The sequence below is a fragment of the Macaca nemestrina genome, chromosome 4 (assembly GCF_043159975.1).
Source record: "Macaca nemestrina isolate mMacNem1 chromosome 4, mMacNem.hap1, whole genome shotgun sequence".
Lineage (NCBI taxonomy): Eukaryota > Metazoa > Chordata > Mammalia > Primates > Cercopithecidae > Macaca > Macaca nemestrina.
In genome coordinates, this window is record NC_092128.1 from 82,976,883 (window position 1) to 83,553,598 (window position 576,716).

Here is a 576,716-nt window from a genome sequence, read left to right on the forward strand (position 1 = left end):
ACGTTGCCCAGGCTAGAATGCAGTAGCGATTCACAGTATTCACAGACTCAAGTGATCCTCTTGCCTCAGCCTCCCAAGTAGCTGGGATTATAGATACAGAAAACTGCCACCACCTGACTTATGCAATCTTTAGGAATTTTGCCAGACTTTTTTTTCTACAAACAGGAATTGAGTTGATATTTTCAGTATCTTTTGCAAACGGTGATTGAGGAAGCATCAACGGCAGTGCTACCCAATATCCACTATATAAACATTGATTAACAAGCTCCACTTAGATTCCCTACTTTGCTTTCTGTGAACAAATAGCCATTCTCCTCTTTTTTAAAAAAACAGAATCTTATAATGTTGTTTATTATTTACTTCTTATTTATAGTTAATAACATTTTAGATATGCAGTACAGTATATCTTCTTTCAGGTTTTCTGTATTGTATTTCTCCCCCTATTTAACATGTTATTTAATATTTAGGCAACTGCAGCTCATTTTAGAAGTAACTGGTATGCATATTATAAGTCACAAAAAATTATTAAGTGGCATAAAGGCAAAATACTATATTAATTTGATGAATATTAATATGCTTGGTTTAAACCCCAGCATGTAAGTCCATCAAAAATTACATAATTGTGGTGGATTTTTAATAAAATTGAAAAAATACATACAATATGTCTATATTGTCATTATGGGTTCCAAATATCCCCAAATAGTTTTAACCTGAAATTTTAAATTTTATCATGTATTTCATTTCAGTGTTAGCAAGAATAAGCACAAAACAGTCAAACATATTAACTAAGCAAAGTCTATAGTCTGAATTCTTTATAAGAATTCAGCAAGAATAAACACTACACTCTAGCCTGGGCAACATAGCAAGACCTTATTCCTAATAAATAAATAAATAAATAAATAAATAAAATTATAAGATAAATATTGAAAGTTACGTATTTTCAATTACTTTTGCTTAATTTTTAAACACTCACTATTTTCAAAGTATTTTCCAAATAGACTGTGAATAAAATACGTTGAAATTAGTCGCTGCAAAATATCATCAAGATATAAGCCAAAAATTAAATCTTTTGCCATAAATTTATCAAATTACTTGCTTTTCTAAACTCGCATTATATTCTAAACATTACTTTCATTTCCATGAGTCATTAGCTTTCATAAGGATGATTTTACATAAAATTTGTAAACCACAGCATTTCTTCATTATTAACATATGCAGGTCCATTAAATCTATTATAAATGGATAGTGTATTGATGAATAATATTTTAATTTTATTGAGATTCTTGATGTAGATCTAAACAATGTTTATGAAAAATTTAATGTACATTCATGCGTCACTTAATGAAGGGTATATGTTCTGAGAAATGCATGATAAGGCAATTCTGTATTTGTACTAACACTGTAGAATGTACTTACACAAACTTAGGTAGTATAGCCTACTACACATATGCTGTATGGTATAGCCTACTGCTCCTAGGCTACAAATCTTTACAACATATTACTGTATTTGAATACTGTAGGTAATTGTAGCACAATGGTAAGTATTTGTAGATCTAAACATAGAAAAGGTACAGAAAAATATTGTAATATAGTCTCAGGGGACCACCATCATATACATATATATATGTGTGTGTGTGTGTGTGTGTGTATATATATACACATATATATATATATTCTGTGATTAGCTGAAACGTCATTCATTATGTGGTGCATGACTGCATTAGTTTAGGTATCTCAGAATAAGTCTTTAAGCGATTATAACTTTTAAACCATAAAAAGTTTACCTTGAAAATCAATTTAATAAGACTATTGATAAAATTGCTATTGATAAAATTGCTATGTGGTTGTGACATTGTGAAATATATATTTGGTCTTCATCCCATTCCTGATATATAGCTCCTAAAATCCTTATAATCTCCAAAGTGATAAGTGTCTTTTTGTATGCTAATGAGTTGACCGATGGCTGGGGACTCCTGGATAGCCCCGAGGACGGTCATAGGAAAGACCGAGACACCTTTAGGCATTTCAGCCCAGCCGTCCAGGGAGGGGAGAGAGGCTGAAGGTTAAGTCAATCACCAATGGACAATGATTCAATCACTCATGCCTATGTAATGAAGTCACCATAAAAGCCCAAGGACAAAGTTCAAATGAGCTTTCAGATAGCTGAATACACAGAGGTTCCTGGAGGAGCCCAGAGAGGGCGTGGAAGCTCTGCACCCCTTCCCACATGCTTTGCCCAACACATCTCTTCACCTGTGTCCTTTGTAACATCCTTTATAATAAAGCAGTAAATGTGTTTCACTGTGTTCTGTGAGCCATTCTAGCAAACTAATCAAACCTGAGAGGAGGAGATTGTGGGAACTCTAATTTATAGCTGGCAGTCAGAAGCACAGGTAAAACAACCTCGGGCATGTGACTGGCATCTGAAGGTGGGAAGTCTGAGGAATTGGGGACAGAGCCCTCAACCTGTGGCATCTGATGCTACTACAGGTAGATAGTGTCAGAATTGCATTGAATTAAGATGACATCCAGCTAGTGTCTGCTGCAGAATTGGTTAATTATTGGGGAGAACTCCCCCACAAACTTCTTGCTGACCAGAGGTCACAGAAGCCTTCTGTGTTGATTGTTGTGTTGTGAGAGTATACTAGGAAGAAACTGAATTTGTTTTCTACTCATACAATTGTATCCTGAGCAAAGTTGTCAAAGTATTACAAAAATGTATCTATTTCATAGTATTTTAATTCTAATTACTAATTAAAAAGCATTCACTTTTATCTACAATACTCCTATTTTCACAAAAGCTGAAGAATATTAGTACAATACTCTTATTTTCACAAAAGCTGAAGAATTTAAGTATTTCTGGTAATATAAAACATAGTGAAGTATGTTATTGTTGATGAAAAGAATCAAACTGTGTAAAATATTTGAAGAGATTTATTCAGAGCAAAATATGAGTCATCATGGCCTGTGACATGGCCCCAGGAGATGCTGAGAACATGTGCCCAAGGAGGTCAGGCTACAGCTGGGTTTTATATATTTTAGGGAGACATACTAGGTGGATTCAAGAATTTTCTCATTGGCAATTGGTTGAAAGAGTTTATCTAAACACCCAGAATCAACAGAAGGGGGTGTGTGGGTTAAAATAAGGGGTTGTGGAGACCAAGGGGTTCTTATTACGCAGATCAGGCTTCCAGGTAGGAGGCTTCAGAGAGATGAGATTGCAAATGTTTCTTATCAGGCTTAAAAAGGTGTCAAACTCTTAGTTTATTCTCTCCTGGATCAGGGAAAAAACCCGGAAAGGGGTGGGATTCTCTATAGAATGTAGATTTTCCCCAAAAGAGATAGCTTTGCAGGGACATTTCCAAATATGTCAAAAAATACATTTTAGGGTAAAATACTTTATTTCAGGGCCTGTTATCTGTCATGTTGGTATCTTATTGCTACAAAAAGTCTGCTTTGTTATTTTTAAGGTCTCTCTTTTGATGTTAACGCTGGCGGGTTGTGCCTGAATTCCAAAGGGATGAGGGTATAATGAGGCACGTCTGATCATCCATTCCCATGACGTCCTGAACCAACGTTTCAGGTTTACTTTGGAATTCCATTACTTGAGAAGAGTTCTTTCCATTGGTTGGGAGGCTTTGAGTTTTATTTTTGGTTTATATTATGGTCTCCTAAGCAATCTATTAAAACTGCCTTTTAGTAAATACAAAATGATAAATTAAAAACTCTTTAATTCTGACATTGGATGTTAATACTTAAAGGGTCCTTAGCAAATGTAGCAATACTTTTATTCTGATCGTGTCTTACTTTATCTTACAGGTTAGATATGGCTTAGGAATGCTCAAACTTTCTACTTAAAAGAAAAGAAAAATGAGCCTTTGTAAATGTATATGATTTAAGATGGTCATGTTCAAATTAAAATTTGACATGTTTTCTCAAAGTCAAATGAAATGTTTGAGGCAAAATATGAGATAGCAGGAAAAAGGAAACTTTATAACCCCAGGTAACTTGCAATTATTTGCATCTCTGAGGCAAATCCTTTAATTATATGTGTATTCCCTGTTGTTGTTACCCACTTCCCCAACTATTCATGTATTGTAATTTAACTTTGCTTTTATTAAGCATCCACATACACTTTTCTTGTGATATCTGTAGAAGGATTCGGTTTTGTGATCATCTCTCTCGATTCATATACCAAAATGGATCATGGTACAGAAAAAAATGGAAAGATGAAAGAGCAATCAGATGCAGACCTTTTAGCATGTCTGGTGTCTGTTTTCTCACTTTTGGGCCCAGGACACCACTGCCACTTTTTTGTAAGGCTGGGAATTACATTTTTCAGAATCCACTTGTCTGTGTGGTTCTGGGTCACAGTTTGCCAATGAGAAAAATTTGCTGGAGAGTAGGAAGATGGAAATGAAGAGGAAGTCGTTGGTCTTTTCAGAGGTGTTTGCAGCTTGATGCTTGGAAAGATGAAATTCACAGTGGCTTTCTAGCAAAAATTTGAGAATAATCCACTTTGCCTGAGACAGTTGGTGGTAGTTTTTAAAGATTCTCAAGTATTGTAGCAGTTCCAGGAAAGCCTCTGAAAAGAACCTGCTTGGAGCTTTGGCCTAACATCTTCATTATTACCCACTCTGATCAGCGGTGGCTTTCCTAATCTTTAGCTCCCAACCCTCATTCCCCATCCCTCAAATAGTCCTGTGAGCCCCTTGTTCTGAATTAAACATCATCTATCAGCATGATATCAAGTGGTTTCCATTAGGTTGACTGACTACTAATGATGCAGACGTAGTCACAGGGCTGAGAAAATACTCAGTTTATTAAATATTGTGAATGGATGGAATATCAGATACATCATCTTAATATGTAAATATCCTATTCCATCTCAACATCAAATTTAGATTACCTGGATTTCTTCTTTGCTTTTCTCTAATGATTACAACTGAGATCATTATGTATTTTATTAGTTTCTTCAGTCTTTAAGATATTTTTTGAATGATGTTCAAATAAATTTCAAGTTATCTCCAACTTTTTCTGAACAAAACATTTCCATTCTTAAGATACAGGCTTGTAATTCATATACTTGATGCTACTCAATGGTGTCTTATCTGTAGTAGGAAGAAGGAAATTGTGTTTCAATGAATAGTATAAAATCATTTAACGCATACTCATTATTTGTTGCCTCCTTCCCTCTGACATGATACATAAAGCTCTTTTGGTTCTGTTTGCCACTAGGTTCGATACTGTTTTCATAAAATTGAAATCTAATCAAGATTATATTTAAGGTCCAAGCAGTCATAATCAAATGGAGCTTGCATACTAGGTGACTCCATCTTGGCAAAATGTTACACTTTAGAAACATCCATGCCCAATAAAACGAATTAATGTTTTAATATCCCTCAAGAAAAAACCAATGATACTCATAATGCATTGCCCATCCTTTTCTTTCTCCACCTCTTTCTATTCCTCTATTCGACGTAATTAGTTACAAACTCTTACATAGTGCTTGCTATGTCCCAGGCACCATTCTAGGTATTTCACATATATTAACATATTTAATCCTTACAATAAGCCTATGATTAGGTGCTACTATTAATGCCATAATGCAGATGAGAAAACTGAGACTCAGGGGATTAAACTTGACTGAAATCACAGAGCAAATTAAGTGGCAGGCTCAGAGTGAGTGCACTGAGCCACAAGCAGGAGGTTATGATGCTTCCCAAAGCCTTTTATCAACCCACCCTCTTTAGCACCTTTTTCTTCCTTTGCTTATTTTCCCTTTCTCTGTGTTTCTTGTCTCTAGCCAGTAATTCTTTTTCATTGAAATTCTAGCAATCCAATCCGTAAGCTCCTTTTCTTTTTTTTTATCCACTATCTCAGGTTGCCCGAGGAAGAGCCAGGAGGTAGTTAGCCAGCCGGAACCCTCCTTTGGGGAAGGTGGGGAAGACGGGAGCAAAGGATGGAGTTGGAGGTTCTGTGGATACCCGTGGATGGTGGTTGCTTTTTTCCCCACTAAAGAGAAATTTACCTTTTAACCTATGTGTGGGAGCCAAAGAAATATCGAGAGCAAGTGAAAAAAAAAAAAAAAAAATGACACCAGTGATCAACAGAAGAAAGCCAGAATGAGATTGAAGTTAGAAGCTTGGGAGAGCAGGTTACAGTAGAACAGGACGTATTGTGCTCATGCTTAGCCTTTTCTCCCCTTTTCCTTCCCCATGGCCTTCTGGCATTTTTTCCCCTCAGTGTGATTTCAAATGCATTCTCGGAAGCAACATTAATGGGGATAAAGATGATTTGCTATTGATCATATAAGGAAGGATTCAGATGGCAAATACATACATAAAATAGAATATAGAGCAGCCACTAGTTTAGTACTGTCAAAGTGGAGTTAAAAAGCTTTAGAGGTCCTAGGGTTTTCTGTGCCATAAAAATCTCACATCAAATCAAATCAAATAATATGTATTTAGGCTGCCTTCAAACCCAAGGAAGCTGAAGCTTTTATTTTTATTTTTCTCAAACAATATTTAATCAAATAAGTACTCAATAACTTTTGCTTTCCAGTTTTCAGACCACAGCCCTGTTATGGTCTGGTTATTTTCATAATGGGAGCCAATCCTACAGGATGACACCAGTGCTCGGAGAAAACTATACATATATCCATATTGTCTCCAAGCCAGATTGATCCATATCGAGCTTCAAGAAGAAAATTTCTAATCATTTGTCAAATTCTAGTACTCCAGCATACTTTTATATTCATGACCCTGGGGCATTTTGAAGTACTAAATAGCATATAATGACTTTTTAAATTACAACTCCTACAGATTAACTTTAAGACATTTTTGAGAGGTTTGCTGCATTTGTGTGTCTGTGTGTTTATATGAGAGGGAGAGAGATTATTAGAGCTACCCTTGTGTGTATAGGAATTAGGACTGAAAATAATATTTCGGCTATTGATATTTGGAAATCTAAGATTAGAGACCAAACAAAATGCAGTTTAATCCTCTGTGAAGAAATAGGGTTGCAGAAACTTTTTAAATATGTGTTTTATAGCAATGGCTCTACAGATAAGTGTCTTGAATCTATTTTGTGGAATATTTGCTGTCTCAACTACAGTGTCATGAAATACTGCATTACATTGGACAGTTATATCTATACATTGAAATTCCTTAAAAACACATCAAAGTTTTAGATAATAACTCTACCATAACACAAAAATGATACAATTTTTAATTTTAGAGGCAAATAAATGCTTTTATTTTTTATTTTGGAAATAAGAGAAAATAAAACATTGATTAGTAGCAATTACTAAGTAGAAGAGATATGCAAATGTCAATGTCTAAAATTTATTTTCTCTTTAAACTTTGAAATACCTGTATTTTCTTCTCACATGTGACTCCAGAGTATTCAGTGCGGCAGGAACACACATTGGGAAATATGCATCTGCCCCCATAAAGACATTTTGGGTTGCAAATTGCTGCAATACACAAATTTTTAGAATGACCATCTTTTGACATGAAATGCTTGTGACATATTCTATCCTAGTGGTCTGAGGCTATATGGTGATTGCACACTAATGCAGTCATAAGAATCTATTAATGAACCATCAATGAATGGATCTGTTCTATGCACTCCCATCTTTCAGAGCACACGTACACATCAAAAACCAAGCACCCAAAACTCAAACAACACTTTAGGAATTCTATAAAGATATTATTAAAAGAAACAAAAATTTCATTGACTACATTTTAAAATATTTGAAATATATCTTTTTTTTTCTAGAGGAGCTCAAGTCATTAACAGAAGATAGCATCTATCATCTGTTTTTTAACATTAAGCAAAAATTTAAAAGAGACAATCCAGTACCGGGTAGTGTATGGAGAATTTGACAATTTTTATACTATCATTGGAAGTTTAATGTGAAATAACTCGACTGAAAATTCCTGAAAGATACTCATACTGTCTATATCATACATTTCTTCCTTGAAGTCTTTCCCAAGGCAATTAAAAATACCTACATCTATCTTAATTATCTCAATATCTCAATCTAGTTATCATCTACCTGTAGAAAGAAAATACTTATAATACTTAATGATAACTTGTAAATAACTAAAATGTTAAACATAAGCAGGGAGGTAAAAGGAATTTTTGTAGTATTTAAATTATGGAGCTTAATATATTGCTTTAAATTTTGTTTTTAAACGACATAAATTCTTTCAAGTAATATTGAGTGAAAATGAGCATACCATAAAATTATAATACTAGTTATTTTTATAGGAGAAATACTGCTTCAATATCACATACTTGAAGCTTACACATTCAAGAATAATATGTCCTTTAAGATAAATGCAACATTGACGGGGTATCTTTTCATCAGGGCTGCTGTATACAATTGGGCAGGTTGTATAATCCATGAGGGCTCCACAGCTAAGAAAACAGCATTCACATGATAGATATCATAGATTTGAATTTTTATTACAACAATTTTCCAACAGATGGTAGTAACATATTTTGTTTAAGAAATATCAATATATTAAGACAGTTTCTCAATAGTTCGAAATAAAGAATTTGAAGTAGGATGACTTTTAAATTCACATAAAAATGCTGCAGGGTGCAGAAACAGGGTGCACAGCTTCAGGCTGTGCTCAGACAATCTCAGTCTGCAACCACTGAAGCATATTTCCTCATTAATGTGCTTTTAACATCTTCTCATCCTTCTCTCTTATGGTCCATATAGAGCTTACTCCAGAACAAGCAGCCCAAGTCAAGGTTGCTAACTCTTTTTTTCTAGCATTTTATCACATCTAAATTTCAATTTGGATTATCAATATTTGAGCACACATTTTTTTTGTAAATACCAGCACTTGATAGTACTTTGGTATATTTTTCTAGGATAAGAAATGTATAAATTACAATAGCAATTACTAATAAAATAGGGTCTAAGAGTCACAAAAATTACATGCAAAATTTTTGGTGCATGGAAACAAGGGTGTGGTTCATAAGACATTGAAATGGAGGGTACGTTATTTCTAGTAAAAAGGCATATCATAATAAAACTGTGTAATTTCAGTTTACAATACACTTGGCCATCAATTTTTCAATTATATAATTATTAACCATTTGGAAATATTTTGAGGAATTTCAAGTTTTTCCCATTAAGTTAATAATAGGTGATATTTTAACATGTTATTGCAAGTTTCCACTAAATATTTCAAAATTGCATAAAATTTGATCTTCCTCTATGTCTTAAGATTTCACCTATGTAGAAATTCATGACTAATATTGGATGGAAATATACTAAAACTCTAAAAAAGAAACCAAAAGTTATTCTGGATGGTGAAATTTAGAGTGATTTTTTTAAAAATTATTATTTATTTATTTATTTTTGAGACAGAATCTCTCTCTGTCGCCCAGGCTGGAGTGCAGTGGCGCAATCTCAGCTCACTGCCAGCTCTGCCTCCTGGGTTCAGGCCATTCTCCTGCCTCAGCCTCCCGAGTAGCTGGGACTACAGGTGCCCGCCACCATGCCTGGCTAATTTTTTGTATTTTTAGTAGAGACGGGGTTTCATCATGTTAGCCAGGATGGTCTCAATCTCCTGACCTCGTGATCTGCCTGCCTCGGCCTCCCAAAGTGTTGGGATTACAGGCGTGAACCACCGCGCCTGGCCTAGAGTGATTAATTTTTAATACATTTCCATATTTTCTAAGGTATCCATGATAAATATGTATTTATCTTATAATATGAAATAATATTTAAACTTCTATATATCAACACCTTCTTTGACCTACCTGGGGAAACTTTATTGGTAACGCACAGACCACAATTTGAAATTATCTCTGTCACACAAACTATTAATATGTTATACTACACTTTCTTCTTTTAAACGGATATAAAATTTAGTAAGTTTTTGTTTTATTTCTAAAATCATTTTTTAAAAAGGATCAGCATGTTGGAGTTTTTGTCCCCCTATGGATTTGTCCTATAGCTATACTTTAATTATTATAACAGATTCCAATTCAGAACATATAGTAGGAAAAGCATCCTGTGGGCTTACGTATTTGACACTGCACTCCTTCCCAGGAGGAAGGACAATGGCATATGCTGGGAGCAATGCATTCACCACCGTTTCTACATTTCTGCAAGCAGATAGCTGCCAATCAAAATATAAACAAGTTAAAATTTTAAATTACTAGTCAAATCCTATCCATAACCCACGAAACTTTTCATTAGAGGAAAAAAAAAGAAATAGTTACAGGTAAGTGATTGAAGAATTTTTTTCCCTAATATTTTATCAAGAACACTTTTGAATGTCACTACATATTCTTGGAAAATGTGACCTTAACAATTGCAAAATGTTCCACTGTTCGAATGTGTCGTGATTTAACTTTTCTCCAATTGCTGGACATCTATGTTGCTTCTCATTTTTTCACTTTGATCAAAACATTCTAGTAGTGGCTAATTTAAAATAATTTATAGAAAGGAAAAAATGAAACATTTGAATAAAGACGGCCACCCTCAGAAGCTAACCAGTCTGAGTGGCACTGTTACTTCCTCTTGGAAAACTCAGAACTGGATGGTTTGAGGTGGGGCCAAGAAGTCAGTAATTTTTTAAAACCTTTCCCTGACCCCGACTTCAGGACTTATTTATCTTGTTATTTATCTTGGCAAGTGCAGTAGAAAAACTGAAAAATACAATATATCCTCTTCTGCTAACCTGAAAGAATGAGTTCAGAAGAGTAAAAACTCTTTCTGTTTCAAAAAGGTATCTCCTAAAGCAGGAATAAATATGCAAAAATTTTAAAAAGACCAAGCAAGCAAAAGTGAAAAAAAAATGCTCTTTGTTTTAAATTCTGTTTTACATTCCCATGAAAGACGAAAGTTTCAGCGTTTTAAGAATATTCCTCTTACGTGTGTTGCATCGTTTCCCACTCCAACCAGAAGGACAAGAGCAAGTGTTCGGTCCCACACATTTTCCTCCATTCATGCACATAGGATCACAGATGCCTTAAGGTAAAAGCATGAAAAGTCAGCCCTTAAATTCAATAGTTTTGTCTTTGCTTTACCTGTAGTTGACAAATATATTTAATGATGTCTTACTTTTTTGGCATCTCCTACCAGTGTATCCTTCACGACAGATGCACACATTATTTCTCATGCAGTGGCCACCATTCTTACAGGGAGGGTGACAGAAAGCTAAAAGAACACATGGCAGCAATCTGTGAATATTACATATTCAATTATTACATATGATACATTGCATCATGTGCTTTTCATCAATGTGGCCATAAGGCAGAGAAATGTGCTATTAAAATAAAAGATCACTCATTAAACCTGTCCTTTCTAAATCATGAAATGCAATGCTTATATCTATAAGCTGCTAGTGGGTTAGCACAATTTGAAATATATTGGTTAAGTGTTCATAACAAATTGAGTCTTTCATATTACAATGAATATATTATAAACTTTAACTTATGTTTCACTATACAATAAAGCATGGAATGGTCTAGACAAAACCCAGAAAATAAGTCAAAACTTAGCTCAAAATAAGAATGTGCCTGTTCTTGTGGAAAATAGACAAATCTCAACACTTTTCCACACACTTAGAAAGCATTTTTAAACTAACTTTTGAGTACTTACTGAGATTATGAAGGCAGAGCTTTATATGTGACTTATTCCTGTGAATGCTTGCTAAAAATCTTTTTAACAATAAATCCTTCGCTTTATTCAGAATATTTGTTAGATAATTTTGAATATATCTTACTGGTAGCTCCTATGTGTTTAATTCTGTTTTATGAAATGCAGAGGTTAATATGTATTAATTTTATGAGAGGGTTATGATTACTTCATGTTTCTTCCAGGCATGAAAATTAAATGCAGGCATTTCTTTTAAGTAATACACAGGAAAACCTGTCTAGAAAATTTAAAATTTAATTTCTTCCTAAATAATAAGTAAACAAATGTTAGTTTGTATTTTAAAAATAAATTTCAAATTAACTGGTATTAATAAGACTAGTGTGGACTGACTCCCAGTTTGAATTAATAGTTGCTTTCTTTATTTCCAAAAACTGTAAGAAAAATTCTACTGTTTTCAAATAGATTTTTGAATAGAAATAATATAGATCTTCATAGTAACAATATAACTGCAAGTTTTTAGCAAACAGTTTCCAGTATTTTAGGTTGAACTTTTTTTGGCTCATGTTTGAGTCTACTGTTATTTCTCTGACATTTTATTGATACTTTTTATTGGTAGAGAAATGTTCTTACATTTTCCACTCCCTATCCTTCATACAATTTAAGATTATTATTTATTAGAAAACGTATATTCTTTCTACTATGAAAACTCCATAGGAAATGCCTGTGGTTAGGAATTTAAAAGTTAAAAAAGCTCCTCAAATTGTTTATGATGGGTAATCTTGCTGTAATTAATTATCCACAAAAACTTGAGTGTAGAAATAAATTATTTATGCAAAAAAGTATATATAATTAAAATAATACATACAAAGGGCATACAATTTAAGCCTGGCCATGTCTACCCATTATCCCACATTAGGAAAAGGAGGTTTATGAGAAAATCCACCCTCCACATTTATTTATGAGATCTATAGGCCTCATTCTGTCACCAAACCCTAAAGTGGGCTAAGTAATTGGATTCACTCTCCATGTGAAATCCAAGAGGTGAAGCAAATTGGAAGGTGTATTTAAACATCTCTCCAGCCATACATCCTAAGCCTTGCTTACTAGTTTAGTAGTTTAACTGTTTTGTGATGTTTCTAGCTCAATTTCTATCTTCCTTTTTTAAAATTCTATAGTGCACACAGTATATGTTTTTCATATGACTTTATATTCCACCTAATTTTATTCAATCACTTTCAATGTGTGTGCCATCTTCCCTTCCCACCATTTAGGCTCACAAGAAGATGAGATCTAATAAGAATTACATGTCATAGCAACTGTCTAGATCATACTTGAAAGCCAGGAAGTCTGAGCCATGGAGCCTTTAAGTAAATTTCCATACCAGCAAGAAAGTCGTGGAGGCAAGCAAATTGTAAAACCTACTCTCTTCACACAATGATAATCTGTTTTCTGGCCCTTAAATCATGGAATATGTTCAACAGATAATTTTTAATTCAGTTTAATAATTGAGAGATTTCTTCTTTTATCCACTTATACAACTGGCATATACATTTTAGACAAATTTTCTTACTATATCTTATATCTACTTCAAGTAGCATGAAAGATGTAAAGTTTTCATTTCCTTCCTTACATTCTCCATTCAAAACTACATATATAACTCTTCAGCATGGATTTAGCCATCGTCTTCTAGTTTTCAAGATTTCCCTTAACTTAGTCTTCACTTATTTCTGTTTCTCCAACTGCTTCTTCAAAAGAATATGAATTACAGGAACTCATTTGCTACGCCCGTATATCCTGTGTTAGCGTGATGGCTTCTTTTCTGCTTTATTTCCATCCTAAGAATCCTAGCCAACATCCAAAATAAAATAAATAGAATTGCAAATCAAAGTGCATTGTGGCAAGGAACATCTGAATTTTAGGAATTAAATTATGGAAATACTCTGACATGTTCTATAGTAAAAATCTACTCTACATTTTTTATAAACTCGAAAATATGAAGATGCAGAAAATACACATTACATATTATTGGTTGACATTAATTCATACCCTCAAAACATCCCCATTATTCTGAAAATAACCTGTAACATTAACTATATGAGGGAAAGTGTTAAAATAATAAGTCGTGAAAGAGAAAAACAATGCATTTTTATGTCTCTGTATCTTCTTGCATAGTGCTGTGCGTAGGTGATTCTTCATAAATGTTTAATGAAACTAAGGTGAAAAGAGATTATGGGATAATAGTGGACAGTAGATTGACTATAAATCAAACATTTTTGCTGTATCACAGAAATGACACAATTTCATTATAATAGACTACAAGAGGACTTTGCTTATTTGTTTCACACCTTGGTACTACAAAACTGCACAGAGCTATAAATCAAACATTTTTGCTGTATCACAGAAATGACACAATTTCATTATAATAGACTACAAGAGGACTTTGCTTATTTGTTTCACACCTTGGTACTACAAAACTGCACAGAGCTATAAATCAAACATTTTTGCTGTATCACAGAAATGACACAATTTCATTATAATAGACTACAAGAGGACTTTGCTTATTTGTTTCACACCTTGGTACTACAAAACTGCACAGAGAGGTGCCAAGGTATGAGCTTCAATATTTTGAGTAAATATAACCATTTTACATAATAACTTTGATATAGTTTTGTAAGCTAGTAATTTGGTGGGCATACTTGAAACATTACAAGCATTCTGGGGGAAAATTGCATCTTTCCCTTTGAAACTTGTCTCATGTTTACTCAGAGCTCTGTTGATGTCTAACTTTCCATTTGCCCTTTTTACAAACAAAGAAAGATTAATTACCATTCTGACACTGTTCACCAAAGAATCCATTTGGACAGAGGCAAGTGTTTGGCTTATTACACGAACCACCATTGAGACAAACAGGGTCACACAAAGCTAATAAACAGCAGGAGGAAAAGAGACCATAAAAGTTTTATTATTTAAAAAATGAAAGCTGCACAGAAGTACAAAATGGTGCATAATGAAATATTTTATTTTTACTGCAAGTAAAACCCATAATGTATAATTAATTAGACTTTGCCAAACATAAGAGGAATGAAATTACTGGATAATCGCTTTGAAAGTATGTTCATTAAGTTTACAAATAACACTAAGCTTAGAAAAGCTAGAAAGGGAGCTGGAATTTAAAGTGGCAGTGTTTGTCCAAGATGACAGTGCTCCTGCTCTATCAAGAATGTAGAGGCTATCATTGAATTCAGAATGCCGTCAGTAAGCTAGAAGAAATGATTGCAAGTTAAGAGAAGACAATTCAACAGTGTCAACAGGATGGTTTGTAATCTGCTCAAATACATGTAGCCATGCACACCTCTTTATCGTCTTCCCAATTAAAATGGGGACATGGCACTCAAGTCCTAGCACACTCAAAAACATTCTTTGCTTTTGTTTCTTTATTTTTGTTTGGCTTTGAAAGACATCCCCAGTTTTATTTTTTCACCCTAGATCCTACCCATTCACCAACATCTACTATAAATACTATTTTCTTCCTCACTCCACTTGCCAAAATTAATTTCTTCCTTCTCTGCTTCTAAGGAACTGTGTTTCAATAACATTACTTATCATAACTCAACTTGTATCATAGTTTCTTTCATAATTGTATCCCATGTCTCTGTCACTAACAGTATGTGACTTGAAATCAGGGCAAAAACCAAATGGATCCTTGTTTCCATTTGCATCATGCTTCACAGATAATTGGCCAGCTATAAACATTGAATTACACTTTCATTGAGAAAAAGTCATTAGATTATAATGAATTAGATCAAACATAGGTAATTGCAAACATTGCTGCCAAAGAAACAAGCTTAGGCTGGGCACAGTGGCTCACGCCTGTAATCCCAGTACTTTGGGAGGCTAAGGTGGGCGGATCACAAGGTCAGGAGTTCGAGACCAGCCTGACCAACATAGTGAAACCCCATCTCTACTAAAATTATGAAAATTAGCTGGGGATGGTGGCACACTCCTGTAATACCAGCCACTCGGGAGGTTGAGGCAGGAGAATCGCTTGAATCTGGGAGGCAGAGGTTACAGTGAGCCAAGATCACGTCACTGCACTCCAGCCTGGGTGACAGAGCAAGACTCTGTCTCAAAAAAAAAAAAAAAAAACAAACAAACAACAACAACAAAAAAAAAAACAAGTCTGATACTGTGATAAATAAATAGAATAACATGAAGGGTATGCACTTAATTCAGAATTGCTTAGATATTTAATGAAATAGGGTGTTTGTATTGTGATGAAAAACTTAAAAGAGACCTAGAAGGTTCAATACATTTCTCTTCACCACAAGGTAGGTGAATGAGGGAAATATAAAAGCAAAAACAGTATTGGTTGGATAAGATAACAGTAAAGCTGTAAGACACCATATGGTTCAACACAAAAACAAAGGGAATGAAGATGAAAGAGCTTTAAAAATCTGTCTGAAATAACAACTTCATTCCTGTCTTGTCAGGTCAGTTTTACGTTTCTTAGGTGCACGTCTTCAGGACACTGGCATATTGTAACTTTTAATTGACATGTTCATTGAAAATATTTCCCATTTTACCTGTACTACAGGTGGGTCCATACCAGCCAGGTTTGCACTGGCAAATATCTGGTGTAAGACACTGGCCTCCATTTTCACAGTGCCTGTTACAAACCACTGAGATCATAGAATAAAAAAAAAAAAGAAAGATTAGGTTTGGAGTAGTCATATTGTTGGTTTTTATCTAGCTAGCTCATAACTGCCAATCACATCTGCTAATTAATAAGATCACAGAGAAAAGTAAAATATAATTTATATTTGGGTTTAAAATGCTTTCTGATTCTCACTTTCAGTTATTTTATTTTATTTCATTTTTGGTTAATAGAGATGGAAAAAATAGAAAACCATTGAGCCAAGTGGTAAACAAGACTTGACTATTTGGGAAAAGTATTAGTTATTGATGAAAGCAGTCATAGACATAAATTTAAAAAGAAATTTACATGCAATTTAACAAATTTGAATTCCTGTTTTCTCAAAGAAAGGTCATGAAGAGCATCAGAGTGACGTTACTTCCCAAAACAAACTTCTTTATCTTAGTAATGGCCACTGTGGTTGATGCCAGTGCTATGCAGGACGGTAACTGTTGTCATCAATCATCAATGTGTGTTCTTTACTTAGAGTTTGGGTTCATTTCATGTAGCATTAAGGCCACCAACTATTCAAAGAAGCAGTTTCACTATATCAGACAGCAGGAGAGTTTTGCTTACTTGTTTCACACCTTGGTCCTACAAAACCATAAGGACAAGTGCAGAGATTCCCAGCCAAGCATGTGCCACCATGTTGACAAGGTGGGTTACAATGTTCTGCAGAAACAGATTATGTTATTAAGTCAGTTCTTAATTTTTAAAAAGTCAGTTTATATTCATAAAGCACTGTCACAATAAAATCTTGTTGTAATAGCAATTTATAATACATTAAGTTCTCTTTTACTACAAAATTTAGGTCTGTGGGACCGGCCATATTAATTCACACTGGAAACACTTACAAATCAGCAGCATGCTTTGATTAATAAAACTTTTTGTTAACTGGAAGGAAATACAGGACCTTAGCCCTCTTCTGAAAAGTGAGATCTGAACTTACGTATTCCTGCCTTACAAATAGAGCTTTCCTATAGTTCTATAGTTATTTTCGTATGCTATTTATATTGACTGTTTCTGTTATTTCACCCTAAATTTACTTTGTTAATTTGTAGTTTGCCTTGCCATAAAAACATTTAACATGGCTCTCAGCTTCTTCATAATTATATGCACAATCTACCAAACTATCTTTTCACATATTATTTTAAAATAAACAACTTATTTCTTTAAAGTATCATCCACTTTAGGAACGCTATTTCATACATTTTCCACTTGAGATTTAAACCAAAGCAATGCAATTATGTGACTATAGATGCATTTTTAAAAATTCACATTTTAGATTTCTTCTTACTACTTTACATTTTCTAGTTATTTGGCATTTAACACTTTCTTTGAACCATATTTGGTAGGTCATTCAATAGCTGTCTTTTGCTTGAAGCTAAAATATTTGTAGATATATAGTACCTTATAACTAAACCTCAAATCATTTCAGAGGATAATTTTACTAATCACAAATAATCTATTGCTCCTTCAGTCTCTGATTTAAGAAATTTAATTCTTTAGAATCTTTGAATAAATTATGTTTCATAAGTATTTTAAAATATAGAGTCCTATACCAGCTTTGATAAGAATATTTTAGTATATACACAGTAAAACTGAATTGTCTTGTAAAACGATTTTTAAAGAAAATTATGCTATATTTTAGGCTTATATTTGATTTTTAATTTGAATTATCACCTTCATCACAGGTTGCTCCACGATGTCCTGGAAGACACTGACAAATGTTAGGCTTAATACATTTTCCATGATTTTTGCAATCAGGGTCACAAAGAGCTGTATAAAATAAAGCCCAGGTTTTAGACATATCAATTACCAAATAAAATGTATCATGCAAACTAATGAATGATGTTACCTACCAGTTTGGCAGTTAGAACCAATGTAACCAGGTTTACATTTGCAGATGTTTGGGGCAACACACTCCCTACTTTTTCCACATGGATATCTACAAATGGCTAAAAAAAAAAAATCAAAGAAAAAAAGGTTGATTACTAAAACAGAACATACATATTGCCACAGACTTAGTTATAATAGAAGCAAAAGTCTCTGAAATTTGAATAGTTAACTAATAGCCCCTCTAGATAATACTGAGAACACAAGAACACAAGAACACAAGAACTCTCTTGCTTAAGTTTAGTCTCAAACAAGCCAAAACACAAAGCAAAACAATAACACAAGACAGCTTTTATGTTGTCAAAGCCAAAAAGTTGATTTTCATCAGAGAAAGCAATGTTAATAATTGTGAGAAGATAGAAATAATGCCTTTAAAATTAAAGTGATATATGACTTGCTGTAATCTCAAAAGAGCTGGAAAGATTACAGAGAAACCTACTTCATGCAAATAAGCAAATATACCAGAATTAGAATTTGAAGTGCTAAATGCCCACTGTGAGCTGAAAAGAACACAGACCACAGTGTTAATCAGATCTATATTGACATCTTTTATCTGCTTAGCTGGTTAATGCTAGAAAATTCAGTGGGCACTCCAAAGCTCTGTTTCCTCATCTGCGTAATGGGAAAAATAATGCCCAATATGTGGGTTCATGTGGATTACATGACACAGTTGATACAAAATGTTTCCACAGACCCTGGAACACAGAAAGTACTCCAATATATTTGTAATATATATTATATAGTTGTAATACTCTATAATATTAACATGATTTTAATAAATAACTCAGAAAACCCACCTTTGTTCTTTCAAAATGTGGTAAGAATACAGTATAAATGATTAATAAATAAAATAAATGGAAACAAATGAACAAAGCGGAATAAATAGAAATTAGTAAATAGAAAAGCATATCTTTGTAATAACTTAAACTTGAATTAGATACTTTTCTTTGTATCTTCTGAAGAGTTTCATACTACCTCTGCAATTGACACCGTCTCCATAATACCCAAAGGGGCAGCGTCCACATTTGAAGTGACCATCTGAGCTTGGCACACAGGAAACACCAACAAAACAAGGCGAGTCAGCACAAGGTGATATTTTGTTTGATCCAAACTTTTCTGGCAAAATAGTGATTGCTTTTGTAATAGACGACACAAACTCATCTTCATACTGTGTGTAATCTTGGGAAGACCTGCTAATTTGAGAATTATACCCTCCCATCTCTGTTTGGATGTTGTTCTGGATATCATCCTTTGCTTTGCCATGGGTGCTGTTTGGGTTCATGCTTGAAGAGCTGCTTTTCTTCATAGAAACTTCCAGCTCACCCAGACTGAGATTTGTACTGAGACTACGATCCACATGCTCAAAATCTGATATCTGATGGGAAATGGCCTTTACTGAATTATCCATTTGGGCTGTAATTAATTTTAGTGATGAGCGGGAGATGTTATTAGTCATGCTCAATAACTTTTTGACAGTAGCGGGAGTGGGAGTAAATCTTGTACCAATTAGTGAATATTCTGTTGATGGTGGCTGAAAATTTATACCTACACAACCAAAAAATAAAAAATGTGAGTCAAAAGCATTTATAAATAGTCTTCACTACATGAAATATTTTACATTAATTCATTCATTCCTTCATTTAGTATCTACACTGTTGAACACTGTAGTAGGAGCTGTGTACTAATAAGAAATCATGACACTGTTTCTGCCTTCAAGGAGCTTATAATCTTTTGGGATACACAAAATAACCCAGAATGTTAAATAGTATAAAAGTCAAAGTACGATAATTTATTTTATTAAGATTTTGAAATGGCTAACAAACACCTGTTGATCACCTCATACACATGAGCCTCACAACAAAGGAAAGCACAGCCCCTATCCCTGAGCAATTTAGAATATTGTAAAGGATACAGACATGTGAGCCATTCACTATGAAACAATCATTGAGAACTACTACAAGAGTGACAAAAATAAAATGAAACCTACAGAAACACAGAGGAGTAAGTAATTTTGCCTGTAAATAAGACGGAGCTAAATGTATAAGTAAAAATTGGAAAATTATATAAATGCTATTATATATGAGAGGCAAGGAACCACGGTTCTAATAATGTTCCCAATGTGATAAAATGAGATTTTATGCCCCTATCTTTCTTGATTGCTCAACTAGAAATTAAAATATTTTTACATGTCTTTTTTTGGGGGGGAGGCTGTGTCATTGTTTATTTCTCCCTGCCAAAATACTTCATTTCCTTATAACACATTTTTACTTATTTGGTATCGAAAAATCTAATGAGTTTTAGAGTAAGGACACATTTTAAGCAGTGATTAGGTATGTTTTTCTAGTTATACTTTCTACTGAAAATTTAGGGTTTAATTTTGCACTGTTTTCATGCAAAGCAATTCTCAAAGGTGTTAAAATATAAAAACAGAGAAAGCCAAGCCAAATCAAATCAAAACCAGAAAAAGATAGAAGAAAATGAACCAAGAAACAACAAAAATAATCCTTAACATAGTTGGCAACAAGTGCAATAAAAGATTTTTTTAAAATGTGAGGACTTCCTGAAACATAAAAAGTATGTGGGTTCAGACTAACAGAAACAAGAGTGCACCAAATATAGCCCCAAAAATAAATAAGGGCAATAAGGTAAGCACAATTAAGTGTCAAAAAAAAAAAAAAAAATACAGAAAAGGTCCTGGACTAGCACTCCCCAGAAGACCTGCTTTAGATGATCTGGGCCAAGTCAGTGTCCCCTTCCCTCAGCCTCTGTACACAGAAGGGACTCCTTCCAGAACCAAATTGCTTTACGTGAACCTTCTCCTTAGGTGAGTTTTTATTATCTGTTTATTGTGAGAATTGGACAAAGAAGCAGAGAAGAATTGAAACTGCAGATTGCAAAAATTACCATTGAAGAAAGTAAGAAAAGAGCATATGTTAGCCAATGCCTGTTAGTAAAGTACATTTTTTTTTTGAAATGTAATGATTTGATGTTCCTATGAAGGTATATATCAGAGATAGAAAAAAAATTACAGACTACAAGAATCATGAGAAGATATTGGCCTTACAGATATTAAAACATAGTATAAAGCCACACTAATCAAAACAATGTATTATTGGTATAGAAAAAGACTATTAGAAAATAACATAATAGAAAACTCAGAAATATAGCTCAACATATAAGGGATTTTAAATAAAAATATGATATTTAAATTCAATGTGGCTTATTTTATATATGGTACTACATAATTGTTATTCACCTGGAAGAAAAAAAAGTATTGGACCTCTACTTCATATCATAAAGTAACAAGTTTCAAAGGAATTAAAAACTAAATGTAAAATAAAAAATAATAAATGCTCTAAAAGATAATTTAAGAGTTCATATTTATAACTTAAACTTTGAGAGATCCTTAATATATTTGTGACATTATATAAAAAATTTAAATGAAATACCAGCAAATCAAAAGTAGCAGTACATTTATGGAAAAACATATCAGGATTAGACTTGTATCTATTTAAAAAGCTATAAATAAAATATTTAAAAATATATTTACTTGATTACATAAAATTTAATGCTTTCATAAAAAACAGAACACAGATAAAGGCAAACCACAGAGATAAACACAATAATTTCAAGTACAGATTATGTATGGGATCTGAATATACAAGGTGGCCAGAATATATAAAGTAACCCTACAAATCAATAAAAAAGGAGAGCAAAAGGATAGCAATTAGCAGAAAGACAAATCTAAATGATTATTTGAAAAAATTAATCCCAATTAAATAGATAACGTTTGGCAACTTCTGTCTAGGAAAAATCAAAAACCGTAACAGTGGAAAAATATAACTAAACAACTTTGGAGATGAGGAAAGTGAAAAAGCTACATATAAGAAGACAATTTTAATTATACAAGAATATTACATGTAATTGTATACAAGAATTTGAAATCTAAATGTGACAAATGATTTTCTGGCAAAATACAAATGATTAAATTGACTAAAGAGGAGGTACAAACATTGATGGAAATAGGAAAACAATCTAAACTTACTACCCAAAATGATGCGAGGACAGATAATCTAATGAAAAAATTTTACCAAACAGTTAAGGGAACAGTGTTTTCAAAACTGCTGCAATGTACAAAAAAAGATGAAAAGTTTTATAAACACTTTATTAAAGTGGAATAATCATATAGTCAATATATTTGTGACATTATATAAAAAATTCAAATGAAATATTAGCAAATCAAAAGTAGCAGTACATTTACAGGAAAATATATCAGGATTAGACTTGTATCTATTAACATAATTATATGATATAATTGCATAAAGACAATATGGAAAATATATAATGATGTTGAAATATAATACGTATTAATTATTGGTTTTAAATATTGTGAGAAAATTAGTCTAAGGAAAGTTTGTTAACTGCAATTATAGCAAGTAATAAATGATGCTGAAAAAGCATTTGATAACATTTAAAACCCACTCCTGATTTAAAACTAGGAATTCTGGAAAAGCAACTAATAAAAGGAAAATTCATTAACTGGATAAAGGGTATCAAGCAGAAACTACAGTGATATCATAGTCAATAGTGAAACCAGAGAAGAATTCCCATACCATTAACAAAGCCCTCCCTTCCCTACAGGCTTTGTACTAGAGGTACACTACACTGCAATAAGAGTGTAAGTTTGAGACCCTGGTCTCTTCAGTTAGATTGCTCAGGCTCAACTCTCTTCTGTAGTTTAAAACTCCATAATCTGAACACATTACTTAACCCTTCTATGTTTCTGTTTAGTCATCTGTAAAATAGAAGTAATAACAGTTACTGTAAATAGCTATTATGAGGATTTAATGAGGTAAGATACAAAAAATGTCTGCCTAGTGCTGGCACATTATAAGTATAAATTAAATCTCACTATTGAGACTAGAAAGTAAATAAGAATAGCAGACAAAACTCCCTATTTGCAAAAAACAATTATTGTCTGTCAATAAAATCAAGAAAGAGAATCCACTATAAACCATCAGAGTATTCAGTAACATGACAACACAGGAATAATATGAAAATCAAGACACATTTCCTAGGTTCCAGGAATCAAAAATATCTTGAGAGATAATCCATTCACAATAACATTTGATAATACAGAATGCAAAGGTGTAAAGAAAGTCAATGTGAAATGTACAAGAACTTTATGAAGACAATCACAGAATGATTGAACCAAATGAGGGCTATTAAGAAAGCACTATGACACAGGTAAGGCCTTGTGAAACAGTGAACTTCTTCTCACTTTTAGGGTTTGAGCAGATACTGGATGACCAATTTCCAGGGATTTATAAAATATAAGTTTGAAATAGTCACTTCCAACCATTAGCTTCTCCGAAATCACTTTAAACGATGCTTTGTCCATTAGAGGACATAAATGCATTTTTTTTCTAAAATATAACCCAGATGATTGAATAGATTAGCAAGAGAAGGAATAAATTTTAAACCGCATTATATAACCTTTAGGTGATCTTTCTAAAAATAAAAATACCTGAACGAATAAATATGTTGGTCTTTTAGAAAACAAACAAGAGGAATTACTTGTCATTAGATTTTAACTATGACCATTACTTACTAAGGGCATTTCTGTTTGTTGGCTTAACATGCCTCTTTCTCCCTTGGGCATCTTTATCATCCTCTTCCTTATTTATACTTTTATCAGATCTTGTGAGAACCACAGTGTGTGTAGTAAATTTATTTAAAAACTGTGTTTCAACTGTAAATGAGAACAAGAAAAACAGATGAGACTAAAACTATTATACAACCAAAGCACCACAAATAAGAACATACAATACGAATGCCACTTGGATGGAAATCTGCAAATTAGATTAAATAAGTAGCTTAAATGTCATCTCTTCTGCCCACTTTTCTGTTATGTACTGAATTGTGTCCCCCCAAAATTCATATGTTAAATCCCTACCCCTAAATGTGAATGTGTTTGGAGACAAGAGTCTTTAAGGGGGTAAAAGATTAAATGAGATCATAAGAGGGGCACCCTAATCCTGGTGTCCTTACAAAAAGAGGAAGAGATACCACACATGCAGGAAAGACCTGGTAAGAACGTGGCCAGTCTGCAAACCGGAGACATCTCACCACAAATCAACCCTACTCGCACCTTAATCTTGAACTTTCAACATTCAGAAATGTGAGAAAATAAATTTCTGTTGTTTAAGCCCCCCAGTCTGTTATGGCAGCCCAAGCTAATGTACTTTCCTTCAGTTGCATTCACCCACCCAATCAATTTTGCCCGTTTGGGTTCGCCGACAGAACTTTGTCCTTCACGCTATTGATTCTTATGTGCCCCACTAGTTAGCAATAACCTCAAGAATCACTGTACTTTATTCATGTTGATATTCATTGACTCTGGTGCCTATCATAAAACTAAGAAAACACAACCAACAACCAAAAATCCTTTTGTATTAATAAGCCCCTTCCTACAATACACAAATGACGCTGACAATGTTAAGAAACATATTTAGTCACTCATGTGTAAAGGGATTTGGTTCAACTTGTTTTTCTCTTAAATGCCACTGAATGAAGTTTTTATTGAAGAAATGGGCCTGTCTGGGAAAGAATACTGCTAGATCACTTATTAGAGTGGAAGGTGTGAATATTAGGGATGGGATATTCAGGAGTAAATGTGAGAAGCAGAAGTAGAGAATTCCCCTTACCATCCTATACTGTGTTGCTCATATCTGTGGGGCTAGGCAGGCTCAGCCCAATTTGAAGCACAAGATGCTGCTGCTTCCTTAGTACATAATGTCATCAAAGAGGGTCCCATTCACTTAATTAAACCCAAGGTATGGATCTTCAACACTGTCTTCTGTAACTTAGTTTTTTCTCTTTTAATCTTTTAAAATGTCGATGCTCACCAATTTTTTTTTTGTCCACTTTCCTCTAAATCTAAGGGTTTTCCCTGAACAATTCTATGACATAGCTGATGATTCTAAGAATTATATTTTCAAGTTAATCCTCCTTTCTGAGCTCACATGGATATTCCATAGTAAAAGTTTCTGTGCATCCAAACTGAATTCATTATAATTCCCCTCCAAAACAACTTGTTCTTCCAATACATTGCTTGCATGTCTTAGTCAGCTTGAGCTGCCATAAGAAAATACCACAGACTGGGAGGCTTAAACAACAGAAATTATCTTGCCATTCTGGAGGTTCAATGATCCAAGATCAAAGTGATCAGACTGGCTGGTTGAGTTTTTGGTGAAGGCTCTCTTCCTGGCTTGAAGACGGCTGCTTTCTTGATCTGTCCATATATCACAAGCTCTCTGGTGTCTCTTCACATAAGGATACTAATTCTATGGGATCAGGGCTCCACCCTTATAACTGCATTTAACCTTAATTACTTCCTTTCTCCAAATATAGCCACACCTGGAGTTAGGGCTTCAACACATAAATTTTGGGGGGACGCAGTTTCATCCATAGCAATGTAAATGCAAATTGTACACACCCATTCACTAAAATCAAACACTTAAAACTTAATGAATCTCTTTCTCTCATCATACTAATCCCAGTCACTGACCAAGTACAATCAACTTGCTTCTTTAGTATCCCTTTCATCATTACCTCATCTTAGGTTAGTATATCTTCATCTTTTTCCTATATATTTGAAATATTTTCTTAACTCTTCCCACCTTCAGATTTACACAGTTCCTTACCCACAAGTGGTCCATCCTACACACTACTTCTTAAACTATCTCACATGGTAAACTGTATCGTGTTTCTCTCCTACTTCAAAATTTTAAGGGAGTCTCCATGGTTTTTATGTGGTCTTGCTACTGCTTACCTCTCTAGCTCTAACTCTTGTAGCAGCCCCCCTTTCTTCCTATATTCCAGGCACACTGACTATTCACAATGGTTGCCCAGAGTGCTGTGATGTTACCTGCTTCTGTCCCTTTGCTCCTGCTGTTGCTTTTGCCTGGAATGCCTTTCTCTCTCTTGATCTATCAGATTCAGTTCTCATGTGTCTAGTATAGTCTAGTCACTTCCTTTTTTAAAAGTTTTTCACTATTTCTCCAGGTAGATAAGATTCCCTTTGTAGTATTCCTACTAGCCCTTTTGTGATTTCTATCAAAAGACACAGAACACTTTATTGTACTGTGTAATTACTAGTCATATTCCCTGGTGTTACCCTTTACTTATTAAGTCAGAGGACATGTCTTACATATTTTTGCATCCTTTGTATCTAGTTCAATGCATGACACTTAATTCATTTACACTGAATAAATACATGAGTCAAAAACAGAAACTATGCTATTAAAAAATAATTAAATGCAGCAAAAAAAAAATCTCATAGCAGAAAATAAGAACTTTTACCATGGCATATTTTTCCATCCCCATAAAATCCTTTTGGACATGAACCACAATGATAGGAGCCAAAGGTATTCAGGCATTCTACTCCCTGAAAGCAAGGCTTGGAGTCACACTCATCAACATCCTCCTGGCAATTTTTGCCTGTACAAAATATAGGTCAAGAGCTCAAATTATTTAATTTGAAAAACATTGTATGTCCAATTGGCTTATTATATAACTTCTACTTTTCATATCTGTCCTTCTAACCCCAAAAGGGCTGCTATGCATTATGAGGATAGAAGTATGCTATTTTTAAAACTTACTGTATACTCAAATATAGAGTCACTAATTATGTTCAATTTAATATTAAACCAGACCTTTCAAGTACATACAATTTTGTTTTGTAAATAAGATGAGTTAAGATTTCCATTAATATTTGAGGCAAAAAGTTTCATATTACAGCAATAATTTGAATTTTGTTTAAAAAGTCAGTAATTTTTAAAAGTTATTTAGGATGGTTGTTCAACTTAAGGCCAAATTGTTTAGTCTAGTTACGAAAATTGTTTATGTTAGGAAAGTCAGTCTGTCCTTAGTCAAAGTTTTTGAGTTGATGTGGTACTCTGAAATGCTTAACAGCTCATCTGAATGAATAAATTCAGTCATATATGGATGGTAGCACTTATTATACTAAAATTTATGAGGCAATCAACATTTGAATTCTTTCAAATATAGTCTACAGTGGAGTAGAAAAGAGACCAATATTCATAGTTCCAAATGATAAAATTTTTGTTTTAAAATGCTGAAGAGGTGGGGCGTGGCAGCTCACACCTGTAATCCCAGCACTTTGGGAGGCTGAGATGGGCAGATCACGAGGTCAGGAGATCGAGACCATCCAGGCCTACATGGTGAAATCCCATCTCTACTAAAAATACAAAAAAAATTAGTCAGGCATGGTGGCAGGTGCCTGTAATCCCAGCTGCTCGGGAGGCTGAGGCAGGAGAATGGCGTGAACCCAGGAGGCAGAACTTGCAGTGAGTTGAGACCATGCCATTGCACTCCAGTCTGGGTGACAGAGCGAGACTCCGCCTCAAAAAAAAAAAAAAAGTGCTGAAGAAAATTAGAAGACACATAAATATTCTGCTCAGTTCTACTGTATTGTTAAAATAGGTGTCTTCAAGAAAAATATCAGCTCATTAACTATATATTTACTTACTTAATATTTACATCTATTAAACATAAAGAAAGTATTCATATGAGTTTTTAAGAAGCCATGGGAAATTAAAGGTTGGCAGTCATATATTTCCGTAATCACACATTTTAGGACAATTAATGAGTTAGTAAATATGCTAACATTTCATTTGATTTCAACTTTTTACCATGATATTTCTAAGTCAATGAATTATCAGTAAAATCTCTCTTAAGTGGTAACTTTTGTATTTTCTCTGGCATAACTCCTTTATTTTTCCGTATTATATCTTAATAGTAATACATTTTAATATACTTCTCACTACCAAATATAGGTAGGAATGTTTAGAAACCTGCAAAACAGGTTCCTACATTGCTATAACAGTTATAAAAATTAGCAAAATTGTAATAGTGTATGGAATTTACAATTGACAAGAACAAGGGATATGGATAGTAATCATATTTGTAATAACTTTTATTAAAATTGTAAAGATGTGTACTAAAATCTTTAGGACCACACATTTGCTTGAGTGATCTGTAGATGTGTGTTTCAATGAGTTTTTCTTTCTAATTTGTTATGAGGAGCAAAATCTTACCTTTGAGCTCAGGTGGACAATCACAGGAATAATTGTGAAAACCACTAATACAGCTGCCAAGACCACAAGGGTTGGATTGGCACCCACTAGTGTTGACTTCGCAAAGGCTACCATGGAAGCCAGGCAAGCAGACACACCGGTACACACCACTCCCTGGAGGAAAGTTCCTATCAGACACACACGATCCACCATTCAAGCAATCACAAGACTTCACAGTCACCTACAAAAGAAAAAAAAAGGAAATGTCTTATTTTTCAATAAAATTATCTTCCGTTTATGCCGCAGAAATCATGACAGGCATGTGTGTTTATGTACAAGTATGACCAAATCACTTATGTTTGATACACACACACACACACACACACACACACACACAAATGTAATATAAAATTATATTAAAAATAGTTTAATAAGGCAATTACACCCACTCCCAGGTGCAAAACCACAATATAATACTAAGGATAACTTGTCTTAAAAAAAAAGTTACAAGATGATCAATTTCTGTCATGCAAGTAGAACAACGTAAAAAAAAATCATTAAAGTGGACGGCAGTTAATCACCTGGGTTATTCACAAACGTAGAGAGCAAATGATCTCCTGAATTACTGGGTTAATATGGCATAGAACGCAGCTGCGCTTCACAATATTACTTCCGTGTAAAAGTGTGTTCCAAGTTTCAAACAAACAATGGACACATAAAGGGTTTGTAAGTATTAAGTGCTCATGACTGACATAATAAAAAGAAAACCCAATAAAGACAGGAATTATAGTTGCCAATTAGTTATCTCAAGTCGTATTTATAATCTTGACTTCTAATTCAACATCTCAGGCCCTTTCACGTGATGGAAGAGGGTATAATTATCAATCTTAGATTAATCACACATCTTTCATGAAGGTGGAGTTTCTCCTTGTTACAGGGAAGTGCAAAATAAAACAGTAAAGAAATTATTAATTTATATCTGTGCTTCTGGGCTTGAGACTCTCTAAGGTTTTAAATTCTTACAAAGAATAGTCAAAAGTTTTGGCAGTTTAATTTTCCATACGATGTTTAATAACTTTGTTGCTCTTTACAACTAGGAATATGGCTTATATTTTAAATTCAAATAAAGTTGTTAAAATTGCAAAAGAATCCAGTGACACTTATGTAATTATAAAGATTACCTCAATTGTGACTCTAGTTTCAGCATCGCAGTCATCATTAAGGCGTAGAGTAAATTGCTGGGGAGTTAGTAACTCTGTTTTCCACATAAAAAGCCCTGCAGAGGAAACACTTGCTCCTTCAGGACCAGAGTCCAACGTAAAGTGGATGTCAGAACCTTCCGGATCGAAGGCCACGAACTGATACTCAAAGTTTTCACCATAAAATGTCTGTAATTTGTCTTGCAATACTTGAATTACCGGGGGCTGGTTGTCTGTAATAGAGGAAACACTTAACTTTATACCCATGAGAAAAAGGAATGAAGTGTACTTCTGAGAGCTCCCACAGAGATATGAATTTTGATAAAGACTGAACTCTGTTAAAAGGTCTATTAGCTGTTTTCATTTTTTTTTTTTAACATTCTGAGTAAGTTCAATTCCATTCTTAGACATCTGAAAGTAATTGACAGGTGCAAGACCTCAGGCATTATTATGAAAGTATGAAAGCACTTTGGATATACCACAGAATATATAAATACACATGCACTGTCCACACTGGATGCTGCGCCTCTTCTGTCTTAACTTACTTCTTGGTGTTGACTGCCTCACTACTCTCTCTCTCTCTCTGGCTGCGGATCCTTTGCACTCTGTTTCTTTCAGCCTCACTTTCTCCCTCTACTCCCTTTCTCTATTCCTCCCTCACTGTCCATGACTGCTCCGTTTCTTTGGCTCCTCTGAACGTTTCTCGCTGTACTTGCCTCCCCAACTATAATACGTGGAAGCCATTAGTCATACTCATCTTCTGCTCCTCAGATATTCTTCCAGTGGCTGAGTGCACACACTAAAACAGAAGCTATTTCAGGATGGGCATGGTGGCTCACACCTGTAATCCCAGCACTTTGGGAGGCCAAGGCGGGTGGATCACCTGAAATCAGGAGTTCCAGACCAGCCTGACCAACATGGTGAAACCTTACGTCTACTAAAAATAAAAATTAGCAGGCATGGTGGTGGGTACCTGTAATCCCAGCCACTCCAGAGGCTGAGGCAGAATAATTGCTTGAACCTGGGACGTGGAGGTTGCAGTGAGCTGAGATTGTGCTGCTGTGCTCCAGCCTGGGAGACAGAATGAGATTCTGTCTCAAAAAAAAAAAAAAAAAAAAAAAAAAAGGCTATTTTAGAGGACAGGCAGAATTCCCTTTACACTCATGAAACAACTGAAAACTTCTTTTTATATTGTGTTATATTAAAAAAAAAGTCTACCTTTTCAGCCCACTGGCTTAACAGTTGGAACAAATAGCCCCATTACATTCTATTGTGCACAAACACCCTGCTTGCATCCACAAAGCACTAATGCCCCGAGGTTGTAGCTCTGGCTCCTGTTCTGCCCCTGCATATCCTTACACAAGCAGCCTAATTTATTGATTTTAATTTCCTCATCCTCAGTACAAGAGATTTAAAGGACATGATATTTTTATGGCCCTTTATGACTTTGAACACCATGAGACTATAATGAATCAGTCAGTCAAACAATAGCCATTGAAAAAACAGAGGCACCAGTTCAGAAGTTGTATTGTATTTTTCATCTCTTGTAATATATTTTTCTTCAAATTTCCATTGTCTTTCCACAGCATTCCATGAGTCTTAAACCTAAACAGTGAATCATCTAGTAAATGTAATGAAACACAGTAATGAAATATGCACATACAATTATAATGATATTACAAAGCATAGTATAAATATAAAGTTGTATGACTCCCTTAAATAAAATTACATGGGGCCAGGAAATAATTGTGTCCTATTGTCTCTAATAATGTCTGATCTCCCCATGAGGAAAGAGAACTTGGACACCTACATGGAACCAACATAACTCTATTTATGAAAGTGAGGAAGTTATATGGTACGTGACTGCAGTTTGGGGTATTATTTGAAACAAAGTATCTCAACATTATCTGTACCCAATATTATACTCATCACATCACACAACAGTAGTGCTGGAAGGCACTTTATAGATTACTGAGTCCAGATACCTTGTTTAACAGGCGCTGAATCCATGGCCTTTGAGCTTAAATGGTTAATAACATCACAAAACTGAACAGAGGTAAAGCTAAGCATAGGAAATTGTGTGTAAATGAGTTAATAATTCCCATTTCTTGCATTAATACATCACATATGCTTTCCTAATCAAATATTAAAATAAATATCCTATATCCTCAAAGTAAATTTTGCAGTTAGGAGAGATGCTAAATTAAACACAGAGGTCATTCATTTTAAACACATTTATGTAACTTCTGGCTGAAAACCACTTTTAAAATGTCTCATATAGGAAATATTTGGATTAATAAAGAATAACTTACTTTCTAAAAATGACCAAGTAAATCTTGAAATTTTGGGTCTACAAATCAAACAAGCGCTGGTTGGATTTTTGTCTCCTTCAACATAGCAGAGTCCATTAATAATGCAAACATTTTCCTAACGGAAAATTTTTAAAAAGAAAACATCAATAAAGTACACCTTTAGTTAGCATATAGAAAAAAACTGTGCAAGGAAGGATGGCAATACATGTACTGATGATTCCAAAGAAAGCACATACATCTATGTTGTTACTTCATAATCATAAGTGAATATAAGAAAACAAATTACCTGAATGTCTATAAAACTGATCAATTTGGAGGTAATAAAAGTATATATAACTTTTACCTTTACAAAGTTATAGCTTATAATTTATAAATAACATGAGAGAAAATCTCTCTTTTGGTATTTTTCACCACTGAACTCATTCTGGGAGTACTTTATTCATAAAGAAATAAAAGCAACTTCTTTTTTTTTCCTCCACAATTTATAAAATCACATTCGATTATAGTTATCTTCCATTTCCCTAGCAGCCCACTATGGTCTGTGAACACAGTCAACTAGACCGGATCCTTGGCATAATTATCCACACTTGATAATGGATATCATTACACCAAACATGTGAAAGAGATGCTGATAAGCACAGAAAGAACATTAAATGTAGCAAGTATTCTTGAGGAGAAGACTAAATTTTATTCAGGAGATATAAACTTAGCTCATTTTACGAAATCTCCTTTAACATCACTTGGAAAATTGCACAAAAGTTAGAGCAAAATAGCTCCAGGAGGAGAAAACAATCTTGAATAATAATATTTTCAAAGTACTTATGGATATACAGAAATGAAATATTTGGGAAAAAATAAAAATCAAACCATTTCTCAAAACCAGAGATTTGATCTGATGACTAATCTCAAGAAAATAAATTTTAAACTTAGAAAAAATAATACTTTAAAATTTTCATGTACATAAATATTATTTGGATGCACCTCAGCTTTGAAGAGTCAAGTGAAATTTTACCCATGGAATCTGTTGAGTCAGCAGTTCACACATGAGACAGCCCTTCTGATAAATACGGTAGGCTGGATATAGATTGAAAAGAAGTTGTGATTGCAACTCAGCTCAGGCTGCGCTGCTGTTCTGTAATCCATCAAGTGGCAGGTATTTACATGCTCCAATAAACTTAGTTGCCAGGAAATACTCCCCATAAAAATATTAACTTTATACATTCTACAAATTTTAACCAAATGTACGTCATTTGATGCAAAGAAGACTAGGTAACAACATGAGATCTCTTATTGGAAAGTCATTATTACTACTGAAAAAACAGTGTAGGTACGAATGAAGTAGTAAATAATTTAGTCTGGACTTCCTCTTACAATTGTTTAGAAGTAATCTGACATTTCAAAATGTTAAAGGCAGGAACCTCTTCCTAGCAGGCAGAGTAACAATTTCAGTTACCCTTATATAAACTTGAGGAAGGCTTTTCTCTATTAGTTTTTCTGGTGTGAAAGTGAAAAAACTACAATTAATGTGCCAAGAGCGTAGGAAAAGAAAATACCTACGATGTAAATGTGAAAATAAATGAAAAAAAATACATACCTTTACAGTACATGAGTCATTTTTATAGAGACCACAAAATTGACAAGCACCATCATATATGACCATTATTTTGTGATTACTGAATTTATAACCATCATTAGATACCTGTAACATAATAGTTCCATGTTGAGATGATTTGTTCTAAGTGTTCTAAATTCATTATGAAATGTTATATATAAGTATTTACTTTGTTTATAAATACGAAGATGTCTTTTTTATTTTTTACCTTCAACTGCCACTTCCTAATTGGTTTCCCACCCACCATATCCATGGTATCAAACTGCTGAACATCATTGGGCAGCTGACAATCAACAGCTCTGCTATTTTGGAAAACAGTCTGTGTATAGATGGGTTCTCCAGGCCTCCATTCACTGCTATTATACTGAAGACATAGTGAGAAAGCAATTAACTTCTGTTAAATTATGGAAATATTTTGTTAGTAAATTACATATAATCAAAACATAAATTTAAGATATATGCCTAGTATAATGTAATATATAACAGGGAAACTAAAGTCATATTATGTAATATATAACAGGGAAACTAAAGTCATATTGGGAGTGAGTTTTATTCAGAAAAAATGGAAAACATATATATGATAACGTGATGCAAATTGCTCCCAAAGAATCATGCATTTCGTGGCAGTTCAAGTCAAAGAAGTTACCAATATTGGTCATCTACAATGGATCACCATGTCATGACTTTTGTAACAAGAGGAAACACTTGATATATAGATGGCACACAGTGGATTGATTTTCTGCCCAGAAATTCCTTCATTTCTCCTGCAAAAGCTTCCAACACCTCATCTACTTGAAACTGTCCTTTCTGCCCCCTACACAGCTCCCAGGGTCTCTCATATTCCTATATGACCAATCTCCCTGACTATGCCTGACTGGTGCAGGGGCGGACCTAAGCTAGGCCAATATTTCAACTACTCAGGATATTTTAACTTTGTGCCAATGGAGATGTCATGTCAGTTGGCCTCTGATGGCTTGAGTTGCAGGACACAAAACTATGGAGTGGCCATTTTTTCACTATGGAGAGAAAGCCAGTATATAGTGAAATGGGAAAATGAAGCCCACAAACAAAAGCCGAATTGAGACACACACACACACACACACACACACACACACAAATGCAAACATACTGAGTCTTCATGGTGTTCAAGTCCCAAGTTCAAGATTTTTCTTGAGAATTCAGCTACTTTCTTGTTCTTGATTCGCTAAGAAATATACCATCCTTATAATAAATATTTTTGCTCGTTAGTTTATTAGTAATTTGAAACTAAATAAACTCTATCTAGTTCACCCTACTTAATAACTCAGTGACATATTATGCTTAAGCTACACTTTTAGCATTATTTTTCAGTATTGAAAATGCATTGGTGCCAAAAGAGGAGAAGCCAGAATAATGTTCCAGGTACTGGTAACTGTGTAGGAAACCAAAAGCTGTATTTTGCTGTCAAAATTTAGATTTAGATTTTTCTTTGAAATTTATTATTGTAAAATGTTTTCAACCACTCAGAATTTGTCATAGAGCATGCTGATGCTTCAATATTGTGGGCCAGCAGGAAAAGGAAAGGAAAACATGATCACTCTAATCTGCCGCTAATAGAAATTACACTTTTGAAGATTTGATGATTGAAAGAGTGAGTTGCAAATCTTCATATTTAAGGGTGTGTGCAGAGTCTAGCCTAGCAGATCTATCAGTGGTTTCCCTCGTGTAGAGAAAGAATGGCAATGATTTCTCAGAGTAGTCATGATTATCTACACTTAGGTGAATGAAGGGTCTTGGTTTCTTGTGTGGAAAGAAGACTGCAGCCAATGACTGGCAATATAGAGATTATTTCCAACTTTCTGTTTCGAGGGGCCTACCCAAAATGAGGAATATACAGTGTTCTCTTTCCTTTTCATTCATCAACATTTTGTGAGTATATATCATGTGCTGAAAATATCTCAGTGCAAAAAGATCACAAAGAAAATGACAGACAACATATAATTTTATGACTGCATTAAAAGAGACTCAAATAGGATATAATACAAATGGAGTTACTAAGTCTAACAAGCAGAGTCAAAGAACGCTTCAAAAAAGCAAATACTTCTCTTCCTGAAAATAAAAAAGGAGACTGCTATTTGGACACTGGGAGCAGAGGTGGAGAGAGTGCAATTCACACGAATGGAGAGAATAGTGTATGAAAAAGACGGGGATGTATGTAGTAGCATAAACAAGAAGTTCAAGCCTACAAATGTCGACAAGAGCTAAATCATAATGTGCCATCCATTTCTTGGATAACATCTTGTATTTAATCCTATAAATTAGCAACTTTAAAATAGGATTTTGTAGAGTCTTGACTGCTTTAAGAGAGGAAGTGAAAGAAATGCTTAAGTGGTTGAATCTCTAGCTAAAAACTTGCCTAAAACTACTAATACAAAAGTAGAAAAAAGTATGTAAAACATGTTACACTTTATATATAAAAAAGAGTTATCTATCCATTTTTTGTACCAAAGAAATATAGTAAGGATTAACCAGAAAATAATGACAGTAGAAACATACTTTAATGAAAAGAAGGAGGGATGGAAAGCAGATGACAGGGACGACAAGAAAGTAATAATTCTATGTGTATGCCTTTGTATAGCTTCAACTCTTGGAACTATGATAATATTTCATATTCCCTCCAAATAATTAATTAACTAAAATCAACCAGAGTGTGGAAGAAACTCAAAATGGAAGACAAATATTTCTAAAACCTAATTGTATTATAAATAAAACAGATAACCACTCTAAACAGAGTGGAAAATAGTTAATCTAACTCACTTTGGAAACTAGTATTTGCCTTTATATTGTGGCCTTGTTTCATGAATTTGTTTTTCACGGAGGAAGGGGTTAGAATTTCTGAAAATGACTTACATATACACTTAGATTAAGAAACCGGGTAAATATATTGTGGATGATGAGAGCCAGTTTTCACTTGTAAAGAAAAGAGTTACAAATAAAGAAAGGAGAACGCTAGAATGAACCTTATGGCACTGCATTGAAATCAGGAGTATCAGTATCAACTCATAGAGATGATAGACAAATAGATAAACAGATAGATAGGTAGTTACGTGTGTGTATAAGTGTCCATACATAGATTTTCTAACTATATCCTTTAAAAGGGCCAAGAAGCAATAACTACCCTGTAACAAGAAGCACACCTTGCACCCAAGTCTTGGATTTTAAATGACCCTCTTTGATAAATGGAACTACAGTCTTTAGAGAAATGGTTGATTATAGAGTTGGGGTAGGAAAAATATGAGTCTGGAATATCATATGATGCCAGAACGTGATAAATTGTTCAAAAAATTATGGGAGCAAGTTAAAAGGACATGAGAATCAATCTGTAATAGCTCCCAATGGTCAAAGCTGGAATAATTTAAACAGTCAAATAAAGAATGATAGCATTGAGTTATAATTCATGAAATAAGTTTCCATTAGTCTATACTGGCATGAGTAAATAAATGAATAAATAAGTTGGAAACAAGGAACAGCTCTTCTTTTCAGTAGAATTCCAAATAATATGTGTAGAAGAAATGATGGAAATAGAAAATCACCACTGGTAAATACCACAGTAATAATTGCTACAAGCAAAAATTACAGTTGGATGCTAAAATTAGGAAAAAGGAAGTTTGAGGAGCTATCATATATTTCCATAATCTAAAAGTGTCTCCCCACAACACGTTTATTAGTTACAATGGGAAAAACAGGAAGCTTACAGTTAAGACACATAGCAAAAAGCCCCTTAAGTAAGTGATCAAAATCTACATTGCCCGTGATTAGATACATCACAACATGAAAGGATGCACTAAGAATTGTACAACATGGCATGACTTCAGTCTAACCATAAAAAAGGAACATTCCACAAAATAAATGGCCAGTGCTCTTCGAAAGAACCAAGTGTGCAAAAGATGAAGAAAGATGGAGCACGGTCACAATATTCAAAAGAACCAAGTGTGCAAAAGATAAAGAAAGATGCAGCACTGTCACAATATGAAAGAGACTGAAGAAACATGACAAAAAGCAATATAAAATCTTAGATTGGATCCTGAATCAGAAAAAGGACCATTATTAGTGGGACAACTGGCAGAATCTGAACAAGGTCTGTAAATTCATTAATAGTATTGTGTCGAGGTGAACTTTCTGGTTTGAACAATCGTTTTACGGATATGGTTTATATATAAGATATTAACTTTAGGAGAAACTGGGTGAAGAATTATTGGAAACTGCATTATTTTTACAATTTTTCTGTGAGTCTTAAGTTATTCCAAAATAAAAGTTTTTAAAAATTACTTCATAAAATGGGAAGTCATTAAGGATTTTGCATGATCTAATTTCCAAAATGCTAGATTTTCAAGAGGAACCCAATCTTCAAAGAGAACTGAAATTTGAACTTAAAAAGTGAGCAGGAATCGATTCATGTTGACTGAACATGTAACAGGTGAGCTGGGAGAAGACATTAGCTTAGTGGCAGCGCAAGCACATTCCATACAAAGTGAATGCAAGGCTTTGAGCAGGGCCCATGTTGGTAGGGTTGGGGATCCTAAAATAGTGGCACATTAAACAGGCTTGACTGGAGGTATGAATGAAAGGTTAGAAAAGCCTTTAAAACCCAGCACTGGGCAAGACTGGGGCTAGGAGAGACAGACTTAACTTCAGCATAATGTGAAATAGGCAGATATGCATTCTAATTTTAGTTTGGGCAAGTGAACATGTTTCTTTCCGTAGTTCTTGATTCGGTTTGGCTCTGTGTCTCCATCTAAATCTCATCTCGAATTGTAATCCCCAAGGATCGAGGGAGGGACATAGTGGGAGTTGACTGGATCATGAGGGCAGTTTCTCCCATGCTGCTCTCGTGAGAGTAAGGAAATTCTCATGAGATCTTGATGGTTTAAAAGTGGCAGCTTCCCTCTTAACTCCCTCTCACCTGCCGCCTTGTGAAGAAGGTGCATGCCTCTGCCTTCTGCCATGATTTTATGTTTCCTGGGGTCTTTCCAGCCATGTGGAACTGTGAGCCAATTAAACCTGTTTTCTTTATAAATTACCCAGTCTCAGGTAGTATCTTTATAGCACTGTGAAAATAGACTAATACAGTTGTGTATAGTGTGTTAGAGGATTCCAGATTTTACTCTGTATTATAGAAGTTCGGAGGAAGTGGGAGGTAGTATGAGAGTAAATCACAACAAACAATGCATCTGAAGGTAAGTACGAAATGTGCTTTCCAAGAGAATATAAATCTACAAAATTCTTTCCTGGCAAATCACTTAATCTTCATGTGATGTCATATGATTTATTTTGCCAAGACTAATATAATGTCTAGTCACTTAAGTGATATTAAAATTACTGACATGTACCTTTCTATGTTGTCTTATTACTTCATTGGGATTAAAATATTTCATGGCTTATTTAGAAAGGCTCTACCCATAAAATCCTGAAGTTAGCATACTTGTGTTTAATTACTTGATAAAGACACATACAAACCTATTACCTCCTGTAAATTCTCAATCTCAGAGTCACATTTGGCTTCATCAATTTAGAGAAAAAGTAAGAAGAATGCTATAATATGTTTTGCTGTCTTAAGTTTTCAGCTTATCCACATATACTTTTGAAATTCATAGAATTATCCTTAAAATAAAATTTCCATTTGAACAAAGACAAGGAAGACCATTTAAATAATCGAAAATAAGGTATAATTTGATATACTAATGTTCATACTGATCATGTCTGCTTCTGTGGCCTTCAGAAAGATAAATACTAATTTTTTAGAGGTGGGTATTTTCTGTCTAAAATCCGTAGTAAGGAAAATATAAAGAATAAATGCAATTAGTCCTCATTTTTTGGTTTGTAAAAGGGAAACGTTCATATCCAGTTTATGCAAGACGTCTTGGCTAAAAACAATGTCTCTTCTTTATGTTTTTACATGTCAAGAAATACAGAGGCTTACATAAATCAAGCCTGATATTCTTTTAGCTTTTTAATATCAGTGAAAATAGTGAGCTGATACTTCAATAAAATGTTTATAAGATATTTTAATAAAGTTAACAAAGAAGCGTCAACATTATGTAACTTAATCATTTTCCTGTTAAGCTCTCTAGATGTAACATCATTTGGATTTTTGTTGCTAATTGATAGACCAAATTAATCCAAGATAATATTAATCTGAGTATCTCATACACTCTATTGTTTCTCAACTCTATAATTAACATACCTGTAGCTTAGTAACTTCACATTTAATTGAAGGTAATTCTTTGAAGCCTTTGCCAAAAACTCTCACCATCGTACAATTAGATTTTCGAACATCACAGAATCCAGCATTCCCAAGCTCTGTAATTTCAGGAGCTTTGTCTTTGGAAAAAAATATAACAAATACTACATAATTTCTTTAATTTCAGAAAAAAAAAATATTTCCAAGCCCCAAATTAAAAGCATATGGAAAATAATGTTTTAAAGTATACCTAAAATGCTACTTACAACACTAATTAAGCCATTAAATATTAAGAGTAATCTGGTATTAGAAGAGGTATCTACCATTAAACCAATAATAATATTACAGACACTACCAGTCCTAAAAACACAGGTTTCACTAATGTTTAATATTATTTTATATCAATTAAGGACAAATATTAAGAAATTACCACTATAATAAAGTACATTTTGGTTTTGCCATTTTGGCTTGTGCCACATAGCTGGGTTATAGAAAAAAATACTTCCGTAATAAAATATAGTAGTTAGTAATGCAATGTATTAAAATTTCAAAATGTCATCTGTATCAGCAACATCTGGTTGTCAAAACGGATAAATGCAGTGCGTAAAAGTTATTAAACCCTTTGCCTATGTACTGGGAAAACCTAAGTGAATGCAACTCTACTAGCGGTAGGGTAGAAGATCATGTGTATTCAGAACCCTAAAAATCTTGATGAAATTTTTTTTTAAAGCTTGGGTTACTTCAGTCCATACTTTCACAAATTCAACAAATGTTTAGTAATTTTTATCTATCTGTTATTATTCTAGGTACTGGGGATGTAGTAATGAACAAAACAAAAGTTTCTGCCTTCATGTAATTTACATTCTAGATGGAGATGGGAGGATAAAAAAAAACTAATAAAAAGATAAATATAAATTATATTACATAATTGTTTTCAGGAATATAGAAAAATAATTATATTAACTATATTAAGGGAGATTAAGACCATGAAATTATGTAAGAAAAACAAGTCTGTTTTGAATGACCACAGAGGATTTTTTGATAATATGACATTTGAACAGAGAAGTAAAGAACATAAATCATAAAGATCTGTGGTGGGAGAATCCTCCGGTGAGAGGGAGCAGTGAGTGCAAAGACCCTGAGGTGGGAGCAGGCCTGGCTCCTTTGAGGAGCAGCAAAGCTGCCAGTGTGGCTGAAGAGCGGTGAGCTGGGGGAGGAATGCTAGATGAATTCAGTGAGAGAGGAACCTCAGACTACCTAGGGTCTTCTACGCCATGGGAGCGATTGTGGACTTTACTCTGAAGGAGATGGAGAGCCATTCGGGCTATATAAACACAGGAGCAATATGATCTCACTCACATTTCAGTGGGGTCACTTTAGTTGCTGCTGTACAGAAAATTAGTTTTGAGAGAATCCATGATAATCCGAGGAGGAAATAATGGTGGCTTGGACTATGGTTGTAGCAGGGAAAGGAATGAAATGCTTTGAAGCTGGAGCTGGATTTGCTGCTAATGAATTAAACCTGAGGCATGAAGGAAAAGGACAGGCAAAAATGCCTGCAAGTTTTTAATGTGAGCAAATAGGAATGACGTTTGCATTTATTAAGAAGGAAAAGGCCGTAGGTGGAAAAGAGCAAGATGGTAATAATGGGAGGGAAATCAGGAGTTACTGGTTTACTTATTAAAGGAAACAAAGCTTTGTGTAAAATATTAGTTTTTTTAGTTTCTTTGTCTAAAATATTAAGACAAAATAGTTTGTACTGTATAGATAGATGCGTTAGAGAAAAAAGTAGTTTTAAGCAAATTAGTATAATTAGCAAAACAATATAAACACAGTGCTTTAAAAATACTAAATCTGAGTTCTGGGAAAATAATGATTCTCTATAAGGTAGAGGACCCACTTGTGTGTAAAGGCCCTGAGGTTAAATGAACTTGGCATTTTCAAGGGACAGCTTAGAGACCAAAGGGGCTGGAGTGGAACGACAGGGTGACAGTAGTAGGGAATGAGTTTAGAGAGACACTGAGTGCCAGATCACACTGTGCCTTCTAGGCTGTTATAAGTTACTTTGGCTTTTACTCCAAATGAGATGAGATGCTGTTAGAAAATTAGTAGTGTATTAATTAATATGATTTGGAGGTTTTCTCTATAAAATCTGAATAAACACTGTTAGGATACTGAGGGTGAAATAAAGATCAAATACATTTTTATAATGAAATATCATATGCAGTATCAAACTTTGAGAGTATTTACTTACCATAGGAATCACTGCAATCATAGGAAGTAAAGCTTGGGGAACATGCACACCCCCATTCCATACACTGCCCATTGCCGCTGCATAAATTGGGACATTTTAATACTAAGAGAATGTCTTCAATTGACGTTCCATACTCTTCTGTGTTATATTTCCCCTCCTCCACAATCCTCCTTTCACATTCATTTTCTAAAAGGGCCACACCTGCTTCTGCCCAGCTAAGATCATCTTTTAACAGAACATCCTTCACACACATATCTATAACACTGTCTATTCTCTTGCCGAGAAAAGCAAGACAGAGCCTTCCTATGCTGGAGTTGGCTAGAGTCTGCTGACAGACCGTCAAGGTGCTGTACTCGGTGAGGCCAGAGGGTGTGGGCCAAGAGGGGACAAACTCTTGCTGTACATCCTCAGTGTGATCCTCTGGGAAAAAATAAGTAAGTTCCTCCAGATCCATTTGGCTGAGACTCGGGAAAGCAAACAAAGGAAGGAACTCATAAAAGTTTTGCCGTTTCCGTCTGTTTTGTCGATTGTACCTCATTTCTTGGCTGGGGCTTTCCTGGCCTTGTGTATATTTCTTAGTGTCCAAATATTTTAGTGCATCTTCTTTCTCATTTCCAGGATGTTTTTGTACATTTAAGCCTAGTTTAGTCAGGTTTATGTGGTTGTTTTCTTGTGGAAAGAAATTTAGATTATATTCTTCTTGAGATGTATGCTTGTTTATCTCTCTGACAAGAGTGCCTGAATTAATATATTCAGAAGTGACATCCAGTTCTGGTATCAAAGAAGGTAAGCTGACATGACTGAGGTCTTTGCAACCCGAGACAATTTCTGATTGAGAAACACTGCCCAGATCATTGGAAGACGGATACGCTGCCGTGTCCACTGAACAGCTACAATAGGATGGCTTTCCAGGTGACGTCAAAGAAATTGGCAGTGTGTCAAACATGCTTTTTCCCGGTAAAATCCTTCCAGATGGAAAATAGGAAAGAATAGTAATTTCTACATAGACATTTTTTCCTAATATGTGTTGCAAAAAAGCAGAATGTTGAGCCACCACCCGTTTTAAGTCTAATATTAATACAATCGCAAGTGGAAAAATAGTGTCTTACCTCCATTCATTAATAAAAGCAACATAATTGTTAAAATTTTGATCAATTTGGATCCCATTTTTGTCATGGAAATCATTCTCTGGATTTTCATCAAAGGTTCCACAAAGTCCCAGAGTGTTTCTGTAATCTACACCAGGGGCTCTGATCGTTAGACTCATGCCCCATTCACCAACATCAGCACGGATGAAAGCCCCAGAAGCAAACCAGATCTGAAAAACAGAAATAAACAATACAGAAATAAAAGATATTTAGCAATATTCAATCCGGATTAAGAAAAATCTATTATTTAAAAAGTAAGAAATAGTTATTCCCTCAATATAAAAAGAGAATAAAATACTGATTTTCTTGACTACAACTTTCCTCTTAACATTCTAAGCCAAAATAGGAGTTTTTGCATATTGCTGACCTGAAATTTGAGGACCATACTGATCTTTTTATTGAAATATATTGCTTGCAACTTCTTTCTTTAAATAATTTAAACTAAAATGAGATAATTTATATAATTAATACATTACAGATATTGAGGAAGATGTTTACCAAGTAATGTTTCTGATAATAATTATTTAATACAGAATTAGATTGACAAGTAATTAATTTACACAGATGAATATAATTTTAGAGGACTACATGTTCCTACAGCTAATTAGCATTCTCTAGCTGCCAGTAGACAAACAGAATCAGAAGCTAAATTATAACTAGAAGGTAGCTTGAAGTTGGCAATCTGAGCAAGGAGAGTTTGCTGAATGACCCTAGTAGCCTGTGAAATCTAACTGTGAACCACCTCTCCCATCACAGGAATATCACCTCTTCCAGACTGGCCACTTTGATGTACTGTATACGTGGAGAAGCTCTCTCTTCTAAAATCACTGAAGATACACCACTGTGTTTGCTCTTCTGGTTGTTTTTCCCCTTTTAATTTTCTTAAAATTTAAAAATAGCTCTTTTTAGGCCGGGCGCGGTGGCTCAAGCCTGTAATCCCAGCACTTTGGGAGGCCGAGACGGGCGGATCACGAGGTCAGGAGATCAAGACCATCCTGGCTGACACAGTGAAACCCCATCTCTACTAAAAAACACAGAAAACTAGCCGGGCGAGGTGGTGGGCGCCTGTAGTCCCAGCTACTCGGGAGGCTGAGGCAGGAGAATGGCATGAACCCGGGAGGTGGAGCTTGCAGTGAGCTGAGATCCGGCCACTGCACTCCAGCCTGGGCGGCAGAGCGAGACTCCGTCTCAAAAAAAAAAAAAAAAAAATAGCTCTTTTTTCTCTTTTTACAAAAATGGTCTGTGCTAGTTACATTAAATTATTTAAAAAACAAACAAATTTTACATTCCAAACCAACTTAAGGTAGCTAAAATTAAGATTTTGATGCAAATTCTTCAAAAGCCTCTTTTATATTTTGGGCATATCTTTGCCTGTCAATAAACCCACTCACCTACTCCATCATTTTCATGACTACAAAGTGTTCTACTATATGACATCACTATATTTAGAGTTTTAGTTAAACCTGTTTATTGATCACTACTTAACCATAACTTTTTCCTCTTATAAGGAAAGATACAATAAACATCACTGGGGGTATGCACATCCTTAACTATTATTTTACAATAAATTTCCAGGAGTAAAATTTCTTGGCAAAATAGCACACATAGGTGCAGGTTATATATGATATATCTGTTCCCTGGAAAGACTGTTACTAAATGTACTATCTCTACTCTTCTTGATATTGTATGAGAGATGTTCAATCTTTATTTATTTATTCATCTATTTGACTACTAATAAGGTTAAATTTTTCGTATTTTTATTAGTTTTTGTACTTTTGAACATATCAGTTTTATTTCTTTTGTGAAAAGGTTTTTTATATTATTTGCTCATTTTAATCAGAATGCTGATTATACATTAGTGATGCATGAGTTTTTTCTATCTGACCTATGTTTTATATGTAGCAAATATTTTCCCAATTTTTGATTTGCATTTTGGTTTTCAGTGATGGAATTCAAATACATAATGTATTTTCAAAAATGATTTTTCACTTCAGTAAATATTATACAAACATAAACTTAAATTTTTAATGCTTTTATTTAAATTTAAATTTCACTGACTTGGAATTACTTGTTTGAAAGATGAGTGGAAGGTGGCTATGACCTGAAAATACAAATAGTTTACTCACAGATATGAAGTATAATCTTTAAAAAAGTATTAGCTTGCCAGGAGTAAAGGAAAAAGAATTAAAAATATTAGTGAATATATAAGCTTAGGTTTGTTTCCTGACTTCATGTTCTATTACACTTATCTACCAGCTCATTCCTTAGGTAGTACCACACAATATTCATTTCAAAAACTGGTTAATTATTCCTAAATATTCATTCTTAATTATGTCTGTCATCTCTGTCTAATATACTACTTATTACACATTGTCAAAAATAATTTTATTAAATAATCCACCAAGTTGTCATATTAAAATCTTAAATATGGCAGTTTAAATTTTACATGGTTTTAACTATGTTGTGTGTATTTGTGTGTGGTAAGTGAAAAAAAAAGTATTCCCTCTAAGATGATGGTTAATATAAATGCTATTTTGTTAAACAAACTAATGTTGAAAAATGATAGCTCCTAATTTAATAGAGATGTTTATCTGAAAGGAGAGAAAGGAAAAATACTTTTAATGTTAAAGAATCATACATACTGTGACTTTTCTTCCTAAGTAAGATTCACTTATCTTGATATTCCTGGTTACATCTTGGCTTTTTACAAATAAATATGGTTGTGATTCACGTAGCTGACCACTGCACATATCAAAAGTGACTATATCACCTCCTTCATGGGCAACAAACCCACAATTACATGACACTGGATAGTGAAGACTTCCACAGTCCCACTGACGTACATGGACTTCAAAATCACGTGACATACTCTTATAAAGCACAAATGTTCCAGTCTTGAAATTATCATATACCCTATCATTAACAAAAGGCAATTGCATTAAAAAATCGTGTAAAATATCACAGTAGTATGTTATTGATTTGCAATAGCTTTATGTATCATGAGCATTTTGTTGTGTGCACTGAAGGAAACAAAGTAGCTGTAAACGCCTCAATCTCTCCCACTACTCCTTTCTTCCCTTTCACCACTCCAGTCAAGCTGCTGTCCTTGAGCAGGGCAGGCTGGCTCAATGGTCTTCTCGCCATATATGTACCCACGTGACTATCTCCCTTATCTTTGAGTACTTGTTAAATGTCACCCTCACCAAATGGCTTTTCTTAACTACTCTATTGTAATATAAATTGCAACCCCTCTTTTCAGCCTTCCCTTTCCACCCAATTTAGTTTTCTTCACAGCAAGTATCTTCCTCAGACACACTTTGTATTTTACTTATTAAATGTGTTTCTATCTCTCTTCACCTTTGCAAAGGCCAGCTCCATGAGGATAGAGAATGTTCGTTTTGTTCAATACTCCCAGTCCTTAGAACTTGGCTTTTCACCTACTTGTTGCATAATTAATCTTGTTGAATTGTCAGAATAAATTCATCACTACTACGCTTTCTTGAAGTTTTTCCACTAAAATGTCTAAGCCTTTACTTATAGCCATAAAGGATTCTTGCCTATGAGATCAGTTCCTTCAGGTTCTTAACACCTGTTTACACCATTGGAGTACAATTTTTTTATAAAACAGTTTCTACATATTGAACAATTTTACTGACAATGATCATATTACACTTTTTTAGGCAAACCACATCTTGAAAAAAATGTTGATGCAACACTAAGACATTCTTATCATTTTCCTTACAGACATCTCAGAATTATGAATCTCCCAGAAGAATATAACTGAGTTTAAATCTTTCTATGCAGATATTAATAACAAAATAGTTTAGATTACTTTTTATTCTTTTTCCCATTTTACTTTAAATTCCAGAGGCAAATATCCAGGTATCTATAATAGTTATAGTAGTTTTTTTTCGTGAATATTCTTGTCAAGGCTTAGGAGTAATTAGTTTTAAAAATAATTCTAATATGTTTAATCATTTTGCCTAAACTTAAACATTGTTTTAATATCATATGGAAATGTTCTAAACATCTTTAGAGCAAATAATTTAATCATTATTAAAAATTTAAAAAGCGTCTAGCAAAAAAGATTCTCTGCGTTTGTAATAATATTTACAAGTTCAGCCTTGCAAATAATGGATATTTTTTACTAAGAATTAGATTTTAAGGCAAAAAAATCTACATAAACTAGTATTTTGAAACAAGTCAGTAATGCCTTTCTGTCTAATTTCAGTGACTAGAACTAAAAAATTATAAAACAATATGCTGTTTAAAATAAAACAACAAAATCAAAGCAAACAAAACTACTAAAAGAAGAAACTTTCAGGAAATTACCTGCCATCAAATGTAATTATATGTGGGTCAGTAAATGAATAGCAGTAAGCAGTTGGGACATCCTTTACTTTGATCTTAAAAGCAAAGATATTTTTGGTAAATATTATCATTAATTATACTTAGTGATACATAAAATTGCTTAGCAATCTCAACAAATTTTTAAGTATTGTTTTTATCAAAATTATTAAAATTGAATAATTTAAAAACTAATTTACCAAAAAATGTTTTACATAAAAAGTTTATGAGACATAATGATAAAATGCACATTTCTTCTTAAAGCTTCAATTACAATAATAGTTTTGTAATTTGTAAACCTGAATGCTGTCTGGAATGTAGTTGTTCCACAGGAAATCCTCATTAACTATTGGTTGCACTACAATGTTTGTAACTCTATCTCCATCTCGAGAAAAATCTGTGACAGCAGTGTAGTACACAAAAGTGTGGCTACAGGTTCCATTAGCACAGGAAGATGTCTGGTGAAGGTCCACATGACAGGAAGACAGTGCCAAATTTAAGCCTAGGTGCTCTCTACCTATATAATGAAAAAATAGGTTTAAAAATTTCCAAGAGAATATACTAACCAAAGCATGTAATAAATTAATTAACATGAAGCACTGAATTGAAAGAGTATTCTCAAATTATTTTCTCTTTCTTAAAGCATATTCCAAATTTTGTCTAAATTAAGTCAAAGCTATTGAACCTACCTGATTTTTACAAAGAATTAATCAACTATAATGTATACATATGTACACATAAATACATATTACGATTTTCAATTAGGTTATAAACCTGTATGCAACTGAAGGAAATTCGAAAAGAATAAATAACATTTATTATTTTACATATTACATATATTACAATATTATATATACTAATATGATTTTTTCTGTCTAAGATTTGCACCTTGGGCCCAGATACTTCTGCAATATTTCTTAGCATATGTGTTCATGTTCCATCCATTGTTGAATAGTAGCAATGGCTTTTAATTATTGATAAAGGACTTATCATCTCAAAAAATAGAAAAATCAAAACAAATGAAGATGATCTCATAATGATAACAAGCTGTCTTCTTTCACCTCCCAAATGTCCCAATATATTCACAAGCTTGAGATGCTCCCTCACTTCAATAATAAAGAATAAAAGATAATTTGGAAAGGAAATTGTAGCAAAAAAAGAGAAAAGAACTGCAGGAATTTGTATAACTAAACAAAAAGAACAGATTTGCCCCCAAAATTGGCCAAAGAGGAATTATACTATCATATCCAATTAATGATTCCAAAGTCCTCCTAAGAATCAAAAAGGAAAAAAGTTGTTAAAAAATGTTCTATCTTCTTTTCTTCCATACAGATTTTTAAGGTATGAAATATGTTAATCAGATATAAGCACACTGAACTATTTTTTAGAAATATATACTTTCCCCATGCACATACAAAATAACAGAAACATTCAAACTCTTAACCAACTCTCTAAGGTGAATACAGAGTATTTCTAGCTTAGATATAGCCCATAACATCAATTCCCCAAGTCAACACATGAGGGGTTGTTCTCTTTAAGCCTGTGAATAGCAGCATAGTCTGTTTAGAAATACACTCAGACACCAGCTGGTTCCCTGTTAAAGTAAAGATTTAATGCTACTGTACTTAAAGAGGACAAAATGAGGAGTATCCAGAATGAAATCCAGAATTTTTTCTTCAGAAAACAAAAGCCATCTTTAATTCTCAGAGAAAAAGAACAGGCACGCAAACTTCTAAAATGTAGAAATATTTTTAGGCTATTATTATATTATTTTAGCAATGCATGCCTTGTTGAAAGAATTGAAAGCATGAAAATATATTTTAAAGTACACCTGTAACTGAAGGAAATCTTTGACATGATTTTGGAAAACATCAATTAACATCATCCTCTTTCTGTTCTCTCCATAAACTGTAGTAATATTTGCATAATATGCTTTGCAGAGCTAACTTGAAGTAGAATTGTGTCAAATAGTCCAAGAGAGAGGGTATAATTTAATATGTCTGGGCTGTAATTAAAAATATAGTGTTGCTCGTGGTGCTTCTGAAACCTGAGTGAGTAGGTGGGTATTATCTGAGCCTGTTTACTGTCAACAATCCTAAGATGACTTCTCTTAATTCCTCTATCTCTTTAGCCACCTCTTTTCTTGAGTGCATCATTCCAAATGATTCTCTCTCTCTCTCCTGGCTTTTTTTAATCCTCTTGTTTCTCTGATTTAATTATTTATAATATAGACATGAAGGTCTATAGATACCTTGTGTTTGGTATATTTACTAAAGACAATGTATGTTCTATGGTGAAAATGTATGTGGTATACCGATGAAATTGTAATGTCTCTTAAAGGTTACATTTTAATTTATGTATCTGCAACTTGCTTTGATCTCTACATCAGAGGCTCAGTGGGAAAAAGAACATAGTCAAGCCAATCACGGCTATGCATGGTTTGTCCTCACATATTCTATCTTGTTATGTGGGAGGATTTCCTCACTCTACCCGTCGACACATATGTGGCCATGTATCACAGCATCCATACAATTAGTAATTGAAATAGAAGAATTTTAAGACATGATATCCCAAACATAAATGTACATTAGGGAGAGAAGCTTGAAGGATGCATTATGAGATCTATATTTCATAAGCTTGAACTTTTAATGTAACTTATCAAATGTCCCTCATTGGGGATTATTTGAAAAATCTTAAAGAGCAGTTTTCCCTCGATTTCTGTAAACTAAGCAAAGAGAAGAATAAACAGGAGACTGAGAAAAAAATAGGAGAAAAAAGAGGAGTGAGAGGAGAAAGATGATAATGAAGAGGAAATTATTCGCAATTCTTTTTTTTTTTTTTTTAATGTATGCTTTCAGCCAAGAAGAAGAAATGCGAATTGCTTTGGCAATCATCAATTTGGCCCAGTATTAGTAATATGATTGGGCTACAATTTGAGGTCAACATGCAACATGATTTATTATATGAGTACACTCCAGTGACTTTTCCTACAGGAAAAAAAGCATTATTGTTTGCAATCTAATAATAAGATTAAATAAAGTTAGTATATTACCTTGATCAATAGTTTGCAGTTTTAATGAGATTTTGCATTCTTGATCAAGCTCACTAAATTCAGAACAAATAATAGGAATTGTGCTTTCTATCCTCAGGTAGTATTCTTTCCCATCCTCTGATATAGTGCTCAATTCAGGCTGTAGCTGGTATGAGAAAATATGTAGAAAAATTATGTTAAAATATAATTTATTTCTAAGGCACAATTTTGAAAGGGCATTTTTCTCAACAGCACATATTTTGCTAAATGAGCTGGTAATAACTTAAGCCCTACAATGTTTTAACTAAGCAAGACCATTAAAATCTAACCTACGAAAATACAAGCAGCACACACAGGAGTACATGGAGCTGCTGCACTACTCTGAGTTTGACTCACTTTGGTTCCCCAACACATTTGGCAAATCGTATCCAAGCCTGCTTCAATGATTCTGGTTCTGTGGTGAACACTGGAAAGTGAAGATGAAAGAAATATTTCTGTTTTCTTCCATTTTATTGCTAATGTTTACTGACACACCAACAGAAGACTCTGTTTTTCCTTAAGGATTAATACTCACTATCTCAATTAGAAACTTAAGTACTTTTAATACATAAATCAAATTATTGTTGTCACTTGAAATATCTCAACACTTAGCCTATTTCTCAGCATCTGATTTCCAGAGTTGGACTTCCTGAGAACTGCTGCAACCCAGGATTGGCCCTATTCTCATTCACAGGCCAATCCTTTTTTGAGGCAGGAATATTTTCGTGCCGTCTCGAGTCTTGGCTAGCTCTCAAAACAGATGTTTCTTAGTACTGAATATTCTCCCTGTTAGCCTAATCAGAAACGGTACAAGGGTGGGGGTGCTGACCTTTGGCCCCTGTCACTGTCTGCTGAATGCTAACCAATGTAAACTAAAATGTTCCTGTATTCCCAAGGCTTGACCTCTGCTTCCCCTCACACTGTAGTTATGCAATTCTGACAATGTCCACTCTTCTCACTTCTTTTCCTGGTTCCTACTGTGTGTATATGGACTTTATTCATAAACAGGGTTTATCCTCGTCCTAAGTCCAATTGTCACAATTTTATCATTTATCTCATCTTGTCGTTGAACTAGAAATGAATCTAGGTCAAACTCGAGTCCTGTGTGTGAGACCTTCCAGGTTCACAGTGCTTGCCTGCCTTTTGATATTGCCCCCACATCTTCCACTGCTTATTAATTCCCTGTCACCTCTACTCATCTGTTAGAATAGCTCTTCAGTTCTTGGGTCTGGTGCTACCAGCAACAACCAAATCTCCTTCTCTGTTTAGTTAGCTCAATCTTTGCAGTCCATAAAACTCATAGCTCTGGGTCAGTTCTACTCCAGTCAGAGACTCTGCTACTTGGCCTGGGATCTGTCTTCCAAAATGCATGATAACTAAATATCACTAGGCTAACTTTAGTTACGTGATGGAATGAATTAGAAGACCAGACCTTTTGCTTTACTCTAATTTGAGATATTTCTTTAAAAATTGAAAGTACATCTCAACTTTAGTTAACAGGACCCCTCAAACTTTGTTGTCCATTAGAATTATTCGGGCTTTTCTTCAAATACAGGGACTCATGGGTCTCAATATTCTGATTCAGTCTGTGATGAGGTACAGAAACCAGCACAGACAGATTACAGTTTGGGAAACATAGTTCCAGAGGAATAATCTTTCTGATGCATCCCCACTGCTACGTACCTTAATGCCTGCAAAAAATTCTTGGCTTTCTATGGCTATACTTTGTACATGTGGATTCTCCAAGAAAAAGACAGAAGCGCTACAGAATATCTAGGGATATAATGAAAAAATAATCACTTAGCAATTCAATTTTGGAGAAAACATGTGTAAATTATCATTTTTAAAATCCTAATTTTAATTCTTCGTAGATAGTATATAGAGGTAATAAAAGAATTAAATAATTTAAAAGCTTACTTGATATTTGAGAAAAATCCCATCGTTACAAAATATTACTTATTCAAACCTCAACAAAAAGTATAGCAGGCTTTTTATTTAGGATGTTTTAAAAAGTACTTAAGGGCGGGCACAGTGGCTCATGCCTGTAATCCCAGCACTTTGGGAGACCGAGGAGTGCAGATCATGAGGTCAAGAGATCAAGACCATCTGACCAACATAATGAAACCTCATCTCTACTAAAAATACAAAAATTAGCCGGGCATCGTGGCACACGCCTGTAGTCCCAGCTACTCAGGAGGCTGAGGCAGGAGAATCGCTTGAACCTGGGAGGCAGAGGTTGCAGTGAATCAAGATCATGCCACTGCACTCCAGTCTGGTGACAGAGCGAGACTCCATCTCAATAAAAAAGAAAAGTACTTAAAAAGTGATATTATCATTTAAAAAATTAAAACTTTTTTTCTAGAATAAATGTCTATAATTTTAAAACCTGAGAGAGACATATATGTATAAGGATTAATCAATAATAATCAGCAAATTACTAAAATGATATATTCATATACAGTCACTAAGATCACTGACTCATCCAGTTGACACTAGAATTAGCACAACTGCAAGGAAAAAAAACAAACAAAAAAAATGTTAGTGCTTTATACTCTGGGGACAAAATCTATTTTTAGGATATGATGTTTAAAAATTGTGTTTGAAAATCAGTATATTTATGAAAATAAAATCCAACCGCTTTTTAACATACCCTGTCTCCAAGTCTGAGATTTATGCCATCAAGTTCTAAAAGAGAGCATGCCTGAACTGTGGTCTCTTGTTTCAGCTCCTCTTTGACTTCTTGAGAAGAAAGCCTAGACCAAGCTATGTGAAATCCCACGGAGTTGTTTGTAGGGGGAACATCAAAAGAACACCTACAGAAAAGCCTGGACTCAATCAACTCCACCAGAACCTCTGGCCTTCCTGCAGGTGGAGGTGGCAATGAGACAGTCAGCTGACCTGGGGAGAAAATGCATAACTTGTAACTGGGAATCTTAGACAATGGAGACTGGCTTATGGAAAAAGCACTCAAAGACTGTAACTCTGGGCTTTATCTTAAGAAAAAGCAAACTAAATTTAGAAAAATGATTATTTCTAACAATCAACAAAGTAATACATTCATATTCTGACCCATAATCACACAAATATTGATAGGCAAGCAACTTAGGAGCTCAAGCTTATATTAATGCAGGCTGAATATCTGCCTTTGAAAAGTCGAGCTCTTGAAAAGAAATTTGTGTTATTTGAAGCAATTATCTTTTCTAAAAGATAGAACAAACAAAATTAAGGTTCAGTACATTATAATTCCTTGTTATAATGAGAAATAGTCACAAGAATGTACAATAAAATGACTTTCTCTTTTATAGTTTTCTTTATAACTCAACTCATCATTACTCTGGGCTGAAAGAGTTGTTCATTGCAGAGGTGATTATACTATCTTAGTGAAACATCTTAATCCTTTCATTTTTCTGAGGTTAAAGAAATTTGAAGTTTCCTCTAGGAACTCACAGGAAGATTTTATATAGTTTTCAACTCTGGGCATTTGCAAAATCAAATCTGCGGATCTGAAAGTTTTCTGGATACGTTTTTTGTTTAGTTTTGTTCTGTTTTAGAAAGGAGAAAAATATCTGAGTGGTAAATTTGTAAAAGAAGATTTTAAAATGTTCTAAAATGTATAATTTTTCTATTTTATAAATATGCTAATTTTAAGACAATCACAAAATAATCTTTCAGCCTTGCCATGTAGATTTTGGAAAATTCTGGAAAGACCTTAAAATCTTTTCTGTGGAGAAAATGTACTTTTAGATATTTTACAGTGTTATTTTGTTATAGTCCCATTGACAAATGAATTATTTTCAAATTTATCTAGTAAATGAATATTTTACTAAACATTTTAAACATTAGACCAAAGCAGTATATTCAAACTTGAAGGAAATAATAAATTATTTTTGAAAATATATTTGATCTTTAAATATCTTATAGCTAAGTAAAAAGTTATCCTTAAATATACTAGGAAAAGGACATTTATTTTAAAACAGGGAAAAGCTATGTATGGAAATGATTATTAAGAATAAGAGAAGACAAATGACTGAAAAAAATAATTCATGACAATTAAAATGTTTGAATCAACACTTTAAATAGAGAACTATCTGGGCAGATTGATCATTGCTTTCAACAGCATATATCAAAGAAAACTTGTTATATTTAAAGGAAAAGGTTTAGAAACAACAAATAAATTATTTCTGCTTAGAAAATAAAAAATAGTATTCCTTTGTCAATTCTAATATTAGTATGTATTAAATATATTAATACATTTTCCATTTTATCATGAAGCTTTATCTATTGACTTTCGACTCAGTACTTTTATTTAGTGTTACTTCCTCAAACTGTGTACAATTTATATAGCAGAGTTTTTTTAATTAATTGCATAAATGTTCTAAAGAGCATAAGTAGGTGAAATTTATTATTTATTCAAGAGGAAAATGTGATTTTGCTATAATACATATATTTTGTAAAGAGAATTTACATCTATTATGCAGAGTAGTCAAATAATTACATTTTATATTTAATGCTGCTATTATGAATATTGTTTTATTACTTTATGAACTCAAATCACAGGGCTTAATTAAACTGACCTCCACATACGATGATAGGTTGTCAAAATATACAGAAAAAAGGGGCTAGAAAAACCATTTGGAATAGGGCATGAAATAGAGCATAAAAAATCAATTCAGAGTGATAAATTTTGAGGATTATTATAAAACTCTTTTTAAAATACCAAGCATAATAATTTCTAGGCCTGATATTTGAACATCATATGATCTATCCTGATTTATTTTATGTATTTATGGCTTGTTCCACCATATAAAACACCTCTGTTAATTAAATTAATTATATATCAACAGTCTCTCATGCATTTCAAATATCATATTTAGCTAACAGAAAATATGATAAGGCTAATAATCCCATAAAAGGTTAATATTTCAATAAATAATTTCAATTTCTGCCCATAATATAGGTAGATGACATACATTTTATCACTTAGATAATGTACTTAATTTATTTTAAGGCATATTATAGTAAGAGGATTTCTTAATACTTGAAAAACCTTTAAAACATTTAAAAATAGAAAATAAAAGATATATATTGAAAGGAAGAGAAAAATTTTGATCACTATTAACATCATTGATGTTTATCTTTCAAGATTTATTTGACACAAATACAATCGTTCCCTTAAAAAAAAAAAAAAGGTACTGTTGTATTGTATAATGTACTTCTATATTTTAATGGTGTTTGCAAAATATTTTGTCAGTGTTTATGTATCAGAAATATTGAATCAATCAGCCAATCAGCAGTTACTGGATGTTTGCAGGTTTTTTAAAACATTATTAGACAAATTCTGTTACAAATATTGTGCTCGCACACTTCCCTAAATAGTTCTCTAAGACATATTTTTGAAAGTAGAATTATTAGGTACAAACACATATGGAGTTTTAAGAATGTTGATATGAACTGCCAAATTTTCTTATGAAAGATTCTACTAATACACACACATTTGTCTAACTCTCTGTACCTCTGCCAACTCGAGGACTACTTCTTAAAGGCACAATAAAGTTATTTTTATTTTTGATAACTACCAGACTTTGGTTATGTCAAATATCAGTATAATTCAACATCCAAAGCTGCAGAATATAATTATCTGTTGAAATAGTCTAGTTTCTAAAAACATTATTAAAAAGCAAAATATAATACTTACGAACACAATCACCTCCTATTTTAGTTTCATCAGAGCCACATGGGTGTAATTGTGCATCAGAAATAGCTGCCAAAGGTTAAGGTTTGTATAATTATTCAGCTGGGCATGAAGATATAAATCTACATATATCCAAGATGACAATTTATTGGAGGATGTTTCAATACAGACTAAGATTTTCGTAATTTTCTCTTATTTCATAACATATGTTTTCCTTTTAAGGGTGAGATCAAATGGAAAGATAAGGAATCATATCTCAAAACAATCAAAGCTTTAATATCTTATTTTCTAAGTATGAATCTGCATTTTTAAATAATGAAACACTGACAATATCAAATGCTGGCGAAGATGTGGAGCAGCATGTGCTGGTGAGAATGCAAAATGGTACAGCTATTTTGGAGAACAGTTTAGTAGTTTCTTACAAAACTAAACATATTTTTACCACACGCCACAGAAATCATGCTCCTCTATGTTTACCCAAAGGAGCTGAAAACTTATTTCCATACAAAAACCTGCATATGGAAGTTTATAGCAACTTTATTCATAATTGCCCAAACTTGGAAGCAACCATGATGTTCTTCAGTAGGTAGATGGATATGCTGTTGTACATATAGACAGCATGGACTATTATTCAGCCTTACAAAGAATTGAGCTATCAAGCCACAAAAAGACATGTAGGAAACTTAAATGAATATTAAGTGAAAGAAGCTAATCTGAAAAGGCTACCTACTAAGTGATTCCAACTATTTAAAATCCAGGAAAAGACCACACTATGGAGACAGTAAAAAGAGATGTGGTTGTCTGGGGTTGAGCAAAGGGAGGGATGAACAGGCAGAGCATAGGGAATTTTTAGGGTAGTGAAACTAGTCTGTAGGTCACTATAATAGTGGATACATGTTATGAGAAATTTGTCCAAACCCATAGAATTTTGTTTGTTTGTTTGTTTTTTGTTTTTGAGACGGAGTCTCGCTCTGTCACCCAGGCTGCAGTGCAGTGGCGCCATCTCGGCTCACTGCAAGCTCTGCCTCCCGGGTTCACACCATTCTCCTGCCTCAGCCTCCCGAGTAGCTGGGACTACAGGCGCCCGCCACCACGCCCGGCTAATTTTTTTTTTTTTTTTTTTTTTTTTTGTATTTTTAGTAGAGACGAGGTTTCACCTTGTTAGCTAGGATGGTCTCGATCTCCTGACCTCGTGATCCACCCGCCTCGGCCTCCCAAAGTGCTGGGATTACAGGCATGAGCCACCGTGCCCAGCCCAGACCCGTAGAATTTACAACACCAAAAGTGAATCTTAATGTAAACTATAGACTAGGTGATAATGGTGTGTCAATGTAGGTCATCAATTATAACAAATGTAGCACTCTGGTGGGGGACTTGGACAATGGGATGGAGGACTATGCATGTGGGGGATTTACAGGGTATATGTGAAATCTAAAATAATAGTGAAACACACTATAATCTCCAGAAACGTATACTACAGTTGGTTTTATGCCAGTTCCTTGGTAATTGATTCCCCTATACTCGTTTACAGGATTACACCACCAATGAGCCAAGGACAGAGGTGGTAATACTTACAACCCAATGTGCTGAATACAGTTAATTGATACAAGAGCAACTATCTAAACAAAGGTAGACTCATCAGATTGCTTCTTGAAAGAATTTAGTATTTAAACTAAAAAACAAGAAGTTGGAAGCAGAGTCAAGTTAATGACGGAGCTCTATATGAATGTCTAGACTACTATTGTTGCTAATATCTGGAAGCTGACCTATTTCTCACACTTTCTGAGACTTTCCTACATAACTCTTCTTCAGATCCAATGATATATCCTAAAACCCTTAGATGTGATTATCTTTTATGTTATTTTCAGTTGTTTTCTTGTTATGTGCAAGCCAAACAGATTTGAAATAACCTTAACTACTAGACATGTACATTTATATATAAAAGAATGCAATATTCCTATAAAACATGGGGCCAAAATACTATTCTTGCTCAAGGACTCCCAAGAACTGTGCCCCATCTGTGTTTGGGGGGTTTATCATTTTTTCTTCTTTCTTCTATTTGCTTTTCCCAGATTTCTTTCATAGAATACAGCCAGCACCCTGGCTCAAATATTTAGTATTAGGATTAGACAATTAAGAATCTCTAGAAACATTAGCAAGGAAGAAAATAAACCATTTTGCTTAAAACCTTCTGTTTCTTCCTGATTCAACCATACACCAATAATTAAACTATAATAAAGTAGTAGTTGTCAAGAAAGGAAGCAAACAAGTGGAAATCTAGTTTCAAAGCATGTAAAATGTGCAATATTTGATATCCTGTGCACAGTAGTGGAACACTGTTGGGCTGCACAACTAACTTGGGTTAGCACAATGAACATTGTAAAGAAAAGAGATGCCTGACCTGTGTCATGAAGCAGTAAAGATTTGTAAGAGATCCAAGCAGAGGGAGGAACAAGTATAAGATATGGAGAAGAGGACAGAGCAGAAAACTGCAATGATGAGACATCAATAACGGGTTGTAGAATATCCTCGTTGAGCATGCAAGCGTCCTGAGATCAACCTAGCTTTACTAGTCACTACCTGTGATGTTGGTCAAGTGCCTGTTTTCTCTGAGCAATTCTTTTTGTCCATAGAATAGGGATATTTATTGCATGCATCCTATTCTGACACAATGGTCTCATCTACATCCTTCCAACATGCTAGAAAAACTCTTTCCTAGGGGTCTTTGCTCTTGCTTTACTCTGACATGATGGCTACGTGGCTTGCTTAACTTTGGGACTTTCCTTCTCTCTTTTTTAATAGCGTTATTGAGGTATAATTGATTGAACGTATTTAAAGTGTAATTAATGACATGTTTTGACATATGAATACACCCACTAAAATCTAACAGTAATCAAGATAACATCACCTCCAGAAGCTTCTCTGTCCTTTTCTAATCCTTCTGCCTGCCACTCCTCCACATTCGTAGACAGCAACTTATCTGCTCTGTTATACAGTTTAGATTATATTTTCAAGAACTTTATATAAATATAATTGTACACTATGGACTTTATGTCTAGAAAATTTCATTCCTCATATATGTTTGAGATTCATCTATGTTTTTGGCTTATCAATAGTTTCTTCTTTTTTTCTTACGGTGAAGCCATCCTACAAATATAGTTCTTTCCCTTTTATTGAAAAAGTAGTATTTCATTGTACAGGCTTATCATAATTTGATTATCCAGTAACCCATTGATAGATATTTGTGTTTTTTCCCCAGGTTTTTCACTATTTTGAATACAGCTGCTTTGAACATTCATGTAAAAAACCTTTTAAAAACATTTGCATTCATTACTCTTGGCAAATATATAAGAATGGAATGGCTGTGTCATATGGAAGTATATGTTTACTCTTTAAGAAACTGCCAAATTATTTCCTAATGTTTGAATGTACCATTTTACACTCCCAGTAGCACAATACAGCAATTCTGGTTGTTCCGTGGCCTTGCCATCTGTAATATGGTCAATCTTTTTAAATTTTATATATAATATAATGGTATCTCATTGTGGATATAAATCCATTTAACTAATGACTAATGATGTTAAGCATATTTTTATGTGCCCATTTTCCATTATTATGTCTTCTTTGGAGAAGTGTCTGCTCAAATCTTATTACAAAATTGTTTTCTTATTATTGGGTTTTGAGAGTTACTCATATATTTTGGATCCAATTCTTCATCAGATATATGAATTGCAAATATTTTTTCCCAAACTATGGCTTCTCTCTTCATTTTCCTTCAGTGTCTTTCAATGAGCAGAAGAGTAGAAATTCACAATTTTGATCGAGTCCAATTTATATTTTCTAATGGATCACAATTTTAGTATTATATTTTTAAAATATTTGTCTAATCTAAGATCACAAATATTTTCACCTGAAAGTGAAAGTATTCTCTCAAGCTTTGTATTTTTAGCTTTTATAATTGAGATTTGAGTCTTTGATGATTGTGAGGTGGGTTTTTCTTTTTACTGTATTTTGATGATATGAATCAAAGTTATTTTTGCATATGAATATTCAATTTACTAAAAACACAACTCTTTTTTGTATAGAATTGGATCTATTCTTGTGTTTAAGATCAGTTTACTGTGTGTGTCAGTGTTTTCCTGGGCTCTCTATTCTTTTCCATTGACTTATTTATCTATCCTCATGCAATTACCACATTGTCTACATTATTGTAACTTTAGGGTAAGTTTGAAGTCAGATAATATAAGTTGTCCAACTGTTTTCTTTATCAAAATAGTTTTAGGTATTATAGGTTCTTCGTATTTCTATATGAGTTTTAGAATGAGTTTGTAAATTTCTACATGAAAGTTTGTTGTGATATTCATTAGGACAATTTTGGAACTGTAGTCAATTGGAGGAGAAGTGACATCTTAATATCATGTCTTTTGATCCACAAACAAGGTTTATCTGTCCATTTTCTTAGGTTTATATAATTTTTCTCAACAAAGTTTTGTAGTTTTCACTGTAAAGGTCTTACACATCCTTTGCCATACTTATTACTGAGTGTCTTATATTTTTGGTACTATAATTGGTATTTTTAGATAAAATTTCTGATTGTTAATTGCTAGTATGAAAAAATACAAATGATTTTTAAACATTGATCTTTTTTTCATTCAACATTGCTAAACCCACTTAATAGCTCCAGTAGCTATTTTATAGATTCCATCAGGTTTGCAAAATAGGTGATCAGGTCATCTGCATTTATTCTTCATGAGGGATATTGTTATATAGTTTTCTTTTAATGTCTATGTCTAGTTATAGTGTTAGAGTAATGCTGGCCCGACAGAAGTTTAGAAAAGAGTTTGTGTAAAATTGGTATTAATTCTACATTAAATGTTTGGAAAAATTCCCAACTGAAGTCATCTGGGCATGCTGTTTTCATTGTGAGATAGATTTTTAACTAGAAATATAATTTCTTTAATAGATATAGGGCCACTGAAGTTACCTGTTTACTTTTGAGTGAACATTGGTTGACTGTGTATTTTATTTTATTTTTATATAATTAGAAGTTATAAGTGCAAGTTTTGTTATATGAATATGTGTAGTCTGTATATTTTAAGAAATTTGTCTATGTCATTGGTTTTCAACTGTATTGGCATAGAGTTGTTTATAATAACTATTTTTTATTACATACAGAATCTGTGGTTGTATCACTGCTCTTATTCCTGATATTGGTAATGTCTGTCTTTTTTTTTTTTTCTTTTTTACTGATCGGACTGGCTAGATAATTATTCATTTTATTGAATCTCTGAAATAACCAGTTTTTTATATTATTGAATTTTCTCTGTTGTTTTTATACATTCTATTGCATTTATTTTTACTCTGTTTCCTTTCATCTGCTTACTCTCAGTCTCATTTGTGCTTCTTTTTCTAATCAGTTAATGTACAAACTAGGGTCTTTAATTTGTGACTTTTCTTGTTGTTCAATATAGACACTTAGTGGGTTTTAATTTTAATGAACTTCAATTTTTTGTGATATTCTAATTTTCTTAATTTAGGGCCCAGAATATGGTTTTTCATGGTAATATTTTCCTATGTACTTGAACATCTATGCTGCTATTTTGTGAAGTCTTTTCTGTATGTCATTTAGATCAAACTGGTTGAAAGAGTGTTATGGTCTCCTCCATTTTTGCTGTTTTAGTGTCTACATGCTTGATCAATTATTGACAGATGACGTGTTGATCTCCAGTAATAATCACAAATTTGTTTATTTCTCCTTGCAGGTCTCTCAGTTTTGTTTATGTATTTTGAATTTGTTATTAGGTGTTTCATCATTTGGAACTGTCATATTCTTTTACTGAACTGAACATTTTATTATTAGGAAATGACCTTTGTTTTTCCTAGGAATATGTTTTGCTTTTGAGTCTACTATGCTTAATATTAATATACCCACTCTACATTTCTTGTGATTAATGTTACCTACGTATATCTTCTTCTATCCTTATACTTTTGAACTCATTTTCCTTACTTTTTAAATGAGTTTTCTAGGCAGCCTATAGTTGGGTCTTGCTTTTTTGCTCAATTTGGCAATTTATGCTTTTCAGTTGGGGTGTTTATATCATATATATTATATATATTTATATATATTACTTTTGTACCAACCTAATATATATATATAAATCATATATAAATATATATAGCAACATGGTGGACTTAAACCTTATAATATCCACAATTATTTAACAATATTGTGAGGTTTAAGTCTACCATGTTACTATCCGTGTTCTATTTATTCTATTAGTGCTTTGTTCCATTTTTTATTTTTATCTGCATTGAAAAATATGGAATATATTTTATGATTCCATTTTATACCCCTTGTTGGCTAATTAGTTACAATGTTTTGTTTTATTTTAGTAGAAGCTTTAGGGGATATTGTATACATCTTTAACTTCTCATAGTCTACATAGGCTAACTTTAATTGATATGATGCCACTTCACATGTAGTATAAGGACCTAACTACCTTGCTAAGTGGAAATACAAAAAATATAACAAAGATGTATATTTTCATAGAGTCTTCTAAATAAATAATATTTCAAATATATAACCTTTTTAGAATGGCTTCGATTACAATTCATTGTAATTAGTATTTTTTCTTATTTGACCTCTAGAAGGCTCTAGGGATAGATATATTGTGTGTATACACATACATATGAATTCTGTGAGGATCAAAACGTCTTCATGAGACTATGATATTAAAGTGAAATTTTACTCTCTACTATTTGCTGTTTTGGTGATTTTAAAATTAAATATATTGACTCCTAGCTAGATAGGGGCTATTGGTTGTAGACAGCAATACATCCAAGTAAAAAAAGACATTTAATAGACTGCCTTCGAAGATAGAGATGATCCTGGGAATTCTTCTAAAGTAGTTACGATAAGAAGGCTTTTTCCAAATAAGCTCCTTAAAGGGGAGTAAATTTCAGTTAGCAGAAGCTCTCTTTCACCTTTTGAACTTTCTCTTTTATCCTGTCTAAATGCAGATAAAGAAGCTAAAACTTGAGCTTCATTCTGTCACCATGAAGGAAAAGATTAGTGACTTTCAGAGACCTCAGCCTGACATTGTAAAGTGGCCAAATCGCCATCAGCAGAGAACACCTGCTCCAGATATTTGTTCAGCAAGAAAAAGAAACTCTTAAGTAGATTAAGTGACTGTCATTTTTGTTTGCTATCTATGCAGTCTAATTTAAGTTCTAAATGATATTCCAAGGCAAGCTTCTATCAGCAAATCAGGAAGAATAATTCATGCATATGTCTGGTTAACAGACATTAAGAATAAAAAATAACAATTGTCTCCCAGAATTCCTTCTCCCTAAATGCTTAGAGGACTTGAATGTGGAGATTATAAGATACTTTTGAGTGTTCTGGGTTAGGAAATTGAGTGGATGGTAGTGACATTAACAAAACAGAAAATATTTTAAATTTGGAAGGGATATCATAAAATACAAATTTTTAATATTATGTTTTTAAATTCAGTGTAAAAAATATTTCTGATGAAGTGATTATTTGTATTTTATGGTATTGCCTGGTGTGAAAGTTTTGTTTTCTTTTTTAGTAGTTGTCAATGTTTCTTAAACTAATATAGATAAATCAATGGTTTTTCCATGAAACACAGAATTTTCCACAAATATTTGGTAATACTATAGGAAGATTTATAAAAATTAAATATTTTTTATGACAAGAGTGCCAAAAAAAATTCTTAAGATTTTTCAAAAACTCTTATCTTGGCCACCCAATGAGATTGATGCATCTCTCTGGATTTTGTCCTTCCTAATGAATGGCACTAGCTGTACTAAACTGAGCAGATGCTGCCCTTTCTTAGTAAACAGACTGCCAGTTTTAGCTGGACAGCAGCTGTGTACGGAATGTGAAGGTTTACCAGCTCACTCCCTCAGGATAATTCTCCATAGGCTTCTCAATCACACAGAACAAAATGCAGAGCTCCCTAAACGATCAGGCCTTGCTGCCCTTTCAAACCCTCGTCTTGTTATGTTCTCCCTCACTCGTTGAGATCTAATACTTCTGTCCGGCTTTCACTCTTCTGAGTACAGCATACTCTTATTGCCTTAGGGCCTGTCGCTTGTTGCAGCCGCTGTTTGAGCTGTTCTTCCCCTTGCTTTCTGTCTGACCAAGGACCATTTAACCTCCAGCTCTCAGCATCAATGCCCTTTTGTTAGACGTTTCACTGGTCGACTCTTCATTATGTATTTCATCCTCTCTCACCTTCAGTATTCTCTTCTACAGCAATTTTTAATCTTTTCATTCATCAGTTGCAATTTATAATTGCAGAAATACTCTATGCCAGGAGGGCAGGGACCACATTTGTTTTGGTCACCCCTCTATACTAAGGAGATGCTGTGTTGGTTAGAAAATAAGCATGACTCCAGCAGTACATATGTGTGAAATAATTAGTGTGTTATTATTATACTTGTGGAATACCGCCAATAAATACCTATTTGAATTAATACATTTTATAAGTTTATTATTTCGATCTTATTATAATAATAAACAATAATTTTGCCTTTTTTTTAAAGATAGAACTACTGCCTTGCAATTAATGATAAAGTAAATCTAAACAATTCAATTTTCTATAAATGTAGTATGTATTTCAGAACAGTGAAATAAAATTATATGTTGAGAACATTATCTTTCTTAGTTTCTATTATCATGTAAAGTAGACAATAATGCATTATTTGCTTAGGGATTATGGCCAATAACGATATATTTACATCAACTTTAGAGGTCATTTGGAAATAAAACAGTAGTTAAAAACAGAACGTGAAATTGGAGTATGTGTCATTGTTTTTAAGAAAAAAGACTGCATTACAAACTCATCAAAATATTAAATTTTTTATTTTAATATTTTCAACTCAAAGAAATAATTAACCATAGGAGAAAACTTATTGTATTATTATTTTTGCTGACATTAAGGGACAGATTTCTGAGAATAAGAATGCTAGAAACTTAACGGAATCAATTTTTCTAATAATACTGGTTTCAATTCCAAAACTATGATGAGCAAAATAATTTTTTAGATTGGATATTTTATACATATGTATATATATATATGTGTTTATATAAATATTTATGTGTGTATATATATGTGTATATATACACACCCACATTTATAAATATATTGGGTTATTTAAACCTAAAACTATGTTTCCTTTTAACTACTATAATAACCAACTAAGTGATTTTACTTGTTATGCTATAATTGTGTTATTTGGGGTTGGCTAGCTTGGGGAGTCTAACAACCTCAGTAGTAAAATGTTCATGCGTGTTACCCATAGAATCATCATTGTTGCTGAATCAAGTGTTCATCTGCTTTAAGAACACTGTCTACAAGAGTGTCTCCCAGAACTTTCAGTGTTCTTTCTATATATGACTGAACCCAGGTAACTAAATTGGGGTTCGTTTTACTTCTATAACTGGTTATATATGAGCACACTCACCTATCTATAGAATAAATCCCTCATTTATCAGCTTCACCATTGTCTAAATAGTCCAAGTAAAAATTGCCACTCTGTAGTTTCTTTCTGTTTAGAGCTTTTTGTATCTTAGGAATTGGGCCACTAGTTCCATTAAACATTGCTAGTGAATATGCATTTGTTGAATCTCTATTATGTTCAGGACACTAGGACATGAGACGCTGATGTAAAGGGCACTTTATTTTCAAAGAGTTCATAGTCATAGTGGAGCACAGAGAAAAAGAAAAAAAATTATTAGGTCCAACTATCTATGGTGAGCTCTAGAATGGTGGGTTATGGGAGCTCTCAGCCAGGACTCTCATGCCACAACATCCTTAGTCAACACCACTAGTGTCAAGCTTACGAGTCTGAGACGTAGTGTATATCTACATGTCATGTCCCTTCTTAGATAACAGCCCAAAACAGAATTCTTGATTTCTCTTCCCAACCTGATGTGTTTGTACCCTAGTCTCTCCCTCTTTAGTTGCTCAAGCAAAAACCGTAGATTTTGTCCTTGATTTCTCTCTTTGCATCTTTCTCATATCCATTGCATGAGCTCTGTTTCCAAAGACATCTTAGCTTAATATCCTCTTTTCTTTGCCACTAGTCCTAGTCATTTCCACTCCTCTCTCCTTTAAGCCACTACCATCTCTCTATTGAATTAATGCAACAGTCTCTGGAGTCTTGCTGCAGGGATAATGACCTTTCAAATACACTCCTTAGATCATATTATTCATCTCTTTAAAAATCTTATAGGATTTTTAAAGACTGAAGCTAAGTTCTTACCAGGAACTTCAGACCCTACAGACGCTGACCTTTTCTTACTTCTCTAACCTCATCCCCCAAGATTTATTCATTTTCTCTGTTCCCACCACATTGTTTCTCCTTCAGCTCCTTGAACTGCCTTCTTCATGTGTATTTAAGGACATCTGCATTGTCTATTCTTCTGCTGGAGCTCTTTTTCCCCACATATTTTCATGACTGCCTCATTCTCCACATTCAGTGCTCAACTCAAATTTGTCACTTATTCAAAGAGAACTCCTCAGGTGCCCTTTGTAAGACAGCATCTTTGTGCCAGTTCATTCCTATTGTATTGACCAATTTTCTTTAATTTGTGGAATATTAATTTCTCAAATATTAGCATCTTAGTTTAGAATGATTTTAGATTCACATAAAGGTTGCAAAAATAATAGAGAATTTGCACTTATCCATCTTCCACAAATGTTAACATATTACAAAGCCATGATATATTTGTCAAAACTAGGAAATTTACCTTAGGACTGCACCCTCAAATAAACTGAAGGCTGTAGTCAGATTTTACCAATCTGAATTTTTCAGTTTTCCCAATCAGGATATCCGATTGCGTTATTCATCATTTTCTAATCTGTGACTGTTTTCTATTCTTTCCTGGTTCTTCATAATTTTGACGTTTTTGAAAAATACTATTCAGGTATTTTGTTAGTGTGTTATTTAATTTGGGTTTATATAAACTTTGTCATGATTGGACTAGGATTATGCTTTTGGGGGAAGAGTACTACAAAACAGAAGTGCTCTTATTAGTACACGTTATCAGGAGACATGTGACATCAACATGTGTTATCACTAGTAAAATTAACTGCAATCACTTGATTAATGTAATGTCTGCCAGGTTTCTCCACTGTAAAACTGGTAGATTTTTTTTTCCTTGTCATACCCAATTATTTGGAAACAACTCAAATGCAGCCAACAAGCAAAATGAGGGAAGTTATTCAAAATCTTTTAGGTGAAGTAGTAGTAACAAATATTTGTAATTCTTTAAAGAAGCTTTGTTTCCTTGCTTCTATTTAATTATCTACTCGTATATTTATATAGTAAGGACTTAGGGATATCTACTTTAATCTTTAAATAATATTCTGTTTCTTCTTAGATATTGTCTGAAGCATTCCACTAGAATGCAAGTTTCATGAAGGCAGAGATCTCATTTATCTTGCTCATCACTGTAACTCTTGAGGCCTTAAATAATTTCTGGCACAGGATAAACATTCAATAAATATTGGTGAATGAAAGATGAAATAATATAAAATGTATATTTTTATGATAACTTTTACTCACCCTTCTTCATCCTTTAATTAAAAGAGGAATGGACTTGAGGAAACCAAAGAATTTTTAACACACTCGATCATTATGTCCAGGGGAAAAAATGTGAGATGTCTGCTTTGATGCTTTCACATCAAATGTTTGGGGGTACTTTGCAATCTTGGCAAAGAATCCTAAAGAAATCTGACCAACATAAACAGAAATTTAGCTTCAATCTAACAATAATGATAGAACGAGTCTTACTGAGATTTGCACTGACTCCGTGCAACCTATCCAGAGAATGGTACAAATGGCAGGGTTCATGAGTAACAGTCATGTGAATTACTGATGTTTTCTTACCTTCCGCACAATAGCCCATACATCCCTGAGTTGGCTGTAGTAAGTATACAAAAAAGTTCCCACAGTTTCTTACAGACACTGGGATTTGAAAGAGACAGCAGTCTTTTGTAGTGCTAAACAAAAACTGCCATGTTGCACAAGCTGTCAATTGCTTGATCTCCCCAGGAGATGGCAGTGTTTCTGAATCGCTCAGAGACAGCCAGATGGGGGCCTGAGTTCCACAGTGGTTCATCTTTTGCAGCACAGAAAACAAAAGTTGAAAATTCAATTTATTTTCATCCATTGTAGATATATCAACTTTGCATTTCCTTCTAAACAACCCTTAAAATATTATTAATCATTAAAAAAATTATAACTTGCACCTGTTCTATACAATAAAAAGTAGTTTTAAGGAATACTAAATTTAAGGGTAGAAATCTCATAGTTAATATACTCATTCACAAATTCATTGTAAATATTAATAAATTTATTCCATGCATTACACTTGTATTGTAAACAAGGGAAATTAAATCTCAGATACCTTACTAAAATAGCTGATAAATTCTAAAATAAGACAAGTCAATCTAAAGTTATCTTAACACATAACACAAAGATAAACTGATCTTGGAAAGCTCTTGGAAAACTGCTTGAAATAGTATGTACAAGAAGTTAATACATAGTTCAGGAGGCAATAAAATCAGCGAGAAGGAAGGTATTACTCAAAATCTGGTGATGGAAAATTGTTTAGTAATTTAGAAATAATAAATTTGGCAGGGAGCAGTAGCTCACGCCTGTAATCCCAGCACTTTGGGACGCCGAGGTGGGCAGACTGCCTGAGGTCAGGAGATCGTGACCATCCTGGCTAACATGGTGAAACCCCGTCTCTACCAAAAATACAAAAAAAATTAGCCGAGTGTGGTGAAGTGCACCTGTAACCCCAGCTACTCGGGAGGCTGAGGCAGGGGAATTGCTTAAACCAGGGAGATGGGGTCTACCGTGAGCCAAGATCGCATCACTGCACTCCATCCTGGGTGACAGAGCGAGACTGCATCTCAAAACAAATAAATAAATAAATAATAACGTTTCAACCTCACTTGAAGTCATCAAAATCATTTTTCAGATGAAAAATAGAATTAAATAGCAAAATAACCCAGGAAAAATAAGAAGAAACTATGCACGACTCAGGAAGAACCAGGACCCTTACTAAATGCATGATCTTGGACAAGGCACTCAACATCCTTCTCTTTCATATTAGGTGGAAGTAGTACCCACCTCAAAGTATCATAATGAGGTATGGATAAAGTAATATATATAATACAGCTTCTACATAGCAATGGCTCAAAAATCGTTAGCCAGGTTATAATTCTTATTATTATTTCTATGCTTAAAAGCAAAGGAAAAACATAAAGGAAATATTGATATATATGAATGAATTATAATTTTAAAAATATAAGATTAAAATTAAATAATAAAATTATATGTAAGTAGTCCTATATTTTGTTATGTTTATTTATAATCATACTATATTTGCTATTTTATTTTAACCTTGTAATATTATCCATTTAAAACTCTAAGACTACAAATGGACAAAATGTACAAACAGGTAATTCACAAAAGAAACACAAATGCCTAATACATACATGAGAATATTCAGTATTGCAAAAGGTATTTTCATGTACTGCTATTGGAACTAAAAATTATCACTATGTTTTAAATGAACAATTATATGTATCAAAAGCCTCAAAAAGACTTTAACCATTACTTATCTAACTTACAAAAATCAATCTTACTAAAGACACTAAAATTAAAATGATTACATGTGCATTTGCTAATTGCAGAATTACTTATTATAGCAAAATCCTGAACGTCCACACATATGGTGATGGTTTAAATAAATATGATACATGTATGGCATAATATTATTTTCAAAAATTATAAAAATGAATTTATAATAACAGGAAAATGATAATACTATAACTGTAACTGAAAAAGAATAGCATGTTTTTCAATTGAACATATAACATGAATATTACAAAACAATATAAATAAGATAAAACAATAGCAAAATGTTAATAACGGTAGTTATGACTGTGTGGATAGATTATGAAGAAATGTTGTTCCACTCCTGTTCTTTATTTCCTAAGCTTTATGTAATGCACATTTCTTATTTAAAACATTACAAATAGTAATTTATGTAAGTCGACATGTATTAAGCAGTAGAGAAAAAAAAATCATTGAGTTTCCGGTTGAATGCTTTAAAGTCTTAGCACAAAAAGGGAATGAGAGGGTGGGGATAGAGAGCACTTCCTCGTGGAGCACAGCCTGCTCAGTTTAGCTGATCTCCAGGAAAACAGCCAGGGAAACTGGTTCACCTTTACATTTGTGTGAGGTTCTAGAAACACTTGTAGCTAAATCAACCTTAAGAAAAAAACACAAATATTTTTAAATGTGGTGAAGTTCCTCCAATTTTCTCAAACTTTACTTTTAAATTCTAATTGTTTTTTAGTCCCTTACAAATGAAGTGTCACAAAAGCGACTAATGAGCAAATAAACAAAAAAGGGATAATGAGACTTAACCACAATGCCACGCTTTAAAATTAAACATTGTTAAAATTTCAGTGTCTTTCCAGAGATCTTTTTACATTAGTGCTTAAAAAGGAAAATGATTCCTGCTTCTGCAGTATTTATAAAATGTGAATAACAATAAGGAAAACAAGCCTTTTGCTAAGACAAAATCTTATGTGATGCGATCTCTCTCCAGGGGCCAATAGTAGCTGCATGACCTCTAAGTTAAAAGAAAGTCACCTTTAAGAATGAAATCACACCCAATAAGTGTATAATTATATAGGGTAAAATTGTGAGTGATGATGAACCCTTTAGTAATTTGAGAAGCATTACACAGACATATGTCTTCAATAATATCATGCCTTTATTAGCTACCTATCACAGCTGAACACCTATTTATGCAGAATTCACTTGGGAAACCAGTTAGCTGAGAAAGACTGTGATAAGGGAGAAGATCAGGTACATGGCTTTGGTCATGTGACTCATGCTTAGTGTCTGTGTCCACATCTTTATAATGAGGTAACACTAGCTACCTCAAAGCATCACTGAGAGAACTAGTGAGTTTACATATGCAATAAGGTCCACAAGTGCAGGGAATTTATAAGTTGCAAAATAAATGTCAGATTAAAATCCTTCTTCCACTTTGATCATATAAGTTAGGATGCTGAGTTAATGGGCTTAGTGTTTTGACAGATTTAGAATTAGTCTCATTCTTTAGATGATGTGGATAAAAATGTGGTCGCAATAATAAGAGTTGAACTGAAAGGATAACTGGTCAGAGTATGATAAGTAGAAATAATGTCTCTTTCATGACAGTATCATCAGATGAATGGGGACTACAAATGAATTAGGGGAACTTGCATTTGAAAATCATGCTAAGGATAAGTAGAATTGTCAATAGAAATTCAGAATGGCTTGGATAAGTAATACAAGTTAGCTGAGGGATTACCCAAGAAATCACACTTTATGTTTATTCTTCTGCTTATTTTTTGAAGCATTTTGGAAGAAAATGTAATTGTCAAATGAAATAAGGATGAAAGAAGTCACCTGGGCTAGACAAGTCAATGCTACACAATGCTATAAAGGACAATGCTATGATCAGAATCATATCATGTTGTAAAAAAAGTAAAGTTTATGAAAAGTTAAGTTGCAAATTAAACACATCCGATGTGAGTTCATGTATAAAACCTTTTTAATTTTGTCCATTTAAACCTGATGTGTTTGAAAGACATATGCTTACATGTTCACAACTATAAAGAAAAAAAGGGTATGTTGGCTGCCCAAATTTTGGGTTTGAGGAGGGAGCTTAAGTGAGATAAGGCCATATGCCTCCAGAGTATGGAATATGCTACAGGTATACTGTCTTCCAACTGTGATCAGGAAATACCTGGAGATTTCACTGCCAGACTGAGTTCTTCTTAGTCTTAGAATAGGAGGTGCCGAGCCTGTAAGTTTTACTCCATCAGTTAAGAAAGGCAGTGAGAGGCAACAACTGACAAAACTGAAGCACTTTAGATAAACAGTATTTTACTGTTTGCAGGTAATACACCTGAGCCCTAGAGAACAACTGCCTGTATTCAAAACTCAGCCTTTTGACCTGCTAGCTGTGACTGTAGGAGCACTATGCCTAAGAACATATGTTTTCTGCACTGTCTGATGGAAATAATGATGATACATTGTATCCTAGAGTTGTAAACTCATACAAGATAATGTCGGTAAAAGTGTTTCTGGACTGCATGGAACATAACGTTAACTATTACCATTATTATTAGACTAGGTAATGTGGGAATAGTCTTTCAGATCAACTCAATCTTATACAAAATTAAAACAATATTTTAGCATGAGAAATAAGCTGGCTGTAAGAAGATACAAATCTCATATGAAAAACACATAAGGAAAATCATATGTTGTACTTAGGGAGTTGACATACCTCAACACATTTGGTTGGCATCTCAGCAGGTCTGTCAAAGATGAGAAATCTATACCATCCGGGGGAGAGGGAATGGTCACATATTAGGTCTTGAACAGCTGACTGCTGGAGGTGCCACGAGTCAAAATGGACACTTCTATAAGGACTCTGAAGAAACTGATGTCCCCCAGGAGAGCACTCCTGAGCTAGTATGGAAAGACAGGTGTTTTTATGTAATGCATTTTGTTTGTTGACACAGTTCAGTCCTCAATTAAAATTGATTCTCATAACAAAAAATAAAGCAAATTAACTTACTTTGCACATAAAGACGCTCTGAAATGTCAGAGTCTGTTAGTAAGTCATAAGTGACTTAACTAATTTGCATGTTTCATAAATGCAATAAACAAATCAACAAAACTCTTTAGAATGTACTTTTGAAAGATGTAAGCTTTAAAACCTTTATTTTCATTTAATTCAAACAAACAATAGAGTTGCTTGCTCTTGAGTTAGGATGTCAAGTCACAGGACCTACAAGGATTTCTCTTGGGCCTGGTACTCTGGATTTGAATATCGCTATTGTTTCTCTACAACCAGTTTCTCCCAAAGTAGCCACATGCCTCAAAAATTCTATTTCTGCCAAATGCTGGAATGCAACAAACTGAACTAATATTTCAATGCTAACTCAATATGTGTAAAGTGCTTTCAAACTAAAGTTTCCTGCATTCTTGAATGCAGAAAAACATTAAAAATTTTTAAAGTTGTTTTTCAAAATTTTGGAAGTATCTTTTTGCCTACTAAGCACAGAAAAACGAATGGGATGGAGGGGAGCAGGTTTGAAGGGGAAACAAGAAAAGCCCATGGCGAAAGGGAGAATTCTTTAGTCTTTTTTAGGAAACCTTTTATCTGAGTAGTCTTTGGCCTGGAATATACTTATTTCATGAAATCCACAGAGGCCAAACAAAAAGCTCCACTTTCCAGCACTGAAAGTGGAGAGAAGAGCAGGCAGTGAAACAGTTATCCTAAAATGCAGCTCTTGTTTGAGGCTCCTGTGTTCCCAAATTGCTGAAATAATAAGCACCACAAGGAACTGTCTGTATTTGAATACTAGAGTATCTTGTTGGCACAGGTGATAGAAAATCTTCAAATACTATATATTATATTTATTGATGGAAAACACTGTAATAAAGATGGCATCTATGAAATTAGAAAGGTGAAAGAAACAATTCAGTCACTACTAAAAATACCTGATTGGGGAAAAAGCTTATCTAACTAAAAAAGTTATCAAATACTTATTATATAATTTTAAATTACAGAAGTATTTATAAATCAAAATCAATTTCTCAACTTTAATAAGGAGAACAAAAAATCAGAGATACTAATTTACAAGTGGATCTCACAAGTGTAGCCTATGAAAAATAAGTCATTATAATTAGAATTATGTTTCTGCTTTTTATTTTGTTTATAGTTATGGCAATTAAACGATATAAAGATATTATTTTCCAAAAGATATCTCTACATAGTTTTTTTTTTAGTACAAGATATTGGAAGTCAACACAAAGGGCTCCTCTTTCTTTTGTCTATAAATCCTCCATAGTTGTTAATTTCCCAAAAGGCTCCAATGTCAGCACGAAATAAGTATTTTATAAAATACTTATTTTATAAAATAAAAGATAGAAGTCAAGGGATGTGCTATTATTTCATCTAATCTTGAAATATCTCTAATACCCTTCAAAACAAGGACATTGCACCTGGTTACAATCTTTTAAAAAAGAGATTTTGAAAGAGATCCCTAGTAAGGTGTGCATAAACTATTAAAATGTTTTCTCTGATCTCTTTTCTACAATAGAATTTTGTCTTGGGAAAAAATCAATAACTCCATCTTTTTTTTGTGTAGTATTCCTCCTTACTCAGCACCTTTGTAGTTCTTGCATTTCTTCTGGTTTAGCTGCTTTGTTTCCTAATACAAAGCCGAAAATATAAGATGTATAAAAGAAATCACTGCTTGCCATCAACAACACTAGAGAATTGTGTAATATTTAACTCAAAATTTTATTTATTTACTTTTACTCAACATTTATGTTCTAGGATAATTTTAAATTCATATATTTTGTATCTATTATTTCATAACTTTTTTCTAAAAATCTACTTATTTACACTGTTCAAAGACTATATAGAAAGTTTAGAAATCTTATTAGCAGTAATCAAGCCACATTTTCAAAGCTTTATTCCAATCTTAGCTCTAGAATGCATGATATAGTTGAGTGAGGATTATATTGATGGCTTGGGCTCTCATTTGAGGATCTGAGGACTCTGCGCAACAAATACTAAAAGAATAGCTCTACAAGCCCATCTCATTCATCAGTCAAGTTCATGGCATGATATACAGAGCTTTCTGGCAAACTGACAATATAACTTTTCCCCTAAAAGAAAAGTAGATATAAAATATACATTAAATTTATACTTCTATTCATCCTGACTACTTCCTGATATGATTTAAGAAAGTTGGGTAATATATAATAGAATTTACAGTACTTGAATTTCAAGTATTTTGGAAGAATGTGTCAAGTTATAAATAATAGAGCCATAGTGATAGCATATGCAAATGATTTCCCTTGTTTCTACATACGAGGCAACCTGTATTAGATTATTTTCCAGTTTAATGTAATGACCAAGACTAGAATTCTACAAAATTCAGAACTGGTTGATACACAATATATTAAGAAGCCAAATAAATCATTTTATTTTTAAGAGATAAACATGCGTAACTCTTGGTGACAGGTACTTCATAATAACTGAATTTGTAGTTATAAAATCTTCTGTATATTATCCTACAGGAATTCCTACAGGAATTTCAAGTATTTTGAAAATTTCAAGTCTTCAAAATCTTATAACTTCTTCAAAGATTTGAGAAAGGGAAAAGCCATTTTTTATGCCCAAACATAATGAGAAATAAAAAATAATTTAGTTTCTGTCATTCAAAATAGAATTTTCTTGGAAAATCATTCCCATGTTTTAGAAGAATCCAATGTCTGCTGGATGCAGTAGCTCACATCTGTAATTCCAGCACTTTGGGAGGTCAAGAGGCCAAGGCAGGTGGATCACCAAAACCTCAGGAATTGGAAACCAGCCTGACCAACATGGAGAAAGCCATCTCTACTAAAAATATATATATATATATTGTGTATATATATAATATGTGTATATATATACACAAAAAATATATAGTATATATATACACAATATATAGTATATATACACACTAATAGTGTATATATATATAGTGTGTGTATATATACACACAAAAAATATATATAAATACAAAAATACAAAATTAGCCAGGCATAGTGGTGCACGCCTGTAATTCCAGCTACTCGGGAGGCTGAGGCAGGAGAATCACTTGAATCCAGGAGGTGGAGGTTGCAGTTAGCCAAGATCACGCCACTGCACTCCAGCCTGGGCAACAAGAGTGAAACTCCGTCTCAAAAAAAAAAAAAAATCAATGTCATAAAAATGGCCGTACTACCCTAAACAATCTAAAGAGTCAAGACTATTTCTATGAAACTACCAATGTTATTTTTTACAAAATTAGAAAAAAGCTATTCTAAAATTCATATGGAGCCAAAAAAAAGTGTCCCAATAGCAAAAGCAATCTTCAGCAAAAAGAATGAAGTCTGAGGCATTACATTACCCGACTTCATACAATATTATAAGGCTACAGTAACCAAACATCATAGCAGTCATCAAAAACGGACACATAGACCAATGAAACAGAATAGAGAACCCACAAATAAAACCACACACCTACAGCCATCTGATCTTTGACAAAGTCAACAAAAATAAGCAATGGAAAAAGCACTCCGTATTCAATAAATGGTCCTTGGATAACTGGCTAGCCATAGGAAGAATAATGAAACTTTTCACCATATGCAAAAATTAACTTAAGATGTATTAAAGATTTAAATATAAGACCTCAAACTGTAAAAAGTCCTAGGAAAAAACCCTAGGAAATACTTTTCTGCACATGGGCCTTGGCAAAGAACTTATGACAAAGTCCTCAAAAGCAACTGCAAAAAAAAAAAAAAAAAAAAAAAAACCCTAAAATTAACAAGTTGGACCTCATTAAAGAGTTTCTCCACTATCAATAGAGTAAACAGACAACCTACAGAATGGGAAAAAATATTCACAAACTATGCATCTGAAAAAGGTCTAATATCCAGAATCTATAAGGATTTTAAATAATTCAACAAGCAAAAAACAACCCCATGGAAAAGTGGGCAAAAGACATGAAAAGATGCTTCTCCAAAGATGCCATACAAATGGCCAACAAACATATGAAAAAATGCTCAACATCACTAATTATCAAGGAAATGCAAATCAAAACCACAATGAGATATTATCTTACATCAGTCAGAATTACTACTATTAAAAAATCAATAAACAACAGATGTCAGTGAGGCTGTAGGGAAAGGGAACATTTATACACTGTTGGTGGGAATATAAATCAAATCAGTCACTATGAAAATCCGTCAAAGAAATGAAAAAAGAACTAATCTTGAAGAACTGAAAAAAGAACTATCATTCAACCCAGCAATCCCATTTTGGGTATACACCCATGGAAAATACATTATTCTACCAAAAAGAAGACACATGTACTGGTATGTTCATCCCAGCACATTCACAGTAGCAAAGACATGGAATCAGCCATGGTGCCCATCAGCAGTGAATTGGATAAAGAAAATGTAGTATACCTGAAACTGGTCCAATTGTCCCACAGAACTGATGTTTATGGTTTCTTTTGAATAAACATAGAAATTGACCCTGCCAGTCTTAAAACTTCAGAAAGTTACAACTGTCTTATCTGAGTTCCTTTCTCAGGAAACCAACCATCAGGCCTCCCAGATGGTATCAAGGAACTGAAACTTACCAGATTACCACATCTGGAAAATGAGATTCCAGACCCCTACCAATCGTGATTGCTTAACTGACCATCAGCTTCCTGTTGACCAACTCATCTCCCTTATTCCTCCCTAATTCCTGTATTCCTACATGTAGCTATAGCTCTTCTCTGCTATATAAACCCAATTTTAATCAGTCAGAGAGATGGATTTGAGACTGATCTTCCATCTCCTCAGTTGGAGCACCCTATTAAAGCCCTCTTCCCTAGCAATACTCATTGTCTCAGTGATTGGCTTTTTGTGCAGGAATATGCCTATAGTATAGGAGAAAAAGATATGATTGGCTTTTTTCTGAACTCCTGGTATTTCAGTAATACACATACAACATGCAACACTATGCAGCCATATAAAAGACTAAAATCATGTCCTTGGCAGGAACATGGATGCAAATGGAGGCCATTATCCTAAACAAACTAATGCAGAAACAGAAAACCAAATACTGCATGTTCTTACTTATAAGGACAAGCTAAACACTGGGTACCCACAGACATAAAGATGGGAAAAATAGACACTAGGGACTACTGAAGGGGGAAGGAAAGAAGAGGGTAAGGATTGAAAAACTACCTTTTGGGTACCATGCTCACTATCTGGGTGACAATATCATTTGTACCTCAAACCTCAGCATCGTGCGATGTACCTTTGTAACAAACCTGCACATGTACTCCTTGAATCTAAAATAAAAGTTGAGATTTTTTTTAAAAAATAGAATTTTAGGTTCTTCAGCAACGCAGATGGTTAAAAAGCAAGAGAAAATAGAGAGTGGCTAGTTTGCTAAATCACTTTACATTGGCCTTCTTTACATATCAAAAGACAAACTGAGGGCCTCTTTTGAATACAATTAGATTGAAAGCAAAAGGACAGAAAATAATATATCCTGCAACTAGCAACCAAAAGAAAGGTGATGTGGTTGTACTACTATCAAACAAAGAAGAACTTAAAACATAAAAGTCTTACCAGAGATGAGGGACACTTTATAATGATAAAAGAGTCAATCCATGAGGAAGATAAAGCAATTGTAACATAATTGAACCTAATAACAGAGCACTGAAATATATGAAGCAAAATCCAGCAGAAACTGAGGGAAAAAAATACATATTTTAACAATAACAATTGGAGTCTTTAATATCCCACCTCAATATCAATTTTAAAAACAGGTAGCATAATAAATAAATAAAAATCAGAACAACAATATAAACCAACTTGACCTAGCAGACATCTATAAACACTATTCCTAAAAATATTAGAATATAATTTTTTCCCAAGTACACATGGAATATTCACCAAAATAGACAATCTGCCAGACCATAAAACAAACTTTGATAAATTTAAACAGAAAGCTGGGCATGGTGGTACGTTCCTATAAACCCAGCTACTTGGGAGGTTGAGGTGGGAGAATTGCTTCAGTCCAGGAGTTCAAATCCAGCCTAGGCAACATAGTAAGAGCCTACTTTTAAAAATAAAATAACATAAAATTAAAACATAATTCAAAAAGATGAAATTCATACAAAGTATGTTCTCTAATCACAATGGAATGAAATTAGAACTCAATAACAATGAAATTTAAGAAACTTTACAAATACGTGGAAATTAAACAACCAAAATAATCACTGAGTTAAAGAATAAAAGAAAAAGAAAACTAAAAAATACTTGGAGAAATGTTAAAATGAGGATACAACATACCAAAATGTATGGAATGCTGCTACAGTAATGCATAGAAGGACATGTATAGACAGGAATACGCCTATAGTATAGGAGAAAAAGATATGAACATAACAAGTTAACCTTGCACCTTAAGACACTGGAAAAATAGGAGTATACTAAACCTAAAGGAAGGAGAAGGAAGGAAATTTTTAAGACTGGAAGGAAAATTGATGAAACTGAGTATAGAAAAATAATAGAGAAAAATCAGTGAAACCAAAAGCTGGTTCTTTGAAAGAATCAACAAAACTGACAGACCTGTAATTAGATTTATTGAGAAAAAAAGAGAGAAAGATTCAAATTACTACAAGCAGGAATGAAATAGGGGACACCACTGCAAACCTTATTAAGGAATACTATGACTGTTATACACCAATAATTAGATAACTTAGACGAGATTGGCAAATTCCTAAAAAGACACAAACTACAAAAAGAACTCAAGAAGAAAAATAAAATCCAAATAGATTTATAACAAGTAAAAAGATCAAATCAGTCAAAACACTACCCACAAAGAAAAGACTTGGTCCAGATGGCATAATGCTAAATTCTACCAAACATTTCAAAAAGAATTACTCCCGATTCATCTGAAACACTTTCAAAAAAAAATAGAAGAAGATGGAACACTTTCCACCTCATTGTATGAGCCCAGTATCATAGCCCGTTATTATGGTTACCCTGACACCAAAGCCAGAAAAATATATAACAAGAAAAGATGACTACAAACCAACATATCTCTGGAAAATGGATGAAAAAATCTTCAGCAAACTGAATCCAGAAACATAAAATATACATACATAAAAATTATGACCAAGTGAGATTTATTCCAGGAACACAAGGTTGGTTTAATATCTAAAATTGAATCACTATAATATACCAGATAGCATAGAAGTTAAAATCCACATGTTCATCTCAATAGATACAGAAAAAGCATTTTTAAAAAATTCAACACCTCTTCACAATAAAAACACTCAACAAACTAGGAATAGAAGGAAGTTTCCTCAACTTGATAAAGGATATATACAAAACACCCACAACTTACGTTTCATGTGATGAAGAAAGACTGGGTGCTTTCCTGTAAAATCAGGAACAAGACAAGGATATCTACTCTCATCATATCAATTCCACATTGTACTTTAGAATAGCTAATTCTACCCAGGGGGGTTAGCCAAGATAAATAAATAAAAGATATCCAGATTGGAAAGGAATAAGTAATACTATCTCCATATAGAAAACTCTAAGGAATCAACTTAAAAAACTACAGTATAGTATTCCCTCAATATCCACAGGGGATTATTTCTAGGACCCATAGAATGGGAGAAAACAATTGTAAATCACATATCCAATAAGAGAATTATATCTGGAATATGCAAATAACTTACACAACTCAATAAGAAAAAGGTCAACTACCCATTTTTTTAAATGGCAAAGGATCTGAGTAAGTATTTCTCTGAAGAGGATAAGCTAAATGTCTGATAAGGACACTAAAATGCTTGATACCATTAGCCATTAGGAAAATGACGATCAAACTACAATGAAATACCACTTTACAACCATGAGGATGGGTAGAATCCAAATATCAGTTAATAAAAAGTATTGATGGAAACATGAAGAAATTAGAAACTTCATACACTGTTGCAGAAACACAAAACAGCACAGCCACTTTGGAAAACATCTTGGCTGTTCCTTAAGCAGTTAATCATAGAATTACCCTATGACCCGGTATTTCCACTCCTAGGCATATATCTCAGAGAAATGAAAACATACATCCAAACGAAACTTGTACCTCGGTGTTTATAGCAGCATTATTTATAATAGCCAAAATGTGGAAACAACCCAAATGTTCATCTTCTAATTCACCAACTAATGAATGTACATACCAAATGTAGTATATCCACACAATGGAACAATATTGTATCTTAAAAAGAAATGAAGTACTGGTACATGCTACAAGATGAATGAACGTTGAAAACGTTGTGCTAGGTGAAGTAGGCAAGTCACAAAAGACAACCTATTATATGATTCAGTTTGTATAAAATATCCAGAATAGGCAAATGCAATGAGACAGAAAGTAGATTAGTAATTCCTTATAGCTGGGGAGGAAGGGAGGGTGATAGAAGGTATGGGGCATGATAACCAAGCATACAGTATTTCTTCTTGAATTGATAAAAATGTTCTAAAATTGACTGTGGTCATGGTTGCATATACCTGTAAATATACTCTGAATATACACATATCTGTGAAAATGAAAAACCATAGAGTCACACACTTTAAGTGAGTGATTTGTATGGTATATGAACATCTTAATAAAGCTATTTGAAAAAAGAAGTCTCAGTAAATGTATTTTCCATTCACCTCGTCTTCTAGTTTTACTCTATTAAACATAAAGAACTTATAAATGTTACCAATGTTATGAACTTAAAACCTGGTAATGGGTAATATTTGTCTTCAGTAGAGAGATTACAAAGCTATTATATAGGGGCAGAAAGGGGTTATGTGCTGTATAGTAAACATGAAATCATTTTCCTTTATAAACATCGGTCATTTTTTTCCTGGAAATATTTATCTAACTGTAATGAATAGAAATATGTTTTTACAAGTATTTTTTAAAGTTATTCATAAAGATTTAGTAAATCTGTAAGCAAACTGAAGAAGGACCAGAAAAAATATCATTGCAGAAAATAATACATTTGATTTTAGCATTTTATTTTTAAGTTTTGCATGGGATAGTGTTTGTATTACCCTTTTCCAAAGCAAACTTACATCGGCAAAACGGGTTAAGATTTTAAAAAGATAAGACAAAACTATACCCCTAACTGTTACAAACGTACGTAATGTTTTTTTCAAACTGCAGGTAGCTGAACACAGATCAGACTTATTTCTGAAAAACGTAAGGAAACTTGCAATATAAGAACAAGTCACCTTCGTTAATATTCCTATCTGTACGAACACAAAAACAAGCAGGAAGGGCTAATGAAAGTTTTGGGTTAACTTCACTTATTTTAAACTAAGTGTGCTTGGTCACGGATTAAAGAAGTGGGAGGGGAGTATTCGCTCTACAGAGGTGTCTTCTGCAGAGGCAAAACTGATTCTAACATATATACGAAAACCATAATACAGTGTAATACGGATATACCAAACTTAACTTGGTGATTTATTGTAGGGATAAAATGTTCACCAATGAATTATTTCCGAGGGTCGGGTTGGAGGTGGAATTCGTGCAGTTTGGAATTCAACTCTGTTTTGAGAATTCAGGTCCACTTGCGGCTAGGATACCTGGCAGATCCGGCCAAAGTTTCTTACAGTAAATTAAAAATCAAAGAGCAGGATATCAGCAGGAAGCAACCAAAAACAGAACCGAGGGTCGTAGAGTAAGAGGAGGCAACAACTGCATGTGCGCAAAAGAAAACTGAAGAGTAATAGGCTAGAAATTGACCACTTCAAGGACAGCGGAGGGACAGAGCGGAGGCGGGTGAGGAACAAACATCGCATGCGGTCTTAAAACGCACAGGGACGCTCCCCATGTCAGCGGAGAAGTCTGGTCCAGTCCTTCCACCGCCCAGGCGGCGCCCGTGCGCGCCCACCGCCGCGAGCCCTACCTCGCCGACCTTTCCCCGGGGCCAGGAGCATCAGCGCGGTCGCCAGCACCCAGGCTCCGCCAGGCATCGCTGCTTCCGCGGGTGGGGCGACGGGCGTCGCAGAGCCTGGGCCGCGGGTGACGGGAGGATGGGGCCACCGCAGCCCCTCGGGCTTCCTTTCTTGGATTTTCTCAGTCTGTTCCTGCTTGGAACAGGGAAGCTCCGCGTCCTGGTTCTGCGGCGCAGCCAGTCCTTTCGTGGGTAGAGCCTTCGCGCAGTCCCTCTGCGACTCCTCCTTTCCCATTTTGGCGGCCGGCGGACCTGAAAGCCACGCCCAACCTGTCCCCATAGCCCAGCGTGTACTGGCAGTGGCTCCGCCGCCTTGGATGTCACCGTGCAGTAGCACAGCCAGGAGCCAAGCTACCGGGATGTAGCTCTCGGCGTGCTGCGTCTTGCTGTTCTAACAGAGACTGTATGAAAACTTGGTAATCCTAGAAACTGCTCCGATGGACCTCCCATAAAAGAAACTTCACAAGGTTCCGTTGGAAGAGGCAGTTTCCCATGATTGTATCTTCAGACAGATTCCTAACTGCGTAATTGGCGCTGCTGGTTTGCATCCGAAGGCGAAGGCGCTGAAGATGCTCCTGTCACCTTAGATCTCAGTGATGAACGACACTAGGAGGGAGTAGACACTAACGTTGCAAAAGTAGATGCCCTTTCTTCTGCCTCTGTGACAGGTTTTCAGAAGTAGAAAGGACTGCGTTTAGACACTAGCCAAACCGTGAGGTTTGTCACCCGTATTTGCCAGTGATTCCCAGAGTTCTTACAGTTGTCCAGTGATGACCCAGGACCCTTTAGCACGTGGCCACACGGCTCCCAAGGTTGACCTGGGAGTTATTAGTTCAGAGGACTCTAATGTCTTCCCCCAACCCTCGTTTTTATCTTTTGTTTTGTTTTGTTTTGTTGGAGACAGGGTCTCACTCTGTCACCCAGGCTGGAGTGCAGTCGCACAGTCACAGCTCGCTGGAGCTTTGAACTCCTGGCGTCAAGCAATCTTCCCCCTCAGGCTCCCAAAATGCTGGGATTACAGGCGTGAGCCACCCTGCCAGGTCTAAGGTTTTCAGAAGTGTTGTTGCCTCTGCAGAGGAACAGGGTCCTTTTTTCAACAGATTCTACATCTTTTTATGTCTGGAAATGAAACCTCACTCTCCTAGTTTTTCCCTGACTGTCTCATTCCTTGAGTCTCCCATCCATCACCTTGCACTTGGTTCTCACAGAGCCTTTACCTGAGAGGAAAGGGGACACTGGTCAGAAGAGGGTAGTTTGGGAGTCCAAGTGGGCACCAAGTTTCCATCCACAAATTTGGAGGCTCAAGGTTGGCCTAGGCATGGTGGTGGAAACAGGAGGTGTCCGAATGCATAAAGAAGTTATTTTTTTAATTATATATAATTCTTTATTTTTAATTTGAAAGGTAAATTAACATTTAAAATTTTAAAACTTATCATCTCCAGAGTAAAAATATTAACCATATTGGAAAATAATTTCTTTTTGGTACACAACACTTGTGTATAGCCCTGTTTCAAATGCAGAAAGGGCACCCAATTTTCTGGATTAAAAATAAAATATTACTTTTTGGTGGAGGGTAGGCAGGTGATTTTTATCTTAAGGCCTAAATATGGAAGGGCAATATAATGTAGGCACAATGAAAACCCAGAGATTTGTTAGTGTACAGTATGTCTTTTGTTTCCGCTTATAAAATTCTAATAAAACAGAGATAAGAAATTAAATGTCAGTTTTCTCAATCTGTATGTGAAATCACCAGGAACAAAGTAATTTGACAGGAATCAAATCATAGCAGGTCTTCTGTGAATTTATTTTCTAGCAGTAGCTATATAAATGTAGTAAACTTTTATACTTTCTTGGAGGACAACATTACTTATCTGACTTCCATCAAAATGCAATTTCAGGTATTGTGTTTCTTATTTTTTTTCTTCATTTTTGATTGTTTATGAGTTTATGAGTTTACAATAGACTTGGACCAAAACACAACTTCCCTCCATGAGAGTTAAGATGGAAAAAAATAAAAGCAACTTAAGAATTTTTTTCAAGTCTCAGTAGAAAATGTATCTAACCTGGCCTGGATCTGCAGGAATGTATTGACTAAATGTTAGTTATATCATGCCCGTAATCCCAGCACTTTGGGAGGCCGAGGTGGGTGGATCACCTGAGGTCAGGAGTTCAAGACCAGCCTGGCCAACATGGTGAAACCCTATCTGTACTAAAAATACAAAAAATTAGACAGGCATGGTGGCATTTGCCTGTAGTCCCATCTACTTGGGAGACTGAGGCAGGAAAATCGTTTGAGCCCAGGAGGTGGAGGTTGCAGTGAGCCAAAATAGCTTCTCTACTCTAGCCTGGGCGACAGAGCAAGACTCCATCTCAAAAAGAAAAAAAAAAAATTAGTTATAGAACTGTATGAAAAACAAAAAGTAATAAAAATGATGTTTTAATCTATGTCTCATGAAGTTAATCAAAAATTGGTATAAGATTCTTTTTTATATTTTTATATTTTTTAAAATTAAAAACAATGGATACATGGTACCCCAATTATAGAGACTGACAGCACTTGTAAAATGCAGTAAATATCACTGAGACAAATAATAAGAATGTCAGAGGGAAGATGAAATGAAGCCAAGTGCTAATAAGTACAATATAGCTTAAATTAAAAGAAAAGATTAACAGGAGAAAAATTTCAAATGATAATTTTCTAGGAAAAGGAAATAACTCAGTTCTTGTCAGGTTAATTTACAAAATGATGGGCTTCAGTGAAAAAAAAAAAAAAATTCAGGGGGCAGAAAAGCCCAGTGATTAAGTTCACAAATCCTAAGTCAAAAATACCTGGGCTGTAATTCTAGATCCGCTACCTATTTAACAGAAGTGTAGGCTTGAACAGCACACGCAACTCCTCTTAACCTCATTTTTTCCTGTCCTATATAAATGACAATAATAGTACCCGATAGAGTTGAAGAATCAAAAGTGTGTGTGCATGCCTTTGTCTGGGTGTGAGGGTGGAAGAGGGTCTGGAGAAAGAGCACTCAGAATAGCGTTTGATCCACAGTAGCTATTATGATTGAATGTAACAGTTTACTGTTATTAGAACAGGGGTAAAATTCTACATAATTATACTTTTTCATATCTTATAATGTAAAGGTGCATCATTTCTCGGCACTACTCTATTACAGTGTCTGCATAGTTTGGAGTAAACTTCCTGGAAAATACATATTTATGTAACATATGAATTCCTCATCCCATGTTTTACTAAATGAGTGAGCCCGTTTCCAGAAATGTAAAATTGGTAGGATTGCTTCTGGGGTTTGCTTGAGCTGAACACAAGTACACTCAGAAGCAGAGACTAAAACATACAGCAGGTCCTTGGTCATTATGTTTAACGTCACTTTGTTACAACATTGATGGAAAAAATCAATTTCTAGCAGGGGCCAGTGTCGAGGTGGAATTGGCACGTTCTTTCCATGTCTGTGTGGGTCTTTTCTGGGTACTCCCATTTGCCTCCACTTCTCAATGCTGTCTGTATTGGGTGAACTGGCATGTCGTGTCTACATAGGTCGTGTCTGAGTGATTGCGGTTGGGTGTGTGAGTGCGCCCTGTAGTGGGATGGCTTCCTGTAGAGAGCTGATTTACACCTCATGCCCTGAGCTGCTGGGATAGGATCTGGCCACTTGTGACGCTGAACTGGAGTAAGGAGGTAAATAATTATCTTGTTTTCATTAATCTTGATTCAATATATGTACAGTTTATTTCAAGGTTTAATATTAGAAGTATTTTGGTCTTTTTTTAGAAGTTGGCGATGTTTATGTAACCAGAAATATGGTATGGTAATTTAACTCATGTTGATATCAATTCGTCTGTAGTAAAACTGGTTTCATTGTATGTTGTTTCACTTTACATCGCAGTTTTCAATAACCTGTGGACAACGTTGAGGACTCAACTGTATGTGGCTGTAAATGTGGACAATAATGAAAACTAATCAGCTGAGGGAGGAAAAAGATGAAAGTGGATGACCAAAATGAAAGTGAGGTGAGAAACAACATGCGAAAATAATAGAGAAACAGAGAAAAGCACCCATACACACGCACACACACACACACAGAGACAGAGACAGAGACAGAGACAGACAGAGAGACAGAAAGAGAGATACGCTAATTCCTGATGACTTTCCATTCAACAGCTCCAGAATCTTTTGAGGACTGCCTATGTTTCCTGTCTTGGAGTTCCCTGAAATACTCCCAATAGACTGCCTATAAATTAAGGTTAAGTGACTTTGAATTTGTTTTGCTGTTGTTGTTTACAACCAAAAAATATTGTCTAAAACTGTTTGAAAATATAAACTGTATAAATTATTAAATATTTGGTTGTGCTTATGCATTTGCCAGAAGAAATAGAAAAATGCACTTGAGATTTGTATTGAAACATTACAGTGGTTTGTTTAGGAGGAAATGGACTCGTCATTTGACCATGATAGAAGCTATCCAATCAAAAAGTTTCAGGGAAGAGTATGGTGTGTTCATTGCAGAATGGAAGAAAATCAGCAGTTAAGCTGATTTTGTTATGATAAGCTCAATACGTTTCACAAGAAGATGATTCAGTGCTAGAAAGTCTGGAATACCATTGGCTTTTCTTTCCAAGTAGCCATGACTACCTATAAATGATTAATAATTTCATTGTAGACAGTTATAGAGATTGTAACTGGAAATAGCTACAAAAATACAAAGATTCAGTGGTACTGAAGCCCAGTAATATTTGCCAAATGTGCCCCATCTCTAATTCTCATTCATAGGCTGAACTTCCTCTCTTATAGCTTCTTTCCTTTTTCTGCATTTAAAATTTCCTTCTTTTTAAAAGTGTTGAAAATGAATAAGAAAAAGCTGAATAGGAATGAAGAGCGAACCAATTTTGTTTCATTAAACATAGTAATAAAGAAAAACAGTTGATAGTTGAAAAGAGGATGCCCTAAAATCTGCATTATAGAAATGTTTTACCTGAAAAATGATCTGCTTCATACAGATCAAGAATTAGGGGAAAACATGTAAATTTTAAAGGAAAGGAATTAAAGCAAATCACTTATTTAGTTGTCCCTAGAAAGCCCCTTTAAACCTGGTTCCTCTTTTAGTCTTCCCTGTTTGGGAAGATGACACTATTGAGTATCCCTCATCACCAGCTAGGAAAAAGGCATGAGGCTCCTCCTTTCTCTCTCATTCATGACTCCTCCTTTGTATTCAATCCATGAATAAGGAGTCCAAAGAAATCTCACACTCACCTGTTGCTCTGTGTTTTCTCTGCTACTCTGCTGGTCAAGCCTCCCCCATAACTCACGTGGATCACTGCAGAAAATACCGTATTTTTTCTCTGAACTTCACTCAGGCCCCATCCAATCTACATCTCTGCCATATAATACCGGGATAAGCTTTCAAGTTGTAAATCACACCATGTCCCTTCCCTAAAACCTTTCACTGGCCTCCCAAAGATAATGGGTAAAAATACCAGAAGACTGTGCAACAGCTAGCCCCTGCCTACCTGTTCAAACTCAAATGCACTGCTTTTCTCCCACTCCCACTCTCCCTCCTCAGCTCTCACATGTGCTATACTTCAACTCACTAGCCTTGTGAACGTTCCTAAAAGTTCCTAAAAGAAGGCAACCATTGCCCCTGGCAGGACTGATTGTTTATCCTACAGGTCTCAGCTGAATTTCACCTCCCAAACACCCTGTTTAAATTGGCTGCTTACGCCAGGTCATTCTCTAGCATTACACTATTTGTTTCCATTTTAGAACTTAAACTAAATATTTAATCTGTATCTTTGCTTATTATCTGCTTCTTCTTGTTGTTGTTGTTTTTACTAGAATATAAGGTCCATACAGATAGTGGTCATGGTTCTTTTACTCACCTTGCAGCATCCCTGACATGAACGAATCTAAGATTAGTATTTTTAAGGATAGCGTTCTAACAACATCTACATTAAAAGAAGAAATGAAACTCTGACTCTAATTTTACTGTACTTTAAATTAAATATCAATTCAACAGAAGCACCCCAATTGACTTGGTTAAAAAATAAGTATTCAGACTACATTTACTATCTTAGATGGTGGTTCTCAGTCCTTCAAACACTATGTTAGATTCTGATTGCCATTTTAACTAATTACCACAAATTTTGTAGCTTCAAACTACACAATTTTTTACTTGTTTATTTTATCATATTACCTTATATGTCTGGAAGTCAGAAGTATGAAATAGGTTTCTTCTTTCTTTATTTTCTTGATTATTTGTCATTTATTTTCTGTTTTATTATTTCCTACTTTTATTTTTTCTCAGCATTGAGGTGTAATTGATGAATAAAAATTGTTTATATTTATGTTGTTTGTTTGACTATCTCCCCATTTGTACAACATGACATTTCTATAAACATGTACATTGTGAAATGACTACAGAATCAAATTAATTAACATATCCATCACCTCACATAGTGAACCTTTGTGTGGGGTGGGAACACTTAAGATCCACTTTCTTAGCAAATTGTAAGTATACAATATGGTATGTTAGTATATTATAGTATATTAACTATAGTCACCATGCTCCCCAGAATTTATTCATCCTGTGTAACTGAAGCTTTGTACCCTTTGACTAACAGTTCCGCATTTCCTCCACCCCAACAACCCCTAGCAACGATTATTCTACTCTCTGCTTCTGAGTTTAACTGATGTTTTTAGATTCTACATATAAGTGAGATCATGCAATGTATTTTTTTCTCTGCCTGGCTTATTTCACTTAGCATAATGTCTTCTGGGTTCATTCATGTTGTCACGAATAATAGGATTTCCTTCTTTGTTAAGGCTGAATAACATTTCACTGTATATATATATATGTATATGTAAATATATATGTATATACACATCATATTTTTTAAATTTATTCTTCTGTTGATGGACACAGGTTAATTCTGTATCTTCACTCTTCTGAATAATGCTGCAATTAACAGGGGAGTACAAATATCTCTTTAAGATACTGATTTCATTTCTTTTGGTTATATACTCAGTAGTGAGATTGCTGGATCATGTGGTATTTCTATTTTTAATTTTTTGAGGAACCTCCATGCTGTTTTTTATAATGACTGCACCAATTTAAATTCCAATCAATAGTATACAAGGGCTTTCTTTTCTCTGCATTCTTGCCAACACGTTTTATGTTTTGTCTTTTTGATGACAGTCTTTCTAACTGATGTGAGGGCAAATCTTATTGTGAATTGGATTTGCCTTTCCCTCATGATTACTGATGTTGGGCATTTTTTCATATATATATTGGCCATTTGGATGTCATCGTTTGAGAAATGTCTATCCAGATTCTTTGCCCATTTTTTTAATTGGTTTATTCCTTGTATTGCTATTGAATTCCTTATGTTTAATGTATTTTAGATATTAACCCCTTATCAGATGAGTGCTTGCAAATATTTTCTCTTATTTTTTAGGTTGATTCTTTGCCGATTGTTTCCTTTGCTGTACAGAAGCTTTTTAGTTCAATGCAATCTCATTTGTCTGTTTTTGCTTTTTATGCCTTTGCAAAAATGAGAAATTACTTCTTGAAGTCCTAGGCAAAAAATTGTTGCTCAGACCAAGTCAAATAAGTCAGACACAAAAAGAAAAATACTGCATGATCTCACTTATATGTCATATCTTAAAAAAATAAAGAGATAGAGAATAAAACAGTTGTTATTAGAGGCAGAGGAGAGGGGAGCATACGGAGATGTGCAGATCAAAGAATACAAAGTTGCAGATGTGTAGGATGAACAAGTGTATGGATCTAATGTACAACATAAGTACTGTTGTTAATAATACTGATGGCTTCAGGATTTTTGTTAAAAGACCAGATTTTAAGTGCCGTTGCCAAAAAAAATAAAATAAAATAAAATAAAATAAAATAAAAATAAAAAGCTAACCTTGGGCCGGGCATGGTGGCTCATGTCTGTAATCCCAGCACTTTGGGAGGCTGAGGTGGGTGGATCATGAGGTCAGGAGATCAAAACCATCCTAGCTAACATGGTGAAACCCCGTCTTTACTAAAAATACAAAAATTAGCTGGGCATGGTGGCAGGCACCTGTAATCCCAGCTACTAGGGAGGCTGAGGCAGGAGAATCACTTGAACCTGGGAGGCAGAGGTTGCAGGAAGCGGAGGCTGTACCACTGCACTCCAGCCTGGGAGACAGAGTGAGACTCCGTCTCAAAGAAAAGTAACCTTCTGAGATGATGAATGTGTTAAATTGCTTAATTATAGTAACCATTTCATTATGTATATGCATACATAAACATAGTGTTGTACACCTTAAATATATACAATAAGAAACTTTTCCTCTATGTTTTCTTCTATTAGTTTAAGGTCTTAAATCTTTAATTCATTTTGAGTTGTATTTGTGTGTAGTGTGAGATAAGGGTCCAATTTCATTCTTCTTCATGTGGATATTCAGTTTTCCCAACATCATTTATTAAGGCACTACACCTTCCCGTTGTGTTTTCTTGAGACCTTTGTCAAAGATGCAGTGACTGTAAATGGTGGATTTATTTCTGGGCAGTCTATTCTGTTCCAACAGTCTATATGTCTGTTTCTATGCTAATAGCATACTGTTTTGAATACCAAAGCTTTATAATGTATTTTGAAAGTAAGTAGTGTGATGCTTCCAGTTTTGTTCTTCTTGCTCAAGATTCCTTTGGCTATTGGGAGTTTTTTGTGGTTCCATATAAATTTTAGAATTGCTTTTTTTCTATTTCTGTGAAAAATACCAATTGGAATTTTGATAGGGATTGCATTGAATCTGTAGATTGCTTTGGATATTATGAATATTTTTTAAATATTAATTTTTCTAATTCATGAACATGGTATATCTTCACATTTATTTCTGTCTTCTTTAATTTCTTTCATCAATATTTTATAGTTCTAAGCATACATTTATTTCTAAGTATTCCTTGATTACATCCTTGATTACATCCTTGATTACATTTATTTCTAAGTATTTTTTATGCTATTGTAAATGGGATTTTTAAAATTTTTTTTCATACTTTGTTGGTGAATAGAAACACAACTGATTTTTGTATGTTAATTTTATATCTTGCAATTTTATGGAATTCATTTATTAGTTCTAACAGTTTAGTAGAAGCTTTGGGTTTTTTATATAAAATGTGTCATCTGCAAACAGATAATTTTACTTCCTTTTTTATTTGGATGCATTTTATTTCTTTTTCTTAATTGTTTTGGCTATCAATACAATATTGAATATAAATAATTGAAGTCAGTTTCACTGGGCTAAAATCAAGGTGTTAACATGCTTGCATTTCTTCTGAAGGCTCCAGGGAACAAATTCCTTTCTTTGTCTTTTCCAGCTTCTAGAGGCCTCCTGCTTTCCTTGTTTCATAGCCCCTTTCTTCATCTTTAAAATCAGCTACATAGTGTTTTCTCTCCTCCCTGACCTCTGTTTTATTCCTTAAATCACTCTTGGACTCTGATCCTCCTTTCTCTCTCTTACAAGGAAACTTGGGTTTATACTGTGCTTATTTGGATAACCCAGGATAATCTTCCCATCTCATGTCGTCGGCAAAGTTCCTTTACCATGTAAAATAATGTATTCACAAACTCCTGGGATTTACACCTTGACATATTGGGGGCTAGGAGGTTGTTATTTGGTCTACCACAGCTGGGATTTCAAAACCTCAGCTATCTACCACAAACACATTAAGGTACTAGTATTTAGGTAGCCCAAAAATAGAAACATAAGTTTTATTTATCAGGAAAAAAATTAATAGAAACCTTTAATGCATTGTTTTCACATCAGCAAAATAAGAGAATTGTACTATATTATTGCAATAGGCTCTTATTACTATAAAATTGGAGTATTTGAATGTGGAAAAATAAACCCGATGATACCAAATGTTTTGCAGAAGACTAAAAAATTACTTTTCAGATGTTTTGTTTTTGACATTTTTATTTAATAAAAGCAATTTTTAAATGGCTATCTTAAAGAAATTAACTTATTTCAACTTAATATTTTCCACATTGTGATTTTAAAATGAGATTGAAATACTAAAGTTCCTTTGAATGTTGATGGAAAAGATGTATATTTCGCTTTCAACAGCCATGTCTATATATACTAGAAAGTAACACAGTTTGCATCTGAAGTATATATTAGAAAATGCCTTTGAAATCAAAGTTTCTGGCTAGTAAGTGTCATGGATTTATTTGAATGTTATTTACTCTTCTACAAGCCTTAAATAAAACATTGCAGCAGGTGGTAAAGCTATGTGACATTTCTGTTTTGTTTATATGATTTATGTAATCATCACTTTCTAAATCACAAAGCGTTTTGAATCTCATAATTATAACTTGTAATATAATGGATAGTTTGCAACTAGAAATGGATAGTTATAGTTCCAAAACAATCTCATAAATATGAGCATATTTAATTTTGTCCTGCTGACCCAAAAACCCACCCTAATTCAATTTAAAAAGAGTCAGACATTTTAGAATATACAATCTCATTTTTTTAAAGTTCTGTTGAGATGTAGTTTACATAAAATAAAATTTACCTGTTTTTGGTGTATTACTCAATCAATTTTAGTATACTTACAGAGCTGACCACACATGACCACAATTTAATTTTAGAACATTTTTGGCTGGGCCTGGTGGCTGACGCCTGTAATTCTAGCACTTTGGGAGACAGAGGTGGGCAGATTGCTTGAGCCCAAGAGTTCGAGATCAGCCTGGGCAACATGACAAAACTCTGCTTCTACAAAAAATACAAAAATTAGCCAGGCATGGTGCCATGTGCCTGTAGTCCCAGCTACTTGGGAGGCTGAGGTTGCAGCAAGCCCAAATTGTGCCACTGCACTCCAGCCCAGGCAACAAAGCAAGAGCCTGTCTCGAAAGAAAAAAAAAAAAAAAAAAAAAAGGAACATTTTCAGCACTAAAAATAAACCTCATGCCAACTTGTAATTACTCTCCATTCCAACCTCCAATCCTAGGCAACAAATAATCTTTCTCTGTATATTGGCCCTTTTTTTGGACATTCCTTTTAGATGGAATCATACATGTTCTTTTGTGTCTGACTTCGTTCACTTTTTGAGTTTGTCTATGATTTATTAGTGCTTTATTCCTTTTTATTGGTAAGTAATATTTTGCTGTATGGTTAGATCACATTTTGTTTATTCATTCAATAAAAATGAAAATGTTGGGTTCTTTCTACTTTTTGGTCATTATGAATAATGCTGCCATGGATGTAAGTCTTTGTGTGAACCTATATGTTTATTATTTTGGGTAGATTTCTAGAAGTGAAGTGGCAGTGTCATATGAAAAATCTTTGCTTAATTGTTTAAGAAACTTCCAGCCAGGTGTGGTGGCTCATGCCTGTTATCCCATCACTTTGGGAGGCCTAGGCAGGCGGATCACTTGAGGTCAGGAGCTTGAGACCAGTCTGGCCAACATGGTGAAACCCTGTCTCTACTAAAAGCACAAAAATTATCCAGGCATGATGGCACATGCCTGTAGTTCCAGCTACTTGGGAGGCTGAGGCAGGAGAATCACTTGAACCCGAGTGATGGAGGTTGCAGTGAGCCCAGATCACGCCACTGCACTCCAGCCTGGGTGACAGAGCAAGACTCCATCTCAAAAAAACAAAAACAAAAACAAAAACAAACTTCCATACTGTACTCCAAACAAACTTGTTTTAATATAGAAAAAAATTTTTGCATATCATACATTTGTTCTCAGCTTGTAAGTATTCTTTTCCAAAATAAAATTCTTCAGAAATGGTTTTATTAAAACATTAGGTAGTTTTTTTTTCCCATGATTTGATTTCAAAACTGTGTTAGCCACATGTTATATTAAGTTTTTTTGTTTTTTGTTTTTTTTAAGACGGAGTCTCTTTCTGTCTCCCAGGCTGGAGTACAGTCGCATGATATCTAGGCTCACTGCAAGCTCTGCCTCCCGAGTTCACGCCATTCTCCTGCCTCAGCCTCCCAAGTCGCTGGGACTACAGGCGCCCACCACTACGCCCAGCTAATTTTTTTGTATTTTTAGTAGAGTCGGAGTTTCACCATGTTAGCCAGGAGGGTCTTGATCTCCTGACCTCGTGATCCACCTGCCTCAGCCTCCCAAAGTGCTGGGATTACAGGCGTGAGCCACTGCGCCTGGCCTATATTAAGTATTTTTTAAAAAACTGGTTACCTCAAAAATATCAACACACTCCATTTGATGTTTTTTGTTTTCTTTGGTTTTTTTAATTGTTTGATTGATACATAATAGATGTATATATTTGGAGTACATATGATATTTTGACATGTCATATAATGTATAATAAATCAGGGTAATTAGGGTATCCATTACCTTAAATATATGTCTGTCTTTTTGCTGGGAATATACTGGTATTATTCTCTACTAGCTATTTTGAGTAGGTTATTGTTAACTATAATCACTCTAATTTGTCAAACACTAGATACACTCTTCTATCTGCCTGCGTGGTTCGTGTTTTTGTTTTTTTTTTTTCAGACAGAATCTCCCTCTGTCACCCAGGTTGGAGTGAAGTGGCACAAACTCAGCTCACTGCAGCCTCTGCCTTCCAGGTTCAAGCCATTATCCTGTCTCAGTCTCCTAAGTAGCTGGGATTACACTGTCTGCCTGCATTTTTGCATCCATTAATCAATCCCTCTTTATTCACTCCCCCCCTAACCTTTCTCAGCCTCTGGTAACCACCAAACTATCCTCTATCTTCATGAGATCCACTTTCTTAGCTCTCAGGTATTAGTGAGAAAATACGATAGTTGTCTTTATGTTATTTCATTTACATAATGACCTCCAGTTCTATCCATATTGCTACAATTGACAAGATTTTATTATTTTTCTGGCTGAATAGTACTCCACCATGTATATATACCACATTTTCTTTATTCATCCAGTGATGGGTACTTTAGGTCGATTCCAAATATTGGCTATTGTGAATTTTTGGCTACAATAAACATGAGAGTAAAAATATCTCTTCAATATATAAATTTCCTTTCTTTGGTATGTATATCCACTAGTGGGCTTGCTGAATCATATGGAAGTTCTGCTTTTAGCTTTCTGAGGAATTTGTATCCTGTTTCCCATAGTGATTGTACTAATTTACATTTCCACTAACAGTATATGAGTTCTCCTTTTATCTCCATTCTTGCCAGTATTTCATATTTTTTGTCTCTTTGATAATAACCATTCTTACTGGGGTGAGATGATATCTCATTTTTTTAAATTTACATTTCTCTGATGATTAGCATTGTTGAGCATTTTTTCATATTCCTGTGGGCCATCTGTATGTCTTGAGAATGTCTACTCAGGGTTTTTTTCCCATTTTTTAATCAGACTTTGGTATTTTTTTGATGTTGAGTTCCTTATATTTTCTAGTTATTAGCCTTTTGTCAGATGGATAGTTTGCAAATATTTTCTCTCATTCTGTAGGTTTTCTCTTCACTTTGTTGTTTCCTTTGCTATGCAGAAGATTTTTAGCTTGAAGCAATCAAGCATTTTTTCTATTTTTCTGTTTTTCCTTAGCTTGCCTGGGCTTTTGAGGTCTTACTTCTATTTTTCTCTTTCCTTAGCTTGCCTGGACTTTTGAGGTCTTACTTTAAAAATATTTACCCAGAGCATTGTCCTTGAGTATTTTATCAATGTTTTCTGCTAGTAGTTTTATAGTTTCAAATCTTAGATTTAAGTATTTAATCCATTTTTATTTCATTTTTGTATATGGTAGGAGATAAGGGTCTAGTTTCATTCTTCTGCATATGGCTATTCAGTTTTCCCAACACCATTTATCGAAAAGATTATCCTCTCCCCAATGTATGTTCTTGGTGCCTTTGTCAAAAATGAGTGGAATGTAATGTAAATGTATGGATTTTTTTTCTGGATTCTCCATTCTGTTTCATTGGTTTATGTATCTGTTTTAATGCCAGTATCATACTGTTTTGGTTACTATAGCTTTGTAGTATCTTTTGAAGTCAGGTAGTGTGATGCCTCCCACTTTGTTCTTTACATTCAGGATTGCTTTGGCTATCTGGGGTCTACTGTGGTTCCATTTGATATTACATGAAATAAAGTTAAGTAAAATATCTTAAATATTTCTGTTTGTGTAAAATTTGAATGACGTATTTTGAAGTTAATCTCTAAAATATTCTAAAACTCTTATCATAAATATTCCACCTGAGTATCTTGCCAAAATTGCTGAAATTTCTGTTTTTCTACACGAATGATTTGCCTATTAGCAACTCTTTTCAGACTTCTCATACTGCTTATAACACTAAATGGAAAACCAAAGGCTTTAGTGTATTTAATTGAATTCCTGGATTTCCTAATATTTAATGCATATATGTGAATTCTCATGAGATAAAAAAAAATTACTGGACTGGCAAACCTGAATTCAAGATTGGGATCTAGTACTTTAAAAACTAGGTAACTTTAGGTAAGTTATTTAACAACTCATAAATTTACTTCTTGATTAGTAAAGTAAGGCTCATAACCAGTTAATACCAAAATAGAGAAGTGTTCAAGATTATCTAATTGATGGCCATACTCACCTCTGTAACAATATTTTGAATCTAATATTGTGAATCTGTTGACCCTGCGTGATGCACAGGAAGGGATCTGGCATCAAAATTCTACCCAATGAAAGGCTTTAAGACAGATACTTATTCTCTGAACCCAATATGTCCTCACATTTGGAGGATTTGAAATCTCAACATGAAAAGTCACCTTCCAGGACCCCATTGACCCCAGGACACAATGTGAGGAAGTTCAGTGCAGTAGTTACAGTCATGAGTCCTGAAATCATATTGTTTTGTTTTGACAGCTGGCTCTGTCACTTTTCACCTAGGTAACTCTGGACAAGATACTTGATTTACGTTTGACTTCTTTATTTATGTGTAAAGTAGTTAATAACAGTACTTGTCTAATAAATGTATGTTGTGGATTAAACCAAACAACACACATGAAGCTGTAGCGTGTACAGCACGAGGAACTTTGGAATACACGGCTGAAGCTTTTGTTATTATCTATCATGTACCTATCAATGAAAACCCATTAACTCAGTATATATTTTCATTGTAGCCTGAATAAAATGAAATTATAAGAAATTTTCAGGAAACTTAGAGATGGCATATGGCCTTTACAAATTCTCTCTCTCACTCTCTCTTCTCTCTCTCACTCTCGCTGTCATTCTCTGTTTTTTTTCTCTCTCTCTATCTCTGTCTCTCTCTCTCCTGTTTTCTCCTACTCACCTCTTATAATTTAGCCAATACATCACCTTTAGCAAACTATCCTGAACACAAAGCCTAGGTAAGAGCCCCCATTCTATCATATGCTCTCATGCCTCCCTACCTTGTTACATTGATGCCCAGGTACAAATGTGACATTAAGCATGATATGAAAGCTATTAATATCTGAAAAACGAAAATATACTGGTACCTATGATTGGTGTGGTGTAAAAATTAAATACAATTATAAATATATACAACATATATTTATGTATAATATTTAGCATAATGCCTATCAAATACTGAATGGTTGACAGAGATACTTTCTGTGTGTCTCTGTATTATTTACAAGCACAGTGACTGAAACATCCTGTTCAGTTGTTTGTGACAGAGCAAATATACCAACTAGAATATGAGATCTCAATGGTCATAATCACCATGCTAGTCGTCATTTAGCCCTAGCAAGTCTAAATACTTAGTGCCCAACAGAGCCAGAACCATTGATCTATGAGTATTGCCCAACTTTTTCTCTGTGTTTGGCAAACTTTTCCTCCAAAGGACCAGATAGTAAATATTTTAAACTCTGTAGACACTATAGTCTCTGTTGGGACTATTTTACTCTGTCATTGTACAGGAAACACAGTCATAGCCAATACATAAATGACTGGGTATGGCTGTTACAACAAAACTATTCTCAAAAACAGACAGCAGTCAATTTGACCATAGTTTGCAGATCCTGCATGGATCTCTAAAAGATTAGATGTATTGTTATCTACTTGCCTTCAATAGCAAATTTTCTTCCTTAATTTCCAAATATATTATTTTTTAAATTGAAACTCATTTCAAACCTACCTTAACATTGCATTTTCTAATCTGCCTAATAAAAATAGAAAAAAAATCTGTATCTGAATCCAAGTTACCTATTTTAGAGCTGGAAAAGTCATCTAGATTAATTTTAAGATTAGGAATAATCTATGTAAAGAAAAGTGTATGTATCAAAGACTTTGCCAGCTCTGCAAAAACAAGTTTGAAAAATGGCTGGAGGATAGGATGGATATTTAGATGTCCTCAGAGGCAAGTTGGGAGACAAATGTGTGGCAATGGTTTGGTGCAAGGCAGCTGGGAGAGGTGGGGACTATGGCATGAAGAATGCATTGGCCATGTAAAGGGAACAGCTGCTACCACCTGCTGATTGTTGTACTGACAGAATTTGGGTTTATTTTGCCAGATAATCTTTTTTTAATAAAAGTCAAAACATTTTTTTCTTTTTGAATTTTAATGTTTCACATTTGTGAAAAACTCCAATTGTGAATTAGTTCAAAACAAAAGAAAAAGAAATGTTCAGACCTAAGAAGCAACTCTAGGGAGCAGCTGCCAATTAGCAACCTCTGCTCAAGATCAAAGTCCTTATGTTATTGATAAGAGATGAAAGAACACAAATTGTCATTTATTTCTGCTGTTGTTATTGTTGTTTTCTATTTCAATAGGTATTTGAGTAACAGGTGGTGTTCGGTTACATGAATAAATTATCTAGTGGTGATTTCTGAGATGCTGGTGCACCCATCACCTGAGGAGTGTACACTGTACCCAACGTGTAGTGTTTTTTCTCTCATTCCCTCCCACCCTTTCCCGCAAGTCCCCAAAATCCACTGTATCATTCTTATACCATTGTGTCCTCATAGCTTAGCTCCCACTTATGAGTGAGAACATGCAATGTTTGGTTTTCCATTCCTGAGTTACTTCACTTAGAATAATGGTCTCCAAATAAATTGTCATTTCTTGAGTGAGGCTGCGATTTGATCTCTGACCCCACTGTCGAAATGCACTGTCACTAGCACATTGTCTTTGATTTTGGAAGAAAACTGGGCTAATTGTGTAGCAATTATGGGTGCTGACTTTCCGTTGGGCAGACCTCATCTGGAAATGTCAGCTCTGGACCCTGTTATGTCTCAGCTTCCTCACTTGTAACATAAGGGAAATGAATGCAAACCTCATAGGGCAGTGCTAAGGATTAAATGGAATAGTGAAGGAAAAGCATTTAGCCCAGTTCCTGGCATAAGGTAATCACCTGATAAATAGAACTACTATTAAATTTTAGTTTGGAATTAAGTGTTGATATGAGGTAGGGAGAAAAATGCAGGTCTAATTAGCTTCAATGGGTAAGTGTGACTATGCACATATATGTATTTTGTCTTTCTAAGTCTATAGAATAAATATCTCCAAAAATTTTTACATAAATCAGAACTGTTTCTAAAATTTTTTAGCTTGCAATCAAGAAAAAATAACAATATGAGTTTCTGTAGAAGTGTCCAAGGACAAGATTGTAGCTCTCCATGTGAAATCAAATCATGTAGGAGCGCCTCTCTGCCAGGTAAGCATGAAACATTCTGTATCTCAGTTTCACCTTTAATACTCTGACAGAACCTGGATGAGGAAGAAACTATAACTCAAAATAAGCAAAGAGACAAACATAATTTACTATAAAGTGAAACCAAACAAAATTGTCATGTTGAGGAAACATGCAGGTTCTTGTAAATTGTCATGTTGAACAACAGCTTTAATGATAGACTTCAAATAGAATGAAGCCTTTGAAAAGACCTCTTGCTTCTCCTTTAACTACCAAAGAAAATTCCTAGTCTTGCACTAGGGAACTGAGTTTCCTGTTCATTATATTTTCAGAACCAGAAATTGTTTCTATTGAATAATAGTTTCAACTCCAGGCTGTCATGAAAAAGCATATGTCACTAACACACTGTAATAAAAAGATTTTGTAGATGATAGAGGATATTATCTTAATTAAATGAAGAAAGGTTTCAAAAGAATATAAATTATTATGTTCAGGTTTCATATCTTAAAATCAAATGTATAGCACACTATATAGAGGCAGGATATGAACAAGAAGATTCCTGGCAGTACTAGCAGAAAAAAAAATCTTTTTACTAGTTCTCTTTAAACCCCAATTCCAAACAGTGATCAGCTCTTATAAATCAGTATGACCTATTTCTAATGATAATCTCTAAAAGCAATAGAGTAGGTGCCACATTGGACACACAAATTTTTACCCCTCTTAATTGCATTAAAATTTCAAATAAATTGAAATTTTTTATATTTTATTTAAATACTTATGCAGGCCATGATTTGTTCAGTACTGTAACTGAGACAGAGATGATAATGCATGAGTCACTTAAAAATAGTGTTAGTCAAAGTTCTTGCAGGAAACAAACACTGTGATATTATAAGTAGAAAGGGATTTAATAGAATGATTGGATGATCATGAAGTTATTGCAAAGGCTAAGAAACATAATGTAGTCTGGGTCCCAGGCATTTCAGAGCACAAAGATCTGACCTGATATGAGAGCTACTACCTCTGCCCTTGTCAGGAATCTGACTCACACAGTTCTCAGTGGCTGCAACGTTGGTGAATGGAAAATGGAACAGAATCTGGCCACCACCCTTACTAAAATGCCCCTAGACATACATGAGACTGACGAAGGGGCACTGGAATGGAGCACTGCTACACAAAACCTACTTTTCTATAGTCTTTTCTGTGTAGAGACATAAAAGCAGCAACAAGATGAACATGGCTTCACATGTGCCTCTCAAATTCCACATGAGTAAGTCAAATGGTAGGAATCAAATTTGCACCTGGAATACTACCTAGACCAGGTAGTAGACGCAAAGTATTTCATTGTTTCAGCTGCTGTGGTACAAGAAAAGAGAATAACAGGAAGTGGGAATGAAAGTTGAATACCATCTGACAATATCCAAGACAAGGTTAAGGAGCCAGCTAATCCCAAGAACAAAATATTAGCCATACCCAATAATCCTTCAGTTGCCCCCACCTTATTTCATTTTTCATTTGTCTCTTTGTTCCTTCTGATAATTAATCCTTTTTTTCCTCAGCAATGTTCTCTGTGTCCTCAGTAACCCCATATTATAATGGAGGTCATTTACCCTCAAACTCTTCATTGAATCCTTACTCTACCCTCTTGTCTTGTCTCTGTATGGCCACACTGCTTATGAGGAAAGCGCTCCGTGTTGCAGTTCGAAGGAAAACATTTTATTAGTCCAAGTTTGAAAAGTTACAGTGTCAGCATTCTCTTGAATTTTCAATGTCTCTCTTATTCCATTTTTCCTTTAAAATATCCTGATTCCCAATTCTGATGATAATGAGATCTAAACACACTTTTTACCCCCTCTCATTACTGACCTTCTGCCTATTTACATTTGTTGAGAACTTCAGCATCTGGACCATAGGTTTCTATTCTTGAATCTGAAATATCTCTGAGTTATTTACATAGATTGTGAATGACATTTCTTATATTGCTGAATTCATCATCTTTTCATTCTCCAACTTTAGTGATTCACCACCACTCTATTTCAACACATTCCAATATCAAATTTCTTCTTGATGAGTTGACATTTTAATCAATACATAATATCTTTCTTTGTAGCTTGTAACATATTTTTGTTTTATAAGCGTTTTGTCTGATAGCGATATGGCTTCATTGTCTGGGGAAACACTCAAGGTCCTTGGTTTCACACCAAGAAAATTAGCAATATGAACACACGTGGAGTGGATTAAGAAGCAGAAATTTTAATAGGCAAGAAAGAAGAGAACAGCTCCCCTGTACAGAGGGAGGAGGGCTCCGAATGGAATAACCCTGCCTGCCAGCAGAAAGCTGGTGGTTATATTGGGAGGCTCGAGAAGGTGGTGTCTGATTTGCATAGGGCCCAGGGGATTGATTTGACCAGGTGTGTCATTCACTTAGCCAGCAAAAAAACCGACCCTCCCACTCTAACCTTTTAATATGTAAATGTGGCTACCTGGCTGGTCGCCATGATACCCATACACGTGGCCTCTACTTGGCTGGCCACCATGATGTTCGCACCCTTGACAACAAAGAAAAAGTAGCGGAACCACAACATTGGATGGACCTGGCTCTTAGCCACTTGCATTTACCTGTTTTTCCAGGCTGCTTTCTGTTAGAAAAGAAATGTTTTGGGGACAGACCTTTTTATTAAAAGAAAAAACCTTACCGAGGACTCTTTTTACCCCTTCTAGCTGCCTAAAATAATTTCTTAGTATTCCTGTAATAATAGTATACCCACTCCAGATCTCTTTTGGTTACTAATTGCATGAAACATCTTTTTAACATACTTTCACTTTCAACCTATTTGTTTCTTTGAATGTAAAAATGAGTCACGTGTAGATAACATATAATTACTTCAATTTTAAAATTAACTCCATCAATCTCTGCTTTTAATAACAGAGTTTAATCTTTTTACATTTTAAAGTAATTACTGATAAGGAGAAACTTAATTCTGATATTTTGCTATTTGTTTTCCATTTATTTAATATGCTAAATTCCTCCATTACCACCTACTTGTATTTAACCGTTTGTTTGTTTTTTTTTAGCATACTGTTGTGACTTTCTTGTTAATTTTTTATTTATTTTGAAATTATTTTCTTAGTGACTACCCTGGAAATTACAATTAAATTCCTAAACTTATAAAAATCTATTCTTAATTAATACCAACTAAGTTTCAATAGTACACAAAATTCTGCCTCTATACAGTCCATTTCTCCTCTTTTGTGTAGTTGTTACAATTACACTTTTATAGATTGTCTGCCAATTTGCAAATGTATAATTATTATTTTATGCATTTTAAAACATACAAAAAGAAGGGAGTTACAAACCAAAATTACAAAACATTATCTTTGGTATTTACCTATATAGTTACCTTTACTAGTGTTTTTTATTTCTTTGTGTTGGTTTTTTACTGTCTAGTATTCTTCCATTTCCACTGAAAGGACTCCCTTTAGTGGTTTTTATAGGGTAAGTCTACTACTGACATACTCCAACTTTTGTTTATTTGGCAATGACTGAATTTTCCATCATTTTTGAAAGGTATTTTGCCGGATGTAGGATTATTGGTTAATTTTTTTTTCTTTCAGCACTTTGAATAAGTATTCCATTGCCACTGCCTATGGCCTCCATAATTTCTGCTGACAAATTGGCTATTAACATTATTGAGGATCCCTTGTACATGATGAATTGCTTCTGTCTTGCTGCTTTCAAGATTGTTTACCTGTGTCTTTGGGCAATTTAATTACAATATGTTGTAGTTTAGATCTCTGTGTTCATCCTTCTTGGAGTTGATTGAGCCTCTTGGATGTATAGATTTGTATCTTTCATCAAATTTGGAAAGTTTGGCTAATATTTTTTCAAATATTATTTTTGCCTCTTTCTCTCTCCTCTCTTTCTGATACTCCCATCATTTTTATGTTGGTGCATTCAATGGTATCCCAAAGTATCTTAGGCTCAACAGTTTTTCTTCATTTTTTAACTATTTCTAATACTATATAATTTTAATTTGCCTATCTTCTAGTCTACTGATTATTTGTTCTGCCTACTGACATCTGTAATTCAAGCTCTGTAGTGAATTTTTTAATTTCAGTTATTTTATTTTCATCCCAGAATGTCTCTTTGGTCCTTCTTCAGAAATTTTGGTCTCCTTATTAATATTCTCATTTTCTTCATAAATTATTTTTCCAATTTTTTTTATTATAATTTAAGTTCTAGGGTACATGTGTACAACATGCAGATTTGTTACATATGCTGTGTTGGATTGTTGCACCCATCAACTAGTCATTTACATTAGGTATTTCTCCTAATGCTATCCCTTTCCCAGCCCCCCAGCCCCCAACAGGTCCTGGTGTGTGATGTTCCCCGCCCTGTGTCCAAGCGTCCTCATTGTTCAATTCCCACCTATGAGTGAGAACATGTGTGTTTGGTCTTCTGTCCTTGTGATAGTTTGCTCAGCATGATGGTTTCCAGCTTCATCCATGTCCCTGCAAAGGACATGAACTCATTCTTTTTTATGACTGCATAGTATTTCATGGCATATATGTGCCACATTTTCTTAATCCGGTGTATCATTGATGGACACGTGGGTTGGTTCCAAGTCTTTGCTATTGTGAATAGTGCCGCAATAAACATATGTGTGCATGTGTCTTTATAGTAGCATGATTTATAATCCTTTGGGTATACACCCAGTAATGGGATCGCTGAGTCAAATGGTATTTCTAGTTCTAGATCCTTGAGGAATCACCACACTGTCTTCCACAATGGTTGAACTAATTTACACTCCCACCCACAATGTAAAAGTGTTCCTATTTTTCCACACCAGCATCTGTTGTTTCCTAACTTTTTAATTACTGCCATTCTAATTGGTGTGAAATGGTATCTCATTGTGGTTTTGATTTGCATTTCTCTGATGACTAGTGATGATGAACATTTTTTCATGTGTCTGTTGCCTGCATAAATGTCTTCTTTTGAGAAGTGTCTGTTCATATCCTTTACCCACTTTTTAATGGAGTTGTTTGTTTCTTGTAAATTTGTTTGAGTTCTTTGTAGATTCTGGATAGTAGCCCTTTGTGAGATGGATAGATCGCAAAGATTTTCTCCCATTCTGTAGGTCACCTGTTCCCTCTGATGGTAGTTTCTTTTGCCATGCAGAAGCTCTTTGGTTTAATTAGATCCTGTGTGCCTATTCTGGCTTTTATTACCATTGCTTTTGGTATTTTAGTCATGAAGTCCTTGCCCATGCCTATGTCCTGAATGGTATTGCCTAGGTTTTCTTCTAGGGTTTTTGTGGTTTTAGGTCTAACATTTAAGTCTTTCATCTATCTTGAATTAATTTTTGTATAAGGTGTAAGGAAGGAATTCAGTTTCAGCTTTATACATATGGCTGGTCAGTTTACCCAGTACCATTTATTAAACAGGGAATCCTTTCCCCACTTCTTGTTTTTGTCAGGTTTGTCAAAGATCAGATGGTTGTACATGTGTGGTGTTATTTCTGAGGCCTCTGTTCTGTTCCATTGGTCTATATATCTGTTTTGGTACCAGTACCATGCTGTTTTGGTTATTGTAGCCTTGTAGTATAGTTTTTTTATTTGGTTTTTGTTTTTTGTTTTTGAGATGGAGTCTTGCTCTGTCACCCAGGCTGGAGTGCAGTGGTGTGATCGTGGCTCACTGCAAGCTCCGCCTCCCAGGTTGACGCCGTTCTCCTGCCTCAGCCTCCCGAGTAGCTGGGACCACAGGCACTTGCCACCATGCCCAGCTAATTTTTTGTATTTTTAGTAGAGATGGGGTTTCACCATGTTAGCCAGGGTGGGCTCAATCTCCTGATCTTGTGATCTGCCCACCTCGGCCTCCCAAAGTGGCCCCTCCCCCAGCCAGGCTGCAGCCTTGCAGTTTGATCTCAGACTGCTGCACTAACAATAAGCAAGGCTCTGTGGGTGTGGGACTTGGTAAGACAGGCACGGGAGAGAAAATCCTGGTCTGCTGCTTGCTGAGAACATGGTAAAAGTGTAGCATTTGGGCAGAAGTGTCCCGTTTTTCCAGGTACAGTCTGTCATGGCTTCCCTTGGCTAGGAAAAGGACATCCATTTGTGATTCCCAGGTGAGGTGACACCCTGCCCTGCTTTGGCTCACCCTCTGTGGGCTGCACCCACTGTCCAACCAGTCCCAGTGAGATGAACCAGGTAATGCAGTTGGAAATGCAGAAATCACCTGTCTTCTATGTTGAATATGCTGGGAGTTGCAGACCAGAGCAGTTCCTATTTGGCCACCTTGGAACAGAACCCTGATTTCTTTATATATGGTTTTCTTTAGCAAATTTAGCATATTTAAGACAGTTTATTTAAAGTTTTTGTCAAGTAAGTCCAATGTCTGTGCTTCATCAGGGATAGAAATCAGGTTCTTTCTAATTTCTCCAATTAGTGGGCCATATATTCTTATTTCTTTGTCTTCTTTATAAATTTTTGTGGAAAACTAGATATTTTGAATATTACAATGTGTTAATTATAGAAATCAGTTTCTTTCTATTCCTCATGTTGGATGTGTAGTTTTCTGAGAGTTGTGATTATTCATCTAGTGACTTTTCTGTACTGTTTTTGTACAGTTTATATTCTTTGTTATGTATGGTTTCAGGAATCTCTGTTCCTTTTGCCTGTGGTTAGCTAGTGTTTTTAAGACATTTTCCTGAAATCCTGGAATTAAAAAAAAAAAAGAAGAAGAAGAAGAAGAAGGACAAAACAAGATAAAAGAAAGAAAAAAAATGAAGCGAAAAAATTCTTCCAGGCTTTATAGGTTGGCTCTGTGTTGGGGCAATGCTTCAATGATTGGCCAGGCCTTCACAATGCTTCCTTATCTTTTACTTCTTGCTTGCTCTGAGACTAAATTTCAGCCAGAGGTGAAGGTCTTCTCGGGTCTCTTCTGAGTATCCTTTTTCCCTGGGAACGTATGTGGCTTTATAAACTCCACAGTATACTGCCACTTTCCAATGCCCTAATTTTCTCCAAATAACTCTTTCCACATTTTTCCCCCAGGCTTTTAGAGTCTCTATTATTTGTGTCAACTGAACTCTCTCACCCCAGATGGCATGAAGTTTTTTCATTTGATTTATAATGTTTTTGAGGAATGTACTCTGTTCAGCCATTTTTCTGCCCTAATAAGAGAGTTCTGAGTTGCACAAAACAAAGGTGAGTACCTTGAGTCTGTTCTCCAGGAAGCTACATGACAGGTCAAAACTACCAAACAAAGCAATAATATTTATGTTTAAGAATAAGTTGTATTATTCTGCCCTTTCCAGAACCAGGAGCCAGGGTCTTTTATTGAGAATGCAGGCTGCTGGCTTCAAAACTGCCATTGAGTCGGGGTAGGTGGGAGGCAAGGGTAAGTAAAAATAATGCAAAGCTTTTGTGCTATTTTTAAGTTGGCTTTTTCTAGAATCAGCATTTGCTAAGTTGCTGTAAAACAAGAAACCATATGTTTTAATACACTTTTTTAAAGAGTTCTGCGACACAGTTAAAATACTTAAGAAGTGCAACTCAGTTTCCTTAGTTTCTCCTAATTTTCCTTTACCTAAACTTTGTCTTTATATTATCGTATGTTCCATTCACTCTCAAATGTATCTATTATTCATACCCACCAGCTCATACGTATGTGTCTCCTCCAGTCCTGACCTTTTTCTTGAGCTTCATATTCATACCATCAACAAATGAACCCAAAATGACCAAGATTCAACTCATGGCATACCACCTGTAATCTACACACCTGGCCATGATCTGGGCTGTGTCTAAGCTTCAGCCTCCACTCCTAATACTTCCTGCTTTACACATCTGCATCATGAAATCTAAACTTTACTCTTGTCTCAATACATTTGTTTTTATTTCATCATGCTGAAATTTTATCTGTTTATCTCATCCAATATACTATAAGCCATTCATATGTGATTACCCAGTACCTAACTCAATATTCAATATTGATAATAAATATTGATGAACTGTATTAACTACTGAAAATTGTAATACTCCAGTCATATCCATAGGTGGCAGTAAGTTCCTAAAATTATGAGGAAAGTGGTCTGTGTCTAGACATAATTAATCACAGAAGTTAAAATCTTAAAATGACCTGTTCTAATTTATATTTTGGTCTTTTCATGCATAGTAACTGCATAAGCTTTCACTTTTCAGAAATATTAAGCAAGGAGAAGAGAATACAATCCATTAAACTAGGAGATCTTTGAAATGTTTTTCTACCTTAATTTCTCAGTTTTCAGACTCACCTACAACACTTCCTCACTCTTTTCAGCCTTCTCATTTTAGTATAAACTCAGTGCCAATTTTATCTAGAAGAAACTGATATGAAGAGTTTTCAACCAACATTTAAAGCAAAATACAAGTTCAGTTTAAATAATTTGAATTTCTATTTTTCCCAATTCTTTGTATATTCTATAAGAAGTGTACAAAGCAATATGGGATTTTTAAAGATGACCTTGTTTTGATAATGAACAAGTTATTTTAATGTAAACACAGCAGTTTCCTCAGGAATCCATTTTGCTACAATATTACAAGTATGCCTATATAGATATACCCTGTAAGTAACAACTCGTTTATAAAATGAAATGTCATATCATCAAATCTGAGACTGTATTTTTCCACTTAAGTTATCAAATAACAATATGGCATCCATATCCCATCTGGGTTTACTAATTTATCAAGGCCTACTGAAAATTTCTATTTCTGAAAAAATCTTCCTATAGACTTTAGAACTAAAATTTTTGGACCTCAAAATTATTCTCCATAGAGTGGGCTTTGTTATCCACTCACAGATACACTGTGAGATTAGTGTATCTGTTGAAGATGATTTTCCTCATAAAAGATTTTATGTATAGGTTCTAGATGTGGTTTCTATATATTTGGTAGTTCCTGAGCAAATCTGTGAAGTTGGTTTAATATATTTTTGGTATCTTAGCTCTTTATGTTGACAAGGGAAACTCTGTCTACCCCATATGTGTTATAGTGCTTTTCCTTAAGTATGCCTTAATTAATTTCTAAGAAGTTATTTATTATACTGCTAATGTATCATATCATAATCAAGAATAATTTAAAATTAATAACAAAAATGAACACAAGATTTCTACCTCTCTTATTTCCCATGTGTATTAGTCTGTTTTCACACTGCTATAAAAAACTACCTGAAACTGGGTAATTTATAAAGAAAAAAAGGGCCTGGTACAGTGGCTCACGCCTGTAATCCCAACACTTTGAGAGGCCGAGGCGGGTGGATCACCTGGGTTTAGGAGTTCAAGATCAGCCTGGCCAACATAAACCCCATCTCTACCAAAAATACAAAAAATTTGTGGGGCATGGTGGCAGGCACCTGTAATCTAAGCTACTTGGGAGGCTGAGGCAGGAGAATTGCTTGGACCAGGGAGGTGGAAGTTGCAGTAAGCTGAGATCGCACCATTGCACTGCAGCCTGGGCAACGGGAGCGAAACTCCATCTCAAAAAAAAAAAAAAAGAAAAAAGTTTAATTGACTCACAGATCCACATGGCTGGGGAGGCCTCAGGAAACTAACAATCGTGGTGGAAGGTGAAAGGAAAGCAAGGCATGTCTTACCTGATGGCAGGAGAGAGAGAGAGTGAAGGGGGAACTGCCAAACACTTTTGGCACTCACTATCACAAGAACAGCAAGGGGAAAACTGCCTCCACGATCCAATAACCTCCCACCAGGTCCCTCCCACCAGGTCCCTCCCTTGACATGTGGAGATTACAATTCAAGATGAGATTGGGGGGGGACACAGAGCCAAACCATATCACCAGGGAACCAATTATTGCCGCATGATGTAATTTGCCTTCTATTCTCAGATGCTGATGTGCCAAGGAAGGCGATCATACTTCCCCAAAACACTCTCCTGTCACCTTAGACCTCAGGGAGGAAAGATAGTAGAAGGAAGTAAATATTAATGTTGCAACCATAGGATCTCTTTTCCTCTGCCTCTATGACAGGTTTCAGAAATGGAAGACAGAGAAGGACACTTTATAAAAACACATGTGGTTAATAATCGTCTGTATATAGGTGATTGCAAAAGCTTGTTCAGTGCTAACCAGTATCCTGAGTCAAGACCTGTAAAGCCAAATGCTCACTGGGCAGCTGCCTCATAAACCTCAGGAAACCAATGTGTTCCATCAGGACTTCTACACCATTCACACACCCACTTCAACATTTCTCTTCATGATTTCCTATTTGAGAGATCATTCCTTTATTTCCACTGAAACAGGAGCCTGGAAGACATCTTTGGCCCTCTCTACTTCACCCCTGTAGCCATTCAGCTTTTAAAACGTGTCTTTTCCCTAATATCACTCCATTCTATTCACTTATTTGCCTTCTCTGACAATACATTATCGTATATCACTATTGCATCTCACCAGGTTGATGAGGATACTAGCTCGCCTTCTTCTCTTCATTTGTGCTCTCACACCTCTTGAAGCTCTTTCAGTGGCTCCACAGATAACCTACAGGAGTCTACAGCATTGGCTACTCTTTAACCTTATTTCTCTTTAAGTCTCCTACTGCAGTACAGCCCTCCAGTCACAATAAACAGCTTGAGATTATGGACACTGACCAATCCCTCCTGCATTTCCTCGCAGTATTGGATCTCTGGTCTCAAGTATTTCTCTTCTTCATCTTTACCTGGCTTTCTCCTACCTAAGCTTAAGTCTCAGCTATAACATCTTGTTCTCCTCAGAATTTTCTTGACCCACTAAGAAGGATTCTTACAGCATCTGTCCTTAACATTCTCACAGCTCTTTTACCCACTGCATTAAAAATCTCCCTTTCCCTGTCTAATCCCCAAGCTGCGAGGTCTGTGAAGATGACTGTTTCTGAGTCAACGTTATCCCCAGGGTTGGCTGAGTGCCTGAGACACCACTGTTACTCGACACAAACTTGACTGATTTAATTGAATCTAGCAAAACTATGAATTTTACTGATGTGGCATGATAGGTCCGTGTCCTCAGTGGACAAAATTATTCAGCAGATTCAAAAGGGAGCTAGGAATAAAGTCCAGGCCAGAGCTCCAGCAGTCAGAGCTGCCTGTGGGGCACCAGCTGCGAGACCTGGCTTCAGATGCATGAGGGCGCCAAACTGCCTGCTAAAAAGCGGAAATGCTTTGTCCTCTCAGTTAAATTGTTCCCTTCAAATACTTACTAAACAAAGAGAAAATCTAGTTAATACATATGATCTTTCCAAATTGGCTCTAATTGCCTCTAGGCACTGTTAGGCATAGAAAATTTTCTATAGTTAAATGCATTTTCAAGAGTCTGGTTGTTTCAAGTCACGGTGTAGTCTATTCCAGACTACATTTTCTCAGCATTGCACTATTTCAGTATACCACCTGGTCATGTAAAACTTCAATTATGGTTTCAGTAGCAGTGGAAAAATTAATTATATTAAAATACCTAGATGATCTAATTCTGAAGGGTTCAGTTAGAGCTTAAGTATACATGAATATATGAAGAAGGGTTGAAGTAAATATGAAGGTATGATATTTTGTGGGAATAAAGCAACATTTTAAAGTCACTTTCCTATAATAATCTATACAATTTGTGCTAATTAAATCTTAATAAGTTTGCTATGGTGTGGGTGGGGAGTACTGAACATGCTAGATGGTTAAATATATCAAAAGTATGAAAGAAATATTTCAAAATAATGGAGGGCAGCTATTCCCATGAGCTTACAAATTATATTATAAAGCAATAATTACTTTAAAATTAGGTGTAAATAACCTTAAATACATAGGGGAATTTGGAAAGCAAGAAATAAAACTTCTCAAATAATTGGAAACATGAATTATCTCATAAACTATATCGGGATAAATGGCTAAACATTTGAGAAGAAAATAATGCTGAATTTCTAATTTATTTCTTACACAAAACAGAGCAAGATCAAAACCTCAAATATAAAAAAGTAAAATAACAAAAATAACACAAGGAAATTTTTTTTAATTCTTAAATTTGGAAGATGTTTCCAAGTCAAAAATTAAGCCCGAGCCAGGCACGGTTGGTCACACATATAATCCCAAAACTTTAGAAGGCTGAGATGGGAAGCTTGCTTGAGGCCAGGAGTTCCAAGACCAACCTAGGCAGCACAGTGAAACCTCATCTCTTCAAAAAGCAAAACAAAACAAAAAATTAGCCAGGTGTGACGGTGCACACCTGTAGTTCCAGCTATTTAGGAGGGTGAGGCAGGAGGATGGCTTGAGCCTGGGAAGTTGGGGCTGCAGTGAGCTGAGATTGTGCCACTGCACTTCAACCTGCACATCAAAGTGAGATCCTGTATAAAAAATAAAGAAATAAAATACACCAACATGGCACAAGTATACATATGTAACAAACCTGCACGTTATGTACATGTACCCTAGAACTTAAAGTATAATAAAAAATAAATAATAAAACTAAATTTAAAAAAAGAAATAAAATAAAGTCCAAAGTTCAAAAGAGAATATTGTCACTGCAAAATTTGGAAACATTCATATATCAAACAATATCATAAATAATATTACAAAGGTCACAAAGAAAAAACAAAGAAACAAATGCTTTCAAAATGTCTATTCCCCAAAATTTACCTATGAATTTAGAGCTAATCTAATAAAAATACTAGTAAGTTCAACTGAGGATGTATTTATAGTTTTTTTTTGTTTGTTATTTTTGTGTGTGTTGTGTATTGTTTTGAAGCCAATCAATATTGAGGTAAATATGAAGTTACTTTAATAGATTGCTTATTGCAATTCATGGCATATAGAAACTGTTTCTAATGTTTTAGTTGTCTCCACCTGGTCATGTAAAACTTCAATTATGGTTTAAACAGTAGTGGGTTTATTAAATTAAATAAATTTAATAATTAAATTTGTTAATTAAATTAAAATACAATACTTACATCATTCTAATAAGTTCCAGGAATTAATATTATATATAGTTAAAAATTAGATTAAAACTATCTATATTTTGGAAAGTATTTTAGGAATTAAAATAATATAAAATTTCAAATGCACCATCAAGTAACACATTTAATTAAAAGACATGAATCAGAATTATTTTAAAGAGAAACACATCAGATGTCCTGTTCTACCTGTGCATGTTCAGGGGTTTGCTGCTTTATACATAAATCAAACCTGCACATCTCCCTGTATCCCTGAGCCCTCACAACTCACCCCTCCTACTGCCTTGGGGTTTTGAGGATGCAGGGGATGCCCTGGCCCTCTAGGGCCACTGCCCTGGGCTGCATACAGAATAGTAGGCTCTAAGAGATCACCTGCAAAAAGCTGGATTTCAGACTCTAACTCAGCCATTTTTACTTACTGTGATCATTTGATTTTCTTAGATCATTGAGCTTTCTCTCATTTGACAGTTTCCAAGCAACTCTCTTGAGCTATTTTTTCAATTTTGATGAAGGAAATGGTGTTTTCCAATAGTTTCTCCAAGTCTTTGGCCGTCATTCTGTAGAAGTCAATGTTTAGATATTTGCATATAACTCGGGGCGTTTCTATTTCTAAGCAGTTAATTCCCGTCTCTATTGATTTTCTGCAAAGTTGCATTTCGTGTTCTTGATGTGGTTCAAGCAGTGTCTGGTGTTTTAGCTAAAGCTTTTGAATCTAGCTTTCAAACTGTGCATTATCACACTGTGTTTACTCTGCTTAGAGAATTTTGACTTGAACTACAAGTGCTTCCTACATTTGATTTTATTCACATAACCTTTTAAATATTCTTTTTTTCTCTCAAGTTTCTTTTAAAGGAAACATTTAACAGTATTGATGAGTTTCTTCATATTAACTTGAGACTGATACTCTTGCTCTTCATTTTATGACTTACTGTTTTAGTCTGGTTCCTTTTGTCTCATTCATATAATCTTCTCTTCACACTTTGGCAGTTTAGACAGAGGTTTTAAGTAGGTCTATTTATCATTTACAACCTGTTCTCTTATGTGCTAAAGTTTGCAAGCATTTCTTTCTGCTCCTTCAGTTCTTACACTCTTTCTTGTTATTCACATGCAGGGAACAAGCACATTTATAGGCCTTCCTAAAACTGTTCATTTTCATCAAAGTTATTAGTTATACCCCTCTGACGTTGTTCTACATACAAGCTTCGGAGATGCCTATATTGTTGGCTTCAATCATGGGACTGGTGGAATTTTGACATCTCCTTGAGTGACTATATCTGTCCTTGAAAATGAGCCATCATCACTCTATTAAATGACATTTTAGAGACCTTTCCTGCCTATTCTTTGTCAAAGTCTACTGTATCTTCCAGTGAAAATGTGGACCTGTTCACGTCTTTATTAAGTGCTGACAAACACAAAATTTCAAAAGTTCAGAGGACTGGTCTCCATTGCAGGTGACTTGAGGGCTTCAAAGGCATGTATATTCAGTCTAATCTTTAAGCTAACATGACTGTATTCTGCAACATGGGCAGAAAATCTTTTAGCTAGCTTGTATTCCCTCAATGTACATCAGCAATATACTATTAAAACAACCAAAGTTGCACATACCAAGATTTCCAAGGGAAGATTAATCCAGACAACATCATCAGAACACTGCAGATGCTCCGGGACTAGCCAGAAGGACATTGTTATGGTGACGGTAGGTCCTCCATGGCTCTGTGTGGGCACTGCAGTTCTGCCTCTGACCAACAACTGGTGAACTATAACTGCCTGTCTGGAATATTGTGAGCGTTCTACCTCAACCCAAGCCAAGTACCTGGCACCAGTGCCGACCATCAGTGGAGTTGAAATTAAAAAGAAGCTTGTGGTACAAACTAGTGCTCATGAATTTTGGTCCAGTTACTGCCAAAATAGAAAGGGTTATTATTTGTATAGTACATTGTGTGGATGGAAAGAGCTGAATACAGCTAGAACAGATTGAACAGATTAGCCCATGAGCTGTGACCAGAGGCTACACCTGATCCAACAGAATCCAAGGGATCCAATCAACAATGTCACAGCCTATGCTCCATACATGAGCTTTTCAAGGTATAATTGTAGGGCAGCCTGCAGTAGTAGATTCATGTGCCCATGTCCCTAGGTAAGGCTCTTTTTTCTCTGGATTTGAAAGTTCCTTCTACAGATGTAGATGGCTTATCCATCCCGTTTACTAAGATCATAGCAATTTCCCTCCTCTGGGAGGAATCACCTTCCTTCCTTTGTGTTTTGTCAGACACTGAGGAATTAAAGGCTTCAGCAAAAGTATTACCTTGCTTGGGTTTCAACTGTAAGAATTTGGGAGAAATCAGCCAGCTCTGAAATGTCTTCACATTTCATGGATTTCCAGTGTTGCAGCGTGTCTCAGTACAATCCAGCAGTTCAGAGTGCGGGAGACTCTTATGTGTGACCCAGTGACTCAAGCTCCTTCCATCATTTGAATCTATCATCTTCAGCAATGGCTGTGTAAATCTCAGAGTGACCTGGGGATAGTTTCCAAATCACCTAGCCATCTTCAGATTTGGGGCTGCCTTTGGGGAGGGAGCAATCTTATTTTCTTTCTTTCAGTCGCAGTCCTCAATTCCCTTTGGCCATCACTTGAGACTTTGCTATAAACAACTCCATTCATTTCTTTTTTTTTTTTTTTTTGCCATGAACAACTCCATTCTGCTTTTTTCTTGAAAAACAAAAACAAACAAACAAACAAAAAACAGGCTCTTCTTTTGTTTTTCTTCTTTTGTTTTTCCTCTTTTGTTTTTCCTTTTTTTGTAATAGGTTTTATATTTTAAAGCCATAACTATTTTTAAAAATTAAAAAACAAAAACATTGTTCAGGCCAAGGAAACAGGACTATAAGACAACTGCCAGTCAGCAACTTCTGCTGAAGAGGTTCTAGATGAGGGAATGGTGGATCAGAAATCTTCATGACTTCAGTAAGTCTGGCATAGGTTCTGTGACCTCAGTGTCCACATGATAGTTCAATAATACAATGATTTCTGATTTGAGATGTCTGATCTGATTGTGTGGAAATTCAGAGCTTAGAGTTTATGGCTGGGAGGACCTTTCCAGAGTCCTAGTTGTGGGTCCCATTGTGCCTCTGCTCCCTTATTTCTAACATAAGGGTATAAATATGTATGTCCTAGGGTTATGGTGAGGGTGAAATGGGATTGCGAATGAAAATCACTATCCCCATTCTTGCATGTAGTAATCACTTGATAAACTGAGCTATTACTAAATTTTAGATAGGAATGAAAATTTAAATGTGAGCTAGTGGGAAAGAAAGTACAGGCCTAATCAGCTTCATTGGATAAGCATGACTAGGCACTACATGCTTTTCTCCATGGGCCTAAAGAAGAAACTTCTCCAGCTTTATGGCATGAATCAGAAATATGTGCTTCGGCATTATTTTGCAATAAATACAAATAAACAAACAAGCCCATGGATTTATACAGATCTTTCAAAAGAGCGGTGGGATAAGACTGTAGCTCACCACATTGTTAACACTGAGTATCCAAGTGCACAAAGTCATACAGGAGAGTGTCTTTGTCAGTTGACAAGTGAAACATTACACATCTCAGTTTACCCAAAAAGTTTGATGTTTGCCTCATGTAGAAGAGGAAGAAACTGCAGTTCAAAATGAGAAAACAAATGAATGTAATATACTACAAGAGTAAACAAAACAATGTACACATTAAGGAAACAAGAACTTTTTACAAATGATCTCATGTTAAGCAAGATTTTAATGGCTTTCAATAGAATTAAGCTTTTCAGTGGCTAAATTATCAAAGACCAAAGTTGTTTTTCACTAAAGGTATCACACGGTGACACGATATCCAAATTTTATCTGGGTTTCCTAATTTTGAAGGTTTAATGAAAGTACCTATTTTTTGCCAAAATCTTCTTACATGGTTTAAAAGTAATTTTCTCAAAATTATTATTTACCAAACAAAATTTGTTGTCACCCTGATAACAGATAAGCTTTATGAATTACTGTGTCACAGGCAGAGCACTTCTCCTTATAAAAAGCTGTATGTACAGATTCTTGTACTGGACTCTACATTTGGTGACCCCTGAGCAAAAATGTAAAGTTTGGTTAAATATTATTTTTGGTAACTTATCTCCTTCCCTTGACAACAAAACCTCCCTCTCTGGCTAGCCCTGAAGGATTTATCATCCATTCCAAATGGCTTTTCCTAAAGTATTCATCAATTAGTTTCTGATAAGATATAAATTATCTCCTCTAAAGTATTTGTCATAACACAGAAAGTCTTGAAAAATAATAACTGCTGTGAATGCAGGCCTCATTTCAATGCACTTTTCTTCTCTCTGGGATCTTTGTCCTTCAAATCCAGTTTGCCTAGTTGTACTATTATGCCTCAAACAGCTATTGATTTTGTTTTTTATTGTTGTTCTGAGAAGAAATTGTAGTTTAATATAAGCTATTGCATATAGCCAAAGAGAAAAGTCAAGAGCATTCTTAATAACAGACTTTCAAAATACATAAAAAGATAGAGATTTATATATCTAGCTAAATAAATAGCTATCAATATAGGTATAGATAGATACATACATTTATTTTTGCAGGAATGAAGAAAGAAGTGACCTAGTATCAGCAGCCCATTATCTAATCTCCTATTCCTTTTAATGAAGGCACAACATGATTATGATCCAGGTGCTCTTTTTGATGTTGATTGTTGAAAATGCAGTATTACTATGCCCTGCTGAGCCATGCTTTTGTTTGTACTGGGAACCCGTACCAATTCATTTGTTCAAAGAGAAATGCAATGTTTTGCCAGGTGTTGCGATTCATGTCCATAATCCCAGCTACTCAGGAGGCTGAGGTGGGAGGATAGTTTGAGCCTAGGAGTTCATGATCACCTGTGAGATATAGCAAGACTCCATCTCAAAAAATAATAAAAAAGCAATGTTTTGAATCAGGTATTTATATACAATCTAAATAAATGTGATATTCAGTAGAATTGCCCCAGTTCATGCCTGAGGACCAGTCATCTCTCATGTACCCAAGGTCTGTTCTCACCATCAGAAGGTGAGAGGGAAGGTACCCTACAGGGGCATATCTACCCCAGAGTAGTTATCCCAAAACTTATTCTCTGTTTCCCATTGATTCAAAACCACCTCAGTCATTGGTAGTAGGGACCTAATTTCTATTGGCAAATATACTTAATCATCTTTGTAGTTCTAGAAATAGACCTTTGTATAACCAGTGACAAGCAGTCACATTGTTGCTTTTCTTTTCTTTCCATTGCAGCTGTATTCCATAAAGAATGTAAATGCTTTTTGTTCTAAGCCCCCAAAGCAAAGTGATTAAAAGTATAAAAGTATAAGAAATCCACAAAATTTACAGAATAGGCAGTCAAGTATAAAACAAAGAGTTTACTTAAAGTAAACTCTTTAAGATAATAATGAAGTTTGATGATAATAACTAAGTGGTGATCATCATTCTTTTCTCCTTTATGAAGACAGAGGGCAAAAATCAATTTGTCTGCTAAAATTTCATATATGTTATTTGTGTGCTCAAGTCAAGTTTTTTGTACTTGCCATAATATCTAAATTATAACTATATACTGGATACTTATTATGTTTCACAAATTATCAAGTTAAGTGTTTACTCAGTCAATAAATAATTGAGTTTACTGGAGTTGTAAGATTCTAGCCACACCAACATCAACACAATACACTACATGAATTTGAGAAATTGTGTTTGCTTACAATTACTTCATAAATTCCCCCAACTCTTCTCACACTTGAATGAGTAACTAGGCTCTGCAATAACATTACACCAATATTAAAAATAACAGCAACAGCAGGAGCAGAAGCAACAACAAATGAACTGCTACCCTATCCTTTTCCCTCTCTGAACACTAACAAGACTAGAGGTAAATGTTACCATCCTTGCCTTGATCCTGATCTTAGGGGGACGCTTTCAATATTTCACCATCATGTTATCTGTAGGGTTTTCGTAGAGGTTCATAATCAAGTTGAGGACATTTTCTTCTATTCATAGTTTGCTATGAGTTTTAGCAGAAATAGATTTTGAATTTTGCAAATGCTTTTACTCAGTCTATTGAGATGATCATTTACTTTTGTTTCTTTTTTAATTAGTAAATATTTGAGTCATATTGATTTATTTTGTAATTTAAAAATTTTTGCTATCATGCCATAAGCCCCACTTGGTCAAAATATTCTATCCTTTTGTTATATTCCTGGTTTTAATTTGATAAAATTATTTTTAGAATTTTTGCATCTGTACTCATGAGGGATATTTATGGTGAAGAAGAAGCAGGGCCAGCACTGGGCTTCAGATGCTGGGGGCTGAACAGAAAACTGAGGTGCTAGAGATTTACGACTTGCTATTCATGGCTCATAGTTCAGGACGTTTTCAATGTTGCTACAGGATGTACAAACAAAGACAGTGTAGAATTGGCCCAAAGACCTTACTTTGCCAAACCCTGTTCTGCAATAACAATCAAATACATTTAAAATTTATCTAAATTGAATAGATTAAACAATGCACATTAATAATCTTCAAACTACTTATTAACATAAGCAATTTTTAAAGTCATATATGTTCTTTTACCTTTGTCCTTCATGAAGATGGGCCCTTTCTTGAAAACAAATACTAAACACTTGGAGAACTTAAATTTCTTTTTCTTTTTCAAATTCATTTTATATATATTATACATCCTTCTGGAAATATACACCTAGCACACAACACGTTTAGTAAATATTGTTGAATGAAGAAATGGATTTTTATGCATTATTTGAGATGGCAGAAAAACAAAAGACATAAATCTAAATACCTAAGTGGGTATGCAAAACATGAAGAGCACCATCAAGCACTACAAACCAGCAAAAAGGACACAAAATCTTGTTATTTACAAAAACTAACCAGTTCAAAACTCAAAACAGATTAAGGACAACAAGATGATAGACAAAATTTTATCCAAATGGTTTTTAAATAGTGGTTTTCTTTTCATGCTGTAGATAGTTGTACATAGGAGAGACCCAGATCTCAAAAGTAATGATGCTCGGAAGATAAGAACAAGCCACATTTATTTAATATCCCTATCTGTAAGAACACAAGAGCTGGAAGGATGGGCTAATGAATGTTGTTTGGTTTTCATTTAAAAAAAAAATTACACTGTATTTCGGACTTTGTTATTGATTAATGACAAATTCATTGCTATAGATTTTATAAGCTGGAAAGCTAGTTTCTAGAGAGGGATCTCTTTTACAGTAGCAAAAAGATGCATGAATAGTATCCCACCTACAACACTATTGACTTACAAGGATTAAAATGTCCAATTAACAATTCCAACAGAACAAGTACAGTTTGAAACCGAACTCATTTCGAGTAATGAGAAAACACGTGCGATATTCTAGGAAGTAACTATCGCAGTCATTGACTCCATTATTAGCTGCATTCACTATAAGATGTTTGCCAATATCACATCTCAAAGATAAAATTTCTTTTTTTTTTTTTTTTCTTTGAGACAGAGTCTCCCTCTGTCACCAGCCTGGAGTGCAGTGGGCTCACTGCAACCTCTGCCTCCCAGGTCCAAGCAATTCTCCTGCCTCAGAATCATGAGTAGCTGGGACTACAGGCGCGCCCCACCATGCCCAGCTAATTTTTGTATTTTTAGTAGAGATGGGGTTTCACCATGTTGGTCAGGATGGTCTGGATCTCTTGACCTCATGAACCGCCTGCCTTGGCCTCCCAAAGTGCTGGGATTACAAGCGTGAGCCACCACGCCCAGCCAAATTAAACTTCTTATATTACTGGAGTTAATGACTTGTAAATAATGTGTCTCAACTGAAGCTATCTTTCAGTTTAATTAAATGAGGATTCAAGCTAAAGATTTTAATGCCCTTGTGATGCTTCCTAAACATAGTATTCAGTAACCAAAAATTTCTTCTCACTTCCCATCGTATATCTATTCAATTAAACATATAGAAGTTATTCTGTTACCTTTGTAGGAGCTTAGAACCTGGCGACACTCTTTGCCTTAATTAGAAATATACCAGGGCTATTTATGTTAAGGCTAAAAGGAAGGGGACAAGTGGTCTATAGTAAAAAATGAAGTGTTTTTCTTTTTAAATTTTGGTTAAGTTTTTTTAAAAATTTTGTCTAACTGTAATAAAAGCATCTCTACTATATTGTATGGATATATTTTTAAAATATATTTAAGAAAACATGGTAGGTCTTCATGTAGAAAAAACTGAAGTATCTTTTTGGCTCAAATTGTGCTCATATTTTTGCAAAATATTTTAGCTAATTGTAATAGATACATATTTTGTATATAATATGCATCAATTTTTAGAAGTTGTTTTGTGAAGACATGGCATTTCTATCAGAAAAAAAGAAAGCCACTCAATACTCTTGAGTGATTTTCCGTGATACGACTTCATAACTTGGGTCTAATATTCTTTTTAAAATGGTATGATGGGTGGGAGGGTAGCACTCCATTTTTACAAATTAAATGAACCATAATAAAATAGATTAAGATTAACTGGATAATTAAAAAGGTAATATCACATCCTAAACAGTTAAGCATTGCACTTAATTTTTTTTAAGTTGCAGATATACAGACAGATTAAGTTTTTGCAAAACATAATATGTAGAAAATGAGAGCAAACCACTTTTCATTTAATATTCCAGTCAGTGTAAAATACTGAACAGTAAATACAAATGCCTAAGGAACACGTGTGTGTGTGTGTGCATGCGTGTGTGTGTGTGTGAACTGAATTGTATATTAAACTATGTTTTCTTTGACTAGATTGAAGGAGTTGAGAAGGGGTTTTTCTATGAAGATAAAAGTAGCAATCCCCTTTAAGTAGCAAAAGGGATTGTAAAAGAGTCAGTGTCTGATTATCCTTTCTACTAGTTAGAATTCCCTTGCTGCTTGGAAGCCTAACAGGGTCCATTAGAAGTTTCTGATAGCAGACTGAAGGAACCGTAAGACACCGATAATCAGCAGAAAAGAAAAAAAAAAACAAGGACCAAGGAGAGGACTAAGGACCAAGGAGAGGACTACACAGCTGTCTGCATGCAAAGGAAAACTAAAGACCAGTGGAGAAAAGTGACCATTGCAAAAGCAGGAATAGGGCAGGGCAGCCATCGGCCAGGGTCAATCATCAGATCTAGACATAAAGATGGACAGGGACATTCTACACAACATCTGAGAGTCACAGCCTCCCACTTCCACCCCAGGCAGCGCCCCTCTCCCCACAGCTCCTACCCTCCAATCCCACCAGCCTTTGCCTCAAAGCCAGAGGCATCTGCACCAGCGCCCAGGCTCCTCCAGTCACCACTGCTGCCCTGGTGAGAGTCCAAGAGGTCATAGTGCCAGGGCTGCCAGGACAAGGAGGATGGGCCACTAAAGCCCTCTCAATCTGTTTCCCTGACATTTCATCTTGTTCCTGCTACCCTGTGGCTAATAACTCTTTAGCTCAGCCGGCCCTTCCCATGGACAGCGACATAGCCTTTGGGCTGCCCCTTCCTGACTTCTCCCTCTCGCCTCCCTCCCTCCCCAAGCCTCAGCAGCCCACGCACCCTGTCCCTCCTGCAGTTGATTCCAGCATTAGGTACGACTGGCCGTGCACAACCAGAGAGAACACTCACAGGATGTACCTTGGCACCTCTGAGCTCAGAAAATAACAAGTGTTTGGAGAAGAGTTGGTGAGTTGATTGTTACAGAAACTGCAGAGGTGGGCTCCCCATAGATGAAGGCTGACAGGGATCAGTTGGAAGGGACAGTGCCCCCATTATCCCTGCCCACACATCCTTAACTGTCTTATCTGCAGTGTTTGATTGTCCATGAAAATGATCGTGATTCTCAGAAGGTGCTCCTGCTACCTTTAGTCTCAGTGAGAAAGGTGGGAGGGAGAAGACATTAATGTTGCAATAGCTGCATCCTTCTTTGTCTGCAGCATTCACAGGATTTTAGAAATGAAAGGAGCAACTTGACTCTATCCAACTTGTGTAATCAGTCACCACTTATATGATGATGTTTCCAGAGCTCTCAGCTCAAACTTCTCTCCTAACTTCATACTCATAGATTGGAATGCTTATTGAACAACTGCCTCCTACTTTCTCAGACCACAATATGTCCAACCCTCGGCATATGTTCAACCCTGCACCATTCGCACACCTGCTTGAAAAACTTCCCTTCATAATGTTCTACTGCAGGAATAAATCCCTCATTCCTCTTAAACTGGAAGCCTTCAGGTCATCCTTGCCTCTTTTCATTGCAGCTCTCACTGCCTGGCAAACCCCAAAACCTCTGTGCTCCCTTAATATCATTCAATTCCATTCATTTTCTTCCGTTCTGATACTGCATGGTTAGGCCACCATAGCATCTTTATGTAGTTTACAAACAGTCTAAATTCTCTTCTTGCTTTTGTCCGCATTCCTGTTGACAAGCTACCAATTCATCCTCATTGCCCTTTGCATAAGCCCCATGTCCAAAAACTACAAGACTCTTCAGAGTGGACCCATCTCCATTTTTGTCATTTTTTCCCACAAGAATATACCACTTTTCCCACACTCAACATTTCAGTTCTCTAATCTGGCCAAGCTCTTCTTCATATTTTTATATAGTGCTTCCCAGGCCAGAAGGCTTTCTGTTCCTTACCTTTTACTTCACTATCACCTACTCAGGCTTAACTCTCAGTTGAGATATTAGTTTCTCCACTCTGTTCTTGACCCACCAACAAGGACTCCCATAGCACCAAATACCTAACATTTTCAGCTCTTACCTCTAACGACTGCATGAAAATTCCCCATTTCCCAAGGTCTTTATTCCACTGAATAATGAGAGGTTCTTGAAGATAAAGATTATGTTTAGTCAAGATGTTATTCTCAGGGAATGGCTCAGTAACTGAGACACTGATGACCCTAAAAAAAAAAAAAAAAAAAAAAAAAAAAAAAAATTGGTCTGATAAAATTTAATCTGGTAAAACTCTGAATTGTGTTGATAAGGAATATAAGGGTGTGAGTGGATACAGTTAGTCAGTAGGTTGTGGTGGAGTTAGAAATAAGGCCCATGATTGGTCTTAGGACACAGAGTTGCTTCTGCAACCCCCTATGCTGAGAGAACAAGCTTAAAAACTCAGCCACTTTGTTCTCCAATTTTTCTCTCAAATGTTTAAAACAAACAAGAGTTGGTGGTGATGAATATGTTTATGAAATAGATTTTGGTCATGGTTTCACAGATGTATACATACCTCCAAATTAATCAAGTCATATACATTTTTTAAAAATCCAGCTTTTTGCATGCTAATCGAAAATTAAACATCAACAAAATGGCGTTGAAAAAGGAGAAAACCTAAGTTGATATACAGTTATTGCCAAATGGGTCTATCAACTAAAAAATAATAATTAAACAAGTTCTCAAGAATTTGTCTATTGTTTTTCAACTCACACTACAATCTATTGCAGATTAATCTTGCTTAGCAGCACACAACTCAGTGGTATTATGTCTACACTATAGAATATCAGATGCTAAAAAGGTGCTATAGACCATTCACCTTAATCCATTCACTTGACAGATTAGCGAACTGTGATTCATTCATACTCCTTTCTGTAACTGCCATGTATTGCACTGTGAGATCAGATGTCCTCATACTGCTGTTTTTTTGTTTACCCTTTTTCCTCTTCCTAAGATACCTTTCCCAGGATTCTTTACTGACAAGACCCTTTAACGAATCAACAGAAATAAATCCAGTGTTGAAGAAGTTATAAATTCCATGCCAAAAGAAGTGGTCTCCACAGAGTCATATTCATTGCTCTCTATGCCCCCTCATTGTTGGACCCGTTAATCTTCATTCATGCTTGCACGGTGATTGCCAAGCTGTATTTTAATAAACTTTAGCGTGACTCTCTCCAACATAAAAAATGATTTACTTCTTGCAAATATATAAAAGTAATACTGACAGCTTGTGTTCAAAAAGAAATGCTGTTGAACAGACAGCCCTAGAGCTATAAAGCAAATATGGCACGTTTGTAAGGATTAATCTCAGTTGTACTCTGCTAAGTGAAACTAGACAAACTCAAATGGCTACATGCTGTTTGATTCTATTCCTGTGTCACTGTTGCAATGGCAATACTATCTGGTCAGAGAACAGAGGATTAGTTGCCAGGAGCTGGGAGTAGGGGATATGTTGAGTCCAAATGGGCAAAGAGGGACATTTTGGGGTAATATATGTATATCTTATTTGCAGAGTTAAGTACACACTGTTTATGTTTATGAACACTCTCGGAACTGTATACCAAGAGGATATATTTACTATATGGAAATTATTGTATGTTAAAAAGAAAAAATAAAAATAAATGGACAGCAGCCACATTGATGATTCATACCCATAAACCAGAATCTTATTTCTGTTTAAACTATCCAGCCCTGCAAGGGTGAGGGCAATGGAGAAATTTGCTGCCAATACTCTTTCTTTTGACTATGTTGCTGTAACAGAGAGATCTCTGTGCACTCAAATAGGCATTGTATAATTCTGCTGTATTTCTTTTTATGTATGTAGGTAATAATCCATGATATGGAAAGGTTTAAGTAAAAAAACTAACTCACGAATAACCTTATTCTTAAATCTCAGACTATAAAAAATATATCCCAAATCTCTAGAGACATAGATCAAATAAATGGTAAATTCTGAGATAACACATAACTCTAAAATTTGAGACACTCACAGAATTAAGTAAAATTAGAGAGCAGCAACTGAAATGTCAATATGTTATTTACCATCTGAAATAGCAAAGTGAGAAATGTAGTACCATGCTTTTATTTCTAATGAGTCCACAAAAGATCAGAAATAGGGGGAGGGCACTAAAATTAAAAGAAATATATTGTTACTATAATAAAATAATATAAAAACATGAATATTGTGTCAATATATTTGTGCGTTTGTATGCATGTGTGTGTTTGACATAGGAGTTTGTGGAACACAGAAGAGTGCTTGGTTTTTGTGGACATAGTGCTTTAGTATTTTCTAAGTACTGGGGACTCTATTTAGTGACCAGGCTTTGTCAGGGCGTGGAGCTCTGCTCTTCTTGTCTTGGTCATCATGGATGTGTATACCCCCTAAGTCTAGGTAGAAATGCAATATCACCTTTGAGTAAGGTATCCAGTGCCCCACTTGCTGCTACTTTATAGTCATACGGGGCACTGGATACATTACTAAAAGGTGATATTATTGTGTTTCTGTCTAGACTTACCCTACATTCACTCTTTAAAACACTCTGACCCTATATCTATCTTTTTCTTCCTCTGTAATTCTAAAGGAATCTGCTTCAGGTATGTCCATGTGTCTTTGTGTTTGTGTCAGGTGACAGGCAAAGGGGGATTTACTGTTCTCGTTATCTTTCTCCCAAAAGTATTTTTATTTGCCCTCCAATTTTTCTGTCTCATCCAGGATTTAAAATTTCCAAAGTAAAGAGCTAGCATATACTAAAAAAAGTCTGTTCTCATTCTTTTAATAGTCATTTTATCAGGGATTATACAAAGAGCCTAAAGAAAGGCAAGATAGGGAGAAAAGAAAACAAGAATAGATTAGATTATCAAAATATTGTGTTTTTAGAATTATGATAAAATGTCTAAAAGTAAGCCTAAAAATAAATGTATGATACATGAAGAAAATTCTAATGAATATAGAAAAGCCTTAATCAATATAATTTATTTATAATATAAATTACAGTACATGTATTTGAATATTATAATATTCAATATTATATTATAATATATTACAATACGTATTTGAATATTTCAACAAATATATAAACATATATACATTTGAACAATATATAAATATATTATATATTATGTGTCATAATATATAATGTGTCATAATACATATTATGACACATAATATATAAGTATATGTATTATATTATATAAAATACATATGTAAATGTCTATTATAAATATAAATGCATGTACAAAAAGTAAATAAGAAAAAGAAGAATGAAGACAGACTATATGACATATAGGACATAATAGCATGACCAAATATTCAAATTTTGGGAGATTTAGAAAGAGAAGAGATGGTTAAAGGCATAGAAAATCTCTTTATCAAAATAGAAAAACATGCTCCTGAATAAACATTGAGTCAATGGAGAAATTAAAATGGAAATCAAAAGTATTTTGAACAAATGAAAATGAAAACATGACATACTAAATTCTGTGGAATACAACAAAAGTAGTATTAAAAGAAAAGTTTATAGCAATAAATGCCTACATCAAAAGAGTGGAAAGATTTTAAATAAACGACCTAACAATGCAAGAACAAATCACACCTAAAATTAGTTTAAGAAGATAAATAATAAAGATAAGAGGAGAACTAAATGGAATAGAGACTGAACAAATTTACCAAGAAGTATATTTTTTAAAAATTGACTTTTGGAAAAGATAAGCAAAAACAATAAACCATTAGCTATAAAAAAAAAAAAAAACTTGAAAACAAGAGAGATGATCCAAACAAATGAATTCAGAAACTATAAAAGGAGACTTTACAACTGATACCACAGAAATACAAAGTATTATTGGAGACTATTATGAACAGTTATATACTAACAAATAGAAAAACCTAGAGGAAATTAATAAATTCCTAGAATATGCAACTTACAAAGATTGAACCATTAAGAAATAGAAACCCTGAATGGACCAATAACAAGTAACAAGGATTCAATCAGTAATAAAAATCTCCCAACAAAGAAAAGCCCTGGATAGCTTTCCTGTTGAATTTTACCAACATATGAGGAAGAATTAACACCAATTCTCAAACTTTTTTAAAAAGCGGAATAGGTGGAAGTTTTTTCTAACTCATTCTATAAGGCCAGCACTACCCTGATACCAAAACCAGGCAAAAACATCACAACAATAGTAACAAAACCACAGGCCAATATCCCTAATAAACATAGATGCAAAAGTCCTCAAAAAAGAATACTAGCAAGGCAAATCTAACAACACATCAAAAAGATAACATATAATTATCAAGTGGGGATTTATGCCGAGGATGCCAGGATGGTTCAAGATATGCAAATCAATAAATGTGATACATCACATCAACAGAGTGAAGGACAAAAACTATATGAGCATCTCAATAGATACATAAAAAGTATGTTAAAATTTAATATTCTTCATGATGAAAACTCTCAACAAATTAGGCATAGGAGACATTTACCTCAACATAAGGAAAGCCATGTATGACAAACCAACAGTTAACCTTGTACTGAATGAGGAAGAGCTGAAAGGCTTTTTTCTAAGAATTAGAACAAGAGAAGGATGCCAACTTTTACCAATCTTAATCAACAAAGTACTACGAGTCCTAGCCAGAGCAATTAGGCCAGAGAAATACAGGGCATGCAAATAGGAAAAGAGGAAGTCAAATTGCCCCACTTTGCAGATGACATGATCTTGTATTCTGAAAAACCTAAAGACTCCACCACAAAATTCTTAGAACTTTTAATGAAATAAGAAAAGTTTCAGGATAGAAAATCAACATACAAAATTCCATAGGATTTCTATACATGAACAACAAACTAGCTGAAAAAAAAAAAAAAAACAAAAACAAGAAAGTGATTCCATCTAAAATAACTACAAAAGTATAAAATACCTAGAATAAATTTAACCAAGGTGGTGAAAGAGTTCTACAATGAAATCTATAAAACATCGATGAAGGAAATTAAATGCTGAGCAAACAAATGATAAGGCAACTCATGCTCACGGGTTATAATAACTGATAAAGTTAAAATGACCATACTACCTTATACAATCTGCGGATTCAATGTAATCCCTGTGAAAATAACAGTGACACTCTCCACAGAAATAGAAAACAAAAATTCTAATATATGTATGGAATCACAAAAAGACTCCAAATTGCCAAACTAATACTGCTCAAGAAGAACAAATCTGGAGGCATCACACTACTTGACTTTAAAATATATTGTAAAGCTGTAGTAACCAAAACATCATGGTATTGGTATAAAAGCAGATACATCAACCAATAGAACAGAACAGAGAACCCAGAAGTCAAACCACATGTTAATAGCCAACTGATTTTCAACAAAGGCACTGAGAACATACATTATAGAAAGAAATCCTCTTCAATAAATGATGCTGGAGAACTGGACAACCTTATGCGAAGGATGAAATGAACTCTATCTCTCACAATATACAAAAATCTACTCAAAATGAATTGAGAACCTAAATACAAGACCCAAAACTATAAAACTACTAAAATAAAACTTAGAGAAAATGCTTCAGGACATTGGTCTGGGCAGAAATTTTATGGATAAGACCTCAAAATTACAGGCAAGAAAAGCAAAAATAGACAAATGTAATATATCAAAAAAAAAAGCTCTGCAAAGCAAAGGAAACAATCAACAGAGTGAAGAGACAATCTGTAGAATGAAAGAAAATATTTGCAAATTATTTATGTAACAAGGGACTGATATCCAGAATATACAAGGAACTCAAATAACTCAACAGAAATAAACAAACAAATAAAACCAAAACACAGATAATGTCGCTAAAAAATGGGCAAATGATTAGTGACATGGTTTGGATGTTTGCCCCCTCCAAATCTCATGTTGAAATGTGATTCCCAATGTAAGAATGGGGCCTGGCGGGAGGTGATTGGCTCATGAGGGTGGATTCCTCATGAATGGCTTAGCATCATCCTCCTGATGATACGTGAGTTCTTGTCCAGTTAGTTCACATGAGATCTGGTTGTTTAAAAGAGTGTGCCACTTTCCCTTCACTCTCTTTTGCTCCCACTTTCACCATGTGACACACTGGCTCTCCTTCACCTTCTGCCATGATTATAAGCTTCCTAAAGCACTCACTGGAAGCAGATGCAGGCACTATTCTTTGTGTACAGCCTGAAGAACCATGAGCCAATTAAACTTCTTTCCTTTATAAATTACCAAGTCTCGGGTATTTTTTTAGAGCAATGCAAGAATGGACTAATACAGAAAATCGGTACTGAGGAGTGGGGCATTGCTATAAAGACAGGTCAAGATATGGAGGTGGCTTGGGAACTGGGTAATGAGCAGAGGTTATGAGAGTTTCAGGGTCTCAGAAGACAGGAAGATGGGGGAAAGTTTGAGACTTCTTAGAGACTGGTTAAATAATTGTAACCAAAATGCTGACAGAGATATATGGACAGTGAAGTCCAGGCTGACAAGGTCTCAGGTGGAAATGAAGAAGTTTTTGGGAACTGGAGGAAAGGTCACTTGTGTTACATGCTAGCAAATAACTTAGCTGCATTGTGTTCACGTCCTAGGTGAGAGACAGGACTAGCTGGATTTCCTAGGCCAACTAAGAATCCCTAAGCCTAGCTGGGGATGTGACCACATCCACCTTTAAACACGGGGCTTGCAACTTAGTCCACAATTGACCAATCAGAGACCTCACTAAAATGCTAATTAGGCAAAAACAGGAAGTAAAGAAATAGCCAATCATCTATTGCCTGAGAGCACAGCGGGAGGGATAAGGATCAGGATATAAACTCAGGCATTGGAGCAGGCAACCGCAACCCCCTTTGGGTCCCCTCCCCTTATATGGCAACTCTGTTTTCACTCTATTTCACTCTATTAAATCTTGCAACTGCACTCTTCTGGTCCGTGTTTTGTTACGGCTTGAGATGAACTTTTGCTCCCCATCCACCACTGCTGTTTGCCACCATCACAGACCCGCCACTGACTTCCATCCCTCCAGATCCAGCAGGGTGTCCGCTGTGCTCCTGATCCAGCAAGGCGCCCATTGCCACTCCCGATCAGGCTAAAGCCTTGCCATTGTTCCTGAACTGCTAAGTTCCTGGGTTCATCCTAATCGAGCAGAACACTAGTCACTGGGTTCCACGGTTCTCTTCCGTGACCTATGGCTTCTAATAGAGCTATAACACTCCACATGGCCCAAGATTCCATTCCTTGGAATCTGTGAGGCCAAGAACCCCAGGTCAGAGAACACGAGGCTTGCCACCATCTTGGGAGTGGCCTGCCGCCATTTTGGAAGCAGCCCACCACCATCTTAGGAGCTCTGGGAGCAAGGACTCCAGGTAACATAGGGATCTGTGGAACTTTGAAGTTGAGACTGATTACTTAGGGTATCTGGTGGAAGAAATTTCTAAGCAGCACAGCATTGAAGAGGTACCCTGGCTGCTTCTAATGGCCTAGGATCAGATATAGGAGCAAATAAATGACTTAAGGTTGGAACTTACATTTAATAGGGAAACAGAGTGTAAAATTTGGAAAATTTGCAGCACAACCCTGTGGTAGAGAAAGAATCCAAGTGGGCTGTGGAGAACCTCTTGCTAGAGAGATTAGCATAACTAAAAAGGAGCCAGCTGTGAATATCCAAGATAATGGAGGAAAGCCCCAAAGGCATTTTAGAAATCACTGAGGCAGCCCCTCTCATGATAGTCCCAGAGGCCTAGAGGCAAATAATTGTTTGGGGGGCCACGTTTAAGACTCTGCTTCCCTGCACAGCCTTGAGACACTGCTCCCTACATCCCAGCTGCTCTGGCTGCAGCATCAGCTCATAGGGGCCCAGGTACAGCTTGAGCCACAGCTCTGGACAATGCAAACCATAAGTCTTGGTGGTTTCCATGTAGTGTTAAGTCTGCAGATGCTCAGAATGCAAGCATGAAAGAGGCCTGGCAACCTAGTAGATACTCTACTAGGGTAGTGCCGGGGGAAATGTGGAGTTGGAGCCCTCACACAAAGTCCCCACTGGAGCACTGCTAGTGGAGCTGTAAGAAGGCAGCCACTGCCCTCCAGACCCCATAATAGTAGATCCACCGGCAGCTTGTATCCTGCACCTGGAAAAGCCACAGGCATTCAATTCCAATCCATGAGAGTAGCTATGAGCTGCTATGAACAGTGTCTAAGGAAGCCAAAGGTGATTTAATGACTGCCTTGGTTGGTTTCATACTGCATGGAGCCTACTGCACCTTTGTTTTGGCCTATTTATTACTTTTGGAATGGACATGCATATCCAATGCCTGTGCAACCACTGTATCTTTGAAGTAAATAAGTTGTTTTTTACTTCACAGGCTCCTAGGTAGAAGGAATTTGGTCTTGAGTCTCAGACAATACTTTGGACTTTGGACTTTGAGTTGATGCTGGAATGAGTTAAGATTTTGGAGGACTCTTGGGAAGGGATGATTGTAATTTACAATGTGAGAAGGACATGAGATTTGGGGTGTCAGAGGTGGAATGATATGGTTTGAATGATTGTCCCTTCCAAATGTCTTGTTGAAATGTGACCTCCAATGTTGAAGGTGGGGTCTAGTTAGATCATGGAGGTGGATGCCTCATGAATAGATTGATACCCTCTGCATTGTAATGAGTGAGTGCTGGTTGTTTAAAGGAGCCTGGCTCCTCTTCCTCATTCTCTCTTGTTCCTGCTGTCTTCATGTGACATGCCTGTTCCCACTTTGCCTTTCACCATGACTGCAAGCCTCTTGAGACCCTCATCAGAAGTAGATGCCAGTGCTGTGCTTCTTTTTCAGCCTGCGGAACCATGAACCAATTAAACTTTTCTGTTTATAAATTATCCAGCCTAAGGTATTTCTTTATGGCAATGCAAGTGGACTAATACATTCAGAAATTTCTCAAAAGAAGACATACAAATAGCCAACAGATATATTTTTAAAATGCTCAACATCAGTAATCATCAGGGAAATGCAAATCAAAATCACAAGGAGCTATCATCTTACTCTAGCTAGAATGGCTATTATCAAAAGGACAAAAAAAATTCTGTTGAGGATGCAGAAAAAATGGAATCCTTATACATTGTTTTTGGGAATGTAAATTAGTATAACCACTAGGGAAAACAGTATGAAAATTTACCAAATAACTTACAATAGAACTACTATATTATCCACCAATATCACTACTGAGAATTTATTCGTAAGAAAGGAAATCAGTTTATCAATAGAATATCTGCACCCCCATGATTATTGCAGCACAACTCACAGTAGTCAAGATATGGGACCAACCTAAGTGCCAATCAATGGATAAACAGATAAAGAAAATGTGGTATATAAACACAATAGAATACTATTCAGCCATAAAAAGTATGATAACTTGCCATGTGCAGCTGTGTGAAAGGAACTGGAGGTCATTATGTTAACTGAAATGAGCCAGGCACGGAAAAATAAATATTGTTTGTTTTCACTCATATGTGGAGCTAAAAATGTTGATCTCACTGAGATAAAGAGTAGAAAGATATTTACCAGAGTCTGGGAAGAGTGGAGGGGATGAAAAGATATTGGTTAATGGGTACCAATGTACAGTTAGATGGAAGGAATAAGTTCTAGTGCTTGACAGAACAGTCAAATGACTAAAGTTAACAATTTATTATTTTGAAGTCAAAATAGCTAGAAGAGAAAATGTGAAATGTTCCCAACACAAAGGAATGTAAGTGTTTAAGGTGATGAATATCTTAAATACCCTGGTTTCATCATTATGCATTGTATGCATGTATCAAAATATCATCTGAATCCCAATTAATATGTACAATTATGTATCAGTAAAAAATTAAAAAACAAATATATATGTATGCTTTTGAATGGATATGAAGGAACTTTTTTTTATTATACTTTAAGTTCTAGGGTACATGTGCACAACATGCAGTTTGTTACATATGTATACATGTGCCATGTTGGTGTGCTGTACCCATTAACTCCTCACTTACATTAGGTATTTCTCCTAATGCTATCCCTCCCCCCTGCTCCCACCCCATGACAGGTCCCAGTGTGTGATGTTCCCCACCCTGTGTCTAAGTGTTCTCATTGTTCAATTCCCACCTATGAGTGAGAACATGCAGTGTTTGGTTTTCTGTCCTCGCGATAGTTTGTTCAGCATGATGGTTTCCAGAGAAGCAACATTTTAAAAAGTCAACTCCCTTAAGTTGATCTGTAATATTATTACCAAGCCAGTAAAATATCTTATAAAGAGGTTTTGCTATGACTAGAAGGAAAACTCAACCAAATGATATTGATTCATCTGCAATATTAAGCATGTCCAAAAAAAAAAGACAAAAATTCTTAAAGGGAATGAAAAATAACTAGTAATAAGCATTTTTAAAACAATGAGGCATTGATCATTTTTCAAATATAATGGAAATAAGCCTAAACACATATGGGATTTAGTAAATGATAAATGAGACATTTAAAATCTCTGAGAAAATAAATAATGCTTGATTTCAAAGCCATTTCTTATTGAAAACAGTAAGGACATCCATTTTTCTATCTTTAAATAGAAAAATAATGAAACTATGAAAACACTAGAAAAGAAGCAGTTTTTTAAAAGTTCTTAAATTCAGGAGTTTTTGAGAAACAAAATTTAGAATATATCAGAGAAACATATTGTACTGCAAAAAAATAGTAATGTTATGCCACTAAGCATATCATGAGCAAATAACAAAGATTAATAAGAAAACAAACTGAAAAAAAAATTGCAAAATATCAGTACCTGAAAATAAATTTAGGATGAAATGAATACAAAAGTGTAAGTTTAGCCAGGGGTTTTGTTTTTTGCTTTTGTGGATTTTTCCTGTTATTTTTAGATCCAATCATTAACTACTGAAGTAAATATTGTTAGACAGAATTCTTAGTGTATTTCATAGGACATAGAAATAGACATTAATGTTTCAAATATTTCCAGCTGGTCAAGTCAAATTTCAATTATGCCTAAAGTAATAATGGAGTAACTTACTCATTTAAAATATTGAGCCAGGCGCAATGGCTCACTCCTGTAATCCCAGCACTTTGGGAGGTTGAGGCTGGTGGATCATGAGGTCAGGAGATTGAGATCATCCTGGCTAACACGGTGAAACCACGTCTCTACTAAAAAACACAAAAAATCAGCTGGGCATGGTGGTGGGCACCTGTAGTCCCAGCTACTCAGGAGGCTGAGGCAGAAGAATGGCTTGAACCTGGGAGGCCGAGCTTGAAGTGAGCCGAGATCGCACAACTGCACTCCAGCCTGGGTGACAGAGCGACACTCTGTCTCAAAAAAAAAAAAAAAAAAAAAAAATCGGGAGACGGAGGTCCTCTTTCCTTGCCTAACGCAGCCATGGCTGGTGGTCCCAAGAAGCATCTGAAGCGGGTAGCAGCTCCAAAGCATTGGATGCTGGATAAATTGACTGGTGTGTTTGCTCCTCGTCCATCCACCGGTCCCCACAAGTTGAGAGAGTGTCTCCCCCTCATCATTTTCCTAAGGAACAGACTTAAGTATGCCCTGACAGGAGATGAAGTAAAGAAGATTTGCATGCAGCGGTTCATTAAGATCGATGGCAAGGTCCGAACTGATATAACCTACCCTGCTGGATTCATGGATGTCATCAGCATTGACAAGACGGGAGAGAATTTCCGTCTGATCTATGACACCAAGGGTCGCTTTGCTGTACATCGTATTACACCTGAGGAGGCCAAGTACAAGTTATGCAAAGTGAGAAAGATCTTTGTGGGCACAAAAAGAATCCCTCATCTGGTGACTCATGATGCCCACACCATCCACTACCCCAATCCCCTCATCAAGGTGAATGATACCATTCAGATTGATTTGGAGACTACCAAGATTACTGATTTCATCAAGTTCGACACTGGTAACCTGTGTATGGTGACTGGAGGTGCTAACCTGGGAAGAATTGGTGTGATCACCAACAGAGAGAGGCATCCTGGATCTTTTGACGTGGTTCACGTGAAAGATGCCAATGGCAACAGTTTTGCCACTCGACTTTCCAACATTTTTGTTATTGACAAGGGCAACAAACCATGGATTTCTCTTCCCCAAGGAAAGGGTATCCGCCTCACCATTGCTGAAGAGTGAGACAAAAGACTGGCGGCCAGAGCAGTGGGTGAAATGGGTCCCTGGATGTCATGTCAGACCTTTGTACATAATTAAAAATATTGTGGCAGGAAAAAAAAATACACACACACACACACACACACATTATATATATACACATACATACATACATACATATATATATATATATATATATACCCAATATAATTCTAGGGAGTCCAGTAGTAGAAAATTATCTATAAATATTTATTATATTATAGCCATCTATATTCTGGAATCACTCTTTTAGGAATTATAATTAAAACTTTGATAAGAGAAAATAAAACATTAATTTAGGAACAGTAGTTATACTAGAAAGAAACAAATCAAAGCCACTTAAAAAGAAAAAAAACACATGAGATATCTTTCTCTGTGTGTGGATGTTGGGGGTTTGGCTGCTGTAAAATCTGAGTCAGTACACACCACCCTGCATCCCAGAGCCCTCCCAAGTCCCCTCCCTCTTTCCTTGGGTCTTGGGCATGCAGGGGATACCCTGACTCTGACTGCTGCCATGGGCTGTAAGTGGAATAGCTGGTACAAAAGGGCCTCTTGGCAAATGCTGGATTCTGAGCTCTGATTCAGCCAATTTTTGCCTGTTTTCACCATTTTCTTTCTTTTGGCTCATTTTCTTTTCTTTCACCATTTGGCTCATAGAGGTGGATCACTCATGGGGTTTACTCAATTTTCCCTCAGTCATTGAACTTTCTAGATCATTGAGCTTTCTATTGATAGAGTCAAGCAACTTCCTTCAGGTTTTTTCTCATAGAAGAAAATCCACCTTTGACAGAAGTGGTACTATCCAATTCTTTCTACAGGTCTTTATCTGTCTTACTACAGTCAAGCTTTTGATGTATAAAGCTGATCTTTTCATAAACTTTGTGACGTTTCTGTTTCTTTTATTTTAAGCCAAAAGAAATTTATTCTATCATAGATCTGAAAGCCAGAAGTCAGAGATTAGGATTATTGAACCAAACTCAAGGTTCCTACAAGGCCTCACCTCCTCCAGAGACTCTAGGGTGAATTCCTTTACTGCCTCTTCTAGATTCTGGTGGCTGCAGGTATTCCTTGGCTGTGGCTACATTATTCCTATCAATGCTTTTGTTCAATTAGCAGAAATCTTTTGCCTAGCTCTTTTTCCCTCAACCCAGCTTTTCAATGAAAAACACAATCAAAGCAGCATATTCCAGAATTCCGTAGGGAAATCTAAACAGACTTGAGCCATGTGTCTGTAATTCAGACCCATCCATCAGAGTACCACACAGATGCTCAGGATTAGCTAGAAGGACATGTATGTGGCCATCAGCAGGTCCTCCCTGGCTCCAAAAGGCACCACAGCTCTGCCTCTGACCAGTGTTTATCACTACAATGCTTGACTGGTACTCTGTGAGTGTTTTACATCAAAGCCAAACAGTATCTGGCAACCAGAATAGATCATTAGTGGGCCTAGTGGAGGAGGGCAAGATTTTATAAACTAATGCTCTCTGACTATGTCCTGGTACTACCAAGTAAAAAGAGCTGTTATTTGTACAGTACATTGGAGAAAGTGAAAATGAAAAGGCTGATTACAGGGAGAACACAGGAGCCCAGGAACTGTGAATACTCCAGGCCCACCTGGCCCCATAGGAAACCAAGGGGATGCAATCAATACCTTAGGCTATTCTCCACACATGAACATTTCATGGTACAATTGCAGAGCAGGCTGAAAAGTGGAAAACTTGGATTGGGTTCTTGGTTTTTCAGATTTTTCTTTTTTGCAGTCAGGAAGACTGATCCTATCTACAAAGGTCAGAGACTTATTATCAACCTAGGAGTAATCTCCCCCATTTGTGTAGTTGGACTAGATGATTAGACTCAGAGAAGAGAAGGGACACAACAAAGATATTACCTCACAAATCTGGATGTCAATGGTAAGAACTTGAGAGAAATCAATCAGACCCAGTGTATATTCACACTTCATGGTTTTCCAGTGGAGCCAATGTGTTTCATTGCAATCCTAGCAACCTTAGATAGAAGGGATTCTCCTCTAGTTGTGACCCAGTGAACCAGAAACCTTCAATCATGTGGGTCTTCTACCTTCGGCACAAGAACACAGACACCAAGGTTTTCCTGGGAATGGTCTGCAGTTCATCATGTTGTCTTCAGAAGTGTGTTTGTGTCTAAAGAGAAAGTGAATCTTTCTTTCAATTAATTCAGCACCTCTCATATTTTTCAATATCGTCTCATTGACCTAGCTTTTCTTCGTGCTATCACAAAAAGTACCACAGACTAGATAATTTATTAAAAACCAAAATTTATACTTTCACGCGTCTGAGGACTAAGAAGTCCAAAATCAAGGCACTGGTATCTAGTGTCTGGTGAGGGCCTTCTCGCTGTGTTCATTTTTGTTAATCATACAAAAGAGTACGTGCTTGTTATAAATATTTTAGTAAAGAGAAAAGTAAGGAGACGAAATTAACATGGCTTTAAACTATATTAATATTTCACCACCATTAAAATGACTGAAATGATTTTTGATCATTTTCCAATTTAATTAAGCTTACATAAAAGCATTAGTTAAAATGTTATATAGAATTACTTGGATAGAAATGCTAGTATTTATTTAACATTCTCCTATTAATGAATGTTTAATTCTTTTCAACTTTTTACTATTACAAATGTAGGAATGTTAAATATATTTGTACATAAAACTGTGTACATCTCTGATATGACTATTGCTATATTTCTAAAAGTGGATTTAGTAGATTCAATTTATTAATATTTTCAAAGTTTACATGATGGCAGATAGCTTTCTAAAAAAAAAAATACCAAATTGCACCTTCGTTACAAAGATAAGAAGCATCAGTCAGTACACATCCTCCATTAGCACTGAGCATTATACATTTCCAATAATTTGATGGCTAATGATAGTTATTAGAAAGGATGATTTAGTGCTTCCAGAATGCAGGACTCTCCTCTGAAACCCTTAGGTACATTCAAGGAACTTAAAGAACAGAGAATAGATATACTTTTAAGCATGTCACATAGTATTAAGATATGCACTTATTTAATATTTATTTTCTTTGAATACATATCTAGAATTATTGGGTCCAAAGTATGCCCTTATTTTTTAAAACACATGCTTAGAATAATTATAGATATACAGATACATTGTAAATTTAAGACAAAGTAGTCCTGTATACCCCACACCTAGTTTCCTCTATCATTAGTGTCTTATATTAGTATGATGCATAGGCCCCAATTTATAAACCAATATTGACACATCATTATAAATAATAGTACATATATTCATATTTTCTTTGTCCTAATCTATAATGTCCTTTGTCTATTAGAAGATGCTATCTGGGTTACCACATTATGTTTACATTATATTTTTTCATCATGTCTCCTTAAGCTTCTCTTAGCTGTGATAGTTTCTCAGCTTTCTTTTTTTCCCTTGTTTTGTTTTTGTTCATGTTTTGAAGACTCTTAACAGTTTTGTCATTTACTGGTCAGGTATTTTGTAGAATCTCTCTCAGTTGGGATTTATTTGATGGTTTTCTCATGATTAGATTGGAGTCATGGGTTTGGGAGAAAAAGATTCCATAGGCAAAGAGAAACAAATGCTTTATTATACTTAAGTAAAGTCCTGGAATTTGTGATATTTTTGGCATTAGGGTATTAAATTTTGTGCATATATATATACACATAAGGTATCATATAAAGAAGAAAGAACACATGTTATCAGTTTCAATCAACTTTGAATCAAGTTTGGGATCTTAGACTTTACAAGCTGGATAATTTTGGACATGTTATTAATAGTTCACAACATTTTCTTCTGCACTTTTGAAATGACGCTCATAGTCTAATGACTATCCAGCTAGAGAGGCTTTCAAGATTCTCTAAATTATTGCCATATTCACTTTGTGACTTCCCAATTGTTTTAAAACCATTGACACTGGTTGTATCTGGTTGGACCAGGAATCTTCGACCAGTTCATGTGAAGAGACCTGGCACCACAATTCTGCCCTATAGCATGTATTAGTCAGCTCAGACTGCCATAGCAATAGCTGCCACCTGGGTGGCTTAAGCAACAAAAATATATGTTCTCCCTGTTCTGGAGGCTGGAAGTTCAAGATCAAGGTGCTGACAACCATGGTTGGGTTCTTTGGAAGGCTCTCTTTCTGGCTTCCAGAAGGCCACTTTCTTCTATGTCCTTATATGGCAGAGGTTCATTCTCGATATCTCTCTCTCTCTCTCGCTCTCTCTCTCTCTCTTTTCCTCTCCCTCTCTCTTCCTTTTCTTATAAGGCCTGTTCTATCAGCTTACAGTCCCATCCTTATTTCATTCACCTAACCTTAATTACCTGCTAAAGACTCTACTTCAGGTACAGTAACATTGGGGGTTAAAGCTTCAACTTATGAATTTTGGAGGAACACAGTTCAGTTTACAGCAGACAGTTTCAAAACAGATTCTGATTCTCTAAACCCATTATGTCCTCACCTTTGAATGATTTGAATTCAAAAAATGGAAAGTCAGCTGATTGAGGGATGAGTTTCAGCCAGGTCTCTGATGCACTGAGAGCTACAACATTATACTCAAGAAGGAACAACATGAGGCAGTTCTGTGCAGTGGTTAAGGCCACAGGTCCTGGAATCAAGATGACTTGTTTTAAAAATTGGCTCTGCCACTTACCAACTAGGCGATTCTGGGCAAGTTACTTAACTTGTCTTTGCCTCTGTCTCTATCTCTGTAAAATGGGGATAATAATAGTATTGCCTCATAAAGTTATTGTGTGGATGAAATAGACAACACATGTGCAGCTTTAGCAAACCTGGCATGTAAAATGTGCTCAATAGAGTTGAGGCTTTTGTTATTGTTAGTATTGTTATTCCTCATGTGGTCTATCAGTGGAATCTCATTAACTGAGCAAATTCATTTAGTGCAGCCAGAAATGAATTACACATTACTCTGTGAAATGGTCACGGAGTAAGAAACTGCCCATGGCCTTTGTATACCCACCCTTTCTCTTGTTTTTCGTTTTTGTTTTTCTGGTTAACTCTTCTTCACCCACTACGAGTTATTTAATATATCACATCTAGCAAACTTACCTGTCCTCAATGGCTTCCATGGCTCCCTAATTTCAGTATTAAGAACCGAGGCTCTTGACATTGTTTCTGTTAGTTTTAACGTGACTTTAAGCATGTTACACAAAGTACCCAAGCACCTTTTTCTCCTTCAGAAAATAGGAATAATATACAATTGTCTGTCACGGAGGCAGTATAAAATTTAAATAAATAATGTACATAAATACAACAATGAGCAAGACACCTAGTGAGTACTCAATAATTAGCAGAGATTCTTAGATTAGACACTAATCTTGCTGTGTCATTATTACCTGCACAATGATTGAAATAGTCTATTCATTTGTTGGTGACACAGTAAACATGTGAATTAGAATATAAGATCTAAGATGGCAAACTACATCATCTTAGCTAAGGATCTCTAAATCTGAACTTCCCCAACTGAGCTAGAAGCATTTTGCTCTATAGGTTCTGCCTAGCTTTTGCTCTAGGCTTGTCCATTTTTTTTCTATAAATGGTCACACAGTAAACATTTTTGATGTTACTAGCCAGTCTTTTGCAGAGAATATTTCTCTCTGCAATGTGAAGCCAAAGCAGCTATAGGCAATCTGTGACCAAATGGGTACAGCTGTGTCCCAACACAACCTTATTTACATACATAGAACACTGTTGTATTTGGCATGCCAGCCATAGTTTGCTGACAGATTTCTTGCAGATTACACTATAATTATCTATGACTGTTTTCCCTCATTTTCAACTCTATGAGCTTATTTTTCACTATATTGAAACTCCTGCCACATCTCTATTTTAGAACTTCTGTGTGCTCTAATCTGTACAACAATAAACTAGAGTAATATAATATTCCAATTATAACTGAATAAAAAGTGAGTTTTTGTTAGAGCTGGAGATACCTTCTCAGTGATTCTGAAGCTTTTTTAATGTAAAAAAATTCCAAGAAAAGTGGGTCTACTCGTTTTGCTGAAGATGCAATGAGAGTCCTGGAACGCCCCCCACCCCCCGGCCCCAGATTCTGGGACAGCTGCCAAGTGGCAATCATATCCAGTAAGTAGGGCTGATTTAGCCAAAGACGGTATTTCCTGGTAAAAACAGGCAATTATGTGAAACTTACAGCGCTTAGAATCTTTGAAGAATCTGATGGTGCATTGCCCTTGCCTACACTTCTCTGGCCTGGCAGTCCTCATAGTTTATTTCCTATATGTAGTTGTGTCATTTTGTCAGTGAGGCTTTCACCACTTGACACCATTAAAACCAAAATGTTAAATTTATTTTATACCAGATGTAATGTTCATTTTGTACATAAAACTCTACTTTGTAAACTGAGATTCAATAGTAACATCCTATTCAAAAAAACATGCTTTTGGCTGGGCGCGATGACTCACACCTATAATCCCAACATTTTCAGAAGCCCAGCAAGATGGATCACCTGAGGCCAGGAGTTCAAGACCAGCCTGGCCAACATGACGAAACTCTGTCTCTACTAAAAAAATAAAAATAAAAAAAGATACAAAAATTAGTGGGGCAAGGTGGCTCCTGCCTGTAGTCCCAGATACTTGGGAGACTGGGGCAGAAGAATCACTTCAACCTGGGAGGCAGAGAGTGCAGTGAGCAGAGATCATGCTACTACACTCTAGCACTCCATCTCAAACAAAACCAAACAAACAAAAAGAATTTTTTTTTCTTACTTGCAGGTTTTATTTCTATAATTGAAAAAATAAAACTCTAGGGAGAAGGCATAAATAACATGTAATACTGATCTTATATTCTACAATAGATGGTATGAAGCATATTAACTCCCACAACTTAATACTATGCTCATTATACTACTATTAGTTAATGTTATGTATTCTATTGAATATGTTATTTTTACATATTCTGTATTTTAAGTTTAGTGGAAATCGAAAAACCTGATGCATTGTTTTATGCTGGTATTTTGTCTTTTTCTCCATAAGCACTGAGGTGATTTTATTACATTCTTCTTCTTTTTTTATTTTTTTATTTTTGAGATGGCGTCTCCCTCTGTCACCCAGGCTGGATGGAGTACAGTGGTACAATCTCAACTCACTGCAACTTCCTCCTTTCGGGTTCAAGCAATTCTCCTGCCTCAGCCTCCCAAGTAACTGGGACTACAGGCATGTGCTACCATGTCCAGCTAATTTTTGTATTTTTAGTAGAGACAGGGTTTCATCACGTTGGTCAGGCTGGTCTCGAACTCCTGACCTCAAGTGATCCACCCACCTTGGCCTCCCAAAGTGTTGGGATCACAGGCGTGAGCCACCGTGGCCAGCCTAAATTCTTTTTCTTATGGATCCTGAGACACGGGAACAAATAATTTAAAATTTCTGCTCAGTGCCCTTAAGTTCTCTTGTTTTGCCCTCATAAACCATTTTCTGGTAGATTTCTTGCTCATTTGACTCCTAATTAATATGCTGTTAACTTCTCTGTCCATTGCTCTTTTTTCATTTTGTCTATATCTTTTCTTGCATGACCCATTGTCTCCCATGGCCTATCTATTATTCTTACTCAACAAATCATAAATGTGTATCCCCACTCCTGATCTTCTAACTGAACCTAAGATCCGTATAACCAACCTCTGACCTCAGCACGTCCAGGACTTCACATATACCGTCCACAGCACACACAGTTTTCCATGATTTGAGCTTTGTAAATTCTCAGACTCTACTCCTCACATTTCCTGTTTCACATTTATGTATCATTAAAACTGAACTCCACTCCTGCCTCATTATACATTTGTGTTACCTTCAGGATATAATAAAATTATATCCAACTTTATTTTACCTACTAAGCTGTGAACTCTTTGAGTTCAATAATTCATTAACTCCAAAGCTTTATTTATTTATGAAGATCCAATACATAACTTGGTGTTTAATAATGATAATGAATATTGTTTGAGTTGAACCAAACTAAAATACATCAAACTCAAGCCTCCTCTGATATCCAGTCATCTAGCTCACTGGTGGATGTTAGGGTGTGTTGGTGCAAATTGTAATACTCTATTCTTATCCATAGGTGGCAGCAAGCCCTAAAATTAGGGGGGAATATGGTCTGTGCATAGATAGGATATCTATATCTATCCAAAACTACTAAGCGAGGGGAAGAAAATACAATCTATTAACTTGGGAGCTCCTTAAGTGAGTGTTTCTGTCTTAATTACTCAATATCCCCAGGGTCCCTACAAGACCTCACTGTCTCACTCCTTCCAGGCTTTTCTAAGTGCCATTGTGTTGGTCTCTACATCTGTTTGCTGGTAGCTGAGAAAAACAATGAAGTTGATTAAATTTGGTTTTGGTAACATATTTTTCTCTGGACAAACCTTTCTCTGGCTGTTCCTGAAGTATCTATCACCCATTCGCTATGACTTTTCCTGAATTATTTTTCAATTCTAATAAATGTTAATTATTTTTTACATATTATTACATAGGATGTATTATCTATATGTCCTGTGAAGTATGTGTACCATAATACAGAATAATCTGTAAAAAATAATGACAAAAGTTACCAAATTCTTTCCATTCTTCTATTTGCTAGGTAACCAATCATTACCATATGGCATGCGTCCTTCTCCATATTTATACACACTCATAAAAAGGGCACACACACACAGGAATTTGAGGTGGTTTTGGTTCATTTTTTTAAAAATGAGGTAGTGTTGTCTTAATTTGTATAAAATAGTTTTCTACCTTAAAACAGATACTATACATTCCTCCGGGTTCATATGTGTACATCTAACTTATTTTTAATAGATGCAAAGTATTCCAGAATGTGGACATACCACAATCTAATCAACATTTTATTCTTTATGGATAAACAAGTTAATATCAGTTTCTGAGAGCCTCCTCCCTCAGAGTTTCATTACACAGATATTTTACAATTTATCCGGAGAAACTGTCTTTAAAAAAAAAGAAATGGTCTTTTTCTGTCTGTGGAAATCATCTATAAACACAGCCTCCAAAGCATTTTCTATTTTTAATTGTATTGATATTGCCAAATAAGTTTCTGTAATGCAGTAATAATTAATATTCCCATGAACATGATAAGGAGTAAACCCACAGCTAACATTATACTCAATGGGGAAAGACTGAAGGCTTTCTCCATAACCCACTTATGCCTGAGGTTGCAACTTTTTGAATTTTTGCAATCAGACCTTGACAATAACCTTGAGCAGTTGAATATAAATTATTCCCATCTGCTTAACATTTCAATAATGGAACACGAGGCATAAGTGGGTTTAAGCTCAAGAACAGAACAAGAATGTCCGCTTTCACCACCGCTATTCATTATTGTACTAATAGTTCTAGCCAGTACAATTAGATAAGAAAAGGCATCCAAATTGGAAAGGATTAAGTAAAACTATTTCTATTTACATATAACATACCCTGCATATAGAAAATCCCCAAAAATATCAAAAGAATGCTATTAGAGCTAAGAAATGTGGTTAGCAATGTTGAATGTTGCACAATATCAACACACAAAAATCAATTGTGTTCCTATAATACTTGCAGTGAACAATGCAAAAAGGAAATTAATAAAGCAATTTCATTTACAGTAGCATTTAAAGAATAATATACATATCTAGGAAAGAAATTTAACCAAAATGTGCAAAACTTGTACTTGAAAACTATAAAGTATTGTTGAAACAAATTTTGAAAAAACTGAATAAATGGAGCAACAACTCATGCTCATAGGTAAGAAGACTTAATATTGTTGAAACATTAACTCTATCCGAAGTGATCTATAGGTTCAATGCAACCCCCGTCCAAATTTCCAAAGCTTTTTAGCAGAAATGGAAAAGATGATCCTCAAATTCATATGAATTGCAAGAGACTTTGAACAGCCAAAACGTTTGTTAAACAAAAAACCATAGTTCACTCACACTACCTGCTTGTTATGGACTGCAGGTTTGTGTCCGCCTAAAGCATTTTTTGCTGAAACCTAACCCTCAATGGTACGAAATTAAGAAGTGGGGACTTTGGAAGGTAATTAGATTTAGATGAGATCTGCTTTTAAAGAGAGAAAGAGGGCCAGGCATGGTGGCTCATGCCTGTAATCCCGGCACTTTGGGAGGTCAATGCGGGCAAATCACCAGGTCAGGAGATCCAGACCAGCCTGGTCAATGTGGTGAAACCTCTTCTCTAGTAAAAGCACAAAAATTAGCCAGGCATGGTGGTGCATGCCTGTAGTCCCAGCTACTCAGGAAGCTGAGGCAGAAGAATCACTTGAACCCAGGAGGAGGAGTTTGCCATGAGCCGAGATCATGCCACCACACTCCAGCCTGGGTGACAGAGCGAGACTCCGTCTAAAAAAAAAAAAAAAGAGAGAGAGAGAGAGAGAGAAAGAGACTAGAGTTCACTTTCTGTCTACCACATGAAAATATAGCAAGAGCATAACTGTAATCCTGGCTTAATCTGTAAGCCAGGAAGAGATCCCTCATCAGCACTCAGCCATTCTGGCACTTTAATTTTGGACTTCTCAGCATCCAGAAGTCTGAGAAATAAATTTCTGTTGTTAAAGTCACTCAGTCTATGGTATTTTTGTCATAGCAGCCTGAATGACTAAACACTGCCCAAACTGATTAAAATGCTGGTTTTATTACAAAACTAAATAATCAAAACAGTGTGGTACTGGCATAAGGATAGATACATAAATGAATGAAATAGAATTCAGAATCCAAAAGTAAACTCATACATATATGGTCAATTGATTTTTAACAAAGTCCACACATCTACAACCATCTGATCTTTGACAAACGTTACAAAAACAAGCAATGGGGAAAGGATCTCCTATTCGATAAATGGTGCTGGGAAAACTGGCTAGCCCTATGCAGAAAACTGAAAATTGACCCCTTTATTACACCTTATACATAAATTAACTCAAGATGGATTAAATACTTAAATGTAAAACCCAAAACCATAAAAACCCTAGAAGGAAACCTAGGCAATAGCATTCAGGACATAGGCATGGGCAAAGACTTCATGATCAAAATGCCAAAAACAATTGCAACAAAATTCAAAATTGACAGAAGGGATCTAAGTAAACTGACGAGCTTCTGCACAGCAAAATAAACTATTATCAGAGTGAACAGGCAACCTCCAGAATGAGAGAAAATTTTTGCAATCTACCCACCTGATAAAGGTCTAATATCCATGACTTACTATAAAGACAAATGCACATATATGTTTATTGCAGCACTATTTACAATAGCAAAGCCACTATCCAGATGCCCATCAATGAACCAACCCAAATGCCCATCAATGACAGACTGGATAAAGAAAATGTACATATATACCATGGAATACTATGCAGTCATAAAAAGGAATGAGTTCATGTCCTTTGCAGGGACATGGATGAAACTGGAAGTCATCATCCTCAGCAAACTAACACAGGACATAAAACAAAACACCGCATGTTTTCACTCATAAGTACAAGTTGAACAATGAGAACATATGGACACAGGGAGGGGAACAACACACACCAGGGTCTGTTGGGGACTTGGGGACAAGAGCAGGAAACTTAGAGGACAGCTCAATAGGTGCAGCAACGACCATGGCACACATATACCTATGTAACAAACCTGCAAATTCTGTACATGTATCCCAGAACTTAAAGTAAAATAAATAAACAAACAAACCAAGACACCAAGTCTAGTCAATAGGAGAACAGTCACTTAAAGAAATGGTGCTGGGCAATTGAATTTCTACGTTCCAAGGAATAAAGTTGAACCCCTTTCCTCATATTGTGTGCAAAAGTTAACTAAAAAGTGGGTTGAGGACCTACATATGAGAGCTAAAGCTACAAAACTCACAGAATAAAATTTGGATTTGACAATGAGTCCTTAGATATGACACCAAAAAACACAAGTAACAACAACAACAGAAAAGATAGGATGGACTTCATCAGTATTAAAAACTTTGTGACTCAATGAATATTATCAACAAAGTGAACAATCTACAGAATAGGAAAATATATTTGGAAATTATGTATATGATGAGCTTAATATCAAAATATACAAAGAACTTCTACAACTCAACAACAAAAAGATAACCTAATTACAAAATGGGAAAAAGCTGAAATAAACATTGTTCCAAAGAAGTTATACAAATGGCCAATAAGCACATAAAAAGATCCTCACCCTTGTTAGTTATTAGGAAAACACCAATCAAAAGCATAATTATATATAGATATAGACATAATAGCAACCATAGCTATATCACTTATTATCATCTACCTTTCTGTCACTATGAAATTGCTTATACCTCATATTCTATATAAATGAAGAGCTTCAATTGCTTTTTATGGCTGAATAATATTCCATTAGTGTATACATATTACATATTTAATTTAATTTTTTTATTTCAAATAGCTTTTGGGGTTCAAGTGGTTTTGGGTTACATAGATGAATTACAGGGTGGGAAATTCTGAGGCTGAGATTTTAGTGCATCCATCACCCATCACATTGTAGCCAATAAGTAGTTTTTTATCCCTCACCAACTCTCCTCCATCCCCCTTCTGAGTCTCCAAAGTTCATTATATCACCCTGTATGCCTTCACATATTCATAGCCCAGCTGTCACTTATAAGTGAGAATATACAGTGTTTAGTTTTCCATTCCTGAGTCACTTCACTTTAAATAATGACCTACAGCGCATCTAAGCTACTGCAAAAGATATTATTTCATTGCTTTTTATAGCTGAGCCGTATTCCATGGTGTATATGTATCACATTTTCTTTATCCAGTCATTGGTCAATGGGCATTTAGGTTGGTCCCCTATCTTTGCAGTTATGAATTGAGCTGCAATAAACATACATGTGCATGTGTCTTTTTCATATCATGACTTCCTTTCTTTTAGGTAAATACCCAATAGGGGGAATGCCAGATTGAATGACAGGTCTACTTTTAGTTCTTTAAGGAATCGCCATACTGTTTTTCATAGAGGTTGTACTAATTTACATTCCCACCAGCATTGTATAAGTGTCACCCTTTCACTGCATCCACACCAATATCTATTGGTTTTTGAAATTTTAATAGTGGCCATTCTTGAAGGAGTAAGATGGTATCTTATTGTGTTCTAATTTGCATTTCCCTGATCATTAGTGATGCTGAGAATTTTTTCACATGTTTGTTGGCCATCTGTATATCTTCTTTTGAAAATGTCTATTCATCTCATTTGCCCACTGTTTAATGAGATTATTTGTTTTATTTTCGTGATTTGTTTGAGTTTCTTATAGATTCTGGATACTAGTCCCTTGCCAGATGCATAATTTGCAAATGATTTCCTCCCATTCTGTGGCTGGCCTATTTACTCTGATGATTTTTTTTTTTTTTTTTTTTTTTGCTGTGCAGAAGCTTTTTAATTAATCAGGTCTCATTTATTTATTTTGTTTTAGTTGCATTTGCTTTGGAGATCTTAGTCATGAATTCTTTGCTCAGGCCAATGTCCAGAAGGTTATCTTCTAGAATTTTTATGGTTTCAGGTCTTAGATGGTAAGTCTTTCATCCATCTTGTGTTGATTTTTGAATAAAGTGAGAGATAGGGATCCAGTTTTATTCTTCTACATGTAGCCAGTTTTTCCAGCACCATTTATTAAATAGGTTGTCTGTTCCTCAACTTATGTGGTTTTATGCTTTGTCAAAGATCAGTTGGTTGTAAGTATTTGGCTTTACTTCTGGGTTCTGTATTCTGTTTCATTGGTCTATGCGCCTGCTTTTATATGAGTACCATGCTGTTTTGGTAGCAGCCTGCAGTATTAAGGTAGGAGGCAAGACTTGACCCTGGAGGCGGGGCTCAGATACCAGACCAAAATTGAGGACTAGATAAAACAAGGCTGGAGCAGAAGCAGTTTTTCATAGCACAGGCCCATCAGTGTGCCATGTCAGTTTACCATTGCCACAGCAACACCTGGAAGTTACTGCCCCTTTCCACAGCAACAACACAACAAACCAGAAGTTTCCGTCTTTTTCCTAGAAATTTCTGTATAAACCATCCTTTAATTTTCATACAAGTAAAACTGGGTATAAATATGAGTGCAGAGCTGCCTCTGAGCTGCTATTCTGAGCGTACTGTCAATGGGGTAGCCCTGCTCCCCAAGGAGCAGTACCTCTGCTGCTGCTGTACACTACCACGTCAGTAAAAGTTCAACACCATTGGCTTGCCCTTGAATTCTTCCCTTGGAGAAGCCAAGAACCCTTCCAGGCTAATCCCCAGTTCTAGGGTTTGCCTGTCCTGCATCAGTATAATTTGAAGTCCAGTACTGTGAAGCCTCAAGATTTGTCCTTTTTGCTTAGGATTGCTTTGGCTATTCGAGCTTTTTCTTGGTGCCATTTGAATTTTATGATTGTTTTCTCAAATTCTCTGAAAAATAATGTTAGTATTCTGATGGGAATTGCATTGAATCTGTAGATTGCTTTGGAAAGCATGGTCATTTTCACAATATTGAGTCATCCTATCCATGAACTTGGGGTTTGTTTCCCTTTGTTTGTGTCATCTATGATTTCTTTCAATAGTGTTTCACAGTTTCCCTTTGTAGAGACCTTTCACTTCCTTAGATACACAGATTCCTAGGTATTTTCTTTTCTTTTTGCAGCTGTTGTAAAAGGTTGAGTTCTTGATTTGATTCTCAGCTTGGGCATTGTTAGTATTCTTAATGGAATAATATTTTATTAATGTATACATATTACATTTTGTTTATTCATTCATCTGTTGATGGAAACTTGGAATGTTTCCATCTTTTGACTAATTTGAATAGTGCTATAATGTACACTGGCATACAAGAATGTATATCAATATATTCATCTACCTATCTATCTAATTTGGATTCAATGAGAAAATAAGGTATGTGTGGCATGAACAGCCCCTCTCCCTAATCTTATACTTCTTTTGCTAGAGGCAACTCATTTTTTATGATCCAAGCTCTCTTTTGAGCTTGACTGGTGATAATAATGTTATAGATCCCTCCTTGACCATGTCTTTGACTACCTCAGGGCACTTTGCTTTAGCTCACAGCTCACTTAGAAAGCTAAATTTGTGAGTTGCATTATCTAATAAATGTTGTAGTCAACACAGCTGTCCTACTCAGTTCCCTATCAGTCTTTTCCCCAAGCTCCCAAGTCTATTCCCATCACCAGAAGCAAAAAGCTAGTCTTCATCGAGGCATGTTCCACAAAACTGTTATACCAAAAGTTGGGTCTGATTTCTAATTGATTCAACAACATCTCAGTTGTTTAACAGTTTGCCAAATTGTTATTGTCAAAGCTGCTTGTTAGTAATTCAAGGAATTAAATTTTTGTGTAATCAGGTCACAAGTACCCATACTGTTACTTTTGATTTGTTTTCTTTACAGGTGCAGTCTACAAAAAAACCTTGGTGCCTGTTCTTTTTTTTTTCCTAAGCTTCCCACAAAATCACAAAGCATAAAGAAATTCTCATAATAAGTAGTCTACACAACCTAGAGAGTAAAGCAGGCAGGCAGAAGAAAAAAGGAGTTTACTAAAGGTGAAGTTCAAGGATAATGATGGAGTTTGAGAATTACAGTCATAAGATGTTAATGAGCATGTGTCCTCTCTAAAGGAAGAGAGAAACATTTTATGCTGTTAAAAATCAAATAAAATCTTGTTTATATCTGCCAGTGTCTACAGTAATAATGGCTATATATCATTCATTATATTATGTCAAAGTATCCATTTTAATTTAATTCAGTCAGTAAATATTTACTGAGAGTATGGCATCCTAGGATCTTATGAATTTGAGAAATTTATGGTCTATAAAACTACACCATAAGTTTCTTCCAGCTCCTTTTATACTTGAAAGTATAATGAGGTTCAGTAATAACATAGTATCAACATTAAGAGCAACAGCCATAGCAAAGACAAAACAATTCTCAGGAAGACTTTTCCTTAGACTATTTGGAAAAACAAATTAGAAAATTTTTTATTTTATTAAATCAGCATTAGGTTCTTGTTTCTAATATATGCCTCAACATTGCCAAACATTTTACTAAGAAATAAATACCTAATGCAGTGATATTACCTTTCATGGGTTTACATATATAATTTGAATAGTCATAATTTGATTTCATTATTTAATGGCATTACTGTGTTAGTATTGTTTATGTCATAAAATCAAAATGTTATTACTAAAACATACAAAAAATTCCAAGAATTTTAAATTATAATGAATAAGAAGAAAATAGGTTTGTGTTTGTGTGTGTACATGTGTATGTGTGCCACTGTCAGTTTACAGCTGTAAATGCTTTTTAAAAAGACAAAGCATGTAACTTATAGACCTGACATCTGATTCTCATGTGACTCACTCTGATTTATTGTGTGCCATATGGCTTATTTCACCATATTTTTAATTATGGCATGCTATGAAACACCTTTATTAATTATATTACTCACAGAAAAACAGTCCCTCACTGATGTGAAAATATTTTGTTTTGTCTACAGACCCCACAAAAAGACTAACATTTCAATGAATAATTTTAATCTCTTCCCATCCTTTAGGTAGAAATAATAAACTTAGTCTATCCTTGGACTTCTAAATTTTTTCCTCTTTTTAGTTAATAACTATATGTTTAGAGAACAAGGAGGGAAACATTTTAAAATAACAACTTATTAAATTTTAATATATCAAGAATAATATGATTTATTTTTGTCTGTCTTTATATTTGGTTTTGATAATAATGTCAATACAAGCTTTGAAATAAGTGTTTTGGGAAGTCTAATATAAAATTCTAAAAAACTGGAAAATATGACCAGTAGTCACAGCAGCCAGATACTACTCTTAACATTTTCTGTTTTTATTTACCCTCTTTTTAATATTTTTGTTTGTTACATCATATTTGATCCCTCAGCATAAAAAAAAAATTTGTGAACAGTAATGTTTTGGGTTTGGGGGTTCTTTGCTTGTTTGTTTGTTTGAACGTGGTAGATTCAGAGTAAGCAGACTTCTTAGTGGGTGGCTGGCTCATCCCAGAGCAAGCATCCCAAGAGAACGATGTGGAAGCCGAATGGCCTTTTTCTGAAATCACACAGTATTTCTTTCACCGTGTTCTACTGATGGAACTGGTCATAAACTTGCTCAGATTCAAGGGCAGGTACAAAGACTTCCTCCTCTCAATAGAAAGAGAGTCGAAGAACGTTGGTCTATGTTTTAGAACCACTATAATATGGTCAGACAAACTAAAACCCAAAGTCATAAATGACACTAATTTAATAGAAAAAATCTATAAACATTTCCACAGTGAAAATGTCTGTGCTGTTTCTTACCCTGTTCCTCTAAAAGAGTTCATATGATATCTTTCTTACATTTAAGTATGTGGGAATATTCATAAACTTCTCAAATAAAATTAAGTTCCACAATAGGAAATAGATTTTACAGGTATTTTAGGAGTAAAATAGGAAAGAGATTTTAGAGGTATTTTAGGGGTAAAAATTTGGAATCCCGTCCTTCATAATTACTATGAATAATAGCTAAAATTACTGATAACTTGCTTTGTGTCATGCAATGTGCAAATATATTAGTATTATCTCATGTAATTTTCATAAGATATTTTAAAACACTTATACTGAAAGCTATATTGTGAAATACTCTGCAGTAAAGTGAATTGGAACTAATATATATTAATTTGTAGAAAAGTCCGTCATATACCAAGTGAAAAAGGAAGTCTCACAGTGCATTATATAAATATTTATTTGTTTGCAATTGTAAATTAAAATATTCATGTCTGTCTTTCTAAATGATGGTATTAGCTTAGAAAAATGTCTATAGGAATACTTATCAAATTGCTATAGTTGGTATCTTAAGGAGTTGGAAATGGAGTAGGAAAGGGCATTTTAATGTTTGCATAGACTTCAAATTGTTAGAATGCATATATGTGTCTATATATTGCTTCTGCAGTAATAAAACAAATTAATATAAAATTTTTTTGAAGGAAAAGAATTGAGCCAAAAGAAAACTGAGAGTAGGAAGCATAAAACAAAGCCAGGAGCCTAATCAGGAAGATGGGCAAGATTTCCAAACCAATGTAATAAGTGCTGTAGGAACCCAAAGTGTCCGTCAACAGATGACTGGATAAAGAAAATGTGGTAAACATATAAATGGAATGCTATTCAGCCACACAAAAGAATGCAATCATGTCTTCTGCAGCAACATGGATGCAACTGGAAGCCATTATCTTAAATGAAACAACTCAGAAACAGAAAAACAAATTCCACATGTTCTCACTTATGAATGGGGGCTAGAGTGTACACATGGGCATAGAGTGTGGAATAATAGTTGCTGGAGGCTCAGAAAGTTGGGTTGGTCAGGAGGATGAGGGGTGAGAAATTACTTAATGGGTACAATGTTCACTATTTGGGTGATGGTTACCTAAAAGCCCAGACTTCACTAACATATAATACATCCATATTACAAAAGTGCACTTGTATCCCTTAAATTTATACAAAATAATAAAATGTTTTATTTGTTATTTTTAAGGTTAAGAAGAGCTATTTCATGTTTGTAATTTAATGGTTATGGTTTGGTACTTAGTTTGAAGACTGTTAGAGCTTGATTATAATCTGTTAAAAATGGCTTAAAATATTACTACAAGCAGAAAACCCTACTCAGCCATTGGCAAGTGTATTTGGTAGCAAAATTTTTGACTATTTTCAAAGAAGAAATTATTTATCAGAATCATTTTGGGCTTAAAAGTTTTGACTTAGATTTTTGTCTAGACACATTTAAGGATAGTGCATGCTAATTAAGCTAACAGAAATAAATTTTAGTATAGTGTATATTGTTTACTACATATGCATCCAAAATGTCAATAGATTTGACTTTGAAACATCTGTTGATAATGTAAAAAACAGTTCATAAGAAACAATTATTCAAATTCTAAGATACACATTCAGTTAAATAACATCTTTGTTATATGTATTAAATGCACTGTATGTCATTCTCTCTCTTTTGTTTTTAACGATAGCCACTAAGGGTCATATGACAAATAGATAAGGTCACTTCAACTTTTTTTATTTTGGTATTTGAAAAAACTGCCTTTTGGCGAAAATACTAGCAGATCTAGTGCCCTGAAATACACGCAGTACTTTGTGTTTATTCTGGGAAGGACCCCTGTGGAAGGGACCGTTGGTAGGAGTTACTACTTCCTCATTGCTTCTGGGGAATCATACTGCAGTGAAATGTTCCAAAGCAGATGTTTCAGACCAAGAGACAAATGTTAAATCAAATGCAAGAACAGCCCATATGCTAACAATAATCCTTTTCCCCCAGGAGATATCCTTAGAGATGCATTTCTCATAATCTATCAGGAGCCATCTTTCCTCCAGCCTAGACTGGAGGAAAAATAGTTCAGCAGGGGCAGAACTGGACTTGAAACAGCAGACAATGCAGGCTGGACTGGGCATGCTACATTAATCATTGTGCGTGTGTGTGTATGTATTTGAGTACACATAAGCCAGGCTTAGTCAAATGTATACCATATACTTTGACAGTCTTTTCGGGGCCACAGAGCAGATTCTTCCCTGTGGTGGTGGTAGAGGTACCCACCTGAAGAAAAAGCATGTGTTTTTACTGTTAAGAAACCCAGTAAGGGCCAGGTGTGGTGGCTCATGCTTGTAATACCACCACTTTGGGAGGCCAAGGCAGGCGGATCACTTGAGTTTGAGACCAGCCTGTTCAACATGGCGAAACCTCGTCTCTACCAAAAATATGAAAATTAGCTGGGCGTGGTGGGGCACTCCTGTAATCCCAGCTACTTGGGAGGCTGAGACAGGAGAATCGCTTGACCCCAGGAGACAGAGGTTGCAGTGAACTGAGATGGCACCACTGCACTCCAGCCTGGGCGACAAAGTGAGACTCCATCTCAAAAAAAAAAGAGAGAGAAAGAAACCCATTAAGAATGTAAGTGTGAGATGGGAAATGAGCAAGGTTTTGGCCTTGAGAGATAAGCGCTTGCTTTATCCTTGGGGAATAGGAGGGAATCAGGCCTAGACTCTGAGGTGAGAAAATGCCTGGAGCATTCAGTGGTGGGTGAACTGCCTTCTGTCTCAGAGAATGGCGAATAGCTAGGTAGACAACCTGCTTCTGAAAACTGAGGCAGGTGGAATTCGCCCTCTAAGTTGTGTTTCTGTTTTAATCTAACACTCCAACAAATTCTAGATGTTAAAAGTCACAGCCCCTTCTCAGCTGTGCTGTGAAAAATATGAGAACTCAGAGTCCTCCCTATACCGGGGTCTATGAGGCCATCAGCAGTGGTGTCTCTAGAAGAATAGCTGTGGGCATTGCTCTGGATTAAACATGAGGCAATAACCTGGAACATTGAAAAAGCTAGGAGAATGCTGAGGGCTGATTTCCAGTGGGGTTTAGAGCTGCAGTAATTATAATAGAAATAAGCATTACCTTACCTTGTATCAGAGACCACAGTGGCCATATAGAAATAAGGGTCCAAGTATTCCAATAATGCACTTTCATACCATTTGTTAAAAATTCTCACCAAAGAGAAGCTACAAAAGGGCCTGCTTTGCTGGTGCGCAATGGCACGTTTCCGTTCCTTACTGTCTCTCGCGGTGTCCGTTAGCCCCTCGCCTTCCTCACGTTCAGGCTGAGCACAGCGTGGGCCGCAGCCGGAGGCGGCATAGCGGAGGGGGAGCGGGCGGCGACGAGGCTGCCCCTGCGAGGAATGCGGCAGCCTGGGGTTCTCCGCACGTGGCTGGTGCCCAGGCAGTTCTGCGGTTGCTTTGAGACGGGACTATGACTGCCCCCATCCCCATTACGTCCTTTCGGTTTTTTACCTCCACCGCGTTCTAGTCTCACCGAAGGCTTGTGGCCGTCTATCAGCCACAATCCCTGAAAACGGTGATAATGAAAAGATGGCTGCCCTGGAGGCCAAAATCTGTCAACAAATTGAGTATTATTTTGGAGACTTCGGGTTGCCACGGGACAAGTTTTTAAAGGAAAAGATATAACTGGATGAAGTCTGGGTACCTTTGGAGATAATGATAAAATTCAATAGGTTGAATCGTCTAACAACAGACTTTAACGTAATTGTGGAAGCGTTGAGCAAATCCAAGGCAGAACTCGTGGAAATCAGTGAAGATAAAGCTAAAATCAGAAGGTCTCCAAGCAAACCCCTACGTGAAGGGGCTGATGAGTATTAAAATGATGTAAAAAACAGATCTGTTTATATTAAAGGCTTCCCAACTGATGCAAATCTTGATGACATGAAAGAATGGTTAGAAGATAAAGGTCAAGTACTAAATATTCAGATGAGAAGAACAGTGCATAAAGCATTTAAGGATCAATTTTTGTTGTGTTTGATAGCATTGAATCTGCTAAGAAGTTTGTAGAGACCCCTGGCCAGAAGTACAAAGACACAGACCTGATAATACTTTCCAAGGACGATCACTTTGCCAAAAAAAAAAAAAAAAAAAAAAAGAAGAAGAAAGAAAACAAAATAAAGTGGAAGCTAAATTAAGAGCTAAACAAGAGCAAGAAGCAAAACAAAAGTTAGAAGATGCTGAAATGAAATCTCCAAAAGATTGGATGCTTGCTGAAATTTTCGGGTGATTTAGATGATCAGACCTGTAGAGAAGATTTACACATCCTTTTCTCAAATCATGGTGAAATAAAATGGATAGACTTCATTAGAGGAGCAAAAAAGGGGATAATTCTATTCAAGGAAAAAGCCAAGGAAACATTGGGTAAAGCCAAAGATGCAAATAATGGTAACCTACAATTAAGGAACAGAGAAGTGACTTGGGAAGTACTAGAAGGAGAGGTGGCAAAAGAAGCACTGAAAAAAATAATAGAAGACCAACAGGAATCCCTAAACAAATGGAAGTCAAAAGGTTGCAGATTTAAAGGAAAAGGAAAGGGTAATAAAGCTGCCCAGGTTGGGTCTGGTAAAGAAAAACTACAGTTTCAGAGCAAGAAAACAAAGTTTGCTAGTGATGATGCACATGATGAAAATGGTGCAGCTGGACCTATGAAAAGAGCAAGAGAAGAAACAGACAAAGAAGAACCTGCATCCAAACAACCGAAAACAGAAAATGGTGCTGGAGACCAGTAATTTAGTAAACCAAATTTTTATTCATTTTAAATAGGTTTAAAATTACTTTTGTTTGTGGGGGCTTTTAATAGGAAAACCGAATTAGGTCCACTTCAATGTCCACCTGTGAGAAAGGAAAAGTTTTTTGTTGTTTAACTTGTCTTTTTTTGTTATGTAAAAGAGAATTTTTTTGAATGTATAGTTCTGTTTGTGTTATTTCACACGATTCAAATATCAGAAGGAAGATTCCTCCACTAAATTGCCTTTGTAATATGAGAATGTATTAGTACAAACTAATAAAATATATACTACATGAAAAGAAAAAAGCAATTCTCACCAAAAATAGAAACCTATCCAGGGAAGTTATATGAATTAGTGTCCTCATTTTACAGATGAACAAATGACTTGGAAAATGGAAATTACTTGTCAAATATATACCACAAGCAAACAACATAAAGAGCTTAAAACCACTAAATTGCCGGCCATAATGTCCATGTCCATGCTACAATAAAACAGCTACCTTTGTATTTTCCGTATTTCTCTGTACTCTTCCTTGCAGTCTTATTAAAACATTCCATGTTTTATTAATTGTCTTCACTCCTTTATTTCCACACTGTTATCTTGCATATCCAGGATGTCAGCTCCCCTGCTGTCCTGCATCCAGGCACTTACTGGAACCAGGCCTCAGTTCTTGTTCTAACCTCTCTCCCAAAAGGAATCCAGAGGAATCAGGTTTGCACATCAAGCCAAAGACTTTTCTTAACATTCTCACACAGGAGCAAAAAGAGGGGGCCTATACTGTATATTTCATAAGAAGAAACTAATAAATTCTTTTTTTTTTTTTTTTGAGATAGTCTCACTTGGTCATCCAGGCTCGAGCACAGTAGCCTGATTACAGCCCACTGCAGCCTCAACCTCTGGGCTCAAGGGACCTTTCTGCTTCAGCCTCTCGTGTAGCTGGGACTACAGGCACCACCATGCCCAGCTAATGTTTGTATTTTTGGTAGAGACGGGATCTTACCACATTGCCCAGACTGCTCTGGAATTCTTGAACTCAAGTGATCCACAACTTCAGCCTCCCAAAGTGCTGAGATTACAAGTGTGAGCCACTGCACCCAGCTCCAGAAATTCTTATTAGTTATTTTGGTTCCTCCCTCCATCTTCCAACTCCTTCCATTTTCTCTCAAAGTTTCAGCGCTGTTCCTTCTTCCTCTTTCCAGAGTTCCCTTTTGGAACGCACTTTTCTCTTTCTAAAAGCTCTCTTCCTAAAAGCTTAAAAGTGAGGCAAGGTAGACCTGTGCAGACTCCGTTTGAACTCCAGCACCGCCTTACTAAATCATCTCCACAAGAACAGAGAAACTCTCTTAAAGGAGTCTCTCACCAACAGTTTTGAGAGTGAAATTTTCTTCCTAGACGTGAATGAGAATTATCTCCCTGTGAAAAAATACCAGTGTGCCTGTAAAGAGAGAAAACAAGAAAAAGAGATGGAGTCAGGAGTTGTGTCTGGAAGGTTGGTTGTGTTTTGTGGACATCTGGAGCAAGGTGAGGTTGGCAGCCCTCTCCAGAGACAAGCCTTTATCCCCAGTCATCCCTCACTGGTTTCTACAGAGGCCCGTGTGGACAAGGAGGGGCCAGAGAAGGAAGTGAGGAAGGGCGGATTCCAGAGATAATCAATCAAATGTCTCTCCACAGATTACTCTGACAGGATAGGAGATGCAAGATATTAATAGCTTGCAATAAATAGGTTGTGCTTCCCTCAGAAAAGGATGTTCTATAAGCTTGAATATTTAGCATCTATCATATGATTTTTGTTCACTTTCCTCTTATTTTTTCAAGCATTTAAAAACTAAAATTGTAATTAATTATGTGGGTAATTCTAGGGCCTCTCCTGTAGTAAAAAGGCAATAATATAAACTTAAAATCTATTTGAACTGTGCTAATGGGAACCACTCTCACCTTGTCCATGTTTGAGCCAAGTTCTTTAAAATAATAACTTTAATTTTTTTAACTAAAAGCAATATTTTTCAACGTAGAAAAATTATGTCAAAAGAATATATATTTTTAAAACTACTAATAATCTTACAATAAAGATGATTGATTGAAACAATTTTGATGCACTTCTGTAGGGGAGATGTAGATATTTAAATAAAGAGAAAGAAACCTATTCCCCTGCAGGCTGACCTTGGTGACCCTGTCAAGAATCAAGTTAGAAAGCCATAAGAAAGGCCGGGCGCAGTGGCTCAGGCCTGTAATCCCAGCACTTTGGGAGGCCGAGTCGGGCGGATCACGAGGTCAGGAGATCGAGACCATCCTGGCTAACAGGGTGAAACCCCGTCTCTACTAAAAAAAAATAGAAAAAACTAGCCGGGCGAGGTGGCGGGAGCCTGTAGTCCCAGCTACTCCGGAGGCTGAGCCAGGAGAATGGGGTGAACCCGGGAGGCGGAGCTTGCAGTGAGCTGAGATCACGCCACTGCACTCCAGCCTGGGCGACAGAGTGAGACTCCGTCTCAAAAAAAAAAAAAAAAAAGAAAGAAAGCCATAAGAAAAAAGGTCATTGGACAGTTTCTTCTTCCTTCCTCTCTGAACTTTCACTGGCTGGCATTCTTTTTTGCAAAGTTCTCAAGTAAGGGGCAAAGCCGTGATTTATGAGGTCCGAAGCTTAGATTATCTGGACTCTCTTCATAAAAAAGAATGCAAACTTATTCATACAGAATCAGATACAATAGTGAATATTATTTAGAAAGAGAAAAATCCCAACCTATTGCATAATTTTAAAAGCTGACAAATATCTACAGTACAAAATACAAGCAAAATGTATATTTTTATTAATACACACTTCTATAATACTTTTTCCTGTTTTTTTGGCTGTATACTTTTTGAGTATCTCCTCACATGACAAAAGTGTTATAACATTTTCTATAAAGAGAATAAGAAGATAAAATTCAGGCTTCTGGCATAGTTGATAGAAAATTTTTATTAACAATAATTTAGAAAAATTTATTTAAGTTTCATAGCTCATCACTAGTACTATTGTGTAAATTTTTAAGGTTACTGTTTTCGTCTTTTATAAGCTGTAGGATATGGACAAATTTCCAAAGACTAGCTTTTGAGTATGTGTATTTCAAGACCAAGGTTTTCATCATCACACATATGTTTCCACTGTCTGATACTGTTGGGCATGTTTATACAGTGACATGCCTCTGAGTCGGATGTTGACATCCTTGTGACCTGACAACACCTAAACTGGAAAGGAGGATAATAGAAAGTCATTCCTACACAGTGAAAGCTAGTAATGACATAGGAATATCCATGGAAGAGACTGTGAACCACATAAATATATCATAGTACACTCAATCTCAATGCATGCTCAGCTTCCTTTTAGCCAGATCTCAAAAATGACTGCAATCACTCCGATTACTATAGTGTACTTCCCATGAGAAAAGTATAAAGAAACTAAAGTGAGGAGAGAACTGTCTTAACTGATTTCATAGAAAACACTGTATTTTGGGGAATGTTACAAAAGCAAATACAGACATTCCTAAGTCCCCTTGCAAGGACTTGGAAGTAAGGGGTCAGTAGGAGGTTGTAAGAGGCCTCAAAGCTTGTGCTTCATTGGTTTCCTGGTAAATCCATCTCTGCCTAGAGAGGTATGTTTTGTTTTACTAGACACTTATCCCCTGAATTCCTCTCTCACCCACAATTGATAGCTCTTCGTGGACATCAACAGAGCTGTGTGGCACAAAGCGTCCATGTAGTTTCATGATTAACCCAACTGAGCAGGTCTTTTCATGCCAAAGACTATTTCAGTTATTTTAGTGAATTGCACTAATAAATTCAATCATGGTTTTAAATGTTGATCATTTGTTTACATCATAAAAGCAAACAATAATAATAGTTAACTCACATATGATGTTCCCTTATGTTTATATGATGTTTTTAGCTTTTCAATGTGCTTTTCTATAGAGCACTATGGCTATTAACTAGATTCACTGTCACCAGTAAAAATCCAGACAATACATGGAAATATGGATTAGTAAAAAGACCCATCGTCTCACTTATTTACATAGAACAAAACCTGCATTTACCTACAGTATGATGGTTTAATGTGTAAGCACACACAGCAGGAACTACAACGCCTCCCCATGTAAATACGGGCCATTCTGTATACACAAACTACTTCTATGACAACATGAAGATTCAATAAATAGAATTGAAAACCATAGTGCACTATTTTATCTTTATAAATATGTCATTTAAGCACTTTCAAGCATTCTAAAGAGCATTGTTATTAGAAAGTTTTATTTCCAATAAAATGTATACAAAAAATGAAAATAAGAATATAAATAGAAACGCACAAAATAGGCATGGCATCCTGCTTTTTGTTTAAGTGATAATTCATCCCAATAGATCAATAGCCTGTTACTCTGTTACTCAAACCAGAAAAAAAAAAAAAGTCCGAATACCACCTTAACTAAGGGAACATTACATTATCTGTGACAAAGTGCTTCTTGAACCTGAATCCATGTTCTAAACCCGCATTATATGACACCAAAAAGCTGTTTTTTCTAAGCAAATGGTGGTGTGATTGACTCTGGGAAAAATTGACTTGAAAAGGTATTCCATAAAAACCAGTTTGATTCCTTTTTAAAGCAAAGACTTTCTTTGACTTCACCAAAGAAAATGTTATGATCATCTCTCATTCAACTAACACTAAATTAAAGTCTTACAAATTTATTTAAAATTAAAATTAACCTTGAAAATAAGTAAAAGTAGTTCTGACCAAAAGAGTTTTTATTTATCATTGATAATTTTTGAATAGGTAAAACTCATAGATTAAAATAGAGTAAATAACCAAAGATCTTTTTATTACCGTGCCTCCAATATGTTAAAATTCCAGCTGTTTTAAAATTTAACTATTATGATCTCCTAATGTGTATATCATTTTTTTTCTTAGGACAAAGATATTAATCTTGGTTCTGTAATTTATGAATCAACCTCAGATTCTATGAAGTCTCTGAAATTATAGCCATTCTTTTCTTTGAAGAAAAATACTTTTAAAGGAAGGTAGTTCATAGTGTTCATCAGAATCTCAAATGGACTGTGACCCACAAGGCCTCAGTACCTAACTGGCATCATTGTCAGCTGGAGTGTAAGAAAGCAAAACACTAGAATCTAAGAAAGGCACCAGTGCCCCAGGAGACCATGTTTGAGTGTCTGTCTTCAAATGAATTTTTTATATTGATGAGTCAACTTGATATATAATTTTATTTGTTTCACCCAAGGTAGATTTCCCTCTTCCTTCACTGGGAACCAGTCATGTATCACAGAAAATACTTAAATGAAGACATAGAACTCTTTCATTTTAGTGTTTCTGAAAATTACTAAAATCTAAAGCTACATATTTTTCTCTTAGTTTCAAATAATTTGTAATAAGCATTGCAATATCTGTTCCAAGTAAATAAAAGGAAGTCTCAAAACGGCTCATTTTTTTAAACTTAACATAATAGACTACTCTAAAAAATGAGAAATAAGCACTGCTTTTTTGTTCTTGTGCTGTATGTGTCATTTGCTAAAGAGGAGCCTTAATATATATAGTCCATACTCATTTTTTCCACTTAACATTTCATCACTCTGTTGCTCACTTTCTAAAAAGTTCTTCTTATTTGCTTGCCATTCCTTTTAGGCATATTAATTGTTCGTATCCACTGATATTTACCTTGTTAAAAACTGACAGTTGAAAAACTATCAATATATGCAGTCAGGATTTCATATTTTAAGATATGACTTGTAGAAATTCATTTTAATGCAGTAAACCTTCTCTGTTGTGTTTTGATTTCCCTAAATTAGGAAGGTACTTCTCTTCACATTTTCATTGTTGTTTTTGTTTTGCTTTATTTGTTTTTGGGTTGTTTTTTTTTTCAGACAGAGTCTCGCTCTGTTGCCCAGGCTAGAGTGCAGTGGTGTCTCTGCTCACCGCAACCTCCACCTTCCAGGTTCAAGCAGTTCTCCTGTCTCAGCCTCCCGAGTAGCTGGGACTATAGGTGCGTGCCACCACACCCAGCAAATTTTTTATATTTTTAGTAGAGACAGGGTTTCACCATGTTAGCTACAATGGTCTCAATCTCTGGACCTTCTGATCCACCTGTCTTAGCCTCCCAAAGTGCTGAGATTACAGGAGTCAACCATCGTGCCCAGCCCATTTGCTATTCTTAAATGTGTAGGACACTGTGTTCATTTTTTTCCCCATGGGATTGCATTTGGCTTCCAAGTAGTTTGATATTTGATCCAGAGTTGTAATATACTTAGTTTCTTAAGAAAACAAAAATGTATTTTATTGATATCACCATTATTATTAATTTTTGCAATTAAATTATAATATCCAGAGTTCAGAGTGCAAAGATAGAATAATCCTCTTGTTTATGAACAACATAATAACCTATTGGGTCTTCCGGGCCCTTCTGTGCTAGTAACATCATTCTTACCAAGTGGTTTTGTTCATCAATTACTCACTTTCAGGGAAAGGCATAATTCATTTGAGATTAAAAAAAAAAAAAAGAGCTTTTTAAAAAAGTTATTGATGGCCGGGCGCGGTGGCTCAAGCCTGTAATCCCAGCACTTTGGGAGGCCGAGACAGGCGGATCACGAGGTCAGGAGATCAAGACCATCCTGGCTAACCTGGTGAAACCCCGTCTCTACTAAAAAATACAAGAAAAAAACTAGCCGGGTGAGGGGGCAGGTGCCTGTAGTCCCAGCTACTCAGGAGGCTGAGGCAGGAGAATGGCGTAAACCCAGGAGGCAGAGCTTGCAGTGAGCTGAGATCCAGCCACTGCACTCCAGCCTGGGCGACAGAGCGAGACTCCGTCTCAAAAAAAATTAATTAATTAATTAATTAATTAATCTCATAAGATACTGAAACATCTACAGAAAAGTAATAGAAAGTCTTTGATATTTAATATTAATAGCAGTGGTTTTGAGATTGTTTTTAAGTTTGAATGATAAATTTGCTTGTCATAAAATATATATACACTTCAACCAAGAAGAAACGATTACAAAGCAAATTTATTGGGAAACAAAAAGCATTTTTTTAATCATATTGAACAATATTGATTTTAATGTTGTAAAATCCTCTGAACTCTGCTATGTGAGAGGACTAATTAAAATCACTTGAAATAGCTAAAGCATCTTATAATTTCTCTATAAGTTATTCATAAATCCACTGCCTGGAGCAAGTGGAAGATACACAGATGGCTTAATTCAGCAAGTTCCTAATGTGAGATGTTTCAAAAGCTCAGACAGAGAAGAGTTTCTTATTAATGTACTTTCGTGTTAATGAAATCCACAGAAAAGCAGGAGTATATTTGGAAATTTTTGAAAAATAGATTTGTAACATGTTTTGCATATAAGATATTTTTCTCACTCCATTTCTATTCATATATATGTAGATGACTTAACTACTTCCTCCCAAGATTTTGATTTTATCATTGTGACTGATTCTAAGCCTGGTTTTCACCACTGGCACCAGAAGAGAGTCTTTTCTTGGAATCTAGAGTCTCAGCTTCGCAGTTCTACAGAATAAATCTTTCCTTCACCCTTCATAACACACACACTATAGACAGACAGGCACCCTATACAAGAGGGGTGTGTGTGTGTGTGTGTGTGTGTGTACATACATTTTTAATTCAAAATAAATTTTAAAAACTGTTCCATTATAAAAAGATTTGATTAAATGTACTCTTTTCACCTAGCTATTGTAAACTATCAATTTAATGTGAGAGAAATTTTATGAAATCTATACATAATTCATGAAGCCTTATTTTAGATACTAACTTTAATATATTTCCTTACCCAGGGGACCAATAGTGCAGGGGGTAAAAACTAATTGATCGTAATTTCATCTTCTTTTCTATCCATATTCTTTATAGAGATACTAACAAACAGTGAAATAAACATGAGGTAACTGGATGAAGCACTGTTTATACCCTCAGTCGACGATGCTCTTTATCAATGTAGCCCAGATAAGCAACTAGGAGCTGAAACCCTTGGCAGAGTACTTTACCAATTGTACCTCTCATACTTACCAGGTGATTTCCAATCTGAAGATGGTGTTTTAAAAGGTATTGCAACATTAAAAAGCAAAGCATAATAGCTAAATTAAAGAATTCCTGTTAGAACTTCTTTTTACAAAATGTGTAACAAGTTTACCCTCCCCTAAATAAATATGCAGTGACATTTAGTTACATATAAAGAATTAAGTTTGCCTTTCTAATTTGGAAACTGTTAAAAGCATAAAGACCAAAAGAAGTAGTCAGGCACGGTGGCCATGCCTGTAATCCCAGTGCTTTGATAAACTGAAACAGAAGGATTGCTTGAGGCCAGGAGTTCAAGTTCAGCCTGGGCAACATAATGAAATCCACCCCATCTCTTAAAAAAACTGAAAATAAAAAACAGGTAGCAGATATAAGGATATGATTCACAAAAAAGAAAATTTCAGTGGATAATACATGTATCTAAAAAAATTCAACCACGTTTGCCATAAAAATGCAAATAAAATTAAATTGAGTGTCATTTTCTCTATCAAATTAGAAAATGTCTTTGAAAGATTACGCAAAATGCTGCTAGATGTAGAGTAAGACAGAAATGTTCATATTCTGCTAATGGGATATAAACTGTTACAATTTCTCTTGAAACAATGGAGCAGTATATATCCTGAACTTAAAACACAGTTATGTACTTTGATTTACTCCTCCAACCCAGTCTAGGAGATAATCAGAAATGCAATCAAACACTTGTATGCAAAGATATTCTACTTAATATTCAATAATCAAAAAGAAGCAACTTGAATGTCTAACAAATTTAAAATATTAAACTAATTATTGTATAACTATATTATGAAATCGTATTTACCCATTGGAGATAAGGTTTTGGTAGAATATTTTACACCGGGAGAAAACGCTTACTCTATAATGGAAAGAAAAATAAGTTATATCAATGAGTCGGTTGTCTATTAATGTATGACATATATACATAGAACCCCTTTTATAGTAAATAGTAAATAAGTATAGAATGATTATGACAACTTTTTTTTTAAATAAAAACAATGTAAAAGTATTGAAAGTCTATACAACTGTAATTCTAGACCTAGATTTATTATTAATCTATATTTAAGCCAAAAATATTTATCAATTATAAGGATTACATTCTTAGAACTATGATTAGCCTTGACTGAAATTTTTAGTTTTTATTTGGAATATTGACAGCTAGGAAAATAAAAAATGTGCTTTTAACCATGCCAAAATACTGAGAAGCCTTATTCCTGTGTTATCTGTCAATTCTAGTGACTGGTAAGCAGACAGGAGGGAGATGGGGAATCTGGTTGCACTCTAGAAAGCAGTAAGAGATGCTGGCTCTGACAGTCACAAAGGAAGTCAGATACTATGGTAATAATTTTTTCATATAACAGATAATTGCAACTTTTTTCTAGAAGGTAAAAAAGAAGTAAAACATTTATTCAACTGATCACAGGTAACCAAACAATCATGAATATATTATTGTGCAAAGTTTAAGGTGAATGGATAGATACTCTTTTTAATTGTAAGAGAGCTGCTACAGCAGAAATACTTCAAGGAAATTCTCAAGATTTTTACTCATTTTCCTCTATCTATTACCAGCAACCATAAAATGTTAGAAAAATCAGAATATATGTGTTTAAAACAAGCAACCTGCATCTAATCCAAATGAAAAAAAATATCAGTCCCAGAAAGCTAGTCTTCATGATTGAACGTCAATCAGAGTCTGTTTCCTAGAATCCGTATTGTATTACCAAGGGGCAGAATGGTACTAAGTACACATATTTTGATGCACACCACACTAAAATGTATTGTGCGTGTCATCTTGGAAGAAGAAACGTTTCTACTGTATTCACTAGTTTTTAGATGTCACAGTCATAAATATACTAGCTTGATATTTTCAATTCAGAAGAAATATGTCCCTTATAAATGCTGGCATTTGTATGTGGACACTTTCTGAGAAAAAGAACAATTTATGCACAGTGCTATGAATGTAACCTGATTAATTTCCCTCTGATGTAACACAGAAGGCCTGCTTGACCAAATCTGTATGCAAATCAAGGAAGGGTGGTACCACTTTTTCTCCACTTGTGGATGGACGGATTATCATATGAACTAAAAGTTTCATATACTGCAACTTCTACTCATCAGTTCTGAAATGTCACCAGAGTTGGGCATGGAGCTTTTCATTTTCTACAAAGGTTTTCTCGAGACAACATCAGTTAGATTTGAGATAAGGAAAAACACACTTTAATTAAGGCTTTGAAATTTCTCAAAGACAAAGAACAGAAGTCGATCTCATATTATGCATAGTCCAAATTATCATACTAAAGCTAAAGAAGAGAAATGGTGTTGGCGTTTTAACTCATTGCTGATTGGTTTCTAGCTGCTAAAATCTTTCATTTTAAGAATATCTCATGCCAGGTGCGGTGGCTTACGCCTGTAATCCCAGCATTTTGGGAGGTCGAGGCGGGTGGATCACGAGGTCAGCAATTCGAGACCAGCCTGATCAACATGGTGAAACCCCGTCTCTACTAAAAATACAAAAACAAAAGAAAGCTGAGCGTGGTGGCGGGCACCTGTAACCCCAGTGACTTGGGAAGCTGAGGCAGGAGAATCACATGAAACCGGAAGGCAGAGGTTGCAGTGACCCCAGATTGTGCCACTGCACTCTAGCCTGGGCAATAAGAGCAAAACTTCATCTCAAAAAAAAAAAAAAAAAAAAAGAATATGTCCGTGAGAAAACCAGAAAAATGACAATGGACATATATTTCTCCAACAAATTGTTGTATGTTTCTCTTACTATTTTGAATCTGGAGTGTCTCTAGAAGAAATACAAAGGTAAAGGTCGATCTTATGTTGGAATGTGGCCACCTTGTATATGGAATGGATATTGAAAAATAGATATTGAAAATAAGCTCTGAAAAAGGGATGGATAACTATAAAAATACTTAAATACTGTATGTTTATTCAAACTTATTGAAGCAATTTGGTTTTCAAATTGGGTTAAGTAACAGCAACCTTTCATGACTTTTAAAATGGATTGCCCTTAGTTGTGTTCTGAACCATGATTTGAAGTTGTATTCTTTTTATATTTCAAAATATGAGATGGCTCAATTATGGAGGAAATATGACTCAATACATCGAAAAAATATTCATTTGTGTATATGGAGATCAAAACATTTCTGCTTCTGTCATGTACTTTCTGATTAAATTTACATAAGTTACCTAACATCTCCACTAGTTTTCTATCTCTGCAACAGAGATAACACTTCTGTCTACAAATAACAGAAAATTCAAAGAATTTAAATAAACTCTCTGTCGTCATTATTTTAGTAGAAAATGTATTATTTAATTCTACCCTATTTGCTTATTTTCTTATAATGTCTCAATCTGTATGTGTAATGTATAATGTATACATTTATATATTATGCTATTACCATATATTCTGCTGTCAGTCACTTTCTGTGATTACATGCATGCTGTCATGGAGTGTCATACATCTGGAAGTGGGCTACAGTCTATTTCAGGTCAGAGGTATAATAGAATAGAATGCATGTTGTGCTTTTATTAGTACAGCATTCTAAATACTTTTTTCTGATTCTTTGGATTAAAGTTTTCTTCTTTTGTCTGCTTCTTTCGTGTGACTTAGCATTTACTCAGTTGCAATAAAATTTTTTTTTAATTTAAATGCTCCTCCCCTAAATTTGCCTCTATTCTATCATCTTAGGTAAATATCTGCCCTCTTCGATTAGTTCATAGCAACTAATTTATATTTTGAATCTTTTTGTGACTTTCAAAAGTATTGCATTCTTAATTTTTTCTTGGATTAAACTGTCCAAAGGAATAAAAAAGATGAATTTTTGAAACTAAGCTTTTCTCTATGCCATCATTCACTGATTGCCTAAGATCCAAATTATAATTTGCACATAATGAGGCCTCTAAAGTTGAATTTCAGTAGACATTATGCTATCAGCTGGGTTGGAAGGAGTTGAGAAAGGGGTTGACTCATAAAGAGATATATCCAATACAGTCATCACTAAATCATGAAATCCTATTTTTTACCTCTCCTAGATGAGATATAGCTCATGAAAAGGTATCTCCACTGATTCAAGGTCTTAGCAGATGAATCTGAAAATGCTGACAAAATCGAAACTAAATTTTCATGATTTTGTTCTACACATTTGTTTTGCCTAGAAGGAAATGTAACCCCAGAAAATTCAAGTTGCCTATACAAGTTCAGCCAGGATTGACTTAAATAATCTTGAATAAGTTACTTAACCTTTAAGATTCCAACATAGCTTTCTCTATTGAATAGGAATAGTTGTGGTGGACTATAACTCCATTCCTTCTAGCATTAAAATTTGTATGAGTCCTAGAAGCTCTATGGTTCATATAAAGTTCTATAATTCATATAAGTCCTGTAAGTTCATATGAATTTAGTCGTATCTCATTTTCCACACACTATTCATTCAACAATATTTATTGAATATCTAATAGGTTTCATTTGCTGTTTGGTGCCATAGTTCTGTAGCATCTAGGTGCAGTCGGATATGCTAACAATACAAGGTCAATATTTTATAGTTTCATCATTCTGTGAATAATCTCCTAGACAATGTATTAAATTTATTTCTTCCTATTTCTGTGTATAGGGAAGGAAAAGATTATGGCCATTAAATTGTGATTTTTTTTCCATTGATTTTACACTTTTAAAACTATTTTGATGGAGCAAAGTATTTCAATCCAATATACTATAGTATTTTAGTCAACGTCGTGGGTTCTGGATAGAGTCAGACCACCTGTATTCAAATTTGTATTTGCACTCTCCTTCAGCTTCATTCTCTGTACTTCATTATCTTCTGCAAATCAGATAATACTGTAATTTTGCGGTAAGAATTAAATGATAGTAGTGTGTAGAATAATTTCTTGAATATTTTAAGAATAAAACTACTCTTTTCTGATATTATGGCAAATAAACTGATAAATTATTGTCAAATCAAAGTATAATTATCAAGTATCCTTAAATTTTATAATTTAATTTATACGCCTACTTTTTTTCAGAGACTAACTTCATGAGTGCAATTTAACATATCTCTAAGAAGTATCCATTTGCATATATGGAGATCAAAACATTTCTGCTTCTGTCATGTATTTTCTGATTAAATTTAGGTAAGTTACCTAACATCTCGAGACTAGTTTCCTATCTCTGCAACAGAGATAACTTTTTTCTATAAATAACAGAAAATTCAAAAAATTAAGTGAAATAATTTTGGGAATAATTTTGACAACTTGGAATATGAGCCTGATGATCACTCTATTTGGATTTTTCATCCACCTGATACTTAATGTTGTTATTCTAGAAACTTGGGAAGACAACTCAGGGACTAAATTTTACAAGTCTGTCTTTGAGATCAAAATCCATAAAGACAACCTATTAGAACGCTGAAATAAACTCAAATAAAAGTAAGACTACATTGATCCTTTAGAAAAATGAAGACACGGTTCATGGCCTGCAAAATGCAGTTTCTCCAGTGCCTGGTGTCTGGCCTCAGCAATGAGACAGTAAACCAATATGTGACCAGGGTGTCTTTTAAAACCATATAGACTCCTCCTTTTATTTCCTGTGACCACATAATAACAACAAAACAGAATGTCATTGAAATTTTTGGTCAGTTCTTTACGGAAAGCTGAAAAATATTTTGAGTGCTTTTCAAGGAATTAAACTGATCCAGCAGATTAATTTGGACCAATAGAGGCTTCACTCTTTAAAGCCAATTCTCTCTGCAAAACTTCAATAGCAAAGCCAGGGTAGTGGAAAAATTGCAAACAAAAATATTTTCAACTGAAAATATGAAAACAGATTCAGTCTCCTTTAAGTGATCTACAAAGTACTTAGCCTCATCACTGGCATGTAGAACAAGGCAATGTACTTGTTTAAAATTTTTAAATATTTGTACAGTTATAACCAATAAGAACCAAACAAGCAGCTCTCTAGCATGGGAAACACCAGGTCATAATATCAATATTTAAAGTATATCCTAATTTGCCAACTAATTTGTGGACATTATCCCATCACTTAGAATCAGAAAACTCTGTTACCACATTTTTCAAAGCAAACACAAAAAACTCTCTACTGGAAGTATGCCAATTCTCAAGTATCATGTGAGCATTTAGAAGAATACATATTGATTGGAAGGTGACTAAGCTGAAATTAGTTTAATGAATTATAAATATTCGGTGCCCGTGATAGTTATTATTTTTCTTTGAAAAGAAATATGTTATTTTTGTAAAACTTTCAAACATTGCTTAATTTGAAAACCATCTATCTTCATTTGGCTGCTGCCTTTCCCAAATCTCTAACAAGACTATGAATTAGTAACTTCAAGACAGTGTAACTCACCATTAAATTTCCTATATCTGAGAAAGAGCTCTTCATTAAAACTCTGCTTCCAAAATGAGATTCAATCATGGCAAATGCAAAACAGTCCACATATGACAGGAAAATCACAAATGCAAATACAAACTAAATTGTAGCTTACTGTCAATTATACCTTTAGAATAGTTCTTGGAAAAGTCAAGCTTTTTCTTCAATTAAATGATGTATATAGGGAGGCAAATGAGAGCCAGAATCTAGGATTTCAGAATGAAACAAGTTCTAGATAAATTCAAATCTCATTGCAGAATCATTTAGCCAACAGCCCATATGGCCAGCTGCACCTTTATGAATGTGACAAAGGCAGAGTGATTTGAAACAGCTCAGCAAAAAAAAAAAAAAAAAAATATATATATATATATATATATATATATATATAAAGCACTTGGACATTCAATGGGGATAAATTATAGCTTATAAATTATGTATTTATCTAAGAAGTGAAATTCAAAAAGAATTGCTTAAAAATTATGTTCATAGCATATATGCATTCTGAGGTAGCTGTTGTAAGAAAGGGCAGTTTTAACAATGAAATATTTCTCGTATTATTTTCAGAGAAATTAACCTTAATTAAATCAATATGTGTGGGGGGGATTTTGGTTGTTTTTTGTTTTTGTTTTTGTTTTGTTTTTTGTTTTTTTGGCTATGTAGAATTTCCATATATTTGACTTCTACCTTTTATTGCACTAGTTTGCTCTGGAAATTTGAAAGAAAAGACCATAGAAAAGGAATACCCAAATACTGGTTATTTTGGTGAAGATATTTGCAGTATAAAAGGATTCTCATTGTTGTGCTAGAATAAGAAGTGTTGGGGCATATTAAAATATCATTTTCATAATGGCTTGTAAGAGTATAGACAAAAAGCAAGGGACATGTGTCATGAAAAAGATTACCCCAATAGTCAGTATACATTTGAAGATTTTTAGTCACATTACATTATTACTAATAATCTGGCATGTATATATCATCTCAATGGTTATTTATATGCCATTGTTTTCCCTCATTTGCTCAAGTGTCTTTAATTCAGCAAGTTTATTTAATGAAACACATTCATAATAAAACATTAATGAAAACAGAATTTTTGAAAAATGTAAGACTGAGATTGATTGAACTTTTATTTTAACTAAGAAGCAGAATTCTGTATACGTCTACAGTATGTGAAAACTCAGCAGATCCTTTTAAATGTAAACAATATATATATAACCTAGTCTCAGAGAGGTAACTTAGGACATTAAGTTATAAACTATGCAGATCCCACTTATTTTTCATTCACCCCATGGTCATGACACTGATCTAGGGCTTGGATTGGAGCCAAAGTTTCTTCACCTGTATCTAAAAATGGGAATGCCTTCAGGAGGCTAGAGGGCAAGACAAATACCATTTGCTGGGCAAAGTCAGGGTTTATTGACAAGAAAAGCCAAGATCAAAAAACCACAGGCAAAATTGCTATGTAGGTCATAAAACCAGAATTTTAGAAGAGACATGGATAGGACCAATATTGCTGCATTTTGGACAGCAGTGATGTGTAGAAGATGGGTGGGGAAATAATGAAGCTGGCAGGAGAAAGTGACAGGTGCCATCAACATTTGCTTTCAATAGCTAGTGCATATATATTTCATGGAAGACCCTGTGGTCTCTAAAAGCCATGATTGGTGTAGCCAGTGGGAGGTAAGTCCAGTTCTTTCATTTTTGAAATTTTCCATACTATCACAGTCTTATATTTAGCCTTTTTCTTGAAAATATTTCTATATAGAATTGTTATTTTCTTGCTGTGGTAAGCACAATATGAGGACAGATATTTAATAATATTAACAGCTAACATTTGTTGAATGGTTAGTATCACCAACCAGGAACTTAGCACTTTGAACAACATACCTTATTTTACAAAGTAGTAGTCTATTTACATTTTAGTTCTGATGTAACTAAAGTCAGCAAGGTTGTATGATTACCTGTTTGTAATCATAATAGAGGGATGATGCTTACTTTAACATGGTAATTATGCCCTCTGCTGGTAGTTAATAGTTTCTATACCATCTACTTTTTGAAATGATGCTTGTAAACAAGAGCCCAGGACGATGTCATCATGTGAATTAATTATGCACTACTTTTATAACTCTGGTTTGCTATTCCTAAGGTCAACATTGTATGAAGAAGGCCATGAAAACAGGATATATTTCAGAGGAAGGAAGATTTTTATTAAAAAGTTATATTCCAGGAACTGATTTTCAAGTCTGGAAAGGAAATTGCCTTTAGTAGGGGTAGGACATGAAGAGGGGAAATTTTATTAAAGTGACTTGAAATTGTTATGAGTCAAAAAGTGTGCCAGGGAAAGAGCTATCTTTGAGACTGGATATTTGTGGCAGTAATAGGAAATAAGTATCTGTCTTCAGGATGCAGCATTTAGCATTAGGAAAAAATAAAACACACAAACAAAATATCAATAAGCAAAACAAAACATATTTGTAATCAGATGTATTTTATTTATTTATTTGTTTGTTTGTTTGTTTATTTATTTATTTAGCAAAATTGAGCAAGAATGAAAATGGAATGGTGCCAAGGGAGCAATTTTTCTCAGGATGTAATTGGAAGACCTAGCCGTCATTCAAATCTTCAGATTTGCATTGCTCCAGTTTCATCTGAAGAGCACCAGATTCAAAAAGCAGTCTCTGATTTTCTTCCTTGGAGGAAGAGCTAGTGTAAGGCTCTATCCATGATACAGAAGCTGGCAGAAGTTGAGATTTCTCAGTGCTGTATGTTCCCATTTGCAAGATCCTCTGGAGGAAGTATTTAGGACCATCTACAAGGAAAAGCTGAGACTTGTCCTAGAAAACATGGCCTTCTCTTTTTCAACTATTCTTCATATTATCGTCATGTCAGCAGAATTCTTCACAGGGATCACAGTAAACGGGTTTCTTATCATTGTTAACTGTAATGAATTGGTCAGACATAGAAAGCTAATGCCAATTCAAATCCTCTTAATGTGCATAGGGATGTCTCGATTGGGTCTGCAGATGGTGTTAATGGTACAAAGTTTTTTCTCTGTGTTCTTTCCACTCTTTTATGTCAAAAAACTTCATGGTGCAGCAATGATGTTCCTTTGGATGTTTTTTAGCTCTATCAGCCTCTGGTTTGCCACCTGCCTTTCTGTATTTTACTGCCTCAAGATTTCAGGCTTCACTCAGTCCTGTTTTCTTTGGTTGAAATTCAGGATGCCAAAGTTAATATCTTGGCTGCTTCTGGGAAGTCTTCTGGCCTCTGTGGGCATTGCATCTCTGTGTATCGAGGTAGATTACCCTAAAACTGAGGAAGAGGACGCCCTCAGAAACACCACACTTTATTTTGCACACAGAACAAAGATAAAGAAAATTAGTGAAGTGCTTCTTGTCAACTTGGCATTATTATTTCCTCTGGCCATATTTGTGATGTGCACTTCTGTGTTACTCATCTCTCTTTACAAGCACAATCATCGGATGCAACATGGATCTCATGGCTTTAGAAACGCCAGCACAGAAGCCCATATAAATGCATTAAAAACAGTGATAACATTCTTCTGCTTCTTTATTTCTTATTTTGCTGCCTTCATGACGAATATGACATTTAGCTCACCTTACAGAAGTCACCAGTTCTTTATGCTGAAGGACATAATGGCAGCATATCCCTCTGGCCACTCAGTTATAATAATCTTGAGTAATTCGAAGTTCCAACAATCATTTAGAAGAATTTTCTGCCTCAAAAAGAAACCGTGACGAGGAAGAACAGTGTGAACTATTTCTTTCCTCGATATAGATTCAATGGACTTACTTGGGTTTTGTGTGCTGACTCTCCCTCTCTCTGGTAATTTTCTGCCAGTGTCTGATCCCCAAGACAAGTGAGGCACTAATTTTGATGTTGGATGGGTGGGATATATCTTTTTTTTCACGACTGACATACTTAAAACTATTGTGATGGTAATACATTTAAGTAACAATACTTGCACTGGAGTATAGTTACATTTTAGAAATTAAAAAAATACTAAGACTTCATTTGGCTGAGCAAGGTAATTCTTTTAATCTCTCTACCCAAGTCATCGGGAAGCACCTGGTTTAAACAAGAGAAAGTATCTTGATTTAGTTCAAGAATTGAAACAATAAAATAATTTGGCTTTAGGGACATTTAAGTATTTTTCAAAGAGATTCAAATTTTATGTTGAAACTGTCTGTCATAGCATGTCCTCAGCAATACTGGTTATGGTCTTATATTGCTTTTGATTTCAGATTGGAAGATGATAAGATGCAAATTGAGTTGGCATGCCTATGCATACGTAAACACAATCCAAAGTCTCAATTATTTTACAAAACGGAAATCTTTTCCAGCTCTCAGGAGTACTAAACCCACTCCCAGAGAGAATGTGGAGGAGGTTGCTGATAGCCGGATCCCAGGGAACAAATGTTCAACACCAGGTATCTTAACTTCTTTCCAACTGAGAATTTTGCCTGGAGTATGGCAGCATCAAATGCCTTGAAGGTCTAAAGTAAAACAGATCCCTGTTTACTCTTGAAATCTATTGCTAGATTTGAATTGATTCTGCTCTTTAAGGATCTCGAATAGTCTTACTTTAGGAAAGAAAAATATGTTTTGCAATATCTGACATCACTTAGGATATCTGTTTAAATCTACAAAATCCACGCCGGATGCAGTGGCTCATGCCTGTAATCCCAGCACTTTGGGAGGCCAAGGTGGGTGGATAACTCGAACCCAGGAGTTTGAAACCAGCCTGGGCAACATGGCAAAAACCCATCTCTACAAAAAAATACAAAAACTAGCCAGACATCGTGGCGCATGCCTGTAATCCCAGTTGCTTGGGGGCTGAGGTGACGGAATTGCTTGATCCCAGGAGGTGGAGGTTGGAGTGAGCTGAGATTGCGCTACTGAACTCTAGCCTGGGTGACAGAGCAAGACCCTGTCAAATAAGTAAGTAAATAAATCTATAAAATCCTTATTGGCTCTTGAAGATAAAAGATACATTTTAGTATTTTAATTGTAAATAAATTGCTATTAAAGTAAATTAAAAGTTGCTGGGATGAGGGAAAAAACTAAATATGTGTAGGAATACGTGCAATAATTTGCTACCAGATAAAAAAAAAATTAGAATCTTTATTAGTATTTCCCTGACTATACTCTGAGGGAGAGGTTCTCAAAGTTGACCAGACATCGGAATCCCCTGGAAGGCTTGTTAAAACACAGATTACTGGGCCCCACCTCCAAAATTTCTGACTCAGCAGGTTTGAGATAGGACCTAAGCATTAGCATTTCTTATAAGTTTCCAATGATTCTCATGCTCTTGGTCACACTTTGAGAACTGATTTAGAGTCGCTGTACTACAGAGATTAAGAACCTGGCCTCAGGCCAAACTGGATGGGTTTGCCTCTTGACCCAGCTGCTTATTAGATGTATAATCTTGGGCAAGATGTTAGACTATCTTTCTCCATTTTTTCATCTGTAAAATGAGATAATAAAAGTAACTACTCCCAAAGATTGCTGTGAGATTTTGCTGGCAAGCGTAAAATACCTAGAACAGTACCTGGTCCACAGCAAAGATCAGTTAAGACCAAATATTGCTTTAAGTCAATAAAAATGTTCAATTGCCACTATCAGGAAGGCATGAATATTATTTCTTAAACTTTTCTAGTGTTTGAAATTGGGCAAATAAAACTAAAATTCTACATCAGTACTTGAGAAAAAGAGGTGAAGTCTACTTCAGTTTAGAATGGTAAATAGGGTTAGTATTGGATGAGTCATAAAAGAGAATAAATGAGTATTTTGGAATGCTGTAAAAAGCAACAGGCTAAATAAGGTGGTGAAACAGGAATTATAAACTGCTGGAGGATGACAAATAGACAATAAGCATCTTAGGGTGGGAGTGGAGGAAGGGACCAAGAGGCTGAAAGGTGAGGTAAAAGAGAGGAGAGAAGGCAATATTGACCATTTTGCCTGGGTCCTTTGGAAAAGTTGCTGATGGTGGGATCCACACTGGTCTCAGCTGTGGTGCACTGTGGTGTACATGGTGCATGATGGATGCTTGACCTGGTAAGTAAATATGGAACAAGATAATTCCTTCTTTGAAGTGTCACTCCCCCTTAGTCAAGGGAGCATATTTTAATCCGTATGACTGGAACATAGATAACTGAGGAAGGAGGTGTCTAACCATAATAAATTTAAGAGGCTCCTTAGAAAAAAGGGGGGGAAAACACAAATTAACAAGCAAGCTTTGAACATCAGAAGCACTGACACAGACAACCTCAAACTTGAAAGGCGGCCAAATTTACTATAGGCACAATATGATAACATCATACATTATTAGGTGTATTTTACTCATGCATAGCCCTCCTTTGTAAACAAATCTACCATATATTGATCTCTATTTCTGAAAGTGATCAAAAGGCCCACTTCCCTACAGCAATCACTGATCTTCTGTTTAGAAATACATACTCTAAAATGTATTGAGCTTCTGTGGTGCAATAAGCATGACTGTCCTAAAATGACATTGAGAGCTCACCTTTGGTGGCCTGGACACTGAGAAAACCAGAACTTGGGGCTGTAAGGCTGATTTCAAACTCAACCTATCACTGAATTGTTAGCCATTTCCCTTGAAAAAGAGGAATGCAACTTCACACAGGTTCCCAAAGTCACCAGGTACCAATAGACAACTTTTCCAAACAACACCTCCACAAACAGCTGGTATCCAAACTCAGTAAAGATGGTGCCCAGATAACCTGTTAGTCAGTCTGTTCTGCCCATCTTCTCCCATTGATAAAATTGCTCTCAGGCTTGCTTGTGATAAAGGAGAATGACAAGAGGAGGAATTCTTACCACCCAAAATATTCACTCACCATGTGTCCAACAGAGCGTCCTGGGCCTGGTCATTTACCCAGGGGATATTAAAAGGATTGAACCACACAAATGCATTTATTTTTTTCCTCATCTTTTGTTGTAAATTTGTTACCCATGAAAGTCTATTCCCTATCCCATACTGTGTGACATGTCAGATGGTGGCCACAAAGTGGCTGCTTTGCACAGCTGTTTCAAGGATAAACTCAGGCATGTCTAATCTCCAGTGTCCAGTCTTAAAGCACGTCACCTTCCCAAAGGGTGCCAGCTCATTTCCACTGCCAGTTCTCTTATTATGCTGATATGTGAATACGGCTTTATGAATCTGAATTTATGTAAATATGTTATTTTATTATCCTCTCACCTTTCTTTTGCTTCAATTCTTACCTAGTTGTGTTGATTATTTCCAGTTTGGAAATCCTCTTTGGTAGAGAAAGCGACAAAATAGGAATTAGACTGTTTAGCTACATTATGGCATTAGTTGATATTATTTATTCTTCCCAAGTAAAGAAAGTCTCTTTTTTTTTCTTTTTCTGAACATTATTTAAAGCCTATTTTACTTCTTTTTCAACTTATAGAAAAAAGTTGCAATTATCTGTTATATGAAAAAATCTAAGAAATATTTGGAGACATTCTCAAGCTTCAGAGACCTTCCTCTCACTAATTTCTCATGGGAGTAACTGTCAGGACAAATCACTTGGCATTTAGCACCTTATCTCATGATGTATTCTTATAGGTTTGTATATTTTCTAGCCAATTACTTATAATTTACTTGAAATCTGGAGTCATAATCTATTTTTGTACCCCAAACAACTAACAATAGTGAACTAAACGTAAGTAGGTATTTGTATATATGCTTTTGATAAAGAAACGTATGTATCTCTATGCAAAAAACAATGAGGCATAAATCAGATAGCATAAAGATAGGTTAATTCTATTTCCAAAAACTATAAGAGATTTAGTCAATTCAAGTTTACTGATGTTTTCATTAGAAAAATAAAAACACACCTTAAAATTGAACGTCAGGGAAAATAATACAGAAAAAAATGTATTTTGGCTTCTCAGTTTATAAAGTAGGACAAAATTATAAGTAATGCACTGCCACCTGGTGGCAAACATTCGCTTTAAATAACATGAACAGTTAAAGGAAAGACTCCAGCCATTATGGATCTTTGTCTAGGAAATTTTATATTCCGTTAGAAAAATATTAGAAGAGAAATTAATACCCATATCTTAGAAGATTTTGGACCAAAGAAGAGTAAATAACTAGCCCAAATCAAATAAACTGTAAAGAAAAAAAGTCAAAATTATTTATGGGATTTATGAGATAATTGGAAACTTGAATTGTGGATATTCAATAATACCAATGAATTGATGTTCATTTTTTTAGATGTCATAATGGTGCTTATGTTTTAAAAATAAAGGTGTTCTTATCTTTTGGGGATAACATGCTAATATAATTACTGATAAAATATTGTGATGCTTCAAAACAATATGGGAAGGGAGAAAAGTTGGAGATATATTTGAGGCAAGTGTGTGAAACAGGATTAGCCATAAAAGGTAATTTTTTAAACTGGATGATGGTTACATGGGGGATTCATTACCAATGTCTACTTTTGTATATATTTGAAGTTTTCTATTTTAAAAATTTTGTTTTAACTTACCAAGAGATATGTATCTATGGAGTGTAGGATTTGATTAACAAAAAGAAGGAGGAATTTTCCCCATAAATTGTGTAGCAGAGGCTGAGCATGGCAGCTCACACCTGTAATCCCACCGATTTGGGAGGCCAAGGTGAGAGGATTTCTTGAAGCCAGGTGTTTGAGACCAGCCTGGGTGACAGAGCATGACTGTGTTTCTGAAAAAAAGAAAAAGGAAACAAAAAGAAAATTGTGTTACAGAAATCTGTAGGTTGAGCCATAGATTACAAAGAACTTGTAATCTTTGTTTGTTTTAAGAAATGTCCTTTGAAGAAATTAAGTCAAACTTCTTAAGCCCCAGGTGAAAACTGCCTCTCAGAATCACGTAATATATCAAATATCAAACTCATATAGCTTTATAAAGCCGATAACTAAACAGTTACGAAAGGTGAGTTGTCAAGACTTACTTAGTAAACCTGAATTGGAGTTCAGTTATTCATATGCTGTCTTTCTGCGTATTTATTGAGTATTGAGCTTGTTGTGCTGATTTTCAACCTTTGGAAATAAAAGCGTGAGATTTATTGCTTTGTTGCTAGGTTTTAGGCAACAACCAGAGGCCCTAGTTTTACTTTTCTTTTTCTACTCTGACTTGAGTCTGGTAGAAAATTAATTCGGTTTCTTAGCAACCCAGATGAGCAAAACTTAAATGTACTTTGGCTTCTTTTGTAAAGCAAAGGATAATGTTTCCCTTAAAAACTGTTACTCTCTCTTGGCTTTACAGAAAAGATTTGCTGAGATATATTACTCTAAAACTTTTATGAAAAGCAATCTTTCAAATGGTAAGTGAAGTAACTGGTTTTCTAATGAATGCTCCTGCCTTTTGTTTTTAGTTTGAATTCTTCTTGTTTGTCAAACTGACTAGCTCTTTTGAGCCTATATGTTTTATATGTTAAGGTATATAAGATGAATTCACTTATGAGAAAAGCAATTCATTTATCCATGATATAATAAATAAATAAGAAATTATGAAAAGTATATTAAGAAAGAGAAAGCCCTGCTAAAAGACAGTGTTGAATTTCCCTTCATACAAGTTTACAAATGTGCATGAATTTGTGGTCTAAAAAGTTTACCGTGATCACGATAGCAGATTATATTACTTTTTTTATATTGACAATTTATTAAGTTATCAAGTGTACCTGTATCTATTTATTTACCTGTCTATATCTACCTATCTACCTCCCAAATTTAATGTTATAAAATTAAACTCAAATATGTAAGCAAAGGAACTTTAAATTTGCATATATTTACTAACTAAAGAAATGTATTTATTTTTCTATTAGCAAATTTAAAAGCAGATAACAAAAATATTTAGTGACTTTCCTGGAGAAAATATTTGAGGAAGAAATTCAAATGAATGTGTTTTGTATTGTCACTATTACGGTGAAGTTTTTCATTATTTAGAAAAAAAATATTTTTAGATGTTTGGGTTTTACATCCAGTTTTCAAAAGGTGAATATAATTTTCACAATTTGGCAAACATAGTTGTTATGATTGAAATATATAAAATTTGCATTTTTGTAAGGTTGAAAATGGTTGAATAGCAATTTCACACAACTCAATCTAAAATATGCAGAATTATGCATAGAGTTTGTAGAGACAGAAATCCTTCTTAATGATTTTATAATCTAATTAGGAGTTGACATAAATAAATTATCCAGGTACAAGTCAAAATGAAGATTTGAATTCATTGTTGTATTCAGAAAAAGAAAACATAAATACTGATACAGATATTTGAAAATGCTTTGATTGGAGGCAGCGTTTAAACTTATCCTTGAGGTATAAATATACCATCTTAGGTGTAGAATAAATCTGCTTATTGAATGCAGATAAAGTCATTCTTTTATTTTCAATGAAACATCTTGGACAACATATAGCTTTTTATAAGCAACATTTACTATTAAATCTTTAAATAAGAATATTACTAATTTATTTTTTCCTTAATTTTTCATATATTTCATAACTTTCTATTTCTTTAATCTTTAGTTTTTTCCATATAAAATGAAAACTATGGTGCACTATTCCATTACAGTCTTCAATTATTCAACTAGACCTCCAGTTGATTTATTTCTGCTTAGGAACTACAAAGACATATGTGATTTTGTGATTTATATATAATAGACGCTTAATTTTACATACATATTATTCAAAAGGATAATATATGATAATAAATGTGTAATATAAGGACAAAATAAGGTATCATACAGAAGTGAAATAAATGTATTCTCTTTTAAAATGTGGCATAGTACATTGAGGCCTTGAATGTACTTGCTTCACTTCAGAACACAATGCAACAAGCTCAGAAACAGAGACGACTATCAAAACCACAATAAGATACCATCTCACACCAGTTAGAATGGCTATCATTAACAAGTCAGGAAACAACAGATGCTGGAGAGGTTGTGGAAAAATAGGAACACTTTTACACTGTTGGTGGGGGTGTAAATTAGTTCAACCATTGTGGAAGACCGTGTGGCGATTCCTCAGGGGTCTAGAACTAGAAATATCATTTGACCCAGTGATCCCATTTCTGGTTATATACCCGAAGGATTATAAATCGTGCTACTATAAAGACACATACACATATACGTTTATTATGGCACTATTCACGATAGCAAAGACTTGGAACTAACCCAAAAGTCCATCAATGATAGACTGGATTAAGAAAATGTGGCACATATACACCACGAAATACTATGCAGCCATAAAAAAAAGGATGAGTTCATATCCTTTGCAGGGACATGGATGAAGCTGGAAACCATCGTTCTCAGCAAATCATCACAAGGACAGAAAACCAAACACTACGTGTTCTCACTCATAGGTCGGAGTTTAACAATGAGAACACATGGACACAGGATGGGGAACATCACACACTGGGGTCTGTCAGGGGGTGGGAGGCTGGGGGAGGGATAGCATTAGGAGAAATACCTAATGTAAATATCGAGTTGATGGGTGCAGCACACCAACATGGCACATGTATACCTATGTAACAAACTTGCACATTGTGAACATGTACCCCAGAACTTAAAGTAAAAATAAAAAGAAACAGAGATGACTACTGCACTGAAAAACTACAGCAATTCCAAATTTGTCAGGTTATCATGGGAAAGTCTACAATGTTGTATAACAAGTTTAAGAACATGTTTTTGGTGGTGAAGGAGATTCCATGATCACACAAAGTGCTGAATAAATCTCTTGCTGAACAAAGACAACATGAGGAAGCAAATAAAACCAAAGATTAAGGGAAGAAAGGGCCAAACAAAAGCTAGAAAAGGGCTGGGTGTGGTGTCTCACTCCTGTAATTCCAGCACTTTGGGAACCCGAGACGGGCGGATCATGAGGTCAAGAGATCGAGACCATCCTGGCCAACATGGTGAAACCCCGTCTCTACTAAAAATACAAAAAATTAACTGGGCGTGGTGGCGGACACCTGTAGTCCCAGCTACTCGGGAGGCTGAGGCAGGAGAATCGCTTGAACCCAGGAGGCGGAGGTTGCAGTGAGCTGAGATCGTGCCACTGCACCACTCCAGCCTGGTGACAGAATGAGACTCCACCTCAAAAAAAAAAAAAGGTCTAGAAAAGGAACAGATACAAGGACTCTAAGTGGAGGATCTGATGCTCGAGACAGTAATTAACCACAACATAATGGAGAGAGCAATGAAGAAAGCACACAACCATGAGGCCAGCACTAAGAAAAAGCCATCCAGTGATGAGAGAGAGACGGAAATATCTCTGATGGATTCTACAAGGTTGACATACCTGGAACATAGAGAGCACTTGAGAAGTTTGTAAAGTTTTCATTTAACATATTTAGACTGCTGAAAGTTTTACAATTTTTATAAGCATAGGTTTTGATGTTGAAAACTTGTTTTGAGGGAAAAATCCCTACATGTTTGTTTAAGGGTAATTAAATTGTATCACTAACTGTTCCTGTGCAGTAGTAACAGCCACCTTATATAGTAAATGTGGGGCAGAATCCATTTAGAAAGTGTTAAACTGCATTTCCAGACATGGTTGTAGTGTATTTTTAATTAGTGCATGTATGTTAATGTATAATTGCTAGTAGAACAAAGTTATATTTTTTAAACTGTTACTTGTAGAAACCCTTCCAGTTTTCCCAGATACCTTGGGTTTTGTGCATAGTTTATACAAATCTTTAATTTTCCAGACTGTCTTTTCAGTTTATGGGTTTTGTGGAATTTAAGCATTTTTATGTTAGATAAAATGTTACAAAAAGTACTCACTCTCTTCTTCTATCAAAAGTTAATTTTAATCTCAGTCTACATCATGCTACATTCTCCGGCTTCTTTGAAATAATGTGTGGTCTGTATGCCTTTTTGTATGACAACTATTTAAAGATAACCAACTGGCATGAACTGACTGAGAATTCTAAGTATAAAACTCATGTTAATTTTTGAGGGTCATTTAGTTTTGTGACAGGGCATTCGGTGAAGCCTTGTGACTTCCCTGCAGATAACAGGTTGAGTATATATAGGAATGAATCTGGCTTTAGGGCTCAGTCATTTGAGATCTCTTATTGGCAGCCACAAGTAACTAAAACTGAAAACTAAGCTTATTTTTGAGAAATGGCTCAAGTTTCTGGTTTTTTCTTTTTTTAAGTTGTACTCATTAAGGAAGTCACTAGATAGCATTTCATTGGAAAAAAAAAAATCAATCCATGATGCTTATGTGGTAAATACAAGAAAATGCTATGTAAGGAAACTGATCTATTTGAAAACATGGTTATATTAGAAGAAAAATTTTATTTTCATTTCTATATCATACACATGGAAGAATTGCAAAAATACAAGCATGAGTTGCTCCAATGTACTTTGAGAGTTTGTATATTGGCATGTATGGACTAAATCAGGGTGAAACCAATGTTAATACAAAATTTAAGGGTATGTTAACTAAAGCAGGGGCCCCCAACCCAAACCAGGCCACACAACAGGAGGTGAACGGTGGGCCAGAGAGCAAAGCTTCATCTGTATTTACAGTCACTCCCCATTGTTTACATTACCGTCTGAGCTCTGCCTCCTGTCAGATCAGTGGTGGTTTTAGAGTCTTACAGGAGCGTGAACCCTATTGTGAGCTGCACATGTGCTCCTTATGAGAATCAAACGCCTGATGATCTGTCACTGTCCCCCATCACCCCCAGAAGGGACAATCTGGTTGAAAGAAAACAAGCTCAAGGCTCCCACTAATTCTACATTATGGTGACTTGTATAATTATTTCATTACACATTGCAATGTAATAGCAATAGAAATAAAGTGCACAGTAAGTGTAATGCACTTGAATCAATCTGAAATCACCTCCCCATCCTTCCTCAGTCTGTGGAAAAGTTGTCTCCCATGAAATCACTCCCTGGTGCCAAAAAGATTGGGGACTGCTGAACTAAAGGATGGTATTTCTAAGATATTTTGACTATTAAGTTGTTTAATACTTTTCAATAAGTAGTATATTTACCATGTTTTGAAACTATATGAATGTGGGAAAATGACTTAAGACTAACGTTCAGGTGTGACATTGTATGGTTTGACCCTCTAGGATAATTGTTTTTCTCTACAGATTATAATTTTTGAATTATTTCCATAATTAGGTTTTTGCTTTGGAACGATCTTACGATGGAACTAGGAATTACTGCTTTGAGAGAACCTGCGCATATACTGGTCATTATCTGTTTCATCCTTAGTACAATTTTAACTTGTACAGATTTATTCTAATTAACCCATAAGGGTCAATGTGTAAACTTGTTTTGATTAATTATACTAAATATTGTTGCTAAGTATAGTTAACCTAATCTGCTATGAAACATTAGAATTTATTTCTTCCATCCTACTGTATGTTTTTACCCATTAACCAACTTGTTCTCATAGCCCCCTCTTACCCACCCACTCTTCCCAGTCTGTGATATTCATCTTTCTATTCTCTATGTCCATGTGATCAAGTTTTTTTTTAACTCCCACATATGAGTGAGAACATACAGTGTTTGTCTTTCTGTGCCTGACTTATTTCGTTTAACATAATGACTTCTATCTCCATCCATGTTACTGCAAAAGACCAGGATTTTGTCCAGGCGCAGTGGCTCTGTAATCCCAGTACTTTGGGAGGCCAAGGCAGGTGGATCGCCTGAGGTCAGGACAAAAATAAGCCGGGCGTGGTGGGGGGCGCCTGTAATCCCAGCTACTTGGGAGGCTGAGGCATGAGAATCACGTGAACCCGGGAGGCAGCGGTTGCAGTGAGCTGAGACCATGCCATTGCACTCCAGCCTGGGCAACAAGGCCAAAACTCCATCTCAAAACAAAACAAAACAAAATGAAAAACAGGATTTCATTCTTTATTTTATGGTTGACTGGTATTCTACTGTGTGTGTATATACCACATTTTTTTAATCCTGTGTTCAATTGGTGGATACAGCTGGATTTTATATCTTTGCTAATTTGGGAGTTTTTGGTTTTTTTTTTGTTTGTTTGTTTGTTTGTTTTTTGAGACAGGATCTTACTCTGTCACCCAGGCAGGATCATGATCCGGCAGTGGCATGATCATGGCTCACTGCAGCCCCAAACTCTCCAGACTCAGGAGATCTTCCTACCTCAGCCCCCCGAGTAGCTGGGATGACAGGCACATGCCACCAAGCCTGGCTAATGTAGAGACAGGGTCTCACCATGTTGCCCAGGATTGTCTCAAACTTCTTTTCTTTTGGAGTAGTATTCCACAGTGGGATTTCCGGATATTATGGTAGTTCTGTTTTTACTTTTTTGAGAAATCTCCATACTGTAGTGATTGTATTAATTTACATTCTCACCAACAGTGTATACATAGTTTCCTTTTTTCTACACCCTTGCTAGCATATGTTACTTTTTGTCTTGGATAATAGCCATTCTAACTGTGGTGGTTTTGATTTGCATTTCTATGTGATAAGTGATTTAGAGCGATTTTTCATATATCTGTTGGTCTTTTGTATGCCTTCTCTTGAGAACTGTTTATTCTTGTGCTTTGTCCGCTTTTTACTAGGATTGTTTGGGGTTTTTGCTGTTGAGCTGTTTAAGTTCCTTGTATATGTTGGATATTAGTTCTCTGTTGGGTGATTAGTTGGCACATATTCTCTTCTATTCCACAGATTGTCCCATCACTCTGTTGTTTATTTTGCTGTGCAGAGTCTTTTAGTTGAACATAGTCTCATTTGTCTATTTTTGTTTTATTGGTTATGCTTTTGAGGTTTTAGCCATAAAATCTTTGCCTAAACCAATGTCCTGAGGAGCTTTCCCTATGTTTTTTTGGTAGTAGTTTTATAATTTCAGGTTTTATGTTAAAGTCTTTAATCCATCTTGAGTTGCTTTGTGTATATGGTGAGAAATAGGGTTCCAATTTCATTCTCCTGCATGTGGTTATCCAGTTATATAGTTATATGGTTATTTTTATATATATATATATATATATTTGGGATCTTTTTGCTCAGTATCATCTTTTTTATATCTATATTATATATATAATATTATATATATAATATATATAATATATATAATATATATAATATATATAATATAGATATAAAATATAATATATTATATATATAGTATATTATAAATATATAATATGATATATTATATATATTGGGATCTTTTTGCCCATATATATAACCTTATATATTATTATATACATAACCATATATTATACATATTATATATAACCATATACATAATATATAACCATATATATAAAATAACCATATATATTATATATATGTAAAAAACCGTAAAAGATCCCAAATTGCCAAAGTAATACTGAACAAAAAGGACAAAGTTGTAAACATCACACTACCTATCTTCAAAACATATTAAAAATCTAGAGTAATCCAAACAGCATGGTAATGGTATAAAAATTGATGCATATACCACAGGTACAGAATAGAGAATCCAGAAATAAATCCACATATTTACATTTAACTTATCTTCCTCAAAGCCACCAAGAACCTACATTGGGGAAGAAAAACCCTCTTCAATACATAGTTGAAAAACTGGATAACCACATGCAGAGTTTTTCTCTGCTATGTTTTAGAAACAATGAACACTGACTGATACACATGTCAAAGTCTTCAAAGCGCATTAAGTTTAATCTTAAAGTGGAAGGTCTAATTAAGGGCAGGCTGTACTAAGGTTAGACATACCATCAACCAAATACACCAGTGGTCGTTGACCTCTTAAACTTTCCAGTCTTGCACTGATCGTCACCTCCACAGCAAATATCTGACAAAATCTTTTCTTATCCAAGTGTAAAGACTCATTTTTTAGTCCAGCATCTTATTTTTTGTTATTTAGTTTTCCACAATATTTAGATGAGCATTTATGTGAATGACTGAATAGATTTGCACTGTGTCGTTATCTAAACATGAAAACGGGATCAGTAACTTTTGTTGGATTTGGGCTTACTATTGATAAACCCTCTAGAATATATAGTTTTAAGTATTGTCTATGCAGGTGATTGGCAATAGTTAGATGAATTTATGAGGAATGCTGCAGAAAGGGTCTCTGAATTCTCTGATTGTACTCAGGCCTCCTTGATCCCACAATTAAAATATTAGCATAAGCATGGTATTGTCATTTTTGCTTAAATTTTATTCTCATTTTTTTATGTAAAATTATATTGTCTTGGAGATAGCAAGGATGAGCAATAATCCTCCATTTAAGTCTCCATAAAATTATAAATCTAATACTGCAAAACCAACTAAAATGTATTTCATTTGCATTGGACTTTTCCTACCACCATTCCAAGGATTAGTGTCATGTTCATGCTGAAGAAAATAAAATAATTTGCAGTTACTTATTGATTTCTCATCATTTATGTCATGTTGTCCTGAGGCTGGATCTAAACTTTGAGTTCCTAATCATTGCTCAGATTGTGTGGCCTCATAAGATTGTGTATAATGAGTAAACAAGCATGTGTACACTTGTTAACTTGACGAGTTTCTGTATGTCACACTTTAAGCCTTTTTAAAAATAAAGTGCTGGGCTATGCTTGGTGGCTCATGCCTATAATCTAAGCACTTTGGGAGGCTGAGGCAGGAGGTTCGCTGGAACCCAGAAGTTTGAAATCAGCCTGGGAAACATAGAGACCTCATCTCTTTCAAAAAAATTAAGAAATAGTAATTATACGAAAAAAAAATTTTTTAAGTGCTGGTCTTTTTTGTTAATGTTAAACATTTACCAGAGTCACTTGCACACAGATATTTCTTCAACTTAAAAAAAAGCTACCAGTCAAAATTCCATGAACATGTTGATTGCTTTAATATGTTAATATACTGATGGATAATATGCTGATATCTATTAATATATTTTACTCATGTTATCCTATTAACTAAAACTATTGGTGAGCAAAATTTGAGCACTAAGAGAGTAGAAATGTACTTTTGGATGATATTAAAATATGACAGTAAAAGCAAACAAACAACGAAAATGACATTAAATTATATTTGACCAGAACTCACAAAGGCAGTTAGGAAATCCAAGTGTCTAGAGATGATGGCTGTGTAAGAACCTAGATAATCTTCATATAGAAAAGGCAAAGATTTCTACAATGTTGCTGAGTTTACTGATGGTGCTGGGAACTTTGCTGGCCATCTGAGAACTGCCAAGGAAGGCTCTTGCCTCTTCAAGTGTTTTTGAGAAGGGAAGGTTTTATTAAGTCGTCACCTCCACAGAGTACCTTCCAATTGTCATGAGAGCTTTGTGTAACACATGAGAAAATAGGCTTCACTTGCACCAGCATGATTTCCATAGAGTCATGAAGAACCCGACAACTGTTATTCTTCTAGGGGCAGAGAACTGAACCTCCATCTCATTCTGTCTCTGAGGAAGCCACAGTGATAAAGAGATTGAGATTAAAGCAAGAACAGAAAATGTCTCTGTAACTGAAAGGATACATATGTTATCCTGGGACCACGTGGCTATCACAGCTACCACAATATGTGAATTTGTTAGAGTTTCATGAATATTTATGCTATTCCTTTCCCGGACATTCAGAAAATACTTGGGAGTTGCAAAGATCCATGCCTAGGTTTGTTTAGCAGTAAAATAAAACGTTGACGTGAATTCCTGCAGTCTTTTCTTTTAGCGTAGTCTGTTTTCTCAAATACCCAGAAGTTGGTGGGAGAAGAAACTTGAATTCCAAGGTTTTAATCATTAGATCATTTTAGATAGAAACTCAGAACCTCTATTTTTGAGCACCAATTTGTAGATGTTGGAGATTTGTTTTAAATAATCTCCGGAGCTCCTTGACCTGTCTAGAAGAAGAATGGATAAGGCATAAGGATTGAGAAAAATTTACTTTTGAAAATTTTACTTTTTTCTTTGACAATGTCTAATCCTGCCCTTTGGGAAGGATAAAGCTCTGTAAAAGCACAGGGCCACCTCCTGTTTTCTGAACCCTTTCTATGGATGGGGATGAATCTATATATTCCACTTATCAGAGTAGGTTTACCCTCATGGATTACATTTGAGGTCCCACATCTGAGTGGTTGACATACTGTGCCAATATAGCTAGCCTAAGTGTCACTGTATTAGCACTGGCTTGTTTAATAAGTTATCAGCTGGTGGAAGGACCTAGGAGACTGTATATATAAGCTGAGAGAGAGGCATCAGTGATATAGGGATCTATGCCAACTGTTCATTCAGCCTACTTTTGTCTTTCGCATTTTCTCTTGCCCTAAATCATATTGCATCCATTATGGGATAGATGATTGCTGTGACCTTTCGGTCTTATGACTTGGTAGGTCTAATAGCACTTCAGCTCAAGCTGGACAACTCTGGATTTATACTTACTTGACATGCCTTTCTCACTAAGCTTAATAATTTCTAGGTTTCATTTAATGACTTTCACTTTAACATTTAGATGACATTGTAGGGTGGTTAATTGGCTTAGTTTCAATATTGTTGTGTCTCAGGGACTAAGGAGGCCAGAAGAGGAAGAGAGAGAGGGAAATGACCTGTCGGTGGAGCAGTCAGAACACACACAACATTTATCAATTAAGTTTCCTGTCTTATGTGGATGTGCTCATGCTGCCCTAAAACAATTACAATAGTAACATAAAAGATCACTGATCACAGACCATCATAACAGACATAATAATAATAAACCAGTTTAAAATGCTGTACAGATCATTAAAATTTGACCTAGGACACAAAATGAGAGCATGCTGTTGGAAAAATGGTGCAGATAGACTTGCTTGAGGCAGGTTAGCCACAAAATTTTAACACAATGGAAATGCAATATCTATGAAGCACAATAAATTGCAGAACGATAACATGAGTTATGTCTGTATATAGAAAGAGAATTAATTTGATTGTGTTTATCTTAAATTCTGTGACCTTAATGGACTCACTTCTTAATTTTAGGAGGTTTCTAAAATAGATTTGTTTGGATTTCTATGTAGACAGTCATGTCTGTTGTAAGTAGGGACTGTTCTATTTTTTCCATCCTGATCTGTATGTCCTTTAATTATTTTCTTGTCTTATTGCACAGTGTACAACTTCCAGCACTGTTTTGCATAAGGGTGATAAAAGCAGATACAGTTCCCTTATTCTTGATTTAGAGAGAAACCATTCAGTTTTCACCACTAAATATGATGTTATTATAGCTATGTCCTACATAACACTTTGGTCACTGATGGACTACATATATGAGAGTGGTCCCACAAGACTATAATGGGGGTGAAAAAAATCATATTGCCAACTGATGTCTTGGCCATGATAATGTTGTAGCACAATGCATTACTTACATGTTTGTGGGATTGCTGCTGTAAACAATCCTACTGTACTCCCAGTGTGGTATAAAAGCAAACAACTATGCATTTTACATGCATTTACTACATTTTACTAAAATTTTTGTCATTATTTTATTTTATTTTATTTTATTTTATTTTATTTTGGAATGGAGTCTTGCTCTGTTGCCCAGGCTGGAGTGCAGTGGTGCAATCTCAGCTCACTGCAACCTCTGCCTCCTGGGTTCAAGTGATTCTTGTGTCTCAGCCTCACAAGTAGCTGAAATTACAGGTGTGCGGCACCATGCTTGGCCAATTTTTTATGTTTTTGGCAGAGATGGGGTTTCACCATTTTGGTCAGGCTTTTCTTGAACTCCTGACTGCAAATGATCTGCCTACCTCAGCCTTCCAAAGTACTGAGATTGAAGGTGTGAGCCACTGTGCCTGGCCTTTGTCATTATTTTAGAGTGTACTCCTTTTACTTATAAAAATGTTAACTCCTAAACAGTCTCAGGCAAGTCCATCAAGAGGTGTTCCAGAAGAAAGCATTGCTACCATAGGAGACGACATCTTCATGCATGCTCTTACCCGTGAAGACCTTTCAATGGGAAAAGACACGGAGGTAGAAGACTGATATCAATGATCTTGATACTAGGTAGACTTAGGCTGTTGTATTTGTGTCTTAGTTTTTAATAACAAATTTTAAAAGTAAATAATAAAAATAAAAAATTTCACAAGTAGAAAAGTGTTTGTAGAACAAAGATATACAAAAAGATAATCTTTTGTACAGCTTCATAATATTTGTGTTTTAAGTTGTGTTATTACAAAGTAGAATCAAATTATTATTAAAAATTAAAGTTTATAAAGTAAAAGTTATAGTAAGCTACAGTTAATTTATTGTTGAAGAAAGAAAAATGTTTTAATGAATTCAGTGTAGCCTAAGTGTACAGTGTTTATAAAGTCTACAGTATCATACAGTAATGTCCTAGGCCTTCATATTCACTCACCACTCACTCACTCACTCACCCAGGCAGCTTCCAGTCCTGTAAGCTCCATTTATGGTAAGTGCCCTATACAGGTGTACCATTTACAAAATCTTTTATGTTATATTTTTTTACGTGCATTTTATGTATTTAGATATGCTTAGATACATAAATACCATAGTTGGTGAGTGTTACCAAACTGTTACCATAAATGTAACACTTACTGTGTTATAGTAGCCTACAGTATTCAGTACAGTAATATGCTGTACAGGTTTGTCACCTAAGAGGGATGAGCTATTCCATATAACCTAGGTGTATAGTGGCTGCTATATATACCATCTAGATCTGTGTAAGTACACTCTAGGACATTCGCACAATGGCAAATCACTTGACAGAACATTTCTCAGAATGTATCCACATCATTAAACAACACATGACTGTCTAATGTTAGCTTTTTGTAGATGCTTTTTCTCAAGTCGATAAAGTTTCCTCTATTCCCGCTTTATAGAGAGCTTTTATCATGAATGGATATCTAAATGTGTTAAATGTTTATTATGCATCAACTGATATAATGTAACTTTCCTTCTTTTGTTTGTTAACGTGGTGTATTATTTTGATTGACTTTGTGAGATTTAATCAGGCTTGTTTTTCTAGAAACAATCCCCCGCTGGACATGGGTAAATTTTGAAAAATATACTGTAGAAGTCCATTTGTTAAGTAAGTTATACATATCTTTTTATATATATGTATATATGTGTGTGTGTGTGTGTATATATGCACACTCTCCTGGTTTTAGTATCAGTGTAATAATAGCTTCAAAAAAAATAAATTGGGAAATGTTCTTTTTCTGTTTTCTGGAAAAGAGAGTGTAGAATTGGTGTTAACTTTTTTTAAAACATGTTAGAATTCTCTGTGAAACCATCTAAACCTAGATATTTCTTTTTTGATAGTTTTAAAATTATGAATTCTATTTTCTTAATGGTTATAGAGTTATTCACATGATCTATTCCTGCGTGGTGAGTGGAGTTAGTTTGTGTTGCAGCAGGAACACTGCATTTTGTCCATTTTGTCTAAGTTGTCTAATTTATGTGTGTGGAGTGGTTTGAAATATTCCTTGATTGTCCTTTGTAATGTGTGATGTCTGTAGTGATATCGCCTGTTTCATTATGATATTTAAAATTTGTGTCTTTTCCTTTTAATTTCTGCTTGAGTCTGCTAAATTTTATTAATCTTTTAACAGAGCTATCTCTTTGTTTCATTGAGAAAAACTATTGTTTTTCTCTTTTAAATGTGTTTTCTGTTCTTATCTTCATTAATCCCCACCCTCTACTTGCTTTCAGTTTATTCTGCTCTTCTTTTTCTAGGTTCCTGAAGTGGAAATCTATTGCTCACTCGAGACTTTTCCTCTTTACTAATGCATGCATTTATTGCTATAAGTTTCCTTCTCAGTACTTTGATATGTCACAGTTTCATGTTTATCCAGTTCAACATATTTTTTAAATTTTTCCTTGAGACCTCTTCTTTGACCAATAGATTATTTAGAAGTGTGTTTTTAAATTTCCAAGTGTTTGGGAATTTTCATATCTTTCTTATGCTGATTTCCAATTGGATTCCCTACAATGATTTCTGGTTTTCACCTGCTCTGGTTGATTACTGTCTCTTTTAAATTTGCTGTGGTGAGTTTTAGGGCCTAGGATAGCTCTATCTTGCCATGTGTTTTGTCAGCATTCGAAAAAATACGTGTGTATTCTGCCGTTGTGTGGAATATTCTGTAAATGCCAAATCGATTCTTTTGGTTAATGGCATTTTGAGTTGTTTTATATTCTTGCTGATTTTTTCCCTCTTTTTAAAAATATGAAATGCTTCACAAAATTTTGTGTAATCTATATGCAGGAGCCGTGTTAATCTTGTCTGCATCATTCTAATTTTAGAAAGTGCTGCCAAAGCCAACACTCCTTGCTGATTTTCTGTCTAGTTCTATCAATTATTGAAAAAGGCATGAGGAAATTTCTAACTATAATTGTGGATTCATCTATATCTCCTTTCAGTTCGGGCAGTTTTCTTTTTTAAAAAAAATCAAAAAAAATTATTTAATTAAGCATAAAGTTACTTTCACATTTATCTACAACCACAGTGAATGCAGTTCTTGGCATGCAGACACAGCTTTTAGAATTTAAAGCCTCCCCACCTGCGAGATTACATATATAAAACTTCCACTATTGTTTCTATAGTAGTGGATTAGTTCCCGAGATTAAAAGTTATACGATCTAGAATATACTAAAATGGAAATGATTTACTCATAGACTTGTGTTTAAATCATCTTTATTTACAAAATACTATCCTAAGAACTATAATTCCATTAAACTTCAATTTCAGAAAAGTGTAATCATGTAAGTAACAGCAGTTACTTAAACTGAAAATGAGATCAGTCTAAATTACTTTTGAAGAGAGCAAAAATATTGTCAGGTTTCTTGCTGTGGTTCTGGATGTTCAGTAGCAGGCTTCTTTGAAGGCAGAATCAACCTGAAGGGAACTCGCTTCTACCTTCAGAATGTGGGGTTGGGGTAAAATCCAGGTCTTGGGTGAAGGTAAGGAGGAAAACCCCTCGGTGGATAGATGTTTCTCATTGCAAATGGAGCACGTGGTGGACCTGGGAAATCCCTTGGTGGATAGTAACCTCGAGAACCTCCAAACATGGTTCCTGGAGGAGGTGGGGGGAAAGGAGGTCCTCTTCTCATGAACGGGCCCCTTGTATTCACTGGAAACAATGGACCTCTGATTGGAGCTAGAGGTGGAGGAACAAAGCTGGTACCAGTTGCTTCATTTTCAGCAGCGAGAGATGAATCAGACACATTTAAATTACCAGGATCATCTTTGGCATCATTTCTACTGGATTCCATTTCTGAAGGCATTGACCCATCCATTTTATCCAAAGAAGGCATATTAACACTTCTGAGTTCTGCTGGCCCAGACAGTCTATCAGAATGAGAATAAAATCTGCCTTTCCTTTGTGGAGGAGGAGTTGAATCAGGATATGATTGTCCTGGTGGAGGAAACATCATCCTACGGTCCTGTTCCCACGGAGATGACAGGGACCCAGTGTCAGAAGGAGCCCTGTGAGGATTGGTTAACGTATCACAGCTTGTTTCTCCTCTTTCATTGGTAATCTGATGGTCCAGAGGATTCCCTGGGCCTCTTGGGCCTCTTCCTCCTCCCCCGGGAGGCACAGGTGAGAGTCTGAGTGGACCTTCCAACAAAGTTTTAGGAGAGAGAAAAGCTCTCGTTTCAGATGAAGGCTGACCCAATGGTGAGGGACCATATGGGGAATGCTCTCTGCCAAATGCTGTTTTTGAAACATCAGGTGCACCAGGATCTTTTTCTAAAAGTTCAAATTTAAACTCTTTTTCAGTTAATTTTTGTCTGTTGTGAGCATTTTCTTTCCTTAAATCATTGAGGTTTCTTTCAGCAGTCTGGGCTGCCAACCAATTATCATGTCCTTTTTTCTCGTAGGAAGCAACCAGCCTTTGATAAAAATTAATAGTTCTCTCCAATTCTTCTTCAAGATCTTTGGCTAGCTTTCTATAGGTCTCCATTCCTTCAGTGGTATGGCTGATCTTTTTTTCCACTTTAGAAAGTTTCTCTTCTTCCTGTATCCGGTAATTTTCCTCTACTGTCAATTTCCTGTGGAGTTTCATTTCATTTTCTTGATATAATTCAGTCATTATTTTAAGTTTCTGTTGAAGCTTCTGATTCTCACTTTCAAAATACATGTTTTCTGACTGCAAAGATGCGTGCTGAGTTTGAAGATTTTTAATACGCTCTGTAAGCTCTTCCTTTGTTTTGTCAACTTCAGATAACTGAATAATAATGTAGTTTCTTTCTCCTTCTGAGGTTTTTAAAGAAACATTTAACTTAGCAGCATGAATCAGTTTCTTCAAAGCTCCTTTTGGAGGATCATCTGAGTAAGCACCATTTTCCAATTCGCCGTTCACTTCTAATTCCAAGTTATCATCATCTGTTATGTCCTCTCCAAGCACAGCAGCCGGATCTTTCATCTTTAGCAAGCATCCAGTCAGAGTCTTGATGTGATTTTCTTTATCATTTAGAACTTGTTCTGCATGTACTTTGGAGTCTTCAAATATTATTTTCTGTTTATTAAGTTCACTCACTTGTTCTTTCCATACTTCAGCTTCTTGCAAAAGCTGCTTCTGGCTTTCCTGAAGTTGAGAATTTTCATTCAAAGCATCTTTTGTTGCTATCTCCTGTCGTTCTTCATTCATGTTAAATATCTTGCAGATGATTTTGGCTTCAGCTATTTGTGATTTGAGGGATTTTGACTCATCTTCTAGAGACTGTATCCTTTGTGAAATATCTGCCATCAATTCTTCTTGCTGAGAGTGTTTAGATTTCTCTTCTTTGAACTCTTTTTCCAGACAGAGGATTTCATCCTCAAGTTCAGAATTGGACCTGTTCAGCTTTTCACAGGCTGCCTCCAAACTTCGTGCTTCTGCTGCCGCCTTCTCAAAGCTGGCATCCTCTAAAGATGACTCTATTTCATAGCCTTCATACTCTTTTTGAATAAGGCTAAATTTTTCAAGTAGTTTACATTTTTCTTCAATTAGTCCAGAAAGCGTTGCAGCAAGTTTTTGTTCTCTTCCCACATAAAGCCGACTCCTAACTGACCTAAAACTTCTCCACAAAAAAAGGAGAACAGCAAAAAATCCAACAACAGCTGCACATACCACCAAGTCCCATGGAAAACCATAAGGATTCGAGTCTGGTCTCCTACTTTCAGGCAGTGCTGCCACAAGGCTGCGTAGCTCCTCCAGGACCAGCCCCAAATAGGGCTGAGGGGTAGCGCCTGGCTCATTCATAGAGCCAAGGCTGCTCTGGAGTCACCGCAGTAACGCTGGCCACAACAAGCGGTGGAGAACACGCAGCCTTGGTTCTGGAACCCGAATCCGCACGCGGCAACCAAGCGGAGCGGACCACTGCGGAGCCAGCTGCAGGGGGAATTGGGGGACGCGGGCACTCCACAGGCCTCACAGCCCCATGCTGCCCCTCCCACCCCGCCAGCCCCTTGTTACACTTTACATCCTGAGACAGCGCAGGTCAGAGCCCCACCCACCTTGGTTCTGGCAATTTTCACATCACATATTTTGAAGCTCTGCTGTTTGGTGAATACACTTTTAAAATTGCTGTCTTCTTCATGGATTAAACTTTTGATCATTATATAATCTCTCTGTTTCTGGTAATTTGCTTTGCTTTGGCTAATATACATACAGGCACTCTTGCTTTCCTTGCATTAATGTTGGTGTAATATATCTTTTTTCATCCTTTTAATTTGGCCTGCCCTATATGGGTAAATTTCAAGTGAGTTTCTTGCACACAGCATACAAGAAACATATAAGAAAGGGTCATACTTTTAAATACCCTCTTCTATTATCTGTCTCTTGGTAAACCATTCGTAATTCACCTAATTATGGATATTTTAGTCCTTAAGCCTGACATTTTTTGTTTTCTGTATCAATTCTTGTTTCTCTGCTTATTTTTCATGACTTCCTGTGGGTTGTTTGAATATTTGTTTTAGAATTCCATTTTGTTATTCATAGTATTTATAGTGTATCTTCTTTTTTATAGTTTTTTTGGTTGCATTTTATAGCTTAGTATATATTCCTTTATATATACACTATCACACTAAATTGGTGTCATCTGTATTCCAGTTTGAGTGAAGTATAACAACCCTCTGTCATATTATGTCTCTTTACCCTCTCAAATTTGTAGTATAATTGTCTTACATACATTTAGAATAACACTAGACAATGCTACGATTTTTGCTTGAAACATCAAACATAATTTAGGAAATTAGAATCTATGAAAATAAAGTGAGCATTTTAGAGCTGCCAGAAAGAAATCTAACACAACCTGTTTTGTCTTTCATTTTTTCTTTCTTTCCTTTATATTGATCATAGATATTATAATGCCCTATCTATTAACTCCAATATCTGGATTATCTATTAATTTGTTTTTAATAACTGATTTATTTCTCTTCAGTCTGTTTTTCTTGCTTTTTTGTATATTTGGTACTTTTTTAAAAGTATGCTGAATTTATGGATAATATGATATAGAAATACTCAAGAATTTTGAATTTTTTTTTCTGGACAGAAGTTGCAATTACTTGTAGATCATCTTGCTGCTCTCAAGACAGTTTTAAGTTGTGTTATGGTAATTATATTTTATTTTCCTCTTAGAACATATGCCTCACTCCTAGGATACTGTGCCTCTCCTAAGAGAATTTTTAGAGTCCAAATGAGTTTCTCAGTTGTTTACCAACATTTCCCCATCTGGCTAGATCTGAACTCCAGTAGCTTTCCAGGAAGTTTTCAGTCCCTGATGATCTCTTCTGCTTTCTGTATGCCAGCCATTGCTTTCTACTAGGTCTCCTCTCTTCTTAACCAACTGTCACATAGCTAAGCAGTCACAGAAGGACCAAAATGGCATTTACACACCCATTTCTAGGTTCTTTCTCTCTCCCATATGGTACATTAACCCCCAACTCTAAACCAGTTTAGCAACTTTGAACTCTATTCATTGCTTCTTTTGGTTCCCAAGACCACTAACCCTTGGTTGGGTCGTATTTTCCCGTACCAACGTCAGGAAGATGCCTTTCTGGAAAATCCTGGCAAATGTGGTACTAATCTCATGTTCCTCACCTTCCTTAAAGATCTCATACCTGACTTGCTACAACAATGTTCTTCAATGCCTGCTGATATGCTTTGGCTGTGACCCTACCTAGATCCCATCTTGAATTGTGGCCCCTATGATTCCCACATGTAGCCTTGCCCACCTGAACCATGCTTAGGACCTGGTGAAAGGTAATTGAATCATGGGGGCGGGTCTTTCCCGTGCTGTTCTTGTGATAGTGAATAAGTCTCACGAGATCTGATGGTTTTACAAAGGGGAGCTCCCCTGCATATGCCCTCTCTCTTGTCTGCCATGTAAGATGTGCCTTTGCTTTTCCTTTGCCTTCCATCATGATTGTGAGGTCTCCCCAGCCATGTGGAACTGTGAGTCCACTAAAGCTCTTTCTCTTATATATTACCCAGTCTTGGGTATGTCTTTATTAGCAGCATGAGAGCAGACTAATGCACCTGCCAAGAATTTTTTTCTCTATTTTGTCCAGATTGTATAGTTTTTATGGTGGGAGGGTGAATCTGATATAAGCTATTTGGTATCAAGCAGCCAAGTCACATAATAATTTATTTTTAATGTAAAGCTATACAACCTTCTTTCTATACCTAAATTTTTTATTAAAATACAATAATTAAAATATTACTAAAAATTTCTTAATGACTTTATTTCATGGGGAAAGAGACTCAGTCAGGAATGTGAAGTATGTCTTACAAGTATTTCTCATTTTGCAGGACATTGTCTGGTTGTCCCTCTCCCATGGATGATCATTAGTGTGATTTATCTTTATGCTTTGAGAAAGCAAGTCTGTAGTATGTTACTATATTCTACTATATAAAGATACTCTTCAGCTTATGATAGGATTATGTTCCAATAAACCCATCATAAGTTGATAATATTGTAAGTTGGTGTTTTAAAAATATATATATATAGACTCTTGTCATGTTGCCCAGGCTGGAGTGCAGTAGCTATTCTCAGGTGTGGTCATAGTACACTATATTCTCAAACTCTTTGAGCTCAAACAATCCTCCTGCCTCAGCTTCCTGAGGAGCTCGGACTATAGGCACACACCCCTATACCTGGCTTGAAGATATGTTTAATAAACCTAACCTACCAAACATCATAGCTTATCTTAGCCCATCTTAACCATGCTCAGAACACTAACATTAGCCTACAGTTGGGCAAAATAATCTTACACAAAGCCTATATTATAGAAAGCTGTTGAATATTTTATGTAATTTATTGAATACTGTACTGAAAATGAAAAAATAATGGTAGCATGAGTACTTGAAATATGGTTTCTACTGAATACATATTACTTTCCCACCATTGTACAGTTGAAAATCTTAAGTGAAACTATTGTAAGTTGGTGACTCTCTGCATTTGTTTATTTTACTACTTTCCCTTTTTCTTTTAATAATCGAAAGGCATAATAAGGTAAAATATTATTGCCTAAAAATACTCTTTTGCTCTGGAAAATAAAAAAGGCAGAAGTTTCAAAGAAATCTTTCAGGAGATATAAAAATCATATGAAAATGAGATAATTAAAGAATAAATCTGTAATTATGTGTGTTGTAAAATACAAATGGGAGGTTGGAAGAGAGACTGTAGATGCGCCATGAAAATGAAAGCAGAAATAAAGTAGGAATGGAAACATTTATATAGGAGTTGTGAGATATAGTATCATATTTTCGTTCAACACTAAATAGTTTTCATGTCTAGCAGACGACTTGGAAATTATAAGCTACTCAACAGTGAATCTCAGAGTTTTCTCCATTCATCTCACAGTTAGTGTTATATAAATATACAGCTCCGTAATGATTATATGTATCAATTTTTTTCCAGTCAAGGAGTTTTCTTCCTCATGTTCATTTCTCTGAAAAAATACCACTTGGTACTACATGATGTGAATGGCTATGATTGAACTGGTTACTTAGGGTAATAGGCTGACATCTTGTTTCAGCAATTAAACAATAAAAAAGATGTTCTTTATTAAGATATGAATCCATTTCTTAAAGAAATGGGTTCCATAGATTTCCATAGCATTAAGCATGTCGGTAATTCCAATGACTCATCACTGAACAAAAATGCTCAACCTCAGGGACTATCCTTGCACATAAAAATGTTTCTTATTTTCAGTTGGGTATTGGCCAACTCATATCAAACATTGTTGATAGATTTTTTTTTTCAAGTTGGCTATTAGAGGCTTTTAGCATGCCACAGCCACTTGGAAATAGCAAGGCTGTGCATAAAGATAAATACTGTGAGTTTTAATTCAAGAAGGAAAATGGGGATCCACTGTAATTGGGAAGGACACTCCAGATTCCGAGGAGGAGAATGCTGGCAAACAGCCACCATAATGCTGTCCAGCTGATAAAAGTGAATGAAGTCCCAGCACATGAGAGGTAGAAGTTTCCCTCTATGACTCACGTTTGCACTGAGGATCAGAGCAACCCAGGCTGAGAGAGAGCACTTTGTTTCTCTCAAATCCTGGAGCTAACTTGGCAGCAGACTTGGAGACACTGACAGAGACAGACACTGGAAAAAGCTACTGGCATTTTCCCAGCCCCAGGACAGAGAACGGGACACCATTTTTAATTTGGGTGCATCTAAAGTCAGCCATTCTTTGGCAACCCAGCAGAGTGTCCATGCAGGCATTTTAGTATTAGGGCAGAGATTGGAGCACCTGCTCTGGATCAGGGTAGGGTCCTCCACAGCCAGAACCATGGAAGACATCTCAACAGTAGGCACTGGAATTGTACTTTCCCCAGTCACAGGCCTTGGGTGAGAGGAGAGCTGCTACAGCTGTGGTTTCTCCTGGGCAATGAGACTTTCAGCCAGGGCCAGCTTGATGAACTAGAACTGGTCTGTGTGTGTTATTGCTGAGTGTCCCAGCCTACTTTCCTGAGACTGTGGTGTAACAGGGCCTTCTTCATTCTACACATAAGCAGATCTCCAAGCATTTAAAGCACTTGCTCGCATGGGCTAGCAGCCTGGGTTGCCCCATCCTTCCTGTGAAGAGATCCTTGTATAAGGGGACCATCTCCACTCCATGACCAGGCAGATATCCAGGGATTCAGAGTGCTATTAGTATGAATCAGCAGTTAGAGCTGCTCCATTCTTCCGATGCAGAGAAGAATTGCAGTGCAGTGGGACCCTCTTTGCTCCACAGATTTCCAGGTATTTGGAGCACCTCCTCACCTGGAGCAGTAGCCTGAGCCACCCCATCCTTCCTGTGCAGGGATACTGGTGCAAGGAGACCCTCTCCACTCCACAGTGAGGCAGATCTCCAGGCATTTGGAGCAGCCACTCTCCTGGATTAACAGATGAGGCTGCCTCTGGTACCCCTATGCAGAGAACTTGGGGCCAAGTTCCATGCCAAGGCACACCTCTGGACACTTGGTGGCTGCCCACTGGACTCTCCCTCAGAGCTGGTGCTAGTGCCTATTGTTGGGGGACCTGTAGATGGACTTGCCAGGTGTAGCCCCACCCAGTGTTTTCCTGGTAAACAAGAATCAAGTATATACCCAGCCCCATTGGCTGCAACCTGCTGTTACCCATAAGTGCTATCTACTGGCTTGTAGGTCAAAGTACCCAGCCCAATACAAAACCTGAAGACAGAAGTGCATATGGTTGTGGAAGCAAAGCCAAAAGACCCTACCCAGCATTGTCCTCAGTCACATCCTCTAGGGAGAGAAGGAAAAGGAAAGGGAAAGAAAAAGAAAATATATATAGGGAAAGGAAGAAAGATAAAAAAATCCTACTACACAAAAATAATTATAAAAATTAGAAGTGTTAGCATCTTCAGATAAGAATGAATCAGTGTAAGAATGCTAGCACCATGAAAGATCTGAATCCACATTCACATCACGCTAGCTCTCCATCAATGGTCCTTAACCAACATGGAAACTCATAATTGACAGATAAGGAATTCAAGGCATGGACTGCAAAGAAGTTCAATGAGATCAAAGAAAAGGTTAGAAATCGATGCAAAGAAACTTCTAAAGCAATCTAGAAAATGAAGAAGCAGATAATAATGTTAAAAAGAAATCAATCAGAGCTTCTGAAATTGAAAAACTCAAGGAATTTCAAAATATAATTGAAAGCATTTTCAATTAGCTTTCAATTGTATTTTGAAATTCCTTGAGTCAAGTATATACCCAGCCCCATAGCTGGGCCAAGCAGCAGAAAGAATTTCAGAGCTTGAAGATGAGTCTTTTGAACTAACCCAGTCAGAGAAAAACAAATCTAAAATAATTTTTAAAAATGAACAGTTTTTGAGAAATATGGCATTATGTAAAGTGACCAAAACTATGAATGATGGCATTCCTTAGAGAGAGGGAGAAAAGTAAACAAGCTGAAACACTTATTTGATAGAATAATTCAAGAAAATTTTTCTAATCTTGCCAGAAACTTAGACACCAAGCTACAAAAAATCCAGAAAACACCTGAGAGATACTATACAAAGTGAACATCACCAACACATATAGTCATCAGAGTGTCCAAGGTCAAAGCTAAAGAAAAAAATCTTAAAGGCAACTACAGAAAAAGGTCAGATTACATACAAAGGCAACTCCATCAGGCTGACAGTAAACTTCTCAGCAGAAATTCTACAAGCCAGGAAAGATTAGATAACCATTTTCAGCATTCTTAAAGAAAAGAAATTCCAACCAAGAATTTCATATCCTGTCAAACTAAGCTCCATAAATGAAGGGAAAATAAAATCTTTCCCAGACAAGCAAGTGCTAAGGGAATGTGTTACCACTAGACCAGGGTTACAAGAGACCCTTAAGGGAGCTCTAAATATGGAAACAAAAGAATGATGTAGTCTACCATGTAAACACACTTAAGTACATAGCCCACAGATTCTATAAAGCAACCACACAATAGAAACCACAAAGCAACCAGTTAACATCTTCATGATAGGATCAAATCCTCACATACCAATATTAACTGTGGATGTAAATAGTCTAAATGCCTGCATAAACGGCACAGAGTGGTAAGTTGGATTTAAAAAATAAGACCCGTCTGTCTACCATCTTCAGGAGACTCATCTCACACATAACACCACCCATAGGCTCAAAGTAAAGGGTTGGAGAAGGATCTAGCAGATTGCCACATGTCTATTACAGGACATCATTGCCTCAATTAGGCACTCTGTGTGAGCAAAAGTCAAATACAAAAATATCTGCTTTATCCATAGAGCAAAGTTTTGTTTTTGTTTTTGTTTTTTGTTTTTTGTTTTTGTTTTTTTTTTTCTGGTTCATTTGATTCACCTGCCTCTTTGGAACATTGTTGGAAGCATAATACATGTCACTGATGGCCAGGTGTGAGAGGAAAATGTATATGGGGGTGTATAGTCTGTCATCTCTGTCACCCAGAAAGGTGAGCCTCATGTTCATGCCATTCCTCAGTAGACTGAAGGCATAAAATCGTGAGAAGATGCAAGAGAGAAACATCTCCATCTCTGCACAGAGTTGGAATTCCATCAGGATGAATTCTGTGACCCAGGGCTGGTTGCATCCCATTCCTTAATAACAGTTTGTGAAGGACTGAAGTATGAATGAAAAGGTCACAACTGGAGAATCAATAAAAATGGAAGTTATTTAATTCAAAATAATTTAGAGGAAACATATGGTAGTCTCTACTATGTTTAAGTTATTTTCAGTCCTAATATAGCAATTATTTAAAAACCACATTTAGAAAGGACGGTCATCCTATTTAGCATAGAATTAAAATAGTATCATGGGATAATAGATTCCTAAACTCAATTTTATTCTAGAATACCTACATCGATTTCTGACTCTTCTAAAGACTCTAACAGATTTCACTAATTTAACAGTATTTACATTATCTGGTGGTTTATTTTTAGGGTAAACAACTTATAATTCCTAGACCTTCATGTTAGTTATTAATTTAATAACTTTATTTACGTTTCTTTCCATATGAGGAATTTTCTGACACCTGACAATTTTAGATCACAGGTCAAAGTTTCAAAAAGCTGATTCATAGTGGGGCTAAAAAGGTTTATGTCTTACTTGAGAATATGACATTCATTTTCCTACTTCTTTTTGAAAATTAATAAAGAAACATTGTGTAAATGACTAAGAAACTAAAAGCTAAAGGTAAGCATTTTAATTATGTTAATATGTGAATAACTAGCCATTTTCATGTTCATATGTTGACCCACAATATATTAGAAATAAAAAGTGATAAGAAATAAACATTATACTTACCCACGGTTTTCATTTGGCAATAATAGTCATGAATATTTCCCGTGTCAAAAATCTTCTAAGACATTTATTTGACCGTTGAGTGTTTTTTTCATTGTACAGATGTATTTAAACTTAGTGAATCTCATTTTCTGACAATTAGATTATGAATCATATCCATTTTATTTACTATGGTGTATTGTGGGGCTGTATATCTACTTTCATGTGTGTAATATGTATGTAATTATATATCTACATAAGTACATATACATTATGTATATAAAATATACATAGACACATATAAAATCAGATTATTTTAAATTAAAAGCTTAGGATACATTCCTAGAAGTAGAATTTCTAAGTGAAAGAGCACTCTTCATTTGCTTGTTAACTAAGAAATAAAACCATGTAAAAACAGTTGATCTTTTTTCTGTTTTTTTCCCCAGAGAGAGTCTTACTCTGTCACCCAGGCTGGAGTGCAATGGTGCGATCTCGGCCCACTGCAACCTCTGCCTCCCAGGTTCAAGTGATTCTCGTGCCTCAGCCTCCCGAGTAGCTTGGCTAACTTTTGTATTTTTAGCAGAGACGGGGTTTCACCATGTTGGCCAGGCTGGTCTCAAACTGCTGCCATTATGGGTGTGAGCCACTGTACCCGGCCCAGTTGATTTTTTTTTTTTTTTTTTTTTTTTTTTGAGATGGAGTCCCATTCTTGTCCAGGCTGGAGTGCAGTGGCGCGATTTTGGCTCACTGAAACCTCTGCCTCTCAGGTTCAAGCAATTCTCATGCCTCAGCCTCCCAAGTAGCTGGGATTACAGGTGCCTGCCCCCATGCCTGGCTAATTTTTGTACTTTTAGTAGACACAGGGTTTCGCCATGTTGACCAAGCTGTTCTCGAACTCCTGACCTCAGGTGATCTGCCTGTCCCAGCCTCCCAAAGTGCTGAGATTACAGGTGGGAGCCACTGCGCTGGGCCCAGTTAATCTTTTAAACCTCACTTTGAGGAAGAAACCTTCAGTGGGAAAGGGTGGCTGATTCAGCAGTTTCGCCCTTGTGTACCTAGATTCCTTTGTATTTGTCCTGCCTTGATGGGTACTTCTATTATTCTGTTCCTGAGAGGTTTCCTCTTTAAATCTCTGGCTCAAATTGGAAATAATCTGCTACCTTTTGCTTCCTCTTACCATTACTTGATAAGTGGTAAATGAGAAAACAACAACAAAAAAGAAAAACACAGGCTACTCAAACTTGAATTCAACCCGTGACTTCAGGGAGCTGTGATTTCAGGGAGCTGTGACTTCAGGGAGGTCTGCTTTGCCCCAGCTGCTAGCAGCCAGCCTCCAGCTATCAGCTCCCTCAAGGTTTGCCTCAGACACAGAGAAGCCTCATCCTAGTGCATGTGCTTCTGAGACTGATTGGGGTGGGGATATAAAGGCCCAGGCATTCTGGCTCAACATGGGAAAACTGATGGGCCATAGGTGCTTCAGAGCTGCCTGTGGGGTCAAATGAGTCTTTGTTGCACTCACATTGTAGGTTTTCTGTCTCCTGCTCCCTTCCACAAGTGTTTATCCCTTATAAACATCCTGCTTGTCAGACTCCACCTTGGTGGCCACTTCTGGAGGATTCAGCCTGGGACGGGCTGAGAGACCTTCATATTTCCCTAATTACCAGCCTGAAGAATTTGCCTCATTCTACCCTCTGGAGATCACGTACCACACTCTTTAGAATCTCCTCCCTGACACTCATCTGCCACAAGAGACTCACCCAGGGCCTTAGTGCATTATACTGCAATGATTTATTTAAATTCACACAAAGTCAGATGTGGGACAAGCACCCCTTTCTCATCTTGTAGCTATGTTTTATGAACACAAATTCTTAGTGGATCACAGTAGTGAGACTGACACTTATTTCTCACAGTGCTGGATACTGGAAGTCCAAGATCAAGGTGCTGGCAGATTCAGTGTGTGGTGAGGCCAACTTTCTGGTTCACAGATGGTACTTTCTAGTTGTGTCTTCACATGGTGTCTTAGTCCGTTTTTTCACTACTATAAAGAAATAACGAGACTGCATAATTTATAAAGGAAAGAGGTTTAATTGACTCGCAGTTCCGTATGGCTGGGAAGGCCTCAGGAAACACAATTATGGCAGAAGGGGAAGCAGGCACCTTCTTCATAAGGCAGCAGGAGCAAGAGAAGTAAGCAAAGGAGGAGCTTGTCAAACACTTATGAAGTAATCAGATCTCGTGAGAACTCACTCACTATCACGAGAACAGCATGGGGGAAACCGCCCCCGTGATTCAATCATCTCCTGCTAGGTTCCTCCCTCAACACCTGGGGATTACAATTTAAGATGAGATTATGGCTCCAGATTGCAAAGCCAAATTATATCACGTGGCATAGGAGTAAGGAACCTCTCTGGTATCTGTTTATAAGGGCGCTAATCCCATTCTTGAGGGCTCTACTTTTTGACCTAATCACATCCTAAAAGCCCCACTTCCTCCTACTATCACATTGGCGATTAGGTTTCAATGAATTTTTAGGGGGATGCAAACATTCACACCATAGTAATAATATTAAATTTAGCTCCAAAAAATTGACAAGAGTTCAGAACTGGGAAGAAACATCAATAATGCATACATCTTTTTAGACCTTGTTAGAAACAGTCAGCAATAATGAAAGCATATTTCATATCTAAACAGAACGGTTAACAATGTATGTGACGATAACCTATTTCCATAAAGTGGGAATATTTACATCTTAGACATCATCTTGCTTCCCAGATTATCTCATTTTTAATTGTGATTATTTCTGATTTTAAATTAAGAAGTACTTTGATTCTCATCTCAGTTGCCATTATATACATTTTGTGTCTAAAAACTGAGCAAATAGCCGGGCGTGGTGATGCACATCTGTTATCCAAGGTACTCAGGAGGCTGAGGCAGGCTAATCTCTCGAACCCAGGAGATGGAGGTTGCAGTGAGCCAAGATGGCACCATTGCACTCTAGCCTGGGCGACAGAGCGAGACTCTGTCTTTAAAAAAAAAAAGAGAGAGAGAGAGAGAGAAAGAAAGAAAAAAAGAAAACTGAGTAAAATCTAAAAGTAGAAGTTAAGATGTCACAGAATAGTGATAAGCTATTACAGCACTGAAAGGGAGAAGAAAACATGAAGGTAATTGATGGTTGAATGACAACCTGAACTTGTCGAAAGAAATGATGAAAACAAGCATCAGTTAATTGAAATAAATGGTATAGCCAGTATGAACATTTCTTTGGGCAGTGGTTTCCATTGAACATACAATATAAAAATCTCTGAAAAGTATTTCTTGAGCTATTTTTATTTATTTATTTTTTGAGACAGGGTCTCACTCTGACACCCAGGCTGGAGTGCAGTGGCACAGTCATGGCTCACTGCAGCCCCAACTTCCTGGTCTCAAGGGATCCTTCCACCTCAGCTGCCTGAGTAGCTGGAACCATAGGCAGGCAACATCAAGCTCAGTGAATTTTTAATATTTTTGTGGAAATGGGATCTCACTATGTTGCCCAGGATGGTTTCAAATTCTTGGCCTCAGGTGATCCTCCTGCCTCGGCTTCCCAAAGTGCTGGGATTCCAGGCATGAGCCACTGCACCTGGCCTGTTTCTTTAGCTAAAGAAGATACTATATTTCTTCATCTCAATGGTATTTTCAGAAAACAACCAGCAGCATTGTCATTCATCCTACCCACTCTAGGACCAGATTTATTTTTCCTAAAAGACAGACCTAGCAAGTTATAGTATCTATCAACACTGATAGACAAAATGGAAGACTATCAAACAGAAATAACTATAAGTCAACATCAACCTGACTGTTTCAGAAAAGTCAATACAAGATCACTGAGAGACACTGTCACTAGGACTTTTTGCTTGTTTTGAGGGCTATTGATGCTTGCTCAGTAATATCAAGATTGTTGTCAAGCAAATGTTATGGTAAAAATTTTATTGGAGAAGTTATCCAGAAACACATATTCCTATCCTTATCCTGCCATTACGTGATTTTCAATAAGTCAGCTAACATCTCAGACATCAGTACTTTCATCCAGCCATGTGAAGTCCTTTCATCTCTGTGAGAGCCACTTGCAGAGACCATGAGGCACAAGGAGTATCTCATTTATTCCTCTCCTACTCATTTTTACATTCGTGCCATTTTTTTCTTTTTGCCTTTGTCTCTGATCCCTTTCACTGGGAGTGACATGGAGAATGATACCAAGGGGAGTCAGGAGACTTACGCTCGTGCTCCATCTAGGATAAGCTTCTTGTGGGAACACCTTTTTCTGCCAGCCCAGCTGCCTTGATCACAAACTGACTCAGTAAGACTATGTTATTTAATCCTGCAAATTGGTTAATACCATTAACCTATACTACATGCATGGATTATGAAGTTAGGGAAATGAAAAAAAATTTCAGCAGTCTAACGACCACCAGCACAATGAATGATTTATATCCACAGACACTGCATTTTCTAACTACTGAACTCATTTCAAATGATCTTAAAGTGCTCTCTCAGAAAGCCTTCCCATGCATTCCACAATGCTTACCAACTCGCACCAGTCCTCTGTAGCCCTCTAGAATTTCTGCTCATGTTCCCCTGGATACAAGTCATCACCTCAGGAGAAAAGAACTTCTCTTTCTGTCTCTTGCTCTAAGATTTTTTAGATTACATTATATGACTCTAATCTCAATAATTTCTTCAAAATGTCTTTACTGTCTAGTAGTTTTTAAATTGATGCTCACGTGCTGCCCCATTGGACAGATGACATAAGAAGGCATTGACATTATTTTTCATTTGTCCTAGCACATTTAAATCTGTACAAATCTTAAGCATTAATATTTAAGACATGCAAATTAGTTCTTTCAAGTATACTTTACCAGTGGAAAGCAGAAACAGTAAATTAAGTGACTTGATAGCTGATGTGAAATAGATGAAACAGATGTATAGAATTACTGTGAAACTCTAGCACATTACCTTCTGGAAATTATTTTGTAATGATAACCAAATGAGATAACATATTATATAATTTATCCTTTTCTTCATACATTCCCTAATTCAGTCTCTAGCAGTATTCAGTCCTTATTAGTTTCTTATTCAATTCAATATGCATATATTAGTTTTCTATTCTTAATATTCTCTGTTAGAATAATAAATATATTCATGTTTATGTTCTCCTTTAATGACCTTATGATCCCATTGGTCATATAAACTTTATATGCATTACCTAGTTGAGAAGAAATATAAAGCAATGATTAAATGCTAAAATAATGAGTAAAAATTAGAAATGGGATGTGATTTCGTGGAGAGGGAAATCAGTGTAAGCAGATTGGAAGAGCTTGCTAGAATTTCATAAGGAAAGATGAGTGAAATTTGCATGGAAAGTTTACATCCCTCTTTCCCCAACATAGACCCAAGTGATAATGTCTTATGAATGTTTTTCCTCTTTTGACAGTCAGGAGGTATCTGTGTTCCTCTCATTTTTTGTCCTTATTTTCAATTACAGATTTTTATTTCTTCACATATGGATTGTCAAACCTGCTAAGTTCTCCTGAATCACGTATCTTACTTGCTGTAGCATCACCCTTGTGTACTGCCAATAGTATAATTTTCCTTACATGCCGTATTAGTTCACTTTCACACTGCTGATGAAGACATACCTGAGACTGGGCAATTTACAAAAGAAAGAGGTTTATTGGACTTACAGTTCCACATGGCTGGGGTGGCCTCACAATCATGGCAGAAGGTGAAAGGCATGACTCACATGGTGGCAGACAAGAGAAGAGAGTTTGTGCAGGGAAACTCCCCCTTGTGGGACCCTCAGATCTTGTGAGACTTACTCACTATCACAAGAACAGCACAGGAAACACCTGCCTGCATGATTCAATTACCTCCCACTGAGTCCCTCCAACAACATGTGGGAATTCACGATGAGATTTGGGTTGGGACACAGACAACCCAAATTATTCTGCCCCTGACCCTTCCCAAATCTCATCCTCATATTTCAAAACCAATCATGCCCTCCCAACAGTCCCCCAAAGTCTTCTCTCAGTATTAACTCAAAAATCCCCAGTCCAAAGTTTCATCTGAGACAAGGCAAGTTCCTTCTGCATATGAGCCTGCATAATCAAAAGCACGTTAGTTACTTCTTAGATGCAATGAGGTACAGGTATTGGGTAAACACGGCTGTTCCAAATGGGAGAAACTGGTCAAAACAAAGGGACTACAGGTCCCATGAAAGTCTGAAATCCAGCAGGGCAGTCAAATCTTAAAGCTTGAAAATGATCTCCAGGTCATGCTGATGCAAGAGATGGGTTCTAATGGTCTTGGGCAGCTCTGCTCCTCTGGTTTTGCAAGGTACAGCCTCCCTCCAGCTGCATTCATGGGCTAGTGTTGAGTGTCTGTGGCTTTTCCAGGTGCACAGTGCAAGCTGTCAGTGGATCTACCATTCTGTGGTCTGGAGGATGGTGGCCCTCTTCTCATAGCTCCACTAGGCAGTGCCCCAGTAGAGACTCTGTGGGGGTTCCAACCCCACATTTCCCTTCTGCCCCACCCTAGCAGAGGTTCTCCATGAGTGCCCCACCCCTGCAGCAAGCTTCTGCCTGGACATTCAGGCATTTTCATACATCCTTTGAAATCTAGGCAGAGGCTCCCAAACCCCAGTTCTTGACTTCTATGCACTGGCAGGCTTAACACCACATGGAAGTTGCCAAGGCTTGAGGGTTGCACCCTCTGAAGCCATGGTCTGAGCTATACATTGGCCTCTTTCAGCTACAGCTGGCATGACTGGGATGCAGGGCACCAAGGCCCTAGACTGCACACAGCATGGGAACCCTGGACCCAGCCCACAAAACCACTTTTTCCTCCTAGGCCTCCAGACCTGTGATGAGAGGGGCTGCCTTGAAGACCTCTGACATGCCCTGGAGACATTTTCCTCATTGTCTGGGCAATTAACATTCAGCTCCTCATTACTTATGCAAATCTCTGCAGCTGGGTTGGATTTCTCGGAAAATGGGATTTTCTTTTCTATTGCATTGTCAGGCTGCACATTTTCCAAATTTTTATGCTTTGCTTCCATTATAAACTAATGCCTTTAACAGCACCCATGTCACCTCTTGAATGCTTGGCTGCTTAGAAATTTCTTCCACCATATACTCTAAATTATCTCTCTCAAATTCAAAGTTCCATGAATCTCTATGGCAGGGGCAAAATGCCACCAGTCTCTTTGCTAAAACGTAACAAGTGTCATCTTTCCTCCAGTTTCCAATAAGTTTCTCATCTCCATTTGAGACCACCTCAGCCTGGATTTCACTGTCCGTATCATTATCAGCATTTTGATCAAAGCCATTCAACGAGTCTCTATGGAGTTTCGAACTTTCCCACATTTTCCTGTCTTCTTCTGAGCCCTACCAAACTGTTCCACCCTCTGCTTGTTACCCAGTTCCAAAGTCGCTTCCACATTTTCAGGTATCTTTTCAGCAGTACCCCACTCCTGCTACCAATTTACTGTGTTAGTTTGTTTTCATGCTGCTGATAAAGACATACATGAGCCTGGGCAATTTACAAAAGAAAGGTTTATTGGACTTACAGTTCCATGTGGCTGGGGAGGCCTCATAATCATGGCAGAAGGTGAAAGGCACATCTCACATGGTGGCAGACAGGATAAGAGAAATCTTTTGCAGGGAAACTCCCCCTTGTAGAACCCTCAGATCTTGTGAGACTTATTCACTATCACAAGAACAGCACAGGAAAGACCTGCCCACATGATTCAATTACCTCCCACTGGATCCCTCCTACAACATATGGGAATTCAAATGAGATTTGGGTAGGGACACAGTCAAACCATATCATGTGCTGTTATTTATTTATATTTACTTATCTTTTTTCTTCCAACTTTTATTTTAGATTCAGGGAATACATGTACAGGTTTGCTACCTGGGTATATTACGTGATGCTGAGGTTTGATATATGAATGATCTGGTCACCCAGCTATGAGCATAGTATCCAATAGTTAAATTCTCCCCTCTTTAGTAGTCCCCAGCTTCTATTGTTGCCATCTTCATGTCCATGTATATCCATTGTTTAGCTCTCACTTATAAGTGAGAATATGTGGTATTTGGTTTCCTGTTCCTTCATTAATTTGCCTAGGATTGGGGCTCTGGCTACATCTGTATTGCTGCAAAGGACACAATTTCATTCTTTTTATGAAAGCGTAATATTCTGTGGTGTATTTGTACCACATTTGCTTTATCCCATCCACCGTCAATGGGCACTTAGGTTGATTCTATGTGTTTGCTATCGTGAATAGTGCTTTTGCTACCTTTTGTAATTTATCTTGTAAGAGACCTTTCAGCAGTACCTATTTTCTCAAAAATGTCCAGACCCTCTTAAATGAAGTTATGCAAGATAAAGCTCATGTAAACCTCAAACAACCTTCAACATATGTTTTACATTTGTGTTTCACAAATAAAGACAGTGAATAGATGATTAGTAGGGAGTTTAGTATGATGGAGGACACAAGATGAAGACAGCTGAAGCATTCTTTAGATCATATTACATCATATAAAGAGGTCATATCATTTCAAATAAAATATTCCAAAGAATGATGCAACTAATAAAAACTTAATATAAGGAATCAACAAAGCAGAATTACACACGGAAATTGGCTGTCAGTGCAAATGAGAAAAATAATATGTTCACAACTTTGGCTCTAAGGAAATGATTCTGATTATGGACTGAGAGAGAAGAATGACACAAAGCAAACTTGAACACTCAGGACACAATTATTAACCTAAGACTTTTTACCATGTTGTTATACTACCAAGGACTAATTTCCCCAGGATTAACACACAGTTATCATAAAGGGGGGGAAAAAAGCAGATTAAGGAAGAATGTCGAGAAACTTCTAGAAAGGGAAAAATGTTTTTATCAGGCATGTAAGATGAGTGGTACTCTTCCCTTGCATAATATCCAGGCTGGCAGAATGTGCATAGGCAAGATGAGAGAGTATCTTTGGGAGTTCTAAGCTTGCTTCTCCTGTGCTTTCAGGATCATCTAGATCTGCCCCTCAGAAAATGCAGAGAATCATGATACCACTTTAGTGTTCTTAAAAATAAAATCAAAGCATCTTAAAAACTCTTTAGGAATGATTATCTGAGGGAAACAGAAAACAACCAACAATGGCTTCTACAAAATCCTAGGGCACATGTTATGGTCTAAGCAGATAGCTACATAACATTGCTTCAATAAAGTCTGTGAATCAAGAAATTTGTTGGCAATATGAGAGTTGACAGATTACAGCTTTCAGTTCATGTGCTCTACACTGAGAGCTCATCTTCCTTTTCCTTTGTAAGCTCTTCAGGTGTGATGTAACACTAAAGTCTGGGCTTCAGCTGATCCCCTAATGTACTGCATAGTCAGGTAACCAGTAACCACAGTACATTATAAATTCATAGACCAAGATGACCAGAGATCTGTAAAAAAAAAAAATTGAAAGCAGTAATTGTTTTATAAAAGGTCTATCTAAACAAATATTTTAATAGACTATCATGAAATAAAAATACAATAAATATACTAAATATCTGTTTTATTACTTCCATTTGATAATGGAGTGCTTCTTTGCATGCCCCAATTTATGTTTTAATGTATCTGATAATTTTAGTTCCTTCTGGGAATCCCAGGCTGCATGGTCACTTAGAGCAGTGGTCCCCAATCTTTGTGGCACCAGGGTGTGGTTTTGTGAAACACAATTTTTCCATGAGTGGGGGTTAGGGGAAATGGTTTGGGGATGATTCAGGTGCATTACATTTATTGTGCATTTTATTTCTATTATTATTACATTGTGATATATAATGAAATAATTATACAACCCACCTTAATGGAGAATCAGTGGGAGCCCTGAGCTTGTTTTCCCACAACCAGATGGTCCCATCTCAGGGTGATGGGAGACAGTGACAGATCATCAGGCATTAGATTCTCATAAGGAGCATGCAGTGTAGCTCCCTTGCATGTGCAGTTCGGGAGGATTTGCATTTCTATGAGAATCTAATGCTGCCACTGATCTGACAGGAAGCAGAGCTCAGGAGGTAATGAGAGCAATGGAGAGTGACTGGAAATACAGATGAAGCTTCGCTCACTCACCTGCTGCTCACCTCTTGCTCTGCAGCCCAGTTCCTAACAGGTCATAGACCAGCACCAGTCAATGGCCCAGGAGTTGGGGAGTCCCGACTTACAGTACCATGTTGAGGCACAGGGTGTCTACCAGGGTTCAGTGTTGAGCCAGAAGAGCTGTGTCTCAAAAGAGGAGTTATGTTTGCTAGAGAAAATGATTTTACTCCAAGCAAGATGTTTGCTTTTTCTTTTTCATTTAGAAATTTTTAAACATAACCATACTGCATCTTTATTTTCCATACTCATACTGTATTTCATTTGACGCATTTTGACTAGGTGCAGAATCTTTTCTTGTTCGGGGCCCTATTCTAAATTGGAAGTCTATGGATTGTTCAGTAATTTTATTAGAAATGAACATTAAAATGTGGCATATATTACCTCAAGAGTGTTAAAGGGTCCCACAAACATTGTGTCTCTCTCGTAGTGTTAATAGTGGCAGAAATGTTTCCTTTACGTTAAAGGTAACATTGCAACATGTCTCAAATATTGGACCTTAGAAATTTCACTAGGGTGGCAGATCTTTCAATTTTTGTGAGGGCTGTTTCTAACCGCCTTTTTAATTCCAATTTTACTGAAGTATAATTGACAAAAAGTATATATTTAAGATGTACAGCTTGATATTTTAATATCTATATATAGTGAAATAATCACCACAATTAAGCTAATTAAGACATTCATCATCTTACATAGTTACCTTTTGTGTGAGTATGGTGAGAACACCTAAGATCTTAACAAACTTCAAGTATACATTACAGTATTATTGACTATAGTCAAATTGTTGTACATTAGAGCTCCAGCATTTATTCTTTTTTTTTTGGAAACAGAGCCAGCTTTGTTGTCCAGGCTGGAGTGTGGCTTGATCTCTGCTCAATGCAGATCTCTGCAACCTCTGCCTCTCAGGTTCAAGTGATTCTTGTGCCTCAGTCACCCAAGTGGCTGGGATTACAGGCGTGCACCACCATACCCAGCTAAATTTTGTATTTTTTAGTAGACACGGGTTTTCACTATGTTGGCCAGACTGATCTCGAACTCCTGGCCTCAAGTGTTCCACCCACCTCGGTCTCCCAAAGTGCTGGGATTGTAGGTGTGAGCCACTGCACCTGGCCTTATTCATCTTCTATAACAGAAATTTTTAACTCTTTGACCAATGTGCTCCTATTTCTCTCTCCCTCCAGCACCTCGCAGCAACCATTCTACTCCCAGTTTCTATGAGTTTGACTACTTTGCATATAAGTGAGATCATGCATTATTTGTGTTTCTATATCTGGCATGTTTCACTTAACATAATGTCCTCTGGTTCATTCAAGTTATCACAAATGGCAGGATTTCCCCTTTTTAAGATGGAATAATACTCTATTGTGTGTGTGTATACAAATGAATGAATAATATTTTATTGTGTGTGTATACAGATGAATAAATAAGGAAAATGGTATGTGTGTGTGTATGAATGGAACCACAAAAATTCCAAATAGCCAAAACAATCTTGAGTAATAACAAAGCTAGAGGCACCACAATTATTGATTTCAAAATATATTACAAAGCTTTAATAATCTAAACAGTGTGGAACTGGCATAAAAACAAGACATGTAGGTCAATGGAACAGAATAGAGAGCAAGAAATAAATCCACACATCTATGGTCAACTGATGTTTGACAATGGTGCCAAGAACACACAATGGAGAAAGGATAGTCTTCAATAAATGGTCTGGGAAAACTGCATATCTACATGCATAAATTGCACCCTTATCTTTTGCATATGAACCCACATCGCATACAAAAATAAATAAACTCAAAATGGATTAAAGGCTTAAATGTATTAATTTCAAACAGAGCAGACTTCAGTGCAAGGAAAATTATCAAGGATAAAGTTAATAAATAGTACTAAAATCATCAGTTCCCCAAGAAGATATAATACTTAATGTGTAAGGATTATAAATCATGCTGCTATAAAGACACATGCACACGTATGTTTATTGCGGCACTATTCACAATAGCAAAGACTTGGAATCAACCCAAATGTCCATCAGTGACAGACTGGAATAAGAAAATGTGGCACATATACACCATGGAATACTATGCAGCCATAAAAAAGGATGAGTTTGTGTCCTTTGTAGGGACATGGATGCAGCTGGAAACCATCATTCTTAGCAAACTATCACAAGAACAGAAAACCAAACACCGCATGTTCTCACTCATAGGTGGGAACTGAACAATGAGATCACTTGGACTCGGGAAGGGGAACATCACACACCGGGGCCTATCATGGGGAGGGGGGAGGGGGGAGGGATTGCAATGGGAGTTATACCTTATGTAAATGACGAGTTGATGGGTGCTGACGAGTTGATGGGTGCAGCACAGCAACATGGCACAAGTATACATATGTAACAAACCTGCACGTTATGCACATGTACCCTAGAACTTAAAGTATAATAATAAAAAATAATTTAAAAAAAATACTTAATGTGTATGAACCTAGTAAAGTGTCAAAATACATGAGACAGAAAGTGAAAGAACTGTGAGGGAGATATATAAATGCACCCCTCTGTTAGTAGTGGATGGGAGCAAATCACGATCCCCAAAGACACAATTTCAAAGTCCATAATCCTGGCTGTTGAAATCCCGGAAGATCAAAATTCTTAAATGAAGTCTAGAAAATTATAATCCTGAAAGATCAAAGTCCCAAAAATATAATTCTGGAAAAAATAAGTTAAAATTTTTTTAAAAAGATACTTATTTACATTTTTAAAGGGGATTTATTTAAGAATCATAAAAACATGAAAGAACATGTTATAGGCTAGTTTATGCAATAAAATAGGCAATAATATACATATTTTTGCAAGCATAAACACTCAAGTACACTAATGACAGTTGCATGGGTATAACAATCTTAAACTGACAAGTTGTGTTCCGAAAGAAATAGGTCAAAAAGCAAAATGCAAAAACGCATGTCACTATGGTTGATAATTGTGTGTACACCGAAATTTATAACTTCAGTCATATGAAATACTGTAATGGACAACCTAAGTCTTTTGGCAAGATCAAGCAAAAACCCTGGGGATGACACTCTGCATCATTATACCAGTCACCCAGGGAGCTATGACCTCAAGAAATATTATCTTTCACAAATGCAGATGTGCAAAAGGACCTCTTGTAATTTACTGAGGAAGTTTCAATGTTTCTATGCACACTCACAATGCTTAAACATAAAGTCAATGTTGTCATAATGCACGTTCACAAACTCAAATTTGCAAAAAATGCATGAAATAAATTAGAACTATTTAGAAGTCTTTACACAATTTATTCCTCCAGTACTGGGAATGAAGATTAAGTACACAGTATAGTGATTGTAAAAAATAATGCTGACAATATAAAATAGTGGAAAAAACTAAAACAAGAAAAACAAAGCAGAAAAAAATGCAAAAAACACTAAAAAGAATATTTGACATGTGAAAAAGTATATTACAGGACTAAGTTGTGGGCAGTTGCATAGAGGTAGTCCGTAACATCTGGCCAACTTTCATTATCGTTAACTATTTTTTGAAGTATTGCATCGTGATGAATAGCTGCTTTTGTTCTTTTAAAGCATGGTTCTCCTTGGAGACTATGTTCACATTCATCATCTACATGGCATTGGTCTTTTTGAAATTCTTCTGTGATTCTATATATTTTGACATGAGAACTCCCAATTAAATGTTTCTATTTTCTGTGGCATGCTTCTTTGTTGTTCCGGTTATGCTAAAATCCATTCTGTGTGCACTCATATGCTGACCATGAATTTCTCAGCAACAATACTGGTGGATGAACAGCAATTCCACTGCGTAAGTGTCTTCTAATCTACTGTGCTTATAATTATTTTCAAACTAGTTGTTAACTTTGCTGGCTTCTTCAGACAAATGTGTCTTTAATTCATTAAAAGCTTCTGGGATTTCATCAGCTGGAAGAAACACCAATGCAGACAAATGACATATTTTTAAACAAAAGCTTTTGTTGGGTCTGTATCACATGGCCAGTCCACTCATCTGAGTTTTCCACCAAATGCAAATGAAGACAATACCAAGGTAATAATTTTGCCTAACATGATGCAACTAACAGGATGCAACTCTCCTGCATACATCTGAACATGCACTGATCTCTTCCCCAGAATTCAGGTTTTCATCACTCAGAATTTTAAAATATTAAGATTGTGATTTTGGGGATTTTAGACATTAGCTATTTTAGATGTTGGAGATTTTGATCTTTTGGCATTTCAACATTTGAAATTATGGTGTTTGGGATTTTTGTCTTTCGAGATTATAATCCAAATCTATAATGGACAGTTTCAGCAGGCAGAAAATTAGTAGGAATACAGTTGAACTGAATAACACCGTGAATCAACTGGACCTAACTGAAATGTGCAGATTACTTCATCTAGCAATAGGAGAACACACATTTTTAAGTTCACATAAAACATTCAACAAGGTAGACCATATTCAGAGCCACAAAACACACCTTACCAAATGTAAAAGAATAGAAATTATACAAAGTATGCTCTCATGCCACAGTGGAATTAAGCTAGTTATCAATAACAGAAAGACATCAGGAAAACCCCAATATTGGAAATTTTAACAAAACCGTTCATAACAAAAAAATGCCTGGGTCAAACAAATCTCAAGAGATATTTACAATATTGTTAAAATAAAAATACAATTTATATAAAAACTTGTATGATGAAATAAAGCAGTGCTTAAAGAGAAACTTACAGTGTTGAATGCATACATTAGAAAAGAAGAAAGAAAATCAAGAATCAAGGCTTCCACATAAGTTTCCACTTCGGGAAACTAAAAAGGAAAAGCAAATTAGTGCTAAGAACAAAAAAGGCAATAATAAACATCAGAGCAAAAATCAATGAAATTGAAAACAGAAAAATCAATAGAGAAGTTCAGTACAATTGATAGCCCTCTACCAGGTTAACTAAGAAACAAAGAAAGAAGACATAAATTACTAATACAGAGTTGAAGGAGTGACCACTATTATTGATCCCAAGGACGTTAACAGGATAATAAAGGAATATTTTGAACAACTCTATGCTTACAAATATGATGAACTAGATAATGTAGAACTATTCTTTGAAAGGCACAATCCATCAAAATTCACAAAAGGTAAAATAGATAATCTGAATAAGATGATATCTATTAAAGAAATTGAATCAAGAATTAATAACTTTCCCAGACAAAAAGTACAAGGCCCAGATGGGTTCACTGGTGAATTCTAAACATTCAGGGAAGAAATTATACCAATTCCATACAATCTGTTCCAGGAAACGAAAGCAGACTGAATATTCCCCAACTAATTCTAGGAGGCCAGTATTACCTTAATACCAAAACTAGACAAACACATTACAAGTAGGGAAAACTACAGAGCAATACCACTCAAGAACATATGTGCAAATGTCCTCAACAAAATATTACCAAATAGAGTTTTATAATGTATATTGATCATGATACTTATATTACAATGATCATAATGCATTCTGATCAAGTGGGATTTATTCTGGTATGCAAGTTTGAGTCAACATTCAAAAATCAATTAATGTAATCCATCAAATAAACATGCTAAAGAAGAAAAATCTATAATGATATCAATTGATGCAAAGAGAGGATTTGACAAATTTTAACACACATTCATTATAAAGAAAATCTCTAAGCAAAGTAAGGATAGGGTAGAACTTTCTCAACTTTATAAAAAAGATCTGCAAATAACCTACAGGTAACATACATCATACTAAGAAACTAAATGCTTTACACTAAAATCAGGAATATGGCAAGTGTGGCTCTTTGACCACTTCTGTTCAACATTGTATGGTAAGTCCTTGCTAACACAGTAAGAAAAGAAAAGGAAATAAAAAGTATACAGATTGGGGAAGAAGAAATAAAATTGCTTTTCTTCACAGATGACATGATTATTCATGTAGAAAATCCCCCCAAATTAGCAAAAATACTCCTGAAATTAATAAATTATATAGCAAGGTTGTGTTGTAAGATATAAGGATAACATACCAATTGCTTTCTTACACTACAATTGAGCAATTTGAATTTAAAAATAAAAAATATTATTCCATTTACATTAGCACTAAAAAATAAGTACTTAGGCATACATCTAACAAAATATGTATGAGATTTATATAAGGGGAACTGAAAATATTTGATGAAAGAAATCAAAGATCTAAATAATGGAGAGATATTCCATGTACGTAGGAAGACTCAGTTATTGTCAAGATTTCAGGTATTTCCAAATTTACCGATAGGTTCAATACAACCTCAATCAAATTTTAGCAAGTTATTTGTGGATATGGCAAACTGATTTTACAGTTTATATGGAAAGACAAAAGATGCAGAGTAGCCACACAACGTTGAAAAAGAGGAATAAAGATGAATGACTGACACTATGTGATATGGTTCGGTTGTGCCCCCACCCAAAATCTCACCTTGAATTGTAATCCCCATAATCCCCACCTGTCAAGGGAGAGACCAGGTGGCAGTAATTGAATCATGGGGGCGGTTTCCTCCATGCTATTCTTGTGATAATGAGTGGATTCTCACCAGATCTGATGGTTTTATACGTTTTTTGTAGTTCTTCCTGCGTTCATTCTCCTTCCTGCTGCTTGTGAAGAAGGTGCCTTGCTTCCCTTTTGCCATCTGCCATGTTTGTAAGTTTTCTGAGGCCTCCTTAGCCATGCTGAGCTGCGAATCAATTAAACTTCTTTCTCTTATAGATTACCCAATCTTGGGCAGTTCTTTATAGCAGTGTGAAAACGGACTAATACACTATCCAACTTCAAGCCTTTTTATAAAGCTGCAGTAATTACAGCTGTGTCGTATTGGCCAAAGAATAGATAAATAGATCAAAAGAATAGAACAGAGAGCCCCTAAAAAATTCCAAACAATTATAGTCAACTGATCTTAGACAAAGGAGCAGTGGAAATTTAATGGAAAAAAGCTAATATTTTCAGTAATTGATGCTGGGATAACTGAACATGCAAAAATACAAAACAAACAAACAAACAAACAAACAAAAAATCCCAAACCTGAACAGAGATATTACATTTTATGCAGTTAACTCAGATGGATCATAGACTTACATGTTAAGTGCAAAATTATAAAAGCCCTAGTGGAAAATGGGAGACTTTATAGGTGACCTTGTGATTGGCAATGCTTTTTTGGATTAAAAGAATAATCCATCGAAAAACAAATTGATAAGTTGAACTTCATTAAAACTGAAGTTTAAAAAAATGAAAAGATAAGCCACAGACTAGAAGAAATATATTACAAAGCAAATATAAAAAATAACTTGTGGAAAATATACAAATAATACTCAACAATGAGCAAAAACAAAAGCATATAAAAAGTGGACAAAATATGTGAAGAGACACCTCACCAAAGAAGATATACATATGGCAAGAAAGCACATGGAAATATTCTCAATGTCGTCTGTCATCAGAAAATTTTGTATTCAAATAAGAATGAAATACTCTTGTAGACCTATTAAAATGGTGAAAATTTAAAACGCCAACAAAACTAAATACTGGTAAGGATGTGGAGCAACAGGAACTCCTTCATTGCAGGTGGGAATACAAATGGTACAGCCACTTTGGTAGACAGTTTGGAAATTTCCTATAAAACTAAGTGCATACTTCCCACATAATCCAGCATATTGCTTTCCTTGGCATTTACCCAAATGAGTTAAAAACTTACGCTAACCCAAAACCTATTTACAAATGTTTATAGCATCTGTATTCATAATCGTTAAACCTCAGAAGTATCTAAGATGTATTTCAATAGGTGAATGAAAAAACATAGTATGGTACTGATAGAGTTTGGATATTGTTCCCTCTAATTCTCATTTTAAAATGGAATTCCCAGTGTTGGAGGTGGGGAGTGGTAGGAGGTAATTGAATAGTGAGGCAGATTTCTCATGAATGGCTTAGCGCCATCTCGTTGGTGCTGTCCTCATGATAATGAGAGAGTTCCCATAAGACCTGGTTTTTAAACTAGTTCAACCATTGTGAAAGACAGTGTAGCGATTCCTCAAGGATCTAGAACTAGAAACACCATTTGATCCAGCCATCCCATTACTGGGTATATACCCAAAGGATTATGAATCATGCTGCTATAAAGACACATGCACACGTATGTTTATTGCGGCACTATTCACAATAGCAAAGACTTGGAACCAACCCAAATGTCCATCAATGACAGACTAGATTAAGAAAATGTGGCACATATACACCATGGAATACTATACAGCCATTAAAAAGGATGAGTTCATGTCCTTTGTAGGGAAATGGATGAAGCTGGAAACCATCATTCTCAGTAAACTATCACAAGGACAGAAAACCAAACACTGCATGTTCTCACTCATAGGTGGGAATTGAAGGGGAACATCACACAGCGGGGCCTGTCGTGGGGTGTGGGGAGAGGGGAGGGATGGCATTAGGAGATATACCTAATGTAAATGACGAGTTAATGGGTGCAGCACACCAACATGGCACATGTATACATATGTAACAAACCTGCACGTTGTGCACATGTGCCCTAGAACTTAAAGCACAATAATAATAATAATAATAAAAGAAACACTACTAATTTTGTATGCCTATTTTGTATCTTGCAACTGAACTTGTTTATTAGTTCTAAGAGTTTTTTTGGTGGAGCCTTTTGATTTTTCTAAATGTAAATATAAAATAGAACTTGACTTTCACTTTTCCAACTTAGATGTGCTTTGTTTCTTTGTGATTTCTCTGCTAAGACTTCCAGTATTTTGTTGAATCATAGTGGTGAAAGTGGGTATTTTTGCTTTGTTCCACTTCTTAGAGAAAAGACTTTCAACTTTTCCCCTTTTAGGATCATGTTAGCTGTGGGTTTGTCATATGTGGCTTTTATTATATTGAGGTATGTTCCTTCAATGCTTAGCTTATTGAGAGTTTTTATCATAAAGGGGTGTTGAATTTTATCAAATTCTTTTTCTGCATCTCTTGAGATGATCAAATCAATTTTGTCCTTCATTCTGTTGATGTGATGTATTATGTTTATTGACTTCCACATGTTGAACCATGTTTTCAGCCCTGGTATAAATCACAGCTTATCATGGTGTATATCTTTTTGATGTGCTGTTGGGTTTGATTTGCTAGTATTTCATTGAAGATTTTTGCACCTCTGTTCATCAGGAATATTGGGCTACTGTAGTTTTCTTATTTTCTTGTATCCTTTCCTGGCTTTTGTGTCAGAGTAATGATGATCTTGTAGAATGAGTTAGTTTTCTTCAATTTTTTGGAATAGTTGGAGGATGATTAGTATTAGTTCTTTATATAGTTAGTAGAGTTTAGCTGTGAATCCATCAGTCTTTGTATTTTCTTTGCTGAGAGCCTTCTTATTACGGATTCCATAGTACTACTTATTAGTCTGTTCAGGTTTTCTGTTCTTCCTGGTTTAATTTTAGTAGGTTGTATATCTCCAGGAATTTTTCCATTTCCTTTTGGTTTTTCACTTTATATGCATATAGTTGTTGATAATAGTCTCTGATGATCACTTGCATTTCTCTAGCATCAGTTGTAAGTCTCCTTTTTAATTTCTGATTCTGTTTATTAGAGTCTTTTCTCTTTTTTTCTTGGTTATTCTATCTAGTGATTCATCAATTTTATTTATCTTTTTAAAAAATCAGGCTTGTATTTTATTGATTTTCTGTATTTATTTTAGTTTTTATTTCATTTAGTTCTGCTCTTATCTTTTTCTTTCTTCTTTTTCTCTTTCTTTCTTTCTCTCCTTTCTTTCCTTCTTTCTTTCTTTATTTGTTGCTATTTTTGGGTTTGGTTTGTTGTTGCTTTTCTAGTTCTTTTAGGTACAGCCTTAGGTTGTTTATTTAAAATCTTTCTGGTTTTTTTGGTTGTTGTTGTTACCATTGTTTTTATGCAGCTATTTTTTGCTACAAAGTTCTAGCCAAGTACTGCTTTTGCTGTATCCCACAGCTTTTGGTATGTTGTATTTTCATTTTCATTTGTCTCAAGAAATTTTTAAATTAAAAAAAATTTCTTCTTTGACTCATTTGTTGTTTGGTAGAATTTTGCTTAGTTTCCATGTATTTGTATGGTTTTCAGAGTTCCCTTGGTATTTATTTCTAGTTTTATTCCATTGTGGTTGAGAAAATACTTGATATAAGTTCAGTTTTAAAATTTGTTAAGAAATCTTTTGTGATTTAACATATGGCCCATTTTGAAGAATGTTCCGTCTACTCACAAGAAGAATGCCTATTCTGTAGTTGTTGGAGAAAATGTTCTGTAAATGCCTGTTAGGTTCATTTAAATTCTATGTTTCTTTACTGATTTTCTGTCCACATGATCTGTCTAATGCTCAGAGTGGAGTGTTCAAGTACCCCACTATTATTATATTGGAATCTATGTCTCTCTTTAGATCTAGTAATATTTGCTTTATGGATCTAGGTACTCCAGCGTTGGGTGCATGTATATCTAGAATTGTTATGTTCTCTTGCTGAACTGATTCCCCTTTACCATTGTATAACAATATTCTTTTTTTTTTTTTTTTTTTTACTGTTTTTAACTCAAAGTCTGTTTTATCTGATATAAGTATAGTTACTCTTCTGTGCTTTTCTTCCCCCCATGGAATGTCTTTTCCCATACGTGTGTTTTCCATGTATGTCTTTACAGATAAGTTGAGTTTCTTGTAGGCGGAATATAGTTGAATCATGTTTTTGTATCCATTCAGCCAGTGTAAATCTTTTAAGTGGAGATTTTAATTCATTTACTTTCAAGGTTATTACTGATTTTTGAAGTTTTCTTTCTGTCATATTGTTTATTGTTTTCTGGCTGTTTTATATATTCTTTACTTGTCCTTTTTTCTTTTATTATTTGTAGTTTTCTGTTGTGGTACCATTTGAGTCCTTTCTCTTCCTCGTTTGTGTGTTTGTTTTACCAGTGATTTTACACTTACCTATGTTTTCATGATGATGACTGATCCTTTCCCTTTCAAGTTTAGGACTCCTTTGAGCATTTTTTGTAGAACTGGTCTAGTGATGGTTAATTCCCTCAAAATTTGCTTCTCTGGGAAAGATTTTATTTATCCTGTATGAAGGATAATTTTCTTAGCTATAGTATCCAAGTACTTTTTCTTTTAGCACTCTGAACATATCATCCCATTCTTTCCTTTTCTGTGAGGTTTCTGCTGAGAAATCTGCTCTTAGTCTGATGGAGGTAACTTTATAGGTAACTATAAACTTTTCTCTTGTTGTTTTTATAATTCTTTGTCTTTAGACAGTTTAACTGCAATGTGCTGTCTCCATTTGGAGATCACCGTGCCTTCCCTAACACAATGTCTTGATGTCAATATGGTTTGGCTGTGTCCCCATCCAAATCTCACCTTGAATTGTACTCCCATAATTCCCATGTGTTGTGTGAGGGACCCAGTGGGAGATAATTTTAATCACAGAGGCAGTTTCCCCCATACTGTTCTCATGATAGTGAATAAGTCTCATGAGATCTGATGGTTTTATCAGGAGTTTCTGCTTTTGCATCTTGCTCATTTTCTCTTGCCACTGCTGTGTGAAAACTGCCTTTCACCTCCCACCATAATTCTGAGGCCTCCCCAGCCATGTGGAACTGTAAGTCCAATTAAACCTCGTTTTCTTCCCAGTCTCAGATATGTCTTTGTCAGCAGTGTGAAAATGGACTAATGCAGTAAATTGGTACCAGTAGAGTGGGTGTTGCTGAAAAGACACCTGAAAATGTAGACACAATTTTGGAATTGGGTAACAGGCAGAGGTTGGAACAGTTTGGAGACCTCAGAAGAAGGCAGGAAAATGTGTGAAAGTTTGGAAATTCCTAGAGACTTGTTGAATGGCTTTGACCAAAATGCTGATTGTGATATGGACAGTAAGGTCCAGACTGAGGTGGTTTCAGATGGAGATGAGGAACTTGTTGGGAACTGGAGCAAAGGTGACTCTTGTTTTGTTTTAACAAAGAGACTGGTGGCATTTTACCCCTGCACTAGAGATTTGTGGAATTCTGAACTTTAGAGAGCTGATTTAGGGTATCTGGCAGAAGAAATTTCTAAGCAGCCAAGCATTTAAGATGTGACTTGCATGCTGTTAAGGGCATTCAGTTTTATAAGGGAAGTAGAGCATAAAAGTTCAGAAAATTTGCAGCCTGACAATGTGATAGAAAAGAAAAACCCATTTTCTGAGGAGAAATTCAACCTGCCTGCAGAAATTTACATAAGTAACAAGGAGCTGAATGTTAATTCCCAAGACAATGGGGAAAATGTCTCTAGGGCATGTCAGATGTCTTCACAGCAGCCCCTCCCATCACAGGCCCAAAGGCCTAAGAGAATATGGTTCTGTGGGCCAGGCCTAGGGTCTCTGTGCTGTATGCAGCCTAGGGACTTGGTGCCCTATGTCCCAGCTGCTCCAGCCCTGGCTGAAAGGGGCCTATGTAGAACTTGGGCAATGGCTTCAGAGGGTGCAATCCCCAAGCCTAGGCAGCTTTCACATAGTGTTGAACCTGCAAGTGCACAGAAGTCAAGAACTAGGGTTTGGGAACCTCCACCTAGATTTCAGAAGATGTATGGAAATGCCTGGATGCCCAGGCAGAAGTTTGCTGCAGGAGTGGGGTACTCATGGAGAACCTCTGCTAGGGCAGTGAAGAAGGGTAATGTGCTGTGGGAGCCCCCACACAGAGTCCCCACTGGGGCATGGCCTACTGGAACTGTGAGAAGAGTGACACCATCTTCCAGACCCCAGAATGGTAGATCCACTGACAGCTTGAACCATGTGCCTGGGAAAGTCACAGACACTCAATGCCAGCCCGTGAAAGTGTTATGCCCAGACCGTTTATTCCCCGAAGAAGACCACCAGAGTCCAGAGTCAAAGCTAAGCAGCAAGGATCTTTATTACAGGTTCGAACCTGGAGCTCTCACTTGCTCGTGAAACGAGACGGGCAGGAGAGCTCCCCCACTGAGCTCCGAACAATGTTATATAGTCTAAGGAAAGTAGGCATAGAATCATTATACAAATTAGAGGTATGATTGGCTGGAGTTTGAACAAAGCGATTTGGCAAACTATGATTGGTTCCTGCCATTTCTGATATTTTGGTTCAAACTTTGAGGCGGGAGAGCAGGTTTATGGCAGCAAGAGTTTATCTTACTTAAACACGTCTTGTGACCTTGCCTCAGAACTTACAAAATCTCTGGTATGTGCAAAACAAAATCTCTGGTACGTGCAGAAAACCAGGTACTCACAGAACTTACGAAATCTCTGGTATGTGCAAAGATTAGAGAGCAGAACAAGGGTGTAGCGGGTGGGGGGCGGGTACACATCTATCTTTGTGTCCTTTCAAAAGCAGCTGGGAGGAAGGCTGTATCCTGCAAAGCCACAGGGAAGGAGCTTCCCAAGACCATGGGAACCCACCTCTTGCATCAGAATGACCTGGATGTGAGATCAGGAGTCAAAGGAGATTATTCTGGAGCTTTAAAATTTGACTGCCCAGATGGATTTCAGACCTGCATGGGCCCTGTAACCCCTTTGTTTTGGCCAATTTCTCTCATTTGGAACTGCTGTATTTACCCAATACCTGTACCCTCATTGTATCTAGGAAGTAACTATCTTGCTTTTGATTTTACAGGCTCATAGGTGGAAGGGAGTTGCCTTGTCTCAGATGAGACTTCAGACTGTAGACTTTTGGATTCAATGCTGAAATGAGTTAAGATTTTGGGGGACTGTTGGGAAGGCATGATTGGTTTTGAAAAGTGAGGACATGAAATTTGGAGTGGGCAGGGGTGGAATGATATAGTTTGACTGTGTCCCCACCCAAATCTCATCTTGAATTGTACTCTCATAATTCCCATGTGTTGTGGGAGGGACACGGTGGAAGATAATTTGAAACACAGGGACGGTTTCCTCCATTTTGTTCTTGTGGTAGTGAATAAGTCTCACAAGAGCTGGTGGTTTTATCAGGGGTTTCCGCTTTTGCATCTTCCTCATTTTCTCTTGCCACCACCACATAAGAACTGCCTTTCACCTCCCACCATGATTCTGAGTCCTCCCCAGTCATGAGGAACTGTAAGTCCAATTAAACCTCTTTTTCTTCTCAGTCTCACGTATGTCTTTATCAACAGCATGAAAACAGATTAATACAATGTCTAAATTTCTTGCTAGATTTTGGAACTTTTCAGCTATTATTTTGCTAAATAGGTTTTTGAACACTTTCGTCCTCTCTTCACCTTCTGAGATACCAAAAATTCATATAATGTTTGCTTTAGAGTGTCCCATATGTTATGAAGGCTTCATTCATTCTTTTTTATGCTTTGTTTTTTTCATTTCTGTCTGACTGGGTTATTTCAAAAGACCTGTCTTCAAGTTCTGAGATTCTTTCTTCTGCTTGATCTATTGTTGAAGCTTTAAAATATATTTTGTAGTTCATTAAATGAACTCTTCGGTTCTAGAGTTTCCATTTGGTCTTTTTTATAATATTTATCTCTTCGGTAAATTTCTCATTCATATCCTGACTTGTTTCTTCTGATTTCTTTGTATTGTTTTTCAGCATTGTCCTGTATCTTGCTGAGCTCCTTTAAAATCAGTATTTTGAATTCTTTTTCTGAGATTTTGTGAAATTTTTTTGATTGGGATCTGTTGCTGGAAAATTATTTTATTCCTTTGGAGGTGTCATATTTCTTGCTCTTTAAAGTTTTCTATGTCCCTATATATCTATGCATCTATGTCTTCTTTCAAGTTTTTTAATTTTCTTTTGAGTTTAGGACTTTTTCCTGAAAATTTATCTATGATGTTGGTTGGAGCCTTTTGGCTTTGATTCTGAATGTGTGCAGTAGTGTAGTCTCTATATGATTTATTTGCCTATAAACAACGTTAGTGGTATCTGTGATTTCCTCAGTGGCTTAGGGTCATTAGTGGAGGCTGTGGTAGAGATTTTCTGGGAAAAGGAATTGCAGGTAGGTCAGTCTTCAGGCCCAAGTGGTTGCAGCAGTAGGCTGAGTATACCTGTCCTTTAGCCCCCTGGGTGGTATATGCTGGCACTAGTGTTAGTTGTCCACTTGGGCCAATTATCAGGCCTCCACGTGTCTTGCCCAGATGCTGGTAATGGCAGTCATGAGCCAGGTGGGTAGACTGGTTTTCAGACCCCAGTGCAGAAAGCATGGTGTGGGCCATGGCAGTAGCAGTGGTAAGATGACCGTCTTATTCCTGAGCAGTGCACACTGGTGTTGGCAGCGGCTGTGATAGGCTGGGCAGACTCCTCACCAAGCTCCTAGATGGCACATGTGAGTGTGTGTTTGTGGTGTTGGCAGCAATGTGAGTGGACCCATCTTCAGGTTCCTAGAGAGAGTGAATAGATGGTATAGGTGGTGGAATGGATAGAATAATCACCAAGCCCTTGGGTGGTGTGCTCAGGCTTGGAGGTGTGGTGCCAATTTGGGAGTGTCTGTCCTCAGGCCCCTGATGGTGTGCAGGGGTATAGGCTGTAGTAGGCAGGTTGAGACAGTCCGTGATGGTAGGTGTGGATACCTGACCTTAGGGCTTGTGCTAGGAAGCATAGTGGCCCTGTTGTTTGTATGAGTAGGTTGCTATCAGCAGTCTCCTACGAGCAGCTCTCAGGCTCTGGGAAGTGAACATTTAATCCCTGGCAGCAGCAGTGACTGCAGTGGTGAGTGTGAGGAGCCTGATTTGAGGATGTGCACTAGAGTAAAGAACCTATGCTGCTAGTATGGGCAGGACTGGCACAGGGAGTCTCCAGTTCTGGGTTGCACTTGTTTCAGCTCCCTGCTGTAGGAGTGGCTTCAGCATTGTGCAGAGAGTGGAGATGAGGATCCCACCCTCTATTGGTGACCAGAGCACTTGACCATACTGTCAGGGGGGCAGGGTCATCACCCACAGCCCAGACATGCAGCTGTCAGACTTATTTGCTCTTGGGGCAGCAGCAGCAACAGCACCAGCAGAAGTGAGAAAGAATCCCACCCTCTGTGAGCGAGCTTTAACACAGGCCACACTGCCAGTGGGGGCATGGTTACAACTCACAGCCCCAGACAAGCAGCCCTCTCTTGCCCATCCAGCCCCCGGTGGCAGCAAGAGCAACTGCAGCTGCAGTGAAATGCAGAGGAGGAAAGAGATCCCATTCTCTCTATATAAGTCCAAGCACAGAGGCCACTCTGCCAGCAGGGGCGTGGTCACTCCTTCCAGCTCCAGTCCGACAGCTCTCAGACCTGCTTGTCTTGGCTCCCAGTGGCAAAAACTGCTATGGCACTGTGCACGTGTAGAAGAAAGATCCCACTCTCACTGTGAACCCAAGTACAATATGTGACACAGTTAGAGGTGGAGTCACTTATCAAAGCCCTGGACAGAAAGCTCTCCAGCTCTGGAAAGCATGTAATTTGGCTTCCTTTGTGCCCAGTGGCCGCCTCCTTGGTACGCTGTATCATTTTTTTTTTTTTCCAGGGAGTAGTACTCTGTTGGACTAAAGTACTGGGGACCCCAAGCGTCTTTGAGCTCAGCCAGTGCTGCGCCTCTGTAGCCCTCTGGGTGGACACCAGGGGATATAAACAGAGGTTCCCAGGATGTGGCAATATGAGAGCTGTGGTTCCCAGAGCAGGATGCAGAATGGTGTTGGTTAGGCTCTCACAATGGTACCATGCTGTAGTCACTTAGATCTCAGGAGTGTGTGTGACCCAGTGCATTTTCTGTCTGGTACAATGCCCTCATTGGGTCTCCAGATCAACACCCACACTAGTCTTCGGGTTAGTGTGGGTAGAGGGGCTCTCCAATGGTTAGGATTGCGGCAGTCCACAGTGAGGATGTAAGCCAATGAGGGTCTCCCACTTACCCTTTCTCTTCAATAAGGAGCCCCTATGGGCTCCTAGCCAATCTCGGCCAAGCTAGCCACTTGCTTTCTTCCCCTTCTGTGTCTCAGATATTTCTCTGTTGAACTCCAGGGTTCTCTACTAGATGTTTTACCTGAAATGTGATAATCTATTTGGTTAAGTTTTGTTTCTTCTGTCTGGAGAAGGCAAGTGCCTGATGCCTCTAGTCAGCATCTTGAACCTGTCTCTACATTCAAGATATTTCTAATTTTTTGATGCAGATATTTATTGCTGTAAACTTCCTTCTTAGAACTTCTTTTGCTGTATCCCATAGGTTTTGGTGTGTGGTATTTCCATTTTCATTTGTTTCAAGAAATTTTAAAATTTTTTTCTTTGACTCATTTGTTGTTCAAGAGTATGTTGCTTAATTTCCATGTATTTGTACAGTTTTCAAAGTTCTTTCTGTTATTGATTTCTAGTTTTATTCCACTGTAGTCAGAAAAGATACTTTATATGTTTTTAATCCTTTTTAAATTTGTTTAGACTTGCTTTGTGGCCTAACTTATGAATGGTTTGTGGCCTAACTATCTCTCCAGGATAGATTATCCTGGGGAGAGTTACATTTGTGAATGAGAATAACATATATTCTGTTAGTTACTGGGTGGAATGTTCTGTAAATGTCTGTTAAGTTTATTTGCTCTAGAATGCAGTTTAACTTTGATCCTTCTTCATTGATTTTGTCTAGAAGTTCTGTTTATTTCTAAAAGTGGAATTTTGAGGTCCCTTACTATTATCATGTTGCTGTCTATCTCTCCCTTTAGATCAAATAATATTTGTTTTATATATTTGGGTGCTCCAGTGCTAGATGCACATATATTTGTTATTGTTATATCTTCTTCCTTAATATACTTCTTAATTATTATGTAATGGCCTTCTTTGTCTCTTTTATATTTTTTTATTTGAAGTCTATTTTATCTGAAATAAGTATAGTTACTTCTGCTTACTTTTGGTTTCCATTTGTATGGAACATCATTTTCCATCCCTTCATTGTCAGTCTGTGTGTGTCTTTACATATGAAGTGAGGTTCTTGTAGGCAGCAAATAATTGAGTCCTTTTTTAATCCGTTCAGTCAGTCTATATTTTTTAATTGGGGAAATTAACTTGTTTACACTGAAGGTTATTATTGACACTTGAAGACATACTCTCTGACTTTGTTCATTGTTTTCTGGTTGTTTCGTGTATCTTTTTTTTTCTTTCTTCCCTTCTCATTGTTTGTTTTGGTTGTTTTCTGTAGTGATAAACTTTGATTCCTTTCTCTTTTTCATTTGTGTATCTACTGTCATTTTTTTCCTTCTGATTAGTGTGGGGCTTATATTTTATTGAAATCTACCCATTACATGACCTTCTTTCATAATCTGTTTCTTCTCCTTTATTCCTCATTTTGGTTAATCAATTGCAATATATTTGAAACAAAGTCCAAGATATTAGATTTGCTAAGTAGCTCATAAGAACAACCATCCTTTCTCATCTTTATGCTACATCTTTGTTGAGGTTTTCTATTATCTCTCACCTAAATTGTTGCTATGTTGGGCTTGGGGTTTTTTTGTTTTGTTTTGTTTTGTTTTTTGGCTTAGCTTTCATTTTTTATTGTGAGGCCACCCTCCATACGCTACCACACTGATCTTTCTGAAATACAAATAACATGCTAACCATTTTCCTGTTTAAAATATTTTATTTATTCCCTTTTGCCTCTTGGATGAATTTAAAACTCCTTAGTGTGGCATAAAAGACTTTTAATACTATAACTCCAATTTTTCTAGTTTTCCCTATCATATCATTTTTCACTGTCTCCTCACCGAGAAGCTATGCTCCTTTTACATGCTTCTTGCTTTTCTCTCAATATGGCATAGCCCATTATAAAATAAAAATATTTATATTAGTATCTGGAAAATAATCCATCATTGCAAAATACTACAAATTTTTTAAAATGGACATTTTCAACTTATCTGAAGAGTAGTTTCCTTTCATTCTTAGTAGTTTCCCTTCATTTACAACTTTAGTATATTGAAAATTAACATTTAGAATTTTGATGATCCTCTATTTTGATGTTATTGTGAAACAACACAAAGTTCTAGCAAAAGACAAGGAAATTCATCCTCATCTCAGGTCCTTATTTCCCAGGAACCAGCATTGTTGTACTATTTCTACTTCACCAAATATATTCTAATTGGTAATTAGCCTTTCCAAGGAGATTTTGAATTCATTGAATCATCCAGTAACATATCGATAATGTCATTAAATCTGAGAAGTGTAATGATGATTTCCATGTCGCTAGTTAGCTGGTCAGCAAAAAAACAAATCCATGATTCTCATCTATAAGTTTCAATAGCAGTAATTACAATGTACTCATGATGGTTTAGGCAGCCATAGATACCCTAGAAATAGGTAATGACAAATTTCACATACTTTCTATTTCTCAGTGAAATGTTATTGCCTTCCTTTACCACCTGGAATGTTTCTATTTACCTTTCAAGATCGGTCCAAATAAAGCTTTTGACATCAAGTCTATTTTCTTGATAAAGCTAGCTGATCAATCTCCTTGCTTCTCATAAAACTTGCAATATCTATCCTATTACACAGGTTCTATTTTTGGATTTTATGTTTGTCTTTTAAGTAGCATCTCAGTTACTTAAGGACATGGATTTTATGTCAACCATTTAAAAAATGACCAGCCCTTAGTACAGCAACTGCTGGGACAAAGGTGCTGAATAAATATTTGCAGCAATGATACTTTTTTCCTTCTCCTCCATACACATTCCCTGTCATTTCTGAGCTTTTTCCTGCTTCATAAATTTTTCAAAAATTAACTTGGCCTGGAGAGAAAATGTTGAGTACACCATTGCTATAGTGACAAGCTTCACCTATTTCCATGTGTGTTGCAGATTCCTCCATGTGAAAACACCCTCCACATAATGTACCATGAGTCTCAGAGAGGCACGAGAGATACGGATATTGCAAAGAGGCTGCAATATCCTTCACATCAGGATCTCAACTCCAAATGGAAAAAAAGTGTTCTGCAACCTCCACAATGTAAAATGAAAGTTAATGTATGGGAAATAAAGCCTCCTGATTTTAGCTACAAACTGTATACATCTTTGAGAATTCCAGAAAGACCATCAAAACCCATTAAGGAAGAAAAAAGGAGGAAAAAAATCAGTTTTCCAGAAACAATGCTTCACTTGCCCAGCATAAGGAATCATCCTAAGGAGGCCATAGCTCCTAAATTTATAACTGCATTTCCACGTTTGGATTCACAAAAAGCAAAGTTAATGTTTGTGAAGTGTGGACAGTATCCGAGGGGTGTATATGTCAATCCCAAACCACATGACTTTCGACAGGTACAAAAGAGCATTTGAATAAAAACAATTTAAGATAGATAAGAGGAACTATGTATTATTTTTTATTCATTTCTTAATGAGAAAAACTATTACATATAGGAAAAAGGTATGTGTATATAATGTGTATAATGCTGCCTTTTTTCCCTCACAGAACAATACAATTCACATTTAGCAATAAATGATAGAAGACAGAGGTAAGAACCTGGTTGATTCTGATGAGGTTTAATCTGCCAGGTCAAGTGGCCAACTCTGAGATGGGCTTTCTTAGGTTTCAGGAGAACACGTTGGGTTTAGATATGATTGGAGAACAGATGTCAGTTGCCAGAAGTTTATAACCTAGTAATAATAAAATAAATTTTTGGAATAAATTGATGAATGAATGAAAATAGTTAAAAAGGGATATTCTATTATTTTGATGAATTCTTTGGATGATTAATAATTTAAATAATATATGGACAATAATTAGATTTATAATTTAAAAGGGTGATGAAGAATATGGAGATGCAAATAAGGTCAAATATTTATGCAAAACATAATTCCATTAAAATGTGAATATTCTATTCTTAGGTCTATAATTTAGCACATAAACATGATTTGCTAGGCAAAGAGATAAACAGTAGTACAGGATTTAGAAATAGTGAGATAAAAGAATAAGTGTATTCCAGTGAGAAAATACAGAATAGTAGTTAAGAGCATGGCTTCTAAGATCAGAGTATCCCTGTTCTTTTACTTTCTAATAACTTTAGACAAGATACTAAACCTTTTTCATTATTTATAATGGTGTGTTAATAATGCTACATATTTTTTATGGTTATTTTACTTAATGAACGAAACAATATATGCAAAGCACAACGGAATCTGAAATGCTGAGGCATTCGATGAATGTTAACTCTATGAGCTATTAGAATAAAATTTGGAAAATCCAGGGAGCCATAGTCAATAACTCCCTTTACTTATTCAGAGCATCTACATATTTCCATTCATAGTAAATAACATATGTTACCTTTTGGAGATGAGGGAGGTCATTTAAATATTAAATGTTACTGGTTTATATAAATATTTTACTAGGCCAGGAGCAGTGGCTCACACCTGTCATCCCAGCACTTTTGGCAGGCCACAGTGTGAGGATCATGAGGTCAGGAGTTCGAGACCAGCCTAACCAACATGGTGAAACCCCATCTCTACAAAAAATGCAAAAATTAGCCAGATGTGGTGGCATGTGCCTGTAATCCCAGTGACTTGGGAGGCTGAGGCAGGAGAATCGCTTGAACTCGGGAGGCAAAGGTTGCAGTGAGCCAAGATCTCACCTCTGCACTCCAGCTTGGGCGACAGAGTGAGACTCCATCTCAAAAAATAATAATAATAAAATAAATAAATAAATATTTTACTAATAACAGACTTAAAAACTTGAGTAAATGAAATTCAAGGAATAAGGAACATTTTTATTTTAGCTGAATTAACTTGCTTCTATAAAGGAGTGGATTGGAGGCAGAGTGTTACAAATTGTGTAACCACCAGATGTCAGTATTGTTACAAAGTAAACCTCAATGAAGACTTTTTGAAATGAACTTGTTCTCATGTTGTATTCAATTAAAGCGTGAAAAATCTTGTATTAGATAATCTCCCTCTTTGGAACTTTTAATATTGTTCTATATACTTGTGGCAGGTAACTCATTAAGAAGATAACCTGTTTAACATCTGCTGCTTGGTACCCTCACTGTTTCATGCCATGTTTACTTAGCTTTTGAGTAGAGACCTTTGTGATGTTTTATTTGATCAGTTCTTGGAGCAAACAAATTCTATTTCAGTTCAAATTGGTTCACTTAAACCACTAAAATATCTACTTTGTTTATAGCTTATAAAAAGACAATAGTAACTCTACTCCAGGCTTGACAAATTATTTAGCTTTGTTCAACGTTTTTGCTATGTTTCTGAAATAAGTTCAGCTCCAGAAAAATAATATGTAATTCTATGTGTCATAAATTATGATCAAGTTTAAGATTAGGTTGCCAAATTTTGAACAGACTCCCTTAATTCCACACTGCTTAAGATACTAATTCTGATCTCTTCACAAAAGGGTAATTGAAGTACTCCTCTCCACCACAAAAATGAATTGTTTATACACTAAATCTTAGATTATTTTTTTCAAATTTTCATAAACAAGTTTTAAATGCTACATTTGAATGCCACAACAAAATTGTCAAAATTACATTTTGCCAAGGAAATATTTAATATTCGGAAAAATCAAATTCCAACAAGAAACAATATGTATTAGTAATATTGCAATCTTTTCTTTACATATCTAGTACCAACCTGGTTTACCAAACTTTGAGACGACTTATGAAAAGGACCCCTTTGGATTAAAGTTTAAATCACAACCCTTAAGTACAGGTAAGCTGTTAAGATGTTATGTTTATTGAAAAAAAAAAAACAAAACCTCTCTGCATTATATATTAGTAGTAGTACATGCATAGGCTTAAAACTAAATAGGTGGATATTATTATCACCTTTAATAATGTGGTAAATTTTTTAAATGCCCTTTTAATTATTTGCAACAATACATTTACTTTTCTACCACGACTGTTAATATATTATTAAAGATTATATTTGTAAGTCAATGTGTCATGTATAGAGAACAAATAGAGTGTAATGCTTAAGAGAATAAACTCTGGAGCCCAGCTGTGCAACTTTGAATCTTGGCTTCACTGCCCCAAATAACCTAAACTGTCTGTCTATTGGTGTTCTCATCTGGAAATGCAGATGATAACAACGGAATCTACATCACAGAATTACTGTGAGCATTAAATCTGCTAAAAGCACTTAGTATTGTATTAAAAAGCACATGGAAATAACATATACACATGCATGCTATAATTACTGTTATGGTGCCATTTGTTAAGTGTTAATTCAGAGTTAATTTGTATTATTTTACATTTCCTATTTGGATTAGGATGGATCACATCTGAATGCTATATTTACATATTATAATTATATATAAATTAAAACAAACAATAAGATGTTAACAGTGATTGTCTCTGGATAGTGAGATCACGGTTACATTTTATTTCCTCTTTTTCAAAATAAGGAGCAAATAATTTTATACCTGTAAAACAAGATAATTTATTTACAAATATTGTCCACATTTTACCATGTGTTATACTTACAAAAGTGTCATCTAGCTGTGTAATTAAAACGGAACATGTCAACTTTCCTAGAATATGCTATGTGTAACTCACTTTGGTAGAAAAAACCAAAGATACTTTATAAGACCCAGCCCCTGACCTCAAAAATACTTTAAGTAAAACATAAGATAGAATGCAAAATATACCATCCAATAGGAGATACTTTAGAAAGACGGGTCCAGAGAAATAAAACTTGGGATTGGAATTGGAGTTTGAAGAAAGACAAATTTAACTCCAGCGGGACTGGCAGAAAGAACAAGAAAAGTTTTGTTTAGATTTTCCTCTATAATTATCCAGCGACTTACCACTCCTGGGTCCTGATCTCCAAAACTGATACGATATCTGAGAAACATCATGAACAAAGACACGTCTTGTTGCTAAGCCTCTCATTTGTCTTCGTATCTCTAGTATATGGGTACCAATTACCAAAAGATGATAAACAGAAGAATACTACAAAAAGATTTATCACCCACAAGCATCGTGAATGCACCTGGGATTCAAAACTAATTTTGACAAAAGCCCCATGGCCTGTTAGATCTGCTTCATATACAGTGAGTTTGACTTTCTCTATAGCTGTTGGAAAATGTCTCCAGCACTGTTGTCGACAATTGCTTTAGTGCAGGAGTTTTTTATTTGTTGTAGTATAAAATATATTTCTGTCTTTAAAAATAAAGCATATAGCCGATGCTTTTTTTTGAAATACAAATAGTGGATTATCTAGAATTTTGGATTTTCTTTTCTTTTCTTTCTAGATCCTGATAAAAGAATAAGTGTATTCTAGTGGGAAAATACAGAATATTAGTTAAGAGCATGGCTTCTGAGATCAGAGTATTCCTGTTCTTTTACTTTCTAATAACTTCAGACAAGATACTAAGTCTTTTTTCATTATTTATAATGTGGGTTATAATTTATAATTATAATAAATTATTATAAAAGCTAAAAGCACTTAGTAATGTATTAAAAAGCACATGGAAATAACATACACACATGCATGCTATAATTACTGTTATGGTACCATTTGTTAAGTGTTAATTCAGAGTTAATTTGTATTATTTTACATTTCTTATTTGGATTAGGATGGATCACATCTGAATGCTATATTATAAATTAGCATTTCTAATAATGCTACATACTTTTTATGGTTATTTTAAGTAATAGCTATAGTAGAATAAGGTGTTGATGAAAGAGGCCAAACTCTGTAAAATATGTGAAGAGGTTTAGTCTGAGCCAAATTGATGACCATGACCTGTAACAAAGTCTCAGGAGGTTCTGAGAACATGTGGCCCGAGGTGGTTAGTTTACAGCTTGACTTTGTACATTTTAGGGAGACAGAAGTTACAGGCAAAGACATAAATCAATACATGTAAGGTATACATTTGTTTGGCCTGGAAATGAAGGACATCTCAAAGCTTGGAGGCTTCCAGGTCATAAGTAGATTTGATGTAGGGCGGGTAAGCCCCAAAACTGGGGCATAGCCGGGAACATTCTTGGCTTCACCCAAGAAAGAATTCAAGGGTGGGCCTGTGGTGTTAGATGGCATCTTCTATTGAGTACAGCAGCAGCAGAGGTACTGCTCCTTGTGAAGCAGGACTCCCCACAGGCAGCGCGCTCCGCGCAGCAGCTCAGGGGCAGTTCTGCTGTCATATTTACACCCACTTTTAATTACACGCAAATTAAGGGGTGGGTTATCCAGAAATTCCTAGAAAAGAAGTGTTTCCTTCCAGATGTTGCCACAGCAATGGTATACTGTCATGACACTGGTGGGGCTGTCTCATGGAGAAATGCTTTCAATGCCTCTTCCCTATTTCAACCAGTCTTCCATCTGGTCTGGAGTTGAGTCCCGCCTCCTACCTCAGATTCAAAGATTCCCCAATTGGCAATTGGCTGAAAGAGTTAAGCTGTGTCTGTTAAGTCAGCTTGAGTTAAGGTAAAGAGTAGGGGTTGTGGAAGTCAAGGTTCTTGTCATGTAATCGAAGACTCCAAGTAGCGGGCTTCAGAGACAATAGATGTGAAGGTCTCTTCTCAGACCTTAAAAGATAGGAGACTGTCTGCAAAAGAGAGACAGCTTTGCAGGGCCATTTTGAAAGGTGCCAAAAAAGTGTATTTTGGGGGTAAAATACTTTTATTTCCTCCAGGGCCTGCTATCTGTCATGTGATGCTACACTAGAGTCAGGTTGAAATTGGTATCTTATTGCTGCAAAGAGCTGTTTGTTTTGTTAGTTAGTCTTGAGATCTGTTTTCATGTTAATGCTGGTGAGTCGTGCCTGAGTTCCAAAGGGAGGAGGGTATAATGAGCCATGTCCCACCTTCTCACCTTCTCTTCCCATCAGGGTCTGAACTTCTTTTTCAGGTTTCTTTGTGTCCCCTCATTCATGAAGGGGGTCCATTCATTTGATTAGGGGGCCTTAGAATTTTATTTTTGTTTTACAAAGGCTTAAATATTGTAAGAAATGTTTCCCAAATTTCCTCTTATCTCATTGGAAATCATGAGAAGTTTAGAGAATGACACTCACGTGAGAAGGCCTGAAAAGACAGCTCTGTGATACACTCACAGAAAAAAATGTTGAGAGCACATACTTTTATCCTGGCTGAAATTCTGCCCTAGTCACATAAGGATGCTTCCCTTTATGTCTAAGCAGAACGAGATGTGAATCTGGAATACAGATACACTTTTAAAGCAAAGATTATTAAATAGCAAATTTTAACAAGTAATTAAAGTTAATACATGTCTGCTTTTACTAACTTCCTTTGTACCACTTTCCTTCAGAGACATAGAAGGCAACGTGATGCGTACAGTGCATTTATGGATCGTGTGGAAGAAAAGTTTACAAAGATATGCAAGAGCAGGTGGGCAAAAAAATTAGGATTTGTTGTTAAATACTTACATTAACTCTTTAATATTACTATTCAATTTCTGTTTTAAATAAAACATATTTTATCATATAAGTGTTCTACCATCATAGGAACTGTAGGTGAAATAGTTGCATGGTGCTTAACTGTTTTAAGTGGAGCCTGAAAAAATCCTGTCCCATTAACAATATATTTAAGAATTTCATTGCAACCTATTTCCTAGGTGCATAATCACCTCTCACAGCTCTCTTTATTCACATGTCAATGTCATCTCTGAGAAGTGGGGAGGAGGACAGATTAATGTAACAGAGTTTGGGCTTTGAGTTTGATGAAATAAGTTCAAATTAAGAGTAATCCACCTATAATTTGTGATCTTGGATGATTTGCTTAAATTTTCTGATCCTATTTTCTCAGGTTTTTGGAGAATTAAGATGACATATATAAACTGCTGGCACAGTTCCTTATATCTTCTTGATTCAATTATTACTATTATTAATGATAATATAGAGATATGGCCTTGCATGACCATGGAAAAGTAACATATTACCTGTGGCTTAGTTTTCTCATCTGTAGAATGACAGTAATAATAGTACCAACTTTGCAGAGTTACTATTGAAATGGCTGCATTGTCTGGGGAATTACCCATGGTTCATTGCCTGGCATTGAGAAAGAATTCAGGACACAGACACATGTGGGTGGGTTAAGGCGCAGAAAGATTAATAGAAGAAAGGAGAAAGGAGAGCAGCTCCTTTCCAGAGAGAGAGAAACGTTGGAAAAAGGGGAAGGCAGGCCTACTGCAGCAGATTTTATAGGCAGGTTGGAGGAGGCAGTGTCTGTTTTAAATAGAGCCCACAGATTGATTCAATCAGATATGACATTTACATAGCCTAAGGGAAGGCTGGCCACTCCACCTTAATCTTATTATGCAAATGGACTCTCCACTTGACCAGTGGCCATCTTGTCTGCTCCTTACTGTACGGGTGGCTGGCAAAGGAAGGGATGATGGAGCCACCATTTTGAACATGCCTGGTCCCAGGTAGTTATTTCCTATGGAATTCACCTGTGGAAGCTTCTAGCTTGCTTGTCTGTGTCTGCAGCTCAATTTTACAGGCTGCTTTTTGTTAGGAAATGATTTGGGGCTGCTTTTCATTAAAAAGAAAAACCTGGCCAGGCATGGTGGCTCATGCCTGTAATTCCAACACTTTGGGAGGCCAAGGTGGGTAAATCACGAGGTCAGGAGTTTGAGAACAGCCTGACCAACATGGTGAAACCCTGTCTCTACTAAAAATACAAAAAATTAGCTGGTTGTAGTGTTGGACGCCTGTAATGCCAGCTACTCAGGTGGCTGAGGCAGGAGAATCGCTTGAACCTGGGAGGCAGAGGTTGCAGTGAGCCGAGATTGCGCCACTACACTCCAACCCGGGTGACAGAGTGAGACTCTGTCTCAAAAAATAGAAGAACCTTACCAAAGCCTCCCATACCCTATCTGCCTAAGTAATTTTTTCTTAACTCCTGTATCACTATGAATAATCGAAGTTTGTATTTGTGAAGCAATTGGAACATAGCACATGACACTTAGTAATTGCTATCTAAGTATTTTATGAATAACAATTCAAAAGTATGTATTTTTTGTATACAAAATAACACATATATAATGCCTAGGGACTAATGAAGTCAAGAGCTTTCTGAAAGATGAGAGAGGCTACTCAGTAAGATTAATTTTCAGATTTTTATGAGGGAGTACACAGAGTGAACAGTCAGCAGACAGCTATCTTTAGGAGGACCACATGACAGATGAATATAAAAAGAGTAGATATGTGACCAGAAAGCTGTCGCCAAATGGACAAGAATTTGTTTTAAGTGGTGGGTACAGAGTCATCCTACTAATGATTTAGGATGTAGATTTATCCTTTCAAAGTTTACAAAATGGTTACTTTAAATTGCAAACATCCTGCTGTACATATATAAAATTCTTGTTTCCTGTAGCATAGTGGGAGCTTCTCCTCTATAATTGATGTGCTGGAGCTTGGTAACTGGTGGCTCAACATAAAAGAAAATGACATGGTAGTCCATCACCAAAAGTTTCTTTTGTTGTTGCTTTATTGTTTGTTTGTTTGTTTTTGAGATGGAGTCTCACTCTGTCACTCAGGCTGGAGTGCCGTGGTGTGATCTCGGCTTACAGCAACCTCCACCTCCCAGGTTCAAATGAATCTCCTGCCTCAGCCTCCCAAGTAGTTGGGATTACAGGTTCCCATCACCACATCTGCCTAATTTTTTATTTTTAGTAGAGATGGGGTTTCGCCATGTTGGCCAGGCTGAACTCAGGTGATCAACCTGCCTCGGCCTCCAAAAGTGCTGGGATTACAGGCGTGAGCCACAGCACCCAGCCACCAAAAGTTTCTTTTCTTTTTTTTTTCTTTGAAATGGAGTCTCATTCTGTTGCCCAGGCTGGAGTGCAGTGGCTCGATCTCAGTTCACTGCAAGCTTCACCTCCCCGGTTCACGCCATTCTCCTGCCTCAGCCTCCCGAGTAGCTGGGATTACAGGTGCCTGCCACCACGCCTGGCTAAATTTTTGTGTTTTTAGTAGAGATGAGGTTTCACTGTGTTAGCCAGGGTGGTCTCGATATCCTGACCTCGTGATCCACCTGACTTGGCCCCCACAAAGTGCTGGGATTACAGGTGTGAGCCACCGCGCTGGGCCCACAGCCACCAAAAGTTTCTTAAAGTGGTTACAGAAAATCATATATCATTACTGCTGCCTGTAACACTGTGAATTCATGGCCTCTAGCCTCAGTCAGAACTTCAACTTTCCTAGGTGTCACTGGGAAGCATACTTCAAAAGCAAATCTACCTCAGTATTTCACAGGCTTCTCAAAATAGAAATGTTTTCTTCTGAAGTTGTAGTTCCTCTTATTTTTTCATTTTTAAAAAATATTTGATATATTTAGCAAACAGATCCCTGTGAAGGTTCAAATAAAATGGCTTTATTTTTCTCAAATCATGAATTTTAAATATGCTGTGTTGGATCTCCCTCCCCTCAGCTTGAGAACAACTTTGGCAGAGTCTATAGATTTTCAATACTTCATTTGTACTAGCCCCGTCATTTCTGTAATTTAAACTCACATTCAGCCATGAAAAAGCTATGTAAGTCAATTTAAAATTTTTCTGTAATTTAAGATTATGTTCAGCCATGAAAAATTCAGGATAAGAAATATATATGACTTGTATTTCACATCGTGCATAAAGAAAAAAATTCATGTGGACTACAGACCTAAATGTGAAAGGAAAAAAATAACATTTCTGCAATACATTTGGAGAATTAAATGATATATTTAAAAGAACCATAAAAGCACTTTTAAAGAAAAAAAGTATTGAATGTTCTACTTGAACATTAAAACTACAAACTTCCATCAAAATACATCATTAGGAGAGTAAATAGGCAGACAGAGAGCTTAGAGAAAATATGTGCTACTCATATAAGCAAGAAAATGGTTTATATTAATAATATATAAAGAACTCATGCAAATAAATAAGAAATAGGCATGTAATTCAATGGAAAATAACAGGAGGCTGGGCATGGTGGTTCACTCCTGTAATTCCAACACTGGTAGGCCAAAGTGGGAGGAACTCTTGAGCCCAGGAGTCTGAGACCAGCATGGACAACATTAGGAAATCCTGTCTCTACAAAATGTTTAAAAAATTAGCCAGATGTGGTGGTACACACCTGTGGTCCCAGCTACATGAGAGGCTGAGGCAGGAGATTTACTTGAGCCCAGAAGGTTGAGGCTGCACTGTTCCCTCCACTGCGTTCAAGCCTGGGTGACAGAGCAAGACCCTGTCTCAAAGGAAAGGAGGGAGAGAGGAAGGAAGGAAGAAAGGAAGGAAGGAAGGAAGGAAGGAAGGAAGGAAGGAAGGAAGGAAGGAAGGAAGGAAGGAAAGAAGGAAGGAAGGAAGGAAACAGACTTCATACAAGAAGATCTCTAAATGACAAAACATGAAAATGTGTTCATCTTCATGAGTAGTCAAGGAAACATGCAGTAAGATGCACAATGGACTACTATTGCACACCCACCGAAATAGCTAAAATAAAAAGATAAACAACAGGAAGCATAGGTGTATTCATCCATTTTCACGCTGCTGATTAAGACATAACCAAGACTGAGCAATTTATGAAAGAAAGAGGTTTATTGTACTTACAGTTCCACATGGCTAGGGAGACCTCACAATCATGGTGGAAGGCAAGGAGGAGCAAGCCACATCTTATGTGGATGGCAGGAGACAAAAAGAGGGCTTGTGCAGGGAAACTCTTGTGTTTAAAAACCATCAGATCTCATGAGACCCATTCACTATCACAAGAACAGCATGGGAAAGACCCATCCCCATGATTCAATTAGCTCCCACTGGGTCCTTCCCACAACATGTGGGAATTCAGGATAAGATTTGGGTGGAGACACAGCCAAACCATATCATTCCACCTCTGGCACCTCCCAAATCTCATGTCCTCACATTTCAAAACCAATCATGCCTTCCCAACAGTCCCCCAAAGTTTTAACTCATTTCAGCATTAACTCAAAAGTCTACAGTCCAACATCTCATCTGAAACAAAGCAAGTCCCTTCTGCTTATAAGGCTGTAAAATCAACAGCAAGTTAGTTACTTCCTAGATACAATGGGGGTACAGGCATTGGGTAAATACAGCAATTCCAAATGGGAGAAATTGGCCAAAACAAAAGGGATACATGCCCCATGCAAGTCTGAAATCCAGCACAGCAGTCAAACCTTGAAGCTCCAAATGATCTCCTTTGACTCCATGTTTCACATCCAGGTCACACTGACACAAGAGATGAGTTCCCATGGACTTGGGCAGTTCCACCCCTGTGGCTTTGCAGGATACAGCCTCCTTCCCAGCTGCCTTCATGGGCTGGTGTTAAGTGTCTGTGGCTTTTCCAGGCACACAGTGCAAGCTGTCAGTGGATCTACCATTCTGGGGTCTGTAGGACAGTGGCCCTCTTTTCAGAGCTCCAATAGTTGGTGCCCCAGTGGGGACTCTGTGTGGGGGCTCTGACAGCACATTACCCTTCTGCACTGCCTTAGCAGAGGTTCTCCATGAGGACCCCATCCCTACAGCAAACTTCTGCTTGGGCATCCAGATGTTTCCCTACATCTTCTGAAATCTAGTCAGAGGTTCCCAAACCTCAGTTCTTGACTTCGGTGCACTTACAGGCTTAACACCATGTGGAAGCTGCCAAGGCTTGAGGCTTGCACACTCTGAAGTCATGGCCCGGGCTCTATGTTGGCCCCTTCCAGCCATGGCTGGAGCAGCTGGGACATAAGGCACCAAGTCCCTAGGCTGCACACAGCATGGTGACCCTTGGCCTGGCCCACAAAACCATTTCTTCCTCCTAGGCCTCTGGGCCTGTGATGGGAAGGGCTGCCACAAAGGTCTCAGAGACATTTCCCTCATTGTCTTGGGGCTTAACATTCAGTTCATCACTACTTATGCAGATTTCTGCAGCCAGGTTGAATTTCTCCTCAGAAAATGGGTTTTTCTTTTCTATCGCATTGTCAGGCTGCAAATTTTCTGAACTTTTATGCTTTGCTTCCCTTATAAAACTGAATGTCCTTAACAGCACCCAAGTCACGTCTTAAATGCTTAGCTGCTTAGAAATTTCTTCTGCCAGATGCCCTAAATTATCGCTCTCAAGTTCAAAGTTCCACAAATCTCTAGGCCAGGGGCAAAATGCTGCCAGTCTCTTGGCTAAAACATGACAAGGGTCACCTTTATTCCACTTTTCAACAAGTTCCTCATCTCCATCTGAGACCACCTCAGCCAGGACTTTATTGTTCATATCGCTATCAGCACTTTGGTCAAAGCCATTCAACAAGTCTCTAGGAATTTCCAAGCTTTTGCACATTTTACTGTCTTCTTCTGAGCCCTCCAAACTGTTCAAACCCCTGCCTGTTAGCCAGTTCCAAAGTCACTTCCACATTTTCAGGTATCTGTTCAGCAACACCCCAGTCTACTGGTACCAGTTTACTGTATTAGTTCGTTTTCACACTGCTGATAAAGATATACCCAAGACTGAGCTATTTACAAAAGAAACAGGTTTATTGGACTTACAGTTCCACATGACGGGAGAGGCTTCACAATCATGGCAGAAGGTGAAAGGCACATCTCACATGCCAGCAGACAAGAGAACAGAGCTTGTGCAGGCAAACTCCCATTTTTAAAGCCATCAGACCTCGTGAGACTCATTCACTATTACAAGAACAGCACAGGAAAAACCTGCCCCCATAATTCAATACCCCCCCCCCCACTGGGTTTCTCCAATGGCACATGGGAATTGTGGGAGTTACAATTCAAGATGAGATTTGGGTGGGGATACAGCCAAACCATATCAATAGGCAAGGGTGTAGAGCAATTAGAACTCCTATACACTGCTTGAGGGGGAAGAATTGGGACAAGTACTTTGGAAAAATATTTTGCAATATGTTCTAAAGTTGAATGTATACATACATATAACCTATGACACAAAATTCCATTATAAATGCTGTATACTTAGCTGATATATACGATATATTTGTATGCACTAAAAGATATATATAGGAATGCTTATAGCAGAATTACTTGTGATAACCTTTACATTAGAGACAAGCCCAATGTCAATAAATAATAGAATGGGTACATCAAGTGTGGTGTATTTATACAATAGATTATACAGCAAAGAAAATGAACAAAATGTTGCTATATACAAGTAATGGGGATGAGTTTCACAAACACACCTAGGAGTTTTTTAAAAGCCAGATGCTATATATATGTACAACATATATATATACACACATATCTGTACATACTGTATTATTATTCCATTTGTATAAAGGAAAACTCTTGTCTATGTGTAAGAAATCAGGATGTTGACTTCCTTTGGTTTGAAGGGAAGGAGTACAATAACCTTCTGGGTCCTGGAAATGTAGTATTTTCTGACCTTGATGTTGGTTACATAGATGCATTCACTTTGTGATACTCCATAGAAATATTTATTTAATATCTATGCACTATTACATGTATATGTAAAACTTTAATAATTTTTTTAATTGGGAGATTCTTTGTAATTGTTTTAAATTTCAAAAAGAAGGAAAGAAAGCCTCATTCATTCTAAATTAACATTCTAATCTCACATCCAATTCAAAATTTCTTTACTGTTTTCAACAAAAGCCTGCCCTGTAGCTCCGGGATCTGGGGAAGAGAATGTTGTCTCTTGTTTCTCTCTTTCTGCACCTGTCTCAATCACACTCCATTGCTTCTTGGTCTGTCTTTTATCTCCAAGGTGTTGGTGTCCAGAGGAGAAATGGAAGAAACAGGGGCAAAAAGCCCAGGTAACAGAGACTACTGTAATCAGCCATGACATCCTCTGTGTGGCTGATGTCCAAATAGTGACTGGCTTGTGGAGGACATTTTTGCACATTATTCTCTGTGCTAGACAGAGGCCTCATTTGGCACTGTCTCTGAGAACAACATCCAGTAACTTGCCCTAAGTCCCTGCCTCAGCCCACTACCTCTTATAGGTCTGATAAGAGGCACCTTATCATCGGTGGGATTACTCACAAGATGGCTGGAGCTCATCAATTTCATTAAATCAGTGTGTTTACAGAACCCTCCATAGAGCTCACCAAATGGCGTGAGTACAGAAGACCCCCGTTTTCCTTTCCCCTTTCCCTCACATTGTGAGCCACCTATTTTTGCATCTCTAGATAAGAAGTAGACAGGATGCTTTATAATCAAATGCACATCCTTAAAACCTCTTGGGGACATAATATGAAACCACTCCTCTACCAGGAGCTCCCAAAACATCTTGTACTAAAGGGCTCCACAGGTGGTCGTTGCAGTTCTGTAGCTCAGCAAGCGTTCATCCAGAACAAGCCTGCTGGTTTCCTTCACTCATATGCACCCTTAATCTTTATAAATGATAATTCTGAGCATTCACAAATTGGCTTTGCAGGGATTACCTTATTTTTTCCTTTCTCACAGAAATCAGAAATGGGTATTCCTCAGGGCTTTCCCCCAAGGGTAATGATGCCTCCTTTAAAAAGCAAAGCCTTCAGGGTTGGGCCCAGTGGCTCACACCTGTAATCTCATCAGTTTGGGAGGCCAAGGCAGGCAGATCACGAGATCAGTAGGTCAAGACCATCCTGGCTAACACAATGAAACCCCGTCTCTACTAAAAATACAAAAAATTAGCCAGGCATGGTGATGGGTGCCTGTAGTCCCAGCCACTCAGGAGGCTGAGGCAGGAGAATGGCGTGAACCCTGGAGGCGGAGCTTGCAGTGAGCCGAGATTTCACCACTGCACTCCAGCCTGGGCAACAGAGTGAGACTCTGTCTTAAAAAAGAAAAAAAAAAAAAGCCTTCAGGTGTTTGATTGTTCAATTCCTTAATTTGTACTGAAGAGAGGGTGATAGTAGGTGGTCTGGCCTATTTACCTTTTAAAAAGCCCCATAGGGATAGAACTTCTAGCAGTTTCTTGATGGTGTTACCAAAACACCAGGGGTTTAGTCTAGGTCCTGCTGCTCACCACACAGAAAGGCAATCACTGAGACATGAGTATTGCCAAGGAAGAAGGCTTTAATCAGGTGCTGCAGTCAAGAAGATGGGAGCTCAGGCTCAAATCCATCTCTCTGACCAACTAAACCTATGGGTTTATATAACATTCTTCTATAGAAAGAAATGTAACAATATGTAAGAAAACAGAAACTAGGGAGGGGCAAGGATGCAATCATGATGAATGAGGGCTCCAGACTTCTCATTGTTAGGATGTCATGATCTGGTGAGTTTCAGTTCTTGGAAACCTTTTTAAGAGGCCTGAAGGTCCTTTCCTGAGGAAGGAACTCAGATAAAACAAATGTAAGCTTCAAGCTTTAAGACCAGAAAGGTCAATTTCTACGTGCATCAGAAAGAACAGTCTATGGGATTATTGGGTTGGTTTCAATGGAACATAGGAGTTTATATAAAGGAAAACTCTTATCCATGTATAAGAAATCAGGAAATTGACTTCCTTTGGTTTGAAGGAACCAACCTGTCTCCTAGTGTTAGCTTTGAGGCTTTTCCCCCATTTCAAGACAACAGGAAACACATCCCATTTCCACATCCTTTAAAAACTTGTAGTACTTCTCTAAAGGCGCTCCTACCTCCCCTCACCTAAGTGAGAAGCCTCATTGTAATGCTTCCCTGCACTATTCTACCCTACTGGTGCTAATACAGAAGGAAAAGTTGAATTGTGTAAGACAGGATGTATTTAGAAGTCCTTAGTTTTTGCAGCATTTAATTGGCATTTATAAATCAAACTCAGTAATGTGCCATCATTTTCATAGGCATAACCTCACTCAATTGTCTTCAGACCATGCACTGTTTAGTCAGGTATTATTATTATTATTGGAGACAATTGTTATTGTTGTTATAATTTTATAAGCTTGGAAACTAAAGTCTTCACTGGGAACTTAATGTTAACATCACTTATTCAAGATGGCACTCCAAAACACCTTGTACTGTTGCCCTCAGTTGCATGTGGATGCTTTCTGATAAGTACGAAAAATACATTTGACTATTTGGCCAACAGAGTATAGTTCTACTTCCACATCATAGTTCTAGTCATGTTCCACCATTCTTTTTTGTTATCATGCCTTTATAAGCTTGGTTTTAGTTATTTCAATAGTGAATAAGAGGATTAAGCAAATGACATCTAGCATTTGCAGCCAAGTTTCTGATCTCAGGAGTGACCTATCAGGTAAGTCTCACCCTTTATAGAAGCTGATTCAGTGAATTCTGCTCACACATTTCTCTTTTGTTCATTTAGATAACTGATGGACCAAAACAGCATAGGGCTTCCTGAACTCTGGCCTGAATGTTCATCTCCCGTGCATTTCCCAGTGAGAACATGAATGAGTTCTGGCACCTTCCTGGATTCTGCGGAAATCTGCACTCTCTCAGAGGCTTGAGAAAGTGCTAAAACAACAAAGGAAAGTTGCATAATTTGAAATTCCCTTGTTACCACATGGATCAGAATCCAATCATCAGGCTTTTGATTTAGTCTGTGAAAGTTAGATCTTGCAACTATGAGTGGAAATGCTGATAATGTTGTGCTTTCTGTTAATGTCCAAAGTTAAAGAGATGCTGTAGTCTCAGGTAAAACTAATGTAAGACAAATAAACAACAATAATGCTTACTAATTTTGACTACCACGTTTCTCTAAGGCCAAAGATTGCAAATTTTATCTGTTTGTATCCTTCATAGAAATAAGAATTCTCTGGATATAGCATATATTCTACTAAAGGATGACTGTTACACTGTGTGGGAAAGTAATACTTAAAAATCAAATATTTTTACTTTAAAAAACACAGAACAAGGTAGCAACCACAGTTGAAGTCATTCAAATATAAATGGGGCACTTTCCCAGGAGATGTCATCCAAAGACAAAAAAAAAAAGGCAAGTTTAATTCATGACACAGTGAAGTTCTTCTATGGTTTAAATTGTTCCTAGAAATAGATTTTATTTCAGGAATCATTGGATGTCAGATGGTTAGTGATAGAGTTTATTTCTGAAAAAAAAAAAAGTATATGTATGAGCTTTGTGTTCACATATACAAGGTGGCATAGGCTGAAACAATCAACATTTACTTAGTATGTTTATGGTATATTGATATCAATATTTGAATCTTCATTTTTTCAGTTTTTTCTAATACACTTTAAGAAGCTTCTCTGAGACACTCCACTATATCAAAAGAGAGAAGATCTCCAAGTAACAGAAATACTAAATGTCCTTCTTAATGATCATCAGGCTTGGGGAACTTATAGTTCCAACTAGAAGGAAAGGTCTCTCTTTTAACATGTTAAAATACTTTTCTAAATTTTTGTTTAAACATTTTAAGGGAAAGAAAACAAATGACTTGAAACTTCTTTGTTTTTGATCAAGATTTGATGATTATAATTTAAAATTAATAAAAGGGGAGGGTAGGATTTAATACTATTGCCAGTTTTATCGAATGGATTATCCTATCACCTTTCCAATTTCAATATGAAAGCTACTGAAATAAAGGCAAGTGAGTATTTAATAGCTCTGTTTACATAAGCAACATTAAGTGGAAAGATGAGGCAATGAAATTAAATCATTTCCCAAAGGATATTTTGCATAATTTAAGTTCCCTGGAATTTTAATGTGTAATTCATGAAAAGAAATGTGCTCTTTAGAAAATAAATGCAGCAAAACTGGATTAAATAAATCAGATACCTGAATTTACTCAGCTTATGTGACAAGAAAGGCTGAAATGCCCCAGGACTTAGTCCTAGGCCTGATCTCTTTCCTATCTATATACACTCTCTTGGTAATCGCATCTTTTTTTTTTTTTTTTTTTTAGAGACAGGGTCTTTCTTGCCCAGGCTGGAGTACAGTGACACAGTGGCCCATTGTAAACTCCTGGCTTTGATTCTCCCATCTCAGCCTCCTAATGTCATTCATTCCTATTGGTTTAAATGTCACCAATCAGATGTTCACACCCAAGACTTCCTAATATATATATACCCAGTACTGAAATATCTTCCGAACTCCAGACTCTTAGTTGCTTACCTGGGACAACTTACTTGACATCTCCCCATGATCTCTTATTAGACATTCTCTCAAACTCACCAGATCCAAAATTTAACACTGATATTATTTGCCAATCCCTGCACAGTCTTATCTCAGTTAATAGCAATTCCATTCTTACACTTGCTAGGGCAAAAAATAAAAATAAAATGGAGACATCCTTTTTTTCATTTTTTTATCTCACAGCCTATAAGCTGTTATATCATGAGCCCAACACGTTTCTGCTGCCTCTAGTAAATACATCGGTCCAAACCCTGTCAGCTTTTGCTTTAATTATTACAATAGCCTCCGATCTACAGGTCCCCTGGAGGTGACACCCACCTCAGTCTATCCTCATCACAACAGCAGAGTTGTCTGTCTGACTTTTTTAAAATGCAATTTTTATCATATTATTCTTCTGCTTAGAACCCTCCAGTGTCTTTACATCTTAAGCCAAAGTTCTTCTAATGCCCTTCATTATGTAGTCCTGGTTATTTCTCTGTGCTCATCTCCAACTACCCTTCTCCAATCACTGGGCTTCTCCAACTAATAGAGAAACCTCATGAAAGAAAGGATTTTATCGTGTGTTCACTGTTGTGTCCCAGTGCCAAGGAGAGTAGCTGATGTACAGTATATGCTCAGAAATAGTTTTCAGCGAATGACTTCACTCAAATAGTCTGAGAGCTGTATAAAGTACAGATGACTTAGTTATTGATTCCCACTCCGGGGAGCCCACAAAAATCAAAGTCATCCACTAGCAGTTGAAGAGAACTAAGTTTGATTGCTAGGTAAGAACTAACTTTTGTTTACAAATTACATACATCTGTGGAGTCATATGCACTTCCACTGTTTTGCATGTCAGGAATGTTAAAAGTTTAAGATTCTTGTTCATTGCACTTGAAGTGGAAATACCACCCCATGAGGTAAAAAATGAAACTTTTAAGGAAATACTTTCACTTAAATTATTGGTAAGTCTATGCCTTTTCATCAGAGCCAGACAAACATCAGTTTAACTTTAAGGCTTGCTGAGAACATTAATGATTAGCTGCTCAGAGCAGCATGAAATAAATAGCCTACATTAACATAAAACTGTAATAGCTATGCTCACATCCTTGTAAACAATAGATAACAGGAATCTATAAACTTTTGGTTACGTTTATCTTTGTGTACTGTTCGTGAATTCTGGATTAAAAAGTGACTTTCAGAACAATATTAGACTATGTCATAGCTTGATTTAAGGAAAATATCATGCTGTTAGTTAACAGAAAACGGCAGTAAAAGCCAAGCTAATTTAATGTTATTATATGTTTGTAATATAATAAGGACTTACCTGCATCAAAGTATAATTTTTGGAAAGTAAGACTATAACTTTCATGTATATTATTTTTTGAAAATGAAATCTTTTAAGCCTTCTAAAATATCTGTTAAGCCGGGTACGGTGGCTCACGCCTGTAATCCCAACATTTTGGGAGGCCAAGACAGGCAGATCACTTGAGGTCAGGAATTCAAGACCAGCCTGGCTAACATGATGAAACCCGATTCTACTTAAAAGTACAAAAATCAGCTGGGCGTGGTGGCCTGTGCCTCTAAACCCAGCTACTCAGGAGGCTGAGGAGGACAACTGCTTGAACCTGGGAGATGGAGGTTGCAGTGAGCCGAGATCATGCCACTGCATTCCAGCCTGCACAACAGAGTGAGACTCTGTCTCAAAACAAACAAACTAACTAACTAACTAACTAACATCTATTAAATCACTAACCTGAACACATAGAAAAGATTTATAATTCTTTAATGAGGGAATCAAGAAAATAAGAAAGGTGGATAAAGGGCCATTTTGAAGTTCTGGGTATTTGTACCCTTATTTAAAAAATGTTTTTATGGGCTTCCTAGGTTATTTACAAAGCTGCTTATCTTTCAAGACAATAAAATCATAACCGATGGAATTATCCTCTCTACCAGAGAGAAATCATTTGCATTCCTACCGGAATGAAATCTACCACATAACATATAATTTTACAGAGTCAGGAACTTAGTTAATGGCAAACAGTGAGTCATACAGAGCTGCATTCCTTTAAACCAGCACCATCAAATGGAAGTATAATTTAAGCCACTATGTGATTTGAAATTCTCTATAGGTACATTAAAAAGTGAAAATAATTTTAACAAAAAAATTATGTAACTCAATATATCAAGAATATTCTCAGCCAGGTGCAGTGGCGCACGCCTGTAATCCCAACACTTTGGGAGGCTGAGGCGGGTGGATTACCTGAGGTCAGGGGTTCAAGTCCAGCCTGGCCAACATGGTGAAACTCCAACTCTACTAAAAATACAAACATTAGCCAGTCATGGTGGCAGGTGCCTGTAGTCCCAGCTACCCTGGAGGCTGAGACAGGAGGATCACTTGAACTTGGGAGGCAGAGGTTCAGTGAGCCGAGATCTTGCCACTGCACTCCTGCCTGCGTGACAGAGCAAGACTCCGTCTCAAAGAGAAAAACAAACAAACAAACAAAAAAAACAAAAAAACCCCTCATTTTAACATGTAATATAACAAATTATGAGGTATTTTACATTCTTATTTTCTACTGAGATTCTTTGTTCATTGTATTAAAAATGGAAATTGTATTTGTACTCCAAAATTTTACCCTTGAACCACATCTACTTCTGACTAGCCACATTTCAAGTGCTCAATAACCATATATGGTCAATGGCTACCATATCGGACAGTGTAGCTCTAAATAATTTGATATTAATTGGATGGGCTTATTAACCAGTTCCCCCGGTCCATGTTGAAAGGTCATGCTGTACTTCATTGGCCTTATCTCCAAGCATTTGGTGATTTTTAAAAATATTTTCAACAACAAATTTTAGTCTTTTTCATTGGATCCCAGGATATTAGATGATAGTAAATACCTGTAGAATCTTTCTACAGCTTTATTTCATTTAGCAAAATAAATGTGTCTTTCAAAAAGTTATTTTGAAGACATTTTTGTCAATCAGGTATATTATGTTGCTTAAACTTTTAGTTAATGATTCTTTACATTATAATTGAACTCTTTTAACAATAACCATCATAGCACAGATAATAACTAAGATGTATTGAAGATTATTGTGAGACAGCTATTCTTAACTTATATATATTCATCATCTAATTTAATTCTCACAAAAACTCTCTAAAATAATATTACCATTTTAGAGACGGGGAGGTTAAGAGAGTTTACATAACTTGCCAAAGGCTACACAGCTTGTAAAGAAGACCTAGATATAAAATCCAGGCTTATTAACTACAAAGCCTGAGCTAGTAAGCACTATGCTATGTGCAGAGATTACTTCACCGTCAACTCTTCCAACCCACATCTATCAGATTTAAACATTTGCTATACAAATTAATATTAAAGTTGGGGCACAGTGGCTCATGCCTGTAATCCCAGCACTTTGGGAAGCTGAGATGGGAGGATCACGAGGTCAGGAGTTCAAGACCAGCCTGGCCAGCATGGTGAAACCCTGTCTCTACTAAAAAATACCAAAACATTAGACGGGTATGGTGGCATGCCCCTGTAGTCCCAGTTACTCGGGAGGCTGAGGCAGGAGAACTGCTTGAACCTGGCAGGCAGAGGTTGCAGTGAGCCCAGATCGCACCACTGCACTCCAACCTGGGCAACAGAGCAAGACTCCGTCTCAAAAAAACAAAAACAAAAACAAATTAATATTAAGGATTCAGGCCAGGTGCAGTGGCTCACACCTATAATCTCAGCACTTCTGGATGCCAAGGCAGGAGGATCACTTGAGCGCAGGAGTTCAAGACCACCCTGGGCAACATAGCAAGACTCCTTCTCTACAAAAAAACTTTAAAATTAGCCAGGTGTAGTGGTATACACCTGTAGTTCCAGCTACTGGGGAGGCTGAGGCTGGATAGCTTGAACCCAGGGGTTTCAAGGCTGCAGTGAGTCCTGATCGCACCATTGCACTCCATCTTGGGTGATAGAGGGAGATCCTGTCTCTAAAAAAAAAATTCATCATATGAGCAAAGGTTTTTCGACTGTTTCTTTACAATAGATACATGATTTTTCTGTTTTCCAGAATGAACAGCAAGAATTTATTTTAAAATGTTTTCTGACTAAAACTGTCATCAATAGTTAAAACATTACTAAGGGAGAGAAGTGCTAATATTAAAAATTTTGTAGTGGAATAAAATTCAGCACTTTTGTTCTCTCAGTACTATTTTGTAGGTTTGACTTGTAAATTGCTCTTATTTGACAGATGGAAAAGAGAGGGAACTAATTCTTATTCTCATTATAAAAAATACAATTCTGAAGGCTTTTTAAATTGAAAAGGAAATAGAAATTGAAATAGAATCGAAGTAGAAAAAGCTCCTTGCTTAATGGTTTTGAAAGGTAAAAGTCTTCTTGAGGAAATGTGGCCAAGGGCAATAAACGTGGCCTCATAACAATAGTTTGACGTTTTTTCTCTTTTCCTATTTTTGATTATAAAATAGGGATTAATATTTTTGGATGAACGTGTAGTAAGAATTGCCTGTAGACTTTTCTTTTTCTGGTACTTCCTAAGATAAAAACACTTTCAATTAGTAATTCAATATATTTAGTGGCTATTAGTCTATTCAAGTTTTTTTTATCTTTTACTAATTTTGTCACTTTACATTTTTAAATCATTTGTCCATTTAGTTTGGTTTTCTAATGTATTATCAAATTATTATACTACTAACAACTTGATATTTCATTATGTCTTTTATATCTTTCATTATTTCATTTACTAATACTTCATTCTGTGTTTTGTTTACATATACATTCTTACTAATCATCAATCTGTTCAAATGCAAGTCTAGCTCGCTAATCTTTTTGAAAAATAACTTTCAGTTGTGGAAATTACCTCTCTGTTTTCCATTTCCTTTCCGTGACATTATCTTTATTTTCCCTTATTTCATGTTTTGTTCTTTGTCTGTGTTGTGGTTCTTTTTCTACCTGCTTTATTTGAAGGTTTAGATAATTAATATTCTTTTTTTTCTACCTAAACATTGTTTTCAAACCATGTATTTACCTTTAATTATTGCTATAGTAGCTTTGAATTATCTTCTCAAATGCACGGTAAACATTCTATAATGGTACATAATAGTTTCCTAGATCCACATGCTGCATTGATCTAGTATTCTTCATTTCTTTCAAATGCTTGTCCACTCAAAGGGAAAAATTGCTCAATAACTTGAACTTGCGTAATTTATTCATTTCACCGCAGATTCCTGTTGAAGGAAAATATTCTGTTTTCTTTCCAAAGTCGTGATATTTTTTCTAGCAATTTGACACTAGTTTTCTCAAGAAGTGAGGAAGAAAACATAAATGTTAAGAATTGAGAAAAGTTTTAAAAAGTAAAATCATGTGAAAGAGATACATCCTCTTCAAAGGGCAAGAGCAAACTGTAAGTTGAACTGCCATCAGTCTTCTCAGGTTTTATTGCTAAATACATAATTTCCAATTGCTCTTTTAAGTCATAAAAGTAAATTTTAAAAAAAAATTGTTCATTATGATACTAATTTTGTTCAAACAATGCATATGTATATACAAAACTAAAAAAGATATAGATGAAAATAAAGTGATTATGTCAGCAAATAATTTTTCTTTTCTTTTTCTTTCTTTCTTTCTTTCTTTTTTTTTTTTTTTGAGACCGAGTCTCGCTCTATTGCCCAGGCTGGAGTGCAGTGGCTTGGTCTCGGCTCACTGCAATCTCCGCCTCCCAGGTTCACACCATTCTCCTGCCTCAGCCTCCCGAGTAGCTGGGACTACAGGCACCTGCCACCCGCCCTGCTAATTTTTTGTATTTTTAGCAGAGACGAGGTTTCACCGTGTTAGACAGGATGGTCTCGATCTCCCGACCTCGTGCTCCGCCTGCCTCAGCCTCCCAAAGTGCTGGGATTACAGGCATGAGCCACCGTGCCCAGCCCATAATTTTTCTTTACCCTTTTATTTTCTAAATTTTCTTCAATCAATATTGTTACTTCAGCAACTAAAACTGAAACAACAATAAATGCTAATAAATAATGCTAACAAAAATTAAAACAATTCCTCTTAAAAACAAACTTGTGGCCAGGTGCAGTGGCTCAACGTCTGTAATCCCAGCACTTTGGAAGGCTGAGGTGGGCAGATCACTTGAGTCCAAAAGTTTGAAACCAGCCTGGGAAACATGAGAAAACCCCGTCTCTACTAAAAATACAAAATTAGCCAGGTGTGGTGACACTTGCCTGTAGTCCCAGGTACTCACGAGGCAAGTTAAGAGGATCACCTGAGCCCCGGAAGTCAAGGCCACAGTGGGCTGTGATCACACCACTGCACTCCAGTCTGGGCAAGAGAGTGAGACCCTGCCTAAAAAAAAATAAAAAATAAAAGATAAAAACTTGTACCATGGCTTATCCCTTTAGAATTTTTGCCCAAATGTTCTGATATATATACATTTTAAAAATCAAATTGCATATATATTTCCTATGGAGCCTGGCCTACAAAAATGAGTATCTTCCTCTCTGGTAGCCATTTATTAATGGAATATTAACCTTTGTTATTTTCAGAAGAGAGCTGAACCAAACCAGAAGTTGCAGAAACTCTCAGAATTTTGAAAAAAAAATTATCTTACAGAAAAGATGCAACAATAATCATTACTATCCATTTGAAATAATGATGTAAAGGGATATAATTTTAGGGAAGGCCAAAGATATCTAGAAGGGGAAGCTAAATGTGAAAACAGTACAAGCCAAATTGATTAATGCAGACCCATGCAGCATGGCAAGTGATGAAATGTCATGGCAAGAGATGATCTGACCAAATGACACAATTTCAGACGAGCCACCAAACTTTAACATTTGAATCAAATTGCCTTAAACTCTGGCGTTTTCTTTTGGTGGGAATTAGTCATCTGAATAGTGAAATGGAACCGTGGACTAAGGAACTTGTAAGGTCCTATTCATTTCTCAATTTCTAGCTCGGATTTTGTACTTATTTAACTATGAAAAAATCAAGCACCCATGTGGATGAAAACAAAACTATATGTTTGCAACTATCATACACATAAGTATATGTAGATTAAATATCTAAAGGGAAAAAATAAAGCTATAAAAGTATCAGAAGACACTATGGGAGAATATTTTAAGCTCAGTCTGGAAAGGCCAACTTAAAGAGGAAAAAAGTCCAGATACAACCAACAAATTAGGAGAAAATATTTGTAAAACATATATGAGACAAGGAGTTAATATTTCTAACATACACAATGATTAAAGAAATAAAAGACACAATAGACCAACATATAAATACTATGAACATAAAAGTCACAAAATACCTGTAAACAGCCAAAAATATAAATATGCTCAACTTCACTATCAACAAGAAAATGCAAATTAAAGCCAAATGCAATACGATTTGTACCCACTGGATTTTCAATAACTAAACTGATAGCATTATCTGGCTAAAGTCTGAAAAAATGAAATCTTATACACAGTTTTTAGGAGTATAAAGTAGTATGATATACTTGGGGAATACTTTGGGAGAATCTATTAAAATTTAAAATATAAATATAATTTGACCCATCACTTTCTTTATTTTTATTTTTATTTATTTATTTATTTATTTTTTTGAGACGGAGTCTCGCTCTGTCGCCCAGGCTGGATCGCAGTGGCCGGATCTCCGCTCACTGCAAGCTCCGCCTCCCGGGTTCACGCCATTCTCCTGCCTCAGCCTCCCGAGTAGCTGGGACTACAGGCGCCCGCCACCTCGCCCGACTAGTTTTTTTTTTGCATTTTTTAGTAGAGACGGGGTTTCACCGTGTTAGCCAGGATGGTCTCGATCTCCTGACCTCGTGATCCGCCCGTCTCGGCCTCCCAAAGTGCCGGGATTACAGGCGTGAGCCACCGCGCCCGGCCTGACCCATCACTTTCACTTCCAGGAATCTATTCTTCAGAAAGAATGATACTCACATGCAGGTAATATATAGAAACCTGTACCTTTAAGTATTATTTGTAAAGCAAAAATCCTGGAAAGAAAAACTAAAGGTACACCAGTGTGATAATGGTACATCTATACAATGTGATAGAAGACAGTAATTTTTTAAAATGAGATAATCTATGTATACTTAGCTGAAAATGTGGTCCATGAGAAGTAAAAAGTTTAAGAAAAAACCAAAAGGCACACTATTTTGGTGCATATGTATGTATGTATGCATACTTACACATATGTATATTCATACAGGCCTGTGAGTAAATATATATGTATACATACACATGCTTGCATACATGTGTGCACGTGTGCACACACACGCGCTTGCTTTAATCTGTATATGTGTTTATAAAATAATAGCTGGCCAGGCGCGGTGGCTCACGCCTGTAATTCCAGCACTTTGGGACGCCAACGTCAGGAGATTGAGACCATCCTGGCTAACACCGTGAAACCCCTTCTCTACTAAAAAATACAAAAAATTAGCTGGGCGTGGTGGCGAGCACCTGTAGTCCCAGCTACTCGGGAGGGTGTGGCAGGACAATGGCGTGAACCTGGGAGGCGGAGCTTGCAACCAGCTGAGATTGCGCCACTGCACTCCAGCCTGGGAGACAGAGTGAGACTCCGTCTCAAAATGTAGCTAGTATTTACTGTGTCTTTACCTTGTGATACTATCCTCCACACTTTATAACGAATTGATTAAATCCTCAGAATCATTCTTTGAGCTAGAGATCAGTATTCTCCCTTTGTAAAAGGAATTTGCTCAAGTCACAGAGTTGGCGATAGAGTTGGAATTTATTTATTACAGTTGGTCTCCAGAACCTGCACCTCTTAAACTCTCCACTGGGATCAGCTTGAAAGCAAAACCAGACCACAGAGCCTGGTTAGGGTTGTCAAACTCTTAACATCTCAAGGATCTTATTCTTTCCTCTGAGTCACGCATGAGCATTTTGAGGGTTCTTGTTGCCTTTTTCAAGGCTTGGGCTCCTTTTGCTCTCTAATTCAGGTCGCTGAATTCTAACTTTGATCTCTAAATCAATACTTCTATGGAGTAAAATGGAAGATCCATGAATTTAAAATACTAAGATTCTGTTAGACAAGAAATGCAGCTTTTGAGCCGGGCGCGGTGACTCACACCTAATCCCAGCACTTTGGGAGGCTGAGGCGGGCGGATCGTGACGTCAGGATTTCGAGACCAGCCTGGTGAAACCCCGTCTCTACTAAAAATACAAAAATTAGCCGGGCGTGGTGGCAGGTGCCTGTAATCCCAGCTACTCAGGAGGCTGAGGCAGGATAATCAGTAGAACCCGGGAGTCGGAGGTTGCAGTGAGCCAAGATGGGGCCACTGCACTTCAGCCTGGGTGACAGAGCAAGACTCTGTCTCAAAAAAAAAAAAAAAAAAAAAAAAAAAGAAAGAAAAATAAAAAGAAATGCAGCTTTTGGAGAAAATACTGATATTTGATTGACAGAAAAAGCTTTCCATTGGAGGCACAATAAAATTGATTTAATTCTATGCTTGCTGAGAATATTAATAGTTAAGAATTTAAAGCAATGAGGAAAAATGGCCTGCACTTGCATAAAGCTACACAAAAATGGTGAATGAAAGATGAACCTTCTCCACTCTTTGGTCAGATAATTACATTAGCAATTGGCAAAGACCGAGGTGTAAACTGCTGCTTGTATTTCCTTTTGTAAAAGTTTTGAGCAAGTGAAAATTTTGAGCAAGTTTTGAAAAAGTGACTAGCTAAAAAATTAAACGATATTATTGTCAGTGTTATGTGGAGATTATCAAGCCCTTATTTAGGAAAAAAAAAAATAGTGTTTTCCAAAGTCAATTCAAACCAGATGCATGTTAAAACTCAAAGGAAAGGTTTTAAAAAAAATAAGTATATTTTAATTGATTTCAGGATAATTTTCAGAATCCTTCTGCTGTGTAGTTAAATGCAGCACTTTTGCCTTTTTCTATAAAGCAAATAATTTTCTAAAACTTGTTTTCAAAACGATTACTGTATCAAACATATCCATTGCTATATGTTTTAAATTAAATGTGAATGCTGTCCCAGAGCAAATAATAACTACTTCTTATTAAGCATATTTTATGTGTTACTAGTTATGTGCATTGTATGCACAGTCCAATTGAATCTTTATGACAAGGTACATATGTTTCCTATATATGTGTTTAATATGGACTCATCACCATTTCACAGATGGGGAGGTAGAGAAAGTTACTAATTTGCCTAACTGCACACAGTTTATAAATGGAGCATCTGGAAATCAAACCCAGGTAGTTTTTATTTTTTAAGTTGCAAAGTCCAGATTCCTAACCACTATACGCAGTGTCTCCAGAGTTTAAGCATGTTAATGGCAAGAAACAGGTTTTAAGTGTCTTTTCATCTCTGATTTTATCACTAGAAAACTACTATAGCTCCTAAACTACTAAGAATTTGACATATTCATTTTTCTACAAAATTTAATGCACAAAGTGAAAAGTGGTATTTTTTCTTGGAGTTAAAGAATCCTTTTTCTATGTTTTCTAAGATAGAAGAGAAAACTGAAAGCAAAGATAATCACCATATTTTTATTGACTGTAGAGAAACATTCCATTTTTTTCACTAGTTGAAATACAAGTTAAAATAATCAAATTTTCAACAGTTTTTCTTTCATTGAGATAGGACTTTAAATATTTAAAAATTTCAATTTCATTTATGAGACTTTTAAACTGCTCTTAACAGACGAGCAGAGACCCTTCTGCAGAAAATACTCACTTTCAATCTCATAGTCCCAAAAGAGAAAGCTGAAGGCTAAGTAGAAAATCTGCTTGGGCCAGCCAAATGACACAAAGGAAAATTAACATCCTGAAGATGTTTTGAAGAAGTTCCCCTTCTCTAAAAAAAGACAGGACAAAGAAGCCAAAAAGTCACATCCTCAAGATATAAAGTCTGAATGACAGAGGCCTTCAGAGTTATTTATTCTCAGCCTATGGGACATTGTCTTTCAGATTTTAGTATTCACCATTCAAAATGTTGAAGTTATCATGAACTTTCATAATAAATGTGGCAATAAATGTTACCAATTTTCAACTAGTGTTTTAATACAGAAAACTCTCCCTAAAAGTATATAATCATGAGTTTAAACATTTCAATAAGATGGGCCAGTTTTGCTCATTAATCTCCTTTGGACAATTGTTCTCTGTGCTGTGTTTTATAAATTATTTTTCTCCTTCACAGTCGTTTGACTATATTAGATACTTAGTACTTGACAGTTTAATTGTGCAATTGCTTGATGAGAGAAAAAGCAACATCTGTAGAGAAGATCTGCCTTACACAAACTTGGAGAGGAAGAAAAGTTGCCAGTGATTACCTCACATAAGGAAAAGCAGCTCACATCTGCCGGTTGTTTTGGAAAAGGAATACAAATGTCAGCCCTGAATATGGTGGGCCCAGTTAGACTGGCACCTTAAATTCTGACAAATATATCCAACCATACAATGCTAAGAGCTTTATTCATTTCATAAATATTTCAGAAGGTGATTATAGCTAAATGATTTTTAAAACTACACAAAACCTAAGTTTAGTCTTTTATTAAGAGAAACTCTTTATAATGGAGTTTTAAACATAAGCAAAAATTGATCTAAGAGAATAGTGAACCTCTATATGCTCATCACTTAATATCAACAACTATCATCAATCACTTTGACAATAGAGTCTCATCTATCCCCCCTCAACTTTCTTCCTGGAATATTTCAAAGTAAATCCCAGACATTGTATCATTTTATTCACAAATATTTCACTATATCGTGAGATGAGAAGAAACACTTTTTTTACCTTTTATTTTAAGGAATATATTAATACACCATAATTTTTCATTGCTATTGTTTGCAAAACTAAATATTGCAACCACTTAATAAAGGCCATAAATGTATCAGGATAGTAATTAAGACAACTGGAAAGAATATAGCTGAGAGGGAAACATTTTCCTTCCTTTCTCTGCCTTCTTTTACTTTAAGTACTTACCCAGTTGTTTCCTTCTTGCTGCTTCCTTGATTCAAAAGGTAAATATGCTTAGTGGGTCATTACAAGATTTGCAATTAGATAAAAAGAAAGGTCAAAATAATGCAATATAGAACATATTAGCCTTAAGAATCATTTGAACTTTTTTTGTGATGTTCAAATGATTTGTAAAGTTTGTAAGGCTGCAGAATTGCAGGTCTTAAGAACAAGCATTTTTCTATATGTTGTTAAACCAAATGGCAATAAAATAGTAAATTAATAACCGAGGCTTTACAGTTCATGTGAAACACTTCCTGAGCTGAAGATTTTTCTTTGTGTCATATGAGCTAAAAGTATGCACAGGAAAAGTGGACCTAGAACCACTACATTAATCTCTAATAATTCTTTGTAATATTCTTCAGGCTCCCAAGATTTCTTTAAATTCCTAAGTATTTTTATTATATCAGGTCTAAATTTTATATATTGATATACTAATATTTTTAAAAATCTGTCACTAAAATATAGATACAAAAATTGATGTTGAAATTGATGTTGCAAGTTTTATTTTGTTTTGCTTTGGGATCTTGGATTTCAATTCCACAGAATTGAATTGACATTACTCCTTAGTTCATGACTGGCTTTTATTCTAACAGTGCACCTCCCTTCTTTTATATTTCATTTCAAGATTGTTCCCATTCATTATTGCGCACTTCACCCGCTTCCCATCTCCACCAGGCATCCACTTACATGCAAACAATGAACACTCATCCAAACCACATTCCATGTAGTTCATGGCCATTTGCAAATACATGCTTCCATAAAATTTGTTTTTATTAATATTGGTGTGCTCTAAATTGTATAAGTAGTATTGCATTCTGTTTCTTACTACTTTATTCAACTTTAGTTTTTTGAAATTTGTCCATGCTGCTATTCCTTCCATGCTGTTCATTGCCTCTTACACTGTATGCTATTTCTCTCATATACACTGTATGTTATTTCTCTCATACATATCCATATAGCACGTTACTCACACATTTACCTATATCTGATCTCCTAGGTTGCCTTCAACTTATTTGTACACACAATATGCTCTGGCAAGCATCACTGTACATGTCTTCTTGTGCATCTGTGAAGAGCATGTCTAGAGTACAAATATGAGAGTGGAATTTGGGAATACAAAGTATGTGCTTACAGTTTTCACTAAATACTGCCAGATTGCTCTCCAAATGGCTATGTCATGTTAGAGCTGCCTCTCTCAATATTGTATGAGGCTTCTTATTTCCCCACATCCTCACCAGCCTTTGATGTTATATAACTTTTTAATCTTTCTAATTTTTTTAACAAACTGATAGCTACAAAATAGTGTAACAGAAGTAGAATCATAGTGGTTGTAGTGGTGTTGGGAATCATGCTCAAAATCTTAAGGAAATTGAACACTCAATTGAACACTGAACGAAGGATTTTCAGCAAAGCAATTTTACTTCCGCGCAGAGGAGTGCTTCTCCTTGGCCCGTCACCATGAGAGCATGCCAGGACAAAGGGGCATGAGAGCCCTTATTCATGACGCAAACCCTGCCCCTGCACCCTTTCTCCATTGGCTGGAGTTGGGCTGCACAATGTAAACTAACCACGGTTGGCTAAACATTTGAACTTTCTTTAGATAATGTGGGCACATAAGAGAGAGAGGAAAGGGGGAAGGGGTGTCTGTAATGAGCTAGAGAACTAGTCCTCTCCCAGTAAGGAAAGGATTGTGAGCTGGTACTGATAATGCCCGTACCGTGGCGTGTCTGGGCATGTAATAATGGCAGAAAGGAAGGAAAGAGGAGAAAAAGAGAAATGTAGGGGGGGTACTGTGAATTAAAGAATAAAGGGTTGATCAGGCTATTTGAAGAGAAACCTCATCATATCCTACAGTGGTTAGGTACACGGGCTCAAAGCAACCTTATCAAGATTCCTATTCTAGGTATGTAGAATACTTATGTAGCTTTTCTGTTCCTGTTTTCTAATCTGTAAAATGAGATAATAATAATACATAGCTCATAAAGTTGCTATAAGTACCAGAACAGTTATATTTTAAAAGAATTTAGAATAATGCCTGGCCATTGTAAACACTCAAATATTGGCTATGTGACTTCCTCCAATTAATAGTGAGGACCCAAGCACTGAGTACCCTTCATGCTTTACATTCACGTTACTTCATATTGAATCGGCATCATCTGGGATAAATACCTGAGGTTCGTCGTCTCACGCCAAGGGAATCGAGGACGCAGAAACAGACAAAAAAGTGCATTTAAGAGAGCAGGGTTTAATAGGCAAAAGAAAGAGAAGAGAAGAGCTCTCCCGGGAGCGAGGGGCGCCGAGTGGGTCTTCCAGTACAGAGGTGAAATGCACGGGGGTTTTATAGAAGAGTTTGAGGAAGTGATGTCTGATTTACACAGGGCCCGAGAGATTGGTTGGACCAGGTTTGCGGTTTGCATAGTACAGGAAGAAGCTGGTCAACTCACCCTAACCTTTTATTATGCAGGTAGGATCTCTACCTGGCTGGTGCCATGCTGCCTGCTTTTTTACTGCACACCTGGTGGCAAAGTAAAGGGAAGAGGGAACTTCCATGTTGAATATAGGTGGCTTCCAGGTATTCCTTTCCTATTGGCACAGCTGCTGGCATTTACCTATGCAAGTTTTAGCTTGTTTATCTATGCTTGCAGTGTGATTTTTCAGGTTGCTTTTTGTTAGAAAAGAAATGATTTGGGGGCTGTTTTTATGTTGTGGTTTGTTTGAGATGGAGTCTTGCTCTGTCTCCCAAGCTGGAGGGCAGAGGCACGATCTCAGCTCACTGCAACCTCTGACTCCCAAGCGATTCTCATGCCTCAGTCTCCCGAGTAGCTGGGATTACAGGCATGCACCACATGCCTGGCTAATTTTTGTATTTTCAATAGAGACGGGGTTCCCCCATGTTGGTCAGGTTGGTCTTGAACTCCTGTCCTCAGGTGATCCGCCTGCCTTGACCTCCCAAAGTGGTGGAATTACAAGCGTGAGCCATCACAGCCGGCCTGAAGCTGCTTTTTATTAAAAAGAAACCTTACCGAGGACTCTCTTACCCTCACTATGTGCCTAAATAATTTCTTTCTAGCTCCTGTATCAATATTCAAAATTACTGTTCTATAAGATTTATTGAATTTCTTCTTGCTGATTTCTTTTTCTTTATATGTATATTCTGATATAATTATATAATAGAAAATATTTTTATTTTTACACAGTCTATCAGCCAACATTTAACTTCATCTTTGTTGTCTTATTTTGAAGTTACATCTTTAGTTTGATGTAGTCAAAGTTATCCATTCTTCCCTTTGTACTTCATGCTGTTTTGGGATTTTGTTTAAGAAAGTCCTTTCTACTCTGAGCTCATAAAGATATTCAGTTTTACAGATTTTGATTCTTTTGAATTTCTATTGCATTTTTTACATTTTACATTATTACATTTCATTTTACATTATTCTAATCATTTGATAATCACTATAGTTTCTTGTGAGGTCTCTTCATTTGTCAGTACATTTTCTTAGACCTTTTATTTACATGATTATCATCTACAAATATTGGCTTTTTATTTTTCCTAGCAATTCTTAATATCTTGTATGTCTTTTTCTGGTCTTTGCATTGTCAAAGACTTCTGTACCCTCTTGAACAGTAGTGAGATAGTGAATTTCTTAATGTTTTTTCCTATCATTTTTGCCAACCATAGATGAAATCCTTCTAAAGTTTTTCTATTTAATGTTATTAATGCAATTTATTATTATACCATTGGATTTATAAGGTTCCCTTCTATGTAACCTTCTAAGAATATTGAAAAAGAGGAACTTTATTACTTTTTACTCCAGTAGGATAATCTTACTGTTTTTGCTTTAAACAAAACACATTTTTTACTTGGTTGGAGAGAACTTTATTTATGATATTGGCCTTGATATTCATAAATGAAATTGAACCATAATTATATTTTCTTGAATACCTATATTGGGTTGTGTCGTTACAATAGTCTATCAAAATGATTTTAGCAGCTTTTCTTTAATTCTGTTTTCTACATCAACTAGTGTACAATAGTAAATAAAGGTGATTCACATGTAAAACTTTTTGGGCCTTGTATTTTATAGGAGGGAAGTTTTTGCTTTTAAAACAATGTTCTTAATTTAACATGTATTTAAGATTTTATATTTCTTACTGCATTGATTTTGGCATTTTACATTTTCTAGAACTATATTCATTTTACCTTGAATTTCAAATTTGCTGACATTTATTTGCTTAGAATATTATAACAAAAATGTCTTATATTTACTTATGGAAAGTCTAGAAATAAGAACTTTAAAAGATTCTGAAATATTATTGACCACTATAAGCCAAGATATGATCAAATGCTAAGATTATACAATGTTCCCAGAAGCGTAGATTAAATTAGTGCTAAAACACAATGTTCAATTGATTTTTAATTTTATGTGTAAAAATATGTAAGCATTGATAAGACAGTTTTGGAAAACAATAGTGAAGATCTGCCATAGTAGAGATTAAAGGGAAACAAATAATTAGTGTGATATAAAAATGCATTCTACAGACAAATGAATACATAAGTTAGATTAAGAAACAAAAATTTCACATTGATAAATATCTTTCAAATCAGTACATATACATGATTTAAGAGATCTTGTTAAGAAATGTGGTTATGAATTTAGATTAAAATTGTATCTTTAAATTATGTTATAACACAAATATGTATTTCAGATGAAGTAAAGATCTAAGGAAAAAATACAAAGTTTCAAAATTATTGCAACAGAGTATATGAGAATGTTATTTAACATCACCTTAAGAAAGCTTTCCTAAGGAGAAAATAAAGAATGAAAATAAATGGTATATTTGCAACCCATCTAAGAGGAAAAATTAGTATACTTAACACACAAACTAACACAAAATATGAATTCAGCAGATATATGTTCAAATAATATAATAAGAAATTTCCAGAATAAAAATAATAACAAATATATAGAAAAATGTTAAATTTCACTAATAATCACAGAAATACAACTTTAAGAAAATGAGATATAATTTTCATGCATTAGATTGGAAATGAATTTTTTAATGAAAAATTGTTAGAATTTAGTACTAAGAGAAGGGAAATGGTCATTTTTGTCCACTGACTTAGAAAATATAATTTGGTGATATCCTTAAACCTTTAAAAAAAAAAGTGTAAAACTGGTGAAACCTCGTCTCTACTAAAAATACAAAAGATTAGCCAGGCAAGGCCAGGCGAGGCAGCTCACACCTGTAATCCCAATACATTGGGAGGCCAAGGCGGGCAGATCACGAGGTCAGGAGATCCAGACCATCCTGGCTAACACGGAGAAAACCCATTTCTACTAAAAATACAAAAAATTAGCCGGGCATGGTGACGGGTGCCTGTAGTCCCAGCTACTCAGGAAACTGAGGCAGGAGAATGGCGTGAACCTGGGAGGTGGAGCTTGAAGTAAGCCGAGATCGTGCCACTGCACCCCTGTCTGGGTGACAGAGCAAGACTCCGTATCAAAAAACAAAACAAAAAAACACACAAAAAATGTGTAAATCATTTGGCCTAGAAATTCCACTTTTAGAAACCTATCTTACAGAAATAGTAACATGTGTATACAAAGAAAGATATGTGTGGAAAGTTATTAATATATTATTTAAATTTATGCATGTAAAGCAACTAAAAGTACCAAAATAAGGAAATTGCATATTACTTAATACAATGGAATGCAAAGCCGTTATTTTTAATGAGGTAAATCCATACATACTTACCTGAAAGAATGTTCGTACTCTATTAATATGATTTTGTTTAAATGAAAGGAAGCTGGATGTTGACATGCATTCCATTTTGGCTGAAGTACCTGTGGGTAGATGTGTAAGGGTGTTTATGCATGAATAACCGTAATGTACTGAGGATTTTACTAGCTGGCAAGAACTATTTCAAGAACTTTATTTGTATTAACTCATTTAACCTTTATAGCAATCCTATCACACAGTACTTCCATTTTAGAGATGATAAAATTGAGGTGCAAAGTAACTTGCCATGGCATTGCTAGAACTCGCAGAACAGGAAACTAAACTCAGGACAGCTAGTTCCAGAGCCTATGCTCTTAACCACTAACACAGAGAGAAATGGATGAATAAAGGAACAGAGATAGGCAGGCAGACAGAAAGATAATGCATAAGTATGTCTATCAACTCAACAATTTGAAAGGGATATCAAATTGTTAAAATGCTGTAACCTCTAAAAGATGGCATTTTATGAGTCAATGATGGGAATGATGGGCACTGACTTTTTTTTTTTTTTTTGAGACGGAGTCTTGCTCTGTCATCCAGGCTAGAGTGCAGCGGCGCAATCTCGGTTCACTGCAAGCTCCACCTCCCAGATTAACACCATTCTCCTGCCTCAGCCTCCTGAGTAGCTGGGACTACAGGCACTGCTCACCACACCTGGCTAATTTTTCTTAGTAGAAAAGGGGTTTCACCTTGTTGGCTAGAATGGTCTGTATCTCCTGACCTTGTGATCTGCCCTCCTCGGCCTCCCAAAGTGCTGGGATTACAGACGTGAGCCACCACGCCCGGCCAAGGACACTGACTTCTTACATAACATAGTATTTGTTAAAATAGAGAGGGAGCAAGAAAGACATGATTATGGATGAGTGTAATTCCTCTATAATTTTCACATAAAAATAAATGTCAAAATTATACAATTGAGTGATGCTAAAATGACATGGAATATTTCTGTGCCTAACAAGTCAGGGTTTCTCAAATGGAAGGATTGAACTTTTGGGAATTCTACATTGCTTTCAACCCCAACCACTCAAAGAAAAGATCTGTGTAGTATGAGTCCTAAACAAATTATAAATGGAAATGTACAGTATTATATCATGATCTTAACTTTGTGTAAAATGTTATCAGAGCATATCCCTAGGTTGTATGATTAGGGATAATTTTAATCTCATTTGTAATTGGTATTTTCAAAATTGTCTTCAGTAAACATGTGTAACCATTACAATCAGAAAAAAATGCCATGTAGATACTGAAATAAAGAAATAGTGAGAAAACAAAAAGAATTCTCCCTCATCTTTACTGCCCCAAGTACCCAAGGCCCTAAGACTTCTTGGGTGAAGCAAATTGCTCTCCTTCTTTCTTCAGTAGGCCTCAGCTAGAAGCATGAGTACCAGCTGTCCAGGGAATACTTGTTGCTTTTTAAAATTTCTGTCATTTCAGGAGAGGAACTGGGTAGATACGGAGTTGATGAGGCTCCCTTTGTCAGCTTCAAAAGACACTGTTCTCTGAAGTATGTAAAATAAAATATCTTCAGAAATCCTTTCAGTCAATTTGCTTACTCCATAGAGGCCTATGATTTCAAGGAAGCCTCAAAATACCAAGAGTAAAAGGAGTTACAGTCAAATTGCACAATTTCAACTCATATAAAGGGAGGTTGCATCAAAAAGAGAATTGGCAAAAGGAAGTTATTTCTGGCTAGCAAAAAAAAATCTTCAAGCTTTAACTTTTAAAAGCAACCTTCTATTTGGTTTAAATGAATTAATTAACCTTATTTTTGTAAGTATCTTTACAACAAAATGATAATCTGATCATATCTGACTTCCATCATTTTCTATGGTTACACGGTTCTAACATTCAAGTATTGTTGACTTAGTCCTTGAAAATCTGAAGTTATTTCTCACAAAGTGGTAAAGCCAGGGCTACAAATAAGCAAGCAAAACAGAACACATTGTTAATTGTGATTGTTAGTAAAATAGAGACATTTAGAAAAATCAGGCAAAAAAGTTGACATAGGTCAAACACCATTAGCCTCAATATTATTATATTTTAGACTATATGATCTCCACTTATAAGAATATAATTTTAAAGAAAAAAATACCATTTAAATTATAAATTTTCATGAGACTTTCATCCTCATCCTTATGACTTTCTTTTGGTCATAAGCATTCTTCAGTGCATAAACTTCTAAAGTAATGATAATGTCTTCTGTAAATAATCAAACATGGGTTAGAAATTGCTTACATAATAATAAAATACTGCATGATAGTATTAAGAAGAAATGTCAAATCAACCAACTATGACCTGCTGTAGTTAGCAGGTTTACAAAAATGAACCATATATCACAGCAGACATTCAACAGCAATAAAACCTTCACCTTAGTACTGAACCTTGGACTATGACAGCTCATGACTCAGTATTTCTTTATAGTTATAGTGTTATATGTGGTTTAAAAATAATTGACTTATGAAAGGGAAGGTCCAAAATCCTGATTGAAGCTTTTTCTAAAATGAGTACTTTTTTTTAAGCTCTAGTTTGTTCAGAATGAGCAGGAAGGATGGAAATACACTTCCCTGGAATGTATTTTCACTTCTAAGTGAGGCTTTGATAGGTGCTGGAAGAAAGGGTGCTTGCTGATTATCGACTGATTTTGTTGATTGTGTGCTCAGGGCTTTGACATACATAATCTCTTTTATTTTTATTTATTTATTTATTTATTTATTTATTTATTTATTTTTTTGAGACTGAGTCTGGCTCTGTCGCCCAGGCTGGAGTGCAGTGGCCGGATCTCAGCTCACTGCAAGCTCCACCTCCCGGGTTTATGCCATTCTCCTGCCTCAGCCTCCCGAGTAGCTGGGACCACAGGCACCCGCCACCTCGCCCGGCTAGTTTTTTGTATTTTTTAGTAGAGACGGGGTTTCACCGTGTTAGCCAGGATGGTCTCGATCTCCTGACCTAGTGATCCGCCCGTCTCAGCCTCCCAAAGTGCTGGGATTACAGGCTTGAGCCGCATAATCTCTTTTAATCCTCATAATGCTCAGGTCCCCTGATTCCAGGTTCCATGCTTATACCCTCAAATCATTTGGTAAAACAAACGTTAAATTATTACAATTTAGCAGGACTACCAGTAAAAGAAATGTATTTTTAACTACATTATTTCATTACTTATTAAAAAAAAAAAAGAAAGCAAATAAATAGCACATTCAAAGCATTTACCTTTCCTGGGGGAAAAAAAATTGCAGTCCCAGTCTTTCATATGTTTAGTTTCAACAATTTTGGGATCACGATGCAATGATATAAATAAAATGTCTCTCAACTCAGAGATTCTACCCCTGAGGAATGAAGGTCGCTTGAAACTGATTCATTTTTCCCAACCCATTTTAGGGAAGTGCACAATAAATCAATTATATTACTTGACATTGTTTTTTATTCAGAGGAATAACATATGCAACATTCCCCTCGAGGTATTAATACTCTAGAGCACTTATCTCTAATCCAATCACATAGCCCCAAACCTCAAATCTCCTGACTCTTGGTAAAGACTTATTTGCATCGGGTGTTTCTTCTTGGACTGAGATTTGTAAATTGATGAAAATATAAATGTAATTTAATCTAAAACAAACAATTCAATCATACCTTGTCAGCATGTATTGCTATAAAGCCAGGGAATCAAATAATGAGACATGAATCTCTAAGTGAATCTTCAAACTTGAGAGAGAAAACACACTTCAGAGTGTGGGAGCTGCTATGATTAAAGCAGATCTGGAGTGCTGGGAGCACAGAGAATGCTGGAATTTAGTGGATCCGGGGGAATCATGACCCTAAGGAAGCAGACTTGAAAGAATTAGAAACTTTAACAGACAGATATGGAAGAAGGGCAATAACACAAATGGAAGGAAATTATTTACTTTTAGGAAACTAGGGTATGAGAGAGGAAGAGAAAATAAAGGCCTGGCAAGGAAATTGGCACTTGGTTTTGGAGACCATTTTTTGTGTAGAAAACGGGCAGTCCTTATCTGGGCTCTGGAAACATTATTCGTTGAAGACTGAATTTGGATAAATGAATAAATCACTTGTTAGTCTCAGTGGAGTTTACTGCCACTTACTATGTACCAGGTACTTTTCCAGGTTTATATCTATTTATCCATTTAATCCTCATGACAATTCTACAAGGAAATTTCTATCAGTATCCCCATTCCACAGATGAGAAAGCTGAGACAACTAATGTTTAGTAACTTGCCCCAGCTCAGTGAGCTGAAATGGGGGAGAACAAGGATTCAACCTAGGTCAAAGCCATATTGTAAGTTAGGCTGCTTAACTTTCACTGCGTGTCTCTACTGAAGATCAGAGGAGGAGCAAGAGAGTGGGCTACCAGGGATGGATTGGATTGATGATTGAATATGGAGATAAAGAGAGAATGTTAGGTCAAAATTAAATGATGCTGTTAGTAAAATTAGAAAAAAATAGAAGTATGTTTGGATAAAACGATAAGATTGTTGTGCATATGCTGAACTTGACCTCAGCAGGATCTATCAGGTATCTCTATCTATCAGGGAGTTGGAAGTTTAGATCTGGAGCTCACTTAGCCAGAAGAGGACTAGGGTCAGGGGAGTGAGGCACTTGCCTCATGCACAAAATTAATAGGACGAAAAAAAAGAAAAAAGAAATCAAGTATTTTAGTATATAAAATAGTATTTCAATGCAACACTTTTTAAAATACAAAAATTAATGTCTAAACTATTAACTAACTATCAAAGTGTTTTTTGGTTTTTGGGGTTTTTTTTTTTTTTTTGAGACGGAGTCTCGCTCTGTGGCCCAGGCTGGAGTGCACTGGCGCGATCTCGGCTCACTGCAAGCTCCACCTCCCGGGTTCACGCCATTCTCCTGCCTCAGCTTCCGGAGTAGCTGGTACTACAGACGCCCGCCACCATGCCTGGCTAATTTTTTTTTATTTTTAGTAGAGATGGGGTTTCACCATGTTAGCCAGGATGATCTGGATCTCCTGACCTTGTGATCCACCTGCCTTGGCCTCCCAAAGTGCTGGGATTACAGGCGTGAGCCACTGTGCCCAGCCCAAAGTTTTAAGTTATGGAATGATCAGTACTTTTCCTTTGTCTCAGCCTGTATAGCACTATATACAATCCTGTCTCTATTTGAAATGTTATATCATGATATTTTGCATTAATTTTGAGCTTTAAAATATCACCATAAAATAGTATTTATCTTGAATGCTACTTTGTTTTGTTGTTTTTTGTGCCTTTTTAACTTCTGCATCCTAGGCATGTGTCTTACTTGCCTCACACTGGCTCTGGCCTAACCTAGAGGGAATTTCACTTTCATCTATGCCAAAGCTTCTTTTTATTTCTCCAAGAAAGGAATGATCACTGAAATTGGAACTGAACATGAGATACTTCTGGTTTTTAAATTATCTTAAGTCTAGAGCACCAGTTCTTTTATTTTTTTTTTCCTCAGGAGGAAAAGAATACATGATTTCAGTCTACAGATAAGGAAACCGAGATCTAACAGCTCAAAGTTAAAACTAAGTTTCTTAGTGCTGCATAGGACACACTAGATCAGAAGCTTCTCTAGGTACAACCTTGAGGAAAATAAAACCATAAAGTATGCTTCAGGGAAAAACACCTGGCCAAATAATTCATATTGAAAGAATACGTTTTTGGAAAGAGCAAGTGCTTTTGAATGAGAGAGAGAGAGCTTGAATTCCCTTTGGCTACTCATCAGCTGGGTGACTGACTTACGGCAAACTCCAAAGTTTCAGTTTCCTCATCAGTAAAATGAGGCCTCATATCCACCTCTCACTGTTTTGGTCAGGAGAAAAAAAAAGAATATAGATAATAAAATTTATCCATTAGGATCTCAACTTACAACAGAGGATGCATGCAAAATAGGAAAATTCCAGGAGATTTTTAGTAAGCTATATACAAAAGTACAGAGGCAGAGAAAAACAAAAGGAATAAAACATGTGAAGGGAGAGTTGCTATAACCCAACCGGAGAGAAAAAGGCAGAGTTATTTGCCTTTAAAAGAACAGTGACTTTCTGCAGAAGAAGCCAAGCAAATGAATACTCCGACCTCACTCTCTTCTCCCTCTGATCTCCAACCAAGCCTCAGCTAGAGGACATCAGAGCCCACTTGATTTAGCTCTTGCAGATCAGCCTCAAGGGAAGATGGAAGGGTGCAGGACAGAGAATAGATCTAAAGGAGCAAAAGAAAACTTACCACCACATAATAATAGTTCCTAATTATTGAGCGTTTTTCTGTGTAACAGACACAAATACCTTATTTGTGTCAACTCATTTAAACCAAATAATCTTATAAGGCAAATATTACTTCCCCATTTTAGAGATGAGGAACGTGAGACTGGCTGTGTGTAGTTAAGTAACTTCCTGAAAGCCTCAGAACTAAGGATGGAAGCAGGAATTGAATCAAGATAATGTGTACTATAGCCAATTATTGTCAAACATCAGTTAGTGGTAGTAATTGGTTTCGTAATTACCATCACTATCATAAAAACTATTTAATCCCAACTAATTATATTTCCAGGGGTTTAACTCAATTATAATACTGCAAATGTATAATAAAGTATGTTCAATATGCTATTTGTAACACTGTATTGGCAAAATATACACAAAATTTAAATGCCTAATGTTGGGGCTCAGAAACCAATACCACAAAATGTGACACTTTGACATGCTGAAATGAAGAAGCCTCAAATTTTCTTTGACCTTCCTTCACCAATCCTCTCTTTCCCAAAGCACAGGATGAAGGTGTTCTCTGAAGTTCCCTTATCTGCCTAAAGTCTCGACTTGCCAAAGAAGAAAACAGTTACCTCTGGTCGCTTCCCCGACTTTCCACAAACTGAACTCATATTGCAGAAAGAAAAACTGAAGTCTGTCAACACACATGGACAGACTTTTGTCACAAACCACTGTCTGCTCTGCAGGCTTAACAGACTTTGTCTCAGGCCATTGCATGTTCTTCAAACCCATTGAATTCCCCTAAAAATCATTTTCTAACTCCCCAAATCACCCATACATCACCCATCTGCCTTTCCTCTAGTAAGGATGTACAACCATCTGTACCTCATTGGGATACTGGGCAATCACTCTGTGATTCTCCCCCATGTCCTTTGATAAATTTGTATGCCATTTGTCCTGTTAATCTGCCTTTTGTGACTTGGTTTTTCAGTGAAGCTTCAGAGGGCAGACAGGAAGTTTTCCCTTGGCCCCTACACTATGAACTAAGATAGACAAAATAAATTAGTATGTTTATAAGGTAGAATACCATGTGGTCAGTAAAAACTGGTAGCTCTATGAGTACTGTGTGTTGATACACAGACACAGACACACACACAAACACGCACACGGTGGGGGAATTCGGAAAGGTTATATGTTACATTTTCTGTTAAAAAATTAAAATAACTACATTATCTATATTTTTGTTGACAAAATTTGAGTGTCTGGAAAAATACATAAGAAACTGGTAACGTAATTGCCTTTGGGGAAAGCAACTGGGTGGCAGGGTGAAATGGAGATAATTTTTTATTGCACACATTTTGTACTTTTAATTTTTTTACCATGGTCATGTAATAACCTATGAAAAACATAATTTAATTAAGGAAAAAACTAATTTTGCATTATTATTGACGTTCCAGGGATTCATGTAATTTTAGAAATTAAATGAAAACAATTTTACATGCATGAACTTCAGCTTTCTTACTCTATACATCCTGAGTGATTGCCTTTTTCAGTAATAAAATCCTTTACCAGCTTGTTAAATGAATGCCAAATCAAGAGTAAATTTTCCATATGGAACACTAAAAATTCCATAGTGTTTTAGCCATCCTGCAAAAGCAAAACCTGTAGGTAAAACAATGAGAAAATTTTCACCTTGAAACTAGGTAACAGGTAACCCAGAAGGCTGGCCAAGCATAAAATTACAGCCACAAACAGCCCTGCAGAGAACATCTCAGGAGGGCGGCTGCTGGGTTTTTGTTGTTGTTGTTGTTGTTTTCATCTTTCTTGGCCAAAGGAAGCAGGTGGTAAGAGAACTCAACCACAGCTCCTGAACTCCTTGAGATTTACAGAGCTCTGTCACCTGGGGTAAGACTGTCATTCTTCCAGGTTTTCTTCCTGTCCAAGAAAACGGACACGCTGTTTTTCATGGTATTTTCAAACTGGAAGATCAAGACAGAAACTTTGGTCATCAGGAATGGAGAGATTGCCCAATGAAATGACAGAATTGATCATTAGGATGTTTGTTACTCAAAAAGCCAATTTTTTAAAGAAGGATGCATTAAAATTATTCCAACATGCTAATGTGGCACACTCCTCTGCTGCCTAACGGCAGGTGTTGCTATTAGCAGAGGAAGATTTGTTCTAGGAAAGAAGTATTCTAGAGGGCCAGAAAGAACAGGTATTGCTCCACCCGGGTAAACGCTGACTCAACTCTGTAGGGCTGGCACGCTCTTTCCTCACCTCACCCCTCCTGCCAAGAACAACTGAGGTCCAGAAATAACAGAATTAGCGAGAGAAGAGGAAATATGCAGGACGGTGATGATGAGTATGCACGAGGGAGTGCCAGGCAGTTTTAATCGTTAATGTTCTCCGTCTATTGCTAGAGAAAATGTCTTTCCTTGGAGGAGGCATTGGCACAAGTTACTATAAACTCCCTCTGAATCTCAACACTTCTGGGACGCCAATTCTGCTCCTGGCCTGGGGCAGGGCGTGGGAGCTTGGAAGCCAGCGCTGCGCTCCCGGTGGGAAGCGATCGCCTACTGCATCAACTCGCGCCCGGGCACTTAGCCCCTCCCGTTTCAGGGCGCCGCCTCCCCGGATGGCAAACCCTACAAAGTGGCGGCGAATAAGGTTCCTCCTGCTGCTCTGGGTTTAGTCCAGCTACAAGGTCAGCGAGATCCCGCGCCCCCCGTAGCATCGCGTGCAGGAGCCATGGCACAGGAGCTATACCACGAGGAGTTCGCCCGGGCGGGCAAGCAGGCGGGACTGCAGGTCTGGAGGATTGAGAAGCTGGAGCTGGTGCCCGTGCCCCAGAGCGCTCACGGAGACTTCTACGTTGGGGATGCCTACCTGGTGCTGCATACGGCCAAGACGAGCCGAGGCTTCACCTACCGCCTGCACTTCTGGCTCGGTAAGGGACGGCGGGCGGCGGGACCCCGACGCGCCAAGGCGGGCGAGGGGAGGACCTAGGGGTCCGAGATCTGCAGACGTGGGAGCAAAGGGGACTGCAAACTGAGCTAGACTGGAGACCTGTCGGGCGGCCCTTTGCGGCCGGCCACTTTCTCCCCGCCGAAATCAACTTGCCTGCTGCAAACGCGAGGCTCTGGCGTTGTCCGCAATTGACTTACCCCACAGGCTTTGACCTTTGCCAGGTGTAGTTCCGGGACTTTGGAGCTGGTGACTCTGGCTTCTTCCCCTTTCACCTTCAAGTCTCCAAATGCCACTCTTGTCCAGGGGCTCTGCCTCCGCGCGCGCCGTCTCTGGCCAAGCCCTGCTCACCTTCCGACAAGCTCAGTCCTGCTTTCCCTGTGGGGATGGAGAGGAAGTCATAAAGTTTGGGTGCATCTGCCGCCGCTAGGGAGAAGTCTTTTTCTTTTCCTTCACACATTATTTTTGTTTGTTGCTTTCGGGCACTGGCTTATTTTCTCTACGATTGCGGGGATTATTGTTCTGGGCCTCTTTAAAATAGGATTCTACCCGCACCACGCTGCTTGCGGGTCTGGTAGACAAAAACTCCGCTTCATTAGGAAGCTGACGCCCTCAGAGGGAAGCAAGAAGAAGATACAGATATTTTATATATAAATAAATAGCTCTATATGGGTATTTCACATATTTATGTAGATAGACTGCTTTATTGTTATTATTTATTATTTATTTTAGCAAGGACACAAGATGGAACAGAAACTGTTCCTTCAGCAGTAGTAATTATTTTGAGCTGCATTCGTGCCAGGCTGTCAGGACACTGGGCCTTGTGTGTTCTTTTTCCACCTTCTACTTTTACTCATAAACATCCCGAATGTCCACCCTCTCCCCAGGAGGTCTTGTGCCAGTGGGCACACCCTGTCTAACAACATGCCTATTCTCTGAGCCTTTTTGCCTTCTTTTAAAACTAGCTAGCCTGCCCAGTACTCGTGTTTGTTTAGTTTTATCCCTGAGCTTAGGAGGAAAACACACAAAACCACACACACGCATACACATTTTTAAGTCCCTGAAAGCCAACATTGTAATTTCTAACACTTGAAGATTTTAAGAAATGAAATAGTAGAAAACATGGAATAGTGACTGTCTAAACACTGGCAAACACCTGGAACAGGCATTTGAGAAATGAGAAATGAAAAATATGTAGATGAAGACAAGACTTCTAATTATAACATTTGGAGTCAAAAATTTGTGTTAGTTTGAGGAGGCGGAGAAGGCTCAGCCTGAGTTCTAAACACATTTTGGTTTCTTGCTGCATTGCTGTTATTCCTATTATAATGCTGTAATACACTGTCATCTATTTGTATTTTGTGCCAGAAAACACTGAAACTTTAATATATAACCCATGTTCAAGAATGAATGATGCCAGATAGAATAATGATGTCCTTACAGAGGACTTTCTATGTAGAACATAAATCTAATATGAATGAAAGTGTTTGAAATGCCACATTTGCCATTTGAATAAATTAAAATGTGAAATCATTCCATATCTTACTGCAGACAGCAGTTAAGTTTGATTTTGTCAGACAACCGCAAGGGAGATTTGAACACAGTTCTTTAATTCTATACATTTTTATCCAAGTTGACTTAACTACTAAGTTTTGTAGAGTTTATAGATTCACCTTATTCAGTTAATTATCTGCTTAATTATCCACTTGGTGCTCATAAATTTCAAAAATATAATAAGAAATGCTTTGGGCAGAAACATTTATATTCTTAAAGACGTGCTAAAACTGAAGTCAATAACATGTTAATAACAAGCGAATTCATTCAGTAATTATTCAATATGGCCAGTACTGTACAAGGCACTTGTAGATATGAATAATTAATGAACCTTCTCTGAAAGTTCATCACCTCAAAGGTGCAAAAAGACAAAAAGTGATATAACACAGGTAGAATGTGATAGTTACTGTGAAAGCACAAAGTGTCTGTGGTTATAGGGAAACAGAAGCCTTTACAGAAAAAAAAAAAAAAAAAAAAAAAAAAAGAGTGAGAGTACTTGGAAGGGTTTTTGTGTCAAGAGAGAATCATGGAGAGGAAAAAAGCTTCAAGTAAAATAGTCAACAGGACCTTCAGATGGGATTGCCCAACAGTTCTTCCTACTTCAGTTCCCTAAGAAAACAGAATTTCATCCAGAATAGTGTAGTCTAAGACCTAAATTAGGATGAATCCATGAGGATTCATCAGAGAGACAGATTGAGAGAAAGTCCCAGGAGAGAGAGCTGAACATCCAGGGGAAAAGAACATTTGGTTAAAGGGAATCAGCTGGAAAGAAGAGAAACTAAAGTTAAACTGAGATGAAAAAAGGTGCGTAGCATAGAAATGAAGAAACAGGCCAAATGGGAGGCAGAAAGGGGAAACAGAAAGAAGTTGGACCTAAAACGAGAGAGAAGAGAGGGAGAGTCGTCTTTCCTGGTCTCTCCTTCCATGTTTCCATAACACTCGGCATATCTCAGATTATTTTATTGTATTAATATTACGTGCTTAAATGTATTAACATCATATGCTTAAATGTAATGAAAGTAAAAATTTATTGCAAAGAACTTAAATGTTATTGCATTAGCCCTTCTTTAAAAACATTTCAGCTTTGCACCTAACAGTTTAAATGCATCCATCCACCTTTTGTTTCTAGTTCCTTATAGCACCAAATGAATGGGTAGGTCTAGATAGTAAAACTGCTCCCTGTCACATCCCTAACCTAAGCTACAAACACTTATCCTCATTCTTTCTGTTTGCCAGTTTTAAACTTTACCCAAATATATTTTAAAGCAGTATGCATTTATGTTATAAGTGGGCTGTATCAGGCCTTGTGCCCTGAGAATCCAAAGGATTGGATTACAATATACGATACAAAGAACTTATATGAAGGACTGGCTAGGATGCTGAGAAATTGGATCATTTACATTGCTGGAGCATGGGGGTGGGTACGTGCAATGGTACAGCACTCTGGAAAAGAGTTTAGTAGTTTCTTACAAAACCAAATATATTACTACCATATGACCCAGCAATTGCATTCATTGGTATTTATCCCAGAAAAATGAAGTTTTGTGTTCACATGAAAACCTGTACCTGAATTTCCACAGCAGTTTTATTTGAATAAACAAACACTAGAATCAGCCCAGATGCTTTTCAACAGGTGACTGGTTGAACAAGTTGTACATCTGTACCAACTAATACTACTCAGCAATAAAAAGGAACAAACTGTTGATACATACAACAACTTGGATGAAGTTCCAGGGAATCATGCTGAGCGAAAAATCTTAAGAGGCTTTATACTGTATGATCTCATTTATATAACATTTTTGAAATGACAAAATTTTAGATTTGGCATTGCCATTAGTTATGTATTGATAGGGTGAAGAGGGGATGATGTGGGCAGGAGAAGAGTGTATTATAAAAGGGCAACATGAAGGATGTTTTTGGTGGGACTATACAGCGTCTTGATTGCGATAGCAGATGTATGAATTTGTTCATGTGATAAAACTTTATAGAACTAAATGCACATATACACACATGAATACAAGTAAAACTGAAAAAATATGAAAAGAATAGGTGGATTATATCAATGCCAATATCCTGGTTGTGGTATTCAGTGCTGTACTGTACTATACATTAATATACTAAGCCATACTGTAATTTTACAAAGTGTCACTACTGGGGGATATTGGGTCTATTGATCTGTGTCTATCCTTCAACAGTACCAATCTGTTTTAATCACATTAGCTATATAGTAAACCTTAGTATCAAGTAGAGCGATTCCTCCCACTTTATGCTTGTTTGTCAAGATGATTTTAGCTATTCTAGGGCCTGTGCCACACTATATAAATTTTGGAATAAGCTTGTATATGTCTGTAATAAACCTTACTGTGATTTTGATAAGAATAACATTAGGCCTATAGATCAATTTGTGAAGGATTGACATCGTTATTATGTGGAGTCTTAAAATCCATGAACACTAAATGTTTACATTTACTTAAGTCTTCATTGATATTTTGCATGTCATTTTGTAATTTTCAGTGTACAGTTCCTATACATTTTTTTAAACTATATGCCTGAGTATTGCAGTTTCTTTGGAGTGATTGTAAATAGCATTGCGCCTTTAATTTCAGTTTCAGCATGTTCATTGTTTCTATATAGAAATGTGGGCGTGGACTGGGGAGGCGGAGCTTGCAGTGAGCTGAGAGTCGGCCACTGCACTCCAGCCTGGGCGACAGAGCGAGACTCCATCTCAGAAAAAAAAAAAAAAAAAAAAAGAAAAAGTAAAAGAAATGTGACTGATTTTTTTGTGTTACTGATGAATCTTGTATCCTGCTAATTTGCTCAATGTACTTTTTATTTCTAGGAGAGTTTTTATTTTTTATTTTTATTTTTTGGTAGCGCTCTTAGAGTTCACTATGTAAACAATATTGCTGTCTCTAAATAGAGACCTTTTTATTTCTTCATATTCAATTTGTATGCCTTTTTTTCTTTTTCTTATTTTATTGCAGTGGTTAGAACTTCCTGTAATATGTTGAATAAGAGTGGTGAGAGTCCACACCCATTTTCTGGATTTTATGGGAAAAACATTCAGTCTTTCACTGTTCAGCATTGTTAGCACTACATTTTTTGTTGACTCTAATTATCATTTGAAGGTGTTCCTCTCTATTCCTAATTTGGCTTATTTTATTTTATCATGGATGGCTGTTGGATTAACCTAGTTTTAAATCCCTCTTTTTATCTATAAAATCGTTACAACCACAAAATACAGTAATTTGCAGGATGTACACAAGTCTAACATAATATAAAATAGCATGGCACAACATAGTATAACAGAACATAAAAGAGACTGGTAAAATCAGTGTAGGGAAACAACAAATGGAAATCATAAGCAGATTCATAGGGGAAAACTAAATTGATTCTTAACCAGACTTTATACACAAAGTTCATAAGTTTCTAAACACTTTCTGGAATTCCATCATGCTACAACTGAATTTGATTCTAATTTTTGCATCCCAAGGCTGACATTGGCTTCATCAAGACCGTCAACCTCTTTCAGGCAGCCTGTTTTATTCATACAGATATCCCCTGGCCAACCACATTACATAAGCATCAGCAAATGATAGCGTAATTTAATTAACTTACTTTCAGTTCATTCATTAACTTCATGCCTGTCCATTTACATCTACCTAAAGAGATTCAGGTTTCAACTTGTAGTCAGGTAAGGATGTTTATGTCAAATACATCATCTTTAGCACCTTTGATGTTAATCTTGATTCCAAGTTATCTCTTAAAGCATCATAAAAATCTACATCTACGTCTTTACAGTATTCTCAGTTAGGGTTTGGATCCCAAATTGGCAGAAGAATGACACCAGAGTCCTTTCAGATCGCAAAATTGCTGGTGTGTTAAATAATTAACTTTGACCACAGCAAGTTCACAAAATTGTTGTCATGTCAAGTAGTCTTCTAGCTACTGAGTTGTTTTTTGTTGTTGTTGTTGTTTTCCCCCCTCAGAAGATACTTGGTATATGGGTCTCCTTTGAGAGTAAGAGGGGGAATTGTAAGAAATCTGATTCTTTCTTTAATACAGCTGACTGATTTCCCTTCTTCAACTTTGGTGAATACTCTCAATTAGGGTTGTTCATGTGAACTATTAAATTATTACAGCTTCTAAGCTTTTATGCATCAGTTATCCATGGAAGAAATTAACATACCTTGTCACTATAAAATTGTACCGTTAATGAGAGCCTGAGTACAAAAAATTACCCACAAGTGTACTGTAGCTTTTAAGAACCTGTGCTTCAGAGTCACACAAACCTACATCTGGTCCTTTTCTCCCAAAAGTTGCTCTCTGACCTCAGAAAAGTTACCCAGCCTCTCTAAGCCTCCATTTTCTCTGTTCCAATCTAGTAGAAAATAGGTTCTGCTTTATTAGGTTGTTTGAAGATTAAATGAGATCATCCATGTAAAACACTGGCACAGTGTCTGGCCCATAGGGGTAGTATAAATGTATAACGTTGGCCATTATTATTTCTAGAGTCATTTAAGATTTTTATTACAGCTTGGATGTAGTAAAGAGTTTGAAGTGTTTTCCATAAAATGTGAGTACCCCTCCTGACTGTCCATACTGTGACCTTTATGTACACTACAGACACTCGTTCTTACTAATTGTTTTGACCTTAGTGAAGTTACCTGGATGTGATCTGTATTACAACTGTGAAAATTAAATGTATGTTGTATGTAAAATACCCGGAACAATACCAAGTACATTAACACTTAATAAATGTTAACATGCTGCTTCCTTTGCTCTTCCTTTCCTTCAGAGATCATTATTTCATTCAAACAAAACCAATCAGATAGTGAAGTAGGGAAAAAGACCAAAAAAATAGGAGTAAAATTAAATTATATTCATTTTCCCATTGTAAAAACCACTTATTTAATTATGGCTCATGATGTTCATATTTCTCACAAACATTAATTCACATATTGACATATCATAAAACCAAAGATTTATCCTAATAAAGGCTAAACCAGTTGTCAAATGTTTTCATAGCCTGATCTTATTGACCTTACCAAATTAATGTTTACTTAAATCTCATTGGAATAGGTTGTTTTATCTTCCCGAGCAACTTCACACAGCAGTGTTTCTTTTTAAAATTTTTGAAGGAATTGGAAAAAGCAGAAACAAAAACAGGCCGGGCCGGTGGCTCACATCTGTGATCCCCCAAAATTTAGGAGGCCAAAGCCAGAGGACTGCTTGAGGCCAGGAGTTTGAGACCAGCCTGGGCAACATACAGAGATCTTTTCCCTACAAAACACCTTTTTTTTTTTTTTTTTTTTTTTGAGACGGAGTCTCGCTCTGTCACCCGGGCTGGAGTGCAGTGGCCGGATCTCGGCTCACTGCAAGCTCCACCTCCCGGATTCACGCCTTTCTCCTGCCCCAGCCTCCCGAGTAGCTGGGACTACAGGCGCCGGCCACCTCGCCCGGTTAGTTTTTTGTATGTTTTAGTAGACACGGGGTTTCACCGGGTTAGCCAGGATGGTCTCGATTTTCTGACCTCGTGATCCGCCCGTCTCAGCCTCCCAAAGTGCTGGGATTACAGGCTTGAGCCACCGCGCCCGGCTGCACAAAATACTTTTTTGAGAATTAGCAAAGCATGGTGGCATGCACCTGTAGTCCAAGCTGCCTGTGAGACTGAAGCAGAAGCATCGCTTAAGCCCCAGAGTTTGGGGTTACAGTGAGCTATGACTATGCCATTGCACTCCAGGCTTGGCAACAGAGCAACGCCCTCTCTCAAAAAAAAAAAAAAATAGACAAAAATATTGTTAATTATTAGCAAAATAATATGTTACACTATTTCAGCTAAAAGATCTTTCTGTAGAAGACTGTTGTATTGATACATAATTGAAATGAAAATTTCTGACTCATATCAGAAATTCTGCCTTAATCCTTCTTCTTGCTTGGTATTTGAGGTGCTGTTGTTCACTGTTTTAGGAAAGGAGTGTTCCCAGGATGAAAGCACAGCTGCTGCCATCTTCACTGTTCAGATGGATGACTATTTGGGTGGCAAGCCAGTGCAGAATAGAGAACTTCAAGGATATGAGTCTACTGACTTTGTTAGCTATTTCAAAGACGGTCTGAAATACAAGGTAAGCAGCTCCCTCACTTTCCATTATGAATCCCTTTCTCCTCTTGTCCATCCATACCTCCTGTCTTCATAGAATGACAGTTCATTGAGGACACAGTTTTTTGTTTTTTGTTGTTGTTTTAATCTGTTTTGTTCATGGATATATCCCCAGTACCTGATGAATACACAGTAGGTGCTCAATAAATGTTTGTGAAATGTGTGGTACAATATGTGAAATATTGTGACAATTTACTTTGATAGGTTAATTTTTTAAAAGAGCTTTCAGTTATGTCTTCACAAGACAACTTTTTAATATTTTGTAGCTATTTCAACATTTAAATTTTGGTAATTTGGGTCTTAAAAGTTTTTGTTTTTGCTATTCCAGAGAATCTCTGAAGTTTCTGTGAGTACCCGAAGCCTTCAAAATCTCAGTTGTTCTGGAATATATTAATACAGTATTTATAATAATTATAATTTTAGTTACTGTAAAGAACTATACATGTATTTCCAAAATAGTGTGCTTTGATCTTAGAAGGGATGCAGATGAAACTTTTGAGCTGAAAATTCTGCAGGTAAACTACACACACGCACGTACACAATTTACCCACACTGGTCTGAAACACCGATCAATTGGCTTTACTTGTGAAAAACAAGAACAAATAGTTAAATGGTTCTATCCCTTTAAGGCAGCCTTCAGTATAGGACAGGGTTTTTTTTGTCTTTTGTTTGTTTGTTTGTTTTGTTCTTTTTTTGTCATTCTCCCAGTTATCTTTCCAGACTGGCCCTCCCTTCACCATTCCTGCCACCCACCCCTCCACGTGTGTTCAGTTCAAGTGTGAGGAATACCCTCCCCAGACAAACATCACAGATTTCCGAAATCAAACACGCTCCAGCAAGTGTTCTGCACATCCCGCTGCCCCGCCTTGTCAGCATGTTACCCTAGTGAAGACCTGAAACCTTAGAGCTTCACTACAATTCTGACTGTAATAATAACTCCACTTACTAAGATGGCAAGGCTTATTTACACCTTTACCTGTTCAGAGTCTTGGTTGAATATTTTGTGATACTATTAAGATCAGAACAAAACACTTATACATTGTAGGTTCTCTTATGTCTCTTGAAATCATTTTTTTTTTCTAGGCTATGAACTACCCTAAATACAAAACTATTACCTCTCATTTTATTTGATTCACATGAGCTCCTACAGTTTATGACAAATTATACTGAAACTTCCTTTATGTCAGTGAACTCAACATTTTAAATAAGTTGAGTCTTGTAGTTACTAAAAGCAGGTGCTGTGACACCATCCTAGTTATGGAGCCATTTCTGCCACATATGACGTTTTTCCTTTAGGGAAAATACAGAGCTTTCTGTGCTCAGTTTCCCCAAACAATAAATATTATAACAGCTTCCTCATACAGCTGTTGTATTAAGGAATAAATTAAATAATAAAGTAACTGTGGTCGGGCGTGGTGGTTCACACCTGTAATCCTGATACTTTGAGAGGCCAAAGCAGATGAATTACCTGAGGTCAGAAGTTTGAGACCAGCCTGACTAATATGGTGAAATCTCCTCTACTAAAAATACAATAATTAACTGGGCGTGATGACATGCGCCTGTAATCCTGGCTACTAGGGAAGCTGAGGCAGGAGAATTGCTTGAACCCAGGAGGCAGAGGTTGCAGTGAGCCGACATCATGCCATTGCACTCCCGCCTGGGAGACACGAGTGAAACTCCGTCTCAAAGCAGTAGTACATAGATGAAAACTTGTATTTATTTAATTATATAATGCTTAGTTTATTCAACCAAGAAATGTGGCAGTCGTTGTAAAATTATGAACTGGGAAATCATTGTATATATATATTTTTTTAATTTGAGGTTTTAATTGTCCTGAAATTAACTTTTAATCGATACCAACTTTTCTTGGAGAATGGTGGAAATTTAAAGTCAGTGGAAAAGAATGTGCTAATGACAAATTAGCTCTAATTTTCCTTACCATTATTATAGAGGTCTTTAATCTATCAATGACAGTTTTGTTTATTCTGCAGCTCAGTTCTGCACATATAATTAATTATAATTAATTATAGAAATAAAGATATGGTTCATATCATTTAATTAGAAAAAATGAAAAGGTAAAAGATGATTGCAAATAATATAAGAAGATGTAGTTGATACAATTAATATTTTTTCTTAAGCATTTCTTTAATTCAGTGTGATTGTATTTCATTTTATTTTGTTTTGTTTTGGCTGGGGATGTACAGTCAATATATTGCATCTCTCCTAGCTTACAGTAAAAACACTCAGGCCTAGCATATTTATTAATAGTAAGACCTGTTTACCAGAAAATATAGAAGACATTTGATTACTTTAAATGTAAAAACAAGGACCATACATAAGATCAGCCCATTCCTGGCCAGCACTCAATAACCATCTCTGTCCCAACCCTGTACCAGTGTGAACTTTTGGGTGCCTTCTTCTCTGGTTGCTGTCATCTGTACGTGTTATCTCTGACCCTCCTCTAGCCACCTGTCACCTTCTTCCCTGAAATATTTGCCTTCTTGCTTAGTAATGATTTGGGGATCATTAGTGTCCAAAGGGCAAGAGCTATGGCTTCTTCTTTTTGTTTTTGCAGCAGCGTTTTATACACTGAAGGTTCTCAGTAAATACTTGCAGCTGTCAATTGAATGGTTGAAACAGAAAGAATAAAGAGACCAAACAAACACAATCTGTTGATTACCAAGGGGTTCTCTCTTGTCTTATGGAATAGGTGGCTATTTTAACTTGGCCTGACGGTACAGTTTTGACACAAACACCAGCGGTATTATTGTACTTTGCTTTGTCTAGGTAGACACCTCATCAGTTTTCTCTTTGTTTTTTGTGTGTCTTCCCTCCATTCATCAGGCTGGAGGTGTGGCATCTGGATTAAACCATGTTCTTACGAACGACCTGACAGCCAAGAGGCTCCTACATGTGAAGGGTCGTAGAGTGGTGAGAGCCACAGAAGTTCCCCTTAGCTGGGACAGTTTCAACAAGGGTGACTGCTTCATCATTGACCTTGGCACCGTAAGTTTCATATACACACATTGATGTCTAAAGAAAAGTGAATTGCTTTCAGATCAAATCATATATACATGTTATTGAAAAGAATCACTTTTTCTACACACTGGAAAGGGGCCATGTTTATGTGAGATGAGTAATTGCCAAGTATTTAAATGACGCATGAAGTGAGACTTCAAAGGTTTTTCTTTGATAGGTTTAGAATAGTGATTTAGTTCTTCCCACCATAGAACAGATATTGACTAATTTTTAATACATTTCCCCTTCTCTCTGAACAGAGCTTCCTCTAATTATTTTTGTCTCTAATTGTGCATGGGAAAACATAGCTTGAGGGGGAAACTGGTTCCCCCAGCAACAAAAGGTTCTAGAATATAATATAGACATAAGATGAATCTAAACAGCCACCTAAAGAATTGTAAAGATGTATTTTGACATACATATACACACACACCATACCGTTTCACACTTTTCAATTAGCAGAAGTACAAATATCAAGTATCATCTTAACAGCATGGGCAATGGTATATTATATCTGACTTATGTTTTCTTCCTGGAAGACGCTCCTCTAATATCAGGTATATTTATTAATCATTATTGTCATGACAAAGAAGCATTATTGCAAGACCCTTTGCTAGACTCTAGAAGGTAGGATATAAGTTGTATCTTTAAAACTTTGTTAAGTTTTATAATAGAAATAAAGAGCATTTCCCTCCACTGAAAAACCATGTGCAAAAGCAATGAAAGCAAGAAAGCACAGAACTTACAAGGATCTCCTCTTCCTGCTTTTCATTATCATAATTTTCATCACACCATACATGTCAACATTCTAATTATCATTCCTAACATTTCTGGGCCAAGCGTTATAACAGAGTCATGAGCTGACCTGCATTGCTTCAGTTAGCATGAGGCTTGTATGTGGAATTTGCTCAAGGTTGCAAAGTCAGTAAATGATGAAGCCAGGATTAGACTCTCAGCATATCTGATGTCCCACTAAGCTTTTTGTTTTATTGCATCTACTTGGGCAGTATTTTGGGATAAAGCAGTAGACAGAAGCCAAAAGAGCTTATTCCATTGGCATAGAGGAGGGGCACAAAGGATTCTGAAAATAGAGTTACAAAGTTCTGTTTAAGCAATATTAATTTAACAACAGTACAGATATTAAATGTACTAAGGTTATACATTGTTTGGAAAATGACCCCAAGATATAAACTGCATCAGTTTCTTTAAGTGAGCGTGCATCTATAGTTTTATTACTACTTATACATAATCCAACTGTCTTGGATCATACCAGCTTGTGTGCAAAGTTGAGATCACAATAATATAAATGCCCAAAGTACAATTCTTAATATTACACGTAGACATCTACACCCTAAATGGCAGTACTTTTGCCCTGAATCTCACAATAAATTTCATGGGAAAGTCCTTCTCAACTTCAATAGCTAATTCATTCTCCTAACAGATTTAAGTCCTGACTCTCAGATCTAGGCAGAATACACATACTATTCCACCCTTTCATTCTCCCCTCCCGCTGCCACCCCCTACGCTATAAATAAAGAAATAAATAACTCGTGCGAATAAATGTCTACAGCCACACAGTTCCAAAGCAGTTGCACCATTCAGTCTCTCAAACCCTATGCACAATAATTTTCTATCTCAACTTTCATCTCCACCATTTACACTCTAAAGCCCCTTATAATATATAAGTGCTTTTGAAAATAAAATGGCATTTTTATTAGAAAAAGGAGACCTCAGTTCTCATTCCAGTTGCTGTACTCTGAGGTTCTCATCTGTAAAAGTAGGTATTCGATTAGGTGATCATGAGGGTCCCTAAACAAGAAGGACGCTTCCCAATGATAATGTAATTAATTACTGCCATTACTTGTAAGTATTTCTTTTCTTTAAAAACAAAAAAATTGTTGTGTATAATGTAATTGTTATGTAAGTATAATCATCTATTCAATTATCATGGATAGCTTCCAGTTGAGCTTTCTAACTATCTGCTATGATCTTGGGCAACTCACTGTCTCTGAGCCTTAACTTCCTCATTTGTTTTTACATCTTGAGTCTGATTTCTGATGCCACTTTTATCCTTAGCTGACTATGATTCAGTCTCATCTGACACACAGTCACATCTGGGAAATGGCAGTTATCATCCCAGTTTCAAAAGGGGAAACAAAAGCTTTAGGCCTTAGAAGGTATGTGCAAGTCACTCCACATTCATGCCAGTTGCGTGGTGACCCAGGATGGGGCCTGGTTTTTCTATTCCTACTTTACATTCTTTTCATGGCACTAAGCTAACTTGGTAGTATATTAGATAGTATGGCCTGGTAATAGAATGTCTTGCGATAGTTTCAGAATCTGCTGAATTCAAACCTGATGATGCCTAATCTGCTGAGATTCCACTGAAAGCAGTAGCATTCACTAAATCATTTATTATTTTGCAGAACAAATACAGAGTTTCCACTATGGGCCAAGTAGTTGGGTGTGGTGGTAGACAGGTTGTAGTTCTTATGTCGTATACTCTCTTCTCATAGTCAACCTGTGGGAGTATGACCCACAAATCCAGGTTCATGTAAAAGGGACAGAGTCTCTATTATAAGGTTCCAGGGCATTCGTCTATTTAATAGTAAGTTATTTTATATAGTTAATTATCTTTAATAACTTTCAAGTTCTCTTCTCCCATGCCTTGTAAAAGAGATATATGCAATGAAAGATATTTGTTGCAGAGGTACTGGTGCTTGGTTATCTGTTATATTCTGGAATTTTCCTATACACAAAAGGGATACCCTGGTGAGAATCAAGCACCAGATTCCTACATAATCTACAATAAATACTTCCAAGATCTGTGTTTGTGTTATTGACCTTTAGCCAGTTGGTGTGTTGCCAAAAGTTTCTGAATGGTGATAAGATCTTGAACTACCTTGGCAGCTTTATTTTGGGATGTGTCAGTAAACAAAGAAATACACGTAACTAAACTTTTCTGTACCATAATATTTTAATAGTAGTCATTACGCTAGTTATTTAAAGACAACCTTCTGTGTCAGAGAGCCTAAAAGGATGCCAGTGCAGTTTCTTCAAGTTTGTATTATGACCCAGGTATGAAAAATTTAATTTAAACATCCAGTTATCACCCAGCTAAGGCCACCTGGCCAAAACTAAGTTTATGGATATAACCTAAATCCCATACCTTGATCACATATCGGAGAAATCAGCTTTTTTGATCAACAGTCACTATTATTAATATGTTATTCCATATCTCTTAGAAACATTTGTCCTTTTATTGAATTCTAAATTATAGTAAATATTCCCAGACATTACAATATAACCTCCTCAGCCTGAGGCATAAGATAGTATAATTATCAGTTTAGCCAGTTTGAAAGGGAAGAAAATCATCAATATTTTGGAGAATGATTTAGACCCATTGTCTCATATTTAGCATATTTTTAGAAGATAATATGAAACGTGGCTAGATCTTACCAATTTACGGAGTCATTGGAAAAACACTTTTGAGCAATATATTTTAAGGGTGGTGAATTTATTAGTCATGATTTTCCCACTATTTTTAAAGATATGAAGTATTTTTAGAAATTAGTAAAATTACATCTGAAAATACTGTAAAATACTTCGGGTAACTGCAGAATGTGAATGATAGTGGGAAAAAAGCCCATATTCTTAAGATTTGGGGTCTGAGGTTAACTCTTGAAAAGGTATGTCACAGTTAGCCACTAGTGAAGAATTCGATTTCCCAGGAGTAGGAATTCCTGTGGTGAGTTACTGATCCTGATGTTCCCATGTTCTGTTTCCTTGTTGTTTGGTCAGTGATGCAGCTTTACCCTGTTCTCCTCACGATTTAGAATCGATCACGCCCTCTCCCATTGTTCAGTCATGCTGCTTTGAAAAAACGGTCTCCACTTCCTCATTTACCAGTCAGTCTTTAACCCACAGTCCGACTTTCACTCCCACAGTTCCTCGGAAACTGTTCTTGTTATGGGCATCGATGACCCCTGCTAAATCCAGTGGACACCATGACATTATGCACTTGATTCTTGTGTTACAAACCACACTGTTGACTTTTCCCAGCTTCTCCAGCCTCACTCCTCCCCTGGCTTCCTTGTTTTTCTCCCTTTCAGGCCAATCTTATTCTTCTTTGTATGGTCTGCCCATCCCTTCAAGTGCTTTTTTAAAGGATTTTAATTATTGTATCTTCTTTTATACATTTTTCCTAAGCAAACTCATCCCCACCCAGAGCTTCAGCTACTACCCATGAGTCAATCTAAACTTTCAATCTAACTCAGACCTCTTGTCTGAGCTCCAAGTCAATAAAATTTCAGATATTTCATGTCATGTGTGTCATAAGAACCTCAAACTCAACACGTCTAGAAAATGGTTTCTTCTCTAATTGTCTTTATCTTATTAATGGAGCCACCACTCACTCAGGTTTTCAAAACCAAAATCCAGGAGTGATCCTGACAACTTCTCCTAAGGGCTCCACATTCATATAATTGCTATCCTAGCCTATTCTACCTTCTAATTATCTCTTGAATCTTTCCTGTTCTCTTCATTGCTGTTGATACTGTCTTAGTACCCCGTGCCTGACACATTCCTTCAAGTCACGAGACTTTTGCTTTTGCAGATTGATTCCTTTGCCTAGAATACTAACCTCTTCTTTGGCACCTTTCTCCAGCAGGCATCCAATATTTTCTCATCCTTTGATATTCACTTCAGATATTGCCTTCTTCATAGTTCGTTTCCTGACCTTTTCTTCTGCTTCTCCTGTCCAGTGTCCCAGTCCTTTAGGGTCAGGTCTAGACTTAACTTTCCTGTCATTATGCAGAGACTTGCTTCTCAGCCTTTTCTATATTGCTTGTCTGTTTACGTATCAGTCTTCCTCACTCACTGTGTTTCTGAAATATAAAGCCTAGAACTTACAGCCACTCAACAAATGTTTCAACAAATGTATATCCATCCAGCATAAAGTATATGGCTCATGCAGTCACGTGTCTAGAGTGTTTTTTATTCATTTATAGCTCAACTGTACCCTATTCTTAAGCTCCTATTTCCCCAGAAGGTTTAAAAATAATTTCAATTTATTGAAATGAATTTTGAATGGCCAATAAGTAAATGAAAAAATGCTCAACATCACTAATTATCAGGAAAATGGAAAGCAAAACCACTATGAGATACCATCTCATCCCAGTTAGAATGGCTGTCATCAAAAACACACACAGAAAAAACAAATGCTCATGAGGATGCAGAGAAAAGGGAAGTCTTATACACTGTTTGTGGTAATATAAATTCCTACAGCCATTATGAAAAATATTATGGAAGTTTCTCAAAAAAATAAAAATAGAACTACCATATGATCCAGCAATCCCACTACTAGGTATTTATCTAAAGGAAGGGACATTAGTATATTAAAGGGATACGCATGCCTCTATGCTGATTGCATCACTATTCACAATAGCAAACATATGGAATCAACATAAATATCCATAAATAGATGAAGAGATAAGGAAAATGTGGTATACACACAATGCAACAATAATCAGTCATGAAATAAAGAATGAAATCCTTCCATTTGCATCAACATGGATGAACCTGTAGGATATTACGTTAAGCAAAGTAAATCAGGCACAGAAAGATAAATATGTCATGTTCTCACTCAAATGCAGGGACTTAAAAATAAGTTCATAGGTCTAGAGAGTAGAATTGTGGTTATGAGAGACTGGGAAGGGTAGGGGGACAGGAGGATAGGGAGAGGTTAACTAACAGATACAAAATTATAGCAAGATAGGAGGAATGAGTTCTGTTCTACTGTTCTATAGTGCTATGTGGTGGATACAGTTAACAATCATTTACTGTATATTTTTTCAAAGCTAGAAAAGGATTTTGAGTGTTCCCAATACAAATAAGTGATAAATGTTTGAGGTGATTGATATGCTAATTACTCTGATTTGATCATTACACACTTAATATTTGTATCAAAATATCACTCCATAACCAATAAATATGTACAATTTTTACATGTCAGCTAAAAATAAAAGGGAATAAAGGTGAATTTTGTTAGCCATTAAAGCAGTTTGAACTTATCCTACCCATCCTCTTTTCCATCCCTCAGGAGTAGGGGACATATATGTAATATTATGGCCTGGGAGTCAGGAGTGAGGATGAGGATGAAAGTGTGAGTCTGGTTTGTAGTCATCAGTCCACGCTAATCTATAACCTTCATTGAGCTGTAGTCAATAACCTCCATTGAGCTGTAGTCATTCCATTAATTCCATTAATTCTTGAGCTTTGGGCTTTGGCTTCTGTTCCCAAGATTTGCTAGGGAATATCCATAGGCTCATTTTAGGCTTCTGATGTCATGGCCACATATTACTACAACACCCTTTCTGGTTCTGTCAGCCACCACTGCACTCTTCTCAGGAACTCTGCTTTGTTTTTCTCAGACTACCCTGTAGTTGTGGGACACTGTATCCTCATCGTACCAGTGCCCCTTGGCTCAATGGCTTGGATGCTACCCTCAGTCATTTCTGCTCTAATGCTTAGGCTCGTGGATGGGTGTAGGACAAATCAATTGGAAAGGAAGTGTGCTGGGCTCTTCTCAAAGATTCATTGCTTTGGGTTAGATGTCCTACTTTTTTCAGTCTTTTTTACTTTTTGAACCAGACAAAGTAGTCTTACACCACCTCACATTCTTGCCTACTCTATGGTTCCTGCAAAATACACTCCAGCCCCTAAGACCAACACTGTGCTACTTAAGATGCAAGACCAGCTTTCGAAACAGCATCCTCACTTACTCCTGGCCAAAAAACTGTAGCAAAATCAAGTTTCTTTTAAATTAAAACTATGTTGGCTTTCGGACTTTTGTCTCTGCTATTACTTAGAAATGCTTATTTTAAAACTAAAGACTGAACCACATCTTCTCTGTTCTAGATAAATTTGTCCTTACCCCCAAAGTAATGCATACCACTAGATTTATAAGAGGAAAGCCTCGAGGCAACAAGAATGGATAATGGGAAAGATACACCAAATCTTAAATCTCTAAAATGTACCCTGAAGTAAAAGTAGGGATGAATGGCATTTATTCTGTGCCTAGTATGTGCTGAGTGAATAGAATTGTATGGGTAAACAGCAGATACACTTTGACCTTCAGGTACTGTCAAATGCTGAGAGGTATAGACACATACTACAAGTAAGAGGATGACAAGGTAAAATGTGAGACATGCTGGAGGAAAGGTGTAAACACATTATAATTGGAGAATGGATGAGGGCACTGTAAAGTTAGCCGAGAGAAAGGACAAGAGAGAGAGAGACCCGAGGTCAGGCAAGTAAATTTATTAACCTGCCAGACTGCTTCACCACAGTCAGAGGAGGTAGCCCTGAGCTTACAAAGTGAGGGATTTATATGGGGGAGAGAGACCCTGGGGTTGTTTGTCGGTTAACCTTACCACATATCATCTCATGACCAGCTTACAATATAGGAATTTACAAGAAGATATAACTTAGGTTTCTCCATGTTTCTCGTGACCTCCCGATGCCGCCTGTAGGGCTGTAAGCAAGTCTGGTGACCTTGCTGTAGCGCCTGGATAGGGGTCCAGGAATGCAGCTGCAGAGTATTCCCGGTAAGGGTCAACTGCATTGGGTTGGGGTGGGGGAGGTCTGGGGCAGCTTGTCCCTAACATTCCAGGCTTTTAATAGGTAGTAGAAGAGGGGTGCCGTTGTCATCTGGCTGCTTCTTGCTGGATAGGGGCAATGGTTGTGGGGAGAGGCTGGGTAGTAGGGACTGCAGTTCCTGGAGCTGTTGGTATTTTTGGAGTAGCATCATATCTTGTACTGCTCCATTGGTGAAGGTTCTAACATGGTCCTGTAAAAACTGGATGAGGAGATGTAAGAGACATGGGCCAAGTGCTAAACGGAAGAAGAGGGTAATGGCAGGGCCTAGGAAGGGCAGTAGCCAGGGTGCTCAGGAGTTACGAAATCACTGGGGCTAGGAATTTGAAAGGCGCTGCCTGATTTCAGAAGATTTTTTTTTTTTTTTAGATGGAGTCTTGCTCTGTCGCCCAGGCTGGAGTGCAGTGCACGATCTCTGCTCACTGCAAGCTCCACCTCCTAGGTTCATGCTACATGCCATTCTCGTGCCTCAGCTTCCTGAATAGCTGGGACTACAGGCGGCCACCACCACGCCTGGCTAATTTTTTGTATTTTTAGTAGAGAGTTTCACCATGGGGTTTCACCGTGTTAGCCAAGATGGTCTCAATCTCCTGACCTCGTGATCCGCCCACCTCGGCCTCCCAAAGATCTGGGATTACAGGCGTGAGCCACTGTGCCTGGCCAGAAGCTTTCTCACTTATTCGTCAAGCAGCATCTTGTACTAGTCCTGACTGGTTAGTATAGAAACAGCACTCTTCTCCTAAAAAGATGCACAGTCTGCCTTTCTTGGCAGTGAGGAGATCTAAACCTCAATGGTTTTGAAGTGTCACTGCTGCTTAAAGAGTCTAATTGGAATTGGAGAGCAAGTCTATTTGGGATTGGAAACCCTTTCGTGGGGTTTTGCGAGGGCCTGGTTGGCTTGTTAGTGGAGGAGATGGCGGATGAGGGAGAGTGTTGGGAGGTATTCACCTAGCTGAGAGTTAGAAGGGGGCCTGTTTTGTAAGAGGAAAGGGAGTCCGTACATTAACTCAAATGGACTGGGGAAGCAGGGTGCTTTTTGACTGGCTCTAATGCTGGCCAGTGCTATGAGCAAAAGGGAGGTCCATGGTTTTTGGACTTCAAGAGTGAGTTTGAGTAACTGAGCTGTAAGGATCCCATTTGCCCTTTTGACTTTTCCGGATGACTGGGGCCAGTATGGGATATGGAGACACCACTGGACGCCAAGGGACTGAGAAAACTGTTGAGTGATTTGGGAGATTAAGCTAGGGGACACTGTGTGATTGTATGGAGCAAGGGAGACCAAATCTAGGGATGATTTCTATTACAAGAATTTGGGAGACTTCTGTGACCTTTTCTGAAGAGGTAGGAAATGCTTCTACCCACCAAGAGAAGGTGTCTATAAGAGTAAGACTAAATTTTGTCCTCTTGACGGGATGCATGTGGGTGAAGTCTATTTGCCAGTCCTCCCCTGGGAGTGTTCTTCTGAGCTGATGTGTAGGGATGGAGGGAGAGTGGAGGGCCTTGGGAGGAAGTAACAGAGCATATACAACAGCTTGAGGTTATGTTTCTTAGTGAGGTGAATCGATGGGGGAAGGAGAAATAGGGCAAAGGAGTAGGTATGGGGGTGCACATTGATATGGAAGGATTGGTGAGGAGATGTCAGAATTTCTTTGGTTTGCTCTTGGGGGAGGACGAGCTTTTGATTTTTGACTATCCAGTCCCCTTGAAAGGAGGCTCCTTGCTGTAGCAGCGAAGCTTTCTTGGTGGGAGAGTTGTTGGGTTGGGTTGCTGGGGTAACGAGGAGGAGGGGGCAAAGGCAGAAGATAGGGAGCCTCCTTTAGCTGCCTCATCAGCCTTTCTGGTCCCTCTTGAGATTTCATCCAATCCTGTTTGATGTCCTCAACAGTGTATAACTCCTGCTTTAGCTGGGAGGTGTGCAGCCTGAAGGAGTTGGTAAATAAGGGGGCCATTAGTGATAGGGGTTCCTTTGGCAGTAAGGAATCCTCTCTCTTGCCAGATAACAGCATGGGAACGAGGAATGTGATAGGTATATTTGGAGTCTGCATAAATGTTGACTCGTTTGCCTCTGGAAAGGGTTAGGACCCTGGTGAGAGCTATGAGTTCTCCTTTTTGCGAGGAGGATCCTGAGGGTAGGGGCTTGGCTTCAATTACTTGGTCAAGGGAAGCAACTGCATATCCAGCAATTTGGGGGGAGCCACTGGGCCCGGAAGAGGAGCCATCTATGAACAGTTAGTCATCGGGGTTAGTAAGAGACTCAGAGGAAATGCTTGGGAAATGTGGCTGTACGTGGTCCAGGATATCGGTGCAAGAATGAGTAGGAGGGGAAGAGGATATGGGGACTAAGGATGCTGGGTTGAGGGGAGCACTTCTGGCAAGACTGAATTTGGGATATTTAATAAAGAGGGCCTGGAGTAATTTAATCCTGGAAGGAGGAAGGGAGCTTAATGCTCGGGAGGAGAGGAGATCTTGTAGATTATGAGAACTGTGGACGGTGGTATTCTGGCTGAAAGTTAGTTTCCTGCTTTCTAGAGCTAAGCTGGCCACCGCTTCTAGTGCTTTAAGGCAGGTTGGCCACCCTTTGACTGTGTTATCTAGTTGTTTAGAGAGGTAAGCTACAGGGGCAAAGGAAGGAGGATTTCCTTTCTGTTGTCCTAAGACACCGAGGGCTATTCCTCAGCTTTCAGCAGTTATGGAGAGTGAAAGGTTGGGAGATATCAAGTAAGGACGGAGCTGACGCAGTGACAAGAGCAGTTTGGAGTTTGTGGAAGCTGGGGAGTATGTTATGTGAGGGGTTTAGGGGTTCATTGAGAGAGCCTTTGGCCGCTTCATAGAGGGGATGAGCTAGGAGGGCAAAGTTGGAAATCCATATTCTAAAGAAGCCTGCTAGCCCTAGGAAGGAAGGGATTTCCCTTTTGTAGGAGGGTGGGGGTCGATTTTCTTTTAATGCTGCCCCGGCTGGAGTCATAGCCTGGGCCCCAGGGGAAAGTTGAATTCCTAAGTAGGTCACCATAGAGGTGGAGACTTGGGCCTTGGAGGAGGAGACCCTATACCCTTTGAGAGGAAGAAAGTTTAAGAGAGTAGCGGCCATGTGAGTTTGAGAGTCTTTTAGAGAGGGGCTGCAAAGAAGAAGATCATCCATGTATTGAAGAAGACGACTGGGAGACAGGTTTAAGGAAGTGAGGTCTCTGGCTAGAGCTTGTCTGAAGAAGTGAGGGCTATCCCTGAAGCCCTGAGGGAGGACAGTCCATGTGAGTTGTAGTGACTGGAGGGTGACAGGGTCAGTCCAGGTGAAAGCAAATAGGTTTTGGGAATCAGGGTGTAGGGAAATGGTAAAGAAGGCATCCTTCAGGTCAGTTTTGGTGTAGTGGGTGGTGTTGGCGGGGACGAGAGAGAGAAGTGTATAGGGGTTAGGGACTATGGGATGAATAGGGAGGACAGCCTGAATGATGGCTCGGAGGTCGTGAACAAGTCGGTATGAGCCATCAGACTTTTTAACAGGGAGGAAGGCGTGTTATATGGAGAGTGTGTTGGTCTAAGAAGACTGCGTGAGCAGAGCTTGTTTATGATGGGCTGTAGGCCCTTTTGGTGGGTTAGAGAGATGGGATACTGAGGAACGTTGGGAAATTTGGAGGGGTCTTTTAACTGGATTTTGATAGGGTCATGGTGAGCCGCTATGGAAGGGTTAATGAGAGAGGCAGGAAGTGGGTACTGGGGAGAGGGGTCAGGAGCTGGACTAGTGGAGAGGAGCAGGAGGGGCCTCTGGTTGAGGGGGGCAAGAAAAGGTGATAGTAGCTTTGACTTTGGCTGAAAGGTCTCAGTCTAGAATGGGGGTGGGGCAACGAAGCATGACAAGGAAAGAGTGTGAGAAAACAGCATCAAACAGGAAACAAGTAAGAGGTGTGGTGGCAAGTGGACGTGAGATGAGTCTGTCAACACCCACAACTGAGACTTGAGAGGGATGAGTGGGTCCTGAGAACTCAGGCAAAGCTGAGTAGGTGGTCCCACTATCAATGAAAAAAGAGATCGGCTTACCTGCTACTAGTAGAGTTACCCTGGGCTCTGATGCAGTGATGGCAGTGGGAGCTGGGCGCCAGGGGCCAGGGACCCTGGGCTTCATCAGTCTTCAGTGGCTAGGCCAAGGAGCTGTGGGAGTGCAAGCAATTCTTCACTTTTTGTCTTGTTGAAGGATTGGTGGCTCTGAGAAGCAGGCTTGTCTATCCATCTGTTGAGAGGACAGTTAGACTTCCAGTGGCCTGTCTACTGGCAGACTGGGCAAGGGCTCTTCAGCACTCATTGGTTGGGACATCCCTGCATCCAGTGGCCTTCTTTGCCGCACTTAAAACAAGGCCCAGGAGGGTTGCTGCTATCGGGTCTTTTGTGCCCTTGGGTACTATGGCTAGGCTGACGGATAGCCACTGCTAGAAGCTGGTATTTAGCACGATCTCTTTGGGCTTTATCTAATTTATTTTGCTCATCCTGTTATTAAAGACTTTGAAAGCCAGGTTAAGGAGGTCTTGTTGTGGGGTTTGAGGACAATCTTAAGCCTTTTTAAGTTTGTGGCAGATGTCGGAGGCAGACTGGAAAATAAAATGAGCTTTAAGAACAACAGTTCCTTCTCAGGAGGCGGGTTCGATGTGGGTATATTTTTGGAGAGCCTCTGTAAGGCGGGAAAGGGATTGGGCAGGATTTTCATCTGCCTTTTGGGAAATTACTTTAAGTTTTTCAAAATTTACAGCCCATGGGCAGCTTTGTTAAGGCCTGCAATGAGGCAAGTAATCATATGGCTACAGTATGCTCGGCCAGGGTCTGTGGGTTGGTATTCCCAGGAAGGCTCTTCCTGGGGAACAGCAGCAGCTCCTACGGGCTTAGTAGGATCCTGCCGATGAAGATCATCGGCATATGCCTGTGCTGCGAACCACACTCTTTCCTTCTCTTCTGGAAGGAGAGTAGAAGAAAGGATAAAGTAGAGAGCATGCCAAATGAGTTCATAAGATTGAGTAAGATATTTAAACTCTTTGATATAAGTATCGGGATCGGAGAAGGACCCAAGACATTCTTCAATCTGTATGAGAGCGTAGAAGGAGAAAGGGACGTGGACATGGACGATGCCCTCGGCTCCTGCTACTTCCCGGAGAGGAAGCAAGGGAGCTGGTTGCTGAGCACGTTGGGCCTGAGAGCGGGTGAGGGGCGGAGGCAGAGAGGACTCAGAGTCAGAAGCAGGCTGGTTGGAGAGAGCAGGGGAGAGGGGTAGAGCCGGAGAATGGACATGCAGTGGAGGATCATGATGCTGTCGGGGAGGGAGAAAATCCATGGGGTTAAAGGAAGAAGAGTCATTGGCTGGGGCTGTGGGTGGGGTGGCAGGAGATCAATCAGGATTTGAGCTGACAAGTAGGATTTGGAAACTAGAGCAGGACTGGCAGAGAGAAGGGTGGTTACGGAGAATGAAGAAAGCCTGAACATAAGGAATCTCAGACTATTTATCATTGCGACGGCAAAAGTTGTCTAAGTCTTTAAGTATATTGAAATAGAAAGCGCCGTTTTTGGGCCATTGGGATCCATTGTCCAATTGGTATTGAGGCCATGCGGTAGTGCAGTAAAAGATAAGCCTGTTAGAACGGATCTCTGAATGGAGGCCGAGAGCCTTGCGATTGCAGAGGAGACACCCAAGGGGGGTGGTCTTGGGAGGGGTAGACAGAGAGACTCCCATAGTGAATGAAGGAGGTGGGGGTAGAGGAAGAAGAGACCACCAATGACAAGGACGAGAGAGGGCGGCCCCTGTCTCATGGGCCTTGTCCGGAATAGAGGAGGTAGCCACCGAGTCAGGCATCCCTGAAATGGAGGAACCAGAGGCCTGGAGGCCAGAGGAAGCCCTTGGCCCAGCGCTGGGTCTTTTGGGAGTGAAGAGGCGGTCAAGGCTTCCGGGTAATAGGCAAAAGTCTCTCTTACTCACCCCAAGCAGAGGATCTGATGGTGGATGAGGTCACCAACAGTGGGGGAGTCTGAGACATCCTTCGGGTCTTCAGCGGGTTCAGGAAGGGGAGATTGGCTGGGTAAGGGATGATAGGAGAGAGAGAGGTCGAGAAAGAGAGGGAGTCCTCTAAGGCCGCCCGGCCAGAGCCTATTCCCTCCCTGAGTTTTGGCACCAAAACGTAAGATTAGCCAAGAGAAAGGATGAGAGAGAGACCCAGGGTCAGGCAAGTAAGCTTATTATCCTGCCGAGCTGCTCCACCAGTCAGAGGAAGCAGCACTGAGCTTACAGAATGAGGGATTTATATGGGGGAGAGAGACCCTGGGGTTGTTTGTCAGTTAACATTACCACATATCTCGTGACCAGGTTACAATATAGGAATGTACAAGAGGATGTAACTTAGGTTTCTCCATGTTTCTCATGACCTCCCCCATGCCGCCTGGAGGGCTGTAAGCAAGTCTGGTGACCTTGCTATAGCGCCTAGATAAGGGTCCAGGAATGCAGCTGCAGAGTATTCCCGGTAAGGGTCAACTGCATTGGGGTGGAGGTGGGGGTCTGGGGCAGCTTGTCCCTAACATTCCAGGCTTTTAATAGGTAATAGAAGAGGGGCACCATTGTCATCTGGCTGCTTCTTGCTGGATAGGGATGATGATTGAGGGAAGAGGAGCAGGCACTATGAAAGACAACTCTTAAGATATTACAATTTGTGCTTTAATACTCAGCCATGGTTTCACATTAGAATCATTTGGAAAAGTTTTTTTAAATGCTGGTAACTGACTTGACTCCTGAAGATTCTGAGTTTAAAGTTTTGGAATTTGGTGTTGGGACTTCTTAAGATTCCTTCCCTCCGGGATACCATAATATAATGTACATTGAATGTTGAAAATCACTTCAAGAAGATGTCTAAAGGTGCTGGACAATTCAGGGTCGTATTGTTACCAGTGGAAGGTATCCGAATTACCACTGGCAAACCCATATGGGTCTGTAGCAACCTCAATTTTTACCTCCTCAGAAGAAAGAATTCGACTGAGGGACATAAGGCAGAGAAAGAGACCAAGACAAGTTTCAGAGCAGGAGTGGAAGTTTATTTTTAAAGGCCTTAGAACAGGAAGGAAAGGAAAGGAACATATGCTTGGAAGAGACCCAAGCAGGCACCAAGGTCAAGTGTGGTGTTTCCTTTGATCCTAGGACGTTATAGATTCCTTTCCCATGATTCTTCCCTTAGGGTGGGCTGCCCGCATGTACAGTGCCCTCCTTACCCTTGGGAGGTGGGCACATGCAGTGTGTCTAGGAAGTCATACACACGCCCACCTGAGGCTTTTTTCCTTTTTCCAGTGGTGTGTCCCCAGAAGGTCATACTCCACCATGTTGTCTCTTCATGCATATCCCCAAGAAGTTGCTTCTTCCTGACGTCTGTGTTCAATTAAGTGCAACAGGTGTGGACCATCAGGAAATGGCCTCCCTGACGTCTGTGTTCACTTTAGTGCAACAGGTGTGGACCATCAGGAAATGCCCTCTTTCTGGTGCCAGCTGCCAATTTATCACTTTTAGAGAGGCAATGTGATCATTGCTGAACCATCAACTGACATTCCTAGTGGTTCGGGGAGGGCCCTCTCCTGCTCCACTCATGCCTGCGTAACTACCTGTAACAATACGCATGAAGAAGTAGTAATTCTTGATGATTGAGCAGTTGAGTCACCAACTTAGGTGGCTGGCAGAAATGCTTTTTGTTAAAGTATGACTATAAGCTTTTTTTTTTTTTTTTTTCTGGTTTGGCAAACACTTTGACTAGTAAGAGAATATAATTTCACCTGTACTCACTGATGCTATGCAAAGATCCCTCCCAAAACTGTTCATCTGGTCCTGGTGAGTGGCATCACTACCAGCAATCAAGCTAGAATTGTCCAAGTCATTTTCCTTTTCCCCGTCCCTCTACTGCACAGCCAAATGGCATTATTGATCAATCCTATAGGCTTAGACGTTCTAAATATTTATTTCTCCTCCCTCTGTCACCACTGATGTGCCCTAATTCAAATGTAGTTGCTTCCTTTCTGGTCACCAAGCCTTCAGTGGCCCTGCACACCACTCCATTCATCTTGCGTCCTTCATTCAGAGGTAGTTTGAAAAACACACACAATATATTTCAATACATATGTCACTGAAGGATATTGAGTTGTGTGGGCTTTGAGGAAACAGCAAAATAGACATAAAGAAACATTTGTTTATTCAAACAAGTTAAGTCATATTTTAAACTTTTAAAATAAAAAAGGTTCCTGGAGTTATCTCACAAATCATCATTTTTAAACTATACTTAGAGAACCTCTGGGCTAAAGATACATCTTAATGAATTTCTATATTTGGGTAACTAGATCTAAGGGAAAGCTAAACACAGGAAAGACTAAGCCAATAGATGCCAGGAAGAGGAAGTCTGGCCTCATGTTCTCCTTTAATGAAATTTTAGATGTATTTAGAATAATAACTTAGAAAAGGACGAAAGAGTAGCAAGCTTATTATGCTGAATTCTTTGCTCATGTTGAGTCAACATCACATAGGCTGTTTGGGGTGCTCCTTTAAACACAGCCTCTGAAATCTTGCTTTTTCTCAAGGGCACCATTGAGCATTGTTTTATTTTTGCCCTTATTTTCTGTCCTCAAATGATGTCTGGCTGCACTTATTAACTCACCACATAGTTTAAAGAAATTTTAGAAACCTCTGGTTTTCGAGACCAATAATTGGACTCCCCTCCCCAAGTGTGGTTGTTTCTATAAATATCACTTACTTGCTCTTATTTCTTGTAACTAGTGGACCAGACTAACTGCCAGTAACAGATTGTACTTATAGTCTTATTTCTTCCTTTTCCAATTGTGCAGAATAATTTTATTTTTCTTTAATAGTTTGTATATTAAGAGTTAATTATAGTTTCACAAACTTCTGCTAGAGGATGTTCCTATACAACATGTCCATCAGCTTTCTGCCAGAATTTAAGTGGATTTCATTCCAAATTATTTACAAATGGATAATTTCATATTTACAGGGCTTTTTTTTAACATTACTTCCCTAAAGAAATATAATATTTAGTGTTGAGTTGTTAAATGCCTTGGGATCTTAAATGGTGAAATAGTTGCCCCTGAAACTGTTTGCTTTACAATTTTCAGTGTCTAGCACACTTAAATCAAGTCAATGAATGGTTTTTAAATTAAATTCTTTTAAAGCATTATACATAAAATAACTTAGATTATAGTGAAAACTTTTTGTTGTAGTAATAGGTATTTACCTATCACATTTATTCAGACTTTTTTTAAGTTTATGAAGGAATTTATTTTTTAAGCCTACTCCCTGGAGGAAACAGAGTAAGTTGAATTATAGAAGAGAGTTTTTTTCAAGCATGGTGCCAACTGAATACAAAGTTTCCTTGTGCCAGAGTGGTGAAGTAGTCATAACTAACTACCTCTGAATAGAGTAAGTGTTGGGCAGTACGATTTATTAATAAAACTACACACACTTCTTTCAGCACAGTAGAGCTCTGTTAAAATGAGATATCCTAAACACATTATCCACACATGGTAGAATATAAATTTTCATATTTGATAAAATACTAAAATTGTGTTTTTAAAGCAAGTTTTAATGTGCTGCTGCCACCACTGAATGAACATTTAATTAGATTAAATAAAAACGGTGTTATCAGGCTGGCACAGTGGCTCACGCCTGTAATCCCAGCACTTTGGGAGGCCAAGGCAGGTGGATCACTTGAGCCCAGGACATCGAGACCAGCCTGGGCAACATGGTAAAATCCCATCTCTACAAAAAAAAAAAAAAAAAAAAAGTTCGCAGCTGTAGTCCCAACTACTCAGAAGGCTGAGGCAGGAGGATTGCTTGAACCTGGAGGCAGAAACTACAGTGAGCTGAGACTGCACCACTGCACTCCAGCCTAGGTGACAGAGCCAGACTCAGTCTCAAATAAAAAGCAAGAGAGAGAGATAGAAAGAAAAAAAAACAGTGTTTTAATTATTAATGACTTGTTAGGCAATCTGACTTTTAGCCATTTACAATTAAAGTTATTATTTTATTAAATTTTTTACCTCAACCATTGAAAATAAGTCTACTAAGTAGGAAAATATGTTACTTGTATGTAAATGGTGGCATAAAATAAGGTGAAAATAAAAAAGAGAACTCAAGTCATTCATTTTCATGCTGAATAAGAAGTTTTCTGTAACCACTTTGCTTAGTAATTTAGTCACCTTTGAGGTAAAAAGAAAACTTCACTTTTAAAGTTTTACTATTTTTGTGAGTATTTCGTAGATATGGTTTTACTATTTTAAAGTAAAGTAACTTAGAGAAACTGTGGTCTCTAAGCAATGGTAAGAAATCTTTCTATAACTAAATTTACCTCTGAATTGATATGCACATAAAACTCCCAACTCACAGTAATATCATAGAAAATATTCTGGGATCCATAAAATATTGTAGAATCCTATGTTAAATGTTAAATAATAATTATGTTTGTAAAATTATTAAGTTTACATTCACTTTAAAACACATTTTACCAAGCTCCCATAATGTTTTACAGATGCTAATAAAATTTACTATGATTTTATATAATCTCATTGAAGTAGATGAGAGGTCACTTATACAACTAAGGTAATCAAAATATAAACATCTGTTAAATGATTATACAACTACAAAGTAAGTTAGTTGTGAAACCTTGCTAATAAATCTGAAAAATTCTAGAGAGCTAAATTCTGATCTACTTCTTATCTTTCACTTTAATGTAAAATATAATTATTAGAAGTCTGTATTCTCAAACTTGCAGAGAAAATAATTGCTCGCAAAATATCATGGAATAAGATTGGAAGACGAATCTGAGCAAAACACTAGTTTGTATTTCATGGTGTGTGTGTGTGTGTATACGTGTGTGTGTGTGTGTGTGTGTGTGTATATCACATTTTCTTTATCCACTCATTGATTGATGGGCATTTGAGCTGGTGCCATATTCCTGCAATTGTAAATTGTGCTGCTATAAACATGTGTGTGCAAGTATCTTTTTTATATAATGACTTCTTTTATTCTGGGTAGATACTATTAGTGGAATTGCTGGGTCAAACAGTAGATCTACTTTTAGTTTGTCAAGGAATCTCCACGCTGTTTTCCATAGTGGTCGTTACTACTTTACATTCCCACCAACAGTATAAAAGCGTTCCCTTTTCACCACGCCCACACCAACATCTATTATTTTTTATTTTTTCATTATGACCATTCTTGCAGGAGTGAGGTGGTATTGTCTTGTGGTTTTGATTTGCATTTCTCTGATAATTAGTGAAGTTGAGCATTTTTTCATGTTTGTTGCCATTTGTGTATCTTCTTTTAAGAACTGTCTATTCATGTCCTTAGCCCACTTTTTGATGGGATTGTTTCTTGCTGATGTGTTTGAGTTCTTTGTAGTTCTTGATATTAGTCCTTTGTCAAATGCATAGTTTCCTAATATTTTCTCCCATTCTGTGGGTTGTATGTTGACTCTTGATTCTTTCTTTTGCTGTGAAGAAGCTTTTTAGTGTAATTAAGTACCATCTATTTACCTTTGTTTTTGTTGCATTTGCTTTGGGTTCATGAAGTCTTTGCCTAAGCCAATGTCTAGAAAGGTTTTTCCAATGTTATTTTCTAGAATCTTTATGGTTTCAGGTCTTAGATTTAGGTCTATTCATCCATAAAGAGGAATGAAATAATGGCATTCACAGCACCCTGGATAGAATTGGAGACTATTATTCTAAGTGAAGTAACTCAGGAATGGAAAACCAAACATATGTTCTCACTGATACGTGGGAGCTAAGATATAAGGATGCAAAGGCATAAGAATAATACATTGGACACTGGGGACTCAGGGGAAAGGATGAGGGATGGTAAGGGATAAAAGACTGCACATTGGGTACACTGTACACTGCTCGGGTGATGGGAGCACCAAAATCTCAGAAATCACCACTAAAGAACTTATTCATCTAAATAAATACCACCTGTTCCCAAAAAAATCTATTGAAATTAAAAATTTAAAACAAAAACAAAGATACATGTAGGAAAAAATATTCTGATTTATAGGGTCAATGTTTCTCTGTCATGAGTCAAGTATAAGTAAAATGTTTTCAAAACAAAAACACTAGTTTGTGCTAAACAGAAAAGTCTGCTGAGTTGCATTGGATAATTAGATGTTACAGATTCCCTATCGTGCACAACAAGTGTGGTGTGCTCAGAATACATCATACCTGGTGTGCACTGGTTGAATACTAGAATCACCTGGGGAGCTTTTAATAAACACAGCTGCCCAGAACACACCTGAGATTTCCTAAAGATAGAACTCACATCTTTGTATTTTAAAAAATTACCTTGCTACTCCATTATCTGATTTTAATGGTCAATGGCTAAGAGCTGACTGATCAGTGGGAGTCCTTTATTTTCACTCTTTCTAACTGCTAACTTTGTCATAGTATTCAAATGACCTCCACATGTGAGACTCATATTCCAATGCCCAAATGTAGAAAAGAGGTTAAAAAGAAACAGTAGAAGTGCACTATTCTTTTAGAAATAATTTAAAGTTTTACTATTTTTGTGAGTATTTCCTAGATATGGTTTTACTATACTTTGACCTTTGACCATGCCCTTTGACCATACAAAATAACTGCATTCAATTCTTGAGAGAAAAAGATTGCTAGACATAGTCCTTTTGATTTTATTTCTTATAAAGTTTTGCATTCCTAAAATGCGTGTTTTATTCTTAAGGAAGACTGTGGACTAGGTAATCAGGAATGTTAAGCAGCAGTCATAGAGACTGTTGCAAGCCCACTTTGTTCAGAATGGTGCTTCCAGTATCTACAAGAGAGGCTGCCCCATTTTAGTCACTCAGTAAACCATTTTTTAAGTGAAGAAATGACTCTGGGCTGGAAATGTAATCAGAGAAAAGAGTCCATTTCTCTGAATGTTTTCTTGTGCTATTTCTAATTTATTTACTCTTTTGAAAAATTGCAAACACACTATCAAATACCCAGAGAGTGGCAGCCTAGCTCCATTTCCCTCACACTTAACCACAACTCTACATGGCTGACTAGATGAAATGTGTGTGGGAATGTTGTGAAAACTAAGCACAGTGCAAATGTATTAGCCAATTTTTCTACCTGTCCATCTCTCCTTGCTAGTTTTTTCTTATTTATCTGTGTGTCCCCAGCATAATAAGCACCTAGAAATGTATGTGACATAAAAACAAACAAAAAAATCACTGATTTAGATACAGTAAACATTGAAGGCTTTCTTTCTGCATATGCATGCCCTCTGAATCTCTTAAAACTGTTTATCTTTTTTTTTGTGCAAACACAGAGACAGAGCTTGTGTTTTTGTTTCTACTTTAACGTAATTATATTATTCTATGTCTTTATTGTATTCTTGATGATATACCTTCACTAATTTTCTACATCAGTATTTAAACATTTTCCTTAATTTTTAACTACTGAAGAGGAGTAGACAGCATTCATGCAATGACATTTATTTAGCCATCCTCTTATTGATGGCCATTTGTTTTGTTTCTTATCTGGGGAAGTCGGTAGAGCATGAGACTCTTAATCTCAGGGTGCTGGGTTTGAGCCCCACGTTGGGCACCAGATATCATGGGAACCCGCCACCAATATTTCAAAGTAGGTTATTTCTATTTTTCATAAGTGTCGGCCTGCTGAGAAATAAAGAGAAAGAGTACAAAGAGAGGAATTTTACAGCTGGGCCTCCGAGGGTGACATCACATATCAGTAGGACCATGATGCCCACCTGAGCCTTAAAGCCAGCAAGTTTTATTAAGGATTTCAAAAGGGGAGGGTGTGCAAGAACAGAGAGTAGGTCACAAAGCTCACATGCTTCAAAGGACAGAAAGGAAACAAAGATCACATGCTTCTGAGGAAACAAAACAAAAGGCAAAACAGAACTACTGATAAGGGTCTGTGTTCAGCTGTGCACGTTTTGTCTTGATAAACATCTTAAACAGCAGAAAACAGTGTTCGAGAGCAGAGAACCAGTCTGACCAAAAATTTGCCAGGCTGGAATTTCCCAATCCTAGTAAGCCTGAGGATAGTTCAGGAGACCAGGGCATACTTCAGTCCTTATCTCAACCACATAAGATAGACACTCCCAGAGTGGCCATTTATAGACCTCCCCCCAGGAGGAACCCTTTCCTAGGGTCTTAATATTTATATTCCTTGCTAGGAAAAGAATTTAACGATATCTCTCCTACTTGCAGGTCCGTTTATAGGCTCTCTGCAAGAAGGAAAATATTGCTCTTTTTGCCTGACCCTGCAGGCAGTGAGACCTTATGGTTGTCTTCCATTGTTCCCTAAAAATTGCTGTTATTCTGTTCTTTTTCAAGCTGCACTGATTTCATATTGTTCAAACACACATGTTTTACAATCAATTTGCACAGTTAACACAACTATAGTGGTCCAGAGGTGACGTACATCTTCAGCTTACAAAGATAACAGGATTAAGAGATTAAGACAGGCATAAGAAATTATAAGAGTATTATTTGGGAAGTGATAAATGTCCATGAAATCTTCACATTTATGTTTCTCTGCTGTGGCTCCAGTCGGTCCCTCCGTTCGGGGTCCCTGACTTCCTGCAACAGTTTCTTTTGTTTCTATATCTCATGTTTGAATATTTCTGTATTATAGATTCCTATAAATTGAATTTCTTGACATTAAAAGCACATTTATTTATTTACTTATTTATCTGAGACAGAGTCTCGCTCTGTCCCCCAGGTTAGAGTGCAGTGGCGTGATCTCATGAATGGTTCAAGCCATTCTTCTGCCTCAGCCTTCTAAGTACCTGGGACTACAGGAACCTGCCACCACACCTGGCTAATTTTTTGTATTTTTAGTAGAGACAGGGTTTCACCATGTTAGCCAGGATGGTCTCGATCTCCTGACCTTGTGATCTGCCCACCTTGGCCTCCCAAAGTGCTGGGATTACAGGCATGAACCACTGCACCCGGCCTTAAATTTTTTTATAATGATGCCAAACTACCCTTAAAAAACCTGTGTCAGTTTATACCACCCAAATAGTGGATGATAATGCCCATTCCCACAGCCCCTCCAGTTCTGGTTGTTATTCAACTTCTCTTTCTTTCTTTTGGTAAACAATGTTAATGGAGGATATAATTTTTTATTATTATTTTCCATTTGTATCTGTATACCTTCTGGACACTATACTAAAATCTACAATCTAAAATATATAGTAGTTTAATCTAAATGGTAGCTAATATAATTGCTACAATATATCACCTGGTTATTCTGTTTCTACTTTTTCATGTTTTGATGTTAAAGTTTAATTTTAACAGTTAAGTATCAAATTTTCCCTATGTATCACAATTTATATGACTATTATCCTATTCTTGAACAATTAATGCCTTTCCACGGCCTCACCAATATAGTCACATAGCAATGAGCACCCTTATATGTGTGTTTTTTTCTCCTTTTATGAATTATTTATTAAAGTAAGTGCCAGATAGTGATATTACTGGGACAGTATCAATCTTTTTATTGCTCTTGATAAGAATTGTTAAATTGCTTTACATATATTAATTATCTTGATTTAGCCATTGTATACATATATCAAAACATCATGTTATACACAATAAATATATACAATATGTATTTGTCAATTTAAAAACATGAATAGTTTTACAAAAGTGTTATATTAATTTTATGATCATCAAGAGTATCTTAACAGATTCTTGACTTCTTTTCTGAAGTGTGATATATTTATTATTTCAAATTTTATCCATATGTTTACTTTTATGAATTGTAATTTATAGATTATATACACAGAGAAAGGTGATATATATATTATATTTTCCATGCTTAAAAACTGCTTACTTTGTAATGCTAACTGAAAGCAGCAGAATGCAGAGTGAAGTATAACAATTATGTATACACCTTAACAACAGGTCATTTAATTTTCCTTTTTCTTTGCTAATTAATCAAAGTATTACACTGAGGCTAAATGTCTTCCTCATATTCTTAGGGTCAACAGATCTCTCTCTTTCTTTTAGAAAATTTATCAGTGGTGTGGTTCCTCATGCAACAAATATGAACGTCTGAAGGCAAACCAGGTAGCTACTGGCATTCGTTACAATGAAAGGAAAGGAAGGTCTGAACTAATTGTCGTGGAAGAAGGAAGTGAACCCTCAGAACTTATAAAGGTATTGTGATTCCTGTTGTTTGTTAAAGGGTTACCTCTCCAACTCTGTGTGTGTGTGTGTGTGTGTGTGTGTGTGTGTGTGTGTGTGTGTGTGTATAAGGCGGCAGGGTGGTGAAGAAGGGGAAAGAGATTCAACACAGTTTTCAATAGTGAGCCTAGCTACAATTAGCAAGAGGAAACAACAGGGTTATCTAAGTGATGGAGCTGGGAAAACAGAAAGTCATGACTTTCTCTCACTGTTGGTGTCACTATCAAAGGAAACTCTGGTCCTATCTTCTGTAGTATATGAGGAGAAACAAATGAGTGGCACTTCTGAAATTGACTATAAGAATGTATTTTGGAAGGAAGACAATATTAATAGTTCTTTCATCTATTCTTCTGGGCTTCTCAGGGTTTTACTGTTTGTTTGTTTGTTCGTTCGTTTGTTTGATTTTGAGACGGAGTCTCGCTCTGTTGCCCAGGCTGGAGTGCAGTGATGCAATCTCTTCTCACTGCAAGCTCCGCCTCCTGGGTTCACACCATTCTCCTGCCTCAGTTTCCCAAGTAGCTGGGACTACAGGTGCCCACCACCACACCCAGCTAATTATTTGTATTTTTGGCAGACAGGGCTTCACAGTGTTAGCCAGGATGGTCTCGAACTCCTGACCTCATGATCTGCTTACCTCAGCCTCCCAAAGTGCTGGGATTACAGGCATAAGCCACTGTGCCCAGCCTTCTCAGGGTTTTTTTCAAACACGGCGGTTTTCTTCAATTTTAAAATTAATAGTTGCAGGTTGAGTATCCCTTTTCCAAAGTGTATGGGACCAGAAGTGTTTCAGGGTTTGAATTTCCAGCAGTTTGGAAATATTTGTATATACAAAATGTTACATCTTGGGGAGGGGAGTCAAATCTACACATGAAATTCATTTATGTTTCATATACACCTTACATGCACAGCCTAAAGATAAATTTATACAATATTTTAAATAATTTTGCTCATGAAACAAAATGTGTGTTAAGTACTTGTGGGTGGAATTTCCACTCGTAGCATAACGTCAGGACTCAAAAAGTTTCAGACTTTGGAATATTTCTAATTTCAGATGTTTAGATTAGGGATGCTAAACCTGTATTTCATTAAAAGAATTAAATAAAATATTACACCAAGAGATTAAACATGCTAGTATTTAAAATATTTCAATCATTTTAAGCTAAGAATTACAGGCAACACATGTATGATTTTAGTGTAGTTCTTAAATTAATGTGAAAATTAAGGATTCTTGGCTCTATAGACCTACATCATTTACTTAACCATTATATGAATCTTAGGCATTTGGTTGTGACCAATCTTTGTCTTTTAAGAATATTGCAGTGACTACCTAAGTGTATATATTGTATATATTCCCTTGAATAATATTATCAGTTAAGGAGCATAACTATACTGAGATGTCTTGATACGTATTCACAAATTAATTTCCATTTGTTCACACAACAAATATATTTATTGTACTCCTGCGATATGCCAGGCGCTAAATGTTTGCACCAGTTGCTACTTCCTTGTATGAGCACTGTGTTCCATCGTGACTTTACAGAGCCCTGTCAAAATCTATTGATACAATACCTTTTAGAAACTTCTGCATTTAATAGCAGTAAGTGGTATCTCTGAGTTTTCATTTCTCTGATTTCCTGGAATATTATATACATTTTCCTCCAGTAATTTTAGATTTGCATTTAAATCTATCTAAAGGCTATCTCATAAACATATTTTTAATATTTTTGATTTACAGAAATTTACTGCAGTAGAGTTACATGGTCCAGTGATAACCTAAAAATCCAGTGATCAGAAATTATATGAAATAACTTTATATATTGTAATGTCTTTAAACGTTATTGCTTTAATAACATCCAGACACAGACTTTCATATTAACGATGTTTTGGAAATAATTTTAATTCAGTGGGGAAAATTCTCATGGTATAATGCTAGGAGAAAAGGCAGAATATAAAATTTTATATGCAATATTATACTAATGTATAATATGTGTATATAGCTCTGTATTCATACATACGCATATAACTAGAAAAATATTCTAAAATATTACCAGTATTACATCTTGGGATGTGGCTGCTTATTTTCTTCTTCATTTGTCTTTGTTATAATTAACATATATGATTCATTTTATAATCAGAAAGAAAAGCCATTTAAAAAATTAAGATAAAATTAGGGATGGTTTTACTGGATTTTCACTGGTTAGAATAACATAGCTAATAAATCAGACGTTGAAAAGTATTCAAAACAAATTCTTGATCTTTTAAGTCCTCTGTTCTAGAGATGGGATCAACCATGTAAGTCTTCTAACTTGGCATATTTGGAAGCAAAAATCTATAAATAAGATGTATTTCTAGTTGACTGTAACCCCTTATCTCGATAGCTATGCTTGGATAGAAGCAGACTCAGGAACAGGACTCGCCCTGAGAAGTGGTAAGAAGAGGGTTACTTTAACTATCAGACATCACTGATGCTTCTCCAGGGTCACCCTTGGCCCAAACCAAGTCTCCTAACTACTCATTGTCTCTGATTCCTCATTTGCAAAGTGAAGGGTTAGACAAAATGGCTTCTCCGGTCCCTTTAGGTTCTAATGATCTATGATTCTACCTTACCTCTTGGGCAGCAGCTGTGTTTAATTACCACTCATTTTTCACTTGTAGTCTGTTCCAGGAAGTGATGCTGCTGTGGCTGAGGGGCTTTGCTGTGCATGTACATATTTGGTGTCCTTGCTTATTGGATTTCATTCAACGTTTTGGAAAAGAAAGTGTAAACAGTCAATTAATACATTACACTGTAAAATTAAAATAAGAAAATGCAAATGAAGAAAAACTGTGCAAAAATATAATTTAGCTTTTAAATATTAGTGATAGAATAAAGAGATATAATGCTTAAGATAAAATGTCGCGTCTGTGTTTCCAAGACTTTTCCGTTTGGTTTTTAGAAAAATCCTACAAAGCACCCACTTTGTTTTCTTTCAATACATTCAGTGTCTATACTACATTTTATCTGACTGCTTTCACCCACACAATGAACTGAGATGAATTTACAGTGAAAACCTTTATTAGATAGGGGAAAAAAAGCATTCATTGGGCTTTTTGTTTTTGGAAATGTAGTTTCGTAGTCTGATTACAAGAAAGAGTAATTATTTTATTTATTAAGTGAGCACCTATAACAAACTTGTTTGACTTCTAGGCTTTCTTAGTGTTGTAATGATAAGGATAGAATACAAAAAGCTCATGAACTTGGTTGGGAAGAATTACAACTTTATTTTCACTAACCTCAACTGAAATATGGCCTTTCCTCCAACTGTGAAAGTAATAAGCAAATGTGAGTAGCAGGAACAGTACTGTGACTTTTCAGATCACATTATAGCTATTGTACACAACCTGAAAATATCATTTTTGCTCATTGCTACTTGGTAATTATTATTGTTATTAGATCTTCTGCTCACTAGTATTTAATGAGTTACTGAAACGCTCATATATTACTTTACCAAACTTTAAAATATATATATTTTGATATTTTAAGAGTTGCATTTCAATGTAATTTATTTCCATTATAATACTTTGTATCTTGTTTTATGCATTTAGCAAATATTTTTCTTAGAAGGGAACTAATAGGTTTCAGAAGTGTTCCAAATCAGTCTATAACATGCACGCACACATGCACACACACACATACACATACACACACACACATAGAGTATCCTCGTTTAAGATTAAAAAATGTCATTCCTTTTTCTGAGACTCTAGTACAACTGTTGATTTTACTAGAGATGGAGTCTGAAAATCTAAAAAATTTTCAAATATCTTTTAAATTTGACCTTTTATTTATTTATTTATTTATTTATTTTTTGAGCCAGAGTCTTGCACTGCCACCGGGTCTAGAGTGCAGTGGTACGGTCTCAGCTCACTGCAGCCTCCACCTCCCGGCTTCAAGCGATTCTCCTGCCTCAGCCTCCCAAGGAGCTGGGATTACAGGTGACCACCACCACACCCAGCTAATTTTTTGCATTTTTAATAGAGACAGGGTTTCACTATGTTGGCCAGGCTGGTCTCAAACTCCTGACCTCGTGATCTGCCAGCCTCGACCTCCCAAAGTGCTGAAATTACAGGCATGAGCCACTGCGCCCAGCCTAAATTTGACCTTTTAAATGATTCATTTCTAATGAGGTTCTTTTAAAATTATTAACTTTAAAAACTTTGAAAGCCTCTCTATGTGAAAGTAATGCCTTGAAAGCAAGCATATTTTAATCAATTAAATGAGCCTGTTTTCATTAGTCTGTATTCAGTGCTGAATTTTTTGAACTTGTCTAACACATTAAAGTGCTCAACACTGAAACTCAAACTTTTCTGAGAGTCTTTTGAAAAATTTGTCTTTAGTTTGAAGTATTTCAGCTATTGATCACACTATTTTCACACAGTTTTTATATGGCTTATTTCCAGGGTGACCACAAATTTATCCTCCAAAGCAAAGCACGTTGTAGAGTAAAAGGGGGCACTGAGGAGACAGAACACAACCATCATTAACAAGACTGTCTGGGGAAACAGAATGTGTGCTCACTCTCCTTTCTGCATCTTTAGTACTTTTAAAAGCCTATGTGCCTACATAGGAAGACAATCCTATATGTGGAAAAATCTAAACTCTGTAACTAAAGTCAGATTTTACTGTGAGCTTGTTTTTGCTGCAAATGTATTTACCATAAATGACTGCACATAAATTATGTAAAGTTTATTTCACCATCTTTCTTCTTTTCATATTTAAAATAATCAGTGAATGTGAAGAAAATTTAAATATTTCACTAGCCTTAAGGTCCCAAACTTTATTCCTTGATTAATCATTTTGTAAACATTAGGAGGAAAGCAAAAAAGAAAAAAGAAAATAAACGAAAAATAACCCAAGGAAAAAAATATATATATGTTTTATAGACTTTCATTAAGAAAAAAAACCAGCATCCCATAGATATAAAAAGAATGAAGATGAAGAAGGGGCAAGTTGTTTGAAACAACAACAATTTTTTTTTATTCTGGAAAGACTTTTTAAATATAGTTTAATGAATTTGTTAAGCCTATAATCATTGTAAATGCTGGTGGTGAAATACTGGCAGTAAAAATACTACAGGGAGATGGTGGGCAGATGCTGTGTTGCTGAACTGTTGTTGAACTCTTGCTTTTATAAAAGCAACTGTAAGGCTCTCTGGAAAGTCATACATGCAATGATTGTTTCAGATTTTTGACCTAAAAAAAAAAAAAAGAGAATCAGAATAACATATTGTATCTTCATTAATAACTGTTTATCAAGTGCAGGGTTGGTTCCCAGTGAAATCTGAAGACTCTGCTTACTTTATTGTCTGCTTGAGGAGATAAGCATGCACTAGAAAAAAGTCAGAAAGTGTGAGAATAAGTCGTGAGGGTCCTCAGAGGCCAGAGCGCATGGTCTGAATGACACCACAATTTGTTGGAAGACTTCTCATGATGAAAATCCTATTTTAGACTTTATGATATTAGCATATAGTCTAGATTAACCTCCAAAGCTTCTCCCAAATTGGAAAATGTGTTGCTTTTGTTTTAATAAGTCATAATTCAAAGTATGAAAACAAAAGAATGTATTCAGCCATTCTCTTGGAAAGTTGATGGGATATTTACTCTATGCTGATCTGGCTGTCTTGTTAGTAAAAACTAGAGTTGAATAGTGAACATAGTTCTTAAGTTATCTTTTAGAGATGTACTCTACAAAGCCTACTGAGGCAAAGAGTAAATTTTTAGCCATATTTCTTCAAAGTACTTTGCAAAATAAAATGTATATGTTATCAATACTAAGTTCCTTGAGGGCAGGCACTGCCTTTGTATTTGTGTAGCCCTCACAGCTCTAACACATTGCTCACTCGTATTTGAATAATTAAGACAATTAACTGTGAAATATGTAGTTCCAGAAACTAAGTATGCTTGTTTTTCTGTTTTTTAGAGGATGGTATTACTTAAAAAATACCCTTGTTTTAGGTGATATTGTTGAGGTAGACATGAACAAAGTCATATGCTGATTAAAGTAAGTTTTAAGACCGACTAGATTTATATAGAAGGGCAGTTAGTATTTAGAAAAGATAATTCAAATATGCTGCTCCTCTTCTTTTTTCAGGTGATAGTTACAGCCTCTCGAAAACAACGAACAAGTCTCGAGCTTATTTATACTTAGTGCAATACTGTCCCACATATTAGGCAGATGGCATATACTCCAAGTGAAAGTGCTTCACACAGTAAGAAACGTGTAGCTAGTATCTAAAACTCTTCATCTGTGAATTAAAATGCATGTTACCTTACGTCCCTCTCAGGTCAGGTCATCACCCCTTTTAGAATCCAGCAGCCACAAAACTCCAATTCTTTTCTTGCCAGGACAGCATGTAACACTGCTGCCCGCTGGCCTGGCGACCCTGATTGGCTGTTGCCTGCAATTTCAGTGCTGCCTGTTTCGGAACTGTTGGGGCCACCACTGCTCACCACTCTGGACTAAAGGTGAATTTGCTCCATGAACTCCAAGGAACTACACACATGTAGTGCTTTGTTATTGAGTCTTCTAGTACATTTGTCTTATTCTTCCCCCAAACTTAAGGTCAAAAGGCTGTGCACATGGCTAGTGCTTCCAAAGGTCTTACATAATTTAAATTTACAGAAATAGGAGTGATTTTTAAATTTTAATAATTTGATCATTGGAACATTCATACATTTCAGCATACAATGTAAAAGATTACCAAATCAAATCGGAACTTGGAAGCTTAGAATTTTGTCAGCATTCCTTAAAGTTTCTCTGTGGGAAATGTTTGTCCTAAGTTTACTGGACTTACATGGGTTTATATTTTAATATTTTAATGAAAATATAGTTGTACATTTGAATAAAGAATGATTGTTTTGAAAATGATACTACAGAGAAAGGAAAGAACTTTATTTCTGGGGCGTGATCTTTGATTAGATAAATCAATCATTCTCCATTTATCTTTGTAGGGTTGTATCAAATGAACGAAGAAGTACTAGTAATTGAAATGGGGAGCTTTGTGAAAATCCCCCTCACGACCACTTTGGAACAGTATATATAGCATTTTTGAAAGCGTCTAAAGCTTTATAGGAAAATGGTATAAATAAATATACAGCTAGGCTGATGGTGCACACCTATAGTCCCAGCTATTTGGGAAGCTCTGGTGGGAGGATTGCTTTAGTCCAGGAGTTCAAGTTGCTGTGAACTATGATCATGCCTGTGAATAGCCACTGCACTCCAGCCTGGGCAACAGAAAGTGACCCTGTCTCTTAAAACAAAAAAAAAAAAGGTTAAGGTTGCTCTATGGGTTTGTAATACCCACACAAAAAAATAACTCATTAAACTATTTTTCTGTTGCCCTCCTATTTTTTTTCAGTTCTAGTCGAAACTCTGTACTTTGTAAGAATGGAAATTTGAGTTGTCTGAGATATCGGTTGGGTCTAAATACTTGCGTGTTTTCCAAGTAGTTTTAGCTTCCTTGTTTATACCACTTTTATTTTACTAGGAATTTTTGTAAGTCCTTGGGAAATTGAACAATGTCTTAAATATTTTGGAATCTCTCTTTCATGTAGCATGGTGCCTGACACATAGGCACTGCTCATCGAGTATTTGTCATTTGACTGAAATAACATTATTATGAGAGTCATTGGGAAAGAGGAGGTCCGTTTACCAACTTACCATTCAAAGATTCTTAAGTTAAAGGGAGCAAATATATTTGCAACCCTCTCTAAATTAGTCCTGAGGCTACACTGCATATAGAGAAGAGATGAACTATCAGAAATACAAGCAAGTAGGAATCTCTCCCTTTCTCCTCTTTGTTGCATTGTAATTAATGCATTTTCTCCATTTTGCTTTACTGAAATAATACTTAGTACACTCCTGAAATCCAAAGTATTACAGTGATAAGGAGCACCTGCCCCAAGGTTGCGATGCTGTCTAGAACACTATAGTTGCTCTAGCTATTTAGATCTACCATGTATTGATGGCTTACTCTTTGCCAGGCACTGTTTAAGACCCTATTCATTTGTTGTTATTTAATTTAACTAATTTGTGCTTGGATTTCTAGTATTGAATATGGATACCCATTTTGTTCCTCACCAGTTCATGCAGTGGGGGAAGTTGAAATGTTCTGAACAAAGATAAGAAATTCATATAGTAACAGCTTATCATATGCTGCAATAAAGTGATAACATTTCATGTAATCTCCCTCTTTGTCACACCAAAGTTCATCATGAAGACTTGTAACCTTACAGATAAGGTACCACTGTTATGTAATCAGTCCAAATTAACACCATTTGGCAATCATCTCTGAATGAGGTAATTTTCCTTTTAGCTTGCAGCTGAAGTGAGGGAATATCAATAGACTCTGTAAACAGGATAATGCAGTTCCAAGACAGATGGATTTAATGGGTAGGACCGGGGAGAGGGATGGATCTTTGCCCCAAAAGGTGTGTATCTCAATTGATAAGCTAATATAAATATTGAACTATAATGGCAGTTTCTATTCTATCCTTTTAGTGTTCCACTTGTCACAATAGTGATAATTAAAAAAAAAAAAAAAAACTAACAGACTGTATTTTTTCAGTAATTTCAGGTCAAGTTCATCTTATCCTTAGTGTTAAGAATCAGCCAAACACAGATATAAAAGGGCCAGGTCTCTGATTCAGTGATTCATGATTTCTTGCATTCATTTAGTAAATTAGTCTTTAGGTATATAATAATAAACAATAATATTTACTTTATATCGGTTTCCTCTTACATATTGTGCTTAGAGTTAGCCAAGCCCGGATACGAAAATGTCAAATCTGCAAGATTCAGCAATTCACATCTCCTTAGTATGTATTTGATAATAAACATTTGTTTAATATTATGAGGAAATATGCTCATGTATTGGAAAGAGGTTCCTAAAATGGTGACCACTTGGATTGTGCTTCCTAGTACTGTTTTTCCAGAGCCTAGAATTGCAAAGTGTTGGAACTGGGTTATATTGACAGCACTTGTATAAACTAGTGTTATTGTATTAGAATTGCTATTATGTTTGCAAGGGTATCTAGTGCATCACAATTTTTAGAATTACATTATTTTGAAAAAAGTATATGTAATAATATATTTATTTAAAAGACTTTAAAGTGACTTTGTAAGGAAAGGATGGTTTGTTCATGTAAATACAGTATTCTACTCAGTGGAAACCAATAGGAAATTCTCAGTGTCAGATATCCCATAATGTACTAATAATGAAAAAGGTACTAACTTGCTGCTAAAATATATTAGTATATGTATGTAAACAAAAAAACTTCATAGAAATATGTTGGTAAGTGAAGTCATATACCATGTATCACAGAGAAATTAAATATTAATGCTCTATTGCAATGAATAAACTAAAAAGCAATCCGCTATCGAAAATACATCTCAACAACGTCTGATAGAGTGCATGTAGAGAAGACAAATATGCTGATTAAAAACAGTTTTGAATCAAGGAGCAAATGCTCTACAATTGTGTTGTGATATTCACTATTATGGAACACTATTGTTACTGGAGGGCACGACTTCTCTCATCTTATGTTCTATAAGGGTAAATGTAGATGGCTCACTGGTAGGCTGAACTTTCTGTTCCTTCCTTAATCTTTTTGTTACATTTTCTTGATAGCATACAAGTGTTTCTTATTATTAACACAGGAATTAAATAATCTAGGAAATGGATTTTAAGTGCTGCAAAAGAGCTAAGAACTCCTACCCTGACAAACATTCAGTGCTAACCACAGAAGAGGCAGTCTTCTGTAGGCTTTACAGGATTTAATTCTTACAACACTTACTATGAAATAGAGACATTTTTTATTTCCTGTCTATGTTGTTGTTTTCCTCCAACAGATGACTCTGAGACAAGGACTTGGGGGCAGGTTGTTATTTCAAAGATGATCCTGAAAGCACCAAGTAGGAGTAAAGTGAGACAACATTTTGTTAACAGATGTCTTACTGCAGTGAGCAACTGGGACTGAGTCTCAAAGAGACCCTCAGGCATTAGCCCTCAGAAGGCTGAGTGGTTGCTGGGTCTAGCCAGTAATTCCCATCCCTCATTGCTTGAGCGTTGCTCCTTGGTTCTTAATGCCCCAAAACCTCCAGTCTGCCTTGTATTTGGACACAGTACAGCTCCATGGCTAGATAATGCCACCAGATAGAAAGCAAAAGACTTTGAGCTTTAAGACACTATCTATAGACAGCTCCGTGGCCAGAAAATGCCACCATGTAAAGAACAGAAGACTTAGAGCTTTAAGACACTATCTACAAATGACCTTTAAGTTAGATCAAGGTGATATGGGCAGAGCACCAATAGCATCTACTACATCCTTATTTTACAGATGAGGAAACTGAGTCATAGATAGGCTATGTAACTTGCTCAAGTGGAAATAAGAATAAGAAATCTGTGGATCGGCTGAGCACGGTGGTTCACGCCTGTAATCCCAGCACTTTGGGAGGCCGAGACAGGCGGATCACAGGGTCGGGAGATGGAGACCACCCTGGCTAACACGGTGAAACCCTGTCTCTGCTAAAAATACAAAAATTAGCCAGGCGCGGTGGCGGGCACCTGTAGTCTGGGCTATTTGGGAGGCCGAGGCAGGAGAACGGCGTGAACCCAGGAGGCAGAGCTTGCAGTGAGTGGAGATCGCACCACTGCACTCCAGCCTGGGTGACAGAGCAAGACTCTGTCTCAAAAAAAAAAAAAAAAAAAAAAAAAGGAATCTGTGGATCACACCCAAGCAGTATTTCTTACAAACACCAGGATCTTAAACATACAGAGCAAGGGAAATCCCAACTGCTGTGAAGTTATTTTACAACTTCAAAAACTTTGCCAGAAATGTTTGATAATTATGCCTCATTTTATATATTCCATATAATAATTACTAGTTTTAATAGCACAATGTTTGTACTCAGTGGACTGGTGATATGGTTTAGCGCTGTGTCCCCACCCAAATCTCCTCTGTAATTGTAATCCCCACACATCAAGGGACGGACCTGGTGGGTGGTGATTAGATCATGGTGGCAGTTTCCCCCATGTTGTTTTCTTGATGGTGAGGGAGTTCTCACGAGATCTGATGGTTTTAAAGGTGGTAGTTTTTTCCTGTGTGCTCCCTCTCTCTCTCCTGCTGCCATGTAAGATGTGCCTTGCTTCCCCTTCACCTTCTACCATGATTGTAAGTTTCCTGAGGCATCCCCAGTCATGTGGAATGGTGAATCAATTAAACCTTTTTTCTTCATTAATTACCCAGTATCAGGTATTTCTTTATAGCAGTGCGAAAACTGACTAATTCAACTGGCTTACCCCTTTGTTTTATATCTCTTACTATTAGCATTCACCCCTTCATCCAAACTACAGAGGCATTAGGTTCAGGGTAATTGGGATACACATTTTTTTGGAAAGAATATATGTTTTCTTAATGTACAGCATAGAAGGAATGCAAATATTTTTAAGTGCCTCAGAGTACCTGAAAAGCCATTTTTGAGTTTGCTCAGTTAAAATTTCCTGCTTGGAAATTTTCTGGATTATGTAGATAAAAAAGTTTTCTCAACTCCCTTGCCATTGAAACAAAACTTAGCCAAACTGAATTAAAAGTCATATATAAATCAGGTTTACGTACCTTCTCCTCAAAGGATGAGATAAAATTAAACAAGTTCATATAAATGTGTGTATATGTATATGTATATGGCGATACAGGGCAGTGAAAAAATACTCCTGGAAGTTTAGCTCATGTTCTCACTATAGGGGTGCCCTATTTTCTTCTCCATTTCTCCTCTTATCCAACTTAGTTTTTTATCCAACTTAGATTACCAGAGCGTAATCTTTTCCAAAGTCAGTGAAAATAAGCAAGAAGTTACTGAGACTAATAATGTTACCAGAGACACTGTAGTGAAGCCCCAGCCATGAGAGGGGGAGAATGGTCTTTGTGGATCCAGCAGTTTTGGGAAATGGGACCTGATAGGAGATGACTAGAGCCCTCGTGAATAGTTTGACATTATTATTGCAGAAGTGGGTTATTTCTCCAGAATGGGTTTATCATTATGTAAAAGCGAGCTTGGCCCCTTCTTGCTCTCTTGCTCCCCACGTTCTCTTGCCTTTCTTCCTTACACCATGAGATGGAGGTAGCAAGAAGGCCTCACCGGATTCTGGTACCTTGATATTGGACTTCATAATGTGAGAAATAAATTTATTTTCTTTATAGATTACCTAGTCTGTGGTATTCTGTTACAGCAACTCCAAACAGCTAAAACACTGCACTGAAAGTCAGTTCACCTGAAGCAGGGATCAAAGCTACCCTGTTAGCCATTGTAGACTCAGCTGTTTCCCACAAAGCCAGAATATTATAGACACTCAAGAAATAAACCTTACATAACAGATATATCTTGCCTCACCAAAATAAGGTCATAGGTACAAGACTATATGGGAAAATACAATGGAAACACAGAGGAGGATCAGAGAATTTGTTTTATAATCAAGGACTTATGATAGACACCACAATTATGGAGAAACTTCAATGAAAGGAAGAAATTACTATATCGTATTCCTTCTTCTCAGCATTTTCACCTACTCTTTTGCTGATTGCATAAAATACTTTTCTCTAGGTTTTGCCTGGAGAGGGACATACAGATCTATATTCAATGTGTAGTTTAATTCTAAGATATAAGATCTTAACAAAGGTACATTACCAAGACTTTAGATTGTTTTATAAAATCATCAGATCAGTACATGAACAAATAATAAAGTGTAAGTCCATGAGGAGGTGTGTAGAAAGAAGTCCAGTGGTAAAATCATTATGCAAAGGATTAGTCCAGTAATATGCAGGGTTGTATAATACAGAAAGAGTAATGCTTTGACCAGGGAAAGATTTGACTCTGCATATATAAAGGTGAGGAAAGGATCTACCATTTGTTGTACAGGATCTACCGTTTGTTGAATTTTCACCATATGGTAGTCATAGTAGTAATCACATAATAATTGAACCGTATTATTTATTATGCCACTTTAAATGTGGAAACAAGATTACAGAGACTCTTAGTAGCGGCTCCACCCAGCTCAGTCTGCCTGATCCTGCCAAATGAAGGAAGGTGTCAAAAAGACAGTGGTGGAATGCAGAGAAATTCGGAACCCCAAAGGCAAGTTTTGGAAGCGTTCATCCAAGCACTGATCAGACAGAAATGTCCAAAGTGGGTTTGAAGCCTTAGGGAAAAAGGGTTGGTGATGTCCAGAAAAGTCAAATGACTTAAAATCTTAATACCTGAGATTTGGCTCACAGCACCTCCCAGACCACCAGGCCCTAATAATGTGTCCAAGGGAGATGTGTTCTAGCAAGCTTATGTGAACCTCAGAAATGCTTGGCAGACCTATCCCAATGGTTGAGGTGGATAAACCAGGCTAGCAAAGCTGATGCCACTGAGCACTTGAATCACATCACCAAACCAGGCCCAGAAGGCTTTTCAAATATACATGCATGGGCTCCAATCTGAATAAATAAATCCGAATTTCTAGAGATTGGATTCAGACGTTGGCATTCTTTTTTATATCAGCCCAGATGGTTCTAATATGCAGACAGTGAAAACAACTGCTCTTGTTTAATAAGTTGGCATTCTGGCTTATGGCTTTTAATGACTTGTGATTTTGCTTTCTATGTTGTAGTAACTTGTAAGGTAACTTTCCATATTATAGTAAATTTTGGGGTAACTTTCATATGAGTTTCACCCTTCAACATCTATTCTCTAATACGCTGATATTACAGGAACGCTGAAGCTCAGTCCTGCCTCATGATAAGTTCCCCATTGCCACAGCGTTTCCCTGAGGCCTCTAGGGCTGCACTCTCCATCTGGCATCCTCTAGACATGAGTGACTATTTAAGTTTACATTTGAATTCCTTAAGATTAAATAAAATGTAAAATTCAGTTACTCGGTCACACTAGCCACATTTCAGGTACTCATTAGCTACAAAAGGCTAGTGATAACTGTGTTGGACAGCACAGATATGGAATATTTGGTATTGCAGAAATTTCTACAGGACAGCACTGCACTATAGCTAAACCTCTTGCAGATGCCCAATTCACTTTGTCTTTTTATCCAAATATGCTTTCCTACCTCTAAAATACCTCACATGCTTTCCCTCCTCTAAAATACCTTTATCTATTCTTTAATATATGAAATCACCCTCTATTTCATTTATGAATAAAGGGATAAAGGTATTTTTGAGGCCATCACTGAGAGACAGCAGCAGAGTAAATATTAGAATCTTATATCTAGAGTGGGTGGAGCTGGCTAAATAAGACTGCAGCTTTCCTCAGAATCACCTGTCATTTTATATCTCTGTGGATCTTCCCTGTTATCAAATATTTGTCTTATCTAAGGCATAAAATGCCTTGCAGCAAGTAAATACACCATAACAACAAGGGTTAGCTTCACTCTTACAATTTATTTCTGTGCTCCATATGTTGCACGCTACTGATTGTTTCTCAGTTAAGGAAAGGAAGTAAGATACAGAATTTACTGAGTAATTAAAATATTCATTCTTGGAACCTGTGAGCTGATTCTATTTTTAGTGAAAATAAAACCAGAGCCATCTACCCTAAAATGATTAAAGTGAGAAGAATGAAATGTCTCATTTTCTATATAAAGAACTTTGAAGTAGAGGTTAGAATGCCTGGGGTTTACATATTTGCTTTAATATTTATGAGACACGGATCTAAGGCAAAACTCCTAACTTCCTTCAGTCTCATTTTCTCAATCTATGAAGTTAAAGTAATCATGATACAGGTCCTGCCTGTCTCCCAGAGTTCTGCTGGGAGCACATAAGGCCCTCAATGTTAAATGCCTTTAGGACTTGGCACCAACTTGGCGCATTTTCATCCACAGTGATATGTAGCTTTGAGTTACATATTGTCCTTCTTCCAGGTTATACATCAGTATTGTTTTCTTATGATGCATTACAAATATTTATTCTAAAGTGGCCAAACATCTTGACTTTTTTGTATAAAGAAGGGAAACCACATCTTGAGAACGAGCCAGTGTAAATGTTGGAATTTTTTATCCAAAGTAGGTAGAGTTGACTAAAAGGTAAAAAATAAATGAATAAGTAAAAACAGATGTACATACTGTGAAAAAACTAAGGATTAAGAGAGTAAAAGAGTATAGCAATTGTTTCTTAGCTGCCTGATCCTTTTATCTAAAAATACAAATTTCCACGTAGGCCTGCTTAAGTTTTAAAAAGAAAAGTTCACCTTGGATCATAGTAGGGAAAGAAAGAAAGAAAGAAACACCAAGGGTGGTCTTGAGACAGGTCGTGAGAACCTAGAAACTCTAAGGCTGGGTGATTATTAATTTCCTAGCTAGCAAGGGGGAAAGAATGGGCGTGGCTTCCAGGGAATGCTGAGTATGTCAGCCTAATTAGAGGTGGGTACAAGGTAGAGAGTGCTGAGAAATAATGCAGGACAGATGACATTCAGCATCTGAAGGGGACTTGGGATTCAGACAGAAGTTTTGGGTCAGTGGGAGCACCCAATTCAGAATAATCTAGATTACAGATTCCTGGGCCTCACCATAGACCTGTTTATTGACTCAATGGATGGCAGCTGAGAATCTGTAGTTAAAAGTCACACAGGTGTTGCTTCAGTACATTGAAGTTCAGGAACCACTGCAGCAGACGTAAAATATAAATATTTTTTAGTTTTTAGTTTTTAAAAATTTAAAAAGAAATTTTAAATGTTTTCCAGCTTTATAAAGGGATAATTGACAAAGTTTGTACATATACATCTATCAAAATGTGATATTTTGATAGATGCCTATATATATATGATGTGCATACATCTATCAAAATGGTATTTTGATATATGTATAAGTTGTGAAATGATTGCCACAATGAAGATAATTAACATCTGTCACCTCACATTGTGTGTGTGGTGAAAATATTTTAATATCTTCTCTTTTAGCAAATTTCAAATATAAACTACATTATTAATAAGTATAACCATCATACTATATTTTTTCTCCAGAACTTATTTATCTTATACCTGGAAGTTTGAATTCTTTCACTAACATTTCTCCATTTCTTCTATTTTTCAGCCCCTGGCAATCACCATTCTACCACTCTATTTCTATGAATTGGACTATTTTGGATTCCACTTATTAATGAGATCATGCATTGTTTATCTTTCTGTATCTGGCTTATTTCACTTAGCGTAATATACAATAAGTTCGTCCATGTTGTTGCAAATGACAGGATTTCCTTGATCTAGAGTCATATTCCTACAACATAGGAGTAATGTGAAGTAAGGGACCTTGCAGCCAGTGTCCAGGATAACTCTTAGGATGAAAAGATGAGGTGACACTGAAGGAAGTGGAACTGGCAGAGCTGTTACCCACAACAAGAGGGATGAGGGCCTTCACTAGGGTCTGAATCAAGGAATAGACGGGAATCGGTGACTAACCATTATTAAAAATAATAAGTGGGTAGGAGTGGGTAGGAGATCCAAAGTGCAGGAGAGGAGTATTTAAAATTGATCACATAATTGTAAGTCCATATAAAGAGGAGAGAATAGAGATACATTACACAATGGAGAATTGAGAGTGGCTAATTTTGTAGAAAATAAGTTTAGCTTGGAGTATTTAGATGATGGCAATACTTTTAAACAGAAACTTACAGAAAATAATTGAAAGAAAGAGGAGCTCCAAACTTGCAAGATAAATCTTGGCTAGAACAATTGATGAAATATTTATGTAACACCCTCAAATGAGGGTTCTCTGTGTTTGTACCCCATTAACTTGTCAAAATATATGTTATTTCACATGCAAAGGATTACATGAGCTAAATGTCAATCGCGTGGGCAACCCAAAATGAAAATGTTTTACATTCAGGCATGATACTCCAAGCTGTATTCACAGTTTATGTCAAAGATCAAAATGTATGGCCTAGTTGATAAAGTGAACATATTTAGTTATTTTGCTCTTTCTACACCAGATGTAAAGTCCTTAAGTGTTGGACAATGTGGTTAGAAACTCATCTATATACCTCAGTGATCTCAAATATTTGATAAATGCTTAGTTGAACTCAATTTTAAAGTGATCCTTAGAGATGATTCCTGACAAATATACGGCATCTTTCTACCCCGGAGTTAAGCCTGTTTTTGTTAAATCCCTTGGGTTCAATTCCCAACTATGCTGCAGTCCTTTGAGAAGCTAATTAAGATGCCTGGCTAATATGGGAATTGTGGTCTGAAAATTAAAAGTTAGAGTGTGCCTCAAATCCCAGACTGGGTCCTCCCGCTGGGAGGTTTCCTAGTATTAGATATGCCCTTAACGCAAACTGTTTATTCCAAACTACGGTCTTAGTTGGAGTGGAATTAGAAAAGTATATGTGAGGAGATCTTTGATGGCTCTTACAACCTCCTATACATACTTATAGCAAAAGTGTTTTTTAAAAAAGGCTTTTGGTCACAAGTGTTTTTTTTTTTTTTTTTTTTTTTTTTTGCTTGGTTCTATTTTTGGCAAAAAAAGAAAAACTATTACAATCATTTAGCATGTACAGTATCTAAAACATCTTATTGGTCATAGTACAAATAAAAAGATAGGTATGTTCTCAGAGAACGTAAGTTCTCTGATGCATCTCTAAATTTGAGAATGTACTTATACTCATGCAAGGATAAAAGTATATTTTTATTGTTTTCTGGTATTTTGCAGTACACATTTTTATACAATATATTGTAAGGAATAGTGAATATAAAACACATTATGTAAGGAACTCATTGTGTATTAAGTATTTGTTGTATCTAAATGAACACTTTTGCATTTTCTAAACTTGAATTTATATCTATATTATAAAAATTAAATTATTTAGAATAAGTTTATATTTGACTCCTGTCCTTGACATTCTATGCTGTTTGTGTTAATTTAATAAATTAATTACTCATAGACATATTTTTTATTTTAATATAAAGAAATTCAAAGCAGATTCAAATGTATTTTCTACCAAATACTTTTTTAGACTTTTGGATTGCATCACATATGCACAGAATAGATAAATACATTTATTCATTAATTTGACAAATACTTACTGAGCATATACTATGTCCCAAGAACTATTCCAAGTGCCAACGATACAGCAGAAAACAAAGCGTGATTTGGGTGATCAAGAGCTTGCACTTCATCCTATATGTCAATAATTATAATAGTATTTTACCTCCAGATAGTAATTTTGATTCAAATCTTTATTATAATAAACTCATAAACCTTAGAGATTATTTCTAGAAGCAGAGGTCATAGAATAAATTCTGCTGCAGAGCTGAACATAGAGCTCAAGTTTTAATTAATTCCTTCTAGCTTTCAGTAATATGGACACCTAGGCTTTCAAATTAGGAATTTTCCTTTCTTGGAAATTCATATCACAAGCAAACTCAGTTTACTTAATGTAATTGATTGATTTGACCCATGTGAAAAGGACTACGGTGTATGAATTGATGAGAAGTGTTTGAGCCTGGTCATTTTAATTGCAAATATTTTATAATCCATGTCTTTATAAATGTATGTTTCTAACTCTGCATCCTTTAATGAGAGGTCTTTATCTTTGCATCCACTGTTCACTTTTTTCCAGGTCTTAGGAGGAAAGCCGGAGCTTCCAGATGGAGGTGATGATGATGACATTATAGCAGACATAAGTAACAGGAAAATGGCTAAACTATACATGGTGAGTTCACTGTAACCAAATTTATTGTTTCTACAGGACTGGATGTAGCTAGAGAGGCCTGTATTGGGAGGGATTCCCTTTGTTGCAATTGAGAAATCTCCTCATCGCTCTCCAAGAGCAATGTGTAGATAGAATCAGTTCTTTGCTCTTGTATATTTTTTTAAATTAAGTTTTAATACTTTTTGTTATTTTTATGTAAAACAACAAATATGTGAACTTATTGCTGTGACTCACATAAAATTATATACTGTTGCTGTACTAGTTTGCAACAATCGTTTGATATGTAGTACTCAATACAATATTTCCTTTATGGAGTAAAAATATTTTATCAGTTTTTTCTTATAAATTCTTGATAAGAATGTAAAGCCTTCACCCTATTTAAAACATTGTCTTTAGCCATAATGAAGGAGTTCTTTGTTACAGGAGGGCTGAGCTACCAAATGAAACAGCTGGAGGGAACCAGGGTAAAAACACTTCTGTTCTGGGCATTAACATACCTACTTCCACATCAGCTGTATGGCACATGATTAGCAGCATGACTTCGCACAGGATATAACCACTCTGGGTCTTAGCATTCTTATCCACACACAGAAAAGAAAGTAGGTTCCTTCCAACTCTGTAGTTTTTTTATTTTTTTGTTTGTTTGTTTTTTCTGTTGAGGGTAACAAAAACTGCAAGGCACTCCAGTTAAGGGGATTGCTACAGTGGTATTCTTCAAGTGTTCCCTCCCCTTGCAATTTTCTTTGGAGCAAATCGTAAATCTCCAGCAGAATTTAGTAGTTTTCTCATCTGTATCAGAAAGAAACTATATTTGCTGCTCTTTAAGGGTTTTTTGGCTCCGAAACTCTGTGATTTTATGTGAAGACCAAATTAATAACTTGTTCAGCGTAACTTCCTTTTCATAATAAGTGGATTTTTTTCTTCCTAAATGCAAAAGGAAATATGGTTACCATTTCTGCTAAATATTGGTAATTTTAATATGAGCCATACAGAAAATGTTACCTAAATATTTTGTGACTGCTTTTAAAAATTACTATTTCTAAAACTCATTTTCAACAGCCTGACAGATATCTTTTATTTCACATCATCAACCAAAACGGTTCTCCCTCTTGGACAGCATTATGAACTAAAGAAGTGTTTTTAAAGGGGAAAATATTCATCCTGAGTCATAGCTTCCTCTAGTGGAGCTATGCTGTATTACATGGATATAAAGTATAAAGTTCCTTTGAAAATAATTCCGGTTTCTTAACAAGGCTGGCAAGCAAAATCACCTGGGGCATTTTCTAAAACTACGGAATTCAAACTCCACCCTGGTCCTGCAAAACTCCACCACTGATCAAGGGAGGGCTCTGGAATCTGCATAATTGGTGACTAAACTGTAGCATACAAGCTGGCCATTGAAAACCAGTAAATCCTAACTTGCACATGAATATCACTTTCGATTTTATAAGACCACTTAAAAAATTGTTTTAATAGTCTGTAGTCATTTCCAAATGTCACAGAAGAAATTTACTTTGATAATTTATACAAAGTGTATTTACCTTGCAGGACCTATGTTGAAAAAAATCTTTTTTTTTTTTTTTTTTTTTTTTTTTTTTGAGACGGAGTCTCGCTCTGTCGCCCAGGCTGGAGTGCAGTGGCCGGATCTCAGCTCACTGCAAGCTCCGCCTCCCGGGTTTACGCCATTCTCCTGCCTCAGCCTCCCGAGTGGCCGGGACTACAGGCGCCCGCCACCTCGCCCGGCTAGTTTTTTGTATTTTTTAGTAGAGACGGGGTTTCACCGTGTTAGCCAGGATGGTCTCGAACTCCTGACCTCGTGATCCGCCCGTCTCGGCCTCCCAAAGTGCTGGGATTACAGGCTTGAGCCACCGCGCCCGGCCGAAAAAAATCTTTATGCATAAACTGTATCAATAGCTTAATTAGCAAAGTGGCTGGTATATAGTAGATAGTAAATGTTGACTAAATTAATGTTTAAACTTCATCTTCTTGTGTGTATGTAATGATTTTAAGATTATTACCTATTTGAAAAGATTGCTCTAAAACGTACAAGAAATAATCATGTAAAGTTAATTACATGGTTCTTAGTACATAAGAGCATCTGTCTAGCCATTATTATTATCACTATTCTTTTCTGATGTTTTAGGCACAGTGTCAAAACTTAACTTTTTATTTGTTAAGTTTACCCCAAAGGACTTTTTTAAAAAAATTGGAGTGTAATGAAGTCTTGTGGATTCTTTTCATTTTCTTTGAAACAGTTTTATTGAGATATAATTTATACACTATAAAATTCATGCATTTAAAGTGTACAGTTCAATGCTTTTTATTTTATTACATTTACCGAGTTGTACAACCGTTACCATAATCTAATTATAGAACATCCTCATCATCCCCAAATGAAAACATGGAGGTCGTGGTTTTTATATTAGGTTTCAGATGCAAGTGGCTCCATGAGGGTGACTGTGGTGGCAGAAGAAAACCCCTTCTCGATGGCAATGCTGCTTTCTGAAGAATGCTTTATTTTGGACCACGGGGCTGCAAAACAAATTTTCGTATGGAAAGGTGAAAAATTCCATTGGCGATGCTGTATTTCCGATGTCTATATATTTCCTCTAAAAGGCTACATAAAATATATTTTTTTGATTTTTTTTAAAAATCCCACCTTTTAATTAAGACTTGATCTATACATGTCTCACATAAAATACAGCCATTTTCCTCCTACCAACATCATGTACCAGGGATATGAAGTTTAAAAAAAAAAAGCATTTGGGCAATATAAAAAGAATTGTTTTACAAATAACGTTTTTCGCGTATTGTTAAATATACTTCATATACCAGGAAATTTTTGCTATTCTTTTTTTTTTTTTTTTTTCTTAAGACAGAGTCTTGCTCTGTCACCCAGGCTGGAGTGCAGTAGCGCAATATCGGCTCACTGCAAGCTCGGCTTCCCAGGCTCACGCCATTCTCCTGCCCCAGTCTCCCGAGTGGCTGGGACTACAGGCGCCCGCCACCATGCCTGGCTAATTTTTTTGTAGAGACGGGATTTCACCGTGTTAGCCAGGCTGGTCTCAAACTCCTGACATCGTGATCCACCCGCCTCAGCCTCCCAAAGTGCCGGGATTACAGGCATGAACCACCACACCCGGCCAATTTTGTTATTCTTTCACTGTTGCATTTAACTTCAATTATAATTATGTTTATTATGGTACACAAGTATTTCTTAATCATAGAATGTCTTCCTTCTCTGAAGTTCTTTCTCTTTAATTTACCTTGTATTTTAGGTAAAGATGCTAATCCCCAGGAGAGGAAGGCTGCAATGAAGACAGCTGAAGAATTTCTACAGCAAATGAATTATTCCAAGAATACCCAAGTATGTGTAAAATGAACTGGCTAGAAAAAAATAGAAAACATGGGAACTCATGACATCTCCATGAAACTCATGAAAAAGTTTGGGTCAAAGTAACGTCTGCATGTGAAGTGATTCTCCACCTGCCTGCCTGCTACAATCTGGTGTCACATGTCCCTCTTTATCTGTGTGGGGGTTAGAATTTTTTAGAAACTGCTCATCAGACTTTCTATAGAGCGCCCATTCACTTCCTCCACTGCCTTTAATTCAAGATAGTAAACCACAGTAGATTTAGCTAAGAGCACTTATGAGTTATTATTCCTTAGAGCAAGTTGTGCAGACTTGGCCTGAAACCCAGATGATACTTGTCTTAATCAAAATCAATTTAGACACTGTCTAATTACTCCTTTCCTTTCCAAATCTCTCAGCCTCATCTATTCTCCTCGTTTTTATGTCCTTACACAAGGAACACAATGAGATAATTTCTTCCAGCTCACAGATCTCTTGTGAACCTTATGGAGAAAGACAAACTTATTTTACTGCAGGGATAACATATTAAAGAACTTGATTCATCTCTCAAATATTAAAATTCAGTGGTAATTACTTTGGTCATGAGAAAAAGCAGTTTTGGATTATATGAGCTTGATAGCCAAACCAGGATAATTTTTCATTTCCTTAGTTCTGTCTCCACTGCCAGATTCATATTTTCCCTCAATTGCTTATTTTCCTGTTTATTATTATTATTATTTTAAATTTCAGATTCAAGTTCTTCCAGAAGGAGGTGAAACACCAATCTTCAAACAGTTTTTTAAGGACTGGAGAGATAAAGATCAGAGTGATGGCCTCGGGAAAGTATATGTCACAGAGAAAGTGGCTCAAATAAAACAAATTCCCTTTGATGCCTCAAAATTACATAGTTCTCCACAGATGGCAGCCCAGCACAATATGGTGGATGATGGTTCTGGCAAAGTGGAGGTATTTACCTGTTTTTGTTTGCGTCAAGCCCATGAATGCTAGTGTATGTTGGGAGAGGGCAGGGGAGATCCCTTGAGGTCAAGAGTTCGAGATCAGCCTGGCCAACATGGTGAAACCCCACCTCTACTAAAAATACAAAAATTAGCCAGCTGTGGTGGAGCTCACCCGTAGTCCCAGCTACTTGGAAGACTGAGGCATGAGAATCGTTTGAGCCTGGGAGGTGGAGGCTGCAGTGAGCCAAGACCACACCATTGCACTCCAGCCTGGGTGACAGAGGGAGAAATGTGTATACACACACACACACACACACACACACACATAAATGTGTATACATACAGATATCTGTGTTTATATATACATATATATTTATAAATGTATATCTAAATGTATTTATACATATTTAATGGCTCTCCTCAGCCTTCCTGAGAACATCCATCTTCAGCTGGACCCTTGACCCTTTCCCTTCTCTTGGCTTCACCTATCCACTGCCTTGAGGACTGACTTCCCCTCTGCCATCTAGCTAACGTTCCTACACCTCATTGGCAACTCAGTTAAATCACAAGCCATACCTTTTCTGAGAAGGCTTCCCTCAGTGCTGATGTGGCCTTTCTCTGTATTCAACCTCTAGGGATATTTTTCACAGAATTTATCATATACCTACCACAGAATTGTTCATTTACTGCCAGATTTCTCCTAGACCTCTCATCAATTCCTTGAGGACAGGAATTAAATATTTCATCTCTATATTCCTAGGGCTTACTACAATGCTTGGACCAAAGTATACGGTCAAGAAATTAGTGAAATAATTTTAACCCTTTTCAAAGACATGAAACATGAATCTAAGTGGCATGGGTGTTGGGGAGTGGGGAGCGCCAAGGGAGAAGTTCACAAATGTCCCTCATGGCTGTTGTCAAAGGAGTATCGACTTCTGGGTCTGCATCTGTCTCCTACTTAGACATTCCTGATGGAGCTCAGTCCTCCTGGCAAACTTGGTCTCCAGCACCAGCTGTGTCCTGGCTGCAGCCTTCTCCTGTGCCATCCTAGGGCTGCTGAAATCTGGGGAGCTCTCTCTAGGATCTTGTGCTGTCTCTAGGATATAAGGCTTCTGCTCTCTAGGATAGGGTGGGGTGGCCTTTCTCTAGAAGCATTGCACTGCTCCTGTCCACTTGCTCATCTTCAGATTTCAAAGCAAAGAGTCTGCCCTTCCCACCGGAGAACTTAGGCAAGTGTGCATATGTGTGTATGTGTGCTTACACGTACACACACAGTGCCTGGCAGCCTCTCCTTCATTTATTACTCTCTTGTTTCATCTACAGTTCTCATCTCTCCAACTTGGAGGGTCTTTAATCTGTGCTGAAGAGGAGGAGGTAGAATGAAAGTGGTTCTGCCTGTTTTTATCCCATCATCACATTTCAGTCTTATACCTGGATGGCACCTTTTAAAAACAGAAGTCATGTTATCGTTTTGGTCTTAGTCTGTTCAGGCTACTATAACAAAAATACCGTAGATTGAGAGTTTAAGCAGAAACATTTATTTCTCATCATTCTGGAGGCTGGGGAGTCTACGTTGAAGGTTTTGATGGGCTCAGTGTTTGGTGGAGGATCCACTTCCCGGTAGACTTTTTGCTGCATCCTCACGTGGTGAAAAAGGAGCTAGAGAGCTTTCTGATTATAAAGGCACTAATTTCACTCATGAGGGTTCTGGCCTCATGACCTAAGTACCTCCCAAAGGTCCCACCTCCTAATACTGTCACACTGGAGGTTAGGATTTCAACATAAATCGTGGACGGACTCAAACATTCAGTGTGTTGTAGCATCTTCAGTATCTGGTCATAGTCTACCAAGTCTTGCCTGGGAAAATAATAGTCTCCTATCTTCAAACACAGGGAAAAAAATACACATGTTATTTCATAATTGAAGAAAAAATTAAAATACATATTTCTGAGCTGAATCTTGCAGTTTTTTATTCCACTGGAGTGTCATGTTATTTCCACTAGTAGATGAAACAATAGGTATTTATTAATCACCAGGCTCAGAACTGAGCTTAATACTGTAGAGGAAGCAAAAGAAACATAAAAGTACTTAAAATGTCAATAAATTGGCAAATTGATAACAATTTCTTTCCTTTGCTTGATTTGTAAACTAGTTAAAAAATAATCTAAAAGTTGTTTAATAATAGATTTGAACCAAAAATTATTTAAAGCTTATGAGAAGTACTATTAGATCAAGAAAATTGTAATTTGGTGTATATATTCCATTCCTTCCAGATTTGGCGTGTAGAAAACAATGGTAGGATCCAAGTCGACCAAAACTCATATGGTGAATTCTATGGTGGTGACTGCTACATCATACTCTACACCTATCCCAGAGGACAAATTATCTACACGTGGTGAGTTTATATCGGGCAAAGATCTCGGGTTCCACAGGAGCCAGATTTTGCTCCAAAGTATTAAATTCCATGCATTATGGGGTAGAATAATCCTATAATCACCCCAGTGAGATTTGTGTAGCATGCATGTAGTAGTTTCTTTTTATATGATTTTGACTTTGTTTTGCAGCTGCCATCCACAGGCAGCAGGAGTTACATAAAAATCATGCTATCTAGTCTAGGGAAAAAGTTTTGATATCCCAAACCAGTGATGTTCTGCTAGTGGATATGTAGTTGAATATCTCATCTTGTACGCAGGTTAACACTGCAACAGCAAGTGTCAGGTACCATGGCTTCTTATTGTTAAAATTCAGAGAGGTCCATCCTAATTGGAACTGCAAAGTTGCAATATGGCAAAACCTGTAGGAGATACAATTTGTGATTCCATTGATACCTCAACTTGATGCAATTCTTATTCTTTGTTTCCATTAAATTTACAATAATGGAAAAAATATGCAATTGCGGTTTTTTTGTTTTTGTTTTTATTTTTATTTTGAGGCAAAATCTCACTCTGTCACCCAGGCTGGAGTGCAATGGCCCAATCTTGGCTCACTGCAAGCTCCACCTCCCGGGTTCACGCCAGTCTCTTGCCTCAGCCTCCCGAGTAGCTGGGACTACAGGGGCCCACCACCACGCCTGGATACACTTTTTGTATTTTTAGTGGAGACGGGGTTTCACCATGTTAGCCAGGATGGTCTCGATCTCCTGATCTTGTGATCGCCCGCCTCAGCCTCCCAAAGTGCTGGGATTACAGGTGTGAGCCACTGCTCCCAGCCCCTGTGTTTTCATCTTACATGGTTTTGCATGATGATTTGGGTTAATTGAAGTCTAAATATACTTTCAGTAAATACCAATGCCCTGCTCAAGGAGAAAATGACCAAATGTCCAACCAAGTAATTTATGTGCATACACCATGCCAGGATACGTCAAGGGATGGGGATTCAGCAAGAAATTATATAATGTGAAATTCTCTAACTTTTTATTAAGTGAAATCAGGTAAAAATAGAATATTGCTAAGAAGGCTGGAAAAAAGAAAATAATTCTTAAAAAAGATCTTCAAGCAGAGAAATGTGGGTGTAAGGTGCAAAGGCAAGGCAGGATCCTACCTTTGCCTACATAGTTATAACAACCTGTAATAGGTGTATAGAATATACATGCATTCAGTACTCTGCTGATATGGTCACATTTCTTTTTGGTGAACCTCACACACAAAGACAGAGTCACACTCATCCCCATAGTCTGGTCATCTACACTGCCCAGTGCCTTGAGCCCATTCAAGTTCAAGAGATGGGATGACACCAAAAGAGTGGTCTGGGAACTCGGAGGCATCAATATCACCTGGGAACTTCTTAGATTTGTAGACTCTCAGGCCCCACCTTTGACCCACTAAGGCAGAACCTGCATTTTAGCAAGGACCTCAAGTAATTCATATGCACTTCAATGATTAACAGACATTGCCTCAGGCAGTGGTTTAGAACACTGACTGCATATTGGAATAACCTGAACAATTTCTCATAAATCCAAATGCTCTCACCCACACCAAACAAATCAAAATCTCAGCTGAGGGGATTCCTGAGATTCTAATCTACACCACCACATCGGTGTGAACCACCGCACCCAGGACCATCTCTGATGCCACAGTCACTCCATATGCTGTCCTAGATGAATGCATTTAGCTATTTAGCTCTGTGGTTAACATGTCGTCTTAATAGCAACCATTCTGTGAGCAGCATGCTTTCACTGGCAAAGTGCCAGATGTTTCCTTGGTTTTTTTTTTGTTTTTTTTGTTTGTTTGTTTGTTTTACGTCTTTCCAAAAAGAATGGAGCAGGGGAGATTAGACAGACAAAGTAATTTAACTCAAAGTTACAACTGTTGTAAGGCAACATTTTAAATCTTAATCGATTGGTCTCTTTAAGGCTTGAGTATATCTATATCAGGTAGTTATGTCCTTATTTTGCAATTTCATTTTCTAAAAGTTTAATTCAGAAAAGTGTTTGTGCAACAAAATCATAGCATTTATTGGGATAAATTAATTATTCCTAGTTAACTTTTCTTTTGCATTTTATTTCATGGTCTTCCTGTTAATTCTCTTTTGAATATGAAAAACATAATTGATTGTGAATTTAGATTAAACGAAAAAAGACTAAGCAAGTAATGCGAAAGAGTGTTTTGAGGAATTAACAATTTGCAACCCATATAAATGTCTATATGGACATACTAAAATAGAACAAATCAGGTTACAAATTTTAAATGCTAAATTTAAGTTTTAAATTGTAGCTATTTCTTGTATCATTTGAAAGCACTTTATGTGCTAAGCATTGTACTAACTTCTGGAGATACAGTGGTGGAAAGAAAAATACAACCTGTGTCTTCAGGAGCTTATATGTAATGAGAAACAGATGATTAACAGGTATTTTTAGTGCAATATAGACGATTTTATGTAAGATCAAGCTGAGTGATCTTTTGATAATTATATACAGACCCTCCACCATACTCCTAGGCTATTGGTTAAATATTTGTACCCTCTAGAACTCATGTTGAAACTTAATCTTCAGTGTGGAAATATTGGGAGATGGGGCCTTTAAGAGATGATAGCTCTCATGAAAGGATGAGTCCATTAGTGGATAAATGGGTTATCATGAGAATGGGACCAGTGGCTTTATAAGAAGGGAAAGAAGCCTGAGCTGGCATACTCAAACACTCACTGTGTGATGACCTGCACTGCCTCAGGAGTCTGCAGAGTCTTTGCCAGCAAGAAAACCCTCACCAGATGTGATCTCTTGACTTTGGACTTCTCACTCTCCATAACTGTAAAAATAAGTTCCTTTTCCTTATAAATTACCCTGTTTCAGGTATTCTGTTATAAGCAACAGAAAATGAACTAAGCCTCCTAGAAAAAGTGGCACTGAAGTGGAAGCTAGATAGGCAGGCAAATAGGGAAGTTGTTCCAAGCAATGCAGGAAAATAGTGTGCTCTAATCTACTCGTCATAGAGTATGGCTGGAGAACATTTAGGCTGCAAAAGATAAAACGAAGGAAATTAGAAGGAGCCAAATTGTAAATGGCCTCATAAACCATGCTGAAGAGGACAAACTTTATTTTTAAGACATTGGGAGTCACTGAAAGAGTTTGTATGGGGTGTTACATGATTGATTTTCATTTTATTTCATTTTATTCTATTTTAGACAGTCTCACTCTGTTACCCAGGCTGGAGTGCAGTGGCTCCAGTCTTGGCTCACTGCAACCTCTGCCTCCCAGGTTCAAGCTATTCTCCTGCCTCGCCTCATGAGTAACTGGGATTAGAGGTGCACACCACGACGCCCGGCTAATTTTTTGTATTTTTAGAAGAGATGGCATTTCACCATGTTGGCCAGGCTGGTCTTGAACTCCTGACCTCAAGTGGTCCACCTGCCTTGGCCTCCCAAAGTGCTGGGATTACAGGTGTGAGCCACCACGCCTGGCCTGGTTTTCATTTTAGATAAATTATTCTGATTGACATCTGCAGAATGGATTGGTAGAGGAAGGCTAGCAGCAGGAAGACAACTGGGAATGTGTTGCAATAATCCAGCTGAATGATGTGGCCTGAATTTAGTGTAGTGACAACAGGGAAGGAAAGAATGAGACAAATTTGCAATGTGTTAAGGTATTGGCACCAGAAAAACTGTTAATGGGGAATGGAGAAGACAAAGACAAGAATGACCCCTGGGTTTCTGGTCTGAGCATAAATGGGTAGCGTTTTATTTCCTGAGATTAAAAATCTTACGAGGAAGACAAGTTTGGCCCACACTGCACAAAAATGCAAAAGGAAAAAGAAGAGAACGAGAAGGCACCACATTGGTAATAGTTACTATCTTTGGAATGGGGCTGGAAGGATGGTCATTTAGTTTTCTTCTTTCCAATTTGAAATGTTCAACATTTCCATCATAAGAATGTATATATTTGGGGGATATCAAGAATGTAAATTAGATACTTCAGAGTCCTTTTGTGAGTCTTCACCATTTGAAATCATGGATGTGAAGTATGTAAGTCTGTTAGTGTTGTATGGTTTGTGGAACTTCAAAAGCTTCCATAAAGATAGTGAAGAGGATTTCAAAAAATAAGCAGTTCCATCGAAGACTGGCTTTCAAATTAAACAACTTTCCAGTTTATGTGATAATTTCAATGCAGGGATATAAATAGGTTTAAGTCCAAGAGGCAGAGTTAAAGGTGAGAAACTAGAATTAAATCAGTTATGAAACCACTTGTATTCTGAAATGACAGGACAGAAATAATTTCAGCAATGATCTTTTCTCTGAAATATCAGGTAATTAAAATTGAACAGACGACAATGATGAATCTCCTGAAGTAGTAAATCCCATTTTTACGCAGCACTCATCTTTAATGAGCAACAACCACCACAGGTTTATAAAGAAAAAATACGTCAAAGTAGATTGCTTTTTTTGTTCAGCATAAGATTTTAAAATTAGAAAAAGAGCGACTGTGTTATTTCTTGATTGTAGTGGAATACTTGAATCTGTGTGGATGGCAGTAGGGTACTTGGGATCCAGAAGAGAGGTTTAAGATGAGTAGAAAGTATTTGTTCAGCGTGTCATGAGGCAGAAACTTAGTGATGTTTTTCAGGTTTGCTAGTTGAAATATTCCAAAAAAAAAGGAGCAAAATGAAGACAAAAGTTGGGTAATATTGTCTGTTCAGTGGTTGGATTTCTTCCCTTCAGAATAAAAGCAAAATGGAAAGCAGCCATTTTTAACAACAGCTGGAAGCGAGAATTCAGGAAACCACAGATGTGACAAAGAAACAACGCATGATACAGACCCTGCGGTGGCCCGTCCTCATGCAGCTCTGTGTAACTCCTCACCTTGTGCTTCCAGTACACACACAGGTGTTGGCTAGCATTATAGGCTCTTGGGAAATGTAGGCTATTGACATTAAAACACTATGTTTTTAGTAGTTCCTTTATTAAGGAAAATATTTTTTATTTTCTTATCAACATGTGTGTGCATGGTTTTTTTTTTTTGCACCTCTCTGTAGAAAATTTTTACATCAACCATTTGCCTATGCTGGTCCAATGGAAAATTGTGTGATAAGATATGCACCCTCTTCCCAGTGTTTTGGGGGTGTGTGTGTGTGCGCGTGTGTGTTGCCCAACGTGGCAGGTTCTGTTAATCTGTTCCAAGTATGGAACAGTTTACTGTCAAAGTTTTAGAAGAAAAGATATATTAGTGTTGCTGCAAAAGTAATTGCGGGTAGGCCAGGCGCCATGGCTCACGCCTGTAATCCCAGAACCTTGGGAGGCCAAGGCAGGCGCATCACCTGAGGTCAGGAGTTTGAGACCAGCCTGACAAACATGGAGGAAACCCTGTCTCTACTAAAAATACAAAATTAGCCGGGCATAGTGGTATATGCCTGTAATCCCAGTTACTCGGGAGGGTGAGGCAGGAGAATCACTTGAACCCGGGAGGCGGAGGTTGTAGTGAGCCGAGATTGCACCATTGCACTCCAGCCTGGGCAACAAGAGCGAAACTCCGTCTCCAAAAAAAAAAAAAAAAAAAGTAATTGTGGCTTTTGCCATTACTTTTAATAGCAAACACAGCAATCTAATAGATTGCACCAATCTAATAGTTAACTTTCAAAGTCTAAATCCAAGTTTAGCATTCCTACTGCTAAGCTAACCACTAGTCAGATAGAAATGGGAAAGTTGGCAAAAAATAAATAATGCTCAATGAGTGCTTTTACCATGTTTGGAGCTTTGTTTTGTTTTCTTTTATTGTCTTCTCTACAAGCTCATCAAACAGCAGATCTCCCACAAGTTGCTTTACAGGTTAAGGTGACACAGAGTTAACAGCCACAAGCTACCCTAGAAAGAGAGGCTACAAATGAACTGGCCATACTGATGGGTCATATTGATGGACTGACCCGTATCTGAGTGCTGGAAGCTTAGCATCTTGTACAGCCTTATTACTAATTCCTTATGGTGGGCAGGTCATGGTGCCTCACCCCTTTAATTCTAGCACTTTGGGAGGCGGAGGCAGGTGGATCACCTGAGGTCAGGAGTTTGAGACCAGCCTGACCATCCTCACCAACGTGGTGAAACCCTGTCTCTATTAAAAATACAAAAAAGCACCTGTAATCCCAGCTACTCAGGAGGCTGAGGCTGGAGAATCGCTTGAACCCGGGAGGCGGAGGTTGCAGTGAGTCAAGTTCATGCCATTATACTCCAGCCTGGGTGATGGAGTGAGACTCTTGTCTCAAAAAAAAAAAATAAAAATAATAATAATAATAATAATAAATAATTCCTTATGGAATTGCTAAGATGACAAAATGGGGCCTCTCCATTGTCAACTTCTCATTATTATTTTCTTGATTTTTCTGGGTTACAGACATTTGGTTCATGCTCACCAAATATTCATAGAAAGACAAAATGCTGGCTGGGCGTGGTGGCTCATGCCTGTAATTCCAGCACTTTGGGAGGCTGAGGCGGGCAGATCATGAGGTCAAGAGTTCAAGACCAGCCTGGCCAACACAGTGAAACCCCATCTCTACTAAAAATACAAAAAATTAGCTGGGTGTGGTGGCAGATGCCTGTAATCCCAGCTACTCCGGAGCCTGAGGCAGGAGAATCGCTTGAACCCGGGAGGCGGAGGTTGCAGTAGGCCAAGACTGTACCATTGTACTCCAGCCCAGGTGACAGTGTGAGACTCCATCTCAAAAAAAAAAAAAAAAAAGAAAGACAAAATGCCACTAACAGTCAACGCAATAAGTTTGGCTCGTATTTTCATTTCAGATGGATTATTTTTCACTGTAGTGGTGTTTTCTAAAAAATAGGCAGCTCCAACTTAAAATCAGGTGAACCTGATGACTTAGCTAAGTTATGTAAGGAACAAAAGCTCAATTTCTTTAAAATGGAGATAAAAATGCCTACCATATACAGTTCTAGATGACACATAGGACAATTCAATGTTAGATACCTTGACAAAAACAATAGCTTAACAGCTCATATCATGTTAAAACAGTTTGCTTCTTCTTGATCTTTCATAATAACTTGTCTCTGCTTGCAATGCCTACATGCGACGATCTTAAAACTTAAAGGCAAGCTAATTTATTTCACTTTCATTCCTCTAGGCAAGGAGCAAATGCCACGCGAGATGAGCTGACAACATCTGCGTTCCTGACTGTTCAGTTGGATCGGTCCCTCGGAGGACAGGCTGTGCAGGTTGGGATATTTTTACCCCCAAAACTCACACAAGTTAAAGTCTTGCTAGCTCAATAGATAGCTGTAGCTGCCTCCCAAGTTGGAATAGAAATTTGACATTTTCTTGATATGAACTCTGTTTTCATTTTGAAATTCAAATATTCCTACTCTCATTTCAAATTAGTTCTCTCAGATTCTGGAAAGGAGGTAACAAACACAAGCAACAAAAAACTATCGACAGATTTAAGATCCCAAAAGAATCTTCCCATTAGAATCACACCCTGCGTCAGTGATAGTCGCTTGACATTAAAACGGTTTTACCTGTATTATTGTTTCCAGCTGTTGTTCAACAGATACGGTAGGCAGAATAATCCCCCAAGGTGTTCACGTCCTAATCCTCAGAACCTGCAAGTGTGATATGTTACAAAGCAAAGGAGAGTTAAGGTTGGAGATGGAGTACGGTTGCTCATCAGCAGATCTTAAGCTAGGGAGATTATCTGGGATTACTGGGTGGACCTAGTGTAATCACCAGGGTCCTTATAAGTAAAACAGAAAGCCAGACAGAGTCAGAGGGATGCAGCATGGGAAAGACCAACCAGCGATCGCTAGCTTTGAGGATGGAGGGAACAATTACATATTATATAGTTTGCAAATTGCTAGAAGGAGAATATTAAACATTCCCAGCACAAAGAAATGATAAATATTTGAGATGATGTTATGCTAGTTACCCTAATCTGATCACTATACATTGTATGTACCCCATGAATATCTACAATTATTAATCAATTAAAAAATAAAATTAAAAATAAGAAGATGGAAGGGAGTCCCTAGCAAAGAAATATGGGCAACCTCTGGAAACCAGAAAAAGCAAGGAATAGATTCATTCCTAGAGCCGCTAGAAAGGACTATAGCCCTGCAATAGCTTGATTTTAGCCCCATGACTAAATTGTTATTCCACATTTTAGCCCAGTGATCTATCTAAATTAACCTCATAACTCATTTCAGACTTCTGACCTCCAAAACTGTAAGATGATAAATTTTTGTTGTTTTAAGCCACTAAATCATAGTAATTTGTTACAGCAATTCTGTAACAAATTATAATTTGGGAAATAAATACAACAGTTCAGAACAAGCACAGATTAGCAATTCTAATTAATAGGTAGAAAAAAGACTCTTACACTCTCAAATCATAAACATGCGTAAGTTATGTTTTGCACAAGTAAACAGAAATAAATCTTGATAAAATAGCATGAGTCCTTATATTTCCCTTTTAGGTACCAAAATCTTTACTGAAACAAAGTCCATCACCCAAAAGTGAGGGAGGAAGTGGTGGAGAGGGAGAAAGCATGAACAGAAATGGGAGGGACACAGAGAAAAGATAGGGAGAAAGGGGAAAGAAAAGGGGAAGGAGGGGAGGAGAGGGAAGAGAAGAAAGGGAAATCATGGAGGAAGAAATGAGACAAGTAGGAAGGAGGAGAGAAGAGGAAGGGCAAGGGAGAGGATAGTATGAGAGGGAGGAGAGATATATTTTTTTATTTGGGTATTTCTGAAAAAAAAATTACTTGTCGAGAATGACTAAATCCAAATTCAAAATGAAAATTTCATGTAATTAAAAATGAGTCAACTTTTTAGTATATCTATCTAACTTATCTATCTATCTTATCTATCTCTATCTGGAGACAGAGAGTGATTAAAATAGAGAAAAATGGGCAGGAAAAGATAATATACTGCTTTATTTATTATAAAACTTTAAATGTTATACAGTGTCAGACAGTATCAATGTCTAGTTCTAGATCTCACTGTGTCTAAGAGACTGCTGTTTCTAGCCTGGTTCAACCTTCTGTCCTCTCCTAAGTTCAACTGCTCCTCCTTTTATAGTTATGGTGGAGTATCTGCTACTTGTTTCAGGACCCTTATTAGTTACCATGAAAAAGTTTGGGTCTTTGTTTTTTAAATTCCCTTACTGTATAACTGACATACAGACTTCAAGGAGTCCCTGTTTTCCTCTAGTGTGCCCCAGTGTGTCTGTCTGCTTTCTTGTTCATTCTGGGAAAGGGCACTTGCTTGTTCCTTTTCCCTACAGCTGGCTGGAGCTTTCTCTCTCCCTCTCTCTCATTCCCTGTGTCTTCCTAGCTGGAGCTGCGCACACTGCTGCCTGTTTTCTGCCCGCCTGTTGTCTTTGGCCAGTTTTTGAGAAGCCATCTGCTCCTATCTGGTGGGAAAAGCATCTTACAGATTAGAGTTCAAACAGAAAGCAGGTGCTTACTTGGCCAGTGCAGTGATGTTTCTGATACAGCAGCATGAAACACTCCCCTTGCATGGTTGTGCCTGTTTAACTTCCTCATTCCTGGTGTCAAGAGAGCTAAGATTCTATATGGTACAAAAGGGTTTTTCTGTCTTGTTTTCAAATCTTTGTCAGTGTGTAATTGCTTATTTTAATATAATAATTAAATAAAGAGGCAAGTTAGACTCTTTAGAACATAAAGTGTAAGATGTGGAGGCTGAAGTTGGTCTTCCAGCTGGTTTCCTTCCCATCTTGATACAAGTTAGTAGATACATAAAACAAGTTACATCTAAATTTAAAGGTGCATATTAACTTTTTAAAAATAACTTGCTAATTTTTAATTAACAAATTAATGAGATGACTGCATTATTTAAATGCACTCAATTCTATGAAATTTAGTTGATCTTTAAGTTATTACTTACCAAACTATTACAAAAAACTTTGAAGATATGCATTGTCTTACATATTTCATATTTCATAGTACTATATTTGATACACTCGATTATGAATTTCCATGAATTGTTAGCCAGTTGAATCCTAAATTGACAACAAAATGGTAATTTTTAGTTTAATCACTAGATGGCAGTAGCTTACAATAATGCATGAAAAAACTAAAGTATTGCGGTTTTCAATGCTCCTTTGTAGAATATATTAACCATTAAAATTACTTTTAATCAACCTTTTTTCTTTCTTATTCTCCTTTGACAGTAAGAGATGGGCCTTAATCAGTGTTTCACTTTCTCTCATGTTGGCAATTAAAATTTTCTCCATGTTATATGAAATGCTAAGCCAACAGTTTTAGGTATTTGTGAGACCATAACTGACAAAACATTTCTATAATTTGCTGCTCACTTATTTGAATGCCTACTAATTGAAATATATTTATGAAGTCAGTTATTTTCAATGCCTTTAGGCCTCCCTCTAATGGTACGTGCATCAGCATTCCCATTCACCTGGCTTCTAGAAAAAGACAAACCAGGGGAAGTGAGACGGTTCAATTTTCGCATAGGGCAGAATAAATGAAAACAACGGGAGACTGACATGAAATTTGAACTCTTTATGTAAATGCATCAATAGTTTGTGCGAGAAATAGGAAATTCTAATCCAATATTTGGGGCTAATAAATAAAATCAAGTAAATAATTTTCCTTTTTTTTCGATTTCCTCATCCTGAAGTCTTTTTTTTAAAAAAAAAGACTTATTTTTTAAAAAGTCTTATTTTTTAAAGTTTCTTATATTGAGCATATCTACTATTACATTTCTATAGGTAAGTTAAAAAGTAGAAAACATATTCTGTTTATTTTTGCCCGTTTTTAATGCTTGTATGGAAATCTTTGTGTGTGTGTAATTTTTTTATTTTACAAATACAGAGGTATAGAAATAATGAGTATGATTTGGGGTCATCTTATGTTGTAAAGCATTTGAATGCACATCTCTTAACTTTCTGAACCAGATCCAAAAACATGAGATTCTAGTACCTCTGTAAGTATCTGTAAGTGTTACTGGCGCCCTTGAAAGAAGAGCGATTTTCACTTAAGATTTTCACATAAGGTCGCAGACTCCAGCACTTTGGTGTTACCTTGTCTCTTTCGGAGATGTAACAAACAAACTTAAATCTTCATACTTTTCAAAAATAGAAAGTATTGGAGCATGGTGATGTTTCCCCTGACAAGAAACTACTCAGGGACACCGTGCCTGCAAAAACAAGATTCTTAAGTCACCAAGGAAAACTGATTTTCATTAACCTATATTTTCTGTTAATCATCATTTCTCCTGCTCTTGACTTTTTATTTTTTGTTTTATTTTCAAAAAGAGAACATAAGAACACATTTGGAACTAAAACCTTCTTTCACGGTACTCTTAATTATATTTCTTTTATTCCCCTTCTCCTCCATCAGATCCGAGTCTCCCAAGGCAAAGAGCCTATTCACCTGCTGAGTTTGTTCAAAGACAAACCGCTCATTATTTACAAGAATGGAACATCAAAGAAAGGAGGTCAGGCACCTGCTCCCCCTACACGCCTCTTTCAAGTCCGGAGAAACCTGGCATCTATCACCAGAATTGTGGAGGTAATGTCATGCATTCCATAAAACATGTCCTAGTTGTGGACTTCCCAATGGACCTGAGCCATCAGCAAATATTAGACTTTAAAAACTTGGCAAATAAACTCCCTTCATTTCTATAATTAATCCACTGTTCAAAATTTTAAAAACACTAATAGCAGGAGAGTTGAGTAAAAAGTAAAACTCTAGATATCAGACCTCTCACATTTTTCAATTGCATTGAACCCAAACAAATAAATTTTTAAGAATACTATCACAAATTAGCTGTCAAAAGCATGAGGCTGCTTAAGCTCCATCTTGAAAGGCCTGAGGTGGATGGATCACAGGTGATGGTCAGGTGATTGACCACAGTGGAGACATTTGAGAGGGAAGGCCCTCGTTTGCACAAGTGTAACAAATATGGGAGGCATGTCCCACCACACTGGACCAGAACCGTAACTGAACTGGCCCCATGAGCTGTTTCTGACAGCAGCTGGGAGAGAAATCAGACCCCATGCCATGGTGCCATAAGATAAGGAGACCTCCAGGTATAGACAAGGCCAGTCTGCCCAGGTTTTTAAATAGCTAAGTGCTTTGACCTTAGGACAATCCTGTCACCCCAGTCACCATTGAAATCCAAGTCTTCCACATCACCCTTACACTGCCCGGCATACTCTGCATATCAAGCCTGGAGCTGTCCCTCAAACTCCCCCTCCATACAAGTCCATCAGCAGACCCTTGAAACCCGGGTTGGTCATCTCATCCCTCCACCTGTGACCTCTTCTCTAAGCCTCCCTCTCCCTGCACCTGATTTCTCTACGACTGTCCTCTGAGGACAGATTCCCCTGCAGACCTTCTCAAGTGGAACTTGTGTTTTCCCAAGGCCCACTCACCACAGCCTCAGGGATGGGGCTGGACAAGTTCCCCCACCCCGCTCACCCTTACCTCTTTGATTTTATCTTGCCTCTCTCCTTTGTATCAGACTTTCCCTCCTCCAGACCTCTTGTGCTTTCATAGACTGAACTGCCAGTCCTTCTCCTCTTCTTTGATGACTTCAGCCATTATCTCACTATTTCCATCTCTTTGGCTTCTCTCTTCCAGCAGTCTTTTGCTTGACCGCATTTCATCTCACACTCACATGGTCCTATACTAAATTTTGCCATTTGCAATAACTATAGCTCCTCAGAAATCTGTTCCAGTCATCTAATCTCTGACAACTCTCTCCTGTCCTTTGGCTCCTTTACTCTAGAATGCACATTCTGGCAATTCTCCAGGCCTATAGCTGAATCCATGAACCCACTGCCTCCTTCACACCCCACCCTTCATGTCCTCCTTTCTCCCCACATCCCCAGCATCCCCTTCTCTCTACTGATAACTTTAATTTAGAGTTCACAGAGAAGATAAATCAGGCATAAATCATCTTATCTACTCCCCTGCAACTTTATCAATTTGTCTGCATCTATGTATATATTCTCTTTCCCTCCTGTTTTATGAAATAAATATCAAATTTGTATTTATATTTTTAAGTTAATAAATGTTTTATATTAGGAATTTCCATATATGAAGTGTCTTATAAGTGATTATATACTATACATATTACATATATACTATTATCCATAAATTAGCAATGAATAATGTATTTGTATACAGTTATACATCAATAAATAGTTTATTAAATGTTTATTACATAGACTATCCCTCCTATCTAAGGCCCAATTCCTCCTCCGCCCACCTGGCCACCAACTTCTGTCTGGATCCTTCCCTTTCTTGCTTTCCTAAGAAATCTCCTGGATTTCTGTCTTTCCCGTGCATTTATTCCACTTCTAGTTCATCATGATTGCAAGCAGTAATCTCCTTTCATTCTGTATCATCAATTTATTTTTCTATGTGGAATCATTCACTTTGAACTACAAAGATGACTGTAACAAAAACCTCCTGTCATTTCTTTAAAAACTGTGTCTTGACCTTGACCATTACCTTCTCTAGCTACTGCATCATTTCTCTGTCCTTCTTAAGAGCACATATCATTGAAAGGTTTGTCTTGAGTGTTTTCACTCACTCATCATCTCTACTTTTTAAAGCCAGTTCTCTCTAAAACCGCCTCAATCAGGTGTCCATCCCACTTGTCCACTGAATTGGTTTTTATCTAGTTTGCTGGTGACCTGCCGCATGCCACAATCAAAGGTCACTTTTCTGATCTCGTTTTTCTCAATTTCCCACTAGCATTTGCCAGTCAGCCTTTCCAGTTTTATTGAGCACTTCTTTTTTTCACTAGGTGAATGTATCTCCACACTTACCATGGTTTCTTCCTAACCTATCGGCCACTCCTCTTGGGCCAGTTTGCTGTGTTTTCCTCTTCTGTTTGACCTCTAAGTTCTTCAGCGCTCCAAGCCTCGGCCTTGGCCCCTTCACCATGGTCTCATTTAGTCATATAGTATAAATGCCAGCGTATGTATTGATCTCATCCAGAACCTTCTGTGCACGGATTCTTCTATGTTTAATTATGACTATTATTTTTTGACATTTAAAAACTATCAAAATGACATTTAAGCATTCATTATCTATGGGCATTCTCAGTTGATTTCAGATGGGAAAGTCAACCAAAATGCCCCATTCCTACATTCTGATTTCTTCCCCAGTGGACATTCCTTTGTGAGACCTCATCAGCTGCTTGCAGTGCATCTCTTTATTTCCTTGCGGCCTCTCAAACCAGCTTTCACATTCCCAGCCTCTCTGAAATGCACCAGTCAAGATCATTTCACAAGTCTTCCTGTCTTCATCTGCTGGCAGTCTAAGTCTTTATAAGGTTCTGTTTTAGATCTCATTTCCTGATCTCACACCAGTCTGGGCATAGATCTCTTGTCACCTTCTATCCTTCATCCTGGCTCTTTCCTCTGGACCCATAATGAGATGTATATATTAGAAATTGGAAGCCCTGGAAGCCAGACTTGGTTCCTGTAATTCTCCATCATTACATCTGATAGATTCCTTTGAGCTTGGTCTGTGAGGCCTCATTCCTGCTGGGAGAGAATTTTTATCATTTTCCTGAATGTTCCCAATTCCTGGACATGCCTTTAAAACTTTCAACAGTCGTTCCTTCCTTCTCTAGTGTTCTCTCCTTGGACGGGCTCCTGAGAAACCTGGTGATATTCAACTCTCCACATCGTGGATGCCTTCATCCTGGCAGTTCAGTGTAGATGGCCAAGCAGCATCATCTGGCACAGCAAATCACCCCTGCCTTCTTGAAGCATTTTCCTCACTTGGCCTCAAGATCACTACACTTTTGTTTTCCTCCTCCATCTCAGCTACTCCCCCTCAGTCTTGCTTATTGGTTCTTCTTCCTCTTTCTGGAATCACATATCACACTTGTTCGACAATTATGCAGAAAGTCATGCCAGTGACATAGTAGCACAGTCATATGGTCAGAAAGGTTCTCACAGAGAAGGACACAGAGTCACAAATTCACAAGTGACACAGACCAAAGTGCTCCTACTCTAGGGTTTAAAACACCATAGTGGTGTCCCAGAGCTGCCCTGAATTAATTTCCTGGGATAGGGCAGAAGGCTATGTATGGTTTGCCACAGTCACAGCTTCTAGGACGTGTTTATTGAGGGAGCAGCAATGAATTTGAATCACTGTTTTATTTTTCTTTATATTCCAGGTTGATGTTGATGCACATTCACTGAATTCTAACGATGTTTTTGTCCTGAAACTGCCACAAAATAGTGGCTACATCTGGATAGGAAAAGGTGCTAGCCAGGAGGAGGAGAAAGGAGCAGAGTATGTAGCAAGTGTCCTCAAGTGCAAAACTTTACGGATCCAAGAAGGCGAGGAGCCAGGTGTGTGCTGTGGGGCCAAGGGCACTAACTAGATTTTATATTGATATGATTGCCAATCATCTTTTTTTCACCAAAAAGCCACTTTCTAACGGCTTATAAGGGTTAACAATCTCTCCATTCGTTGCAAAGGTGGGTGGGTGATGGTACCTGATTTCTTTAAGTAACTTCTCAACATTGAAACCAAGGTGAGATGATATTTGTTCATATAAAGCAACAGCAAGCATGTGTTCCTGAAAATGCACTGGATAACTCAGTGTGTTTTCCACAGAGGAGTTTTGGAGTTCCCTTGGAGGGAAAGAAGACTACCAGACCTCCCCACTACTGGAGACCCAGGCTGAAGACCATCCACCTCGGCTTTATGGCTGCTCTAACAAAACTGGAAGATTCATTGTAAGTGTCTTTAAAAACAGTGGGATAGGGCCGGGTGCAGTGGCTTGTGCCTGTAATCCCAGCACTTTGGGAGGCCGAGGCAGGCGGATCCCCCGAGGTCAGGAGTTTGAGACCAGCCTGACCAACATGGAGAAACCCTGTTTCTACTAAAAATACAAAAATTGGCTGGGTGTGGTGGTGCATGCTTGTAATTCAAGCTACTTGGGAGGCTTGAGGCAGAAGAATCACTTGAACCCAGGAGGCGGAGGTTGCAGTGAGCCAAGATCGCGCCACTCCACTCCACTCCAGCCTGGGCAACAAGAGCGAAACTCCTTCTTAAAAAAAAAAAAAAAAAAAGGCGGGGGGGGTGGGGGCGGGCGCAGTGGCTCACGCCTGTAATCCCAACACTTTGGGAAGCCGAGATGAGTGGATCATGAGGTCAAGGAGTTTGAGACCAACCTGGCAAATATAGTGAAATCCCATCTCTACTACAAATACAAAAATTAGCCAGGCATGGTGGTGCGTGCCTATAGTCCCAGCTACTTGGGAGGCTGAAACAGGAGAATCTCTTGAACCCGGGAGGCAGAGGTTGCAGTGAGCCAAGATCATGCCACTGGCGTCCCTGTGCTGCAGCCTGGACAACAGAGTGAGACTCCATCTCAAAAAAAAAAAAAAAAAAACCCAAAAAAGAGTGGGATAGAACCTAACAACACCGGGAGGGGCAGTCCCATGTGGCTCTGACACTTTCAGACGTGCTACTAACAACACCGGGAGGGGCAGTCCCATGTGGCTCTGACACTTTCAGACGTGCTACTGTTCTGAATCTCAGTTTCTGCCTGCCTGCAAACCATGGTAACAACCTTTGCTCTACACAGGGTTTTTTTTTTTAACTTTTCTTTTAAGTTCAGGGGTACATGTGCAGGTTCGTTACATAGGTAAACTTGTGTCGTGGGGATTTGTTGTACAGACTATTTCATCACCCAGTTATTAAGTCTAGTACCCATTACTTATTTTTCCTGATTGTCTCACTCCTCCCACCCTCCACCCTTTGATAGACCCCAGTGTGTGTTGTTCCCCTCTATGTGCCCATGTGTTCTCATCATTTAGCTCCCACTTATAAGTGAGAACCTGCAGTATTTGGCTTTCTGTTCCTTACACAGGGTGTTTTTAAGGGTTAATGATGTAATTAATGTGAAAGCATTAATGTTGTGATTTCCTATATAGATTAAGCTGCTCTTAAAAGTACCAGCTACTTTACACCTGTGTGAGCATGCAGTTGCTGTATGAATAGATACGTGGTTAGATTTGTTAATTTAATAATGTGGCATTTTCTATGGGCAGCAATCATTATTTCTGATCGAAATATGTAAATTTTACATGTCAATTTCCCAGCGGAGTAAAAATTTTCACCATTTTGACTGAATTAAAAATATTATGGAAATATTATGATCATTGAGCAAAAATCACAGAAAGCTATATATGCAGTTACAAATTAACTGACATCAACAGGAATGTTTTATTTCATAGTCAATTACAAGCTTTGACTTCCAGTCAGTCAGAAGTAAAATTAGAAGTATGTGTATGCATGTCTTAGTTCAAACTCCTATAACAAAAATACCATTGACTGTGTGGTTTAAACCACAAACATTTATTTTTCACAATTCTGAAGGCTGAGAAGTCCAAGATTAAGGCACCAGCAGATCTGATGTCTGGTGAGGGGACCACTTTCTAGCCTTCTTGTGTCCTCACATGGCCAAGAGAGCAAGCTCTAGCCTAGGTCTTTCCTTATAAGGACGCTAAGCAGGGGCACTGCACCCTAATGACCTCATCTGAACCTAATTACCTCCTAAGGACCCCACCTCCTACTACCATGCCATTGGGGGTTAGAGGTTTAACATAGGAATTCTGGGGGGAAACAAACATCCAATATAAAAGAATACAAGAGTGATTTTACACTGGGCTCTGAAATATCATCCTGAACCACAGCCTATCACCTAAATTTCAAAAAAAAGTTATACTTTCTCTGTTTCACATGCTAAGTTTTTGCTAAATTTTTCATTTAAAGAATGAATTCCTCTTTTATATGAAATTTGATCTACAGATTTTGGTCAACATGTCCTAGTGAACAAATGCAAACTTTATTTTTCAACACAGGAAAGAAAATTTCCCATGTATTTTGCCAGATATTTTGATTACTAGAAATAAAATTACTTGAGATGAAGTGGTTCAAGTCCCCCTTGAAGCTTATAAATAATTTGACCTACAAGTTAAAGATTTAAACAGTGCATTGAGATAAATATTTGGTTGCTGTATACCACAATTTGCTCACCTACTTTACAGGAAATCCCTGAACTTGCTATATTTTATGGATTTGTCATCAGAAAAATCTGCTGTTTTGTTTTAACTGGTAACTTGATATTGCATCCAAGCAACTTATTTTTCAGCATATGCTTCTATAATTTCTTATTATAATTATTTGTTAACATTGCTATAAATTAGATATTTGTTTCCAAGAAAGATGTATTTTACAAAAATAAGTATCTAGGCTTTGTTCTCAGTGTGTTTAAAAAAAAGAATTGTTAGTCTTTGGCTTTTTGTTATGCACGTATATTAGCCTTTAAGAGAAATATAAATTTCCTCTGCACCAACTCATTTTCTTGTTTGATGTTTGGAACCCCTTCCACTCCCTTTACAGTTTAAGGCAACGGATTGTTGCTAACAAGTATTTGATCTTATAATTACTATCAGAAAGTAGGTTTTACACATGCAGATTCCTACAAGGCAGCTACAAGGCAGCAGAGCTTATTAGCTAAAAGTACAGCTTTTGGAACCAATCCGCCCATGTGCTGTCACTTACCTGGTGGTAGTACTTGCCGGCTCTGTGACTTTAGGCTGGTTACTGAGCCTATCTGGGCTGTAGTTGTCTCAACTCTAAAATGGTGGTAATCATAGTGCCTACTTCATAGGGTTGCTGTGAATATTAAATTAGCTGTTGCATATAAAAGATTAGAACAGTGCCTGACATCAAGTAAGTGCTATTTAAAGTTTTTCTTTTTAAAATCATTATGTGATTGGTATATGTCCTATAAAAATAATATAAATAAATCCTTTGCCCTCTAAATGGTCAAGGTTTTTTGTTTTATTTTGTATAACAATCTCAAAATCTCATCAGATTACAACAAACATGAATTGTCATGCTCAGATATCTGCAGGCTGCCTGGAACTAGGTTCATCTATGCTGGGCGCATGTTTTGGGTTTATACATATTTTTCCAGTGACAAAGTCAAAGACACAAAAAGGCCCTTGCGTAGTCACCTTTGCTAATATGACATGGCCAAGGCCCCAGTGAGCTCCACAGCACTGCAGAGTCACATGCCAGAGGGAGTGAATAAAGAACTGGGAACCATAATCCAAACTCCTGCCTTAAGGATCCAGGGGGGTTTTCACCCACAATTGTCTAAAAATACCAAACTTTAGATTAATACATGCCCATTGGTATTGGGTGGATGAAGCTAACCCTCCCATTACCCTTTAATGCTATAACTATAATTTAACACAATTAAAAATAAAAATAAAAAAATTTGTACATGCAATATTATGTTATAATGTCATCTTATTGAAAATTTTTGATTTATAAAAATGACCAGGCCTATTAACTTTCTCTTTTTTTTTTTTTTTGAGACAGAGTCTCCCTCTGTTGCTCAGGCTGGAGTGCAATGGCACAGTCTTGACTCACTGCAACCTCCACCTCCCAGGTTCAAGCAAGTCTCCTACCTCAGCCTCCTGAGTGGCTGGAACTACAGGCGCCTGCCACCACACCCGGCTAATTTTTGTATTTTTAGTAGAGACAGGGTTTCCCCTGTTGGCTAGGTTGGTCTTGAACTCCTGACCTCATGATCCGCCTGCCTTGGCCTCCCAAAGTGCTGGGATTATAGGCATGAGCCATGATGCTCGGCCCTATTGATTTTTTAAAAGTAATCTTGACCTACAAAATGAAAGATAATTTAATACTCGGACCATAAACTCAATGTTTTTAGGAACTAGATAGGCAACATAAATCTGTGAAACAATTAGTCATAAGGGACTGGAAGTATAGAGGATTGTGAGCAAATTGACTATATATGTGGGCATTCAAATGTGCCAACCTTAGGGATGAGATTTAGAAAATATGATTCAATATATAGTTTATTGAAATGCCAGGCTTGAGGATAGCTACCCGGGAAACACTAACTCCAAATGAATGGGGCCAGTGTTTTAAAGTGGAGGACTTAAAGTTTCACTGACAATAGGCAGAAACAGAGAAATTATAGCAGGCTTATGTAATTTTTTATATAAGTCCAGTGCATACTGACAGTGATTTGATTGGTTACAGATTGCTATTAATACTTTCCAAGGAAGAATACGTTCTTACTTTGTGAGGAGTGGTGATCTGAGGGGGTTCTTAGCTCTGCACCCTTTGGTCTTCCGAATTATTTGCAGAAAAAAAGGCAAAAGCTTGAGTGCATGCCTCAAGACTCAGGCCACATAGCCACATTCCTCTCAAAGCTCAGAATAATTTAAGGTTCCACCAGCTTTATATTTGAATTATTTAATTTCACAAATGCAATGTTTATATTAAATACTGTGCTGGCCAAATAAAATACCACCAGTTTGTGATGCCAAATTAATGATCAATTATTTAAAATTTTATTACCTGAAAAAGAAGAAAAAAATTACTACCAAATTTTATTTTCATTATACTCAAAAAAAAAAAAAAAAAAAAACAGGGCATTTGTATCCTATGTATTGGAAAAATCACTGCTTTACTGTTTGCTCATATAGCTTTTTATACCTTTCAGATTGAAGAGGTTCCAGGGGAGTTCACCCAGGATGATTTAGCAGAAGATGATGTCATGTTACTAGATGCTTGGGAACAGGTACAACTACATTTTGTTCATAACAAGAGAATGCATTCTTGGTTGAAAGATGACAGAACTTGCTTTGAGAAATGGTAAATCTAGATATAAATGAGCCTAGAGATTTAGGCTGTATTAAAAATACACACACATTTGGTAAAAAATGAAACTAATACATATGGCAAGTTGATTTCTTCCTATGAAAATAATTCCAGAGCTACCATCTTTGGCTTTACAGTTATAGGCAAAAAAACCTGTTATTTTTCATTTATTTGTAAAAATTACTCATTCCTAATTTGTTTATAATTCATTTAATAAGTGTATTCGTGTGTACAGTGTCATGGGGGTACAATGCCATTGAGGAAACCAACATATTCAAAATTTCTCTTGAAATTTGACAAGAAGTCATGGGTGCCCCTCCCCTGGGGAAGAAACAGGCAGAATAGTTTTGAATCTACACAGTAAAATATGTTACTGTTTTATTTATCTTAATTTTCAAGGAAATTAACGGTGATTTGACATGCCACATCTGATAGGTTTTTAACCTCTATGTAAATTAACAGTGAAAGAGAAAAGTAAATATATTATGAACTAAATTATATAGAACAAGTGTGAAATGCTTATCTGAATTAGGCCTAGTCTTAGAGGCAAGCACAGAGATTGTTCCTTTTAAGTTTGTTCCCAACTGATAAACCATTCAGTTATATCACACCCTCGCTTCTGATCTACAATGACCATGTTTGACTTGAGGGCCCAGCCTCAGATTCTTGCCAAGTGAATGGAGTACTTATTTCTAGATGAGATTTAAATCTCCAAGTCAATAAAACACTCTTGTGTATTTAAGAATTAAAGAAGAATTACACTTCCTTGTTCAGATATATATTTAATTTTTCTCATTTGTAGTCAACTCTTGTTTCTGTAATCATGGATACTTTTTAGAATATTTACCAAGCCACATTTCATTTTTTAAAGTCATACTTTTTATTTACATTACCATGCTGTCATGGTTTGTTCTGTGCCCTGCACACGAATATTTCAGCACTTTCAGTATGAATTAGAATACAGTCTAAACATAACTGACCAAAATTGCTCTGCCACAAGTGATTTTAAAGTGGTTTCAATATAAGGTAATTCAGGAAATTTTTTCAGCATTAAAGTACCCCCACCCACACATTTGACAAGGAGAAGGATATATACAGATTGTATAATTATATAATTATATCAATTTTTTAAAAAAATTGCTATTTAAATACTAAACATTATAGCATTTTTACCAACATCTTATAGGGAGGGCACGCTACTAGAAGAGAAAAACACTAACCTTAAGTCAGAGGTTCCTGGAGGGAGTCTGAGATCACCCACAGACAAGCTCTGTGTCTACATGTAGTCCCTTCCAGCCAAGATCCACGTCTAGGAAATGGGGATAATGACTGTGTAAGGGCCCAGGGAAAATTTCCCCTTCACTCTCCAAAGGTTCATACAAAAATCAGTTGATAAAAGGCAGATTAATAGGAGAAAAGGCATACAAATATATTAATGTGCACAGGAGTCATACAGAATGCAAGAATTGAAGAAATGGCTGGATGGTTGATGTTTTTGTACCATTTGGAAGTTACAGAAAGAATGGGGGATTGGAGGATGGCAAAACTGGTTATGGGAGAAGAGGCCTGGCTAGGAAAGGTGGTCTTGTCATGAATAAAACCTCACATAAAGTATAGATGGTAAATGTTTCTTTCAGACCTTTATGGGTGTGAGACTCTCAGTTAATCTTCCCTAGATCCCAAAAAGGGAGGGCCTCAGAGAAAGCCCGGCTGCACCAATGCAGATTCTCTACAGATGCAGCTCTTCCCCCACAAAAGGCAGCTTTGCAGGACTATTTCTCTTTGCAAGCCCTCTGAACAGCCATCTCAAAATATGTCAAAGAAGTGTATTCGGAGGTGAAATATTTTGGTTTCCTTCGACTGACTGCTGTCACACCCTAGGGGGTGGATGAAAAAAAAAATCCACCCAATCTGTTGTTTTTGTGAAAGATCACTTTACAAACTAGAAAATACCATGTAAACATAAAATATCCAAGTGTGAAATCTGAAGTGTAACTGGCTAAATGTAAGTTTAGGTGTCTCCTGATGAGTGTGAACACTGGGAAAGTGATGGTACCTTTCTGGGCCACTGCCTCCACATCCCTAACTTCTGCGGATGTTGTGAAGATTCAATGAGCAGTGTGTGCGTGAAGCACTTTACACAGGGCCTAGCCGGAGTCAACATCCCAGAAACCATACGTATTGTTATTGTTTCATTTTTCAGATATTTATTTGGATTGGCAAAGATGCTAATGAAGTTGAGAAAAAAGAATCTCTGAAGTCTGGTAAGCTCAATTGATGGACAATTATAGCAGTAACTGGGCACCATTATGACCGAGTGTCTGACTGCTCTTTGCCACCATGTCTTACAAAACTACATTTCAAAATCAAGAAGTAGCTTAGCATTCCTCCTCAAAACTAAAGAGTAATGGGATTTTTTGAACTGGAGAATTTCCAGATGGGCACAAGAAAAAATATGTTTTGTTATCTAATTTAGAATAGAATTATATCAATTTAACCAGAAAAACTTAAATTCATTTCAACCCTTGTTTTATTATGATAAGAGTAAAACCTCCATTACTGTGATAAGCCAGATTTTTTAAACTTCCTTTTGACTAAAGCTGTTCTTTCTGGCACAATTTTCCTTTTACTGAAAAGTGTAACAATAATTATGCCACCAGAACAATTCTATAAAACTTGGAATTTTTTCGGGCATTGATGAGACTCGCATGTTGCTTTTCATGGCAGATGAGAGAAATCAAAAAGAAATTGTATTTGTCTACCTGGTCAATGGCAATTTAATTTATCACTTTCATTTGAAGAACTGTATTCGAAGAATTTTCATTTTCAATGTGGCCAATATTTATTTGTTCTTCTGGAAATTTAATTTATTACTTTTATTCGAAGAATTTTCAATCTGCAGTTACTTTAGTTTAACCCAAACTAACCGAATTTATGTGTCTTTACAACTGTTTTTAGCCAAAATGTACCTTGAGACAGACCCTTCTGGAAGAGACAAGAGGACACCAATTGTCATCATAAAACAAGGCCATGAGCCACCCACATTCACAGGCTGGTTCCTGGGCTGGGATTCCAGCAAGTGGTAAACTGGTGTTTGTAAAAAGGAAACAAACATTACAAGGCAGTTATCTCATTGCTCTTTTGGGAGAGGAACAGGAAAAGCTTTTTGTTTATTTGTCTTTAGAAAATTAAGGCCAGGTGCAGTGACTCACATCTGTAATCCCAGCACTTTCGGAGGCTGAGGCAGTCGGATCATTTAGGGTCAGGATTTCGAGACCAGCCTGGCCACCATGGCGAAACCCTGTGTCTACTAAAAATACAAAAAAAAATAAAAATAGCTGGGCATGGTGGCGCATACCTGTAATTCCAGCTACTTAGTAGACTGAGACCGGAAAATTGCTTGAACCCAGGAGGCTGAGGTTGCGGTGAGCGGGGATCGTGCCACCACACTGCAGCCTGGGCAACAGAGACTCTGTCTCAAAAAATAAATGAATAAATAAAAAATAACCTCAACCAAATGCCTATTTTTTAATGCTTAATTTTGGTTTGAAATTCTTCTTAAACTGGAGCTTTCTTACGTTAATACATTCAAATAACCTGAAGGAAACTTTCATTATGGGCCAATATTAGCTCTTCTGGAAACTGATTTATATCTTTTTTATGACCTTTCAAAAGTAAAATACTATGCATAATCTAGAGAGATTTGTCACATAGGAAATTTTATAATGCATTAGCCATTAGTCAAACTTGTTTTTTAACATGCCAGAGAAAAAGTTGTAATGCCTTGGAAGTTTTTCTCTTTTCTATAGATTGTGTTCAAATGATTTGTATACTTGCAATAAGGTTTATGTTAAAGTGGCTTTAACAATTTGTTGCTATTTTCCTTCTTTAGTCAATGTGACTTTGATGCCATTAACTCCTACGCGTTATTTTCTAAGAGAAATTTTATCTTTTTTTAAAACCTTATTAAAAGTCTTTGAAAGCACAGCTCTTTCATGACAAAATGAATTGCATTGTTATCCACTTAGATAGATAGATATTTGACAGTACATGTTTAATACCACAAAAGATACAAACAGAAAAACTTCACTAATGCTGTCTTTAATTATTAAAATACATCTCTTTGAAAGTTTTGTGTTATGACATTTTATTCAAATTTGATGAGTTAATTACACTATTAATTTTAAGGTCAAATACATCTATGCATAAGTAGATTTGAGTTTAATATTTCTTAATTCATCCTCATTAAGTGGTCAAAATTAAACAGCTGTTCATGGTCAGATCATTATGAAAATTTTGAAATATGAGATTGCATGTGAAACACAGGTCCCCAGAAAACAGGAGTTGGGACAGAATCTGGAGCCCCAGTAAAGTAGGAACTGAATTTGGTCATTGGATAGAGGACTGGGTAGTTGAGGAGGGGAAGCTGCATTTCCATGGGAAGAAGAAACGAAGCAGGGAAGTGATCTGAGGAGTTTTTACCTTTTCTCTGGGGAAATGAAGGGCATATGTGTTTCAAATTGAGTCCTGGTATGGAGAAGTGGGCCCAGTTTTATTATGGCCTAATAGTGAATGCTCCCGTGAAATCCTGGAGCTTGCATAGGAGGTAAGGAAGCAGAGAGAAGCTGTACTTCAAGGCACTATTCATTCAAAATGTCTATTCAGTATCAGGCACTATTTCAGGCACTTTGGACTCAACATGAATGAAACAGACAAAATCTAAACTTTTATGGAGTTTATATTCTAGGGAAGAGAAAAAAAACAAAAAGCAAAAACAAATCAACACATAGAGATATTATAAAATACATTAGAAGATATGCCCTGTGGAGAAGAAAATTTAGGAAAGGAGCTAGGCAATACTAATAGATGGTCAAGGGAAGCGTGGTTAAGTAGGCGATATCTAAACAGAAAATCGAGGCCAGGCACGGTGGCTCACGCCTCTAATCCCAGCACTTTGGGAGCCTGAGGCAGGTAGATCACTTGAGGTCAGGAGTTCGAGACCAGCCATGGACAACATGGTGAACCCCGTCTCTACTAAAAATATAAAAATTAGCCAGGCGTGGTGGCATGCTTCTGTAATCCCAGCTACTCAGGAACCTGAAGCAGAAGAATCGCTTGAACCTGGGAGGCAGAGGTTGCAGTGAGCTGAGATCACGCCATTGTACTCTAGCTTGGGCAATAAGAGTGAAACTCTGTGTGAAAATAAATTAAAAAAAAAAAAAAGAATCGATAGCGAGTGGGGAGTGAACCTCAGGGTTACAACCAGGCCGAAGGAGTACCAACAGCAAAGGCCTTAAAAGGAAAGCATGCCTAGTAGAATGGGCTGAAGTCTAAAGAAACAGGGAGATTCCACAGGGTTCTCTTCTACTGTCACCACTGCACCAGAAAAAAAATCATTGCAGCCTGAGCTGTGAGAATACTGCTTTTCCAAATCCCAGACCCAGGGAATCAGAGGCCGTGATGGTAACAAGACAGCAGCATCAGGCTGGGCGGTGGCTCACGCCTGTAATCCCAGCAGTTTGGGAGGCCGAGGTGGGTGGATCACGAGGTCAGGAGATTGAGACCACCCTGGCTAACACGGTGAAACCCTGTCTCTACTAAAAATACAAAAAATTAGCCGGGCATGGTGGCGGGTGCCTGTAGTCCCAGCTACTCAGGAGGCTGAGGCAAGAGAATGGCATGAACCCAGGAAGCAGAGCTTGCAGTGAGCTGAGATCACGCCACTGCACTCCAGCCTGGGCAACAGAGCAAAACTCTGTCTCAAAAAAATAAAAAATAAAAAGACAGCAGCATCAATAGCACAAGCACTGTGGGAAGGAAGTACCTATGCCCATTGCCCAGCCTGACCAGTAGAGGTGAACACAAATTGTCAGCAACTATAGCTGCTATTGCAAGAATACTTATGAGCCCTATGGAGTTGGCATTTTAATTTCACAACTAAAGCTGATGTGGCTTGAAGAAACATCTGCAACACAAGTAAAGTCCAGATAAAACAAAAACAAAACCTACTTCTAAAAAGGTGAACATTTGCGGGATTAAAGAAAATTATTCTAGAGAGTGTTCCATTGTTCAATGATACTGTGTAGTCCTAAAACTCAAATTACATGTAATTCCTTATAGAAATTAGTCCTTTGGAATTGAAATGCAGTTTCATATAGCCTAATTAATAAATGGAAAAGTTTTATAATTACTTTCTTATTTTTCTTTGGTGAAGCTAATATTAATTTTTAATATGAAATATCAGATTTCTTTTTTCTCTGCTTTTACTCGTGGATTTTGGGGATCAGAAACCAAAACAAATGTATTTATCCTCAGCTACCAGTGCTTTACAGACCCTTTCTTGCCCCAAACAATATAGCACACTCCTAGTTGTGTGAAATTTGTGACTAATAAACACTATATATATATGGATATATATATATATATATAAATGAATCCAGAAAAATCAAGTACTAATCAGAAATAATTAATCTGGTAAGAAATAATAAACTGGGCACAATGGTGTGTGCCTGTAGTCCCAGTTACTTGGGAGACTGACGCGAGAGGAAGTTTAAGGCTGTAGTGAGCTATGATAGCAACTGTGAATAGCCACAGTACTGCAGCCTGGGCAACACAGTGAGATTCCATCTCTACAAAAACAAAAATAAAAATAATTTTTAAAAGAGTAGCACATCTCAAGAATTAAAGAATCAAATTATGGCATTACTTTGAGCAAAAAACCAGGAAACATAGTTCCCAGGTAAAATCAACAATTGTTTTATGGCCTTAGCTATCATTTGTTTGCTTTGTTTTGCAAGACAATCAGTAAACTGACTTCAAAACAATTTCTGGATTGTATAGGTTATTCAGAGGGATATAATTCTAATCAAAATGAAGAAAAGAATAATAATATTCACTATATATACAGGATGGGTGTGTTGTAATTTTTTAATGTATTTTCAAAAATTGTTTGCCTTGCTCTATCATCTTATTTTCTTTTCACTATGTTGACTCCCCTTTTAATTTTAAAGACTTATGTTAGATTTTTTAAAGTATGATATGTATTATGCATATTCTCTAAAAAAAATTTTTTTATTAAATACCAACTGAGCTTATTGTGCTACCTAAAATATTCATGATGCAATGCTTTGGTCTTAAAGGAAAAACAAAAGTTGGATCCACATCTTACTATATGTGCCTGGATAAATTCCATGTAGTTCACAAATTTTAATGTGAAAATGAAACATGAAAATAATGGAAGAATACACGGAATTACATTGGAAGAGGGAAATCATCTCATAGTAGCTTACAGAATAAGAAGAAAATCAGCAAGAATCTAAAAGACTTGAACAATACTTTCAACCAACTTAACTGATTTGATATTACTGAACACCACCAATAATACCAGCATGTATATTTGTTTTTTAAGGGAACTTGAAATATTTACCAAGAGAGAAAATATTCTAGGCCATAAAACAAATGCCAACAAATTAAAAAGATGAAATCATACAAACTGTGCCTCTAATTACAATGGAACTAATTGAGAAATCAAAAACAGATATCTGGCAAGTCCCCAAATTTGGGTAAAAGAAGAAATCACAAGAGAAATTAGAAAATTTTTAAAAGGAAATTTATAACATTAAATGCTTACATTAAATAAATAAAAAGCCCTCAAATCAATAATCTAAGTTCTTATCTTATGAAATTGAAAGATGACAAATTATACCCAAAATAAGCAGAGAAAAGGGAATGATAAAGAATAGATTTTTTAAAAACTAGAAAAAATAAAGTCAAAATTTGGTTCTTCTGAATCATAAAATGATAAAATTCTAGCCAGACTAATAAGATAAAAGGGGGGAAACATAAATTACTAATATAAAGATTAAGAAGGATACCACCACTGATCCTATGGACGTTAAAATATGTAAGAGAAATAATTTATGCCAATAAACTTGACATTGATAAAATGGATTCATTGGGAGGCGGAAACTACTAAAGCTAACTCAAGAAGACATGGACAGATAATCTAAGTAGGAATATGCATGTGCATGTGCACACACACACACATACACACACACACATTAAAGAAATTAAATTAATCCTAGCAGTTTGTGAGGGCAAGCCAGGTGGATCACTTGAGCCCAGGAATTTGAAATCAGCCTAGCAACATGCAAAACCTCATCTCAACAAAAAATACAAAAATTAGCTGGGCATGGTGGTGAGTGCCTGTGGTTCCAGCTACATGGGAGGCTGAGCTGGGAGGATCACTTGAGCCCAGGAGGTGGAGGTTGTAGTGAGCCAAGATTGCACCACTGTACTCCAGCCTGGGAAAAAGAAAAAAAGGAAATAAAAAAGAAATTATAGTCAAACTTTTTTTTTTTTTGAGACTCCAGGATTTTCCTCTGTTGCCCAGACTGGAGTAGTGTCGCAATCACATGCACTGCAGCCTGGACCCCGTGGACTCAAGTAATCCTCCCACCTCAGCTTCCCAAGTAGCTGGGACTCACAGGGACATGCCACCACACCTGGCTAACTTGTTTTTAGGTTTTGCAGAGATGGGGCCTTGCTATGCTGCCCATCCTGTTCCGGAACTCCTGGGCTCAAGTGATCCTCTCTCTTCAGCCTCCCCAAGTGCTGAGATTAAAAGTGTGAACCACAGTGCCCAGTCTAAACATCTCACAGAGAAAAAGCCAGGCCTGTTTGCGCTTCACTGGTGATTTCTGTTAAACTTTTAAGAAAGTGTACCACAGATTGGGAGGAAAGTAATAAGAAAGTAATAAAACCAGTATTCCTCATAACATGGATGTAAAAATATTAAAAGTTTATCAAATTGAATCCAGCAATATATAACTTGGTTTTATCCCAGGAATTCATTTTAACATTTAAAAATTAATCAATAACTTTCCATATTAACAGACTAAAAACCATTTGAACACCTGAATAGATACAGAAAAGCAGTTGATAAAATTCTGCAACCATTCATAGTAAAAGTTCTCAGCAAAGTAGGAATAGAATGGAAGGTCTTCCATCTTAAAAAGAGTATCCACAAAAAATGTACAGCTGACAGCATACTTCAGAATGGAAAATTAAATATTTTGCACTAAGATCTGGAACAAGAGATGGATGTTTGTTCTCACCTATTCTGTACTTTGCAGGAGGTCCTAACATATCTAACAAGGCAGTTTCTCAACCTTGGCACTATAGACACATAAATAATTCTTTATTTTGGGGGGGCTGCCTGTTTATTATAGAATGTTTAGTAACATTGCTGGCCTCTGCTTGCCAGATACCAGTGGCATCCTCCTCTCCCAAGACCTTCCCTTTTAGTTTGTGTCCACTTTCTACATCTTCAAAGCCAGCAAAATAGCATCTTCAAAATCTGTGTCTTCCTGTCTGGCCTCTGTTTCTGTTGGTTACATCCCCTTCTCTGTCTCTGATTCTCCTGCCTCCCTCCTTCACTTATAAGAACCTTTTCCTTACGTTGTCTAATGGTCCAATGGATTATTGAGCCATCAGATAATGCAGGATAATCTCCTCCATCTCAAGATCCTTAATTTAATCACATCTGCAAAGTCCTTTTTTTGGCATGTAAACTAACATTCACAGGTCCTAGACATCTTTGTCACAGTATGTAGACATATTTGGTGGGATGCTATTCTGCCTGAGTAAAAAGGTGTACAGTGAAGCTAGCATTCTAGTCAGTTGGTATATTGGGTAGAAGCCGATATCTTGAAAAGCTGGTCAATATTCCCACTCTCTTCCATTAACTCTACCATCAGGCTAGACCTCTATCTATCTATCTATCTATCTATCTACCTATTTATTGAGACAGGATCTCACTCGGTTGCCCAGGCCAAAGTGCAATGGTGTGCTCATGGCTCACTGCAGCCTCGACCTCCCCAGGCTCAGGTGATTCTCCCACCTCAGGCTCCTAAGTAGCTGGGACCACAGGTGTGCACAACCACTACTGGTTAATTTTTGTATTTTTTTTTTTTTTTTTTTTTTTTTGTAGAGACAGGGTTTCATCATGTTGCCCAAGCTGGTCTTAAACTACTGGCCTCAAGTGATCCTCCTGCCTTGGCCTCCCAAAGTGCTGAGATTACAGGCATGAACCATTGCGCTGGGCTCCTCATTTCTAAAATAGAAAATAATTGGGCCAGGCATAGTGGCTCATGCCTGTAGTCCTAGCATTTTGGGAGGCCGAGGCAGGAGGATCACTTGAGCTCAGGAGTTTGAGACTAGCCTGGGCAACATGGTGAAGCCCCAACTCTACAAAAAATACAAAATTTAGCCAGGTGTGGTGGTGCATACCTGTGGTCCCAGCTACTTGGGAGGCTGAGGGGAGAGGATCCCTTCAGTCTGGAGGTGAAGGTTGCAGTGAGCCATGATCATGCTGCTGTACTCCAGCCTGGGCAATAGTCAGAGCCTGTCTCAAAAAAACAAATAAATAAATAAAATAAAAAATAGCAACTTTGGGAAAAATATAGTCAATATTTCATCTCTTTCATAATCCTTGAAAAATTTCTGTTCTTGCTTCAATCTGACAATCTTTCATACTTGGGCAGAAATAAAAACCTCATATACTGGGTTCATATAAGGCTATTGCTATCTACACAATTACAGTAACACTACCTGAAATACAAAAGCGTATGTGGAACAATTATGGAAACAAGAGAGTACATAGGATATTTCAGTTGAGTTAAACCAAAAACAAAATATTTTAAACTAAGGATCTAATTTCATAAGATTACTTTGAGCTTTGGATTTTGAGAGTGATATTTTTCTATTCTCAGTTACAGGATATCTGTAGATGTTATGTATTTTACGATCCAGGAAGGACATCGCTGGAAAGATAACATTCTCAGCAGGTCATCAGTCAGGGTTAGCCAACAGGCTTCTAATGGTACATACTATTTCACTCAGGTTTGATAAAGAGAAATCATTATTTTGAGATTTCTACTTCTGAATACAAATGTGCTTCAAAAAAGGTCATGTTTTATAAGGTCAAGTATTATTTTTCGTGAACTTTTATGGAGGGCACCAGAGCGAACATTTATTTTACAGTCCTTGAATCAGCTGCTTATTTCTGTCTGCATTCTATTCTTTCCTTTGTAATGTCTCAGGCCCCATGAGGTCATCAGTAACTCAGAACAAAAAGCTTATATAATGCCTAACTGGCCTCTCTAAAATCCATACATCGATGATTTCTGATGACACTGCTAAAGAGAATAGGTCACCATCAAACATAGCTATAAATATTTATCAAGGAATTTCATAAATTATATGAGAGCAAATCACCTCATACTTCAACACCAAAACTGCCACAAGCCCAGAAGAATGTGTAGGCAGAAATGGTCACCGAATAGTGATTCCCCAAATTTTAATGAAAAAAAGTTAATAAGAAAAAAACCTGAAAATTATGTCCTATTTCCTAATAAGGATTGCAGGTATTCTATAGCTTGCAAAAATATGTTACGCTCCTAAAATTTTGAGCTTTATGTGTTTTTAAAAAATGTATTTTATACTCATTGGATTTTAAGGTAACAAGTGAGACCAAAAATAAAGGGCATAATTTCATTCAATTATCCAGGCATGGCTTTTCTGCCCGCAGGAAAGTAAACTTTCAAGTAAATCTTGGTGGAACCAGATTCTTTCCTGGGTATTCCCAAGATGACACTTAATAGCCAAATATAACTGACAGATAACTGATACTGTTGGAGTTCCATTGCTTTGTCTGAAAGCAGTGTGGTTGATTCCAATAGCGATGCAATACTATAGAACACTGCATGGTGTCTTGATAGGTCCTTTAATTAAAAGACCAGATACAGGGCCAGATATACTAGGTGAACCACTTCATTGCTTTTTGATCTTAGTTTCTCTAATGGTTAAGCATGTATTTTCCTGACTACTCACCTCACAGTCTTTCACGGAGGAGTGTGAATGCTGGGAAAGAAACCAGAACAGCTGCTGGAAGTCAGGAGGAAGTAGTTGAGCTGCTACCCCCAGCTAAGCCAGCTGAAAAGAGAAGGAAGACATGAACAAGAGCATGGCACAGTGTCAGAATATACATAATATGAAGACAGAGAAACTTTCTGAACAAAGCCAAATTAAACCAACATGTCAAAAAGTGGATATGACGAGGAAAGGAGTTATAAGCATAAATGTTCAATTACTCATGGAAACGTTCTGGAAAACAAAAGGGGGTGAGGAGGTAGTGGGAAAAAACTCAACGATTGCCCAAAATAAATAATAAATAAAACAAGAATGCTGATGAGGGTAGGGTGATGATGGAAAAAACTGAATGCCAGAAACTATTGCTAGTTTGTAGTACTTTGTGCTTGATGAGGTTTATTATATATGCAGAGGTGAGAAGTGAAAAATAGGATGAAAAACACCTGTGTAGAAGTTAGGGGAAACTCCTTCGAAACATAAAGACAAATTTATCTCTTATAATAATATTATAAGCTGTTTTACATATTTACTATTCCCACCTTTTGCATTTACTATAAATAGACTATTTATAGTAAAGAAGACTTCTGCCATCAACACATCAATAAGAAATGTAGATTTTATCGAACATTCCAGTAAGTAAAAGGTAAAAGTTTACAGAGATACTTTCCCTTAAAAAAAAAAAAAGTGTGACTTGAATGACAAAAAAATTGAATGTATTGCAAATAAAAATATTTTAATTGATTGGCGAATTGGTGCTGATAAACAGTCTGAATATTTAAAAGTATGAAAAGTAGATAAAAAATGTATAATTTTTATGTAACCTAGGAGCTAAAACTATTGTTTCTAAATATGCATGCCATTCTTCCCAACAGATGTGAAAAATCTGCTAAATGATCTCCATTATCCATTCTTCTCTTTCCTCTTTTAGTAACAGAAACCCTGCCTGCATATCCTAATAGGTCACATTCCCTGGCAGTTAAAATGTGGTCATCTGACTAAATTCAGGCCAATGACACACAAGCAGAAGTTCTATGAGTTATGAGGGCAGATTTCTTGTCACCTTCTTAAAAAGGAAGCTCTTTGTCCTCCACTTCTCTATTCCTTTCCCACTGGCTGAGAAATGATGAGAGCTGGAATAGCCACTTTGAGGCCAGCGATGGAAACCACACATAGCAGATGGCAGAGCTTCCCTGTTATAACTCGATGTGCTCATTTTACGACTGAGAGGCAAGGGCACACTTATTCCATTTTATTGAATAAAGTGTTGCATGGCAAAGAAAAATAAATTTGTAAAGACTGATAAAAAAAATATTCTACCTTGTTTCAGCCAGTGCATTTCAGAATCTCATTGTTAAGCAGTTTAGTCTGTACCCTAATTAATATAAAAACTAGTATCAGAAGTGGGATGTTCTTTAAAAATGTCCTAGTTCTGCCTTACTTGTAGACTTGCTGAGAGTGAATAAGTAAATTTTGTGAGCTGGGAGGCCAGTCATCCCTTCTATGATAAAACATTAAGTAAAAATTTTAACAGTAGTTATAAAGCCTCTATTTCCTGGAAGACAGGTTTGGAAAATTCAGGATATTAATGTATATTGGTTGTTCCTTGCTGCTCTTAGCAATGTGCTATAAGACAGAGAGTAAGGCAGGCAAAAATTAATCAATTTAATGCAGAGATGAAAGGGAATATAATCCTACTCCATTATCAGCAGATGGCAAGCAATCTAAATTGACTGAAGGATTAGTAACTGGGAGAACTCAACTGTTTCTATGAAGAAAATAACAGTAGTTATGTTGTTACTCAGGACCTTGCTCAAGAGCCTTCCCTTAAGTGTTTGCAACCAAAAATAGAGACCAATGCAGACACAAAATCAGATTAAGGATGTTGTTTCCCCACCAATGTAGCTGCTATTAATCTGAGGGAGAGAGTGACAATAGCATTGTTATATTCAGATAAAGCCTTTGTGGTTTCTTTCATATACAACTGCCTGGAACCAAATAGATCAGGAGTCAACTGTGGTTTTGAGCATACCGTATTCCAAAAAACTTGCAAACCTAGTTTACAATGACATGTGAATGTGTAATCATATAGCATCGCCTAAAACTTTAACCTGAATCAGCAGAGAGTTAAGAAACTTATGCTGTCTTCAGCTCAAAACCTAGAATTGCTTGGCCATTATCACATCTAAAGTGGAAAAGAAGCTATGCCTTAGCATTCACTGTAGATGTGCCCCAAAGGATTGTGGACAGGGAGCAATTTCCCTAAGGGCAAAGCCAGGAGATCAAAAAGACAATGGACAGGGGAGTATCCCAGGGAGCAGAGCCAAGTTCAAGTAAGTTAATGACTTCAAGCTACATACTGGCAAGTAGCCACTAGAGAATCCTAGCAATTTTTGTCCTGCAAGATTTCAGTAAAGCTACAGACAAGTGGGTTTTTATGTTTCCCATTCTTCCCTTTTCCAAGTAATAGTTTTTATCGCAGTTACCCTGATTATATTCCATTCCATTCTATTATATTCTTTCATTCTATTTTATTTCCAATATACCATTGTATATCAGTATATACTAATACACTGAGTGGCAGTTACATTATCTACTAGTCTATATAGGTCATTGAAAAAGAAGAAGCTACATTAGGACTCATGGAAAGAACTTTGCCTCATGTAGAGATTCTAGATTCTTAGCCAAAAGCTCAGAATTGTTGGGTCCTAAAGGATGAACAATGTAGTCCAACAGTTCATCCCACATGAATTTTTTTCATCCTTCATGTGGGATGAAAAAACTAAAGAGACAACTGACATACCACATAAATGGACTATGGTAGAAACTGCTGTCCCTTAGTATTGAATATCTCCATTTTCTTTTAATCATAGAATTCACTGTTTTCTAGCAGATAATGTGGCTGTCCAAGCAGACTTGATATTTCTTAGCCTTACTTCAACTTGATTATGACCATGTGACCCAATTCTGACATTTGCCTAAAGGAACATTTACCTAAAAAGGCATTTTCTTGCTATAGCAGTGTAACCTGTACTAATAAATATAGCACTAGTCCTGCATGCAACAAAAATGACAGAAGTAGACATTTAACATTTCTAGGAATGTAACTGAGTGAAAAATAATTTTTAAAAATATTTATAAATATCCTCTGAGTCAATATTTTTTGAAAGATAATGAGAATAAAATGATGTAATAAGTAGTACTTTTTCACAAAATTAGTAAAGGGCAAGGTGAGTGGCTCAGGGTACATTGTATTTGACGATGTTTCTCTAGTTTAGCCAGTGGTTTTTCTCATCTCCAATTTATAGCACAGGCCTAGGCATATAGTAGGGTCTCAGTTAATATTTATTGAATCGCAATATCAAAAATGAGATCAGCAGCAAGATGATAAGGCAGAATAAAAGTTGCCAAGAGCCTAAAATGATTATTCAGTTCTGTTGCAGAGTTTTAACCTGCCCAAAAGATGGAAAGAGAAGAACATAAGCATAATTTCTGAATGCATCACAGCAAAGATGCATGTACTCATAAAGCATAAAATTAAAAATATGATACATTCACTACATGGAAATATGATATACAGTTGTTCTTCAGTATCCACAGGATATTGGCTCGAGGACCCCTGTGGATACCAACATCCTTGAATGCTCAAGTCCCTTAGATAAAATGGCATAGTATTTGCATACAACCTATCCCATTCTCCTGTATACTCTAAATCATCTCTGCGTTACTTATAATACCTAATACAGTGTAAATGCTGTGTAAACAGTGTTATAGTATATTGGTTTTTTATTTGCATTATTTTTGTATTGTTGTATCGTTATTTTATTGTTTTTTCCCCAAATAGTTTTGATCCGCAGATGTAGAACCCACAGATAGGAAGAATCAACTGTATCTTGTACTCAAAACAGATGAGTAACTTAGAAATTAATGTGTAATACATACAGCTAACATTATAGCTACGTAAGGAATTCCTTTCATTGAAAAGAAAGTCTTACAAATCAATGAGTCAACAACTCAATGGAAAAATGGCCAAAAGACATGAATAGAAGTTCACAGAAAAGAATGAAAATGATTGATAAATAATGAAAAGATGTTCTAAGACACTCTTAATTAAATAAATCCATAATAAAAGAATCATACTTTTATCTATCTACCAGATTAGCAAATGTTAAAATATTAAAATGTTAGTGGTCATCAACGTGTAGGGTTACAGGTTCACCCATACGCTGTTAATAGATGTATAAACTGGTCAAAACTTTTTGATCTATAGCACAGTATTATTTTTGTAAACATACACATAAAATATTATACATTTGCCAAACATATGAAATATATGTACTAATCTAAAACCAAACACATTAGACTGGGTACATGTGAAGAAAGAGATACAGGTGCTCCCTAGCAAGCTAATATGCTGGTGTCTCTTCAAACTGATACATTGGCATATTTATCTAATATTTAATCAGAAGAAAGAAAGCAGAAAAACCCAGGGAGACTACTGTTAGTAGAGGTCAGCCTCATCTTTTCTCTCTGATTCAAGAAATTCATACTCAACTCAGTCAAACAGAAGTCCTGCGTTTACCTCTTGGTGCTGGAGAGCCTTGGTGAGCCATTTAGATCCTCCGTATTTTGTCAAGCACAGTCCTCAGTGTTCTCATCTCATCTTAGGTAGCTTATCAAATAATGTTTCCCACCACTTATTTCTAGCAGTTCTGGTAAAGAGAATGGCCTTCACATTGTATTTTGAATAATGTTTTGGCCTCCAGTAACGGTTAGGAACACACTATAAACATAAAACAACTGTCCACTTAACTCCTTATTCAGTCATGAAGCAATTCTTGTCCCAGTCATTCTCCAAAGCTGCATACTGTGAATTTATACTATTGTATAGTGACACAAGCCCTTCTGCTGAAAAAATAAGTAAATAATTACTTTGGACTGAAAGGAAAACACTAAACATTTATTTTAAACCTAATTCATTTGAACTGGCCTTGAATTTAAAAGCCTACATATGCCCCGCGTATGTAGAATAATCATTCATTCCACTGTGTTCTTGCTCTTGGATAAAACAGACAACTCAGAGAAAAAAACTGGCTTATAAATGCACTTCACAAAAACTTACAGAAAAGTAGCCATTAAACCTGTAAAAAGGCCGGGTGCAGTGACTGATGCCTGTAATCCCAGCACTTTGAGAGGCCGAGGCGGGTGGATCACGAGGTCAGGAGTCCGAGACCAGGCTGACCAAATAGTGAAACTCCGTCTCCACTAAAAATACAAAAAATTAGCCGGGCGTGGTGGCGAGCGCCTTTAATCCTAGCTACTCGGGAGGCTGAGGCAGGAGAATCGCTTGAACCCGGGAGGTGGAGGTTGGAGCGAACCCAGATTGTGCCACTGCCCTCCAGCCCGGGTGACAGTGCGAGACTCCATCTCAGGGGAAAAAGAAAAAAGAAAAAACCTGTAAAAAGTGGCTCAACTTTAATATTCATTAGGAAATGACTAAAATCAAATATTTTACTTGGTAATGCCAAGTAAAAATACAGGAGAGGATGTAGTGAAACTGGAGCTTACATCTACTACCGGGGAAGTATAAATTGATATAATGGCTTTGAACAGTTTTTGTACTTTCTACTAAAATGAACATACACATATCCTACAATCCAGAAATCCCACTCCATGGTAGATAATCAACAAAAATGCATACATGTGTGTACTAAAGGATTTTTTTTTTTTTTTTTTTTTTTTTAGACAGGGTCTCACTCTGTTGCCCAGGCTAGAGTACAGTAGCAGGATCTCTGCTCACTGCAACCTCTGCCTCCTGGGCTCAAGCAATCCTTCCACCTCAGTCTCCTGAGGAGCTGGGACTATAGGTGCGTGCCACCACGCCCAGCTAATTTTTTGTGTAGAGATGGGGTTTTGCCATGTTGTCCAGGCTGGTCTTGAACTCCTGGACTCAGGAAATCCACCTGCCTTGGTCTGCCAAAGTGCTGGGATTTACAGGCATGAGCCACCGCACCTGGACATGAATTTTTAATGTGTGTATATATATATATATATATATATATATGTTTTTTGCATTGGTAAAAAAACAAAGATACTGTTTAGCAATTTCCTTGTATAATGCAATCATGGAAGACAAATCAGAGGTATTATTTTCCCTTGGGTCTTTGCAGCCTGTGTTTTTTTCTTTTTCATATTGATGTGAAAGCAGCCAAGTATTATTTGACAACATCAATCCCTTATTAAGACGTTATTTCTAGTTTATAATTGACTATGGCATTTGCATGCATTTCATCATGTCTCCTTTTATTCAGATGATAATTTCTAACATACTTTTCTCTTAATATAGGAAAAATAATTCAGTAGTCATATTTTCTGTTGCCCGTAAAAAATTGATGCTTTAATTTAGTTAACATGACAAACTCCATATTATTTAGAGAGATTTTTAGTGTTATTACAATAAAAATGACACCTTTACTAAAAATGTCTCATTATAAATTGTTTTCCGTTATTTCTGTGCTGATTGCAAACAATACTGAATTAAAATATCCCTGCAAGTCTACTATGACTCAACCTAAGCTTTTAATAATTCATGAAGTAAAACTAATGTTGATGTTATCCAAATCATTCTGGCTAATGCCAACTTCTAGGTAAACAGTAAACAAGAATGCACAAATTTGAGTTTTCCTAATTATCTGACATTGTCATTAGCTTGTGATCCTTAGATGGAATATATTTTGTCAGATCTCACCTCCCAGGGAACTGATGAGCTTTAACTGGAATAGTAGTGAGAATGATAGAGCAGGACCCTTAACTCCTTAGAAAGGTCAAAGGAAGAGGTGAATGTGGGCAGGGTTTCACTGGAGTATTGACATACCAAAGATGCTATGTAGGTGAAAATCTCTCCTGATGCATTCCCTTTCCAATGAACCTCAGCCTGGATTCTTCAATAACACAATACCTTCAGAGAAACAATGTTGTTCCACATTTTAGAGTTTTGGCATCCGTAATGGAGTTTATGGCAGAGTTCAGAGGATACAATCAAACAAGAAAGGGAGGCAACTGAACTTGTTTGATTATCTCCATTATTTTGAAGGGGCCAGGTGCTTGGGGAACGTGGTTGTACTGAAAGGTGATGCCAAGACTCTCTTGTATAATCTTCCTCTCTAGCTTGGGGCTGCACCCTCTGCTGTGGGACGGAGTCCTCAAGGTATTGATATCCATCCTATCATTTATTTTAGATACAGATAGCATTAGAGTTATCAGTAAAGTTGGGGAACTCATGGAATATTACAAGTAGAAATTGTAATTGCTGTAGAATGTATAGTGTTATGAATGGCTGTTGTATTTTTCAGCATACAAATTAAGATGGGTGAAAGGCAGTGACATCACTATTTATGGTTTTTGTTTGTTTGTTTTTTGTTTTGAGACGGAGTCTCGCACAGTGTCTCCCAGGTTGGAGTGCAGTGGCATGATCTCTGCTCACTGCAACCTACGCCTTCCGGGTTCAAGCGATTCTCCTGCCTCAGCCTCCTGAGTGGCTGGGATTACAGGCGCCCGCCACCACGCCTCACTGATTTTTTGTATTTTAAGTAGAGATGGGGTTTTGCCATGTTGGCCAGGCTGGTCTTGAACTCCTGACCTCATGATCCGCCCTCCTCTGCCTTCCAAAGTGCTAGGATTACAGGCGTGAGCCTGGCCCTATTTATGTTTTTTAAAAGCACCATTGACCATGCATTTGTCCATGGACTTAACCTATGTCTCTATGAGCTGGTAAACAATAGACAGGTAAATACAGACTTGGCTTTATTTGAATAGCACCTTCAAAAACCAGAAGCCAGAAATCAAGTAGCCAGATTTGTCCATCAAAGCAGGAGATTCCCTTAACTAGTGATGCCTGAAGTTAGGATAAAGAGTCTTCCAAACATCAGGTGCCATTTTGGCCTGGATATCTAAAGCCACCATGATGGCTTTATATTAATGAAGGAAATAAGTCACAGGATAAGTATATCCATAGTCATTCAGAGGAAGAAAATGGCTTACATAACTCATATAGTATATTTAACCTAGAGACAAATATCACAGGTAAACATAGTACAAATCACTGTCCCTAGTCTGAGTCATATTTAGTGTCTTGAAATAGCCACAGTGGCTGGCTAAAATGGCACAGTGGCAAATCCTGACCATGGACTGCCCTATGCAAAATATCTAGTTCCCCACTTTACACAGAGTACACCACATGCGGCCTTGGAGTTTTCAGATGTGTACAGATTGTTGCATATGGGTATTTGATGCTCATGCTGGCCTCACTCACTGATATCAAATGAAAATTAACACAATTAAAATGTCAGAGAAGAGATATTGTCATGTTGAGAGGTGAAGCCAGCTGGGCTTCCAAGTCAGGTAGGGACTTGGAAACTTTTCTGTCTAGCTAAATGATTGTAAATGCACCAATCATTGCTCTGTCTAGCTAAAGGTTTGTAAACGCACCAATCAGCACTCTGTTAAAACGGACCAATCAGCACTCTGTAAAATGGACCAATCAGCAGGATGTGGGTGGGGCCAAATAAGGGAATGAAAGCTGGCCACCTGAGCCAGCAGCAGCAACCCGCCTGGGTCCCCTTTCATGTTGTGAAAGCTTCCTTCTTTTGCAATAAATCTTGCTACTGTTCACTCTTTGGGTCCACACTAACTTTATGAGCTGTAACACTCACCACAAAGGTCTGCAGCTTCACTCCTGAAGCCAGTGAGACCATGAACCCACTGGGAGGAACAAACAACTCCGGATGTGCCACCTTTAGAGGTGTAACCCTCACTGCGAAGGTCTGCGGCTTCACTCCTGAAGTCAACAAGACCACGAACCCACTGGAAGGAAAAAACTCCAGACATATCTGAAGGAACAAACTCCAGACACGCCATCTTTAAGAACTCACCACGAGGGTCCGCAGCTTCACTCTTGAAGTCAGTGAGACCAAGAACCCACTGGAAGGAACCAATTCCAGACACAATGTTTGGGTCTTATCTATTACTCTCTGGTAAATTGGCTGCTGGGGCTGGAACCCAGAGCAAGCCTTCCCCCAGATGTTCTGTTCTTCACTGAAGCTGCTCATTTTTCCTATCTTTTTCTTCATTCATATCCCACCCTCATTATACTAGATTTTGTTGAGGAAAAGAGTCTAACTCTTTAAAATATTTGAAGAGATTTATTCTGAGTCAAATATGAGTAACCATGGCCTGTGACACAGCCCTCAGGAGGTCCTGAGAACATGTGCCCAAGGTGGTCCCGGCATAGCTTGACTGTGTACATTTTTAGAGAGACATGAGACATCAATCAAATACATTTAAGGAATACGTTGATTTGGTCCAGAAAGGCAGAACAACTCAAAGTGGGGTGGCTTCCAGGCTATAGGTGAATTTAAACATTTTCTAGTTGACAATTGGTTGAGTTTGTCTAAAGACCTGGGATTGATAGAAAGGGAATGTTCAGGTTAAGATAAAGATCGTGGAGACCAAAGTTCTTCTGAAGTGGCTGCCCTTAGAAACAATACATGACAAATGTTTCCTATTCAGATCTTGGTTAATCTCTTTAGGATTGGGAGGGTCTGGAAGAAAAAGATCTAGCTATGTTAATAGAGATTCTTTACAGATGCAAATTTTCCCCCACAAAGAACAGCTTTGCAGGGCCATTTCAAAATATGGCAAAGAAACATGTTTTGGGGTAAAATATTTTGATTGTCTTCTTTGTCTCGTAATGTTACACCAGAGTCAGGGTGGAAAGTAAATCATGGTATATAGGGTAAAATAAAACCCATCTGAGGGCATGACGCCCCAGACCCCTTAGATAAGAATTTGGGCAAGATTAAAAAAAAATTAAAAATCAAGAGTTTAATCCTTAGCTTCCAGTTCAATTCCACCCTTCATCATGATCAAGGACACAACAACAATCAGAAGTTCACTCAGCTGGCAAAGGCTGCTTGCCTCCTTAGAAGGTAGGGGGAGGAGGAGGACTGCAAATCTTGTAATTTAATAATATTTACTTTATTGCTGTCATAATGATTATACATGCTGTATTAGTTTCCCAGTAATATGCTAACAAACTTGGTAGTCTAAAACAACAGAAATTTATTCTATCACAGTTCTGGAGGCCAGAAGTTCAAAATCCTGGCGTCTTCAGGAACACATTTCCTACAAAGGCTCCAGGGAAAAGTTCTTCCTTGTTTCTTTCAGATTCTGGTGGTTCCAGGCATTCCTTGGTTTGCGGCATCTTAACTCCAATCTCTGACTCCTTTACGTCCTTTTTCACTGTGTCTTCTCTTATAAAGATACTTGTGATTGGATTTAGGCCCCACCTGGTTAATCCAGGATGATCTTAGCTCAAAACTGTTAATGTAATCACACTGAAAAAATCTTTTTTCTAAATGAGGACATACTTGGTTTTTGATAATTAGGACATGGACAGATCTTTTTAGAGGGCACAATTCAACCCATACACATGCTATTGTAAAACAAAAAAACAAAAAAAACCAAAAAAACCCATAAAATAGAATACACACATATACACAAACCCCAAAAATACAACACTGCAGAGATCTAGGGGGTTCTCACTTTGTGAGAAATCATTGAACTATACACCCTTGACTTTAACTCTTTAGAGTGCCCTTATAAAAGGAGTCTGAAAGAGAGCTGTCACTTCTTCCACCATCTGAAGTTACAGGGAGAAGACAGGGGTCTGCAAACCAGGAAGTGGGCCCTCAGCAGATACTGAATTTGCCAGCACCTAGACTTGGATGTTCCAGCCTCCAGAACTGTGAGAAATCAATTTCTGTTGTTTATAAGTCAACCAGTTTATAATATTCTGTTGTAGCAGTCAAAATGAACTCAGACAGGTAAACAATTGGGAAAATAAAACCCGCAAAGGAGCCTGAGAGGAAGAGGACAAGGGAGGAGGGGAGAAAGAAAAGACTGGAGAAAGAAATCCAGGAAAAACAGCCAGGCACGGTGGCTCACGCCTGTAATCCCAGCACTTTGGGAGGCCGAGGCGGGTGGATCATCTGAGGTCAGGAGTTTGAGGCCAGGCTGACCAACACGGAGAAATGCCATCTATACTAAAAATACAAAGTTAGCTGGGCGTGATGGCGCATGCCTGTAATCCCAGTTACTCAGGAGGCTGAGGCAGGAGAATCATTTGAACCTGAAAGGCAGAGGTTGTGGTGAGCCGCGATTGCACCATTGCACTCCAGCCTGGGCAACAAGAGTAAAACTCCCTTTCAAAAAAGAAAGAAAGAAAGAAAGAAATCCAGGAAAAAGAGAAGAAGGTGTCAGTATTGTCAAAGCTGCTGGGTAATCAAGAAAGGTAAAAACCCCAGAAATATTCGTGGATTCAGCAAAGTAACAGAAAAAGCTAGTACAGGAAACACTCTTTCTTTAAAATGTTTGGCAGTAATGGCAATGGAAAGCCAGTAAGTACAGTGGGATCTGGGGTTGCAGAAAGATTTTTTTTTTAAAGAATGTAAAAGCCTTGAAAATATTTACATGCTGCAGGGAAATAACTAGCACAAATGTAAAGTTTCAGAACGCAGCTGAAAGTGTTAAATAGGAGGGCAGGGGTAGATAGATCTAGGCACTGGAGCAAGATAAGCCTCAGGCAGATGGCTCTTCACTTCCAGTGTCACTGGAGAAAAGAAGGGTGCCCCAAAGTTTGGGGAGGTATGATTATCTGCTGAGTGAGAAAGGACATGCTGTATTTGAACATGTGAGGCAAATAAGAAAGGTTTAAGTAATAACCACTATGGAGAGAAGGATATTTCAAAAGAAAAAAGTGGAGGCAAGGTGGGGTGGCAGGTGATGTTGAGAGCCCAGATGTGTTTTATAACCATACCTTTGTAAAAGTTTCAATTACTATGGGTGGATAATTAAGTTATTTCCAGCAGCATTCCAGGCCCATGAGGAAGGCAGAGACACATTGCCTCTTTGGTCAGATTTTCAATTGTCCTTATTTTCTCTTTTTCAAATTTTCTACCACAAAATTTATCATAAAATCTCATACTCCAGGAATTGAAATTCTATGTTGCTGAAATTTACACATAAGAAAATAGAAGAATTTTGAGTAAGGGAATAACATGGTTGGGAAAGAATCGTTAATTCAAACCCCCTTCTCACATCCTCTCCATCTATCTTAGAAGTTATGTTCTCAGTGCAAGGAAAGATTTTGCTCACAAATAAGCTAAGTCACCTAAAAAGCAATGTGGGATTTTACATATTTCATTGAATATTTTAGACTGTTAGGTCATCCAGCTCTTTGGCCAACATTTTCTCTACTTTTTGACAGCCCATCTCCTACAAAGAACTTAGAAGCCAGTGTTCCCATCTGTCCTTGCAGTTAGTGGTGAGGGTTGGGTGGGGGGGCACAAGCATGGGGCCTAAATACCACCTGTCAAATGCAAGCATATCAGGCTTAAATTTGGAGCCAGGGACACTGGCGCAATGGGATCTACTTTGGTGAGGACGGTGGTGGATGCACCCAGTTTATGGAGGTGCCCATGGCTGAGGCTCTGGCAGTCTTGTCCAGGGCTCATCCTCAGAAGTACCAGTCTATGGTGGCATTGCCCAACAATGGCTGCAGGTCTGTCTTTGCTGGCAGTTAATCAATGGTTAAGTTAGAACATTGTTCTTGACTGTGCAGGCTCTGAGCCTGGCTCTCTGGCCCCCGAGCAGATTCAGAGGGCTCCCTAACATCTTTTTAAGATTCCTTTCTGCTTAATTAACCAGAATTGATTTCATTTGTTGGCAGCTAGGATCCCTGACATATACACACAGAATAGAGTGTTGGATTTGAGGGTTTCATGGAAAAAAAAAAAAAGATCTTTCCTTATAGTCACTTCTAATTCTGATCTCAATGAAGGCTGTGGTTCTAGGACATTAGTGGATAAAACAGAAAGTTCCACCATCTCAGAAGAGTCCCCCAAGTGGCTTTCACAAATAATTTTGGAAACATCAAAAATTTAAGAAAAGGCCAACAACATTTTCTCCCTTCTATATATGAAATGATTTGTTCTCAGAGATCCTTAGGATGGAAAAAGAGAAATCGGGGCCCTTTTAAGTCACTTAGAGTAATGTGTATAGAAAAAGCACAACAGAAAAAAAGCAAATTTAAATTTTAGTGTTCCTATGTATCAATTAAATAATTTGTAGTGTGTTTGGGGTTAAAATTATGAAGAAAAATAATATGTGGTGAGATATATGATGACAATGATTAAAGACATATTGTATTTATTTTGCATGTTTTTAAAAATAGGTAGGATATAGTCATGTGTTTATAGTTCTCCAGAGTCCAGTACAGTGCTGGCAAGAAGGCAGTCTCCAAATATTGTGCGTATGTACTGATATATTCAATCTTTGTACAAATGCATATTTAATTTCCATGACATAAATATCAGGTTGTAAAGCGAATCCATATACATAACACTGTCTGTGTTTATGCTGAAGCTTCACCAGTCACATGGTGTTCAGTTTGGTAAGGAGTCTTAATGTTCAGCCTGGACTGGAATGTATGCAAACACAGCTGCCAAAGTGGAGACTTGCATTTCCATGCGCTAGCACAATGTGTTGCCAAATACCTTTGCTTAATCTTTGTTTAGTTCTCTTCTTTGATGTTGTAGCAGTGCAATTTTTCTACTTTATTTGGAATGGAATTATTTGTGACGTGAAAACATAATGGACACAATCCTAACCTAAACTGAACCCCTCAAAGGCATTCTGTTGTTCCTTGTGAAGTCTTGCATGTGACACAGGAGATAATCAGTTAGTATATGCTAATTGTTTGCAAGTCAGCAAATCTTACCCTTCAGATAACTGGATATTTTGATGTAAAAACTCAGTGAGATCTATTGATGCCTCGTGATCTTTTTCCTTTGAAGTAAAAAAAACTGTAACAAATTCAATCAAAATTCAGTTCTCCTAAACATGACATGAATAATAACCTACATATATATCCTGAAGAGCTAGAGTATTGCAAAAAATTTTTTAACCTGTAGACATGTGCAAGATTTAAAATTCCTTGTACATGGGCAGGTGTGCAAGTCTTTTTAAAGAAACATGGTTTACTGGTAGAAGCCATTTAGTTTTGAGAGACTGCTTTTGCTTTTCTTCCCCCCAGTTCAGTGATTTTTGGTGTATTCACAGAATTGTGGAAGTATCATCAAAATCAGTCTTAGAATATTTTTAGTACACTAAAAAGAAAATTCACACCCATTAGCAGTCACTTCCCATTTTTTCTTAACTCTCCTCCTTCCCAGCCCTAGGCAACCATTCATAGATTTTCTGTCTCTATGGATTTGCCTATACCAGGCATCCATATATATATATATATATATATGTATATATGGAATCATACAATATTTATATGGAGTCATACATACATACGATATAGAATCATACAACATTTGATCCTTTGTGACTTTCTTTCACTTAGCATAATGTTTCCAAGCATCACCCATGTTATAGCATGCATCATTATTTCAGTTCTTTTTATTGCCAAATAATATTACTTTGTACAGATACACCGCATTTTGTTTATTCATTCATCAGCTGATGAACATTTGGATTGTTTCCACTTTTGGGTTATTATGAATAATGGTACTATGAACATTTATATACAAATTTTTGTGTGGACATATGTGATATGGTTTGGCTCCATGTCCCCACTCAAATCACATGTGCAATTGTAATCCTCAATGTTGGAAGTAGGGTGGTTGATTCACGGGGGTGGAGTTCTCATGAATAGTTTAGCACCATCCCCTCGGTGCCTTTCTCGTGATGGTGAGTGAGTTCTCACAAGATCTGGTTGTTTAAAAGGGTATAGCACCTTCCCCCTCTCTCTTCCTCCTGCTTCAGCTATGTAAAGTGCTGGCTTTCCCTTTGCCTTCCACCAGGATTGCAAGTTTCCTGAGGCCTCCCCAAAAGCAAAAGTCACTATTCTTCCCATACAGCCTGCAGAACCGTGAGCCAATTAAACTTCTTTTTTTATAAATAGTCCAGTTTCACCTATTTATTTATAGCAGTGTGAAAACGGACTAACACAATATGTTTTTTATTTCTCTTGGGTATGTACATAGGAATGGAATTACTGGCTTATATGGCAAATCTATGTTTAACCTTTTGAGGAACCATCAGAAAATTTTTCAAAGTGACTGTACCATTTTATTTTCCCATTAGCTTTGCTTATAATTTTTTAGCCATCAAAATAATTTTATTTTCTTGGAATTCATAGAAAGTTTGAATTTATATATTTAATAATACTCCTTAATATCTGAGTAAAATCTAAACAAAGAAAATTTTTTAACTGTTTAGAAATTATAGTTTAGAATCCAAAATATTAAATGATCATTGATTTTTTTTTTTTTTTTTTTTTTAAGATGGAGTCTTGCTGTGTCATCCAGGCTGGAGTGCAGTGGCATAATCTTGGCTCACTGCAACCTCCTCCTGCTGGGTTCAAGCAATTCTCCTGCTTCAGCCTCCCGAGTAGCTGGGATTACAGACACCCTTCACCACACCCGGATAACATTTTTGTATTTTTTGTAGAGACAGAGTTTCACCATGTTGGTCAGCCTGGTTTCAAACTTCTGACCTCAAGTGATCCACCCACCTGGTCTCCCAAAATGCTAGGATTACAGGTGTGAGACACCACAATAATTGATTTTTTAAAGCCCGATTTTAATATCCATTTCTCCAGCCAGGCGCAGTGGCTCACGCTTATAATTTCAGCACTTTGGGAGGCCAAAATGAAGGATTTCTTGAGGCTAGGAGTTCAAGACTAGCCTGGGGAATATGGCAAGACCCCATCTCTTAAAAAAAAAAATCATTTATTTAAATAGGAATTTTGCTTTATTACATATAATGCGATTTTGTAAGATTACAAGTTGTACATGAAGTTCAAAAGATCCAATTGTAGCCTGTCTTTCATTCCTGTGTTATGAATTAATTCAATGCGCTCTTATAACCTCTTAATAAATGGGAAGTCTATTTAGTAACAGAAAGCAGAAAATATTAACCATGCTCATCATTTATAATTTCCATTTTTAATAAAATATACAAAATTCTTAATCTTTTCCAGATGTTTACCACTTATATATGCAAATAAATAAAACTAAGAATTAATTATATTTTTTCTCTTAGATTTAAAATACATTTTAAACTGGTTTTCTGATACTAATAGTTTAGCAACCATTATTATGGTCAGATTTTGATACACACACACTCACATACACACACAAACACACAGATCTGTAGTCATCCCAAGATCTTTTGGTGGATCATTTGTACTTTCCCTATACCTCTGCTTTAGAATAAAATAAGCTTATTTCCAGTATGAGACAAAAACAGTAGGATTGATTTCTGTTTTTTAGTCTAGAACATAAACTATTGTCTATATAGCAGAATTTCAAATTAAACACTACTTATCTTTGTAATCATTCAACACACAAATTACACACATAAATTTCTAATATTTCAGATATTTCCTGAAACATGCCCTCGTCTTATTGTACTTAGTATCAGGACACCTTAGAGAAAAGTTTAATTAATTGCAGAATTACTGAAATGTTTGAGAATCTGGCTTTCTACAACCTTTCTATCTAATGTCTTAAGATATGATTTATAACAGAAGTGATTTATCAGTCTCTCAGGCTCATTTAATCTTTGAAGTTTCTGAAGAATCACATTGACTCTGAATTTAAATGAGCCTCCAAACACACTTTGAATTTATGTCATAGAGAGTTGCTGTTCTAAAGAAAATACAAAGACTCATATAGGTTTAATATTTGGTGATCACATGAGGCATTAAGATAATCCAATGTTTGGCCAGCCATGTTGGCTCACGCCTGTAATCTTAGCACTTCGGGAGGCTGAGGCGGGCAGATTGTCTAAGCTCAGGAGTTCGAGACCAGCCTGGGCAACACGGTGAACCTCCGTCTCTACTAAAATACAAAAAAAAATTAGCCGGGCGTGGCAGTGCGCGCATGTAGTCACAGCTACTCAGGAGGCTGAGACAAAACAATTGCTTGAACCCGGAAGGCGGAGGTTGCAGTGAGCTAAGACTGTGCCACTGCACTCCAGCCTGGGCCACAGAACCAAATTCTGTCTCAAAAAAAAAAAAAAGATAATCATATTTTCTACTACGAGGCGGTTACCTTTAAATAGAAGATAGCATGACAGTCCCCAACATCAGTTATTTCTCTTGTGAGTGTTAAACTTTAGACTTTATTTCATTCCCTAATTCTGAAACTACATCTGGATCCCTTAAAACCGTAAAATTCTTCTGGATTGAGTATGTCATAAATTTGCTGCCAATTCTCAATAGATTCCAGACTGTTAGTTATTAATCCTTTAACATTATATCTTTATGATAAATGAAGCATACTAAGGGATAATTGTGCTAAAAACAGGAAATGCACTTTCAAAACAAGAACATGTTGACCTTCCATATTTTTTTTTTTGCCTTCATCTGTCATAGTTGAAACTTTCTGAAAGAACCTTCTTCCTTCCTTGACTCATTCCTGCATTCCACATCCCAAAGCAAGTCAGTGTGTAATCAGGATAGAGCTTTTACCTGAAGTAAGCCAAGTTGCAGATCCAAAATTACTAGTTTGGTAATCTTCAGCAAGTAAATCTCTGAACTTCACTAAGCCTCAGTTTCCTCATTTATAAAATAAGGATAAATCACACAGATCTTGCTTTCCCTAGAGGACAATTTTGAGGATAATTGATAAATGTGAAAAACTACTTATTTTAAAATAACCCTGTAAACTAACTGCCTTGCATTCATTTAACATATGTTGGTTTTTAGAGAAATTCAAAATTTTTTTTCAAATATCAAATTTAGATCTCAGTTTGGTCATTAAATTACTTGCAGATAGCCAGCAATTTTATCTTTCTCTTCACTAGATCAGAAATTATGCTGCATCTTTACTCGATTTACCTGCTTTACACCAAAAATAATTCTCTAAGTCTAGAGTAATGCTTAAATCTTAATTGCTTATGACAAAAATGTTGTTTTAGTTAAGTTCTGTGATCTTCAGAAACCTAAAAAGTAAAAGTAATCATATATCAATAAAGTACTATTTTATCTAACAATTATTCGTATTATAGCTAGAGGAACTTCATTCCTTCTCCCCAAAACAACCCAGTGAGAAAAATGAGGCACAAAGATTCTAAGGCACACTTAATTTGCTCATTTATTCATTCTATAAATCCTTTCTAAATACTTATCAATTGCCAGGATTCTTCCTTTGATCCTGCACAACCTAAAGAGGGCGCACTTACCACTCCTATCTTGAATCTTCCCTGAAAGCTTGTTTTTGCTTTTCGCAACACAACCTTCTGTGCCAGGGATGACCTACATTCACTACCAGTGAAAGTAAGACCTACACACAGTCCTGCTGTCAATACAGCTGAGCAGTCGCAACTCCTTCTTCCTCCACCTCTGTCCAAGCCCTCTTTTAGTTCCGTAGACAAAGATCACAATATGAATTCACACTGGCCTGTACTGTAAGCATAGTAGAGAAGCAGTCTCTCCTGCCAGAGTAAACACACCTGTACCTGGCACCATCTCTTCTGACTCCCTCCCAACAATTAAAAAATTGTACACAGCAATCTGGTTTTTAAAAAGTCTATGAACCTGCCCGGGCGCGGTGGCTCAAGCCTGTAATCCCAGCACTTTGGGAGGCCGAGACGGGCGGATCACGAGGTCAGGAGATCGGCCATCCTGGCTAACCCAGTGAAACCCCGTCTCTACTAAAAAATACAAAAAACTAAGCCGGGCGAGGCGGCGGGCGCCTGTAGTCCCAGCTACTCGGGTGGCTGAGGCAGGAGAATGCCGTGAACCCAGGAGGCGGAGCTTGCAGTGAGCTGAGATTCGGCCACTGCACTCCAGCCTGGGCGACAGTGAGAGTCCGTCTCAAAAAAAAAAAAAAAAAAAAAAAAAAAATTCTATGAACCTGAAAATATAGGCTTTTCTCCAAGTTTTTGTTTTCTGTCTTCTTTAGTATTATCACCTACCTTCCATCTTATCAGTGACTTGAAATTTATCCTGCACCGACTTCTGACAGCTTCATTCAGTGATTTCCAGATACTTCTTGTTCTATTAGTTTCTAAAGACCTTACCTTGAGATAATCTGATTAAGTAGATCTGAGCAGGAAAATTGTAAAATCTTTTGACCATCACATAAGAGTTGTAGCCTTCAGAAACTTCTAATTTTCACAGTATGTTGTTAAAACAAGTATTCTGATGAAAAATAAAAAGGAGAGTAAGGAGCTATAAATTATATAAATTATCAGTCACATAGAGAGATAATTTTTCCTGTACTTATTTTTGTTTAAGTATGGCTATAAAATAGATACAAAATCAAGCAAATCCAGATTTGATTTCATTAGGTTTCCTTATTATTGTCCCTTTTCTACCCAACCAGAATGCTCATTAGTGCTGAAGTTATTATATAAAATTTACCACTTTTATAAATCATTAACACAGGAGGCACAAAACAGCTATGTTGCCCAAGAAACAGCTTTTATTTTAATATGTGCTGCTAGCTTTCAATCATTGTCTCCCTACTGCTTTCCGCTCATGATAGCATTATGTTCAATAGCAGTTTGTAGAATGTGAGTAAATCAAAATCTATTATCTACATAATCAATCATGATATATCTATTGGTATATCTATCTTGTAATATAAAAATTCCAGCTTCAGCAGAAATGGCTGCATTTAAGGAAAGATAACCTCGTGAGGCGATTCTAATGAAAGCCAGTTATGAAAACCACTGTGTTGAACTAGTCTATATGCATACATCTGTATCTCTACTACTTCAAACCTATATACTACTCCAGAATCACATATTCTCTACCACACTGATTCTTCCCTTTTGTGATTCCTTTTGTGTTATTACTCTGACTAAACACCTAAGAACCTTAGGACTCCTCCCTTACCCCATATATCTCATAAATGTCTAGGACCTGTCAATCTTCTCTCCAAATTATGAAACTCCTATTTTCCCTTCAATTCATTTCCTCTGGATTATCATCATTTAGCACTTCCATTATCTCTAACCAGAAATCATACTAAGCCTTCTAACTAGTCCTGTTCTCTTTATTCTTACCCACTCCCACACACTTTTTTTATTTTTTTGCCAGAGCAATTTTCCTACAGCATAGATCTGGGCTTGGCAGTCTTCAAGTGAAAAAATATCTTTGATGACTATTCATTCTGTGGCTGGTATGATCCACCTCATGAGCTAAGGGTTTGGGAAAGTCACAACTCAATTTTTCAAAATAAACTGCCTCAGGGTAAAATATTGCATTCTCAGAAGACCAATGTTTTTCCCTTGAGGCCTCTCCTCCTTCACTGAATGATCCCAAAACCATGAGAACTTAATTTTAAAAGCCAATCCTACTGCCAAATGCTTTGGAATGATAAAAGTACACAGTAATGTAACCAGTCTTCCAGCAGCCTCTGTTTTTCGGCCACTATTGTTTCAGTCTGTGTCACAGCATTGTTGTTCTAAACAGGTCTTACTGTCATAAGGCATTTTTGATAAAAATTCTGCAGTGGCTGCAGTAGTTCTGACACAAAGGAAGAGTGAGCCTACATTCAGAGTGAGTACACCATGTTAGAAAGACAGAGTGAGGAGGGACTTTTGGGACTTTTCTATATTCACATACAGAATATACCAGAACTAGGCTTTCTTCTCATTGCTGTGCAAAGAAGTCCAGGTCACCAGCCCAGGCCCCCCTTCTTTTATACAAGTTCCTAGTTGGGGCTCTTTCCTGCTGGAGAACTTGCTTAAGACCTTCACAGTCTAGAAGAAAAGATCCAGTAGGTAGATTTTTAAATTCCTTTTTCACCCAGATGTTTCTTGGGCTCCAGACAGTCTTTCTAGACAATCTACATCACAGTCTAGCAGGGGAATTCGACATGACAACAAAGAATGTCAGAGTACTCATTTCTTATAGTAGAAGTGTGTGTGTGTGTGTATATATATTATATATGAGAAATATATATGATATATATGAGAAATATGATATATATGAGAAATATATGGTAAATATATACCATATATGTGATATATAGGTACATAAATATGATATATGTACATGAAATAGAAGTGATACAATAGAGGAGTAATTTATTCTGGTTGGGAAAGTTAAGGAATCCTCACCAAGTGCAGCTTCTGGAACTTTATGCTCAATGATAAAAAGATCTCCAGATTCCGTTCCAAGATGGCCGAATAGAAATAGCTCCAGTCTGCAGCTCCCATTGTGACTGATGCAGAAGACGGGTGATTTCTGCATTTCCTACTGAGGTACCTGGTTCACCTCACTGGGATTGGTTGGACAGTGGGTGCAGCCCACAGAGAGTGAGCGGAAGCAGGGCAGGGCGTCACTTCACCCAGGAAGCACAAGGGATTGGGAGATTTCCCTTTCCTAGTCAAGGGAAGCTGTGAGAGTACCTGGAAAAACAGGACACTGCCATCCAAATACTGTGCTTTTCCAATGATCTTAGCAAATGGCACACCAGGAGATTATATCCCATGCCTGGCTCGGCAGGTCCCACACCCATGTAGCCTTGTTCACTGCTAGCGCAGCAGTCTGAAATCGACCTGCGAGGTGGCAGTATGGCAGAGGGAGAGGTGTCCACCATTGCTGAGGCTTGAGTAGGTAAACAAAGCAGTCAGGGAGGCTAGAACTGGGCGGAGCCCATCTCAGCTCAGCAAGGCCTACTGCTTCATAGTCTCCACCTCTGGTGGCAGGGCATAGCTGAATAAAAAGCAGCAGAAACTTCTGTAGACTTAAACATCCCTGTCTGACAGCTCTGAAGAGAACAGTGGTTGTCCCAGCATGGTGTTTCAGCTCAGAGAAGAGACACACTGCCTCCTCAAGTGGGTCCCTGACCCCCAAGTAGCCTAACTGGGAGACACCTCCTAGTAGGGGCCAACTGACACCTCATACAGGCAGGTGTCCCTCTGGGATGAAATTCCAGTGGAAGGATCAGGCAGCAATATTTGCTGTTCTGCAATATTTGCTGTTCTGCAGCCACCGCTGATGATACCCAGGCAAACAGGGTCTGGAGTGGACCTCCAGCAAACTCCAACAGACCTGCAGCTGAGAGACCTGACTATCAGAAGGAAAACTACCAAACAGAAAGGAATAGCATCAACATCAACAAAAAGGACATCCACACCAAAACTCCATCTGTAGGTCACCAACATCAAAGACAAAAGGTAGATAAAACCACAAAGATGGGGAGAAACCAGAGCAGCAAAGCTGAAAATTCTAAAAACCAGAGATCCTCTGCTCCTCCAAAAGATTGCAGCTCCTCACCAGCAATGGAACAAAGCTGGATGGAGAATGACTTTGACAAGCTGACAGAAGTAGGCTTCAGAAGACCGGTAATAACAAATTTCTCTGAGCTAAAGAAGGATGTTCGAACCCATTACAGGGAAGCTAAAAACCTTGAAAAAAGATTAGACAAATGGCTAACTAGAATAAACAGTGTAGAGAAGAGCTTAAATGACCTGATGGAGCTGAAAACCATGGCATGAGAACTATGTGATGCATGCACAAGCTTCAATAGCTGATTCGATCAAGTGGAAGAAAGGGTATCAGTGATTGCAGATCAAATTAATGAAATAAAGCAAGAAGAGAAGTTTAGAGAAGAAAGAGTAAAAAGAAATGAACAAAGCCTCCAAGAAATATAGGACTATATGAAGAGACCAAATCTATTTTTGATTGGTATACCTGAAAGTGACGGGGAGAATGGAACCAAGTTAGAAAACACTCTTCAGGATATTATCCAGGAAAACTTCCCCAACCTAGCAAGACAGGCCAACATTCAAATTCAGGAAATACAGAGAACCAAACAAAGATACTCCTCGAGAAGAGCAACCCTAAGACACGTAATTGTCAGATTCACCAAAGCTGAAATGAAGGAAAAAATGTTAAGAGCAGCCAGAGAGAAAGGTCGGGTTACCCACAAAGGGAAGTCCATCAGACTATCAGTAGATCTCTTGGCAGAAACCCTACAAGCCAGAAGACAGTGGGGGCCAATATTCAACATTCTTAAAAAAGGAATTTTTTCAACCCAGAATTTCATATCCATCCAAACTAAGCTTCATAAGTGAAGGAGAAATAAAATTCTTTATAGATGAGCAAATGCTGAGAGATTTTGTCACACCAGCCTGCCTTACAAGAGCTCCTGAAGGAAGCACTAAACATGGAAAGGAGCAACCTGTACCAACTACTGCAAAAAAAAGGCAAACTGTAAAGAACATCGATGTTAGGAAGAAACTGCATCAATTAATGGGAAAAATAACCAGCTAACATCATAATGACAGGATCAAATTCACACATAACAATATTAATCTTAAATGTAAATGGGCTAAATGTACAATTAAAAAATACAGACTGGCAAATTGGATAAAGAGTCAAGACCCATCAGTGTGCTGTATTCAGAGACCCAACTCACATGCAGAGACACACATAGGCTCAAAATAAATGTTTTCTATTTCCAAGCAAATGGAAAACAAACAAGCAAAAAAAGCCAGGGTTGCAATCCTAGTCTCTGATAAAACAGACTTTACACCAACAAAGATCAAAAGAGACAAAGAAGGCCATTACATAATGGTAAAGGGATCAATTCAACAAGAAAAGTTAACTATCCTAAATATATATGCACCTGATACATGAGCACCCAGATTCATAAAGCAAGTCCTTAGAGACCTACAAAGAGACTTAGACTCCCACACAATAATAATGGGAAACTTTAAGACCCCACTGTCAACATTAGACAGATCAACGAGACAGAAAGTTAACAAGGATATCCAGGACTTGAACTCAGCTCTGCACCAAGCAGACCTAATAGACATCTACAGAACTCTCCATCCCAAATCAACAGAATATACATTCTTCTCAGCACCACATCGCACTTGTTCCAAAATTGAACACATAGTTGGAAGAAAAGCACTCCTCAGCAAATGTAAAAGAACAGAATCATAACAAACTGTTTCTCAGACCACAGTGCAATCAAATTAGAACTCAGGATTAGGAAACGCACTCAAAACCACTCAACGACGTGAAAACTGAACAACCTGCTCCTGAATGACTACTGGGTAGCTAACGAAATGAAGGCAGAAATAAAGATGTTCTTTGAAACCAATGAGAACAAAGACACAATGTACCAGAATCTCTGGGACACATTTAAAGCAGTATGTAGAGGGAAATTTATAGCACTAAATGCCCAGAAGAGAAAGCAGGAAAGATCTGAAATTGACACCCTAACATCACAATTAAAAGAACTAAAGAAGCAAGAGGAAACACATTCAAAAGCTAGCAGAAGGCAAGAAATAACTAAGATCACAGCAAAACTGAAGGAGATAGAGACACAAAAAACCCTTTAAAAAATCAATGAATCCAGGAGCTGATTGTTTGAAAAGATCAACAAAATTAATAGACTGCTAGCAGGATGAATAAAGAAAAAAAGAGGGAAAAATCAAATAGACGCAATAAAAAATGATAAAGGGGATATCACCACCAATCCCACAGAGATACAAACTACCATCAGAGAATACTATAAACACCTCTACAGAAAAAAAACTAAAATATCTAGAAGAAATGGATAAATTCCTGGACACATATACCCTCCCAAGACTAAACCAGGAAGAAGTTGAATTTCTGAGTAGACCAATGACAGGCTCTGAAATTAAGGCAATAATTAATAGCCTGCCAACTAAAAAAAGTCCAGGACCAGACGGATTCACAGCTGAATTCTACCAGAAGTACAAAGAGGAGCTGGTACCATTCCTTCTGAAACTATTCCAATTAATAGAAAAAGAGAGAATCCTCCCTAACTCATTTTATGAGGCCAGCATCATCCTGATACCAAAGCCTGGCAGAGACACAACAAAAAAAAAGAGAATTTTAGACCACTATCCCTGATGAACATTGATGCAAAAATCCTCAATAAAATACTGGCAAACCGAATCCAGCAGCACATCAAAAAGCTTATCCACCACGATCAAGTTGGCTTCATCCCTGGGATGCAAGGCTGGATCAACATATGCAAATCAATAAACACAGTCCATCACATAAACAGAACCAATGATAAAAACCACATGATTATTTCAATAGATGCAGAAAAAGGCCTTTGACAAAATTCAACAGCCCTTCATGCTAAAAACTCTCAATAAACTAGGTACTGATGTAACGTATTTCAACAAAATAAGAGCTATTTATGACAAACCCACAGCCAATGTCATACTGAAAAACTGGAAGCATTCCCTTTGAAAACTGGCACAACACAGGGATGTCCTCTCTCACCACTCCTATTCAACATAGTGTTGGAAGTTCTGGCCAGGGAAATCAGGGAAGAGAAAGAAAGAAAAAGAGGAAGTCAAAATTGTCCCTGTTTGCAGATGACATGCTTATATATTTAGAAAACCCCATCGTCTCAGCCCAAAATCTCCTTAAGCTGATAAGCAACTTCAACAAAGTCTCAGGATACAAAATCAATGTGCTAAAATCACAAGTATTCTTATATACCAATAACAGACAAACAGAGAGCCAAATCATGAGTGAACTCCCATTCACAATTCCTACAGAGAGAATAAAATGCCTAGGAATACAACTTACAAGGAATGTGAAGGACCTCTTCAATGAAAACTACAAGCCACTGCTCAATGAACTAAAAGAGGAGGACACAAACAAATGGAAAAACATTCCATGCTCATGGATAGAAAGAATCAATATTGTGAAAATGGCCACACTGTGCAAGGTAATTTATAGATTCAATGCCATCCCCATCAAGCTACCAATTACTTTCTTCACAGAATTGGAAAAAACTACTTTAAAGTTCATATGGAACCAAAAAGGAGCCCGCATTGCCAAGACAATCCTAAGCCAAAAGAACAAAGCTGGAGGCATCATGCTACCTGACTTCAAACTATACTACAAGCCTACAGTAACCAAAACAGCATGGTACTGGTACCAAAACAGATATATAGACCAATGGAACAGAACAGAGGCCTCAGAAATAGCAACACACATCTACAACCATCTGATCTTTGACAAGCCTGACAAAAACAAGAAATGGGGAAAGATTCCCTATTTAATAATTAGTGCTGGGAAAACTGGCTAGCCATAAGTACAAAGCTGAAACTGGATCCCTTCCTTACACTTTATACAAAAATTAATTCAAGACTGATTAAAGACTTAAATGTGGCCGGGCGCGGTGGCTCACGCCTGTAATCCCAGCTCTCAGGGAGGCAGAGGCAGGAGGACAGCTTGAGCCAAGGAGTTCGAGACCTACCTGGGTAATATAGCGAGACCCTGTTCTCCACAAAAAGGAAAAAAAAAAAAAAGGACAAAAAAAAAAAAAGACTTAAATGTTAGACCTAAAACCATAAAAACCTTAGAAGAAAACCTAGGCAAAACCATATTAATTCAAGATTGATTGAATACTTAAATGTTAGACCTAAAACCATAAAAACCTTAGAAGAAAACCTAGGCAAAACCATTCAGGACATAGGCATGGGCAAGGACTTCATGTCTAAAACACCAAAAGCAATGGCAACAAAAGCCAAAATTGACAAATGGGATCTAATTAAACTAAAGAGCTTCTGCACAGTAAAAGAAACAGCAAAAGAAAAAGAGTGAATGGGCAACCTACAGAATGGGAGAAAATTTTTGCAATCTAGCCATCTGACAAATGACTAATATCCAGAATCTACAAAGAACTTAAACAAATTTACAAGAAACAAACAACCCAATCAAAAAAATGTGCAAAGGATATGAACAGACACTTCTCAAAAGAAGATATTTATGCAGCCAACAGACATGAAAAAATGCTCATCATCACTGGTCATCAGAGAAATGTACATTAAAACCACAATGAGATACCATCTCACACCAGTTAGAATGATGATCATTAACAGGAAACAACAGATGCTGGAGAGGATGTGGAGAAATAGGAACACTTTTACACTGTTGGTGGGAGATTAAACTAGTTCAACCATCATGGAAGACAGTGTGGTGATTCCTCAAGGATCTAGAACTAGAAATACCATTTGACCCAGTGATCCCATTACTGGGTATATACCCAAAGGATTATAAATGATGCTACTATAAAGACACATGCACACGTATGTTTATTGCGGCACTATTCACAATAGCAAAGACTTGACACCAACCCAAATGTCCATCAATGATAGACTGGATTAAGAAAATGTGGCACATAAATACCATGAGAGACTATGCAGTCATAAAAAAGGATGAGTTCATGTCCTTTGCAGGGACATGGATGCAGCTGGAAACCATCATTCTCAGCAACTGTCACGAGGACAGAAAACCAAACACTGCGTGTTCTCACTCATAGGTGGGAATTGAACAATGAGAACACTTGGGCACAGCACAGGGAACATCACAACCCAGAGCCTGTTGTGGGGTGGGGGACGGGGGAGGGATCACATAAGGAGATATACCTAATGTAAATGACGAGTTACCGGGTGCAGCAAACCAACGTGGCACATGTATACCTTTGAAACAAACCTGCACGTTGTGCACATGTACCCTAGAACTTAAAGTATAATTTTTAAAAAAAGAAGTAGTGAGATATATACAGGATCATGTTTCTTAGCCCTTTAAAGTTCATTTTCAACATTGAAAAAAAGAAAAAATCTCCAGATGAATAAGGTTCACTGCAGGGCTGCAGTGGGAGTGGATATGGAACATTATGAACATCATGTGAAAAGGTGTGAAGATATGAATTAGTATGGAATACTTGGAGAAACCGGTTTTCCCATGAGGATAGAGCACAACAGAAATGAGCATGGAGGAGTGGAAAAAAGGAGTTATCCAGATTAGGTTAGAAAACAAGCCAAGAAACAGCAATCAAAGGCTTACAAATTGGGATATTACAACCTCAGGGAAATATGGAGATACTTTAGGAGTGTACAAGTCTATAGTATAAACATTGTGCATCTTGCTGAAACATCTTGCTGAAACTTTAATTTCTCTTTCTTGGGGGAGAGAAGAATTTATAGTGATTATTTTTTTAACACCAAAAGTTAAATATTATTACTTTAGTAATAGTTAGACTCATTGTTTCATTAACTCTTAATTGAATAGGTTTTCTGTTTTTGTTTTTGTTTTGGTACTCTCTGGGAGGTAATCAGTGACCTTTTGCATAATAATTTATGGCAAGAGACTACTGCATCCAAAGGTTAGGTCAGCCCTAATCCACTATCATTCCTTAGCAGTATCTTAAACTTTTTTTAAATCCTATTTTTAAAGCATAAAATGTATACAGAAAAGTGCTTATACCGTAAGTGTACAGCTTGATGAACTAGAACAAAATAAGCATGTCCATGTAACCACTAACCAGGTCAAGACATAAAACATTACCAACTACTTTTAAGAAGTTTTCGCTCTGTTCCAGGCAAACTGCTAAGTGTTTTATGTAGATTTCGTGACTAACTGGATATAGGGCAGTAACATTAAAGAGTCATCAATGAAAGTGTAATTGCCCGACAGGTTGTTCCTGTCCACTGCCCAGAAAAACCCAACACTGAGAACAGCAAGAGTTGAAATAGAGAAACAGCTTCATAATTGCAGGGCCAGCCAAGCAGAAGGATGGAAGAGGTTTCTCAAATCCACCTCCCCGAATTTGGAGGCTAGGGTTTTTCAAGTATAGTTTAGCAGGCAGAGGGCTAGGGAATGCAGAATGTTGACTGGTTGGGTTGGGGATGAAATCACAGGGGTCAAAGTTGTCTTCTTGTGCTGAATCAGTTCCTGGGTGGGGGTCACAAGAATAGGTGAACCAGTTTCTTTGTATGGGCTACCAATCGGAGTGGTGCCAGCTGGTCCATCAGAATGCAAAGTCTGAAAGACAGCTCAAACATCTGTTAAAAGAAAAACTTCAGTCGAATTAAATTTAAAGGAGTTTGAGCAATAAATGATTTGTGAATTGGGCAGTCCCCAGAATTATAGCAGATTCAGAGAGACTCCAGGGATGCCTCACGGTCAGAACAAGTTTATAGACAAAAAAAGAAAGTGGGCCAGGCGCGGTGGCTCAAGCCTGTAATCCCAGCACTTTGGGAGGCCGAGGCGGGTGGATCACAAGGTCAGGAGATCGAGACCACAGTGAAACCCCGTCTCTACTAAAAATACAAAAAAAATTAGCCGGGCGCGGTGGCGGGCGCCTGTAGTCCCAGCTACTCAGGAGGCTGAGGCAGGAGAATGGCGGGAACCCGGGAGGCGGAGCTTGCAGTGAGCTGAGATCGCGCCACTGCACTCCAGCCTGGGCAACAGCGTGAGACTCCGTCTCAAAAAAAAAAAAAAAAAAAAAGAAAGTGATGGAAGTGACATACAGAACTCAAAAGTGAGGTATAGAAACAACTGGATTGGTTACAGCTCAGCGTTTGCCTTATTTGAACACAGTTTAAACACTCAGCAGTATGTGACTGGTTGAAATATGGCTGCTGGGAGTTGCCAAGACTCAGCTGTTGTTACTGGTGCATACTCCTCAGTTAAGTTTTCAATCTTGTCTACCTATTAAGTTAGGGTTAGGTTGCAGTTCATCCACAAGGACTAAAATATAGAAGTTTGGAGTCCTTCTCAGGCCATATTTGGTTTGCTTTAACACATCAATCTTAGGTTTCACAATAGCCATATTATCTATAGGAGCAACTGGAGAGGTTAAAAATCTTATGACCACTGGCTACTTGTCTCCTGAACCACAATTCTAACCTTGTGGTGAATTCATTGGTTGTACAAAGGCAGTTTTGGTCCCTGGGCAAGGAGTGAGTTAATTTCAGGATGAGGCTATTATCATATTTGTTTTAAAGTTAAATATAAACTAAATTTCTCCCATAGTTAGCTTGGCCTACACCCTGCAATGAACAAGGACAGCTTGTGAGGTTAGAAGCAAGATGAAGTCAGATATGCCAGATTTTTTTCACTGTCATAATTTTTCTAAGACAGACTACTTTCACTGTCATAATTTTTGCAAAGGTGGTTTCAAAAGAAGTCAAAGTTCCTAACCAATATATTCAAGTCACTCATTATCAGGGTCCACCTTTTTCCTTGTATTTGTCTCATGTCATACAACCCTATGTTCTAATTAACATATAAATTACTTGCTATTTCTTTGGAGCACATCCTGATTCTCTCCTTCTACAACTTTGCTTATGCTGTTTCTTCCTAGAACGTAGCTCCCTCTCCAGGCCCCTTAACTTTGCCTTACTTTCCCCCAGCATGCACAGGCACAAAGCCTTTTTTAAGAATCCATCTTCAATACTATCTTTTCCATGATATGTGCCCATTCTTCCTGGTTGAAAGTAAACTCACATATTCAAACATTTCCACAGGACTTTAGGTTGTGGAGACCAAGCTTCTTGGCCTTCAGAATGAAGACCCAACTTCCCAATGAGGTACAGAAGCTTATATACCATCTTGAGATTATGGAAAGAATGGGGGCTTGGATGCTGGCAAAACAGCTTATGGGAGGTAGGAGAAGAGGAATTCTATTGAGAGGCAATATAATTACTAGAGAGAATGATTAGATTGGGGAACAGAGATTCACTTGTCAACAGTTCTCTTAGGAATTTAATGATCCTTGGAGACAGTTATTATCTTAAAAAAGGGTCTGTTCAAGTGTGATTACATTTTTAGTCTTCTTTCCTATAAGGAATAATATAACAAGGAAGGAACAAGAACATTATTCTCTTTGGTGAGCCCTTATGTGGATAAGGGGAAAATCTCTTCCAGTACTTGTTGATCTCTAATAGTTTTTAATTTAACCATCTCATTATACTAGGGAGCCATGCTTTGGAGTGAAATTATTTTGATTTTCTTCAGTGTATACCCTTGCTCTAGCTCTTATCCTTTTCTACACTGGATTATTGTTATCCTGATTTGACTAAGTTTGTTGAGGACAGGTTTATTCATGAATCATTTTCTATCCACTTACTATTAACATCTCATTTTAGAATTAACTGTGTGTATGAGTCCATTTTCACATTGCTATAAGGAACTACCTGAGACTGGGTAATTTATAAAGAAAAGAGGCTTAATTGGCTCATGGTTCCCAAGGCTGTACAGGAAACATGGCTGGGAGGCCTCCCGAAACTTACAATCATGGCAGAAGGCGAAGAGGAAGCAAGCATATCTTCACATGGTGACAGAATGAAGGGGGATATACTATACACTTTCAAACAACCAGGTCTCTTGAGAACTCTATCATGAAACACCACTAAGGGGATGGTGCTAAACCATTAGAAACTACTTCCATGATCCAATCACCTCCCACCAGGTCCCTCCCTGAACATTGAAGATTACAATTTGACATGAGATTTGGGTGGAGACACAGAGCCAAACCATATCACCATGACATTTTGTACATGTGACATTTTGACACGCTAGTCATTTCAATAACCATCACTTATATTTTTAGCCATAAAAAATAATTTGGATTTGCGTATGCCCAGCAACTTGAACATCAAAGTAAAATAACTATTGTACATATGGTAGCATTGAGGTATTCAATATATATCCCAGTTGTGATAAAGTATTTCCTTAATGTACACTGAAACATAAAATACAATAGCAAGTAGAAATTTAAAATAAATTAAGGTATAGAAGACTCTTTGTATTAATGGTATATTGGATTAGACTTTGTATATTAGACTTTTGAACCACAATGGAAAGCTCACTTAAGTTTCGTCTTGTTCTCCATAGGCAACCAAAATATATTATTTATAGAGTGATAGATACGTTGATATTCAAATACATATGACATACTTTAATTTTTTTCTTAATCTTTCCTCATCATTCGTAAAGAAAAAAGTTTCTAGTTAAGTGTGCTGTTTTTCATCAGTACCTGAGGACTCAAAATGGAAACAAAAATTCTACTTGACTTATAACTTTAAAATGACCCAATTATATAATCATTTTATAATTTTAAAATGCCCCTCAAATGCTAATTATGAAGTAATGAAAAAGTAGTTTATTATTGACCATCATAAATCAGTTATTTCTTCCTTAGAATTAGTAAATTATATTAAAATTACTTGATTTATCCTTTGTCTTCCACATTATCACCTGCCTCACCCGGTCAACTCCTCCACTTCCATTAGGTACAAACAATCACGCACGCACACACGCGCACACACACACATACACACACACTCAATACGACAAAGGTCGAGTTATAGTTTTTTTTTTTTTTTTTTGAGATGGAGTCTCATTCTGTCGCCAGGCTGGAGTGCAGTGGCGCAATTTTGGCTCACTGCGACCTCAGCCTCCCGGGTTCAAACGATTCTCCTGCTTCAGCCTCCTGAGTAGCTGGGACTACAGGCACACATCACCATCCCCAGCTAATTTTTGTATTTTTAGTAGAGATGGGGTTTCACGATGTTGGCCAGGATGGTCTCAATCTGTTGACCTCATGATCTGCCCACCTCAGCCTCCCAAAGTGCTGGGATTACGGGCATGAGCCATCACGCCTGGCCAAGTTACAGTTTTCTAAGTGTATGTTCCAGTACTAGCCCACTGCTTTATAACATGTTTGTGGAATTTGTCTTTAAATAAGTGAATTAATAAATAAAATAGGTTTAAGAGAAATATAATAAAACTTTCTCTTCCCATTATTTTCCCTAGAATCTTAGGCCATGGTCTTTCTAAATTGTCTTAATGAACTTACTCAGTGGGTAGTCCCTTGCAAAAAGAACTAATATGTTGTTTATTTGTTTTGTACATATCCATAGAGTTCATTTAAAGATATCTAAAATTGTTAGGAATCCTTTAAAAATTGGGGGTGGTTGGTATTTGACGCAATATTTCTACTCTGTATCATTTCATTAGATATCAAAATATTTTGTCTTAAATAAAACTTCCCGAAGTGCTATGATACAAATTCTCTTTTGAGCAAAAACTAAATTTCCCTCATTAACTATGCAGATGGTTTATATTAGATAATTTGAAATTAGTTGTCTAATTTCTTTTTTTTCTCTTCTCTTTTTTTTTCTCTCTTGTTGCCCAGGCTGGAGTGCAGTGGCACAATCTCGGCTCACTGCAACCTCTGCCTCCCAGGTTCAAGCGATTCTCCTGCCTCAGTCTCCCAAGTAGCTGGGATTACAGGCGTGAGACACCATGCCCAGTTTTATTCTGTTTTTCACAAGGAGGGAGCACTTGCAATTATATATGGTTGTTCTAAACAATCATTTGAACAGTGATTGTTATATATCAGGCACATATGAACCCTTGGTAGTAAGAGTCATTTTGCTTTATCTAGACAGATAAATGTATAAGGAATACATTTTATGAAATTAAAAGGAAATTTCTGCCCATTCCCAACTCATGGTGATAAAATGATTTTTTCACTTCTTGTTCAAAGGGAATAGTGTGATAGTGCTAATCATATGCACTCTGATATTTGTGCCTTCACCCCTACCACAAGATAACCAACAGTAATAAAACAAACAAATATTGGATAAAAACAAACAAAAAAAATGTTTAAACCAGAAATGCTTAAAACAGAAAAAATCTGGCTGAAATGTGAGTTAAACATTGATGGTTTGAAGATAGAGAAAAATTATTTTTCTCAAAATTATAATTAGTTTCTGCCTTAGAAGTTGTACAAGTCTGAATATTCCCTTGGGGCCTCCTGCTCTTAGGATTTAGAAACCCCCCCTTTATTAATTTTTTTTTTTTTTTTTTTTTCGAGATAGAGTCTCCCTTTGTCACCCAGGCTGGAATGCAGTGGCACGATCTCAGTTCATTCAAACCCCACCTCCTGGGTTGAAGCGATTCTCCTGCCTCAGCCTCCCTGAGTAGCTGGGACTACAGGCTCGTGCTACCACCCCCAGCTGATTGGTTTTTGTATTTTTAGTAGAGACGAGGTTACACCATATTGGCCAGGCTGGTCTTGAACTCTTGACCTCAGGTCATCCGCCTGCCTTGGCCTCCCAAAGTGCTGGGATTACAGGTGTGAGCAACCACACCCAGCCTAGAAAACCCCTTGAATGGGACCATTAGGTATAAAAACATAACAAGTACCTGACTATTGGTTTTACTAATAGTGAAGTAACTGTTAATGCAGATATTTTACATTGAAAAGCTAGGCATTCTATTGTGTACTATTGCATTCAAAGTGGTTTCTCCAGGATTCATGCCTATTTAAGAATAAATAGGTATATGTCATTTGTATTTTCTCTGTATGAACATTTGCCTTCAAAACTAACACTTTTTTTGGCCGGACATGGTGGCTCACGCCTGTAATCCCAGTACTTTGGGAGGCCAAGATGGGCAGATCACCTGAGGTCAGGAGTTTGAGACCAGCCTGGCCAACATGGTGAAACCCCATCTCTACTAAAAACACAAAAATTAGCTGAGCATGGTGGCACACATGTATAATCCTGGCTACTCGGGAGGCTGAGGCAGGAGAATCACTTGAACCCAGGAGGCAGAGGTTCCAGTGAGCCAAGATTGTGCCACTGCACTCTAACCTGGGCAATAAGAGTGAAACTCTATCTCAGGAAAAAAAAACAAAAAAACAAAAAAAAAAACTATCCTTTTTTTGTGGAGGTCTGTGGATTCTTGTTTGAGTAGTTATTCTTAGGATAATAAGCATTCATTCAATAAATCCACTGAATTCTTACTGTGTGCCACACACACACATCACTGTAAATACGGGGGATAAGGTAGCACACAAAATTGACATCCTTGCTTCCTGGAACTTACAATAAGAAATAAGAGGGGGGACAGTTAGAGAACCAACACAATAGACAGATATGAATCATGTCAGGTAGTAACAAGTGCAAAGAAGAAAAACAAAAGCAGAGTAAGGAATAGAGAGTTCTGGTGGAGAGAAGGGTTCAAGGCAGATACCTTAAATAAGGTGTTCAGGGAAGGCCTCTCTGAGGAGGTGATATTGAAGCCTCAGAAAGAGCTTACCCTCGGAAGCACAGAGACTACATGAGAGGCTCTGGAATTTGATGGGCAGCAGAGACAGAGCAGTGGTGGTGGTGAGAAGTGGTCAGGTTTGAATATGTGTGTCAAGAGGACTTGCTGAGGGGTCATGTATGATGTATGAGGATGTAGATATATTGAGTTCTAATGAATGAGATAAATATTGAGTGAAAAGAACAGGTTTAGGGGCTGAGATGCTTATCTGCCATTCATTTGTAGAGTTCAGGAAAGATGTCTATGTTGAGAAAAATTTGGGAGAATACAGATTGTTTAAATCCCTGGTATTGGATAAAATTACGTAAGGAAAAAGTATAAAGACCTAAGGAGCCTTGGAGTACTCCAACAAGAGGCCATGGAAACTTGTGACAGAGAGGATTAAAATGTTAGTGGAAGAAGACAGAAATGTACAAAAGTGTGCACAGATCTGGATTGTAGAAATAAAATATAACACACAATATTAGTTAAAGCTGGAAAGAATTAGGACTCATTTGTTCTGATGTGGCCCCTATTGAGGCCCTGTTGGACTGGATGTTTTGTCAGTCATCCCAGTGTAACCAAGTTGTTTAGCTTCAAAATGTATATTGAAACTTTTTTCCTTTCCTGCTTTTAGCCTTAAAACATACTTTAAAACTCTGTCTCTGGGCCCTTCCCACCAGACACTTATCTAATTATGTGCTTACTTAGAAGTTGCAGGGGCTAAAGTTTTTTGTTGTTGTTTGTTTTGAGACAGTCTCACTCTGTTGCCCAGGCTGGAGTGCAGTGGCATGGTCTCAACTCACTGCAGCCTCCACCTCCAGAGTTCAAGGGATTCTGCCACCTGAGCCTCTTGAGTAGCTGGAATTGTAGGTGCCCACCACCTCACCTGGCTAATTTTTGTATTTTTATTAGAGGTGGGGTTTCACCATGTTGGCCAGGCTAGTCTCGAACTCCTGACCTCAAATGATCTGTCCGCCTTGGCATCCCAAAGTGCTGGGATTACAGGCGTGAGCCACCAGCCCCAGCCCCAGGGCCTAATCTTAAGACAAACTAGACACAAAGACCCAGTTGTGAAATTCCAGAGATCACCTCAAGGTGGTTAATCTACAACCTGGCCATTGTTGAGACTCTGATGCCAACCTGCACTCCAGGTAGACCATGACTCAAGACAGCCACCAGAACAAGACACATAGACCTTGTACCCAGCACCACTCCCACATGCCTCCATTCCAAGTTCCCCTTTTAAAACTCCTTTCCCCAGCCTAAAGCTAGAGATGGCTCCTTTGAGGCCTGAGCCCAGCCATTCTTCCACCTGTCAGCATTTGAAAAAAAGCTGCTTTCCTTTCACATCTCACTCCTTATGCTTTGACTTCTGAGGCCCAGTGGTAAAAAGGCATCATGCCACACTACACAAGACTCACTTTCTAGGTCCCTATTTCTTAACTTTGGATCTGCCTCTTGTAGTGTGGCATGATGCCTTTTTACCACTGGGCTTCTTGGCAGTTGGACCTGCACTCAGGTATGGAGAGGCATGTGAAGGCTTTTCCAGAGGAAGGGGCAAACTGTCCTGTGACTTGGAACTGGATGGAGCTAGGCCTTGAAGCTGTCCATAAAAGAAGTTCAGGAGGAGGGTTTAGACTTGTGGACTCTGAAAACTCTTATCTAGGACCCATTTCTAGTGAATTTTGGGTTGTACTTCCCTTCCGACATCCTCTTTTTAAAGTTTTATCAAAAATTGTACCCTGGCTCTATGCTGCCATGGATCAAAATGAATTAACCTAAATGTGAACTCCCTAGAATACAGTTGTTAAGAGACTTGGAGCCAGACACAGGAAACAAACTCCTGCTCCACTGCTTTTTAGCTGAAAAATCAGTTAGGAGGTAAATTAGTATAGGTGAGAGGTCACAAAAACCAGATGCAAGTAGTGGAAATAGGAACGGAAAAACATGAACTAAAGGGAGCTTGATAGCTAATCATAAGTGGGATATAGGAGAATTTTTTACATGGCCCTGAAATTTCCACTTGGGACTACTGAATAAACTGCCGTCAACCAAAACAGGAACTAAAAGAGGAAGGCCATGTGTTTAGCAAGGATGATAATAAAGTGATACAAGGGAATCAATGTTTATATCCCTCTCAATAATTCTCTAATAAATTCTCTATTATTCTCATAATAAATATGCATGGAAACTACTAAAGTGAGGTACCCTAAACATATACATCTATATTATCTATACACATACACACACATACACATGCTGTGACAAAGGTAAGGAAAGACACTATTTCAGTATGTGCATGCTTAACTTATGTCTATCATAAAAAATCAGGCTATGGAAGAGAAGAAGAATGCCACATGCATCTGATTTTTAATTATTATTTTCATAGATTCGGGGGGTATAAGTGCAGTTGTGTTACATGGATATATCGTGTAGTAGTGAAGTCTGGGCATTTAGTGTACCCATCACCCAAATAGTGTACACCGTACCCAATAGGCAGTATTTCATCCCTCACCCTTCTCCCACCGTTTCACCTTTTGAAGTCACCAATGTCTATGATTCCACTCTATATGTCTATGTGTATCCATTGTTTAGCTTCTACTTAAAAGTGAGAACACAGGCATCAGATTTGATATGGGTCCTGATATTTAATTCAAAAAGAGAATCAAAGTACTCAGTTGTAGTTATTTAAAAGGAGAAAACTTACCCATTTCTTATGATTAGTATTTCTTCTAAGTGTCTAATCATTAATTATCTGAAATACTTACTTAAAATACAGATTACTGACTCCTCTCCTGATGATTCTGATTTGGGGGGTCTGAAACAGGAGGAACCAGGAATCTATACATTTACAAGCATTAACAGGTGATTCTTTCTCATCATTGGCCAAGTTTGGAAAACCATAATTAAAGGCAATGTTCCCAGAAGCCCTAGTGCCTCAGTAATTTTTTAATGGTACCTCAGGCTAAAATAAATACCCAACCTTTCTATTTATGAAATTGATAGATCCAAACTTGATATTTGTAGTTATTAATATGGTCCAACAGATGTCACTGTGTTTCCCTCAAAAAGTTAAACTATCCCACAGAACCCCTAGGAATTCCGAGGCACCCCAGGGCACTGAAGCACTGTTTACAAGCTACAGCCTAAAGGGATTTTTTTCTGGCATAGAATATAAGTAAAATCTCTGAATGGGTCTTCTATAAGATCATGAAACAAAGTGAACTTTGTGTTCCACAAATTCTATTGCTTTTAGTATCATTTGTTGTTGTTTTCATATGGTTTTTATATATATATATATATATATATATATAGAGAGAGAGAGAGAGAGAGAGAGAGAGAGAGAGAGAGAGAGAGAGAGAGAGAACAGGCATACCAAACATTTTTCTACAGAAGCAGAGAGCACATTTATTTTGTATGTGTGTGTTGTTGGGGGGAGGGGGCACAGATTATCTTGATTGCATATTCTTTTCTTATCCATTCTCTTGCAGCCTTTAAACATGTAAAAACCATTCTTACCTCCTGAATTTGACCTATAGGCTGCAGTTTGCCAACGACTACTGTAGTTTTAAAACCTAGAGTATAACATGAAAGTGCAATTCACTGAGGGTGATTCTGCAAGATTGGAAGCCCTCAGTGTTTTTGTTTTCCTTTTTCCCCTTTTTGCTCCAGGGAAGACTATGCAAGGAATACTGGAAGGGCCTACTGGTTTCAAAACTACTGTAAACAGCGGGTGGCCATAGAATTTTCTTGCTCTAAATTCTTGACTTAAGGAGGATCTGCAAGTTATTCCAGTTTAATAAAGAATCCCTGTTGAATTTCCAAGAAAAGGAAATAGGGTATTGCACTAAGCCCTTTATCAATTATTTGCTCATTATGTGAATGGCTAATGAGATTTCACAATTATAAATAATCAGGCAATCCTTAGTTTATAATAGATTAATTATAGTTTATAATAGATCAATATAATTAATTGAATATGCCATTTGATGTTTCTAGGTTTTATTCCCAAAATTAGTGTGGCTGTCTTGAAATTATGCATTGTGCTTAGAACTTAGGATTTTACGTTGCTTTTTTCTTTTTTTTTTTTTTTTGTTTGTTTGTTTTGAGACAGAGTTTCGCTCATGTTGCACAGGCTGGAGTGCAATGGCGCGATCTCGGCTCACTGCAACCTCCGCCTCCCAGATTCAAGTGATTCTCCTGCTTCAGCCTCCTGAGTAGCTGTGATTACAGGCGCCTGCCACCACGCCCGGCTAATTTTTTGTATTTTTCGTAGAGGTGGGGTTTCCCCACGTTGGCCAGGCTGTTTTCGACTTTAAGAATCCAGTATGACAAGTATGCACGTTCCTGTGGTAGTCATAAAAGAAATACATATCACTGGCAATAGTGGTCTTGAGAAAAACTATGATATTTCTTGAGGAAACTCCAATCTATATTTAAAAAGAAAAAAAGGACAATTTTTAAAAAGTGTACCATATAGGTTCTTCCAAGTTACAATCTTACAGCCTTCACCAAAAAGATGTTTTGTCGACTAAAGCTTTCCTACAACTTTAAGTCATTACTTCTTTTGCAAGTTGTCATAAGAACCCTGAAATTACCGCTGAAAACATTTTATAAATTTATTCATCCATAGAGACTCCAATATTCCACAAGGGCAGGGACAGTGTGTTTTGCTCACCATTTTATCCCCAAGCACACAGAATTGTGTCTACAGCCTATTAGGTGTTCAATAAATATTTGTGAACTTATTGATCAAAGACAAAACTACATTTAGTCAGAATCATCCAGTGAAAAGCATTTTGCATTTGATGACTAGTAGACTTCGATGAACAGTTTCAGGACCACCGCTAATTTTCCTTGGGTCATTAGAAACATCCCTTTAGGGCTGCGGAGGGAAAATCCAATCTGGCCGCTGCCCCACAGCCTCTTTCCTTTCCGTGCGTTTGCCTCCCCGTTCTGATGAAGGAGGAAATGGAGGCGGAAGAGCAGCAGGGATTTTCTTAGCCATTTTCTTACCAACAGAGGCCCAAAGAAGCAGCAGTGCACTACACTGTGGGTTGTCTTTGCGAGGAAGTGGCATTGGGCAGAGATGCAGTTCAGCAAACTTATCATTGCAGCAATTTTGGAGCTAACTTTTCGACAGTGCAAGATCTAGAAATGTGTGCAAGACATGCGAAAAGAACCACCATTAACACTGAAGATGTGAAGCTCTTAGCCAGAAGGAGTAATTCACTGCTAAAATATATCACAGACAAAAGTGAAGAGCTTGCTCAGATTAACCTAGAACGAAAGGCACAGAAGACAAAGAAGAGGATGCAAACAAAAATGCAAAGGAGCCAGCAGAGGCAGGAGTACAGGAAAGTTAAGGATTAAACTCTCTCGCTGCTTGGAAAATGCAGCTTTCTGCAGGTAGAGCCACCTAGTATGTATATGGCCACAAAGGGAATTTTGAAGGGATAAATAGAGATTTTTTAAAAAGGCTAGATGGCTTTTTGTGTTGTATTTTCCAAGTCGTTAACTGCAAACGCTGGTTTCAAAGAGAACTGGACACTCAAGCAAAATACTCTTACTTCCATGTCTCACTACAGCATATGCAAATTGTTTAGTTGAATGGTATATCGGAAATTATCGCAATTAAAATTGCGTGAGCAATTTGAAAGAAAAAGAAAAAAAGAAACATCTTTCATCTTTCAGAGTGTATTTCCTTATGTGTCAAACTGGAATATTTCTATCTGTCGCCAGCTCCCAGGGATGCTGCTAGAACCACGTGAGAGAACGCGTTCACTTGCTCTACAAAAAGCGAAGGAAGGCACAGTTACCAGCCCAGCCAACCCAGGCCGCTTAAGGCCACTACTTGGGGACCTCCACGTCACCTCGATATATACGGGACCACCCGTAACCCGTGAACTACGGAATCCCTAACCTCGCATCACTTGGCGGCTGCCCCGCAGATGCCCTAGGCGCCCCGAGGAAAGGCCGTGCCGGGGGGGGGGTGGGGAATCGTGCCAGGCTGGCGGGCCGCCACAGACAGGGATACCGGGAGCAACCGCTCAGGGGTGAGGCCGGAAGTCCCATCCGACCTCGCGGGCAGCCAGCGCTAGGCCGATTCGAACTCGACCTTGTTTTGGCGTTGCTAGGAGACGCGGCTCCTGCGCGCCCCCAACAGGCCGGCGCCCGGACGGCGCGCGGGAGGGGGCGGGGACTGTCGCGTGGAGCTGCTGGGCGAGCACCGTTAGGGCAGCCTGGCGCGCGGCGCCCGCCAGGCGCCCAGTCCTCCGCCATCGCCCACGCCTTCCTGGTGCCAGGGAACAGGTATCAGCGCGCCTCCCCAGCGGCTGGGAGAAACGTTGAGTGAAGCGAAGGAAGGACGGTTAGTCAGGTGAGCTGCGGCTGGGTGGGCTGCCGCGGCGGCCACGCCCTGTCGAGGGAGAAGAGCCGATTGTGTGCGGAGGGGCAGGGTGAAGGGATCCCGCTCCGGGGAAGGTGGGCTTACCCTAGCGGGCGCGCCAGGTCTCATCTCTAGCACCTCAGGGGCCCGCGCGGTCACAGCCGGCACCCTCGGGCCTGCGGACAAAGGGTTAACGCGTTGGCGGTGACTGCGGGCCCCGGATGTGAGAGCCTCAGCTTGGCGCCCTGGCTGCGCTGCAGGTGCGCCGGGCCGAACGGAGCCGGCAGCCTGGCGGTGACCTGACCGCCCGAGGCTCCCCTTCACCTGCAGCGGCTGCTCGGCTCCCTCCGAGAACGCCGCCTTTTCTAACTTAAGGGCAACAGGTGGTGCCGGTGGACCGAGAGAGAGCCCAGCTCCGCCGTGCTGGGAGTGGCAGTTACCCTCACCAATTACGGAGCGGGGGCGGGAGTTGCATGGCTACCCTGATGCGGGTGACCAATGGGATTTGGGATCATGGGTGGACCGGGAGGAGTGGGCGTGGTCGGAGTCTGAGTCCAAGGTTTCTAGTGCGATAACTGGCAGAGCTGCTTGGAGAGCTAAGCTGGAAAGACGTGGGGGTGCTTATCCCTGCGTGGAAACGCTTGCCAATGCTTTCTCATTTGGACCCAGACTCCGGATCGGGAGGTGAGAACGTTGTTATTTTGGAAGGGTTAGGAGGTAATAGTGATCTTGGGTATGCTGTTAAGCATGTGGAATTAGATTCCCAAGATAGGACTATCTGCTTATGAGTTTTCTGCCAAATAGGCACTTTGTGGTTATGGCCACTTAGACCACATAATGTTAACTGGGTTCTTTCCAGAATGAGGTCTTTGAGGTTTGGGGGCCCAGGAGAAAAACGTACATATTACTGCAATTTAAGTAAACCCGATAATTTCAATCACTGTTATTCCATCGTTTGTCTTGAATTGTGTGTGTTTTCATGTACGTTTCATATCTCGTCTGGTTTAGCGAAGCAAGTTGTTGTAAGTTCTTCGTGTTGTTTATTTTAGCAAAGTAGAGAAAACCTGTTTTAATGTATTATTTCAGGAGAATAACTTATTATTTCTTCCCTCTCCCAGCAGTCTTATAGCTGAATCAGCTACCAAGAGAAGTTCTAAAGCGAGAAGAGAAAAGCACTTCAATTTGGGACATTTATTTGCACCTGGAAATGGGGAATGGGCTATCAGACCAGACTTCTATCCTGTCCAGCCTGCCTTCATTTCAGTCCTTCCACATTGTTATTCTGGGTTTGGACTGTGCTGGAAAGACAACTGTCTTATACAGGCTGCAGTTCAATGAATTTGTAAATACCGTACCTACCAAAGGATTTAACACTGAGAAAATTAAGGTAACCTTGGGAAATTCTAAAACAGTCACGTTTCACTTCTGGGATGTAGGTGGTCAGGAGAAGTTAAGGCCACTGTGGAAGTCATATACCAGATGCACAGATGGCATTGTATTTGTTGTGGACTCTGTTGATGTCGAAAGGATGGAGGAAGCCAAAACTGAACTTCACAAAATAACTAGGATATCAGAAAATCAAGGAGTCCCTGTACTTATAGTTGCTAACAAACAAGACTTGAGGAACTCATTGTCTCTTTCAGAAATTGAGAAATTGTTAGCAATGGGTGAACTGAGCTCATCAACTCCTTGGCATTTGCAGCCTACCTGTGCAATCATAGGAGATGGCCTAAAGGAAGGACTTGAGAAACTACATGATATGATCATTAAAAGAAGAAAAATGTTGCGGCAACAGAAAAAGAAAAGATGAATATCAATACCTATTATATCTGTGTGGAGTAGGTTTTCTCTGGTCTGATTTTGACAAATAGAAGAGTGTCTACAACCTGGTTTGCCTGTCTGCCCTCCTGGATGCTATTAAAGCTTTGTTTTGTTGAACAATCAGATGCCCAACTCTGTTGCCTTGTGGAAGATGAGTAAATGCAGTGCTTCTTAAAGTGGTCTCTTCTCCCTACCCCACAAATCTTTTGGTACTAGCATTTGGGGAAGCCAAGCAAGGATAGGAAATTGACCAGAACACAGTTGTGGAAATTTGGCCTGAAGTTAGTGAAATAAAACTTTCAAGAGTGTCTGCCTAGTGTTTTGTGCTTATATCTTTTTGCGGGGGAAGCCTTTGCAAGAAAACTGCATACAAGGCTTTGTAATGATCAAGTGCTAATCGATGGAAATGTTAAGGTAGATTAACATATATGCAGTTATACTGATCACATTGGTCCAACCAGTCCTTTTTTTAAGTAAGGAACAAGGAGTATTTTTTAAGTTTTGGCCAAATGATTTTTGACGCTTTCTGGAATCAAGTAATTTAATGGTATAGCTTAATTCTAGACAATGTTTAAGTTGGTCTGCCTTTAATAAAAATAAGATATTTGGGGTGTATTCAAGTGCATGGATTAGTTTTCCTGACAAAGCATGTTTTGGTGTGTAGTCTTACTTTTTAGAAATAGCTATGCATCGTTCTACACAGGTTTAAAACAACTTTTTGGGGGATTTAGGGCTATTTATAGAAATAGTTTGTTGTCAGAAGCACTTTCTCTTGAAGAACCTAAAATAATTGACTCATTCATAGTAAATATGGGCATGTAAACTAATAAATATGCACTGGATACATATATGGATTTATGAAGAAGGAAATTAATGATTTAGTCAAGAGGATGTAATTAAAATATGTGGTCTCTAAAATATTCCAGTTATGAGATATTTGCTTTATTAATATTTGCTGGCTGAAAACAAATGTGGTTTTTATATATTTTTGTAGTGTGTTGGGAAGAGCAAAAGCTTTATAAATATACCTGATGCGCTGTAGAATGAAAATGTAAAAGATGCGCTGTAGAATGAAAATGTAAAAGATACCCTGTATGTGTTCTGAGCTTTAATTTTTTTGTTTACAAATTGAACAGTATTACATGGGCTGTCCAGTCCTGATTATAGAGAGGAAGAAATGGTAACAGTATGGCAGATAAGAATTACAATTATAGAAAATGAGGGGAAAGTAACAAACCTGTTTTATGAAAATTCAGTGGTGCTGTTTACATTGGATAAAAAGCTCTATAAGGAGGAAAGACCTTTATCTAATTCTTATCTACAGATAGAGACTTACTTCCAGTGACCATATATTACTAAATCAGCTTATTTTTTATGTCTAAAGCAACAGCTGTTGGTTCTGAAAAATCACTGAAAGAAATGCATTTTGCTAGCAGGATTTGTTTTGGCTTTGTTTTTTGTTTTTTTTTTGTTTTGTTTTTGTTTTTAGTGGCATAACTGAGTGTTTGGAACCTTGATTCTTGTGTCACACAAAATGAATGAAGTAGCTTCATGTGGAGACTTCATATGTTAAATATTCCTGCACTAGTGATGGTCACTTAGAATGTTTATAGAAATGTGGATAATTACTACCAATAAACTACTTGAGGCACTAGGAGAACAGTATTAGATTTTGAATTTTAATGTATTTCCACTTTTGCTGAAGCTTTTAATTAGATGTGAAATAACAACTGACCAGCTAGGCTGTTTAGTCCCATAGTAGTTTAGATCTGCTTAGATGTGACAGACATTGAAGGCTATTTTCTTTTTTCTTTTTTTTTTCTCCCTTCACTGGTAATGAAATCATGGTATCTGCTGCAAACATGAGTAGATCCATGATGGATTAATAAAGCTTGCTGGAAAAAAAAAAATCAGTGTATCAATTAGATTTTTCAGTTTGCCTGTACTTTCTGTCTACCTACTATATAAAATAGTGCTGTTTTTAACTATTTCAAAAGCTTGTGTGTTGACCCTTTGTAGCCTAAGAACGTAAGCAAATTAATGTTATCTAAGTTTTTCATATTTAATGGGCAAACACAAAGACAAAATGGCATGAACACTGTACAAACTGATTTATAGAAGACAATTTCAGCTATAAAACCCATCATAAGATTTTCTAGCATGCTAAGTTCAAGTTTCCTACCCCCTATTCTAGTTAGTAGCACCATAGGATAATGAGTCTTTAAATCCTGAAGAGTTTAGACTATGCTTTTATATCTAGTTTTCTATTATGGTGCACCTTTTCTAGTGCATATTTCTAAAATATTTTCTTGTATTTGAAGTTACTTGGTTTAATACAAAATATTAAGGACTGCTCAACTGAATCCAAATTAATATCAAAGAACAAAGTTTAAGAAAAAACCTTTTGGGCCGGGCGCGGTGGCTCAAGCCTGTAATCCCAGCACTTTGGGAGGCCGAGACGGGCGGATCACGAGGTCAGGAGATCCAGACCATCCTGGCTAACACGGTGAAACCCCGTCTCTACTAAAAAATACAAAAAACTAGCCGGGTGAGGTGGCGGGCGCCTGTAGTCCCAGCTACTCAGGAGGCTGAGACAGGAGAATGGCCCGAACCCGGGAGGCGGAGCTTGCAGTGAGCTGAGATCCGGCCACTGCACTCCAGCCTGGGCGACAGAGCGAGACTCCGTCTCAAAAAAAAAAAAAAAAAAAAAAAAAGAAAAAACCTTTTGATAAAGATAATTAATTTTAAAAATGTGCAGAGTTCTTAAAATGGTTTATAAATGGTGTTCTTAAACCATCAGAAGTTTACTAAGACTTAATCATGGAAAAATGAATTAAATATTGGGAGACAATAAATGAAGTTATTAATATATGTATAAGAAGAATTACTAGTCTGTAAATGAATGATGGTTCATGAACAGAGGGAAAGGCATAGACTTTGTTTGTACAAGGCAATTTTTTTTTCTTTTTGAGACGGAGTCTTGCTCTCCTGCCCAGGCTGTAGTGTGGTGGCACAATCTTAGCTCACTACAACCTCTGCCTCCTGTGTTCAAGTGATTCTCCTGTCTTAGCTTCCCAAGCAGCTGAGATTACAGGTACACCATCATGCCCAGCTAATTTTTATTTTTAATAGAGGGGGTTTCACCATGTTGGCCAGGCTGTTCTCAAACTCCTGACCTCAGGTGATCCTCCTGCCTCAGCCTCCCAAAGTGCTGGGATTACAGAAATTAGCCACCATGCCCAGCCTGTACAAGGCATTTGACACAAGGATTGTTCCATTAATACTTCATGGTGATGTTGAAGGAAATCTTTGGTATTTCAAGGTTCTATTTAACATAACAATTTCCTCTGTAATGTAAACAGTGATTTCATCAGCGATAATAAAGTTGCAAAAAAAAAAATGTTTTATCAAACTTTAGATGATGTAAAACAGCATTCAGCTGATGCAATTGAGAATCTTGAGTACACCATCATTTGAAGCTGGAATTTTACCTTTAAGGTCTAAATTTGGCAGAACATTCTGGAAATAGATCCTGGTGTTATGGAATACTAGAGTGTCTAAGCCTTAATATGAACCAATATAAGGTGCCAATGCAGAATCATAATGTTAATATTAAAATCTATGAAGATCAGAAGTAATAGTCTCAACAAACCACAGCCAGAGTATGTATCCAATTCTGTTCGTGCATATTAAAAATAAGGGAATACCTGTACAGGAAGCTAGTTTAGGAGGATGTTAAATGTACTGGCTAAAGACATGAGCTTTGGAGTCAGATCAGTGTTCAAATCCTGGCTCTCCCATTATTACACATGACCTTTTAGCAAATTCCTTGAAACTTAGGATGAGAATGCCCTCCTGGTTAAATGACTGTCTCATAATTTTGAGAGGTTTGAAATAACGTGTATAAACTTTCACATATTGCCAAGCATTTGATAAAAACTGACCTATTGTTAACCAGTAGGAATCAATATGTTTATTATTTCATCTGGGGCAATTTACTTGCAGCCTTAGTTTCTTAATTTGTAATGTGAGGATTATATCTACCATTGGGGTATAACCTTGATTTAAAAGGATTAAATCAAGCAATGATATTTAGCAGAGTAACTGACACTTAAGCATTCAATGGATAGTTTTTTTATTTTTGTTTTTGTTTTTGTGAGAAAGAGTCTCGTTCTGTCACCCAGGCTAGAGTGCAGTGGCTCAATGTCGGCTCACTGCAAGCTCAGCCTCCCGGGTTCAGGCCATTCTCCTGCCTCAGCCTCCCAAGTAGCTGGGACTACAGGCGCCAGCCACCACGCCCGGCTAATTTTTTCTGTTTTTTAGTAGAGAGGAGAGATGGGGTTTCACCGTGTTAGCCAGGAAGGTCTCAATCTCCTGACCTTGTGATCCGCCTGCCTCAGCCTCCCAAAGTGCTGGGATTATAAGCGTGAGCCACCGCGCCTGGCCCATGGATAGTTATTAATAGCCAGAATACTTTATGATCGATGTATTTAAAGAAAATACTTGTTTTGGCGGGGGAATGACTATAACATGGTGAACTCATACATGTCACAAAATGGCAACTTGGTGGAACTTGGTGAAAGTCTAAATATGCTGAACTCCCTTGAAATATGGATCATTTCCTTAGGTTTCTAAAGTACCAATTTATTGTAATAATATTATCCTACCTTTCCCTGTAAGAGACAAAATTTAATTTAAAATCTCAGTTATTTTCTGGTGTAGACATACATCAAAATACAATACCTCACTTTTCAGACATTAAAATTTGAAACTATACATTATGGTTCTTCAAAATGCCTCAAGATTGTTATCTATAATTCACAAATGTTTTCTAATAGTAAGAATCTGTATGCCAACATTTAATGGAAATTTGCAGTATCTGTGGGCACATCTGGTTGGTGATGGTGGTTGTGTTTGGGGGTGATTATGTGTGCTGTGTTGTTTTTCAGTTACTTTCAGTCTTTTGTCTCGTTTTATGTCTCCTGTTTATGTTGCTCTGAAGTGGCGATTACCTGTATTAGTGGTTGAAGAGAGATGTTGAAGTTGATTCATTTCAATGAAGGTCTACCTTTAGATAAAATCTTAACTTTTTATTATGACAGATTTCAACCTTATACAAGAGTAGAATAATATAACAAACACCCAAGTATCTGTCATCTAGTTGCAGTAGTTATCAACTCAGGGTCAATCTGGTTTCCTCTATACTTCCATTCACTTCCTTCCATGACACCTTCCTTTTCCCTCTACTTCTAGATTATTTTGAAGTGAGTTCTGGAAATTACATTTTATTTATAAATATTTTGGTATATGTGTCTAAAAGATATTCACTTAAAAATTTTCACTATCACATGTAAAAAAAATATATACTTCTTCAAAATAACCAAATATCCATCCAGTGTTTAGAGTTCTATTATTATTATTATTATTATTATTATTATTATTATTTGAGACAGTCTTGCTCCTTTCAACCAGGCTGGAGTGCAATGGCACGATCTCGGTTAACTGCAACCTCATTCTCCCGGGTTCAAGCAATTCTCCTGCCTCAGCCTCCCCAATAGCTAGGATTACAGACATGCGCCACCATGCGGGGCTAATTTTTGTATTTTTAGTGGATACAAGGTTTCACCATGTTGGCCAGGCTGGTCTTGAACTCCTGACCTCATGATCCGCCCAAAATGCTGGGATTGCAGGCGTGAGAATACAGAAAATTAGCTGGGCATGGTGGCGCATGCCTGGAGTCCCAGCTACTCAGGAGGCTGAGGCAGGAGGATTGCTTGAACCCAGGAGGCAGAGGTTGCAGTGAGCCAAGATTGCGCCATCGCCCTCTAGCCTGGGCGATGAGAGCAAAACTCCATCTCAAAAAAAAAACTGTATATATATATATATATATATATATATACATACATACATACATATATATACATACATATATATACATATATATTTGATATTTTTCTATCTCTTGCAACTTATTATTCCCATTTATGCATAAATTGTCTCATCTTTAGAGAGAACTGAGTCTTTTTCACACAACCCTAGTAATTTTGGATGGCTTTTTTGATTTCTCATTTACCACAAAGTCCCTATCTTAACCTGTACATTTCCTGTCCCAGATCTGTTTTCCTAGGATGCCAGGTTCCTTGTATTAGGAAATGGTATTTAGAGTCCACAGTCTATACTACTGGATTTGTCATTGTTTCTAGGCCTTTTCAGTGGATAGTACTAGAACTCTATTTTTTTAAGATTAGATACCTTATTAATTCACAGTGATAACTCCAATTCAAAGATTTACATTCAGAATGATAAGGCATTTTTTTAGTTTCAGCGATATTCTCTCTTTTCACTCACGCCAAAAATACTAATTATAAGCAACACACATTTGCTTATTTGCTTTATTCCACTTTAATCTCAATGCAATACTACTGTCAACAATTGGATGACTGGTAGTCATTTAAGAATATTGTAGTTACCTTTGTCCTTTAGGTATATCTCACTAGAGATAAATTCTTGTATTTTAAGGTCACTTAGAATTGTTATTTTCTGTGGGACTATGTTTTAGGTATATTTGTTTCACAAAATCTCTTATTTGTAGAAATGTTGACTCTGATTTATCTAATATATACAGTTCTTCAAATATATTTAAATACTCAATTTGGGATAAAAAATTTTACACAGAATACTTTAGGAACCTCTCTTTTATAAATTGATATACATGAATGTTTTCCACAATTATGAGGAATTTTTTCTAGGCAATATTTTTCTTTTCAGTTCAAGCAGTAGAATTGTTTTGTGAAAATTCAAGTAATTTACATGGAAGACATCTGATATATAACAGGCCTCTGATAGAAAAAGAACTCTTACTTTCCTGTTGCAACTCTTTGTAATGTCAACGAGAATCTGAATATTTGTTTTATGGGGTTTTTTCTATGTTACTTTTTGGTGCAGAAACTGAATAACTAAACAGCATGTGATTAGAAATTGTGGGCATCCAGTGGGCTGAAGTATTTCTTAAGTATTCAAATGAAAAGTGCTTGTTTCCCTTAATCTATCATCTACCTGTAGATACCCAGAAATGAGTGAGTGACAAAATGGAGTTCCCTAGAATGACATTTTTCTAAACCGGCTATACTTCAGAATGACTTAAGGAGCTCTTGAGATTCCTACACTTCACTTCAGACATTTTGAATGGAATCTTTAGGAAATGGGCCCAGTAATTTATATTCCAACTCTTTGTAGGATGTCTTTTAAACATACCTAGATCAGCCAGATTTAGAAACCATTGCTTTGGAACTTAAAAATTGTGGGCTGGGGATGCCAGAGGGATAATACTTTTAGTGGCAGGAATAAAGGGATCATAAATAGAACTGGCCTAGGGAAACATTACCTGTCTTAGACCCTTTTCTTCTATATAGTGGAACGTTTTTCATTGGCTTGACATTTATGTCATAATAACAAAACTGAGAATGCTGTCTGATCCAGGGATGTCTCAGATCACATGGCTTAGGGGAAATCTGAGTAACCCCAGGGAAAGGCAATATGGAATAGACACTTTTCATTTTACCAATTTTATATATATTGTAGGCTTAATAGGTGATATCTTAGAAATTTACAAGTAGTCCTGCCCATCTCACAAGAGACCAGTTAAAGCTTTAGAGATGAAGTTCTATTAATAACTAGTGCCTACGGTGTTTTTTCTGTAACCCTTTTGAGAACTTTGAATGTCACAGGTTTCAATGATCGTAGCCAATTATTTTGAGGACTAGCAGATATGGTAAGGAAAAACCAAAGACCTATGACAGTAGGAATACTTGAAGAAAATGGGCAGATCCAAATGGCCTATAACCAATAGACTAAGCCCAAGATACATTTGATTTATCAAATAAGCAAAACACCTTCAGTCTATTCTATAGAGAAAGAATGGTCCTTCTTGCTTGATCAATCTGTCAGCAGCTCCTCATGTTAGAAACTGGGTGTTTCTTTTAAATTATACAGGTAGAGTATTGATATGTATTAGCTGTGTAACTTAATGCAAGCTACTTAATTTCTCTTAGCTGCAGCCTTTTCACCTTTAAATGGCGACATTCTCTCTCTTACAAGGTTATTTATGAAGGAAGCTTTATGAGTCATCTGGCATGATTTCTAGTAAGTAGATCAAACATTCACTCAAGTATGTGAATACCTCATGCTGCCGGGTGTTTAGAATATAGCAATCACCAAAACAGAGAAGGGTAGTTTGTCTCTTTCCTGCTCTAGAGTGTAAGCTCCGCAAGGACCAGGTATTTATCCATTGCCATATCCCTAACTCTTATGAACTACACAGCACATACTAAACACTCACATATGTGCATAGTTAACAAATAAATGAAACTTAATTCTAAAGTGATATCAGACAAAAGTTAGTAAAATAAAAAATGTGAAAAGTGCTATGAAGGAAACAGAGGGCTAAGGATGAGAAAACAATAGGGGTGACTTTCATTGGATAAAGTGGTTGGAGATTTTTCTTATTTATCTAAAGAGCTATGGAAAGAGTAGAAGAAAGAGCATCTCAGGCAGAGGGAACTTTACGTGCAAGGGCCCTGAGATGGAAAATCACTGAACCAAGTAGACTAAGTATGCTTAGAACTGGTGAGCAATTGAGAGAATGGCAGGATATGAAGTTGCAAAATCAGAATACAGCATTTATCTGTCTGACAATTGTATCTTTAATGATAGTTTGCTTTTACTTAGTCTTTATATATTTAGTTACAAATTACTGATATTTTGTTTAAATCTACCACATTTTTCCATTTGACCATTTGTTATTTTTATGTCCTTTCTTTCTTTTAGATTTATTAAGTCTTTTTTATTCTTACCCTATCCCCATTGTTATACATTCTTTTACTATTCTTTTTGTTATTCCACAGTTACAGCAGACATCCTTTTTTTTTTTTTTTTTTTTTTTTTTTGAGATGGAGTCTCGCTCTGTTGCCCAGGCTGGAGTGCAGTGGCCGAATTTCTGCTCACTGCAAGCTCCGCCTCCCGGGTTTACGCCATTCTCCTGCCTCAGCCTCCGGAGCACCTGGGACTACAGGCGCCTGCCACTTCTTACGGCTAGTTTTTTGTATTTTTAGTAGAGACGGGGTTTCACCGTGTTAGCCAGGATGGTCTCGATCTCCTGACCTCGTGATCCGCCCGTCTCGGCCTCCCAAAGTGCTGGGATTACAGGCTTGAGCCACCGCGCCCGGCCGCATACGTCCTTGACTGACTAAAGCTTAATGTAAATTAGTACATTTACCACTTCTACTTTTTGGACAATATAAAAACATAAAGCTTTTTAAAATTGTATTTGCCACCCTCCCCCACCCGCCTCCCCCTGTGATATATAGGCTTTTTATTTTATTTTTTATTTATTTTTATTTTTTTGAGACAGAGTCTTGCACTGTGGCTCAGGCTGGAGTGCATTGCCACAGTGTAGGCTCACTGCAACCTCCACCTCCAGGGTTCAAGCGATCCTGCCTCAGCCTCCCGAGTAGCTGGGACTGCAGGCGTGTGCCACTACACCCAGCTAATTTTTGTATTCTTAGTAAAGATGGGATTTCACCATGTTGACCAGGCTGGTCTCAAACCCCTGACCTCATGATCTGCCTGCCTTGGCCTCCCAAAGTGTTGGGATTACAGGCGTGAGCCACCACACCCCGTGGGCTTTTGTTTATGAATTTTTAGCTCAACGCATTTAAGATCCTCAAGACATGACTATTATTACTTTTTGCATATTTATCCTTTCTGTACTAATTTTTTTTCTTGAATCTCTATAGGTTTATTAGAACTAAAATCTAGCAAAACTTTAATTTTGGAATCTGCGATCATTTTTCTTCTGTCTGAAGAACTTCCTTTAGTGTTTTCTCAGTATAGATTCTAAAGACAGAGTCTTTCCTTTTTGGTTTCCGAAAAGATTTATTTAGTTTTATTTTTAAGTGATATTTTCACTGTGTACAGAATTTCAAGGTTGGCATTCGTTTTCTTTTAGTACAGTTGATCATTGAACAAGGAGGGCATTAGGAGCACTGACCCCTACACAGCTGAAAATTTGTGTGTACCTTTTGACTCCCTTAATTTTTTTTTGTTGTTGTTGTTGTTGTTTGTTTTTGTTTTTTGAGATAGAGTCTCGCTCTGTCACACAGGCTGGAGTGCAATGGTGCGATCTTGGCTCACTGCAACCTTCGCCTCCTGGGTTCAAGTGATTCTCCTGCCTCAGCCTCCTGAGTAGCTAGGACTACAGGTGGGCACCACCACACCGAGCTAATTTTTGCATTTTTAGTAGAGACGGGGTTTCACCACGTTGGCCAGGCTGGTCTCGAATTCCTGACCTCGTGATCCACTCATCTCGGCCTCCCAAAGCGCTGGGATTACAGGCATGAGCCACCGTACCTGGCCCACTCCCGTAAAAATTTAACCGCTAATAACCTATGGTTGGCCAGAAGTCTTACTGATAACAAACAGAAAATTAACACATAATTTGTATGTTATTTGTATTATATGCTGTATTCGTACAATAAAGTAAGCTAGAGAAAAGAAAATGGTATTGAGAAAATTATAAGGAAGAGAAAATAGGTGACATAAGTACTGTGCTGTATTGATCAATACTGTAAGCTTATGTCATGTGTCTTCAAGATGAATAGTTTGCCTGAAATAGTGGGCAACCACAGCTTCAGACCTCAATCTATGGTGTATATCCAAATATTCAACTTTTCCTTTTAATGTCATAACTTTTCTCCACTTCTTTTTTTTGAGACGGAGTCTCACTCTGTCGCCCAGGCTGGAGTGCAGTGGTGCCATCTCAGCTCACTGCAAGCTCCGCCTCCCAGGTTCATGTCATTCTCCTGCCTCAACCTCCCGAGTAGCTGGGACTACAGGTGCCCGCCACCACGTCCTGCTAATTTGTTGTATTTTTAGTAGAGACGGGGTTTCACCGTGTTAGCCATGATGGTCTCCATCTCCTGACCTCGTGATCCACCCGCCTCGGCCTGCCCAAGTGCTGGGATTACAAGCGTGAGCCACTGCATCCGGCCCTTTTCTCTGCTTCTTGAGCGCAGTTCCAGCACCCCTTGGGACACTTCGTATGATTCCCATGTTTCTTATTCAAGGTTTAGGGTATTGCACCAGACACAGTGAAAAAACAAGTGAGAACCGTGAGGGATCACTTTTTACTGTAATATGCAATTTACTGGAGAGACAACTGCTCGCATGGTAATAATTAGCGTAGCATGACTTTTTTTTTTCTTCTTCTTTTTTGAGACAGAGTCTTTCTGTCGCCCAGGTTGGAGTGTAGTGGCGCAATCTCGGCTCACTGCAACCTCTCCCTCCTGGTTTCAAGCGATTCTCTGCCTCCGCCTCCCAAGTAGCTGGGATTCCAGGAGTGCATCACCGTGCCGGGCTAATTTTTGCATTTTTTGGTAGAGATGGGGTTTCCTCTTGTTGACCTCCACCCACCTAAGCCTCACAGATTGCTGGGATTACAAGTGTGAGCATGACACAACATTTTAAGTGTATACTTGCAACACTTGAGCTTACTGCAATAGCCACAGCAGGTGGCTACGAAATTGTTACAGTAGTAAGATAGATACTATAATGAATTTGAAGCAGTTATGATTGAATACTGCATCTTTATTTTTGTTTTAAGTTTCTGTCAACAGCAAATGGTGTCATGTATGGTCTGTAAATGTGTGAGAGAAAGTTTTGGTAAATTTTAACTTTTTATAAAAGATGTGTATATTTTAGGATGGTAAATAATAAAATAGACTATGTCTACATATATTTTATGCATTCGTGACATACTTTTTAAAAAAATTTTTGCTATTTCTAGGTGATGCAGTTCATCTGTGAGTTTTTCAAATTGCTCCAAATCTCCAAAAAATTTTCTAATATATTTTCTGAGAAAAATTTGCATGCAAGTGGACCCATGCATTTCAAATCTGTGTTTTTCCAGCATCAGGTGTACTTTAAAGTATGTCAGGAGAGTGGGGATAAAAAAATTCAAAGTATTTTTTTGAGAAAGTGAGCTATCCTCTCACTCAACAGCAATAATCACAGACAGAAGATTTCTGTGACCAAATGTGTGGGGATTTCTTCCCACCAGCAAGCAAGCAAGCAATCAATTCTGCAGCAGAAATCACCTAGGTGTCCTCCAATTCAAGTCAATTCTGACACTATTTTCCTGCACATAAAACCACAGATTGAAGCCAGGTGCGGTGGCTCACACCTGTAATCTCAGGACTTTGGGAGGCTGAGGCAGGCAGATCACCTGAGGTCAGGGGTTCAAGACCAGCCTGACCAACATGATGAAACCCCATCTCTACTAAAAATACAAAAATTAGCTGGGCATGGTGGCAGGCACCTGTAATCCCAGCTACTTAGGAGGCCGAGGCAGGAGAATTGCTTGAACATGGGAGGCAGAGGTTGCAGTGAGCCGAGATGTGCCACTGTACTCCAGCCTGGGCAACAAGAGTGAAACTCTGTCTCAAAAAGAAAAAAAAAAAAAACACAGATTGAGGGCTCAGTGCCCAAGACCACCCCTGACCCTCATCAGTCACAAGTCTGGGCCTGTGGAACTTCTGACCTACCAGCTTCAATGTAGAGTTTCCACACTCTCTCTTTGGATTTAACTTGCTAGAGCGGCTTGCAGAATTCAGGGAAACTGAATATATGTTTATCAGTTTATTTATTTCCTTGCTTTTTTTTTCTCCTGCTTTTGTTGCACCCTTCAAGGAAAGAGGCCACCATAAGGCCGAGCTGAGGTACCAAGGGACCTTTTTTCTCTCTTCCCATTGCAAAAGTCACACAAATGAAGCCAGGTGTAACTATACAGAGCCAAGAGAGTCATTTACTGGTTTATTACAAAGGAGATTACAAAGGATGTAGGTGAAGAAATTCACAGGGCAAGGTATGGGGGAAGAGGTTCAGGGTATCCATGCCCTCCCTGACCACCAACCTCCAGGAGCCTCCAATGCGTTCAGCTATTCAGAAGCTCTCGAAACCCAGTCTTCTTGTGTCTTTTATGGAGGCTTCATTGGATAGGCATAAACGACAGCTGTATAGAAATGTGATTAGACACAAAACATATGATCTAATACTAATAAGCTGAGTGGGGAAACCCAGCAAGGTCTATCTGTTCAGATTCTTTTTGTCCTCTCTCTGCTGCATTCTTTCCTCCAGGGAATGGGGCAGGACCCCTTCTGAAATGGGGATCTTGTGGCCTACAATCACATAAGATAAGTCAGAGAATTTCTTTATGGCCAGCTCCAAGACAGAAAGGCAAGGAAGTTTTCTGACTTTGAAAGAGGAGGAGCAGATGAAAGGAGGCAGGAGGTAAGAAAGAGAGATTCTGTTTTCTGAGGCCTGTATCTGAGGTTTTAAGTGCCCCAACATTATAACTAAAGACTGTAACAAGGGATATGGGAGTTATAAGCCAGAAACTATGGACAAAAACATATATATAGATAGATATTATAATATCTATTTATATATATCTCATTATTTCACACATGTCATCTATTTTCTTCTTGTTTCCATTGTTTTTGCTGGGAGGTCAGCTGTTAGTCTGTTTTTTGCTCTTGTGAAGGTAATACGTCTTTTATTCTCTGGTTGCTTATAAGATTTTTCTTTTTTTTTTTTAGCTTTTGCAGTGGGACTATGTGTCCAGGGGTGGTTTTCTTTGTACTCTTTAGAGCTTTGTAGAGCTTCTTGAATACATGACTTGAAGCACCTGTCAGATAACATCAACATCTAGGTATCTATGGGTCTGTCTCTTATTTTAATCAACTTTTGCCCTTTTACATTTCTTCTTTTTATCTGATTGACTGCCAAACATTGTAAATAAAAATTGTAGGCCGGGCGCGGTGGCTCAAGCCTATAATCCCAGCACTTGGGGAGGCCGAGACAGGCGGATCATGAGGTCAGGAGATCAAGACCATCCTGGCTAACACGGTAAAACCCTGTCTCTACTAAAAATACAAAAAACTAGCTGGGCATGGTGGTGGGCGCCTGTAGTCCCAGCTACTCAGGAGGCTGAGGCAGGAGAATGGCGTAAACCCGGGAGGCGGAGCTTGCAGTGAGCTGAGATCTGGCCACTGCACTCCAGCCTGGGCGACAGAGCGAGACTCCGTCTCAAAAAAAAAAAAAAAAAAAAAAAAATTGTAGTTGCGATTTGAGGCTCAGTAGGGTGTTATCTTTCCCCAGAAAGATTTTGCTTTTGTTATTGGCAGAAAGGGTTGAGTTAGATCATCTCTCTGGGTTTGATTTATTTCAGATCTTTCCCCCACATTTTCACTTTCTTTGTAGCTTTCTGATGCCTTCAAACAGTTAAAAAACAAAAACTGTCTAGTTTTTCCAGTTCTCTCAACTGGAAGATTGTTCTGGAACAGTAAAAAATAAATTTTATTCTAAAAACAATATGAAGATACTAAAAAGTTTTAAGAATTGACATAACCTGATTTCCATTTTAAAATGACCTTAAATTAATTAATTGTTTTGCCATATCTTTCCTTAAAATGTCCCCAAAGCTTTCTTTTACCTACATTTCTATTGTTATCATCCTGGTCTAAACTCTATCTAAGTCACTAACTTGGATTATTGTTTTTTGTATTTTTTGGTTTTGAGACTGAGTCTCTCTGTCGCCCAGGCTGGAGTGCAGTGGCATGATGTCGGCTCACTGCAACCTCTGCCTCCCGGGTTCAAGCAATTCTCCTGCCTCAGCCTCCTGAGTAGCTGGGATTACAGGTGCATGTCACCACGCTTGGCTAATTTTTGTATTTTTAGTAGAGATGAGGTTTCACCATGTTGGTCAGGCTGGTCTCAAACTCCTGACCTTGTGAGCAGCCCGCCTTGGCCTCCCAAAGTGCTGGGATTACAGGCATGAGCCACCGCACCTGGCTGAATTATTGTTTTTATCTCACTTTCTTGGTTTCCTGAAAATCATCTAACATATTGAGGCTAGATTCTTTATTCAGAGATTTGGTTTCTTTTATGTCTAGATTTGCAAATTAAAAATAGCTATGAAGATCATGTGTGGTGGCTTATGCTTGTAATCCCAGCATTTTGGGAGGACAAGGCAGGTGGATCACTTGAAGTCAGGAGTTCAAGAGCAGCCTGGGCAACATGGAGAAACCCCATCTCTACTAAAAATACAAAAAGTAGCTGGCTGTGGTGGCACACACCTGTAATTGCAGGTATTTGGGTGGCTGAGGCATGAGATTTGCTTGAATGGGTGACACAAAGGTTGCAGTGAGCTGAGGTCATGCCACTACCACCAGCCTGGGCAACTGAGAGAGACTGTCTCAAAAAAGAAAAAGCGACGGGATTTTTAAAGTAGCACTATTAGTCACACAGAAAACCAAATCAACTTAAGGTGATTAAGTAACTTGCTGAAAGTTATACGGTTAAGGTAGAGCTACCTGTTGAATCTAGGTCTCTTTAATTTTAGAACTTATATCAATTATTTCATATTATAGCTATGCATTCAAATTATATTCTCTTTAAATGAAGCAGCATTTATATTCTTTTGTTGCTAAAAAAAATCTTAAAATGTAAATAATAATAAAAAGTTAAAACTTTTATCGTTTGTGCTCATTGACGTCAAAGTTGCTTGAGCTGAAGTTGACTAAAGAGTTTTTCGAGGCCGGGCGCGGTGGCTCAAGCCTGTAATCCCAGCACTTTGGGAGGCCGAGACGGGTGGATCACGAGGTCAGGAGATCAAGACCATCCTGGCTAACACGGTGAAACCCCGCCTCTACTAAAAAAAATACAAAAAACTAGCCGGGCAAGGTGGCGGGCGCCTGTAGTCCCAGCTACTCGGGAGGCTGAGAAAGGAGAATGGCGTAAAAAAAAAAAAGAGTTTTTCGAACCAAGTGACTGGTGCTTTCAGAATGGCAGAAACCATTCTGGAAATGAGGCCATCCAGGAGGAAACCCTTCTCTGTGAACGTCTGGTTTTTTGTTTTTGTTTTTTTTTTTTTTTTGTATTTTCTTTTTTTCAATTAGAGATTCAGGGCTTTAAAATCCCATAAATAAAAAGTCCTGGGCCGGGCATGGTGGCACACGCCTGTAATCCTAACACTTTGGGAGGCTGAGGCGAGTGTGTCACCTGGGGTCAGGAGTTTGAGACCAGCCTGGCCAACATGGCGGAACTCTATCTCTACTAAAAATACAAAAATTAGCCGGGAGGCTGAGGCAGGAGAATTGCTTAGCCCCGGAAGCGGAGGTTGCAACGAGCCAAGACCATGCCATTGTGCCGTTGCACTCCAGCCTGGGCTGGAACAAGACACCATCTACAAAAAAAAAAAAAAGTCCTGGATATGGATAAACAAGGCTATAGAGATATTTAGCCAAAACAGCATGAGAAAATGTATATTGTTTCTTTCACCCATACATTAGTTCCATGATTCTTCTATAATAGGTCTGTAATGCATGAGGAGACTACAAATGTTAGGGGTGAAAAAAAGGCAGTCCTTCCAGATGTGGTTGCTAACAGATAATAAAAAACGGTGAAGCCTTGAGCCAAGCAAAGCCCCAGCATGACTCAATATAGACCAAGGTTCCAGAAAGAACTAATTTCTTTCCAAACAAAGAACATGAAGTAAAGCAGAGCTGATCCCTATGCTACTACATTCATTTCAGTTTTATTTCCATCTGTCTTTTCAGAGACGTTTGACACTAGCCTGTATCATTATTTATATTATTCGAGAATATGAAATTCTAGAATATGAATCCTTTCTATTTATGCATATTTACATTGATTTCATATATATAATCATAGTATAATTTTAAAAAGAGGGTATAAGGTATAATTTAGTGCTTTGTAATTCCTTATTCATTGATCAATACATATTTTTAAAAGATCAGATACTTTTTTTTCCAAACTAGAGATTCTTTTTTTAAAAAACTGTTGTGGGTACATAGTAGGTGTATATACTAATGGGAGTACATGAGATGCCCTGATACAGGTATGTAATGCATTATAATCATATCATGGAAAATAGGATATCTATACCCTCAAGCATTTATCCTTTGTGTTACAAACAGTCCAATTATACTTTTTTACTATGTTAAAATGTACAATTAAATTATTATTTACTATAGTGGCCCAGTTGTGCTATCAAATACTAGGTCTTATTCATTCTTTGTATCTATTTTTATTTTGTACCCATTAACCATCCGCACTTCCTCTCCACCCCTCCACTACCCTTCTCATCCTTTGGTAACCACCCTTCTACTCTCTAGCTCCATGGGTTCAATTGTTTTGATTTTTAGTTCCTACAAATAAGTGCAGACATATGAAGTTTGTCTTTCTGTGCCTAACTTATTTCATTTAACATGACTTCCAATTCCATCCATGTTGCTGCAAATTACAAAATCTTTTTTTTTTTTTTTTTTTTTGAGACAGAGTTTTGCTATTGTCACCCAGGCTGGAGTGCAATGGCACGATTTCAGCTCACTGCAACCTCCGCCTCCCAGGTACAAGCAATTCTCCTGCCTCAGCCTCCCAAGTAGCTGGGATTACAGGTGCCTGCCACCATGCCTGGCTAATTTTTCTATTTTTAGTAGAGACAGGGTTTCACTATCTTGGCCATACTCGTCTTAAACTCCTGACCTCAGGTGATCTGCCCACCTTGGCCTCCCAAAGTGCTGGGATTACAGGCATGAGCCACTGCGCCCAGCCAATCTCATTCTTTTTTACAGCTGACTAGTACTCCATTGTGTATATGTACACATTTTCTTTATTCATTTATCTGTTGATGTACACTTAGATTGCTTCCAAATTTTTGCTCTTGTGAACAGTGCAGCAACAAACATGGGAGTGCAGATATGCCTTCGATATACTGATTTCCTTCCATATGCTGATATCCCCAGCAGTGGGACTGCTAGATCATATGGTAGCTTATTTTCAGTTTGGGGAACATCCAAACTGTTTTCCACAGTGGTTGTATGCAGAGTCTTTGATTTAATCTTTACTAGGTACTACAATAATCATTTTTGAGTGTTTTTAGAAACATTGAGTATTTGAAGCATTTATTTCTCCAGAGACTAAGATACATGTATCCCTACAAGCATGGACACAGACTGGGAGTGAGGAGAAGCAGAGCCTTGGATGGTTTTTTTGTTTCGAATAAAATTGCTATCGATACTCTTCCCATTAATCTAAGCCTCAGTATCTGCCATTTACACTTATCAGATTAAACTGTCAATTTCCATTTTGGGTATACTTTAAATTCTTAATATGATTTGCAGGTTGTTTTTTTTTTTAATTTTTAATTTTGTTTTGTTTTGAGACAGGGTCTTGCTGTGTCACCCAGGCTGTAGTGCAACGGCATGATCACTACTCACTGCAGCCTTGACCTCCCGGGCTCAAGTGATCCTTCTGCCTCAGCCTCCTGAGTAGCTGGGACTACAGGCCCACACCACCGTGCCCAGCTAATTTTGTATTTTTTGTAGAGACGAGGGTCTCACTGTTGCCCAGGCTAGTCTCAAGCTCCTGGACTTAAGCAATCTTCCCACCTCGGTCTCCCAACATGCTGGGATTACAGGCATGAGTCATTGTGCCCAGCCTTCTTGATATCATTTTTATCTAGCTAACATATTTTGGAATATAATGAATCACCTATGTATCTTGGAGTGATTATTTTTAATTTTTTAGATTTGAAATGCTGTGATTTCAGACCTGATGGGTAGAATAGAAAAAGTTAGACTAAAAGTGTGATGGGATGACATGTAAGAGCTCTCAAAGAGAGAGAAAGTGTGATATTATTAAGACCTGGGTTCTGGAACCAGTCTGCTTGGGTAAAAATGCTTGTTTTGCCATTTATCAGCTATATAAGTTTGGATAGGTTATTTAGCCTCTCTGAGCCATGCTATTCTCAACTATTAAATGGAATAACAATATACCCTTTTAGAGTTGTTATGAGGATTACAAGAATCAATACATGTTAAGTATTTAGAATCGTGCCCTGCCCTTAGCAATCATCCAATATTATTATATTAGATTACCAATAAAATTTTGTCTGAGGTACCCAAATATAATGAGGTTTGTACAGAACACATATGAAATTTCTGACATTCTGTCAAGTAATGTCATTTTCAGAAATTCTTTAGAAGTTTGAATGAGCTGATGCTCACTCCCCATATGATATTTTTTGTATCTATATCAATTTTGTATATGGCAGTCTGTGGTCTGTATAATAATTGATAGAAATGAATAAGCAAATGTTAAAACTCTGTTGGAAGAGGGAAGTGTGGATATTGGCTTAAGTAAACATGAGAGGATCAAAGATATTTTTCAGGAGGCAGAACTAAAATTTTGCCTCTTGGCTACAGAGAAGAATGTTCAGGGAGCTCAGATTTGCAGGAGGAGCAGCAGGGCAGCCACAGACATCTTCAGGTTCTGCCTTTATTGGACTCTTCTCACCCTCTGTTGTAATTGAAAGTCAGGTGGAGAGAGGGCTTGTGCTGTACTTGAAGTCACCAATAATTCTAAGTAATAAGTGTCACCATTTTGATTACATAGCCTTCCTGAAATGTTGATGGCCTGCAGTTTTACAGGTGCAGTGTATACTAAATTAGCCATTACCACAGACAGGATGTCATTGTCATTCCTTTCAAACTACAGAGTAGTAATTTGGTAATGTGTGAACACCTGGATTTGTGCCTCCTTAAACCTGAAATAAAAGGGAGAGGAATAGTCTGAGTCAATTGTCTTTGTGACATCTGACCCATAGTTCTAAATTGCTTTGCAAACATTGTATTTGGATATATGCATAAATATATATATGCACACACACAAACACACACACACACTGTAGCTTTTGTTTCTTAGAAAAGCAGCTCCTTGAGGGAGCCATTACTCTGCTGTATTATGTACAACAATGTGGGTGCTACATGAATGCTAAGTACTACTAATAATATTACTGGTAATTCACTGGTGAGGCATTTTGTGAGTCACCACTTACTGTGTGTTCACAATGCTTGAACTTGGTTATACAAATGTAGCAAGTTATTTTTTATATGAAATTGACTATTAGGATATTTAATCATCCAGGTCAGAGTCAAGGACTAGCACTTTAAACATTTTTTTTTCACTTTCTATTTTGGAACAATTTGAAAGTTGGAGAAAAGTTGAAAGAATCATACAAAAAAAGGTATGAATACCTTTCATGCAGAGACCTCATCCGGGGTTAGCCAGTTGTTTTAATAATGTTCTTTATGGTAAAGGCATGCAGTCCAGAATTAGTATGGTATCTGGTTGTCTCATATTGGAACAGTTTCTTCTTCCTTCCTTTCATGGCCATGTCATATTTGAAAATTATAGGTCAGTTGTTTTGGAAACTGCCCCTGAATTTGGGTTTATCTAATGTTTCCTCATAATTATTTCCAGGTAATGCATTTTTTGATGAAATTTCACGGAAGTGATGCTGTGCTACTTTCCTTGCATCCTATCATGTGGCACATGGTGTCAATGTTTCCCATTACTAGTGATGTCAAATTTGATCATTTAAATGAGATGGCTTCTGTGAGGCTTCTCTGTTGTAAAGGTACAATGTTTTTATACATTTTGGAATGAGTAATTATTTTGTGGGGAGAAATTTTGAGACTGTAAAATTCTGTTCCTCCACCTACTTTTATCTGTTAGTTTTAGCATTCATTGCTATGTCTTGCCTGATTATTGCTATATTGATTGAAAAATGTTGATTTTCTAATGCTTTCACTCCTTCTACATTATTTGGTATTAAACTTCCCATTTCTTTATCTATATCACTGAGGACTCATGAATTCCTATTTATTCAATGTGCTATAATTCAGTACTGTCATCATTTCTTTTGATGCTCAAAATATATATAAAAACAAAAATAAAAATAAATAAAAACAGATTTGACCAGTAGGAGTAAGCTCTTTTCCAGGTTGGCTTCTGTGTATTTTTACATGTTCTCATTATTCTTTCAGCACTTCATTACTTCCTGGCACAATCAGATGATTTAAGTTCATTTATTCTTTCCTTGTCCCAGTCCTGAGGTCAGCCATTCCTCTAAGAAGCCTTATTTCTTTCAGCAGAGTGGCATTTAGAAATCAAGATCTGGGTACTAGATATGCTACAAGGATACTGCTCCTTCTATGCCTCCCTCAGTGGAAAAATAATTTATATACATGAATATCGCTATTGCTCTATTTCCCTCTCTCTTTTTCTCTCCCTCACATATGTGTATGTGTGCATGTGTGTGTATGTATATCTACCTACCTATATATTTATATATACACACATATACTTATTTATGAGTACACACCAACACCTCCAATTCATATTTCCTGTCACCACAGAGTTTATTGTAGTTTCTTCCTTGTCACATTCATATATTCCTTCTCTGACAGTAAGATGATAATGGCTTCCATTATCTTACTGTATTAATTGCTCAATCCCCCCATATGTAGTTAATCTACCAAGCTTGCTAGACTGACTTCCTACCCCTTTTTACCTGTCTAATTGCTTTTTCAATGAATAGTAAGTAAAGGACAAAGTAAAGGGTGGAATGAAAGAGGAGGAAGAAAGAAAGAGAATAACACATTTTTAAATCTAAATTAAGATTTAAAGATTTTTGCATTTTTTATGTGTACAGAAGTAAGGTTCTGGGAATCGAATTTATTCTTAATTTTTTTAAGATCTTGAAAATAGGCCAGGCATGGTGGCTCAACCCTATAATTCTAGCACTTTGGGAGGACCAAGGCGGGCGGATTACTTGAGGTCAGAAGCTCAAGACCAGCCTGGCCAACATGGTAAAACCCTGTCTCTACTAAAAATACAAAAATCAGCCGAGCATGTTGGCACATGCCTGTAATCTCAGCTATTCAGGAGGGTGAGCCGTGGGAATTGCTTGAACCCAGGAGGCAGAGGCTGCTGTGAGCCAAAATTTGTGCCACTACACTCCAGCCTTGGCAACACAGCAAGACTCTGTCAAAAGAAAAAAAAAAAAAAACTTGAAAATATATCCTAATATTTTGTCTTTATATATTCACTCATAATACTTAATGGGAACAAGCATTAGGCATACGAAGACAAAGTCTGCAGAGTTCAGATATGATAAAACAAGCCGACAGGTTAAAAATATTAATAATTCCTATAATACTAGAAGAGTTATCTTAGAGGAATACAAAGAGTTTCAGGAAGAAACTGAGCTACACTATAACACAGAAGAGACCAATAGAATTTGCATAAGCAGCAGAATGATTTCTCTTCATTAAGAGTGATGATCCACATACTGCAGGTTAATTTCTAGTTGATCTTCTGAATTCTGGCTTTTGCTTAACTCTTTTCTTCTGCTCTAGTCATCCTATAGAGGACCAGAGAAAATTAGACACAGTGAAATCTCTCTTCATGGTCAGGGTTGTTACTGAGCAACAGGAAACACAACTATTCCTTATAGGCCTGGTGTCCTGTTTTTTCCAGCCCTCAGGTTGGGAGCCTTTGGCATATTTTGCATATAACCTCTGACTTTGCAATGGATCAGAATTTTATTATGTTTAATACCATATAATTTTTTAGTACTGTATTTTTTGGTGGCTTTTAAAGCCTCTATTAAAAATCTTTTTATATTACCCAATACTGCCAATATTCTAAAATTTTTGTGCAAATAAATTGTGTCATTATGTACAGTTAATGGACTTAGTAGGCAAATCAATTTTTATTTTTTTGGTTAAAGGGCTCTCCATTGTGTAAGTGCCTTTAAAACATGCTTATTAGTTAAGCATCTCAACAATGTGGAATGTGGGTTGGTTTTATCACTCTCCAATTAAAAGTTATTGCTCCATAACTTCCAAGAAAGGAAGTTAGGCATTTGGAGAAATTGGTCCAATATTACATTGTGCAAATACAATAAATAAATCCAGATTACTGATTCTCAACTTGTTTTCTGCCCCAAATCATAAGAGAGATAGATTCTCTGTTGTAATAACTGAGTCTCAGATTCTAACTCAGGAAGTCATTGTGGCTTCTCAGTACTGGACATCTAAAACCTGATATGTTCAATTTTCAAAGAAAATCAATTTAGAAAGAAAAAATATGCTTTGAGATGATAAAAAAGGGAATAGTCATGTAATACAAAATCCACTAAAGCTAACTTTCTCTATGCCTTATAGAAATGGACAATTCTTTAAATATTAAAGCATACAACTACCCCAATTATATATTTTATATATAAAAAATTTCTTAAACTAAGTAGTAGTATTACTTACTACTGAAATCATCTGTGTATATTTGATATGGGACATGGATAATGGGTCACATCTTGACAAGCATTTCAGGCCTATTGAAAGCTGGTTGTAACAGGATGGAGTTCACATGAAGGCTCATTATGATTATATCTTGGACACAGCACGGTGACACTTTACTGTTTTGTTTTTTTTTTTTTTTTTTTTTTGGAGACGGAGTTTCGCTCTTGTCGCCCAGGCTGGAGCACCATGGTGCAATCTCGGCTCACTGCAACCTCCGCTTCCCGGGTTCAATCAATTCTCCTGCCTCAGCCTTCCAAGTGGCTGGGACTACAGCCACCACGCCCAGCTAATTTTTGTATTTTTAGTAGAGACGGGTTTTTGCCATGTTGGCCAGGCTGGTCTCAAACTCCTGACCTCAGGTGATCCACCTGCCTCGGCCTCTCAAAGTGCTGGAATTACAGGCGTGAGCCATTGGGCCCGACCGACACTTTTCTTATGGTTTAGAAGTTCACAGAGTTCGGCCGGGCGCGGTGGCTCAAGCCTGTAATCCCAGCACTTTGGGAGGCCGAGACGGGCGGATCACGAGGTCAGGAGATCGAGAGACGATCCCGGCTAACACGGTGAAACCCCGTCTCTACTAAGAAATACAAAAAAAATAGCCGGGCGAGGTGGCGGGCGCCTGTAGTCCCAGCTACTCGGGAGGCTGAGGCAGGAGAATGGCGTAAACCCGGGAGGCGGAGCTTGCAGTGAGCTGAGATCCGGCCACTGCACTCCAGCCTGGGTGACAGAGCAAGACTCCGTCTCAAAAAAAAAAAAAAAAAAAAAAAAAAGAAGTTCACAGAGTTCATAGGCAATTCACGTAAACTCAAAATGTTTGAGTAGTCACATGAACAACTGCAGCTTGGCAGTCCATCTGTCTCTAGGTTTCTGCTCATTTCTATATATCTAGAAATTCTGCTTCAGTCATCACCTTGGACTTCCTATCTTAGCGTAGGTAGAATTACTCATCATTACTTTGAATCTAGATGGTTTCTTCACTGCTACTTTTAAAACCAGAAAGTCACCAAGTCAAGCACAATCACCTTGTTCATTCTTTTAAGGCCTTCATTTTATTCCTGTTGGTCTCACTCATAACTGGTAAAAAAGATAAATGTCGTGTGAGTAGATAAAAACTTTTGAAAATTTGTTTTCAAAGTTGTTAAAGGAAAATATTTTTCTGAGTGTTTCCCTTCTGGATTGTTATTAGTAAGAAAAATATTTTCACAATGATACTATCAAGCATAATAGTCAACAAATTATAATACTACCCTTATTACACAGAGTCTCAGGAAAAAAGGTAATAAGTATTATTTTGCATTTAGTGATAGAAATATTAAGGCTCACAATAACAAGTGATTTTAAAATAATGATTAATTTTCCAGCTAAACTACTCGTTTGACACGCATTTACTGAAAGTACTTGAGAAAACGACAGCAGTAATGATAGCAGTAATAAAGCATAGCAGGCTAGACCTGCCTCTGTCATGCTCTTGACTCTTGTGTAATGTAGATAATTAGCAAACTATCGAAACCACTGGAGAAACATCCTGTAACATGGTTAGGGAGACTTTGTCCTCAGATTTATTAGCTAATGACATTGTATAATGATTTGGCAAGTAATTGAGTTCTGTTGACTTTTAAATGTTTGGTAATGTATAGTTAAAACTATAATAAAGTCTGATAGAGGACATGGAATTGGTACATTTTCTTTTAAATTTTTCATAGTAATCTTCCAGTATGTTCTTATCTTCTGTGGAAAACCTACTGTGTCTGTCTCCCAGCAGGTGAAATGAAATGTCAACCATAGGCTTTCATTTTGAAATTCAGCAATTTCATAAGCTTATTGAAATTATGTTTATCATTTGGCAAACTTTACTGGTATAAATATTACATGGCAGAAATAAAATTATAAGTTGTTTGTACATTAGTTTATTCATTTAAACTTTTGTAACACAAAGATCAAGAAACATAACATACTCTGTATTTCTGCCAACAAATATCTAAAGTCATTGTATTTTTTTTTTTTTTTTTTTTTTTTTTGAGACGGAGTCTTACTCTGTCGCCCAGGCTGGAGTGGAGTGGCCGGAAGTCAGCTCAATGCAAGCTCCGCCTCCCGGGTTTACGCCATTCTCCTGCCTCAGCCTCCCGAGTAGCTGGGACTACAGGCGCCCACCACCTCGCCCGGCTAGTTTTTTGTATTTTTTAGTAGAGACGGGGTTTCACTGTGTTAGCCAGGATGGTCTCGATCTTCTGACCTCGTGATCCGCCCGTCTCGGCCTCCCAAAGTGCTGGGATTACAGGCTTGAGCCACCGCGCCCGGCCAAGTCATTGTATTTTTAAGTTACAATCTCTGCAGTCATAATAAGTATCACAGGTCTTTTAAAATATACAAATTTGAGGAATAAAAGTAACATGAAATGTTCCAAGTCACAATGGCAGTAAATATAAATGCCAAACTGAAATATGAAAATCTAGCTGAGGATTTGCTTAGAGTAAGTTTGTAAAATTTGTTTTCAAGTGGCCGGGCGCGGTGGCTCAAGCCTGTAATCCCAGCACTTTGGGAGGCCGAGGCGGGCGGATCACAAGGTCAGGAGATCGAGACCACAGTGAAACCCCGTCTCTACTAAAAATACAAAAAATTAGCCGGGCGCGATGGCGGGCGCCTGTAGTCCTAGCTACTCAGGAGGCTGAGGCAGGAGAATGGCGTGAACCCAGGAGGCGGAGCTTGCAGTGAGCCGAGATCGCGCCACTGCACTCCAGCCTGGGCAACAGCGTGAGACTCCGTCTCAAAAAAAAAAAAAAAAAAAAAAAAAAAAATGTTTTCAAGAAAGAAAAACAGATTGAATGTATTTATTTTTAATATGGTTTCAATTTAATTTAAAAACAATGCAACAAAGCCATTCCTACACGCATAGCCATTAAAGATGTTCCTAGCACAAAGATTCTCAAATATTCCTAGTTCATTCCACACTTAATATCCAAGTAATTTTTTCATGGTGACTCTAGGAAAATAGGAATATCTCATTCGTTTATTAAGTAGTTAGGCCCAAATTTAGTAGTAGCAGTTTGTGTAGTGTCTGACTGCTATTTCTGTGTTCCCCTAAAAATTTAAAAACACTCTATAACAATCCTGTGGGTTCCCGGTATCATGATTGGGAACCATGGTCCTAGCAGCATTAAGAGTATGTGTGTGTTGTAGGGGAGAATAAATAGTTTTACTCTACTTATCTTAGGTTCAGTGCCTGACACCCCTGTATCAAATGAAAGACTAACAAGCAAAAAGCATACACATTTATTTAATATCAGTTTTATGCGACACGGGAACGTTCAGAAGGAAATGAAAACTCAATAAACAGTTTTAAACCTGAGTGTTTTTCCACAGCAGGTTTGATAAAGAGTGGAAAGTCATGGAGAAACGTGATAGAACCAAAGGGATATGAGCTACATGTAATGAGCTGGGAGAAACTTGCCAAGGCTTATTTGTTCAGATTACTCTCTGTGACTCCGTGTCCTTGGAGATAAGGATATTCCCTTCCTCCAGGAATAGGGAAGCACCTCTCACATAAGGATCTTATGCACTGCTTCAAGGGGAGGTCAGAACCTGCTTCCTAGGTTTTATGACCTGCTTCAGGGGAGCAGGGAGGGAGAACTTCACAGAGACCCTCCTGCTTATGCTATTTTCTCAAATTCCTTCAGCTTAAAATATTCAATACGCCAAAGTGCCATATTTTGGGGTAGTGTGTCCTGATGTACCTCTCCTGGACTCTCTATCTATCCATGCATCCATCCTTCCACATCCACACACACACATATAAATCAGTCTCCTGTATTTTTATTTGCTAAGTAAAATTACATTGTTGTAATTTTCTCCTTGCATTTACCATGACTTGATATTTTCTCGTTTACTTGGTTGTTTATGTGTTTAATGTTTGTCTTCCTCCACTGGGCTATAGGGTCCAAGAGAGCAGGAAAGTTTTCTGCCTTGCACCCCACTATATTCCTAGAACCTAGAACACTGCCTAGGGTATACTACATATCCAGCACACACTGTCTGGGGGAATACACATCTTCCAAAGACAAATATTCATTCTCAAGAACAGTACATTGTAGATTGAAATATTCTCTAACTTCCATATACTTTTTAAGAAACTTCACCTTTCTTGGAGTTCTATTATCACATAATTATGGCCAGTGCAGTTTATCTTTTACTGCTCCCAATTATGCCCTTCAGAACACTTAGAATAAAAAAGGAGTCGTGTAATCCAGTTACAGGAAGAAAAGCTGTGATATAAATCGCTGTCCAACAAAAACCACACACACAAACACATACACAAAACCCACTCTATTACCTTTAGTAATCTTGGTGAAGGGAAGGGAGTCATATATTTTACCAATTATAGGTATTTTAACCTTTCATTTTCAAAACTTTAAATAAAAATATTCAATAATGTATTGAATTTTAATTTGCAGGAGACTATCAACATATTAGGTTGCTTTGGGGTTAACTTTATAAATTTTTTTTGGCAAAAATCTCACAATAAAGCTTCTGCTAACTGTCCATGAGTATTTTGAACTTTTTTGGGAAATGTATTATATGTAATTTAGTGAATTAAAACATTTTAAAAATGTGTTCTTAAGTTACTGGACTTTTTAGTAGCTTCAGGAAAGGTAAATCAATATAGTGTTTCTATATTGAAATTTATCCTAGTGAATGATTTTTGTTTTCTGAATATGTATTTCCTTAGAATTTAAGTTCCACAGATCATTGATATGTAGTCTTTTTCACAAGAAGTTTAAACATCTCTGGGTGATGGTGCCTAAGTGGTCTTTAGGCAAATGGATCTGACGAAATTAAAATTGAGCAATTATGAGGGGGATCTATTCAATATGGACTGATTATGAAAAATTCAGGCCCCTTTTTCTTAATTTTCAGGGATCAGAGTGTTTTAAATTATATAAGTTTCTAAACATGTATTCTGTTTATTGAGATGAAGCCTAAACTGCTGGTGGCAGTGGGGGGTGTGTGTGAATAGAAACAAAAAAAGCCTACCATTGATGCCTTTGATAGATTTTAACTGTTCAATTAATTTGTGTGCATGAAATGTGCATACCAATATTTTGCTTCCAACACACAGATCTCCAGTGGACATCTTCCATCGAAGCTTCTATGATTATTTCACAATATTCAGCAATCCACCCAATGCTAACTGGGGATGTTTGATTTGCAGCCTCTTTCAGAGCAGTTGCTAAAAGTCGCTCCACATCATCAGAGGGCTTCCCTCCCTCAATCCCTGAGAGCAACTAGGTTTTGCATCAGTGAAAGGAAGAAAAAGCAGGAGTCTGGCAAGAGGCTGCAAAGAGCCGGCACTGGGCTCCACTAGAGTTCCTTCCCACTGCGTTTCTCATCCTGTCTTCTGCCCAGTGGATGTGTCTGCGTGGGCGTGCACACACATTAGCTGATGAAACCCCCTTCCTGTTGCACAGGGTCAGAACTAAGCGGGGTGGGTGTAGCTTTGGAGGGTTCTGAAATCTAAGAACCAGCTTCCTTTCCCACCGCTTTCCGCTGAGTCAGTTCACTGCGGAGTGCTCTGCAGGATCTGGAGGCCTTTGTGTTCAGATTATTTTACTAGCTACAAAAGCCACACCCTTGTGCTACACAAACAGAACACTTTGTCCTTCCAGGAGGTCCGTACTTTGACCACAGCTCTGGGATTTCAAAGCTGCCTCACAGAGGCTTGCCTATTGTAATGTAAAGTGTTGGGCTGAGTGACTGTCCCTGTGTTACAATGCAGCTTCACAACTGTTAGTTTAATGACTCACTGTGCTAGTGGGACTTTGAACAACAGACCCTGTCATTTAAAACAGGCTTAGAAATCCATTTATTACCAAAAAAATGTCAATGACAGTGAGAAAAAAATGGAATATGTTTTTTGATTTAGAAAAAGATCTATTCATTTATTTTTTATGTTTCATTTATTTATTTTAGACACAGGGTCTCACTATGTTGCCCAGGCTGGCTCAAACTCCTTGCTTCAAACCATCCTCTTGCCTCAGCCTCCCGAGTAGCTGGGACCATAGGCGCACATACACCTACCTACTCTTTCTTTTTTAAACAAAGCAAAACAAAACAAAAAAATCCCATACATCCATGTATAGCCCACACACGCACACACACACACGTGTGTGTGTGTGTGTGTGTATATATATGGTCAGTAAATGACCATTGGTGCACAGGCAGCTGGAGGAAAGAAGTGGTGTAGTGGAAGGACAACTGAATTTGGACACTGAGCTTCAGTTGGCAACCTAAGTCCCCTGCCTTCCAGCCTGGGAGCAATCATCTTCATGAGATTTTAATTGTATTCCTGTTCTCCTCAAACCCTGTTACAGACTCAAATGCATCTCACATAATATCACATTTTGAATTCAAATAACAATAAATAACTGCCTTTTACTGAATGGTGATTACATGCACTATACTAAATGCTATGCTCATTTTCTCATTTTATTCTCAGCATAACTTTATGAAGTCACTTCTGTAATCCTCTTTTCACTAATGAGGGAAGAGAGGCTTAGAGGTGTTAAATCTCTAGACATGGCCACACTGTTAATAATGGGGAGAACAGAGCTTCTAGCAAGATCTGGTAGTCTCCAGAGCTCAAGATTGCAACTGCTAAGAAATGTGGCCCATTGATTACAGCAGCCTTGGCATAAAGTAGGGCTTGGAGTCCAGTCTGGTCAAACTAGGGGGCCAGAAGACTTGCTTTGAAGTGCTGACTTAGGAAGCAGGTTGTTTTTATTTAGATGGCGTAGGGGAAGTGCTGATAAATATTACTGAACAAGTAAGCACCTCTCTCCACTGGCCCAACAAGCTCTCTCCCACATACGCTTGGCAGAATCACCATTGCCTCTTCTACTGCTTTGCAACCTTATTTCATAAAATTATTTAGGTATCATTTTTGCTCCAGCTGTGCAGACCTCTTTAAAGTCTTCCGTTTTGCATTCAGACCCCCTCTCTGGAATGGACATTCATTATCATCCATCAAACAATATCCTAACTCTTCTTCAAAGTGACTTTCAGAAGATGACATTTCTTTTTAGAATCTCACACCTCGGCCGGGCGCGGTGGCTCAAGCCTGTAATCCCAGCACTTTGGGAGGCTGAGACGGGCGGATCACTAGGTCAGGAGATCGAGACCATCCTGGCTAACACGGTGAAACCCCGTCTCTACTAAAAAATACAAAAAACTAGCCGGGCGAGGTGGCGGGCGCCTGTAGTCCCAGCTACTAGGAGGCTGAGACAGGAGAATGGCCCGAACCCGGGAGGCGGAGCTTGCAGTGAGCTGAGATCCGGCCACTGCACTCCAGCCTGGGCGACAGAGCGAGACTCCGTCTCAAAAAAAAAAAAAAAAAAAAAAAATCTCACACCTCGACTAATCTACACCTACCAATTTTAGTACAAAAAACTGTTATAAAACAACCTGCTCCTACCCTTTTGTTTGTTTGCTTTCTTCTTTTTCTTTTTCTTTTTGATATAGGGTCTCGCTTTGTCACCCAGGCTGGAGTGCAATGGTACAATCATAGCTCACTGAAAACTCAAACTCTGGGGCTCAAGCGATCTTCCTGCCTCAGCCTCCCAAGTAACTAGGTCTATAAGCACACACCACCACCCCTGGCTACCCAGCTAATATATGTATGTGTATAGATGGATGTATCTTTTTTTGTAAATATATTTTGTCTGTTTGTGGAGACAGGCTTTTATTGCCCATGCTGGTCTCAAACTCCTGGCCTCAAGCAATCCTCCTGCCTTGGCCTCCCAAAGTGCTGGGATTACAGGAATGAACCATCTTGCCCAGCTACATTTTTCTTTTGCCCCTTCCTTCCTTCTTTCTTCTCCTTTTCCTTCCTTCCTTCCTTCCTTCCTTCCTCCCTCCCTCCCTCCCTTTTTTTCTTCCTTCCTTCTTTTTTTTTCCTTTGAGACAGGGTCTCTCTCTGTTGCCTAGGCTGGAGTGTGCAGTTGCACAATCTCAGTTCACTGCAACCTCCTTCTCCCAGGCACAACCAATATTCCCACCTCAGCCTTCCAAGTAGCTGGAACTACAGGTACAAGTCACCACGTCCAGCTAATTTTTGTATTTTTGTAGAGATGGGGTTTGGCTATTTTGCCCAAGCTGGTCTCAAACTGGGCTGGCATGCAGTGGCACAATCTCAGCTCACTGCAAGCTCCGCCTCCAGGATTAATGCCATTCTCCTGCCTCAGCCTCCCGAGTAGCTGGGACTACAGGCGCCTGCCACCACGCCCGGCTAATTTTTTTGTATTTTTAGTAGAGACGGGGTTTCACCGCATTAGCCACGATGGTCTCGACCTCCTGACCTTGTGATCCGCCCTTCTCGGCCTCCCAAAGTGCTGGGATTACAGGCGTGAGCCACCGTGCCCGGCCGAGTCTAAAATTTCTATCTTCAGTCCTGACATCTCCCCTGGTTTCAGATGTCTAGTCCACATCTCCCTTTGTATGTTTAATTAAAGTGGTTTTCACATGTACAGAAAAGGACTTTTAACTATCCTAGCCTTGTCCATCTAATTAAACCACTATTTACCCTGTTGTTGAAGGCATTTCATAGTCTTTTGTTTCTGTACCTCTCCATATCCCTTCTCTCTCCAAAGACTAGCTTTTCTGCTGTGTATTACTTTCCTAGTGCTGGTGGCCAGGGCTGGATCCCAATTCCAGCCCCTGGCCTGGAAAAGTCACTGTGGATCAGGCTGTGTCAGCTATAAGTCCTGATCCTCCACAGGCAGAGTAGGATAATGATCATGTTCTATGATCAGGTCTCAGGCATGGCTATGGGTGGGGCAGTTTTCAGAGAAGGCAGTTGGTGATGCATGGGTTGGGCAGTCTTCCCAATAATGTTTACTACACAGCCTTGCCAAATTTTCAGGAGTTTTTATATTCCTGAGCCCCTTGACTTGCACATTCATGTAAAGAATCACAAAGGAAGGATCATGCTTTTATCAGTCATGACTGTAGTCCAAAGACTTCATTTTCTGCTCTATCATTTGTCTTTTTCTTACTGATTAAAAAATAACTTGGCCTACATGATTTACCAACCCTCCTTGATATGAGACCTTTCTTTAAGATCAGTCCAGCAGGTTTTATTTTATTTTATTTTTCCCCTCAATGTGCCAGCCCAGTTTAGACAACATGCACTTGCCAAGTAGGCCTTTTAGGGGGTAATCAAATATACCAGGAGCTGTGATGACTAAGTAGCCTCAAATTCAACCAGAGTCTGTTAAAATTGTCTTAATTGTAAGCTTCGTAATATGATCCTGAGTCACTGGGGGCGGGGCAGTGGGGAGCGGGTGGGGGTGGGGAGAGCACACTTATACGAATTCCCCCAAAACAGAAGAAATTTAGTGAGAGAAAAAAAAAGAGCAAATGCTCCTAATGACAATTCAATGAAAGTTTGAAGGGTAATAAACATTCACCTTTCCTTTGTATCTTCATCCATACTAAGCGCATCACAGAAGGAGAGCTGGTTTGTACAACCTATCTTTCTAAAAGAAAGTGGTATTCATGCTAAAAAATGAGGGGGAGAAGCCTCTAGCTGCATGAACTAGAATAAGTTTTACTTATCATCTTATTTTCACTACTTTAGTTTCTGAAGAGTAATTTTCAAACGGAAATCTACTGAGTTTTTTTTTTTTTTTGGCTGGGATAGGCCTTCCTGTCTAGCAATGAAGCCATTTCCACTTAATAATTACAGGGTTGTTATGGAAATTCCCTTTTAAAAGTATTACTTAAAAAAATTGTGCAATATTATCCCCCACCAAGACCCTACAAAAATACTTACATTGCACCAAGAATAACTGATGTGATATTCTTTTTTTGTAGGATTGCTGCCGTTAGAGAGAAATGAAAGCAATATTTTAGCAGCCTGTTGCTTCACAGAATAAACATTGCCCTTATCATTCTTTGTGGATTGATTTTTGCCTGTTTGATGACAGAATTCTTCACATGACAGCTAAATTGTTTTGATTAGTCAAAATATCACCATACAAAATATGGTACAATCATAATTTCTTCCCTTTTCTCTCTTTAATCCAAATTATACATCAAAAGTGATAACACATCCGGGCACGGTGACTCACGCCTGTAATCCTAACACTTTGGGAGACCCATGCGGGCGTATTGCCTGAGCTCAGGAGTTCAAGACCAGCCTGGGCAACACAGTGGTCCTCAACACCCCTCAACACAGTGAAACCCCGTCTCTACTAAGCATGGTGAAACCCCATCTCTACTAAACACAGTGAAACCCTATCTCTACTAAAATTAGTACAAAAATTTAACCCGGGTGGGGCAGCATGCGCCTGTAGTCCCAGTTACTCAGGAGGCTAAGTAGGAGAATGGCTTTAACCCGGGAGGCGGCGGTCCCAGTGAACTGAGATCGTGCCATTGCACTCCAGCCTGGGCGACAGAGTGAGACTCCGTCTCAAAAAAACCAACCTGAGGAAAAACCAAGTCATTGGCAATGAGATTCACAAACATATGAAAAGTGGAGAATAAAAAAACAGGATGAATCATAAAATGTTTTTTGTATTAACTAGATAAATGCAAATGGATAAAAATCTCTGGTAAAATAATGGACTATGGAGACGATTCAGGTAGGAGCTCCTGCTCTGCCTTCTTCCTTGTTTTTTTCCAGTGACTATTCCATTGTTGAAAAAAATGGGCAAGAAAAGAGTCACTGATAACTTCCAAATTTTCACAGTAGGAGAGAATTATAAACTTTTCCTAGAACTTCTTCACTTTGGATAAAGGGTTCAGTGGTCAGATGAGTTTGGGGATCAGTGTCGCACACATACTCTGATTTCAGGCCCTAACTTCTTCTTAAGTTCCAGACCCATATACCCAACCACATTTACAATGTATCCTCCTGGAAGTTCTGCAGGCAATTCAAACTCCAGAACTTAACTCTCAGTGTTTGTTTCCATATCTGCTTTCCTCCCATTCATTTCCTACCAGCTGTCCCATTACCCAAGTCAGAAAACTGGTATTCATGCCATATGCCTCTCTCTCTGTCACCACCCTCTCACCCTTGATCCAAGCCACCCAGCCACCCAGTTTTTTTTTACTTTGTGTCTTTCCCATCTCTCTGACATGCCTCCTTTTTCTTTTCCTCTCTTTTTCTTTCTTTCTTTCTTTCTTTTTTTTTTTTTTTTTTGAGATAGAGTCTTGCTCTGTCACCCAGGCTAGAGTACAGTGGTATGATCTCGGCTCACTGCAAATCCACCTACCCGGTACAAGGGATTCTCCTGCCTCAGCCTCTCAAGTAGCTGGAATTACAGGCGCTCACCACCACACCTGGCTAATTTTTGTATTTTTAGTAGGGATGAGGTTTCACCATGTTTGCCAGGTTGGTCTCAAACTCCTGACCTCAGGTGATACACCTGCCTTGGCCTTCCAAAGTGCTGGGATTACAGGCGTGAGCCAATGCGCCTAGTCTTTTTCTCTATTTTCAATCACTGACCAGGCTTTCACTTGGTCTGCCTGCGATTACTCTCCTCCTTTTCCTCAAATTCATCCTTCACACTGTTGCCATAAATTTTCTATACAAACCCACCCTGGAGAGTCCCGTGTTCGAAATACTTAGATGATTCCTCTTTAAGATAAAAGTTCCTACCTTTACTCATTCCCCCCTCAGATCTCCTATTTCCCTTACATGAAGCTTGTGCTTCAGAAGTTCCCTGAAGTTGATGCTCTGTCTTTCCAGCACTGCCTGCTCATTCTGCTTTGCTGGAACCCCTTCCCACTCTCGTATGATTGGCCAATTTCTTCTAATTCAAGGCTCAGTTGATATGCAACCTTCCCTGACACTTCTGTCTCCACCTTTCTGAGTAATGTGTTCCTCCTTTATGTTTCCTCAACATCTGGTACGTGCTGTGACACAACAGTAAAAGGCAATGTGATAATAGCTGAAAAGAGCATTGCCACTGGAATCAGGCGGATCTGGGCTTGAATAATGAGTCTACCATTTACTAATATCGACCCAGAAATATAATCTCAATAAACCTCATTTTTATCTATAAATAATACAGATAGTAACTGCTATATTACAAGTGTAAGTAAACATAAGTCTATGTAAGTTTTAAGTAAAATAAAATGTATACAACATAAAAAAATAGTGCCTAGTATGATGTAGTTGGATCTCCCCCATAACTGTGGGTGTATCATGTTCTTTTTGGGATCCTCAGGGCCAGGAAGACAGTTGGCTCAGAAATGCTGCTAAGATGTTAGCATTTGACACTATTGCCAACTTCCTCCTATAAATACACTCTCTCGGTTCAAATTTCTTGACACAATTCTCATCTCTGTTCTTCCTATCATTCTGGCTGCTCTTTTTTCCATATATTTTGCTGAGTATTCCTCATATACTTACCATTTTGGAGTTCATCAGGCCCTGTCCTACTGCCTCTTTTTATCTCATTCTCTCTTTACCCCATTTGTTCAAAGATTAATTAACCAATTGCGTAAGAATTGCTTGCCTTCCTTTTCCTGGAAACATGCGGAGTAGGAATACTTAGTATTTGAGGGAGATGAGATCATGGATGTGCATTTTTAACAGGTTCTTTAAGTGAGTCTTCAACACACTACGTTTGAAAATTGTAGCCGGGCGCGGTGGCTCACGCTTGTAATCCCAGCACTTTGGGAGGCCGAGGCAGGCGGATCACCTGAGGTCAGGAGTTTGAGACCCGCCTTACCAATATGGCGAAACCCCGTCTCTACTAAAAATACAAAAATTAGCCGGTCATGGTGTCAGGAGCCTGTAGTCCCAGCTACTCGGGAGGCTGAGGCAGGAGAATCGCTTGAACCCGGGAGGCGGAGGTTGCAGTGAGCCGAGATCATACCACTGCACTCCAGCCTGGAAGAGAGAGTGAGACTCCATTTCAAAAAAAAAAAAAGAAAGAAAATTGTGGCCATAGAAATTTCTTCCTCGGGCCGGGTGCGGTGACTCAAGCCTGTAATCACCAGCACTTTGGGAGGCCGAGAGACAGCGGGATCAGGAGGTCAGGAGATAGAGACCATCCTGGCTAACATGGTGAAACCCCGTCTCTACTAAAAAATACAAAAAACTAGCCGGGCGAGGCGGCGGGCGCCTGTAGTCCCAGCTACTTGGGAGGCTGAGGCAGGATAATGGTGTAAACCCGGGAGGCGGAGCTTGCAGTGAGCTGAGATCCGGCCACTGCACTCCAGCCTGGGCGGCAGAGCGAGACTCCGTCACACACAAAAAAAAAAAAAAAAAAAAAGAGGACGAGAGGAGGGGAGGGGAGGGGAGGAGAGGGGAGGGGAGGGGGTTCTTCCTCTTCTGTATTTTCAAACACTATGCAATTCATCTCTGTGTCCCAGACTGCACTGTTGTATTCCCAATCCATATAGCCAACAGCCTCTTTGGCATTTTCCTTTGGAAGTTTCTCAGGCAATGTGTTCAAACATAAAATTTGTGTACTCCTCTGTTAAGTATTTCTTAAAGGAAGCAGCTTCTACCCAAGTGCTCAAACCTAAGGACAGCCATCTCCTTCCTCTTCCCTCCCTCTGCTCTAGCACCAGAATGAGTGTAATATCTCTTAAATCTTTCCACTTCTTTCCAACCCCACTACACACCCCCCAATAGTGTAAGCCGCAATTCTCTTAGCCAGAATTTCTGTAATAGGCTTCCAATTTATCTTCTTAATTGTAATTAAGTATGGGCTCTGAAGTCTGACTTTTAGGTTTCAAAATTCCTGTTTGTCAAAACTTATTTAGCCTTAGTTTCTTCTTCTATGAGGTCGGGATAAAATAGTATCTACCTCAAAGGATTTTAAGGTGAGTTACATAGGTAATTAATTTAAAATTCTTTGTAATGTATGGGACACACAAGAAGCTCACAATAAATTTTTATGAACCACTGCTACTCCCCTTCTGCCCATCAGCCACCCAGTGATAGTGATCTTTAAATATGCAAATCAAATCGTCATATTTTTTTTTTAAAACCCTTCAATGACTTTTTTTTTTTTTTTTTTTTTTGAGACAGAGGTTTGCTCTTGTTGCCCAGGATGGAGTTCAGTGGCATGATCTTGGCTCACTGCAACCTCCGTCTCCTGGGGTTCAAGCGATTCTCCTGCCTCAGCCTCCCTAGTAACTGAGATTACAGGCATGCACCACCACGACGGGCTAATTTTGTATTTTTAGTAGAAACAGGGTTTCACTACGTTGGTCGGGCTGGTCTCGAACTCCTGACCTCTTGATCCACCTGCCTCGGCCTCCCAAAGTGCTGGAATTACAGCCATGCGCCACCGTGCCCGGCCTTTGTTTTTTTGTTTTTTTGTTTTTTTGTTTTTTTGTTTTTTTTTTTTTGAGACGGAGTCTCACGCTGTTGCCCAGGCTGGAGTGCAGTGGCGCGATCTCGGCTCACTGCAGCCTCTGCCTCCCGCGTTCAAGCCATTCTCCTGCCTGAGCCTCCCAAGTAACTTATATTACAGGCATGCGCCACTACCCGTAGCTAATTTTTGTATTTTTAGTAGAGACGAGGTTTCGCCATATTGGTCAGGCTGTTCTTTAACTCCTGACCTCAGGGGATCCACCGGGTTCGGCCACCCGAAGTGGTGGGATTACAGGTGTGAGCCACCATGCCTGGCCTTTGATGGCCTTTAATGTCTTTACACTACAGTGGTTCCTTGTTATCCTTTGGGTAGTGGTTCTAGTACCCCTCCTCTATTCCTGACACCAATGGATACCAAAATCTGCAGGTGCCTGAGTCCCTTATATAAAATGGTATAGTATTTCCATGTAACATATGCACATCCTCCTGTATAATTTCAATCATTTCTAGATTGCTATGCAATGCAAATACTGTATAGTTGTCATACTCTATTTTAAATTTTTATTATTTTTATTGTTGTATTTTTGTTTTTAAAATTTTTCCAAATATTTTCTATCCTGATTGGTTGAATGTATGGATACAGAACCCTCAGATATAAAGAGCACACTGGATTGACCTTTATATGGCTTTTGCGATCCTGTATGATTGTCTAGCCACAGTTTAAAGTCCCACTAGCATTTTTCACTACTCTTTCTATTGATTTTTTCCCTCCAGCAATTCTGGATTTCTTTTGTTACTTGAGTGTACCATTCTCTCCTTTGCATCCAGGCCTGCATAGTATTTCATAGTTTCAGGAGAAAAAAACACTTTATTACAGTGGGCTTCTTCCTTTGAATTCAGTTTCTCCTTTTCACCTTTTTATAACAATTATCAAAATTGTAATTTTGTTCTTTGGCCGTTATTCCTATATTCCACTTTGATGCTGAGGAACATATCTATCTTCTTCACAGTTGCTTTCCCCCAGTGCCTGGCACATAGAAGACATTTGATAATATTCATTGACTGAATGAATATGATGTTCAGTGTATTAATCATTTCCCATTTCCCCTTTGCATATTTTCTCTTAAATAATGATAGTTCTTTTCTCTAGAATCTCACTTTGGATATTAGATGTGTATCAGGATTAAGTAAAAATAACTGAACAATGTCCTAAAAATTCTGAAATTTCTATCAGAAAAATATTTTCATCTGCAAAATTTTTCCCAGAAATGTTACATTTTTGATGTCCAATACATAAATTATTCATTCAATAAAATTGAGTGTTCTTAATTGTAAAAACATTTCTTAATCCTGTATGGTATGTTACTTCTACTTAATATGACAAAACTGCTTTCAGACATATTATTAAACTTGAAAAGAGATATTAGGTTTTATTTGGATAGAAGGACTAAATATTTTATGAAATGTATTTAATCATTGCCCTTTGTTACTTTTCAGTATGATAGCCTATAAATATGTAATTGATCAACTCGGTAAACTAATAGAAAATTTGAGGTCTATGGTATTGATGTTGTCAAGACTCCTTAGATCATTTCAAGTTTTCTTCCTTATTCTTTTTTTTTTTTTTTTTTAAAAAGATGGGGTCTCCCTTTGTTGTCCAGGCAGGAGTGCAGTGATGCAATCATTGCCTTCTGTAGCCTTGAACTCCTGGGCTCAAGCGATTCTCCTGCCTCAGGTGCCTGAGCAGCTTGGACTACCGGCATATGTCACCATGCCCAGAAATTTCTTGTTTTTTAATTGCAAACAGAATCTTTACCTTTTTCTTTGTGACTTGAAGCAGGTCATCAGATTGTCAATAGCTGTACCTTTCCTCATTTTGATGCTTATTCACCCTTTACCCCCATAGCTACTCCCACACAGCTGAAATAAGTGGGTAATTTATTAGAACCCAGCCTCTTAATTAGTTATACACCTTTAGCATTGGCTTGAATCTTGGAGGCCCATCCCAGCACCCACATTGCTTCCAAGATTTTCAGCCTAGTGTAGTGGCTATAAATAGCTCATTTCTATCTACACTTAAGTTTCCAAAGAAAGAAAGAAAGAAAGAAATGTTGCTGTAGTTAGAGTCAGAAGAAGAGTTTGTTGAAGAAGTAGAGTTTGTTGAAGTTGTTAATTCTGGTAATAACTGCTAACCAGCTACTAGATAGAAAATATGAAGAGAGAAAAATTGAGCCCTAGGTCACCATTACTTCACACAGTCCCTCTGTGCCTCTGACATTAGCTCTTCCCCCAGGATATACATAGTAAATAATGATTTTACATATTGCAATTTATTGAGTGTCTAATATATGCAGCAAGCTATCTCAAATCCTCTAATTATGTATTTTTGAAATGAAGAAACTGCCTGTCAGGTTAGGTTTGGTTAAATAATCTGTCCAGAGTCCCTCATACAGTAAATTGTGGGGTCTGGTGTTTCTTCCTAACTGTAGGGACTGTTTTCTTTCCAGGGTGCCTCACTGCTTTTATCCCTAAGTGATTTACTTTAAATCATTTAAAGCAGATCAGCTTTGTATCCAAGTGGCTGATTTTAAAAATGACCCATCACTTTTCATATCTGCTGCAGCTCCCCCAACGCCTCCTCATGCCCAGCTAGCATCAGTGGACTCCTCTTTGGTCGGCTTTTTCCACTACTCCACACCTCCCTCCACCTATTGGGAAGGTGGCCTTCCTTGAAGGTATCATGTCATCAAAGTACTGCTTCTATTAAGTCATAAGTCTGCTTAGAGTTGCCTTTGTTCAGAACAAAATAGTCAATTTTTGTACATAGTATAAAACGAGAGAAGGCCTCGACCAAAACTATCTCCATAGAAATTTCATCAATAGAAATTTGCTCCTTTGGCTTTACAAGTCACTTAAAACTGTTTAATTTGCCTGAAAGGGTTGACACTTGTTGCCACTATTTAGTTTAAACTGAACATTTTTGTCAATAGTTTTCCTTCTACCAATAAGCTGAGATCAACTTTCTTGAGTAAATGTAAGTTTTAATGCAGGGTGGGGTAGGATGGAGTGAATGAGAAAGGGAAGATGGGTGGATGTGGGCTTTAAGGTATTAATGAAGTTCAGTTTTGGAGTAGAGTCCAAAGGGAGAGCAGTTCTAGAACTCAAGCTATTCTCTTGTAAAAACTGGAACTGCCAGAGATAGGCAGAATCTGCTGGCTGCTCCAGAGGAGGTAACACAAAACACAAGGAATGTGGCTATGGCTCAGTCTTAGAGATAAGATGCGTCCCAGTTTTGTTAAGCGCAACTAACTACTGAACCCTGGAAAAGTGATATTTCATCCTTGTCTTCAGCCACAAGTTTTTCCCTAGTGAAAACACTTCCGAGTATATTCTGTCTCATTCAAAGTCCTACTTATGTTTTGGAGAGAAACTATTAGGTTGCATGCTACAAACTCCCACACAACCTGCTTTGGGAATTTTCTTGTAAGCACCCTGGGGACTCTCATGAAAGAAAAGTGCAGCACATGTAGCTGGCCTCACGCGAACTGGACATTTGTCGGGAAGTGACTCTGTTTTTCTCCCTCCCTAAGATTACATGATTTTTTGTTCCAGCTTCTCTACGTGTGTCTGCTGTGTTCTTCAGTCTCTGGAGACTAATTTCCTATAAACGTTTCCATATAGGAAGCATAAAAGAACAAAAATATGTGGTAGTTGGAGTTGGAGTGTTACAGGACTTGTACAGAAGTTGTGAGTAGACTGTTTTAAATTAGACTGTGTATTAATTTGGGATGGATTGTAGAGGGTTTCAGCTACCACTGACACACCATCACACATCCCCATGAATTTGGCCTGTCTGTGAAAATCCTGGCAGATGATTCAATGTGGCCTTTCAGTGTCTCAATTCCAAATTCCTAGACCAGAGAATAGTTGCCCAGCTTCAATCTTTCATCAGTGCTTGACTCATTATTAATATTCCCCTCCTCTTCCAGCATAGTGTTTCAGCCCAAATCAAGAAAGACACAAGTAAACAGCTTTCTATATATAATAGAGAAACTTGGAGCCCTGTACTGTCCCAGATGTTATCTTATCAACTTGGTATTTCTTTCTCGTACATGGGAACAACAAAGCATGCATCCTGATTTAGCGTGGAAAGCAAAATAAAAGCACCTATTGGTAACAGCCTTCCTCAAATCCCCTGAACCAGACATCTCCCATTTCCTTTGCCTAAGCTCATTTCCTGACAGCCAGCCGTCTGCCTTTCAGGACTCTTTAATTGTAGTTTACTAAAAAACAAGCAGCTATGTACACTCCCTCTTCACTTGCTGACATCATCTTTGGAAGGTAATTTCTTAGACTTTTCATCTATGTGAATTCTTTGATATGATTAAATCTTATACACACACGCACACAAACACCATGAATGTAGTTTAAAGAATAACTGTTCATAAAACTTTAAAAAGTCTAGAAATTGTAAGCAAAATTAAAACCCTTTTTATTTTCAGGTTTTTTTTATTATTTTATTTTGAGACAGTTTCGCTCTTGTCACCCAGGCTGGAATGCAATGGCGCAATCTTGGCTCACTGCAGCCTCCACCTCCAGGGTTCAACTGATTCTCCTGCCTCAGCCTCCAGAGTAGTTGGAATTATAGGCACACGCGACCTCACCTGGCTAATTTTTGTATTTTTAGTAGAGATGGGGTTTCACCACGTTGGCCAGGCTGGTCTCAAACTCCTGACCTCATGATCTGCCCACCTTGGCCTCCCAAAGCGATGGGATTACAGGCATGAGCCACCGCACCCGGCCCAGGCTGACTTTTTTATTTTTGGCAATTTTAAAATTTGAGTCTACTCATAAGGCTGTATATTTATTGGTGATACTTCTGACAGTTTATTATGATACAATTTGAGATGCTGGGCTTCTTCCATTTTTCCTTTCTTTCTTTGCCATGTTTTCTATTTCAATCATTTACCTAAACTTATTTCTTATAACATGAAAAACTGTATCCAGATCTCACTTTTTTGGATTTCCTCTTCTAAATAAAATAAGACTATACTCCAGCCCCTCTTCCCCACTACCATCCCACTCCCGCCCCACTATCTTCTGTTTGCAGTTTAGGCCAAAATGTGTGTGATCATTAAAAACAAAAACAAAACTAAACCACGCAAGCAGGCTGCAGCTCTGGCTGGGTTCCAGGTTTCCATTAGCCAGACAGTGGGTGGCCCCAGCCCAGCCAACAGGCAGCGTGAGTGTTGTGGGAGGAAGCCTATCTTGCCCTCTTTGGGTATCAGGCTGTCTGAGCAGGGTCTAAGGCAGGTTGAAGCTCGGAATGGGGTGAACAGATTGTTTTGCAAATAGTTGGAAATAAATGTTTAGCAGGTCCTATACTACTTATATTTGCCTTAAAAATCAATTAAATTTGGTAGGGTGCATTTAATATTCTATTTTACAAGTTTATTTTTTTCCTCTTAGAATAGTTTAAGTAAAACTGCAACCAATTTTGGAATAACTACAGGAGAGCAAGAAATAGCTTAGCAGAAAGCTAAAAATAGATATATTCTTTTAGTTTATTTCTTATTTCCAAAAGACTTAGCAGTATACCTCGGATTATAGTCTAAAGACTAAAACAAATAAAACAATAAAAAATGCAAGGATTAGCATTTCATTGCATTAAAAAAGCAACTACTGCCTTCTATATTTGGATTTTGAATCTCTCAGCAATTTTGTTATTACTCTGTAAGAAATTACCAAAAGCGAAGAGGATATCTGATAAATGTACAAGCCTGAAGTTATATTTTTGAGGGGACATTTTAATTTAAAAAACAACACATGTAAAACTCTTTAGTTTACTAAGCACTTTGACGTATGTTATTTCAGTTACTCCTGCAAATAACCCACACGGTCTCTAGAAGGTACAATCCATGAAGACAGGGATCTTGGCTAATTAATCATGGCATTCATAGACCCCCCTGGAGAAAACCTCTGAGTTCCACTGAACTGTAATGTGCCAAGGTTGTACTTCACATACAGAATTTCATCTCATAACAGCACTTCCCAACTACTCTCTCTTCACCCTAAATTGGAAATTTTTATTTTTATTTTTATTTTTATTTTTGAGACAGAGTCTCACTCTGCTGCCCAGGCTGGAGTGCAGTGGTATGATCTCAACTCACTGCAACCTCTGCCTCCCGGGTTCAAGTGATTCTCCTGCCTCAGCCTCCCAAGTAGCTGGGATTACAGGCACCTGCCACCATGCCCAGCTAATTTTTGTATTTTTAGTAGAGACAGGGTTTCACTGTGTTGGCCAGGCTGGTCTCGAACTCCTGACCTCGTGATCCTCCCATCTTGGCCTCCCAAAGTACTGGGATTACAAGTGTGAGCCACCGCACCCGGCCAATTAGGAATTTTTAAAATCACATTTTATAGAAGAGTAAACTGAAGTTCCTATAAGACCTACCCATTCTTAGCAAACTTTTTTTTTTTCTTTTTTACTCAAAGCCACCATAGCACAAAAATTATATGCTTAAAGTTGTGCAGCTTCTAATTGACAGATCTAGGACATCTATCCATATGTTATGTCTCTAGCTACAGTCCTCTTTCCACCAAATGTCACCTGTTATTGTAATTTTTTTAATCCATCATTATGCAAACACTGAAGAACAGGGAGACATCATAAGCCTGGGCTGGAATAGACAGTTAGCTAAGTTGTGGAATGAACCTAAGTGTCCATCAACAAATGAATAAAGAAAATGTAGTACGTATGCACAAATGGAAAACAACTATTCACACTTAATAAGAGAGAAATTCTGTCATTTGCAACAACAGGGATGTGCCTGAAGGACATTATGCTCAGTGAAGTAAGCCAGGCACAGGAAGAGAAATACCACATGGTCTCACCTCCATGTGTAATCTGAAACAATGAAACTCATAGAAACAGAGAGTGGAATGGTAGTTAACAGAAGCTGGGGGCTAGTGGGAATGGGGAAATATTGCTCAAATAATACAGTGTTTCAGTTAGGAGGAATAAATGTTTGATATGATGGATATGTTAATTAGCTTGATTCAATCATTCCACATGGTATCATAGCATCACTTTTTAGCTCATAAATATATACAATTATAGATCATCAACATTCAATCAAATCAAATAAAAAGAATTTAGGGTTTGCTTCAGGAGGTTGACAAGGGTTTTGAAGGAAGACTCACAATCCCTCCCAGTCAGATTAAAGAGGGTAGAAAGCAGTATACATCCCCCAAATTGTCATGGCTAGCAGCAAAGTGGAAAAACAGGATCCAGATTTTCAGGATCCCTGTGTTTTTTTGTTCATGCCTGCCCCACATTTCTTTCCCTCTTGGGGAAATACCTATTGTTTTAAGGTCCACTCCTTTGTCACCCTCCTCATTCCTCCTCTCCTCACCCTTTAAAGGGTTACTTTTGATCTCAACCTTTAGAGAAAGGTAGAGCATACTGACTTCTTGAGCTTAGAGCAAAGGTTAGCATCTAGGGAGACTGATTAAGAGTTCACATGTACTGACAATATATGCTGACTTGGATATTTTGGGTTTCAGTTTAAGGAGATGTCCTGCAAACTTTACACAAACACCCATTCTAGGTTATTTCTATCAAGCGAACTTGAGTCAGGCAGGGGAGGGCAGTGCTGATACACCACGAGGAAAACAGCATGCATGGGGCAAGGCAGACTCTGTTGGAAGTAAACAGGATATGGGTGACCTGGGAAAAAATCCCCAAAACAGCATAAATTTTTAGGCATATATCTCACTAAGCTTTGAACTTACAAAGACAAAAGCTGGGTTGCCCTTTAAAAAGAAAAAAAAAAGGAATACTCTTGTTTTCTTCTCCATACTTTTTTCTAAAGGAAATATATTGATTGAAAAATCTCAAAATCCTTACTGTGGGATAATTTTTCTTCTTTTTTCTATTTCATATTTTCTATTTGTTTATAGTTTAACATGTTGCATTCTGCATATAAATTTGATCTAAAATCCTGATTTTATATTTTTGATTTGAAAAACTATCTAATTGTAGTTGAATTCACAAAGATTTTTAAAGTAAAATAAAGTAGTGAATGAAAAATTCAAAAGAAAAAAAAATTTCTTTTGGCTTTCACTTAGAACATGTGGTTTCTTTATCAAAGGATGACAGGTTCCCCAGCCACACCCAGGAAGTCTCTTAAAAATATTGATAAAACTGTCACTGCAGACATATTCTTGGGTAAAAGAAAATAAACACATTACTAATGTTCAAAACTTATATTTTGTGGAAAAAATATTTTCTCTAAGTACGTGGTGAAGCAAAATGTTAGAAAATGTGTATACGTTAATGCATTGATATGAACTTTAAAAAATCACTATAACACTTCAGCTTCTGATTTTGTTCAACTTCACTAAATGAACTTCTGTGAGATATTTGAATTTCCACAAGTAGATTAATTGGGTGGAAAAGTTTATAGACTTCAATTTAGTGAAATGAAAAAGTTATTAAAGTATATATAATTATTTCAACAAGTATTTTGAAGCATTTACTATGACTAGATTATAAAGCATGTACAGCTTACAAATAAATTCATCTCTAAATTCACCTACAGCTGAATTCAAATTCAAGGCTAATTTTGAAGAAAAGGTTTGAATTCAACAGAAAAGCTGATTAGAAGCAGGTTATTAGCTATTATTTTCTAATTTTAAGACAAAAAGAATACATGAATCCAGCTTGCATAGTTCATATTTTCCAATTGATTTATAGGCCTATTTATATTCTTCTTTTTTAATTTTTTTTTGAGACGGGGTCTTGATCTATTGCCCAGGCCTGTGTGCAGTGGTGCAGTCATAACTCACTGCAACCTCCCGGGCTCAAGAGATTCTCCAGCTTCAGCCTCTTGAGTAGCTGGGACTACAGGTGTGCACCACCTTGCACAGCTAATTTTTTAAAAAAAGTTTTAGTAGAGATGAGGTCTCATTATATTGGTCAGGCTGGTCTCAAACTCCTGGACTCAAGTTATCCTTCTGCCTCAGCCTCCCAAAGCGCTGGGTTTACAGGTGTGAGCCACCGTGCCTCACTGCCTACCTAGAATCTTAAATTTCTTCAATTAAATATTTTCCCTAACTTTTTGACTCAGATGCTGTATTTGGGTGCTTCAGAGAAACAGAACCAATAGCACATGGGTGTATGTGGGTGGGTGTGTGTGGGTGGGTGTGTATTTATGCTACCTAACTAGAAATTTATTTATATTTAATTAGTATTTATTTGGCTTATATGACTGTAGAGGCTGCTAAATCCAAAATTTGCAGGGCAGGCCAGCCATCTGGAAACCCAGGGAAGGGTTATTACAGTACAAGTCCAAACAGTGTTGAGGCAGTTGCTTCTTTCTTGTGGGACTCGTTTGTTTTCCCTTAAAGCCTTCAACTAATTAGATGATACCCACTACATTATGGAGCATAATCGGCTTTGCTCAAAATCTACTGGTTTAAATGTTAATCTCATTTAAAAAAAAAAAAACTTCACAGCAATATCTGTACTGGTATTTGACCAAATATCCAAGTACTGTGGCCTAGCCAAGTTAATCATCGAAGTTGGCAATTATAAAACTACTCCTTTAGTCTCTGAGGTTAGATATTCAAGTTAGATTCTATGAAGAAATAATATATCAACACTATAAAGGGAATGGAGAAATTTTCCGTGGGTTCTGCGGCAGATAATATGAGTTGCCTGCTTAATAGAGTTGCTAGATTTAGCAAATAAAAATAGAAGATGAGCCGGGGGCGGTGGCTCACGCCTGTAATTCCAGCACTTTGGGAGACCGAGGGCAGGCGGATCACCTGAGGTTGGGAGTTTGCGACCAGCCTGACCAACATGGAGAAACCCCGTCTCTACTAAGAGTACAAAATTAGCCCGGTGTGGTGGTGCATGCCTGGGATCCCAGCTACTCAGGAGGCTGAGGCAGGAGAATAACTTGAACCCGGGAGGTGGGGCTTGTGGTGAGCCGAGATCGCGCCATTGCACTGCAGCCTGGGCAACAAGAGTGAAACTCTGTCTCAAAAAAGCAAAAACAAAAACAAACACGATGCCTAGCTAAATTTGAATTTCAGATAAACAATAAATGTTTTGGTGTAACTATGTCTCACATGTTGTATGGGGCATATTTACATTAAAAATTTTACCTGTTTATGTGAAATTGAAATTTATCTGCATGTCCTATATTATATCTGGAAAACTTACCCCTTTGTATTTAGTACCAAATTTTTTTTGGAGATGGGTGTATCTTGCCCAATCAAAATTAGTGTCCCATTCCCCAGTTAGGTTGGTGGTTGGACACATAGTTGTGGCCAACGAAATATAATTAGAAGTCAAATGATTGACTTTCATTTTCACTTTTTGATCTTTGTGCTTTCTTACTTCTTTATGTCCAAAAGCAAATATGGTATGTGGAGGAGGGAAAGCCATTTCGTGACCTGGAAGATGAGGGGCACATTTTAAAAATGGCAGAAAGAAAGAAACAGAGCCTGGCTTCATGATGAGATCTTGAATTGATTCACCAGCCCTGGATTGCCTGCTTTAGAATTTCCTGTTATGTGAAACAAACCTTTATTTGCTTAGGCCACTGTAGTTATGCTTCTTTTACATGAAACTGCACAGAAAACTAAAAATTGTAATTTCCATGAGTCTTTTGCAGTAAATTCAGAAAAAACCTTAGTTTACTTCTGGAAGATACAGCTTCTTTTCCAATCTTCTAGTCTATGAAAACAACCTTTTCTACTTTCTCATTCCTGAGTGAATTGGGGTGTAGAATTGTCTCTACAGCCAGTCTGAGGAAATGATAGTTTTTTTTTCCTTCTGTATTTTGTGTACTTGTGCTCATAAATATGTGCTGCAGCAAGAGTTAATTTTGTCAATTACCAAAATAAGAGAATGGTTTGCATTTTATAATAACCTTGGAAGCAAAAAAGGGTTTCCCTTTGGATATTCCCTAAACAATGTCTTTACATTCTGTTTCAAATTGTGTTGCTCTTTATCAGAACAAGTTAATAATTTAAGAAACAAGAAAATAATCAGCTACTTTTCTAAGAGATATAGTGTAACAGTAGACACGGTCTAATTCAGTGGGATTTCGCAGTCCATGAGGATGTTCTTAGAATATAAGGGGAAAAAAGGCATTTTTAATTAGTTCTAGTAAATCAAGTAATAGCTGCAAGTAAATTAAGTACTCGAGTAATACAAGTAAATGTGGGAAAAACAAAGACAGGACTTTTTGTATCTGAAAAAATAATGCAGCTCTCTCATGAGAGCCAATGCAGTTTAGATTTATCAGGCACAAAATAAATTTAGTATACTTTCAAAGGTACATTAAGAATTACAATATCTTTTGAAGTCTTTACTATTCACACATCCCTGGCCCTTCTGTTCACTTCAAAGGAATTTGTGAATTGCAAGAGCCATTTGTGTAATAAAGGATTATATCTGGTCCATTGAGAACACTGTATAGGTAGAGGACATAGTGCTTGATTTTTATATTACTGAATAAAGAAAACTGGAAATCACTTATGTCTTTTGGTTATAACCGAGCCATTCAACCTTTCTGAACCTTAATTTATCAGCACAAAAAATAACAATAATTATAAACATCAATTCCTAAAGAGTGTTGAAATGAATAACATGAAAGAATTAATACTTTGAGAAAAAAAAAATCTTCTATTATTTGTTTCATGATTGCTTTTCAGGATACAAAAACATTTCTTTCGTGAATAAACCCATATTTGACAATAGTAAGTATATGAGTTCCATCACTGAAAGGAAATGTATGAAAAGAAGAATGTTTTAAAAATAATGTTTTTTAAGATAATGTATACTGACCATTATTTTACTTATAAATTACCCCATTATTTGTACAACTTATAAAATTTTAGAAAACCCGCCGGGTGCAGTGGCTCACGCCTGTAATCCCAGCACTTTGGGAGACCGAGGTGGGTGGATCACGAGGTTAGAAGATCAAGACCATCCTGGCTGACATGGTGAAACCCCGTCTCTACTAAAAATATAAAAAAAAATTAGCTGGGCGTGTTGGCGGGCGCCTGTAGTCCCAGCTACTCGGGAGGCTGAGGCAGGAGAATGGCGCGAACCCGGGAGGCGGAGCTTGCAGTGAGCTGAGATCCAGCCACTGCACTCCAGCCTGGGCGACAGAGCGAGACTCTGTTTCAAAAAAAAAAAAAAAACTTTAGAAAATCCAAACTCAAAGAATATGAAAAGAATTCACAAGCTGGTAAAATATTATTTTATACTTTAATGTTAGGTTAATATTTTAGGTTATCATTGTATTTATTAATATTAGGTTAATATTAGGTATGTATTATATTAGGTTAACATTTTAGGTTATCATTGTATTTATAACACAGTTTTAAACCATATGGAAGATAATTTTTTTTACTTTAACACGATATGTTAATACTATACATTACTGATGTCATTTTAAAAAATACCTGATCATGTATAAATTGCTTTTATACAAAAAATATATTCTTATTTTTAGAGTTTAATTGATTAATAGCTGAGATAAAACTGTACTATATGCATAACTAGAATATATATATATTTATATATGCAGATATATATAGATATCTTTTAAGATGGAGTCTTGCTCTGTTGCCCAGGCTGGAGTGCAGTGGTGCGATCTCAGCTCACTGCAACCTCCAGTTGCCAGGTTCAAGCGATTCTTCTGCCTCAGCTTCCTGAGTAGCTGGGACTACAGGCGTGTGCCACCACACCCAGCTAATTTTTTGTATTTTTAGTAGACGGGATTTCACGATGTTAGCCAGGATGATCTCGATGTCCTCACCTTGTGATCCGCCTGCCTCAGTCTCCAAAAGTTCTGTGATTATAGGCATGAGCCACTGCTCCTGGCCAACTGGAATATATTTTTATACTATTTATACTACAAATATATTTTAGTATATAGTAAAAAATGTATTTTTTGGGTTGGGTGCGGTGACTCACGCCTGTAATCCCAGCACTTTGGGAGGCCGAGGCGGGTGGATCACAAGTTCAGGAGATGGAGACCATCCTGGCTAACACGGTGAAACCCTGTCTCTACTAAAAATACAAAAAAAATTAGCCAGGCGTGGTGGCGGGCACCTGTAGTCCCAGCTACTTGGGAGGCTGAGGCAGGAGAATGGCGTGAACCCGGGAGGCAGAGCTTGCAGTGAGCTGAGATTGCACCACTGCACTCCAGCCTGGGTGACAGACCGAGACTCTGTCTCAAAAAAAAAAAACAAAAGAATTTTTAGTGTATTTGCTAAATGTATATTTAGTATAAGTTAAATAAATTTAGTATATTTATTTAATTTATTACTAAATTTATTTAATTTATACTAAAAATTTTGGTATAAATTAAATAAATATATATTTATATATGTTATACATAAATATGTAGAAATTTTATATCTATAGTATAAAATTTTAGTGTAAATTAAATAAATTTAGCATACTATTTATACTAAAAGTATTTTATATTATTTTATAGTATGAAAATATAAGGATATAAAGCAGAGATTGATGTTCCCCATATTCTTTTTTTTTTTTTTTTTTTTTGAGACAGAGACTCGTTCTGTCGCCAGGCTGGAGTGCAGTGGCGCGATCTTGGCTCACTATAACCTCTGCCTCCCGGGTTCAAGCCATTCTCCTGCCTCAGCCTCCTGAGTAGCTGGGACTACAGGCCGCAACACCATGCCCAGCTAATTTGTGTATTTTTATTAGAGATGGGGTTTCCCCATGTTGGCCAGGATGGTCTCCATCTCTCGACCTCATGATCTGCACGCCTCAGCCTCCCAAAGTGCTGGGATTACAGCCATGAGTCACTGCACCAGGCTGGTGTTCCCTATATTCTTTTAAAATTGTATGTGTATACTTATATACTCACTCACTTATGTATATATAAAAATAGAGAAAAATAACAAAATAAGAAGCTCCTAATAAGAAACTCCTAAAAGCAGGAGTGGGGAGATGGAAAAACCTCCCTGGCACTTCTTTTTGTCACATCACATTTAGTCTAATTTCTGATCCTCAGGGACATGCATTAGGGCTACTGTGGCAATTGGCTCCTGTACCTTTACCAATCATCTGATCAGAGTAAGCAGTTCCAACTAGTGCATGGAGCAGTTTGCCAGCTACCTCCTATCACCAAGGCAAAGGGTTCATGTTGGAGTTTTCTTTCTTTATATGAGCACCAGAATTTATTCTGATTTATGCTTGTTTGAGCTGTGTACTCCTGTCTAAACGCTGTCTTAGATATTAATTTTAATCCAAGTTTCCCTGTATCTAAATGCCTATAGTTATTCAAACTGAGAAATGATGTTTAGAAAAAGTATTAGTCCATGTTCACTTTTATACAATGAAGTACACTGAATACCAAAGCATAGATGTATTTGAGAATAATTTGAAAGTTGAAATCCTGATTGGCATCTACCCAGAAAATTCAGCTAATCAGAAAATTACAATTCCTAAGCATTCCACAAATTGGAATTTTTGTGATAAAAAATCAATATAATTATACTCAGTATAATTTAATTTTATTTACAAACAGAGCATTATCTTCCCATGCTTTTAAGTAATCATGGTATAGATGCAACTAAAAACCAGTCTGGACTCCCTCAGTTACTACCAGAAGTTAATGCCACCCAGCGTCCATGTCACACCATCCTCAACATGATCCAGTCTCCCACCCCCCACCTCCCATCATCTTTCCACTGTACTCACCATTGTGCCTTTCCACAAAAGGAAAATCTCCATTATGCTTATTTGTATTTTCTTTCCCTGCCTTATGGGATATCAGATTCCCACCATTTTCCTTCTGATCCACTGGTTGCCCCTTTGTGATTTTTGTTTTTTACTGGCCCTCTTGCTTTTCCCAGCTCCTAAATACTGGAGTGTTTTTCACTTTGCTAACTATACTTTACTTTCTAGGTGAGCTCATCCAACCTCATGGCTTTAAATAGTCTCCTTCTCTGACTTTCCCTTTGACTCCTACACTTTCACATATGTTTGTTTATTCCTTATTTCTATTTTGGCATCTAATTGGCATCTTGAAATTAACACGTGAAATAGGACTATTGAATTTCACCTTCTTACCTCAAAATATGCTGTTGCCTTTCTCTTCCTCACTTCAGTATACAGTATTTATATACATCCATGCTCTTAGGCAAAAAAGCTAGATATTGTCTTTAATTTCTTTCTCTCAGAGTCCAATCCAATAGTCCTTTGGCTCTGCCTTAAACTATGTTCTGAATTGAACTACTGTTTACGCCTTCCACAATTACCGATTCATCCCAGCTACTGCTATTTCTGGCCTGGTCTACTGCAAAAGCTACCTAACTGGTCATCCTACTTCTGTATTTGCTCACCTACAATCTATTTTTTTTGTTTTGTTTTGTTTTGTTTTTGAGACAGAGTCTTGCTGTGTCACCCAGCCTGGAGTGCAGTGGCACGATCACGGATCACTGCAACCTCTGCCTCCCAGGTTCAAGCAATTCTCCTGCCTCAGCCTCCCAAGCAGCTGGAATTTCAGGCACACGCCACTATGCCCAACTAATTTTTGTATTTTTAGTAGCGACGGGGTTTCACCATGTTGGCCAGGGTGGTCTCAAACTCCTGACCTCAGGTGATTGCCCACCTTGGCCTCCCAAAGTGCTGGGATTACAGGCGAGAGACACTGTACCTGGCCAATCTATTTTTTATATAGCAGATTTCAATCCTTTAAAAATGTAAATTTAGTTTTTTAATCTCCTTGTCAATGTTTTCCAAAGACTTTTCATCATATTCAGGGTAAAAGCCAAATAATTTTCAATTAGCTACAAGACCCTACATGGACAAGCCTTTGCCTAAGTTCCTACTATTTACCCTGACCCAGTTGGCTTCAGCTCACAGTGCATTTCTTGCCGCCTTAAGCAGGTCAATATTTGCCTGCATCTGAATTTGTACACTACTTTTCCCACTGCCTAGGCCACTCTTTACCAAAGCCTCTTCACATCTATCTCATTCACATCATTCAGATTACTATTCAAATAGACAAATAAAGACCTTATTGAGAGGTCTTTTGTTTACAGCTTTTTGTTTCCTTCCTACCTTGCTGAAATTATATGATTTTTAAAAATACATATCACTACCTGAAATTTTGTGATTTATTTATTAAATTAGAATGGGACCTAATTTATCTTGTTCACAGGTTATACAGACACCCCCTGGTCCATAATTAACAATTAGTATTTGTTGAATGAATAAATGAATCTATTAACACTGTGGTTTTATTATTTGAAATGTATGAAATTGGTAAGAAGCTCTTCTCAAAATGTGTTATATCACAGACATTTTAAAATTGCTTATTCAATATGCATATTTAAAAAATTTTTTTCTAAAATGTAGTGAGAATTCTTTCTTGAGTTTTGTTGTTAAAAAGAGAGACTTGGGCCTCATCTTAGCCTTCTTACTTTGGTGAGGTTTATTTACTTTTCTAAAAATTTGTGATCTCAGGGATCAGTTCAGAAGCAAAGATAATGCCTCTTACTTTGTTGAAGTAAAATACATAGAGGGGATAGAGGTGCTTCCCACAGAAGCCGGCACATGTGAAGTCCTCTATGCATGGCAGTTATTCCTACCATTGCCCCATGCTATCAATGACCTTTCCATACATTGCATTTTTTTTTTTTTTTGAGACGGAGTCTCGCTCTGTCGCCCAGGCTGGAGTGCAGTGGCTGGATCTCAGCTCACTGCAAGCTCTGACTCCCAGGTTTACGCCATTCTCCTGTCTCAGCCTCCCGAGTAGCTGGGACTACAGGCGCCCGCCACCTCGCCCGGCTAGTTTTTTGTATTTTTTAGTAGAGACGGGGTTTCACCGTATTAGCCAGGATGGTCTCGATCTCCTGACCTCGTGATCCGCCCGTCTCGGCCTCCCAAAGTGCTGGGATTACAGGCTTGAGCCACCGCGCCCGGCGCATACATTGCATTTTTTAAAAAACAAGAAATAGATCTGGGCATGTGATAAAATACAATGAATCTGGAGTCTGGAGAACTACCCATTAGGCCAGACTCTGACACTTACTAGCTCTACTAAGAGGTTAAAACTATATTAACCTCTCTGATCCTTAGAATCTTCATAGATAAAATAGGGAGAATGGGGTGGATAAGGAGGGTGGAAAATAACTGTATCATTTTAAAATTTCCTAGGTCCCACCACACTCTGTAAGTTCTGTGATTCTATGTGTATGGAAAGCTGTTTTCCAGTTTCAAAGAAATTGGGGGTTTCTTTGGCAGACTTCATGTTTTTCAAACTGAACATTTCTCAAAGCAGTTTGTATTTCCTTATCATTTGTGAGGCAGCTGAGATGAGAGTGTGGGATTGGAGCCACTGAGGAAAGAAACTGATGTTTTGAGTGAATTAGCTGCACATATTTCAGGCTTCAACCCTAGTTGATCTAATAAATCAATTGTAAACAAGTATTGAAGGCAAGTGTAATTTATCGTCCTCATGGGGATTAATTTGGGAGAAGATGGCCAAATGTAATCCCAGTACATGAAAGTAATCATTTTGGTAATTGGTTATGTGTTAACATCAGTAAAATTCATGTTAGTCTTGTTTACATGATGTTAACTAAGTCTGTCAGGGTATTTTCCACAACTGAATTCACTCTGAGATTCTCTTAAAACTAATTGTGGTACACAGACTAGTGCTTCCTCCCTCAAAAGATGTTCATGTCCTAATGCAAGACATCTGTGAATATATTACCTTGCAAGACAAAAGGAACATTGCAGATGTTACTACATTAAGGATTCTAAAATAGAAGGATTTTCTGGGTGGACCTGATGCAATCACAGTGTCCTTGTAAAAGGGAGGTGGGAGGTGAGAGAGGATAGAAGATGCTTTACATATGGAGGAAGAGGTCACAAACAAAATAATGTAGGTGCCCTCTGGAAGATGGAAATGACAAGGAAACAGATTCTTTCCAAGAGCCACTGGAAGGAACACAGACCTATGGACCTATTTTATACTTCTGGCTTCTCAGAATGTAAAATAATAGATCTTTGTTTTTTTAAGCCACTAAGTTTGTGGTAATTCTTTAGACCAGCTATAGGAAACTCATACATTTGCCTTGTAAAAATGACTATATGATAGTATTTATACTAAGTTCATAATTGTTAGGTCCAGTTAATAACTTTAATTGAAAATTTTCAAAAATGTTAATCATCTGAAGTTCTAACACATGTGACAAGTTACTTGTAGCTGTATTAACTATAGGAAAATCACCTAGAGTAACTTCTTATTGTGAATCATCTAATAAGGTAATGTTTTGTATTGGGAAGAGCACATAACCTGAGATCTACTCTCTTAACAAATTTTTAAGTGTACAGTATTGTTAACTATAAGCACAATGTTGTACAAATGATCTGTAAAATTTATTCATCCTGAATAAATGAAACTTTATACCCATTGAATTAGCAACTTCCCATTTTACCCTCCTCCCAGCCTCTGGTAACCACCATTTTACCTTCTGTGTCTATGAATCTGTTTACTTTCAATACCTCATGGAAGTGGAATCCTGCAGTAGTTTTCCTTCTGTGACTGGCTTATTGCACTTAGCATAAAGGCATCAAGGTTTATCCATGTTGTCACATATGGCAGGATTTCCTTCTTCTTTTATAGCAGTATAACTCATTTACTCTTTTGAGAGGTGATTTTTATTGGATAGAGATTCCAGATATTGTGTGTGAAATTACTGAAATAGCTGACCTACACAGAGGATTCCTCTCGTGACTGTTTTAGAATATGACCATAAATTCAAAAGGCAGATCCTAATAGTTCTGCTGAGTGTGGGTTGGACTAACTTGCTTCTCACAAAGAGAATTTAAGACAGAAATGATGGTATACGGTGTTCAGAGCTAGGGTCATAACATATATTATCTACCCTTTTTATAATCTCACTCTGGGAGAAATTAGCTTCCATGTCTTGAGGATAATTAATCAGCCCTATGGAAAGGTTCATATGGTGAGGAGCTGAGGTCTTCTGCCAATAGCCTTATGAGTGACCTATTGCCATCTTGGAAATAGATCCTTCAGCCTCACTGGAGCCTTGAGATGAAGCCTTGGGCCATTGCTTCACTCTAACCTTGTAAGAGACCCTGAGCCAGAACCACTCAGAAACAGGCATGCCTCTTTATTTTTTATTTTATTTTATTTTTGAGGTGGAGTTTCACTCTTCTTGCCCGGGCTGGAGTGCAATGGCACGATCTCGGCTTACCACAACCTCTGCCTCCTGGGTTCAAGCGATTCTCCTGCCTCAGCCTCCTGAGTAGCTGGGATTACAGGCATGCACCACCACGCCCAGCTACTTTTGTATTTTTGGTAGAGATGGGGTTTCTCCATGTTGGTCAGGCTGTTCTCGAACTCCCAGTCTCAGGTGATCCACCCACTTCGGCCTCCCAAAGTGCTGGGATTACAGGCGTGAGCCACAGTGCCCGGCCAGACATGCCTCATTTTATTGTACTTTGCTTTGTTGGGCTTTGCAGATCTTGAGTTTTATGTAAGTTAAAAGGTCTGTGGCAATTCTGTGTCAAGCAAATTGATCAGTGCCACTTTTCCAATAGCATGTGCTTATTTCAGGTCTCTGTCACATTTTGGTAATGCTCCCAATATCTCAAACATTTTCATCATTATTATATATGTTATGGTGATCTGTTTTCAGTGATCTTTGATGTCAGTATTGTAATGGTTTTGGGGTGCCACACAGCATGGTCATATAAGATAGCAAACTTCATCAGTAGGTGTTGTGTGTGTTCTGACTGCTGCACCAACCAGCCATTCCCCCATGTCTTCCTCTCCTCTCTATCCCTGAGATACAACAATACTGAAATTAGGCCAATTAATAACACTACAATGGCCTCCAAGTGTTCAGGTGAAAGGAAGAGTTGCATGTCTTTCACCTTAAATCAGAATCTAGAAATGATTAAGCTAATGATCGAGAAAGCAAGTTGAAAGCCAAGATAGGCCAAAAGCTATGTCTTTTACTCCAAACAGCCAAGTTGTGAATGCAAAGGAAAAGTTCTTGAAGGAAATTAAAAGTGCTACTCCAGTGAACACACAAATAATAAGAAAGTGAAGTAGACTTATTGTACATTTGGAGAAAGTTTTAGTGGTCTACACAGAAGATTAAACCAGCCATGGCATTCCCTTAAGCCAAAATCTATTCTGGAACAAGGCCTTAGCTCTATTTAATTCTGTAAAGGCTAAGAGAGGTGAAGGTGCTGCAAAAGGAAAATTGGAAGCTACCAGGTGTTGGTTCATGTGGTTTAAGGAAAGAAGTCACAACATACAAGGGCAAGGTGAAACAGCAAGTGTTGATGTAAAAGTTGGAGCAAGTTTTCCATATCTAAGATAATTCATGAAGGTGGCTACACTAAACATCAGATATTCAACGTAGCCCAAACAGCCTTCTGTTGGAAAAATACGTCATCTAGACCTTACTTAGCTAGAGAGAAGTCAACATCTGGCTTTAAAGCTTCAAAGGACAGGCTGACTCTCTTACTGGGGGCTAATATAGATTGAAAATTTAAGTTGAAGCCAGTGCTCATTTGCCATTCTGAAAATCCTAGGGCCCTTAGGATTTATGCTAAATCTACTCTGCTTTTGCTCTAGAAATTGAAGAACAGAGCCTGGATGACAGTACATCTGTTTACAGAATGGTTTAATGAATATTTTAAGCTCATTATTGTTATCTACTGCTCAGAAAAAAATATTCCTTTCAAAATATTACTGCTTATTGACAATATATCTCATCATATAGGAGTTGTGATGGAGTTGTACAAAAAGATTAACGTTTTTATGCCTGCTCACACAACATCCATTCAGCAGGCCATGAATTAAGTAATAATTTCAATTTTCAGGTCTTATTTAAGAAACATATTTTGTAAGGCTATAGCTACATAGATAGAGATTCTTCTGATGGATCTGGGCAAAGTACATTGAAAACCTTCTGGAAAGAATTCACTATTCTAGATGCCATTAAGAACATTATTGATTCAAGGGGGGAGATCCAGATAGCAACATGAACAGGAGTTTGGAAGAAGCTGATTTCAGCCCTCAAGGAAAATTTGGAGGGGTTCATGACGTCAGGGAGGAAGTCATAGCAAATATGGTGGAAATAGCAAGAGAACTAGAATTAGAAGTGGAGTTTGAAGATGTGACTGAATTGCTGAAATCTCATGACAAAAAATGAACAGATAGCCAAGCAATATGACTCACACCTGTAATCCCAGCACTTCGGGAGGGCGAGGCAGGTGGATCACTTGAGGTCAGGAGTTTGAGACCAGCCTGGCCAACATAGCGAAACCCCATCTCTACTAAAAATGCAAAAATTAGCCAGGTGTGGTGGCACATGCCTGTAATCCCAGCTACTCAGGAGGCCGAGGCAGGAGAATTGCTTGAACCCAGGAGGTGGAGGTTGCAGTGAGCTGAGATCATGATACTGCAGTCCAGTCTGAGGTGATAGAGCAAGACTCTGTGTAAAAGATGAAAGAAAGAAAGAAAGAAAAAGAAAGAAAGAAAGAAAGAAAGAAAGAAAGAAAGAAAGAAAGAAAGAAAGAGAAAGAAAGAAAGGAAAAGAAAGAAAAGAAAGAAAAGAAAGAGAGAAAGAGAGAGAGAGAGAGAGGGAGGGAGGGACAGAAAGGAGTTGCATCTTCTGCATAGCAAATAAAGTGGTTTTTCTTCAGATAGAGTCTACTCCTGGTGACAGTGCTGTGAACATTGTTGAAATGACAACAAAGGATTAGAATATTACCAAAGCATTTGCACGGTTTGAGAGGATTGATTCCAATTTTGAAAGAATTTCCATTGTGAATAAAATGCTATCAAAAAGTATCACATGCTATAGAGAAATCTTTCATGAAAGGAAGGGTCAATCGATGGGACAAACTTCATTGTTGCCTTATTTTCAGAATTGGCCACAGCCACCCCAGCCTTCAGCAACCACCACCCTGATCAGTCAGCAGCCATCAACATCAAAGCAAGATCCTCCACCAGCAAAAAGATTATGGCTTGCCTAAGGATTTAAATGATTGTTAGCATTTTTATGCAACAAAGTATTTATAAATTAAGGTAGTACATTTTTTAGACAAAATACTATTGCACACTTAGACTACAGTATGGTGTAAATGTAACATTTACATACACTGGGTAACAAAAAAATTGTGTGTCTTACTTTATTGTGATATTTGCTTTATTGTGATGGTCTGGAACTGAGCCCTCAATATCTCGGAGGTATATCTCTATGACACTTCCAGATTTCTGACCAGGAGAAAATGGGTGAAGTAATAGGAGTTTATTGTTTTAAGTTCTTAGGATTTGGCATAATTTGTTATGCACTGATAGAAAATGAAGACACCCTTTTATGATATTTTTCCTAAACTAAATAATGTTGTAATACTATGTAAATGAAGAAGCTGCCATAATGTTATTGAGAATGTCTATTTTTTATTCTTTAGCAATAGAGAGAATGGAAATGATCTAGACTGGATTATGTTTACTATTTAGAGAAGTGGAAAAGTGAGAAATCCACATACTTTGAAAATTCCTTTACAGAGACAAATTAAATTATTCACAGGAAAGTGACTAACAGGGGATGAAAGGCTTAATAACAAAGTCTTTTCTTCTGCCCTTTTATTCCCAGACTGTCCTACTAATTAATATCATTTAGCTTTCACAGTTCACAATCAGGTCATATAATTAGAGAAGGATTAAACTCTTCTGTCTTGGAGAGATGGTTAATTTAAACTGTTTGGAAACCATTTAAAGAGACCCACTGAAAGACTTTGAGGAATGGCATCAGAAATCATGTAGAAAAACCGTAAATGGTACCAAAAGTTAGAATAAAAACTCTACACAAATACCAGTGCCAAAATGTCTCAAAATTAAAGTATGACAGAAAATATATATATATGTTTTTTTCTTTGAGATGGAGTCTTGCTCTGTTGCCCAGGCTGGAGTGCAGTGGCACAATCTTGGCTCATTGCAACCTCTGCCTCCTAGGTTCAAGTGATTGTCCTGCCTCAGCCTCCTGAGTAGCTGGGATTACAGGCATGTGCCATCATGCCCGGCTAATTTTTGTATTTTTAATAGACATGGGGTTTCACCATGTTGGTCAGACTGGTCTTGAACTCCTGACCTCATGATCCACCCACCTCGGCCTCCCAAAGTGCTGGGATTACAGGCGTGAGCCACCACACCGAACCTGAAGATATTTTTTATTCATGAGTTTATCTGAGTCTATAATGCTTCCTTTCATAGATGCCAATGTGTGAATGTTTTATCATTTATTGACATGACATCATTATTTCATATAGTGTAATTATAGTTAACATGACTGAATTATTTTATTTTAGCTTAGATGGTCACATTCTTTTTGTGTTAATTTTTGAGACTCTAGAGGTATACCATGTTAAGTGAATCCTTCAACACTTCCCTTTTAGCAAGTTAGAGTGACCTGAAATTTGTACTTTGAAAGAAATAGTAGCATCTACCCCCTAAAAACTTGGTTGTCTGTCCTCAAAGTAACTGAATGACACTGTGAAAACATTGTGTTTCATTCTCAGGGTAGGTTTCTAGCTGCAGAAATAGATAATCTCCAATCTTCTTGGTTGCTTTGTTGAATCCAAATCCTCAAGAGAAAAGTCTTGTGAGGAAAAGAAAAGATTCTGGTCAGTGGCTCACGCCTGTAATCCCAACGCTTTGGGAGGCCAAGGCAGGCAGATCACAAGGTCAGGAGTTCAAGACCAGCCTGGCCAATATGGTGACACCCATCTCTACTAAAAATACAAAAATTACCAGGGCGCGGTGGCACATGCCTGTAATTTTAGCTACTCAGGAGGCTGAGGGAGGAGAATTGCTTGAACCCAGGAGGTGGAGGTTGCAGTGAGCCGAGATTGCTCCATTGCACTCCAGCCTGGGCGACAGAGCGAGACTCCATCTCAAAAAAAAAAAAAAGAAAAAAAAAGAAGAAGAAGAAGAAAAGGTTCTATGATCAAAGCCTGAATTTTGAAGTCTGGCCTAGAGGTCAGACCTTAAACAGAACGAATATTACTCATTATCCTTCAGCTGGAACAATATGATTTTTCTGTGACTGAGACAGGTGCTGAGTATGAATACTGCTTCAGTTTAATCATGCCAAAACCATCATCTCTTTCCCATTCTCAGTGAATGCAGCAAGCCCATGGGGGTAGAGTTTCCAATGAGAAGATCTCGCCTCCTAGAGGCTGTTTGACGCTTTCAAGTTAGTCTACAGCTTCCATATGCAAGTAAATCTTTGAAGGATCTTGCTTCAAACTACAATCTGTTTCCAATCCTCTTTCATCATTTTATTATAGACAGTGACTTTATTTATAGTGTGAAAGAAATGACAGACAGGGCCCCTTGTTTTTTGGTGTCACCACTTCAGGCAGTTGCAATTGCTATACTACCAAAGTGGGGTGACAGGTCAGGGAGAAGGCTGAAAAGCTAGGGGGAACATTCCCAGCACAGAAAAAGCAGGAGAAACAAAGAAATCAGTGGAGACACTTTGACTGCCAGGCCACACAGAATCCCTGCATCCCTTTATTAAGAGACCCTAGACCGCAGCTGTTTCCTCTAATTCATTCATATTATAGCTGGGGCCTTGGGTCAAAACTTATTAACCTGTTCCCCTTATTCAAACCCACCTGATGTTCCATCTTCTCTCTCAGTGTATTCCAAGAATGGAAGAAAATAAACCTAATTTTATAAACAGATTGACTGCTATTTATCAATCTTTTTTTATATTTAACTTTGTTTAATTAAAGAAAAAAAAAACGGCTACAGTAAATGTCCATTATTTTTCCTTGGAAATAAAATGGAAAGAAACGTAAGCATACTAATCTTTGCTGGAATTTATACAATGATCATATTCAGCTGAAGAGCTAAATAAATATTGTCATTACCGGAAATGGGTCCTGATCCAGACCCCAAGAGAGGGTCCTTGGATATTGCGCAAGAAAGAATTTGAATGCATAAAGTGAGAGCAAGTTTATTAGGAAAGTAAAGAAATAAAGAATGGCTACTCCAGAGGCAGAGCTATTTTTATGGTTGGCTACTTTTATGGTTATTTCTTGATTATATGCTAAATAAGGGGTGGATTATTCATGAGTTTTCCCGGAAAGGGGTGGGCAATTCCCAGCACTAAGAGTTCCTCCCCTTTTCAGACCATATAGGGTAACTTCCTGACGTTGCCGTGGTAATTGTAAACTGTCATGGCGCTGGTGGGAGTGTCTTTTAGCATGAAAATGCATTATAGTTAGTGTATAATGAGTAGTGAGGATGACCAGCAATCACTTTCATCGCCATCTTGGTTTTGGTGGGTTTTGGCTCCCTTCTTTACAGCATCCTTTCACCAGCAAGGTCATTTTGACCTGTACCTTGTGCCAACCTCCTATTTCATCCTGTGACTAAGAATGACAAACCTCCTAGGGATGCAGCGCAGTAAGTCTCAGCCTTATTTTACCCAGCTCCTATTCAGGATGGAGTCACTCTGGTTCAAACTCCTTCAACATTCTCACCAAGTTTACATGTACTTACTTGGGAATTTTCTACTTATTCTTTGACTTTGTCTTTTGTTAAAAAAAAAAAAAGTTTCCCCTTACATTTGATCCACCTACCACTATTGCTTCCTATCTAGAGAACACATACCCAAAATATATTTGAGGAAAAAACTAAATGGGCGGGGTGAGGTGGGACCTCAGAGTTTCAAGATGTTAGAAATATCCTATAGAGGCAGGGCCCTGTGGCTCACGCCTGTAATCCCAGCACTTTGGGAGACCAAGGTGGGCGGATCACCTGAGGTCGGGAGTTGGAGACCAGCCTGACCAACATGGAGAAAACCCATCTCTACTAAAGCTACAATTAGCCAGGCATGGTGGTGCATGCCTGCAATCCTAGCTACTGGGGAGGCTGAGGCAAGAGAATCGGTTGAACCCAGGAGGCGGAGGTTAAAGTGAGCCGAGATTGTGCCGTTGCACTCCAGCCTGGGCAACAAGAGCAAAACTCCGTCTCAAAAAAAAAAAAAAAAAAAAAAAAGAAAAGAAAGAAAGAAAGAAAGAAAAAAAAGAAATATCCTATGAAATAGCAGGATAAGAACCATTTTAATTAAAAGAAGTAAAAGAGACCGGGCACAGTGGCTCAAGCCTGTAATCCCAGCACTTTGGGAGGCAGATCACGGGCAGATCACGGGCAGATCACGAGGTCAGGAGATCGAGACCATCCTGGCTAACACGGTAAAACCCCGTCTCTACTAAAAAATACAAAACAAAACAAAACAAAACAAAACTAGCCGGGCAAGGTGGCGGGCGCCTGTAGTCCCAGCTACTCGGGAGGCTGAGGCAGGAGAATGGTGTAAACCCGGGAGGCGGAGCTTGCAGTGAGCTGAGATCCGGCCACTGCACTCCAGCCTGGGCGACACAGCGAGACTCTGTCTCAAAAAAAAAAAAAAAAAAAAAAAAAGAAGTAAAAGAACCAAAATCAATGGATCCTTTTCTTTTAAACTGATCTGATGAAATTAGTCAATCAGAATGATTGAATCAGGCTCTGTTTCCAATATTTATATTCTAGATAAAAAAGCTAATATTTCATTTTATATGCATTAGAATTTGATATGATTGTTCCAGAAAACACAGCCTTAGTATTAAACAGTTTGTGTTAAACAAATAATTTGAATAATTTTAACAGGGTTCACTACTAATATACCTACCCCCCAGCTCTCACTCCTCACCTCCTAAGGATGGCATTCATGGTTTTTTGATTGTTTCTCTGCAACTTTGAAGTGAGCATATTTGTAAGACAAAGGTTAGCAAGACTAGCCCAATAGCTGCTAGGATGGGATGAATGCAAAAAGGGCTGGCAGAAGAAATGAAGGACCATCATGAGCTAGTTTGGCAAACTTCACTGGAGATGGGACACTTGTGCAAGTTCAAGGGAAAAATGATAACCACTTAACCATTGTTAAGAAATAGATATGCTTGGCCAGGTGCAGTGGCTCACGCTTCTAATCCCAGCACTTTGGGAGGTCGAGGCTGGTGGATCACGAGGTCAGGAGATCGAGACCATCCTGGCTAACAAGGTGAAACCCTATCTCTACTAAAAATACAAACAAAAAAGTTAGCCGGGCGTGGTGGCGTGCGCCTGTAGTCCCAGCTACTCAGGAGGCTGAGGCAGGAGAATGGCTTGAACCCAGGAGGCATAGGTTGCAGTGAGCCAAGATCGTGCCACTGCACTCCAACCTGGGTGACAGAGCGAGACTGTCTCAAAAAAAAAAATAGAAAGAAAGAAATAGATATGCTTATTTTGATCAAACATATCAGTAGCCAATATGATAAACAGAGTATGGTCCTAATAGTTGCCTTTTAATTTGCAGTTCCACTGAAAATCGAGCACTATATTTAATTAATTAATTTATTTTTGTTTTTCAACACACTGTTGCTAGCTTAAAGGGCACTTTATTTTATGTAAAGATGTTTGCTTATTGTATAGTTGGCCTTTTCGGCTGACTTGGCCAATAAAACTTGTTACTCCTTCAACTACATAGGTGAGTTCTCTGGGTAGCGGATGCTTATTAGGAAGTGGCTTGGGATCTAACTCTGTGGGAGAAGAAGAAAACAGGACTGGGGTAGAGGGAAAACTGCTATGCAGACCTGAACAAATGCTTTGGTTGACCCCACAGGAGGTATGAAATGAACAGGGGCTTTCAGTGTTGCTGTGGCTTGGAGTGAAATAGTCTGGTCTCTTTCCTCCCATGGCAGTGGTTAGTCTGGGACAGTGTAGGAAAGGCAAGACCTTAAGCAAGGTGCGTGGTGGCTCTCTGCAACAGAGGCAATCCCTCCACACAGGGGCTGATAGTTGATGGTGTCTGATGACAGCATTTTCAGCAACTGGACAACAAACCTTTCCTTTAAGTAACAACTGAGTGACAAATCTATATTCCATATCTATGTGTCCACTATACCAGTTTAATGACTTTCAAAGATTTTTCTCTATGGTTCATGTGTTAGTCTGTTTGTGCTGCTGTAACAAAATACCTGAAACTGAGTAATTTATAAAGAACAAAATTTATTCCCATAGTTCTGGAGCCTGGAAAGTTCAAGATCAAGGTGCTGGTAGTTTTGGTGTCTTATGAGGGCCTGTTCCATTGATGGCAGCTTCTCTCATCTGTATCCTCACATGAAAGAAGTCAGAAGAGCAAAAAGGGGCAAGCGCTGTGTGAATCCTCCTTTTTAATGGATTCATTCAATTCCCAAGGGTGGAGCCCTCATGACCTAATCGTCTCCTGCAGGTGCCACCTTCTAATACTGTAGCCTTGGTGATTATGTTTTAAATGTGGATTTTGGACGGGATGCTAACATTCAAATCATAATTGTCCACAGTAAGAAATATCCCTTGGCTGGGCGCGGTGGCTCACACTTGTAATCCCAGGACTTTGGGAGGCCGAGGCGGGTGGATCACGAGGTCAGGAGATCAAGACCATCCTGGCTAACACGGTGAAACCCCGTCTCTACTAAAAAAATACAAAAAATTAGCCAGGCGTGGTGGCAGGTGTCTGTAGTCCCAGCTACTCGGGAGGCTGAGGCAGGAGAATGGCGTGAACCCAGGAGGCAGAGCTTGCAGTGAGCCGAGATCTTACCACTGCACTCCAGTCTGGGCGACACAGCGAAACTCTGTCTCAAAAAAAAAAAAACCTCTTATATCACCACATGTGAGTGTATGCTTCCTCTCTCTCTCTCTCACACACACACACTCACACACATACATTCTCTCTGTCTTACACAAATAAAACAAAAGTTTAACACTCTCTCTCTCTCTCTACATATATATATATACACACTTTATTTTTTTTTTTTGAGATGAAGTCTTGCTCTGTCGCCCAGGCTGGAGTGCAGTGGCACGATCTCGGCTCATTGCAAGCTCTGCCTCCCAGGGTCACGTCACTCTCCTGCCTCAGCCTCCTGAGTAGCTGGGACTACAGGCACCCGCCACCATGCCCGGCTAGTTTTTTGTATTTTTAGTAGAGACGGAGTTTCACTGTGTTAGCCAGGATGGTCTCGATCTCCTGACCTCATGATCCTCTGCCTCGGCCTCCCAAAATGCTGAGATTACAGGCATGAGCCACCATGCCTGGTCCAAAATAATATGCTTGTATATATTCCTTTTGCATGTGATGTATTGTGATATTTTCTGTTTCATTTTGTTTTGTTCCATTTCATTCCATATCATTCTTTTTTCTTTACTTGTAAAACTGCTGTTTATAACACACTAATCTGATTTCTAAGATACCACTACTAGACTGCAACTTGCAAATCTGAAAAATATGATACTAGATAGACTGTGGATAGACAAGTACTCCCATATGCATAGAATAGGTTAGTGTGTCATTATATGGTTGGGTTACTTTCATTTCCAGGAAGCCAGAAAAGAGCCACAGTAGGGTTTTACAGATCTGTGGGCCCCAAAGAGATGCTATGACTCATAACACTCATAACAAATTTCTAATCTTGAATGCCTTGTTCCGGGTAGGATGTCATTTGTGATTACTTGTTCTGACATGAACTCCAGGCATGATTTTCAAAGAAGAAAGACGTAAATAGTAATGTCAGTGAGAATCATGATTTCCAGTTACTTATAGAGTTTTAAGAGGAGGTCAGGTAAAGACACACTCGTTTTTTCAGATGGATTCCTGTGATCTGTTGTTTACTGTAGCTTTCACATGAGAGGAATTACTGGAAGAAACATTTGGTGTCGTGCTTCAGAATGTGAGTTTTGAAATGCCTGAAATAAAATATAGAGTTAAATGCCTGAATGGAATAGTATAAATTAAATAATTATAATAATTTATATTTTTATATATATAAATATTATATTTATTTATATTATGTAAGTATATAATAATTTATAATAGTATAAATTAAATAATTTAAAAAATTAAAGTTAAGAAAAAAGAGTTAATTTTAAGGCAAAGATATGAAAAACATCATGAACATAGCAATATGGAATTTAGGAAGATGATAAATAATGTCTTTCTACTGTGCCCAAAACAACACCACCACCAACAACAAACTAAAAATGCATTCTTTATGCTTGAAACTAGAGAAGTGAGTTCAGGATCCTTATTTGTACAAGATTTACACTCAAACAAAATAGTAATTTAGTCACAGGTAGTTAAAATTTAAGCTATATAAGCAGAATAAATACGGTAGTATGGGAGAAGAATACACAGACATAATGAGAAAGAAAACAACACATATCTACTATTTTCCATGTTCTATGCTAGAAAATCTACAATTTTTTTCTCATATTTAATCCTTGCAGCAACCTTTTAGGTGGACTTAATAATTACTATTTTTATAGATAAAGAACTTGAGGCTAAGATGTAAGTAACTTATTAAGATTAGTGGAGTCAGGATCAGAATTCAGATCTCTGACTCTACCCTTTTTTACTACTTTGATGTCATATGTATGTTTAAATTTCTATCTTGTAAATATCTGCAGAAGAAATACACATTAAAACTAGACATGTATTTACTCACATGTCAAAATAGAAGTTGAAAGCCGGTTAATCAATTTACCACCACATTTCTATATTTTGTATTTTTGCTGTTTGTGAGGTGGGAGTATTATATGTTTTTTAAAAACCATTTTTTTCTGTTATAGGAATTTGATAATTTCTTCTCACATTATTGTATCTATATTATATTTCAGTCAGCTGTTAAGAAATTCAGGGCTGCTCTGCCTGTGGAGTAGCCATTCTTTATTCCTTTACTTTCTTAATAAACTTGCTTTCACTTAAAAAAAAAGAAATTTGGAAGTCAGATTTTATCAATTCAAACAAAGTAATAAGTATGCATATATACTGAAGAAAAGTTGAAATGAAAGTCAACTAAAATCTGGAAACTAGTGAAAATAAAGTCTTTTATAGATATATTTCATATCGATTATATATAACTGTTACAATGATTATAGTGTAATATCACTATTACGATGTGATTTTTAAGCATTGTCATATCTAAGAAGTGTAGTCTTATTTTTAAAGGGAATAGCAGACTCTCTTGGATTTGTCAGGACTTATCCACACATGAGCATATGCTCACTTCAGATGTCACTGCTGTATTAACAACAATAGTTCTACAAAAAGGGATAAGAAGCTTATAAAGGACAGACTTTAAAAAGTCATTATTAGCCCAGTTACCTCAAAATAGTATAAGAAATTAAGTGATTGACCTCATTAAATAGCTCACCTCACATAATTTTATTCTCCAGAAATTAGCTCTGAGAAGTGTTATAGGACAAATTTGACTTTGACATTAGAGATGAAAAACGAACTAGAAAATGTTTCCAGAAGCTGATGAAGACATTAGGAAGGGTAAAATATAATCAAGTTCTCTTTGTTGACAGTATTGGTACAAACTGAATGTCAGAGTTTAAATTTTTTGTGCTACGGCTTTTACGTCTCTCTGATCTTGGTTATGCAATGGTTTTTAGCCTTCTCTGAACTTGGTCAAGTCATAAAATTTCTGGGTCTCACTTTTCCTTACCTATAAAATGGGGAAGCATTTGAAATGTACATTCTATTGTACATTATTGTTTTTCTGAGATGTTTTGGTTATTCATCAAAAGCATAAAACAAGAGACTATAGGAAGATTTTCAGAGATTTGTACTGAAGGAACAGGAGAAAGCAGGTTTTTTTGTTTTTGTGAATTTTTTTTATTATTATTGTACTTCAAGTTCTAGGGTACATGTGCATAATGTGCAGATTTTTTTTTTTTTTTTTTTTTTTTTTGAGACGGAGTCTCGCTCTGTCGCCCGGGCTGGAGTGCAGTGGCCGGATCTCAGCTCACTGCAAGCTCCGCCTCCCGGGTTTACGCCATTCTCCTGCCTCAGCCTCCCGAGTAGCTGGGACTACAGGCGCCCGCCACCTCGCCTGGCTAGTTTTTTGTATTTTTTAGTAGAGACGGGGTTTCACCGTGTTAGCCAGGATGGTCTCGATCTCCTGACCTCGTGATCCGCCCGTCTCGGCCTCCCAAAGTGCTGGGATTACAGGCTTGAGCCAATTTGTTACATATGTATACATGTGCCATGTTGGTGTGCTGCATCCATTAACTCGTCATTTACATTAGGTATATCTCCTAATGCTATCCCTCCCCGCTCCTCCCACCCCACAACACGCCCCAGTGTGTGAAGTTCCCCACCCTGTGTCCAAGTGTTCTCATTGTTCAATTCCCACCTATGAGTGAGAACATGCGGTGTTTGGTTTTCTGTTCTTGCGATAGCTTGCTTAGAATGATGGTTTCCAGCTGCATCCATGTCCCTACAAAGGACATGAACTCATCCTTTTTTATGACTGCATATTATTCCATGGTGTATATGTGCCACATTTTCTTATTCCAGTCTGTCTGCCATTGATGGACATTTGGGTTGATTCCAAGTCTTTGCTATTGTGAATAGTGCCGCAATAAACATACGTGTGCATGTGTCTTTATAGCAGCATGGTTTATAATCCTTTGGGTATACACCCAGTAAGGGTGTGGCTGGGTCAAATGGTATTTCTAGTTCTAGATCCTTGAGGAATAGCCACACTGTCTTCCACAATGGTTGAACTAGTTTACAGCCCCACCAACAGTGTAAAAGTGTTCCTATTTCTCCACATCCTCTCCAGCACTGAAAGCAGTTTTATAGTTTAGGTTCTGATGGGGCTTTTCTATGTGACATTGAACAAGTCACTGAACCCCTTCATGGAACAATATCTAAACAATACAAAGGAGATTCTAATTTGTACTCCTAATTTCTCACTTGTGTCTGTTGAAGATAGACAGCCTGGAAGTGCTTGAGGGATGTAACAAACCACAAATTTAAGATATTATTATCATAAGAATCTGACACTACAACTGAAAAGGAGAATAAGTTGTTCTAGCTATGAGTCAATGAATTATTAACGTCACATATGAACACAATTTTAACTAAAATTTACCTGAAACATTTGTTAAACAATGATACTTGGAGTATTTATTTTACTGTGAGTGTTGAATGATGCTAGATGGCTTGGAAATCAAATCTTCTTACATCTTTTTGAGGAAACATATTTTGGGTATGGGGATATATGTATTCCAAAATAATTATGGAAAATAAAGACTACTTTTACTTTTAATACCAATTTAAAATGGTATTTATGATGATCACCTTCTATTTTCTACGTACGTATTATTATATAAAAGTTGTTCAAGTGTCTAACATACTCTTTAGGAAAACACACTTAGAATATTCACATGTGGTCTTCACATATTTGTAAGTTTCAGCAAAGATGAAAGATGTCAAATTGTAAATTTGATTATATTTTCTATTGTAGTTTAAGTGTTGAGAGTAACTGAGCTGCCAGTGATAAAGTACACAGAAAGAGAAGTCCAGGGCCTGGGCCTGGGCCTGAGCATAGACTGTATTTGAGCAACTGTAGCTAAGAATAAAGTTCATAAAGGAAGTAGAAGAGAGTATTCAGAGAGGAAGGACGAAATACAAAACAGGGCTGCACAGTTCTAAAAGCTAAGGGAAGGGAGACTTTCCACAACTGGGGCTTGGTTGACGTAGGACAGAGGAAGTTTGAAATGGCTGGGACCCAGGATCCACACATAGAGAGTCACATGATGAATGACTGAAGGTCTGAAGGAAAATTAATGCCATTTAGTATGGGGGCCTGGTGACAGGGGTTGGCGGTAGGGATCAGGGACTGGATCAGGGACCCAGCTGTGAGCAGTGCTCCTCAAACACCTGGTTCCACAGACCTGGAGGCCTGGTGAAGATTAATAGGATTCAGTACAGGAGAGCTGGACAGGAAGCCAAAGGACATACTGAGATGTTTTTGGGACAACAGGGAAACCCAAAAACTTGGTGAAGAGTATGAGACTGAGGTTCAGTGAAAGAAATACAATTGGGCCGGGCGCGGTGGCTCAAGCCTGTAAGCACTTTGGGAGGCTGAGACGGGCGGATCACGAGGTCAGGAGATCGAGACCATCCTGGCTAACACGGTGAAACCCCGCCTCTACTAAAAAAATACAAAAACCTAGCCGGGCGAGGTGGCGGGCGCCTGTAGTCCCAGCTACTCGGGAGGCTGAGACAGGAGAATGGCGTGAACCCAGGAGGCGGAGCTTGCAGTGAGCTGAGATCCGGCCACTGCACTCCAGCCTGGGCGACAGAGAGAGACTCTGTCTCAAAAACAAAAAAAAAAAAAGAAAAAGAAAAAGAAAGAAATACAATTGGTTTGTTTCTAGAGTGAATATTATCATAATAGTGGTAATAACACAAGGCATTTTAGGTACACTTATGGAGCTCTATGGAGATTCTTTTTATTTCACATACTTAGAGGTTTAACTGATCCCTGAGGCTTGGATGACATTTAAACTAACAAGTAGGTGTTAAGTGCTTAGCCCATAATAGATGCTCAACAAATAATGTTGAATGAATGAATTATATGATCTTATTTCTAGAGAATGGAAGTCTTCTGTTGTTAGCCAAATAATTCCAAAGGTATTAATTTACAACAGTGTTTTCTAAATGTTTCTATGAAAACAAATTTATCAAGGTATTAATAAGTTTTAGCATCAAGTAATATTTTGACCAAGTGAGTCAAGGAACTGCTGGGTTAAAGTTAATTACATTTCTATATTGCAAGACTTCACAGCGACTTCATATTAATATATATATGACTCTCTTAAAGATAGGTAGTATGTGGGCTTTTCCAAATGTATTTGATCACAGAACTCTCTTTTCAACGACCACCTTTCTTTCCTGAAATGTCCTTTGAATTAGTGTTATAAATAACATGCATTAGGACGTATTAGAATACAGAGTCACATAAAAATTAATAGAAGGACAAAATAAAAGATGGATTTTGACAGTATTGGGAAAAAAGGTGTCAAAGTACCTTTGTGTAGAATTTCCAGGATTTCGAAAGAAAAATTTAAAAGAATTGGAGAATCTTCATTGTATTCCTAATGTTCGTCCCTAGGGATAAGAGGCCAAGAAGGAAGAATCCTTGTTTACTTCTGGTCCACAGTTAGATGTTGGGCTGGATAAATTTGAAGAATATGGGATATTTTCAGAAAATATATATGGGATGAAGAAGATTATGAGTCGAAGGCAGTCAGTCATTGCAGTGTCTATACATTATTAAAGCTCTATGTAATTTATTCTACTTGAATTGCTTTGGGGAAAAGAGCTCTTGTCTGTGCTTACGGGGAGTGAATGGGTGGAAGGTATGGGAGGAGAGACCTCATTCCTCTGAAACTGTAGGATCCATTACTGTGTCTGGCTCCCTCCCACTTAAGGGCAGAGTATGTACCTCTATTCACCTTTTATATAGACAGCATCTCTTACCACAAGTGGCATATACTAGGTGCTTAGTAAATGTTTGAACTGAATTGAACTAAGAGGATCTGAAGAAAAGAGGCAGAGGTTGTATTCTTACAGTGCCCATTTTTCCTCAAATGGCAAGGTCATGGCACCCCTCCACTCCCATTGTTTGGGAAATCTGGGTATTGGGAGCACTCTTTCATTAGGAAGATTTTTTGTGGACATTGCCACATGGTGTTTCCAAGGTGTTTTGCACCATGTTTCACTGGAGTGGATTCGAAAGTATATTCTAAAGACAAAGCCCATAAGCCGTTCTTTATTGTTTACAGTGGCACATAACAGGGACCCTCTAAGGTTACAAAGCCTATAGTTCTGGGAAAGGAGAAGGAAACTGGCCGAACAACTAAGCTAGAAGTTACGACAGCCTTTATTTCCAAAGAACTAGGTGGGGTAGGGATAGTATCAGAGTGATTGATATTTCATCCCTTTCTTCATCTTTTTGTGAAGAAGGAAGTTCGACTCATTTTAAACCAGACCTCAGAATAATGTCATCTTAACAGTCACTAACAAACTTCTTAAAAAATGAGATTCCTGGGCAGGGCGTGGTGGCTTAACGCATGTAATCTTAGCATTTTGGGAGCCTGAGGTGGAAGGACTGCTTGAACCCAGGAGTTAAAGACCAGTCTGGGCGACAGAGCAAGACCCCATCTCTATTATTAAAGTAAATTTAAAAAATGAGGCTCCTGGAAAAATATGTTCAACATTATTTGATAATGTAAATCTTTTAGTGGACTTCAAGTTAAAATGATATTTAATAAAACTATTATTATCAAATATTAGAAGGAGAATTTTTTAGTTTAGCAATTAAACATCTATAGTAACAGAACTATGACTGTCACTATGGCACAAAAATAAATGCCTTATATCTTCAAAGTTGTTTATAGTTGAATTAGAGAGACAGACATGTACCAAGATAATAAAGTGAATGAGAGGAGGCAGTGGTAAGTTAGGTAGGATTTGAATTCAGGCTGGGTGTACAGCACCCTTAGCCTCCAGATGTACACACTAGTTTAGTGACATCAATGTGCTGAGTGAGATCCCAGCCCAGACATTTGGTTGGCTTTGAGATTCCTTACCAGGGATGTATCTATGTTTCAGCTGGGCAAATTCGCAAATATTTGAATGACTCATTAGGATAGAAAAGCCAATTCCAAAGGATTTCTTAAGAGAGAATACCCCAGTGCTTACGAAGAAAATAAATCAGAGCGGCCGGGCGCGGTGGCTGAAGCCTGTAATCCCAGCACTTTGGGAGGCCGAGACGGGCAGATCACGAGGTCAGGAGATCGAGACCATCCTGGCTAATCCCGTGAAACCCGTCTCTACTAAAAAAAATAAATAAATAAATAAATAAAAAATAAAATAAAAAAGCCGGGCGAGGTGGTGGGCGCCTGTAGTCCCAGCTACTCGGGAGGCTGAGACAGGAGAATGGCGTGAACCCGGGAGGCGGAGCTTGCAGTGAGCTGAGATCTGGCCACTGCACTCCAGCCTGGGCGACAGAGCGAGACTCTGTCTCAAAAAAAAAAAGAAAAAAGAAAATAATTCAGAGCAATCTAGACACCACAAAAATTCTAGTATCTCCTGACAAATATATTCCAGCTCTCTCTGATTCTTAAATTCAGAATTTAGAATAAAATTGAGATAGCTACTTCACAAATCATGTGGCATAGGAAAGAGACCATAAACCCTGACACACTGACACTGGACCAACACTTAGCTCTAATATTTAGTTCCTGATTGACCTTGGGAGAAATATCTTATTTCTTCTATGCCTCTGTCATCTGAAAAACAGGAGTACAGCATCTAATGCAAGGGCTCATGTGAGAACGAAAGATATAATGTATGTAAAGTTAGATTCCCTCCTTACATTCCCTCATAGAATCATTTGCCTCCTTTTATAGCACATTTTACAGTTTGAAATGCAATGATTATAAAATTAACCCTTTACTGTTTGTCTCCTCTGCCTTCTGCAGGGAGATAGGCTTCCTGAGGGAAAGGACCACGTTTCTCCTATTTACCATGCTGTCTGCTGCTCCAGCACATCTTTCAGCGATGCTGACCTGCGGAAACCAGAGCGGTACATGGTGTGTACTACGCTATCGTAAGCTATTATAAGCATTGCTTCTTTTTCTTCTCCCACCCAGAAACTATAAAGTTTTCTTTTCCTTACTCTGTTCCTCTGTGAGTTTTGAGAATTTCTGTACCTCTCTTATAATACACGATATTACTGGCATAGTGCTCTCATAATACTTCCTAGATGCTACTCATATGTGGCATAAGCCTTCTTAATCAACACTAAGCTCCTTCTAAACTAAAGGCATAATCCCAACTACTTATATTTGTATTTAAAATGGAGTTTTCCCTGAGATGTTTCTTTTTGGGATGGAGTCTCGCTCTGTCACCCAGGCTGCAGTGCAGTGGCGCGATCTCGGCTCACTGCAAGCTCTGCCTCCCGGGTTCATGCCATTCTCCTGCCTCAGCCTCCTGAGTAGCTGGGACTACAGGCGCCCGCCACCACGCCCGGCTAATTTTTTTGTATCTTTAGTAGAGACTGGGTCTCACCTTGTTAGCCAGGATGGTCTCGATTCTCTGACCTTGCGATCCGCCCGCCTCAGCCTCCCAAAGTGCTGGGATTACAGGCCTGAGCCACCACGCCCGGCTCCTGAGTTGTTTCTTGTAAATGAAACAGTAATTTCTCGGTCTGCTTATATCTTATATTATTTTGCAAACTATTCTTTTACTTTCACTTAAATGGATAGGATAAAGATCTAGACTGATTATCGGGACCTTTGCATCTCACTACTATTGTACTGTTCACTATTTCACATATACAATAAGAAACTATATATCCCTATATTATATTTGCCTAAAGGCAGAAGGAAGATTAAAGATATCATCTAACTCAGTATTTGCTCATTATGCTCATTTTCATGTTGACAAACTTCTTTATGAATTTAACAATTATTCCTTGATTTCTGCAACTCATGGCAGCACTGAAATAGATTACAGCTCCAGGTTTGTCTTCTGCTTACATTCAGGATGAGGGCTCTGAAGAACTGCACATTTCCAGGAGAGGAGTTTCCATGGAAACTTGGACAAAGGCAAAGCAAAATAATTCTTCAAGGCCCATGAGAAAAAAAATTCCACCTTGCTTTTTATTTGCAGTTCTGTGTCCCCTGAGCAGTTCTGCCAGCTTGCCACTGCCCTTGCTCTCTAGGAATCCCCGTTTGAAAGTTATATATAGCATTATGCATCTGTGAAATCTGCAAAATAGGATTTGATGAGTGTAACTGAATAGTTATTTCTCCGGAAGGCTCAAATCCAGAGGTTTATTACAATACAATTTTTAAAAGTTAAAGCATACATTTAAGTAGCCACTGAATTCATGAATATGGAAGTGCTTTTCAAATTATAAAATCCTTAAATTAGGCTTCAAGAAGAGAGAGTTTTAGGACAAATAAATGGAATCAACGGAGAGGCAATTTGGCATTTCAAGGCAATTTGCTAGCTGAAAATAAAGACCAGATGAAATGATTTTCGGTAAATGTATGGGTCATATATCTTGGGTAAAAGGAAGTCAGGCGGTTCCTATAAAGTCCTTTGGAGAGTGATGTCTCTCCTGTTGGTTTGCAAAATCCTATACAGCAGGCTGTCTTATTTATTCTTGTATCTTCCAAGGCACTAAGCACAGTATTTTTAAGGCCCTTTGGGGGCTGGATGGGTATAGTGAAGAGCAATCACCGTCTCCCTCAAGAGTCCAGCATCACAGTCAGAAACAGAGTACTCTCTGCTTCCTAGGCAAAACTATTGACACTATTTAATAACTTCATCATACAGTTCACATTTCACTTTCTTTTCGTTATTGAGCTTAACTGTAATCATGTTCAGAAACATATCCACTCTTTGATGCATTCTTTCAAAAATAACTTCTGAATAATATACCAAGTACTATGCCAGGAACATGCCCTCAAGGAGTCCATAAAGGGCTGCCAACTTAAAAAAAAAAGATAATATAAAACTAAAGAAAAACACAGACAACAAAATGTGACAGTTACTGTACTCTGTAATATCTCATAATGTTGAGGACTGTCCTGGGTTTTATGCGTGTCCAGAGCAGGGGCATGTGACTCAGCTCAGTGGTGCCTGTCATATGGGGGCTAGATCGGGTAAGGCCTCCGCAGAGATATGTGCGTTCTCAGTTTGTTGTTTTTGTTTGTTTGTTTGTTTTTGAGATGGAGTCTTGCTCTGTCACTCAGGCTGGAGTGCAGTGGTGCGATCTCAGCTCACTGCAACCTCTGCCTCCCAGGTTCAAGTGATTCTCCTGCCTCAGCTGCCCAAGTAGCTGGGACCACAGGCATGCGCCACCATGCCTTGCTAATTTTTTGTATTTTTATTAGAGACAGGGTTTTATCTTGTTAGCCAGGATGGTCTTGATCTCTTGACCTCATGATTCACCTGGCTCGGCCTCCCAAAGTGCTAGGATTACAGGTGTGAGCCAAGGTGCCCAGCCTGTTCTCAGTCTTGAAGGATGATTAGATGTGAATAAGGCAATCAAGTGGGGAAACACATTCAGAGAGGGGAAACACATGTAAAAACACAGGAACATGGAAGAATGCCAATGTTTCAGGCTCTAAACATTGGGCTTAACTTAAGGATAATGGGCATGAGCTTGAGGAAGGCAGAAGCCAGGTCCTCAAATGCCTTTATGCAAAGTTAACAAGTGGGAATTTTATCCTAAAGGTAGGGAACCCACTGAGTGATCTCAGTAAAAGAAGGGATAAATCTGTACCATTGTTCTAATTTAAGTGTTAGGAGCAGAGGAAGTCTATAATAGAAGGGAGACCTGTTAGGAGGCAAAGAGGCAATATTGATTCATGATGATGAGGGTCAAAAGTAGGGCAGTGTAGACAGCATGGAGGGGAGGGGATAAGAAGATCTGGAAGATAGATGAGCTTGGTAACCAATTGTTTCGGCAGGGTATAAAAAAAGGACTGGAGTGGATTTCAAATTTCTAATGCATGTGCTGGGAAACTGATAATACTGTTAAGTGAAATTAGTACAAGAAGCAAAGGCAAAAAACAAACAAAAAAATCCCATAACGATTTAGGATATGGCTTTAGCCTGACCGCTCACCTGACCTCAAACAAGATTCTTAACTCCTTTGAGCCTCATTCCTTTGAGATGATCATGTGGGATTGTTTGGAGGATTAAATGAGATAATGTTTATAAAACATTCACACATTTGCACAATCTATATTTTGTGAGCATTTATTATACCAGGGTAAGGGGTTCAGAGTTCAGAGGTATCTAAGACAAAGTTTCTGCTCTCATAATATATCTATTGTGTGTATGGGAAGATAGACATAAACAAGTTAACAAATAAATGAGTAAACTGTGAAACCCCGTCTCTACTAAAAATACAAAAATTATCTGGGTGCAGTGGTGGGCACCTGTAATCCCAACTACTCCAGAGGCTGAGGCAAAAGAATCGCTTGAACCCGGGAGGCAGAGGTTGCAGCGAGCCGAGATCATGGCACAGCACTCCAGCCTGGGCGACAGAGTCAGACTCCGTCTAAAAATAAATAAATAGGTAAACGAATTATAGATTTGCAAGAGTGCTTTGAAAGAAATAAAAATGTTGATGTGATAGTTACAGACAGGACTGAGAGTTCTACTTTTTGATATGTTGTTAAGAAAGGCTAAAACTTGCAAGGGAGTTATTCAGTCAGTGACAGCTAATCATAGTTGAGGAAGAGCATCCCAAGCTGAGAAAACCACAAAGACTCTGAATTGGGAAAGAATTTGGAAGCACGGTACACACCTAGCAAATCCCTAAATGTAATAAGCACACAATAAATAATAGATACTATGTTTAGAAACAAGAAGTCATGTATTAATTATATGCCATGGAAAACTAGCTTAACAAAACACCTAATTCATGTATTGCATACATTATATAGTCAACAATATTTAAAATTGATACATTTGCAAATATATTTTTTTATTTAAGAATGTGAATACAATTGTAAATGGAGTGAAGGGTTGGGAAGGAGTTCTCTAAAGCAATATTGAGGTTTATGGACCAGGAATTCTTGTAGGGAATAGTGTGATTAATATGCTTCCCTCTGGTATTGGAAATATATTTTTCTCTATTTTCCAATTAATTTTTTATTTGTTTGAGTCGGACTCAACCTTAACATCAGTGGATCCTCCAAAGATGGGAGACTACCTTTTTGAAGTCTGCAATCCACACAGCTCCATATAGAAGATTCTATGTTAACTTTCATGCTTTTAGTAGAAATCTCTATTATTAGTCACTGCTGCATTGTTTTCTGTGCAGTGTTAGAAGATATATCTTTTTTTTTTTTTTTTTTTTTTTTTTTTTGAGATGGAGTCTCCCTCTGCTGCTCAGGCTGGAGTGCGATGGTGCAATCTCAGCTCACTGCAACCTCCGCCTCCTGGGTTCAAGGGATTCTCCTGCCTCCTGAGTAGCTGGCATTACAGGCATGTGCCACCACACCCGGCTAATTTTTTTTTTGTATTTTTAGTAGAGACGGGGCTTCACCATGTTGTCCAGACTGGTTTTGAACTCCTGATCTTGTGATCTGCCTGCCTCAGCTTCCCAAAGTGCAGGGATTACATGCGTGAGCCACCTCTCCCGGCCGATTTATCATCTAAATGATAAAAAAATCACTCAATATAGATTGTGTTACATTTTTTAAAAATTGCAAATGGCATATGTTATATAGGGAAATTGTTAACTAATTATCCCATTCTAGTGTTCAAGTATTATGTCTGAGAGTTTGCCGTTTTAGATGCAAAGGAAAGATCATAAACAACTTCTGTACAACATCAACAAAGTCATTCAAATTTGATATTAATCCTAGTTAAGCAATTTGCCTGTCATCCATTTGATTTGTCTTCTTGAACTAGAATGCATAGTAAAAATGGGTTGCAAATATTTGGTAGTTATAAATTTAGGATTGAAAATGTAGAAACATTAAACTTAAACTGATGTGTTAAAACATGTTGGGAATATCAATTAAAAATTTAAATGTCGAAGGAATTAACCAAAAAAGAAATAGCTTAGCAGACGTTAAAACCACAAAACAGTAATAGGACTATTCTAGAATTCAATGAATGACAGCCTCCATGTCTGTTCAGAGTGAATTCTAACAAATAGCTAATGAATATAAACAGCCTATTTAAGTGCTGCTGGAAAATTCCCCTTCAACCAGCAGCTGGCATGACTGTTGTCATTCAAAGGGCATAAGTAAATGTCAAATAATTGAATCATTGAGAAACTGAGATGACAATGACCTACATTCTCCTTCGCACTTATTGAAAATTCTTCCCTGGGCTATTCAATAGATGATGTTTAATAACAGTATTAAACTAAAGAAAAACCACAAGAAGTCAAAGTTTAAATAGGGCTCAACTCTTTAATTGGAGATTTCTCAGGGAAATTGACTGGGCTTTTGCATACCAGGTTGAGTGTGTTTCTGTAAAATTGCACTGATAGGATCCTGAATCACCATGTTTTATAGATAAGAGAAATACAAACTTCATATGAAACAATGTGGTGTTCCAATTAAGTATGAAAATTGTCATATCCTAGCACAGGCAGTGCCTTCCAATTCTTTTCCTCCCTTTGTAAAACTGAATATGTGTGTCCTTAACATTTTTAAAGGAACCATAGGCCAGCAAGGTACTCTCTGCTAGAATTAAGGTCCACGTTCTCCTTGTACCCCCATTGCCTGTTTCTACATTTGCCGCTGGCTTTTGTCTGGTTTTCTCTAACTCAGGAACTTACATATCCATTTATTAGTTGGCATCTTCTAGCCTGACACTGTGACTGATCTTGGATTTGCTTCTTGATTCTTCCTTTGTCTCTTGGATCCAATATAACTATGTGTCTTTGGAACTAACTCCACACATTTTTCTGTTTTTAATCTTGCTACATCCTAATCTGAGGATAGTGGGTTATAGGCATATCCAGTAATACCATTCTAGAAAAGACAATCTTTAATAATAGAGGTTCTAATGCCAAATCCCAAGCATCTTTTAGTAATGAACAGAAACAATTTCTACATCCTTCAAGTTTAAAAATATTCATAGCAGATTCTCAGAATTTTAATAGTTACTCAGATTTGAGCTCTGTGACATAAATTGTCCAGCTAGTCTGTAGGAGCAAGGCAAGTTATTGCATCTGGAACTATAGCAAGACATCAAAATCAATTATTCTAGATGTAATCTGAATACTTCTATAATGTTCATTAAAGATGTACATTAATTATGAATACAAAAGATAACATTAATTTGCAAACATTGCAATAAGTTACATACAGTTGATGTGTTAATACAAACTTCTAAAACAAGTTATTGAAAAATTCTCTGGGAGTTCATGAAATGATCTTTGTTTTAGATCAAAGTATACTCAAGTTTATCCTAGATTCATGAAATGTGGTGATGATGGGATAAATCTGATTCCAAAGCCCACACATTAAAACTAACCTCCCTGTTTTAGTCATATATCAAATATGTCCAGTAGTGGATACTTTTGGGGCTCCCCCCAGAGGCTCTGGATCTCCTTTACTGGATATAAACACCCGTTGCTCAGCTTCTTTGCTCATAGTTTTGCCACTAACAGCTGTTACCAGCAGCCCTCTTCCAAGACTATCTTTGGGCTACAGATTGCTTTACCCAGCAGCTGGGAGGCAGGGTTGCTGCAAGTGCCTGGGAGGCTATCCTTTTCAGGTCCAAGGAGAGATTAGTTCTGCAGATGAGTACCATAGACACAACATTAAAATGAGTCTAAGAAGCACATCTCTCACATTTTTACATGTTTTAACTGGGATACAACTTATAACTGATTTGTCCTACTTTAAGTGGTAATTTTCTTTGTACATACAATAAGGGTATGTCTGATGGTTGATGGTGAATTAGAGTCAATGAAATTAGGGACTAGAAAAGGGTAAACAAAAACTGTTTGAAAATAATCATGAAGAGGTTTAGGAAATAACTAACATTTAAACTGGTAATATGTGGAAGTGTGAGGCAACCCATCCTATTGTTTTGCAAGTATACTATCTGGAAATTAAGGCCAATCATAGTTTAGGTAGAAAGTTAAAGGAAGAGAGCAACATTTAACGGGGATCCTACTATGTGTCCAGCACTGAAGTAGGTTCTCTGCCTCCAGCAATGTTTTCATCTCATAATAAATTTTTGGGCCACGAGGTGACATAATCACAAGGAAGTTTTTTGAAGAAGATCCAGGCCCAAATCAGATGCTTGAAAATCACCGCACTGATTGGCATCAAGATGGTTTTACAACCATCTGCTTTTGATGACTTCTGTTTTCCCAGCAGCCAAACTCCCATTCTAAGCAGGAAAATCATTAGCTGTAAAGTAGGCAGATTTGGGTTCTCATCCTCATTCAGTCATTGGGAAAACAGTAGTCACCAAGAATTGGAGTCTACAAATTTGGCATCTTATATACATCCTTTCCAGGGCTAGAAATGGCCTGAATGGGAGAGAACCTACAGTTTGGAAGTAGAGAGATGCAATAATACGTAGTCAGGCAGAACATCTTTGGGGTCTTTAATCTGTTCATCACAATATAAAGTGCTCTCTTCATTAAACCCAGTATTTGAAAGATTTTCTCTATCAGATACTGTTTAATCATAACTTAACCCATTTGCGTTCATCTATAACTGTCAAATGGAGCTACTGGGCAGCAAAAAATGGCTAACATTACTATTTTGAGTTGATATAATTCATCCATCCTGTCTTACATCCATTCTTTCCTTAAATATCTTTTGTTCCTTTCTGTGTACCAGTAGCACATGGGTAGAGGAAATACAGTGTGGGTATTCCTGCTTCCCTGCCTTGATGTATTTACCCTTTGGGGGCAGAAAACAACAATAGAGTGTTTTGATCTAGGAATGAGACCAGGGTATGACAGGACCTTGAAGGAGGAACTCCCTTAATCTCTTTTATAACATGAGCCCCTTATGAGAAAAAAAATTAAATACATGAAATAAAATGCATAGCAATATAAAGAGAAACTGACTATAAGGAACTAAAATTCTATCTGTAGATCCCAAGTTAAGAATCCCTGGAAAGAAGTTTGTTTTAGGTTGAGTGAAAAAGCCGGGAAGAAGTAGCCAGATGATAATGGTAAGAAGGTAGAAAAGAGTATTCCGGGAAGAGAAACATTACGTGGAAAGGGTAAGAGGTAAGAGTGACAGTAAGAGGCCAAGGCACAGGCAAAGAGTTTCCTTTTTCAGCTTAAAATGTAAGGCTACTGTAGGTCCAGCTAAAAACAAAGAGACTTGCTCTTTTTAATCCTCTATGCAGCTATAGTAAGGGCACATGTATGATGCACCCTTTTGTCTAGTCTATTATACTTTGTTATATGCAGAATATATAAAAATCTTTCTATAAATGTTCTCTATGATTATGTACTAGTGAGAAAATAAACATGTTGTTTTAGTATATCAAGCTGCAAATATTACTATGCTAACTTTCAAAATAAATGATTTAAAATAGACTAAGTATACTGATCTGAATCACTTTTTATGTACATTACTAAATCAGGAATCAAATCACAGCTGGGGACCTAAATGTATACTTATAAGAGATATTCTTCTCTGCTCCTGGGATTTTCATTCTGAAATACCTTTAGTAGAAAAGCAAAGCACATAATAGTAGTTCCACTTTTCTGTAATGTGTTTCGGGAGATTAGGTCATTATGCAAGTTTGAAAAGACATGTTACATGAATCAGATATTGTGTTCCCATTACATGGGGACTCAATAAGTACTTAAATGAAATCAAAAACACTTTTCATCAACTAATGAAAAGAAAAGCAACGCAATAAAAATATGCTAACTAAAGACAGCTTAGTTGTGTGTGAAATCATAGATTCACCCAGTCCTTAAAATCAGAACAAAAAATGAAATGTTTTAATTGTGAGCCTTCTGCTTAATAGCTTCTGTGGCTGAAAAAAATCCCTGAGACTCAAGTTTCCTTATGGGTAAAACAGGGATACTAATACTTACACTTTGGGATTAACTAAAACAATGTATAGAGAGCACGAAAGACAGTGCTCTTAGTACAGTCCAGCAGTTAGTACACTGTAGTTTCCTCTGCTTTCACCTGGTCTCTCCTGACATCCCTGTGGCCTCCCCACTTACACATACAGATAGCTCAGGAATTGACAGAAAGCAGTAGACGTTGGGTAGTACAGAAGGTTTGAGCAGAAAACAGACTAGACTTTCTATGTAACATTTTTAGGCTGTTGATTTGGAAATCATACTTCTCCAGATACTTTTCAGATACTAGAGCTACGTATGAATGAATTTTGATCATTTAGAGACCCTGTAAATGATAGCGGTTTTTAAAAAACTATACTGAAGGAACAGTAAGGGTAGATAATTAAAACATGTTTTGATGGCACTGTTATGCCCAGACCGTTTGTTCCCCAAAGAAGACCACCAGAGTACAGAGTCAAAGCCAAGCGGCAAGGATCTTTACTACAAGTTCGAACTTGATCCCTCCGTTCCACCGCATACAGGAGGGCCTCGAGCAATGCGAGTGCTTGCTTTTTATAGCCCGATGTAAACAGGATATGTAAAGTTACAGGGAACAAGGTAATTCTCTCGGTTACAGCATTACAATTGGTTAAATTATACATTTAGCATTCCTTATCGGAGATCTCCCAGGTGATGTTTTTCTGAAGTTTGAAAGAAATATGGAGGAATGTGTTTCAGCACATGCCTGTAGTCCCAGCTACTCAAGAGGCTGAGGCAGGAGGATCACTTGAGCCCATGAATTAGAGGCTGCAGTGACTGTAATTGAGCCACTGCACTCTAGCCTAGACAGCAGAGTGAGACCCTTTCAAAAAAAAAAAAAAAAAGAAACAAATCAAAAGAAGAGTATGTTCTGAGATATATTTTCTAAGATGGAACAATGTAATTTAAAAGAGGTTATATATAATAGGAATTTTTCTTCTGATATATTTTAAACTCTTAACATTTGATTGAGTTTGACAAACTATATTGGGAACCTGTTAGATGTCAGGCTCTGCACACAGTACTTCAGATCCCAAGGCAGATAAGATGTGCTTGCTGGTCTCAAATAAGTCTCAGTGGAATTGAGAATTGTTGTGGGTAGGAGGTAGTGGGATGGGTGAAAGCCTAGGGGCGGGGCACCCGCTATGCACCAAAATAGCTAAATATTCAATGACATGAATGCAATTATAATATAATTCCAGTATACGGTCACAAGCAGATAAGTGAGCTATTTAATTCTACCTGGGGCAGGAGGAGAAGCCTCTAGGGAGGTGACAGGTTCTGGGATTATAAAAAATATATATATATATAGACCCAGGTAGGAAACATGTAGTGGTTGAGGACAAAACCCAATCTGAGGAAAGATAGAGAGATATTCTGCAAAAAGCAAGACAGACTGCTGAATTATGACAGAAATTGAGAGACCACATTCTAGCATAATGGTTTTATTTTTTTTCTCTCATCATATTTTTACACACATACTCACTCATACATATTCCTCAGGAGTTTGAAAATTGTTTCCCAGTCTTGCTTTTTACATTAGGAAAAAATGTAGAGTAACTGGATCCAAATGTTCTGTCATTCTGTTACACAGAAAGAAGGAATTCAGTTTGCGAGAAAACAATTTGATGCTTTGTTTACCTTTATGTGAATATTCGCCTTCAAGTGGGCCTTGCACAGGCAGAGGGGTTCTGCAAGATGATTGCTAATAGGCGCCCTAATATTTATATTTAGTAGGTATTCTGCGGATGGTGCTCCTTCTCATCTATCTCTGAGGCATCTGCTTTCTGGAATTCTTTATGTTGTCCTTGTTAATGCATCCTGAATTCAAATGAACCAAGCAAAACACTACATTTAAAGTGAACAAATGTGTTTAACTGCTTCATTCTGAGAAACAAGGCAACCAAGAAAGGCCAAATCAATTGTGTTACACTAAACCAACAAAGACTTCTATGCAAGAAACCCTTGTTGTTATATCAATATTTCTTGCTTACTTTTCATTAGAAGTTACACCCGAAGTTGCAGCCCTCTCCAGAGTGAGAAATGTTAAGATACCTACAAAGCAAATTGCCTTGCTTTTGGCTTGTCTGTTGGTTGTTATTTTTTAAACCATCTATCCATGCCCCTTCCTATTACCACCGCCTAATGTAGCACTTCTTGTGAAGATCTCTTGGTGGTTAAACAATTCACAATTATTAAATGTGACTTTCTAGAAGCTGCAGTCACCTGGATAAGCTGGCTTTTGCTGCTGGAGGTTGGTAGGGTAAGGAGGGTGGTGAATGTTTGAATAGAGTATTGTAGAATAAATAGTTGAGCCTGCTGTGGCATTCTGCCACAGGTCCTCCCAGATCCCCTCTTCTTTTGCTGGAATTCCCTGGCTCCCCTCCAGTTCACCCAACTTATCAAACAGATTGTTTGGCAAAGGATAGAAAGAGGTAGAAAATAAAGTGGAATTGAAGATTTGGGCAGACACACTCTTGTTTCTGTGTAGAATCTCCTCGGCTGTTAATTTGAAGATCTTAGTACTCCAGATACTTTACATATCTTTGGGTTAAATAGGTATACATTGTCATTTTAATTGCCAAAGTTACTTGAACTTTTACATAAAACAGTCACATTTTAAGGGACTTTAAAAAAGAACATGTCAGTTTTGCTCCTATTGGATAAGTGCATACCGCAAGCCCAACACCAACTGAAGGCTTCTCTTTCTTTCTTTTTTTAAGTGAAGTAGGACTTGGCTAGATTGTAACTGATTCTAGTCCAAGAGACATGTATCCCCATTAACCTGTAATCTGTGATTGCAGTTTTTCTCTTTAGTTTGATAAACGAATCTTTCAAACAATGACCAGCTCTTTTAGGGAATGTGAAGTTAATGATGCTCCTTCTTTTACAGAACTAGTTTGACATTCCAATTGTGCTTTAAAAGAAACATAAGTTTTAGGCCGGGCACGGTGGCTCAGGCCTGTAATCCCAGCACTTTGGAAGGCCGAGACGGGCGGATCGCGAGGTCAGGAGATCGAGACCATCCTGGCTAACACGGTGAAACCCCGTCTCTACTAAAAAATACAAAAAACTAGCCGGGCGAGGTGGCGGGCGCCTGTAGTTCCAGCTACTCGGGAGGCTGAGGCAGGAGAATGGCGTAAACCCGGGAGGCGGAGCTTGCAGTGAGCTGAGATCCGGCCGCTGCACTCCAGCCTGGGCGACAGAGCGAGACTCCGTCTCAAAAAAAAAAATAAAAAATAAAAGAAACATAAGTTTTTAAGCTTTTTACTGCATAGAATTAGCATTCTTTTTAACTTTTTGATTATTCATAGACATAATGAACAAGCTGTTCTATTTGTTGACTGTGGATATCCTGTAGCTTCTAGGCTCTACATTTCAATATGCAATAGAGTTGTAATAAAATATGAGCAAGGCAATAAAGCAGGAAATATTGTAATATAGTTTTGCAGTGATGGCTTTGAATGCAGAAAGTTCCCAGATCTCTTCATTACAGTGCCAGTGGATAGTGTATTTCTCAGCTTTCATTAAAAGAAAAAAAAGTTGTGGATGTGTGATTCTGCTGAATAAAGCTGTATATAAGTGAAGTATCTGCAACACAATCGTAGGAAACATATTTTTTGTTTTGCCAGTACTTGCTTATGTTACTCATATGAATAATATGATTGATTTTTACTTTATCTCCAACTGGCAGTGTAGTCATAAATCTATCTGTGAGGTACCAAGTGCAGGATAAAATGTTATTTTTCCTCAGTGTGGTCTCATTTGATTACAATTGCAGCCTTGCCTGGCTGCATTCCATCCATAATTAATCGTCTCTTTGGTTTCCAGTTGCAGCGAGGCCAGGGCTGTAACCGTTCACATCTTTAGATGATGGTCTACTACGCCAGCTGGCAAGTGAATGGAGACCTTTCACACTGAATCTAATGGGCGCTGAAGGCTGAGTGTTTGTCAGGGCAGCTCTTTAAATGACATCGTGCCAGTAAAGGTCCGACTTGCTGTGGCTGACAGTCTCTTTGGCACCTCGCCCTTCTGAGTAAACACCATATGCAGAGAGGTTTCATTTTGCCAATTTATTTTAGTGCCTTTCATTCCATGATAGAAAGTATTCTCAGTGGTGATAGGAAAATGAATTCCTTTAAGGCTTTACCTCAGGGGCCGGATCACTCTCTCTTTCCTATGTATTGTGTTGTAAAATCCCATTAGCGTTAGTGACTGTCATTTTGTCATAATATAGATATTTGTTTCCTATCATATTATTTATTACTTGGGCATATGGTTGCACATTACTCCCAGGGAAATTATGTGAAATAAAGCAAACAAAAAAGTTAGATAAGTATCCACCCACGTCTAACACTGAGATTTATTTTTGAGCAAGAGGGCATGTTACTACTCAATTATTGGTACAAAGACATATTAGATGTAATTTTAAATAGGTGTATTTAGTACTTAATTCGCTCTCTGTAGTGCTACTTTAAAAAGAACGAACTACATGGGTTCATATCATTTGGTAAAAATTACGGTAGAATCTTATAAAATGTCAGAACTCCAGTCCATTTGTGATTGCTCAAAAAATATTTAAGCCAGATTCTCAAACTCAAATGTCTTTGGGAGCCATGCAGGTTACTCTGAGGGAAGTGGGTGAAGTGCAATGATTTTGAGAGACTAAGGATGACATTAAGGAAGCAGACACAAAAAGGGCAGCTGTAGCAGATTATTGGCATGTGGGGAGAATGAAGAAGCTGAGGAAAGTGGGTCTGTTACAGGAAAGGGGTCCCCAATCCAGACCCCAGGAGAGGGTTCTTGGTGGTGCACCAGAAAGAATTCAGGGCAAGTCCATGAAGTAAACTGAAGGCAAGTTTATTAAGAAAGTAGAGAAATAGAAGAATGGCTACTCCATAGACAGAGCAGCCCCAAGAACTGCTGGCTGCCCATTTTTATGGTTATTTCTTGATTATGTGCTAAACAAGGGGTGGATTATTCATGCCTCCCCTTTTTAGACCATATACGGTAACTCCCTGATGTTGCCATGGCATTTATAAACTGCCATGTGCTGGTGGGAGTGTAGCAGTGAGGGCGACCTTGTCACCATCTTGTCACTCTTGTCACCACCTTGGTTTTAGTGGGTTTTAGCCAGCTTGTTTACTGGAACCTGTTTTATCAGCAAGGTCTTTATGACCTGTATCTTGTGCTGACCTCGTATCTCATCCTGTGACTTAAAATGCCTTAACTGTCTGCGAATGCAGCCCTCTAGGTCTCAGCCTCATTTTACTCAGCTCCTATTCAAGACGGAGTTGCTCTGGTTTACACATCTCTGACAGGTTTAGCAATGGTACCAGAAATGATCCTTCTTTTGTCAAAATAAGCCAGATATCTAGATTTTTATCTGACACCCCTTGTTTTTAAACGTTAAAAACTGCAAAATGTTCAATTAAAAAAAATTTTTTAAAAGATGCTATTTTTAAAGAGGGCTGGACCTACAAACTGACTTCGCATTGCGCCACAAGTCTTCGAATAAGACATTTAAAATGAGCTTCTCATTTCCCTTGAGAACTATGACAAGACAAGAATGCCTGCTCTTGCCATTCTTATTCAACATAGTTCTGAAAGTGCTAGACAGAGCAATCAGGCAAGAGAAAGGAACAAAAGTCGTTTAAATAGGAAAATAAGTCAAAATATCTCTGTACATTGACAGTATAATTTTATATGTGGAAAACCCTAAAGACTCTACCAAAAAGCTCTTCGAATTGATAAACAACTTCAGTCAAGTTTCAGGATACAAAATCAATCTAGAAAAATCAGTTGCATTTCTATATACCAATAAGAAACATATGAAAAATTGCTCCACATCACTAATCACCAGAGAAATGCAAATCAAAACCACGACGAGATACCATCTCACACTAGTCAGAATGACTATTGTTAAAAAGTCAAAAAATAACAGATGTTCGTGAGGCTATTGAGAGAAGAGAACACTTATGCATGTTTGGTGGCAATGTAAATTAATTCAACTACTGTGGAAAGAGGTTTGGAGATTTCTCAAAAAACTTAAAGCAGAACTACCATTTGATGCAGTAATCTCATTACTGGGTATACGTCCAAAAGAAAAAAAAAATATTCCACCAAAAAAAAAACCCACTTACACTCATATGTTCATTGCAACACTACTCACAATAGCAAATACATGGGATCATCCTAGGTGCCTATCAATATAGTGAATCAGATAAAGAAAATGTGACACATATACACCATGCAATATTTTGCATCCATAAAAAAGAATGAAATCATGTCCTTTGCAGCAAGCAATATGGATGCAGCTGGAGCTCATTATCCTAGGTGAATTAATGCAGGAATAGAAAACCAAATATTTCATATTCTCACTTATAAGTGAGACATAAACATTGGGTACTCACGGACATAAAGATAACAACTATAGACACCGGACACTAAAAGAGAAGGGGGTGGGACCAGGGTAAGGGTTGAAAAACTAACTGTTGCTTTCTAGGCTCACAGTCTGAGAGACGAGATCATTCATATTCCAAACCTCAGCATCACACAATATACTCGCGTAACGGACCTGCACGTGTACCCCCTTAATCTAAAACAAAAGTTGAAATTACATTAAAAAAGAAAACACATACACAAAAAATAAAATGTACTTCTTTCTTTAATAAATTTATCATCAAGGGTATTTCACTGTGATATAGAAATATAAAAATAAAACTGATAAAAATAATACCAATCCAATTAAGCAAATCAATGTGTTCATGTCTATAAAATCCTTCCTACACAACTGTCATCAGAGAGTATATGTTTTATCAGTTATGGCGAAAGTATCATAGGTGAGTCTGGAGGGCAGATCAATTGAATTGCCTTGATAAGCTGTATTGTTTTCTTGAATGTCCTTCCCACCCAATTTGCAGCCACTACCATCTACCATAAAATAATCAAAAATGAAATTTTCTTGTTGTATTGTCTAAGTTTATGCTTCCATATATCCTGCTTTTTATTTTATGATACTAAAAATAGTTGGAATTTGAAGATCAGCAGAAAATATAATGTTATTAATTCAATAATGTACTCTGCAGTGTAATCACTATAAAATTTAGATTTGGAATCTCACATATATACCGGTTTAACCCATGATTATGAGGAAAGTTCTCAGCAAATTTTGAGGGAGAAATAATGTAGAAAGATGGCATATGAAAATTCAAGGAATATGAGACTCTAGAGCTTTTATTTATTTATTTTTTTAAAGAGATGTAGCAAATGAAGACATTAGTTTAGAAGGTAATATTTTAGAGAGAAAAAAGAAGGAAATAAAGAAAATAAATATAGTAAATAACAACAATATTGGGTGAACACGAAATAAAATATGTCTTTATTTTTTCTTTTTTTTTTTTTTTTTTTTTTTTGAGACGGAGTCTCGCTCTGTCACCCAGGCTGGAGTGCAGTGGCCGGATCTCAGCTCACTGCAAGCTCCGCCTCCCGGGTTCACGCCATTCTCCTGCCTCAGCCTCCCGAGTAGCTGGGACTACAGGCGCCCGCCACCTCGCCTGGCTAGTTTTTTGTATTTTTTAGTAGAGACGGGGTTTCACCGTGTTAACCAGGATGGTCTCGATCTCCTGACCTCGTGATCCGCCCGTCTCGGCCTCCCAAAGTGCTGGGATTACAGGCTTGAGCCACCGCGCCCGGCCATGTCTTTATTTTTTCAAACCAGATTAAATTTGATGCTAAGCTCTTGTTCATAAGGACTGCTGGGAAGTTACTGGGGCTGCTGTTTTCCCTGGGCTTTAACAAAGGTCTAGGGGTCTAACATAGAGTGAGGAACTCAATGATGTTCTTCTGGTTTTCAGCACTACTGCTTTCTCTGAGATACTCTGATTCCAGCCCCTCATGAACCCTTGAAAACAGCCAACTCAATGGCATCCTGTTCCTTCTTGTACACAAAAATATTGCTCCAGGGTTGGGAGGCCTAGGGCTGTGGTCCAGCTTTCCCAGGTTACCATGCAGCTATTGCCTCTGAATTCCTCTCTCCCAGCACAATGAGCCAAGGTTTATTTTAAAAGAAGGAATATTGTATTCATCCCCTGAGATTATATTCTTGCCCAGTTATCTTCTTGGAAGAGGAACAGCAGAAAAATATCTAGAGTGAAATGCAAATCTTACAATAAAAATGGAGCAAAAATAAAAATAAATATACTAATAAAGCTTATTGGCTCATAGAATTTTGAAGTATCTCAGTAGAAACAAAACGGAAATATCTAGGAGCAGACAGAAAGGAAGCAATGGTGGCGTGCGGAAGAAGCAACAAAGAAGAGAAAGTATATGTCATTATGGAAAATAATGGAGGGAAGGATATAGATAGAGAAAAGATAGATAGGGAAGTTTTAACTGAATTTAAAAAGAAACATAAAGTTTTATCTTACCTACCTTAATGTAATTTGTTTTCCCCAAAACAATTATAGTACAGAAAAATGATAATTCCAAAATATTTAAGTAATTATAAATTTCTAATCTTATAGAGCTCTTTTAAAATTACTTTCATTTGCACATCAAAATACAGTTTAGAGTAGATATATTAGCCAGAAAACAATTTCTCCATTCAATAATTGGATGCACCTGTAGGGTTTTTTATTATTAGAAGTATTACCTTACTATTGTAAATGGTGATATCATTGTAGACAAGCAAACAAGTGATCTTAATGCTAGTCTAAAAGAGAAACTAAAATATATTTTTAAAAGCTATTTAAAATATCTAAAAGACATTATCATGGAGGCCATATGTGTACACTTAAAGAATGAATACAAGGCTTAATATTTTGGGTTATAGTTTGGGTTTTAGTTTCCATTATATAGGGACTAAAAGTACTGTATTATGAAAGATTGGAAAGAAATGAAAAATAGATGCCATTGAAAACTGTTAGATGACTCAGCAAGATGCCTCAGTGATGATGGAAGATGCACATGAATGATGTACAAGAGAAACATGAAGAATTGAGCACAATTGCTTCATGAAATCTAAGAGCAGGAAAAAGCAATATTTCAAACTATTTTCTTTTAAAAACATAGGTTTTCATTTGTTTGTTTATTTTGTTTGTTTGTTTGTTTTTGAGACAGAATCTTACTTTGTTGCCCAGGCTAGAGTGCAGTAGCCTGATCTCGGCTCATTGCAACCTCCACTTCCTGGTTTCAAGCCATTCTCCTGCCTCAGCCTTCTGAGTAGCTGGGACTACAGGCATCTACAACCACGCTTGGCTTATTTTTGTATTTTTAGTAGAGACGGGGTTTCACCATGTTGGCTAGATAGGTCTAGAACTCCTGACCTCAAGTGATCTGCCCACCTTGACCTCCCAAAGTGCTGGGATTGCAGATTGTGAGAAACCGTGCCCAGCCTAAAAATGTAATTTTAAATATATGTGTGTAATTAAATTAGTATATTAAGTATTATAAGTAGAGTTGTGACTCTCCTACAATTTTATTTACTTTTTAAGTTTATTTCGAAGCAAAATTAAATAAGATTTTGGGGGTATGGGACTTCTTGCATTCAGACATCTAAACTAATTGGAGTTAGAAGTTCGTGTGCTCCTGAAAACCTGAATACAGTGGAACCTCAGATAATTCAAAATTTAAAGTAGGAGTTCTTAAACGAGAAATTATTAGGGAATCTGTTAATTCCCTGTAACATACTTGAAACAAGCCTTGAACACCTGTGCATATGTGCATGTTTTCTGGGGTGAAGAGACTACATAGCTCTTTCTCGAAAGTATCTCAGCCCTTAAGTTAATCAGGAGCCAGTGCTCCAAACATTGTAAGCTGAGGGGTATGGTCAGCAGACTTCCTGCAGGGGGAAGAGAAAAATGGGGATAGACCGTGCTTGAACACTAATGTGGCCACAGATTGTATCTCCACCAAAAGTAAAGAGTCTAAAGAAATATTCAAAGAGCTAATATAGCAAGATATTGAAATACGTGTTGGAGAGAGTCACTGAGAACTAGTTACAAAAATTTCTAAGAAATGGTGGCTGTTGCAATGAGGTAAGTAGCAGCATTCCTAGTGTTTTGTTCAGAACAGAGTGCTTGCTCTAAGAACCATGAAGAACCCTCAAAGTAAGAAATAGTAAGCTTTCCTAGGTCGTGTGTAAGGGTGTGAAGCAAGTGACTGGAAGTTCAACCAGGACTGCAGCCCCAAAAGAGGCCTTGCCTTCCACAGGAGAAAGACACCAATTAGGTAGACTAGGTGTAGGTGCCATGTACACATCCCAGGCTCAGATTGGTACATCCTGCTTCTCTGAATTGTAATTAACTCAAGAACTAGGCAAGATAAAGCTTGTAGCTAAACAAGACTGAAGAAAGGCATGGAACTCGTTAATGTATGGTTCTGTAGACCAAAGCCTTGAACTCCAATCAATTAGGTGATGACATGATGACTCTAGGGGTTACACTTGTTTATAAAAAGCAGAGGTTTTCTTATTGCCCTAATTATACTTCATTTTGCTTGTTGACATCTTGGCCTTGCTGTTTATTTATGATGAATAGATAATACAAATAAACCTGGGTATCATTGACATGTACTTTTTTATTACTTAAGAAGATAATTTCAGATCACTAGAATAAATGATGAATCCAAATGCCAGTGTATCTTTAGGTTATTATTATATTCTACATTGTGTAACTATCAACTTTCTTTTACAGGAAAAAGCAAATATTACAAATTAATACAGATAACAAACAACTAATTCCATCACCAAATCCTTATAATCACTGAATATTTGGGTTTGAAAGTAAAGATAAAAAGATAAGCTTTACTGAGATACAACGATGCAAAACTATTACTATAGTTAATGGGAACAAAATATTGAATTATCTGACTATCCTACTGGAAATTTCCCTAGAGAAATGGCTTAATGGTCATAAAATTACTTCTCTTAGGCTGTAAATATTTCATTTTCCTAATTAAAAATGCATGTATGAAATAGAGAGTATCACAATTTATAGCTATATCTGGCCACCAGTTTCTCAGAAATGTATTTAACATAATCATTTTTCATGCCTCATTTTTCCCCTTGTACTTTTAGATTAAATCTCCAAAAATTCTCTGAGAGTCATGTTAATACTGGCTTTCATTTTTGAGTGAAGAAAAGAAGGAAGCCAACATTGTTTCTTATAAATTTGATTTAAATAGTTAAGCAGCCAGTTAAGAGATTCCAGATTCACTGTAATCTCATCTATGATGTATTTTATTTACAGGGTAGGAAATTTCATTTTCCTATGCTTAACGTGTGAAATACTATTATTGCATGAAGGTATGCTATATTTCTTTTTTTTTTTTTTTTTTTTGAGACGGAGTCTCGCTCTGTCACCCGGGCTGGAGTGCAGTGGCCGGATCTCAGCTCCGCCTCCCGGGTTTATGCCATTCTCCTGCCTCAGCCTCCCGAGTAGCTGGGACTACAGGCGCCCGCCAACTCACCCGGCTAGTTTTTTGTATTTTTTAGTAGAGACGGGGTTTCACTGTGTTAGCCAGGATGGTCTCGATCTCCTGACCTCGTGATCCACCCGTCTCGGCCTCCCAAAGTGCTGGGATTACAGGCTCAAGCCACCGCGCCCGGCCGCTATATTTCATAAATAGTTTCCATTTTCTAATGCTGCATGACATTTCTATTTATTTTTTTAAATCTCTTTTTGGGTTGAGTTTACTGAACAAAGAATCTACACTGGGTTCTGTTTAAATTATTACATCACTGAAATTCTCAGAAACATTAACCTGAAATACAGCAATTCAAATAAACATTAGATACTAAAAGAGAACCTTTCTTTAAAGCACAATGTGGTAAATGACATCCACAATGGTTTAGAGTGTAAGCATGCATATTTTTACTTGGGCGTGTATGAATTCTGAGCTTGTCTCTAATTTATTAATAAGAAAACACTTTACTTGAGTGTGCACAAAGGAAATGATGTAGAAGGAGGAATGACAAGATGTTGGTTCAGGATATCTGCAAGCAATATAGTGTCAAGAATGACTTGATGATAAAAAATAAAATGGCTTGATGAAAACAATCCTTGTTTTCCCTATACCACTAAAATAATGAATCATTAGAATCATCAGAGCAAAGAAGCTATTGTAAGAAGCTAGAAGGAAAATAGCTGGAGGAGTTAAAAAGATAAGTGAAAGAAACAAGAGGAAAAAAAGGCAATGGAAGGTTTCAGGAGGGAGAAGAGTAGTAAATTGCCACCAGAACTAGTGGCAATTTCATAAAGAATTAAATTTCATAAAGAACTGTGAGAGGTAGGAGAATGTTTTAGGCTGGGGGAATCTGAAGATTCATAATGGCCATTCGCATTGCATAAAATTTGATTAAGATATTTTTGTGATAATTAGGAGAATGTAATAATGGCTTAGAATGTTGGATAGTGTATTTGGGTTGATAATGATGTCTTAGGATTGGCACTGGTGTTGTAGTTATATGGGGAAAAAAAAATCTTCATTCTGAAGTATTTAGTGGTGAAATATCAAGATACATATTGACTGTTTTCAAATACTTTGACAAAAGAGAAGCACGTGCTATGTATAGAGGAGATGGAGCAGTTGTGACAATTTTTACATCTTTGAATGCAGTTGAAAGGTATATGATTGTTATGCTCTTCATTCTGCTTTTACTGGGTTTGAACAGTTTAAAATAAACTAAAAATAAATAAATAACACCATATCCCACAAACAACAAACAAAAGGTGCCGGAGAAGATAGTACAGTGAGATCACATATTTATTGTTGCTTCCCTTTCGTGACCACATTGGAATAAAAATGAAAGGAATGTAAGGAAGATGTCTGCATATTATTAACTTCTAGAATCAGAAAGTGCATGGAAAAGGGGTGCTTAATGATGTGTAGAGGAGGAAGTCACACCTAGAATGTGCATGAAGGGGAGACCTAATCTGTCTGGAGATCCTCTGGACTCAGTAGTTACCATGGAGGGTAGAACTAGGAGGTGAGACTTTAAATCTTTACACTTTTCATGTAAGAATTACCCCCAAACTCAGCACTTACTCACAAGCAGAAATATTAGGGAACTACCCTGAAAAGAAATAAAAATAATAAGTACGATTAGTTAATGCTGGTACTTCAAAATGGAGCCCTAATTATTCTGGCATTTGAGATTCTCTAGCGTAAGAGCTCTCTTCCTCCCTGCTATCCATGAAGCAAATGCACCAATTAAGTCCTGCTTACATATTCAGAACTCTCCATCAATAATCTAGTGTTAGGCCGGGCGCGGTGGCTCAAGCCTGTAATCCCAGCACTTTGGGAGGCCGAGGCGGGCGGATCACAAGGTCAGGAGATCGAGACCACAGTGAAACCCCGTCTCTACTAAAAATACAAAAAATTAGCCGGGCGCGGTGGCGGGCGCCTGTAGTCCCAGCTACTCAGGAGGCTGAGGCAGGAGAATGGCGGGAACCCGGGAGGCGGAGCTTGCAGTGAGCCGAGATCGCGCCACTGCACTCCAGCCTGGGCAACAGCGTGAGACTCCGTCTCAAAAAAAAAAAAAAAAAAAAAAAAAAAAAATCTAGTGTTGCGGTAACTACAAACAGAAAATCAAGAATCACTATATATTTGATGAGTGCTTGAAAAATGAAAAAGTACAAAAATAAACACATTTTAAAAATTACTTTGGAAGACAAAGAGAATTCATAAAACAAAAGAAGATTAAAAACAAATAAGCAGGGAAACAACCAACAAATCCCAAATATTTAATATGTATTCTAAGAGAGATTCAAGGAAAATTGTATTCTTAAAATAAGAACAAAATGAAATGAAAAAAAAAAAGTCAGAAACACAAGAGCCCTTAAACATTAAAACATGAGTATTACATTAACATGTTAACATTAATGTTGAAAGATAAAGTCAATGGAATTATCAAGGAAGTCAACCTAAGAAGTCCATTAGGTTAATGACTGGTATTCTAGAAAGAGAAAACAGATGAGAGAATACTATCAAAGAGATATTAATATTACTACTAATGATAATAATATTACGGTAATACTCACATTACAACTGATAATACTAAAATTACAACCAATAATGCAAATTGTGCATCCCAAATACAAAATATCTGAAATCTGAAGTGCTCCCAAATCCAAAACTTTTTGACCACTAACATCATGCTCAAAGAAAATGCTCATTAGAGCATTTCAGATTTCGGATTTTTGAATTTGGGGTGCTCAACCAGTATAATGCAAATATTCTTAAATTCAAAAAGAATCCCAAATCAAAAACAGTCTGGTCATCAGCATTTTGGATAAGGAATACTCAGTCTGTAATAACAATAATAATATGTTGCCCTGCTAGTTAGTAAATATATTAACTAATTTAATTCTCTCATCAAAAAAGTTTTAAACAATTAGCTGTGGCTTGAAGGCAGTACAGTAGTAGTATGATGCCAGAGTGTATGCTCTTAACCATTAGTGAAAAACACGAGTCATTTAGTTGACAGGACCATTAAGTGCTTAGGCCAGTAATTTTAAGAAGTCCAAGAGGACAAAGAAATGGTAAAATTTCATAACATCAAGGAAAAATGACAAACCTGTAAGTTTCTAAAGAGGGAAAAGAAAAATCAACAACAGCTAGTGAGCTAAAATGGAAAAAATAATCATAAAGGTATTATATTTCTTAGTACTTAACCCTAATGTTGAAAGACAACATTCAAAGTTCTGAGAAAAAAAGTACTTCTAGACTTAGAATTTTATACTTAGTCAAAATTTTACATATGACTAAGAGAAAATAAATGTATTTTTAGACATTCAAGGACTGTAGTATTTACCCTTTCTTAGGAAGTTTCATTAGAATGTATTCCAGCAATATAAAAAAAGATATATCTGACAAAGGAATGATATATCTTCAAATATTTAAAAGATCTGAAGAATTCTTACAACTCAATAATAAGACAATTAACCCAATTAAAATGAGCAAAAGAATTTTAAACAGGTACTTCACAAAAGGAGATCTACAAATGACCAATGAGCATATGAAAAAAGTATAAACATCATTCGTTATTAGGGAAATATAAAATAAAAATGGCTATGACTTACCATTACATACCCCAGTAGAATGGTTGAAATTAAAATAGTGACAATATCAAGTTTTGGCAAGGTGGTAGAGTAATTAGAACTCTCATATTTGCTAGTTGGGTTGTAAAATGGTACAACTACTTTGGAAAACAATTTGGCAGCTTTGCATTAAAAAAATGCAGTCCCACAAGTTTTTTTTAAAGTCCCACTTTAGCTTTTTAACCAAGAAAAACGCAAACCTATGTCCTAACAAAGAATTGTACATGAATGTTCATTAAGCATTATTGTAACAGTCCTACAGTTGAAACATTAACAGGTGAAATTGATAAACAAATTGTGATATAGCCATATAACTGGACAAACTACTGATACAGGAACAACACGGTTAGATCTCAAAAATATTATACTAAGTGGAAAAGGACAGACACACAAGAATAGAATATGCATAGTACAATTGCATTTATATGAAATTATAGAGAAGGAAGTTCTAATCTATAGTAAAAAAAAGATAATTCTATCTTGTAAGAGGCGCAAGGGATTGAATATGAGTGTGCATAAGGGAATTTTTCTGTGTGATGTTAGGGGTGGTGGACATTTGCCAGCTTTATGTATTTGCCAAAACTTGTTGAACTGTGCTAAAGTGAATACATTGTTGTATGTAAATTACATTTCAGTATAGTTGATTTTAAAAAAGAGGAAAGCATGAGATTCAGGAAGTATATTCCTTCAAATATTAGTTAAGGGAAGTCCCAGAATGGTAATTGTAGAGACTTGGAAAACAGTAAAAATTGGAGCACGGAGATGGAGGTTTCTTCAGGAATTTGTCTAGAAAAAAGTGTAATAACTAGAAAAGAAATATGACTAAGTACTTGAAAAAATTTTTATTTATTTAATTTTTTTTGTTTTAAGTTCTGGGGTACATGTGCAGGATGTGTAGGTTTGTGCAAAAATTTAATGATGTGCAGAATGCAATTAGTGGGCTGTAAAAAAGAAAACAAAGAAAAAACCCATCCAGCTGAATTTAATGTTAAGTGCATTCTCCACTGAATGGCTCAACTGTGTAAACATTGTATGATGTTGTTAACACTGCATATTCAACTTTAGAGGATAAATGTTAAAAATCTGGACAATGCCAAAACACATGCAAAGTTGACATAGGTTGAGAGGTAGAAATAGTTGAGTAGAAATGAAACCAAGGGTACAGACTATTGTTGATAAACAAGAAATGAAAGTTCAAGTATGTTTTTTGAAGATGTCGAGGTTACCAGTAGAAGGAATGAGAATAAAGTTCACTATTTGGGGTGGAAAGGAAAGGGGCAGTGGGAGATATTTAAATAAAATAATCCCTAGCTATTATAATAATCGATAGAAAATGTCTACATTTTTAAAATCAAGAAATAGCAGAGTAAGTGAACTGGGTTAAATAGTATCCTCCAAAATTTATGTGTACCCAGAACCTTGGAGTGACCTTATTTGAGTCTTTATCTGCAGTCTTTGCCAATGTAACTAAGTAAGTTAAAATGAGGTCCGGGCGCCGTGGCTCACGCCTGTAATCCCAGCACTCTGGGAGGCCTAGGCGGGCAGATCACGAGGTCAACAGATTGAGACCATGCTGGCTAACACGGTGAAAACCCATCTCTACTAAAAATACAAAAAAATTTGCCAGGTGTGGTGGCATGCGACCGTGGTCCCAGCTACTCAGGAGGCTGAAGCAGGAGAATGGTGTGACCCCAGGAGGCGTAGCTTGCAGTGAGCCAAGATCGCGCCACTGCACTCCATTCTGGGCGACAGATTGAGACTCCGTCTTAAAAAAAAAAAAAAAAAGATAATGTTGGACTAGGGTGGGCCCTAAATCCAATGACTGATTTCCGCATAAAAAAACCCTGTGAAAACATGGACACACAGAAGACACTCAGAGGAAAGTCAGTCTGTGAAGATGGAGACAGAAATTGGAGTGATGGAGTTGGAAGGTAGGCAGAAGCAAACAAGGATATTTTCCCCTAGAGCCTTCAGTGGGGAGCATGATCTTGCCAAAACTTGATTTTGGACTTACAGCCTCCAAAACTGTGAAAGAATGAATTTCTGTTATTTTAAACCACTTGGTTTATGTAATTTGTCATAGCAGCCTTAGACAACTAATACGGTAATCATAAATTTTTAAGATATGAGAGTAACCATAAGAAGAAACAAAACCAGTTAAAAGTCACTGCTACTGGGGAAAGCATTTGTGAGAAGGGAGTGATAGAACAGATTTATTTTTCTTCATCAAATTATCTGCATTTGAAATTGAATAGTTGTATGTATTACTGAATTAGAAATTTTTTTAAAAGTAGCTAAATTAAAAAGTGTCCAGGTCAAACATAAGTGAGTGGATAATTAGGTAGGGAGTTTAGATGACTGAAAATAGGGCAAATTCAATCTGAACACGAAGATTTGAACTTCAAATAGGCCTACGTATCCCAAAGGGCACAATTGTGTGAGGTGATAGGTCTAGTAAAAGACTCAATAACTAAGTTGAATTGCCCTAATTTAAAGACTCGTTTTGTAATAATAAAAAGAACTGACCTTGAATTATGTGACTAAGTGTATGATGTGGTAATGTCTCCTCTCTAAGAAACAAATGAAAGGCCAAAGTTCTGAGAAGATCTCCCTCCCTTATGATTCAGCTCTTTTGTAGAGGAAACAAAAGGAATTGGAAGTAGGAGGACAGTGCCTAGCGTTTAAGCACATGCTGGAGAAATCAGCCTAAGTAATGCTCTTTGTGCCTTTGCTGGCTCGGAAAGAGTCTGTAGAGATTGTAGACATCTCCTCTCTGGGAGTTTCCTCTCCTTGATTTTGCTCCACCTCAGAACCTTTCCAATGATCACAAACCCAAGTCAGTTTCAAATGGCTTTACATTAATCAGGAAGTAAACGACTGATATATACATGTGAGGTAGATACATGTATAAAAATTAGTAGCTGATGGATGACAGAGTCACTGACTAAGCCTAATTACCGCCAGAGATTTTGATTCAATAGGTATGAGATGGAGGCAGAGAAGCTGTATTTTTTTTTTTAATGTCATAAGCCATATACAAGTAACCAAAGAACAGATTTTAATTGTCTTTTTGTTTTGTTTTGTTTGTTTGTTTTTGATACAGAGTCTCGCTCCATTGCCCAGGTTGGACTGCAATGGCACAATCTCAGCTCACTGCAACCTCTGCCTCCCAGGTTCAAGTGATTCTCCTGCCTCAGCCTCCCAAGTAGCTGGGATTACCGGCACCTGCCACCATGTCCAGCTAATTTTTTGTATTTTTAGTAGAGGCGGGGGTTTGTCATGTTGGCCAGGCTGGTGTTGAACTCCTGACCTCAGGTGATCTGCCTGCCTTGGCCTCCCAAAGTGCTGATACTGCAGGCATGAGCTACCACACCAGGACTTTAATTCAGTCTTTATCAGTCCTGCAACTCCAGCCAAGAGCTCTGCTTCAGTTCTCTCACTTTGGAAAATCAGCCAATCCCTAAACTGCTTGCTTCCCCCAAGTGTGACATATTAATAAATTGGCTTTGGCTTTGCTCAGAGGGACTGTGTTCTCCAGGCACGGTTTTCCCTTAGCAAGTAAGAAGTTCAACTTTGTAATAGATATTATGAGAGGTGTAGTCACTTTCCCTGACAATCGTCAAATGATTCTGACGCCTGCCTTCATGTTTTCTCCAGAGTTGAAATGTAGTTCAGCATCACCTAGACAAATAGTCTCCAAGCCAAGCCCTCTTCCTTTCCTGATTTTGATTCAATGGAGTCACTTTACATTCCAGTGTGGTACCTGCCCTGGTTTGGTCTCAGCACCTGTTTCTTTACATGCAAACCTTGTGTTGTTACATGGAGTAATGAGAGAAATAAGAACAATATTCATAAATCAGTTCAAGTTTATTGAAGTAAATAAAAATGATCCCCAGAGTGTGTAATAGAAGGTGTTATTTTTTAGAAAAATTCTATGAAACCATCACATTTACAAGGTATTGAAAGTTAAGCATTGAATACAAAATTCGAGGGATTTGTTGAAAGAAAATGTTTTTTCTTAAAGCATAACTTAAAACTGTGCATTGTTTAGTAAGTAGAAAATGTCCTTAAAAGCATTTAGAGCAATTGGACTTTATCAATATTAAAAACTTTTGCTCTGTGACAGATCCTGTTAAAACAATGAGAAGACAAGCAACAGACTGAGAGAAAAAATATATTTAATGAAAGTCTTTTATCTAGAATATGCAATTTTGAAATAACTTTCAAAATTCAACATTAATTAAAAAACTCATTTAGAAAATGGGCAAAAGATAGGAATAAATGTTTCACCAAAAAGGATATACAGATGGTAAATAAGCACATGAAAAGATGTTCATCACTAGCCATTAGAAAAATGCACATTAAAACCACAGTGAGATATCACCACACACCTATTGGAATGGTTAAAATGAAACAGTGGCCCACCAAATGCTGGTGAGATTGCAGGGTACCTGGATCATTCATGCATCACTGGCAGGACAGTACCAATGACATAGCCACTCCAGAAAATAGTTTAGTAGTTTCTTTTAAAGATAAAAGTGGATGTGCCATACAGCCCAGCCATTGTACTCATGGGTATATATCCTAGAGAAATGAAAACTTATTTTCACACAGAAACTGGTACATGAATACTCAGCTTTATTTGTAGTAACCTAATACTGGAAACTACCCACATGTTCTTCAATAGGTTAATGGTTATAGAAACTGTGGTGCATCTGTATTATGGAATACTAATCGGCAATAAAAAGAAATGGTCTGTTGATACACTTAATAATCTCTATGAACTTCTAGGAAATTATGCTGAATGAGAAAAGCCAATCTGAAAAAGTTATGTACTACAAGGTTTACTCATATAATAATTGCTAAATGACATAATTACAGCTCTGTGCCCCAAAACAATGATTCGGTCAGTGATGGACTGCACATATGATGGTGGTCCCATAAGATTATAATGGACTTGAAAAATTCCTGTCACCTAGTGTCATCATAGCCATGTATTGTCATAGTGCAATGCCTTTACTCACCTGTTTTTGGTGATGCAGGTGTAAACAAACCTACTGTGTTGCCAATCCTATGAAAGTCTAGCACATACAGTTATGTACAGTACATAATGCTTGATAATGATAATAAAGAACTATGTTATTGCTTTCTGTATTTTCTATAGTATACTTTTGTGGTTATTTTAGAGTGTACTCCTTGTACCTATAAAAAAAGGTAACTGTAAAACTGCCTCAGGCAAGGCCTTCAGAAGTTATTCCAGAAGGTCTTGTTATAATAGGAGAAGACAGCTGCATGCACGCTATTGTGTACTGTGTATTGGACAATATGTTCTAGTCTTTCACATTCACTCACCACTCACTCATGACTTACCTAAGGCAACTTCCAGTCCTGCAAGCTCCATTTATGGTAACTGCCCTCTACAGGTGTACAATTTTTTGTCTTTTATACCATATTTTTACTGTACCTTTTCTATGTTTAAATATATTTAGATACACAAATACTTACCTGCTGAGACCAACTTGGTTGGGGAGACCCTAACCCAGTAGCGCTAGAGGAATTAAAGACACACACACAGAAATATAGAGGTGTGAAGTGGGAAATCAGGGGTCTCACAGCCTTCAGAACTGAGAGCCCTGAACAGAGATTTACCCATGTATTTATTAACAGCAAACCAGTCATTAGCATTGTTTCTATAGACATTAAATTAACTAAAAGTATCCCTTATGGGAAACAAATGTATGAGCCAAATTAAAGGAATAGGTTGGGCTAGTTAACTGCAGCAGGAGCATGTCCTTAAGGCACAGATGGCTCATGCTATTGTTTGTGGCTTAAGAAGGCCTTTAAGTGGTTTTCTGCCCTGGGCGGGCCAGGTATTCCTTGCTCTCATTCCCATAAACCCACAACCTTCTAGTGTGGGCGTTAGGGCTATTATGAACTTGTCACAGTGCTGTGGAGATTCTGTTTATGGCAGTTTTGGGGCCAGTTTATGGCCAGATTTTGGGGGGCTTGCTCCCAACATGTCCCCCTTCTCTGATTTGCAAATCAATGAAGCAAAGGCAGCTTTGTCACAGTGAGCTACTTCCTGCAAGAGTCAGGATCCACATCTGCAGACTATACAAAGAAAAACAACACAGATTAAAAGCATAATCATCATTGAAATCACAGAGCTTCCAAGTGTTTTTATCCATTTTAATGGGTTACTATCTGCTAATTTCTCTGCAGCTCCTTCAAGCCCTCCAGTTCCTGGCATTAAGGTTAGGTGTGCCTGGGGTGCTTTAAATATTTGTTCTTTAATTTTGCAATATGCAAAAACAAGTTTGTAGAGTGTCCTTCTAGATGCTTTTTTATTCTTTCCCAAATGTTGATCTTATTAAGAGCTATTAACAGTTTCCACAAATCCTTACGTTAAGCTCCTACAGCGGGCCATATCATTTGAGGTTGAGGTGCCACTATACCGCCATGGTTCCAGATAATAGGAACTGTTGCCATACTTCTTATCATTTCTATCATCTGACTGTTTTGTTCAGATCAGCTGAACATAGTGTGGCATGGCACACAGACTGAGAGGTGCAATTCAAGCTAAAGATCCCCTTAGGGGACCAAGTAATAATGATTCCATAGGAATCGTTGTGCAGCACCTCTGCCTGTTCTGCAATGCAATCTTCCTAAACAAGTACGTTTGTTTTTTCTGGCCAGGTTCAATTTTGTTTACAAATAGGTTTTTGAGGGTGGTATGCCTCAATTATAGGAGGAGATTTACTATGGTAAATACTGAGATCAGAAAGCATGTGTAACTGTCTTATAAAGTGATTACATCTAGGCATTATTACCAGCCAAGATTGATCAATATGCCCAATAAGTATAATTGTTCTCTGTGTCAGCCCTTATTGAAGGAATACTCATGGCAGTGGTGATATCCACTATCATAGCTACCATTAAATTATTCATTGTGACTTGTTGTCCCACTTTCCTTAGGTTTTCTTCTGCCATCTGTGACAGCTTCTTGATCTGTCCCCAGGTGTGTGGCTGTGTTTGACGGATGTTGCTCGTGACAGTTGGGGTCCTCCTCAGCGTCAGTCTTGACATGGCTGCAACTGGGGGGTCCTCGGGATCCTCCCAGAATCTCTTCCTCGACATCTGGCTTATGATAAGGTTTCAGGTGTCTTGATGGTATCCAAATTGGCTGTTGATTTTTGCCTGGAGAAATACAAGCATAACCTCTAACCCAAGTTATTATTTTACCTATTTCCCAACTTTTCGCTATTGGATCTCTCCACCAAATCAGTTGTTCTGCTTCTGTCTTTGCATCTGGTTTCTGTAGATGTTGTTCAGCTGCTGATAACATCTGGCCCTTGGGCAGGCTCAAAAAATTTAAAGTTAATAATGCTAGATTCAGTTGTATCTGTGGTGTTCCATATTCTCTATTTTTCCCTTTCTGCTTTTGCAACTGTTGTTGTAGGGAAAGATTCATTCTTTCCACTATGGCTTGTCCTTGAGAATTGTATGGGATACCAGTAATGTGTTTAATATTCCGCACACAGAAAAATGTAGCTAGAGCTTGGCTGGTATAGCCTGGGGCATTATCTGTTTTAATAGAAACTGGAATGCCCGTCACTGCAAAACCCTGCAAAAGGTGACGTTTAACACAGGCAGAAGACTCTCCTGTTTGGCATGTGGCCCAAAGTGAGAAAATGTGTCCACACATACATGTACATAAGCTAGTCTCCCAAACGAGGGAACATGTGTGACATCCATTTGCCAAAGAGAGTTAGGTTCCAGTCCTCGAGGATTAACTCCTCCTGTAAAAGATGAGGAATGTACCATTTGGCAAGCTGGGCATCACTGGATAATAGCTTTACCTTCTTTCCAGGTAATGCTGTATCTGCGTTTGAGACCAGAGGCATTAACATGGGTTACATCGTGAAAGTGTCTAGCATTAGATATTGCATTAGCAACTAGGCGATCAGCTATTTGATTCCCTTCAGTCAAAGGTCCTGGAAGAGGTGTATGAGCCCTAATGTGAGTGATGTAAAAAGGGTGCATTCTACTTCTAACTGCTGTTTGCAAATGGGTAAATAAAGTCATCAGTTGTTCATCTGTATGAAATCTTAACTGAGCATTTTCAATTAACTGTGTGGAATGAACCACGTATGAAGAATCAGAAATCACATTAATAGGCTATCAAAGGCAGTCAATACCTCAATTACAGCTACAAGCTCTGCTTTTTGAGCTGAAGTATAGGGCATCTGAAAAACCTTACTTTTCAATCCAAAATAAGAAGCTTTACCATTGCTAGACCCATCTGTAAAAACACTATCAGCACCTTCAGTTGGTTTAAATTTAGTTATTTTAGGGAGAATCCAATTAGTTAATTTCAAAAACTGAAACAGCTTCATTTTAGGAAAATGATTATCGAGAATACCCACAAAGTTAGCTAAATGGGTTTGCCAAGTAAGACTATTTATAAAAGTTTGCTGTATTTGCTCCTTCATGAGAGGGACAATAATTTTTCCAGGATCATATCCATGTAATTTAACAATATGAGTTCTCCCAATCCTTTTCATAGTAGCAATTTGATCTAAATAAGGAGTTAGAGCCCGTGAATTAGTATGTGGAAGAAAGAGCCACTCTACTAAGTCCTGTTCTTAGACAGTAACACCAGTAAGTGAATGCTGAGTTGAAAAAATTAGCAAATCTAGAGTCTTCTCTGGATCTATTCTGTTTATTTGAGCTTTATGAACTTGCTTCTCCATCAGTTGTGACTCTGCCTCAGCCTCCTTTGTTAATTGCTGAAGGCTAGTGAGACTAGGATTTCCTCTAAGGACAGAGAACAGATTACTCATGGCATAGGTAAGAATGCCTAGAGCAAGTCATACCCAATTAATGTCCCCTAGTAATTTTTGAAAGTCATTTAATGTTTTTAATTTATCCCTACATATGGTTACTTTCTGTGGCACAATGGTAGTGTCATTTACTAAGGTCCCCAAGTAGGAGTAAGGAGTAGTAGTCTGAATTTTGTCAGAAGCTATAATTAAACCAGCACGAGAAATTGAATTTTGCAAGTGATAATAACATTGGAGTAATATTTCTCGAGTGGGGGCAGCACAAAGTATATAATCCATATAGTGAATAACGTAGCACTGTGAAAACTTTTTACGAATAGGTTCAATTGCTTGCCCCACTTACGTCTGGCAAATTGTGGGACTGTTTTACATGCCCTGTGGCAATACTTTCCAATGATAACGCTTAGCAGGCTGCAGGTTGTTTACTGCAGGAATTGTAAATGCAGACCGTTCAGTCTTGCTCAGCTAAAGGGATAGTAAAGAAACAGTCTTTTAAATCTATGACTATTAAAGGCCAATTTTTTGGAATTATAGCAGGAGAAGGCAATCCTGACTGTAATGCTCCCATAGGTTGTATAACTGAATTGATGGCTCTTAAGTCAGTTAACATTCTCCATTTGACTGTTTTTTTCTTAAGTACGAAAACGGGAATTCCAAAGGGAAAATGTTGGAGCCAAGTGCCCATTTTTTTAATTGTTCAGTAACTAATTTCTCTAAAGCTTCCAGTTTCTCTTTACCTAGCGGCCATTGTTCTATCCAAATTGGCTTATCTGTTAACCATTTTAAAGGTATAGGTTCGGGAGGCTTAACAATGGCCGCAATCAAAAATTATTTCCTAATCTTTGGCGGGAATTTTGTTTTTCCGCTTGAAGCGGTTCTTTCACACCTTGCAAATTTCTTTCTAGTCCCATACCAGGAACATACACCATTTCATGCATTGTTTGTTGACTTTGAGGACTATATAATTGTTCTGGAATTAGAACTTCTGCTCCCCGTTGTTCTAATAAATCTCTTCCCCATAAATTTGTAGGTACAGAAGTTATAATGGGTCAAATAGTCCCAGGTTGTCCGCTGGGTTCTTCACAATGCAAAATATAACTACTTTGATATACTTCAGGGGCTTTACCAACTCCAACTATGTTAAATTGAGTGGGTTGAATTGGCCACATGGACGGCCAGGGCTGTAGAGAAATCATTGACATGTCCGCTCCTGTATCTACCAAACCTTTAAATTTCTTTCCCTGAATAGTTATTTCACAGGTAGGACATTTATCAGTAATTTGATTTACCCAAAAGCTGCTTTGCCTTGTTTATTTGTGCTTCCAAACCCTCCTGTTCGTTTAATTTCACTTTTTCCCATTTCCACATACGGTACTATTAGGAACGTGCTGTGCACTCTCCTGGCTCTGCTTTCCAGGGAACAGAAGTAGATATAATGATTTGAATTTCCCCCTTGTAATCTGAATCAATGACTCCTATATGTATTTGTACCCCTTTTAAAGTTAAACTAGACCTTCCTAAAAGTAATTCTATTGTACCCGCTGGCAAGGGTCCACAGACTCCTGCTGGGACCTTTTGCGGGGATTCCCCAGGCAGGAGGCCCACAGCTTTTGTGCAGCATAAATCTACTGGGACACTAGCGGCTGTGGCGGGGGACAGGAATTGTACAGGGGTGAGGGAATGGCCTGAGCTGGAAATGCCCTAGTTTAGAATGGGACCCGAGACGGGTCCCTCAGGGTGTTTCTCGAAATTGGGTTCCCATCTTTATCAAACTTAGAGTGACATTGATTAGCCCAATGTTTTCCTTTTTTTACATTTTGGACATATTTCAGGCTCAACAGTTTTCTTTTTTCCCCTATCTGGCAGCCTGACTCGCTGAGTTTTTCTACATTCTTTTTTAGTATGACCATGCTTTCCACAGTTAAAACAAGCTCCAGGAAATGGAGTATTTCCTTTATCCACTCTCAGTCCTGCCACTGCCTGTGCCAACAAAGTAGCTTTATGCAGATTACCTCTGATACCATCACAGGCCTTGATATAATCAACTAAATGTGCTCTCCCTCTAATAGGCCACAGAGCAGCCTGGCAATTGGGATTAGCATTGTTGAAAGCTAATAACTGCAATAGTATATCCTGAGCAGCCGAATCTGCAATCATCTTTTTAAGAGACTCGTGTAACAGAGCTATAAAATCAGTGTATGGTTCTCTTGGTCCCTGTTTTATAGCACTAAAGGAAGGGTATTGTTCCCCACCTGAAGTGATTTTTTTCCCAAGCTCTAATGCACACTCCTCTAAGCTGTTGTATGGCATCATCCTGCATGACCAGTTGTGCATTTAAACCAGCCCAGTTGCCAACCCCCAAAAGTTGGTCTGCAGTTATATTAATTTGAGGTTAGGCCTGAGCATTGCGAGCAGCCTGAATGGAAGCTTCATCTGCTCACCAAGTTTTAAATTGTAAGAACTGAGCAGGAGTTAGACAAGCTCGAGAAAGAGCATCCCAGTCAGTAGGTATCATCTGACTGGAAACAGCAACATTCTTTAACAGTCCCATTACAAAAGGAGAACCTGGTCCATACTGATTCATAGCTTGTTTAAATTCTTTGAGTAATTTAAAAGGAAAAGGCTCAAATGTAGTTGTAATATTTCCCTGCTGATCTGAGGGGTGTATTCTAACAGGGAACAGCCAAGCCTCTAAATCACCCTCTCATCTAGCTTACTGAATTCCTGCCTGAATATAACTAAGAATGGTCGCTCGAGGTGCTGCTCAAACAGTCACTGGGGCAACTACTTTTTGCCCAGTGTCCTCCAGAAAAGAAAGATCTGCAGGGTCATTTTCTTCAAAATAATGAGGAAGGGGTGCAGAAGGGTAGGGATGAACCTCTCCTTCCTTTGCCTCTTTAGCTTTAGCTGGTAAATAAACATGCTCTGTAACCTCTTCTGTTACTTCACTATACCCTCCTTCCTCCTCATCATCAGTGTGAATAAGTTCCAAGGTGAAAGGAACCAGACCCCACACCTGTCCCATTATTATCCTGATGCTTCCAAGCTCCCCTTCTTACTCACCATGGGGATTGTTTTAAGAGTACTCGGGTATCCTCCAGCTAGTTTTCCATTCCAACCGTCGCTCCAGCGACCCTTCAACCTGAATTCGAGCCCCCACGAATGGACGCCACTTGCCGAGATCAGCTCGATCAGGGAGACCCTAACCCAGCAGTACTAGAGGAATTAAAGACACACACACAGAAATATAGAGGTGTGAAGTGGGAAGTCAGGGGTCTCACAGCCTTCAGAGCTGAGAGCCCCGAACAGAGATTTACCCACGTATTTAATAATGGCAAACCAGTCATTAGCATTGTTTCTATAGATATTAAATTAACTGAAAGTATCCCTTATGGGAAACAAAGGAATGAGCCGAATTAAAGGATTAGGTTTGGCTAGTTAACTGTAGCAGGAGCATGTCCTTAAGGCACAGATGGTTCATGCTATTGTTTGTGGCTTAAGAAGGCCTGTAAGTGGTTTTCTGCCCTGGGCGGGCCAGGTGTTCCTTGTCCTCATTCTGGTAAACCCACAAGCTTCCAGTGTGGGCATTAGGGCCATTATGAACATGTCATAGTGCTGCGGAGATTCTGTTTATGGCCAGTTTTGGGGTCAGTGTATGGCCAGATTTTGGGGGGCTTGCTCCCAACGTTTACCGTTGTGTTACAACTGCCTACAGCATTTGGCACAGTAACATACCACACAGGTTGGTATCTTGGAGGTAATAGGATGTACATCTATAGCCTAGATGTGTAGAAAACTATAGCATCTAGGATTGTGTATGCACACTCTATGATGTTCACACAATGACAAAATCTCCAAATGACACATTTCTCAGAAACTATTCTCATTTTAAGTGACATATGACTGTGTATAAAGAGAGAGAGCAGATTAGTAGTTGCCAGGGGTTAGGAATGAGGGTGTGGCTATACAAAGAGTTTTTGGATAGACAATAATAATAATATTTTATTTTATACTGTCACCTTGAACTGTGTATTTTTTAAAAACTTGATTTTCTAATACATTTGATCTGATTATAAGATATCTATCAGTTGATGTCTATCTTGCATTTTTTTTGGAGTGGTATTTTTTGACAGAGGTAATGAATTTTTTTTAAAGCTACTGAATCATAAGCTGCCCAAAGCAAACACATTTTAAATATGGATTAATTAATTTCCAATACTTATAAATGACTTCTCAGACTTTGGAACAAGCTATATCGTTAATGTTCAGCTTCTTATTTTAAAGCAATTATACGCCAGGTGGGGTGGCTCACACCTGTAATCCCAGCACTTTGGAAGGCTAAGGCAGGCGGATCATCTGAGCTCAGGAGTTCGAGACTAGTCTGGCCAAAATGGTGAAACCCCAACTCTACTAAAAATACAAAAAAACTTAGCTGGACTTGGTGGCGGGTGCCTGTAATTCCAGCTAATTGGGAGTCTGAGGCAGGAGAATCACTTGAACCTGAGAGGCAGAGGTTGTAGTGAGCTGAGATCATGCCACTGCACTCCAGCCTGAGCAATAAAGCAAGACTCTTCCGTCTCAATAAAAGAAAATCTTGGCCGGGCGCGGTGGCTCAAGCCTGTAATCCCAGCACTTTGGGAGGCCGAGACGGGCGGATCACGAGGTCAGGAGATCGAGACCATCCTGGCTAACAAGGTGAAACCCCATCTCAACTAAAAAATACAAAAAATAACTAGCCGGGCGAGGTGGCGGGCGCCTGTAGTCCCAGCTACTCGGGAGGCTGAGGCAGGAGAATGGCGTAAACCCGGGAGGCGGAGCTTGCAGTGAGCTGAGATCCGGCCACTGCATCCCAGCCTGGGCGACAGAGCGAGACTCCCTCAAAAAAAAAAAAAAAAAAAAAAAAAAAAAGAAAATCTTTTGACTTAGACAACTTGGTTGCCAAATATCTTCTTAGAAACCACTGTCTTGTTATTGTAAGATTGTATCTTTGCAAATTCAAAATTTTAATATTTTTTGAGACAGAGTCTCCCTCTGTCATTCAGGCTGGCGTGCAGTGGCAAAATCTCGGCTCACTGCAACCTCCACCTCACGGGTTCAAAAATTCTCCTGCCCCAGCCTCCCGAGTAGTTGGGACTACAGGTGCGTGCTGCCCAGCCCGGCTAATTTTTTGTATTTTTAGTAGAGATGAGGTTTCACCATGTTAGCCAGGATGGTCTCAATCTCCTGATCTCCTGATCTACCTGCCTCGGCCTCCCAAAGTGCTGGAATTACAGGCGTGAGCCACTGCACCTGGCCCCCCAATTTTAAATCTTTTATTTTTTGTTTGATTTTTATTCCAATTTAGTTTTTTAAAAACACAGTTTAAAAAATAATTTGTATTAAAATTCAAAAATCAGGAAATCACTGCTCTAGCACATGTAAAATGTAAATTTTTTTTTTTTTTTTGAGATGAAGCCTTGCTCTTGTCGCCCAGGCTGGAGTGCAATGGCGTGATCTCGGCTCACTGCAACCTCTGCCTCCCAGGTTCAAGCAATATGTAATATTTTCTTTAAGTAAATTTACAGTTTTTTCCTTATTTACCTTAAGAAATAATATATTTGATATCGTGGGTTTACAATTATGTTAATTGTAATAAACATTAACATAAATATATAATTATTTAAAAATGTATGAATGCAACACCTAAAGTCATCTCCCATGCCAAGGGGGTATAAGCACATTCTTAAGCAGGCATTGGCTGAAACAGATTAAGTCTCTAGAGTTGTCATAGAAAATGATCCTGCATCTTCCAATAATGGCCTGTCCTCATCACCCAAGGATATATGCTGCTGAGTTTATTGTATACATTTACCATGCCTATACAACATCTATGAAGGCCAGAACTGAGCCACTAAATAAATTGCAAGTAATTGTCAAAGTCCTAGATAACTGTGCTTTTCAATTAAATTCATCTGGTTCTAACATACAGTAAACAGTACACGAAGGCTTCCTGGCCACATGGCTTATCTGTGTGAAAACACACAAGTCTCCCTATAGCAAATCCATAATCATATATCCCTTCAGCTCCAGAAACATTAAGAAAGCTAATTACATGTTAATAGAAAGTATAATTAAAATTTTTGAGATTTCTTTTTAAGGTTTAAGCTGGAACTTGTTTTCCAGGCCTGAGGTACATGTGAATATATCAGTATGCATGGTGCCTGGAATATTAACCTAAGAGATAAATTTAGTAATTTTAGTACATTATACAGATAATTCTTACTTTGTTCAAGGTAACTGAAGCATGTTTAAAAATACTGGTTGAGTGATAATAAGATGTGGTATGCAAGTTTTGCACACACAGAACAACCAGAGGAGAAAGTTGTTTAAAGAAGAGGAACAGAAAAAGGCATGATTTTACCAGTGAGCTTGATGGCTTTTGGTATTCAGCATTCTCTGAGAAGGACTAGAAGTCATGGAACAAGTTCTGGTGAGTGGATTATGGGGAAATTTTAACTAGAAGCTGACACTAAGATGATTGCTGGTGCTTTCAGGTAGGAGATGTGAGGAATGAGCATCCTCTAATAAAGTCTACAAGACACTGGGACCCCAAAATTCCACTGGAAAATAGATAAAAATAAATGTATGGCACCCTAAAATTTCCATAATTACAAAATATTTAATAGATAGGAAACCTAATTTTATATTTATACATTAATGTGGTTTCATTTTGAAAAACAAAACATAAGAAACAACAACTAGGCTCAACAGGCTCAAAGAATTCCTTGGAACATGCTTGTGTTCCTTTTTTTTTTTTTTTTTTGAGACGGAGTCTCGTTCTGTCACCCAGGCTGGAGTGCAGTGGCTTGATCTCAGCTCACTGCAACCTCCGCCTCCTGAGTTCAAGTGATTCTCCTGCCTCAGCCTCCCGAGTAGCTGGGATTACAGGCATGCGCCACCACGCCTGGTTAATTTTTTGTATTTTTAGTAGAGATGGAGTTTCACCGTGTTAGCCAGGATGGTCTCGATCTCCTGACCTCATGATCCGCCCCACTTGGCCTCCAGAGTGCTGGGATTACAGGCGTGAGCCACCGTGCCTGGCCTTGTGTTCCTTTTTTAATCAATTTTCTTAACCGTGCCATTTTAATTTTTAATTGTGGAACAGAAATCAATTCCACTTGCCACACTGAAAGTCAAGCCACTGCTGGAAAATCTGCCAGCATGGACTTTTTTGAAGCATTTCTGATTTAGCCCAAGAAAAATCAAGCATTTAGAAATTCTAACAAAAAACACAAGGAGGAGTAGAAAAATGTGTATCATTTGATCCTGCTATCTGTGTGATAGGAACCAACATTTTTGTTTTTCCTTTCAACAGAATTCTATGTACATAAAAATAAAATTTAAACACAGCTGTACCCTGTTCATTATAGCAAATGCATTTCTCAGATTATTAATCAAGTATTTTAATAAAAAATTATAGACTGGACGTGGTGGCTCATGCCTGTAATCTCAGCACTTTGGGAGGCCGAGGTGAGCAGATTGTCTGAGGTCAGGAGATCGAGACCAGCCTGGCCAACATGGTGAAACACCATCTCTACTAAAAATACAAAAATTAGCTGGGCGTGGTGGTGCACGCCTATAGTCCCAGCTACTCAGGAGACTGAGACAGGAGAACAATTATATTACAATTACAGCTATATTACATAATTAACAAATTGTTGCCTCCTATTTTTTTATCTTTAATGGGCACAAGGACTGACTACTTGCAGTTTGCTTTGCAAATGCCAGAAGCCAATACCTGTAATATATGCAGAGGTTTTCAAGTGAAAGATAAAGGCAGATTACTTACTATTTTAAAGTTTTTAATTTAGCTCAGTAGTTCATCAGATCAAAGTATATTTATAAAATAGACAGGTGTTTTATAAAAATAAACAGGTGTTTATGGGCAGTGTAATTCTAACTTTATTTTGTTGTTTTGGTCAACAATATGGTTCTTTGAACTTAATTATAAGATTTATGTTGGGGAAGACCTAACTTAATAGCAACTAATCACAAAACCTGCCAATAAATAGAAATGTGGATGAGGAGGAAAAGCAGTATCAATTTAAAAAATAACTCTTTTTTTTTTTTTTTTTTTTTTTGAGACGGAGTCTCGCTCTGTCACCCAGGCTGGAGTGCTGTGGCCGGATCTCAGCTCACTGCAAGCTCCGCCTCCCGGGTTCACGCCATTCTCCTGCCTCAGCCTCCTGAGTAGCTGGGACTACAGGCGCCCGCCACCTCACCCGGCTAGTTTTTTTTGTATTTTTTAGTAGAGACAGGGTTTCACCGTGTTAGCCAGGATGGTCTCGATCTCCTGACCTCGTGATCCGCCTGTCTCGGCCTCCCAAAGTGCTGGGATTACAGGCTTGAGCCACCGCGCCCGGCCTACTAAAAAATAACTCTTAATAATGTCTAGTTCAAATCTCCTCTTCATTACTGCTCTCAGAAAAGAGCCATATATTTCCAGTACAAATGAGAGTCTTGATTTTTCAAGATATTCATTCTATTAGTCTGTTCTCACTCTGCTAATAAAGATATATTTGAGACTGGGTAACTTAATTGACTCACGATTCCACCTGGCTGGGGAGGCCTCAGGAAACTTACAATCATGGCTGAAAGGGGAAGCAAATACGTCCTTCTTCACATGGCGGCAGGAAGGAGAAGTGCAGAGCGAAGACGGGGAAAGACTCTTATAAAGCCATCAGATCTGGTGAGAACTCAGTCACTATCATGAGAACAACATGAGGATAACCACCCCCACGATTCAATTACCTCCTACCAGGTCCCTTCCAGGACACATGGGGATTATGGAATTACAATTCAAGATGAGATTTGTGTGGGGACATGGGCAAACCATGTCACTCATTAGAGACATGCCAATGAAATTGAGGTGTTCTTCCTCTTCTCCCTCAGGCCTCCAACAAGAACCATTCCACACATCCCCAAACACTTTCACATGCAACACACATAGACATACCACAAATGCATAGAGAGCATATGCACCTCACACACACCACACCTATACAACTACACACACCCCCCCCACACATACAGCTCACACATACAGCAAACACATACACACACACCATACACATACACACACCACTCTACTGACACCCACACACACCATTTGTGCCACACAAATGTACACACCACTCCATGCATACTACATCACACACCAAAGGCACTATACACATACACACACTACTCCACACACCACACCTTGAACAGGCACCACACATATACTACAGGCACCACACAAATGCACACACCACTCCCAATACACTCCCACACACTCACACCAGCACTATCCGTATGTACAACCCCACACAGTCATGCCTTAGAAACCAGGAAATGAGAGAAGTAAGATTGCCTACTGACATTTAAAATTTTTAATTTATGCTTAATAAATCAAAGATGAAGTACACTAAACAGAAAACCAAATACCGCATGTTCTCACTCATAGGTGGGAATTGAACAATGAGATCACTTGGACACAGGAAGGGGAACATCACACACTGGGTCCTATTGTTGGGTGGGGAGATGGGGGAGGGATAGCATTAAGAGATATACCTAATGTAAATGACGAGTTGATGGGTGCAGCACACCAACATGGCACATGTATACATACGTAACAAACCTGCACATTGTGCACATGTACCCTAGAACTTAAAGTATAATTTAAAAAAAAAAAGATGAAGTACACTAAATTGCCTTAAAACTCTGTTTTCAAAATGCAGGAGAGTTTATGAGTAACCTGGGATGCTTACTAAAAATACAATAATGGCCCTGTCCCAAATTTGAAGCAGAATCCCCAGGGAAGAACTTGAAATCTGTGTGTTTAATGCACCTCTTAGGTAACCCTTTTTGAGAAAGGATGATTCCCTAGTAAGACTTGTTTGTCATTTGAGTAAGGCAGGGATGGATTTTCCTGTCACTGATGACACTTCAAGCCCCTCAAGTCCTAGGCCCCTGATATTCAAAACATCTATGAATAATATCTACATCGTACATTTGAAGAAGGTGTTCTCTCAGGTAGTAAGAGGGAACAGCAGCCTCTGTCCCAACCTTGGGGTAAGGGATCCCTTCTAAACAGAGTGAAGTCAGTCCTGGGGCTGAGGGCAGGGCTCCTGCTACCAGGGCTACATCCACTTTCACCTCCATCAGCAGAAACCTGACCCTGGTCACGTGGAAATATGTTGGTGCTATTTGACCTCCAGGAAATGGTCTGGACCAGAGACTGAAACACAGCTTGAGGGCTGCTAGGACCACTGCCTCCCTGCAGGACTGCTGTTCTTGCTGGAGCAACTGCACTAGCAGAGGGCCTTGCAGGTGACATCAAAGATATGGGCTTCTCCATGGGACCCTTGCCCTGCTATTTGTTCCCTAGTGCCTGAGGAAGAAACAAGGGAGGAAGAAACAGATGTGGCATTACAGAACAACTTGAGAAGCTAAACTTCTCTAAACCTCTATTAAAAAAACAAGAGACTGATATATCTTTCTATTCTCTCTATAGAAAAAATTGTAGTTATATGAATAAGGGGTCAAAAAGTAGTAAAAATATTACATAGTTGTTAGTTAATATTAATATTCATTTAAATATATGATTTATCTAGATTTGTGATGCTTTTAGTGTTTATTAGTCTTCTACATTTGTAAATGTTAGTGATTTGTCATTCTAAATTAATGATCACTTTTATACCAAATTTTGTATTCATGTTTTTCAGAGAGATCCAAGTTATATAAACTTCAGTGCCAAGCAAACCTGGATCTATCAATGGAATTATAGAAAATAAACAATCACACAAACATTGCCAAATTTTATTAATGAACTCTTTATCCTGGAGAGATGCTGCTTTGCCCAGCTATGCCAGTTTCCTGCTTACTTCTCAGAGATACCAATTGTGTAGATTGAAACCTGTGTCTGTCAGTCAGAATCAGATTCCACTAAATATCTAAATCATATTCCACGATCATCAGCCACTTCCTGATGACTTGGCTTTCCATATAGATTTTTAAGTGGAGAGAATGTGCTGGTCAGTTCTAGTTTCATTGACTGACGTGTGCTGCATGTTAAGAACCTGGTTTATTTATCAGTCTCTTGTGACCAGTGTTAGTGTGAATCTGTGATTTGGAAAGTAAGTCACTCTGGGACAGAAAATCAAACTTTTAAACTAGAAAAACTACTGAGGGGCAGATGCTGGACCTTGGTATACGCACTGGGGCAAACATTTCCTATGGAGAAGCTCTCATTGTACCAGCTGCTGAAGGCTCACATCTGAGTACCTCTCAGGGAATTGCTTTCTGCTGATGAAAGCTGCCTCACCTAAGTTTACAAATGCTCACTAGGGGTAAATAACATCCAATGACTGCTGAATGGGGGAGATTAGTGGAGGCTTGGCCTTTCTTGTCTAATCCAAAATAACTCTGAAGACCCATTCTTGCACCATAGCTCCCTGTGAGATCTTGTGAGGCTTCTGTTGCTACTGCATTGAAATTCTGTGCAATCCTGCCTCTCTCACTCCCTTATAGGTATTTGTCCTAAGAGCGTTTCCCAATCAGATTACTGCATGCAAATTTCTGTTTCTTAATCTTTTTCTTGAGAACCTTGACTACAACCGTAATATACCTTCATTATTTTTTACTTTGAAATGTGACTTGTCATTTAAACTAATGTTTGAGCTTCTGATTTCCATCTTGTCTTTATTAGTGATGCCAACAAAATAATATGTCCCATTTATGCAGCCATAAAACTGCTAATCTGAAATCTAGTTACACAGTCTTTTAGGTTTGAAGTGTATAGTTAAAGGCACAAATGCATGAATGACTAGCAGAATCATCAATGTCTGTTAATATACTACAAGTGACATATTACCAAGTTTCTTGACTGTCTGGTCTAAATAGTTTCTCTTATAGTTTATTTAGAAATTCTAGTTTAGACATTGAGATATTACATAAAATTTAACTCAAGGAAGGCCGTTATATTTCCTTTTTTCTTTTTGTTTTTGTTTTTTTTTGTTTTTTTTTGAGATGTAGTCTTACTCTGTCACCCAGGCTGGAGTGCAGTAGTGTGATCTTGGCTCACTGAAACCTCTGCTGCCCGGGTTCAAGCGATTCTTGTGTCCCAGCCTCCCAGGTAGCTGGGACTGTAGGTGCGCACCACCATGCTTGGTTAATTTTTTTGTATTTTTAGTAGAGACGGGGTTTTGCCATGTCTGCCAGGCTGGTCTGGAACGCCTAACCTCAAATGATCCACCCTCCTAGGCCTCCAAAAGTGCTGGGATTACAGGCGTGAGTCACCGCGCCTGGCCAGGCTGTTGTATTTCAGTGTTCCTTTCAACCAAAAGCAGTGAGTACCTCTTGTGAAAACAAGCATAGTGATGGCTTACAGTCGTGATGGCTTTTGGGGTTGTCGATGTCCAATATCTTTGGGAGGAGTTATATGACTCTAAAAATCTAAAACTACTTCTACATTTGAATGAAGGAAATCATGAGAGAAATAACATTTCTGGGGTTTTGTAGATTAAAATCCAGGTTGAATCTGCTTCATAGGCTAAGAAAATCTGTCCAAAGAAACATTAAGTTATCTTCATCCAGGGTATAGATCACGCGGTTGCTAGCCAATTCCCTCTTACCTTTCTTATGTCAAAGTGATTTGTGGATTTTTTTCCCAAAGACTCTGTTGTTAATCAAAGTGAGAACAATGCCATTTCTCCTTAGGCAAATTGTGCATATTGCCAAACCCGCTACTGCTTATTTTAATTTGTGAAAATCATAACTGACCCATTGTGTATATGCCAGTTGAGAAATATGCTGCATCTGACCTATTTGTGGGACTGATTAGAGGCCAGAAAAAAGGCTCAAGAAACCCCATTCTGAGGGCAAAGTTCCTCTCAAAAATTTTTTGAAATTCATCTCTTTATTTAAATGTGAGGGCCAGTTACACATTGGCTGCAACAAAATTTTTCTTATCTTGAAAGTATACTTTTAAGGAAGCAGTAGTAGATATTTTCAGTATGCTTTGTTTTGTGAAAAACTGGAATTATTAACTGTATAGAAGTAGAATTACTGTGGAATATTTAAATGGACAAGAAAAATTTCAAACAGTATAAAATATGTCAATCTTATTAAAGACAGCATATCCTGATGGGAGATAGAATTATAATTTGACTAAGAGATTACAAGGTAGTTAAACAATTTGAGTTTTCTTTAATTGTGGGAAAACTTTGAAAACCCACTTAGGTCTCCTTAAACTTGTTAAAATGTAAGTAGTAGAGCATTAGGATAATGAAGAGTGTAGAAACATATCCAAGCAAAGGAGTTTGCTCGATTTCCAAATAATAAAATATGATTATAATTGTTGTATATATATCTTGTTGGACACAGTTTTTTAATGCTTATTTAGTACATCAGAGGAAATGATATTTGCTTTGCAAAAAAACCCATATGTCAGTGAAAATGAAATTTGATCAAAGAGATACAGTAGTCAGTGCTTTTAAATATTTTAAAAGTGGTCTTCAAGCAAATCTGACACAAAAACTAAAAATGTGGAGCTGCTTTGATGGTAATGATGGTTGTGGGGTGGCAGGGGGACTGAGAGGAGACCTAATGGCCACCTCCAGTAATGGCAGCTAAGTCACCCCTTCAGAGAGCTGAATTGTCTTCAGATTGTCACTTGAAAACTGTTATTAATCCAACCTTTTCATTTCACAGAAAAGGAATCTGAGGCTTAGGGTTTAAGTGACATCACCAGAAATTTCCATGTAATTTGTGGCAGAGACTTCTTAAATCCTGTGTTCCTTATTAACAGACTAGGAGTTCTTGCATCAAGACACATCAATATATGTACCTATCAATCATAATATAAATATTGCATATTATTATGTACTATGATTGTATATGAATTTTATGGAGAAACGGTGTTTTCAAACTGTCTCTCAGTTTCCAAACAGTTTACAAACTCTTGATTTCTGAACCATTTGAGTAATTTAAAGTAGCCTAGCCCATCCAGATATTTGATCAAAAATACTCCAGGATCTAGAGTCTTATTTACTGTAGTTCTGAATTAAATCATTCCATGGATGGTAAAGAAAATAGAAATAGCTCCAAAGAGCTTCTACATTTATTCAAACCTTAAGTTGGCTGCTGCTTGGCAATTTTAAGCTGATAAAGAATAAAGGCCACCCTATTTTAAGCTCTTGATCCAGTTAGCTGTTTGAAATGATTTCACAGTTCAGGCAGGGAGGTGAACTGGGTAAACATATCATTCACAAATAAGATCTGTAGAATCCAGCGTGGAAATTGAAGAAGCTAGGAGAATGTTTGGCCTTATGACAACTGTGGAATCTGAGTCAAAAATAAAAGTATGCTGGTAATTCCCCATTGCTCAGGGAGTGCCTGCCCAACCCTGGAAGTTATTTCTTTGTGTTCTGTTTTTAGAGGTTTCTAGCTCTGTTCTAAAAAAGAAAATATTGAATGTCTATAGTAGGGCACTGAGTCCATCTTAAAAAAGAAGAAGAGCATAACTCTATAATCTTTCTTGCTAGTCACTTCCCGTTGCCCTTTTTTGCCTCTGGGGAAAAAATGACAGGTGTGTGGATTTCCTTGCTGTGGAGTGGTTTCTTGCTTGCAGACTCCTTAAAGCAGAGAGGACTCATTCATATTTGGATTCTATGTTGTTGGCTCTCTGTGCAAATTAATTGTCAAGTCTGATAGCATATTCCCTTTATGATTTCTATGAAATCATTATCCCTGCCTTGATTCACTGACTCATTTTATGCTATCAAGATGTAAACTCTTTAACAACATCCTCCTATCTGAGTATGCAGGTTTAATTTTACTGTCACAGCACACGTGTACAAAGACAGATACAACTGGGAGAGTCATTGGCCCTCAAAGTAGTCATTAGTCCATTGAAGGTAAGAGTAGGGCAAGATGGGAGGCAGTTGAAATTATTATTAGGGTGAGGTATTGCATCACTGCAGACATTATAAAATATTTCCTATGTGGAAGAGTGTAAACCTTCCTATGTGGAAGGTGCAAAGTCCATGGACACTGAAAAGTGGCTGGGCTGGTTTAACAAGATGGGGCAGTGGGAAGAATGCACAGATTGTCTTTAATCTTTCCTTTTATTTGCATTTCTCCCTAGATATCAACCCTTTCCGAACTACCCCACTCCTTTCACCTTTAGGAATTTTCCTTTAATATTCTACCTGATAGACATTGGACTCCGGGCGACCAATCTTCCCCTTTTATATCTTTGGTTAACTCTTACCTACCCTGTCCTCTGCCAGGAAAACATTAAACTGTTTTGGGTTAGAGTGCTGAAGTGCAGCAGTGCTGAAGTATAAGCTGAATAGGCTTTACAATCAAACAGGCTTTGGTTCTATGATTTCCCTTGTATTCCTGTGTGGCTTTAGACAAGTTATTTGAACTATCCAAGTTTCAAATTATCAGTAAAGCATGGATAATAATGCATAGCTAATGCAGTCATTTTGAAGATTGAGATAAGATATGTAAAGGAGCTAGTATTCAAAAACATTAGTTTCTTTTTTTCCTTTCCATTTTGCTACCAATACTACCCAAAATGTATAGATTATCAGAAGTTTTAAACATCTGAAGGATCTGACGGTGGAAATTTTGAACATGAAAGACATCCTTGAAGTGATTTCCAAGGAAAATTCCTGTCTGAGAGCTTTTCAACGATGTATTTGAGTCTATTTGTGTGTTAAGGAGTATGTGTAGGCACAGAGAGTATGTTGAGTATCTTCTGATTAAGCCTTCATTTTTGCGTGCTTGCCTTTGCCCCAGGAAGATGACTCATTTATAATCTTTATCACCTGGCTCCTGTACTCTCTGGCTTTTAATTAGGCTGAGCCTTTAGAGAACCATTGCAAAAGATCTAGAGGTTTTTATTTCCCTTGATACCTTATAGGAAGTTTGCCTAAGGTGGCACTGCTGCCTGAGGCAATCAAGACTCCCATGTCCTCCTGCTTCCTGGTGTGCTGGAAAACAGGGGAAGGAAAGAGACTGCCAGATCCCCTAGGGCTGCTGTGCTGTCCTTGGAAGGTCGCTTATCCTTTCAAGGTGAACTTCTCCGCATGGCTCTCTCCCAGTTTCAATAACTTCTCCTTCCCTGTGTCCTTTTGGACTTAGGGGTGTTAATTCCTTACCAACTCAGCATTCTTACACTAACCATTGTGATTCTCCTACACCCACACCTCTGTAAATAGTCTTTTTGTAAATATATCCTACTCAAATTATCCTGATTTGAGTGTGCTATCTGTTCTGTATTGGAATCCTGATTTATACACCACACAGAGTGGAATCGGAGAAGAGGACTCATTCCTGTAATGCAAGTTAACAAGGTTAGTAAGTCAGGCTTCCAAAATTTATCGTTATGTTTTCTAGAACATGTTTTGACTTGAGGTGAGTCTGAATAACAATCATCATTGTTTAAACCTCCTCTATGATTTTGCTGAATGAGTAATGAATGTTACTTGGAAGGCAGGATCCAAAATCATAAAAGAAAGATGAGAAAATAGCCACAGGAGGAAAACAGATGTGTGGAGTGCACTTTCATGAAGATCTTCAAATACATTTATTGAAATAAATTTGTTTTTTGTTTGTTTGTTTGTTTGTTTTTACAATTGTGCTCGTAATTATGATGAATTTCTCTTCAATTTTTCTGACCTCAGTGCTTTATCTAGGTTATAGAGTTTCCTTAAACCCCTTAGTCTGCATACTGGAAAAGTTGCACTTCAGACTACTGGAAACTAAATAAATAGTAGAATGACATCATCTGCTAATTCTTTGAGTCCTCTTCTTCCTGTTGCATCTGGCTCTTTTAGATTTGGTTTTGAAGAGATTTGATGAGGCAAGATCAGACAAAAGAAGAAATTTCGTGAACATTTAGGAGCCCAGAATGATGGTGGCATTGATGTAAGGCCGTACCAGGTGTTGTCTCTTTTTGGCCCAATCTTAAAAACTCAGCCTTCAGACAGAACTTTTTTTTTTTTTTTAATGTGAAAATAGAGTCCAAACAAGAAACTTGCATTGGGCTAAAGAAGAATTCTCATTTTCTAACTCTTTTGGCGTTTTTGTTTTCCTTTAACAAAAGACTAAAGAATGTGGCAAGGCAACACTGAAAATACCAGTTTTTGCTCTTCCCAAGGCTTAGAAACTTTAATTTGAACTTTAAATACCTTTTGTACTTCATATTACTCATTTGACAGCAATTGTTTTAAGAGACGGATTCCTCTTTCCTGGCCATCTTCTCTTTGGTTAACATAATACTACACTCAAACCATGCATGTTCCACAAGGAATTGGCAACGTTTTAGATACTTGCCATTTGATTGGTGTTGTGTTAGCCTAGAGTATAACAAGCCTAGTGATGGATGTACAAGTATCTACACTCATTAAACTTTGTATTTGCAGAGCAAAGAAGTGCAGTTATGACACATATGTGGACACAGAAGAACAGAATTAGCTAATTTTACTGTGTGGCCAGTAATACAAAATAATTCAAAGAGAAAAGATTTGTTTCTACATGGCTCCTCAGAAATGTTTGTTGTATAAAGTAACATAATACATGTTAAAACAGGATTATCTCAGCCACTGTTTTTTTTTTTTTTTTTTTTTCTGAATATTTATTTCCCAAAACTATTTGCTTACCTTCCCACAAAACAATTCTCAATGTTACATTTACTGGGGAAGAGCTAATTATTTCCTTTATTTGATTTAAGAAAAATCTTCTAAGTAGACATATTATATCCTGATGTTTAAAAATCCTTTAACAAGGTCTTTAACAAGAGTCTATGTATTTTGGACTTCAGGTGGACATTTTGTAGTACACAGAAATTTGACTTAAATATTTGGTGTTAATCTGGGTTGTACTAGGACCAAAGTGATCCATGGGAAGAGGTATATCAGTTTTTTGTTTGTTTGTTTGTTTTAACCTAAGCTTGTACTTTATAACAAGAGGATTTTCTGTTTGTTTAGTTTTGTTTTTTAAGACAGGGTCACTCTGTCACCCAGGAGTGCATTGGCATGATCATGGCTCATTGCAGTGCCCTAGAAGCTATCCTTCCACCTCAGCCTCCTGAGCAGCTGGGACAACAGGCATGCGCCACCACACCTGGCTAATTTTTGTTTGTAGAGATGGGGTTTTGCCTTGTTGCCTAGACTGTTCTCAAACTCCTGAGCTCAAGCGATCCTCCCACCTAGGCCTCCCAAAGTGCTGGGATTGCAGGACTGTGCCTGGCCAAGAGTATTTAAAAAATCTTAATCATGATAACAAAGGAGGTGATACATTTTCTTGATAGTAATTCTTTTATGGATAAATATTAACTGTAGAGTTGTTTGTGGATCAATACTTGGCTGACTCAGTTATCAATTTCTTTAACAAAATATGTAATGGGAGCCTATTGTGGGGACAAGTGAGAGATAAGACAATAAATAAGATAGCATGTGCTGTGTGAGTAGGCACAAAACAAGATGGGATACGAGCATTTCTAAGTTAAACCTCCTGAAGAGCACAACTGCTCACAACTTCATAATTTAGGAATGGAACCATCAGAAAGTGAAGAGGCATGTAAAAGGAGCAGAAGCACAGGCATCAGTACAGTACTGTTTGACAAAACATGTCACAATTAATTGTCATGAGGTTTGAAAAACCTACTATTAGTAATTCTGAAAATTAATAATGTACATATTAAACTATCTGAAGATTGTAAAAAGGTATACCATGAAAATAAATACTCTTGCTACCCCAACCATGTATTCCCATTTACTTTCTCAAAGATAACCATAGTTACAGTTTGTTTTTTTTTTCTTTCTTATGTTAAACATAATTTTTTCATTGGGATGCCTTCCTCTGAGACATTTTTTGGTTTATACTGAGCAGGGGGTCTAACTCTCAGGAGATCCCTCCTCATCAAAAGTGACTGCTTGGTCACTCTAGAAACTCTAGGGAGGCAAGGTCAGATACCTTGTGTGAGAAGTCTCCAAAATATAATGCTTCTAGTGGTTCTGTTTAAAATCAAATGACCTTGGAAAAAGTTCTGAGGATCTTTTTCTTTCTGGAAAGGGACTAGGCTTTGAACTTGGATTTAGGACCAGTACTAACCTAAAATCTTAATTTGGATCTCAAGAATTTATTGTGGTTTACATGCATAGTTCTGAATGCAGTTTAACTCTCAAGGCACATATGGTTATAGGGTAAGTACAGACAGAAGAGCATTATGTCTCTGTCTGGCTTATTTCCCAGCTAAATTTGAATGACAACAGTCAGCACAAGTCTTGACATGTTCTGCATTAGTTATTCTGTACAATGTATTCTCCTTGATAACTTTTTAAAGGGTCAGAAATCTAGCATGATGTTTTGATCAGTGTCCTTCAATTAGCTACTGCATGGCCTACTTAGTTGCATCATCCTTTCAGTTTGACCTTTGAGGTGACAGAAACTGGCAGTAACACATCAGATCTATTTCCTGCTCACAGACAGCTTTAAATCTCTTTAGGTAAAAGCTGATCAGTGATTAGAAATTGTAACAGATAACAAATTGTGAGTTTCTAGTGACTGGCTTTCAGTTACAATTCCTGTGTTGTGGGGTGAGAAGGAGACTTCCTTTTCACTGTACACATTTGGACAATGAAATTGTGGAACTGCGGAACTGGACTTTGCAAATGTGTACAGTGAGTAGGAGTGAGTGACTTCCTTTTCATTGTACACATTTGAGAATTCCAATTCTGCAATTCCACAATTTCATCGTGCAAATGTGTACAATGAAAAGGAAGTCTCCTACTCACTCTACACCATTAACCTTCCAGCTCCTCCCAGGCCCAGAAACAACCACTGCTAACAGCTTCTTGTGCATTTTCCCGGAATTTTCTGTTTATGTAAAATATATAAATGACATAATTCTACAAATATATAAGATAATTTTATGTAAACAGAAATGTATATAACATGCATTATATACAGTGTCCTGTATGTTGCCATTTTTACTTAACATTGTATTTTGGGGATTTTTTTTTTTTCCATGTCACACTTGGATCTATTTCATTCTGTTTAGCAGTGGTATAGTATTAATGTATTTACTTAACCAGTTTTTTACCTAGGGATACCCATATTTTATCTAATATTTGATTTACAGATTCGGAAGAATACCTGCACTTCCATTTTTGCTTACATATTTATGTTTCTCTGTGGAACTGTTGAATGAGAAGTGTGCAGTTAGAATTTTGACAGTCAATGTAGATATTGCCAAATGACCCTCCAAAGAAGCTGCACAGTTTTTACTCAAACCAGCAGTTATGATAAGGCCTATTTGTCCAGATTTATGCCAATATCATGTATTATCAACATTTTTCATCATTGTCATAGCAAAAGTTAAAAAGTATACTTCATTTCTGTTTTACAATCAAATATATATAGTCAATTTGTCTTTTTCCTGTTTGAGTTATTGTTGTTACTTGCCTATTTTTCTAGTGGGTTGATGGACTGTTATATACTAAGAGAATTAAAACATATTTACGTGGGTTTTAAATAAACTCTCCCAGTGTTTTCCTTTTTTTGGCCTTCTAATTAAATGTTTTGCCATGTAAAAATTTGTAATGTTTATGAAAGCAAGTCACTTAATGATTTCTTTTATACATTTCTGGACTTGTTTAGAAAGGTCTTTCCCATTCCAAGATCGTTTCCCCCAATCGCCCCATTGTTTTCATAGCATAGTTTTGGTTTCATATTTTATTTTCAAATATTTTGTATTCTGGGAATTTATTTTTATGGAAAGGATTCAATTTTGTTTTTCCCCCACACATGACTAGCTATATTTTCAGTCTCACTATTGATGTTTCTCAACTTTTCCAGCTGATTTGGAAAGTGACATTTATCATATCCTAAATTTTCACAGACGTTTGGTGATATTTTGGGATTGTACCCTGATGATCTCTTTGTTCTTGAAGAACTACCATATTTTAATGTATGTTTTAACAACCAAAAAAACTAGTTCTCCATCACTATTCTTCTATCTTTTATGTCTATTCCAGCATGTTTAGATTTTTTTTTTTTTTTTTAAGATGGGATCTCACTACGTTGCCTAGGCTGGTGCCATCTCAGCTCACTGCAGCCTTGACCTTCCTCCCACCTCCACCTCCCACAGGCTTGCGCCGTCTCACCTGGCTAATTTTTTTGTATTTTTAGTAGAGATGAGGTTTCGCTATGTTCCCCAGACTGATCTTGAACTCCTTAGCCCAAGTGATCCACCTGCCTTGCCCTTCCAAAGTGCTAGGATTATAGGTGTGAGTCACCACACCTGGCCATATTTTTGTCTCTTTGTTTTCCATTTTCCCCATATAATTCTAATGAGGTTCCAAAATATAAAATTTCTCTTGTACTTTTGATAGTAATTGGATTGAATTTATGAATTAGTTCATAATTAATTCAGGGAGATCTACAATATTGTGTCTTTAAATCCAAGAACAAGAAATATTTCTATTTATTTATTCCTTATTAGGTAGGATTTTCTTTTTTTCTTTTTTTTTTTTTTTTTTGAGACGGAGTCTCGCGCTGTGTCACCCAGGCTGGAGTGCAGTGGCGCGATCTCGGCTCACTGCAAGCTCCGCCTCCCAGGTTCATGCCATTCTCCTGCCTCAGCCTCCGAGTAGCTGGGACTACAGGCGCCCGCCACCACGCCCCGCTAGTTTTTTTTTTTTTTTTTGTATTTTTAGTAGAGACGGGGTTTCACCATGTTAGCCAGGATGGTCTCGATCTCCTGACCTCGTGATCCACCCGCCTCGGCCTCCCAAAGTGCTGGGATTACAGGCTTGAGCCACCGCGCCCGGCCATTAGGTAGGATTTTCAAGTTCTCTTTACCTAGGTTCTGTTTCAAAACAATTTTATTTATTTCTATTATTTTATACTTGTGTAGCTTTTGCAAAGGATAACATTTTTTCTTTTGCATTACACTTTTTAAAATTATGTATAGGAATGTTATTGATTTTTCTGAAATAATTTTTGAAGTAGCCCCATTTGTGAGTAGCCCCATTTGTTCTCCTATGGCTTCTAATAATGTTTCCATTGATTATTTTGTGTTTTTCAGGTAAATAGAGTTGTTTTAGGTAATATGCATGATGCAAAAACTTTTGGGAAGTGACTTTGTTGTACAATTCATTGTAGTCATGACAAAGATTCCCATTGTCCTAATCTCTATGTTGTTGTGTTATTGTTGTTTTTGAGACACGGTCTTGCTCTGTCACTGAGGCTGGAGTTCCATGGCATGATCATGGCTCACTGAAGCTTTGAACTCCTGGGCTCAAGCCATCCTCCCACCTCAGTCTGCCTGCCTAGTAGCTGGGACTATAGGTGTGTATCACCACACCTGGCTATTGCTTTTTTTGTTTTGTTTTGTTTTTCTTTTTGAGACAGAATTGCACTCTTGTTGCCCAGGCTGGAGTGTAACGGTGTGATCTTGGCTCACCGCAACCTCCCCCTTCTGGGTTCAAGCAATTCTCCTGCCTCAGCCTCCCTAGTAGCTGGGATCACAGGCATGCACCACCACTCCTGGCTAATTTTGTATTTTTAGTAGAGACAGCATTTCTCCATGTTGGTTAGGCTGGTCTTGAACTCCCGACCTCAGGTGATTTGCCTGCCAGAGCCTCCCAAAGTGCTGGGATTACAGGCTTGAGCCACTGCGTCTGGCCCACACCTGGCTATTATTTTTATAATTTTGTAGAGATGAGGTCTCACTATGTTGCTCAGGCTGGTCTCAAACTCCTGGGCCCAGGTGATCCTCCTGCTTCAACCTCCCAAGGTATTTGTTGAACTGCCTCCATCCAGGGAAAAATTTGTGTCTGTCATCTATATCCCACCCCATCGATGGTGATGGAAGTGGAAAGACTCTGCCTAGAGACAAAGTTAAAATTCTTGTGCTATAGATACTGTACAATTGGCCTCTAATAGTCAAAACAATCCCATGTGTATGTGCATGCACATACATATAGATGGATACATGTGTCTATATATCTATACATATGCACAAGTATAAATGTATACATGTGTATACACAGCACTTTTAAATTTAAATTTAAATTTTGAACAGATAATATATCCGTATGGTTAAAAAATTTTAAAGTACAAAATATATACAAAATAAAAGTACAAAAAATCTCCTTTCCATCCCTGTTCCCAGATCCCAAATTTCTCTCATGAGAGTCAACCTATTTTATCAGTTGTTATTTATCCTTAATTCTATGCATATACAGGCAAATACACACAGTTTTTATTTTTCGCACAAACGATGGTTTTCTCTACACACTATTTCTATACTTTATTTAGAGGTAGAGGTCCATGGATAGGAAAGATAAAGACATAATATCAAAAATGTTTGTGATTCTTTTCTTGATGAACATATCTGTTTGCTTCAGGTTTTATTCACTGTTACCCTCTGACAGAGATGTCAGACACAAATCCTAGGAGCTGGGACTGAAAGGCAAAGCAAAGGGATAGAGTCGCTTTGCTCCATCTGCCTGACTGAGTTGGTTATCTGGCTAATCTGGTCCCTGCTGCCCTCTTCTCTTTGGATTTCTTCTATGGAACTCCTCACTTCCCCATGGAGTCAAAACAATGATCCATCAGCCATGCACAGACATGTCTGGATCCAGCTGTGGGCTTTGCCATGCACTGTGCCAACTGGCATAAACAAGATGACCAGGGCATGTTTATGAATGAATGTATGCATGCATTTTAAAAGAGCTCCCTGCTGATTCAGTCCCAAATCACTGCAGGATGCAACTACAGGGATTCAAAAAGACCACCCCACTATCTTAAACCAGAATACCTCTGTCATACGGAGCATTAGTTTTCTTTTAATTCCCTCCAACAATATTCTTGGCACATAATTTAGAAATAAACAGTCTTGTTTTAAAGTTTTATTTTGTCTTTCATTGATGCATAACAATTATACACATTTGTGGGGCACAGCGTGATGTTTCAATACATGCATACAATGGATGATGATCAAATTAGGGTAATCAGCATATCCATCACCTCAAACATGTATCATTCCCTTGTAGTAAAAACATTCAAAATCCTCTCTTGTAGCTATTTTGAAATATAAAATATATTACTGTTAACTATAGTCACCCTATTGTGTAATGGAACATTAGAATTTATTGTCTTTTTTTAAATCTCATAGCAAAGGAGTTTAGTTCTACTTCGTAGTTGAAAAACAGAATAATTTGTGCATGATGGAGTAACAACATTTTAGGGACACAAAAATAATTTAATTGAATTCCATGTGTGCAACATTATATGATTGAGAATACAGCATTAGACTGCAACCTTTAAAGGCAAGGCATGATGGTGTACTTTTTTCTGCATTTAAAAAAAGCATGCCTTTAAAAAAATAGCAGTTTATTAAGACATAATTTACATGCATATATTTTACAATTTAAAACATGCAATTCAATGGTTTTTAGTATATATATGGAATTGTGCAACCATCACCATAATCAAATCTTAGAACGTTTTCATTGTCTTAAAAAAAAGCTTATACATTTTAGTAGTCACTTCTTACCAGATCCCCTACCACCCTCTCTACCCTGCTGCCTAGCCCGAGACTACCACTAATCTAGTTTCTGTCTTTGTGGGACTGTCAGTTCTGGACATTTATATACATGGAATCGTGTGACAACATATAGTCATTTGTAACTTTGATTTAGCATCTTTTTGAGATTGGTATATATTGCAGCATATATTAATACTTGATTCTTTTGTTAAATAATATTTTATTTATTGTCAAATATTGCTAAATAAGATTTTTATTTATTTTTTGTTAAATAACATTTTATTTTGTGGATATGGATATACAATGCCACATTTGACCATTCACCAGTTTTTGGACACTTGGAGTGTTTCAACTTTTGACTATTAAGAATAATATTGCAGTAAACACTGGTGTATAAGTCTTTGGGCAAACATGTTTTCAATTTTTTTTTTTTTTGAGACAGAGTCTTGCTGTGTTGCCCAGGCTGGGGTGCAGTGGCACAATCTTGGCTCATTGCAGCCTCAACCTCCAGGGTTAAACCAATCCTCCCTCCTCAGCCTCCCTAGTAGCTGGGATTACAGACGTGCCCCACCACACCTGGCTAATTTTTGTATTTTTAATAGAGACAGGGTTCCGCCATGTTGGCCAGGCTGGTCTCGAACTCCTGACCTCAACAATCTGCCCACCTCGGCCTCCCAAAGTGCTGAGATTAAAGGCATGAGCCATCGTGCCTGCCCTTCAAAATTTTATTGAGCATGTTATCTAGGAGTTAAATTGTTGGGTCATGTAGTAACTCCATTTTTTAACATTTTTAGGAACTGACATACTGTTTTCCAAAGTGACTGTATCATTTTACAATCCCACCAGCAATGTATGGGAGTTCCAACTTCTCCACATCTTCATGAAAAATTTACTGACTGTTTTTAAAATTATAAGCATGCTATTGATTGTGGAGTGGTATCTTCTTTTGACTCACATTTCCCTAGTGATAATTCATGTTGAACATCTTTTTATGTCCTTACCCTTTTGAAAATGTTTTTTAAAAATGCCTATTAATTATTTGTGAATTTTAATTGGGATGTTTGTCTTTTCATTACTAAGTTGTAAAAGGTCTTTATTTTTCTGGATAATAGGCCCTTATCAGATACATGATTTACAAATATTTTCTCCCTTCTTTCCCTTTCTTCAGATATCATATGCAGCAAAAACATTTTTAAATTTGATAATGTCCCATTTATCTATTTTTTTCCTTTTGTCACTTGTGCTTTTGATGTTGTTTGTAGTTTTCTCTCTATGATTCCTTTTGAATTATTTTTTCTGAATGATGTGAAATGTCCCATTTTTTTCTTTTGCATGTATGTATCTACACAATTTTAACACATGCAAATGAATATTCAGCAAGTAAGTAATTGCCTTCTTTTTTTTCCCCTATAGATTAGTGGTGTGCAGGTGGTGTTTGGTTCCATGAGTAAGTTCTTTAGTGGTGATTTGTGAGATTTTGGTTCACCCATCAACTGAGCAGTATACACTGCACCCTATTTGTAGTCTTTTATTCCTTGCCCCCTCTCACCCTTCCCCACAAGTCCCCAAAGTCCATTGTACCACTCTTATGCCTTTGTATCCTCATAGCTTAGCTCCCACCTATCAGTGAGAACATATGATGCTTGGTTTTCCATTTCTGAGTTACTTCACTTAGAATAATAGTCTCCAATTTCACCCAGGTTGATGCAAATGCCATTAATTTATTCCTTTTTATGACTGAGTAGTATTCCATCATATATATACCACAGTTTCTTTATCCACCCATTGATTGATGGGTATTTGGGCTGGTTCCACGAGTTTGCAAGTAATTGCCTTCTCTTGAGATCATTTGAGGTCTTTAATTCTTTCTCTAGGACTGTAGTTAGTTTGACATGGGATGGGTCAGTACAAGCTCTAAAGAAATTAATGTTTAGGCCGGGCGCGGTGGCTCAAGCCTGTAATCCCAGCACTTTGGGAGGCCGAGATGGGCGGATCACGAGGTCAGGAGATCGAGACCATCCTGGCTAACACGGTGAAACCCCGTCTCTACTAAAAAATACAAAAAACTAGCCGGGCGCAGTGGCGGGCGCCTGTAGTCCCAGCTACTCAGGAGGCTGAGGCAGGAGAATGGCGTGAACCCGGGAGGCGGAGCTTGCAGTGAGCTGAGATCCGGCCACTGCACTCCAGCCTGGGCGGCAGAGCGAGACTCCGTCTCAAAAAAAAAAAAAAAAAAAAAAAAAAAAAGAAATTAATGTTTAGGCTTTATTGCCATTTTACATAATGTATTAAATTCATTCATTTAAAAAATCGTTCTGAGAACAAGGTGTGGCATGTTTATTATGTAAAGTTGTAAAAAATGTAATGCCACAGAGGGACTGAGAGTGCATCAGACATAGAAGCCTTTTCTTTCTCAGTCGTTTCTTTGCTTTAACACAAAAAATAACTCATTTGGCTATTCCTATGTAGAGCTCAGAATTCAAAAAAGTTTCTCTGCCTACATGGCAATAAGAAACTTTTACAATGAACACTAGTAAGAGAGAATATAAGTGTTATTATAACTGCATTGAGAAGGTATGTTTGCTTAGTTGTTCTCATTTTTGTTTTTCTCCTGGTGTTATGATTTAAAGTCTTAAATTCAGGTAAAAAGAAGTAAGCCTTCTTAATATGGATTTTGAAAAGGGCTCAGTTTTGTGCTCACAGAAAGGACAATGAATCTTCTTATGGGACATACATATGTACTAAATGAATTTTAGTATTTTTTTCCTTCCATATTGAACAAAATTGATGGTGGAAATGGATTAAGCTTAAGGTCCCAAATTTTGGCAAAGGAGGATAGTGACATTTACATGGTGCACAATTAACTATTGAATGAAACATTAAACTTAACAGCTTAATATATACAACTTGAAGTGGTTAATACAAATCATCAACGGCCAAACCATTGAAAATGAGTTCAACAAACTATTTTTGGTAAAGCAATTCCATGTAAGTGACTTTACATTTTAATACATTACCTTTTGGCTCACAGTCAATAGAATTTCTTTGAGTATTATGTATTCAAGTCCAATTATCTGCATGGAGTCCAGATGGCTATCCAGAGAACACAAAAGACATTGGGCCAACAACAATGATCCATCATGGATCAACTTAGGCTTCCCTTTTCTACCACCCAGTCCTAAATAGATATTCTCTCAGTTATTGATAGCAACTACCCCAAAAGGTTTTGGTCTAGTCCTTCAATAAAGGTGAACAAAACACATCTATCTACCTATCGTCTATCTAATCACCTAATTTTTTTTTTTTATATTGAGTCATGAAGTTTTTATCCTGCACTTACATCCATGGTAACTATTGGGAGTGATTTTGCTATGATTTGCTTTCCTCAGCTGTCATGCAGGCAGGGCAAGGTGGAGTTGGCAATTTTGCTCAAAATATTAGGAGATAGGATGCAATTATGGCAGTGAGTGTGGACTTTAACATGCTTGCTCTACTTTCTTTCGACATGGGGATTATTTTTAGGTATTAAGCGCCTTTTTGCATGATATTAACTTGTTCATTTAGGAATCAAGAAACTCCAGGGGTGGAATTAATCTTGATGAATCAGCACTATTTATGAGACATAGTCAAGCTAAAAGCCAGCAAAAAATAATAATTTAGCAAAATGACTTTTGAAATGATTAAAATTAATTATTATAGCCTCTGGCAAGAGTTTAGCTCAAAACCAAGGAGGCTTGCATGTTCTGTCCTTCAGTTCAATTCTGCTTACCAAGTATTTAAATCCAAATTCCCCATTCAATCCTACCTTTCCTTCTCTAGTACTGTCCTATTTTTCCTAGGTTATCTGCCTAATGCTACCTGGGGACTGTTCTCTCCCTGTTCAGCACCATGATGTTCTCTAAAAGTCTAAGAACCATTTCAGTGCTACTCCATGTGCTAACACATCTTACTATGGTTGATCTCCAGTTGCTTACACTGATTTTCTTGGTCATGAACTGAATCTTAAAAAAGGTAACTTAGAGCCAGGAAAGAGGGGAGGGTGGTGCCATGACAAGCCCTTGGAAGAATTATTTTAGGACAGGTAAGCCAACATCTTTGCCAATGAGTAATGCTGGCTATATTTAAAGTAACATACATCCTTGCCCAGAAATACTTTCTGAGAGCTCTAGTAAATGGCTTTTAAATAAAATTGTTGAGAAACTTTCACTTTTATTTAAATAAGCCTTTATAAGAGCAGAAGTATTAAGGTTCATGTAAGAACAATACTGCTGCTTCTCGCTCGTTGAGAATCTATGACAGACAACGCCTATGCTACCCCTTATTTCTGTGCTATTTTCTAACTCTAGGCAACTTTGCAATAATTACAGTTTCTCCTAAAACACACCCATATTTACCAATTATGTTAGTGATTAATGTCTTAGAGGATAGAGTTTTGAGGGCAGCACAGACTTACCATTGTAGATGTTGGACCAAGATGTTCTAAGAAGTAATGATATTTCTAGATATATACTGGACTAGTTAATAATAGAGTCGTCAAACTATAGAACTGGAAGGGAACTGATACGTTTAGCTTCCTTATTTTCCAGATAAGAAAAACAAGCCCAAGATTTGACCAAGTAACAGAATAAAGCAAAATGTCAAACCTAAGCTTGTTTGCTTGCAGCCCAAGCAAAATGGAAATGGAATGGTAGGTTCTGGGTTTCCCTTTTTCCTCCACATTTTGTGCTGGTTCACACACCCACATTTTCTTGGAGAACCCTGTTCCTCTCTCTGGGCTAAGAAGGTACATGGTGATTGGGTGGGAGGGTTCTAAAGTTAAGCTCATGGTTTTTCCCTAAGAAGATTTGGGGGAATCTACAGTGGTTGCATGTGAGAAGAGGATTGTTCAGTATGGCAAAATCTAGTTTCATGGCTTAGATTTCCTAGGATTTAAAAAATACAGTACTAGGGAAAAGCTTAGCCATAATTGATTTCACAAGAGTCTTTTTTTTTTTTTTTTTCTTGTTGCCTTTTTTGTTTTAAGGCTAATACTGGTTTCATTTAGTATCTCCTATCACTCTACTAACTAGCCTTTTGTTATAGGGCTAATTCTGAAGTCTTTACAAATCTAATATTTCTCTTAGGAAATACTGTTATAGTAGAAACATTCTCCTAAATACTCAAGTAGAAAGCAATATTTTATTAATTTGGAAAAATGTACACTACTCATGTGACGGGTACACCAAAATCCTAGACTTCTTCACTATACAATTCATCCATGAAAACAAAAGCCACATGTACCCCTAAAGCTATTGATATAACAGCATAAAAAGAATGTCTTTGTGCCTAATTACATATGGAATATATCAACATAGGATCATTTAATTATTGCAAGTGAAGCTAACGTTCACTGTGACCACGTCTATAATCACCTCTCAGAAATGACAGCTATTATCAGTTTGGTGAGAATTCTTCCAGCACTTTTTGTAGGGTATATACACACACATTTATATCTGTAAAATACATCTTTTTTTTTTTGCATATTTTTTACAATTAAATTGTAGCACACTGTACATAGTTTTAGGCAGTTTGCTTTTTCTTTTTTCTCCCAACATATTTCTTAGAGTTTTTGTTGTTGTTGTTGTTAGTAATATAGTAGACATACCATGGTTTATTTAGCAATTCCTCTATTTATGAACATTTAGGTTATTTCAAATTCTTAACCATTATTAATATTGTAGCAGTTTATATCCCTATACAGGCCTCTTTGTTTTTATGTGCCAGTGTTACTCTGGGTATATACAGGAAGTTGTCAAGTCATAAATTGAGCACACTTTCTTAGTTTTACAGATACGAAAGATCTTTCCTCCCAGGTGGCTGTATCACAGAGTATGTGTGTAAGAATGTCAGTTTTCCCTCATTCCGTTCTTAGTATTTAAAAAAATTTGTGTTAACAAATTTGTATTGCTTCTGATATCAAACAAAATGTTTTTACTGTCTTACTATTATGCATAAAGTTTACTTCAGGTTTTTAATAGAATAGGATATTCCCTATCACTTTTGGTTTTCTGAGACCTTTTTTATTTGAATGAATAGACTTTGAAACTTACTGAATTGTTTTTTTCTGCATCAACTTTGATGGTAAAAATAAATTCTCCTTAAAATTTTTAATATAACACATTATGGCAATAAATTTTCTTATGTGAAATCCTCTTTGCATTTCTTGAACAAACTATAAAGAATCATAATATATTAATTTGCTTATATATTGATATATTCAGTTTGCTAACATTTTATTCAAGATTTTTCAATCTGTATTCATAACATTCTTAATTTTATTTTACTTTACTTTAAGTTCGGGGGTACATGTGCTGAACGTGCAGGTTATTATATAGGTATACATGTGCCACGGTAGTTTGCTACACTCATCAACCCATCATCTAGGTTTTAAACCTCGCCTGGATTAGGTATTTGTCCTAATGCTCTCCCTCCCCTTGTCCCCCACCCATTGACAGGCTCCAGTGTGTGATGTCCCCCTCTCTGTGTCCATGTGTTCTCACTGTTCAACTCCCACTTATGAGTGAGAACATATGGTGTTTGGTTCTCCATAACATTGTTTTCTGATGTACTGGTTATTCCTTGTCGGATTTTTATTTCAGTGTTAGAAAAGACTTCTGCAATAAAATATTGGGTAGCCTTTTCTTTATATTCTGTAATTTATTTTTGTCTTTTTTTGTTTTTTCCTTTTTGTGGAGAACGGGGTCTCACTATATTACCCAGGCAGGTCTCGAACTCCTGGGCTCAAGCTATCCTCCCGCCTCTGCCTCCCTGAGAGCTGGGATTACAGGTGTGAGCCACCGCGCCCGGCATATTCTGTAATTTAAAGCAATTCCATAATTAAAGATTAATTTGCTTCTTGTAAATTTGGTGAAATTTGAGTAACACTATGTGGGCATGGTGCTTATAAATCAATATTGCCTACTGATTCAATTTCCGAAGTAGCATAAGACTAATCCATTTTTCTATTTTTTAATCAATTTTTAAATTTAATATTTTCTTAACTAAATTTTAATTTTATCTTATTTCATTGGCATGAGGTTGTTTCTAGTATTCTCGTATGATTTTAAGGTGTTATTGTTTTCTCTGTATCTTCAAATGTTATATTTAATATATTTGTGTCCTCTTTACTAATCTTGTCAGATCTGCCTACTTTGTTCTTCTTTTGAAAATGACAAAATTTATTTTTGTTTATTCTTTTTCCTGTTTTTGTTTCTTTTTATGTTTTAATAACTTTTCCAAAATCCATTAATTGCGTTTTATTAGGCACACATTTTCCACTCTCTCAGTTTGTTGTCTTTCTCTCATAGTGTTGGCTTTCCCTGCATGATTGGAAATTATTGGTTGGGGAGTTATCTTATTCCCTGTGATTCACTGTTAGACTATCTAGTTGTCCCAGCACTATGTAGAGCAGTACAATTTCCAAGTAGAGTTTGGGAGATCTGAAAACCTCATCTACAATACATAAATTATTACTATTTGTTTTTCAGTGCCACCATGGTGACATTTATTTATATAAGTTAGGGAGGTGTGACTCCATTGTAACTTTGTTGCTGTGATGTAAAAATTAAATTTACAGAACAGAGACCACTGGTGGTGGAGAGAGTGGGATGATACAGGGGAAGAGGGCATGGTAGTTTGTGAAAGCCTATAGATTGTTTCTTATAGTCTATCTATATCCAAGGCTGTTGTGGTTTGTTGTGTAAGGAATTATCAAATGTCATTTAGAGGTGAGACTTGAGACTAAGGTGGCCAAATGATCAGGGCAGTAACAATTAGGGAGAAAAAAATTTATTTAAGGAATGATAATAACAGGTGTAAATTTATGGAGAAAACTCTCAGGCAGTGCTGCATGAATGTAAATTGATAAAATCTTCAGGGAAAATTTGGTGATTATGCATCAAATCCTTAAATATGTGAAAAGGTCAGGCAATTTATTTTAAGGAAATAACCACATAAATGCTCAAAGACAAGTGTCTGAAAATGCTTATGAAAGCATTAGAACATTAATAGAATTTTACTAAATAAAATATTCAATGGCTTATTTTGGTATATCATTAAATGTTCCACTTTTGTAAATTCACAATTTCGAATTACCATATTACACACTCTGAAAAGGCTTGAAATTAAGACATTTTCACAATTATTTTAACTTTTTTTGGTGCAGATCACTTGTCTTCTTCCCTCCCCATAATTTGGAACTCCTTGGAAGAATTTTCAGAAGTTTGAAACAGGGAGTCAAATAATTAGTTTTAGATTCATTCAATAAAACAATGATCAGTTGTTAAGACATATTAACATAGAAAGCATTAGTAATATATTATTAACTGCATATATTATGTATGTTATATATTGTGCATGTATACATATAATATAGTATAAAGCATATGTAGAATGACATCATTTTATAAAATATATCTCCATGTGACAAATTCATAAGAACATTCTGGAAGGATATATATTAAAAGTTTAATATGGTAAAGGAATGGTGGGTGATTTTATTTAATTTATTTTTACATCTATAATCTTAATATGTCAGTTGTCTAATTTAGTGCATGGGCAAACTAATGCAAAAATTAGTTTGTAGTCAGAAGATAATATTTTCGCTAAGAGAATTGGAAGTATTGGAAGTAATTTTCTTCATGGGCCCCAAATTTCATTATAATGAGAATTTTAAAATATTTTGAATGACAGTAACATTACTGAAATAAGGGTATTAACATATTAAAGTAGATATACTATACTTAAGATAGACTATACTCATTTATATGTAAAATGTTGATAAAAAAATCTAAACAAGCACTATATTAATGTTTTGCTCCAAGCATACTTGAATTACTCATTAATCCCACATTCAAAACTAATGGCGAAAAGAAATTTACAGTATTCAAAAACATACATTACTTTACTTTGGCTATGGATGAAAAGAAAAAAAAATTCTTCATGCTTAAATAGGTTAAACTGTTCCATTAAAGCAATTAAAATGCCATCATTAGCATTACTTGTTTCTTCGTGTAGTTGACAAGCCTGGGTGAATTTGGTTTTGTTCAAAGTGCACAGCCACTAGCTCTGAGTGCAATGGAGTGTTTTGCAGGCTTCCTCACAATCTTTTTCTTTGATTCTGTCTTTCAGTTCCAAATCCTTCTCTTCCTTTTGTATTCCAAAAACATTATTCCACAAAGGAGTCCTTTGAAGCAAAAGGCAAAACAAGAATTTGGTAAACTTTATTTCTCCACATCTGAGTTTTGTTTTCAAGACTTTTCTTTTTCTCTGTCTAGCTGAGTTTTGCTAGCAACTGAATGTGTTCTCAAGGCTCAGGTAGATATGTACTCCAGCAAATGACTATAGGAAAGTAAACTGAAGATTATTCCTAAGCAATTTTCTGTAATGGAAGAATAAAGAGGAGGCACAGTCATACATATGGTATGTTCATACACATATGGTATAGTTTTCAAATACGTTTTCTATAAAATTAACAGAGGAAAGTTACTCAAATTATCATAAACATGTTTGCTGAAGAAAACTTACAGGCCAAGAGAAGGAAATATCCCTAAGGCGATTGACTTTTTGGTAAGATTTTCTTTTGTGCTAAAAATAGAAACTCCTCTTTTTCTTAGCAGATATCAGACTTAGTAAACTATTTTACCTTTGTTGATCAATTATCATTTTGTCTTTCTTCCCAGGTAATTTCATTTTAGCCTGTAGAAAGTCAACAAGTGCCTATTGTCAGGCCTCTGAGCCCAAGCCAAGCCATCGCATCCCCTAGATGGCCTGAAGTAACTGAAGAATCACAAAAGAGGTGCAAATGTCCTGCCCCGCCTTAACTGATGACATTCCACCACAAAAGAAGTGAAAATGGCCAGTCCTTGCCTTAAGCGATGATATTATCTCGTGAAATTCCTTTTCCTGACTCATTCTGGCTCAAAAAGCTCCCCCACTGAGCACCTTGTGACCCCCGACTCCTGCCTGCCACAGAACAACCCCCCTTTGACTGTAATTTTCCTTTACCTACCCAAATCCTATAAAGCGGCCCTACCCTTATCTCCCTTCTCTGATTCTCTTTTCAGACTCAGCCCGCCTGCACCCAGGTGATTAAAAAGCTTTATTGTTCACACAAAGCCTGTTTGGTGGTCTCTTCACACGGACGCATATGACACCTATTAAAAACTATTTTATTATTTGTGTATGTGTAAAAAATGGAAGATTGAGAAATCCTTAATTTTAATATGAAAGACTGTCTGAAATTAATATACACAACATGTAAAGACATATTGGTTATAATTAAGTGAATTGAAATCCCACTCATTTTGTTCTAAGGGTTCTTTTTTTTCCCCCATATTTTCCTTCTCTTCCTACATTAGGATAAAAAAGGCTTTCTTTCAACATTTCTTTGAACATTTTCGTTCATGTCCTAAAAGACATTCCTAATGTTGTCTGGTCTTGATGTACTGCTCTCCAGAACTCTTTTGGCCTATTTGAACACTGCGTGTTGGAATAAAAATGCCATTTCGTGTGAGGTTTTTTTTTTTTTTTTTTTTTTTAAACAGTGATGCAGATGGTTTGAGTAGGCAAACACCCATCCATCAAAGAGCTGGGATTTTCACAAATTGTGACAAAGCATCCAGCATTTATTTAATCCCCAAACAATTGTTCATTTGCCCCAAGCAGAGTATAGAATAAAAGTATTTATGCAAAATGTACAAAACTTGATATTTAAAGTGTTTCTTTTTATTTTGCCAAGTATAAGATGGAGAGATTCTCCAGCAGATAAACAGTAACTTTCTGGAAACTTGTAAGGTTTCCTTTTGAGTAACTTTAGATCATTTGTCATAGTCACACCATTCCTACATAAGAATGCACAGATGGCTTTACACATAATACTCGAAAAATCAAAGGGTTCCACATGAGTAAATTATCAATTGGTACATTAATTACATCATATTAATGTGACATAAATGTTGTTATTGTTTAATATTTACAACTTTTCTGGTTATTTTCTAGAGAATAATTATAAGTACTTCATGATTAACTGTTCTCTGCTAGAGGTAGAGGCTACCTTCAAAGTTTATGTGAACTAAAAATAAAATTCAAAGCCCTCCTCCTGCAATTATGTGAATGGACCTTTCCTCTCAGCCAGAGTCAACTCCAAAGTTATCCTGAAAAACTGGTTCAGGCCATGGTTGGGAGTGGGGGTCTGAACTTGCCTCATTATACCCTCTTCCCTTTTGGAATTCAGAAAAAGTCAGCCAGCATTTAACATCAACATAGACCTTAAGTCTGATAAGAAACTTTCATAATCTCTTCTCTCTGAAGCCTGCTACCTGGAGGTTTCATCTGCATGATAAAACTGTGGTCTCCACAGCTCCTTATTGTATCTCAGACATTCCATTCTATTGATAATAACTCTTTCAACCAATTGCCAATCAGAAAAATTTAAATCCCTGAAAGTCCCAGTCACCGCCAACTTCCTGCCGCCCTGCCCCACTTCGAACTGTCCTGCTTTTCTAGACCAAACCAATATATATCTTAAATGTATTTGATTGATGTCTCATATCTCCCGAAAGTGTATAAAACTAGGCTGTGCCCTGACCACTTTGGGCACATGTTCTCAGGGTCTCCTGATGAGGCCTGTGTCATGGGCCATTGGTCACTCTTAGTTGGCTCAGAATAAATCTCTTCAAATATTTTACAGAGTTTGACTTTCTTTAATGACAGTTAACAAAATCTTGGCTAGATCTAACTGTGGCTCTCTAATAAACAAATTCTTACATCCTAAGATTTTTTTTTCTTTGTACTTCATAACAGCTTTATCCTAGATCCAAGGACGATTTTAAAGTAAATGTAACGGAATATTTCTAATGGTATTTGTATGTAGTTTTTAAATGACCCTATATTGATTAATTCAATGAATAAATAAGTAGACATAAAAGGAAATAGTTAGGGAAGTTAAAAAAAAAACAAAAAACCTTAGTTCAAAAAAATCCCTCCAATATATAAGAAGTAATTCCAAAGAAATTTGCCTTCAACTAGATACTTAAAAATGCACATAAATTTTGCATTTTTATTACAAATATATTCCTAAAGTTTAATCTCCAAATTCAGAAAGCTGCATCCAAGTTCACATTCAATAAAACCTCCAGAGCAGAAGATTAAAAGCACTAGTAGAGGACACTTTCACTACAGGGCTAGTATAATCACTAGATAGGCTCCAGGACCCAAAGAGTCAGTGGCAGATGTCATGTTAATATTTGACCATCATCAAAGCCTGCATTGTTTTTCTCTCATCTTGGTATTCACATGGCTACATCAGTAGCACGATGTGTTTTTGAGTGCTTTTTTTTCAGCAACATCTGTGGTGAAGGAAAATGCTATGTCTCTAAATTTGTCTTTGGGATATTGTTGCAGTATTAAATGCAGCAGGGCGTTGTTTTGTAATACCAGGAAATACACTAAGACCTTTTAAAAGAAAAATCAGCATGCCTCAATCAAAGGATGTGACTCCTTCTGTGAAAGTGTTTTATGTTATGTTTTTCTTTCAATCATGTTATATCTCAGAAGTATTTCCACATTTAAAATCTTTTCAGGTATCTTTTCTCACTTAAAACATACATGCGAAATAGGTCACATTTTAAAATATGGCATAAATGCAAAGCCTGTATTTCACAGTTGAATGAAAGAGTAGAAAAAATATACATTTATTTTGGTGCCAATATTAAAAATATGGCTATTCATATGCATGAACATTAGCTTTCTTTACATGGTCTTTACATCGAGTAGTTTCCAAAAATACTAGGTGCGAAGAAGGCTAAAAATTGAAATAATGAGTTATCTAATTAGTGAAGGCAAAAGCCTTATAGTCATACTTAAAATGGCTCTGAGTTAATATAAACAAAATTTCTTGATGAAGGCAATGTTACTAGTGACCCTAAAGAAATAAAAACAATAATCAGAAACTACTATGAAAACTTCTATGCACACAAATTAAAATACCTAGAAGAGATGGATAAAATCTTAGACACACACACCATTCCAAGACTAAGCCAGGAGGAAATTGATTCCCTGAAGAGACTAATAACAAGTTCCAAAACTGAGTCAGTAATAAATAACCTAACAACCAAAACAAGCCTGGGACCTGATGGATTCACAGCTGAATTCCACCAGATGTACAAAGAGGCACTGGTACCATTCCTACAAAAACTAGTCAACAAATTGAGGAGGGACTCCTCCCCAACTCATTCTATGAGATCAGCATCATCAAAACCTGCCAGAAACAACATTTTAAAAAGGAAATTTCAGGCCAATATCCTTAATGAGCATTGAAGCAAAAATCCTCAGCAAAATACTGGAAAACCAAATCCAGCAGTACATCAAAAGCTAATCCATCATGATCAAGTAGGCTTCATCCCTGGGAAGCAAGGTCAGTTCAACATATGAGCATCAATAAATGTGATTCATCACATAAACAGAACAAAAGACAAAAACCACAGGACTATCTCAATAGATGCGGAAAAGGTTTTTGATAAAATTCAACACCCTTCATGTTAAAAATTCTCAATAAACTAAGTATTGAAGGAACATACCTCAAAATAATGAGCCATCTATGAGAAATCCACAGCCTATATTATACAGAATGGGCAAAAGCTGAAAGCATTCTTCTTGAAAACCTACACAAGACAAGGATGCTCCCTTTCACCAACTTCTATTCAACAAAATATTGGAAGTCCTAGCCAGAGCAATCAGGTAAGACAAAGAAATAAAGGGCATTCAAATAGGAAGAGAGGAAGTCAAATGATCTCTGCCTGCAGATGACGAAATTCTATGGGGTATCTGGAATACGCCATAGTCTCGGCCCAAAAGCTCCTCCAGCTGATAAATAACTTCGGCAAAGTTTCAGGATACACAATCAATGTACAAAAATTACTAGCATTCCTATACACCAACAACAGCCAAACCAAGAGACATATCAGAAAGGCAATATCATTCACGATTGCCACAAAAAGAATAAAGTACCTAGGAATACAGCTAACCATGGAAGTGAAATATTTCTGCAATGAGAATTACAAAACACTGCTCAAAGAAATCAGAGAAGACACAAACAAATGGAAAAACATCTCATGCTCATGGATAGGAAGAATCAATATCATTAAAAGAGGTATACTGCCCAAAGCAATTTACAGAATCAATGCTATTCTTATCAAATGACCAATGACATTCTTCACGGAACTAGAAAAAAAAAAAAAAACTATACTAATATTTATATGGAACCAAAAAGGAGCCTGAATAGCCAAGGCCATCTTAAACAAAAGGAGCAAAAAGGCATCCCATTACCTGACTTCAAACTATACTACAAGTCTACAGTAACCAAAACAGCATGGTACTGGTACAAAAACAGGCACACAGACCGATGGAACAGAATAGAGAGCCCAGAAATAAGGCTACACCTCTACAAGCAACTGATCTTTGACAAAACTGACAAAAACAATCAATAGGGAAAAGATTCTATATTCAATAAATGGTGCTGGGATAACTGGCTAGCCACATGCATCAGATTGAAGCTGGACCCCTCCCTTACTCCATACACAAAAATTAACTCAAGATGGACTAAAGACTTAAATATAAAACCCCAAATTATAAAAATTCTGGAAGACTACCTAGGCAATACCATCCTGGACATAGGAATGGGCAAAGATTTCATGACAATGACACCAAGAGCAATTGCAATAAAAGCAAAAATCAACAAATGTGATCTAATTAAACTTAAGAGTTTCTGCACAGCAAAAGAAACTATCAACAGACTAAACAAGTAACCTACAGAATGGAAGTAAATATTTGCAAACTATGCATCTGACATAGGTCTAATATCCAGCATCTATAAGGAACTTAAATTTACAAGAGAAAAACAAACAAACAAAAAAACCTCAATTAAGAAGTGAGCAAAGGACACCAACAGAAATTTCTCAAAAGAAGAGGTACATGAAACAAACATGAAAAACAGATCATTTTTCTCTAATGATTGTTGATCATTAGAGAAATGCAAATCAAAACCACAATGAGATACTCTCTCACACCAGTCAGAATGGATGGCTACTATTAAAAAGTCAAAAGCTAGCAGATGCTGGTGAGGTTGCAGAGAAAAGGGGACACTTATACACTGTTGTTGGCAGTGTGAATTAGTTCAACCATCATGGAAAGCAGTATGGTGATTCCTCAAAGAGCTAAAAGCAGAACTACCATTCGACCCAGCAATCCCATTACTGGGTATACACCCAGAGTAATAGAAATTATTCTGCCATAAAGGCACATGCACATGAATGTTCATTGCAGCACTATTCTCAATAGTAAAGACATGGAATCAATCTCAATGCACATCAATGACAGATTAGATGAAGAAAATGTGGTACATATACACCATAGAATACTATGCAGCCATAAAAAAGAACAGATCATGTATTTTATGAGAACATGGATGGAGCTGGAGGCTATTATCCTTAGCAAACTAACACAGGAACAGAAAACCGAATACCTAACGTTCTCACTTATAAGTGGGAGCTAAATGACAAGAACTTATGAACACAAAGAAGGAAACAACAGACATTGGGTCTACTTGAGGAGGGAGGGTGGGGGGAGGCAGGTGAGCAGAAAAGATAACTACTGGGTACTGGGTTTAATACCCAGTGTGATAAAATAACATGTACAACAAACCCCCATGACACGAGTTTACTTACATAACAAATCTTTACATGTACCGCCAAATCTAAAATAAAAAAATAACTACAAATTTCTTAATTGCAGAAAAAGTTCAACCACAATCTCTGGAATTATTCTCTTTCCTTCTCAAGGTAGCTACTATCTCGAACTTACTTTGTTTCCTTCTACACCTTTTTAGTCTCTATGTGGAGCTTATTTATGAAATCTCAAAAGCTCTGAAAAAGAGGTCAGCTTGTGGTAATTTTTCATTAGGTTAGATTACTTGTATCTAAAGTTTACCTGAAAAGTAGTCTTCTCTGAAACAATAAAGTGAATCTATTTCAGCATATTAGGCCTTTGACATCAAAAATTATTTTCTGCAGAAGAAAAAATGCCTGAAAATTGCAATCACAACAATTTTCTTCTTCCTTAAACAAAACAAAAAAATACAATGACATACGATAAATTGTATTGGTTGGTGCAAAAGTAATTGCAGCTTTTGCCATAAAAGTAATGTAAATTACTTAATTTACATTAAATTAAAGTAACAGACTCTATTTCTAATGTAAAACTTGTATAAACTTACCTTTTAAAAGATGCAAACGCCCCTTCTTCTCACAAAAGATTTGCAGTACAAAGTGGGAATTTGCCATCAAGTGGATCTTAAAAATGCACATGAAATTTTAAATTCCTATTATCAAGTTATTTCCAAAGTCTGATCTACAAATTCAGAAAACTCTCAGTTTTGGTTCCAAGTTCACATTTGATATGGTTTGGATTTGTGTCCCTGCCCAAATCTCATGTCAAATTGTAATTTAACGTTGAGGGTGGGGCCTGGTGGGAGATGATTGCATCATAGGGACAGATTCCCCTTTTGGGCCTGTTCTCGTGAAAGAGTTCTCACGAGATCTGGTTGTTTAAAAGTGTTTGGCACCTCTCCCCTCATCCTCTTCCTCCTATTCTGTCCATGTAAGATGTACCCGTTTCCCCTTTGCTTTCCATCATGATTGTCGGTTTCCTGAGGCCTCCCCAGCCATGCTTGCTGTATAGCCTGTGAAACTATAAGCCAATTAAATATCTTTTCTTTATAAATTATCCAGTCTCAGGCATTTCTTTATAGTGGTCCAAGAATGGACTAATACAACATTCAATAAAATCTCCAGCACTGAAGATTAAAAGCATCAATGGAGGACATTTTCAGTACAGGGCCAGTGCAATCACTAGATAGGCTCCAGGACTCAAAGAGTCACTTTGTTATTTGCTTCTGTAATATTCAATAATTAAGTATAAAATTTTATAAAGTCATTCAGGAAAGAGGCTTTCAAATCATAACTTTTCCTAGAACACATACTAACATATGAGCACACTTGATCCTCAGTGATAAATGTCTAGGAAAAAAAATTGCTTAAACACTTTTGTAATTAACAAGTCATTTGAGAAGAATTTTGCGCCAAAAAAATTTCCTCTTTCCCTGTATCCCCTCTTTTCCAGTACCCCACTTTTTCCACATCTTCTAGGGGGAGATATGATTAGGCAGTGTTGACAATAAGGTCCAGATGCTAAGTCTAATGGAGAGATACAGCAGAGAAGTCAATCATTCAAATGTGGTATTTTAGAAAGCAAAATAAAAATATATACATGTTTTATAAGAATATAAAATGTAGATCTAATATAAATATATAAAGATATAGACATCATAATGGTCATAAAATACTATTGAATAGATACTAATGAAATATGCCTTATTCCATACAGAAAAATATTTTGACACAATAGTTCAAGCTTGAATGGTGTAGCCAATTGGATAATGCACATAGCCACTGAGAATAATAAAGTTTGATTGCTTAGCCATAATGATAATATCTTATGTTTAAGTAGTGTTTTTGTGGTTTTTATGGTTCTTTCATTTATTTTCTCAATAACATTATAAAATACTTTTTATTTTCCTCTTGTAAACAGGAAAACAGACTCAGGGAGGTTACGTGTATTCTGTGAGGTTACTCACCAAGTAAATGTCAAGGACGCGCATGAACCCCAGGTTTGTCTAGATACGAAACCTTTGCTGTTTCCTCTAACTGATGCTACCTCAATCTTACAATAAAACATGAACAGTCACTGTTTATGTTTTCGTGATTAAATTATTGGCAGGGATTTGGATTCCTGGGAGGTGTATTTTCAGCCTTGTTATCTTTCTTTTCTCAGCCACAGTTATGTTTAGTTTTGTCTGCTCTTGTAATACTCCATATGTGGCAGTGGTGAATTTTAGTCATGGCTTTACTGCGTGCCAGAGTGGAAGGTGGACTAGGAAGTTCGTTCAAGGTTTCAGTTCCTGAATTTAGATAGAGAGGGAAAAATGATCCATGTGACATAGAACTTCAAATCTGTGCCACCATAGCCTGTAGGGACTGAGAATCTTAGCCCACTCCCAACCCTTATTCTATGGCTTGGAGGGATTCTATCAGCATTGCTTTTCAATAGTCCCTGGGAAAGAATACAACTGGTTCTGCAAGTGGAAGGCTGAGGGTTGAAAGATGAAGACCCTTTATGTGAGAGGCAGCCTAATGCAGCAGTTAGGAGCTAACTTTGGCTCTAGGTTTTACTTCTGGTTCTGCTGCTTTCTAGCTCTGTGACTTTGAAGTTACTTAATGCCTTAGTTTCTCCATCTATAAAATGGGGACGATAATAATAATACCTCCTCAGGCCATTGTCACGAATAGCTGAACTATTATCCGTAGAGTGCTTACAATGGTGCCTAACACAGCAAGTGCTTCGTAAGTGTTGGTTATCATTTGACATAGAGGAATTTTTTTCTGCACTTAAAAACAACAATGTTTGACTCATGCCTGTAATCCCAGAACTTTGGGGGACCGAGGTAGGTGGATCACTTGAGGTCAGGAGTTCAAGAACAGCCTGGCAAACATGGCGAAATCCTGTCTATTCTAAAATTACAAAAATTAGCCGGATGTGTTGATGCGCGCCTGTAATCCCAGCTACTTAGGAGGCTGAGACGGGAGAATCTCAGAGGTTGCAGTGAGCCGAGATTGCGCCACAGAACTCCAACCTGGGTGATAGAGCAAGACTGCATCTCAGAAAATAAAAATAAAAAATAAAAAAACCCACAATGTCATAGCATATGGTTATGATGCCTGAAGACACAATGCTCAAAGGTATAGTGAGAGCACACTTATGTTAAATATACTTACATTATTGCCCAGTGGAATAGGATTGTCATGTGTAAATCAGAGCTAAGTATACGTGTACGATTGGTGGGTATATGTAAGGAATATCATTTGCAGGGGCTGAAATAGTACAGAGAAAGAGTTAGATGAATAGTATATATCGTACATAGGTTATTAAAAGAAAACCTTTCCAGTTCAATGTATCAGTCAGCAGGTATTCATTTGTTTTAAGATTTAAATGAAATAATCTATGTGAAGGGCTGGATCTGTATACAATAGAGTTTAGCTCTTTTAAGTGAATTGCTTAATCTCGCATTTGGAGAGTAAGCTCACATAGATTCTCTTAAAAGTTTATATGGTCACAATGAGCTAAACTATATTTTTTAATTTGTCTTTTAAAAATAAAAAAATAAAGAATTATTATAAAAGAAATATACAGAAATTTGAAAAATAGAAAATATTAAAAAGAAGTTATCAAAAGCTCTACCTTCTAGAGGCAATCACTATTAATATTTTGTGCCTTTTCTACTTCCATCAAGAGGCTGAGGAGTCTCAAATCTGTGCCTCAGGCCAATACATTGATACAGAGCACCTGTCTCATATTTCTTGCATCCTGGACTTCTCCATCTGCATGTCTCACAAACACCTCAACCCCTGCTTGCCCAGGACTGAAATCCATGCCATTTCTCCCAAATTGCTCTTCCTTCTTCCACGCCTAATGCTGTTTATCTGCTGTTTCCAAAACAGAAACTTTAGCATCATCCTAGATTTCTTTTTCACTCTCAAGCTACCCCATCCCACATTCAATTATTATAATATATTAGATCTTGCCAATATCTCTCTAATCTATCTCATAGCTAGTCTGTCATTTCTGCTTCCAATATTTCTTGGTGGGGTTTTCCAGTAATCTTTTACCTAATTTCCCTTCCAATTAATGTACATTGTAACTAATTTAATTGACTGTCTCCATGGGGTTAAGCATTGCATTTTTTTTATGTTTGTAACTGTAATGTCATCCCAGTGCCTAACCCATAGTATTATAGATACTAAATGTACACATGCACGCACACACACACACACACACACTTGGATTTTTAGTTAAAAAAATAATGAAATTTCACTCACCATCGCTGCATTACTCTTCAAAATGTGAAACTGATTACATTGCTTCTTGGTTAAAGTATTTTGCTGTCTTCCCATTTGCATTACTAAAGATTCTCCAGAAAAACAGTGACATATAATTAGCCACCTGTGTTAGGCTGTTCTTGTGTTGCTATAAAGGAATACCTGAAGCTTGGTAACTTATAAAGAAAATAGGTTTAATTGGCTCACAGCTCTGCAGGCTTTGTAGGAAGCCTATAGCCTGTGCTGGGACCTGCTTGACTTCTGGGGAGGCCTCAGGAAACTAATCATGGCAGAAGGTGAAGGAGGAGTTGATGTATCACATGGCGAAAGTGGGAATCAAGAGGGGAGAGGGAGGGTGCCACACTTCTAAGCCATCAGATCTCACAAGAAGTCACTCACTATTACAAGGCCAACACCAATCCATGAGGGATTCATTTTCATGACCCAAACATCTGCCACCAGACCCCACCTCCAACGCTGGGGATTACATTTCAACATGAGATTTGAGTGGGGAGAAATATCTAAACCATATCACCATCATACCATTGCTCAGAGGATAATTTCAAACTCTTGGCATGGAATCTAAGGCCCTTCATGATTTGGTCTCTGTCAACTGCATCCCCTGCCATTGTAAACCACTCACAGTTCCACTCGTGAGCCATGCATCAGTACCCCTCTGAGTCATAACACCTGATGTTTCCTCCACACCAAAAACTCCTGTCACCATGACATATCTCTTAATCCTTTAAAACTTATTTCTGATATTTCTTAATGTCAATGTTTTAAAATTCTGTCCCCACTTGGAAGATTTTGGTCTCTACTAGTTTGTTTCTTTACTTTTCCATACTCATATACCTAATAGAGAACTCGCAACACTATTGCAATGATGGCTCCATGGCTTTCTCTGGGACTTTCTTGAGAGCAGTTCTGTATCTTAGTCATCTTTTTATTTGCACCTCTAGTAAGAAGATAAGTCTTTAACAGGTACCTAGTTAATATTGTTGAATTTATTTGAGGGAAAATAAATGGACTGGTGATTTTAAAAAGTAGCACAGAAAAATTTTCTTAATCTTATTATTCTGCTTTTCTAAAATTTTTTTTTTGGGGGGGTGCAGGGGAGTGAAACCCAGAACAAAATTTGAGTTATTGACACTGCAAAGAACAAATCATCTATCCCAGACTTCACAGAGTTTGAGTTTCCAGTTTTGGAGTCTATCCTTTCAATCTCCAGAAACCTGTATTATTTCATAGACATCATCTCTAAGGGTTAACATATTAGCATAGGCTAGTCTATTACAAGAATAAAATCTCAAGGCAGTGAGGAGAACCTTAGGAAAAAATAGAGTCATGAATAATAAGAAAACTGTCAATTTCCCAAGTTGTTTTCGCCCATGCACTAGCAGCGTGATTTTTAAAAGTTTTCAATACACACATAAAGTGAAGAAAGTATTTCTGTATGAAAGAACCATAGACTCAACTACCCAAGATAATGATAAACAACATCTGAATGAGTTGAGGAATGCACAAGAGAAATTCTCCAAATATGGAAAGTACACAAATATGCTATTCAGCATTTATTTATCAAAACACATATAATGGAAATTGAAGACATCAAGTCAAATATATTTAAAATATAATGCAAATGAACTTAGTACATTGAATAAATTAATCATTTCATACTTTATTCTTATAATTTTTTGTGCTTTTTCAATTCTTATTGTTTTGTACTTTAGCTAATGTTTAATTGGTGCTAGCTTTCTAGTCTCTCTAAAAAAGTATAACTATAAAAATAATGTTTAAAGTTCCATCCTATTTAGACATTAAAAACTTATGTAAGTTATTCAGAGTCTATCCTTAGGTGGATGCTGAAAATATTTCTATGGATATTATGGCTTTCTAAATGAAGATTCTCTACATCCCTTGTACTATAAAACAGGCTTCAAAGCCATGATAAGAAATAGGTTTCTTTTGGCAACTGAAGCCAGGAGCTGGAAAATAATTCTTGCATTATATTCTGAGCTGCTATGTCTCAAATTCAGATGTCTCTCAGATGTCTAAAATGCAAATTAATTAATTTTAAAAGGAGGAGATGACCCTGTTTCTTTTGCAAAGGATGAGCTTTAGGATGCATGAGAAAATTGAAAAGAATTTTTCTCTTTGAAATCACTGACTCCTTTGAAGGTGATCTTTGGTGAATCATCTTAAGTCATATACTTTCATCCTAAGTCATGTACTTTCCTAAGAGAGTTTTTTTGTGGTTATTGCTGAAGTATTCTCATTCCTCACACTTGGGGGACAGTATAGGTTTGAATGGGTAGCCAGTGTGATCATAGATAGAGGACCTAGAGTAAGACTACTGGGTTCAGATTCATGGCAAGTTTTCTAACCTCTCTGAGATTTTGTTCCACAACTTTAAAATCTCAGTATTTAATATTACCTGCCCAAATGCATTGTTGTGAAATTTGAATGGCATAATCCATGTAACCTGGCACTGAGAAAACATTGAACAAATGCTGTCTATTGTTATGATGAATTTATTTCCTGCTTGGTTTTCGATTTTTTTTGTTGTTATTAACAAGAATTTTGGAAAAAATACCCACCAGAGCCTGATTTTTTAAAATTTGGTAATTTTGGCGGTACTTACGTGTTATGACTTTTATTACAAAGATAAAATCTTGATAAAGTTTGTTGCATTAGTAACTTTCAGTTTATTTGTATTTTGGCATTTTCCCACTATCCTCCTCCTCTCTTTCTCTCCTTCATCTTCCACTCATTTCTTTTTTTGGGGAACTATTAATATAAGGAGAGGTTTGAGGATGGGGGTGATTCTCTTCAGTAACTCTCTCTTTAATTCCCAACATCTGTCTGTTCTATTGGTCATATTTTGTGCCAGGTTCACACATGTACAGCAAATTGACAATAAGGCTGTGCCATCTGATGTTGTACTTTAGATAGTGTGTTGATCAGTAGATGGTCTGGCAGCCATAGCTATATAAACACATGCTCGTCAACAACCAGGGCTGCATGACAGGAAACAGGCACTGACTTGTGCAGTGGCATCTGCAAGCAACCCTTCTGTGCCATGCAAGGCAGTGTGAAGCCCAACCTAATTACTTCTCTTTTTTTATACCCCCTGGAAATGTTACATCCCATAGCCTTTGTACTGGTGTAATTACTACTTTGATCAGTCATTTTTTACCTAGTGTATTACTCTCTCAGAACCAGCCAATTCAGGGATATTTGTAATGCATTAATTGATTAATTGATTATCCTAAAGTATTAAAGTAACAATTTTCAGCAAATTATGGATTTGTGAACAAATAGACCTGAGAAGATTGTATTAGTTCATTCTTGTAATGCTATAAAGAATTACCTGACACTGGTAATTTATAAAGAAAAGAGGTTTAATGGGCTCATGGTTCCATAGGCTGTAAAGGAAGCATGGATAGGGAGGCCTCAGGAAACTTACATTATGGTAGAGGGCAAAAGGGGAGCAAGCACGTCTTCACATGGTGGCAGGAAAAAGAGACACAGCAAAGGGGGAAAGGCTGTACATATTCAAACAATCAGGTCTCTTGAGAACTCACTATCATGGGAATAGCAAGGGAGACATTTGCCCCCATGATCCAATCACCTCCCACCAGGTCCCTTTCCCAACATTGGGAATTACAATTCAACATGAGATTTTGATGGGGATGCAGAGTCAAACCATATCATTCTGCCCCTGGCACCTCAAAAATCTCATGTCCTTCTCATATTTTGAAATACAATCATGCCTACCTGACAGTCCCCCAAAGTCTTAACATATTCCAACATTAACTCAAAGGCCCAAGTCCAAAGTCTCATGGGAGACAAGGCAAGTCCTTTCCAACTGTGAACCTGTAAAATCAAGAACAATTTAGTTACTTCGAAGATACAATGTGAACACAGGCATTGGGTAAATGCTCCTGTCCCAAAAGGAAGAAATAGGCCAAATCATAGGGGCTACCGGCCCCATGCAAGTCCGAAACTCATGAGGATAGTTACTAAATATCAAAGCTTCAAAATCATCTCCTTTGACTCTATGTCTCACATCCAGGTCACACTGATGCAATGGGTGGGCTTCCAAGGTCTTAGGAGTTCTGCTCCTGTGGCTTTGTAGGGTGTAGCCCCCATGGCTGCTTTCATGGGCTGGCATTGAGTGCCTGTGGCTTTTTCAGGCACATGGTGCAAGCTGTCAGTGTATCTAACATCCTGGCATCTGGAGGATGGTGGCCTTCTTCTCACAGCTTCACTCGGCAGTGCCCCAGTGGGGACTCTGTATGGGGGCTTCAAGCCCACATTTCCCCTATGCACTGCCCTAGTAGAGGTTCTCTATGAGGGCTCTGCCCCTGAAGCAGGCTTCTGCCTAGACATCCAAGCATTTCCATATGTCTTCTGAAATCTAGACAGAATAACCCAAGCTTCAACTCTTGTCTTCTGCATATACACCCACAGACCCAATACCACATGGAAGCTGCCAAGGCTTAGGGCTTATACTGTCTGAAGCAATGGCTTGAGCTTTACTTTGGCCCCTTTTAGCCATGGTTGAAGCTGGAGCAAATATGGTGCAGGGCACCATGTCCCAAGGCTGCACAGAACAGTAGGACCCTGGGCCTGATGCACAAAACCATTCTGTCCTCCTAGGCCTCCAGGTCTGTGATGGAAGGAGCTGCCAAGAAGGTCTCTGAAATGTCTTTGAGGCATTTTCACTATTATCTTAGCTGTTAACATTCAATTCCTCTTGACTTATGCAGATTTCTGCAGCCATGTTGCATTTCTTCCCAGAATTTTTTTTTTTTTTTCTACCACATGGTTGGTCTGCAAAGTTTTCAAATTTTATATACTTTTTCTCTTTTAAATAAAAATTCCAATATCAGATCATCTCTTTATCAAACTCATATGAAGTTAGGCTGTTAGAAGTGGACAGGCTACTTCTTGAATGCTTTGCTGCTTAGAAATTTCATCTGCCAGATACCTTAAATCATCACTTTCACGTTCAAAGTTTCACCTATCTCTAGGGCAGAAGCAAAATGCCACCAGTCTCTTTGCTAAAGCATAGCAAGAGTGACCTTTTTTCCAGTTCCCAATAAGTTCCTCATCTCCATCTGAGACCTCCTCATCCTGGACTTCATTATCCATATCACTATCAACATTGTGTTTAAAACCATTCAACAAGTCTCTAGGAAGTTCCAAACTTTCCCTCATCTTCCTATCTTTTTCTGATCCCTGCATACTGTTTCAAACTTTCCCATTACCCAGTTTCAAAGTTACTTCCACATTTCCAGGTGTCTTTAAAGCAATACCCCACTCCCGGTACCAATTTTGTAAGAACTACCTGAGACTGGGCTATTTATTTTAAAAAAAGACACTTAATTGAGTCACAGTTCTGCAGGCTGTACAGGAAGTATTGCTGAGGAGGTCTCAGGAAACTTACAGTCATGGCGAAAGGGCAAAGGAGAAGCAAGCATGTCTTCACATGGTGGCAGGAGATAAAGAGCGAGGCAGGTAGTGGTACACTTTCAAACAACCAGGTCTCATGAGAACTCACTATCATGAACAGCAAGGGGGAAATCTGCTCCCATGATCCTATCACCTCTCTTCAGGTCTCTTTCCCAACATTGGGGATTACAGTTCAGCATGAGATTTGGATGAGGACACAGAGCCAAACCATATGAAAGATTATTAAAAATTATTCACCTTCCAAAGTGTATAATATGGCATACTTAAAATATAATTCTCGTTTGGGCAACAACATACAACAATGATGATAAAGAAGTTAATATATAAAAACAGAAATGATCTAGGTCAGAACAGCTGATCT

At 37.2% G+C, this 576,716-nt stretch overlaps 5 protein-coding genes, 1 long non-coding RNA gene, 2 other non-coding genes and 3 pseudogenes across 15 annotated transcripts; 6 read left to right on the forward strand and 5 right to left on the reverse strand.

The window, feature by feature from the left end:
• Positions 1 to 3,889: 3,889 nt before the first annotated feature.
• On the reverse strand, positions 3,890 to 157,107 carry LOC105475602 (von Willebrand factor D and EGF domains). 5 transcript variants are annotated; one of them, XM_011730997.2, is made up of 33 exons: positions 156,817 to 157,107; positions 140,798 to 140,944; positions 124,213 to 124,351; positions 72,575 to 72,759; positions 68,101 to 68,332; positions 56,182 to 56,247; positions 53,137 to 53,384; positions 52,170 to 52,259; positions 50,469 to 50,613; positions 47,716 to 47,933; positions 47,402 to 47,475; positions 45,712 to 45,982; positions 43,031 to 43,239; positions 41,922 to 42,886; positions 39,671 to 39,807; positions 33,656 to 33,811; positions 33,430 to 33,534; positions 31,836 to 31,950; positions 29,506 to 29,756; positions 28,346 to 28,565; positions 26,589 to 26,726; positions 23,836 to 23,976; positions 19,200 to 19,769; positions 18,191 to 18,286; positions 18,012 to 18,107; positions 16,905 to 17,000; positions 16,219 to 16,314; positions 14,462 to 14,557; positions 11,099 to 11,194; positions 10,910 to 11,005; positions 10,056 to 10,151; positions 7,374 to 7,477; positions 3,891 to 5,111 (listed from the first exon to the last, which is right to left on the reverse strand). In XM_011730997.2, exons 3-33 carry the CDS (start codon positions 124,238 to 124,240, stop codon positions 5,097 to 5,099), a joined length of 5,451 nt encoding a protein of 1,816 aa, XP_011729299.2. In that variant the 5' UTR covers positions 124,241 to 124,351; positions 140,798 to 140,944; positions 156,817 to 157,107; the 3' UTR covers positions 3,891 to 5,096. The 5 variants fall into 5 exon arrangements, with proteins under 5 accessions (XP_070950993.1, XP_011729299.2, XP_011729300.2 ...); XM_011730998.2 differs by lacking the exon at positions 140,798 to 140,944; XM_071094890.1 differs by lacking the exons at positions 56,182 to 56,247; positions 140,798 to 140,944.
• On the forward strand, positions 135,513 to 136,313 carry LOC105475601 (small ribosomal subunit protein eS4, X isoform-like). Its single transcript, XM_011730995.3, has one exon. The coding sequence runs from the start codon at positions 135,545 to 135,547 to the stop codon at positions 136,298 to 136,300; it is 756 nt and encodes a 251-aa protein (XP_011729297.1). The 5' UTR covers positions 135,513 to 135,544; the 3' UTR covers positions 136,301 to 136,313.
• Positions 156,946 to 159,035, forward strand: LOC105475914 (lupus La protein pseudogene; annotated as a pseudogene).
• A 9,573-nt stretch (positions 159,036 to 168,608) lies between these two features.
• On the forward strand, positions 168,609 to 255,417 carry C4H7orf78 (chromosome 4 C7orf78 homolog). The gene is made up of 7 exons (XM_071094893.1): positions 168,609 to 169,366; positions 171,587 to 171,694; positions 237,137 to 237,592; positions 239,899 to 239,983; positions 241,183 to 241,325; positions 243,542 to 243,621; positions 253,476 to 255,417. The coding sequence occupies exons 3-7, from the start codon at positions 237,167 to 237,169 to the stop codon at positions 253,477 to 253,479; spliced, it is 738 nt and encodes a 245-aa protein (XP_070950994.1). The 5' UTR covers positions 168,609 to 169,366; positions 171,587 to 171,694; positions 237,137 to 237,166; the 3' UTR covers positions 253,480 to 255,417.
• Positions 196,110 to 196,212, reverse strand: LOC112425561 (U6 spliceosomal RNA). The gene has a single exon (XR_003016681.2). It is a non-coding gene; the product is annotated as a U6 spliceosomal RNA (small nuclear RNA).
• On the reverse strand, positions 196,690 to 199,170 carry LOC105475604 (cTAGE family member 8-like; annotated as a pseudogene).
• A 26,055-nt stretch (positions 255,418 to 281,472) lies between the features above and the next one.
• Positions 281,473 to 367,008, forward strand: LOC105475607 (scinderin). Its single transcript, XM_011731008.3, has 16 exons — positions 281,473 to 282,206; positions 289,748 to 289,902; positions 292,782 to 292,943; positions 316,649 to 316,798; positions 335,465 to 335,557; positions 337,984 to 338,116; positions 338,836 to 338,924; positions 339,660 to 339,875; positions 342,142 to 342,263; positions 349,423 to 349,513; positions 353,674 to 353,844; positions 357,479 to 357,656; positions 357,925 to 358,046; positions 362,864 to 362,941; positions 365,225 to 365,285; positions 365,980 to 367,008. The coding sequence occupies exons 1-16, from the start codon at positions 282,008 to 282,010 to the stop codon at positions 366,105 to 366,107; spliced, it is 2,148 nt and encodes a 715-aa protein (XP_011729310.2). The 5' UTR covers positions 281,473 to 282,007; the 3' UTR covers positions 366,108 to 367,008.
• On the reverse strand, positions 337,968 to 362,731 carry LOC105475606 (uncharacterized). The gene is made up of 6 exons (XR_011622189.1): positions 360,883 to 362,731; positions 353,355 to 353,470; positions 352,199 to 352,313; positions 349,814 to 349,897; positions 338,824 to 338,944; positions 337,968 to 338,089 (listed from the first exon to the last, which is right to left on the reverse strand). It is a non-coding gene; the product is annotated as an uncharacterized lncRNA (long non-coding RNA).
• Positions 367,009 to 414,889: 47,881 nt separating the features above from the next.
• LOC112425494 (centromere protein S pseudogene) lies at positions 414,890 to 415,360 on the forward strand (annotated as a pseudogene).
• Positions 415,361 to 416,168: 808 nt separating this feature from the next.
• LOC105475605 (ARF like GTPase 4A) lies at positions 416,169 to 418,447 on the forward strand. Of its 4 annotated transcripts, none has more exons than XM_011731004.3 (2): positions 416,169 to 416,309; positions 417,437 to 418,447. In XM_011731004.3, exon 2 carries the CDS (start codon positions 417,526 to 417,528, stop codon positions 418,126 to 418,128), a length of 603 nt encoding a protein of 200 aa, XP_011729306.1. In that variant the 5' UTR covers positions 416,169 to 416,309; positions 417,437 to 417,525; the 3' UTR covers positions 418,129 to 418,447. The 4 variants fall into 4 exon arrangements, with proteins under 4 accessions (XP_011729306.1, XP_011729307.1, XP_011729309.1 ...); XM_011731005.3 differs by having other exon boundaries at positions 416,170 to 416,309; positions 417,440 to 418,447; XM_011731007.3 differs by lacking the exon at positions 416,169 to 416,309 and adding an exon at positions 416,606 to 417,002.
• A 12,417-nt stretch (positions 418,448 to 430,864) lies between these two features.
• On the reverse strand, positions 430,865 to 430,995 carry LOC112425569 (small nucleolar RNA SNORA64/SNORA10 family). The gene has a single exon (XR_003016689.1). It is a non-coding gene; the product is annotated as a small nucleolar RNA SNORA64/SNORA10 family (small nucleolar RNA).
• Between the last annotated feature and the right edge of the window lie 145,721 nt (positions 430,996 to 576,716).

Excerpts from the sequence above, each read along its gene's own strand:
- C4H7orf78 (XM_071094893.1), top strand. The coding sequence starts at position 237,167 with ATGTACCATGAGTCTCAGAGAGGCACGAGAGATACGGATATTGCAAAG. Across the intron at positions 237,593-239,898 it reads AACCACATGACTTTCGACAG|TACCAACCTGGTTTACCAAA; the intron begins GTACAAAAGAGC and ends TTACATATCTAG. Across the intron at positions 239,984-241,182 it reads ATCACAACCCTTAAGTACAG|TATATGGGTACCAATTACCA; the intron begins GTAAGCTGTTAA and ends TCGTATCTCTAG.
- LOC105475601 (XM_011730995.3), top strand. The coding sequence starts at position 135,545 with ATGGCTGGTGGTCCCAAGAAGCATCTGAAGCGGGTAGCAGCTCCAAAG.
- LOC105475605 (XM_011731004.3), top strand. The coding sequence starts at position 417,526 with ATGGGGAATGGGCTATCAGACCAGACTTCTATCCTGTCCAGCCTGCCT.
- LOC105475607 (XM_011731008.3), top strand. The coding sequence starts at position 282,008 with ATGGCACAGGAGCTATACCACGAGGAGTTCGCCCGGGCGGGCAAGCAG. Across the intron at positions 342,264-349,422 it reads GGACAAATTATCTACACGTG|GCAAGGAGCAAATGCCACGC; the intron begins GTGAGTTTATAT and ends TCATTCCTCTAG. Across the intron at positions 353,845-357,478 it reads CTATCACCAGAATTGTGGAG|GTTGATGTTGATGCACATTC; the intron begins GTAATGTCATGC and ends TTTATATTCCAG.
- LOC105475602 (XM_011730998.2), bottom strand. The coding sequence starts at position 124,240 with ATGGGGAATTTTCATGCAGTCGTTAGAG. Across the intron at positions 45,983-47,401 it reads ATAATTACATTTGATGGCAG|GGTATATGATAATTTCAAGA; the intron begins GTAATTTCCTGA and ends TGTTAATGATAG. Across the intron at positions 7,478-10,055 it reads AGGAGTGCAGTGTCAAATAC|CAATTTGCAACCCAAAATGT; the intron begins GTAAGCCCACAG and ends TGTGTATTGCAG.